Source organism: Pelodiscus sinensis, chromosome 1 (assembly GCF_052426305.1).
Source record: "Pelodiscus sinensis isolate ZL-2025 chromosome 1, ASM5242630v1, whole genome shotgun sequence".
Lineage (NCBI taxonomy): Eukaryota > Metazoa > Chordata > Testudines > Trionychidae > Pelodiscus > Pelodiscus sinensis.
This window is the reverse complement of record NC_143052.1, coordinates 153,495,033-154,037,620: the sequence shown is the minus strand read 5'-3', so window position 1 is coordinate 154,037,620 and position 542,588 is coordinate 153,495,033. Positions and strand designations below refer to the sequence as shown.

General features: G+C 45.2%; 6 protein-coding genes across 17 annotated transcripts; 2 read left to right on the top strand and 4 right to left on the bottom strand.

Moving 5' to 3' along the window:
* The first annotated feature begins 90,678 nt into the window (after window positions 1-90,678).
* On the top strand, window positions 90,679-201,826 carry ATP1B1 (ATPase Na+/K+ transporting subunit beta 1). 3 transcript variants are annotated; one of them, XM_075907047.2, is made up of 7 exons: window positions 90,679-90,733; window positions 117,245-117,336; window positions 180,363-180,491; window positions 194,221-194,376; window positions 196,205-196,389; window positions 198,310-198,390; window positions 200,498-201,826. In XM_075907047.2, exons 3-7 carry the CDS (start codon window positions 180,434-180,436, stop codon window positions 200,762-200,764), a joined length of 747 nt encoding a protein of 248 aa, XP_075763162.1. In that variant the 5' UTR covers window positions 90,679-90,733; window positions 117,245-117,336; window positions 180,363-180,433; the 3' UTR covers window positions 200,765-201,826. The 3 variants fall into 3 exon arrangements, with proteins under 3 accessions (XP_075763162.1, XP_075763155.1, XP_025044815.2); XM_075907040.2 differs by lacking the exons at window positions 90,679-90,733; window positions 117,245-117,336 and adding an exon at window positions 175,845-176,253; XM_025189030.2 differs by lacking the exons at window positions 90,679-90,733; window positions 117,245-117,336 and adding an exon at window positions 179,041-179,128.
* On the bottom strand, window positions 201,352-376,239 carry NME7 (NME/NM23 family member 7). 6 transcript variants are annotated; one of them, XM_075907002.2, is made up of 13 exons: window positions 375,795-376,233; window positions 335,465-335,572; window positions 325,030-325,196; window positions 312,356-312,466; window positions 305,407-305,457; window positions 300,566-300,773; window positions 292,479-292,584; window positions 268,462-268,526; window positions 264,677-264,745; window positions 262,866-262,967; window positions 232,686-232,793; window positions 227,777-227,849; window positions 201,352-201,908 (listed from the first exon to the last, which is right to left on the bottom strand). In XM_075907002.2, exons 1-13 carry the CDS (start codon window positions 376,110-376,112, stop codon window positions 201,790-201,792), a joined length of 1,605 nt encoding a protein of 534 aa, XP_075763117.2. In that variant the 5' UTR covers window positions 376,113-376,233; the 3' UTR covers window positions 201,352-201,789. The 6 variants fall into 6 exon arrangements, with proteins under 6 accessions (XP_075763117.2, XP_089628865.1, XP_089628859.1 ...); XM_089772739.1 differs by lacking the exon at window positions 312,356-312,466 and having other exon boundaries at window positions 375,795-376,239; XM_089772733.1 differs by lacking the exon at window positions 262,866-262,967 and having other exon boundaries at window positions 375,795-376,238.
* BLZF1 (basic leucine zipper nuclear factor 1) lies at window positions 375,936-401,800 on the top strand. 2 transcript variants are annotated; one of them, XM_075907024.2, is made up of 9 exons: window positions 375,936-376,058; window positions 376,575-376,642; window positions 378,976-379,418; window positions 380,558-380,757; window positions 382,899-383,027; window positions 383,578-383,797; window positions 385,486-389,457; window positions 397,253-397,385; window positions 401,481-401,800. In XM_075907024.2, the coding sequence occupies exons 2-7, from the start codon at window positions 376,621-376,623 to the stop codon at window positions 385,669-385,671; spliced, it is 1,200 nt and encodes a 399-aa protein (XP_075763139.2). In that variant the 5' UTR covers window positions 375,936-376,058; window positions 376,575-376,620; the 3' UTR covers window positions 385,672-389,457; window positions 397,253-397,385; window positions 401,481-401,800. The 2 variants fall into 2 exon arrangements, with proteins under 2 accessions (XP_075763139.2, XP_075763146.2); XM_075907031.2 differs by lacking the exon at window positions 375,936-376,058 and adding an exon at window positions 376,314-376,390.
* CCDC181 (coiled-coil domain containing 181) lies at window positions 389,857-415,033 on the bottom strand. Of its 3 annotated transcripts, none has more exons than XM_075906982.2 (7): window positions 412,980-415,033; window positions 412,154-412,263; window positions 407,404-407,562; window positions 404,330-405,265; window positions 401,996-402,142; window positions 395,008-395,162; window positions 389,857-390,301 (listed from the first exon to the last, which is right to left on the bottom strand). In XM_075906982.2, exons 3-7 carry the CDS (start codon window positions 407,539-407,541, stop codon window positions 390,139-390,141), a joined length of 1,539 nt encoding a protein of 512 aa, XP_075763097.2. In that variant the 5' UTR covers window positions 407,542-407,562; window positions 412,154-412,263; window positions 412,980-415,033; the 3' UTR covers window positions 389,857-390,138. The 3 variants fall into 3 exon arrangements, with proteins under 3 accessions (XP_075763097.2, XP_006112275.2, XP_075763110.2); XM_006112213.5 differs by lacking the exon at window positions 412,980-415,033 and adding an exon at window positions 412,421-412,965; XM_075906995.2 differs by lacking the exons at window positions 412,154-412,263; window positions 412,980-415,033 and adding an exon at window positions 412,421-412,965.
* Window positions 415,034-422,558: 7,525 nt separating this feature from the next.
* On the bottom strand, window positions 422,559-458,632 carry SLC19A2 (solute carrier family 19 member 2). Of its 2 annotated transcripts, XM_075906960.2 has the most exons (7): window positions 458,308-458,632; window positions 452,414-453,022; window positions 449,546-449,596; window positions 446,261-446,483; window positions 429,814-430,006; window positions 426,810-426,951; window positions 422,559-424,918 (listed from the first exon to the last, which is right to left on the bottom strand). In XM_075906960.2, the coding sequence occupies exons 1-7, from the start codon at window positions 458,491-458,493 to the stop codon at window positions 424,793-424,795; spliced, it is 1,530 nt and encodes a 509-aa protein (XP_075763075.2). In that variant the 5' UTR covers window positions 458,494-458,632; the 3' UTR covers window positions 422,559-424,792. The 2 variants fall into 2 exon arrangements, with proteins under 2 accessions (XP_075763075.2, XP_075763086.2); XM_075906971.2 differs by lacking the exon at window positions 449,546-449,596.
* An 18,207-nt stretch (window positions 458,633-476,839) lies between these two features.
* On the bottom strand, window positions 476,840-534,075 carry F5 (coagulation factor V). The gene is made up of 25 exons (XM_006112215.4): window positions 533,818-534,075; window positions 529,970-530,061; window positions 526,226-526,348; window positions 523,197-523,409; window positions 520,115-520,258; window positions 518,297-518,518; window positions 516,493-516,658; window positions 514,842-515,019; window positions 513,419-513,521; window positions 509,745-509,956; window positions 508,571-508,721; window positions 506,449-506,661; window positions 501,229-503,266; window positions 499,102-499,276; window positions 497,068-497,304; window positions 495,315-495,513; window positions 492,179-492,358; window positions 488,623-488,739; window positions 488,060-488,131; window positions 485,998-486,092; window positions 482,921-483,076; window positions 481,236-481,380; window positions 480,117-480,265; window positions 479,046-479,228; window positions 476,840-478,176 (listed from the first exon to the last, which is right to left on the bottom strand). The coding sequence occupies exons 1-25, from the start codon at window positions 533,976-533,978 to the stop codon at window positions 478,030-478,032; spliced, it is 5,871 nt and encodes a 1,956-aa protein (XP_006112277.3). The 5' UTR covers window positions 533,979-534,075; the 3' UTR covers window positions 476,840-478,029.
* Window positions 534,076-542,588: the final 8,513 nt, after the last annotated feature.

Below are 542,588 nucleotides of genomic sequence, written 5' to 3'. Positions count from 1 at the left end.
CTGCCTCTGTGTGTCTATGTCTGCTCCTCCTCTCCTCCCCTGTGGATTTATGCATGTGCGCGTTTCCCCAGTCTTTATGCAGCTACACTTATTTACATTGCTAACATGCGATGAGCAGACATAAATCTTCCCTACACAGGGAGGGAGAGTGAATCACAGTCATCCTACCAGGGCAAGGGGATCACTGCAGCTTACCCTTACACCTCAGGTCCTCATGTTAGGCTCACTTGGGCTGCAGGCTATATAGGCAAGGAATGTCAGCTAGACCCAGATCAACACAGGCATCGACATGCCTTCGTGGCTCTGGCCACGCCTCCTTTCTAGATTATAAACCCTTTGGGGGGCAGTGACTGTCTTTCCCCCCCGTGACTGTACAGCATGTGAGTGGGTGTATCAATCCCACACTGCGTCACTAGGGGCAGACTGATCGCTGTGGGCCCAGGAGGCCACATCCCTTCTTTCCTGCTACACATGCTCCAAGTGGGGGACCTGGATCAAAGGAGGCAACCCAGCTCAGTTGGGGAGGGTGACAGAGGAGGAAGGATGTACCCTGCTGGTCCCAGTGCTGTTCCTGGACTGTGTGAAGACCTGGATTATGCTCCAGGCTCGCTGGCTGTGGACACTGCCAGGAAAGCCAAGCCACCATCTACTGAGGAAGCTGCTGCCTATTCTATGTCCTGGCCCAGGGGAAAGAAAGGCCAGTAGACTGTTTTGTTTGTTTGCTTGCTTTGCTCCACCAAGGGGCCATAGACGGAATTTTGCCCGACCCATCCAGCTAATTCCCCCCAGTGAAATTGCCTGAAAGCTGCAGGGCCATACCCATGGGCAGCTGGTGAAGGTAGGGCTGGGGAAAACAAGCCTCCACCCCTGCCCCCAGCCCTGCCCCTTCTGCCAGGCCCTGCTCCCATCACGGAGAGGGAGGAGGGTGCACAGCCGGAGCCTCCCCAGTCCCGGAGCACAGGGAGGGAGAAGGGCACATGGCCTGAGTCACTCTGGCCCCACAGCACGGGGAGGGCGGGCGCTTGGAGGCAGCAACACTCCACCCCAGTGCACCTACAGCAGGTGTTCTGGGGCCGGAGTGTGAGCGGGGCCAGGCTGGCGGTTTGGGAAGGCCCCCACCTAGCATACCAGCTGCGCATGACCCTACAGACTATTGTTTGCTTTGCCCTGTGCAGGGGCTGCAGTCTCCTTACTGTTTTGCCTCTCACAGGGGGGTAATTCTCCTGTGCAGCTGCCCACCCCAGCCCAGAAGCTGCACGGCCAATGACTGTTTGCTGTGGCCCACTCAGGGCTGCAGTTTGATTGCTGTTAAGAGCTACTGCTGCCCCAGCAGGAGGCCCCAAGGACCCAGGCTGTTTGATTGATTTGCTACCCAGAGCCCATGTACTATCTGTGACTGGTCCCAGCTCCGACCCGCAAGGCCCCTGTTGCACCACACTTAGCACAATTGGGTCTTGCTCCACCACTACAGTTCCTAGGGTTACCTTCATCTTATCTTGTACTGTGCTGAGCCCATTGGGATACTTTTAATGATCATCTATTTCATGAGTGATGCCAAGGTGCTTTAAGTCAGAAGGCACAGGCGTAGTGTCAGCCAGTGCTGTAATGCAGCCCCCTCACAGGCGTAACGGAGCAGCTGTTTAACAGCACACAAGAATTCCACTGAGCACTTCAGGCCCGGAGGTGAAGACAAATTGTGCTCCATTTGATACTGCGGGGGGAGTTGTGTAGGCAGAATTACCAAGACTGGAACTGGAGTAGGACACGGGAGTTAAAGTGTCCTGGGATACTCAGTAGGCAGGGATAAGCAGGGGCTTGGATTCACACCATGCTTAAAACATGTCATCACCTCGGGGCGCAGGAGGCCCCTTAGCACCATGCTGAGGCTTTGATTCCACACTGGGCCTGTGTGAGACTCAGTAGTTTCATTTCACAGGGAATCTCTTAGTTTTTAGGGAAGGAAGAGGTAACACCACAGTGAGTTTGGGGCTCAGGGTCACAGAAACAATTTGCGAGCCTGGTGTGAGCGTCTCCTTTTTAGTGAAATTCCAAACCAGATGGGTTTTGCGTGCGACTGTTTTACATCGCTCTATTCGGTGCTGACTCAAAGGGAAACACAGGCCACCAGGCCCGTGCCTGGGACAAATCAACATAGCTCCCTCAATTTCAGTCGTGCTATTTGGTTTTGCAGGTCCCCAATTATCCTCTCAGCCTAAGTAACATACTCTAGCTATAAATACCAAGGCCAAAACCTACCCAGAAGAGCTTATACAATCACATTGGCCCAGCAGTGTGATTCAGGAGAGAATAACATAGTTACCACACCCTGATTTATTCACTCCAAGCCTTGCTCATTAGAGCAGTGGTCCCCAACGCGGTTCCCGCGGGCGCCATGACGCCCGCCGGGGCATTTCTGGGCGCCCGCCAACAACCTGGGCCGGCCCCGCCCCCGGCGCGCGGCGCACTGGAGGCGCCAGACCCAGGCGCGCGACACACACCAGCGCCTGGTGCGCGGCGCTCGGGCGGCCCCAGCCCCGGGGAACATGTGGGCACGCGGTGCCGGTGCCGGCACCAGGCATGCGGCTTGGGCGGCGGCGCCGGCCCGGGGCCCACGGCACAAGGCGCTCGGGCGGCCCCAGCCCTGGGGCACATGCCGGCGCCGGGTGCAAGGGCATCCCCGACCCCGGCGTGCCCCAGGATGCGCGGCCCCGCCCCCGGGCGCCCAGCGTGTGAGTGGCCCCGCCCCTGGGCACCCGGGAGCCTCTAAAGGTTGGGGACCATTGCATTAGAGTATTAGCAAGGAGACAAGCAGGGTTTAATGATCAGAGGAGCGGGGTAAGGTGTCAGGGCTGGTGGGCTCTGCAACCACATCTGCCGTTCACTTATGCAAGTGACACTAGGCAACTGGCATTAGATGTCTAAACTATGTAATAAGTGGAGCTCCGATGTACACTGGGACCTGTGAGCACTGCGGCAATACAAATCTGGTCAATCATAAGAATCCCAAATGGTAACTAAGGGTGTTACTCCATTCCTAGCACAAAGGAGTCCTGACGCATGAGCATAGGCCCCCACGTAGGGGAGAAGGGCATACTTTACTGGGGCCCAGAGGCATTGGAGGGCGCAACCCAAGCTGCAAATTGTGGCATGTGTGTGGGAGGGAGCCCATTATACGTTTGCACTGAGCCTGAAAAAATTATGCTTGGTCCCTGCATGAGTGGGGGGCATAGGTGCTACCATGACAACAACAATCTCATTATTCATAATTCAAACTACTATTCAATGGAAAGAATTTGCATCAGTCATTCAGTTTGCTGGCTAGTGTAGACTGGGCAAAGCCCTTCTCATCTCCATCACAGCAAGCCTGACTGAAACCTCTGGGAACACGGTCTCAGTCGCACTTTCTGTAACAGGGTTGGAAATGGGCTTGGCCGTTCTAAACTAGCAGTTAACCAGTTTCCAGCACCAGTTGGTAAGAGTGGGGAGAAGAAGCACCCCTTGTTGTTAATCGCTCACCATAGCAACTCGCCCTTCTGATCTGGAGGGGGACAAAACACGGGTGGAGCAGATACATTGTGTTACAAATCACTTTTCTGACCGTACACAGAGAGGAAAAAGGAAAGGTCTAACACAGGGATGGGCAAAAGGGCCTCCGTGGGCCAGATCCAGCCCATGGAGGCCCTGCGCTCCCCCGCCTCCAGGCCAGTTAGGGCTTGGGGGTGGGGGGAAGTGCATGAAGTTTCCTCTGCCCTACCAGGAGCATGCGGTGCTTCTAAGTGCCCCGCGCTCCTGGCAGGGTGAGGGGCAGGGAGGAGGAAACGTCACGCACTCCCTCTATTCCCAAACCCTGATTGGCCTGGGGGCAGAAGGGAGAGTGTGTGAACTCTCCTCCCACCCCAGGGGCATGGGCACCTAGGGGAAACCTCTGGGGGAGGGGGGGGGCAAAGACTTCACACACTCCCCCACCCCCAAACCAATCACGGTCTGTGGGTGGGGAAGCAGGGAAGTATTCTGGCCCCGTCCCTTCCGCTTGAGGTCCCACCCCTTCTGGTGCGGCCTGAGGCCACTTCAAAAATTTCGGAAGTGGCCCCCAGCAAAAAATTATTGCCCACCTCTGGTCCAATGCATGGCTAGGTAATACCTTTGTGGCTTCATATGAGGTGTAGGTTACAGAGTCCAGTGCTATTACAGAATCCAGTGTTATCATTTTGCTTCACCATGGCTTCAGTGGACTACCTGGTACTGTACATTCAACAACTGAGCATGAGTTTTCCAGGTGGATGTCCCTAGATTTTAGCAGCACAGAAGGTTCATTTTACATGGAAATAACTTCTACCAGAACATACATGGCACATGCCGGTACGTCTTCTGCATTTCACCTGGATGTAACTGGCAAGTCTGGCAGCAAACCTGTGGTTTAAAAATGTTCTTTTTTGTGAACACCACATTACACCAGTTTTCACTTGAACGGCACATACTCTCTGGCCCAGACTCGGAATTTCTCTTCAGAATGTCCAATCTTTGGCCCTACCTGTAAATCAGCCCTGCACACACTTGCATCTTAGCAAGGAACTGCGCAAATCGTTTGAAAAGTGTTCTTCTCGCTTTCTCTCCTACATATTTTTGTATCTTACTATACCTATAAAAAAGTTTTTCCTGCGGGACAACAGAATGACGTCATCACGTCACACTGGCATCTTGCAGCCCCTCCCTCTCCTTTCCCCTGGGCTGGCTGCCACGCCACGCCACGCCACGCCACGCCACGCCACGCCACGCCACTCTCCTCCCCTGTGCTTGGCAGCCAGGAAGAGAGCACAGGCATTCGAGGCCTCGGAGTGATGCTCGTGGTGACTGGGGACAGAGTGGGGCCTGACGCAGCCTTGGCTGGGAGAGGTGGGGATTAAGATTAGGCCACGATGGGACGGGGGGGAGAGAAAGGGCCTAGTCTGGTGCAGCAGGAGGTGAGGGAGGGAGAGAGGGGCCACAGCCCAGCCTTCACTGGTGCAGGGGGAGAGTGCGGGGCCTGGTGAGGTCTTGGAGGGGCCCCTCCTACTCCTCTCAGAGGCCAAGGGAAGAGAGCTGGGGAGGTTGATGAGCGTAGCGAGCAGGGGGCACTGCCCCCGAGTCATTCTTTTAAAATACTTTTTCAGACAATTTTAGTGCAGGTGATAAGTGTGATATTAATAAGCCCTGTAGACTGACACTGGATCCCTTGATCTGTGGCTTGGCTCGTGCTTAAAACATAACAACTCAGCCACCAATCTGCTATATGACCATAGGCAAGTCACTTCACCTCTATAGATCTCTGCTTTCCCCACCTATTCCTGTCTACTCAGAGCATAAACTCTTCAGGGCAGGTTCTATCTCTTATTACATACAGCACCTAGCACAATGAAACTCTCCTCTCAGCTGGGGCTGATGGGTGCTCTTGTAATATAAATAATGAGATTGGGTGGAGTGGGAGCTTTACCCCTCCTCTGTCAGCTGTCAGCATGCCTCAGCACACCGGTGAAGGGACCACCTCTAGGGGCAAGGGTATCGATCACACTTTGTAGCCCATGCAGCCCATGCACACCTGGGAATTTTTGCCAGACCTGCACACAAAAGAACAAATGAATGACACTTGCAGTGAATTCTGTGACGCAGACTTCTGTTCACCAGGAGCTGGACTGACACCCAGCAGATCGTTTTTTCATATGAGCCTCTGGCAAGCGAGTAGATGGTAACAACTCTGGGCGATGAGTCGCAAGACACAGCAATTTCTCTGACATTGAATAAATCTGAGGATGACAGCAGCTTTCCTCTCTAGCAACTGTCTCTCTTTTTTTCCCACCTTCTGCACTGCTCTGCTGGGAAGACTGGCTGTACCATTGGCACGCAGGGGGGTTCCATGCTCACTGTGTCACCTGCCAAATTCACACGTTGCACAAAACAGACTGTCTCTGACTGTGCTGGGCTCTGGAGCACAGTGCTATAAAAGGGCTTTCCTAACTGCCATCCCTGAAACCACAGTCTTGGAGCTAAGAGTCTGTCTGGGCACTTAGCAACTGAACACATATCTACACAGCAGGGTAAAAGTCAAATTAAGATCCACAACTTCAGCGATGTCAGTTGTGTAGCTGAAATCAAAATAGCTTACGTCGACTTTAGGCGCTGTCTACACAGCAGGAAGTTGAAGGAAGAGCACTCTTCCTCTCACGTCCCTTATTCCTCGTGCAATGAGGGTTACAGGAGTCGGAGTAAGAAGTCCTCCAACTCAACATTATTTCAAAATAGAGGCTTGCTATATAGACGCGCACTCTGTTATTTCAAAATAACATCAGCTATTCCGAAATAACGCTGTTGTGTAGAGGTACCCTAAGGGGTTAATGCCATTGGCAGTAATTGCATTACAGGCATGGGCAGTGAGGAGAATAAGGCACATAGGAAATGATGGGGTCAGTGGGACTTCCTTGCCCTGTGTCTGCCACTACGGGGAATTAATTTCCATTGTTGTAATATGCAGCTCCGTGAAGTGCATGTGAAAAGCTCTTTCCCAGGACTGTAATACAATCAGCTGTTCTGCTGCAGTGATTTTGTTCCTCCATGCTTTGCTGAAAAAGTTAAATGAGATGGCTGGCAAAATATAGAAGGCAGGTTCAGAGCCAGGCTGCACCAATAGAGACCGAGGAACCATAGTTTCTGAGAAGTGCCCAGGAGATGAACCAGACAAAAGGCAAATCCTCAGCGCAGGATTCCATCGTCATCGTGGAAGGAATTTGTGTAGAGCACATAGAGGACACAAATATGATCTCGCGCCTCAGTGTCACAGGGTTGTTAGTAATCTCCATACATATGATACAGAGACATTGTTTCCCTATAAACACGGCAGAACATCGTCATACAATAAGTGGAAATCCAATTAGGACAGAGGTGGGGAACCCGAGGCCCAGGGACCAGATGTGGCCCCTGGCTTGCCTGGATCCAGCCCCCAAGATTCGGGTTCCCTCCCAGCATTGGGGAGCCTGCACCGGTGCTCTAGTCCCCCTACAGTCTCCTCATGGGGCTGGAGCACACACAATCTACTCGTCTGGGCTACCCTAAGCTCTGAATGTGAGGAGTGTCTTTCTCCTTCTCAGTCGGGGGCCACATCAGCGAGGGCTGGTTTGTTTGTTTTGCTTCTCACTTATGTGCGGCCCACAGCTGATTTTGCTGTGGATAAGTGACCTCCAACCCAAAAAAGGTTCCCCACCCCTGAATTAGGAAATGGCTTCACTATTCCCTTGTATAGCCATTGTCTGCGTGTGTGTGCGCGCATGTGTGAGAGAGAGAGAGATGGGGACCGTGCTCTTTGAGTGGCGTGTCTCGGCCCTACCATAAAAAACCACTGTTGTCACAGTAGACCTTACTGACGATCACTGAATGCCTGTTCTTTGGTTGGGGAGCGCTGCCACTGCCCTTACCAACAATCCCTACCCGCTGAAGCAGAGCTTTCTGCATAGCTCCTTGCATGACATGTTTCACAGAGGTGAGGGCCTTTTCTTTCTGAATCAGCCTCTCCCCGTCTCTGATTAATATTGTATTCACATTCATATTTTGTCTTTGTACAGCACCTACCACCCGAGGATCTTTCAAAGGGGGGAAACTGCAGCATGGAGAGGTGAAATAACTTGCCCCCAATGTCACACAGCCAATCAGTAGCAGAGCTAAAAGTAGACTCCGGCTCACCTGCCTCCTAATCCTTCCATGAGCCTGCTTTCCATGAGCTATGAGTATCAACTCAGTTTTCTCTTGCCCTTTCTCCTCTCTTGGGCCCAATCTCTACCCCATTTGCTTTTCTCCCCACCACTACTGACTTCTTTGCCCACTGTCTAGGCTTTTCTTCTCACCCTGTTCCTCTTCCTCAGTATTTTCCCTCCCCAGTGTGTCCCTGCTCTCCCTCAGTGTAATTTATCCAGTTCGGTGTACACACATACACACACACACTCACTTTCACACACACCCTGCTCTGCCTGGAAGCAGTAACCAGAGCTCTGCAGTTTTTCTTTCCATTACTCACCCGACCAGCTCTACATTAAAGAAGGAGATCGCTGCATAGTTGAACACGTCAACATTAGCCTTGGCAAAACACCACAGAGCAGGCCGTCCTTTATATATGCTACAGCAGCCTGTAATGGGAAACCATCATCCATGGAAATAACCAGTGTCTGAATACTTAAAAAGATCCCGCTTCAGTACCCCCTGTGAAATGGGAGTACCTTATTCAGAAAATACACTATGCAGGCTATTTTCATTGATATAGACACTTCCTTGAGTGAAGACTAATTACATTGCCAGGATATAGTTAATGTCCTGCTTTTGGAAACAGGTAAGACAGCTCCCCCCACACCTGCCAAGGAGGCAGCACTGTGTGGGAAACACTGCTTAGATCAGCCCAGGAAAGACAGGGAAGCTTCTTTCTGATTTTAGCAGAAATGCGGAGACCCATTGACCCTCTTCCCTGCCCTCAGATTCTCTCTCATCCCCCACAGGAATGCACGGGGGCAAGACGGGAGCGCCCTCTTCCACCAGATTCACTTCTTGATCTCACTGCTGAGGTTGCTAGCCAGGCAATATGTTACAACCTGGGGGAAGGGGTTAGGGTTGTGGTTACCTCTCTGTTGAACTGAGACTATCAATATATTTCCCTGACCAACCTCTCCTAAACACAACAAAAGTAAAACTCCTCTCTCAGCCTTGTGGATATCACTGGGGAAGTCTCTTGCCGGGTGGTGTCTTTGGGCTGGATGCAGCTAGGCTATGACTTGAAAGGCCTAGAGCGTCTCTTACCAGGAGTGAACCGCCAGTGATCCAAGTGGGGCAAAAGAGATAACCTTTCCCTTTCCTCGTGAAAAGAAGCCACTAACTACAGGTAGGGGCTGTACTGGTATCATCCGGAGCTCAGATCAGATCTGTCCAAACAAGCATCAGTGAATTTGGTCAGAGCTTGGATGGGAAGGTTCAAGTGAATATGTATAATACAGTAAGTGTTGCAGAAGATGGTGCCAATGATGTAGGAGTTGCTGTTCTGTCCCGGCAGTCCTGATCCAATATACCAGCAGCCTCATGTTAGATATTACTGTGCTGGCGGCGGTGCCATGTTTTAGAGGAGAGAGAAAACTGAGCTCCTGGCCTTGGCACTTTTTCCAATAGTAGAGATGTCAGCCCCATGTCATAGCCATATTCACAGGTAGCTATTATCTGCCTATGCTTCTCTTAGGCACCACCACTGCAGCCGGGATTACATTCTGCCTCTCTCAGAACTCCAGCTGAACTTTTTGTTTCACACACCACACTTCCTCACTTCCTGCCCTCAACTGTTGTGCTACCAGCTTCCACTCCAGAGGTGGCTGCATTTCAGTGGTAGGAGAAGAGTGCTCTGCATATACCTAGCAAAGTAGACAAGGAGGAGAGAAATGATATAGTGGCAGGTGCTTGTCAAAATGATGTTACTTCAATGGGATCCTCATCCTTCAATGAAGCTATTAGATGCAAATATATACGAGGAGAAAAATCCTACTATCCCCGTTGGAGCTCCATCGATGTTTGCAGAGCAGTTCCTCAGATTAGTCTCTTGTTCCCCCTTAAAGAATTAGTTCAATTTTTGAATGTAAACCATCCTGCTGGAGAACTGCCTGGATTTGCTTTGGCTTGCTTCTTCCCCTGGATTACCGCCACTTTCGAGATATTAGCTACTTTGCTTGTTGCACTAGGAACATGGAAAATGTGGTTCACTTAAGTTGGCATTCAAACTCTGCCCTGTGCTTTGAGCCAGCATTGCCCTTTGCACTTGGTGCCTCCTGCTCGAGAAGGCAGTTTTTCCACTTGGCCAAACCTCACCCTGGCGCCTGTTTGCAAAGACGGCTCGTTTGCAGAGGTGACGGGGTCTGTTATTTAAAGTTGGGAAGGAAACTGGCTCACTGCACAGATGTAACTTTTTTCTGCCTGCCTCATGGGTTATCCCTAGAGGACTCTCCTCCACTGCCCTCCGACGTCCTACTTTCCAGGCTTTTAACGGATGCCTGTTAGTCAATGGTCTAGGGTGTCTCAGCCCCGGAGTGCCCTCAGGTCAAATGCGGTCCATAGGGTCCTACCATGCAGCCTGCAGAAGCATTCTTCCTGTAGCCTCAGAGTGAGAGTAAAACTGTCTCACTGCAGTGCTTATTGCTGGAGGATTCAGCCAACTAGCAGGTCCTAGTCCTTAGTGCAGGAAGATAAGCACACAGGACTTTGTGGGTTTTGTTGTGTTTTACTCAAACAACATCCTATAGATTTGTGAGCTAAATTAGGCTCTAAAATACCCTGCTGATGAGTGCACTACAAATACCTACCACATGCCACTTAGTAGGGAGGCCCTTTGCTCCTGGCAAGTTGCCAGTGAGGCCTTCAGTGCCACAGAGCTTGGACTCTCCTGCAACATACAGTTGAATCATGGAGTCCTTGGAAGGGACCTCGAGAGGTCATCTACTCCAGTCCCCTGCACTCATGGCAGGATTGTTATCTAGGCCATTCCTGGCAGGTGCTTCTCTCACTTGCTCTTAAAACTCATCCAATGATGGAGATTCCACAGCCTTCCTAAGCAATTTATTCCAGTCCCTACTGAAGGCTAACTAAGAAGGGGTGGCATGATGGGTTAACTCCTTCTCTTCTTGAGTGGAGTCCAGAGTTTCCTTGAGTTGTAGTGTCTAGGGGTAGGCATGGAATATGGTCTCACCATCAAGTTTCAACTAGGGCAGGAAGGATGTTCTGATAGATGGGGGCCTGGACTGGGCCTCAGGAGAACTGGTTTCAATTTGCAATCGTACCACACATAGATTTCCTGCGTCACCATGGATGAGTCACTTAAGCCATCCTATGCCTCATTTTTCCACCTGCCAATAATCAGGATATCACTTCACAGGGATGATGCAAGGCCAAAATCCATTAATGACTGTCAGATGCTCAGGTACCACAGCAGGAGAAGGGCCATATAATTGTCTGCATAAATGAGGAGGAATAATTGGCTCCTTAAAGCCAGACATCTGATTCCAGGGTTGACTCAGCCCCTTTAGGGTAAGTAAAATGAGTTCTGGATTGCTTATGGCTCATCAGAACAAAAAGTTAAAAAATAAGGTCATGCAATGGCAATTTTATAAGAATACGGACATGCCCAATGTCCTTGGCTGAATGTCTCTGGTGAATGCCAATCTGCACCCCAGAGATGGCTGCATTTCCCTGGAATGTTAGATGATTCCCTGGAAGATTAGACAACTCCTTTGTGTGTGGAGCATCTACAGTGCTTTGGGTTACATTGTTAAGTGTATCTTAGAGTAAGAGATTATGGGTGAAACTCAATGGCAGATTATGCTTTGAACTCAATGGCAGAACTCCCACTGATTTCTTTGGGGCCAGAATTTCATGCTCTGATGGCAAAGGCTAGGCCCACTGACGGGAGGAGGGCAAAGAGGGCAATTGCCCTGGAGCCCAGTGATTCAAATGGTCCTGGGGTCCCTGGCCAATCGCTGCCGGAGCACCATGCCATGTGTTCCGGGCAAATCTGAGGGCTGGGAGAGGCGAGGGCATACCGCGCTCCAGGTAGCTCTGAGGGCTGGCTGCCTTGGCCCTGCCCCTTCCTCTTGAGGACCCGCACCTTCTAGGAGTCCAGAGCCACCCCTCCCCCCCAACCCCACACCCACACAGCTTGCCCAGAGACCCATGGAGACTGTCAGTGCTCCAGGCAAAGGCTGACTTTTCAGCAGTGGAAACAGCAAAGGGATGAAATCTGGCACAGCCACATCTTGGCAAACCGAAAACGGGCTTCTGTGCAGAAGAGTCTGCTTTCCTCCCAGTTCATCTCGCTCAGAACAGTAAGTATCATTTGAGAAATCGACCTCTTGGCCTCTGAGTCGCAAGCAGGCCCAGCTCATCTCCCTGGGAACAAAACTAACACCTGATGAAATCGTCCTGCATTCCTCCCCTTCCCACCGGTGCCTCACAACCTCCCACTGAGCCAAAGGGGGACCTTGGAGAAGTGCTCAGACAATTGGCCACTGCGTGGGTAGGATTTGCAACAAGGGAGTGAGTCAGTGTTGGCCTGTGGGCGCCTGCTGGGGGTATGTCCGTGAGCGAGCGAGTGTGCATGTTCAGGGGAATGACAATGAGGGGGTGTCCAAGTGTGTCTGGGTGTGAGAGTGAAAGGAAATCTCTGCACGGCATGAGCTGTGCCTGGCTTTGCCTGCCTGCCTGCTACTGGAATCCAGCTAGTACAGGTAACAACTGCAGAGGAAACAGGGCAGTGTGGTGTGAGCTTCAGGGAAGGTAGTATAAGCCCAGCCTGGAGCCTGAGAAGGTCTTCAGCTTCCTAGCTCTCTCTGGAGACAGTCTCTGGAGCCAGCACTATGCTGTCTCCACTGCCCTTGTTACCAGAGGGGCTGGTCTGTGCACAGGTTTTGCTATGTAGACATACCTAAAGAGTGAGTGAGAGTGTTGGGGAGTGAAACCAGGTGCATGAGACTGGAAGCAAAAGCAACCATGTGTTTGTCAGACAGCGTGAGCAGCCAGATTGGGCCCAAAGATGGGGGAAGAGCAAAAGCACTTTAAGACCACCTATCCACCCTGATCTCTAACATCTCTGGGGCACAGTTTGCAATGCCATTGACTTCAGTGTGGTTGTCCCCATCCACAGCATGTCTGGATTTGACCCCTACATTTTCCTTTTCCTTCAAAGGAAGAGGAGAAAAGATTCAAAGAAATCAGCTAATCTCAGTGCTGTGGATCTACAATTTTTTCTTCACTGCAAGTTCTCCTCCACTGAATGCGGTTTCTGGGTGACAGTAACACCGACAAGAATTTAAGACACCCCAGTTGACCTCACCAGGAACTGTCCATTCTACGCTACACAGGCCGGTCGGTGCTTGCTGAAATAACAGAACATGGGGTCAAGAACTAATTAAAGCTGACAAATGTCAATGCAGAGTTAAGAGTGAGCTTCTGCAGGGGGGAAAAAAACTATGGCTGATCGGAGTTTGGAAGGGTGTTTAGGGACATGAAGATAATGAAACTAAATGAGTTCTGAGCTACTGCAGAGTTCTTTGGAGTCCCAATTTCCAGCCTCAGATTACTCGGGAAATTCTTGAAATATAGGTCTGGAAGGGGCCTTAACAAGTCGAATCCAGTCCCCTGCACAGGAGTCAGGTCTAAGTATTATCTAGACCATCCGCACCTGGTATTTGTCCAACCTGTTCTTTAAAACTTCCAGTGATGGAGATTCCACAGCATCCCTAGGTATTTTTGCTCCATGTTTAGCTACCCTGACAGTTGGGAAGTTTTTCTAATGGCTAACCTAAACCTGCAATTTAAGTCCCTTACTTCTTATCCTGTCCTCAGGGCCTCAGAAGAACAATATATCATGCTCCTTCTCTGTAACGGGGGAGCCAAACCAAGGCTCATGAGCTGCATGTGGCATTTTTATACTTAAAAGTGTGACTCGTAGAGCCCCCAGGTGCTGCTCATTCTCTATTTACCAGACTGGCGGAGGGGAGCTCAGGGCTTCTGCACTGTGATAGGAGTGGCGTGGTCTTCTGCCAGAGACCACTGGGGTCTGCGGGGTGTGGGGAGTGGCACAGTTTAAAAGGTGCACACCTCCCTGAACAGCTTGAGTCATGCCCGCTTAGACATGCCCCCTTCTCACCTCCCTGGTATTAGCGCTTTGTGGAAAGGCAGCAGCAAACATCTGGGAGCTGGGGGGGAGGGGTCTGGTGGGGAGGGCTCTATGGGGTGGGAGGCTGGTGGAGCTGAACCCAGCTGTTCACAGGCCGGGGCTTTTGGTGGACTGGTAACATTTTATTTGCATGTTTATTATTTACATAACGGATATGCAAATATTCAAATAAAATGTTGCCAGTCCACCAAACATTTGTGAATGGGTTTGCCGGTCTGCGGTGTTAAAAAAGTTGGGAACCACTGACATAGGTGACAGTAATCTTGTCCCCCACTCTCCAGCCTTCACCCTAAACAAACCCCATTTTTCCAATCTTTCCTCAGAGGTCACATTTGCTAAACTTCTACTCACTTTTCTTGCTTTCCTCTGGCCTTTCTCCTATATGCTTTTTCTTTCAGCTTGGCGTGGCCATCTGTCTTATATTTTAAGGTACGTCCCTTGTTTGCACCTTTCCCAAAGTGTGCTGCCCAGATCTGGACACAGTAATTCCAGCTAAGGCCTCCTCAGTGCTAAGAAGAATGGAAGAATCATTACGTGTGTCTTATTTTTGCACACAAATAGCAGAGAGATTCTTTCTAAGTCAGTTTTTAGTTTTCCACACAGACCATAAATGAGATGTATCAAGAATTAAACTAGGCAGTAGTGAATATAGCACAGGCATGAGTCATATAGTAGGGAGCAGTGTTGGGGTAGCGTATACGAATGCCTGTTTTGAAGCTATTACACAGATAAACAGAGGGCTTTAGCCTCCAAATCGGGGGGAAAATATATGGGCACCCATTTCTCCTCTCTTGAAAGAGGCCAGCATGTCCACTTCCTAGGAGGAGGTGCAGCCAAGGAGCTCCACACACTGCCCCCACATGCAGGCGCTGCCAGGTCCCAGCCAATGGGGGCTGCAGAGCCAGCACCCAGGGCAAGGACAGTGCATAGAGCCATCCTGGCTACCCCACTGCCGAGGAGCTAGACATGCCAGGCACTTCCAGCGAGTCCTGCAGCACCAGGCAGAGAGCCTGTCCCCACACTGCACTGCCAATTGGACTTTTAACAGCCCAATCAGCTGTGCTCACCAGAGCTACCAGGGTCCCTTTTTGACTGGGTTTTCCTAGACCTGGCAACCCTAAACCAGGGTGGCACGAGGTCAGAATGTGAATGGGAGGCCTTCCGAGGAAGTCCTGGGTTCTGTGGAAGCAGTATGGATTGTGGAGAAGGTGGCAAGAGGATAAGAAGAGGATATCTTTAGGGGCAGGGGGACAGGGACCTTCTTTATACTTAGTATTTGTACAGCATTTAGCACAATGGGGTACTTGGTCCATGATGTGGGCTCCTGCAGTAATACAAATACTCAATGAACAACAATGTGAGTGTGTGAGCCACTTGTAGTTGTATTAAAAACACCGCTTGCAAACTAACAGTCCAAACACAATTTCTGTAACTTGCAAATTATTGCACTGTCCCATGCAGCCAAACCTGTGCATTTAATTCAGCCGGTTTTGGAAACGCAGCTCTCCAAATTACTATTGCAGCTTATCAGCCTAACAGAAACACTATTTTAGGGGCAAGGCGATGTTTCAGTTTGCACCCTTATAAAGAACTGAATCCAGTTCTTAAGAGCCAGGCACCCAAACAAAAGCCACTCTAACCAAAGGAAGATTTGTATACTCCCGCCTACCCAATGCAGCTCTGGCAAAGACATAGACATATGCTCTAGCGCCATCTAGCTAGACATCCAATCACCACACCTATATCCTTTCAGCTTAGGGTGGCTACCTGTCCTGTACTTTCAGGTATGTCCCTTGTTTACTGCATAACGTCCTGTGTCCTCTGTCAATAAAACACGCTTTCTTCCTAGCTCAAGGAAGTATTGTAACCCTGCAGAGCTGGCCATCAGGCAATTTTCAGTGGTGGGGGCCGATGTGAGTGGCATTCCACACAACAGCCCCAGCTTAGGAGGAGTGGCTAAATGAAAGAGGCTGGTCCATCCCTGCAAAATGGCTATTTTGAGCTGCTGAAACAGTCCCTTGGGAGTGTGGCCACCAGGCATAGGTCACACTGAGTCTGTCCTAATTTAGCTGCCTTTTCCCTGTTCAAACACAGCCCAAGTGGAGCCAAGGTCAGAGTCACAGTATCCACAGGTTGCATCCAAGCGAGGCAGGCAGAAACAATCGTCCAAGTGCAATTGTGCCAGGACACTGGGTTTATTGCCCTACTCCTCCGGTGAGCAGCATCCACGTGTTCTGCAGGAAACGACCAGCCTACTCTGCAGTCTCTCTCACACACACTTCCTGAGTTGAACCAGTGCCAGTCCCAAATGCTGTGGGTGCCCCTTCTGTGCAGCAACATTGAGGTGGCACAGCAGGGTGGGAGATGAGCCTGCAATGCCCCTGAAAACCCACAGCCCTCATCTCCTACATGCTCAGGTCCCTGACCTGGGTAAATTTCCACTGGATGCAGCACTTTTCCACTCCGACTCAGCACTTCTAACGCTCCACTGCAGCTGTTAGTACCGTCTCCTCTTACTCTGTGATCGTTTCTTGGTAGAAGGAGGAGCTAACAGAGGTTGCTGGAGTGATCTGGCTGCTGTCCAGCAGTGCGTGCATTACTCACAGGTTTTCCTGCTGGCAAAGGGCTTTTCTTTTCTCTCTGCCGGGCAGCAGCCGGTTGTTATCAGCATCATTAGATAACTCAGAAGGCCAAGGCTAAAAAGGAAATCTCTCAGGCTATTAACAATCAGGAGAGGAAAAATCCAGCCCCTGATGAATGTTCGCTAGGCTCCTTCTCTGACACAGCTGAAAATGTGAGTCTGGGAAAAAGGGTATTTCTAAGATGTGCCGCCCCAAGTGGGTAAGTCTCAATGTCATCAGGGCAGACATGAGGAAAGCAATGGCCAGATATTGCTTTTGTTACCCAGCCATCAGGGGACTGCTAGTCCTTCCTCCCTCCCCCTCCCCTTCCCCTACCCTCCTCTCCATCCCACCTCCCCAGCTCCCAAATCTACAAACAAAATAGGATCCTGCCCTTTCCCCGAAAACCACCTTCCCTGAAGCTGGATGAAGCAAACTTCAGGCTCAGAAGCAGGGCTGCTCAAAATGCCAGGATGACTTTGCTTCAGGAGAATGTTGTGATGTTACTGTTAATCCCTTCAGGGACAAAAGCCGGGCCATCCATAAACTCATTTCACTTTCAGGCTCCTTCGAGTTTGCCTGAACAAGTGAAGGACCCTAGAGGCTGAAATGTCAGTATTGTGGTGTGAACCCTTTCTGCCTCTCGAGTTTTCTAGGGGAAATTCTGCGTAAAAGTTGTAGGCCAGCCACTGTGGGGCTGTACGAAGGGGAGAGAGAGTCCAAGGAATTTCCTTCTACCACAGTCCACTGTGCTCTGCAGAAGGACCAGTCAGAATCCTGTAAGGGGAATGCAGTCCTTGCTCCATCCTAGTGTTCTTATCTAAGGAATGTACATAGCCTCCATTACTTTAGTATCTGAGCACCTCACACTCTCATGTAATATAGCCACCCTTAGAACATGCTACAGATAAGGTACAGAGAGGGTAAGTGACTTGCTTGAAGGGCAGAGCAAGAGCTGCAAACCCAGGTACTCCCACGTCCTAGGCATGTGCCGTATCCGCCCGACCATCCTTCCTCTCTCTAATATTGTCAGTTATTTTCCTCAGAGATCACTTGCGATCATCTCTGAGCTACCATTCATTTCTTCGTTGCATGTTATGTGTTTGTGTGTTTTATAGCTAGCTAGCTATTAAACACAACACCGCCGCGTTGAGGCACTGGACACACAATCAACACACTTGCTCAGGATGACAGTGTGGAAGCCAGTGCACTGCACTGCCAAGCAGCCATCATAACCAAATGAGGCCAAGTACAAAAGCTGGTACACGTTGCAGGGACTTGAGCTGAGCAGAACAGTTGTGTGAAAACAGCACAATGAATAATATTCAAGGCATACAGCAATGTTTAGCATATGCAAAAACAGAAGATGCTGAGCATACGTCTTCACTGTGGAGTTAACATAGATCGTCAGCCACCAGGGGTGAGCCCTCCGATTTGCCTAACTTGGATGCGGCCACCACCCCTTGAACGAGTGTCCATTCGACTGGGTCCACACTGGCTCTGAACTCATGCCTATGAGGAAGTGGAAATGTTGCCAGTGCAGCAAGCCGCTTGCAAAGTGCGGTTTAAACGCCAACCTCATGTGTAGGAACTAGTAGGTGACTTAAAACAGAGAACCAGGTAGATGCCAAAATAAATATATGGCCCAAGTAAATTATGAGAAGACGCAAGAGGACAAGCAGCCCCCAAGTTGGTTAGTCTGCATCCAGGCTTCTGTGCGGGCAGATTACCAGGTCAAGTGTAAGCAGCACCTAAGCTCTAGCCTCTAGATGCAGATAGGCCAGCTAGCCCATGCTGAAAGCACCACCCAAACACAGGTCTTGTGTGGGAGCAGGTAAGGGCAACCCCTAAGTGAGATGTTGAGTTAATTTTGCAGTGAAGACAAGTCCTAACTGCAGTGGGGCTAACAGTTGCTGCAGGCCCTAGGGCAAGATGTGGGGGGCAGCTCTGCACCCCCAGAAGGGGCGGGATCTCATGTGGAAGAGGCAGGGCCAGAGCAGCCAGCCCTCTACACCGCCGGGACTGCGGCATGCCCCTCCCCGCAGCCCTCAGAGCCGCAGGGAGCACCCACTGTGGCACTCCGAGGGCAATTTAAAGGACCCAAGGCTCCAGCTGCTGCAGTAGCAGTGGTGGTGGCCAGGAGCCACGGGTCCCTTTGAATCGCCAGACCCTAGGCTAACTGCCCCTTTGCCCCTAATTGTGGCCTAATTGTGAAAAGTGAAGTAACGTGCTGCCCATGTAAGAAACAGAGAAATTGACTACGACAGTGCTTTGTCATCAAGGGCATCAGAGATCAAGTCACAGCAGACAGTCACAAAACACCAATGTAGATATTCTTCCTTAAAGACAGGCCAGCCCCACTTAAAATGGGCATAGGAGCAGAGTCTAAGATTGCTAGAAAGGAAGGACTAAGAACTCTGACCGAACTCCTTGTGAAGAAAACAAAGGAAAAAATTGTAGCAGCTAGAAGTCATAAGAGTGGAGCCTCATGGCAAAGCAATGCCCGGCACACCACTCTGAAGAACAATAAGCCAAGAGCATACGAGATGCTGGTCTAAAATGTTCTCTTGGTGCTAGGACTCACTACATATGTGATACTGAACACACTAAGGAGAATCCATACTATGAAGGCTGTGGCTAGTGCACATGACATTTTGAAGCATTAGGAAGCATTTTGCTGGCTAGACAGCATCAAAGAGATAGTCTCTGTCACATCAGGGTGAATCCCAATATCCATTCTGTACTCACCCAGCAAAGCAAGAGCAACATTAGGACATAAAGTTTAACAAAATATATAATTTCATGGGGGAGGATAGCGTTGTTGTACATGTCCCCCACCCTGCTGGTGTAGCCAATTGGTGCCTAGTGAAATAAATCACAATTCACATTGGTCTGTAAAATGTGTAAATTCGCCATAGAATTGTACAAATGTAGGGCGGGAAGAAACCTCAAGAGTCCAAACCACTGTGCTGATGCAGGACCAAGTAAACAACGAGGAGTTCTATGTTACCTTAGAAACCAATAGATTTATTAGGGCTTAAGCTTTTGTGAGTAAAACTCTCTTCATCAGATGAATTGGAGTGGAAGTTACAGAGGTCTGGGTATATGGAAGGACAACAATAGAAATAGGGTACTTGTGTAAATGAGGAATCAAGTCAGGGTGAAAGTGGTTCATTTTTCCCTGACAGGTGTTTCTTCAATCTGTTCTTAAAATCTCTAATGATGGAGATTCCACCTCAGTTGGAAGCATATTACAGAGCCTAAATACACTTATAGTTAGAATTTTTTTCCCTAATATCTAACTTAAATCTCACTTGCTGAGGTTAAGCCCATTAATTTTTGGCCTACCTTCAGTGGACATGGAGAACAATTAATCATAGTCCTCTTCAATAACAACCGTTAACATATCTGAATACTCAGCAAGTCTCCCCTCAGTCTTCTCTTCTCAAGACTAAACATTTCCAAACAGAATGTTTTGGGGTTTTAATGAAAACTGATTTTTCACAAGAAAGAATAAATCTAAATTTTCCTTTGTGGGGGGAGTGAGTATTTTCTGACCAGATCTAGAAATTGTATATTTGCTAGTTGTATAGTATTCGGTCAGTAGATGCTCTATGTGCTGTACAGATTTCCAAGTAAAATATGGCTCTTGGTAAAAAAGGGAGACAAAGCTGCAACTCAAGCAATGTAGAAGCCTGTCTGTCTATAGTTCTCACATTACATCTTGCATTGAAGGAAGAATGTGATTCCATGAATCATGACGTGAGGAAAAATCATGGCACAAAGCACTTTTGCAGTAGATACAGAATTAACATAGCTAGTTCTATGCACTTCAGGTTACAGGTCTGGAACTCTTCATGCAAGTTCAGGGGCAGGGGAGTGTTTTGGCCAAGTTATTCCCACACTCATGTTGTTCGCAGGTACTGCAATACTCTATAGAGCTTTTACAGCTGGGATGCAAATTAGTGCCGCACCAATGCAGACACTTAGGCTATGTCTACACTGGCGGCTTCTTGCGCAAGGGTTCTTGTGCAAGAAGTCTTGCGCAAGAAAATGTCCACACTGCCATGTGCGAGCTGTGCTTTTGCGCAAGAGCACCCATGGCAGTGTGGATGCTCTCTTGTGCAAGTAAGCTCTGATGGCCATTTTAGCCATAGGCGTTTCTTGTGCAAGAAATCCCTGCCAAGCGTCCACACTGCCCTCTTGTGCAAGAGCTCCTGAGCAAGAGGGCTTACACCTGTTAAAAAAGAGCATAGCTCTTGCGCAAGAAGCCCTCTCTTACCATGCCGTACTGTAAATTTCCTTGCACAAGAGCAGGCGGGCAGTGTGGATGCTCTGCGGAGTCTTGTGAAAGAACGGCTGTACTTGCGCAAGAAGCCACCAGTGTAGACATAGCCTTATAGTATGTCCCCTTGTACCTTATGCATGTGTGCGAGAGCTCCATGCATACAGTTATATTTTTCCTCTCCCTAAAGGTACGTCTACACTACAGAGTTTTGTTGGAAAAACAGCTGCTTTTCCGACAAAACTTGAGGAACGTCCACACTGCAATTGCGTTCTTCCGCAAGAAAATCAAAAGAATGGAGGGGGTTTTCTGGCATTGGTAATCCTCATTCTACGAGGAAGAAACCTTTTTCCAAAAGAGCTCTTTTGCAAACAGGCATGTGTAGACGGGGAAGAGGGAGTTCTTTTGGAAGAAAAGGAAAGAGGAAAAAGCACAGGTGCCCTGGTGGCCATTCCGTCCATAGCAATCACAGCTTACATGCAAGAGAGCGTCCATTCAGTCTGGACTCTCTCTTTCGAAAAAGCAGATTGCTTTTTTGATGCACTTTTGCAGTGTGGGCGCTCTCTTTCGGAAGAAGGTTTTTCAGAAGATCTCTTCCAAAAAAAGCTTCTTCGGAAAGAAGCCTGTAGTCTAGACGTAGCCTCAGTGAGAAGACATCCTTTCCCATTTAAAACATGACAAAACAGAGGCTGGACTCTGCCACTTCAGTTTGCATCTTGTGGCACTGAAAGCTTAACAGGTTTCTCATTGGCATTTTCACTCATTTTAAACTGCATGTTAATGACGCTGACCTTTTTAGCAATTTGATTCTACAACAGGCAGCTAAGCTCCAAGCTGTAATTTTGACAAGGGCCAGCAGTGAAAATTATTACTGCTTTGAAAATCAGAGCAAGTGTTGCTCTCACAAGCCAGGCTGGGGCTCCCTGTGTGAAAAGACATCCTACCCCATCTCTACTCCATCAGCCCTGTGCTTACCATACAGGCATTGCAGCCTGGTTAGACAATAAGAGGCAAATTTGCTACAATCAACTCAGGGTTCAATTTAGTCCTAGACCTGAGAAGGAAGAGCAGAAATTAACATGGTATTTTGAAATCACCTTCTATTATCACAGTAGCAACTAGAGGTCCCAAATGAGATCAGTGCCCCATTGTACTGGGTGTCACAGACAGAGTGAGACACAATACCTGGCCCAAATAACTTACTATTAGAGCCAGACAGAATATAGGAACAGCTGTTTTTTAATTTTTTTTTAGAATATAGGGAGTTCTTCCCGAAGAAATTGTCAACAACATTTTCTTCTTTATTGCCATCAAATTTGCAGCAAAGTATTTTAACCAGAAACTAGTTTTCCAAAAAATATCAAAATTTTCTGCAGAAAGCAAACACTTTTCATCAAAAATGTAATTTAAACAAAAACCCAATTTACAAGTGAAAATCAGACTGAACTATTCATTTTTGGCCAATCCTACTGACTGACAAGCTAATTAATCAATTACAGAGCTAGGAATTAAGCCCACATTTTCCTAGTATCATAATCACAAAAAGAGTTTTCCTTCTCACCTACGGTATTTTACACAATCCGCAGAGAAATCAATACAAAAGACACGATCCCACACACTCTCACTAATACAAGAAATTCCACGCAATTCAGAAGACAATAATGTGTAAAACTATGCTAGAGACAGCAGAATCGAGCCCTGCATTTTGTTTAAATCATGAAAACATTTCCAGTCACATTAACTTCTATTTTAACATACCTTCCATTTATAGCCTAAATTCACCAACAATGTCCCCCTTTAGCAGCAATAACTCAGGTTCTTGTTTTATTTTTAGTTCGTCACCTTCACATTTCAAAAGTTAAACAAATAGCATATTAAATGAGTATCTAATTAGATGTTCCACAAGCTTAACAGAAATATCCATTTTCAACCTGGCCTTCTCATTTTCTCTCCCCAAGCCCTTCTTGAGGACAGTCATTGGAAGGCAAGAGTGTAAATAGAACAGGATTTAATCAAAGTGGTTTGGAATCCAATCCTTCTGTCAGAAGGGTAACTCCCGGCAAGGAGCTAGTTCAGAGTTTAGCTAACTGAACTCTGAAAAGTGCCTGTAAAAATCACATGGGGAAATTCTATGTTTTCTGCCCCGAATTCAAATAAAATGTATTCAGTTTACAAGTAAACAAACAATGTTTTTTTCCCCAGCAAAATCAATTTTGGGTTCATTCCCGACCACAGGTCAACAACAGAAAAAAAAAAAAAAAGAGTATACTCTTTCATGAAAAATTTCAAAATCATTTTTGTTTGAAATTTTCAGACACAAAAAAATTGAGGGGGAATTTTTTGAACTTTGAAAAATTTCATTTTAGCTAAAGCCTCCTCCCCGCCCCATGCCCTTTCATAAAACCCTCTTTTCCATAAGAAAAAGGAGAGGAAAAGTTTTAAAAAAAAATAAGGACACGAACATGAGTGGTGTTCCCCCACTATTGATCAGCATGAACATTTCCCATACAAATTTTAACTGAAGCATTTTCAGTACCAAAAAACAAACAAACAAACAAATCTTCAATGGAAAAATGTAGGTTTGATCTGCTCTTGCCATCATCAACAATACGGAACATACAATGGTCTGTTGATGATGCACAAGCAAGAAAAGTCTCCACAAACATTTGAAGACTATTAGTGAGGCTGCCCAAAAGAGATTGGCTTAAAAAATGAACTTTAAAATATATTAATTGTTGGGATCTGTGTATTTGCCGTCTTTCTGAGTCCTTCTGCTTACACTCAGATTAGGTTTTTAGGAGTTTTTCTGCAACTGTAAGAGCTATACATTTCCTTGTTTTTTAGTGAAAGCTGAGGTTCTCAAATAATCACCTGACTCCAGGAGCTGGGACTTAGGGTAAAACACCAAATACTGCAAGACTTGTGATAAAATTGCATGTTAGCCACAGTCAAGTCCAGTTTTATAATCACTTTTTCAGACATTAAATTGTAAAGCAAGGCTTTTTATCTCCACTAGTGCAACTTAATGGACAGCACATTGGACTGGGAACTGGTGCCCTGGCCCTAACCCAGCCTACCTTGGGCAACACATTTCACTACCCAGTACCTCAGTTTCCCTCATCTGTAAAATGGGGATAATGGCACTGACTTTCTTTGTAAAGTGCTTTGAGATCTATAGATAAAAAGCATTAGATACAAGCTAGGTATTACTGATTAATTATTGTTATTTAACCCACTGTAAGTGGTTAAGGAGAAGCAGAGAAGGTTTGCTGCACGCAACTCTAGAATACAGGAACAGATAGATATAGGATGCATATTTTATATTGTATAAATAAATATATGATCAGTCATTTTCCCAAATAAGGTAATCATCACTCTGCAGAAAACATAGAAGCATTAACCTGCAATTCACCGTTCACACAGAAGACTGCATTCAGCAATGAAATAGCACATTCTCTTTTTTGTACCAGTGACAGCTGAAGAAAAGAGCCAACATGTAGGCCTCAGTCTATGTCAAGGTTACTCAGTCAGTAGTCTGTTTTTTAAAGCTGCTGAACCAGCTTCAGATTCCATTGATTTCAATAATGATGCTTTTATTTCAATCTAATAAAATTTCAGTAGTTATGGGGAGTCTTTGACTTTGGATGTGAAGGCAGGTATTCAGCCCCTCTGAAAATCAGCCTGTTTATTTCAATGCCTAAATATGGATTGAGGGGCCCTTCGAGCAGCCGAGTTTGAAAATGTTGGCATTAGGCACCACAATCAAAAATAAGATGTTGTTTTGATCTGAAATGCCACAGGGCTAGTCTACACACTACTATTCTACCATTGTAACTTTACCAGTTTGAAAGCAGTATAATGAAAGCAGTACCAGCCCAAGTGTGGACACAGTTATACTGGAATCAAGGTGCTTATGTTTCCATTGCTTGGCGCTGGCAAAGCACCAGAAAAGAGCAATCCAGCACAGAGTAGGGTTCTGCCTCGCAAAAAGGAAGCTCTGCATGTCATAATTTGGCTGGGCAGAATTCTTTTTTTTTTATTGTTATAATTTCGATAGATAATATCAGTGTTTATTTTTAAGCATTTTTCTCCAATTGTTATCAGTTTAAATGTTCACAGTTGCGTGAAATTATGGGGGGAGGAGAGCAGGTCAGACAATAATAATTAAATGGCAGAAGACACTATGATTCAAAAAGTTAATGGTTAATTGTCAGCCTCACAGGTCACAATAACCAAAGTGAATACCCTTAAACTCAATCAGCAATAAGTTCTCAAGCAGCATTTTTCTTACTTTGCCTATATGTAAATTTCAATTATTATTGATGCAAATATTTTTCCTTAGATTATGTTTGCACAGAGAAATTGATGTTTGACAACATTTATTGATAAAAATCTAATCCTTCCCAGCCTAGTTACAAGCACCAGGGAGTTAAGACTCAGAATCAAAGACACAGTGAACTTTGCTAGACATATCCAACCCATCTGCACAGCTGACTAAGCCTCTCAAAGTCCCATCCCAGTAGCACTAGTCCCTGAGTAAAATCTGGCATGGATTCTGTAAGGGAGGCCCCTTTTTCAACTGCTAGAAAGTCCTCATTAAGAAGTTGAGGGGGACTCTTTCTATGATAGTCTATAATTCACCCATTCATAATATTAAGGAATTAACATTAATAAATAACATTTTAATCTCTATGTTACTCAAACCTGAAATGCACAAAGGTTCTAACACTCAATATTGGCAATAGATACATAAATATTCATCTAGGATTTTTCACCCTTTTATGTTCAATACTGTACAAACTAAGAGGCCCCCTGCAAACCATTAGCAACCTGAGACATTCTCAAAGCACCGTACAAGGAAACTGAGGTAGAGAATGGAAGGTTCATGCTTGCTCTGACCAAATATGATATCAAAGCAAGGACTAGAATCTATTGGAGGGCCAGTTATGTGTGCTCATCACTAGACCATGGTGCTGCCTTGGGGAACTGCCTGGTATTACTACAGTGTGATCAGTTTAAGGTAGTTTGGGCAACACAGTTTAAGGTAGTTTGATCACTGGGTTGCCAGGTGTCCGGTATTGACCTAGACAGTCCAGTATTGACCTGGACAGTCCGGTATTTTCGCCTCTTGTCCGGTAAATAATTCAGAAAAGACCAGACACCTAAAATGTCTGGTATTTTCTGATTTTTTTCCCAGCCAGGAGGCAAAAATACTGGACACACTCAGCAACTGGGCCCAGCCCCCAGCCCCTCCCCCCTTGCATCCAACACCCACTGCTCCTGGACCCGCTGCTTACCTGGTTCCACAGGGAAGCTGCATTTTGACTTGATCAATAACACAAAATGGCCACCTGCAAAAAGCATAAAGACCAAAGGGAAGCAATGCCTTCCCTGGGTCTTAGTGCTCAACCGCTGTTCCTGTCCCTATTCTGACTCTGCGTGTTGTTTTCTTATTTATTTATTTGCTTAATAACTCTCAGAGTCTTTTTTTTGCTCAACAACTTTGGTCTCACCCCCCCCCCCCCAACAGAATTTTTTCCCCAGTGGTTTTTTTGGAGGGGGGGAGTGTTTGGTACTTTTAGTTAAACCATCTGGAAACCCTATTGATCAGTTGGTGTCAGGGTTCTACAAGAAAATTGCCCTTTGATCTAACATTTCTCAATGTGGGACTGTCTCCTTTTTTCTTCCAGAGGAAGTCAAGTGGGGGGAGTTAATTCTTTTCACAACACATCTTCCTTACATTAAAATAATTCTCTCTGGGCAGTGTTGGCATTGGGCACAACCCTCTCTCTTTCAACACACATTGTAGTGTTGCATGGCTAAATAATTCATAGATGCCACCTGGCAGGAGCAGAGACACTGACATTTGAAGAGATTCAGTTGTTGATGACACAGGCATCTTGTTATCCCTTAACGCTCACAGTGTAAGCAGCATTGAGGATAAGTTCCTCCCCAGTTCATCTCTCTATTCCCTCTCCCTAGGCCAAAATCCCCACTTCAGCCCTCTGGCCTCTCCCCTGATCTCTGACGTTATCCTTTTCTGCCCTGCCCACAAGAAACCAAAAATGTCTATTTGGACATGCCACCATGGTGCCTCATGGGAGATGTAGTTCAAGTGCTGCGTGCTCCCATTCTTCTCCCAGGACCCCCACTGAAAATCACCATTCCCTCTGCTAGTTCCCTCTCTTTCCCCATCTCCCTGCTGCTCCAGCCTCTGACCCTTTCTCTCACCAAACCCTCCACACAAACATGATCTTTGTTGATTCACTATCAAGTTGCCTGTTCCCAGGCTCCAAGGAAGGTCAGGCATGTGTGGTGAGGAGCTGGGGGCAGGGGGTCATGTGGGAAGTGCATTCCTGGGGACTAGTGAGGTTGTCCAGCGTACCAAGTTGAAAATCACTAAGGACTGGAGTTACCCTCATATGCAACTACAGGAAATACTCCCAGATCCCCTGAAAAATTACCCCCCTGGATAACTTGTGCCCAGGTGCCACGTGCCTGGCAAATAGAGATGGGACCAAGACATAGAATTCGGATTCAGATTTTGACCACTCCAGAATTCAGGGACTCTCAAAACTGGAGCTTTACCTTGTGCCCCGGTCTCTATTGGAAACTGACCAGTTTTCTAAGGGTTAATACCCTCTAAATTCACTGACTTTTCAAGCCACTATTTCTGGCTTCCCTGTGATATTTATGTCTGTCTGGTATGCATGGCCTTGGCCTAGATAAATTAGGAGAATTTGTTTTTGCTATTTGAGGAGCTCAGGCGTTTTTTAATTAATTAGACGTTAGAGTAAAATATACCCACTCAAGCTAAGGTGCCTTCAGATCTCAAGGAGAGTGGAAGCATTGTGCCAACATGTGGAACTGAATCTGGGACTTCTAGTGCTTAGTGCATGAGCCTCTACTGCATGAGCTAAAACCCAGCTGGCTCTCAGCTAAGTCTCTAGAGCAGACTCACTATTCTCTCTGTAAGTGGTCTCCGTGCCACTAGGTGGGACAGTACACCGCACCCAACAGCTGTGTGGGTTACACATACACACGTAGACAGCCACACAGACAAGAGAGGAACACAGAGGAAAATTTAAAGTTCTGTTCCCAATCTGGTTAGTTTGCAACCCACCATTGAAAGTTAACAAGTGACGTATTATTTTCCTAGAGAGCATTGTTAGAATGTAGAGTATGCTGAATATCAGTATACACTGCCCTCCCACCACTTCCTTCACTCCATGGCTCCAGTACCTACCTTGTCTCCTCCCTGCCAGTTCACAAGCTGGCCCCTACTCACGTGAGCCCTTTCTTGGCTGCATCTCCTGCCATCACACTTCCACTCTATACACATGCCACAACTTTTCCTAACTCATCTGCTGACAATAATTTTTCCTTTTGTCTCCTTAATTCATTTCTCCCTTTGCTCTTTCTCAGGACTTAATTATACTTGGCACTGATCCTCAAAGTGCTTGGCAAACATTAACCAGCAAAGTCTCAGAGCAGCCTTAGGACATAGTATTATCCACTCCACATTACCAACAGGGAAAATGAGGCAGAGAAGCTAGTATCACAAGTAGGCTTGGAACTCAAGATGTCTGGGCTCCCTTTGCACTGAGCTCACCCAGAGCATCCACATGCTTGCAGAGGTAGGGACTTGATAGATCAAATAGTCCTATTCTCCATCGCTCACCTGTACGACAGGATTATTATTCAACTTTGCACCTATTGAACTTAAGCAGCTTTGGCAAGCCCTCTGCCTAGGCGTGAGCAGCAAAGGGATGAATAAGGCCCTGTCACATAAGTTTAACATTAGCTAGTTTTGAAATGTGCTATTATTGCAGGAGCATGCAACAGAAGGGAGCAAAACCAAACACATTTCATTCTCTTCTTCTAAAGGAATTGCTACACCTCTGCTATACATTTGTCCTCCTTGGAGAGAGCTGTTGAATGGCTGTCAGCACAGGGAAGGTTTTTAAAATACACTAAAAGGGCCAACCTAAACTTCCCTCATCTGGTCTGCATAATCCGCCTGATCTCGCTGTTCCTCTGAACAATGGAAAATTGCCTGAATATTTAAACACGTATTGTTCTTAGGGAAACAAAATGTTCAGCAAGTTCAGTTGCCTTGGCAACATCCACTTCTAAAAATACAAAAGAGACAATCTTCAAAATAAAAGAGCATGTAAAACAGGCTGCAGGAGAAAATGCTTCCCTGGTCCCAATCCAGAGCAGATTCCTGGTTGCTCAAAGCCCATTAATGGAGATCTCAGTAGAGGACTTAGAACACTGTCTGCACACTGACGTCCCACTCGTTTAGTTTAAATCAATTTAAATTCTGATTTAAATTAAATTGGCGCAAACCCCTATATAGGCCCTCTTGTCTGAGTTCAGAACAGGTCCTATCAGTTTAGCTTGCACCGGTAAATTCACAGCAACATATGCCAGATTTAAATCAGTATAAGAACATCCCAAGCCGAGCTGTCATTCCAGAAAAATCAGTGCACAGGGGGAAGGGGCAAAGGATTTCACCATAATGAACATTATATGGGTTTATTATTGATCCTGCAAAGTCTGACCTATGAGAAAAGTCATGAGAGGAGCAAAAGTCTGAGGGGGACAACAACCCTCTTTCCTCCATAGCAAATGAAGCCCCTGCTCCCAAGGCCTTAGCCAAAGTCTTAACCACGTGACCATCCTCTCTCACTGACACTATTCTCTCTTGGTGTCATTTAGGCCAACTCTGTCCTCCTTTCCCCCTGCTCACGCTGCCCGGCTGCCTGGCTCCTCTGCACATACCACTTGATTTCTCTGTTTGCTCCATTGTTAACTCTTACACAGCCCACGTGATCACAACCACAAAGTTCCACGGGTATAGTCGGAGCACTTACCTACTGTATCTGAAGCTCACTGTTGGGTGTACAGTACTGGAAGGCAGTTAATTATTGAGACTTGAGCTCTGGGACCAGAAATGGGATGCCGGGATGCCAAGAGTTTTGGAAGAGCCCTTGGGCCACTGACTTCACTTACCCCGTTGAATGTAATGTTGTAACGGCAGCAAGATTGTTGAAACAATCCGAAAGTACTTTCACTGAGGATGGTGTTACGGATAGAGCCCTCCCTGCATACAAAATTTATATCCATATCTGTATCTTCAAAAATGAGCCGGGGATATATATATTGGCAGCTGCAGATGCGGAGTCCCACAGATATCTGCAAATTTGCAGGGTTCTACATACAACATTTGTATCCTCATCCAAATCTGCAAAACTGAGCTGTGGATATCTGCATCTACAACTACCCTCCTTGCCCCAGAGCAAGATTTGAAGGGCTCTCTCTATCAATGGGTGTCTAAAACATAGAAACTCGCGCATATCCCTCTCCAAGGACACTGAGCTGTAGCTTCATTGCTGCATGTGCTCTTTTGTACATTTGTAAGCTGAACTGTAATTATTCTATCCAAAGAAACAGGTTTCCAATGCACAGTCTAGCAGGGTTCTGCATGAGCAATTCCATTACAAAGTGACACTCAGTGCAGGCCCGTGAAGTACTGATGGTTTCAGCAGGGACATGCATACATCCTTCCTAAAATGGGCACAGTACAACTCATTCATTTTTCAGACAGAATTATTGCAGACAGCTGCATTCATCACATCTGTATCCTTTAGAGCAGAAAGTCTCAAAACCATTCGGGGTGTATGGATGGTCATGCAACATCTCTGTTGCAATTGTAGGGAACCACAATTTGTAATTGTGGTTTATACCCCGTGTTTTTGTCCCTTTGGAAAGTATTAATCCTGCTGCTGCAGATTTTCAGCTCTGTCAATTTCATATTTGGTGCAGTGGGGAAGGGCAGACGTACTCTGTGTTCTGCTGTCTCTTCCTCCACCCTCTGAAGCCCCCAATCTCTGGCTCCACTCAGCAGGAAAAGCAAGTGGCAAAAAGTTAGGTGTTCTATACCACCTGAGAATTCTCCACTGGGAATCCTTAGCTTTCCCTTCAGGGTAACTTTCTCCCTGCTTTCTCCTGCTGAGTCACCATGCAGAACTAGGGGCAAAAATCTGTCCCATTCTCTCCCTTTTCCCCTCTTTCTCTCTCCCCTTTGCTCCCCTATAAGGCTATGTCTACACAGGTGGCTTCTTGCACAAGAACATCTTGCGCAAGAAAACATCCACACTGCCATTTTAGCCATGGGGCTTTTTTGCACAATAAATCCCTGCCACACGTCCACACTGCCCTCTTGTGCAAGAGAGCTTACACCTGTTAGAAAAGAGCATAGCTCTTGCGCAAGAAGCTCTCTCTTACCACGCCGTACTGTAAATTTTCTTGCGCAAGAGCAGACGGGCAGTATGGATGCTCTGCGAAAGAATGGCTGTTCTTGCGCAAGAAGCCATGAGTGTAGACATAGCCTAGGAAGTGCTTCTCTTCCACCTGGTTCGTCTCATTCCCCAGACACAGTGTCTAGCTGCCATGTTCCCATCTCTAGAAAGGAAGCCCAGGTGCATGATTCATTTCACTGTTCACCCCTGAACAGTGATTCAAGTAGGTTATGAAGGGTGAGAGAGCTCAGCAGGTTTGGAAGTAATTATTGTATTTGTCCCGGGTCTCAGGAGACAAAGGGGCCTCAAATTTTGACATTTTTCTACCAAGTCATTTCCATTTATTATACACCCAGCAGTTATAACAGAGACAATGAAAGAACCTAGATATACCTGCAAAAAATTATTTAAATCATTGTGGGATCTCGGACCTTCACCCGTTTTTTGGTGAAGAATATCTGAGTTCTCATCTGCATGACTGGAGACTGGAGTAGATTCTGTGATTAGTGATTCTATTAACAAGAATTTTAGTTATAAGCTGGGGACACATCAGTTGGAAGTAACGGAGGAGGAGAAGGACCTCGGAGTCCTGGTTGATTATAGGATGACTATGAGCCGCCATTGTGACATGGCCGTGAAAAAGGCTAATATGGTCTTGGGATGTATTAGGCGAGGTATTTCCAGTAGGGATAAGGAGGTGTTAGTGCCATTATACAAGGCATTGGTGAGACCCCAGTTGGAATACTGTGTGCAGTTCTGGTCTCCCATGTTTAAGAAGGATGAATTCAAACTGGAACAGGTACAAAGAAGGGCCACTAGGATGATCCGAGGAATGGAAAACCTGTCTTATGAAAGGAGACTCAGGGAGCTTGGCTTGTTTACCTTAACCAAAAGAAGGCTGAGGGGGGACATGATTGCACTCTTTAAATATTAGGGTATGTCTACACTACCACCCTAGTTCGAACTAGGGTGGTTAATGTAGTCAATCGAAGTTGCAAATGAAGCCCGGGATTTAAATATCCCGGGCTTCATTTGCATCTTGCCGGGCGCCGCCATTTTTAAATCCCCGGTACTTCGGACTCCATGCCCGCGGCTACACGCGGCACGGAGTAGGTAGTTCAAATTAGGCTAATTCGAACTACCGTTACACCTCGTTCCACGAACTACCAGGGATTTAAAAATGGCGGCGCCCGGCAAGATGCAAATGAAGCCCGGGATATTTAAATCCCGGGCTTCATTTGCAACTTCGATTTACTACATTAACCACCCTAGTTCGAACTAGGGTGGTAGTGTAGACATACCCCCAGAGGGATAAATACCAGGGAGGGAGAGGAATTATTTAAGCTTAATACCAATGTGGACACAAGAACAAAGGGTATGTCCACACTACCACCCTAGTTCGAACTAGGGTGGTTAATGTAGGCAACCGGAATTGCAAATGAAGCCCGGGATTTGAATTTCCCGGGCTTCATTTGCATCTTGCCGGGCGCCGCCATTTTTAAATGTCCTCTAGTTCGGACTCTGTGGAACGAGGTGTACCGGTAGTTCGGAATAGGAAGCCTAATCCGAACTACCTAGTTCGTGCCGCGTGTAGCCGCGGGCACGGAGTCCGAACTAGAGGACATTTAAAAATGGCGGCGCCCGGCAAGATGCAAATGAAGCCCGGGAAATTCAAATCCCGGGCTTCATTTGCAACTCTGGTTACCTACATTAACCACCCTAGTTCGAACTAGGGTGGTAGTGTAGACATACCAAATGGAAATAAGCTGGCTAGTAGGAAGTTTAGACTTGAGATTAGACGAAGGTTTCTAACCATTAGAGGAGTGAGGTTCTGGAATGGCCTTCCAAGGGAAGTAGTGGGGACAAAAGATCTATCTGGTTTCAAGATTAAACTAGATGGATTTATGAAGGGGATGGTTTGATGAGATAACATGATTTTGGTAACTAACTGACCATTCATTATCAGTGGGAAATAGGTCAATGGAGGGATGATAGGAGTTACTATAGAGAACTTTCTGGGTGTCTGGCTGGTGAGTCTTGCCCACGTGCTCAGGGTTTAGCTGATCGCCATATTTGGGGTCGGGAAGGAATTTTCCTCCAGGATAGATTGGCAGAAGCCCTGGAGGTTTTTCGCCTTCCTCTGTAGCATGGGGTACAGATCACAGCTGGAGGATTCTCTGCATCTTGGGGTCTTCAAAGTATTTGAAGGCTTCAATATCTGAGATATAGGTGAGAGGATTATTCTAGGAGGGGTGGGTGAGATTCTGTGGCCTGCACTGTGCAGGGGGTCAGACTAGATGATCATATGGTCCCTTCTGACCTTAAAGTCTATGAGTCTATGTTACGAAATGCTGTTTACCGTCTTTGAACAGGTTAGAGGTTTTTAAAGTCGTAATTAATTCTGTTACTGCAAAGTGATTTTGCTTCGTCCGAGGGTGAGTTTAACCTTTAAATTAGATTTTTATCGCTGCATAAGATATTTTTTATTCCTGCTTTTTTATTATGTGTCTTTGTATAGAACAATGGTCTTCAACCTTTTTATACCCAAGATCACTTTTTAAATGTCAGAACAAGCCAAGATCTACCACCCCATCCTTCCCCCAAGATCCTGCCCCTTCCTTGAAGTCCCGCCTTCTGTTCTCCTCTCCATCACTTGCTAGCCCCTTATACACACTCAGGCTGTGTCTAGACTACATGGCTCCATCGACGGAGCCATGTAGACGAGGGTTGTAGGCAAAGGGAAATGATCAGCTGTTTGTCGGCTCAGCGCGCTAGTCTGGACGCTCCCCTGCCGACATCAAAGCCCTTTGTCGGCAGCCCCGTTATTCCTCGTGGGATGAGGTTTACCGGGATAACATGTTTGTCGGCTCAGTGCGGCAGCCATGTAAATTTAAATGAAGTGGCGATTATTTAAATCGCCGCTTCATTTCCCTTTGCCCAATAAACAAATCTACATGGCTCCGTCGACAGAGCCATGTAGTGTAGACGTACCCTCAGGGTACAGCTACACTGCCGCTTTTTTTTTTTCTTTCAATTCTTCTGTAGGAAGAGGTTTTTCCAACATTTGGCCTATTTAGACAGGACCAAATGTCAGAAAAACACCTTCTTTCGGAAGCCCCCTTATTCCTCATGGAACAAGGAATACAGGGGTTACTGAAAGAGATTGTTTGCTCTTCTGCTAAAAAAAACGGAAGAACAAACTCGTCCCTGGATGTGGAAGAGTTTTTCCAGGATGCCTCTGGAATCCCAGAAAAACTCCTGCAGTCTAGCCGTACCCTCACTGGGTTGAGACAGGATGTGTGGGCTCTGGGGTGGGAATGAGGGATTTGGGTGTGGGAAGGGGTGAGAGGTGCAAGCTCTGGGAGGAAGTTTGGATGCAGGAGGAGGAGGAGAAGGGGATGCTGGCTCGGGGAGCGGGGTCCAGTCTGGAGAGTGTTGTGCTCAAGTGGAGGGTTGGGGTACTGAGCAAGCCACAGGCTTGTGGATGTGAGGGTGCAGGAGTTTGGGTTGGGGTATGTGAGGGGCTCAGGGCAGGGAGGTTGGGAGTATGATGGGCTCAGGACACAGATTTGCAAAGTATGGATGGTGCAGAAGTGTTGTGGCAGAAGACTGAGGATGTGGGGGTGCAAGAGTTTGGGGATGGGAGAGGCTCAGGACAGGGGGTTCCAGTGTATGATAGGATCAGGTTTGGGGTTGGGTGTGTGTGTGCGCGTGCAGGAGTGTTACGATGCTGTGGCCAAATGGGGGCTTGGCCCCAATTGGGGGTTTGTTGGCCAGGCTTCATTTTTAAATAAAATATTATGTCAAACAAAAAGTTTCAGCATCTTTATTTATGAGAAGGGCGGGGAACCTGTTTTGAGTCAGTTGGGGCTGCACAAGTGAGATGCAAAAAAATAACTCCTCCAAAAAATACCCAAGCCTCACTAATGTGGCCCCAATTGTGCTGGTGGGAGCAGGGGAAATGGTACTGGGGCAGGGTGCCAGTGGGGGCAGGGTGCCAATGGGGACAGGTGACAGGGTTCTGCGGCAGGGAACAGGGTGCCAGTGGGAGCAGGGGACAGGGAGTCCCCGGCATGCACCTCCTCCGGGGACTCCTACCCCTCTCCCCACCCCCACGCAGCAAGTCCCTGGCACGCCACAGACCTGGGTTGTGGTACCACGCCAGCTGTTTGGGGGGGAGGGGAGCAGCCAGCGCAAGAAGCTGGCTCTACCCCCATGGTCGCTGGAGATAGGTAGTGGGGCTTCTTGGGGGTGAGGGAAAATGCGGGGGCCCCAAACACCTCGCAATCAACTGGTCAAACCCTCCTGATCGACCAGTCGATCGCAATCAATGGGTTGGTGACCACAGGTATAGAATAACCACATCAGGCTCAGCTGTAAGCTCTCTCTTTGCCCAGTTTTAGATCCATCTTTAAAGGCTTTTTTTGTATAATAAACTTTTAATTCTAGCTGTTTAATAAATGTTATATCTAATCTGGCAATAGCCTTAAGTTCATAATCATAATAAAACGTCAGTTATTAAAGGAATTTAATAACAGGAACATGTTAGCAGACTTGGAAATAAGGCTATAAGGGCTGCAGTAAATAACACCCCCAAACCATTATTATGTAATATTCATTGTGAAATATATACCAATAGCCTTTAGCAAATTAATTTATTGTGTGTTACTGTGTTTTAAAAGAACCTCTTTATAAAAATGAAGCAAAGATTTGAAAGTGAGGCAAGTAAGAGACGGCGAAAGCAACAGAATGAAGCAACAGTGAAGAGTTTAAAGCCAATAACCTCATTTCTTGTAGAAAAGATGCCTCAGCTATTCGGCAGTGGCCATTCTGACTGATAGCGGCACTTCCAGTTCTGATGATGGAAACTTTGTACCCACAAATGACATTTCAATGCTACTGCCTCAGAATGAGGTCATTAATCAAGACACAGAAATGTCAACAGTAGCGATAGATACAGAATCTACGCTCAATTTAGAGACTGTGCTGGCAGAAAGTGAAGACCTTGGAGATGCTGCACAGCAAGAGCAAGAACTTATGACTAGCAGCAGAACCTGATATTGGACCACTTGATAAGAACAATGTTGCTCAAATGCAGTCGTTTCTCAAAGTTAGTTGTTTTCAGATTCCAAGTAGTATACCAAAAAATGCTGAAAATCATGCTTTTCCCACTCATCTACTGACAAAAAATCTTCTAAATGGAGAGATCTACACAAGAGACTGGCTCTGCTAGAGAATGGAAAAGCAGGCTCTGTACTGTGTACCCAGTTTCATTTTTAACAGTACTACTTCAAATGCATCAGTACTGTCTGATCCATCCAGCTGGAGCAACTGTAGAGGTTGAGGAAGTTAAAAGACCGAATACATGAACATGAAACATCAGTATCACATAAAGATAGCTATGTTACATGGAAATCCGCTAGTAAAGCAGCACTAGCTGACAATTCAATTGAAAACTTACTCCTGAGTGAAATAAACACAGAAACTGATATTTGGAAAAACTTCTTGAGTGCATATTGAACGTCATTCTTTTTCTTTCTGAACAGGGATTGGCTTTGTTTGGTTCTAGTCAACGTATCGGTGACTCTACAAACGGAAACTTTCTTGGTGTAATTGAGCACAGGATTTGGATCGTGCCAAAATAAACACCAGTCACTACTACTCGCCTGAGGGATTTCCTGCACCTACATGTGCAGGTTCAGGTATTACTGAGCTGAGAAGGAGGGACAAGGCTGAGAGCACTGGGTTTGGAGGGTGTCAGCCGAAATGGTCAGGGCAGTGTGTGCGTGTGTGTTACACCCAAGTCTTTAACTGCTGAGACGCAAAATCTTGTTGCAATGGGCAGCCTAGGAAGCTGGAGGGCGCCCCGAAAAATAGTTTAACATCTGTGACTTTACTGCTAGGACTGGGGTCCCGTCGCAGAGGGCAGCCAACAGGCTCTCAGATGCCCCGAGTTTATAGAAAGAGCTTATTACACCTCAGATTTTAGCTGCTAGGACACAGGTTCCCTTCGCAGCAGGCAGTCTGGGAAAGACTGAGGGTACGTCTAGACTACATGCCTCTGGCAACAGAGGCATGTAGATTAGGCTACCAGGCACAGGAAAATGAAGCAGCAATTTAAATAATCGCCGCTTAATTTAAATTTACATGGCTGCCGCGCTGAGCCGATCAGCTGTTTGTCGGCTCAGCGCGATAGTCTGGACGTGCGGGTGTCAACATCAAAGGCATTTGTTGACCACCCAGGTATGCCTCCTGGGATGAGGTTTATGTTGTATCCGGGGGGGGAAGGAAGCAAATGAACAGCACCAAGATCTGTATTAAAATTAGACACAACCATTCGAATGAAGAGTGAGTTTAAGGTCACAGCTAATGCAACACGGGCTCTCAGACTTAGTTTTTGGCCAGCAGGGAAGATTTATTTTACCCCCTAACAAAGGAGACATATTTTTGCAATTTGCTGTGTTAAATTGTGTTGGGCAACTGGAACTAGATTGGCCCTCCAAGGAGAACATGACTTTAAATAGCTACCCAGGAAAGTAGAAGCACTATGGATTGCCTTGTGGTATTTCAGGTATATCTGCTATTTTTCACTCTGATGAAAACCTGAATAAGAGACTGAAAGGTTTCAAAGCAACAGAAAATGACCCCACAGAATGGAAACATGAATGTATCCTTCATTGGGGACTGCTATCATTGCACACACTGCCCATAATTTTTTACACATTCTCACAGCTCAGGAAAAAAATGCTACTTTTTAAAGTATGGTGTTGTCGACAAGCTATCTGACGCAAGTGCAGCAGGCCACTCCTGTACATGTTTTATGCTCGTCTCTTGGAGTGGGTCTTACACAAACTATATACGCAAGAAAAGGCATAATCATGATAAGATGCAGTGCACCACTGCACAAAAATCTTAAGTTAAAAAAAAAAGACATTGAGCCTCCACAGATCACCTTCACTCTGCTGCTTCTGAGATAAACTACAAAACCTTATTTCAAAGGCTCCAATGAGAAATGTGTCATAAGTCAAATGTGGGTCTCTGTTACACAGCTTGTCAAACTGAGCCTGAAAGAACGGATATCTGTTCACACATGTAATGTGGACTATGCCCTCAACTGTGATGCCTGGATGCACTAGTGAAGAAAGCTGGTGGAAGGAGTGGGAGTGGACAAAACCTTTATGGAAGATGGTTGGTTTTGGTTTTTGTTTCTTGAATGTCTCCATTTTCCATGGAAAGTGGGGGAACTTTTTCCTAAAAAAACCCCCAAACATGCCGACACAAAAAAAATTAGCCAAAAGTCCAAAAATTTCAGCCCCAAACTACAAAAGATTCCATTTGGAAATGCCATGCTGTGCCACATAGGAGTTACAGTTCAGTTGCTTCATATATTCATCCTTCTTTATGGGATGAGTGTCTCTTCTTCCCTCACTTACATCTCCCATGATGCATTGTGGTCAGGAATTCCCACGATGCACTGTAGAAGCTCAGCAAAAGGAGGCCTGTGTCCAGGTAACCTGGTCAACAGACAAAAATGGGACCATGAGCCATCACAGATGCACTTCCAAATGGAAAGAGTTTTCAATTAAAACATTATATTTTGGGTGGCAATTTTTCGTCTTTTCGCCAAACTCTTGATTTTTCACTCTAGAGTTGAAATTTTCCATGGGGAGGAAATAATTTTGAATGATTCTAATGGGGATTTTCTTCACCCACAGTCTCATGAATCAGAGTAGGATTTTAAACTAGTATCCTAGGGAAAGGGTCTGGCTTCTTCTCCAGTCAGGTCCCAAGGAGGCATGTTCATGCTAAGCGTGTCCATGTCCTCAGGTGGCTAGTATGCCTACTGTCATCTGCAGTCTATGCTATACAGGAGTGAACACACTTGTGCTGTGCATCTCTCCCATCCCCTCTGTATGCCAATTGCAGGTTTCTGGACACTCACCTTGTGCTAGTCATTTCCCCTCACCCTACTAGTAAAGGTAGGATTTCACCGCATAAAGCTATATTTAAACCTTTCCAGTGGCGGTTCTCATGGACTTGGATCCACTGAGTTAAAATTTCATTTGAACCCACATAGCAAAGCCTAATGAAACCACAGAGTTCCATTCAGCAAAATGTGTTGCCTGTATCAGTTCATGTGTCTCTATGGCTATGTCTAGACTGCAGGCTTCTTTCGAAAGAGGCTCTTTCGAAAACATCTTTCGAAAGAGCCTCTTTCGAAAGAGAGCGTCTAGACTGCACGGAGAAATTTCGAAAAAGCGGCTTGCTTTTTCGAAAGAAAGCATCCAGTGAGTCTGGATGCTCTCTTTCGAAGAAGCCCTATTTACATGGAAGAACGCCTTCTTTCGAAAGAGGAACTTTCGAAAGAAGGCGTTCTTCCTCGTAAATTGAGGTTTACCACCATCGAAAGAAAAGCCACGTTCTTTCGAATTAATTTCGAAAGAACGCAGCTTGAGTCTGGACGCAGGGGAAGTTTTTTCGAAAAAAGGCTACTTTTTTCGAAAAAAACCCTGAGTCTGGACACAGCCTATGGGATCCACAATAAATACTGCACATGTGACACATAAAACTTCATTGTGAAACAAACAGCAAATCACACAACTCAGTCTTGAAAGGTCTGTGCCTGTCTCCAGACATCAAATAGTTTTGTTTCAAGAGCTAATACAAGTGTCCCAGGACTGGAAAAAGGTTCAGATACATTTTTACTTGATTAATTTCTAAGCTATGACCAAAACTCTCCAGTTCACGATGTTTGGGATTATGGAGCTAAGGTTTTGCACAGCACCAGTTAGTAACTATTTTCCTGAGTAAGCGTTACCATCACTCCAGGCTATAGGCATTGTGATACAGGAGCATACATTACGTGGGCTGTACTACTTTGGCACAAAGGCTTGAAGCTAAAGAAGCTGCAGAAGCCCTTGTTTATAAACCCGCAGTGACATTAGATCTTTAATGCTCACAGGTAGAGAGGAACTGGATTTCTTTTTCATGTATCATCCAAATGTCATCAGTAAGGGTGTGTCTAGACTACATGCCTCCTTCGATGGAGGCATGTAGATTAGCCAGATCGGAAGAGGGAAATGAAGCCGCGATTAAAATAATCGCGGCTTCATTTAAATTTAAATGGCTGCCCCGATCTGCCGATCAGCTGTTTGTCGGCAGATCGGGGCAGTCTGGACGCGATGCGCCGACAAAGAAGCCTTTCTTCATCGGCACAGGTAAGCCTCGTGAAACCAGGTTTACCTGTGCCGATGAAGAAAGGCTTCTTTGTCGGCGCATCGCGTCCAGACTGCCCCGATCTGCCGACAAACAGCTGATCGGCAGATCGGGGCAGCCATTTAAATTTAAATGAAGCCGCGATTATTTTAATCGCGGCTTCATTTCCCTCTTCCGATCTGGCTAATCTACATGCCTCCGTCGAAGGAGGCATGTAGTCTAGACACACCCTAAGTTTAGTGGGAGCTTTGCCTTTGACTTGAATAGGGCCAGGATATTTCTCTCTCACTCACACTCACACAGTCTGTTTCTCTTTGCATCACCTTCATTGCTTCGCTGTAATGTTCTTTAGGCCTGCTGTGACATCCCCAAACTGTTTTCCAAGCCACTACCCTCTTCACATTCAAATCCCTCTACCAAGATGCCCACACAAAGTCAATCTAGATCATTGGGGTTCTTCTGTGAAACACTGTGGAATCTATGAGATTGTGGAATCTCCATCACTGAAGATTTCTAAGAGCAAGTTAGACAAATAGCTGTCAGGGATGATCTAGATCAGTGGTCCCCAACCTTTTGGGGCTGCCGGGTGCCCGGGGCGGGGCCACGCATGCGCCACGCGACCAGAGGCGGGGCCGCACATGCGCCGTGAGTCCGGGAGGGGGGGGACACACGCATGCGCCACGTGCCCAGGGCTGGCACCGTGCATGCGCCACACACCCAGAGTCCGGGGTGCACAAATGTCTTGGGCCGGCCCTGGTCACTCGGCGGTCGCACATAAATGCCCCGGTGGGCACCATGGCACCTGCAGGCACTGCGTTGGGGACCACTGATCTAGATGGTGCTTGCCAGGAGTGTAAGGGGCTGGACTTGATAACCAATTAAGGTTTCTTCCAGTCCTAGGGATTCTATAATTTAGACATGTTTATTCAAATATTTTAATGGTTCAGGAATGCTGTGCACAAGCCTTGGCTACATAATTAGGGAAATATTATTGTAATCACTGTCCTCCTTCTGCAAACCTTTCCACCTGGCAGATTTGTTACCCATTTGTTGTATCACATCTGAACATTAGATTCTATGTGCGTCAGGGTCAGATCTTTCCAGATACTGTAAAAACAATAGCAACCCACCAGAATTACAGTTTCTAATTCTGCTGAGTCACCAGAACCATTTTTTGCAGCTCAGTTTTGCTTTGGGAGGTCACTTTCACTTTGTTTTTCCCTCCCGGGCATCTTGAAATATGAAGTGATTCCAGTACAACAGTAGGCATAAGACGAGACATCCTGGCTATTGCCCTAAAAGTCACAATTTAGCAACGCAGTCAGCTCATAGTGCTTATTCTCAAGCCAGCATGCTTATTCTAGGACCACCTGCCCACAAGATATCCGTGCTGTTGAGCTCTCCTTCAAATCCTGTCACATTCCATCCAGTAAATGTTTAGAAACCTAACCTGATGGAGGATCTGACTGAGAATTCTACTTCTGTCCGCTGACATCATGAGATGCAGACTCCAAGGGCTCTGTAGTAATCAAGAAGCCTCTCTAATAAACTTCAGTTTTATCATGTGCTTTCATTAGAGAAAGTCTTGTGTTTCCAGATAGCTTCAGGCTGTGCTCTGATTGACTCCCAGCATGCTTTGTAGGGTGGCCAGCCCTTGGATAGGAGCCCAGCTAGGTGAGCAAATGGAAATTTCAGAACTCTTCTGTGGGGTTAAAAACACTAGAGATGAAGAAAGAACTTTTGACTAAAGCACTGGCCTGTGACTTAGAAAATATTGATTCAGTTCCCATCTCTGCTTCTTGTGTGACCTTGGGCAGGCCATGGTCACCCCGTGTTTCAGTTCCCTGCCTACAGATAGGAAGGATTTTCCTCTCCTTTCTACCACCTTCTCCCATCTGACCTATTTCAGTGGTAAATTTTTTAGGGCAGGCACCTTCTCTCACTATGCATTTGTGCAGTGTCTCACACAGCAAAGCCCCCCCTCTTGGATGGAGTCTCATGGCACTAGGATAAATACAAATATTAGGCAATAATTGGGGAAATAGCCATGCTTCGGTTCTGTTAACTCCTTGGGGGCCTGGTAGTCTTTGGGCCATTTTGACTCTGTAAAGGTCACATCCGTCACTTAGCCCATTAGTCCAGCAACCGCTTCCAGTGGACACGTGCAGGCGGCGAAGTAATCACTGTCAAATGCTGCATTGTAGGTGAAGGCAGCTAGTTATCCCACTTTGGCTGCCTCATCCAGGCTGTCAAGCTCTGATTTCAGCTCTGCTGACACAGACTTGTTGAGAGTAGCTAAATCAGGCTGTGAAGCACTCGTGGCACAGGCTTTGTGTGTGATAATTTGAAGGGCGAGGGTATAAATGTCAAGTACTCCTCTGAGGCTTGTACCCCCCTTTGTGACATGACATCAGCCGAGGAGCCACCTGCATCAGAAATGAACAGCAAAGCAGAAGTACCTACTGTAGGGGGGAACTAAATGTTAGTCCCATCCTGTTAGAGGGAAGCATGTACTTCTCCAGTATATCCCACCTTTTCGACTGGCTGTGTCCCTGGACCATGTTCTCCTGAAAAAATGAGGAGAAAGTGGCATCATTCTGTGCAGGAGACCTTATCCAGAGATCCAGAGCCATCCTGGGGATTTATGGAGCCCTACACAGTTCTATCAAACAGATGCCCCTGTGCCCAGTGGCAGCTGGGGGGAGATGACGATTTTTTAGAGATGTGATTTTTCAATCTTCAGACACACACCAATGAAAGATTTTAAAGCAAACTTTAAACTTAGGTGTCACAGACTAACACAGTACATTCAGAAGGAAGCTGACAGGCTATACCTGGGGTTGGCAAAAGCCTGTCAAACAGTTTCACCACCACTTGAATGGCTTTCACAGGTTCAGTGCTCTGCTAATTGGTCAGGTAGGCTTCTTCACTTTTAAGTCAACTAGATCCTCTTGGGAGGAAGCAAAGTCAAGGAATAGGGGGTATGTCTACACTACCACTCTAGTTCGAACTAGGGTGGTAATGTAGTCAACCGGAGTTGCAAATGAAGCCCAGGATTTGAATTTCCCGGGCTTCATTTGCATCTTGCCGGGTGCCGCCATTTTTAAATGTCCGCTAGTGCGGACTCCGTGTCCCGCGGCTACATGCAGCACGGACTAGGTAGTTCGGACTAGGCTTCCTATTCCAAACTACCGTTACTCCTCGTGGAACTACCTAGTTCGTGCCACGTGTAGCCGCGGGGTACGGAGTCCGAACTAGCGGACATTTAAAAATGGCGGCGCCTGGCAACATGCAAATGAAGCCTGGGAAATTCAAATCCTGGGCTTCATTTGCAACTCCGGTTGACTACATTACCACCCTAGTTCAAACTAGGGTGGTAGTGTAGACATACCCAGGGATAGGAAGAGGCAGGTGGGTAGACATTAAGACTCAGTGGTGCCCCAAAATTTCGGGTGCCCTACCCAGCTGCATATTCTGCATATGGTAAGGACGGCCCTGCACGTATCTCTGCCCAAGGCTTTGAAATGACTGGCTCCAGGTATCCTGGGAAAGAGGAGAGGGCCCTCTCAGATTCTGTTTCAATCTAAAAGCCAACTAATGTCAAGAAAAAACTTGACTATATGTACAGAAGCTGAGGAGGCTTGTGAGAGAGGGGACTGATGGGAAAGAGGAAGCTGGGCTGGTCCACAAGAGGGGTGGGTGAGAGGGAGAAGTTGGGCTCAGGGGGAAGGAAAAGATGAGGCTGAAAAGAAGAGAGGGGCTGAAAGTGCCAACAGCAGTAAGGGGGTGTTTGGAGAGAACAAGGCAAAGAACCGAAAGAGGAGGTGGACTGTGTGAGGATAGGAGAGGTTGTGAGAGGAAGGCAGAGGTGACAGAGAATAGATTGAAAGTAGAGAAGGATGGAGAGAGGGCGGCTCTTTGGTGAAAGCATTTATTAAACTATTATTGACTAGTTTTAGATCAGGCCTGTGACTTCCTATCTGACTAGGCAGCACCTAGAATAATGGGGTCTCTCTCAATCCTCGCTGGGGGCCTTCGGCCCTATGACAGTAGAAATACTTCTCATTATTCCCTCCGGCCAGGGAAGATCATTGCTGTTTCTAAGAACACACCAGGTATCTCTCTCTTGACCTGTATAAGGATCCCACGACTGCAGGACAAGCTAAAACAAAGACGTTTTGCAAAAACACTTAACAAATAAGGACATTTTTTCAATGTCTGGAATTCCTAAACATCCCCGTCTGCTTTAGAGAGCCTCAGCGAGCTGCCTGTTTTCAGGCATGTCCTTTAGCAAGGACAGAGCCAGGAAACAAGATAGTTTCACAGAGATGCCCTAGAGGTGCAAAAGGAAGATCCTGTTTCATAAAGAAATATCTTTACACAATCTTCCTGCTATTTTCCACTAATCTAGACAAGCCTAAAGCCCTGCTTCGTGTCATCATTAGGCCCCAGTTTCAGGCTCAGTTGTTGCTTGTGTGCCATCTTGTCTCATGCTAGTCTGGGGAGACGGCTAAAGCCCAGAAAGCCATTCACTGACTCCCCAGTATTGTCAACTGGCATGATATTTGGTGTTTTTCTCTCGGTCCCATCTCTTATCATCATGTGGTTATTTGCAACTCTCCCCTTTCAATGTTTAATAAAAGGACATTTCTAGAGCCCCGTGGTTGCGGAGAAAAGCTTGAAAACATGAACCCTAAAAGGGTCAAAAATCAGGAGGCACACAAAAAGAACCAAGATATATATTTAAAAAAAAAAACTTCTCAAGATTTTAAGACAATTTCATGAATATTTGGGGGCTGAGTGATGATGTCTGAACATTTTGGGTTGGCAATATTTGGACTTGCTGGTCTATAGCTTCCAACCTGTTTTATTCCCAAACCCCATTCACACTGAAGTGAGGTGGCAATCACAACCGAAAAGTTTCACACAGCCCATTCTATTAGTAGAACTGCAGGCGAGGGCTCATTTGTACTGGGCGAATTTGCACGCGTGAAACTGCAATAAGTTACTGGGAGATGAGTCAGGTTGGAGCAATATTTCAACAATTGGTTTTACACAAGTAAGTTTCCCTAATCCAGATAAGTCCTAAAACACTGCTGCTTACTGTCCTATTGACCATCCTGGGGCCTACCTTCACCACTCTTGTCCCTCCACTTTAGACTCCCCCACCCCAACTTAAACCAACACCTCTCCACACTTTGTGGCCTCTTGTTCTTTCTACTGACCATACTTTGGCACCAGTGCAGTCAAACTGTCTGGAAATCTCCATCCAGAGGAAAAGCAGGAATCAAACGGACACAAGTATCCTCAACTAAATCCTTGGCTGTGGTGCTTAGAGAACCTTATCCTAAAATGGATTATTTCCTTGAATAAAAAGCTTCAATTTATACCTTTGGCATAATAATATCTAGTAATGTCTCTTTACAGACTTTCATCTCAAATCATCTAAATAAACATTACAGACTATATATACATATATAAAAAACTCAAAATATAGCCACTACTAGGATAGAACAAGGAAAGTGTTTAGTAGTTTACTGCCCAACAGTTTATACCAGGCAATGAAGTGAGACATTGTATCCAGCTGATTCTAGCAGAGGAACTATGTGACTTGGAATTTAGCCACAAAGCAGGAATAATAAATCTACCTTTACAAAAAGTTCCAAGAAAGGTTTACTAACTGCTAGTGATCAGTGTGATGACATGTGGCAACACAGTCTATCTTAAACAGAAGGTATTAAAAACAAACAAATACAAATACAGAAAAAAATTACAAGTTTCCAAAAAGCTTGAGTTCTAGTTTTGTCTCCTTTGTTTATCAGGGACCACTTTCTGGTATTCTAAATAGCCCCCAGAACAATCTAATGGCTTTATAACATATTTTAAGTAACAATGTTGATCCCTCTTCTCTGTCTGTAACACATAATGGTTTAGTCTTTTGAGGGCTGTAATATCTTGATCAATGTCAGTTGCTGGGTTTAGTGTGGGTGTGCAGGGTGGTGCTGGTGGCCTCTCTCCACCCCCAGCACCATATTAACACATCTCTTCACTACTGACTCAGATGCAAGACTGTCACCAGCATTACTGAAAAAGCAGTTTTCCCAGGTTAGCCCACAGAGAGAATTATTCACCGAACCAGAACTGAAATAGAAGTCCATGGTATATATCCACAGAGACATACCCATATGCAAACATTCACACATACATGTGTCATGTGCAAATGTGCTCATGTGCACAAGCACTTCCATGTGCCACAAACACATTTATCCACTCTAACAAGCAGGCATCTGCACACAGACTCACATCTGGCCACATCCTCAAAGCCACACCGGCACATACAGCTGTCCTCCTGCCTCAGCCCAAGGGGTAAAGCATCTTCCTCAGAAACAGGCGGATCCAGGCTCACTTCCTCCTCTGTCTTCTCCTTGTATCTCAGTGCATCATTCTGTCTATTTGTCTCTTTGTTTAATGAGCTGATTGATTGATGGTCTCCTTGGTGTGATGTTCTCACTGGCAGTGCACAAAAATGACAAGACTCCACTGTGCTGAATCCTACGGTCACTGTTTTGAGCCTGCTGAGTACAAACGGGGATCTGAGTACTTCTCCCACAGACCTCTAACTTCCTCCCAGCCTAGCTAGCATAGCCTGTGGTGCCCATCACCATGGGAGCTCCCCAAGTCTAGGTTTGGACTAGACAATGAACTGTGAACTTCATTACACTACAGAACAGGCATGTACAGAAGGAAGCATAATAATATAAACAGGGCCCCTTTCCTGTCATATTTTCCCCAGCCTCAGTGGAAGAATCTCCAGTGGCAGGGAAGTCTACAGCCTCCGCAGGCCACTGGGCTAGGTATGGGAGGGGGCTGGCTCCGCACTCCGGGAAGGGGCGTGGCCTCAGCTGGAAGGGGCGGGGCTGAGGCAGTCAGCCCTCAATGCTGCCTAGGCCATACACCATACCTCTCCCCGCCAACCCCCAAACCACCCAGAGCTCTCCGTATCCATGCAGCACTCCAGTGGCAATTTAAATGGCCCCTGGCTCCGGCCACTGCTGCTGTCGCAGTTCCAGTGTTGGAAACGAGCGTAGGGCTCCAGGGCAATGGCCCTCCTTGCTCCCCTTTCCCCTGTTGGCGGGCCTGACCAGTGGAGGACAGGATGGGTAGGTGACTGCATCAATGAGGTAAGGCTGAACTAGGGAACCAAGAAGATGACTCAGCAGCCAAACAATCAGCAACCCACAGTCATCAGGGCTGATTCTGAGGTGGAGGGTGTAGTTTAATGAGACGGGATAGGCAGCCACTAGCAGTAGTGGTTGGGGAGGAGAGAGAAGGCCCAGGGAAGAGAGACAAAGTAGCAACCCGTCTGTATACAGAAACTGACAGCAATGAATACCTGGCTGGAGCAGCTGGAACACAAGCGGGACACTGGTGGCATGCTGTGTGTGGAAAAGGCAAGTTGGACTCTGTTCTGGTTTTAGCTACTCCTAAGTCGATTGTATCTTAAGGTATGTCTATGTAAGGGGACTGTTAGCCCCTCTTTAAAACTCAATGGGAGTTTTTGATTGGCCAGTTCCCAGAATCAAAAAGGGAAGGGTCCATGAGACGGACAGACCCCAGAGACAATGGAAAGCAGCCAACACTCCAGTTCAGACTGACTGACAGGTTGGGCAGGCTAGTGTGGAAATTAAGAGGCCAGGTCCCGTCCTCCGTGTGAGCTGGAATTTTCTGGGTCTCTCTGCTAAGAAGAGCAGCAAGAAGAGCAAGCAGCGTGGAAAGACAAACCTGCAGTGCCCAAGAAGCCCAGACCCTGTGCTGAGGGGCAGACCTGCAGCAACAGAGCCAGGCACACACAGCCCAAAGAGCACAGACCCTGTGTTGAGCAGCAGACTTGCAGTGATCAGAGAGCCAAAGGGGACAGAGAAGCAACACAAGGAGCTGGAGACTGGCAAAGCAGCACAGTCTGCAGCTGGGTGTGGTGAGCAGCTGAGACCAACAAAGTGGGGGGAGAGGCTCTGGGCAGGGACACGCCACCAGCCAAGAGGCCCTGCAGGCCAGACTGGGAGAGGGGTCGAGCCACCTAGAGCCTGAGGCCATGTGGTCACTGTCAGAGCAAGCATGTCCAGCCTGCAGCCCCCCTGCAGCGCAGCCAGGGCCTGAGAGAGAGCCCCAGGACATATAAGGAACAGACTGTGAACTGTCTTTACACTCTGCAGACTGCTGTTTTTGATGTCCCCATGCCACAGAGCAGGACTGTGTGTTCTCATTTAACCATTCTCATTTTCTCCTTATTCTTTTCTCTTTAATCAGTTGATGTTTAATAAATTGTATTTGCTTTGAACTGTATGAAATGATCACTGGGCCAAGAAAGCATGCAGTGTGCAGAGAGCACCCCGGAGTGGGGACACCCTAGCCCCTGCCACAAGTGACTACAAGGTCGGGGATTAAGCCCCAGGAAACCTGGGCCCAGTCTTGTTGGGATTTCGAGGACTCTGCTACTCAGGAGAGTGGAAGGAGCCCTCAGGGTCAGGGAGGCCGTTGGGTAAAGGAAGTGGGAGCGGGGACTCAGATCCTTTCATTGGTCCATTTCACCGGGGTGGTATAGAAGCCAGGAAAGTTCCCCACAATAATGACCATTCCCCCGCTTACATCTAGTCTGCGGCACTCTTTCGGGATATGTCAGGTATTCCGTCATAGTGTTTTCTATGTCTTTACAGCACGCCTGTTATTTCAAAATGCAATCGAAATAATGGGTGTGCTATGCCAATGTCCCGGTAAACCTTTTTCCACGAGGATTAAGGGATTTGTCAGACTAGCGCTCCATTTCAAAATGTGGAGCTGTGTAGACAGCACCAAATTTCAAAACAGACTATCTTAAAATAAGCTTGAAATAAGTTATGCAATTTGCGTAGCTCAAATTGTGTAGTTTATTTTGAACTAGTGCTACAGTGAAGACACACCCTAAATGACTGAGAGCCCTGTTAGCAATAGACTTGTGTGTGTGACTGTATAATATATATATATATAATTACACACATATACACACACACACACACACACACACACACACACAACGCTCTGAAGGACTGGAGGAATTTGGAGATTCCTGGACTGTACAAAATTATTTCACCTAATACTGAAATGTACCTACTTATGGCTAGGAAAGCAGCAGTTGAGCTCTTTTGAAAATCTTCAACACCCCGATGCAAAAATTCAAGATAAGAAATGATGAATCTGACTGATGCTGCTAGGAGAAATTTACACAGGGAGGATGTAATTAGCCATATGAATTTTAGCCAGGATATATGGGTAACATCCTTGTGAAAAAAATGCCTAGGGATTTTTAAAAACATCACATAGGGGGCATTTTCAAGAACACAGCACCAGGGCATTAAAACAGTTTGTATAGTGGGAGAGCTGAGATCCATTGAACCAAGCTGTAAACTCTGCGTAGGATGGGAACCACTTCAAGCCAGGGGGTGCAGCCACACCCCCATCACCCTGAGTTCCAGAACCTATGTACAGCACCACATCAACACCATCCTAAGCAGGCTAGTTCAACCTGGACTCAGTACTCCAACACCTATACCACTTCTGGGAGTGGCTTTCCTTTGAGTCCAATCCAAGAGCTGATCAAGAGTAAATATGTTTAGCGGGTGAGATCAAACAAGATCACAGAGTAAAGTGGCACGACTCCATGCAGGCATTAGAGCAGAAAACACATTTAACGTCAGTGAGAGTGTGACTAGCTATAACATACTGAGCTCTTTTGAAAATCTAGCCCTCTTCATTTCTAACTACTTCATTATTAACTTAGTCAAACAATTCAATTCAACCAGGCAGCAAGGACCCATTAACTATGGATCTCTGGAAAGAGACGTGGAGTAAAAATGGTTTATAACTAATTTAGCTGGAAGAACTAATTCATTTTTAACATTCTGTCATTACTGGAGGTGGGGATGGAGGGGAGACAGAGGATGCTGTGGTAACGTGAAGCAGTAGTGTGACTAAAGTAATTAAAGTGGCCCATATGGATTTTCAGACCACCCACCCACCCAAACCTTTAGTTAAGTCAAAACAAAGCATTAAATTTTTTGAAGAGCAGCAGCTTGGAAAAACATAGGCCTCTCAAAAGCTAGTTATTAGACACTGCCAAGAGGGATTTTGATCAGCATTTCTGTTAATTTGGCAACCTGAACAAAACCCCAAAGGTTTCAAGTTGCTCTGTAATGTAGGCTGAAGCTGGAGTGTCTTTGAGTCTTTCCTTTCAAGACTTGTCTCTCATGCGTAGGAGGCACAGACTGGGGCATGAGACCTAATGTCGTCATGCACGACATACTGTCAGTTCTGCCAAGTTTGCATGCACCGATCTCACAGATAAAGCAACTCTCTGGGAGTCTGATTCTTCTCTCACTTGCAGGGGGAAAAAAATCAGGAATAACTTCACAGGAACCGATGAATTTATGCTAGCATAAAACCAGTCTGAGATCACAATCAAACTCTTGACATAGCTGCAGTACCCACATTTGGTACACCTCTGTCCCGTCTATTCTCTGCCTGTGGCACACAACAATTTAGTCTCCTGAGGGCTGTGATCCTTTTGTCTAACTCTGGTGGTTGGACTTGGTGTGAAGGTGGCCGTGTGGTGTTTAGCAGAGTTGCTGATGGGGAGAGAGGAGGAGCAAAAAGCAGTTATCTCCAGGCCCAGGGATTTAAAAGGGTGCAGTATGGTCTGGGTGGCGCTGAGGGATAACTGCACCTAGCCCTGCCCCTTGTGTCCGAAGCCCCATCCAGGAGCTGAGGCTCCAGCCCCACATTGCTCTGGGCCCAGTGAAGTCTGTCACCAGCCCTGGTTACATGATACACAGGAGATCAGATTAGATGATCTAGTGGTCCCTTCTGGCCTGGGATTCTAACCACATTACTTCTAGAGACGAGCCCAAACCAAAATAGGGTATGTCTACACTTGTACCCTCTTTCGAGAGAAGGATGCAAATGCAGCTGAGCGAAATTGCAAATGAAGCACGGATTTGAATTTCCCACGCTTCATTTCAATAATCACATCTGGATGCTATTTCAAAATAGCACTATTTTGAAAAAAGAAACACTGTCTAGACATGGTCATTTTGAAAGAAAACTCTTCTTCCAAAATAACTGGTAAACCTCCTTGTAGGAGGAATAAGGGTTATTTCAGAAGAAGGGTTTTCTTTAGAAATAACCGTGTCTAGACAGCGTTTCTTTTTTTGAAATAGTGCTATTTCGAAATAGTGCCATAACATGAATATGCAAATGAAACACGGGATATTTAAATCCTGGCTTCATTTACAATTTCGAATGTCTACATTTGCATCCTTCTCTTGAAAGAGGGTGCTAGTGTAAACATACCCTTAGAAGCTTGAGACTCATGATATGAACGATCCTACCTCTTAATTACTTTCAATGAGAAGTAGGCTTCAAAGTCACATAAGTGCTTTGGAAAAAAAATACTTCCTTCAAAATGGGCACAATCAGTGTTCCCTCTAATCTTTTCCAACCATGTGTGGATCTTCTCCATACATGCGCAGAATAATTTTTATGTGCACTGAGGCATGTGTCAAAGTGCACCATAAGTCCAAACAAAAAAGCCTAGGTGTTAATCAGCTGGGCAGCATTTGAATCTCCCCTGAGCGGATGCTTACAGGGAACACTGGCCACAATATATTCATCAGTCAAGAGGCATTTGAGCTACTGAGGCATGATTCTTCAACTTCCAGATACAAAATAGCTCGCAGTTAAGTCAATGGGAGTCTGAGCAGGTTGCATTCTCCCCTCTACTCTGAAAACAAGCAAATATACTCAATCTATTGTCAGCGTCTTTGAATTTGGCCCAGTGTATTACTACAGCTCATTATAGATAAATGTGATTTGGGCAATCAGAAAGGGAATCAACATAGGGCAAAGTCTGGGATCCTTTGCATTAAAAGGTGCTCTTTAGATTTAGTCTTTTTGTTTTTGATCTTTAGACCATCTATTGCATTGTTGCCTGACACAGTCCCAGGTAACCAGTGCAATTCAGACAATGGCTCCGGAACACAGGTAACATGTACAGTCCAGAATGAGATTTTCAACTATCAGTGACAAGACATAGCAAAGAGAGAGAGAAATTGCAGCAAGTACATTTTCAAGGTCAACTCTACAACAAAGAAATGAAAGACAAGCACACTTTGCAGTCTGGCAACTCATAGGTTGGATTCTGCCTGTTTTATGAGCTGGCACCAAAACACAGCCCAACGTATATACCACTTTGACTCTACCTAGCTCAGATGTGGGAAAAGTTCCCACAGCTGGGCTAGGTATAGGGTTGCCAGATGGTTGAAACAAAAATACCCCCCCCCCCAAAAAAAAAAAACGTGAAAAAATTCTCTTGAGGGGGAGAAAAAAAGGTGGGGAGACCAAAGTTGTTGAGGAAAAAAAAAAAAAAAGGATTCCAAGTAAGCCAAAAAAAAATTAAAATAAAACAGCATTAAAAGCATGTTCCCTTTAGGAGTTAGTGCAGGGATAGGAATTGGGGAATAGTTGAGCACTAAGACCCAGAGGAAGCATTGCTTCCCCTAGGTCTTTTGGCCAACAGCCATTTTGTGCCGACAGCCTTGGGGAACCAGGTAAGCATAGGGGCTGGTGTCAGGAGGCTGAGGGCCGGAGGAGGGCTTGGGGGGAGGGTGGGAAGCTGGGCGCTGAGTGTTTATAGGGTTGCCAGGTACCTGGCATTTTCGCCTCCTGGCCAGAGAAAAATTCAGAAAATACCAGACATTTTAGGTGTCCGGTATTCACTGAATTTTTTTTAACCGGACAGGAGCCAAAAATACCGGACTGTCCAGGTGAATACCAGACACCTGGCTACCCTAGGCGATAGATACTTAGGGCTTGTCCATAAACAAAAGTTGTATTGCTGTAGCTACCCCAGTATGGTTAAAACAGTGCAGCCTCCCTAACTTCGATGCAGAAATATTAATAGGAAGATGCCTTTTACTGATGTAACCCCCTTTTTCCTCCCCGGGTTACTCGGGAGCAGGTCACACTCACAGGTGTGCCGGGGCGCCTGATGGTCTTGACATAAAAGGAGATCCTGAGTACCCCAGTGGTGATGTTGTTCGGTTGGGGAAAACCTATCCACCCCCTTGCTGCAGTCCCTTGCTCATAAAGAATGTACAATGGTGGTGCCTCCACCTGGCTGGTCGTGTACACACTTACTGGTGTGCCTTGAGAGCCTCCAGGAATAAACTTATTACAACAATAAACTGGATCTAACTCCAGAACAACAATTACAAATCATAAATAATATACATCTAATAGATTGCATTAGCATGAACAACCTTTACTTTACTTAAGGAAACAGGATTTAACAAATTAACAGTGAATAACATCAATTAACAAAGTACACAGAAGGAAAAGGAACTTATCAAGCTGCCATTTGCATTGCCAATATTGATCCCAGCCCAGAGTGCGCACACCCCCCGACTCAGAGTCCCAGACTCTTGCTTGCATGGGCGCGCTTGAAGAGCTGCAGCTGTAGTGGAGATTCTCCGTAGAAAGTGTGTATGAGGATCCAAGCTAGGCAGCAGCTCTGTCCCAGGCAGCACTTTCCCAAAAGGCCCAATTACTTACAGTCTCATGCTGTGCCTATCAGAAGCAGCCTGCTAGATCCCAGTTCCAAAGGCATCTAGTCCCAGTCTGTAGCTGCACTCTAATAGCCCCTGGACTGGATCAAACTCCTCCATAGCAACCTGGCTCCCCTTCTCTTCCAAAATCCAAGGGCAGAGTCCCAGACCGCTAGGCCTCTCTTCTCATGCATGTGGAGACACCCCACCCCCCCCCATCTTCCAAATAAGAGTCACTTCCTTCCTGTTTTTCCCAAGGGCTCATGGGAATTGTAGTCTGTGAGGCTGGATTGCAGCACACAGGGTCTTCCCAGAAAATAAGCAGAGGCACCTTTAGTAAAGGGACTACACTGGTATAGCTGTACCAGTAAGCTGGTAAACAAGATGCATGCACACTCCCTCTGAAGTGACGTAGTAATACTAGTACTAAAACTGTGCATAGACTAGATACATACCAGGGCCAGCGTGATTATTTGTGGGGCCTAGTTTGAATATAGGGAGCCAAAGTGGGGCATATTTCTGTGTATGTATATTATATATATGCCAGCTGGTGCAGCAAAAAACAAAAAAAAAATCCAAATTCACTATAAAACTTGAACTAAAACCACATTCCATCTCACTAATGTCATTAACACACTCAAAATTGTCAAAACGGCCATTGGCCCACTGTGCATGACGCATGAGCGCCTCTCTATATTTTACACTGCAGCGTGCGTCACAGACTTTGTTATGGTGCTTGGTTTAAAATGGACGTACGCATTTCAACCTTAATTGTTTATGTCTTAAGGAACATTTTACTTCTAGAAAACAAATGTATGTATTTAGTTATTTTTTATATAATTTGAATTTTTGAGCATTATCATTTTAATAATCAAATTAATTGTCTAAATCTCCAGTACATGAGAATAGAGCCTAGAGTGGGGCCATTAATAAAGTGTGGGGCCATGTATGGGAGAACTGACTGCACACACTCCATGCTGACCCTGATACTGAATTTGCACCAGCCAGCTGCAAAAACAAAACAAAACCACCCCACACCTAGACATACAATTGCTGCCAACATGCAGATGGTGGTAGAGCTCATTTGGTTGAACTTGCCTAGCTAAAAATTGGGGTAGGTTTGTCAACATTTTTGCTCAGGTTCCCTGGTATGTTAAGCAAATCTGGGCACAGTCTGGATTCTCATGAATCTGTGGGAGTTGAAACAGCTGGGGGTTCTTTGTTCTGTTTTTTGTAACATAGCTCTGAAAGGGAGAACCTGTTACCTAGTGTGGGAGTTGTAATCCAACTTAGTTCCCCTCTGCTCAATTGTCTTGAAATGGCTTCCACTTGCCACAGTCCATTGATTGAGAAATCTAGCTTGTCAGTAGCACCAGCAAGGAGCATTTGTACTCCAGCTTCTGTGGGACGGGAAAGGGACTAGACTGTATCTCATTTTGCTAAATAGCACTCCCTTCTAGTCTACTAATGAACCGCACTGAAAGGCACTGTGGGGAAATTATGCGGAGCTGGTAACCTCAATTGTGTAAACTCAAGGGTGTGAGGGGGGACAAAGTGGAAAAGGAAGAAAATTATATGAATTGAATCCTGCAATAGTAATGGCTGGAATGTAAAAGGCCTTGTAGTGCATAGGTTACCCATTGTAGCCGGTGTTTGCTGATATGATGAAAAGGAAACTTTACCTGACTGATTTCCAGGTCCCATCGACTGCATAGTGGATCAATGGCAGATTTCAGCCACCAGTCTCTCAATGTTTTCCTTTCATGAAACATATACTTACATAAACTCATTAATGATCCATATGTTTAGTCTTCCCTAAACTCACATGACTGTACCAGAGCTTCAGTCAACTTATAATAATGCAACCAGGTTTATCTCAAAACACCCTCCTCCACCCTATATAATATTGATGGATTGTGTTGAGTAGTCTGTGTTGCAGTACTAGAAACAGATGACAATGTCTCCTTCTATTTGTGCTATATACTAAAAGTAGCGGTTTCCAACTGTTGGTCTACGGTTCAGTGGTGGGCCGTGACCTCCTGTCTGCCGGGCCATAGCACTCTGCCAGGCTATGCCCCTGGTCAGGCACAAAAAATTTTAGGCCTGCCCACCTGGTGGTGACAGCCTGCTGGGCCACGCGGCAGGCAGCTGTCCTGCCCTAGTTGTGTTCTCACTGGAGCCTGGGTGCTGTGAGGCTGTTCCCACTGGGATAGCCTCACCGGCTCTGGTGCCAGCTCCAGCAGATGCCACGTGAGTTGGTTGTCCCTGCTGCGGCAGCCTCGGTGAGTGGAACACCATAGCTGGGTGGGCAGGCCACCTGGCGGCAGGCAGCTACCTCCCTTTGCTTCAGCTGGAGCCGGGGCGAGGTGAAACTGTCCCAGTGGGGAGCTTTGGAAATGTTGAGAGAGTTTGAAGTAGATTTGGGTCTTTTTGATTTTTTTGTTCTTTGATTTGATGATTTTTTGTGTTTGTGTGTGCAACTGACATCTGCAAAAGGGGAGCATACCATTTTTATAACTGTAGTTGATATTAACATTTTGAATTGGCCAACAAAACTTGAACCTTTCAAAGTATATGAAGTTTTGGAGGTGATATAGCAGCTCCTCAGTTAAGGCAGTGCTGGAATTTGCATTGAAGGAAGAAATTAAACCTCTTTAAAAATGAAGAATAAAGTATATCTGGCTTCAATTGGGGTTAGCATATAGTCTTAGAGTGCAGACGATTTACAAGTAAATGTATTATTTACTTTACTAAGAAGTCTTCTGATACACTCTTGCATGTTGCAAAGTTTTCAGTTTGGCCCTGGAAAGATAGACTGTATTAAATGTACCTCAACATGGAATTTGGCCCATTCTGCGCCAAACCATGTGTTGTTTTACTACCTTCTTGGCTTCTGTGGATGGAAGCATGGAGGATCTTTTAAAGTAGTGCTTGTGCACATAAGAAAGATGTGTACATGTTATTTAGAGGAAATCTTCTAAGTTAAGTTGTTTGGTGTCTTGTCTTAAGATTTATATCGTCACATCAAGGTTTTACAGCAGTTGTGTTAGTACCTTCTTCATAGCATAGCAATAGCTTGTCCTAACTTTTTTGCACAGTCCCCAAGAGAATGGCTTTAAATTGAAATATGCAGACTTTGTAACTGCAAACTCCATGTCCTACTCAATTATAAAATCTGACATCCAAGAATAAATGTGTGTAAGCATTTGTCACAAAAATTAAAATGCTTTTACAGGGGAAGGTCCTTTGCATAAATTCATATAACCTAAGAGAACAAAGTCATCCACATTTTGTAAGTGGTATGACAGCAATAGCTATAGTCCTCCTAAAGGTTTTTTTTAAATTAAACAAACCTTTTGGTGGTGAAGAGAAGTCACAGTACATGATAATACAGAATATTTTGTTACATTAGATTAAATGCTATATAAAAATGAGATTATTTTAAAATAATCTCATACAAAAATAAATATGTATTTACTTCTTTAAATTAAACTACATTATTAAGTGCACAGGAATCAGCACACAGGTTAAAGCCAATGAATGACATGTATTGGTTGTATGAGCACTCAAAACTAATTACCACAATGAATATGCAAATATGCAAAAAGATTACTGTAATGAATATGTAAATGTTTCTCTGCCGGTCTGCCTAAGGTTTTTTAATGAGTTTGCCAATCTGCAGTATAAAAAAGGTTGGGAACCACTGATCCAATGGACTGAGCAGTGAACAAGGAATCTATAACCCTAGATTCTAGTTCTGACTCTCTTGTGTTTGACTGTCATCTGTATGTGCCTATATTTCTCCTTCTGCAATGGGATTTATTGATACCTGCCTATGTAAAGTAATTGCAGACCTATGGCTGACAAATGCTACTAATTATTGTTCATGGAACCTATTTGCCTTGTTCACACCAACAATGTGAAAGTCCACATAGTTAGAAGCACATGGCACCAAGATAAATTGCTGGCTAAAGAATGTACTCATTGCGCTAAAAACTCCTACCCGTTTGACCCGAGTGCAAAGCCATAATTACACACACCACCTCCAAAAGCCAATAGCCTACTTATCTTCCAGCCCTGTTCAACACTCCTTCCCCTGGGAAAGCGAGTTAACCTTGCTGCACATTCTGATGCTCATCAAACCCAGAGCTTTACAGGACAAAGGGGAAGTGAGATCCACCCTCAAAGACCTCTCTTTGTGATCACTCTGTCAACAGCCTCCACTCATTTAAACCAGAGGTTTTTGCATTCAAGAAACTCAGCTGAACACAACATCGACTGTCCTGTGTTCTCCAATCCAAGTATACATATCTGTATGCCCAGATGTGTGCTCAGGAAGCTAAGCAAAGTCTGAAAGAGACAGAAAGATCTTGTGCTTCAGGTACTAGCCTGGGACCCAGAGATCCAGTTTCAGTTCCCAGTTCTGCCAGAGGCATTCTCTTATAACAAACATGCAGGAGCTACCATTACAGGACTATTTGTACCTAGGGGGTGGAAGGATATCAAAATACTGAAGTTAAGGAACACTTTTTCTGCCTATTGGACTGCACTCAGGAAGTTGTAAGACTCACTCTTCATGAAAAACTTCCCTAATAACTAAAATTTTCCTGGGACAATAAAAAGAAAGCAGGGGGGAAAAAAAGATTGACCGTGTGGTGACTATTTTTACTTTTTGGGTACACTGTAATTGTAGTATAAGCCTGCCGACCATAATTAATGCCACTACATGGCTAAATTACTTTATTATTCCATTAAGTTTGTGCTTAATACCTTTTTTAAGAACACAGATAAATTAACTACACTGCAATTACAACAAAGCTATCATTCTTGCACTTGAGGGTTGCATGTATCTGAAAATAAAGATACCCTCTAATTAACGTAAACTGCAACGTATTTGAATGTACCTGGATTTCCAATATATATATATATTAATTACCCAACTCTTGCAGTAGGTGCAAGTAGTTTGATTTTTAATCATAAAACTTTGCAGGAAGGTTAATATGAGAGTACTTGAAGTGCAGCAATTTAAGTATTTCACGTCTTGTCTACACTTAAAACTATACAGCAGCACAGCTGTGTTGTTGTCACACTTCAGTATAACTATTGCCTACATCAATGGGCCAGGGGATTCTCCATTCACCTGAAGTAACCCACCTCCTTAAGAAGAGGTAGCCAGGTGGACAGAAGAATTCTTCGATTGACCCAGCATTGTCCACACTGGCGACTTAGGTCAGATTAACAATGCCGCTCAGGGATATGAATACTTCACACCCCTGAACGATGTAGTTAAAACTGACCTAATTTTTTAGGGCAGGTCAGTTGCGTAGCTTAAGTTGAAATAGCTTAACTCGGCTTTTGGTGCTGTCTACCCAGCAGGAAGTCAAAGGAAGAACACTTCTCCTTCATCTTCCCTTATTCCTTGTTAAGTGAGGATTACCAGGAATCAAAGTAAGAAGTCCTCCAGTTGGACATTATTTTGAAATAAAGACTTGTAGTATAGACGCACACTATGTTATTTTGGAATGTCAGTTATTCCAAAATAATGCTGCTGTGTAGACATACCATTGGTGTAGACCAGGTCTCAGTCATATAGCTACAATTCCAAGTACAGTAAAACTCAATTAGTCCGGCATCCAATGCTCCGGGACTCCTGATGGTCCGGCACCATCAGGAACCCGGAAGTGCTGGGGCAGCCGGACAGGCTTCCCCCATTCAGCTGCTGCTGAAACTGACCAGCAGCTGAATCGGGGAAGCCGGGAGCAGAGCAGCTGGGGTGCTGCTCGGTTGGTCTCATAGCGCTGCCCCTTGGGGCTGCGGGACCTACCCAGCAGCACCCCAGCAGCTCTTGGGGACCCCTGGGGCAGAGCAGCTGGAGTGCTGCCAGGTTGGTCCCCCAGCACCGAGGGGCGGCGCTACAGGACCAACCCGGCAGCACCCCAGCTGCTTTGCCCCAAGCGTGGGGATTCAGCCACTGATGAAACTGACCAGCAGCGTCAGTTTCACCAACAGGCTGAATCTGGATGCCTGGGGCAGAGCAGCTGGGGTGCTGCGGGGTTTGTCTCGTAGCACCGCCCCTCGGCGCTGCGGGACCAACCGGCAGGACCCCAGCTGCTCTGCCCCAGGGGTCCCCAAGTCAGCCGCTGCTGAAACAGATCAGCGGCTGATTCCAGAAAGCCCCAGGCAGAGAAGCTCTGCCCCGGGCTTCCTGGAATCAGCCGCTGATCTGTTTCAGCAGCGGCTGAATCGGGGACCCCTGGGGCATAGCAGCTGTGGTCCTGCCGAGTTGGTCCCGCATCGCCGTCCTTTGGCGCTGTGGGACCAACCCGGCCGCACTCCAGCTGCTCTGCCCTAGGCATCCCCAAGAGCAGTTGGGGTGCTGCTGGGTTGGTCCCGCAGCCCCGAGGGGCAGCGCTACGGGACCAACCAGGCAGTACCCCAGCTGGTCTGTCCCAGGCATCCCCAAGAGCAGCTGGAGTGGTGCTGGGTTGGTGCCGTAGCGCTGCCCCTCGGCGCTGCGGGACCAACCCGGCAGCACCCCAGCTTCTCTATTGCAGGCATCCCCGATTCAGCCGCTGATGAAACTGACCAGCAGCGGCTGAATCAGGGACGCCTGGGGCAGAGCCGGACTATCGTAAGGGGGGGCTATGAGGGCTCTGGGGTGGCATCCCCTCCCACCCCACTCCAGACCCCTCATAGCTCCCCCTTCTGATAGTCCGGCATAGCTGATAATCCGGCACCCCTGGGTCCTAAAGGTGCCGGATTATCTGAAGTTTACTGTACATGAATTAGTGGGTATTTGAGATTTTGAACAGTGTAATCACAGCATAATTGCAATGCAACTGCAGTATAATTAGGGTGTACTTACAGCCACTGTATAATACAGTGTAAAAACCTACACACACAGTGTTCCCTGTATGCTGCAAGGTGTCTTTCCTTTGCATCATGGCAGAAACAGCAAAATCAGGCTGAGCATGTCTTTAAAGGGCTCCTCATTGGTGAGCAAAGAACAAGAATTCTCAGAAAAAAAATACATTGGATCACGTCAGTTACTGACAGTTTTTCTTCCATTTAAAGGAAGGAAGGAAGTTAAGTCGAACTTGGTACCACTGTTTTAATGGAAGTTTGTGCTGCCTAATTCTCCAGACCCATACTGCCAGTGTTTGATTAGACCACACAAAGGTTTTCAGGAGACTTAGCTCTCTGAAAATGCTCTGGTTTGTTTGCCCTTCAACTCTACACCCACACAGAGTGTTCTGTGGATCAGGCTACTGGTAATTAAGTTTCTGGCTTGCCTAGCACAATAAATATTGACCTTTGAGAAATTTCAGACTGGAGGTTTGCATTACACTCTCAGTTCCTTGCAGCTCAAGGAGAGGAATCTACCTCAAGGAAGAGGGGTTATCTACTTACTTGCTTGCTTGTTGGTGTCACAGGTAATGTCTTCAGTGATGTAGGAGGCTATGCCATGTCGTGGTTAGAGCAGAATATCATTAGAAGCCTTGAAGGTGTCCCCAGATCTGCCACTGACTTATGTGGTGCTAGGCAAGTTGGTGCATCCCTGTGCACCTTTGTTTCCTCATTTGTAAAACCAAAACACCAACACTTCTTTGGTACAATCACTGTGGCCAAGGGAGGGTGCAATGCCCACGAATGGCATGAGGCTGCTCTAGTTACTTTGATTCATGGTGCAGCCAGATCACTTTGATGAGCAGGAGAGCCAACTCTAGTGAACTCAGTCTTGTCTCATGGCTAGGAAGGCTGGCCTACTAGTTGGAACAGTGGTCTATAGGCCTAGTGGTTGGAGCACAAACCAGGAACCATGTTTCCAAGTCCATTGAGTGAGACTGAGCTGGGGCCAGAAATTGGGAACCAGGGGTGAGAGCCAAGTCTGGAAGACAAATCCCAAGTCCAGAGAACAAACTAAGGCCAAGATCCAGAAATCAGTGGCAAAATGTGCAGAAAACTCAAAGTAGCTCAAAGTCAAACACAGAGAAGACTGTGAGGAATGTCACAGGGGCTTAACCAAGCAAGAGGAATGGACAATGTGATGGCAGATGAATTTCAATAATTTACAATGATTTATTATTTGCACTAGCCTAGCATGCAGGAGCCCAGTGATAGAGCAGGCACTGAACCAGCACAGAACAAAGCAACAGCCCCTGCCACCAGGGTCTTACAGTGCACAAGCATTGGACATTGCAGAGGAAAATGTAAACTATTCATACACCTTACATGGGTCTAAATTAACTGTAGCAGCTGAGGAAAGAGACATGGTCACCACTGTGGACAGCTCACTGAAGGGTTCCATTTAGAACGCATAAGGAGCCAGGGGGAGAATAATATAGAAATTCTTGTAATACCATTATGTCAATAAGTGGTGCAGCCTTGCCATGAATATGGTCTGCATCTCAAAAAAGGAAATTGCAGAAATAGAAGGGATTTAGAGAGGGGTGACATGTAGATTAGGGTCATGGAAAAGCTCTTATGAAGAAAGATTGAAATGATTTGGACTGTATTATTTTAAAGGGAAATAAGAGGGGGCATGATACAAGCAAATAAAATAATGACAAATCTAGACAAGGTGGTTTGGGAGTTTCTGTTCTCCCTGTTTTACAACAAAGGAACATTCAACAAAGCGGAAAGATAGCAATTTCAAAACTAATAAGCAGAATACCTTTTTTCGTTTAGTGCAAAATGAGACAGCGGAACTCACCACCACAAGATTTTTGAAGCCACAAATTTAGCAAGATTCAAAGAAGGCTTGGACATTCATACAGATAACAAGACTATCCAGAGTTTTAATGCAAACAAGAAAAAAGGCTCATACTTCAGGTTTTAAGACAATCTCCAACTGTTAGGAATCAGGATGAGAACATCAAAAAGGCAGATTATCCCACATTTTGCTTACTGTGGGGTATCTTGCACCTCCCTCTGAAGCATCTGGTACTGGTCATTGTTGGAGACAGTATAATGGGCTAAAGGGAACTCAGGTTTGTTCTAGTTTGGCAGTTCCTGTTGCTATGTAAGGGTATGTCTACACTACCATCCTAGTTCAAACTAGGGTGGTAATGTAGGCAACCGGAGTTGCAAATGAACCCCGGGATTTGAATTTCCTGGGCTTCATTTGCATAAAGCCGGGCGCCGCCATTTTTAAATGTCCTCTAGTGCGGACTCCGTGCCGCGCGACTACACGGACTAGGTAGTTTGGACTAGGCTTCCTAGTCCGAGCTACCGTTACTCCTCGTGAAATGAGGAGTAATGGTAGTTCGGACTAGGAAGGCTAGTCCGAACTACCTAGTCCGTGCCGCGTGTAGCCGCGCGGCACGGAGTCCGCACTAGCGGACATTTAAAAATGGCGGCGCCCGGCTTTATGCAAATGAAGCCCGGGAAATTCAAATCCCGGGGTTCATTTGCAACTCCGGTTGCCTACATTACCACTCTAGTTTGAACTAGGGTGGTAGTGTAGACATACCCTAAGCTATCCACAGATGAAGGAGAGGCTCCATGTCTCATTACTATTCTTTGGAGCCAACCCAGTCTTCTGAACTTCAAAAATGTAGCATTTCTTCACAGTTCCTCACTTCAACAGCAAATTGCCCATCAGGCAAATCCTCAAGTACCAAATACTGCTTCAGATAAGAAACATTCAACTGGAGCATACCAGCTATGCAGAAGGAAGTAAATAGGTCAGATGTCCAAGTGGAACCACCATAATTAAATCTTCTCTATCCAGTGACACGTAATTTAATTCCACTCCATCTGATTGTGGGAATTTTGTGTCTAATGAATAGACCGCCCTATTTTCATTTCTTTAAGTGCCTTTTAACGTCTGGAATCAAACCTAAACTAGTTTGTTTAACACCCTCTCTACAACTTTCTGGCATTGAACAGAATATTCTGTGGTCCATAAACTTTCAGCCTGGAGACCCCAATCAGGTTTGAAGGGTTGGGACTGCCCCCCCCCTTTTATTATAGAAAAGGGATCTCCAAAACTTTTGCTCTTATAGCATGGGGAAGGGAAGTCAGTGGGGGAAAATAGCTCAGGAGAGTTGGCAGTGTTTTAAATAAATTTGTATTAAGTTCACAAGAACAAACTATTCCAGCACATAGGAAAGATAGGAAGTATGGTAAGATACCACCTTGGCTTACCCAGGAGATCTTCAGCAACCTGAAATTCAAAAAAGAGTCATCCAAAAGGTGAAAACTCGGTAAAATTATGAAAGATTAATATACAAAAAATAACAGAAGCACGTAGGGACCAAATTAAAAGGCCAACACACAAAATTAAGGTTCAGCTAGATAGGGACATAAAGGGCATGAAACACATAGGATGAAATTCAATCAGGGCCGGCCCACAACATTTTGGCACCTGAGGCGGGGAGCTCAAATGACACCCCCATGCTCCCTCGCTTGGGCCAAAACTTTGAAAGGTCTCAATTCTGCCTTCTTCCTGTTCTACTCCTCTCATGGCACTCCACCATCTCTGTGCATCTAGAGCAGAGAGAATACATCTGCATCAGCAGCAGACACAATTTTCTACACTCTGGGGGTATGTCTACACTACCCCGCTAGTTCGAACTAGCGGGGTAATGTATGCATACCGCACTTGCTAATGAAGCCCGGGATTTGAATTTCCCGGGCTTCATTAGCATAAGCGGGGAGCCGCCATTTTTAAATCCCCGCTGCTTCGAACCCCGTGTAGCGCGGCTACACGGGGCTCGAACTAGGTAGTTCGGACTAGGGTGCCTATTCCGAACTACCGTTACTCCTCGTGAAACGAGGAGTACCGGTAGTTCGGAATAGGCACCCTAGTCCGAACTACCTAGTTCGAGCCCCGTGTAGCCGCGCTACACGGGGTTCGAAGCAGCGGGGATTTAAAAATGGCGGCTCCCCGCTTATGCTAATGAAGCCCGGGAAATTCAAATCCCGGGCTTCATTAGCAAGTGCGGTATGCATACATTACCCTCCTAGTTCGAACTAGGAGGGTAGTGTAGACATACCCTGGGAAATAAAAGACAGGACTATGCAGCACTTTAAAGACTAAAAGGATGGTTTATTAGGTGATGAGCTTTCGTGGGCCAGACCCACTTCCTCAGATCAGATTGTGGAAGAAAATTGGCATGACCATATATACCAAAGGGATACAATCAAAAAAAGTGAACACATATAAAATTGACAAATCAGATTTTAGAACAGAGGTGAAGTGAGGGGGGGAGGTTAGTGTGTATGAGATAATGATATTAGGGGTGATAATTGGAGAAGCTATCTTTGTAATGGGTAAGATAATTAGCATCTTTGTTAAGGCCCATTCGTAAAGTGTCAAATTTAAGCATGAATGACAGTTCTGAGGCTTCCCTTTGCAGTCTGGTGTTAAAGTCTCTTTGAAGCAGGATGCATGTAATAAGGTCATTGAGACAACGCCCAGTCTGGTTGAAATGGCAAGAAATTGTTTTTTCTTTGTGAAACTGTCTGATGTCTGTTTTGTGTGCATTGATTCTTTGGCGAAGCATCTGAGAAGTTTGTCCAATATACATAGCAGATGGACACTGTTGGCATATGATGGCATAAATTATATTTCTGGATGAACAAGAATACGTGTTCTTGATTTTGTAACTGACATGGTTTGGGAAATGGGAAATGACTGCCTTGGAAGGAGTACTGCAGAAAAGAATATGACGTTTATGAATATGCATTAACAATGTAATATTGTTGCAAAACACAAACATCATTCTGGAACGTATTAGCAGGAACATTGTAAGCAAGACACAAGAAGCAATTCTATTATAATCAGCACTGACAAGGCCTCAACAAGAATACTTTGTCCAGTTCTGGTGTCGCACATGTGAAGATGTGAACAAATTGGAGAAAGTTCAGAGGGGAGCAACAAAAATGATGAAATATCTAGAAAACATGACTTAAAGGGACAGATTGAAAAAACTGGTTTGTTTAAGACTGGAGAAGAGAAGATTGATGGGATGGAGACATGATAACAGTCTTCAAGAATGTAAAAGGCTATTAAAAAAGGAAGGTGATAAATTGTTATCCTTATCCACTGAGGGCAGGACAAGAAGTAATGAGCTTAATTAGCAGCAAGGGAGATTTGGGTTGGACCTAAGGAAAAACTTCTTAATTTTGAGGATAGTTAAGCACTGGAACAAAGTACCTAGGGAGGTTGTAGAATCTCTACTATGGGAGGTTTTTAAGAGCAGGTTAGACTGACACATGTCAGGGATGGTCTGGGTAACATTTAGTCCTGCCTGAGTGCAGGGGACTGGACTAGATGGCCTATTAAGGTCCCTTCCAATGCTATATCTCTATGATTCTATGAGGTCAGAGTATGGAACAGATTGGGAGTCACTGCTCCCTTTAAACACTGCCATGTAGGAGAAAAGAGGAGTAGAACTAGATCTTCAGCTGGGGGAAATCAATGTAATGCTAGTGAATTGTGTTGAGCTAGACCCATGGTATCCAACCAGGTCTGAAGCAATAGCCACTATAGTTCTCTATAGTGGTTACTGCTATAGAGAACTAGCCACATTCCACTGGCTCAACAGCCACATGTGACTAGTGGGCTAGCGTGTTGGACACCATGGAACTAGACTGATTTATGCCTCCTGAGGAACTGATCCACTGGTTCAGTTACTGCTATACCCAAAGGTGCAAGCAACTTAACATTTCTTACAGGTACTGTCCTATTGCAACCCAGGTCCCTGACAGCTCTTTAAATTGCTCCCTGTGGGCTTTTGCTGCAGCTCAGCCAGCTCTTGCTGGAGCTGTGCACCAGGGCGCACCCCCCTACTTTCACCGCTGGCTGCACCAGAAACTAACCCAAACATTTCTGATAGACACAGCTGATATTAAGAGCTTCTTGCCCAGAAACAGGTAGTGTCCACTCCCAGCATCATTTTTCACATTTCTTGGACTGACGTCCCCCATCTCCTTTTTATCATGTACCATGTTAGCCACAATTAACACAAGACGTCCTGTTTTAAAAACAAGAGGAGACGGATGGGCAGCCTAGCACTATTGTAGGAAAGCCATAGTCATGCACTTACAGATACCACGCATATGTGGGCACAAGGACCTTTTCTTTCTGCAGAGCAGAGCTCTGTCACTTGAGCGAACGCTGAATTGCCGTAAGTGTACTTCAGGCATGTCCAAAGTCCGGCCCGCGGGCCAATTGCAGCCCGTGTTCCGGTTTAATATGGCCCCACAGGTAATTTGGCAATATCTATCTTTTATGGCCCCCAACGAATCCATATGTATTGAGATAAATACATTGTAAAATCTCAGTTAATGTCAGTTGGTCTAAATCAGTTATAAATATATTTGGACACAACATGTATACTTGGTGTTATGTTCCTGTTCATATTTTTTGAACTTAAAAGTTGACAGACAACCTTTATTACCAATAATATGTAATGTACTTTACAATGTTCCTGACATATATTTCAGCTTCCTGGATTTTTTTTTCATCTGGCCTTCAGATATGAAAGGCAGAGTGATTTAACACCTGTTTAGATTTGTCATCCATGTGACGAAATGAAAAGTATGCCGTTTGCAATAAACTTTGCATAAAATAGTTAATTTGTGTTTAATTTTAATGGTTCAAAGAATGTCAGGCAAAATGGTCGGCCCTCACGCATGTTCACTTCATCAAATCTGGCCCTCTTTGAAAAAAGTTTGGACACCCCTGGTGTACTTGGATCCCCTTTGCAACTCATCCTACCATCACAGACCCTTCAGCTGCTTTGATTCTCTTCAGTAGAGGGCAGTCATGCTCATCATACCAGCTAGTGCATTACACTATGCTTTAAAAGAGGGGAAAACCTATGCGCTTTTTATTAGAGATAACCTTCATGACTGAGCCACGGCAGAGTGTCTGCACACCAATTTTGTGAATGAGAAAGTAAATAAAACATGGTAAATAAAGCAACCAGTTCCCTGTCTAGTGTTCATTCATTTATTCCAATTGTATTCATTGTTCTGTGATTCCTATGCCCATCTCTGCTGTAGTCTCCTTATATTATATTCTCCACTCCCACTGCAACCCAACTCTGTCGGACTAATCCAGCAGAAAATAAATGGCCCAGGGTATGAATTCCAGAAACACTCCCATTGATTTCAATAGCTGCGCCTCTGTGGCAATATGTTTATTAGCACTTTCACTTGTTGCTTCATTCTAAGGGCACCAGATTCTTGGTGTTCCTTCATAGCTTCATATTCTTCATAAATCTGGTTTGCTCACTCCACATCACTCTCATCACAAATGAAATTCAGCCTTTTGCAAGGCTTGTACACCACTTCAACCCTATTTTGAAAGTTGAAATTGGATTTAAGGAGCCCATTGGCATTTGTACACTAGTGAATTTCGCTCAAGCAGAATTGTATAAATTTAAAAGATCCCATTTGGCAGATGCAATGAGAAAAGAACTGATTATTCCTATCGCCGATCTCAGCAGAGATTTGACAGAAACTATGTAGCCATTCATAATACTCTGATCCAAACAAGCCAGGCTTTACTTTGTTTCTTACCTAAATAAAAGGCCAGCTGTTTATTTCTTCATGCAGTATGGGTATGTCTACACAGCAGTGTTATTTCGTTAATAATTGATGTTATTCCAAAATAACAAAATTTGTGTCTATACTACAAGCCTTTATTTTGAAATAATATCGAGCTGGAGGACTTCTTACGCCGACTCATGGTAACCCTCTTTTTATGAGGAGTAAGGAAAGTCGGAGGAAGAGTGTTCATTCTATTCATTCCAATTCAGCTACGCAATTGACATAGCTGAAGTTGCATAGCTTATTCCAACATTAGCTCTGCTATGTAGACATACCCTATGAAAAGCAACATGTGACTGCCAAGAATTTCTGAGCATTGTACTTTGCAGCAGACCAGATATTACTGTCTGTTGACAAATCCTATTTATATTTGAATCCTAGGTGTCATGGGGAATTACACATTTATTGAAACTATTGTTTTGCAGAAGAGAGAAACTGACAAATTGCTTTGGTGACACAAAGCCAGGGGAGTGGAAGTTCCACAAAAGAATCCACAGTCAGGGGGAGACAGCCATTCTTGGGATTCATAAATGCTACTTATACTCGGGATGAGAAGAGATATATAAATTACATTATTATTCATGATTTGTCTTATCATAGCACACAGAAGCCGCAGTCCCCATGGAGCAGCAATTTGTACTGGATGCAGTCCAAACACAGAACAAAATGTTAACCACTTGTTCTGACCCAAGTGTAAAGAAAGAAAGACTGTGAATTGTAATGAATAGAATGAAAGGGGGAGCGGGGAAAGGGGAGAGGAGGGAACCTGCACTGACTTATGGGGAAAGGAACTAAAATTCTTTACCCAGGAAAACAAATGGAGTCTTGGATGAAAATAGAACATTCACTCTCTATTGGACCAGAGCAAAGATGCTATCTGTGGTAGGAGCAAATGTTACTTACTGTCCAAGTGTTATGCAAGGAATGCCTACTGAGCAAGGTCACATCTGACTAGAAAGTTGCCTGAAGGGCATGATTGACAAACTTCCACTGCACCCCGGGAGGCTTCTAGCAACTCATTAAACCTACAGCTAGTTGCTGCAAACTTCTGACTTTCCAAGAGAGGACCAGCACTTGAGAAATTGAGCCAAGCTAGTTTCAGATTTTGCTTCTCTAATTTCAAGGGCGTGGGCCTAGCTGGGTGAATTTAGGGAGGCTTAGACATAGGTGTATTATCTGGTACCATTTATCTTTTATTTTATTTTTGATGTCTGGATATTTTTGACTGAATTTCATATGATTAACGACATGCTTGGGTTTTGGTCTCTTTGAAGGAAAAAAGCACTCCAGTGCATTCACTGAGCTGATGAAAACCAACCTCCTTCTCCGCTGAGAGACAGAAATAGGTGGGAGAGGTGAAGACAGAGGTAACCGGGTCTAGGGCATGTCCCTGAAGGTGGTAGACCATAGGTGTCACTAAACATTGCATTGAATTGGTAAGGAGTATGAGCAAAAGCTGAAAACCACGAGGAGGGATGGATACAGGGAGCTGAAAGTAACAAATTCAGAGTGGTAGCTGATGGTGATAAAGGAATGTTTAGCGTTGTAATTGTCCATGTGCAATATGGTAGTCTTCCTCTAAAGAAACAACAAAGAGTCTAGTAGCACCTAAGGGTACGTCTACACAGCAAAGTTATTTTGAAATAACAGCAGTTATTTTGAAATAACTTTCCTAGTGTCTACACAGCCATTCCGTTATTTCAAAATTAATTCGAAATAGCGGAGGGCTTATTTCAAAATTGGTAGACCTCATTCCACGAGGAATAGTGCCAATTTCAAAATTGCTATTTCGAAATAAGCACTGTGTAGACGCTTATTTCGAAATAGGGGGCCTCCAGCCCTTCCCAGGGTGCCCTGCAGGTGGCCAGGGCCACAAGGTAACTTTTGACCTGATGCCCTGCTGGAACTGGTTCCAACCAGTCTTAAATGCAATTCAACGTGCACTCAGTGTGGACACGCTATTTCGAAATAGAAAAATGCTATTTTGAAATGCATTTTCTATGTAGACATGTTATTTCAAAATAAGCTATTTCGAATTAACTATTTCTAAATTAGATATTTCGAAATAATGTTGTAGTGTAGACGTACCCTTAGAGACTAACAAAACATGTAGATGGTATCATGAGCACAACCCACTTCTTCAGATGGGCATGTCTACCATAGGAAATTATTTCAAAGTAACTAAATTTGAAATAATAACTCCCCAAATAACAAAATCAAAATAGCATGTCCTCACTACGGGGGAGACTCAAAAGTAGTGTGAGGCTGGGTCCCTTAATGTGGACGCGCACCGGAGCATCCACATTACTGCTATTTCAAAACAAGCATTATTCCCTGAGGAAAGGAGGAGTACAGATTTTGAAATAAGAAGGCCCTTATTTCAAAATAGCTTGGTGGTGTGGACACTCCACTTATTATTTTGAAATGGGGGGTGTCAGAGGCGGACTGGCCCAGTGGGACACCAGGAATTTCCTGGTGGATCGTCCTCCGAAGGGCTTGCTGGTGGCTGCTGGAGGAGAAGAGGGATTGTGATGGGGCACTGCAGCCCCTCACTTTAAATTCCCCAGCACCGCGCACCAGCCATGTACAGAACACAGTTATGAAAGCAGGCTCTTTGCTGGCCAGGCCTCTCGCGCGTATTGCCATCCAAGCAAAAAAAAACTTCCCCTTGATGAAAAGCCCTTACACTATGTAACCTAAAGATCAGCGACGAACAGGAACCAAAACCAGACCTAAAAAGTTCATGTAAAGTTCATGCTGGTTGTGCTGACAGTGCCATGCCTGATAAGGCAGAAAAGGAAAAACAGGAAACCATCTCACCTCCTTACTCCTGTCACTTAACAGACAGGGTCTGCTAGCCTATCACAAAAAGCATGCAAAAGCTTTCTCTATAAAACAGCTTCCCATCCTGTATCAAATTGAGGAATCCCGAATAAACATTGGATGTCAGAATATGAGCCAGGTCCAAGGACTGATCACCCGAGGGCCACCTCCCGCTCACCGAACCAAATGAGTTCCTGTAGAGCGTAACATATACCAAACATAACGAATACCAAATATGTTGTTGTTGTTATAGTTTGTGTGTCTGTTAAATGTAAGTATTGTTATCTGAAATTGTTTAGAGGTATTGTTAAGTAGTAGTGTTAAAAGTTTTAGATAAATGATTAGTCTTATAAGTAAGACTGATGTAAATGTAACTGTTAATAATCCCTGGTCCCTTGTTAACAACTATTGGGATTTAGAGAAACCTCAAGGAAGTTTCTTTACTGTATTGAATTTTGCTTATTGGACATTCTAATAATTATTTGGTGCCTACGTATGTAAGAAATTGATAAAATAATAATTTATACGTAGAAGCCCTTTAGTAAAAGTTTAAAAGATATTTAGTAATAGTTTGCTTGTTTCTGCGCCTCCCTGGGGCTAGCCACATTTCCTTTTACTTTAAACCACGACAGTGGGGCCAAGGGAGCACATGCGCGGCGAACTCAAACACCGTGCAACAGGTGAGAGGGGAGATGCCCGGGTGTGGCATGACGTCACGGCCTGCGACTTTAAAAGCACTCAGCCCAGAGTTGCACCATGCGGCCTAGCTTCAGGCCCAGCACATGGTCTGGAGTCCCAGAAGCAACTGGGGCCCGATCACAGACTCCAGCCCCGCAAACTGCAAGGCAGAAGGTGTGTGGGGGGAGGCAATAGGAGGAACGGGGGGGGGGGGAAGTAAGGAGCTTGTGCTGAGGGGAGGGGGGCAGGTCAGGAGAAGAAAGGGGAAGTCACCAAGGGTACGTCTACACTACAAAGTTAATTCGAACTAACAGACGTTAGTTCAAATTAACTTTGATAGGCGCTACACTAGCAATCCGCTAGTTCGAACTTAATTCGAACTAGCGGAGCGCTTAGTTCGAACTAGGAAAACCTCATTCTACGAGGACTAAGCCTAGTTCGAACTTACTAGTTTGAACTAAGGGCTGTGTAGCCCTTTAGTTCGAACTAGCTGGAGGCTAGCCCTTCCCAGGTTCCCCCTGGTGGCCTCTCTGGGCACAACCAGGAAAACTCCTCTCCTCTCTCCCAGCCCCTTAAAGGGGTAGACTCTGGCCGGACGGCACTTTGCAGAAACAGCCCTGCCAGCAGTCTCTGCCCCTGACCCAGTGGCCGCAGGATGAGCCAGGCAGCCAGTGGCAGTGACGTGTCCCCCACCCAGTCCCTCAGCACCCAGGAGTCAGCCAGGGGCCGTAGACGGCGCGCACCCTCCTGGTCTAGTGCGGAGGTCATGGACCTCATTGAGATTTGGGGGCAGGCCCCCAATCTCAATGATCTCCGCACTAGGAGGAGGAACGCGGCTGTCTACGGCCGCATAGCAGCCGCCATGGCCCGAAAGGGACACAGGCGCACCCAGGAGCAGGTGCGCCTGAAAGTCAAGCAGCTGTGTCAGGCATACGCCAGGGCCACCAGGGGTGGCGCCACAGCAGGGTCTGCCACCTGCCCCTACTTCCCTGCCCTCAACCGACTCTTGGGGGGCGGGGCAGTCCGTGCCAGCCCTGGGGACAGCGAGCGGGGACCGGAGGGCCCTGACCTGGGCATGCTCCCGCACCTGCGGCCTGCTCCGGACCGCCAGCCAGCACGGAGCAGGTGTACTGGGACCAGCACCTGGGGGCCCTGCGAGCCGTGCACCGCTTCATCCCTCTGGGCTCTGCAAAATTTGGCCAGAAATTCAATAAGGCCAGGCCTCTTCCATGGGATTTGAACACTTCTAGACTTGAGCGCAGAGTGCAAAGATGTACAACAATGAAGCCATTTTAAAAGAAAAGTGACTAAATGACTTTGAACCCATGGCAAGGCTGGCCAGGGGTTGTGAGAGTTCACGCTGCAAACAAATATTAATTGTCCAGCCCAGGTGCCTTTTTTGAGTGAGGGGCCCTGTGAGGATGGAGATGAAGCAGAAAATAGCTCAGAATCTGGGGGGTGAGGATGGCAGTGGGGGAGGATTCAGACATGGAAAGGGTGGTTGATGATTGTGTGGTTTATGGGATTTGATACTGCAGAGATATAAAAGTAGTTTAGAGGAGGGTATGGGTCAGATGCTCCTTTTCCTGCACCAGCCTGCCCATCCCCAAAACCAAATGAAACCCAGGCACTATTTCCAACCCTTCGCAAAACTCAAGGAGGGAGATTCATTGTTGTGCTCCCCCATGCTTAGCTACTTACTCACTGCACTCGCTTTTCATTGGTGTATGCAAAACCCTGCCAGATCGGGACGCTTGTATTTCCCAGCTCTGCTGCAGCAGTGCAGAAGTTTGGCCTGATCCACAGCCCATTGAAGTCAATTGGAATTTTTACTGTAATGGATCAGGCCCTAGCTCAACAGTGAGGTTCCCGCCAATCAAAGGGCAGAGAGCTGCAGCTAGTTTTAGTTTGTTTATGCTAATTATGGTGTAAATGGACTTAAAAGCTGGGAAACAGGATGTTTAGACCATGCCTCATAAAAATGGCTTTGAAACTCTTCAGCTTGCCAACCTTTTGTGGAAAGAAAAAGCATTAAAAAAAATATCCTGTCAGGGACATCTGCTTCATGGTAATAGGCGAAAATAGGGAGGAGGAGAGGGAGAAAGGATTGGTCAGTTCTGTATAGTTCCAGTGCCGCATTGTGTTCTCTGCAGGGAACTGTGCTGCAGGGAGCTGTGCCTCCCCCCCACTGCCACTACTCTGAATCTTCAGACACTTTCTCAGCACAGTTCCAGATTTGTGTTGTGTTGTTCATCACTGTGCAATGACTCCTCTCCAGGAGTGTCATTTTCACTCAGCAGCTGCTAGGCTTTTTCATTCTGGTAACCACCTCCCACTAAAACTAAGAAGTGGGTTTTGCCCATGAAACACAGGATCCTCTGTGTTTTTGTTAGTCTCTATGATGCTGCAGGACCACTTGTTGTTTTTAAATTTACAGACTAACACGGCTACCCCACTGAGACTAAAATGTTTTGGGATGTTCTGTTTGTGAGAATTTTCTTTTTTAACTGAGTGCACAAATGAAATTGAAAGCCGACGTGCCTTTTCTTAGTTTTTAATCTTTCGATATCAGGGATTAAATGAAGTCTTATATGCTGCAGGTTTCATTTGTCAACTCCCAGGATGCCGGCAACCTGAACAAAGGAGATTGGGGGTGGGGGAGAATTCACCCTGAGTGCACGGGGAAAGTGAGGGAGCGTGAGCAGAAAGTAGCTCATGTGGGGAGGGAAGGGAAGATGTGGAAATGGTGGTCAGTAGTTGTGTGAGTTCACTCTGTAGAAAAATATTCAATTGTCTGGCCTGGATGCCTTTCTGAGGCTATGTCTAGACTGCAGGTTTCTTTCAGAAGAAGCTTTCCCGGAAGACAGTGTCCGAAAAAACTTCTTCCAGAAGAGAGTGTCCACGCTGCCAAAGCACATCGAAAAAGTGATCTGCTTTTCGAAAGAGAGCATCCACACTGAATGGACGCTCTCTCACATGTAAGCTATGGACGTAATGGCCACCAGGGCACCTGTGCTTTTTCCTCTTTCCTCTTCTGTTGAAAGAACTCCCTCTTCCCCATCCACACATACCTTTTTTCAAAAGAGCTCTTTCACAAAAAGGCATCTTCCTCGTAGAATGAGGATTACCAATGTCGGAAAAAACCCTCTGTTCTTTCGATTTACTTTCAGAAGAACGCCATTGCATTGTGGACGTTCCTCCATTTTTTTCAGAAAAACGACTTTTTTTCCGAAAAAACTCAGTAGCGTAGACATACCCTGACTGAGGAAGGGGGCTCACTGTGGTGGCTGGAGCAGGGATGGACAGCAAGTAGGGAGCAGCCCAGAATCAGCGGCTGGGGCGTGATTTGGACATGGAAAGGGTTTCTGGAGATTGTGTGGTTTCTGGGAATAGACTCTGCAGAGATATAAAAACGTTAAGTCTCTGGTGTGGACACTGTGTACAGCTTGCTGGGCAAGAAGAGGTTTAATGCTGAGCAGCCAGAGAGAGGTTCATAGCTCTGCTCTACAGTGCACCAGACAGCCCATACCTGGAAAAAGTAATTGAAATCCCCTATGCATCTATTCTGTGAAACAGCACATAATACATACAGATACAGTTCATATATACACACACGCACACGTACAGACCACTGACTTGCTGAGGGTAAGCTACATTCTCTGCAGCACCATGCAGTGTTTCAAAAGAGAAGTTACTTTGGGTCTAGATCACCATGGAGCATTGAAATGCATGCAGGTAGCAAGACAGATCAATCCAAGTGTGAAGCAATGAACTGTAGGATACTAACTGGACTGCTTGCGGTGAAGAGGTTAGGAATTGGTACCTGAACCTGAGCATGAGCAAACTCCCTAGAAAGTGAAGTTGTATCTTACTAGTTACTTACTGTGACTTAAGATGATAAATAAGTTTCTTTGATAACAGATTTTGGATGGACACACAGCACTGTCAGGTGAACTAACTTACAGTTTGAGTGATCTAAAATCCCTATGTAGACAAGATCCAAGGGTACGTCTACACTACAGCGCTAGTTCGAACTAACTTAGTTCGAATTAGTTAATTCGAACTAAGCTAGTTCGAACTAACGCATCTAGAACTAAAAACTAGTTCGAACTAGCGTTTTGCTAGTTCGAACTAGTAAGTCCACATTGAGTGGACTCTGAACAGGGCTTAATGATGGCCGGAAGCAGTGCCGGCAGGGCATAAAAGGAGGACTTAGAGCATGGAGATGCTGTCTCAGGCTAGCCGAGGGCTGCGCTTAAAGGGTCCCGACCCCCACCCCGGACACACAGTTCTAAGGGGTGCCCCGCTTGCAAAGAAGTTCTGGCTTGGAGTGCCCTGAGTGCCCACACTGGGCACATCACACCACTCGGCCATCAGCCCGGCTGCACTTGCCGCAGGCTGCCATCTGGGGAGAGGGAGTAATTGGGGGGCTGCAGGAGAGCTTCCACCCCCAGAAGCCCGCAGAGCCAGCCCAGTCCTCCCCATCGGGGGCTCGTACCCCATTCCTCCCTCACCTCCTTCCACTTGCCCTTCCCTAGCCCCCCTTCTTATTGATGTACAAAATAAAGATAACGTTTCTTCCAACATTGACTCTGTCTTTATTGAACAAAACTGGGGGAGACTGGGAAAAGGAGGTGGGAGAGGGGAAGAGAAAGGCTGGGAGAGGGGAGGGCAACTAACATGATCAGGGGTTGGGAACAGGTCCCAGATGAAGAGAGGCTACAGAGACTGGGACTGTTCAGCTTAGAAAAGAGGAGACGGAGGGGGGACAGGATAGAGGTCTCTAAAAGCAGGGGTTGGGTGGAGAGGGTGCATTCAGAAAAGTTCTTCCTGAGTTCCCATAAAGAAGGACTAGAGGACACCAAAGGAAAGGAATGGGTAGCAGGCTTGAAACTAGTAAGAGAAAGTTGTTGTTCTTGACAAAGCAAATAGTTAACCTGTGGAACTCCTTGCTGCAGGAGGCTGTGAAGGCTAGAACTAGAACAGAGTTGAAAGGGAAGTGAGATAAAGTGATGGAGGTTGGGTCCATGGAGTCCTATTAGCCAGAGGGTAGGAGTGGTATCCCTGCCCAAAGTTTGTGGAAGGCTGGAGAGGGATGGCACGAGACAAATGGCTTGGTCATTGTCTTCGGTCCATCCCCTCCAGGGTCCCTAGGGTTGGCCGCTGTTGGCAGACAGGCTACTGGGCTAGATGGACCTTTGGTCTGACCCAGTACGGCCATTGTAAGCTCAGGGCTCAGTGTCGGGGGTCTCAGTGGACCCCCTTGATTTTCATGCACACCTGGTCCTGGGTGGCCAGGCTGGCAGCTCTCCTGCCCTAGACGGCCACTTTCCTGTGCCTAGTGCGGAGATCGTGGACGAGGTCCACGATGTCCGCACTAGCCCAGGAAGGTGCCCGCCTCTTGCGGTCCAGGGCAAGCTCCCGGGAGCCGCCAGCCTGGTCCCGGCAAGAGGGGGTGGGCTGGGGGGCATCGGGTGGGTGGCTCTGTGCCGTGCCAGGTGCAGGGTCTGCTAGCTGGGTGCTGGCAGGCTTGCACCTGGCACGGGCACCGTAGCCAGCCCGTGCCCCTTTAAGGGGTCCGGGGCCGGGAGGGGGGCATAGAGTTTCCCTGGTGTTGGCCAGAGTGGCCACCAGGGAAACCTGGGGAGGGCTAGCCTCCCACTAGTTCGAACTAAAGGGCTACACAGCCCTTAGTTCGAACTAGCTAGTTCGAACTAGGCGTTAGTCCTCGTAAAATGAGGTTTTCCTAGTTCGAACTAAGCGCTCCGCTAGTTCGATTCAAATTCGAACTAGCGGAGCGCTAGTGTAGCGCATAGGAAAGTTAGTTCGAACTAACGTCCGTTAGTTCGAACTAACTTTCTAGTGTAGACATACCCCAAGGTAGTTACCTGTCGATTGTATGGGAGTGCCTCACAATCTTCTTAATATATTTATCAGCACAAAAATCCTGTGAGAGAGCAAAGCAGTTTTATTCCTGTTTTACTGATAAGGCACTAAGAGACTGATTGACTTACCCAGAGCAAATCTACCAGAGCAGGGAATCAAACCCAGGTCTCTCAAGTAAACATCCTAACTACTAAGCCATCTTTCCTCCCTAAATTGTTGTGCAGTGAGCATACATGACAAATAGGGGAGAAGTTTCTTCTGACCATGAGTACCTATTCTGTGAGCAAACTGGGTTTCTTTTTCCAAGACTATTTATCCTTAACCTTCCACCAGCACTAAATTCACTTCCAAGGGAAAGTGCCAATTGTGTAAAAAGGGAATCATGGGGTGCTGTGATCAAATGTACTTAGTTTAGATGTAGAAAGATGTGTGTTTTTTTTTCACCTGCTGCTAGCCCTGTAAAATCCCCAGTGGATCTGAAAATCAAGCTGTGTTCTTTACTTCTTGCACATCAACACCCAGTTTTAAAGTTTTGCAGGAGAAATTCTTCTCTCATTTCGTCGTCAGGGAGTTTGTACAGGTGTAGCTGGTAGAAATCTAATAAGTCCATTACATGTGGTGATGCCCAAAAAGTAGTAGAATCCAGTGCATTCTCTTCATACTTTATAGCTAAAAATGAGATGAAAATAACCCCTACTGTGATTAAACTCAATAAATTTAATTCCATGGGACCAAGATGTCATTTTTACATAGCTATTTTTTTCAAAATAGAACTTCACTTCAAAAACATTACATGCAAATTCTCTGACAGAAGAATGTCTATTGCATCTTATCCCTTTCATGGTGCTATCATAGAAAAGTGTGGATATGACAGCTTTTCAGCTCTACATCACTTGTTCACAAAACAACTGAGATTACAAAACTTTTAAGAGTAGATTTTCTTCTCTCACTTCAGAAGTTGATACAACCTTGTAAACAAACACATTCTTCACAGAATTAAGTTTATTCCATTTTTAATGAGCCACATGATGCTACCTAAATATTATTTATCCTATAATCGTCTTTCATGCAGAATACCAAATGTTCAGATTGCCTCATTAAGGTGGCATTCCCAGATTGTTTTTTCTTTTATATTTGCCTGGCTTCTGAGAAATTGCAACAATGACTGGTTACAGAACATTCCAATGTTGGAATGCCTGCATTCTAAAATGTCAATATTCTAAGGATGCAGGAATTGCCATACAGGGACAAACAAACTGTCCAGTTGATATAAGAATGTGTCTCCAACAATGATCAGTGCTGCATTCAGAGGAAACCATCCCCTTAATTATTGTATCCTCCAGGGAAATGTCTTCCTGACCCCAGCTGATGACCAGTTTAGCTAGTGTCTAAGCTACTGTAAAAGTAAATGCTGTTCTTACTCAAGATCCTTTATTAAATGTGTTAGCAAGCTCTTTACTTCAATCATCTTGCACTATGCAAGTACCAAACAACCTACTCACAATGGACATTATTTCAGTATGTCATAAACCAAACAGATAGTCAGTCAGTCATCAAGAATGGTCCCAAAGTGTTTTATTGTGCTTATCTGATATATTGTACAAACTCCAAAGTACTATATGAAGTGTTTACTTAATCTCCCTTGAAATGGAACCACTCCTGGAGTGAAACATAGTCACTCTCTAACAGTGCACAGCAACACTACAAAGACATTTATGGCAAGAAGTGAGGATGACTTTATCCAGTTGAAACTGCAGGGGAAAATCTGGGTAGCCTATGTCCTTGCCAAAAATCTCCTGTGGATAAACTCTCCCGCTCTTGGAAAAGTGGGATGAGAACTTCAATGACCACAAATGAACGAGCCCTCTGTCTGACATCTCACTCGGCAGACAGGGCCACTGTTCTCCCTGTAAAGTTATTGAATTTCTCCCATCTGCTATGACTTTCAAAGATAACCGCTAATGGCTTAGATAGCTCCACAGCAAGGCTGCGGAGGAGGGGGGCAAAGAGGGATTAGATGCTCCAGGACCCAGTGATTTAAAAGGGTCTGGGGCTCCCAGCTGCTGCGGAGGTAGTGGCAGTGGATGGCACTCCAGGCCCTTTAAATCACCGCCGGAGCTCCCAGCAGCATACACCTTGTAGCCCCAACAACACTGAAGGGCTGGCTGGGGCAGGCTAGCCTTTTCTGGGGGTCCAAGAAACAGAGGAACTAGCTTCAAGGCCCCACCCCTTCCAGGGGGCCCAAAGCCCACCAAAGTCTCTCATCGGCCCTGCTCTTTAGTCAGCTCCTTGAATATTTTAGGATGGATTTCAGCAGGCCTTGGGGCCTTGAAGGCATCCAACTTTTCTAAGTAATTTTTAACTTGTTTTTCTCTATTTTAGCCTCTGATCTTACCTCATTTTCATTGGCATTCATTAAGTTAGATGTCCAATTGCCACTAAACATTTAGGTGAAAAATGAAACAAAAAAGTCATTTAGCATTTCTGCCATTTCCATATTTTCTGCTATTGTTTTCCACCCAGAATAATATTTGCCCTTTTCCAGAGAATGGGAAAAGGGCAAATATAGTGCTACTCTATACAAAGGAGAAATAAGGACATCTTGAGGAATTACAGACCAGTTCAGTATCCGGAAAGATAATAATTAAGCAATCAATTTGCAGATACCTAGAAGATAATAAAGAGATAAGTAACAGTCATCATGGATTTGTCAAGAACAAATCATGTCAAATCAACCTAATAGCTTTTTTTGACAGGGTAACAAACTCTGTGGATATAACAGCAGGAGTGTTACAAGCAAGACACAATAAGTCATTCTTCTGCTCTACTCTGCATCGATGAGGTCTCAGCTGGAGTTCTGGACACCATATTTCATGAAAGATGTGGACAAATTGAAGAAAGTCCAGAGATGAGCAACAAACATGATTAAAGGTCTAGAAAACATGACCCATGAAGGAAGATTGAAAAAAACGGGTTTGTTCTAGTCTGGAGAAGAGAAGACTGAGAGGGGACATGATATAAGTTTTCAAGGAGGAGTGAGGAAAATTGTTCTCCTTAACCTCTGAGGACAAGACAAGAAGCAGTGGGTTTAAATTGAAGCAAGAGCAGTTTAGGTTGGACATGAGGAAAAACTTTCTGGCAGGGTGGTTAAACACTGGAATAAATTACCTGGGGGGAGAAGGAGTTGTGGAAGCTCCATCACTGGCACGTAGGTTAAACAAACACCTGTCAGGGATGGTACTTAGTCCTGCCGTGAGGGCAGGTGACTGGACTTGATGACCTCTTGAGGTCCCTTCCAGTCCTTCAATTATATGAATCACTCCCAACTCAATGAGATCTCCCTCTGTGGAATCCATAGCTCCTCCTGGGGTTTCCTCTGAGATATGCCATCCTGAGCAAGACTGAACATGTTTACTTTATGTGAGCTGACAGGAACACTGTCTAAGCTGAGGGAGGGCTCTCCTTCAGCCCAGAGAACCATTCATTTTCACACTCCATCGGTAGACTATATTGCCCTGCCAGCAGTACAAGCAGAAGTGGACTATTTCAATATGTATGTATGGTATAGGTGGGCAGTATTACTGTGCAATGGGTATCCATCAGACTAACAGAAAATGGACACGGAGAAATCATTTATGCAACAACAGTTTTCTGGCTGGGAAGAAATGACAAATGGATTGAGCCACGTGTTTCATTGATGGGTTAACTGTGATTTAATATATTAATTAACAACCCTAGAAGAATCAGTGGGAAAACTCTTTAGAAGACCAAGCTTAAAGTATAGCTGATCCCAAAAGGTAAGAAAAATGGGCTGGAACAAATAAAATATCTCTCAGCAAGAATAATCAAAGGTACAAAGAGAGACTGGAGAATTGTGACTGGGGGCAGTATTACAAGAAAGTCAGTTTCACTGGTACATTTGTTCCTAGACCTCGCTGCTGAGCCTGCCTGAACTTCATTCTCCAGGGCTGCATTCCTAGTAGCTTTCCCTAGCTCTCAATTCACATATGCATGAGAAAAATAATGAAAAACCTGAAATTTTTTCACATGACAAGAAAGTTTTGTAACTTGCTGGGAGCTTTGATTTGCACTTCTCCATGTTGTGAAATGGTGTGACATAGCATTGCCCCCTTGATTTCCTGAAAATGTCAGTAGGTTGAAGTTGACATTTTGTGGAAGCAACTGTGAATTCTCAGCAAAAGGACTATCAAGGGACGTTAGCAGAACCTTTTATAGCAGCCGATCAGAATCGCCAATTGTATATCCTCTCTGTGGCATTAAGAAGTGCTCAAATGGTCGAGGTTTGAGGGTTTAAAAGGGATTTTGGAAGTGGAGAACTCTAAGCTAGAGCTGGGTGAATAATGAAAAAACGTTTTGGGAAATGTTTGCTTCTTTATTTACAACCCCTTTTTATTTGCTTTCCACCAATTTTTCATCTGTTCAGGAACCACGGCCAGCTTGCCTGGCATGTTACAGCAATTTAAAACAAAAAAGGCATGAGGCTAGGTTTTCAAAGGTACTTTGATGCCTAAAGATGCAACTAGGCACCTACCTCTTAGACACCTATATACCTTTGAAAATATGGCCCATTAGCTCTCCTGCATTGAATGTGTATCAATCCCATAGCATGCAAATAAGTTCTGAGGCCTGTTCTACACATGAAATTTCACTGATCTCCTATTGCTGGCTGTGTCCAGACTCCATGCCTCCGTCGACGGAGGCATGTAGATTAGCCAGATCGGAAGAGGGAAATGAAGCCGCGATTAAAATAATCGCGGCTTCATTTAAATTTAAATGGCTGCCCCGATCTGCCGATCAGCTGTTTGTCGGCAGATCGGGAGAGTCTGGACGCGATGCCCCGACAAAGAAGCCTTTCTTCATCGACACAGGTAAACCTGGTTTCACGAGGCTTACCTGTGTCGATGAAGAAAGGCTTCTTTGTCGGGGCATCGCGTCCAGACTCTCCCGATCTGCCGACAAACAGCTGATCGGCAGATCGGGGCAGCCATTTAAATTTAAATGAAGCCGCGATTATTTTAATCGCGGCTTCATTTCCCTCTTCCGATCTGGCTAATCTACATGCCTCCGTCGACGGAGGCATGGAGTCTGGACACAGCCGCTGTGATTTGAAACAAACTTCATGTAGATCAGTTTAAAAACCTCGCTCTTATGTGGTTAGCTCCCACTTGCAAATATGTTCCCAGAAATAAGCCAATTGTCAATTAATTTTAAATAATGAACTCAGCTGTGAACACTGAAGTCTGTTAGCAGATAAGCAGTGGGGGGGCGGGGGAGACAGAAAAAGGAGCTGCACTGAGCTGGTTTCTGCAAATGCCCCCCTCCCCCCCCAGCTCAGTTCTAGACAGAGAGCTGTAAAGAGAACTGAGGGAGAACTCTGAAGATAGCGCTGTAATTAAACCTTAAGCCAGGTGTGGGGAACCTTTATTGGGTTGGAGGCCACTGACCCACAGAAAAATCAATTGGAGGCCATACAAAAGTGAGAAGCAAAAAAACCCCAACCCCTCACTGACATGGCCCCCCGACTGAGAAGGAGAAAGGCACTCTCCACATTCCTCTCACACACCAGAGCCTAGGGGAGCCCAGCCTAACAGATTTTGTGGGGCCAAAAATTAGGGTTTCAGTGTGTGGGAGGAGCTGCCAGGAGTAGGCTTCAGGTGTGGGATCTGAGCAGGAGGAAGAGCAAAGGAGTGGGCTGGGAGAGGAGCCCCAAGCCTCGGGCAAGCTTGGGACCGCATCCAGCCCCTGGGCCGTAGGTTCCCCACCGTTGCCTTACACCTTGCCAAAATAGTTTGACTCCAATTTGGATTCAGGGTGAGGGATTTTTATGTCATCTAAGCTGGCTCTTCTCTGGGTGATAGTTTGCCCCCCACCATTCAACATAAGCACACTGCAGGCTTTTGTTCAGGTTAGGACACCAAACCACACATAGCCACAGAGATTTGTGACCAGGCTGGTCAGGAACAATGGGTCTGCACAGAGCTTTTCTATCACTCAAGTGGTTTAAAACCAATATAGTGCAGCCCCTTAGCATGGGTACCATGTAGATTTGGAGTGGGGAGCCTCAGGCCCAGGGGCCTTGTGCGGCCATTGGCTTGCCTGGATCCAGCCCCCAAGGCTCATAGCTTCCCCACAGCATTGGTGCTGCACTGGCACACCAGCTCCCCCCTCGGCCACCCCATCACAGAGCTGGAGCACACAAAATCTACTAGTCTGAGCCCCCTTAAGCTCTGGTGTGTGAGGGGAGTATGGGGAGTGTCTCTCTGCTTCTCCACTGGGGGCCATGACGGTGAAGGTTGTTTTTCATTTTGTTTTCTTTTTTTGCTTCACACTTGCATGCGGCCTCTGACTGATTTTTCTGTGGGTCAGTGGCCCCCGACCCAAAAAAGGTTCCCTGCTCCTGATGTGGAGCTATATTGGGATAGCTGACTCCTGTCAATTACAGCCAATACAGACAAGCCTAATAGCAGATGAAAACCGGTGATATTAAAATGAAGGGTGAAGGAGAGAAGGAGTCTACTCCTCTTGGAGGCTACTTCTCCTTAAAGGTTCCCTGGATTCAGGCTTTGAATGCAAGCAGCACCCTTGGAACTATGCTACCAAGCCTTTCCCTGGTCACAGACGCTATGTCTAGACTGCAGGCTTATTTCGGAAGAAGCTTTTCTGGAAGAGAGCTTCCGAAAAAACTTCTTCTGAAAGAGAGCGCCCACACAGCAAAAGCACATAGAAAAAGTGATCTGCTTTTTCGAAAGATAGTGTCCACACTGAATGGACGCTCTCTCATATGTAAGCTGTGATTACTATGGACAGAGTGGTCACCAGGGCATCTGTGCTTTTTCCGCTTTCCTCTTCTTCTGAAAGAACTCCCTCTTCCCCATCCACGCATGCCTTTTTGTGAAAGAGCTCTTCCGGAAAAAGTCTTCTTCCTCATAGAAAGAGATTTACCAAGTCGGAAAGTCCCCTCTGTTCTTTCGATTCTGTTTTGAAAGAACGCAATTGCGACTGTATGTGTGGACATAAGTGAAGTTTTTTCCCGAAAAACGGCCGTTTTTCCAAAACAACTCTGCACTATAGACATACCCAAAGTCTCCAGCAACCCTCTCTGCACCCCCACACATAACTAGCTTTGAGCACTAGGGGCAATTATCCGAGCTAGAGATTAAACTCCTCTCTAACCCTTTGAGGTGCATGAGGTGGGGCAGAATGGGGAAGCTTGCCAGCTCGGTGGGTATAAAGAAGACTCCCCAGCATAGCAAATTCCCTTACAGCATTTCCAAAATGTATAAAGTGGGAAGGAGAGATAGTGACTGGCTGTCTCCATACAGAAACATACTCTTCAAAGTACAATTGCCAAAGCTATGCAGGATTTAGCCAGACACACTCTCATGTACAGGAGTGGCTGAGCAGAATCACAACAGAGTTTGCATCTTGTTTTTCCCAAGTAAAAACACATTTGAACTGCTGAGACTTAGTTTTTCCTTTTATGTCAGTCTGTTCAGAGTCACATCATCTGTGTTCCATTTAAAAATAGTAGCGTGACCTTACATAATTTCTCATTAGTCTAAACCATCATTCTAATACACCTTGTCAGATATAATCACAATAATAAGCCACGAGAAAAGCTCTGTCAGTAAGAGGAAAATGCAGGTGCTTGGAGGAAAGCAGAATCCTTTTAATATTCAGGCCTCATATGCACTGATCTAGACAATGAATGATGAGTCACATGAACTGGAATTTTAACAACTAAGATCTGACCTTGCAAGATGCTCAGCACCTCAAAGTCATGAATAGGCCCAATATACATTTAAAGTAGAGTTATTACCTTAGGCTAGCCTTGCAGCTCCCATTGGCTGCGGTTCACCGTTTCCAGCCCAGGAGAATCATGGGAAGCTACATGGGCTGGGCGGCCACTTCCCACAGCTCCCCTTGGCTGGGAACAGCAGCCAGTGGGAGCTGCGAGTCTCCGTGTCTATGGACGCTTAGAGTAACACAGCATCTTGCAACTTGCCAGCAGCTTACCCGGGCTGGCCTGTGATCCAGCTTTGAAAACCCCAGATCTAGAGCAAAGCACTGACTGGAAAGGGGCTTAGAATTATGAGCAAAGAAACTTTTTCCTGCTCTTTGCTTCCTCTTGTGCTCAGGGAGACAGGATCAATGGATCCACCCTTTGTAAACACACAAGAGAGACTGAAAGATACAACTGGCTCCAACATCATTTTCGCCCCCTGGCGGATACACCAGTAAAGGACCCAAATCTTGGCAGGCGCTCAAGTCAAAACATGACTTTAAACATTTTGGAGCAAAAAGACCATCCAACTATCTCATGTCATAGCTGAGAAGAAGGTGGTGGTGGTGGTGGGGGGGAGGTTTCCAGAGTTAAGTGAGTAGTCTCAGATATAATCAGCAATAGTCAAGCTTGGCAGTTCACTTAGGACACACACCAACGTTTGAGACTTAATAGCTGACTATCCCGATCTCTGGACAAAGGACACAAACTCATGGCAATAGGCTCTGCTATAAGCATAGGCCTTTGCCAACACGGTCCCTCATGTGACAGTGGGAGTATGCCCAGGCAGGGGAGGCTGGGCAACTGTACAGATGGGAATTCCCCCCCTCCCCCATATCTCCCCCCCATCCCACCAACCTGCCCCTTCCTACACTGTTCACTGCCTCTCCTCTGGAATCAGCACTGAAGAGGAGTCCCTGCCCCCAGGAAGGTTTACAACTGAACCCTGGCCTCCTCACACCAGCCTATCTAGGAGTCTGGCCCCACAAGTGGAATAGGAGTTTTGCTTGAGTAAGCCTGGCAGGATCAAGCCCTGAATTAGCAACATTAAAACCAGAGTGAAGGTCCTGAATTTTACAGAAGTAGCTGCATCCTTTGAGATGACATTTTCAAGAGCGTGTTCTTTTCTCCTCACAAAAGCTACAAAATCACATACAGCAAGTCAGCGTTTATATTCAGATCCGATCTTTGGAGAGGAATTAATTCTTCAATTATTTCTGTGAGTGCACTGTATGTCTCAGAAAATATAATAACTGGAAACTCTGTAAAACGCATGTAAGATGCTACCACATCTTGACATATGTAGAAAGTGATCACATTTTGTATGACCCATTGGCCTTGAAGTTAGGAATAGCATTGGTTTGCCTTCTATAAAAATCTTAGCCAACCGGTTACAGGCTGAACTTTCCAAATCTGGGACTCTCTGGTCCGGCAACATCTGTGGTCCGGCAGGGCCATGGATGTTGCTGGACCAAAGAGCTCTGGATGCAGGAGCAACACAGGGGCTGAGGAGCCTCGGCTGGGCCAGGAGGCATCTGAGGAGCCCCCACCCTGGTCAGGGAACCCAGGGTGTCAGTGGGGCCATTAGGCAGCCGGGAGCTCCCAGTCACAGTGGAGCTGTTGGCAGCTGGGCAGCCCCAACCAGGAATCCCGGCAAACCCCTGGTGACAGTGGGGCTGGGGTGACTGGGCAGCCTTTGCTGGAGAAACCCCTACCTGAAGTGGTGTGGTAGAGGCAGGCGGCAGCAATAATCCCCAGCAGCAGCCCTAGCAGTGGAGTGGGATGGCTGGGCACCCTGGCTGGGGAAACCTCAGCAGCAGCAGCCAGGTGGCCTCAGATGGGAACCCCAGGGAACACCCTGAGGTGATGTGGCCAGCAGTGGCCAAGCGGTCCCCACCGGGAACCGTGGGAGATGCTGGGGCAGTGGGCAGGCAGCAGGGTGGAGAGCTGTGCTGTGCCAGTGTTAGGGGGCCAGCAGCAGGGCAGGGTAGGGAGCCTCAGGGAGAGAAGCCTGGGAGCAGGGCAGCCCGCAGGAGAGCACTGACCTCCCCTGGTCTGGCAAACTCCCTGGTCCAGGACAGCTCAGGTCCTGAGGGTGCTGGACCAGGGAGGTCCAATCTGTATTGTTACAATGACCCTCCAATCATTGCTGGAATGGACTTTTTAAAAAATCTAAACATAGACAAACTGATATCAGCCAAGTCATACACTGTAAAACAAATAAGTGCAACGAACAATGTATCTAAATAGCCTCATTCAAATATAATGTATTGATAAACTAAGCTGGCGTGGAGTGTCCTTCGCTATAATTGTCCAATTATGGGAGACTGGGTGAAGGTTGTATAACAGCTATCCTAATCTCCAGATTTTTATTTGTAAATTTCCAAGATAAAATAAATCCATTGTTTGAGTTAGGTCAGGGGTGGGCAATAAGACAAAAGTAGTTTGCTACAGTTAGCCTCTGGCAGGCCACCACCGCTTTATTTCCCTGCGCTTCCACAGGTTCGGGTGCTTGCAGCTCCCATTGGCTATGGATCACCGTTTCTGGCCAATGGGAGTTGCAGAAAGCGGACAGGACACCACTTCCCGCAGCTCCCATTGGCTGGGAAAAGCAATCTACAGCCAACAGGAGCTACAAGTGCCCGTACCCATGAAGGCACAGGTAAATATAGTGTCGGCAGCCCACCAGAGACTAACCCTGGCAAACCGCAAACAGCCTGCAGGCCAGTTTTTGCCCACTGCTCCTCAGTTTATGTAAATGAAGCTACTCCAACTTATTCCGGCTAAAAAGCTGGTCCACTGATTTAAAAAACAACACTACATGAATGGCAAAAAAAAAAAAAAAAATACAGCTATATATTTATTGCCTTTTAAAGGAAGGAAAAGGGAGAAAGAAGTAATAAAAATGCCTTTGGAGCCAGACAGCAAATAGCCATATCTTAGCTGAAAGCAGAAAAGAGCAAACAAGTCCTGCCCTGAGTACTAAGTGGTTCCACCGCTGAAAGTAATTATATTCAAATGACTTGCTGTAAACAGCAAAGACAGATGGAAGGAACTAACTCTCTAAGCCTTTTGTCTCCTCCTATTTTGTTTTACTTTTTATCTACTTTTTAAAATTCTTTAGCTTACTAAATTGGGCCTTCACTTTCAGTATTTAAACACTGTTCTATTATAGTTAACGCTGACACCATCTCTGAGTTTCTTCTGAGACACCTATCACTAGGGCCTTTTCAAATACATACATACTATAGACAGCATGACCTGCCTTAACCTATCATTAAGATTGCCCAACATTTTCCATTATAAGGCCCTATTTTCAGTTGTTCATAAACTTTACTAACCTTTAACTGTTCAGGTTGAAATTTTCCATGCCTGAGGATAAATTCTGATTTATTTTTATTTTATTTAAAAACTCAGCAGAAACAATCAGCCATTTCTCAGAAGGAAGTGAGAGAAAAAAATATGTTGCTTTGCCCATGTTTGAAAAATTCTTATAGCCATTTACTTCAGAAAGTCCAGCACCTCCAGGTTTTGTGACCAAAGGGTATCACCCTGCAAAGAGGGTGTGCCTTTTGGCAACCCCGTCAAATCATGCTCAAATGTGGACATGTTAAAAGCCTAAAAAAAAAAAATCTGTTTGCACATGCTCAGTAGAGATGTATTACATTTTGGGAGCTAAATTCTCCAAAGTTTCAGTCTGCATTGAATGTGCTCTGGCCCCACAGAGCACGTACCTGCCGACTGGAAGGTACATGCGCCATCCCCACAGAACGACTGAGCATGCGCCATCCTGGGAATGCAAGGGCTAAGAAGGACTTGCCCTGAAAATGCTGCTTTCAGCTACTAGGAGCCACTATGGCACTAGACACCAAAACAGACACCATGGAGCCTGTCTCTCCTGGGCTCTCAGTGATCTTCTACTGTGCCCAGACAGTGAGAAGGAGAAAGAAGCTCCTGACCGTAAGGCAGAGCATAGGATAGCCAACTTTCTAATCGCACAATGCCAAACACCATTGCCCTGTTTCCTGCGCCTGCCATAGGGAAGCAGCACACTGGCAGAACCTCCCTACACCTAGGGACCATTGGAACTTGGCAGCCACTTCCGAAAGCTGCACAAAGCCAAGGCGGGTAGAGAGCTTGTCTTAGCCCCAGGTCCCCGCTGTGCCACTGACTGGACTTTCAATAGTCGCTAACCAGAGCTGCCAGGGTCTCTATTCAACCGGGCGTTCCTGGCTTTGTGGTTGAAAACCGGACATCTGGCAACCCTAGCAGAGCAGATGGGGTGATAGGAAAGAGGAGTTATTTAAGGACCAGAGCAGAAAGGAAACATGGGAAGGATCTCTAGACAGTGAACGGGGGGGGGATAACCATGGGCTTGACAGGAGGCCCCATGAATCCCATCAGAGACCCCAAAATGGAAAGGGAGATCTCTTGCCTGGATGACAGGATGCTGTGATTGAATGGATGAAATGGATACTGCAGCACTTAACCCTGCTGGCCTCCAGAATTATAGAGCAAACACCCAACCTCCGAACGAAATAATACTCAAAACACTGAACAGACATAAAGACAATATATTTACCACTGAGTGGGGGAAGGGGAAATCAGAAATTAAAACGGGCCAGAATTCTACTAGTTCCTAACCAGAACCTTCCTACTTGCAAAGATCCCTCAGTGCAGCAGAAAATAAAAGGAAGCCGAACACACTATGGAATCTGGAGTCACAAAATAGAAGGAGAAAGTGGCGCGTGCCAGGCCCACAATGAACCCAGAGACAATGGCCATGCCAGTGACTTGAAAGAAGGGAAACCAAAGCTCAGAGACATTTTCTGCTCTACCATCCAAGCCAACAAGGTGTGAGGGAAGAAGTCAGTCAGTCTATAGCCAAGCCTGAGTGAATAAAATGCCTGACAACAGAAGGAGGTGGCAAAGACAGCATCTCAGCTCTGGGTTGTGATGTCGCACCCCCGCCCTGTGAGGTCAGCACTGCATCTGAGTGAGACATAAAACTTGGCTTCCCATCCCAGAAGGGCTCTGAGACTTCAGCACAGCAGCTGGGTACCCAGTGCTCCTCGAGAGGCCACATGGAAGAGAGTGAGGGAGACAGAAAAGAGAGAGAAAACTGATGAAGAGAGAGTAAAATGGCAGTGTGGGAAACAAGAAAGGGACAGGAATTCAGAAGAGTTCCTCCAGCCAGGTAAGTGCTTTGTGGGTACCAGTCTGGGTGAGTGGGGAGTGAAAGAGGAGAGTGGGAAGTTGGGAAGTGAACAGGGGGATAACCCAAGGAAAATCCTTAGCCCAGTGAGGCCATGAAGATTTGTCCCACGGCTGAGTGCTGCGGGACCAAATGCTGGGTGCTGCATGGAGCCTGACGTGCTGGGAATGTGAATTCTGGAATTATTTCTCAATTGCCCTGGCTAGGAAAGCCAGGAATGAGGTTGTGCTACCAGAGGCCTGGACTTGTAAGAGACAAGGGTGTGGATCTGGCATCTTTTCTTGCGGAGAAGGGACATTTAGCCTGCAACGGTGGAGCCTTACTGATGGTTTTTCTGGGGGTGGGGGGGGGGTTGAGAGGGGGAGAGGAGCAGATTGGGAAAGATGGTTTGGAGATACTATAATAAAAGGCTTATAAAGATAACACCTATGTTCCATCTGATCCATTTCAAAGGGAGAACAGGAGCTTTAAGTGCCTCAGGGAATCTGACTGGAAGGGACTCATGCAAAAGGGAGCATGGGCCCCACAGAGTCTGGAGTTTGCTGCAGTTTGTGTGTCTGGGGCTTGACTGACTGATTTGCCTGAGCCCCCAAAGCAGGGAATCAAAGGAGGGTATCTTCCACCTGACAGAAGCTATGTTCTGCCCACCCAACGCCCTGAGGTGAAGATCCAGGAGGTAGGGGTGGGAGATGGGTGTGGAAGCGAAGGGATGGACCCAGGGAAAGTACAAGCCCAAAGGAGCATTTGACAACAATGCCATGAAAATCCCAGCAGCGAGGGTGAAATCAATGGAAGCTGGAAAAACAACATTTTTACCGGAACCAGTGGATACTGGAATCATTGAGCTCCCCCACGGCCTCTCAAACCTAACCTCAGCATGACTGCAGATCACACGAGAGGGGCAGGGGCTGATTTCTCTGGGGTAACCCCCCTTCCCATTTCCTAGGGCTAACAGGAGCGGACTTTTGGTGGCAGGGTTCATCCTCGAGCAGCCACTGTCCCTCCCATACCAACAGGTCAACATTCGGAGAGGAACAGGGATAGACAGCAGTGCCTGGTCACTCAGAGCAAGTGGCTGGGGCACGGCTCACCTGTGCACTGCAAAGCCTCTTGCCCTGTCATGTCCAGGTCACAGCAGGGGAACTCTTTGTCCCGACGGACATCCTGGCTTAATGCCCAGTGGCAGAGGAGTGAAGGGGAAGAGAGGTAGCTGGGCAAACACAAACCAATTCCACTTTCAAGCTGGACGTCAGCGTGTGATCTCAAATGCTTCCGGGCTCTGTCCTTCCCGGGGGACCACAGTCCAACTGCTCGGAAAGGAAAGAACACTGCCCCTCCCCCCCACGAATCAGCCAGCTGTCCTGATTATTCCCCTCCTTTGCAGAGGCACAGCCCCAAGTTGCAGGGGTGGATCAGTCCGGGAGGCGAGGCAGATTTCTCCCATTGATGAGCGCTAAGTACATAGGGGAAGCCGTAACTCACTGCTTTGGGTTCTTTAAGAAATTCCACTTTGCAGGGAACCATAAACTTCATTTACGTCATCGATCGCTGCAAACGGGACAAGGAGAGGCCTCATTTTAAGGCCTGAGCAAGAGGGGGCAAAGTTAAAACTGAGCTTTCCACCTTAAATCTGTACCCGCTCGACCTCTCTAGTCCAGACTTCTTTCGTCCAGCAACATCTAGGGTCCGACATCCCCGTGGGTGTTCCAGGGCCAGAGCACTCAAGGGGGAAAACCAGGGGCCCCACATTCAGCAATTCCTCCCCCATCCTTCCAGAACTTCCCAAGTGCTGCAAGAAGCGGATTTATGGCATTCAAGTACAGGGAGGGAGGGGGCTGCTTGGGGGAAGAGGCAGGCTGGCTGCAGAGTACCATGGCTAAGGGCCAGGAGCACAGCTCAGCAACCATTGGCAGGGGCTGGGAGGGTCCAGCAGCCCTAGGAGCTGGCCCCTCTGTTGCCCCCAGAGTGAAGCACCATCAGCAGAGGGGTCGGGACTGACCTTCTCTGGTCCTGCAAATTCCCTGGTTTAGACCCAGGGAGGTACAACCTGTATTCCCCAATTTCTGACTTCTTGATTTACAGGCATGACCCTGGGAAAGTCACATTACCAGACTTCCCACTGCAGCCACCACGCAGTCTTCATTGCCTGGGTGCCCAGCATGGGACCCTGGCATCTGAGCTGCAGCACTGCTAGGCCCTTCAGGGCCACTGCTGAAGGCCATTGGACCTGTGCGCAGGACATACAAGGTGTGTCTACACTGTCACAAAAAACCCCTATGGCGCCAAGTTTCAGAGCCCCGGTCAGCGGACTGGGACTTCCAGGGTTCAGGCTAGGAGGCTAAAATGTGCATTGTAGACACTTGGACTCAAGCCCAAGCCCAAGCCCTGAGACCTTCTCCCAGGGTCAGTGTCTCAGTGCCAAACTGAGCCATCCACACAACAATTTTAGAGCCCCACAGTGTGACCCTCGCAAGTCTGAGTCAGCTGGCCCAGGCCAGTCAAGGCTCTTTTGTCACGCTGTAGACACACCCATAGAGTACTATATAATGTTAACAACCCACTCCTGTCATCTGAAGAAGTGGGCTGTGCCCACGAAAGCTCATGATACCATCTACATGTTTTGTTAGGGTATGTCTACGCTTGCCCCCTAGTTTGGACTAGGGAGGCAAATGAAGCATACCGAAGTTGCTAATGAAGCGCGGGATTTAAATATACCACGCTTGATTAGCATATTCGGGGCCGGTCACCATTTTAAAATTCCGGTCGCCCGATTTAACTTGCCGCGTGTCGACGTGGTAGTCCGGTCCAAAACCCTTCCCTTGAATTAACTGTTACTCCTCGTGCAATGAGGAGTAACAGTTAATTCGAGGGAAGGGTTTTGGATTGGACTACCGCGTCTACATGCGGCATGTTAAATAGGGTGACCGGCATTTTAAAATGGCGACCGGCCCCGAATATGCTAATCAAGTGCGTGATATTTAAATCCCGCACTTCATTAGCAACTTTGGTATGCTTCATTTGCCTCCCTAGTCCGAACTAGGGGGCAAGCGTAGACATACCCTTAGTCTTTAAGGTGCTACTAGACTATTTGTTGATTTTTAAGTTTTTCTTGTTAGGGTACAGCTAGACTACGCTCTTCTTTCAAAAGGAGATATGCAAATTTGGTGCTAATTTGCATATCTTCTTCTGATCACTTTTTCAATACCATTTTTTTTCTAAAGAGAAAACAGTTTAGACGGAGTTTTATCGAAAGAACGCTGTACGCCTCCTTTTTTAAGGAAGAAGGGTTCTTTCAAAAAAGGGGGGTTCTTTTGAAAAACTCCTGTCTAAACTGTTCACTTTAAAAAAAAGACACTTTCGAAAAAGCAATCAGAAGAAGATATGCAAATTAGCACCAAATTTGCATATCTCCTTTTAGAAAGAAGAAGGTAATCTAGATGTACCCTTACAGACTAACTCGGCTACCCCTGAAGTTTTTATATAATGTTAAGTACTCTGAAAAATGGGGTGCTAAATATCTTAAATTGGGCAACCAAAATTAATTGATATTTTTAACTGTTTTCACCTTAATCTCTGTTCCATGTGTGCTAAAGGGAGACAATACCACCTCTTTCTCCTTGCTCCCCCCACCACACAGGGATGTTGTAAAGAAAAAAAACTAAGATATGGTAGAAATGCCCACAAGGTTATTAATAATAATGCAGTCGGAGCAGGGTGTGGATGGTGCGCAGTAAATAAGGCCTGGAGCCACACACTGAATGAGGAGGATAAGAAATATATTGAATAAACTACCCATCCAGTGAGCGCCATCCATCCTGTGTACAGAACGAGGCAGGGTGCTGTCTGAAAAAATATCACGTGATCATTCAATTAAAGTCTGGCTCATAAAGCATATGCTCAACCAGACAAATTAAGATTGCGCAAGCAACCTTAATGCTGGCATTTCCTCACTTCTGAGTATTTGACTTTGCAATCTTAATTTTCTTTTACTATTAGGAAAGTAATATAATACAATCTTTCTACTTTACTGGGCATTTTCTTTCTCTCTATTTTATGTTATGTCTGTAATTTTATTAACTGCATGCTTCTGTAATTTCCTTGCCATAATTGCTGTTACTGTTCTATTTTGTTATCTTTAGTGATCAGTTTTGCTATAAAACAAAGCAGCCTAAGACATGACTATTTAAGCATCTGCAGTAATGAGACTAAATGTTGGCATTGAAGAGCCAGTGTGCACAGAGCCTCTTTTGTGAAGTATTTCTACTGGAAGTTGCTGAAATCCCATATCTTTCTTTTAAATCCTTTAAAATAAAGTGCTCCCTTTATTACTTCTGTCCTCTGCATCCCTGGCAATTCTTTTTGTCAATCAACAAATTAATAATCAGCAGCAGTAGGAGCCCATTGTGCATTTGAACTTCAGAGTGGTTTTCTACTGACATGAGATTTCAAGATTTGTGCTGTATTAAATGCCAACCTGCCGGGAGGTGTGCAGTCAGAGCTAAGCTGCAGGAAGTCCTGGGCTAGGTTGTTTGGGGTTACAGAACTGGGGATGAACACACATCATGGTAGGCAGGGGAAAGAAGTATTCCTTTCAGAAGTGATGTTAAACCTTCTTGTCTACACTGGCACATTTGTCACGAAAAACTGACTTTTGTTGACAAAACAGTAAGAGCGCTCATGCTACAATGTGACTTTTGCTGGGAAAAACATCCAGATTTGGCAACAAAAACTTCTACCCCTGCAAGAGACTTTTAGTCTTTTTCCCTTCCTTCAGTGTGGACTCTGCTGTTTGCTTTGTCGAGAAAACTGACTTCCGCTAGTATCCCACAATACTTGCCCTGATGGCTGTGCTCAGGGTTTTGTGATCTCTGCTGCCCTGCAGGCATGTACCCCCCCCCTCCCCTTTCAAAGCTCTGGGAAGTATCTTTAGTGATCAGTTTTGCTGTAAAACAAAGCAGCCTAAGACATGACTATTTAAGCATCTACAGTACTGAGACTAAATGTTGGAATTAAAGAGCCAGTGTGCACAGAGCTGTTCCATATGGGGAACCAATAAAAAGAGCAAATCATTGGAATGCTCCCGTTCTTCCCTGCTAGAAACACAACAGCAGGCAGACTGCTGCTGCAAGGGGGAGGGCTGGAGAGAATGCTGTGCTGCTTTGACATTCCTCAGCATGGAGAGCTCACAGAGCTACTCATGAGGCTGCTCCCAGCAGCTGAGAATGTTGTGGGAGAACTCAGAGAAAATCCCAAGAAGCACCTGGATCATCTCTGCCTTCCCACAACACTGCACTGTGGGATGCTTACCCACATTGCTTTGTGGGGAGAGAGGTGGTTCAGCAGACTGCACGCCCTCCAGGTATGAGCTGTAAGACTGGTTCAACCTGTTTCTTTTTCCTGCCATGAGGGCAGGGGACTGGATTTGATGATCTCTCGAGGTGCCTTCTGGTCCTAGTATTCTATTCTATGAGTTATGCTCTATCTGTCGACGGGAAAGCTAGCAATTTAGCCATGAAGGCAAAAAACCCAGTCTGACCATTTTTCACTTTTGCTTGTTGTCAACACTTTTGTCGCCCAACCTTCCCAGTGTAGACATGGGTAGTTATCTATTGTAGTTGTGCCAGGGGTGCACCTCACAGCGTCGCTGCACTGGGAAAATGCACCTTGTTAGCATCTAACACAGTGTTGCCTTCAGGAAAGGACAGGACAGTTGCATGTAAAAATATGTTAAAAGGGATGTTGTAAAACACACCTTGCCCCGTCTATAAAAGATGCTAAGTCATATTTCACATCATGCTTAATTAAAAACAAACCCTTTCTCAAGTGTAGCCATGGCCTAAGCATAGACAAGGGAAGCCAGAGTTTGCACTGATTGCCAGCAGGGGGTAAACCTCAGCTCAGTCAGTTCAAATCCCTGCATATCCTTGTCTGCACCTTGGGGGAGCAGCATGGGTGTAGTTACTCTGACCTTTGGCCCCCAAAATCTGAACCAGGCCTGATTCTGAGTGTCCCCTTGGGACTGACATTTAGAATCGGAAAGGGGAATGTGCCCATGGTGCCGTCAGCACAGCTGTCACAAATGGACTCCCAGAGCCCTTGATAATGAATTCCTTCCAGTGCAAAGCTGGCTCCCTGCAGGCGCTCCAGCGCAGGAATTGTTCTAGGGTGGGCAAAACGCAGGAAATGTTTGGGTGTTGCCAGAGCAGGCTCAGTGATTTCTCTGTATGGCAGTGCCAAGCATAAGGTCGGGCCATGCCTGGTCCCTCAGCAGAAGCCATGTATAGGTGCTGCAGCACCCCTGGGCTCCCGGCCTCGCGCATGTGGTCCCAGCTGCCACCCCATACACCAGCATGGCTGCTGCCCCGCATGCCAGGAGTTCTGCAGCAAGCACCCTGGGTTCCGGCTGCTGGCCCCTCATGCTGGGGCTTTGCTCTTGGCCTCAGCTGGGAGTGGGGGCAGACAGGGACAAGAGGCCCAGCACCCCTGCTTTTAAAAATGTTCTGCGCCACTGGTGGCAGCAGTGGAATAGAAGAAAAGTAAACAGGCTCCCCCAGCACCCTAGCCATAGCGCGGGATTGCATCTGGCTCACTGTGTCATGAGAACTTGGAGGTAGGGCCACTGAGGCTCTCCTGGGGGGGCCTGCTGAGGTAAAGTTGCCTCAGGAAGAGAGGGAAGCTGAGCAGAGAGAGAAGTGAAGCAGGAGAGACCTGGCAGCTGGAAGGGGAGATATTGGAGGTGGGTGGAAAGTGATTTGGACCATCTCCCTGGAGAACAGGATATCAGGACACTGACTGGCGTCTCCAAGCCCCTGGGTCGTCACAGGGTTAAAGGAGTCTAAGCTTTGCCAGGCTCCATTGAGATAAAGTGTGGAAGCTCAGCCAACTCTAGGATTATGATCAGTAAATCAAGGTGGCTTTTTAACTGTATAATGGCACTTAGTGTTATTTACAGACTTGCCAGGCCTTGCTCTTGAAGGTGACCTGCAAAGAGGAAAAAGATTCTGGCTTCGTGTTCTCTTGTGTTTCCTCGTGCTGTACGAAGAAAACACACCAGGCTTGTCTGGTTTTTATAAAAGGAAGTTTTGTTACCTTAGAAATACCAGAGATCTTTCCTGTGTGACAAAGTCCAGTTTGGCAGCTACTAGAGAGCTGTGGCAGGCCAGTCAATTAGCCCTAAAATGCTAAAGGCCTGTTTCTCCATGAGCTGAAAAGCACTTACCTCAAGTCAGGCTGGGACATTTGAGGGCTGCCAGAGAGAAGACCCATCTGCTGGGGGGATAGAAGGCTACGCTGCTCTCTAGAAGAAGCAACTGGCCAGACGGACTGACTGACTGGGGAAGGACTGGCATCCAGAGGCCAGAATAACAAGGCAATGCTTGGAGAAGTATTCTCTTCTACTGTTATGACTTTGCTTTTTTGTTTGTTTGGCTGAAGAATCCTGCTTGGGCTTAGGCCTACCCTGAGGCCCACCTTGTAAAGGCCAATAAATATTACCCATGTGGGGAGTAATAAAAACGCTCTGGAGTGGGAGTGACTTGCTCCAGGCCCCTGTTGCCTGAGGGGAAAATGCTGAATCTGGGAAAATAAAGGAGGTGCCCTGCCGCACCTGGCTTTGCTGGGTGATTTTCTGTGGGAGGGGAAGAGAACGTGTCTGGCAGTATAGCCAACTCTCAGGTATTTGGAGTGAAATCCTGCCATCACTGAAATCAACAGCAAAACAGGGAAGCCAGGATCTTTTTTAAAGCCCCAGCTCCTGGAGTCCTATAACTACATGACTAATATTTCATTAAAAAAGAAAATCTTTTGATCCTCATGGTTGAGGATCAAAGCCTGAAAACATGAAGGCTATGTCTACATTGGCATCCCTTTCCAGAAAAGGGATGCTAATGAGACACTTCGGAATTGCAAATCCGCGGAGAATTTAAATATCCCCCGCGGCATTTGCATTTACATGGCTGCCGCTTTTTTCCGGCTCGGGGTTTTTGCTCGGGGTTTTTGCCGGAGAAAAGCGCCAGAGTAGACGCGATTTTCCGGAAAATAAGCCCTTTTCCGGACGATCCCTTATTCCAAGTAGGAATAAGGGATCTTCCAGAAAAGGGCTTATTTTCCGGAAAATCGCATCTGCACTGGCACTTTTCTCTGGCAAAAACCCCGAGCCGGAAAAAAGCGGCAGCCATGTAAATGCAAATGCCATGGGGGATATTTAAATCCCCCGCGGATTTGCAATTCCGAAGTGTCTCATTAGCATCCCTTTTCCGGAAACGGATGCCAATGTAGACACAGCCGAACAGTAAAGGCTCAAAAACCAGAAAGTAAATAAACAAGAATTCAAACTATTATTTTTCTACATTGTGGGATTTTTAAAAACCAATCATGATTTTTGAGAAGGCTGATGCTTTTGAATTCTTAGAGTTAGCAATGCTGTCTCAGAAATATCTACTGAGGGTTTTTTAATAATTTAATTGAAAGGAAAGGATTATAGAACGTTAACACCAATATATTTTCTTCCAACTGTGTCTGGGGTGTTTGAGTTAGGGCTTACTAACAAAACCAGTGACTTACATTGTTTAAATCAAAATTAATTTCCATCACACTTAGACCTTTCTTGATTTCTTGGCTGTCATATTCCACCTGTTCTCCAGTGGTCCCCACTTAGGTACTGAAGCTTCCTCTACAATGAATGGGGAGAGAAAGATGTCTTTGAACACCATCTGCAAAGGTCGTCATACTTTGGAGATGCTGGTGATAAGGGGGTGTCCTAAGCACTGGAGATTAGTCTGCAGGGACACACCTGACCTGTGTAAGATGACCTGTTTTAACCATGGCCTTCCCTTTTCTAAGCCCTGTCCCAGTCGTCCCAACACTTTTAGCAAAAGACGCCGCTTGTCCTTTTTGCTAATTGATTGGCAAAAGCAAATGGGACAAATGCCCACTTTTGTCAAAAAGTGAGGTGAAGCGTAACGAACATGTCAGGGAGGGAGGTGGTAAGCAAAGATGCCAGCCCCGTGCAGGGGGGAGGCTGGACTGGTGGGTGGGGTGAAGAGAGGGGAGAAACGGCTCTAGGGACAACACGGGTTGCCAGGTGTCTTGTTTTCAACCAGAACACCCAGTTGAAAAAGGGACCTTGGTGGCCTCAGAAGGCACCAGTGACCAGGCTGTTAAAAGTCAAGTCAGTGCAGCAGAGCTAGAGCAGGCTCCTTGCCTGCCTAAGCACCGTACAGCTCCCGGAAGCAGCTGGCATGTCAGTGGGGCAATCAGAGAATTGCCATGTGCTGCCCCTGCCCTCAACATGAACTCCCACTGGCAATAGTTGCTTAGCTACCTGTACACCTAGGGGCGGGGCGTGCCAATACCTACCTTCCAGGGCTCCTGCTTTAGCCTCACGGATCAGGAGCTGCCTGAGGTAGAATCACAGGATCATAGAATACTAGGACTGGAAGGGACCTCGAGAGGTCGAGTCCAGTCCCCTGCCCTCATGGCAGGACCAAATACTGTCTAGACCGTCCCTGATAGACATTTATCTAACCTACTCTTAAATATCTCCACAGATGGGGATTCCACAACTTCCCTGGGCAAGAAGCAGTAAGCACTGCCTGGCCAGAGCCTGCACCTCAAAGCCCCTCCTGCCCAGGTCAGAAACCCCCCTCCCCTCCACACACACTTTAGCTCCCTCCCAGAGCCCACACTACTGCCCCAGCCCTGAGCCCCCCTCCCACACCCAAACATTCTCTTGGAGGCCACATCCTACCTCCCTACCCCAGCCCGGAGACCTCTTCTGCACTGCAAACCCCGTGACCTTAGCAGGAGCCCGCAGCCCTTGCTGGAGTTTCCTCCCCAACCTCCTGCCCCAGGCCCTTGAAATTGAGTGGGGAGAGGGGGGAGAGGAGTGATTGGGGGTGGGGCCTTAGGGAAGGGGCGGGGCCAGGGCATTCAGTTTTGTGCGATTAGAAAGTTGGCAACCCTAGCTCAAGCAGGGGGCTGACCGTGTTTGAGTGACCAGTGGCAATCTCAGAGCAGCTTCTGGTGACTGGCCGGGGCCAGCTCTATGGGGTAGTGGGCCTTGGATCAGCCCCACATGCTGTCCCATTTTCCCTTTGGGAAATATGGTCACCCTAGACTTCGATATCTCTCCCTGTTTGCAATCCAGAGCCAGGAACCTGCACTCTGGAGGGAGGTGCCTCATTTGTTTCTTGAGGGACTGGTAGGAGCCTGCCTGACTCCACATAACACGGGGGCAGCAGGCGGTGGTGTGCCCATGTTCTAACGCTAAGCCCCATGGATGGAGCACTCAGCTGGGATGTTGGAGACAGATACAATTCTACCACCTCTGCCTGAGGGGAGAAAAGATTTGCACATGGGTCTCCTTACTCCCAGGAGAAAGCTCTAACCAGTGAGCTCTGGGATATTCCAATGTAGGGATTCCCTCAGGGTATGTCTACACTAGAAAGTTAGTTCGAACTAACGGACGTTAGTTCGAACTAACTTTCCTATGCGCTACACTAGCGCTCCGTTAGTTCGAACTTAATTCGAACTAACGGAGCGCTTAGTTCGAACTAGGTAAACCTCATTTTACGAGGACTAACGCCTAGTTCGAACTAGCTAGTTCGAACTAAGGGCTGTGTAGCCCTTTAGTTCGAACTAGTGGGAGGCTAAGGCTTCCCAGGTTTCCCTGGTGGCCACTCTGGCCAACACCAGGGAAACTCTATTGCCCCCCTCCCGGCCCCGGAGCCCTTAAAGGGCCACGGGCTGGCTACTCACTTTGTGCCAGTTGCAAGGCTGCAAGCACCCGTGCCTGCACAGCCTGCACCTGCCACAGAATGAGCCAGCCATCCAAGGGTTCCCAGCCCTCCACTGCTCCCCACGACCAGCCTGGCGGCTCCCGGGAGCCTGCCCGGGGGCGCAAAAGGCAGGCGCCCGCTTGGTCAAGTGCGGAGATCGTGGACCTCATCGAGGTTTGGGGGGAAGCCTCAAATGTCCACGATCTCCGCACTAGCCACCGGAACGCGGCCGTCTATGGACGCATGGCTGCCAGCCTGGCCGCCAGGGGCCACCAGCGCAGCCGGGAGCAGGTGCGCTGCAAGATTAAAGACTTGCGGCAGTCCTACTCCCGGGCCTGCCTGCCAGGGGCTGACCCGGAGGCTTGCCCCCACTTCCATGCCCTGGACCGCATCCTGGGGCCTCATGCCGTCCCTGCCCCCCGGGACGTGATTGACCCCGGGGCAGAGGGACCGCTCCTGGACACTGAGGAGGAGGAAGAGGGCTCTGAGAGCCAGGAGCCTGCCGCCAGCCTTCCCAGGACCCGGGACCCCCGAGGCACCCCACAGAGCCGCTCGCCTGCATCATCAGAGGCCGGGGAGGCGTCCACCTGTGAGTACCCTCGTGTTCCCCTTATGTGTACGGGGGGCTGGGGCGAGAGGGAGCCCCGGGACCGTGCGCCTGGGCCTTGCCCACCACGGAGCAGCAGCTGGGGATCCTGCAGGGGCCCTGGCCTTGCAGAGGGGAGCTGGGTTTCACACACCTGGGCCCCTGGGGTAATTGACCGCTGGTCTTCTTGCACCACAGCTGCAGCACCGGGGCCTGCAGGGCGCACCACACCACCTGCAGCAGCCGCCCGCGCCCGGGCAAGCAGGACAGCCAGGAACCAGGAGGACTACCAGAGGCGGCATCTCCGGTTCCTGGACCGACAGCTCCGTCTCCAGGACCACTGGGTCCAGGAGGACCTCAGGCTGCGCCAGAGGAGTCTGGAGGCCCTGGAGGAGCAGGGACGTGCCCTGCGAGGCCACCTCCAGAGCCTGCTGGACCGCTTTCCATTTCCTCCTCCCCCTGCTCCCCCTCTTGCTCCCCCTGCTCCCCCTCTTGCTCCCCCTCTTGCTCCCCCTGCTCCTCCTGCTCCTCCTGCTTCCGCTCCTGCTTCCGCTCCAGCTTCCTCCACACCCCCTGTCCTCTCTGCCCCCCCCTCCACAACCATTCCCCACCGACGCCCCCGGACCCGCAGTGTGGCGAGACGGGAGAGGCACCCAGACTCCCACCCCTGAGCTTTCCTTTCCCTTCCTCCCTTCCCTCCCCTCCCCTTCCAGCTCCCTCGTCCCAGGTTTCCCCCTCCCTTCTCCCACCTTCATTCCTCCCTCCCCCACCCCAGTTCTCTGAAATAAACAGACGTTTTTGTTTGAAAAACAGGTGTCTTTATTGTACAGTCGATAGGGAGGGGAAAGGGGAAGGGGGGGGGTAGGGTGGAAGAAGGCCCCGGTGGGGCATGCAGGGAGAGGTCAGTCCTCCTCCTCCTCCACCTGGAAGCTCTCCCGCAGGGCTTCCCGGATCCGGATGGCCCCCCGCTGGGCTTCCCGGACGGCGGCGGTGCGGGGCTGACCGTAGTGTCCAGCCATGCGGTCAGCCTCAGCCATCCAGGCTGGCAAGAAAGCCTCCCCCTTCCGCTCACACAAATTGTGGAGCACACAACATGCCGCCACCACGGGAGGGATGTTGTGCTCGGCCAGGTCCAGAGGGGTGAGGAGGCATCGAAAGCGGGCTTTCAGTCGCCCGAAGGCCCCCTCCACCACGATGCGGGCCCTGCTCAGCCTGTTATTGAAGGCCTGGCGGGAGGGATTGAGGTGCCCCGTGTAGGGCTTCATGAGCCACGGCTGCAGTGGGTAGGCGGCATCCCCCACCAGGCAGACGGGCATGTCCACGTCCCCGACCCTGATGTGGCGGTCGGGGAAGAAGGTCCCGTCCTGCAGCCGCTGGCACACGGAGGAGTTCCGGTACACCCGTGCGTCGTGTGCTTTGCCGGACCAGCCCACATTTATGTCCGTGAACTGTCCCCGGTGGTCACACACGGCCTGCAGGATGACGGAGAAGTACCCCTTGCGGTTCACGTACCGGGATGCCTGGTGTTCCAGGGCACGGATGGGGATGTGCGTCCCGTCGATGGCCCCCCCGCAGTTGGGGAAGCCGAGGGCGCCGAATCCCCGGATGACGGCATCCGGGTCGGCGAGGCGGACCACCCTGCGGAGCAGCACCCGGTTGATGGCCTTGACCACCTGCGGAGAGAGACACAGCAAAGCGTCAATCAGTGGGGCGCCCGGGTGGCTGGGAGCATTCATGCCCTGGCAGTGCCCCGCGCCCCACTCCCGGAAGCAACCCCCCTGGCGGCGTGTAGTACGGCCGGGACAGCCCGACCCCTCCGGTGCGGGGCGCCTTCGCCTCCTCCCGCCCCCCCCTTTGTCCCTGGGGCGGCCCATCCCCTCCTCGCAGCCCCCCTCCCCCCCGGCTCGGTGGCCGACGAGCGCCGTACCTGCATGAGCACTGCTCCGACAGTGGATCTCCCCACGCCGAACTGGTTCCCGACGGATCGGTAGCTGTCCGGCGTGGAGAGCTTCCAGAGGGCAATGGCCACCCGCTTCTGGAGGGGGATGGCGGGCCTCATGCGAGTGTCCCTTCTTTGCAGGGCAGGGGCGAGCCACTCGCAGAGCTCCAGGAAGGTGTCCCTCCTCATCCTAAAGTTCTGGGTCCACTGTCGGTCGTCCCAGTGCTCCAGGACGATGCGGTCCCACCAGTCGCTGCTGGTGTCCAGACGCCAGATGCGGCGGGGCACGCCGGTGCCGGGGCGCCGCCGCGGCTCCTCCACGGCCCCCAGGGCGGCCAGGCGGAGAGGCAGGGGGCTGACGTTCCCCAGGTGGTGCCAGGCAGCCTCGAGCCATTGCTGGCAGGCTTGCAGCAGCAAGTCCAGAACGTGCACCAGAAGGTGCAGGGCGAGCCGTGGCTCCATGTTGCCACCTGCGGCGGTCCCCCCCGAAGGGAAGCACCGACACAGACGGGCACAGAGACCGACGCTTTGCTGTCCCTCGGCGAGGTTGGCAAGCAAGCAGGAATAGCTGAGAACCGGCTGTCCAGGGGGGGTCCCTTTAAGCACGAGCCTCAGATAGCCTCAGACAGCAGCCACACAAAGCAACTGCTGACCTGATGCCCTGCCAGAACCGGTTTCAGCTGCCCTTAAATGCCCCCCTGCGTCCAATCAGTGTGGACGCGCTAGTTCGAACTAGCAAAACGCTAGTTCGAACTAGTTTTTAGTTCTAGATGCGCTAGTTCGAACTAGCTTAGTTCGAATTAACTAATTCGAACTAAGTTAGTTCGAACTAGCGCTGTAGTGTAGACGTACCCTCAGTCTCCCCTACTGACACTGTTCCGTTGTCAATAAATAATCCAAAGAGCAGAGACCACTGAACCTTAGGTGTCTCGCTGCCTGGGGTGACGGGGCAGCCCTAACCTCCACGTTCTGTTCATTCTCCCTCACGTTCTCCGGCCTAACGACTAGTGAAGTAATCCGTGCAGCTCTGTGGCTAAAGCACACACTTGAGAGAGGGGAGACTTCTGAAATCCTTTCTTCTCATCACAGAGGGAACTGAACCTGGATTGCTGATCTTATAGCTGAATGCTCTAACCTCTGGGCTGCAGACCATAAAGTGATCGGCTGCACCCTATGACATCTGAACCGGGGGCCTGACGTAAGCATGCCTACCAGATTGAGGGAGGAAAGAGGGGTGTCTGCCCACCTGCCTTCCCCTGGTCTGTGGATTGGATGGTCCAGGGATCCTGGTGAACTAGACTAAGGCACTAGTGCACGTGCTCGGAGACAGAGGCGGGCACAAAGGGAACATCTACAGCAGAAATTTAGGCCCCAAGTGAGTTTAGGCACCTACAGGGTTAAGTGCCAACCGACTGCAAGCTGCTGTGGAACCTAAAAGGGAGAGTTAAATGCTTAAGCACCTTTTGTTGCTCCATGCCTCTGTCTGCCAAAGGGATGCCAGGGAGTGCTGCAAAGCTTCACAAAATAATGCGTGAAAGGGGCTTGTGGAGCTCTTTGGGGATAAGTGCAAAGAATTAACCATTCTCCTCGCTGTTGTTCCTGTCTTAAGTGGAAATCTTATCCGATAATAAGCAAGTCACTCTCTGCCCTTGCTGCTAACCTAAACCACACTGTGAAGAGACCGCCCTCCTCCCTCCTAGAATCTCATGCTTTGGCAGCAAGTGCTTGGGTGCTACTTCCCAGGTGCCCAGTGTAACTGATGTGGACAGGTGATCCATACATGGGTCAGAATTTCAAGCATTCATTGCCTGCAAATGAAGCCTGATGTAAGTTCTCAGCTGCTCCTGATGCCAACCCTATGGTCTGCGTTTCCAAACATCTCTGTACCCAGGATACCCATCTCCGTTATCAGATAAGCCTCTTATGTTGATAGTAAGGGAAATGTGAGCCCTCATTGTAGTGCTCTTGGAAATCTTGGGCCCTAATGCATTTAAAAAAAGAAAGACCAAAAGAGAAGATTTGGCAGCTAATTAGAGCCTGGCCAGAGAGAGGCTGGGAGTAATGCATTAGGGATGGACAGGGAAGAGCAAAAACATCCTGTAAAACATCCTATCTCACAAAAATGTGTTTTCATTTTATATGGTAAGGAATAAACACGGCCCTCTTTCAATTACTTCCTTAACTGCCTGCTGTTCCAGGGTTTGTTTGCCTCTGGGAAGGGCTAGCAATGGCGTGATCAGGAACCACAAGTTTCCCCCAGCTCGTAGTGCGGAAGGTACAGAGGTGAGCGTATGAATGAATACATTCAGCATTATTGCCCATGGAGTGCTTGTATAATAAGAATGATCACAACCATATGGAAACTTTCTTCTTTTGGTGTAGGTAGTATCTAGTGAGAAGGAGGGCCTTTTTGCTAGGCACTGGTACAGGGTAGTACAGAGTCCCTGCCCTGAGGAATCTGCAATCTGATTAGACAAGGAAGACCGGGGGTGGGGAAAAGCGGTATTGCATATGAGCGAAAGCCGTGTGATGACAGTACATTAGTGCCATGGATGAGTTGTTGTCATTGTTGTTTTGGATGGGTTTAGTTAAGAATGATCACCTGTGTGGCTAGAAAAAGGAAGGGGGAGGGAGGACAACAATGAAGGGCAACAGGGAAGAAGAGGAAGTTATAACCAACAGGTGTGGCGTGAGGCTGAGGTGAAAAGATCACCAAGGGAGTTGGAGCAGACAGCCACGTGGCACAGATCAGAGACCTGGATTCACAGAGCATGCCTGGCAAAGCAGATCTCATGTGGTAGGGAAAACAACTATTTATTTATTTCTGGTTTATGGATCACTTTGGAGACGAGGTTTAGGCAGTATGTAAGCATCCTGGCACTTTGTATATAGGCACAGAGGCAGAAATGTAAGTACTTAAGGGACTCTTCTATAGTGAAAATTTTAGGCAATAAATGAGTTTAGGCACTTCTAGTTTTAGGCTACAGCCGAGTGAGGGTTTTGTGGGCCACTTTGGTGCCTACAACTAGGATTTAGGTACCTAAAACTAGATTTTAAGCACTCTTTTGTGGATGAAATGTGTGTTCAAACTCCGGGTTGCAACTTGTAAGGGCAAGCCTCCAGCTGCCTGTGAGATGCTTTGTTCACCTGCGCCTCCGCAGGGACGAGTGACTGCAACTCCCGTTGGCTGGGAATGGTGATCTGTAGCCAATGGGAGCTATGATTGCCCATACTTGTGGAGGCACAGGTAAACAATGCACCTTGTGGCTAGCCAGTGGCTTGCCCTTACAAGCCGTGACCCAGAATCTGAAAACACCTGCTCTGAAAACATTATCCAGTGTTGGCTAGTCTCTGCTAAGACAGCTTTGGTGCTTGCTCTTGTTAGCTTCAATTTCATTGAGCCCTGAGGCTGGCTCTTCCCAGAACTGATTGCCTGCTTCCCCACGCTCACCTGGAACAGAGGAAAGGGCTCTGCAAAAGTTCCAGTGGTCCCAAAAGGAGGTATCTCCTCTGCACAAGTGTGGGAGATGATTGTTTTGCTGTCAAAATATTAAAATATCACGCTGTTTCTTTAAGACAACTGTCAGTGAATCTGAAAAAGAACTGGAGCAACTCCAGCCTTTATCTTTACCGGGGGTGGAGACATGTCATCTTAATGGCAATGAAAAAATGGGATCTCAGCTTTTAACTTAGGCCAGTGGATCAGGAAGAAGCCTATAAGGGAGTCTGGGCTTGCTGTTGAGCCGCTAACCCTAATTAAAAGCTGAGTTGCCACATCTTCACTGCTATTTTAAGCCAAATTTAGCTAACTCATTTTGGCCAATCATCATTAAGACCATGTGTTTTATTTGCAGTGTAGATCTACCCCTAAATTGCTAGGCACTGTTAAGATGCAACCATGTTCCGCTGCAGAGGTGGCTGCACTTCCGTCAGGCACTAACAAGTCCTGTGTACATACATCCTGTAAAACCCCAAGGGATCCTTTGGGATGAGAGTAATTAAACAATCAGACTGTACAGAAATGTTCCTTTATTTCACAGCTCTGCATTTGCTTAAAGTCAAGTTGGTGTATTATCCTCACTGTCCTCCCCCTAGGCTTTTTGCTAGCCCAGATCTGTAGAAGTCCTTTATAATTTTGTATTGTGGCTGTATCTACATGTTGGAGAAAGTTTTGCTTGGTTTTTTTTAATCTTCTATTTTGTCTCCATGACTGCAAAGTTCACTTATCTGAGTTCCTTTTGTGCCTTGTCTCAAGGTTGTAACCAGTGGTGTAGTACAGGGTAAGTGTTACTGTAAGGCACATAGAGAAAAATTGTATTCAGCAAGACAAGAATGGAGGGAGGGGGATGTTTTCTAAAGTAGAAACCATGCCATATGAAGCTTAACCGGTGTACAGCACAGGGATGTTAAATATCAGTTAATTGAATAGGAATTCATGAATTCGACTATCGGTTAGTTGACTATTCTATAGACCCCAAGGGGCAGAGCCCACAGCCAGTGCAAACCAGCTGCCACCCCATACAACTGCCTGCCAGCCTGGCTCCTAATACACTTTAAATGCAGAGCCACAGCAGGGGTAGGTCCCTGACCTGGTGCAAGCTGGGACTGAGCTGGGCTGCTGGCCATCCTGTTAAAATATTTACTGGCGGGGGCGGAGGCGGAGGCGGGAGAGGAAATGTGTATAGTCTATAGCATTAACCTATAAACTTTTGCTTATCAATTACTTGACTATACTATTACATCCCTATTATAGCCCCTTTTGCATAAACTATATCCTTGAGCAGAGTAAAATCTCCTACCATTCATGATGAGAGGGAAATAGTCAAAGAAGAAAAGAAAGGAGAGGGTGACTGGATGAGCCAGTGAGATACAGGACAGTCATTCCCGTTAACAGGCACTTCAGAAAAAAGCGCTTACAAATCAGCGACAGAGACTAGAGATTTATATCAAGGGAGATGGGCCAGGCAGAGGCTGAATGAGTGGATGTGGCATCTCGTATCCGACAACATTAAAGCTATAAATAAGGATAGCTGGGGAGGAAACAATAGGGCTGTTCCTTTAACTCCACTGGACTATATTAGACACATCAGACTGAATTTAGCCTTGGTGTAAAGTGGATACAACTTTCCTTGCAGGGTCTGTGAAAGCTTAAGCCAGGACTGAGTTGGCCCAATATGTGTGTTGGAGAAATAGCAAGGGAGTATGGGGGAGACAATTAGCAGCTGTGAGCAATGGTGAGCGACAGGGAAGAGCCATAAATGAGACTGGCACACCATGGATTTTCCATTGTCCTGCACTCTTTGTAGTCTTTTACACTGGTATAAAGTTCAGCCAGTTGGATTATGATTATTTATATTACAGTAATGCCAAAAAGCCCTAGTTCTGTACCAGGACCCCATTGGGTTAGGTGCTTTGCAAACAGAAGGATGGTCTCTTCCTTTAAGTACAAACTCAGTACCATTATTAGTCATCATCATTTCAGTTTCCTGGGACTCATGACCAAGATCTGTAGGAAATCCATTTCTCAGTTTAGAGCAGAGTCATCTTTTTATTCCATCAGTTAAAGTGCTGTTCCTAAATCCAGGATTCTTTTACAAAAATGCAACCTTATTCTACAGGAACGTTGTGGAAGCCTGCAATAACATTCTTCTCAGCTATGCCATCTGGCAGAAGTGACTGCAGAACATAGTAGTAATCCTTACGCACAAGAGAAGGCTAGATGGTGTCATATAGCTTTTACACTCCATTTGCACAGGTGTAACCAATACAAATTATACAGGTGGAATTAATACTAGGTACAAGGCACTGGAGAATTATGCTCCAAGAGAGCGCCTTGATCCTGCACTGAATAGGAAGCTAGCAGAGCTGTTAAACATTAGGAGGATGTTGCTGAGTTTCTTGCAAGGCCCTCCCACCCACTTATCTCTGTCCCACGCCAACAACTATTTAATAAAAACAACAGATCGTTTAGTAGCACTTTATAGACTAACAAAATATGTAGACGGTATCATGAGTTTTCGTGGGCTAGTCATCTGAAGAAGTGGGCTATGCCCACGAAAGCTCATGATACCAGTCATCTGAAGAAATGATACCCACAAAACGATGCCCAGGAAAGCTCATGATACCATCTACATGTTTTGTTAGTCTATAAAGTGCTACTGAATGATTTGTTGTTTTTTAAAGTTTTTCCTGTTACAGACTAACTTGGCTACCCCTCTGAAACTTTTGAATTATTTAGTAAGCATTGTTCTGTATGTTTTGTTGTTCTTGTTGCTATTTTACCTGGCTTGGCTTTATCTGTAAATCCTCACTAGCATTTGCATTGCAACATGTCTACTACAGCGCACCTGTCAGAAGGAATGATTTGGAGATAAGAGTGTGTACCCGAAAAATGACTTTATATTTATCCCTGCAATGATGACTGAATCAGAAACATACAGAAACAAAATCTTCAGCCCAAAAGGACAGAGCAACTTCTGTCTGGCACCTAATGAGTTCTCATCAGTGCTCCCTGGAGCTGTAAACATACACTATCTGCAGCTGAGCAGCTCTTACAGAAAAGGGGTAAAATTATTTCTTGTCTTGAAAACACATTATAGAGCAATCTCCTCCCGTCAGAGCCTTGAAACCAACCCTACAGATTGTGTAGACTGGGGGCAAACCTACAAGCATACAAAGCAACTGGCTTGTGCAGAACCATATAGTCAAGAAATTGCTATGTGAGGTGATGAGTAAAACCAGTTCTACTGTTTTTCTTCTCAGTTGAGAGGCTTTCTAGTCCATAGAAAATACTTAGCTCTTCTCCGGCACCTTTCATTAACTGCTTGCCAAGAAAGGCAAGCAGCCTTCTTTTATAAAGACTCTAGTGAAATATGACATGTTTGTTTCCCCGGCATAGCTATAAGCTGCCTTTTGGGTATGTTTATGCAGCAACTAAACACCTGCAGCTGACCCATGCCAGCCAACTTGGGCTCAGGCTGTGTGGCTATTTCACAACTGTGTAGACTTCCAGGCTCTGGCTGCAGCCTGATTTTTAGGACACACCCACTTTGCAGGGTCCCAGCCCAGGTGTCTAGTTGTTGTGTCCATGTACCCTTTGTGGAGACGTGCTCAAGGTCATGTGGCCAGATTATGGGGAAGCACAGAAGCGAAGCCACATTTCTCACGTTCCTAGCAAGTGTCCTGACCCAGCTTTTCTCCCTCCCGATACTGTCTCATAATACACCACCAGTTACTATTTAGGGGTCTATTTGGTGTCTTTTGTGTGCCATTAAGCAGGGATCAAATATGGAAGCCATTTACTTGTCCACATTGTGCTCTGCTACCCCATTTGCCTGGGGGTGTAAATGCCTGCACAAGATATAGGGTAACATAGATCCACTGCAAGTCTAGCCATGGGTGCGTTTTGCAGTGGCATCAAGGGTTAAGACCTAACAGAATTTCTGAAGAAGCGTTCTTACAAATGCCTTCAACCCCATTTTCAGTAGCAGGCACCGCTTTGGGCTAAGCAGTGGAAAGTTATTGACAGTGGAGGAACTGGACAGCCATAAAAACAATGTCATAAATGCATTCAAGAGGTCACTGCACTGTGCTGGTGACCATAATCTGTTCATTTTAAATGTTATGACTGGAACAAATGTGTCCTGATACATCATCCTAATAAGAGAAAAGCTGTTCAGCTGCAGAGTTTTCAGATTTCCTAAATCTGCCTTTGCATCTCGAAACTGCCTGACTAGTGGCCTTGGTTTATGTGTTCCTTTCTCTGCATATTGACTTATTCAGATAGACATAAAAGATTAAACTGGAAAAAAATATACCTGTTGTGCTAAACATCCTGGATACACTCGGAAGGTGCTTGTCACCAACCACAGGTGCCCAAGGCACATCCTGTGGAATCCCTAAATGCACCCCACAGGTAACCTCTCCATACTGCTCTTGGAAAGCCAAACTGAATTATGGGACAGACCACAAAAAAACCCATTCCCAAGGCAGGGTGCCAGTAGCAGAGCTGGTTGAAAAGTAGAACTCAACTTCTGCAAAAATATTTGTGATTTTAGCATTTTCATTCCAAACTAATATAAACACACAATTCTGCTTTCCACAACATGGAATTTTCAAAAAAATGTGGTTTTGTTGGAGCATTCTATTTTGACCAAATCATAGCAATTGAGTCCAGTTTTGACTTTATCTTCAGTTCAGTTTTTTCCAAAGACATTTTCCTCAAAAACATAGTCCCACTGAAAGTTTTTATTTCAGTAAAGTGGCTTTTTTGGACACACAATTCCACGAAAGAAAATTTTTGAGCAGCTCTAACTATTACTGTGAGTAGGCTCAGGGAGGCCGTACTAGATAGAAATTGCTGTTTTGCTGAATTCCCTAGCAATAAAAACCTACATGTGGGTACACTGTTCAAGTCAGTGAACCTACCTACAGTACAGGTTGGACATCCTTGGTCCAGCACCCTCAGGACCTGACTGATCCTGAACGAGGGAGTTTGCCAGACCAGCGGAGATCAATTCCACCCCTATGCTGGTGGACTCTGGGTTCTCCCAGGGTCCGTTAGCAAACCCAGAAGGACTCCCATCTCAGCCACAGGACTCCCCTGCCACTGGGCTCCCAGATCCACTCCCTGTGTCCCTAGGTTCCTCGGGATCTCTGGTCCAGGGGCTCTCTGGTCCAGCAGCATCCATGGCCCAAACAGAGTGTCCTGGACCAGAGAGGTTTGACCTGTAGTAAGCACCATATATAGTAGTGAATGGTTTCAGGAAGCCCTTCAACTTAGTACTATTTTCTCTCTCGTTTGTTGGGAAGCAGTTTGGCACAATGGTTAGTGGCTCCAAGTTACTGATCTTTCCTGAGACTGAAGTCAACATTATGATGGAGGTTAAAAGCTTCTGCAGGGGCACCTTCAGTGTGGTTATTTCCTTCCCCCTCCATGTCTCTGATTAGTTTAGAAATTACTACAGTATTTGCAAACCTCCTCAGAGGTGAAGGAACTGAACCATAATGAGGGACACCAATTAGAAAACTCAGCATGAAGCAGGGACTCGGGGGCAGATCTGCTCCAGTCAAAGGGTAATAAACATTTGGAACAAGAGGGAAAGTATCCGAGATGTAATAAAGGAGATCAGGAGGCAGCAAGGATGGCTTCTGGAGATAGAGGGGATTAAGATTCTGATAGAAAAAGTGAGACAGAAGGATTAAGCTAGAGGCAAACTTTTAAAGGGGCAGGCATGTTAGACCAGATAGCAGGGTCCCCTGCCTCCACGTCTCTTCCCACAAAAGAAATGCTCATGTTGTGCATTTTTATCTATTCTTCCAAGCTGTCTTATTTCAGTGAAAGGGGGCACTCACAGCTACGAGGAACCATATTGTGCCATTTGTGTGTAATGACATGTCATCTCTGAAACAAAAACACAGTGATCTCCTCTATGCATTTCATTTAGTGGCTGTTTGTAAAAGCTTGAGTAGTTAAACCCAAAGCCAGCCTCCAGTTGCTATAATGTGTGATTTTGTGCTGATAAACCAATGAATGCTGCAGTTTGCATCCCTGCAGAGGTGAACTGAGAACTTAAATAGCTGTCCTGTGTTGCACCATTCTTACTTCAACAATAGCACACTTATTTCACAGCCCTACTTTAGTTTACCCTCGCTATACGGTGTGGTTACAATGCAGATGCTACCTGACAACCTCAGCTGTTTGTGAGAACTGGCAGACAATCACAAACAAGTGTGCTATGACCCCCAGTCCAGGAAAAAAATCCCACCCTGTCTCAAAGGGTTACATAAAGAGTCAACAAAACAAAAGAGTTACCCACAAGGAGTTACATTCATGGGGAGAAACAGAACCACATTGTTCTTCTCTGACTGTCAAACAATGAGGTTCAATGAGAAACCAAGTCCTAAACCAGTTCTGCCAAGAGGCTGGCATGTGTCCGCTCTTCCTTCCCCCTGTGCCCAGAACTGTATGCCTCACTGTAGCATATGAGCATCTAAACTCAACCCTCCCTTCCCAGGAGTTGTGTGCCAGTGGACAAAAGAAATTGCCATGACAGGGCGGTTCTCTTTCCCATCCTGTCCTCATTTGTCAGCCCAGCTAATGCTTCATTAACATCCTTGGGAGCTTGTCACCCACATTACATTAGGCTCCATCCAATCCAGTATTAGTAACACGTATATTGCAGTAATTTTTTGAATCCACCCAGCCCTAGTTGTGCCTAGGACTGGTTGGATTCTGTACAAATGCAACGGGCTGGGTAGGGTGTACAGTCCCACCTAGTGGCACCAAGACCACTAACAGAGTAAAGAACAAGGGTGCGCTACACCCTTAGCAAAGAGCAGCTGGCTTTTCGTTCATTCAGGAAGATCCAGGGGTCCCAGGTTCAGTTCTGCTGTCGGTCTTATGAAAACACCCAATGCATGATAGTCTTGCCCAAAAGGAATTTATAGTGTAAAGACATTATTAGGTGGGCAAACAAGCAGACTGGAATGAGGGGCGTGAGACAAGGCAACCAAGACAATCCGATATATGCAATTCTTAAAGCCAAGTGGCAGCCAGGCTTTTTCTATATACTTCTCCTACATTTTAATTCTTAAGGACTTTGCAGCTTGGATGACAGACATATTCTTCCACTCCTTGGAGCATCACAGATCCATCTATGTGCTGTAAGTAGTTAGATGTCATCATAGAGTTGATAGTGATTGTCCATTATGGTGCACATTTACTGATGCTATGGAGACACTCCAAACTTTTCAGTAGTAGAGTTTGGTTTTTTTCTTGTTGATGGCTTCAGAGGAAAGCAATAATAAAACCAACACACTGGCTTGCTGAGCGTTGCTAACATGATTTCGTTTTTCATTAAGAGGGCTCGTTGGGCTTAACAGCCAGTGCTTATTGCTGGGGGAGGGGAGATGGAACAGCATGGGAATTGCCCATAGAGTACTACAAGTAGAGAAGAGAAAATACTCTTAATTATTCAATATGCAAGTCTCTGAAGGTAGCCCATGCTTCTTCCCAAAATAGTGGTAAGTCTGTTTCAGCTTGCTGCACTGTGTGTCAGGTTCTGGGACTATCCCCTCCAGATTTCTAACTAAACTCCAGTCTCTTGGCCAAATTCCAGTTTGAGTAATTGAATTCTGTAGACCTAAATTCTTCTTGCAGTTTCATTGCTAGCCATATTCTTCATTTAGTACACTAAACTGTTATGTAGTGTTCTTAACAGCTGCCATGTTCTACCCTGGGGATTCTTTCTTTGTTGTTGTTGTTTGTTTATGGGGGACTTTTTCTGTGCAAAAAAATCTAACATCAATGCAGCATTTAAGTTCAGAAAGCAACCACTTGGAAGTCAAGAAATAGTGAAGACATAACCTTTCAGTAACTCTGCCCTTTGTGCCTGTGCTGGCTGAATGTGCATTAAATGATTTGTCAATTGATACAACTTGAAATTCCTTATACAACTGTACGTACACTCGAGTCCAGTTCCATATTGGGCTGGATTAAACTCGAGAGCTGCAAAAAGGGCCAAGTTTGAAGACAACTGGGTCAGTGTTTTCAAAGTTATGAATGTTCAGTGTCAGTGGCCCAGAAATTGAGATCACCTAAAATTCAAGGCGTTACTAGCTTTGAAACAAAACTTTAAAACCAACAGTTTAAACTTGCTAACTTTAAGGAAGGCAATAATGATTCTATCAAGTGGGATGATGCTGGATCCACTGTTTTTGTTTTTTTCCAAGTCAGGAGGATCCTGGATCTAACTAACGCACAGGACCCAGAAGCTCCCCAAATACATCTTTTTCCCCATTCCATCTTGCAGTGAGTGAAATGGTTTGTAACTCAGCCAGAAATGACATGGCTTTCTTCCCCTGTAGATAACCAGTGCTGTCTGAATATGATCAGTCTTATCTGTGAAAATTTGTCAATTAAAATGTATTCCTTTGATGTTTGTGTAGTGCCGCTAGTGAAGAACAGATAAATAAGGACTTATGAGTTCAGTTTATCCATCTGAGACTCTTGCAAAAGCAAATCAAAGCCTTGAAAGAAATGGGCTTGGCAGGGAGAGAAAAAACATTCCCCCTCAGTTTAAAGGACACTGCCATAAGGTTTGTGTCAAATAAGGCCTTAGGTTGGGACTTTTCAAGGAAGCCTATGAAAATTTGGTACCCACTTGTCTTTGAATTGCAGTGAAATATGAGCACCTACCTCCCTTAGGCTCCTGGAAAATCCTTAAATCCTTAAATAATATGGGGAAGGAGGCTTAAAGAAACCAATATCTTAAAAACCACCTTTGCATTTGAGAGTAATTTGTTCCCTCTGAGGGATAATCTGTGAAGAGATGTATGGATTGATGGGCCAGGAAGTAGCAGCTCTCCACATGGTTTGGGCATGTGTGAGAGACATTTGCAATGCTGCTGTAACAGCTCTGTAAATTAAGCAGAGAACTTCAGCCTCCAGCACTTCCAGTCCAGCACCCCTCTCAGTTACTGTTCATGCGCACACACACACACACACACACACACTCTCTCTCTCTCGCTCTCTCTGCTGGAAGTAAAAACAAAAAACAGGACTATGTAGCACTTTAAAGACTAACAAGATGGTTTATTAGGTGATGAGCTTTCATGGGCCAGACCCACTTCCTCAGATCAAATAGTGGAAGAAAATTGTCACAACCATATATACCAAAGGATACAATTAAAAAAATGAACACGTATGAAAAGGACAAATCACATTGCAGAACAGAAAGGGGATGGGGGGAGGTAAATGTCTGTGAGCTAATGATATTAGAGGTGATAATTGGGGAAGCTATCTTTGTAATGGGTAAGATAATTAGCATCTTTATTCAAATTTGAGTGTAAAGTGTTGAATTTAAGCATGAATGGCAGTACAGAGGGTTCTCTTTCAAGTGAAGTCTTAAAAGGCTTTTGAAGCAGGATGCAGGTAATCAAGTCATTGAGACAATGTCCTTTCTGGCTGAAATGGCAAGAAACTCTTTTTTCTTTGTGATCCTGCTTTATATCTGTTTTGTGGGCATTGATCCTTTGGCGAAGTGTCTGAGACATTTGTCCAATGTACATAGCAGATGAAGTAAACACCCTGATAAGCATAGAAGTCTTCTGTTCTTGTCATTTCAATAACAAATGTTTAAATCTTTTTTTCTTTTTTCTTTTTTTTTTCTCTGTCTGTCTGTCTACAGGAAAATGAAACCAACTAGAAATAAGTGAAACTGACTTACCTCTGTTAACAGTCCAGGGTGAGTGAGGAACAAAAAAGACAAACAGCGTGTAGGTAAGTTAGGCTCTTCTTAATTGCCTAAAGTATTAATATCATGCATATGGATTTTTTCTAAATATGTACCTTGTGGGCCTGGCTCTGCTCTCCTATTGGTTTTGCTGCTGTATAAACAGCATTGACCTAGTGCAGTTATTTCAAGTTACACCAATGTAAAAAAGAGCCCAGTGTGTGTTTGTTTTGATATATTGCCTGTCTGTCACTGAGTTCCTTTGGTTTTTCTCCTTCTGAAGCTAGTTGCCGACTGGGTTTGTATTTCTGTGTGCCGATGCCTTAAAAAAATAAAGCAACGATGTTAGGATCTGGGTTCAGATCAGGAGTGGACAAATACCAGCCTGCAGGCTGGATCCTGTTTGCCAGGTTTAGCCTCTGGTGGGCTGTCACCTCTCTGTTTATCTGCTCCTCTGCACGTACAGGTGACCACAGCTCCTGTTGGTTGCAGATTGCCCTTCCCGGCCAATGGGAGCTGTGGGAAGCGGTGTCCTGGTCTGCACCACTTCCCGCAGATCCCATTGGCTGGGAACCGTGATCCACAGCCAATGGGAGCTACAAGCACCTGCACCTGCAGAGGCACAGGTAAATATAGCAATGGTGGCCTGCCAGGGGCTAACCCTAGCGAATCACCACCATTTCATTGCCCACCCACGGTTCAGATTCATAAACAGAGATGGAGAAGATTGCGACCCTGCTCCAACAAAACATTTGAGGTCACCTCTTTAACTCCAAGGACATGGGACTCAGTGCTGAGCATGTGGGACACAGGCCAGGCATGCCCTTCAGGTACACCCACTTGACTTCAGTCGTGGATTGCTTGGATGTGTAAAGCAAAGCGCACACAGAGAGATTTGCTAAATCAGAGAGGAGAGAAAGCCAGTCCGATTCTGATCTTGTTCATAACAGTTTTAACTCCATTGACTTGAGGGGAGTTGCTCTGATTTACACACATATACGTGACACTGGACACAGGTCATGAAGTCAGCTCTCACTTTAGACTCTAGCCAGGAGAGTAATTTCCCACTCATATGGGATAACAGCAATTCAATGAATAGCTGATACTTGGCCACCAGTGTATTGCAGTGAACAGTGTGCGCAGCATACAAATTCCTATCTTTGCTTTGACAAAATGAAGTTAATCTAGCTCTTCCGGTTATGCTCCTTGTGACTGACATTGACGAGGGTGAAATAACCTGGCTCAGTAGCACTTCTGTTGTGAAAGGCTGGGAACGACTGGCTGTCTAGCTTGATATAGCTTTGGTGGGTCTCAATCCACTTCACAACAAATATTTAGCCATCTCACAATTGGCACTTGTTGGTGGGCATCCCAGAGAAGACCAAGAACTGAGTGAGCTATAGAAGCTGTACTATCTTTTAGAGCAGTGGTGTCCAAAATGCTAGACACATGTGACTATTTGTTCAAGCCAACTAGCCCCACTTAACCGGCCAATGTGGCTACTGCTTTAGAACTGGTTGGATACCCTGGTTTTAGAGGCAGTTTTAGCGTAGCAATGCACCACATTTGCATGGGAAAGCTTCAGTTGCACTTGTCCTGTACTGAGCAGAGAACTTGAATGGGATACAAAAATCCTTTTTGATGTGATTCCTCAGCTGTTACCAGCCTTGCTCGCTGAGGTCATAGAATCCAAAGGAAGGAAAAGAGCAGTCGAATCATGTGGTCCCAGAAAGTATCTTCCTTTGGGTTAAAAGGGCTAGCAGAGGCTCCCCCATAACACACTGCACATCTGGCATTTGCTAAAGATCATTCATCTTGCATCTATCTTCACCCCTTTCACACATTAAACTGTTGGTGAAACAAAAAGGAAATATTGAAATGAAGCCTTAAAGCAGGGCCAGATGTTTTGATCCAGAAAAGGGCCCAGTCTTCTGTATCTTGCCTCTCCCGTGTAGTCAGATGCTAAGCTGCATTTCCTGGGCCCCATCTCCGTCAGCCTGTCCAGATAGCAGCTTCCTGTAGTGCCTGAACCTCTTTAAAAAAAACAGGACATAACATTTTGTTGTGACTGTGGGCCGCAATCAGAAGTGACCTCAGTGGTGATTATTACATGTTGGGAAGCAGGTAGAAGTGATACATCAGAAGGGAGGCATAGCAGGAAAATCCACTAATATGAGCATGTGAGGTAGGTCAATATCAATCTTAATGGGCAGGGCACTTACTCTTTCACGTGCTCCTGCCTCTTCATGCTTGTTGTTTTTCCACTATCCAGACTCTCTTGTGGTCCTTGGCTTGTTCAATGCATGACTCTCAATGGCACTGGCATTGCTTTTGAAATTGGTGCAAGCTCTTTTTTTTAAAAAAAAAAAGTGGAGTGATTATAATGCGAACAGTGATTAACATCTCTTCTGGGTTAAACTGGAGATTTCCTCTGACAAACAAGGTGCCTGCTTACTTGCAGGTGGGATTTTCCTTGTATTGTTTAAATAATGTGTGTGGGAGAGTTGTCAAGGTTGGGAGGAGGAGGAAGGAAAAGTGATCTAAGATTTAAAAAAAAAAACCACACACACAAATCTGATCCAATGATTTAAGGCTTGCAAAGTTCCATTGAAGCTTTGTGGTTGTTTGATAAAGCAGTGGGAAATAACAACAGGTTGGAGGAGAAATGAGCAAGGGTGGTAGAGAGCTCAAGAGCTTGGAAACGGAGTATGAAGTGTCCCAGGTTCAAGCTATTGATTCAGATTCATGCCGAGTCTTGGTAAAGCTGCTCTTGCTTAGGTTGCTAAAAGCTAGTGCAGGCAGGCTCCGATTTTAATGCAGATATTCTCGGACTGGAGGTTGCAAGTAAAGTTCAAGGTGATGTCCATTCTCCATTTCTTTATGGCTAGATGGAAGGGAGGTTCCAAAATTCTATCCGGTTGTAACAAGGGGTATTGGTATGGAAAAGGTTGGCAAGCACTGTTCTAAGGTGCACACACACACCGTGGGCCTGATTCTTCTCTGCCTTATGCTGGTGAAAATCAGGAGTAACTCTACTGAAGACTGGGGCTACATCCATGTAGGGGAAAAAATAAGGCCCCTCTGGGCATGTCTACACAGCAGAGCAAAAGTCGAATTAAGATATGCAACTTCAGCTATGTCAGTTGTATAGCGTAATTCGGCTTTTGGCTCTGTCTTCACAGCAGGAAGTTGAGGAAGGACACTCTTCCTCCCGCTTCCCTTGCTCCTCATGAAATGAGGGTTACTGGAGTAAGAAGTCCTCCAGCTCAAAATAATAGCATGTTGTGCAGACGTGCACTTTATTTCAGAATAACTGACGTTATTCCAAAATAACGCTGTTGCTATGTGTAGACCTAGCCTCTGTATGTACTGGCCTTGCTCATTAAGGGTATGTCTACACTGCAACTCTCTTTTGGGATACCGGAGTATCTCGAAATAGCTATCCCGCGTCTTCCTAAGAGGTGCCACACTGGCAGTCCTTGGGGTACACGAATTCTGTTCCTCAGCAGACCGGGCAAAGCAGAGGCATTGCCAGTGTGCGTTTCTATACACCATCCTATCAATGGGCTTATCAACAATGCAGAATAGACCAGCAATGCTATTCTACCATGGCACATTCATTCAGAATTCAAGTGGCTTTAATTTCCTTTAGTTTAAATCCTTTTGGAAGTGATTTTAAATTAAACTGAAGTAAGGTCACTTTAATTCTGTATAGGAGGCTCCACACAGTGGGGTTAATGCGGTTTAACTAATCCACTTTAAAAGCCAGTCGGAGCACCTACTAGCATCTTCTTTAGCCTGTACATTTCCCTTTCCTGTTATTCTGCCTGACAGCCATCAAACTCTTTGGAGGAGGTTAGTGTGCCTTTTAACACCCAGCGCACTTTCTTCAGGCTAAGGGAGAGAGATTGTCTCTCTCTCACCCACAGAAGTTAGTTCAACAAAAGCTATTGCCTCACCTACCTTGTCTCTAAAGGCATTTCAGAATCCAAAGCACCTTTATTTTTCACCTGATAACTCTTCTACGAGTATTATTTATGAAGCTTGGGAGGTGGATATATTTGGAAGGTGGATTAATTTGGGAGGTGGATATATTTTTCTGACAGCCTAGTCCAGGACTACTCAACACACAGCCCGTGGGCTATATGTGGTACACGGCCCTTTTGTTTACAGCCCATGGTGTGGTTTGGGTTTCCACGGGACTCATACAGCCCCTTTGAACATGGCCTCCACTGGGAACACGCTCCACAGTGACGAGGTGTCTCCCAGGCAGGGTGAGCACTGAAAGACGCAAGTGGACGGGCTGGCGGGAACAGACGGGTACAGTGTGTCAGTGTTTCTAGGTCCCAGAGAGGAGGTGCTGGGGCATTATGTGAAAGAAGCTGTTTGCATATATTTGCATGTATATGCAACCACACTTAAGTTGTGGCCCTCGGCACGTGCTGAGAGTATCATTGTGGCCCCCGGGACTTCCCAAGTTGAGTAGCCCTGGGCTAGTCAATGGCCAGTTTGCTATACAATAGTTGGTGTTCTTGAGTTCTTCATATGTGAGGTAGTTCCAGGGCTGGCCCGAGCCATTCGTGCTCCCCGGGCCCCAGGAACGCGGCGCCACCCCCGGGAGCACGACACATGCGTGGCACCACCCCGAGTGCGCGGAGCATGCATGGCACCCCCTACAATGGGGTGCCCCGGGCGATAGCTTGGTTGGCCCGTACCTTGGGCCGGCTCTGAGTAGCTCTGAACAGCAAGTAGTTGTAACACGTGAACCATCTGCAACTTAAATCTCTGGGCCAAACTCAACAGAATCATGACTTACCGATCAAGTGTCAATTGCTCAGCTTGCTTGCCTGAATAGGTGTCTGTGATAAAGCAGAGTTGCGATGACTGAGTATTTAGGTATGATGCTAAGAGGATGCAAATTGTCTGGTGATGGAATGATCGGATTGGAATGGGGAAATGCAGCAGAACACGGCATATAACAAAATGTTTTCAGTATGTTTCCTCTCACTCTTTTTACCCCTGATTGACATGCGAGTCAGAAGGGGAATCAGTCTCTGTGTATATCAAAAGTCTTTCTAGACATCAAAATGCTGAATTGGTGCAGGTTCTACTGTTCTAGGCTCAGACACCCACCAGCACCTGCTTTTCTGACCAATTTATGGGTAACTTACATGACAAATGACTCTCCTGTGCTTACTCATGACAAATGAGCGGGCCCACCGACAGCCCCAGGCGCAGCATGGTGTGGGGGGGGGAGACACCGGCCCTAAATGCCCTCTAGGGTGCACGCCCACGCAGGCACGAACAAGGAATTCTAATCCTATCCACCTCCTCAAGAAAGCCATGCCCTCACCTTTCCTGCCTGGGGACGGTGAGCTGCTGCTGGTGGAGGTGGGCTTGGCAGCAGAGTGCAGGGCCAGGGCTGCATGGTAGCTGCCTGGCTGCTCTGGGGGCTGGGCCAGTGGTGTGGAATGGCTGCTGTTGGATCCGGGGACACTCTGGGGGGCTGCAAGCACAGCTGCGCTGGGGGCTGGGGCCCAGCAGTGTGGAGTGGCTGGGCTGGGAGCTGGGAGGCTGGAGGGGGTGCAGAAGGGCTGGAACTGTGGCCAGGGCCACATGGCAGGCAGGTGCCAAAGCTGGAGCAGACTGAGGTGTGGTTGCTCCTGGGGACAGGGCTCCCTGCAGCCCTCTTCCCCCACCTCACTGCCCTCCACCTCTCAGAGCCTCCTGCCCCCTCCCGACTCTCCCCCCTCTGGTTCACCACATGTCATTGCCCCACCCCCAACAGCCCACTCGTTGCATACCCTGGGCGCTGGCAGCAGCTTCCCTCTGCCCCAGGCGGGGACTCACAGCCAGTTCCACAGGGAGCAACCTGGGCCCCCCCTGCCTGCATACAGGCTGCCTGGGAGCAGGGCTCAGGGTCTCAGCAACAGTGGGCCAAGCTGAGGTCTCTGCACTGGAAGATTCTCTCAGGGTATGTCTACACTACAGCGCTATTTTGAAATATCTAATTTCAAAATAGTTAATTCGAAATAAGATATTTCGAAATAACATGTCTACACTGAGTGGACTCTGAATCACATTTAAGGCTGGCCGAAATCAGGTTCGGCAGGGCACCAGGTCAGGAGTGACTTTGTGTTACTTTGTGTGGCTGCTGCCTGAGGCTATCTGAGGTCTATGCTTAAAGGGCAGGCTTGTGTGGATGCTAGGAAAGTCATTTTGAAATAACAGCTGTAATTTTGAAATAACTTTGATGTGTAGACATACCCTCAGGGAGCAACACCACTGGTGGGAGCCACACATTTGCACGTGACCTCCATATTGATGCACAAGACAAAACTCACTCTGCTCCCAGATGGACAAATCTTAGAGGGAATGCTGCACTTGACTAGGAGCCCGGAGACTTAGGCTCTAGGTTCTGTTCCCAGCTGGCACTGAGGTTATTTCCCTCTGTTTCCTTTGTCACCATGTCTATTTAGACTGTATAAACTCTGTGGAGCAGGGACTGTGACTCTGCACTTTGAGCTAGGGGTGCAATTCCCAGCTCCAAGCGACACACCTGGGGCTTGATCAGAGCCAGTGCAGATATGTCTCATATGGGGAATCACGCCTCCCAGGTCAAAGTGTAGACCTATGTGCGCATACAGCACTGAGCACAATGGGGCTGGTCATCGTAATATAAATAATACATTTCTGGTGCACTTACTCATGTGTGTTCACAAGCGCCAGTTCATAAATCCAGTAGGAGCATGTTCACCTCTACTAGTGTTGCATAAAAGCCTCCGCCTGAGCTAGAAGTGGAGTGTTAATTTCTCAATCAATAAACCCTAAATAAATCCTACTAGTGTAACCCTGGTAGTCTCCAGAGGGAATTTTTTAGGTAACAACTAGCAGTTCAGATTTCAAAATAGGTCCCATTACATATTCTTTTCTTTGCCATTTACAGGTATTTCAATGTAGGGCACCCACAACTTGCTTTTTAATCCAGTTTCATTTGCCATTTTCGCCTCTCTTTCATCTAAAGAAGAAAGCAAGAAGCAAACAAAAGAGCCCACATTTTTGAAAAGTCAGTAATTACAGGCAAAATGCAAAGCTTAAGACTTAAGAAGAAAATTGCTCTGTTGAGCAATAAAGCACTTAGAATTTGACTCTGTTACGCAAGAAAGAAATTTTCCAGGCTGGTTGGCAACTGTTCCACTAGCAACTGCATAGTTATTGATTAATTCATCTATTGTTACATACTTTCATTAATTGGAATAGTTCTTTGCACTACTCTATCTTTGTGTAGCTTTGTTTTAGTTCCTTCAAAGCTGTTTCAGAGTAGACTGCTTTAAATATCAGGTTACTTCATTAAAATACTACCTTTTCTGGTCTTGACTTGGAAATTTCCAGGGTGTGGCATCTTGTATCTCAGAGGAATAAGAGTACAGGAATTATATTATGCCTGTTTGAAATTGGAGACTGGTCCATAGTTCAGATCCAGGACTTTTTGTTCACCCTGTGATAGTGACTCAGAGCCAGACCCTCATGGGGTGTAACACCACTTATTTCAAGAGAGCTATGCTCTTTTACACCAGCTACGTCCATAGCATGTACAGGGCTCTCCACTGGGAGCCACATTGTAGGGGTGTTGAGATCCAGTGTTCTGGTTCAGAAATCTCTAGCTGAATCACATGCAAGTGAGGGTGAGGAGAGCAGACATGTAGTGCAGATTTGTGCTTTTGCCTTTCTTTAATGCATATTACACTTTTCAGATAGCCCTGAAAATTACAGTCCCCTCTCTCCATGCTCACGGGCGGGGCATAGACAGCAGCAGGCTTTAGGAATCACATGAAGAGACAACACCTAGAGGGCAAAATGAATAGCTGAATCTTTGCTAACCAAGTCTTCCTGTGGCTCATCTGCTGAAATTGTCCATTCTCATAGTGCTGGTTGTATTGAAAGCACCTGGCCGGGACAGAAATAACTGACTCACTTCACCCAGGGTGCTGAACATGTGTCAGTAACCACTTCTGGTAACTATCAATATATAACAACCATCTCTTGATTGGTGCTAGTAAATTACAGGTCCTAATTTACAACCACCTTGCAAAGGACTGACTCTCTCTCAGACCTTCTCTCCCATCATGTGCATGCAAGCCACCTAGGCTACATCTACATTGGCAAGATTTTGCACAAATACTTTTAACTCAGGAGTTTTTGCATTAAAGTATTTGCGTAAGAGAGCGTCTACACTGGCATGTGCTTTTGCGCAAGAGATGTGCTTTTGTGCAAAAGCATCCGAGCCAGTGTAGACGCTCTCCTGCGCAAGAAAGCTCTGATGGCCATTTTAGCCATTGGGTTTTCTTGCACAAGAAATTCATGTTGCCTGTCTACACTGGCCTCTTGCGTAAGAACACTTGCGCAAGAGGGCTTATTCCTGAGCAGGAGCGTCATAGTTCTTGCGCAGGAAGCACTGATTTCTTACATTAGAACGTCAGTGTTCTTGCACAAGAACTCGCGGCCAGTGTAGACAGGTGGTAAGTTTTTGCGCGAAAGCGTGTGCGTTTGTGCAAAATCTTGCCAATGTAGACGTAGCCCTATTGTCTGCTCCACAGGGACAATGCACCTAGGAAGAGCCAAGTTTAGACTCTCAGGGACGGAGAGCAAAGCATTTGATCTACTCTGGGACTCTAATGGAGCCTTAACTAGACTGTGTTAAAACTCAAACCTAAGATGCATCTTTGCTTGTGCATAAAGATTGCAGGTAATGTCCTCTAGCTAGCAGAACTGCCAAGACACTATGTCTGATTCGTCGTTGTTTTTCACAGCAGCATTACTCCATTAAAATTGAGGAATTACGCAGGTGGAAAACTAAAATAATGCAATAGTGAATCAGGTCCGCGAAACATATTTGAACATCTCTCTAACTCAGAAGGTAGGAAGAAAGGTCATTGTTCTGGACACATTTGTTACTTCATCATTGGGTCTAGCATTTAGATAGCAAGGCAGCTTCTACCTCTGCCCCAATTACATAGAACTATATGAAATTATCAGCATTATTCTTGACTTTTAAACAAACAAGCCAAACATATAAATAAAACCTTTGTTGGTTGATGCTTCCCTACTTGCAGCTGTAAGTGTTGTAGACAAAATACTGAGTAAGTCCTTTCCTTCCAAAATCTTTGTTGTTGTTCTTTCGACACCATTTTAAGTCTCCTATGGTATGCTATCGAAGTGCATATCTTTGTTAATTACTCCTTCTCACAGCAGCAGCACTAAGGGTCACCAAATGAAATTAATAGGCAGCGGGTTTAAAATAAACAAAAGGAATACTTTCACACAATGCACAGTCAACCTGTGGAACTCCTTGCTAGAGGATGTTGTGAAAGCCAAGACCATAACAGGGTTAAAAAAGAACTAGATACATTCATGAAGAATAGGTCCATCAATGGCTATTAGCCAGGAGGGGCAGGGATGGTGACACTAGTCTCTCTTTGCAAGAAGCTTGGAATAGATGATGGGGAGAGGGGCAATGGATCAGTTGATGATTACCTGTTCTGGTCATACTTTCAGGGGCATCTGGCATTGGCCACTGTTGGAAGACAGGATACTGGGCTAAATGGACCTTTGGTCTGACCCAGGATGGCCAATCTTATATTCTTATTTCAAATGCTTTTATACTGGGTCACTAACCTTTTATATCGGAAGGGCAAAGATGTTTCTTCCTATATGTTGAAAGACAGTTGTAGCCAAGAGACTGCTGAAACAGATTCTCGTTTTATTTACATGAGTTCTGACCCTGTGCACAGTGAATTGACATTTCTTCGTGACAACTATTAATACAAACTCCAGGCACAGCAAAGTGTCAGTCTCAACGTCCAGTGGCAAATTCATTCTGCATGTTGCCTGCGAGAGTCTTCATCCCAGTTTTAATGGAGTGCGTAATCCATGTGTGCATGCCAATCCTTTTCATGCAGGAAGGCAAACACAACTTGCTTTGAAACAGGGACTCGGGAAGTTAAAAATTCTTACCAGCATCTGAAAGATGCTCTCGGTTGTCTGTCATTTTAACAGATGGGATTCCACTTGTCAAGCCATCTTTGCTATAAATCAGGATTATTGAGAAGACAGGGAATGAAACTGTTACCTTTAAAACTGCCATTGAAGGAGAATAGCCTTGCATCTTGCAGTGAGAGCAAATAACCTCCTAGTTGGTGTTAGACCATTAACATGCATAAGCAGGGAGTCTCTTGAGAGGCTAAGGTACATGAGCGCAAACTGGAAACACACAGATTGAAGAGCTAGAGTGACTCTTGCATTAAATACTGTACAGGATGGCCTCAACCTAGCAAATATCCAAACCACTGCACCTGAGCAAACATTATTGTTCCTTGGCAAATACAGAGTGAGATACTCTGGCCCGATTGGTAATGTAGAATCACAGATTATGCTTTAATGCAGTGGTCACCAACAAGTAGATCAGGATCTACTGGTAGATCTTGGAGCCTTTGACTGGTGATCCTGACAGGTTTGGCCGGGAGGCTGTCCAGTGCCGGCATTTCATCTGCCCCTCTCAGCACTGCCGTGCTGCTCTGCCTTCTGCCTTGGAGCTGCCATCCCTCTGGGAGCCTCCTGCTTGCTGTGCAGGGCATGGGAAGAAGAGGCAGGGAGGTGCTGATGTCAGGGTACCCCTCCCCCCACCCTGTATCCCGTCTCCACAGAGCGGGGGGGGGAGGGACAGAGATGGAGAGTTTGCTGGCTGCTTTGGGGAGTGGTGCAAGGGCCAGAGCAGGGGTGAGCCTGCCTTCACCTCACTGCACCACCACCCAGAAGCCACCTGTGGTAAGCGGTGGCCAGCTGGAGCCCACACTCCGAACCCCGGCCCCAGTCCTGAACCCTTCCTGTACCCCATACCCCTGCTCTAGCCCGGAGTCCCCCTGCACCCACGCTCCCTCCCAGAGCCTGCACCCACTCCTGTACCTCAACTCCCTGCCCCAGGCTCAGCTCAGAGCCCCTCCCAAACTTCAAATCCTTTAGCCCAGACCAGAGCCTGAATCCGCCTTCCCTGCCATCCAACCCTCTGCCCCCAGCCTGATAAAAGTGAGTGAGGATGGTGGGGGGAGGGGAGAGGGAGGGAGGATGAGGTGAACAGGGGCGGGGCCTCAGAGAAGGGACGCGAAGGAGGCGGGGCAAGTGTGTTTGGTTTTGAGGTAGATCCTGGATTGCACTTAAATTCAAAAAGTGATCTTGTGCTTAAGAAGGTTGGCGATCACTGCTTTAAAGTGACCAAAGAGTGTAGTGGGAGGCACCTCCTGAGAGGAGGAGGTAATTAGGGCCAGGTCTTCACTACATGGGAAGGTTGAATTGAGATACATTAATTATATAGCTGGAGTCAACCTAACTTAATTTGAGTTTCCACGTGGTCTCTACAGCAGAAGGTTGATGGGAGCAAAGACTCCCATTGGCTTCTCATACTCCTTGCAAGGAGTGGGAGTACCAGCACCAACAAGGGCATCATCTGAATTCAATTTAGTGGGTCTTTACTAGACCCGCTAAATGGAACTCTGGAAGGTTGATCACAGCAGCATTGATCTTCCATGTAGTGAACACATGGCCTGAGACAGAGGTATGTGTACTGTCATCAGAAGCTGGGAGATGCAGGCTGACAAGAGAAGGATGGCACTTGATCAGTTTGAAGAACAAATCCAGGTCTTTGAATGATATGAACATTCAGTTCTCCAGCTTACTACTTCTCAAATGTTTGGGGCTTGCCTAAGTGGGGCTGGGTAGGCGACCTAAGAATGTTTCACACACTTTATCTTTTTGTTTTTTTCCTCTCCGTTTTTGAATAACCCTTTTTCTTCATGTTAGATCATTTGTATTAGTCCTGAACTGCTTTGGGGGAAACTCACTGCAATTTATTCTTAAAGGTGAGGAGAAATAAGTTCTGAACTCTAGTGAGAGCAATGATGCCTGATCTGAGCCGTCTGAGCAAAGGTGTGGCTCAGACAACGGCCCGTCGCCATGCTCAGCTGCCAACCTTCTGGGGTATTCAGTGAAGTGCATTGAGGAAGCCTGAGGTCTACTTGTCCCAAAAAGACCAGGAGGGACAACTGAGTCCACTCGGCCTTTCCTGCCACTCCCCAAAGAGAGTTCTCAGTATGGATTGCTTCTGGATTCATGTCAACTCCCTGCTCACTCTCCTCGAGAGAGCTCCTCCATCCTAGAGACGAGAGCAGGACAATATTCCATGGCACCTGCCCATCTGCAGTTATCCAAGTTTCCAGTGATGCTTCCAAGCTACATTATAGGGCTGCTGCTTTTAGAATTACTGGAGTGTTGGCAACCTTGCCAAGTATAACTTCATTCTTTCTGTGGAACAGGAGCAAATGTGCAGCCAAAAGCGCACGCTGATCTTTCCTACGTCTAACTAATTGAGCTATGCAGAAAGGAGACTCTGATGACTGGAGAGCTAGTGCACTGATGACATCACAAGGCAAGGGAGGGAACATTAAGCAACTGAGCACGGAAGAGACTTTCCCCTTCCCCCCCTCCCCCCCCCCGGGCTGTTTAAAATGCTGTGGCTACGTCTACATTGGCCCCTTTTCCGAAAGGGGCATGCTAATTTTAAACTTCATAATAGGGAAATCCGCGGGGGATTTAAATATCCCCCGCGGATTTCCCTATTACGAAGTTTTAAATTAGCATGCCCCTTTCGGAAAAGGGGCCAGTGTAGACGTAGCCTGTATGTTAATAGCTATGTAACTTTATTTACCAGTTAGCAACTGGACAAGTTGAAGGGATGCAGTAGCAGAAAGATTAAGGCAGTCAGCTTTCAATCCTGAGCTTTGTAGGTTTGAGTGTCGCTCCATTTCATGCAGAAAGGCCGCATCCAGTTCACCCCTGGGCAAAATGAGGTATCTGATCGTAGGTGCCTGTGTTCCCTGTAAACTGAGCACTTGGGCAGCTGCCCAGGAGCAATTCAGGAGCCACCCAGCTGATTAGTAGGGCGCCCACAGCATGTGTTTCTGTTTGTGGTGCACATCCACACATGCCTCGGTGCACATGACAACATTTATTCTGTACATTGATGGAAAAAATTAGAGGGAACATTGATAGGTGCTGGGGTGCTGCAGCATCCCTGACTTGAAGTCGTTTCCATTGTATACAGGGTTTACAGTTTGGTTCAATGGCTGTCAGCAACCCCATTACACAAATCATTCCAGCCCCCCTGTATCTGCTCCACCAAATCAGAGCAGTTGAAGGTGGTTGGACATGATTCTAACCACCCCATGCCCTCATATATGAGCGATTCTGACACTGACGTGCCTACAGCCTGCTGAGCTGTAGGCTTGCAGGAAGTTCAGCTTTTGATAGATGTCTTTGGTCCCAACCCCTTTCCCTTTCAGTTAAGGAGACTCCCAATATTATTATTTTTATGACGGTGGTGCCCGGAGGGAAAGCAAAACTCCTGTCTCCTTTGTGTTAAGCACTGTACAAACATGAAGTAGGCATGCTTGAACACACCTATGTGGTCCTGTGACAGGGCAAGGCAGCCCCGCACTGAACTAGCAAGGCCCAGCTAGGGTTACCTAGCTACAGAGGCCCCTCCCCTGCAGCCCTACCGGCGGAGGCAGATGACCGTTTTGCGGGGCCCAGGGCAGCATAATTTCGCAGGGCCCCCCTTTGCCACGGCGCATGCGTGGTGACGCAACATGCATGAGCGGGGCTTTTTGAAGCGCGGGGCCCGGGATGGCCGCCCCGCTCGCCCTGCCCAATATCTGCCTCTGCCTACCGGGCATGCCCAGGCTGTAGCCCTTCTATAAAAGCCAGGGGAGATAGCCGGAGGCGAAGGGGCTAGGAAGGAGGCTCCTGTACAGTGGTGGCGAAGGCCTCCAGGAGAGGCCGGAGGGGACGCCGAGGCGAGCTGGTGCGACCCAGGGACTGCCTGCTGAGGAGACGCCAGCCTGGAGGCTGCTGCAAGCCGGGCAAGTCCAGGGGAAGAAGCCCCGGGGACCCAGGTAGGAAGTGGCCCAGGGCAGGAGCGGGAGCCGCCCCGAGAACCTTGGCGCGTTTTGGTTGGATTGCCCCGCCGAGGGAGTGACCCGCTACCCGGTCGCTCACAGGGCCCTGGGCCGGGACCCGGTGGAGTGGGGTGGGCCCGTGTCCCCCTACCTGGGGTTGTATCCCCGCGACTACCCTGCAGACTGCATTGTGGACTCAGGCCGGGGGGCCTTAGGCTTAAAGGGGACGGGCAAGAGGGGCCTGCCACAGGTCCCCTAGTAAATCCAGTGAAGACTAGCCTGGCCAGTCCTGATACTTATAAGGCAAAAGACAATCAATCCTTGGGAGAGGTTAGGACGGGGGAGAATGTTAATGTATAAGGAAAGCATGAAAGTTTCAAAACAGTTTTTAAAAAGTCCTTTCCATGTCCCCTTTAAGAAATGGGTCACTCCAACAATTCAACTGGTAACCGCCTTGATCTTGTAAAGAAATGGAAGCGCCGTGGTTGCTGTCCTGCATTTTGGCTTTAATTATAAGTTGATTTCGTTAGTGTCTGGTTGCTGTGTAACTGCAACATCTTTTGACCCCTGTGGCAGCTGTGTACCCACAATTCCAATGGGCATGTGATGTGAACAAAGTAGCCTAACAGTATATCGTGGATAGGCTTGATGGGCTGGCTTCTCTGACCTGTAGGGGAATTAGACCTCTCAGTCCTGCTTTTGCCAGCTATCATGGCTTGACTGCCATTCAGCAAACTGCTGGTGTAGATCGATTCCAATATTAAGCACTGTGTGCAAGGGACTGACTGAGCTAATGGAATGGATAGCGGGGAGAGGTGTGTGTTTTTAAACACTATAAGCGTGTCGACCATTGTTTAAAAAGGAATGTAAACAAAATAATGTATTTTGCAATAATTAAGCTAATTATGATGGGAATTTGGTTTTAACTAAACATCTGTTACTTTTCTCTGATTGAATTAAATAGTAGTAAACCTCAGGGGGTCTCCTTTTTCTTTCTCGCTAAAATCTTCCTGCCTGAGGATTTTGCAAGGTCTGTCTTCAATAGGATTAACGGTATTTGTGAGGTCTTGCTCTCTGGCGCCTTGAATATACGAGGGAATGTTGGCAACAAATTCCAACTGGTGCACTTTACGTATGACCCTCGTGACAGCCTCCCAAGTTTACCTACACTCTCGATAAACTTGGTGCCTTCTTCACGTGCATTATTGTTGTAAATGATTTTCATCAGAAAATAAAGATCAGCCCTGATCTTATTATATCTGCCAGTACAATCACTTTGTGTTGCTGCCCATACCCTGCTGTCTGTCTGGTATCTAAGGACCAGAATTCTTCTGGGTTGGGTCTGCTTTTCCTGATCATTCACTTTAGATAACAAGTGGTTCCAGCGTTGTCTCTTGAGACTTGCAAAATTACATCCCACGGGATTTTAATTTTAAGTTCCCTTCTTTTCACCAAATCTCCATCCTCACTGTGCTCTTACTCATCAGAGCCTTTCATTTGCACACGTATATTTCCAATCCAAAATATCAGGCCACATTTTATGAATGCACGAAGAAAACTTTTTAGGGGAAAAAGTGAGACATTATGGGCCAAATGGAAAGATTCCAGTTGATTTCAGTGGACTAAGTATGTGCCCCCTACATCGTAACTGGGACTCTATCAATACATATGTATTGCAATCATTTTGCTATAAATAGACTAGTGCATCTGAAAGAGACCAGATGTCTAAAATTAAAATTCTACATAGGCAGTCAGTTCTAATCTGGGAAATCTCTTACTGTATATAGTAGAGTAGCTTATAAATAGAACTTCAAATGCTGATGTCATGAATCAAGAGAGCTCTTCACTTGTGATTTATTATGTCAGAGCATGGCATATTCATAGTCTTGTAACTTAAAGTCACTGCACCTATTATTATTACAAAGTCATTGTAGTTTCCAGGAGATGCACATTGTAGTAAATACTGACTTGAATGGAGTTGAAACTCTAAACAACCAGTCAGAAGATTAGCCTCTTCGTTTTAAATTCTTCTTTGTGAATAATTAAGGGTACTATTGACTTTATTAGAGGATATGTAAAACATTCAGAATGAAATATGAGGGATTTTTTTTTTCGTTTTTGTTTTTTCATTTCCTGGCCAGTTTGTAGGCACAAAATTTGCAGACTCCTTGCTTAAAAACTAATGTCCAAAGTTCACAATGATCAGGTTTTTTTCAGTCCCGCACATGATGTTCCTCTTGCTTCAAGGCAAGCCGATTATTTTTCAAGCTTTCCTGGAACACAGTTGTGAATATGTACTTACAAAATTTAATACTAGAATAACTGTCACTTTTGCTTTGCTCTCATCCCTGATTCTGCACACTTATGCATGTGAATCACATTATACACAGGCAACTCTAAAGAGTAAGGGTCAGGGAGTGAATCAGAAAGGTAAAAAGTTCAGAATACAGAAAACATATTAGCATTGGAATTTAAAACCACAGACTTAAGGGAAAAGTCTTTTATTTTAAATATGCTTTGGAAGAGGAAGTCACAGTTCCAGACGTACAAGTGAAGTAAACTACTGTAAACCATCACCAAAAATTCAAACTGAAATAAACATTTTTAAGGTTTGAGAATTCTATTAACTTCTCACTACTTGTCAATTTCATGCCCATCTGCACTTATGGGTTTCAAAAAGGGCTTGATTTCCCAGTACAGGCAGTCCCCGGGTTACGTGGATCCAACTTATGTCGGATCCCTATACGAATGAGGCTTTTCTCGCCGTGGAGGACGTGGGCGGCAGGACCGCCCAGACGTGCCGCGGTCCCGCCGCCCGCGTCCTCTGCGGTGAGAAAAGCTGCTCCGCGTCTCCCTGGTCTTCTGGGGGGGGGAGGGGCGCACCTAGTGCACTCCCCCCCCCCCAGCAGACCAGGTTTTTCTCACCGCGGAGGACGTGGGTGGTCCTGCCGCCCACGTCCTCCGCGGCGAGAAAAGCCACTCCGCATCTCCCTGGTCTGCTGGGGGGAGGCCCCCAGCAGACGAGGGAGATGCGGAGCGAGGACGCGGGGGGCGCGACCACCGAGACGCGCCGCGGTCCCGCCGCCCGCGTCCTCCGCAGTGAGAAAAGCTGCTCCGCGTTTCCCTGGTCTGCTGCGGGGGGGGGGGGGGCGCAGCTAGTGCGTCCCACCACCCCCCCCCCCGCAGGCCAGGCTTTTCTTGCCGACGCTTGGGGTAGAGCAGCTGGGGCGCTGCCGGGTTGGTCCCACAGCGCCGCTCCTCTGCGCTACTGGACCAACCCGGCAGCACCCCAGCTGCTCTGTCCCAGGCATCCTGATTCAGCCGCTGCTGGTCAGTTTCAGCAGTGGCTGAATCAGGACGCCTGGGGCAGAGCAGCTGGGGTGCTGCCGGGTTGATCCAGTAGCTCCGAGAAGTGGCGCTGCGGGACCAAGCCGGCAGCGCTCCAGCTGCTCTGCCCCAGGCGTCCCCAAGTCAGCCGCTGCTGAAACTGACCAGCGGCTGACTACAGGAAGCTGGAGGCAGAGCTGCTCTGCCTTGGGCTTCCTGTAGTCAGCCACTGGTCAGTTTCAGCAGCCGCTGACTTGAGAACACCTGGGGTAGAGCAGCTGGGGTGCTGCCGGGTTGGTCCCCGCAGCGCCGAGGTGCAGCACTGCGGGGACCTACCCGGCAGCGCCCCAGCTGCTCTGTCTCAGGTGTCCAGATTCAGCCGCTGTTGAAACTGATCAGCGGCTGATTCCAGGTAGCCCAGGGCAGAGCAGCTCTACCTCGGGCTTCCTGTAGTCAGCCGCTGGTCAGTTTCAACAGCGGCTGAATCTGGACGCCAGTTCCGACTTACATACAAATTCAACTTAGGGACTGTTTGTTCTTATCTTGTACGTAACCCGGGGACTGCCTGTACTCTGACCAGAGTAGGAAGTACTGGCCAGAAAACTCATGAAAAGGTTTATGCTTGCAGTCCAATATGCACACCTTAAGATGTTCAGAAAAGTCGTTACACTTTTGGGCGTTTATCTGCCGTTCTTCTAAAAACTGATATGAAATTGCGTGTATGGCCATATTATTCACAAATCTCAAAGCTGTAACTCGTGCACAGATCATCTCAAAGGAGTGACAATAAAACATGTAAACTACACCATATATGTATTTTGCATAAATTACATATTTTATTTTAGAAATGTTTGAGAGGGCCATCAAATATTTTATTTGAACTAATTTTTTGTACAGCTAGACTGTCTGGGATGAGTTCACTTCTACAGAAATTAGACGAGCAATAATTTTTCTCCTCCCACTAAAAGCCCTCTAAAATTGCTTTTACCATATCTGTCTGGCATCTCTATGGTTTACAATCTTGGGACTTCCAAAGCTAGAACCAAGCATTGTATATTCCATTGGGATGCTGGGAACCATCCTTTCCTAATGGACTAAAGCTGTGCTTGCTAGTCTCTCTATATATTATGAGATAATGGTACTTAAACCTGTTACTGGCACTGGATCAAATGTTGCTAGTCAGTGTAATTTGAGAATAAAGGAACAATGTCTCTAGCAGGTTGATTTTCTTTTGCAACAGCTAAGTGGCTTAATGTTAGTCCTTGCTAGATCAAAGACATGTAGGTGCCTAAATGTCCATTGAAATAGGTGTCTAGAGCCCTTTTGAATATTTGGACCAGAATGCAGGTCAAAGGCACATGAGTAAACCAATATATCACCTAAATATCATCTCCTGGTATATTTATGTATATATCTACCCACACTTAATATTTATTTAACTATCTAAGGTACAGTGACTGCTATTTAAAGAGGCCTCTACTGCACAGCAGTGTTTACCTTCCATGTACTATCTGCAGTATTCTTTGTAGGTACATTTGCTCCATTTTTCAAGTGTGGCCACTTCTTTTGAGTGCCTCACCCTTGAGTGCCCAATTCATAAAATGGGATGAGCACTCACAAGTCTAACTGAAGTCAAGGGGTGCTGTAAGGGGTGGGCACCTCCTGAAAACTTGAGTGAAACTGTCCTGGGATGGTCACCCAGTCTCCATCTATGCTAGAAGTTATTTCGAAATAACAAGCGGAGCATCCACACTACCAAGCCTGTTATTTTGAAATAAGGGGCTGGTTATTTTGAAATAATAACTCCTGCTTGCCACAAGGAATAACACTTATTTCAAAATAGTTATTTCAAAATAATGGTAGTGTGGATGCTTGGCTGCTGCTATTTCAAAATAACTACTCCCCAGAGTCATTCAGAGTAATTACTCCCCAGTGCTTCCTGGGGCTCTAAGTCAAGGTAGCGCATTCACATTAGAGGAGCCTGCCTTGGACTAATTTCGAGGCTTCCCTGTAGTGTGGATTTGCTATTTTGAAATAGTTATTTCAGGAGTTATTATTTTGAAATAACGTATTTGAAAATTAATTTCCTAGTGTAGACATGCTCTCAGTTGTCTATATCAGTCAAATGAATGCCTAGGAATATGCACAGGGAGTGTAGTATGGATCCAATATTGCCAGCCTCAGACATGCTAGGTCCCCCCCAAGATCATGAGGTTGGCTTAAAAAACACAGGATTTGAAAAAGTAGTAATAAATATTGGTTTCTGCTTAGGAGCCTTTTGGATATGTTTAGGGCACATTTTCAAGCTTTCCTCCACAATGATAAAAGCTAGACTTTTACAGGATGATTTTTGTTCTGTTTTGTTTTAAATGAAAGCAGAGAATCATGCGACTCCAGCAGTTGGGACTTTAAAGAAATATTGACTAGCACCTGACTCGCGATTAAAATCATGAGATTTGGCAACACTATATAGTTTCTAAAGTGTTAATAATTTGATTCCCTACCTCCACTCCTTTCTTAATTTATCAGAGAGAAAAAAACTCCAAAAACCTCAACTATTTCCTTGACAAACACTGACATTAGAAACAATGTCAGAACTTGAATATCTTTATGGGACTGAGTTAGCCCTGGACTGCCCGTGGGAACCAGACTGCTGATTGGAATCCCGTTCAAGATGCCAGTGATTGAAAACGGTTACCAGCCAACAGCTGGTGGGCGCCTTGTCTCAGTAGAGCTCCCGTTGGCCAAGTGTACCTGTCTTTTAAACTGCCCACATATTTTGCACCAGTGTTGATGCTCTCAGTAGGGAAGTCAAGTACGGATTATAAGGCACAGAGAGTGAAATACCTACTCAGCTGCAGGAGAACCCACATTCCTCCATGTGGGGGGAAAGTGTGTGAAGCATTGAACTGCTGTTGCCCAGCTTATTCTACAGACAGCAGCCTCAATTTGCTATCGTGAAAAGCTCATTTTAAACCTGCATGCTTGTGTAAGTAATAGCCCCCTGGAAAGCCCTGAGCAAGGCTTACAGGGATAGCTGTCTGTCCTGGGCATGTTTAGGGCGCAGTATCAAGAGAACTAATATTTGGAACCATAATACAAACCCCACCAGCTCACCTAGCAGTGACAATACAAACTGTCACTTCCCCCTTCAGGGGTGGGCTTTCGTGGTTAACCTGGAGAGCTTGTAAATTCAAACCAGGAGCTTCTCTGAGCACCCACAATTCTAACCCAAGCCAGCCTCTGAGGGTTCTAAAGTACAAGGTATGCGTATTCTGAGATGGAGAGAAAATTGGGCCTGTTACCTCGTTTGGTTGCTTAGGGCTACGAGCTGGTCATGGATTCCCTGATTTTACATGACCTCCATGATGTCAGCCCCAGGTGGTGGAGCTCCTGCTTTAGCCCTACACCACGGTGTACAGGCTTCCATGATTTATTGTTTATTGCCCATGTCCTGCCCATGACTTTTACTACAAATAGCTCGGACAAAATCTTAGCCTTATTTTATGACTTAGCAAGAGGACCTATAGGGGGCTTGTTTTGTTTTGTTTTGTTTTTCCTGCTTGCTTTTCTCTGCTTGCTTTGTATCTTAAAAGAATCAGGCAGATAGAGTCTTGTTTGGCCGGAGGCCAATGTGGAATGAGAATTCTCTGAGATTTTAAAGCATGTCTACACTGCAATCGGGCAGGTGAGTGACATGAATCTAATTAGCTCAGGCACCAATAGAAGTGAAGCTCTCATAGCACAGGCATCAGCACTGTCAGCACAAACCTGCCTAGCACAGTGGATACCTACTTGTGCAGCCACCCTGCACTTGAATCTGTGGCTCCCCTCCGCCCAAACTTTCACTGCTACTGGTGCTTGTGCTAGCTAGATTAACATGAACATGGGTATGTCTGCACTTGCTGCACTCACACCTCCGATGGCCGAGTGGAATTGGAAGAAGCTGGGTTGCTTCCAACAGCTTTGTTTAGGCATTATGAGCACCCTGATGTTAAAAACAATGGGAAAAACATCAGCTTCGTGTAGGTTTGTCCCTTACATAAGAACAGCCATACTGGGTCAGACCATAGGTCCATCTAGCCCAGTAGCCTGTCTGCTGACAGTGGCCAGTGCCAGGTGCCCCGGAAGGGGTGGACCGAAGACAATGATCAAGCAATTTGTCTCATGCATCCGTCTCCAGCCTCTGACAAACAGTGCTATTCTGCTGGTTCTTGTCACAGCGATTGATTGCTGGTCCATGTGATGACTAAACTGTTCTTGCCTCCTATGTACCCTGGAATTTCCAGGGAGATAGAATTCAGTGAGGTCACGTACATCAGGTCCACGCTAGAAAGTTTTATATCCTTAGGGAGTATGGGAAAAAAACCCACCCCAGTTGACACAGCTTTACTAGAAAAAGGCCGAGTGCAGACATAACTATTTTAAGAACTGGCTTATATCGTCTTCTTAAACCCTTGTACTCCAAGTGGAGCATAGGTCATCTACAAGTCTCCTCCACTTCACTCTATCTTGAGACAAAACTTCTAGCTGACTCCAGGAGCACCCCAGTTGTTGTCCTTCAACTATATACCAACAAAAACAGTTATTTTGCTAATGTAAGCTGTGTCTCTGCTAGGGGAGGTTGCCAGTGTAACTCTACTGCTACATCTATGCTGGCAAACCCTTCTCAGTGTAGACAAAGCCAAATTAGATTACCTAGAGCTAGAATATCCAATCAGTGAGGCTAGGGAAAGGGCTGTTTTAAAAATGGCAGCTCATCAGCACAGGCAAAAATCACAGAAGATGAGTTAGGCGCGTTGTGGGAAAGCACTAGTCAATGTTTTGAACTTTTTATCTGTGGCCCATGTGTTGGAGGAACATTAATGAATTCTCACATTTCATTCTCCTCAGGTGTCTGGGGTTTTATCCCCATTTTCTCAGACTGAGAGACTTAAGGCCTTGCTCCTGCTGTGGAGGCAGCAGCTAGAAGGGTGAGAGGGTCATTCAGTCTCTGGGTATGTCTTCACATCCATTAAACACTCACAGCTAGCCTAAGTCAGCTGATTCGTGTGCAAAGGGTTCAGACTGTAGGGTGGTAAATTTGCTGTGCAGACATTGAGGCTTGGTCTCAAGTTGAAGCTCTAGGACCCCATAAGGGAGAAGGTTCCCAGACCAAGAGCTCCCGCCCAAGCCCAAGTGTCTACAAAGCAATTTTTAGCCTCTCTGTCTGAGCCCTGTGAGCCTGAGTCAGCTGACCCAGGCGTGCAGAGGGTGTTTAATTGCTGTGTAGACACACCCTCTGTGGCCCAATCAGCTCTTGACCTCTTAGCTGGGACTGACACCAAATGCAGTGTCCCACCAACTCATGCCTCATTGGCCACAGTCATTAGATAGGAACGACTTTGTGTCACTATTCACCTGAACTGAATTTTCCGCAAGTGAGAGTGTTCACACATCTCATGATCAGTCCCCCTAAACTCCAGCAGGACTCCTAAAAGCACACAGAGTTAGCCTGGTGCCACTGTTTCAAATCGTTAACGATTTGCAGCAGTCCCTGCTTGACTTCCCTTTAATACCACCCTTCAAAGGGAAGCAAACAAAGCATTACTCTCAATTAGCAGACATCTGCCATCCATCCCCTTATCTCCCCAAGTGCACCTTCCCTGCAATCGCTTTATCTTGTCTTGCAGCTAGATTGTCTCACGGGGGCAGTTCAGGGATTGAGGTCCTGCACCTTGTGCCTCCTCTATGCAGATGCTACGAAGGGGCCAAGGGAGCCAGTTCAGCACCGGAACAAACTAGAACAGTTTTGAGGGCTTCAGCAGTCGCTAGACACCACATGGAATCACCAGGTTGGCCCCAGCTGGGCACACAAACCTCACTGGGCCCAGCCCATGCCCTGTTCTTGTTCTGGAATGTCCCTGCACCCAGATCAGCTGCTGGGGTATCAGCACTGGCTCTTTACTGATGTAGGGGCCTTCTGTTAGTGGAGGATATTCCCTGGGAAGACTTACAGCTGGGCCCTAGTTCCTTCTTTCTTTAGAACGGCCTTCGTTGTATTATTTCAAACCAATTTCAAAAGCTAGCTCAGCAGGGAAGCTACAGAACTTGATTTCATTTACAAGTTTGATTCCTACAACAGAAATCTAAACAAAGACATTGGCTGGATGGCCCGCTACATTCCCCATCCTAATGACATGAAAAACCAAGCAAAGGGTACTTAGAGCAGGTACTAAGTATTCTTATCAGCTTCATTTAGCATGGTCACGCTAATTAACAATTTCTTTCCCCTTTTTTTTCTTCTACTTTTTCCTCCTCTTCCCCCATCCTCATACCCTCTCTGTGTGATTTATTTGAAAACTGGACCAACCCCTTAATCTCCAGTCATCTGAAGAAGTGGGCTGTGCCCACAAAAGCTCATGATAACGTTTACGTGTTTTTGTTAGTCTCTAAGGTGCTGCAAGACTATTTGTTGTTTTATGTTTTTCTGGTTACAAACTAACACAGTTACCCCTCTGAAACTTCTTCACAATGCAATGCGGTATTCTGTGGTAGTTAGAGCAAAGGATTGGGGTTTGGGAGACATGTTTTCACTTCAGTTCTAGGTGCCTTGATTATATAATCAGTAAAATGGGCAGAATTCAAATGTAGCGGCATGATCCTTGCCTGAAAGGTGCTAAATCATTAAGAGTGGTAACTCTATCTCATCGTACATGTTATTGCATGCCTGCTTTTCAGTAGCTGTGTTCAACCTCGACTGTGTCACTGCTGAATGGTGCTATGACAGGGCCTAAGCAGCATGCAGCACAGAGCTCTCATCCCACGTGGATATGTATGCTTTTCAGTGTTTTATTTTCTCTCCTCGGAGCACCACTATCCCATCCAGTGCATCGTCCCGGCTTCTTAGTACAGTAGTCTCATTGGTTGAAATGTAAAAGAAACATCCAGAGTGCCATGGTTATGTCAGGAATAAACTTCTTGTTAAGGAGAACTGTGCTTCATTAATGAGTTAGATCATCTCTGTGAAAGTGTGGCTAAACAACAACTAATGGGTGCAATTTATCTGAACTTTAAAAAAGCGTTAACTAAATCCATCATCTGAGGCTATTAGGGAAATTAAGTAGTTATGGGGTAGAGATAAAATATCGTCCTGGCTTAGAAGCTGAATAAGTGACAGGAAAAGGAAGTAAGAACAGATGATCAATTTGAGTTCAATAAAATTCAGTGGTGTTTGTTCAAGTAGCGTCACAGAAATGCCTGCCACCAAACCCTGCAGTACTGCCTGCTTTCTATAGGAACCCATTCTCTTTGTGAACGCAGACAGGGCTTGGTAGAAAACAGAGCACAGGTGTTACATGTCCTTTTGACTTGGTATTATCTGATATTTTTGGATATTTTGGACATTTTGTATATTAACCCATCCTAGGTCAGTGTTTTGGATTATCAAGTGGGCATAGGTTTGTCTTCCAGAACATGCATAACTGTTTCACTGAGATATTTTCAATGACAGGGTGATCCATGGGCATGCAAGATGACAGAATATTAAAGAAGCGTGTTTTGCAGTTAGCTGCTGGGAACAAGGCACCATGAACCAAAACCACATGCTTAAATCTAGCCCGCATATGAACTTGGCTACTGGCTGCATGTTTCCCGTCAGTGTTAAGCAATGCAGATCTGGAAATACTTGCCACAGCCAGATCTCCCCAGTGCAAACTGTCTTGAAGGCAGGTTAGGTTTTCATTGCTTTTACTACCCAGCTCAAGGAAATCCCAATGGTAGAAGACGTTAGCCTTGAGACTAATGGGGCCTTATTAATAATGGGACTGCTTTCTTCTGGTAGAAATGAGTAGGCACTTAATGGTCATACTGCCCTTGGCTGTGATTGTATCACATCTCATCAACTAAAGTGGAACCTTATCAGTAATTGGATGAGAGTCCAAGCACGAAAATCGAGGGTGCTGGACAGAATAGGGCTGGTTGATCAGTAAGTGGCAATCTCATATGTGAATCAGTAAAACCCCCGTATGTTGCTAGGGGCCTTGTATGGTTGGAGGAGCCATCATCCAAGTGATATGTAAATCTGGGGGCCCCGATCACTGGTGTTTTTGTAAATACCTCATGGAATTTTTGGAAGGTATGGTAACCTAGTATCCTGGCTGAATCCTAAATCCATTACCCCTTGCTAAAATTCCCCCTGCAGTTCTCCTTGGATTTAGAGCATTCTCAGTGCTTCCTAATGGCATGCAGCTGGAAGTGCAGCATTGCTGCACTGTGTCTGGCAGCTGCTGTGGGTGGGATGGAAAAGGCTGTGCAAAGGTAAGCCACTAATTATCATTCCCTGCATCTGCCATTCGGAACTGTGAGCAGAGGGGACCTCAGGCAGGCCTTGCAGAAAGGAATGGCGGGCTGGTAGAGTTATTCAGGCCCCATTTGTCCCCTCTAGGAGAGGAGACAGCAGCAGCTTTTCATTATACTAAGCTGGCCAGTGTAGGTAGTTTCCATCGCACCTCCAGGCTGCTGGAGCATGGAAGAGGCTGCGCAGAGAGCAGGTGTACCATGGAGCGGTAGAGCAGGGAGTGAACTAATCTTACTAACAGTAACAGAGGGTGAGCACACTGGAGGCGGCATGTTGCTTTCTTTTTCCCATACTCATGGTTTGGTTCCCACTGCTGGAGATCAGGTAAGCCCTGAGTTTCCCCCATTGTATTGATTGTGTTGTGTTGAGGGCTATGCTGGAATTGCAAGCTATCACTTTAAGAGGCCCTGATCTTGGTTGCAGGCTCTCTTGGGAAGTGTGCAGTCTACCTGGGCCTACCTGTAGGGCAGAGGTGGGAAAATACCAGCCCTTGGGCCAGATCCAGTCCACCTGGGCCCTGACACTATATTTATCTGCCCCTCCACAGATACAGGTGATCACAGCTCCCATTGGCCATAGATCGCCATTCCCAGCCACACAGTGACTAGACAGCAGCCTTTGCCTGCACTAGGATTTCAGCCACCAGTATAGCTGCACAGATATAAATCATACCTGCCATATTTCAGCTCGCACAGATGGTGCAGCGACACAGATGACTGAAATCCCAGTTCAACACCAAGCTTCCTTTAGCTATTGCTTCTGGAGGAAGGAGAACACCTTGTTGTGGAACAAGCCAGTGTGCCGGTGTCTAAAGGCAGCGTTTAAAGGAGACAATAAGTTTTGAAATCTGTAAGGCACGATCGTTTGGAGAGACTAAATGCCAGTATTTTTGCTCCTTCTTCTTCTGTGGAGATGTGTTAAATTGGAGCTAGAATTCAGATTAATCTGGCCCTGTGACTCATATCAGCTACAGAAGAACAAGCTGGTATGTACGGACTAAACTAGACAGAGACTGGTAATAAAAAGGCCAGGCTGAGGTCGGTACTGGGCAAGGGTGGGAAAGGAGCAGAAAACATTGTTTGTTTAAATTAAGTGCCTTGATTCCTTTGGGTTGTTTATTTTTTGATAGCTGAGTGTAATGGCCCAAGTTAGGTCTCTGAAGCAAACACCCCATTGCAGTGATTGGAGGCTGTGGGCGGGTCTAGGATCACAGTTTAGTGCTGCTGTTTTCCATGGCTGGGTGAGTAACTGAGGGGCGGGGGAACAGCAGCCTGGCAGCTGCAATCTCAAAGCTGTTTGCAGGAGACCAAAGAGAAAATTAACTTTCCTTTAGTTTACATTGAAAATGTAGCAGACGCCCTGGGCTTTGATTGTAAATGGAAAGGAAGTAAAGAATAGAGCAAAGGGAGTGAGGCGAGGTGCTAGGAACTACAGCCTGTGATCAAGAGCTGGGAATTGTGACTCCTCTTACCAGATCTCCTGTTGATTTGCTACATCTAGGCCAGGCATGTCCAAAGTCCGGCCCGCGGGCCAATTGCGGCCCGTGGTCCGGTTTAATACGGCCCCACAGGTAATTTGGCAATATCTATCTTTTATGGCCCCCAACGAATCCATATGTATTGAGATGAATACATTGTAAAATCTCAGTTAATGTCTGTTGGTCTAAATCAGTTATAAATATATTTGGACACAACATGTATACTTGGTGTTATGTTCCTGTTCATATCTTTTGAACTTAAAAGTTGACAGACAGCCTTTATTACCAATAATATGTAATGTACTTTACAATGTTCCTGACATATGTGTCAGCTTCCTGGATTTTTTTTTCATCTGGCCTTCAGATAGGAAAGGCAGAGTGATTTAACACCTGTTTAGATTTGTCATCCATGTGACTAAATGAAAAGTATGCCGTTTGCAATAAACTTTGCATAAGATAGTTAATTTGCATTTAATTTTAATGGTTCAAAGAATGTGAGGCAAAATGGTCGGCCCTCACGCATGTTCACTTCATCAAATCTGGCCCTCTTTGAAAAAAGTTTGGACACCCCTGATCTATGCAGATTTTGGGGGGCAGTCTCCTAAGATTTCACTAGCACCACTAGGGAAGCCTAGGTGACTTATGGTAGCAGTTGGGAGGTGCACCATCCCCACTCCCCCCACCAGTGTCCCCACCAAAAATGTAATTGCTTAAGTGGGATGTCCCTTGTACTTCCCCATCCTTCTGGGTGGCCCTCTATATCCCCTCCGCCATAGGCACCAGTCACCTATGGTTGAAAGCGTTAATGTAGAAATAGCACGGCTGTTATTAACCACTCTGGGTATGTCTAGACTCAGGGGCAGCCCTAGACCAGCAACTGGCGCCCTAGGGTAAACTATCCAATCGGTGCCCCCACCTCCAAACCCCTCAGTGATATTGTGCCACCATTTGGCTCCCCATTTAACTTGGCACCCTAGGCAACCGCCTAGTTCGCCTATATGGACTGGCCGCCCCTGTCTAGACTACATGCCTCTGCTACCCGACATAGTCAAAGAAGCGGGGATTTAAATATCCCCCACTTAATTAAAATAAAAATGGCCGCTGCGCTGTGCCGGCTCAGCTGATTGTCGGCACCGTATGGCAGTCAAGACACGGATTGGTCGACAGGGAATGCCTTTGCCAACCGATCTGCGTCTTGACTGCCGTGCTGTGCCGATGATCAGCTGAGCCAGCACAGCGCGGTGGCCATTTTTATTTTAATGAAGCAGCGGATATTTAAATCCCCACTTCTTTGGCTATGTCGGGTAGTCTAATTTACATGCCTCTGCCGGCAGAGTCATGTTGTCTAGACATCCCTCTGATGTCTACACTGCAATGAAAAGGCGACTGCAGCACAAGCTAGCTGCTCAAGTACATAGGGTCCTAGGTGGGCTTTGGTGTTTCCAGTAAGCTGAGCGCTTGGGCCCAGAAGAGATTTAAATGCCTCCCAGCTGATTTGCAGAGCACCCTCAGTCCCCCGCCACCCACATTACGTGTTTCTACTGGTGGTGCACATCCACACATGCCTTGATGCACATAACAAAATTTATTCTGCACATGGATGGAAAATATTAGAGGGAACACTGGAGGGAACATTGGTGGCCACCAGAGCCCCGTCTACACTAGCACCTCCATCCGTACTAGCACAGGTGGAGCTGCACTGGTGATACTGTAACTGCAGGAGATTTTCCCCAGAAAGCCTACTTGGCAGAACTACCTAGTACCATGTGACCATGAACAAGCTGCTTAACTTATCCCATTTGAATAAGGAGAGAATAGCATTTGAGTCTTGCAAAAGGGTTGTGAAGTTTAATTTTAATTATTTTGTCAAGTGAGACCCTTGGATGAAAGATGCACACTAGACTCACAATGTTATTATGGGCATTGTGGATTCTGTCTGTATATTCAATGATTTGCAGCTGATACCAAGCTGAGAAGGGTTGCAAATGCTCTGGAGGATAAGGTTATATTTCAAAATGATCTGGACAAATTGGAGAAATGGTCTCAGGTACATAGGATGAAATTCAACAAGGACAAGTGAAAAGTACTCCACTTAGGAAGAATCAGTGGCACACCTACAAATAATTGCTTTGGAAGGAGTACTGCTAGAAAGGGTAGCCTAGAAAGGAATCTAGGGGTCATAGTGGACCACAAGCTAAATATGAATTAACAGTGTGACACTGTTAGAAAAAAAGCAAACATCATTCTGGCATGGGATGTATTAACAAGAGTGTTGTAAGCAAGATATGAGAAGTGTTTTCTACTCTACTCTGTGCTGATTAGGCCTCAGTTGGAGTACTGTGTCCAGTTCTGAGAGCCACATTTTAGGAAAGATTTGGAGAAGGTCCAGAGAAAAGCAACAAAAATTATTAAAAGTCTAGAAAACAGGAGCTATAAAGGAAGATGAAAACAACTGGATTTGGTTTAGTCTGAAAAAGAGAAGACCGAGAGGGGACATAACAGCTTTCAAGTACCTAAAAGTTTGTTACAAGGAGGAAGGAGAAAAATAATTCTCCTTAACCTCTGATGATAGGACAAGAAGCAATGGGCTTAAATTGCAGCAAGAGAGGTTTAGGTTGGATATTAGGAAAAAGTTCCTACTTGTCAGGGTGGTTAAACACTGGAATAAATTGGCTAGGGAGGTTGTGGAATCTCCATCACTGTAGATATTTAAGAGCAGGTTAGATAGACACCTGTCAGTGATGATTATGGTGCCTGGTCCTGCCACAACTGTTGGGGATAGACTTGATGACTGCTCAAGGTCCCTTCCAGTTCTGCAATTCTGTAAAAAGCATGACAGTCCTAAAATAACGGGCTCTGAGGTTGTTTTTTTTAATGTATCCTTGATTTCTCAGTGTCCTTTTCTATTAGTCTATTACCCTCTGTCTATAAAGAACATACAGTATAAAATACATAGGTCATTATAAAAGGAGATATGATCAGTGTTAGCTTAACAAAGGCAGTCTTCTCTTAACCAAGATATCCTTCAGTTGGTCACAATTGGTGGATTCTTGGATACTTCAATCACTAGGGAGGAAAAAGACCGGAGCAGGCACATATTAATGGGGATTTAGTACTGGTGAAAGTGACATGTTTGCAGCTCTGAAGACTTTGTTTATCCATGTAACATAGGTAGCTGTGGAGCAAGCATCCTTCAGGCTGCCTTGCTATTGTCCCCACCCTGTTCTTGAGAAACCTGAGGCTTGTCCGCATTAGGATGCTAGCTACTGCTGTAAGCTGTGATGTGTGGGAAATGCCTACCTGCCAGTGTCAGAAGTAATCCATAGGCCCCATTACCACAATGTCTGAGCCCTCTAAGGGTTGGTTTGTCTACACTGCACTTAAACATCCATTGCTGCTGGCCAGTGGCAGCTGACCTGCGCTCAGGCTGCTGGGTTTTACAATTATGGTGTAGACATTCAGCCTTGAGCCCAATCTCTGGGACCCTCCCCCTCCTGGGATCCCAGAGCATGGCTAGGGAAGGGCTATTAACCCCATTTCTCAGCGGGGCCACTGAGGCACAGAGTGGCTAAGTAGCTTGCCCACAGGTCATTTGTGGTAGAGAAGGGACCAGGACCCTAGTTTTGCTAGTCCTAGGCTAGCACCTTAACCACTGGGCTATGCTCCCTTGAGAGACAGTCCAGTTCAGCAGCCTGTTCACACCTTGGCTTTTATGACAAAATGCTTAGGGACCAGTAGTGAGGGTGGCTATTGTGATGTGAACATTTGAGACTGAAAACTCACTTCAGTTAGATCACCAATCTGACCATCAGATGCTAACGCCAGCCAGGTGTTAACAACCGTGTTTGATTTGAATGTCAACCTTGTTACACCCCAGGTCAACAAACGCAGATCCTAGAAGGGGACAGACTCTGTAGCCTACTCCCATGACCCCAGAACCACCCATTTGTCCTATCAGCTTGATGTGAGAAAAGCTGCTATTGCCCTGCCCTCCATTCTGCCTGGTAAACATGGTGGTATCCCATCTCATGGGTCTCACAACATGGGACCATGGCTCTAGGCTTATGCTGAGGAGGAATGCATTGCAGCTGCAGTGTTTGTGCAGCACCATTTGTCAATGCAGAGTTGGCTGCCCCAGACTCTCTAGCAGCATTGGTGGCAGTATTTATGCTCCACGTCTGTAGATTTGGAAGTAGTCTGGATGTGGTTTTTTGGGGGCGGGGAAAAACCCTTTTTCGAAAAACCGCATAAACCTTTTTTTAGGAAAAGCATTTTTTGAAAAAGGATTTTTTTTTTCAAAAAACCCACGTCCAGACTACTTTCACTTTCAAAAAACCGGCTTTCGAAAAAGCAATTGGAAGAAGATATGAAAATTAGCACCAAATTTGCATATCTCCTTTCCAAAAAAAAAACCAACAACCCGTAGTCTAGACGTGCCTTAAACAAAATACCCTCTTCCCCACTGAGATGGAGTCCCTCGGGGGTAACCTGGACTGTGGCATCACTGAGCCCTCCAAACCCACCAGCCTGGGCTGTCTCTCTTGACACCCAACCAAGTTACACTTCCCAGCGACTTGTGAACCATCAATAGAAGGCCCCAGCCAGATTGCCCCTGCTCCAACCATACGGCCCAGAACTGTACCGTCTTGCACTGGGCTGAAGCCTAGACAATGTCAGCTTGTTACTTTGTTCACTTCTTCCTAGGAAAGTGAATCTGTGCCAGCCTTTGTCACCTGGATTGAGATTCCCTGAGCACTTCTCAGCAATATTTCTGAGATGCACAGGGGAAGCAAGAAAAAGTGCCGTGGAGGAAAATATACAGAAAAGAGAAAGTGAAATATGGAGAAAAGGGACCAGGGAGAGAAAATGGAGGGACATAAAACTTCTGACAAAGCCAGGTTGGGAAAGGCTGAATTAACGAGCCTGTGGAAAGCATTTGGAAGCTGAGAATTGCTAAGTCTCACTGCTGTTGTGAACAAAAGGCTCATCTTGGGAAAGGGGGGCGGATGAAGCATAAAGAGATCAGACCCTCTATAAAGAGACCTAGCTCTGGTTTCTTAGATTGCCTGTGCTTAATTATGCTAATTATTCAGTAGCATGCCAACATTCTAGGGGCCTGTCTACTCTGTAACTTTAATAAGCTTAGTTTTTAACCAGTTGCTGGTATAGCTGACTCTAAACGAAGCTTTTGTCTGTACCTTGGTAACCATGGCAGCTAGTGCGGGGACTCTCTCTCACCCTTGCCAGAGCCTACCCTGGCACATGGTTATCTCCCTGTACACTTCAGTGCAGTTGCTGAGACTGACAGGACCTCCACAATCATGCCTGTGTAACAGGCTTGATTGGTCTGATTCATGGCTGGATTTATACCTTATACACCCTTGGATACAGCATCTTCAGTGATCCCCTATCTACAGCTGACCTTCACGTTTTCCGTAAAAAAAACCCCACATTTAATGTTTAGGCACCCCTAGAGAGCCAGCACCCCTGGCCCTGCTGTGCCTAATTGTAAATCCAGCCCTGGTCTGAGCATGGTAGAACATTTCAGACGCATTTCCCCGTGCTGATCTATGCGTGTCCTGTGAGCGCCAATGGTGCCTGCTGCACTCAGGTTTTAGTGACCCCTTTCCACCACTCCTGCAGCTCGGCCATCATTAGCAATATGTGGTGACCCGGTTCCAGACAAATGCCTGCTGAGAAAACTGATAGAACAAGGATTTAGTAGAATTCAGCCAATGCACCACCCTGGAAGCTCTAATTTGAGGATCGTCCGACCCCATTGATTGGTCCAATCTTGGTTTTTAGGCCAGAAAGAGACCCGGGTGATTTCCTATTGCAGCTGTATTGGATGCTGATTGGACTTGCAGCCAACCATGTTCCCGAGTCCTTCTCTGCTCCTGTTTCCCACCATGTGCCTGCTCCATGCCTGATCCTTGCCTCTTACCTTGTTTCTGCCCATGTGCCTCATTTCCAGTCTTCAGTTACTCAGGGTTGCCAGGAGGAAAGAGGGGTGGGAAGCAGTGCTGTCGGGGGTTGGGGGGGGCTGGATGGGAGGAGGGGGGGCGGGAAGCAGAGCTGGTGGGGGGGGGTCGGTGCAGCGACTGGCCACAGCCGGAGTCCAACAGGACGCGCCCCCGGCAGGCACTCTCACTAGTGCTAGTAGAAGCCGGGTGGGGGCAGGGGTGGGGCTGGGAGCCGCTCCCCCCGCCCAGCTTCTGCACACAACCAGAGGCTCCCAACTGGGAGGCGGGCTGTGATTGGCACCGGGAGCCTCTGGTGTGCAGAAGCTGGGCAGGGGGAGTGGCTGGGAGTCCCAGCCACTGCCCCTCTCCCCTGCCCTGCCCTGTCCCGCCTGACTTTTGCATGTTGTCATTCTCCACCCCAACACAGCCTCCTAGTCTGGAGCTGCCTCTCTTTACAAATCCTAGAGCCGGCACTCTCTCCACTCAGAGAAAAATCCATTCGGTGACAGGTTCAGTGAGGGAGAAGGAAACCGTCCTATCTCTCTTCTCCTGCTGCCCAAATACTAGTGACCACCCTTCTGTTCTGTGTTCATGCAAGTGGCAGTAATGTGTACCTAGGATGGAGGCCTAGTTCCGCCATGCTGGAGGCCAGAGGTCTTTGGGGCATGGCCTTTGTTCCTTCCCCCTCATTCCTCTGCTCTGCCAATGGCTCTGAAGCTGATGCAGGCAGGGTTAGGGAGCCAGGGGTCTTTTGGGGCTGGAAAGGGACGATTTGTGAACCTGGTTATCCAGAGATGGAAAAGTAATAGTGGGGAGGGAAATGCCGAGACAGAGAAGAATGAAGTGACCTTTTCATTTCTTACCAAGAAGAAAATTTCCACAAGGGGATAAATGGACAGGAAAAGGCCCCAATATCCTTCCAGTCACGACTGGCTAATGGGATTCCTGCTCTGAAGGCAAGGACTAAGCAAAGGGAAATTGGATGGGAAACGTCTGGACAAAGACAATGTCAGAAGTGAAACCTGGACTCCAGCTTTATTTAATTGTCCTTGTCTAACTAGCTCAACGGGTCAGTTAAAGATACATAGTTAGTGGTTCCAGCTAGGCCTTGTGGACGGCTCCTCATCATGGTCGATAAGGTAAGTGGGCAGGCTTTTGTTGCTGCTGTTTGGCTGGAGACCATTTGCTGCAGGGCCAGATTAGTGGGCTGCGATTACATTGCTGACTAGTCTGCACAAGGGGGGAAACACAGAAGCTCCATTTTCCTTCAGAAAAGATCCAGACCACACAAATGCTGTCCTCAAACTCCAACATTGTGTTTGTTCCTCTGCTGCCTTTGCACCTCGGGGAGCCCCCTTCCCCCATACCTCCTCGAAAGACAAAGCATTCCACAAACTCTGTCTTTTCCATGATACATTCCCAGCAGGGCTGCTGCCTCTTTGTACTGCATTGTCTTCTATCCTGCCCTGTACCTGTGGGGAGGAAGCCCTTTGAGGCAGGGAGAGTTTTACTTGCTTGGCACAGCTCTCCTGCTGTATGGGACTCTATCCACTTGCAGTACTACATGCCTGTAATTTTCCATTTATCCTGCCTGTGAGCTCCTTAGCACCGTGTGCTTTCAAAGAGAATGTTGCTTCAGGTGTCCCAGCTGTACTATGGCATCAACCATGTACAGGCAGCTGGTTGCAACACACGCTTAACAACCCTGCCAAGTGCCAAGCAAGCAAGCAAACAAAAAATGGGTCTGTCTTGCACCTTAGATGAGCCCAAGCTTTGTATTAAACACAGGCTTGGCTTGGGCTAAAGAGCAGCTCTGCAGCACATTTCCAAGGGACATGGTTAAAACAAAGTTCAGTCACGTCTGTGCTACAAAATCAAACTGTCAATTTTAAAATTAATTTTAAGTTACCACACCAGAAATGATACACTTGGTATAACGTTAGCAGCAAATAATGGCGCACAAATCACTACTGCCGAGATGTGAATTTGACCAGTTAAGACCAAAGTATGTTTTATGGGCTTTATTAAGTCTAAAACCCAGAATAAAACATTTTGTACTAGAGGCGCCAACAGACCCATCATCACATTGTGGTTGCTAGATGACCTCATAAATACTTGTTTAGGTGCCATAGCAAGAAGTATTTAAAAATAATTCTTACTTTAAAATGAGAAGGTTTTTTGTTGTTGTTGTTATTACTCATTTACAGTGTGATAGCACGTAGGAGCTCCAGGAATGGATTTGGGCCCCATTGTGTTAAGTGAGGTGTTTTTTTTTTCCTGGCACATTTCTTTCTTTAAAAAAATAAAATATGCAAGACAGATCTTTTTCATATATTTTTAGTTTATTTCCCATTTAAGATAATCCAATAAAAACCTTAGTTTATCCTCAGTATTCAAAGGGCAACCTAGCTTTTGGTTCCTATTGAATTTTCCTTGTCTAAATATATATAACTAGCCAATTAGCCCCGTCATAAGATGGGATTTTCAGGTCTTCTCTCCTGAGCGCGCTCTCTCTCTCTCTCTCTCTCTCTCTCTCTGTCCTCCTACTGCCTCCCCCGCTTTCTCTCAGCTCTCCTCGGCCCCCTGCCTCTCCCTCCATCTCTTTCTCTCTCTTCTCCTTCTCCTGCCTCTCACTTTCCCTTTCTCTTCTCCTCCTCCTCCTGCCTCTCTCTCCCCTCCGTCTCTCCCTGCCCCTCTTTCCCTTCTCCTTCCCTTTCCCTCCCGCCACGGAGCTCAGCTGAGTGCTGCCTGCTCAGCTGGGTTGTCGCGAGGGAGAGGGGTGGGGCCGTGACGTACACGGCCAGGGTGCGGGGCCATGTACATCACTGCCCCGCGCCCCTTCCCTTCCCACCACGGAGGAGCCCAAATGGCCCCTTGCGCTGCTGGCTCCCCCAGTGGCCTGGCTGAGAGGCGCAGCACTCAGTTGAGTGCCACAGCGGGAGGGAGACGGGGGCGGGGCGCTGACGTACACAGACAGGGGGCGTGGCCGTGTACATCAGCGTTACAGACGCTGGGCTACTATATATATGATACAAGGCACAAAATCAAGGAATCCTAGAACTGGAAGGAACCTTGAGAGGTCATCAAGTCCAGTCCCCAGCGCTCGTGGCAGGACCAGACGCCATCTAGATCAGAGGTCTGCAACCTATGGCTCTTGAGCTAAATATGGCTCAGTATGGAACCAAATATGGCTCTTTTTTCATTCCCAAAACACACACAACTTTTTAAATTAAAATTTTGAAACATTAATTCAAAATTTTAAAAACTCATAATTACTCATGTCAAGATGATTTTTTTGTCCATTTCACCTTTAACTGTTCATTTTAACAACCATCCATCCTCTCCAGTCATTGGGGGTTGTGCATATTCTCTTTTTATTAGATTGGTCAAGAAATCTTTCCATCATCATATATGATAGTGAGCACTGTAACCCCCTAACAGTAAAAATGAGCAAAGAGAAAGAGCTATGACAAGTACAAACATTTTCAAAAGGAATGGACAGACTTCTATGCATTTGTGGATAGGTCTGAATTTCCACACTGTCTCATTTGTAGTGAGAGACTGTTCTCAAACAAAGAAAGAAACAAGCAAAACAACTCGCATGACAAAACATGCAGCATTTGCTACAAAATACCCCGAGAGTGGCGTGTGAAAAAAGGCTTGTGAGGAGCTGCAGCGAAAAATGAACATCAGATAAAATAGCCTGCTGGCATGGTCAAAAAAAGGTGGGATCTTAAATTCCGCAAGTTTTGTGGGCTCATACAGCATTATTCGAGAGGGGAAACCTTTTACTGATGGGGATTACGCAAAGAGATGCATGCTAAAAATTAGTCATGAACTATTTGACGAGTTTCTCAACAAGGACAAAATCTTATAGAAAATTCAAGACATGCCATTATCAGCAAAAACAGTCCATGATAGAGCTGTGAAAACGGCCCATCAAATTGACAAGGAACAAATGCAAAATGTGAGTATAGCTACTTATTTTTTGTTTGCTGTGGACAAGACAAGACAATCGACATATGTGACGTTAATCAGTTGTATAGTCTGGGATGATATATTTGTGGAAATGTTGTGCACAAAGAAATGATTGAGCTATTACCAATGAAAAATCAAAGAAGGGGGGAAAACATCCTTAAAACTGTAATGAACTTTGTAAATGAGAAAAAAATACCATTGGATAATCTTGAGTGTGTGTGTGTACAGACAGTGCACCTTGCATGGTCGACAAATACGGGGGATTCCTTACTCTTGTCAGAAGTGCAACCACCTACTTTTGAACTTTCATTGCGTTGTGCATCAGGAGGTACTTGGTGCACAATCTTGTGGAACTGAATTCGGAAATGTAATGGGACTGGTCATTCCATTGTGAATTAGATTCTTGCCCAACCCCTTAATCACAGTCAATTTCAGTCACTGCTCGAGGAAGTTGATTCTGAATACCTCGATCTACTAATGCACAATGTTCGCTGGTTATCTCATGGCAAAGTTTTGTCTCGTTTTGCCACCTGCATTAATGAGATTAAATCAATTTTGTATATGAAGGGTTTCAAACACACTGAGCTTTCAGACTGACTGGTTGTTCAAGTTTTACTATCTCATCGACATTACCAGTCATTTGAATGAGTTGAACCTTAAGCTACAAGGGCAAGGAAATACAGTCCTGATCCTGCAGCAGGCAGTGTTTTGATTTGAGTCAAAATTGACTGTCTTCATCAAAGATATCGAGACGGACAAAGTGGCACATTTTGAAAGACTACGAATGTTTCATGATTTGTATCATGCAGCAGCTTGCCAGGTTTGTTTCTGAGCTCCTGATGGCATTCAAGTCTTGTTTTGTTGACTTTTACAAATACAGTGCTCTGTTTGAGTTTATGGTTCATCCACATAAATCATCTCTTGAAGAATTGGATATGACAGTCATTCCAGGCATCCCAGTCAGTGATTTTGAAATGGAAATAGCAGATTTCAAGGAGTCGGCTATCTGGGTGGAAAAATTTGTCAGGCTAAATTCTGATTTAAAATGCCTTGCTCAACAACATGCAGAATTGGCAAAACTGCACAAATGGACTGACATGAAGAAATTTGGAGCACAATGATAATCTGATTCTATACACTTGGAAAGAACTTCCTGACACATACACCATGCAGAATGTCATCTTGGCCTTATTGCCAATGTTTGGCTCCACCTATATGTGTAAGCAGGCATTCCTCTCATTTGAATCACAAATCTTGCACTCAAGATTGACAGAAGAAAGCCTGGATGTGTGCATGAAGCTGTATTTGACCAGTTATGATGTAAACTCCACAGAAATGTGCGGAAAGACGCAGCAGCAGAAGTTCCATTAAATAAAATCCTGGAGTACAATGTTTCATTTATGCTACTATTAATCATTATGTCAATTATTAGTAATATTAAGTTGTATATTTTCAGTCATGCAAATGGGCATTCTTACACAGATCTTTGTTGACCACTTGTTCTGAATTTTGACGTGGTTTGGCTCTTTGGTTTGAAAAGGTTGTCGACCCCTGCTCTGGGATCATCCCTGACAGGTGTTTATCTAACCTGCTCTTAAATATCTTCAGTGATGGAGATTCCACAACCTCCCTGAGGCAATTTAGTCCAGTGTTTAACCACCCTAACAGTTGAAGTTTTTCCTAATGTCCAGCCTAAACCTCCTTTGCTGCAATTTAAGCCCATTGCTTCTTGTCCTAACCTCAGAAATCAAGGAGAATAATTTTTCTCCCTCCTCCTTGTAACACCCTTCTAGGTACTTAAAAATTGCTATTTTGTCCTCTCTCAGTCTTCTCCTTTTAAACTAAACAACCCCTATTCTTTCAGTGTTCCCTCATAGCTCATGTTTTCTAGACCATTAATCTTTTTTTTTTTTCTCTTCTCTGGACCTTCTCCAATTTCTCTTTCCTCAACATCTTTCTGAAATGTGGCACCCAACTGAGGTTTCATCGGTGCAGAGTGGAAGAATTGCTTCTTATGTCTTGCTTACAATGTTCCCGTTAATACATCTCAGAATGATGTTTTCTTTTTTTGAAACAGCATCCCACTGTTGACTCATATTTAGCCTGTGGTCCACTATGACCCCCTGGATCCCTTTCTGCAGTACTCCTTCCTAGGCAGTCATTTCCCATTTTGTATGTGTGCAACTGATTGATCCTTTCTAAGTGGTGTACTTTGCATTTGTCCTTATTGAATTTCATCCTATTTACCTCAGATCATTTCTTCAGTTTGTCTAGATCATTTTGAATTATAATCCTGCCCTCCAACGCACTTGCAACCCCTCCCAGCTTGGTGTTGTCCGCAAACTTTATCAGTGTACTCTCTATGCCATTATCTAAATCGTTGAGGAAGATATTGAACAGAACTGGTCCCAAAACTGATCCCTGCGGAACCCCACTTCTTATGCCTGTGAACCATTGATCTATATGTCTAAATATTTAATCTTGTTTTTGTCTTCCTTGGCGTACCTTATACTGATGAGTAAGCTTTCTTGTAGCAAGGGTATCCTGTACTCCAATGCAGCATGCTCATATGTTGGGGGATTGACCATGTTAAAACCAGATCCTGACATGGCTGATTTTATGGGAGCAAAGAGAGAGGAGAGACCACCTCTTAACAAAGTTCCTCTTGGAATGCTGCACTAAATAAACGCCTCCACTAAATCAAACTCACAACGCTAGAGAAGCAGTTGACTGGTTGAAGATGCTGCTTTATAACACTTAGAATAGGGGGCAGGGAGTAAATACATTTGAATTTTAGGGAAAGAATCACTTGAATTCCTTAGCAAATCACTTGACCTCCCTGTATCTTCTGGCTTGTTTACACTACAAACTTTTGTTGTTGTTGTTATACCGACTGGGTATATTTAAATGTGATTGACAGCTTTAGTGACTTACAAGAGAAAATCAAATTCAGCATTGGAGTAACTCAACTGACTTCAGTAGAATTGTACCTCCTTACACCCAGACTGAATTTGATTTTTTTTGCCTTAGGAAACTTCTGAGGATTGAGGCTGGCATTTTTAAGGGGCTTAAAACCTGGCCTATGCTAATTAATTTACTGGGATCGCCATATTGGTTAGAAGTATGAAAAATATCCTATCCCTAACTGCTGTAGATATGCCAGCAAAAGCCCTAGTGTACATGGCATTAGACTGGCAAAAAAAGTCCTTTTGCTGGTAATTTATTCCATTTGGGGGACTGGTTTAAGTTCTGTTAACAAAAGCACGCATGCCGACATAATTTGTGAGGGTTTGCCAATGTAGCTCTACGGGGGCCTCTGTATCAGCAAATCCTTTTCAGTGTAGACAAACTCTAACCAGATTAGGCGCACAACTCCCGCTGAAATCTGAGAGCCTAAATCTTTTAGATGCCTTGGGAAATCCAGCTTAGCCCAATACTAGAGAGATGGGCTGAATCTTCACCTTCATGTGCAGGGGTGCGGGGAAGAGGGGGAAGGAACTACTTCTTGCTTATAAGGAGTCCAAACACACTATTCCCTTATCTACTCTCCTCTCCACTCCCCCCAAAGCCAAGGTGATTTGCTCTCTGCTTACCTTACTGTAGCATCAGCAGATCTGCACACATTTGTAAGCAAAATGGCCCAAACAACAGTGCCCTGTGACAACTCACCTTGAAAAGTCCTGTGCTGTCTTGACAGGATTCTTTTTGGAGAGGAAGTGCCCACTAGGTTTTGATTAGGGTAGAATTTAGGGGTTTTTTTAAATTCCAGGCAGTGAAGCCCATGTTTTTAAATTGCCAGCTGGAGGGACATCCCCTTGAGAGAAGGCGCCTGTTCATGCAATGCAAATGAAGAGGAAGCTTTGCTGTGTTGTACTGTACCAGTTGGTCTGGATTTCATTCCTGTTTCAAGATGTACCTTTCTTAAGCCCTTTTCTTTCAGAGCTAATGGATTTGACTCTCAAAGAGCCAGCCAGCTGGTTGTTTACTTCAGCTCATCTTGGTGTTCATTTTTTTCTTCTTCAGTGAGTTTGTATTATTCAAACTTACATTTATCTGCACAGCGATTAATTATTGGAAGCTCCTCACCCTTTCCACTAAGGTGTTGATGCTTCTCCACTACCTCCCTTCAGCTCATATAATTCAAATAAAAGTAGAGCTACGGGTGTTTTTATATTAAAAGCATATTGATTGCTTATTCATATTTGCAAAGTTGCTGCGAATGATTGGCTGAATACAAATGGAACAATGGGGGGAGTTTTATTAAAGCCCGGTCAAACTGCACAATTAGAATTTCAGCCATCACTCTTATAATAGTCTGGAGTTAGTGACTTTTTAGTTCCTAAACTGTAATAGGAAACTAAACATCCATGCTATGTCTAATGCTCTAGAGTGGCTCTCTGAGGCTCAGAGGGGAATAAAGTAATAGTGTGGGGGGGCTAGATGGCTGTTCTGTAATGTACATATATACCATCGTTTGAAGAAAGTTTTGCAGGACAAAGTCTATATTCCTGGTGTTGATATGAAGCCTTGTGTACATGCCAGTAATCTTCACAATTATATCACGTGTCTGATTCAAGGCTGCTCACAAGATTGTTACAATCATCCAGCTCTGTTACTGACTGTGATCTGAGGTTAAAAGAATCTGCATATTCTGGGTGCTGATCTTGAGCTTGATTTTCAACAATGCTGAGTGGAAACAGCTCCAGCCAGGGAATGGCATCAGGAGTCATGCGCGCTCAGCACCTTGGGCAATCAAGTCCTACAGGTCTCGATTTAGACATTGACAAATGAAGGCAGCCAAAATCAGAGTCCTTTTTTTTTAAAAATGTTAGCCTGGGTCTTTGTCCGAGTCCTCCCATCTTTAAAGTTGGGAATTTAAATTGATAGGAGTCCAAATCCAGAGGCTTTATATGAACATCCACAGACTCTAGAGTCCAAGATTTGGATTCAAATATCCTAAATGGCTCCAATCTGTGTCACAGACACTAGATCCAAATAATTCTAAACTCTGACCCACAATTTATAGCACCCAGACCCACAATTTATAGCATTGGTGGGCAACCTGCAGCTGAAGGGCTGCATGCGGCCCTTTGAGGTTCTATGTGTGGCCCATGAGACATTTTGTTTACTGTTGCCCACATGCAGGGTTGCCAGATTCTGCTGGTTTTTGTCCATGGAGATTTTTTTTTTCCTCCCGATATTACGAAAGTAACATGCATGTAAAGCAAGAGCATGTGAAGTGAGATGCATGTTGATTACACCAGTGCTTTTTTTGTAAGAAAAAAGGTTCCAGTACTCTGGGGCAAACTTGTTGAGCAAAAAAAGGAAAACCTGTTGAGAAAAAAAAAAACCTATGCTGGGAGCAGAAATGTCGTTGTGGCTCCTTTAAGAGCCAAAGCACCATGCTGGGAGCTGGGGAAAAAAAACGTTGTACGTCCCGAGCAGGCTTCCGTCAGGAGCCGAGTGGTCCCAAGAAAACAGGTGCCAGTACACGCGCGGGAAATCCCGTTCCTTTTCTGTGGGTTGGGAAAATAGGTGATGGTACACCATTCTGGGCCATACCATTACAAAAAAGCACTGGATTACACACATTGTGGCTGCGTCTAGACTGGCATGATTTCGCGCAAATACTTTTAACTGAAAAGTTTTTCCGTTAAACTTTTACATCCGTGCCAGTGTAGATGCTCTCTTGCGCAAGAAAGCTCCGATGGCCATTTTAGCCATCGGGCTTTCTTGCGCAAGAAATTAACTTGGCTATCTACACTAGCCCTCTTGCGCAATAACACTTGCGCAAGAGGGCTTATCCCTGAGTGGGAGCATTGGAATATTTGCGCAAGAAGCACTGATTTTGTACAGTACATAGTCCATGTTTTTGCGCAAATACTCGCGGCCAGTGTAGACAGGCGGCAAGATTTTGCGCAAAAGCAAGCGCTTTTGCACAAAATCTTGCCAGTCTAGACACACCCTGTGAGTACTAGGCATCCACTCTTCAGCCAATCAAAGCGCTGTTATGGTTCTCAATGGGTACACCCTGCAAATTGTAGGTACCCAAGTGCCGTTAGCAAAAATATCCTCTCGGGAGACCATCTTGGTTACAACAATCTTGCAGCTCACTGACATGAACAAGGGCCCGAGTGGTCCACTCATTAGTCTAGGTTGCCCCTCGCTGTTTTATAGCCTTAACTTCTCTTTGGGCATGTCTACACTAGGAAATTATTTTGGAATAACTTATTTTGAAATAATAACTCTTGAATTAACTATTTCAAAATAAATAGCATGTTCACACTACAGGGAAAACTCAAAATTAGTCTGAGGCAGGCTCCTTTAACGTGCATGGGCTACCTCGACTTAGCCCCAGGAAACACTGGGGAGTAATTACTCTGAATGATTCTGGGGAGTAGGTATTTTGAAATAGCAGCTGTGGAGCATCCATACTATGCTATTTCGAAATAACGATTTTGAAACAAGCGTAATTCCTCATGGACAGCAGGAGTTATTATTTCAAAATAACCATCCCCTAATTTCGAAATAACAGGCTTGGTAGTGTGGACACTCTCTGGTTGTTATTTCGCAATAATTCCCCAGTGTAGACCAGGGCTCTTAGATCAATAAACTGAGGCGGTCATTTGAAGAAGTAGGCTGTGCCCATGAAAGCTCATGATACCATCAACATGTTTTGTTAGTTTTTAAAATGCTACCAGACTATTTGTTGTTTTTTACGTTTAGACCAATAATAATTATTTGTGTCTCAGCTGGTTGTGAGAGGCACACTGGGAAGGGAATCAGGAGATTTGGATTCTAATCCTTTTTCTGCCATTGACTCTGACTTTGACCTGCTGACACATGTTCAGACCACATCTACCTTGTCCACACTAGAATTTTAACACATTATTAGCTAATACAAGGTGGGTGTTTTAAAAAAATTCACCCCTTCTCCCCCTCCACATGACCTTGAATGTTATTTCTTCTCTGGGACTTGGGCTCTGCATTGGTAAAACGCAACAAATAACATTTTTCTCCATTGTAAAGTGTTTTGAGATCTACATTTGGAAAAAACACGCTAAATTCTAGATGTTGCTGGTGTTCATAAAGAGCTGTGAAGATGCAAAGTGCTAAGTGCTCTCAGATAAAGGAGTAAAACATTTATAAGACAGGGCACTCAACCCATTCTTTGTGTGCAGCTGTTAAACAGCTGCTGCTAGATAAATCAAATAAGGGTTATTTTTAAATCTTTGGGTTGGCTGGTTTTTATACCTAATTCCATTTTGTTATTTGAAATTCTCAGGACTTCCCAGCCTGGTGGGAAAGTGGCCTGATTCATTACTGATACAACAGCAATGAAGATGTCCATGAGTTCATTGTTTTATTTCCAGTCCAGTGCTTGTTTCTCTGATTCCTCCGTAATATTCAGGGGCTCTGAAGTTTCAGTTTCAAAACATTATTTGCAGGGCAAGGTAGACAAGCCATGTCTCGGTTAACATATCAAGCGCCTAGATACATTGCGATAGGGGATCAAAGTGTCTGTGTCTAGGAGAGTTTTTGTATTTGCATTGGGACTGATATGCTAAAATCCAATGGAGAGGAGTGGAGATTTGCTTTGCTTTGCTCCCTTTGCTTTGTTTCTAGGTGCTGATGATGAACATCTCCAAAGCTAGGTTCACAAGGCAGCAGTGCCTCTGTTTAAACAGCAGTCTGCCTGTGCAAGGGGGAAAAGGGTAGAAAAGGTCATTTTATCAAATGAAAGCTTAGAGGGTATAGAAAATTCAAACCAATACCATGTGAAAGAGCAATAAGGTTGCAACAAACACTTGATTATATGTTTTAGACCCAACACGAATTACTGAACTTGCTGCAGGAGTAACTGGCAGAAATTCTGTGGCCTGTATTACACCGGTCAGACTACATCAGTGTTTCCTAATTGGTGCTCCGGGAAACCCTGGGGATCCGTGAAGCGAAAGTAAGGGTTCAGTGAAGAGCCGGCACTCCCCCGCCCCCTGTTAAAGAGACAGAGCCATGGCAAGGTCTTTTTTTTTTTTTTTTTTTGCTCAACAAAATGTGGCAGGGGCCTTTTTTTTTTTTTTAAGGCAACTAAAGGGGATCCATGGCCAAATAAAATTGGGAAACACTGGACTAGATGATCTAATGGTCCCTTCTGGCTTTGTGTGGAACTGTATTTGCAATGGGCAAGACACCCACTCCCCTTCCCTTCTTACCCTGCCTCTGTTTTTCAGATTTTCTTCTTTTCCCTGGCACACAGGTGTTCACGGGAGTGATTTTGAGAAAATGGTGACTAGAATGTTGGGTACAATCCAGCACTGGTCAAAGGGGTGGTCTAGACAGGATTTTTTCCCTCCTCCGATTGGGGGATCCTGTCACTTAGATAACCATTCTGGGATACTGAGGCAGGCAAATCCCTATTATGGGGTGGGGAGTGCATGGCAGGCAAGCTGGAACGATAGGGTTTATCATTAACTTCCAAGTTGTGCTGTTTGGTCAACAGCCGATACTTATTTTCATCCCCTTGAACAATGTTCTTATTGTGTCTGTTGCAAAGCATGCTGGGACAGGGCAGATGAAGATTATAGTGGGGCAGCAGCTACAAAAAACAGTCTACCACTATGGAACAAAGAAAGTCTTCAGCTCTGAATACCCACTAAATTGACCAGCAATTGCTTGGAGGTTGACTCTGGTACTCCACCAAAAGGAAATAAGTAAGGGGAATTGACGGGAGAGTTTCTGGGAAAGGTTGCGGGTACTGGGGAGATTCAAAATAATCTTGGCCAGTTGGAGAATTGGTCTGGAATCAGCAAGATGAAATTGAGTTAAGCGCAAGTCTGTGCATAGAAAGGAAAAATCAAATGCCCAAACTACGAAATGGAGAATGACTGGCCAGCTGGCAGTACGGCAGGAAAGAATCTGGGAGGCTATAGTGGATCACAAATTGAATACAAGTTAACAATGGCAAAGTCTGGCAAGGAGTTCCAGAGGTTGACTGTGCACTGAGTGAAGAAAAACTTCTCTTTGTGCAATGGACTTAAGCTGCAGGAGGAGAGATTTTAGGTAAGATATTAGGAAAATCTTTCTAACTCTGAAGGGTAGTTTAGCTCTCAAATAGGCTTCCATGGAGTCTGTGCAATCCTCATGCTTGGAGGCTTTTCAGAACAGGTTGGACAAATACCTGTCAGGGAGAGTTTAGGTTTACCTGATCCTGGTTCAGCACTGGGGGCTGGACTTGACCTTTTAAGTTCCATTCGAGAGCTACATTCTATAAACTTGTTGTATGACGTTACTTAAATCACATCCCTTTTCTCGGTCTCGGTTCTCTTCCTGATAATGTGGAGATAATACCACCCTACTTTATGGTGCTAGGATTGGGAGGCTGAATTAATGAACATTGTTTAAGTGCTTTGGATGGCAGGCACTAAAGTTGGTTAAAACTATATAGTAAACTTTCCCCTTCTCCTTTCTGGGTCTTGAAATAGCACCATTCAGTCAGCTGCAGTTAGCTGTGTTTGGCACTGGCTGAAGCTCTGTTTTCAGGCATCGTCTGCCTCCCAGGGATCATGTGGCAATTTTTATCCTGTGAACCAGGAACTTGTGGTTTCTGTTCCCATCACTCCCACCATCTCACTGTGTGTCTCCATTCCCATATCTGCTCAAACGGGACAATAGTCTTTCTCCACCTTTTAAAAGCACTTTTAAATGTCTACCCATATTGTGAAGAACAGATCTGGGTGGTTTTCTGATGTCAGTACAACCTCTGGGTGTAATAGGAACTGAAGCAAGTTTTGGCGGATACTTGGGAACTTGATCTGTGAGAGATAAGCAGAGAAGTGAACTAGCAGTGATTTTTCCCAGTGCTTGAGTTGTTGCTTTTTTTCTGTCAGAGCTGATCAGGCTCCCTTGCCCCTACATGGTGCAAATCTTTTAGCATAAACATATTTATTTTAAGTCATACACACCCAGTAGCCCTGAGGTGGGGCTGGAAGAAGAAGCTCTTTTAAATAACTAGACAGAGTAGAGTCAAAAAAGAGGGAGACCTGCTGAATATGTGTTTTCCAGGAGACCAACTAAAGTTAGTTGAGAGAACCACTTGAAAATGCTTAACTGTAATTAATATAAGAAATATGGCAAGCTGTATTTGTCACAGGAATGCAGCATCCAAAACCGTCCAAGTGGCCAAAACGTTTACCAGATCTTAAGTCTTCCCTCAAAGAAAAGAAATGCGTCTTAATTTCTCAGTATTCTCTCACTAACAGGTCTGAGGAAAGTTCTAGTAATTGGATTTCATTGAACTCTCTATGGATCACACCAGCCTGGTACCAAAAGGGTCCCTTCTGTGCCATGCAAGGTGGCATTTATGTGCCACAGTCTGTAATACCTATCTAATGTTACATTGCTTTGTATGCATTATTTAATGTAGCTTTTAACGTTGGGGAAGTGCAAATACCATGGTGATAGAGATAGGTGTGGTACAAAAGCCTACCTAGGTACCACACCCATCCAATAAGGTATCCCAGCTATGTGCTCCTGGCTGCCAAAATGGAGATGGTAACATTCTGGATGAGTGCTGGCCCTCATAAAGGTGGGATACATGTTGCATTGGGTATTGAATCAGTCACTAGTAGCATAGCTCTGCTAGAAAGAAAAGTGAAAGCTATAGTGTAGACCACATGTCAGGGTTTTTGACACACTCATCTGATTGCATGGTGATAAAAAATATCTAAGCCCTGCCTACACTGCTATCACTAGGGCTTCATTTTCACTGCCAGTTCTTCCGGCAGAAAATAAGCTAATGAGGGACTAATTAGCATAAGTCGCTATCTCATTAGCATATTTTCTGCTGTTTCTTTTTTGCGCAAGGGGTTTTTGCGCAAAAAGCAGTCTGGACTTTTTTTTTTTTTTTTTGCACAAAAACCCCGTTTTACACAAGATCCTTACGCCTCTCCGGGATAGGCATAAGGAGCTTGTGTAAAATGGGGGTTTTGCGCAATCCCCCTATCCAAACTGCTTTTTGCACAAAAACCCCTTGCGCAAAAAGGAACGGCAGAAAATATGCTAATGAGATCATGACTTATACTAATGAGTCCCTCATTAGCATATTTTCTGCCGGAAGAACTGGCAGTGAACACGTAGCTTAGTAGAGCTGCACTGATGGAGAATCATGGGTCAAAGAATAGATTCAGACAGAAAATGCAGGTGAAGGTATTGCATGAGTGTAGAACGTAGTCAGACAATGTGCTCTGTCACTGACTTGCTAGTTTTAGTAACCGGTGTTTGGCTCTTCAAAGGATTTGAAGCCACAGACAGAGGAATATTTCTTTTTAGGGTTAAACAAAGATTTTTATTTTCTATTCACTTTTTAATAGATTTCTCTCTTAAATCAATACACTGTCTTTAATTCTTCTAAGACAGCATAACATACAAAGAAAGAATACAAAAAATAAAACAATTAAAACAAATATGATAACTCCCCCTACAGCTATACCCTCCAGATTGACCCTTGAACAGTTTGTGGAGTTATCTGTCATACCTATTTAATACTCACATTAAGACGTATAGAAACATTGTTGAGATTCAGGAGATTTCTTTTCTTTATCTTCCTTGTCAGATGTTTTGTTTGTTGCAACTTACGACCGATGTTCCCCTTTCGGAACTTACGAATGGCAACGAGATTCAGTGCCGGGGAGGGAGCCATTTGGTTGATCAGACCTGGCTTTTTGGATTCGCAACCCTTCCGCTCTTGATCTGATCTGTTTAACCTTATATATCTTTTTTGGTAATTCTCCACTCACCTGGCTATGCTGACGTTGGTCTCTTTGTCTTTATTTGGACTTGTTTTTCACCTTTTCTGGTCTGTGGTCAGTTTTACGTTTCTTTCCCCTAAAGCGGGGTTTTTTGTACATCATCCAATTACATTTTGGTTTTTTGCTTATGTCTTGTATATCTCGACAATGCTTCCTTTCCTTCACATAGACATCGAACTTAGTGCTCATTTAACATATTCTTGTTAGTGGCTTTACCACATCCTATTCACATCTAGGTAGCCTTGGGAAAACCTACTTAATCGTTCAGAGCTTCAGTTTATTAAGTACAACATTAGGGCTATGTCTACACTCGCGGCTTCTTGCATGAGTAATACGCAAATGAGGCTAAGCGTGGAATATCGCCGAGCCTCATTTGCATATCTAATGAGCCACCATTTTTTTTCAGGAGAGGCTCTTGCGCCAGAAGGAGCATCTACACTGCCCCTTCTTGCTCAAGAGGGTTTTTCTTGTGCAACGCCGTTACACCTATTACTTTTCAGGTTTTTCTTGCGCAAGAAGGGGCAGTGTAGATGCTCCTTCTGGCGCAAGAGCCTCTCCTGAAAAAAATGGTGGCTCACTAGTTATGCAAATGAGGTTCAGTGATATTCCATGCTTAGCCTCATTTGCATATTACTCACGCAAGAAGCCGCGAGTATAGACATAGCCTAGTAGTATAATAATGGTTAGCCAGGAATGTTTTGAAGTTATTTGTTTAAAATGCTCTAAGCTTCAGGTAGCAGTAGCTTTGTCAGGACAAATAGTATTTGATTTCAGATAACTGCTGCTTTCCCTAAAGGGATTTAGAAAAAAGCAGGGACTCTCTCAAATCCCCCTGCATGAAGTTGAGCAGGACCTCAATTTCAACTGCCCAGGCTCTGCTTCAACATGCAGAACTGATTTGCATCTGGTAGTTCGCCCCCAGCCTCCTGCCTGAAAACAAAATAATATGCAGAATGCTCGTTTAGTTCAATCCAGGGCCTGCCTGGTTCACACACTACACCCTCCCTTGCACAAATGTAAGGAGCCAAGTTTCAAATGGAAAACATTAAATGCAAGAACAGACTTTGCCTAGCACAACAGGACCCTGAATTGGCTGAGGCCACTGCAATATAAATGATGTTTAAATGACTGCAGGGCATGTCCCATGTAAATGACAGCAGCAGGTACAAACCCTTTGCTTGGTTTTCCTCTGCTGTATCCTCATTAAACTCATGGCTAAAGGGCTAATAGGATATGGATCTTTCTGCTACCAGGTTCTAGTGCCTGAAAGTTCTCACCATGGCCACATGGGGAGCCCAGTGAAATGAAGTGGTCTCAGTTCAATTCATAGTGGGCAGATGAAGGATCCTTTCCAAGGAAAGGAAAGCCCACCACCATGCCACCGACAGTAATCGGCTCTGTTGCTGGCTGACTCAACAGAGAGGCCAAGGAAGAAATGAATGGACCACAGAGACTATGGTACAGGTTTTCAAAGCTATTGAAGCACGTAAAGGCATAGATGGCTGCCAAGTGGGATTAAGTACATAACCTCCGGCAGTGCTTTTGAAAATCCTGCCAAGCTGTATCTCTAGGTGCCTCAGTATCTTTGAAAATGTGGCCCTATGTGCTCATCCCATGCAAATAGCTCCTTCAGACCTGAGATGAGGCCATTTGACTGGGGGGGCTGTGAATGGGGAAACTACTGCTGCCTCGGCCATAGTGGATAGAGAATATCAGTCCCCAGGTCTGTCAATGTAGCACTTTTCATCAACCCCAAATCTCCTTCAGAGAAATGTAGCCAAGGCCACAGGGTTGCAGCAGCCGTTCAAGCAGAGGTCCCAGAGCTAGCTTTAAGCTTGTTAGCTCAAGTCCCCCGGTAGTGAAGCTGCAGCAACACATGCTTCAACACAGATTGTCCACACTCATCCAGAACCTGGATAAATACCTGTGGGCCTTAGTTGATCTGAAGTGCACACTGCTGTGGCTTCACCACTGAGGATCCTGAGGCTATGTCTACACTGTGTGTTTTGTGCGTAAGAGGAAATGCAAATGAGTACTCGTTTGCATATTTTGGGGTCTCATTTGCATTTCTTATTCTGATCCTTTTTTTGGAAGAGGTTTTTGCGATAAAAAGCCCCGTGTAGATGGGGCCATTTGTCGGAAAAAAAACCCTTTTGCGCAAGAGCCCTTATTCCTCAAAAAATGAAGTTTACGGGCTCGTGTGCAAAAGGTTTTTCTTCTGACAAATGGCCCCGTCTACACAGGGCTTTTTATCACAAAAACCTCTTTCAAAAAAAGGATCAGAATAAGAAATGCAAATGAGACCCCAAGATATGCAAACGAGTACTCATTTGCATTTCCTCTTACGCACAAAACACACAGTGTAGACGTAGCCTGAGGTAGCATAATATAAAGTTGAATCAGGTGTGTCTACATGAACGGCAGTCATGCACCAGGCATGCAATCTGAATATGCTCCAGGACAGAATCCTCTTCATAGCAGCATGAGATGATATCAGATGTGTTGCCATGTGGGAACTAGATGATGAGGTCTCAAGAGGCAGGTAGCCCAATCGGATCTCACTGCCTACCCTCTCTCCTACTCCTCCAGCAATACAGATCATTAAAGATTGGCATGGGAATCAGGCTAAAGAGACAAACAAACAGAGTTAAAGCCAGCCTTCTGTTCTGTGATAGAGATGTAGCCGTGTTAGTCTGGGGTAGCTGAAGCAAAATGCAGGACAATGTAGCACTTTAAAGACTAACAAGATGGTTTATTAGATGATGAGCTTTCGTGGGCCAGACCCACTTCCTCAGATCAAATAGTGGAAGAAAGAAGTCACAACCATATATACCAAAGGATACAATTAAAAAAAATGAACAAATATGAAAAGGACAAATCACATTGCAGAACAGGAGGAGGATGCAGGGCGGGGGGGGGGGGGAGGAAGGAAGGTAAGTGTCTGTGAATTGATGGTATTAGAGGTAGGGAGAGTGGGATGTTTGTGAGTTAATGGTATTAGAAGTGATAATTGGGGAAACTGTCTTGGTAATGGGTGAGATAGTTCAAATGTTTAAGTCCTTTTTGTAAAGTGTCGAATTTTAACATGAATGACAGTTCAGAGGATTCCCTTTCAAGTGCAGATGTAAAAGGTCTTTGTAGCAGAATGCAGGTGGTTGAGTCATTTAGAGAGTGTCCTTTCTGGTTAAAATGGCAAGAAACTGTTTTCTCTTTGTGATCTTGTCTGATATCTGTTTTGTGGGCATTAATCCTTTGGCGAAGTGTCTGAGATGTTTGTGCTATGTACATTGGATAAACACCTCAGACACTTCGCCAAAGGATTAATGCCCACAAAACAGATATCAGACAAGATCACAAAGAGAAAACAGTTTCTTGCCATTTTAACCAGAAAGGACACTCTCTCAATGACTTAACCACATTTTAACCAGAAAGGACACTCTCTCAATGACTTAACCACCTGCATTCTGCTACAAAGACCTTTTACATCTGCACTTGAAAGGGAATCCTCTGAACTGTCATTCATGTTAAAATTCGACACTTTACAAAAAGGACTTAACAAACATTTGAACTATCTCACCCATTACCAAGACAGTTTCCCCAATTATCACCTCTAATACCATTAACTCACAAACTTCCCACTCTCCCTACCTCTAATACCATCAATTCACAGACACTTACCTTCCTTCCTCCCCTCCCCCCCCCGCCCTGCATCCTCCTCCTGTTCTGCAATGTGATTTGTCCTTTTCATATTTGTTCATTTTTTTAATTGTATCCTTTGGTATATATGGTTGTGACTACTTTCTTCCACTATTTGATCTGAGGAAGTGGGTCTGGCCCACGAAAGCTCATCATCTAATAAACCATCTTGTTAGTCTTAAAGTGCTACATTGTCCTGCATTTTGCTTCTGTTCTGTAGCGTTCTCAGAGCTCAGAAAGGTAAGAACTAGGAGCAATTCTTACCAGGACTAGAACTGAAAATAAAGCTTTCTAGCTCTAATTGGCATTCTTTTTTTAACCTCCTGCTGCTGCTGTCCAGTGGGTTGGGAGGAGGAAAGTCTCTGAAAGGGTTTGTAAGTCACTTTGCCATCCTGCTGTGCTTCTGACCGAACAAGTACAAGAGGTTTAGAGACAAGTGTACTCTTCCCATACCCAGCTTCTGTGTGGGTTGCTTGAACAAGTCAGCACCGCATGGCTAAGGACAAACCATTTTCTAAAATCTGTTAGGTCAGATTTCAGAGCTTTATTAGTTTAGTTTTTGTTCCCAAATGTAAGTGGTTTGGGGGCTGGTGAAAGGAATCAAACTGATGGTCCCTGGAGTCCTCTATACATAGCAGCATAGGCATTGGTATTGCAAGCTTCCTCCTACGCTCTTTCTGCTGCTGGTGTGCCTCCCCACTGCACTCCATTCAGAGTGAACCTGGAGCCTAGTTTTCCCCCATGGCTTGCCTTTACAGCTAGAATAAAGTGGGAAGTCCATGAGCCCCCACACCCTCCTGTTTGGGCTCCTCTAATATTTCTCCTGTTACATGCATCCCCATATCCTGCCTGCCCACCTACCCTATGGCGCACACATATATTCCACAGATGCGAATCCTGCACAGAACTGCTCAGGTTTCTGTTTCCAATTCAGCACAGAGCAGCCAATACATCTGACTGCTGAGACTGGTATAAACTGGGAGTAACTCAGTTACACTCATTGGTGTTCCACAGGTGTAAATTGGTGCGAGAACTGGATTCTTTGATGATATTTTCTGAGAACTCCCATGTTACCACCTCCCTGCTTAGATGCCTGGAGCTTAGATGGGTGCTTCTAAATCTACAGAAACAAAAACTCGTGTGGAGAGGACCAAATGCATACACCTGCGGGCCTGGTTCTCACATCCAGCGTTCCTATGCTTGGGACAGGAATGGGGAGCAAGCATTATCTCCTCAGCCACTTTTGCACTCTGTGTTCTGGGGCTATGCAGACTTTGGAGCAGCACAGACGCTGGTCTAAATTGATCTAAAGTGTATGCTGTCTTCCTCATGGGTCCCAGAGGCAGAAACTCAGGGAGCTGTCACCGCCTTCCAGATACGTTTCCTATATGCAAGACTGATGCAGAGCCTGGCCCGTGTGCCACCTTTACGCTGACCGGGATGCAATGAACATTTCCAGGGGCCATTTCTAGCCACTTGCCCCTGTGGGAATGGTGTAAAATGCCGGTGTCACTGAGAACCCTGCCCTGTGTCTCCCTACTTTTTCCTGGGAGACTGCACATGGGGCTTGGGCACTGTGGTGGCTCTGTCTGGCCCCTTTTGTTTCTTTCTCTCACCTGCTTTGTATGGTGTGGGCAGGATGCCAGGCTACTTAGTTACTGAACAGCTGCCCCTTCTCGCTCCAGGCCTGCCAGACAGATGAAACCCAGCCTGCCTGTCTGCAGCAGCAACCCATGAAAAGTAACCACTTAAGGGTATTTTGTGCACTTTCATCTTCTAGTACCTGGTCTAGCAGTCTGAGGTTCCACGCTAGCTTCCCCCCCGCCACTGCCCCTGACTTCCTGCCCTGTCAGTCTCAAAGGCTACGTCTAGACTGGCATGATTTTCCGGAAATGCTTTTAATGGAAAAGTTTTCCGTTAAAAGCATTTTCGGAACAGAGCATCTAGATTGGCACGGACGCTTTTCTGCAAAGCGTCTGTGCCAATCTAGACACGCTTTTCTGCAAAAAAGCCCCGATCGCCATTTTCGCAATCAGGGCTTTTTTGCGGAAAACAAATCTGAGCTATCTACACTGGCCCTTTTGCACAAAAGTTTTGTGCAAAAGGACTTTTGCCCGAATGGGAGCAGCATAGTATTTCTGTAAGAACACTGACAATCTTACATGAGATCGTCAGTGCTTTTGCGGAAATTCAAGCGGCCAGTGAAGACAGCTGGCAAGTTTTTCCGGAAAAGCGGCTGATTTTCCAGAAAAACTGGCCAGTCTAGACACAGCCAAAGTGTAATGTAAGGTATTTGCAGACCTGAAGAAGAGCTCTGTGTAAGCTCTAAAGCTTGTCTCTCTAACCAACAGAAATTGGTCCAAAGAGATTACCTCACCTGCCTTGTCTTAGAGCAAGTTACTGTAATACTTGGGTTTCTGTGGGCAGGACTCAGCCAGGTAGGAAAATTACTCCCATTCGTCCCAGCCCCAAAATCCTCACTGCTCCTGAGCCATTCCTGCTCCCTCACTGAGAGCAAGGCACTTTCCCTGCCCAAGGGGAAAGATAATCACCTCTCTGGGCAAAACTGCGCTTCTCCCCACTCCTACCACAGGACAACCTGTATCATCTCCTCTAGTGAGAACAATTCTTGAATCTCTCCTTTCCTGTGGCAAGAAGATGCCTGACACCTCAGCCCTCTGCTTTCACCCCATTCACATAAGAAACAAGTCCTCATGGAACTGAGAGCAAATCCTGATACAATCCCATCATGATAAATAATTTTTCCCTAGGTAGTGTGGAAGATGCCTCCAAAACTCCTTCTTCCTGCAGCTAATCTGGTAGACGCAGGATGTTTCGTTCTCAGCATTTGCAAAGATGGAAGCAGCCCCTTAGCTTTACACAACGGTGCCACTGATTCTGTTGGAACCATTCATGGTATATTTAGGCATGTGCTGAAGTGTTTGCAGGGCTGGAGTGAAAGTTACATGTGTGCCTTTTGAAATAATGCAGTTTTAGTCCCAGGATTCAGCGAAAGATGAACTTTTTAGCCACACAGTTCTTCGGTTCTGCTTGTCTCTCAGCAGAAGTTGGTCCAATACAAGATACCTCATCCATCCTGCCTTTTGAAATGCAGTCTGGGTAGTTTTGTTTCCCTCTGGGTCTAGGTTTGGGATTTGTGGTGATGGTTTGTACAGCCCTACTTGATGCTGTTAAACCAATAGAGCTTTCCCATGTAATAAGGCCTTGCTCTTGTATAGCATTTTTCATCAGCAGATTTCAAAATGCTTTACAGGAAGGGAAACTGAGGTATGGGGAAGTGAATGACTTGTCCAGGGTCACCCAGAAGGCCAGTGGTTTGAGCCAGGAATAGCAAATAAGTCTTCTGAGTCCTCATCCAGGGCTCGAACCAGCAGGCAAGATACGTACAGGGATGCTGTAATTATCCAAACTTGGTAATGGGCATTACAGATACAGGAAATTCAGCATTATGGTTATTTAAAAGAAAATTAAACATGAAATGTACATGTAAGGCACCTAAACCACCTTAACTCTGCCCCACACCGACACCATGCAATAATCATATTTATAAATAAGGTCTGTTAGTATTGTGGTCCCCTAATAAGATTAAATTGATTTTAATGGCACATTTGTATTATGCTCCCCTCCATGGGCTCACTGGAGAGCAGAGTTAAACCTGGCTGAAGCAGGGGTGGGTGCTAGGTTAGTGAGGTTACATGATAGAAAGCACAGAGTATTGGCTTGAGACTCTGGGGACCTCCTGTATCATGTTTTTGGCTCGGCCATTGGGGGAATCACTTCACCTTTTAGTGCCTCTATTTCCCCCTCTATAAAATAGCCACAACGATCATGACCTCCTCTGTAAAACATTTTGAGGAAGAAAAGCTCTTGTATACCAAAAGGCCACAGTGTTAGTTGTTGGTACTATAGTAAAGAGTGAGTATTCAAGAGTGATGGGCCAGAAATTAATGCCTAGTTTTGGCGGTTGGCTTGGCAGTATTGAGTACGGGGTCAATTACCCAGGAAAGACAGGCAGAGGTAGGTGGCAGAGAGTAGTTACCACCAAGCATGGCTACAGATTGACCCAGCACTGGGGTATGGGCAGCAATTGCTGGCCCCTCAGCATGGGTGACCAGATAGCAAGTGTGAAAAACTGGGATGGTGGAGAGGGTGTAATAGGCACTTGTGTAAGAAAAAGTCCCAAATATCTGGACTGTCCCTATAAAATTGGGACATTTGGTCACTTTACCCCCTGCCTGCTCCATAGTGATATCTCTGCAGTATTGAGCCAGTCTCAGATTTCAGGTACCTAGCAGGCTGAGAGGTGGCTTTGAAAAAACAAAAAAAAATCTAATCAGTCAGTAGCTGTGGGCAGCTCATCCTTCTCTGGGTGTGCTGAGTTTGACCATGTGCTCTCCAGTGCTCCTGATGGGGAACTAAGAGTCAAATCGTATGTGTGTGCCTTAAGGTCAAACAGCAGAAAATACTCTAGCCTGGTCCTTAGTGCATGCTTGCTCCCACCCTCTCCCAGGGCATCCTTTTGTCCTGCCCCTTCTAGCTGCATGTCCTCCCTGATCTCTTTCTGATCACTACCACCCATTGGACTGGTCTCTTCACTGCAGGCTCTAATCTGCCCCTACCATCCTGTTGCAGACAGTATGGATGGCATAGCACCTGTCTTCCCTCTCCCCTCCCTCTTCCCCCAAAGCAGGGATCCATCCCCACCCTTGCATGGGCAGGCTCTGTCTCTTTCTCTCCTCCCCCTAACAGGTGTTCTTAGCACAAACACAGCATGGGGCATGCTATTTGCATTAAATATTCAATGGCTGTGTTTTACCCTTGAGTGAGTTGGAGGGCAGTCTGACTTAGACCAGAGGAAAGACTGATAGGAGGAGACCCAGGGAACAGTGTACACTAGCTCCACTGCACTTTGCTCAGTAGCAAGTAGTAGAAGCAAATACAGAGAGAGGAGGGAGGCTGCAAAGTGAGGATAAAATGATTTTAAAGTGTGAGGCATCTCTCTTCCTGCTGGCAGCAGATAACTTTCAGCCTTTTAAACCTAGGCCAGTCTGCAGCAGCTGCCAGAGAGGAAAGGAGAGCCGATGCCCACCATATGTGTCTCCCCCGCCCTCTGATGAGTCATTGCTATGCAAAAATCTAAGCCTAGGAGTTCCTGGCAGAGATGAGTCGGGGCTGGTGGTACCCTTCTTTCATTCCAGCTGAGTGGGCTGGAGTCCCTGTATGCAAGGTCATGGGGAAGTGGGAATCCCGGGGCTGGGGAGGGAAACTGTGGCCAAAGGCAGCTGCAAGGTAGGGACTTCGCCGCTGGGAGCCCCCGGGCTGCGAGAAATCCTTGGGGGCAAGTGGGGGCCAGAACCGCAGGGCCAGGTGCTGCTAGGGCATGGGAGGGGCAGCTGTTGCCCAGGTCACCAGGATGCTCCTGCTGCGGGCTGCGGCCGGACACGCCCTTGACTGCTTAGCTCCCCCTTTACGTGCGGGGGCTCAGGTGTGCGGCTGGCGCCAGGCCTCTGCCTGCCTTTGTCTAGCAGCTTGTCTCGCCCACTCCCCGGCCGCAGGGCTGCAGCCACACCCCGCCGCGCTGCAGGGCCCCTTGACCCCACCTCCTCTGGGCCGCTTTCTCCCCGCCCGCCTGCCTCCCGCTCCGCCCGCAGGGCTCAGCCTGGCTCCTGCTGGAGCCACCGCTCCCCCTGGGTCTGCGAGGCTCGGGCTTGGAGCACCCCCCCCCCTCCCAGGGCCCCGCCCCGCCCTTACAGGTGGGGGCTCCCCCGCGCCCGGGCTCCCTTGCAGGTGCGCTGGAGGCGGGGAGAAGGGGGGGGGGGGGACGCTACCACCAGACCCGCCTTGCAGCTCAGCCACGTGCCTCTCCCCAGCCCAGCGCCCGCGTTCATTGGCTGGGGGGGCGTTCGGGGGGCGGAGCCAGCCCCCGGGAGCCGGGCGATATAGCACCGCGCGACGCTCGGCCCCAGCCGAGCTCTGGTCCCTGCCCGGCGCGCGCCTGCCAGCAGCCCCCCTCGCTGCGCCTGGGCCAGCGGGAGTCGCCGCCTGCTGCAAGCGCGCCCCGTCTGTGCCCTCCCCCCCTCCCAGCGGCCAGGGCCGGCCCGCAGCCCCCGAGCAGGGCGGGATACGCGCAGCCCCTCTCGCCTGCAACAGCTGCCGCCGGGAGCCAGGGAAGCTGCTGGCAGGGCAGCCGCGCTCTGCTCTAAGGGGACGAGGACTTGCTCGTGTCACCCGGCGGGGCCGCTCCCTCCCTCATGGCTCGCGGGAAGGCCAAGGAAGGCGATGGCAACTGGAAGAAATTCATCTGGAACTCGGAGAAGAAGGAGTTTCTGGGCAGGACCGGCGGCAGCTGGTGTAAGTGCTTCCCCGTTCCCCTCCCCTGGCGCGCCAGCCTCTGCCGCAGGGGCAGCCGCCGCCGCCTCCCCCTGTGGGCTGGGGGTGCGGGGAAGGCAGCCACCCTCCCCTGCTGCCGGCTAAGGCTCCTGCGGACTCGAGGGAGAGGTGGCGGGGGGTGGGGTGGGGACGCTTGCCGGGTGCAGTGAGATCGGCTCCCTCCCGCATCAGGATTTAGAACAAACGTTGCATCCCCGGCTTCCTGCGGCTGATCGTACATGCCGGCGCTGGGGATTGACGCTCGCGCCGGTGTGCTGGGCTCCTTGCTGCGCTCCCTCGGCTGGTGGCCGGCGGGTTGCCTTCCTTTCTGGAAGCGCTGCGGCAGCGCTGGGGGAGACGCATGGCTTATTGTTGCAGGCGGAATGGTCTGATGTGGCGGGGGAGCCCTGCCTCCGCTTCGGGGCTTGCCCGTTCGCCGTGCTCTGGCTTTGTCAGCGATCCTTGAAACCTGCCGGGCTGAGCGCCTCCCCCCTGCGCAAACCTGCCGCGGTGTGTCCCTTTTTTTTGCCTCCGAAAGGTCATGCTGAAGGGCACCGATGTAGTTAAATCTGAGTCGTGACTGCGGTAGGGGTGGGGTGGGCGCTAGCGTGTGGGGGCGAGCAGCCCTACACATACCTCTAGCAGTTTCCCACCATCCTCCTCTGCATCAAAGCCTTTGTAGAGGAGCCAATGCGGCTGGCACTGGGGGCTTTGAATCCCAGCAAACTGCGGAGAGAGCCAGCAGCGTGGCAGGAGACGGGGCTCTGCTCAAAGGTGTGGGAGGGATCGGCCCTGAAATTGAGGCGAGGGGCTTTAGTGTTACTGCGACCCCCTGGAATCCAGCAGCTAGCTCGGTGGGCTGCTTGGCTGGGCAAGTGAAGGGTTAATAATGCATCAGAGCTCAAGGTTAGTCTCAAGGTGACACCTCAAAGCTGGAGGTAACCAGGCACTGGGCTCTCGGGCCAGGCCATCCTGTAGTAGGGCATTGGCGTTTGGCTTCCTGGCTCTCTGCATGGGCCTCTTGAGTTTTATTTATTTTTCCCTCTGTCTCCATTTGGAGGAATAACCTGCCTCTGAGCTCGGGTAGAGAGGAAAGGGCTGGGTGGGGAGAATGAGCAAGTCCTTGGAGCCAGTCTCCTAGCAACTAAATGTAACTTGAGTGAGCCCATGAGGTGCACAATGGCTCAAATTTGTTTCCACCTCCTTCCCTTCTCTCTGGTCTGGTTCTTCCCACTCCTCCTAAGTCAGAGGCAAGAAGATGCATCATCTCAGCTTGCATTGAAGTAGCCAGATAGATACAAAGGCCATTGTGAAGATCCATTCTAGGGCATCATCTCCCAGTTTTTTCTTCTCCATCTTTTTTGGCTCTTTTGTGCCTCTCTGTTCTCTATTACAACCATATCTGTTTGCTTTGGATTCTAATAGTTTGAAAGCTCTAGTTCATTTTGAGTTGACTCCAGAGGAAAGCTCCAGTTCTGTAGAATAAAACAAACCTGAAATAGCAAGTGATCTGGCTCCAGTTCACTAGCTTAACCTAGCATGTGGCTGTGAGTCACTGCTGTATTTCTCCTCTGCCCCCAGTGAAAGTTACAGAAGATACCGTTAAAATATTTCAGTCCATTGATTTTTTTTTTCTTCATTTTAAACAACCAGGCATCAAGGATAGTGGTGATCATACATTCTTTTGTCCTTAAAAACAAGGAATGTATCTCTCCCCTAGGCATGGTTGTCCTTGGGGAGAGGGCGTTCTGCCCTTGGGCTCCTTTTTACCTAACTGGGTTTTAATCAGCACAGCCAGGCCCCTGATTTGAATTGTGACATTGTAGACTTTTTATCTCTCCTTTCCATTCTTCCTTTTTTGGGGGGAGCTGGGGAGGAGTGATGGTTAAAGCCAGCTAGGAGAGTTTACTTCAGAACCTGGGAAACAAATGTTTTTACCTTAACATAGCTCTATAAGCAAGAAGTGTCACATCTAATGTAATGTTCATGATGCATGTGGTATTATTACAAATACTACTTGGAGAGTTGTCTATTTGCATATTAATTTTGAAAGGCTTAGTCAGTTAGTTGCTGCCAGTCAAAGCTGGCCTGCCACCCTCATTGTTAAAGTCAGCCCCTGTTGACTGATCAACCGGACATCCGGAGTTGCCATCTTTAGATTTGGCAGGCAGCAGCAGCAGTAGGATAGACTAGAGGAAGTTCTCACTATATATTTCTGTGAGCAGAGTATTTGTAAGCGCTTGGAAGTACGTTTACTGGCTTTTATCCCACTCTGAGCTTGAGAGACTTTTCAGATGTGCCGAATATATGGTCTTTGTCATTATCACCTAAATATCTAGGGCTGGATCCTCAGGGGTAAATTGGTGTAGCTCTATTGAAGTTAGCAGAGCTATGACAGTGTACATTAGGTGAGAATCTGGCCTATCTATTATACACCAATCTGTAGCAGGCACTTGTTTCTCTGTAAACCCTTGTGTTTTGTTGCTCGATTCACTGTATATTTTCTATAAATCAGGCTCATGTAGGTGTCCTGGTATGCTGTTTGACAGTATTTTGGTTGGGAGAGATGTTAATGCTACCTCCTGGTATTAGACATTTGATGTGATTTAAAAAAAAATCAAAGGCAGCAAGCACATGAGACAGCAGTGCTCTTGTTTGGTGTATTGCAACAGCACTCCTTTGACTGGTCTGGAAAAAATTACCAAATCTCTGACATCACAACCGTTTGCCTAGAGCTTCCTGGATACGAAAGAGTGTGATTAACTCTGAGTGTGCCAGAACATAATGCTGCCGAGGACAGTTGGAATTTCATTAATTTCCTGCTGCCCTGCCCCAGTGTGGAAGGAGGAAGTTGAAGGTCAGGGCTCCGCTATCTTAGATTTTTTTTCCCATTCTGTCTTGCCCATTCCTGCTATTGTTACTTTCAAAGTCTGAAAATAATTAAAAGCCACCAGAGAAGGGAATTGTATTTTGAACTGGGCTGCTTTTCTGTGATTGAGCACTGGAGGAAAGCTTTCTTCTCCCAGAACTCTAGTGCTTCCCTCCCCCACATCTATTTTCACTCCATTCAGAGGAGTCTTTGTTTTAGAGTGACAGTCAGACCTAGGGCATTCTGAAGTCAGATAGGTTTCCTCTCAAATCATCTGTTGCCTCTGACTGTATTTGCATTTGCTGTTACTGGTCTCTTGATTAGCATATAGTTGCTTGGCATGGACTGCTTTATCCTTCCTGTAGGCTGCCTGGTGATGCCTAGTACAGCATGTTACTATGCAGTTAATCAGATGAGATAATCCTTGTAAACCAGTAACTGATACCCAGATTCCAAGTAGCGGTGTGTTCCTTTTTATTGTCTTGTGTGTTTGATTTAGACCCTCCCTTTTCTTTAGACTCAACATGATTTAATCGGGTTGTATAATTAGCTGTTTCAGCTGGATGGTGTGATAAATAAAACCCTGGCTGCATTATAAGAAATTGTCAAACTACAGCAATGCTATGGTGCCTTCTCTGCACCTGGAGTCAACTAGACAATACATAAAATGAGGCCTAATTCTGCTTCTAGTAATCTCTCATTGGCTGTAATGGGTGTGGGATTAGGCCCATAGTTGAAGAGTGGGGATTTCTCAAGGAATCCTAAAAGAATTAGGCACCCAAATCCCTATGGAATTCATTTGAGTTTGAAATGCTAATTCATTTGGAATTTCCAGCACCAAGATTCAATGCTAACAAGGAGCTGATGTCAGTGAGGTTGTGGCAGTGCTGAACATCTAAAGGACAGGCACTTCCAAGATGTCTTTTACTATCACAGGGGCTTGCTTTGCTGAAAACCAGCCCCTCATAAAGCAACTAGGAAACAAGTATCTCTTACAATTTTAAAGAACTTCTAACCTTCGTATGTTTTTAACAAAAAAAGTTGGCTTGTAATCTTTAATACGTTAGAATGTGACATGTATAAAATGTGAAAATAGTTCTGCTTGTACAGGGCCCCGGTCTATGACGAGGGCTCCTAGGCACGGGTACCACACAAATATGTTTCTCGCTGTCTGACACATGGTTGCACCAAGGGCTTGATTATTCTCTCTGTTCTCTTGCAGTTAAGATCCTTCTCTTCTACCTGATCTTCTATGGCTGCCTGGCTGGCATATTCATTGGGACCATTCAAGTGATGTTGTTCACGATCAGTGAATTTGAACCTAAATATCAGGATCGAGTGGCACCACCAGGTAATTTTAAATATAAAGCAGGCCTCTGCTTGACTGTGCAAGTCACTTCAAGCAGGATCATTTTATTGCTCACTTGGGAGTGATAATGGAATATTATTCCATTGCTGTAGAATGCAGGTCAGCCTTTTCACAAATATCAAGCAGGTCTGTGTCTCTTCTCAACCTATGTTCGCAGCATTGTATTTTGCTCTTAAGGGAAAAGTGTTTGCAATGGGTAGAAGTGAGGCTGTCAGGATTCCTGGGTTCCTATTTTCATGTCTGCCCCTTTATATCGAGTGGTGATCATGGATGATTTGCTCCACTCTTTCTCTTGTTTAATGCATTGGTGACATGAGGGAAACAATATCAATATCTCAGGGTTTTTAGAGGCTTAAATAACCTCATGCTTATAGTGTCTTGGACATTTGGAGGGGGGGAGGAAGTGACACACACACACACACACGGATTTAGTGTTCTTTTGTTTGAATGAACGGTAGCGAATGAACAGCCTGTCGCTACTGGGTGAAATACAGCATCAGTTTAAAAAGAGAGCGATCAATTAGGCAGCATCTCTGAACAGTTTGCTTTAGGTCAAAGCAGAGAGAATGCCTTGGCAGTGCAGCAGATTCCCCGCTTTGTCAGATCCAGTCTGTTATGCCGTCTGGCTCTTACTAAAAGTCAGTGACTGGTAGGACATGAGTGTGTAGAGGGAGGAGTCTTGCAACTGCTGCTTTCCCACATTACAAATGACCTTGAGGCTGCTTGGCATTGGGGATGGTAACGATTTGTCTCTGTCTCTCACCGCTTGCTGTGTAACAGTTCAGAAGCTTTTAATAACAGTGGGTATTTAAGGGACAATTGTGAGGCTGCAGGCAAGGCTCTTGTGCAGGAGAACCTGCTGCAGCAAGCTATATTCTAGCTAAGCAAGGATATTTTTCTAGCCCAGCAGCTTTCAACCAGGGGTACATGCGTTTCCAAGAGTACTTAACACCTGAAGATATTTGCCTAGTTCTACAACAGGCTATGTAAAAAGCACTGGTAGTATCTGCACAAACTAAAATGTCACACCAACTTGTTTATACTGCTCTGTGCACTGGAATATAAATTACAATATTTATATTCCTATTGGATTTGTTTTATTAATTACATGGTAAAAGTGAGAAAGCAAGCCATATTTCAGTAACAATGTGCTGTGACATTTTGTATTTTTATTTCTGATTATTGTAAAGAAGTAGTTTTTAAATGAGGTGAGACTTGGTGATATATAAGAAATCAGACTCCTGGGGGAAAAAAGGTACAGTAGCCTGGAAAAATTGAGCACCACTGGTCTAGCCTATATAATCACTCGAAGCAAAAATCAAAAGGTGCATATCCTCCAGAAGCTTCACCATCAACATTTTTTTAAAGGAAGCTGTTTCCGAAGGATGAAACTCAGACTGGGTTTTTGTGATGCCTCAGAAGGAGTAAATGTCACCCCAGGTGCTGAAACATTTGCCTCACCCCATCCCAACATCTGGCTTTGACATCTTTGATAGAATAACGAGTCTTGTGGATAAGGGAGAAGCAGTGGATGTGGTATACCTAGACTTTATTAAGGCATTTGATACAGTCTCACATGATATTCTTATCAATAAACTAGGCAAATACAACTTAGATGGGGCTACTATGAGGTGGGTGCATAACTGGCTGGATAACCGTACTCAGAGAGTAGTTAATGGTTCTCAATCCTGCTGGAAAGGTATAACAAGTGGGGTTCCGCAGGGGTCTGTTTTGGGACCGGCTCTCCAATATCTTCATCAATGATTTAGACTTTGGCATAGAAAGTACGCTTATTAAGTTTGCAGATGATAGCAAGCTGGGAGGGGTTGCAACTGCTTTGCAGGATAGGGTCATAATTCAAAATGATCTGGACAAATTGGAGAAATGGCCTGAGGTAAACAGAATGAAATTTAATAAAGAAAAATGCAAAGTGCTCCACTTGGGAAGGAACAATCAGTTTCACACATACAGAATGGGTAGCAACTGTCTAGGAAAGAGTACGGCAGAAAGGGATCTAGGGGTTATTGTGGACCACAAACTGAATGAGTCAGCAGTGTGATGCTGTTGCAAAAAAAGCAAACATGATTCTGGGATGCATTAACAGGTGTATTGTGAGCAAGACATGAGAAGTCATTCTTCCGCTCTACTCTGCGCTGGTTAGGCCTCAGTTGGAGTATTGTGTCCAGTTCTGGGCACCGCATTTCAAGAAAGATGTGGAGAAAATGGAGAGGGTCCAGAGAAGAGCAACAAGAATGATTAAAGGTCTAGAGAACATGACCTATGAAGGAAGGCTGAAAGAATTGGGTTTTAGTTTGGAAAAGAAGATTGAGGGGGGACATGATAGCAGTTTTCAGTTCTCTAAAAGGGTATCATAAGGAGGAGGGAGAAAACTTGTTCATCTTGGCCTCTGAGGATAGAACAAGAAGCAATGGGCTTAAACTGCAGCAAGGGAGGTTTAGGTTGGACGTTAGGAAAAAGTTCCTAACTGTCAGGGTGGTTAAACTCTGGAATAAATTGCTCAGGGAGGTTGTGGAATCTCCATCTGTGGAGATATTTAAGAGTAGGTTAGATGTCTATCAGGGATGGTCTAGAGCAGGCATGTCCAAAGTCCGGCCCGCGGGCCAATTGCGGCCCGTGTTCCGGTTTAATACGGCCCCACAGGTAATTTGGCAATATCTATCTTTTATGGCCCCCAACGAATCCACATGTATTGAGATGAATACATTGTAAAATCTCAGTTAATGTCAGTTGGTCTAAATCAGTTATAAATATATTTGGACACAACATGTATACTTGGTGTTATGTTCCTGTTCATATTTTTTGAACTTAAAAGTTGACAGACAACCTTTATTACCAATAATATGTAATGTACTTTACAATGTTCCTGACATATATTTCAGCTTCCTGGATTTTTTTTTTCATCTGGCCTTCAGATATGAAAGGCAGAGTGATTTAACACCTGTTTAGATTTGTCATCCATGTGACGAAATGAAAAGTATGTCGTTTGCAATAAACTTTGCATAAAATAGTTAATTTGCATTTAATTTTAATGGTTCAAAGAATGTCAGGCAAAATGGTCGGCCCTCACGCTTGTTCACTTCATCAAATCTGGCCCTCTTTGAAAAAGTTTGGGCACCCCTGGTCTAGAGAGTACTTGGTCCTGCCATGAGGGCAGGGGACTGGACTCGATGACCTCTCGAGATCCTTTCCAGTCCTAGTATTCTATGATTCTATGATTTGCAAGAGAAAACTCATTACTTAGGTCAACAATCAGCAGAATTTTTTTTTGATGGGGCACCAGAGGGAAAAATGGATAATATACTATAGCATTAATCGTGGCTATTAGGATAATGAGAGCAAGCACTGCACCTTATATGTATTAGTTTTGGAGGAACAATTTGCTTTTGATGGGGAAAAAAAATTGCCCCAGAAAACTACACTCTGGAAATACACAAGATGAAGAAATTTGAAGAGCCGGGAGTTAGATTGTCATGTCCATATTGACCTGCTGGACAGTCTGACGTCACATGGTCTGCTTGCACTAAATTTATCAGTGTTTCCACTTTAGTGGTAGACTTTCAAAACGACTACTAATTTGAGATTGAGAGTTGAAAGGGTTGGTTTTTTCATAAAACTTTAATCTGTACAGCACTGACTAGTTCTTAAAAATGTTGTACAAAGAGACTTTTAACAAAACAATTGGAAGGTGGGTTGGTTTCATGACATTAATCCATGTCACTGTACAAATCAAAGTGGCTTCATTTTTAAGCAAAGGTCGCAGGCATTGATTTTTCTGAAGACTTGGGAATTTTGAGCATAGAGTCTGTGTATGCAAATGGTACCAACATGACAACATTCCATTTCACAGTCAAGAACAGACTGTCCTTTAATATGTATGTCCTTCCTTCCTGTTTCCTATTACGGATGTTTTAAGCCCCAAGACTTTAACATTAGTGCACTGAATGGGTTAAAAGACCCTAAATTGGGGCAAGCATCCTTCTGGCTCCTGGAACAAGTTGGTATTTGCTCTTCCTTGACTGGACAGTAGAGGTCACTTGCACATTAGCAGGGAGTAGGTAAGTGTACATAAGCCTTGCATCCTCTTGCAAGCCCAGAAATAAAGTGTAGTGCTCATCATATACAGGTGCAGTTGCTGTTTGTTTGACCTCTGAATATATCTTTCTCAGTTATGGAAGTATGAGTTAATATTACATCAACTTTGCAAAATGGTGATGAATTGACCAGCCGAGCTACAAAATCTCACTGGACTCTTATCGATCACAGTGGTGATGAATAAAATTTACTATCCTACTGGAAAATGGTCAAGTAGAACTTTTTTGTTAGAGGGAGAATATATAAAACATAAATTTTGTTTCACTGGATATTATTGACCACATAAAATACAAATCAATATTACCCAGTAAATAGCATGTGCCCAGGAATTTTAATGATCTATGTGGGGGCAGTGGAATAAAGTAACGGGCAACTTTAATCACTAAATGTACTAGCAATAAATACAGAAATCACAGGGTTACAGGACTAGGAGATAGAAAATCTGACTTTTGTTGCAGTCTCTGGCTGTGACTCCTTTGTACCATTTTGCAAATTGGAGAAAGGGGAAATAAATGCTTTAGAAGGACAAGTTTTAAGATCTGCGGAAGATAATGTTATATAAATGCTGTGAGTTCGCTTCACTGCTCTGTAAAAATGCTATTGCTGTCATGAAATCAGAATTGTGCTGCTCTTTACTGGGTGATATTGACGTGGGTATACCATTCAGAGATAGAAAGTGCCATTTCTATACCAGATGGTATTACTATGCTAATTACTGTGTGCATTTAACACACTAGAGAGACTATGCTCACACAGAGACCAAACTAAAATTTTGTATCTATCCATAAAACATTGCTTTTCCAGGGGATTGTGATGGAATGAATGTCCAACATTGTGACTACAGCAAACTGACTCTCTTTTAAAAGTACAAGAGGAAAATGCATATAGAATTCTAAACCCTATTTAAGTGCAGTATTTGGTTAAAGTACTGATGTGTGATGGAATAGAACATTTTGTTTTAAACGTTGGTGTAGCACACCGTAAAAATAGTATCAGTTTGTCTGTGTATTTCTGTTCTTGCTGTTTGATCCTATGAAGTATTGTGCATACCCTCCACTGGCTCCGGGGAGGGGCAGGCCACTCCACACCTCACAAGAAGAGGCTCCCTTCAGAAACTGTGGCAGAAAAGACTCTTCTGTCAGATCATAGTCCTTAAAAAGGGTTCCTGGCACTTTAAACCACTCCCTTCTTTGCCTGTGAAGTGGTGTAATGGAAAAGGCTGTTCTGGTACATAGTGCCTGATTGGCTCACTTAGCTTACATAGCAGCAGTACATGAAATAGAGGTCTCTCTATTTTAGCTGGTGAGTTTGCAACCATCCTGGAGAGAGTTTTCTGCAGGCAGCATGTTACATCATCTTCTGTGTCTCACCTCTTAAGAGGGGAATCTGTGCAGCATAAACTGCAGCGGGAACCTGGTTGCTCAGCCACGTTGAGAAAGTGAGCACATGTTTTCCTAGAGGGGGCATCTAGAAAATAGGAGTGGCCCCAGTATATCAGAGTTTTAAATTTGTTCTGTCTTGGTGTGGGTTTTTCCTAAGCTTACTAAACCTCACAAGATCTTGAGGGCAGTAGCTTGCTAAGAATAACTGTAGCGCCCAGCTGGGAAAGGCAAGCGGATGCACTGCCCCTTTCGCAACCACTTCACCCGCCCTCTCCCACAAGGTACTGCCCTGAACGTCCCCATGCCCCTTAGTCTCCCCCGTTCCAGTGGTTAGTGTGGCCCCACCCTTCTTGGCTGGAATGCCTGGAGGCCAGAAAGCTGGGCAGCTATGTCACAGCCCCAGGAAGTTGTCTACATTACCCATTACCCATGACTGTTGTAGATCTGTGTATGCCAGATTCATCTGCACTTAGTGTGCCCTCTTAAGTCCACAATTGTCTTTAACTGGCAATGACCACAGTGTTATGAAGCAACACTACTCGCTATAGTTACAGCCAAGTTCCTCATTTAATGTCTTCCCCCAAACTACAGTATTTCCCTGTCAACTCTTTCTATGGGGAAAAGCCCAGCACTTTATACAAGTTTCTTCTCTTGCCATTTAAACATTTTGCTTCCCATTAAATGTGCTCACACTGCTCTCTTGTGGGAATGTTCTTGTGGGCTGAGCTGTTGCCTCTCTTAAGAGTATTGAAAAGCATTTCTTTTGGGTGGCTGAATGTTTGTTGGCAAAAATTAGAAGGCTGGGCACACGGTGGGATATAATAAGTGTAAGTTAGGCCCTCTCACTATTGTTAGTAACATGGGTGAGATGGGGAAGGGAAAACCAGTGATTTGATTTCACAGGGATGCTGTGAGGATTACTTAACACTTGTATTCCTATCCTCCAATAGGTAAGATGAGGCACAGGTGAGATTAAGAACAACCGAGTCCTGTGGCACTGTAAAGACTGTCCAGTTTATTTGGGCAGAAGCTTATGTGGGTTTGCCCACTTTGTCAGATGCAGTGTCTGACACAGTTGGCTTTTGCCCATGAAAGTTTATGCCCAAATAGGTCGGCTAGACTTTACAGTGCCACAGGATTCCTCGTTGTTATAGATGGCCACCTCTCTGATAGGAGAGATTAAGGTCCCAAGTCTCAAAAGCACCATAAGCACATGCTTTTTCTTAAGCACACACATCAGCGCTATTGAAGGGAATATAATTAAGGAATATGTTCAAGTGCTTTGCTGACTGGGCCTAAGTGGTTTGCCTGGGGCCATGGGATGAGCCCTTGGGAGGATGGGAAACCAGAGACTATTCTGTAGTGCACTAGCTGCTAGGCTCCTATTAAATTTTGGGAGTTGGACAGAAGAGCCAATAGTGCCTTTCTGATATACTGTAGGGCAGTAGCTCTCAACCTTTCCTCTCTACTGTATCCCTTTCAGGAGTCTGATTTGTCTTGTGTAACTCCAAGTTTCACCTCATTTAAGAGATTACTGACTCACAAAATTAGACATAATACAAATGTGTCACAGCACACTATTACTGCAAAATTGCATATATAAATAAAATCCATTGGAATATAAATTAGGATATTAAATCCTGGTTAATCAGTTAACCGGTTAAATGCTAGATTTGCCTAGCATTTAACCAATTAACTGCCTGAACAAGATCCTGGGCTGGCTGGCTGAGACCTTTCAAAGTTTTGGCCCAAGCGAGGGGGTATGGAGGTGTCATTTGAGCTCCCTGCCTCAGGTGCCACAATGATGTGGGCCAGCCCTGTGTGTCTGTGTGCACCAAACCAAGTACAAAGCTTGAATTGTCTGACACTGTAGTGAGCACTTTACAGCTTCTATATGATATTCTGCTAGGCTTCATTTGTGTTCTCAGTTGCCAGGACAGGGAGAAGAATGGGGCATGAGACTTTCCTACAAGCTTACATCAGTTGAAATTAATGGTGTTGCCCGAAGCTCACATGCTGATGTCAAATGACTAGTATGTTAGTCTGAATCTGCATAAACAACAATTAACACGGCTTCCTCTCTGATACTAGTGTGTTAATATTCACAAGCTGAGTGGGAGGGAAGGGGTTAAAAGCTACTTTGCTAACATGCTATATTTATCAAAAAGGGTTTTGTGTAGCTAGCAAAGCTGACATTTTCTAGAAAAGAAATGATTGTCAGACTGTACAAAGAATTGTAATTTTGATAGGATTTAATTCTGCTAGTGGAGAAGGTAACTTAGTTCCCAATTTGTAATAACCAGCCAGGCCAAAATACATGAAAGGGAGAACTAAGAGAAGGCTAGAATTGCTTCCTGGAATAAAACTTGAAACCAGAAGCTCTGCTGATTGGCCGTCTAGCTATCTTTGGCTCCTGGGGGCTGCCTGCAGGGCGGAGGGGGGGGGGGACACACAAAAGCCAATCTTTGTCTCCTAGGTTACAAATTCCAACTTTGGGAGGAGGTGGGGGAGGAGGGAAGAAGTGGGGGATAAGCAAAAATACTCAACTGGCTTTGAAAAGACCTGCTGGAATTGTGATCCTGTGTAGGCAGCTGAGTAGCTTCAGCCTGTATTGGAGAAAATATTGTTGGCAAAACACTTGTGTGAAAGTTGTCAAAGCAAATGCCACTCTGCTTGTGCTTGAAAAGCAAAGGCGACGGGCTGAAAGTAACCAGGTCCCGAGTGATCCTACAGTTTGTGGCAGAGGCTGCTGCAAAAGCAGCAGGAACTGTGGTTCCCATTATTTTAAACTTCAGCATCAAAGCATTAAATTAATGTAACCCAGGCCTCATGTGAGTGCAAATATTTAATAAATTTTTTTATAATGACTAAGGGAATTGTTTTCCCTTTGTACATGTAACGTCTGTTTATTCCCCTTTACCTCAGCCTTCTCCCTCCTGCCTCAAATCCTTGCCTCTGGGGTAATAGAGATCAAGGAACCCCGAGTTCTGGACTCAAAGGCAGTGTTCTACTCAAGGGATGATGTTCCCATTTACACCGATCAAACGGAGGCAGTCAGTACTGTTTCTGTGCACAGAGCCCAGAGGAGATCAGTAGGAGGGGGGAGGATGTATAGTACTTTCTAGAGTGCACAGGTAATGGTTTGCCTGTGCTCTGAGCTCATGCAAGTAAATTTTGCTTGTAAAGTGCAGAGGCTACATGGGGCTGGAGTAGTGTTCAGGATGCCTGGCTGACATTCAGTTCTGCCCCCCACTTCCATGTAGCTGTCAGCCTTCTGATCCTGCATGTGTGACTTTAGTGATCTGCCTGGACAGCCTCATGTTGCTCGGATCGCAGCAGATGAGCAGTGTGACGTAGCACAACTTCCACCTCCAGTGCCACAGTATCAATGCTGCAGCACTGCGGTATAGATCCATCAACCCTGCTGCATCTCCGCTGGGGATTAGTTCAACCTGACGTTGGCCCCGAGGGTGCAAAAACGTCAAAGCCTTCATTGGTGTAGCCAGGTCAGTCTAACTTGTAAGAGCAAACCAATGCTTAGCAGTGAAACTTCACCATTTAAGGCTTGTAAAAATGAAACGGCTAGTTCACTGAAGAATGGAGCGTTCTCTGGTTCTGATTTTCCTCCTGTGTTCCATCATTCACCATGGGAGGGAATTTTGTCCTGCTGTCAGAATAGATCTTCCCAGTTTGGTTTAATCCAAGGCTGCTGTCCACATGCATTCTTCTTCCTCAGTTAAGAGAGTGGCAGGGAAGCGAAACATCTTAATTGCATTTTGAGCTGAAGTTTGAGAGCAGTGTTACACCAAGACCAATTTTCCTTGCTAAATGTGAGAGGACAACAATCAATTTTTTTTCTCTACCACCCCTTCTGGCTCAGATTTTTAGAAGGCTGTAATGAAAAAGCCAAGTGTGTGTCCCTCTGTCTCCAGGTTTGGAGCTGTTCTAGCAGAGCAGAAGCAGTGGAGGAGGGTTCTTCAGTTCCCTTAGATGAGCTAAAGTTCAGATACTAAGTCTCTTGCTGTTGGCTTAGAGGCGCCTCTAAATAACTAGATCCTGGATTGCTAACTTCAGTGTTCCCTGTAAATGGCATTTGTGCAGCCACTTGAGAGATTCAGAGGCCACCCAGCTTATTAGCAGAGTGCCCACAGGTAGGGTTTTGTTTCTGCTGGTGGTGCACATAACATTATTCTGCACATGGATGCAAAAGATTAGAGGAAACATTGCCTGTGTTGCTTCCTAAATCCACGTCTTCCCCTAGTGGATTTTAGGCATATTCTTAGAAACCATCTCACTCTTCCAACCTTGAGTTGTTCTATCTGCATAATCTCCCGCCCCCCCCCCCCCATTTATTCATAATATTTTTTTTTCCTGCAGGACGACAGAGTGACGTGATCACATCACTCTGCGTCTCTTAGCCTCCCTGCCGCAGACACTGTTCGGGGATCGGCAAAGCCACCTGGCAGCCCGACCTGGGCAGACTGTGCCTCTCGAAAGGCTGCAAGCCAGAGCTGAGCAGGCAGGACTATTTGGAGGCAGGATCTGCCCAGACTGGGCTACCAGGCGGATTTGCCAGTCCCTGAACAGTGTCCGGGGCAGGGAGCGATTCCATCCATAGCCTGGTCACTGCTCCGGATCAGCCCGCTGCAAGAGAATGGGGCTGCAGCACCGCTGCTCCCATTGCTCAGAGGGGGAAACTCCAGGTAGAGGCTCGGGGCAGCTGGACCTGGGGACATTGGAGGCTTTCCCAGCAGCGCCACGTGAGAGCAGGCCCATGGGGAAGTAACATTGGGACTGGCCCTGCCTTGAGCAGGGGGCTGGACTTGATGACCTTGTGAGGTCTTTTCCAGCTCTGATTCTATGATGTGGGGCCTGGTGGCTAAGGGAAGGTGCTGGCTGTGTGCTGGGCTGGCCCCCTGCTCGGGGGAAGCAACCACTGTGCCATGTCCCCTTCTGGTGGCTGCCTGTGGTGTGCTACTGTGTGCATGGGATGGGCTAAGCTTTGGCTTGCTGCCTGGGGATGGGGGCCACAAAGCCCATGCTCCTCCCAAGCTCTCTGCCCCCCCTTCAGCTAGTGTGAGGCCTGGGGCGCAGCCCACTTACACCAGGAACGGAGGTAGGCTCCATGTCCCCAGCTGCCCACCACCCTGTCCTCCTCCACACCCCGAGTGGCTGCACTAGCGCTGAGCCATCCTGGTGGAACTTGCAGCTGCAAGCCGGCAATCCCTGAGGCATCACAGAGGGGAGGCTCAGCAGTGTTGGGGCAGCTGCCAACCTGACCCAGTGGGGGCAGGGTAGCCAGGTGGATGCAGGGGGCGGGAGGGGTGTGTCTGCATGGTGGTGCCTGGAGACCCCCCTCACTGCATGGCTCCCTGGCCCTCTTTCCATCCTCCATGTGTGTCCTCAGCCCTTCAGACTCCCATCCCCCCTTCTCACCCTGGCATCCCAAAGGAACCCCCTGGTCTCTGCCCCTTCCTCCAGCTTCTCCCTCTGCCTCCTTTCCATTTCCTTTGCCCACAGACATACCCCTTCCCCACATCACAGCACCCTAGAAATGGCCTCTTTGCTGCCCCTTCTCTCCAGGCAGCTGCCCTGATCCTGCTGTCACAGCACCTGTAGCAGCCCCGGCCCTTCTGAAATTCCTGCATATGGGCCTGGTGCTGTTTCTTCACTGGTTAGGTTGCCTGTTGGTGGGAGGGAGCAGGGTGAGCATAGGGAGGGAGGAAAAGGGATAAGGATGTGTGTGGGAATGGGTGGGGGGGATTGTGAGAGGGATATAAGAATGGAGGCAGGGGGACAGGCGGTTGCGTGTACAGAGGGGAGGGGTTAGGGAAGGATGGGGGTATAGGAATATGGAGGAAAGAGGTGGGTGTAGGGATCAGCAGTAGGATGCAAGTAACCAGTCGACTATCAGATTAGCAAAGGCTTATCTGATAGTCGACTAGTAATACGACTAGTTACTCTCCTTCCCCCTTGCTGCCTCTATCATAGAGAGGAAGCAATGGAGGGGGGGAGGCCTGCCTAAAATCCCGTTCTCCCCCCCCCCAGTACCATCTCCATGGAGGGCAGGGGAGGTAGAAGCACAGCGGGAAATGGCACAAGTGGGGACTGAAGCAGATACCAGTTCTGCTGCAATTCTCTTTTTTAAATGTACAAGAGCCCCATAGACTATCCAAAGCAGAAGCCCCACAGGGGCAGTGGGGGAGGGGAGGAAATCCCATCAACTGTTCGATATGTTAAATTTAGATGAACTAGCCTCATACCCAGTGTGGGGTGGGGAAGAGGAGGGGTTAGGGAGGATGGGCGGGGGTAGGAATGGGGGACAGAGGTGGGGCTAGGGATGGAAGGAAGGGGCTGGACTATTTTATTGGTGGGTGGGGCAGGAGTGCAGGCAGGGGGGACTTGCTGGTGGAGGGCTTGAGTAGGTGGAATGGGCCGAGAGCGTTGACATAGAGGGGCCCATCCTGGGGTGAGAGTGGAGAAGGGTGCAAGTGACTTGGGACGATGGAGTGCTCAGCTGGGCTCAGTGCAAGATTAACAGGATCTCTGGCTGTAAAAGTGGCCAGTCAGAAGGCGGGTTGCCTCCAAGGAATTAAGTAAAAGTTTCAAGCACCTAAATGGTATTGGAACTCAGTGGGATTTAGGCTTCTCGCTCATTTAGGCACTTCTAGAAACTAGAATCTCTCTGAGGCATCTCAGAGCTTAGGCCAGAGCTGGGCAAAATACAACCTGTGGGCTGGATGTGGCCTGCCAAGCCACTGGATCCAGCCCATGGACACAGTGGGGAGCCCCACCTGCATGCTGCTCAGAAATGCAGCTGCTGGGCTATTTTTCTTGCACACCTGTGAGCCTGGAGGGGGAGGGGAAGAAGGCTTCATGAGCTGCCTCCACCTCCTCGGACAATCCCATTGGCCAGTTTCTGGCCAATGGGAGCTGCCTGTTTGAATAACAGGCAGCACACAAAGCACCATGCTTTCCTCCTTCTCTTCTCTTCTCCCCCCCCCCCCCCCCCCCCCCCCCAGCTAGTACTTATTCACACATGCAAGTGGCCCCTGCAGCCTGTTCATGGGGTGGGGCAGACAGGGAGGCTGCCTCAAACATTTTGGGCTGCTGGCTGGGAGTCACCCAGGTAAGTCTCCTGGCCAGAGCCTGCCTCTTGCACTTCAGCCCCTCCCTCTCTCCGCCGCCACACTCCTGCTCCCTTACTCCATATAACCCAAATCCTCCATCCCCCTCCCAGACCTTGCACCCCAAAACTGTCGCAGGTCACAACCCCCTCCTGTCCTAGGTTACATCCCAAACCCCTGTACCCCAATCCCCTGCTTCAGGTCCCAAACCAAACCCCTGTACCTCCTCCCATATCCCAGTCCCCTGCCTCAGGTCACAGCCCAAACTCCTGAACCCTAGATCACAACCCCTTCCTGTCCTAGGTCACAGCCTAAACCCCTGCACACCAGTCCAGTGCCCCAGGTCACAACCAGGTCCTTCACCCAAACTCCCTCCCAGACTCTACACTCCCTCCTGCACTTATACCCCTTACCCCAAGCTCCCTTCTTCACCCAGCCTCCATCCCAGATCCCGCACCTCTTCCATTAATATCATGGAAGAGTGCAGCCTTCAACCATTTTCCAAAATCTTGGCATACCCCCATCAACTACTATTGCCCACCTCTGGCTTAGGACAAGTCTGTGCTCTTCCTTACCTATCTTAAGGTCCCATTCAGGATAGCACACGATTGGAATGTGTTGGAGTGTTTGGGAGGTATCTCGAGCCAGCTTGCTTGGGCCCTGCACCATGGGCTCTTGTGCTGCTGTACACTCATCGACAGCAGGCTGCTTTCAGCTTACATCTTGTGCAGCTGAGCCAGGTCTGGGTTGGATTAGCGTGTGCACAACTGGTAGAGAGCAACAGTGCTGGATACAAATGTTGAAAGTGTAGTTAAAAAACACACATGTGCAGTGACCCAAAATGCTGCCCCTTGCACTAATGTTGACAGCATTCTGGGCCAACAATGAAAGCAGTGGCTACATTGTGTAAGCCTATCCCCTCCAAATGAGCTAAAATCTGAAGGAACTTAGTAGGAATGGGTTGTGCAGGCTCTGAAATCTGAGTTAAGTGTATACAAGAACGGACTATTTCATGTACATATAATGTTGCCTTGAGGCCATGAGACTTTTGGGTATTTAATCTCATTTCCTATTTTTCTTTTTCCTTAGGACTAACACTGATCCCGCAGGTACTAAAAACAGAAATTTCCTTTTCTATTTCTGATCCCCAAAGTTATGGACAGTATGTGGAGGGCCTTAACAAATTCTTGAAGAACTATGACAGTGATCAACAAGCCAGCGATATGATATTTGACACTTGTGCTGGTAAGTAGACTCCTAGATATGAATTTCCTATTGTTGTCACATTGCAGGAGGCTGTTAACCATCCTCTCCTAAATGCATCCATCAAGATAATATTGGCCACTGTTGATGCTGTTGCTGTAAGCCCGGTAAAGCATCTCTTTCGTAGCATGAGGCAGGCTTCTGGGGCCGGCTCCCAGCCCCCTGCAGGGGAGGAGAGGAGACCAGTTAACGATTACCCAGTAGGCTCTGCCAGTAAGGGTGATGCTTGCCAGGTAACCGGTTACCAGTTCACATTCCTATTTCATAGTGACCAGCAGCATGATGATTATCGTTAGCCTCTCAGATGAATGAGCTGGTCCTAGAGTTGCTCGTGGCTGGCTCATTGTCCAGGTAGGATGCATGAGATGGGGAGCTTCACTGGTGAATGCTGACAAGATCGTGGGTGGGATTGTGAAAAGCACTGGGCATTGGTCCTTCTCTCTTCCCCTCAAAGACAATAGGGGTTTTCCTGTTCTCTGCTGCTACTGAATAGTTAGGCTGTTGCTGAGCTCATATGACAGCTCCACACCTATGTGCCCAAATTTGAGTTAAGAATTTAAATCTGTGTCCAAAAGTGGTTAGTGTGAGGAAGTGTGCCTTTCCCTGGCCACTGTGGTGTCTGAGACATGCTGACAGCCCTGCTGGGTCTCTTTGAACTGCCTTTCCTACCCAGCATGGGCTGAAGGGAAATCTGTAGCTGAAGCGTTTCTTCTTGACTTGCTCCGTCTCTGCTCCAATAGCCAGACTGAGAAGAGGCGGGCTTGTTATCTGGAAGCCATTTAAATTGTGACTCCAGCAGAGACAGGTACCTAACTGGACAGTATGTTGGCTGTTGTAGATGTTGACCCAAACCAGGTGACTGGGCTCAAATTCAGAGCAAGTAGCCTTTCCAGTAACAATAGCCAAATGGTTTTTTTTTTTCTGTAAGTCCAGTGGCCAGTAGATCTCAGATGAGCCAACAGGTTTGTTTTTAAAATGGGCTTGAAATGCTTGTAAGTAGTTTCCAATCTCCATCCATGACAGAACATCTCAGTTGCAGAATGCACACTTCCATGTCTCTGGCCATCTAATTCAGCTGGTGTAAATCTGTATAGCCCCATGGACTTTCAGTGGCACTACATCAGTTTACACCTGCTGATGAGCTGTCCTTCGGGTCAGTCATATCTCTCTCTCTCTCTCTCTCTCTCTCTCTCTTTTTTTTTTTCTTTAACTCGCTTGACAAGAATGAGTTTGTGATATGGACGGTGATGTCCTTCCCGTCTGCAGTTGATGGCTTTGGCTAATACCTACAGCACTGCTCTGAATGCATCTCCTGATTTAGGTGGGATATCAACTGTTGTAGGGGAGAGCCCTCACCTCTGATCCTGGCCACTTAGAAAGGGGTGGTGGGGTCATGGAGAAGCTTTTCTCCTCCTAATGTAATGCAGCAAAGCACCTAAAATGGACTGCATGTAGTGGTAACTCGAAGGAAGGGGAAGGTGCATTGGGGAGAGGATATGTTTGTCAGAATCCCTCCTGTGACCCAAACACAGAGATCAGAGAAGCAGCCCACACATGTTCTTAATTTGTGGAAACACCCAGTAGAAAACAGACTTGCCAAGATCAGTAGTGAACCTGTTACTGAGTGGCTTGATGCAGGTCCATAAGGTCAGTTGGTAGAAGGTGCTTTCTGTTTCTGTGTTGATTACTACTAGGCCTGAAACAAAGGATTCCAGTCCCAGGAAAAACTGTTGCTTTTCTGTCAAAGCCTGCAAATGTCAGTTCATGCTGCATGTAAACTTTTTTCTCCTTGTCCCACCTTCCATCCTAGACAAACCCGATGACTACATAATGCGAGGAGCATTTAATAATGCCCAAGGTCAGAAGAAAGTCTGCCGGTTCAAACGTGAATGGCTAGAAAACTGCTCCGGAATAGCAGATTCCAGCTATGGATACAGAGATGGAAAACCATGTGTCGTTGTCAAGCTCAACAGAGTTCTAGGCTTCAAACCAAAGGCAAGTGCTTCTTTTCTCTTCCTGGTAATGAGCAAGTAGTTTCCTACTAGGAACAGAAGACTGGTCTTAGGAAAAGCCATCTGCAAAATGGAGCTAGTAATATCTTCCTTGGAAGGTATATGTGAGGCTTAAATAATTGCTAGAAAGGCCTGTAAAAACCTATCCTCCACTTAATGTTCTCCTACAGAAAAACTGGTCAAACACATCCTCTTAATTGTGCTTGCTGTTATCAGTCCCACCTGGCACCACAGAGAAAATGGTATAAGCATGATATGTAAATATGCTGGTATAGGTACACTGGAGCCCACCTTTCCTGCCCTTCTGTGATCTGGAGCCATGTAGAATTCTGTGCTATTTTAGACAGGTCAAAGTGCAGCTCATTTATTGGAACCACATAAACTTGGAGTTAGGTGCTAACATGCCAGATCTTGACAGTCAAGCATATGTCCAATGAAGTATATTCTCTAAAGCTGCAGAGCAGAGATTTGCAAACATTTTATCTACATCTCCTAGTCTCCACTGCATAATATCCTTAGGGCATTTTCAGAAATTGTTTACGGGGGAAAGTAATATCCGAAAAACAGGTCTTTCTAGCTGCCTTTTTGAGTACATTATTTCCCATAGGCCATAGATCTCCCTAGGTATGTCATTGTAAGAACTGGTTTAGGGCAATCTCCCTCTTTTAGTAGACATGTCTACACTGGCATGATTTTGCGCAAATACTTTTAACGGAAGACTTTTTCTGTTAAAAGTATTTGCGCAAGAGAGCATCTATACTGGCATGTGCCTTTGCGCAAAAGATTTTCTTTTGTGCAAAAGCATCCTTGCCAGTGTAGACACATTCTTGCGCAAGAAAGCTCCGATAGCCTTTTTAGCCATCGGGCTTTCTTGTGCAAGAAATTGAGGTTACCTGTCTACACTGGCCTCTTGCACAAAAACACTTACACAAGAGGACTTATCCCTGAGCGGGAGTGTCAGAGTATTTGTGCAAGAAGCACTGATTTTGTACATTACAACGTCAGTGTTCTTGCGCAAATACTCACAGCCAGTGTAGACAGGCGGCAAGATTTTGCACAAAAGCAGCTGCTTTTGTGCAAAATCTTGCCAATGTAGACACAGCCTATAATATTCTGGTATGTAACTTCCCCAGAATGTGCTTCCTGTTACTAGCATTACTCCGGCAGACGAGTAGCCTCATATTAATGTAGCAGATGTAAACAAGAGGCGGCCAGTGTTATGTGATTCCCCTGCTTTCCCTGGACCAGTTTGGGAACCTGGATAATCACTTTGGTCAGGACTTCCAGTTTCTGCTCCTACTTCAACCAGTCTAATTCCAAGCTGATTCTCTGGCACTGTACCTTGAGAGCAAACTCCCATTTGAGCTTTGTGACTTTACTGTCATGTGACACAAGCTGCTCCATAATATCTTTAGGAGGCTTGCTTTGCCCTTTGACAACAAGCATTTAGTAGCGGGGGGGGGAGGTGTTCTCTCAGGCTGTCAGGCCTTCCCTACTAGTGAATTCACTAACAGGATTTTGTAATTACCTTTCCTGAACTGTATTTACTTCCCCTCCCTGCAAGAAGTTGTCTGTAGAGCTTCTCTTGTTGGCAGATTTAGATTACTGCTGGTGAATTAGTGGCTTCCATGGCTGCTTGCTTGAAGTTATGACTGAAAATCATTGTCAAACTGAGCTGGCTTTGAAACTGACCTAGAACAAAGAATGTGCCAGTAGTTGTCCTCCCTCTGCCCACCCCCTAGGACTTTGACACACAAAGATGGGGCCTTGTTGGTGCAGTTCTGTGCACCAGGATGACATGCTAGAAACTAATCTGTGTGTGCATGTTGCTAATGGAGTTTATCTGAAGAGCAGAGATTATCCAGCATGACATTAACACTTGCTTGTTTCGGGTTTCTTCTAGCCTCCATTAAACGAGAGCCTCCCTGCTGAGGTGATGGGAAAATACAATCAATACGTCATGCCTGTTCATTGCAGTGCCAAGGTAAGATGGAAAGAACGTGAAGTGGCCTTAAAAATACAGGCAGTCCTTGGGTTACGTACAAGATAGGGACTGTAGGTTTGTTCTTAAGTTGAATTTGTATGAAAGTCAGAACTGGTACATATTGTAGGGGAAACTCTAGCCAAACATTTCTCCAGAGCTCAGTTTTATTCTCCCACACCTCACTTCCCTCAGTCCTTTATTCTCAAGCTGAGGTGTCTGCTGAGAAAAGCTGCTCCGCGTCTCCCTGGTCTGCTGGGGGGAAGCAGCTAGTGTGGGGTTGCCTCACCCCGTTTGTAAGTAGGGATCCGATGTAAGTCGGATCCATGTAACCCGGGGACTGCCTGTAGTGAGAAAAGATTTCCATGTCTTTCCTAACTCATGATCTCAGTCTTGTGCCATCAAGGGCAGAGAAAGCAAAAACCCGTAACACATACCAGCTCTGCATAAGCAGAGACTTGTACTTCTAAGCTAGGGATGTGGCTCCATCCTCATTCAGTTCTTCTGTTTATTATCCAGGAGCTTTTTTTTTCTGGCTCTGGATCTTAGATTGGTGCAAATGGATTTAAAAAAGTGAGTCTGCTTCAAGGCTTGAGACAGGAATCAAGTCTGGGTACCCATTCACTCCTTGACATTTCTGCTGATAAATGCACACACACATAGGCTATGTCTACACTCGCGGCTTCTTGCGCAAGAGCATCTCGTGCAAGGGTTCTTGCGCAAGAAAACGTCCACACTGCCATGTGCGTGCTGTGCTTTTGCGCAAGAGCTCCCGTGACAGTGTGGACGCTCCCTTGCGCAAGAAAGCTCCGACGGCCATTTTAGCCATAGGGCTTTCTTGCACAAGAAATCCCTGCTGAGCATCCACACTGCTCTCTTGCACAAGAAGCCCTCTTACCACGCTATACTCTAAATTTCCTTGCACAAGAGCGGGCGGGCAGTGTAGATGCTCTGCAGATTCTTGCACAAGAATGGCCATACTTGTGCAAGAAGCGGCAAGTGTAGACATAGCCCTACTCTTTTAGTAAGACTACCCTACCATTAGGAACTGAATTTGAAGCAACTCATTTCACAAAGGTTACTGAAAAATGACAAATTAAATGACAACTGTATGTTGTCATTGATCCAAGCTCAGAGAGGTGACCTAGCAATAAGGCATTTCCCTGCAATTTGTTTCAGCTGTCCTTTGAAGGTCTCTTCCAAGTACAGTAAAACCTGTGCTATCTGGAAAACTGTAGGAAACTGGCCCTTTAAGTTCTGGGATACTCATCAGATGAATGTGCAGCATGTACCTGGGGGAGGGCGAATGGCCATGGTTCCCTGGCATCCCAGGCAGGCCAGTCCCCTGGCAGGCTGCCTCTGCCATCTCTGCCTCCCACTCCCCACGACTTCCATACCTTCCCCCCCCCCCCCCCCCCAGCAGGCCACATCCTGGCCCCTGCATGGCTCCTGTCTCCTCCCCTCGCTTCCCCCCAAGATAACTAGCATTTTTATGTTACTGGCATGCCCTAATCCCTGGGCGTGCCAGATAACACAGGTTTTACTGTAGCAATATCCTTTCCTCCAGTTATTTCACTTATTCAAATGCGAAACTTGTTAGAGAATGATATTAACTGAAAGAGAGAGATTATTTTTTGCTTAATTTGGAGTTTTAACAAATGTAAGGTGCCAGACACATAGGAAGTTTTGTCAGGATTTTGGACAAGCACGAAGAGGGAATAATTATTAAATTCAGAGTGTTCCTTGATCCACTGCTCTGGATAAAAATGAGTAGCCAGGGAACAATAGTGCTGATCTTACAAAACAGGTGCAAAAACAACTTGAAGCGCTGATGATGTAATGTGAGGTTTTTTGGTTAAATTAATTCCCTCATGAAAGGTAAATAGGAAAATGATCCTGGCTGATATCAATTGAGTATGTAATTGCCTACATTGTACAAATTGGCCTACTATGTACCAGTCCTGAGGGACATGGAAGGGTTTGAAAAACTGCATTGCACTATTCAGCACCCAAGTCACATGGTAATAAGCAATTTGAATGGGCATTCAGTGAAGGGAATACTTACAAAATAGGGTGTGGACAAGTGATTTTTTTTTCTTTTCTTCTTTAGAAAGAGGAAGATGCTGACAAAGTTGGCCCTGTTGAATATTATGGGATGGCTGGCTATGCTGGCTTTCCACTGCAATATTACCCGTACTATGGCAAGCTGCTCCAGCCAAAATATCTCCAGCCTCTCCTAGCAGTGCAGTTCACTAACCTGACCTACGACACAGAAGTGCGTGTGGAGTGCAAGCTCTACGGTGAAAACATAGGTTACAGTGACAAAGACCGTTTTCAGGGACGTTTTGAAGTGAAATTTGACATAAAGAGCAGCTGATCATAAGCACAATTTTCTTTTTCCCCTCCTAGCCATTTAAAAAGTAAAAAAACAAAAACCTACTAGTCTTGAACAAACTGTCATACGTATGGGACCTACACGTAATCTATATGCTTTACACTAGCTTTCTGCATTACTAGATTAGAATGTAAACCTAAAGTGTAGCAATAGTGACAATATTTATTCTACTGTAAATGACAAACAAAATTGAGCCTTGGGACATGCCCATTTTTACTGTAAATTATGATTCCATAACTGACTTGTAGTAAGCAGTGTTTCTGGCCCCCAAGTATTGCTGCCTTGTGTATTTTATTTAGTGTACAGTACTATAGGTACATACTCTGGTCATTTTTCAAGCCATGTATTGTATCTGTTTTCTACTTTCTGTGAGCAAAGATTTTGCTCTCCGAGGTGTAAATACTCAATGGGAGTAGAACTGGCATGGTTCTTTTTTCCTTTTAAAGATAAAGGCCCACCTTTGAGACTAAACAGCACTCCATAGAACCTCTTTATTTTCCTGTGGTGTAAGGGTATTTTATTTGGAGGGGTGGCTGGGGCAACTAACTTGAGTTCATGAATAAATAAAGGTGATTGTGTACTGTGCTTTGTAGTGAATGCTTGCTTGCTCTCTCTCTCTCTCTCCACCCTCATCCTCCAGTATGTTGTGTGAGATCTGAGTCAGACTATCCCACCACTGATGAGTGAATTATTTGCTGTGTATATTTTATTTTTCCGCTGGCAGCATCACATTGTGTGGTGCTAATGTCTTTACTGAATGTTTTAACCATTTTCATGGTGGAAGATTTTATATTTATGCAGTTGTACAATTTTATTTTTTCTGCAAGAAAAAGTGTAATGTATGAAAAACCAAAGTCACTTGTTTGAAAATAAATCTTTATTTTGAACTTTATAAAAGCAATGCAGTACCCCATAGAATGGTGTTAAATGTTGTCTAAAGTGCAAAACTCATGTTCTAACATGTAATCAATAGCCAGGAGCACAGTGCTCTTGCTCTTGTATTTCAGTCAGGTTAAAACATTGGACAATAAACGAATGAACACATCTCTCCTGGTGTCTGTCTTTTGGTAGGAACTGGAAAAAGCATGCTCTGTCAGTTGTCCAGAATCTTGAAAAAGTACTGGACCTGCAAAAGATATCCATGTTACAGTGCCTCTTCTAGGTATTTGATCCATTGCCTAGCTGGATACCTCTGAAACAAATTGACTGTGATTTGTAAAGAGAAATCTTGGCTGTCTATGAACTGATTGTATGGAGATTAGGTATGTGTAAGTGACTTGTTGACTAGCTGATATCCAAAAGCTTATTGGATAGTCTAGTTGCTGCCCCCCTGCCGTGGCTCTCCTGCTTATTGACTAATTGATTAGATTAAATGTAACATCCTAATAGGAATCCATCTGCTTTTAGGGAGGGGGAAACCCCTTAAAGTTCATACCTAACATGTCAGTGCAGTGTTCCCTGTAAGCAGTGCACCTGTGAGGCTGCTCAGCAGAATGCTCAAAGCTTGGGTTTTTGTTTCTACTGCTGGTTGTATACTGAGGCATGTGCAAAAAATGAAATTCTATAGATGGATGGAAAAGATTAAAGGGAACATTTCCTGAGTGTGACTTTGCTGGAGATATATTTGATAGTTTTGGGCAAAGCAGAAATCTTTTCAGCATGCTGAGTTTTTACTGTTAGAGAATTATAGGAAGGTCAGACAGTGACATGCATATGATAACATTGGATTAGTGTTTCAATGTCAACAGCAGTGTGTGTATATATATATACACACAAAGTAAATATCCTTAAATCAAAACAGTTCAGATGCAGCACTTACCTGTAAATTATTATAAATTCATCATTTACATGAGATTTCATTGCCATTTTAAACCAAAGTATCAGTAAAAGTTACATTTCAAACTAGGCCTAGATTGTAATTAGGTAAAGGCCTTAAGGTTCCTCCCCAAACCAGTCATCAACCTTTTGCACTTAGGAAAGGGCTGCTACACCTTGCATGTTGTCAAGTGTTTGACAGTACAGGTTGCACCTCTGGAAACCAGGCACTTTCTGATCTAGCAACATCCATGGTCCAGTAGGATCTGGACCAGAGAGCCTAATAGCAGGTGGGCCAGCAACCTAGCCAGGGCTAAAGAAGCCTAGTTGAGGAGGGGGACTGGTGGCAGAGGACACCTTCCTTAGTCTGGCAAATTCACACGTTATACAACCATTGCTGCTGTGTTAAGCAGTTTTTTCATTTAAGCTAGTCCTGAGGTTATTAAAACATGCTTGTTGCCTCAACTTCCTTAGCACCTTTTATTGTTTAAGGCCAAATTGGTCATCTTTCAACTTCAGCTCAGACACTAGCAGCAGACAAACTATTACACATTTGTATAAGTTTGGTTAGAATGTGAATTAATCTGCATGCTACTCTGAGTGTACTTCAAAGACCATAGTAACAATATTTTCATTCCCTCGTGGATTTAAGTGAATAACCCTTAATAGTTGGAACAATACTTACAAAGGGGCTGTAGGCAGACAGGTAACCAATTAGCTTAGTGACTGTCACTTCCGTCCACCATGTGTGGAGAGAAGAGGCTGGCACAGCCATTAATTTTAAATGAGATAATAGGGAAAGAGCCATATGCAATGTACACAGTGGCAGTTTGAAAAAAATGCAACCCAAACTGGCTTTGTTTTTGGTGGGGGGTGGGGGGGAGGAGCGGAATTGGATGGGCACGCACCCCACAGTGTTGAAACACTAGGGCTATGTCTACACTCTGCTTCTTGCTTGAGAAATATGCAAATGAGGCTAAGCATGGACTATCACCAAGCCTCATTTGCATACCTAATGAGCCACCATTTTTGCAGATGAGGCTCTTGCACCAGAAGGAGGTGTCTACACTGCCCCTTCTTACGCAATAAACCCCTCCCTTGCACAAAGCCACTATGCAGACTATTTTCAGGAATAACTGCATTGCACAAGAGGGTTTTTCTTGCGTAAGAAGGGGCAATGTAGACTGCTCCTTCTGATGCAAGAGCCTCTTCTGCAAAAATAGTGGTGCATTAGATATAAAATGAGGCTCAGCAATATTCCACACTTAGTCTCATTTGCATAGCTCTCATGCAAGAAGCTGCAAGTGTAGACATAGCCTAGGTCTTGGTCCCAGTATTAAAATTGCTACAGCTTCTTAGAGTAAGTTAAAGGCTAAATCTCACAATGCTGCCATGACCAGCATGAGAATGGAAACCCTGTCTTTAACTTCCTGTATGAACATCTATGGCCCTGCTTGAATTTTTACTGTAGGAAAAACTGAGCGCATACCACCCCAAGGCCAAATTTAGATTGTCTGAATTTCATTTTGTTGTTCGTGACTTTAAAAGGTAACTTTTAAGGAGTGTTAAAACTGCATCCTCACACAACTGCTCCATCTCTCCTGTTTCCCTAAGCCAAAGATAATTGGATCAAAAGTCTGTTATAAGTGTCACAGGTATTCTACACACAAAGAATGGGGGGGGGGAAGGGGGAAGAGGGGAGAGAAGGGACATGTGGAAAGTATTAGTTAAAAAAAAAAGCCCCTCTAATCACATCAGAAGTAGGAAAAGAATCCAGGTGTAACTCCCAGACTGATTTACTGTGCTATACTACTTGCCTTGATGCCCCAGTGAATTCAAATTTGGAGCTTCTCAAACCTGGGCAGCACTGATTTTCCAAACAAGTTACCACCACAATATAAAGTAATTCCAACTGCCAGCGTCTAATGGATTGAATTAAGACTTTCATGACTGGAAAAGTATCATGTGCTGCATAGCAAAATGTGGTTCTTTTGAAAAGTCACCACTGAGTAGACTGAAATTTTCCAGAAAGCATTTAAGAGTTATACCTCATCTAAAACTGGCAGGAGGTAGTTCTGCATCACAACAAATAATTTATACCTAACATTTTTTGTGCAGGCTGACAAAGTGACAATCACCTCATTCTGCATTGCCCCTCTCAGCCTTTGCAGAGTCAGAAGAGGAACCCGTGGTCATGGCTCAGGGTACCTCCGGCCCCTCTTCCTCAAGGGGTGCCCTGGCTACCCACAGCTGCCTATGGCCCCACTTCCACTTCCAGGTCTAGGGTCCCAACACTCCACAACTCAGTGGGAAACTGCCATCGCCACCTGCCTAGTATGCCAGCCTTGTGCTCCCACCCCACAAGATTGGAGCACCAGCCATGGCTTCCTGCACGGGGTGGCGGAGAGAGGAGAAAGCCCCAAGGCTGTGCGCAAGATCCAGCTTACGCTACTACGCCCCTCGGCACAGCAGTGTGCTCTCATCTTGTGGAGGGAGTGAGGACATAAGGCTGGAGCACCATGCAGGTGGCAGCCTGCCAAGGCAAGAAAGCCATGGTGATTCACTGCTGGGTCGCAGAGCATCAGGATCCCAGACCCAGAAGTAGAAGTAGGGCTGGAGGCAGCTTCCCCAGTGGAGAAAGCCTCTGGTGCCAAGGAGAGGTGCGAAAAGGAGTACCCGCCCCCCTGCACTCCCAGCACCTAACCCCCCCCCCACTACACCCCCAGTCCACTCCTGCCCCCTCCCACCACCAGACACCCTGCCTCCAGCCCATTCTCCTGCACCCTCTCTCCCCCTGCCCGCTCCTCTGGCCTTCCCCCAGCCACACCCTCCCGACTCAATCAGGGCCCAGTTCCCATCTAGCCACAATGTCCTGTCCCTAGCCCCGATCCTGGGGCAGACCCTGCAGTCCAGCCCCCATGCTAGGGTTGCCAGGTGTCCAGTTTTCTTCCAGAAAGTCCAGTATTTGCACCATTTGTTCGGTAGAAAAATACTGGACACATGCAATGTCCGGTATTTTGTGATTTCCTGGCAGGGTGCCAGGTGGAAGCTTGGCAAGGGCGGGGGAGCAACTGGGAGGCGGGCCACGATTGGCTTTGGGAGCCCTGTGGTCAAGCGCAAAAGCCAGGTGGAGCAGGGCGGGGCCGGGACTCCCAGCCACACCCCCTGCCACCCAGTTTTTGCACATGATCAGAGGCTCCCAACACAGCCCCACCTCCCAGCTGGGAGCCTCTGGATGTGAGCAGAAGCCAGACCGGGAGTGGCTCCCAGCCCCGCCCAGCTTCTGCTGGCAAGTAAAGGGAGCACCTGCCAAGGGTGCAGCTGGAAGGACTCTGGCTGCAGCCACTGGCTGCCTCCCCTCCTCTTCCCCCCCCCCGCCAGCTCTGCTTCCTGCCCCCCCTTCCTCCCCTCCAGCCCCATAGCCCCCGATCCTCCCCCAGCTCTGCTTCCCGGCCCCCCTTCTCCTGTCTAGCCCCCAGCTCTGCTTCCCGCTTCCCCCCCGCCCCCTGGACAAGCATGTCTGGTTATTTAGCGGGGTCTACCTGGAAACTCTCCCCCCATCTGGCCACAGGAAGGGCTGGTGGCAGCTCCCTTCTTGCTGCAGCACAGGTAGGAGTGGAGGCCATGATCTGGCTGCAGCGGAGAGATGAGGGGTTGGCCAGTGCAGTAAGCAGGGGGAACAGTCCTCTAGTCATCCCTAATAAGTCTGGAAAGCCTGGACTTGCAACTAGTGACAGGCCCTCATTGTGCATAATATGATCTGCTACTTAGAATGACAGTGATACTGCTACACACCCAGCGCAACAAGAGGATACTTGTCAGAGACACTGCTTAGAGTCACTGGGTAAAGTCCTAGTCCCAGTGAAGTTAATGAATTTTGTCACTGACTTTAGTAAGGCCAGGAATTCAGCCACAAGGCAAAGGTATTAGAAAGGAAAAGTGCATTCTTCAGTAGAACAGTCCAGCTTTTTTATGCTGTCACTTATAGACTCAGACAAAGATCAGAAGGGACCATCATGATCATCTAGTCTGAGATCCACATCACAGGCTACAGGACCTCACCACTCACTCCTGTAACAAGCCCTAACCACCTGGCTGAGTTACTCGAGTCCTCAAATCATGGGTGAAAGACTTCAATTTACAGATCCACCATTTACATTAGTTTAAACTTGCAAGTGACCCGTGAGTCAGACATCCAATACAACATGACACGTCTTTAAAAACAAGACCCTTGGGAAACCTGTTTTGCTCACCAAACCTACTGTTGCCTCAAACTGTCGTGTCTAAAGGCCAAACAGTCCTCACTTTGATCAATCAAATAATAATGCTTCTAATATGACCCTCAGTTTGATTCTCTTTAGAAAGACTAGCATAAAATGAAAAAACAACAACGCTAAAGAAAATGGACGGGAAGGCATTTACCCATGTACCATGTCACTGAAAAAATACTCCAAGAAAGCATGAGAGAGTCAAAACTTCAGCCCTCTCTTTTCAGTATGTCACATTTAGTATTAACAAGTAGGTGCATTGACACACAAAGGCTCTAGTCATGACTGGAGCTCCATTGTGTTGGGCCTGTATACCAGAGGCAGGCCCTGCACTGTCCAGCTATAAGTATGGACCAAGACCCCAAACAGGAGTCCCACTAAGTAACTGAGATAAAATGTCTGTATCTGATCAGACTCTTGCCAAAACTACATTGATTAGGATCTTGCTACAAGCCACAGGGTGAAAGGCTGGCCCCACCAAACTTAAGGGAACTTTGGCCATTGACTTCAAAGGGTTAAGATTTCAGTCACAGGTTCTATATGTTAATTTACAAACAAGCAAACAAAAATTCATTTCCCTCCCCCCCAAAAGAGCAGTAAATTACAATTTTATTTTATAGGCATAGCAATGGAAAATACTAAGTTGTATAAATCTAGGTCCGATAGTAAATTCAGAGGATTTTATACTGTCACTAAACAAGCCATCCAATGTATGGTAGAGTGGGTTGAAATTATACTAACTACTGGAACTGGGACAAAAGCCCATTACAGAAATCCTACACTGCTATTTTGCAAATACTTCATCTACACAGGAACTCCAGCAGCAATGGGTGCAGAGCAGAACTAAGACAATTCAAGTGTCTAATTTAAAAATAAAAACTACTAAAAGCATTCAGTTTTTGGTGCCGTCTCAATCAAAGCAATAAATGCTTCCCCAACCTTAGATCAAGAGAGGATCAGAAATTAAAAACACTCATAAACAACCCTCATCAAAACTAATTCCTCCCATTGGAAGAAACACTACCCCTAAAAACTAAATGGTACCCCAAAACACTGCACCAAAATCTATGTTGGATGCATATGAGAGTCACTGAGGAAACAAGACCAAAGCCATCCAGACTTTGGAGAATCCAACATGGAACCTTCCCACCAGTAGATACACAAGAGTACAGCTGTGTAAAACAGAATCAGTGACCATAAATTAAAGGAAGAAACTGGGAGACCCTGCCTAGATGTAAGACTTGTGCAACCAGTTTTGCAAAGGAGACAGCGTTGGAGAGACATTTGCTGCTCCACTGTCAGAAGTACAAGGGCGTTGTGAAATATAAGCCCTCCAATCTACAGAACCTGATAGAAACTTTCTATTAAAAAATCTTGAGGAAAAAATAACCGAGAAAAACAAAGGACAGAGATAGCATCACATTAGAAGAAATGTGTCCCTGACATTATGGCTACACTATGAATTAGGGGTGTGATTCCCCCTCATCTCAGATACACAAACTTGTGCTAGCTCTTGTTGAACTAGTGAGATTATAAATAGCCGTGTATCTCTGGTGGCAGTGGCAGTGTAAGCATAGCTGAGATGTGCAAAATCCAAACCCACCAGACACTGCTGAGTATCAGGGTAATGCAAGCATGTATATGTGAACAGGGGAATCACACCCCTAGCTCATAGCATAGACAAAATCCCAAAACATTACTATGAAGTCTGAAGGGAAATTGAATGCTTAGATTGTAGCAGAGCTGTTTGGGAACTGGAATTTCTGTTCCATGGGAAATTCTGACATTTACAAATAAGGTCCCAATTCAGAACAAACAGCCAACATTTTGAAATGTCCCACAATATTAAGATTCCAAATTGTTTTGATTTGTGTCCACTGAAGCATTTCAATTCAGTAGTGTCAAAGCATTTCAAAAGGTACTCATTTTGTCTCCTGTTTGGACTGATTTCATTTTGACTTTTATTAAATAGTATTAAATTAACACTAATATCATAACTGTGTATTTGATCATCTGTGTATAAGCAAAAAAATACATTTCCATACTTACACTATTTTCCATCGAAAAATTATTAAAAATCTGCAGTTTTCCATGAAATGTTTTGATGTTGACAAAGCTGCATGTTTAAAAAGGAAACTTGGAGCTATCTCCAAGCTCTTTGAGAGCAGGAGCCATCTTACTATTGCATGTTTGTGCAGTGCCCAATAGCTCTATGAGTATTAGAATGCTAATGTACTAGAGCTATTTTTCACAAGTACCTACGGTTTCTGTCTTTTTCAGTGTCTGGCAGCATTGCATAACTTGGCACACTAATATATAATTTTGAATTCAGCTTGACTTATGGCAAGGCCTATCTGCCATGAACCTCAAATTTCTTGGTGGTTTCTTTGTACAGTAGTGACTATGTAAAAGCTTCCATTGCACTCAGTAGAGCTGCTACTACTTTATTGCTTACATGGTATATTATCAACTGTAATATATGAACACTTGTCCATGTGGACAGATTGACTCAGCTATAATTTTCTACATTAAAATTAATTCTGTCTCTGCACTTGGTGATAAAATCACCTGAATTTCCAGAGTGACAGGCACATTAAAACACCTAAGAAATAGAGAGAGAGATTTAAAGACAAACTCCCATAATAGCTGAATTTGAGAACAAGCAATAACATGCATATATATAACATCAATAACGTTTTGTAAACCAGAGGTTTAAGCCTTAGAAATGTAGAGTTCTTTTCCCACCTCTCCCCAACCCTTTCAACCTGCTAAAGTCCAAATGTGAAACACAAGGTGTGTCAGAGACCCAAAATTAAGGGTACAAAAAGTATTCACGTAGGAAAGTTAAAATCCATTTCTTAGGTGGAAAAAACTCTGTGTAACCTTGGTCAAACATAATTATGCATTTCTGATTTAACTAATTTACAGCACTAAATGGAAGGAGACACCAAATATATGTGGAATGTAGATTATGGATGTCAACCTAGCCTGGGCTTATCGGTTAATCTTGCTGACTACATGCACTCCCCCCACCCCTTGCTGCCTTTGTATCAGAGGCGGGCGGGGGGGAAGGGGGAGAGTGGAAGCCAGTGCCTGTGAGGAGGTGGCTCTGCGGACCCACTTGATGCCCCCTACGGAGGCAGCGGGGGGAGGGGAAGAGGGAGAAGCCAGTGCTGGTCATAGCCGGCTTAAAAGCCAGTTCCCCCTAACACCGGCTCCCCAGTGCCGCCGCCTCCTCTCCACCTCTGCGCTGCTGCCTCTATTAAAGTCAGCTCAGACCCTTCACAGACAGGGGCTGCTGCCACCCCTTGCTGCTGCCTCTGAGAGAGAGGCAGCAGTGCTGGATGGCAGGGGGCTCCTGGCTGGGAGCACACTGGTTGTCGTGTAACTGCTAAGATATCATGTGGTTACACGACTATTTAATTATACAATATCTAAAATCCCTAATGTAGATGATTTGAGGATTTTGAGATCTATAGCTCTGCCACCAACTTGCTGTGAAACCTTGGACAAAGTCACTTAATCCCTGTGATCATCAATTTCCCAATTCACTACATGGGAATAATACTTCATTAATGATTATAAAATGCTTTGGTACATCTAGATGAATGTCACACTTAAAATCTATACAACTAGTAATAACAGTGTTAACTATAGGTGTCTTAGTTCTAAGAAGTGCCCTATTTATTATGGCTTGGGCCCCCACCTGCATGGCTTTGCTGAAAGGGAACTCGCTCACACTAATGGCTCACTCGATGTCTAGAAAATCTCTTTTAAGACAGCTTTTATTGCATTGTCTGACACTCATACAGAATGTACTGACAATCTTCAAAAGGCAGAACAAGCACAATAAGTACGGTATAATGTACAAACAGTGTGTCATTATGTTCTTTCCAAATACAATTATGTGGATTAGCTGCCACAGATTCACACTAAAAGCTGTTAACAATTTACATATATATGGTATGGAGGAAGGATTTGTTTTTCTAAGGACTTATTCTCAGGAGCTGTGTGTTGCTGGGTAAATGCTGTCATAAATGTGACTAATCTGTAGCCAACAGTGCCCATCTACTTCCCCTGTTATCATGATCTATTTAGCGAATTAGCGCTTGTGAAAGGTGATGCATTGTTAGCTTTAGAACAAGGCCAAGGTTGTCAAAAGTAACTAGTGATTTTGGGTGCATCTATTCTAAGTCCCTTTGAGGTGGCCCAGTTTTCAGAAAGTGCTGACTCATGCCACTATAGAAACAGGCCCCTTTATGATACCGCTTGTGGGGTATCAAAAATGGAGGCAGACAGATTGCTAGTCACTTTGAAAAATCTGAGCCTGTAGTCACCCTACTTAGAATCCAGGTACAGCACAAACAGGAGGAAAGAAAACTTCCTCCACACAACACTAACATGTGTCAACCTTTACCTGGAAAGGGCAATATAGACTGTATGGTCTACTCAAAACTTTGGCCTCTTTGCTATCAACAACCAGGCCAATCAGTGGCAAACACGGTGAGTTTTCTCTGGGGACATTTATTTCATCAGGAACAACAGTGAAACCAACCAAACTCATACTACTCATGTCCTTAAATGGTGGTAACTTTCAGGCACACTCATTCACTCCCCCGAAATAAGTTTGAAGCAGAAGACAAATGGTTCCCTATCCCATTACTAATCCTAGCAGCCATCTAACCACTAAGGAAAGCTGGTTTATAACACGCAGATAAGGCCACTGCTTCCTTCTCCTATGTAACATGGGAAAAGAACCATGATACGCTCTGACTCTAGCAAGACCCATGAGAGAGAGCTCTAAATCTGCTGCATTCCACAGTGGACACAAACTTGCTGCAATCCTAGGACTAAAGAAGATAATTCCTTCCTTAAGCTTCCAAAGTGCATTGTAAATACTCTTTTCCAAACTTTCTACCCTAGCTGTTTCAGGAGTTTACACAGTTGTGCTGGCAATAATGAAATCCAACAACACACTGACTGTATCACTCATGCAAACACTTCTCTTCAACAGTCATCTAAAGAAGTGAGCTGTGCCCACGAAAGCTAATGATACCATTTATGTTTGTTAGTCTTTAAGGTGCTGCTAGACTATTTATTGGTTTTTAAGTTTTTCCTGTTACAGACTAACTCGGCTACCCCTCTGAAGCTTTTCAACCGTGTGCATCCTGAGAACAAGGAAAGGTCAGACAGGAAATTAAAAAGGAAAGCAAAGCAAGCAAGCAAGCAAGCATACCAAGGAAATAGGTCTCTTAAGTGTAGGAAACAGCAAAGAATTTAATAGGGAAAACACAGAGAAATTCACAAGGGAGAAGAATATTCCCAAGAAATGGAAACTCCCCCTTAAAAAAATAAAGGGGAATTTAATGCTAATGCAAGGTGCCAGGTAGCTAGATAGCCTTAGAGACTAATGTTCTGTGTTTAAACATGAAATAGGTACAGAACAAGCAGTAGTAGCATACCTTGGTACACAGGCAGATTAAGACTTATTGGGGCCCTGGGCACAAAGAAAATTTGGGCCCCACGCGCCTTGGGGCACTGAAACCAGGCAGGCCAGAGAAGCCACAGCCCCCCTTCTTTTTAACGTGGAAATAGTAGCTTGAGGCAGGTGTGTTATGGTGGAAGGACTACACTTTGCAGCAGAGAAGAGTTGCTCTGCCCCAGGCTTCCTGGAATCAGCTGCTGATCAGTTTCAGCAGCAGCTGACTTGGGGACGCCTGGGGTTCTTAAGTTGAATCTGTATGTAAGTCAGAACTGGTGTCCAGATTCAGCGGCTGAACAAACCTACAGTTCCTATCTTGTACGTAACCCAGGGACTGCCTGTATAGCAATTTCCAGTTGTTTCTAACCTGAGCACAGCTGACTTAGAATCATCAACCAAAGGATGGAAGGCTCCGTAGTCTATTATTAATTCAGAGCCAGGCAGTGCCCCTCCAACAGGCTGAGAGAAATGCATGCAATTCATCAAAGCTATCTCTGAAACAATTTTGACACTGTACCCATACTGAACCAGTGGCACAGCTCCAGGAATGTGGTCCAGATAATAATGTGATCCATGTGACATTTACTGAAGCATGGCACTGAGGTCTTATAACTCCTTAGGAATATCTCAATTTGAAATGACTAATGGGAACTCAAATACCATTTTGGCCATTAAAGCTGCTCTACATCTGCTGAGACTTGGCTGCGCTTTGTGATGGCTAACACTGAGTTCTGTTTCAGATGCTGTTGATTCAGTGCAGTATTAATACTGTAGCATGGATTAAAAAACACTCAAAAACTCTTGCATTTTTCCAACACTTCCCATCCCAAAGGGTTTTAGGAATCATAGAACATTAGAACTGGAAGGGACTCGAGAGGTCATCAAGTCCAGGCCCCTACCCTCATGCCAGGACCAAGCACTGTCTAGACCAGTGTTTCTCAACCCCTCCCTTTTTTTTAATAAAGTACCCACCTTTAAAAACAACTATAAGTACCCCCTTTTTTAAAAAAAAAAAATTGTAAGTACCTACAGTTTTCAGAAAACTTGTTTTCTACCATTGCAACACATTTGTTTAAACAACGTAATTGTAGATGGGTGGGTGCTGAAATTTTTGGATGTAAAAAGTACAAAAATAATAAAGTGCTGTAAAACTTAAAACAAAAATTTAGTTTTCTCCAAATTTCAGTTGTGTTGACATACCGCCCCCACCCCCCCATCCCTCGACTTCTCTCAAGTACCTCTAAAGGTACTTGTGCCACTGGTTGAGAAATACTGGTCTAGACCATCCCTAATAGATGTCTATCCAACCTGCTCTTCAATATCTCCAGTGATGGAGATTCCACAACCTCTCTGAGGCAATTTATTCCAGTATTTAACCACTGACACACAGTTAGGAAGTTTTTACTAATGTCCAACCTAAACCTCCCTTGCTGCAATTCAAGCCCATTGCTTCTTGTCCTAACATCAGAGGCCAAGGAGAACAATTTTTTCCTCCCTCCTCCTCGAAACACACTTTTAGATATTTGAAAACTGCTATCAAGTCCCAGTCTTCTCTTTCCCAAACTAAACAAGCCCAATTCTTTCAATCTTCCCTGATAGATCATGTTCTCTAAACCTTTAATCATTTTTCTTGCTCTTCTCCGGACCTTCTCCAATTTCTCCACATCTTTTTTGAAATGTGGTGCTCAGAACTGTACACAATACTCCAACTGTGGCATAATCAGTACAGAGTAGTACAGAAGAAAGACTTCTCATATCTTGCTCACAACACTCCCAGAATCATGTTTACTTTTTTTGCAACAGTGTCTTACTGTTGACTCATATTTAGCTTGTGGTCTACTATGACCCCTAGCTCCTTTTCTGCAGTACTCCTTCCTAGACAGTCATTTCCCATTTGTATGTGCGAAGCTGATTATTTCTTCCTAAGTGGAGTACTTTGCATTTGTCCTTATTAAATTTATCCCAGACCATTTCTCTAATTTGTCCAGATCATTTTGAATTATGACCAGGGCTTGACAAACTATAGAATCTACTCGCCTGTGGCGAACAGATTTCCGCCATGCACCCGTTTACTGGCGGTATGCGCATGCACAATGTGGTTCTTGCGCATGTGCAGTGTGGGGCTGGCGAGCGGCATTCACCGCCGTTTGTCAAGCTCTGATTATGACCCTATCCTCCAAGAACTTGCAACCCCTCCCAGCTTGGTATCCTTTATAATCATACTCTCTATGACAATATCTAAATTGTTGATGAAGACATTGAACAGAACTGGTCCCAAAACAGATCCCTGTAGAACCCCACTTGTTATGTCCTTCCAGCATGATTGTGAACTGCTAATAACTACTCTCTGAGAACAGTCATCCAACCAATTATGCCCCTGCCTTATAGAAGCCCGTTTTAGGGTGCATTTCCCTAGTTTATTGATAAGAAAGTCATGTGAGACCATATCAAATCCCTTACTAAAGTCTAGGTATACCGTGTCCACTGCTTCTCCCTTATCCACAAGGCTTTTTATTCTATCAAAGAAAGCTGTCAGATTGGTTTGACATGATTTGTTCTTTACAAATCCATGCTAGCTGTTACCTATCATCTTATTATCTTCCAGATGTTTGCAGATGAATTCCTTAATTACTTGCTCCATTATCTTCTGTGGCCCAGCTGTTAAACTGACTGGTCTGTAGTTTCCTGGGTTGTTCTTGTTTCCCTTTTTATAGATAGGCACTATATTTGCTCTTTTCCAGTCTTCTGGAATCTCTCCCGACTGTCACAATTTTCAAAGATGATAGCCAAAGGCTCAGATACTTCCTCTATCAGCTCCTTGAGTATTCTAGGATTCATTTCATCGGGCCCTGGTGACTTGCAGACACCTAACTTTTCTAAGTAATTATTATTTTGTTCTTTTATTTTTAACTTCTAAACCTACTTCATTTCCACTAGCATTCACTTGGCATCTTGTCACCATCAAACTTCTTGGTGAAAACCAAAACAAAGATGTTCTTAAGCACCTCTACCATTTCCAAGTTTCCTGTTATTGTTTCTCCCTCTGCACTGAGGAATGGGCCTACCCTGTTCTTGGTCTTCTTCTTGCTAATATATTTGTAGAATGTCTTGTTTCCTTTTACAAACTGATGTACAAACAAGGGAGTCATTTTATGCACCACTGACATGCATCCACCTCAAGAGTGAGACTCTGAAGCTATTTAACAGTTTACAGCAATACCGCTCAACCTACAAAGAAGCAAGGTATAGCGCTTCCAAATAAAGAGACAGAGAGAATTTAGTTCCTCGTTGGACTTTGATCAGTACATGAAGGTTACACCCCTTTCCTCCGTAAGGAACAAAACTGATCAGGGAGGGCCAATCTGAACTATTCATACATTCTGGCAGGTTCTAAATTAACTTTAATTCGATAACATAAAAGACCCGGGCTTCATGGCAGAGAGCTCAATGAACAGATCTTTTCAGTGAACACAATGAAAAAAGAAACAATGGGTAAAGCAAACAAGAGGAGACACTGCTTTCATCGACAGAGAACAACACTGAAATGTTATGACAAATATAGTGCCCATCTATAAAAAGGGAAACAAGAATAACCCAGGAAACTACCGACCTGTCAGTTGAGCACATGCTCATTTCAAATATGTGTTCAGTTATGGTTAGCCCATCTCAAAAAGTTACAGATAAAGTGTAAAAAAAAAAAAAATCTAAAGAAGGACAATTAAGACAATTCATGCTAAAATTCGACACTCTCCGTGGGGGGGGGGGGGGGGCTCAACAAAGACACCAACTACCTTACCCATTACAAAGATAGCTTCCCCAATTATCACCTCTAATACCATTAGCTCACAGACATTTACCTTTCCCCACCTCTAATATCATTAACTCACAGACATTTACCTTCCTTCCCCCCACCCCCCTGCATCCCCCTTCTGTTCTGAAATGTGATTTGTCCTTTTCATATGTGTTCATTTTTTTTAATTGTGTCCTTTGGTATATATGGTTGTGACTATTTTCTTCCACTATTTGATCTGAGGAAGTGGGTCTGGCCCACGAAAGCGCATCATCTAATAAACCATCTTGTTAGTCTTTAAAGTGCTACATAGTCCTGTATTTTACATTCTGCTTGTTTGCGAATTGTCAATAAAAAGAGGATAAGGACATTACTGTGTGAGGCTCTTTCAGTGGCTAAAGATCCTGCCAACCTGCGGGTTGTTACACCCTGAGCCCTAGGAATTGGGTAAGGGTGGGTGTGTAAATTCATAGGGTTGCACCTTGAGCCCTAGGAACTGGGTAAAGGTGTGTGTGCCTATAGTGTGGGAGGGATAGAGAAATTTGTGCGGGTCACAGCGTGCAGGGAGGTTGCTTAAAAGTGCGAGCATGTAACCATTTACACAGTTAACTAATGAGCCTGGGCTCATCAATTAACATACATGGTTGCATGCAGCCCCTCCCCCACATTGCTGCCTCTGTCAGAGGCAGCGGCACAAAGGGGGCCCCTGTGCGTAATCGTGCATGTTAACCAATGAGCCTAGGCTCGTTGGTTAACCATGTAAATGGTTACACTTTCACATCCATAAGACAAAAGTTTGTTTACATTTAGAGAAGATAATGCTGCCAGTTTCTTATTTAAAACGTCACCTGAAAATGAGAACAGGACATTCACATGATACTACTGTACCAGCATTGGAAGGTATTCATGTGCCAGATATGCTAAACATTTGTATGTCCCTTTATGCTTAGACTTGTATGATCTAAAGTTTTATATTGTTTTTGAATGCAGTTATAAAAAAATTGCCATTTGTAAATTGTGTTTTCCCCATAAAGAGACTGCACTAAAGTACGTGTACAAGGTAAACTGAAAAAAAATATCTTTTTTTGGTTATTCTGTTTACAGTGCAAATATTTGTAATAAAAATATAAAAAGTGAGCACTGTACACTTTGTATTGTGTTGTAATTGAAACAAATATATTTGAAAACTAGAAGATTTACACAGCGTTGCTCCAGTCCTTCAGGGCTGGGGGCGAGAGGGGGAGAGACTGAGTGAGTGTGTGTGTGTGTTGGGGGAAAGGGGTGCAGGAGTCAGGGCAAGGAGGAGTGAGGGGCTCAGGGCAGGGGGTTGGTGTGTGTGTGGTGGGATGCAGGGCTGGGATGAGGAAGAGCTCAGGGCAGGATATGTGACGGGTGCAGGAATCAGGGCACGGGTTGGGCAGTATGGGGGGCTCAGGGAAGGGGGTGTGGAATACAGATTCAGGGCAGGAGGCTGGGTGTGGGGGATTCATGACAGGAGGTGGGGATATGGGAATGCAGGAGTCATGGCAGGGGTTTGGTAGGTATGGGGGGTTCAGGGCAGGATGTGGGGATACAGGAGTCAGGGCAGGGAGCTGGGTGTGTGAAGGAGACCACGGCAGCGTGTGGGAGATGCAGGAGTCAGGGCAGAGAGTGGGGTTGGCTGACAACTGTTCCCCAGGGCCAACTGAGGTGGTGGGGGCTGTGCTGGCCAGCTGGTGGCTGCTCCCCTGGGCTGGGGCGCTTGCGGCCTCCCTGTGGCCATTCTATAATATGTCTCCGCTATCAGTGCCTTCCTTTCCATTTGATGAGAAAATTGGATTCCAGGCACAACCTATTGTCTTGGCACAACCAAAGCCTGACCTTTCTTTAAGTTATGAGAAGATGAAGCTACACACCAAATTTGGTGGTACTAGCTCTTACTGTTTAGGAGGAGTTCTTGAAGAAACAGACACTCAGCTGGACGGACAGACACAAACTCTCTCAAATATGTAGTAGATGTAGGAAAACGTCAAAATATATATAATACATTTAAATTGGCATTCCATTTTTGTTTAACAGGTATGACTAAAACAGAAACTAATCATCACAATTTTTTTTGCAGCCCTAAAAGAAACTTTGCCTGTGATCATGTTATTTCATAATTGTCCAGCATGGACAATACTCCTCTGTCTGAAGCATCTCATCTTGGCCACTGTTAGGGACACGATACTGGTCCACACAGCCCTTTGATGTGGTAACTCCTGCATTCACAACACATTTCAAGACCACAGCATGCAGTTCCCAACATTGTCCTGGGATATTGGTTCGATATCAATTCAAACCACACTTCCTGCAACATCTAAGATGACTCTCATCCACGCCCAGTATTTCCCTGTCTAGTTTGAGCAAGTACTAAAGGAATCATAGCGCCAGGCTACAGGAAAAAATAGCTTTAAAGACAATGTAAATAGCTATAAAATGGCTAACAATAAAAAGCAGGGGGGCTGATTTGCACAGGGGTGGGGCACTCACATTGACTTCAAATGAAGTTCTGGGTGCTCAACACTTCCAAATATCAGGTCCCTATGATGCAGAATTCCCTGCAGATGACACACATGTGAAAAAGGAAGAGGCAAATCCTGTGAGGTTTCCACATTGTAACTGTGTAACTCACAGGAGTATACCACAGGAGCAAATGGGAGCACAACTGCAAAAGGGAGAACAAGAGAGTCTATTCAGAGTGAAGTCACTACACCAGTGATTTAGAGATTTGCGTATTGTTTGCTATAGCTAGTGAATATCTATATTAAAGTACCTGAGAAGGAAGACGCTAGTAAAGGGCAATAAGGTGAGCTCACACCCATTAGAAGTTAAAATAATTACTGCACCAAGGCCACATCTACACTTCTGCTGGGACTGATGCTCTCAGATTGAGCCACCGGTAGTCGATTTAGCTGGTCTAGTGAAGACCTGCCAGTCAACTGCAGATTGCTCTCCAGATGACCCCTGTACTCTACCTCTGATGAAAAGAGTAAGGTAAGATAAGTTGACAGGAAAGTTATCCCTGAGGTAACTTGACCTAAGTACATTGCTGGAGTTGCGGACCTAAGGTTGACTTACTGCAGTTGTGTAAACATGGCCCAAGAGGCACATTGGGAGATGTACAGCTAACAAGCTATCCCTAAGCAGCCTGGCACAGATGCAAAGTAACTTACTAGGGAACCATATATGCTACAGTTGGTGGTACAACAAAGATTATTTCACACCTAAGAAAATGGTAACATTTTACAAACCATAAATAACCTCTTCTTTCAGGGGATTTACTCCAAAATGTTGAGTGTTAATACTACCCCATCTTGCTGTAGTCCAAGTGATCTTTCACCTTTTGATTGTTTTACACAACTTTGGCACTCAAAGAACTTTCAAACAATGTAATTAAGTCTCACGACTTTCACTCCCCTATGGAATGGCTCAGTGTTATCACCACTATTTACATACATAGATGGGGAAACCAACACATAGTAAGACAGTGAGACTTGTCCAAAGTCCTACAAGTCAATGAAACTTCCTGTAATAACCAATCATGTTAAGACGTTCTCTGATGTCAATAGCAAAATTCCTATTGATTTCAATGAGGTCAGGATTCCATTCAAGGCTCTTCTGTACTACCTGGACTGTAAGCTTTTTAGCTCACATACCCGCTTTGTGTTTGGGCTCCTAAATGTGTAGTAGTGGACAGAAAACAGCCTTACAGTCACACAGTTCTATACAACACAGGGTACATTTACACTGGTGCTAGCAGGTGTAATTTCCAGCTCCAGTAGACACATCCACATTAGCTTTGATGGAATTAGTGAGCTAAACATAGAAATGTAGTTGTGGCGCATGAACAGCAGAATCTAGCAGTCCCATGAGAATGTGCCCCTGTTTCAGATGGAATCTAAGAAAGAAGTCAGGCGAAAACAAGCAGGCTAGACAGGCTTTTAAGAAGTCTTAACATCAAACATTTAAAATTTCTAGCTCAGCATATTCTCTCTCTATCTCTCTGTATAATATCTATTTATCTATCTGAATATCTCATTTATCATATAAAGTGTTTCTCAACTTTTCTAGATTACTACATCCCTTTCAGGAGTCTGATGCGTCTTACATATCCCCAAGTTTCACCTCTGCTTAAAAACAACTTGCTTACAAAATCAGACATAAGTGTCACGGTACATTATTATAGAAAAATTGCTCACTTTCTCATTTTTACTATACAGTCATAAAACAAATTGATTGGAATATAAATATTGTACTTCCATGTCAGTGTGTCGTATACACAGCAGTGTAAACAAGTCTTTGCTTGCATGACATTTTAGTTTGTACTGATTTTGATAGTGCTTTTTTATAGCCTGTTGTAAAGTTAGGCAAATATCTAGATGAGCTGATGTACTCTCAGAACACCACCCTTGCGTACCCCTGCTGGAGAACCACTGACACAGATATCTATGAGATAAGATGAAATGAACATAGCTTGTCTGATCCGCTCCCAGCTTGTTAACATCTTTCCTCTAGTGCCTAGATTGGCAAAATTGGTGGAGTATGGGCTTCATCTTCTATGGCAGCAAAAGCATGTTAGCTGAATGTTTCTAAACACCACTTAAACACAGTTTCAGCATGGTTCCTTTGGCCAATCTAGAGGAGGCATAACCATTTCACTCACCATGTTCAAAGACTGACGGAGAAGATCTTATTGCCCTTATATAAATCCATGGTACACCCACATCTTGAATACTGCATACAGATGTGGTCTCATCTCACAAAAGATATACTGGCATTAGGAAAGGTTCATAGAAGGGCAACTCAAATGATTAGGGGTTTGGAATGGGTCCCATATGAGGAGAGATTAAAGAGACTAGGACTTTGCAGCTTGGAGAAAAGGAGACTAAGGGGGGATATGATAGAGGTATATACAATCATGAGTGGTATGGAGAAAGTGAACAAGGAAGTTATTTACTTGTTCTCATAATATAAGAACTAGGGGCCACCAAATGAAACTAATGAGCAGCAGGTTTAAAATAAATAAAAGGAAGTTCTTCTTCACACAGTGCATAGTCAATCTGTGGAACTCCTTGCCTGAGGAGGTTGTGAAGGCTAGGACTATAACAGGGTTTAAAAGAGAACTAGATAAATTCATGGAGGTTAAGTCCATTAATGGCTATTAGCCAGAATTGGTAAGGAATGGTGTCGCTAGCTTCTGTTTGTCAGAGGGTGGAGATGGATGGCAGGAGAGAGATCGCTTGATCATTACCTATTCAGTTCACTCCCTCTGGGACACCTGGCATTGGCCACCATTGGCAGACAGGGTACTGGGCTGAATGGACCTTTGATCTGACCCAGTATGGCTGTTCTTATGTTAGCAATGAACTAACAGTGCCTTAGGGCTTTATCTTTCCTCCCTAAAGCATCAAAAGAACTAAAAGTAATACATCTACTTTAGGCCTACTATTTTCTTTTCCATTTACTTTTCCATGGAGAAAGTCCTCTTCATTCTTTGTACTGAGTCACCTCTTGTTACCAGCAAGGTACACAGCATAAGGAAACTTTGAGACAAAATTCCAGTGCTAGCAAACATGTGCATAGCCACCCCCAAATTAGATACAAAATATTTTCCTGCATTCCAGATTTTTTCTTTTCTATGCACATACCTCCTGGATAGCAGGTATTCAAAAACCAAAGTGGTAGAAGACTTATATCACAATCTTTATCATCTCACAAATCTCTCTGAAAATTAGTATATATACAAAAGTGACAGATGCAAATTCAGTCTTTTAAAATGCCTACTGTTTTCATGAAAAGTTCAAAAAAAATTCCCTTTTCATTTGAGATTATTAAAACAATCTTACTATGGATTACGCAGCTCAGTACAGGCCTAATAAAAAAAGACTTCATTGCACAATTGCCATATGACTGGGAAACAATGGCTTCTTTATTAACAATTTAAATGCTCTTGCAAAGAAATACTGTACAAATGGAACACCCTTATTGAAAGGTTCATTGCCATATTCTGCGCTTCTGCTGTGTAATGTTTTACAAATTGCATCCCCGTGTGAATAGTAAGAGTTAGTTCTCAGAGGCTAGAGGCTGATTGCATGCCAGAGAAGTTAATATGTAACAAACAATGCAAGAGACCTTTGTTCAGAATGTGACACACTGAAATTTCACACTAAGAAATTGTATACTTTTTAGCATCTTTATGCTTTCCAGAGTTATTCATTCATATAGTTTATTACACAAAGTTTGTTGCAACAAAAAGATTACTTTCAATATTTGTATCTTTTAACAAAGGACTCTAGTTTTTTATTATTCATTATTGCCAGGTGTACTGCTGCACAATAGTCTGAAATTATAAATAATCAAAGTAATTAAGACAAGTCATATGAGGTCTTTCACCCCACACTGTTACACAAATCACAGATAGGAATTGACCCATCCAACATTAAAATCAAACTCCTCTGGCGCGGAATTTGGCAGCCATTTGACAGCACACCAGAATCCCTACCCGATGATTTAAGAGGGGAAGAGAAGAGTCACACTGAAATTTCAGGTTGGCTCTCACCAAGACATTGCATTAAACGCACCTCCCCTTGTGAAAATTGCCATTAGACATTTAATGACATGGGAGCATTGAATTTTTCCACACTCAAAGAGCAAGCACACACTGTTACTCTGAATGATTAATTTTAGATTAAGAGAAACAACAGAACAAGAAAGAAGAAAAGTCTCTATAAGAATGCACAACATGTGCCTCTCTGGACCCTGGTAAAACAAAAAAAGCAGTCATGTAGCACTTTAAAGACTAACATGATGGTTTATAAGGTGATGAGCTTTCGTGGGGCAGACCCACTTCTTCAGGGTCTGCCCCATGAAAGCTCATCTCCTAATAAACCATCATGTTAGTCTTTAAAGTGCTACATGACTGCTTTTTTTGTTTTACCAAGATCAGACTAACACGGCTACCTCTCTGTTACTTCTCTGGACTCTATGTCACAATTCTGCATCACAGCTTTGCAGAAGCCCCTACGGACAGCAGACAATTACAAAAATACAAGTGGAATACATCAAATACTTAGTCAAACAATTATATGCATCGCTTGCAATCTTCAGCTGCACAACAGCTCCAAACGCTACCCTGCCACTAAACACCCTGGTACAGCAGGGTCGACAGCCATTCCAGGCCTGGGGGCAAAGAGGGGGCAGCTCTGTGCCTCTGGAAGGGTTGGAGCTTCAGGCAAAAGGGGCATGGATGAAGGCAGTCAGCCCTTAGCACAACCTGGAGCACCATGCTGGGCGCTCCCCACCCCCAACTTCGAGAGCCCCACGGAGCAGAGCTCCTGCTGCCTTTAAAAAGGGGCCTTGAGAGCCCAGCTGTTGTGGCAAGCTGGGAGCTCTAACCCCTTTTGAAATGCTGGGCTCCATGTGCAATTGCCCTCTTTACCCCATCCCTGCAGTTGGGGGGCCTGCTCCAGTAGTCACACTCCACACACCACTGTAACTGTCTTTGAACAAACTATGCCATTTGTATCATTTGAAAATGAATAACTAACTGATCATTACTCTTGCATGATATTTATATGGGATAGATACTAAGAGTTATGGATTTATGTTGGAAATATACCTAAAATGTGTTCAAGCCAAGCATATCAGTGGGAGCTGGTAAAAAGGTCTGCGCAGGTCTTGAATACAAATGAGACATGGTTCACCAGAAACACCAGGATTGCAATTTAAAAAGAAGTATTAAAGCTCACAAGGCAGTTTCGAGTCAGCATGTGTGGCTCAGTTTGGCCAACAGGCAAAGACAATGACGGTCCATTGACATGCCAGATAAACCAAGTTATCAAGCTAAGAAGTGGGGAAAGAAATGGCATGTCTACACCCAGCAGGCTGGTGGCATGAGAAATGATGGAAGCCCCATTTTTACAGAAATTATACTGAAGGATGGGAAGCCTACAGGAAGAGAAGAACAGCAGGAGACCATCCTGCCTCTTGAAACAAAGTCACTGAACTTTGGGAGATACAGGCAAGGATAGAAGCTATCTTTGGCACCCATCATTAGACAGATATAAAAGGCTTGAGCTCTTGCAAGCTAAGAATGATGGGGCCTTCGACTAAGGGGTGGCTGAAGTCTTGGGAACTGAATGTAGATGAGATATACACAAAGATCTTTCCTCTAAGACAACCAGGGAAGCCAGCACCTTGTACTTTTGGGGACAGTCCTGTCTGAAGGAAAGCTAGCCATTGCTGGGAAGACTGACTGGTGAGAGAAGCCATCTTATCCAAAGCCTATACCATGTGAGATTAAGTTTTAGTCTTTTAGGTGTGTGTTTTCACTTCTATTTGTATGCAACTCTTTTCTAACTTTATTCCTTTCACTATCACTTAACTTATGTCCTATTGCTAATAAATGTTTTATTTTGCTGCAAATCATCTCTGTGCTGTCACATTAAAGGGAGGAGTGTATTCACCATAGTTAGGTGATTTTTAGCTGTGATTTTTTTGGGTCTCTTTAGAGGAATAAAGAGATTTTACTCTTCTTGTGAGCTGTCCCACAGAGGGCTGGACACATCAGGGCAAGCAGTTTTGAAGTAATTCAGGACTGGGAGTATGTTGGGGTCACCATGACCAAGACTGGTGGAAGCCACAGTGGGGCTGCAGACAGGCTGCTGGGGTTAGACCTGGTGACTAGGGGCTGCCTAGAACACAGACTCTTGGTGTGTGCCTGCATATATTGGGGGACTGGTTGAGTGTGGCCCAGTGTGGAACTACAACAGCAAAACACTGAGAGGCAACCCAGGTTACAGAGCAAGTGACTGGAATGAATGCTAGAATATGACAACTGTGTTGAGTATTAATATAAGTATCAATGCTTGCTTTGAATCACCAACAACATTGTAAGGATAAGGCTTTTTCCTGTAGCCATGTTATAAGGCCTAAGGTTTTTTCTGCAGCTATATTAGAAGAGCAGCAGCCATTAGCTAAGAAGCTGGAAGTCACATCCTCACATTTCATCTTACTTACATTAAAACAATGTAATATTGGGCTGTTAAAAGGCGATCCTGACCTAATAGTAACAGTCACCAAATAAAGAAACAGATCTTAAGATGGTTAAAGAAAACTTTAATACTTTAAAGAAAACTCTGATAGTCTTTTGTCCGGCAAGAAACCACCTATCAATAGCTGTGGTTGTGAAATCCTCATTTCTTTATAGTTTTGTCATTATGGTTTCCATTTCTCGATTGTTTTTCTGTATGATCTTTGTTTCTTTGATAGCAAAATTAATTATATATCAGACAGAAACTAAGTATATTCGTTAAAATGGCTGGGATATGATTGGTTAGAGAATTTTGCTACAGCATGTTAGGATTAGTTAGTAAGATCCTAACTTTCCCCTGAATTTTTTCAAAGGTCAATGCCGCTCTGAATCTAGAACCTAACTCTTCTTTTCACTCTCACCTCAAACTAAAATACCTAAGTTGTGAACTTTATGTAACTCTTAGGCCAGGTCTACACTAGACCTGGAAAGTAGAATACATAGCTGGAGTCTGTTTACCTTAAGCCAAGCTTAGCAGCATCCCTACTGCAGGAGGCCGTCGGCTTCCCTTACTCCTCGCAAGGAGTACAGGCGTCAGCCGGAGCTGCTTTCACTGTTCGACTTATGGGTCTGTACTAGACCCACTAAATCAAACACCAGAACATCAATCTTCAATGTGGTTGAGTGAAGATGTGCCCTTAAAGTTATTTGATATGTTTGTCAATAGCTCTCACCTTCTCAAGAAGGGGCAGAATGAAGGTTTGTTGGATATTTCTGAATGCTTGATTTTTGGCGTGAATAGGTTTCTTTAAGAGTGCATGAACCATACAAGTTACATTCCTATCTATGGCACTTTAACTGAGTATTGACATACATTTAAATGCCTACATTTTATTAATGCTACAGCCTTGGTATGTATTTTTTTGTTATACAGCTTAGCAACCTTAACTTTAAATAAAAAAGATTTTTCTTTTAAACTCTGGAAATATCCTCTAAGCTGTATATCACATAACAATTTGTCAATCAAATTGAGATGAAAATTTAGATTATTGTTGTATGGAAAACAAGGTATTAGTTTCAGCTTTTTTGAACTGTCAAAAATTGCCTGATTTGCATATTGCCACAAATATGTCCCCTGCCCCTCAAATTACATTGGAGCTACCCCTTGTCTTCAAACAGGTAACAGATAGTAAAATTGTGTCTAGGTTTTTTTAGATCAATCATTTCAGTCACTCCTTTCTATACATTATCACCAGTAAGTATATATTAACAAAGACATGCAAGGATACACACAGAGATGAAATAATTAAGGGCCCTATGCAGCTAGGTGAAGAGCACTAAATAGATTTAACTGTACTCCCATCATCCAAATTATACCAGAAATAAAAACAGAAGTTATAATTTCATGAATGAACATATGCTGACTCTAATTACGGCAATGTTTCAGGCTAAATTCCATCTCCTCCCTCCTGCCTCAAATCAGTTACCAGAGTTATTCATTAACTTTGACTTGCTTTGTGACTGGCTAAAATGTGAAATAGTTTGCAGAACAAAGCCAAGAGGTCAGGGTCAAACTACAGAGAGCTAGTGACAATGAACTGATTTTTTTAAAAAGCTGCTTCCTCATTTTTCAGCCCCACAGATAGAGTACTACCAGCCAGCTCTGAAAAGTCAGCGTGCAGAATTAAAAGTACCTAAAAGAACTAAAAATACCTCTTTCTGTCTCTCTCTTTTAAGAGGTTGAAGTATTTTGTTCTAATCTCTGGGCCAGCTGAACAGCAATTGCCCGAAAGAACACTCTCCAAATCCAGTTCAGGCTGATCTTTAATCAGAGTTTATTGGTAATTTTGCAGATGGAGAGAAAGAAAGAGAGAGCTTAAAATAACCAATACACAGAACAAGGAATACCTAAACAAATCCTATGGCAATCACTGGTACCCTACTACTAAACAGTGCTCAAATATCAGTTGAAGAACCTGTCACAAAGTGGAAAATTCGCACTCCTCCTCACAGCCTATTGAAGTATCTCTAAGGAAAAGGTGACAAGTTAAGCAGATATCCCTTCTCTCTCTCAGTCTGACAAGGGCAAAAGTCAAGTCTGTATTAGTATTAGGAAACTGCCCCATCTTCAGTTTCCCATCTGCAAAATGGGAATAATCCTCTCTCTGACTATCTTGTCTATTTAGAATTTATGTTTTTTGGGGCACGGATTGTCCAAAGCCTAGCATGAAGTGACTCCAATCTTGATTGGAACCTCTAGATATCACAGTAATACAACCAATAAATAATTCTTCTCCTGCTCTGGATTAAAATTGTCCTTTTACAAACATAGTGGGCCACACTCTCTTCCTGAAGCAGAAGGCTACTCTGAGAGTCTCTTCAGGGAAGAGCAAGTGAGATGTAACAACTGGTTATGACTGCCAAGGACTGCTGGGTTAGAGGCTACCTGGGCTATCCAATGAATGAGCACATATGTTCTCGGTCTGGCCCAACCTTCTTTTTGGGGCAGCAACAACTGGCTCCAGATTACCTACCCACCCCTCTGACAGACCAAGGGCTACAGGCAACTCACTCCAGGCAGACTTACGGCCTCTAGGCTTACAGTTTATGTTCCGAGAGCAAAATCTGGCAGGACCCAGGAGGTGAAATGAGTCCATGTCCTATTCAGCAGAAAACAAAATGCAGTTATATAGTAGAGCAGGGCAAAATAAATAAATGCTCACACATTTTCCCACCATTATGTTTAACACTAATTTTGTGTTTTGTTTTGCAAAGTATTCGTTGCACTTAACATTTCACTTTTTGCCAAAAATGCAGCAAAAATTTTGCTACAAGGTTTTCACATTTTGATATGAAATTTTTGGAAGTGACTCGGCCAAACTGAGGGGTGCAGGAGGGAGAGAGCATTGGTGCACGTCTCATTCAGAGCTGACTTAGGCCATGTCTACACTTATCAGAGATCGATACTGCTGTGATCAATGCAGCGGGGTCAATATAGTGGGGCTAATGAAGACCTGCTAAATTGATAGCAGAGACCTGTATGATTGACTCTTGTACTGCACCAGAATGAGAAGAGTAAGTATGTGAATTGGAGAGTGTCTTGCTTCAGCACAGAGCAGTGGAGACACTGAGGTAAGTTGACCTTAGCTATGTTGACTTCAGTTACATTATTCAAGTAGCTGGAATGGTGTAACTCAGGTCAGCTTACTGTGGTGGTGTAGACATGGCCTCAGGAGTTCCCGTGTCATGTCAGTACCCAATCATTACAGCGCTGCTTTCTTGGCTGGAAGGAATGCCGGGATTTGTATACGGTCAGGTTATTGAAGCCAGGGCCATGCTGGTAGTCAGAGTAGAGGGGCATGCATTTGAGGAGTTCATTGTTGAAAAAAGTATCACAGTGAGGTGATGTAGTGCATTAATAATTCCACTCCAAAAAGGTGTGGGCCAAGGGTCAAGTTTCTTGGGTCAAGTTTCTCCTCCCTTTGGGCATTACAAGGGTCAGGGTTTTTTCCACATTAGCCTGAGAACACATTTATCTCCAGCATAACTTCATAAAAGTCAATGGCGTTATGCCAGTGAGTAATTTAGTCCAGTCTCATGGGAACAACTGCAGCATCATAACCATGGCAGACTGTAACCAAATTTCCATTGAAACATATGAAATGGATTAGACCCTGTCAGCTCCATTATGTAGTGATGGAGAGCCATGAATGGGACTCACAAGTCTGTCTTTCTACTAGGGAGTGAATTCACATTGTCGGAGGCCCCAAAAATTTATATTTTGAATTCAATCTATTATTAAAATGCTAAATCATTCATCAAAATATATCACCATAACTGTTTTTGTAATATCAGTGGTTTGTCTTCACAGTCTTTGAACAAAATCCACCCTTGCTTGTGTTTGGTGTCATCTTGCTGGCTGCACTTCGACGCAACTGTACAGTGTACAGAGAGCTAAAAAAGCACTTTGAGATGAAAGGTGGTATATTACTATTATTAAAGCAATACAGGTCTAGATGAACTACTCAATGACAGACTTGGGGAATTTATACTGACTCTCTCCATCTCATTCTCAATAAGCTTTTCAATGCAGTCCTTCCCTCAGATCAAGTGAATGTGTATTATCTCACTACTATTTCAGCAGGTACACTAAGCAAAGTTGGTTGTACATGCCAAGACCATAAAACCACCAAGAAGTTCTTTTTTTTCTGCTTAGCTGGATTTTCAGTCAATCGTATTAATTTCAAAACTGACCTTAAAAAGAAGAGTTAGAAGTAGTACATGAATTCTAGGAATCAAAAAGCTCTGGTAATTTATATAACAAGGTCTGTTTGCTAAGGACTCAGAATGTACTATTCACTGTTTCATTTCATTAATAATGCAACATTGGTGGATGGTCTTCATTATTGCTGCTATAGCTCTTAGGCTATGTCTGCACAACTTAACATAACATAGTTCACGTCTACATAGCAAACATTTATTTTGACATAATGTTGAAATATTGTTGAGCTGGAGGACTTCTTACTCCAACTTCTGTAACCCTCACTTTACAAGGAGTAAGGGAAGTCGGAGGAAGAATGCTCTAACTCAGACTTTCTGTTGTGTAGACAGTGCCAAAAGCCAAAATAAGATATTTTGACTTAAACTACACAATTGACGTAGCTCAAGTTGTGTAGCTTATTTCAGCTTTAGCCCTGCTGTGTAGAGGTGCCCTAATTGTCAAAGGAGAAATGAGTGACAGATGAAAAGTCATATGGCTGCAAGAGCATAATGATAAAAAAGCAATTAAAAAAAGAGAAATGTTTATGGACTGCAAAGCACATGCTCAAAATATTAATTAACATGCTATGAAATAGTGTGCATAAGTTTGATAACGCATTGCGGGATTCAGAGAACATCATGACCCATGACAGTAGTGTTAGAGTTCATGCAATCAGAATACTGAGATGGAACTTCAGACTTCAAATTAATTGGGGAGAAGCAGGGCAAGATTCACTTGTACACTCCAGTTGCTTTATGCCACTTCTTTCATGAAAAGCAACCATGGTGCATTGCTCAACATGGCCCAGGTTGTTTACATGGAAGTCTGCTAGATATACTGAAATGCCAGTCAACACTGGATGGTTTATTTTTAGTGGTTAAACCCTTTCTCTCCTGCTCTACAAAAGGCTTCTAATCTTAGTGGGTGATGACATCCTACTCACTCTCTGCTTGTTAAAATCTTCACTGATGTATGACTGCATGGTCCAGATCATTACTACTATAATGGCGACTTTCATTTCTAGTCACTAGTTCAAATCCAGCCCAAGCAAGCAATGACCAATAGATACCATTTGATGACAGTCTGGTGTTATATGCCAAATTAGTTTGCTAAGAGCTGGTATATACTTGAAAATTATAGCAGAATAGCTGTCATTTATAGGTTTGATTAGCATTTATTTATTTAGCAGTTATTTCAAGATAGGACATAGTTACAGCAGTGTAGTTATTCCCTTTCCCATCCACAGGAAGAGGTCTACCAGCGAAAGAAAGCACATTTATGCCAGTATAACTATATCACGCTGGTGTGCATATATATTTATGTGTAGATAACATTTTAACTCTACTGGTAGAGTTAATTTTCCAGGCCTTGCCTGTACTACACATGCTTTGTCAGTATAGCTATACCAGCAAAGCCTTCTAATGTAGATGCAACTTTTGCATCGAAGGCATTTTTCCATTATCATTCCATTACTACCTCCCTGAATGACACTAGCTATGCTGAGAGAAGCACTCTTCCAGTATAGCTGTGTCTACACTGTGGGGTTTGCCAGCATAGCTATGCTGGCTGAGGTGTGTGGTTTTTCACCTGCCTTGACTGACAGAGCTCCCCTGACAAAACGCTGAAGTGTAGATCTGATTAGAACAATGCCTTAAATCAGCTCTCAGTGGAAAAATGTTGAAATCACTAAACCAACACTATAACGATAGAATGAATCAGAGATTGAACTGTCCTCTCACCCCGGAACTAGCCTTCACTAAAAAAAAAAAAATGAGGTCATTTTAAATCATGACTTTGTAATCCGTGTAGACAAGAACAAATGGTGTTTAAAATTGTGTCAGCTAGCCAAGAGTAAGCTCTATTAGAATAAGTACTTTGCTATTTCCTGTATAAAGTAAAACTCACTAAAAAAACAAATCCAGCAAAAGTTTAATGTACACAAAGGGAAAGCTTTAATTCTCCTGCTATGCTTGGTTGTATAGGTTGGTGTTTTATAATGTTTTTTGTTCCATATATTATCAATAGTATTTTGTCTGAAATGAGCTTTAATTCTAGCTTAATTTTTATTGAATTTTAATGAAAATGTTAAAAGCCAAAAACAGGCACTAATTACAGAATTAACAAAGCATAGATTAGACCTACTGATAGACAGAGTAATTCCTCATTTAACACGGTAGAAACGTTTCAGAAAATGATCGTGCTAAGCGAAAACGTGTTATGCAGGGTCAATTTTCCCATTGAAGATAATGGAAAAGGTGGAGGTTGCGTTTCAAGCGCATGTGCGCTTGCAGCTCCAGCCTGCATTTGTTAGCAGCTGGGACCGGGACATAAGGTTGGGGGAGAAAGGGGACTGCGTTATAGCAGGGAGGGGAGGTGTTTGGCTCTGGGGAAAGGAAGGGAAGGGAAGGAAAAGGAAGGGAAGGGAAGGGAAGGACAGGGGAGGGGGCTTGCAGATGGGGGCTGGGTTTCCCCAGCTGGCTGGTCACCGGCAGCTGCGCTGGGATTACCCTGCCTCCGGAGGTTCTCTGCTCGCCACGCCATTCCCCGGCGACCTCCTCTGGCTGGATGCCTCGTTCCCTCTCCTCTGTCCCCCGCCTGCAGCTGGCGGCTGGGTTTTCCCAGCTCGCTGGTCACCGGCAGCTACTCGGGGCTTTGTCTGCCTCCTTAAAAAATGGCGGAGGTTCTCTGCTCACCGCACAGTTCCCCGGTGACCCCCTCTGGCCAGACAGGTCGCGTTGTTCGAAAAACGTTCCCCCCCCCCAAAAATCGTGCTATTGCAAAAATGTGTTAAGCGGGCATGTGTTAAGCGAGGAATTTCTGTAATTACCCATAGATGTCAAAAACAAAGCTGATCACCAAAGGTGTTTTTGTAATCTTGTGCATTTGTCAAATTGCTAAATATTCCTCAGGAAGATTAGGTGAATGAGAGGGTTCTGATGAAATAATGCTTCTGACATTGGTTCACTACTTTGTTCAATAGCATCCTGAGAAACTTGCATGGGTGAAGTCTTAAGCCACTATACGAATCAGAATTCTGCCTGTGGCTTAATCATGTAGTTGAATTAATTTATTTTAATAAATTTACCAGCTGTTTTATTTTTAACTTATCACTAGATGCCAGTACTATTTCTCCCAACACAACACATGTTAAATAACCCCAGAAAATTGCTAGTTTTATTTTATAATTTAAAAAACCCAGCTACAAAAGAGATGCGTGTATTTACTGAACCCTTACCTCCAAAAGCCCATCCTCAGGTAGATCTGTACAGTGGACAGCATTCTGAATCTTGTTTTTACCAAAGATGGCACGCAAGGTTCCAGGTCGAAGATGACGGGCTATTTCCTATTGAATATAAAAATATTAACACGGTGTGAAACTCATAGTATTGTTACATCATGGACAACACAAACATGTATCAAGTAAAGCATACATTCTATGTACAATATACCAAAAATGAAAGTTAAGACATAAATTCCAACTTGGATTTTACGTATGCATGTGGCTGAAAAGCTATGACCAGGATGGGAACCAAAGGGTGAAAACTCTCTTACATGTGTCTAGTGTAATTCCTAGATTCCAAGACCTGAAAGGACCATCCAATCTTACCCCGGGTATAACACAACTTTCCAAAGTAATTCCTAAATCCAACTTTTTAGAAAAACAATCCAATCTTGATTCAAAAATTCTCAGTGATGAGAATCCACCATGACCCAATGGTGAATTACTCTCACTGATAAAAAAATAAATAAATAAAAAAATTTGAAGATATATGCCTGTTGCTCTCTATTTTTGTTGTTACATATACTTTTCTTTTGCTTCTGCACAAACACACACAAATAAATATGGTTCTTTTTATTTTTAATTAAGAAAATAAAAACCACTCAATTTATTCCTGTTCTCAGAGTTTATATTTCACATGCTATATATAAATGCTTGTTTTCATACTCTCTCCATAAACTACATATTTCATTTTTCTTATTTGCATTTTTCTTCTTGCCTTTAGCAGTGAAAATTGTTTTTTTTTTACAGCTTTACCTCTAATGATATAGAAATGTTTGCCCCTTCAAATTTGCCACCTACAAAGATCATTAAAATGTCACAATGGCAACGATGGTCTTTCGCTGCCATGAGTTCCGGACTTCCTAACTTTTGTAAAGTTTAAAAACCCAGGAGATCATCTTCTTGAAAAGCAAGAGAATTCAATATCAATGATGATTAAGTCCACCATGAAAAACATCATGATCTTGATTTTGTTAAGAATGGCCCTACCTCACATGACAACATTCTGAGGTTGTTTCTGCAATATATTCTTGATAATTTTTTACTATAGCGAATAGTCCTGTAGCACCCTTAGGGTTCATCTAGACTACATTAGAGTGTCGAAAGAGAATATGCAAATTCCGTGGGAATTTGCATATCTTCTTCCGATTTCACTTTCAAAAGCAGAGCTTTCAAAAATGAATGTAGTTTAGACGTGGCTTTTTCGGCAAACTCTGCTTTCAAAAGTGAGATCAGAAGAAGATATGCAAATTCCTGTGGAATTTGCATATCCTCTTTCAACACTCTACAGTAGTCGAGATGAGCCCTTAGAGACTAACCAAAAATGTCAATGGTATCATGAGCTTTCCTGGGCACAACACAATCTGAAAAAGTGGGTTGTTCCCACGAAAGCTCATGATACCATTTACATTTTTGGTTAGTTTCTAAGAGTGTTGAAGGACTATTTGTTGTTGAAGTTTTTTCAGTTACACACCAACAGGCTACCCCTCGGAATTTTTTTACTATGGTTTTCACTACTATGGACATCGCTCATTGTTGCCTCAAAAGCATTAGCAAGGGATTGAATTAATTCAGGTAAGTCTATGGACTGTAATATACTTCAGGTCAGACTAGATGATCACAGTGATCTGTTCTGGCATCTATCCACGATAGAGCTTGAAGTTCAAGTAATCTTTTGGGACTTAAATAGACCAACTTTTAAAATGTGATTTTATTTTCAAAGGCATTTTCGACTAAGAAAATCCTTTCCTAGTAGCAGAATACCAAGGTCATCATTACAACTGATGCAGTGCACAACATTACAAGCTGTAGTTTGTCTGAACTTGGCCTGCACACCATCTGAGTAGTCCATATCCACCTCTGCTCCTTCTAAATCCAAGTCAACTAGTTTTGAGATCTTCTACTATGATCACTAGAATGCCTGGTTTTTATTCCACAGAGTCATACCATCTAAATGTGCTATGCAAGATGAGCCTAAGGTTTCCCAACCTGCACAAATCTGATGTCAATTTAGCCATCAGCAACTGTAGTGATAAGCTTTCTGTTTGTTTTCCTAAGATACTTTCAAGGAATCTAATTTGTTGTCTCTATAAAAATCTTTCATTTAATTGGGTGTTAGTATAGTTGTTCCAAGATGCTTCAACTCTGGCCTGCTAGTTGAAGAGTATTTCAAAAAATCTGAAAAACTGAAGTCAGGCTCCACTGTTAAAACACATGGTATTCTTGTTCTATTTTATGGAGTAATTAGTAGCAGGAGCTTCTTGTTGCCTAAGTGACGCATTTTCTGTTTACACATACTCCACATGAGCAGCAGAGAGGTCAAATCCATGGAAGGAATCAATATGAAAGGTCGAACACTCACTTCCAAGTCTTATCACAAAACTTACTGTGCTTTTTGACAATTTCATGAAAAACTTTTAATGCTTCTGACATGCAGCCAACTGATATGTAGATCATCATAAATTCTGGAATGAGAGTTTATATCTAAGTTCCTTATATTCTTTAGTATAATCTTCTGTCCCCACGCATTTTTCATTTTTTTAAATCAACACTGTGCACATACTTGTGTGTTTAAAAATCAGTGTGAAAACAGAGCGCAAGGACTGATTTGCATGTTAAATTGCCTGGACAAGGAAAAGACAGTCAGGAATGCAACTGCAGGGCTGTAAAAAAATGTATCAGATTGTATTTGTCATCAGCAGCACTAAGTAATCAATACTACAAAGCCTGCCCTGGTTTGGTTGACAAATTCAACTATTTCTTGCCTTTCTGGTAAAATTGCCTTTGAATTCTGACTGAAGCCTGTCCCTTTTGCAAGCTGTTTTATCCTACTTAAAATCAAACCACACTCTGTATTGTACCTGCAGCAGCACCTGTTTAAGATGGCAGGCAGGTCTACAAAAAAACTGCTACACAGGCTATTCTGTTCAGCTCAGATTTTTTCTCTTTCCTCTTTCGTGAGGCAATTAAATTCTCTTTGCTTTACTCCCACTCATTCCTTCCAGCCATCCTTCCCTCTGACTGGCAGTCTAATGGTGCTGCAGGTCTGCTATCACTCAATCTACCCACAGACTTCCTATTCTGTGGGCAAAAAAATTGACACACTTACTAGCCCAGATAGCATTTCTACTTGTCCTGTTCTTTTCTGATTCCAATGCTGGTGCCTAAGTGACTTTTAAAAGAAAGTTAATTCACTGTATTATTTAAGCGTGCTCTAACAAACAATGGGCCAAATTCAGATATGGAGGAAACAGGAGTAATACTTGTCCAAGTTTCTGGGTTAGATTCAGTGATGGAGTAAATGGTAAGTTACAGAAGAGGTATAAGTTGGTCAGAAAAATGGATATAAATGGTAAAATAACTCAATTTGAAATTCAGTAGGTCTGCAAAATGTGGGTAAATTACACACTGGCAAGTGGAAGGGGAATGAGCAGCAAAGAGAAATAAATAAGACGGTATAAGAAAAAGAAGATGCTCACAGTCTTTAAAATAGACTATTAGTTGCTCTGAGTTCCATTTCAAATCTGTCTTGGTTTAATGAATGACTTCAAGGAAGACAAAGTAGGTGAGGTAATATATTTTATTCTGTAGGTGACAGAGATAAACTTACACAGAGCTCTTCTTCAGGTCTGGATCCTGAGATCTGAAGAAAGCTCTGTTGGCTCGAAAGCTTCTCTCTCACCAACATAAAATATATTACCTCACCCACCTTATCTCTCTAATACCCCTTATATAAGGTAATGTACATGAATATTAAGAGACATTCCTTGGCCTAAGAGTTTACAATCCCAAGCAGACACAATAGACAAAGGATGGGAGAAAAAAGTATCTCCATTTTCAGAGCAAGAACTGAAGCATCGGGAGATTTAACTTGCCCAAGGTTACACAGGAACTTGCGACAAAGCTGGAAAATGACCACAGAGCTCCTAAATCCTCACCCAGTTTCTCAACCATCCTTGCTGTTTGCATTAATGTTGCTTTAATTCCTAAACAGAATTCAAGTTAGGTATCTGCCCAGTTTCTCCTTCACATCCCCTACAAAGAGCCCAAACCATTCCATCCAGAGTCTGCAGAAAGTAGATTTGTATGGGCTTTCTTTCCCTTGCTTGCAACACTGTTCCCTTGCATTCAATTATATCAGTTTTCAAAAACTGTCCAGTGTTTGGTTACTGTGCATTTTCTCAGACTACAAGAAAAAGAAACTGCTAAAAATTCTGCTCAGGTTACCTTGCAGCAGAAAGGAGAAAGCCAACATATACTGAGCAGAACAGTGAGAAACACCCTAAATTATTCATCCATAGCATGTTTATTGAGTTAATTGTTTTCTGTCCAGTTTTTTAAATGTCTTTGTTTAATTGATGGTTTCAGAGCTAATGAGACTGATGCCATAGAGTGAAAAAAACCTCATACTGCAGCTGCGCACGTTTGCTGCTCTCAGACGCAGCAGAGGTGAAGGATGGAAAAACAGAGATTACCTCCTTCTTTCTGATACAGAAGGATAACTGGCTCAGGTTGGAACATACTGACAACGTACTCTGAGCAGAAAACCCTTGAAAGATTCTCTGACTGCAGTAGTATGTATTTCTTGTGTTTCAATTACAATGGAGCAATGTGTGACATCATATGCAAGCTCTGCTAGGGAAACTCTGAGCCCATATCATATGTTTACTGTGCCCATTTCTCCCTGGAGACAATCCCAATCGTGCCTTTCAATGGTGCAAGCATAGAGTCAGGTCACAAGCAGTTGCCTAAGAAGCCAGCTGCAGCTTCCAAGGAACCTGTGTAAACTGGTTTTAAATTGCAGTCCATATCCTAGCCAATTCTTGTGCTGCTGGGAGTCCTACATAGAATGGGCAAAGTTCCCTCGAAAGCAGTCTACCGTACAAGTGACAAATCCTCACAGATATTCTTCTTCAAGATACTTCAACTCTTCAAGGGTATGTCTACACTACAAAGTTAATTTGAACTAACAGCCGTTAGTTCGAATTAACTTTCATAGGCGCTACACAGGCAAACTGCTAGTTCGAACTTAATTCAAACTAGCGGAGCGCTTAATTTGAACTGATCTGCCTCGGGCTTCCTGTAGTCAGCGCTGGTCAGTTTCAGCACCGGCTGACTTGGGGATGCCTGGAGCAGAGCAGCTGGGGTGCTGCTGTGTTGCTCCAGTAGCGCCGCTCCTGCTGAAACTGACCAGCAGCAGCTGAATCAGGACGCCTGGGGCAGAGCAGCTGGGGTGCTGCCGGGTTGGTCCAGTAGCGCCCAGAGCAGCGCTGCGGCACCAACTGGCAGCGCCCCAGCTGCTCCACCACAGGCGTCCGGAGAAAAGCCTGGTCTGCTGGGGGGGGGGGGGGGGGAGGAAGGCATACTAGCTGCGCTCCCCCCCCAGCAGACCAGGGAGATGCGGGTGGCGGACCGAGACACACCACGGTCCTGCCGCCCAGGTCCTCCACAGCTTTGCTCCGCGTCTCCTTGGTCTGCTGAAGACCAGCAGACCAGGGAGACGCGGAGCAAAGCCGCGGAGCACGCGGGCAGCGGGACAGCCCAGACGTGCCGTGGCTGTCCTGCTGCCGGCGTCCTCAGAGGCTTTGCTCCCCGTCTCCCTGGTCTGCTGGTCTCCAGCTGACCAGGGAGACGCGGAGCGAACCCTGTTCGTAACTGTGGATCCGACATAAGTCAGATCCGTGTAACTCGGGGACTGCCTGTAGTTCAAATTAGCTTAGTTTGAATTAACTAGTTCGAATTAGTGCTGTAGTGTAGACATACCCCAAGATACTTCAACTCCATACTAATAAAGGATATATGAAGAAGGCTGTGATCTGCAACCCCCTCTTCTGTTCTATCACCCTGGGTATGTCTACACTACCCCGCTAGTTCGAACTAGGAGGGTAATGTAGGCATACCGCACTTGCAAATGAAGCCCGGGATTTGAATTTCCCGGGCTTCATTTGCATAAGCGGGGAGCTGCCATTTTTAAAACCCCGCTGGTTCGAACCCCGTGCAGCGCGGCTACACGGGGCTCGAACTAGGTAGTTCGGACTAGGCTTCCTATTCCGAACTACCAGTACACCTCGGTGTTGAAAACTGACCAGCGCTGACTACAGGAACGAGGTACGAGGTGTACCGGTAGTTTGGAATAGGAAGCCTAGGCCGAACTACCTAGTTCGAGCCCCGTGTAGCCGTGCTGCACGGGGTTCGAACCAGCGGGGTTTTAAAAATGGTGGCTCCCCGCTTATGCAAATGAAGCCCGGGAAATTCAAATCCCGGGCTTCATTTGCAAGTGCGGTATGCCTACATTACCCCGCTAGTTCGAACTAGCGGGGTAGTGTAGACATACCCCCATTCATTACATTTTCTTTTTCCCACATAGCCCCTCATAGTTGTGTGGTGCTCTACAGAAACTCTGCAAAACTACCTCATTATCCTACCTTCAAATTCCTATGTACAACTCTTCTTTTCCACGATGCTTGCCAAAAATTGACAACAGTTAGGTTGCTGGTTCTAGAGATGACTGCCTATCACGCTGACCAATACAGTCTCATTGTTTACTTGTACTCTTGCTTGTTGTCTGTATCCATCTGCTGTCTCTTGCTTAGACGTTAATTGTTTGGTTAAGCTCTTTGGGGGCAGAGACCACCTTTTTGTTCTGTGTTTGTACAACATCTAGTACAATGGGATCCTAGTCATTGGTTGGGGCTCCTTCACTGCACTTCAGTAATACACATAATAAATAACATCAGTTGTCACTAAGCAAAGTCTTCCTAACTGACATGGCAACCAACATTTTCAGTATTAAAGACAACTCAGCATCTTACAGTACCAAGCCCTGTACAGGAAAACGCCCCAACAGATTCTGAGCAACATAAATGACAAACATGAAAGGTGCTATATACACCTGTTCATGCTACCTTCTACTTCCACTGATTTCAAGGATGCTGGAAAATGCTCAATACATTACAGGAATAAGCTCTATAAGAACAAATTATTATTAGTGACTCTTGGAGATAAATCACTGCAAGCTTCCTGCATGAAACTTTTTGGAGCAATAATAATTGACTCTTACCCCCAGAATTTCTGACCCTTACTACTGATTTCTTGTGGCTCCTCTAGAAAAAGTAAGGGAGTTAAGCCCATGTGTCCTGACAAAGCGCCAGCTGAGTTAATTACATTCTGCTTCTTTACTTTCTCCTTGCAGTTTCACCTTGATATATCTCTCCATTTCCTGCCCAAACAACACAACAACATTGCACAACTGTTTTGTTCAACCCAGAGCATGGAGCATTTTGTTGATGGATAAAGCCATTTCTGTTTGTAAACAAATTACAGAATCAGAAGATTGAGAGATGTTTTGTAACCTATTAAGATGAAAGTTGCTATGTAAATGCAAGGCCACTGTGACTAGCCATCTATCCTGAGGAACTGAAGATAGGAGACAGCAGACATTGCTATTGCAATATCTTTTCACCTTCCAGACACTGTGACCTCAGTATTTCCCTTATCTTCTGAGAAACACTGCTCCCTTTCTCTGAGGTGGGACTGAGGGCACAAGAAACTTTGTTCTGGTAAAATGCTTGCTCTCTCAGGGTCACACGGTAGGGGCCATAAGATTGTGTTAAAGAATGGAATCCTGAACCTACTAGATCTCTTGGCTTTGTTGGTCTGTTGTATTACCAGATCACCACAAAGAAGCCATATCGTAAAGAAGAATCTGACACTGGAAGCTTATCTTTATAAGGAAGTCATTAAACCTCCTAGCTAGCAGGCCTTGGCACAATCTGTACTAGCTTTTTCATTAGATCTCTAATAGCTGATATGCACAATTAAAACCAAAAGGACAGAGTCAGATGTTTGACCCTAAATAACATTTAAGCAATTCAATCATGTCCTTTCCATTACAAGCCTCCACAGACAGCATGACATAGTAACTGCTGCCTGTTATTGATCTGTTTGCTACTCTAGCTGACAATGGTCTGTGGCTGAATGAATTTTTTTAAATGTAACTTGTGCTATTTGAAGGGGTAACTGATTATATAAATTTCTACTTAATCAAAGAGTTAGGTAAATAAAAATTATAATTCCTTTTCATACATGTTAATGTGTCTTTCTGCAGAGGTGTAAGCAGCTATCAATCTACTGGAGAAATCCACATTCACATAAAATCAATACCAGACAAGGGAGACAACAAGCTTGGTTGCTTGAAACAGTCATATCTTATGATTTTACTCACACACACACACACACACACACAAATTTGTATATGGTCATCTTTCATATCAAATAAAAATGTCACATAGCCAATGCAGTTATAAAACAGTAGTAATATACGTAAGTATTCAGCCTTCAAATATATTGACTAACTCTTTTTGCTTTCATAATATCTGCCACAGAGAATCTCCCAACCCAGGAGGGAGAGGGGTCATGACTTTATGCCCATATAATAGATGTGGAAACTGAGGCCCAGAGCAATTTGCCCCATGTCACAGTGACAGAACTGAAAACAGAACTCAGATCTCCCAACCCTGTGTTTTGTCAAGCATAAGGACTATCCTTCCTTTCCGTTGTTAGAGTTACAGAGTTTAAGGGCAGAAGAGACCAGTATATCATCTACCCTGCTTTCCTGTATATCCCAGGCTACCAACACCATCCAACACCCACACACTAAATCCAATGACCAAAATGAGACCCCAGGAAACAAGAACATGTGTCACAGGTAGAGAAGAAGGATCAAGGTGCCCTAGTGCCAGAGACCCCTGCAATAGCAGGGAAATGATTGGGATACACCCAGATAACTCTGCCAAGTGATTGGCACCCACATACTTCAGGGGAAGGCAAAGAACCCCTGTCCCTCTCTGATTTGAGGGAGATTTCCTTCCCAACCCCACATAGCAATCAAACTCTGAGCATGTGAGCAAGAACTAGCCAGTCAAATACTCGAGAGAGAGAACGCTGGGTGCCACACTGCCCATCGTCCCAATTCTAGTTGTGGCCATTCCTGATGCTTGAAAGAAGAGGGGGGAAAAAGGCTTTCCCCCAATACATAGTGTGTGTGTGTGTGGGGGGGGGAGAATTCCCTTCTTGACCTCTGCCACAGGATGGCTGAAACCCTGAAGCATGAGCTTCAGAAACAATCTAGAAGTGAGCCCTGGTCCCTCCCCAGCCCAGCACAAGCAATTCCATCATACAACTGCACTCATATTTGTCCAGCTCTCTCTTAAAACTGATTAAGTTAGAATCACAGAATCCTAGAACTGGAAGGGATCTTGAGAGGTCATCGAATCCAGTCCCCTACCCTCACGGCAGGACCAAGCACCATCCCTGATAGAGGTCTATTCAACCTGCTCTTAAATATCTCTAGTGATGGAGATTCTACAACCTCCTTAAGGCAATTTATTCCAGTGTTTAACCTCCCTGACACAGGAAGTTTTTCCTAAAGTCCAACATAAACCTCCCTTGGTGCAATTTAAGCCCATTGCTTCTTGTCCTATCATCAGAGGCCAAGGAAAACAATTTTTCTCCCTCATCATTGTAGCACCCTTCTAGGTACTTAAAAATCACTATTTTGTCCCCTCTCAGTCTTCTCCTTTTAAACTAAACAAGCCCAATTATTTCAGCCTTGCCTCATAGATCATGTTTTCTAGACCGTTAATCATTTTTGCTGCTCTTCTCTGGACCTTCTCCAATTTCTGCACATCTTTCTTGAAATGTGGTGCCCAGAACTGGACACAATACTCCAGCTGAGGCCTAATCAGCACAGAGTAGAACAGAAGAATGACTTCTCGTGTCTTGCTCACAACGCTCCAGTTAATGCATCCCAGAATCATGTTTGCTTTTTTTGTAACAGTGTCACACTGTTGACTCAGGTCATAGTGGACCACATATTAAACATGTGACAAGGCAGCAGAGACCCCCACTTGCAGCCCCTCTCCTGCCAGGGGGAATAGGTGGCGGGACGGTACGGGGCAGAAGCCGCCACCCTGCACAGCCGAGGTGAGGCAGCAGATTGCCTCAAAGCCAGCACAGCTGTGGGTGCTCGGGGAGCGCAGGACAGCGGGTTCTGGCGCATGCAGCAGCGGTGACACATGAGAGGCTGGCCTGAACGGAGAACTGGACGCTGCCCCAGATGGAAACACCGGCACACACAGGGTCGGCTGGGGAGGCATGGCCAGGCAGCGTGACGTGTCCCCACAGGTGGTTGGGGCAACGTGAGCGGGGGTGTAGGGGATTGGACCAAGGCAGAAGCCCAGGATATAAAGGGAGGAAGGTCAGAGGAGACAGGAGGAGGTCAGAGGAGATACCAGGAAGAAACGAAGGTACAGAAGGGGAGGTGAGGAGTAGACAAGTAAGGGATGAAGGAGCCGAAGGGGGGTGCTGGAAAGAAAGATCAGCGTCACGGGAGGCTACGGAGGAAAAGACGTTGTGTGGCAAGGATGCCGGGAGAGAACGATAGGAGGATGGGGAGCCGGCCAAGACAGGAGGGGGAGAAAGCAACCCAGGGCAGGGCTAGGGAGGTAAGCCTGCGGACTGATGAGTTAAGGGTGATGCCCCATCAGTCAGGTCGGAGGGGGAGGAAAGGTTGCCCCTCGACCTTAGGGCCCTGGGTCAGGACTCAGAGAGAGGGCGGGCCCGAGTCCCCCTTCCCCTTCACTACCATCTACCACCCCAGTCAACTGGAGCAGTGTTTTTGGCAGTGGCCGAGAGGGCGGCCCTGCAAGGCCTGTAACTCAAGGACCAGACTAGTGAGTCCTTTCACAGATCCCTATATCCTTTTCTGCAGTATTCCTTCCCAGACAATCACTTCCCATTCTGTATGTGTGAAACGGATTGTTCCTTCCTAAGTGGAGTACTTTGCATTTGTCCTTCTTAAACTTCATCCTATTTACCTCAGACCATTTCTCTAGTTTATCCAGATCATTTTGAATTAAGACTATCCTCAAAAGCACTTGCAACTCATCCCAATTTGGAATCATCTGCAAACTTAATAATCGGACTCTCTATCATATCATCTAAATTGTTGATGAAGATATTGAACAGAACTGGTCCCAAAACAGACCCCTGTGGAACCCCACTTGTTATGCCCTTCCAGCATGATTGTGAATTGCTAGTAACTAATCTCTGAGAACGGTTATATAGCCAGTTACGCCCCCACCTTATAGTAGCCCCATCTAGTTTGCATTTCCCTAGTTTATTGATAATGCGAGACCGTGTCAAATGCCTTACTAAAGTCTAGGTATCCCACGTCCACTGCTTCTCCCTTATCCACAAAACTTGTTATCCTATCAAAGAAAGCTTTCAGATTGGCTTTACATGATTTGTTCTTTACAAATCCATGCTGGCTGTTACCTATCACCTTATCATCTTCCAGATGTTTGCATATAAGTTTCTTAATTACTTGCTCCATTAGCTTCCCTGGCATGGAAGTTAAACTAACAAGTCTATACTTTCCTGGGTGGTTGTTTTTTCCCTTTTTATAGATGGGCACTATATTTGCTCTTCTCCAGTCTTCTGGAATCTCTCCTTACTTCCATGATTTTTCAAAGATGATAGCTAAAGGCTCAGATACCTCCTCTATTAGCTCCTTGGGTATTCTAGGATGCATTTCATCAGGTCCTGGTCACTTGAAGACATCTAACTTTTCTAAGCAATTTTTAACTTTTTCTTTTTTAATTTTAACTTCTAAATCCACCTCATTTCCACTAGCATGCACTAATGGATGTTATTTTCCCCCACAACTCTGACAGGGTGTCTGTTGCAGAATCTCACCCATCTGATGGTTAGAAACATTCTAATTTCCAGACTGAATTTATTCATAGACAGTTTGCATCCATTTGTTCTTGAGAAAACAGTATCCATTAACTTAAATACTTTTCACCCTCCCTAATATGAACCTCCCTAATTTATTTACAGAAAGCAATCACATACTGGTCAGTCTTCTTTTTGCAAGACTAAAGTCAAACTCTTCCAATCTCTGCTCATAAAATAGGCCCTCTATTTCCCTGATCATTCTAGTAGGTAGTGGTGCTGTGGTCATGGGTGGTGGATGAACATAGGCCTGAGCAAGGCAAGACTCTAACCCCACCCCTTGTGCCCAAGCCTCCCCCCACAGAAGCAAAATTCCCACATCACCACAGGGGAACGCCTTCAGCCCTCCCCAGGGGCCTCCTTCGCCCTGGAGCACCACGGGGAGGGAGGGTGACATGTGGTTCAAGCCTCCATGGTGGTGCTCTGGGGCCAGGGAGGCCCCTGGGGAGGGCTGAGGTCCAGTGCCCAGGGAGGGAGGGTGGGCGGCGCAAATCTCCAGCGTCTGCGGCCTCGGTGTGGTTGAAGACTGGGGGCAGCAACTCTCCACCGCCAGAATGACTATTGCTTCAGCAGGGCTCCCAGCAGAAGCCCTGCTGAAGCAGTAGGCATTCTTAGTGCGCGGTATGGGCAGGGCCATACCTGGCCATTTGGGAAGGCATTGCCTTCTCCTGCCTATTATACCTGCTGCCCATGGCTGTGGTGCTCCTAATTCAGTTTCAGTCAGGCCCATTTGCAGGAGAAGGGAGGCAAAGGGAGCAACTGTCTCAAGGCTTTGTGATTCAAACCACTCTGGGCAACACTAAGAGAGAATGGAGGACATGACACACTCCAGGCAGCCCTGAGGCCCAGCAGCCTTTGGCACCACCCCTTCTGGAAGCTCGAATCCAGCCCGCTCCCTACACCTTGCCCAGAGGCATGCAGAAGCTGTTGGCTCTGTTGATTACAGTTAATCTTTTTTGAATATAGAAATTGCATCTAGCAGTGGTTCTCAACCTTTCCAGAGTTCTGTACCCTTTTCAAAAGTCTGATTTGTCTTGTGTGCACAAGTTTCACCTCGCTTGCTTACAAAATCAGACATAAAAATACAAATGTGTCTCAGCATGCTGTTACTGAAAAATGGGTCACTTTCTCATTTTTACTACATAGTCATAAAATAAGTTTATTGGAATATAAATATTGTACTCACATTTTTGTGTATAGTTTATAGAGCAGTATAAACAAGTCATTGAATGGCATTTTAGCTTGTACTGACTTCACTAGTGCATTTTATGTAGCCTGCTGTAAAACTAGGCAAACATCTAGATCAACTGATGCAGCCATGGAACACCTCTGTGAAACCTCAGGGACACACATATCCCTGGTTGAGATCCACTGGCACACAGTATTCCAAATAAGATATTAACACTGCCTTGTACAAGGGCAATGTACAAGGTTGTCTCTATTGGTATTGCCTCACCTTACCCATTCTAGGATCACATTCGTCCTTTTTGCAGCTACGTCACATTGATGGTTCATAGTCATCCTGTGATTAACCCACACATCCAGGTCTCTCTCTCTCCTCTGTCACTTCCAACTGATGAGTTCTCAGCTTGTGGCAGAAATTCTTATTGTCATATTAAGTACATAACCTTACACACTTAGTAATGTTAAATTTCACTTGATTTGTCACTCAGGTCTTTGAAGTCATCCAGATTTTCCTGTATAATATTCTGACCCCAAAAATCCCTTGCGCAAAAAGAAACGGCAGAAAATATGCTATGATATCACGAGTCCCTCATTAGCATATTTTCTGCCACAAAAACTCACAGTGTAGACAAAGCCTTTAAGTACAATCGGATAAATCCACAAAACCTTTTCACAAGAGTCTGGGGAGGAGAAAGGAGCTAGGGTGAGGGCAAAAAGGAAGTTTTCAACTATGCTGTCTCAGAAGGGTAGCCATGTTAGTATGTAATTTTTAAAACAATGAGTAGTCCTGTGGCACCTTAAAGACTAACAAATGTATTAGGTAATGAGCTTACATGAGTAAAATCCACTTCCTCAGATGAGCTGGAGTGGAAATTTCAGAATCTGTGGTATATATAACTGCAAAAGATTGGGGTTATATATATGCCCTGAATTCTGTAATTTCCACTCCAACTCATCAGATGAAATGGGTTTTACCCACAAAAGCCCATGACCTAATACATTTGTTAGTCTACACTAGGCAATATCTACACTAGAAAATTATTTCAAATTTACTAAATTTGACTTATGGACTCCCAATTTAACATATTCAAACTTCTGTGTCCTCACTATGGGGAAGCATCAAAATTAGTCTGAGGCAGGCTCCATTAATGTGGATGCGCTACCTCTGACTCAGAGCCCCAGGAAGCACTTGGGGAGTTGCAGGAGGCCTCCCAGAGGTCAGTTAGTTAGAATTAGTGGCACCGGAGAGTCCATACTGTTATTTCAGACTTGCAAGTTTGGAATTAGTGTTATTCCTCAAGAAAAGCAGGAGTACAGAGTTCGAATTCTGTGGTTTCTTATTTTGGAATAATGGGCTTAGTAGTGTGGATGCACCACTAACAAAATCAATCTTAAGTGGTTATTTTGGACTAAGGTCCCAGTGTAGACCATGCCTTTGGCACCACAGGACTGCTCATTGTTTTTAATGGTGCTGTGTAATTTGCTGTCTCGTAGAGTGAGCATGAAAGCAAGGGGCTAGACTAAAACCTCAGTTTTGGAGCTTGTGGATGGCACTTAGGGAATCTGAACTCTGCAGAAGCTGGGACTAGAAGAGTGGAGTTAGATTTAGCTGCTGGATGTTTGACTGTGTGTATATGGCCTCTATAAAAGTAAGGCCTTTTGTTGCTAGCTGGACCTAAGGCTATTGCTTCATTTTTACCTCTATGCCTGAGTTTTCCCATCTGTAAAAGAGTTACTGCTCACACAGCATTGTGGTGACCAATAGTTTTACAACATTTTAAAGATGTAAAATGCTACAGAAATAATAGGCATTGTTGTTCTTTTCTCTGCCATCTTTGTGAAACATAGCTCATAGAACTTTCCCCAAATAATTCTCAGACCATGCACTATCTAGATCATCCCTGATAGATGTCTGTTTAACCTGCTCTTCAATACCGCTAGTGATGGAGATTCCACAACCTCCCTAGGCAATTTATTCCAGTGTTTAACTACCTGACAGTTAGGAAGTTTTTCTTAATGTCCAACCTAAAACTCCCTTTTGGCAGTTTAAGCTTCTTGTCCTATCATCAGAGACCAAGGAGAACAATTTCACCCTTCCTCCTTGTGACACCCTTTTTGCTATCTGAAAACCGATATCATGCCTTGTTCAACAGTCATGGGCCTCTTCCTACCTTTCTGAATATGAGTGCTCAATTTCTTTTTAAAACTTCACTCAATTTATGAATATTTTCCTAACACATAGGGTTTTCTGAAATGATATTATAAATATTTTTATATGGAACTTATTTTTAAAAAATATCTCTTGCTTTGGAAATGGTAACAAGCAACTAACATTATATTGTTGAGCTTTTTTGAGAAGTAACTGCACTTCCTGCTTTTGGAAAGTGTTTGAATACATTTAATTGTCTTTTTTCCCCCTTTCTGGTATAGCCAGTCTGCTGCATGTTTTCTTCTTGTAGACAATGAGACCTAATCATTTCACAAATATCCTTTTAGAAAGGCATTGCTGTACCATGATTACACATTCTGATTCTCTTCCATTATGACTCAGTTGAACAAAGCAGACCAAAATAATAATAATAATAAAAAACCCTACACTGGACCATAGGTCCATTGGCCACCCAGCATCAAATCAAATCCTCCACACTGACTTCTTTAGGCACAATAGGATTGGGTACATGAGTGCTTTTGCATCTTTGTAGTGTGCCCTGATGTCTTCCAACCTCAGGCACTGAAAAAGGGCAGCAAGTTTCACAGATGTGGGCATTCAACTAAGCATTGCAGCTATCCTTTAGAGTTTATACCCAGGGGCCAAAAGCAAGAGTGTCCTAGCCATTCTTAATCATTAATGATGGGAAGTAATAGGAGATGCTGTCTCTCAGACCATTTAGGGCTTTACAGAACATGACTAATATCTTGAATTGCACAGAGAAACCACATGTCCGGTGACCTAGCATGCTTAAATGGGCAGCAGCATCCTGCACAAGCTGAAGCTTCCATGTGGTTTTCAAGGAACAGGGAAGGAGACCAGAGCTTTGGTAACTGCCACAGGGCTGTGTGTAGGGGAATGAGTAGAGTCATTTAAAAGCTGGCTAAAAACAGGGCCCAGCAAGACAAAGAGATGCCCCAACTACTGAACAATCAACACCTAACAGCAGGAAGCTGGGATTTGTGAACTCAGCTGGAGAACAAGGTGGAGAGTGACTGAAAGAAGTGGTATTTTTTGGAGGGACCAGAGGAGCCAAAAGGGGACAGCAGGAGACAGCTGAAGTTGGAGCCCATCAAAACCTGACTCACTCATCATGGCACTGGCTTGACCAGGATGCCCTATGGTTTAATTTCTGCCTCTCTGTACCTAACCTAAGGGCTTTCAGATTCTGTACCCAGGTGACTAATATATTATTACCTTGCTCTGAAAAGACTACCCGTGTCATTGCAAACACTCGATGAGAACATTGCGCACTGAAAGGGTACAGTTCTAGCCTCCTGCAGGCTGATTCAGCTGGATTCACTGCAGGGAGCCATAGTGAGAAACAGGGATTGCTGGGGCCAGAGTCTTGGAGGCCATAGGCCTGCTCCAGTAAGTAAGTCCATGGCAGTGTTTCTTAAACTGTGTTCTATGGCACACCGGTGTGCCGCGAAGCAGTCGGAGGTGTGCCATGGAGAACAACAGAATTCAAAATGGCAACTCTTAAAAGGGCAGGCAACTTTTTTCCCCCTCAATAACTTCCCCCCAACCCTTCCCCTCCTTCCTCCCCCACTCCCCCCCCCCCCCCAAGGATTTTGCTCATCAAAAAAATCCTTGGTGTTCCTCATAAAAAAATATTGTTTGGTGCTTCTTGGTCTTAAAAAGTTTAAGAAACACTGGTCCATGGGGCCTGGGTCATTCCCAGGAGATTGGTTATAGACTGGGGGACAGACCAATCCCTGGGACTTCACGACCAACAGAAATCAAGAACTAAGTATTTCAAATTCCTGTTGTTGGCACTGTCTCGTAACTGTTTCCTGTTAAAGTTCCACCATTAGGTTCCGAGGTTATTTATTCTCAGTTTGGAGGAATTTTCATGCTATTAAAGCAAGGAAATGAGTTAGGTCATCTGAGGTTCTACTCCCAGATCTGTTGTGGACTTGCTGTCACTTAACTCCTCTGTGTTTTACTGTCTTTCTTCTTGAAGCGCGGATATTTATATTTTTCCATACATACAGGACAGCTATATATATGGTACCTGCATTACAAATGCCTTATATTAGTTTAAGAAAAACAGTGAGGGGAAGGGAAAAATAAAAGCCTCCATGAAAGTCTGGTTTGTATTTTTGGTATAACATGTTGCAAAAATTCAGTTTCCTAAAATGGCAGATGCCTTGCAGGGAGATAAATGACAAATATTTCAGGCTGCAGTACACGGGAAACCAAATCACAAGTTACACAGTTATATGCACCACAATCACAAAATCTGCTCTTATTTGTAGAGTACTTTGAGCATCTACTGCTATAGATTCTGGAGACAGGGGGTGGGCCAAAAGATCATTTCCACTTTCCACTTTTTAAAGGGGGATGGTTTGCCTCTTGGCATGCCAGGGGAACAGCCAGGCCAAATTTCAGCAAGTGGGGGGCATTGTGATTTATATTTGAATTTAAAATGACCCTGACAAATTGGAGAATTGGTCTGAAATCAACAAAATGGAATTCAATAAAGACAAGTGCAGAGTGCTTCATTTAGGAAGGAAAAATCAAATACACAGACTAAATAGGGGCACAACTGGCTAGTTGGTAGTACTACTAAAAAGGATCTGTGGGCTACAGTGGATCACAAAGTAATTATGAGTCACCAATGTGATGTGGTTGCAAAAAAGGGTAATATCATTCTTGGATGCATCAATAAAAGAATATCGCATGTAAGGTATGTGAGGTACCTGACCCTCTCTACTCAGGACTGGTAAGGCCTTAGCTGGAGCATTCAGTTCTGGGTGCCATGCTTAAGGAAACGTGGACAAATTGAAAAAAGTCCAGAAGAGATCGACAATAATTATGAATGTTCTTACTAATGTGGAAAAGTTAAAAATCTGGGCATGTTTAACTAGAGAAAGGATAAATAAGGAGGGACCCCAATAAACTTCAGATATGTTAAAAACTGTTATAAACAGGACTGTGATCAACTGTTCTCCATGTCCACTAAAGGCAGGACAAGAAGTAATGGGTTTAATATGCAGCAAGATTTTTTCTAGTATCTAACCTAACTATATGGGTAGATAAGCACTGAAATAGACTGCAAGAGAGGTTGTGGAATCCACAACATAGGAGTGTTTTAAGAACAAGTTGGACAAACACCTGTCAAGGATCGTCTAGGCATATTTTGTCCTGTTTCAGTACAGGAGACTGGACTAAGTGATCTCTTGAGATCCCTTGCACCTCTACACTTCTCTGATTCTATAGTATAAGAACAGTCATGTTGGTTCAGACCAAAGGTCTACCTTGCCCAGTATCCTGTCTTTTGATTGTGACCAGTGCCAGGTGCCCCAGAGCGAATGAATAGGACAGGCAATCATCAACTGATCCATTTCCTGTTGCTAATTCCCAGCCTCTGGCAAACAGAGGCTAGAGACACTATCCCTGCCCATCCTGGCTAATAAATGCTCCATTAATTTATCTAGTTTTTTTTAGGAACCCTATTATAGTCTTAGCCTTTTCAACATCTTTTGGCAAAAAGTTCCTCAAGTTGACAGTGCATTGTATGAAAAAAATACTTCCTTTCCTTTGTTTTAAACCTCCTGCCTATTAATTTCATTTGATGACCCCTAGTTCTTGTGTTATGAGGAGTAAACAGCAATTCCTTATCTACTTCCTCCAGACCTGTCATGTTTTTAATGGACCTCAATCATATCCCACCACAGTCATATCTTTTCCAAGATGAAAAGTCCCACACTTCTTAATCTCTCCTCATACAGAAGCTGTTCCATACCCTAATCATTTTTGTTACCCTTTTCTGAAACTTTTCCAATTCTAATATATTTTTTATATGGGGTGACCACATCTGCATGCAGTATTCAAGATGTGAACATACCATGGATTTATGTAGAGCCAATATATTTTATGCTTTATAATCTATCCCTTTCTCAATCACTGCCACTGCACATTGAGTGGATGTTTTCAGAGAACTATCCATTATAACTCCAAGATCTCTTTCTTGACTGGTAACAGCTAATTTAGACCCCATCATTTTATATGCATAGTTGGGATTATGTTTTTCAACATGCATTACTTTCCATTTATCCATGTTAAATACAATTTTGATGCCCAGTCACCCTTTTGTAACTCTTCAGTCTGCCTGGGACTTAACTATTTTAGGTAGTTTTGTATCATCTGCAAACTTTGGCACCTCACTGTTTACCCCTTATTCCAGGTAATTTATGAATATGTTGAATAGGACTGGTCCCAGAACAGACCCTGGGGAAACACACTATTTGCCCCTCTGCATTCTGAAAGCTGACTGTTTATGCCTATCCTTTGTTTCCTATATTTTAACCAGTTACCAGTCCCTCCTATCTCATGGCAACTCATTTTGACAAAAGAGCCTTTTGTGAGGGAACTTATCAAAGGCCAAGTTCACCATATCCACTGAATCCTCCTTGTCCACATGCTTATTAATCCTCAAAGAATTCTAAGTAGATTTGTGAGGCATTATTTCCCTTTACAAAAACCATGTTGACTTCCTCAACAAATTATGTTCATCTATATGTCTGACAACATCTCTGACTGCATCTTTTACTTTATTGTTTAGCAACAGTGACACTTTTTTGGTTTTCTTTTAATGTTTTTTAATTTGGGATTTACATTTAAGTTGAGACTATTATCGCGTCTTTAAAAAGTTTCCACACAGCTTGCAGGGATTATACTTTTGGCACTGTACTGTTCCATTTTTGTTAATTAACCTCATTTTTGTGTAGTTCCCCTTTTTGAAATTAAACATTACAGTGTTGGGCTGCTGTGGTGTTTTTAAATGTAATTATATTTTTGTCACTATTACAAAGTGGTCCAACTATATTCACCTCTTGGACCACATTCTAGGTGCTGCTTAGGACTAAATCAAGAATTGCCTCTCCTCTTGTGGGTTCCAAGACTAGTTACTCCAAGAAGCAGTTATGTAAGGGGTCAAAAAACTTTCTTTCTTCATTCCATCCTGAGATGACATATATCCAGTCAATATGGGGATAGCTGAAATCTCCCATTATTACTGAGGGTTTTTGAAAAATAGCCTCTCATCTCCCTGAGCATTTCAGTCACTGTAACCATCCTAGCTGGGTTGTCGTTAATATATCCCTGCTGCTATATTCTTTTTATTAGAGCATTTAGTTCATCCATTTTGAGAGATGATCAACCTTCATATCAAGCAGATAAGTCACAATGTGGTTCTCGCAGTCATCAAAAACCCCACTATTACCTGTCTCTTCCTAATAACTGGAGTTCCCTCACCTGCAGACGTATCCTCAGTGCGAGAAGATGCCACAACATCTTGGAGGGTCCCAATTATGGGATCATTTCCCTTTGTTCCAGTTGAATGTTCTACTTCCCTGAGATTGTCAACTCTCCTCAATAGCACAAAGGCTGTAAGACCAGAGGTAGGACTATTCTATAGTGTCCTGGAAAGTCTCATCTATGTACTTCTCTCTCTCTCCTTTAGCTCCTCCAGTTCAGACACTCTGGTCTCCAAAGCCCTGTGACCAAGGTGTGGGGGAGTCACCGGGTCCTGCACCCCCATCCGCAGCCAAATGAAACTCTCAGCCAGCAGGTAGCACAGAAGGTTTATTAGTCCACAGGGATATAGCGTAGAACAAAATTGTTAGCACAATAACCAGAAGCAGTCAGTACAATCAATCTTGGGGAGAGTGGGATCCAGAACCCTGTATCCTAAGCCAGCCAAGACCAGCACACATTCAGCAACTGGCCCCTTGACTTGCAAGCAGTCCCGCCTCCTCCTTTGTCCAGTCTCCTGGGCAAAAGGTGTCACCTGGTTGCATTCCACTCCCAGACTCAGGATTACAGAGATCCTCAGCTATTGTGTACATTCTGGGGCTGGAGCAGCCTCCCTCAGTCAAAGTCATTAAGGTGTTGAATACAGCAGCCCATCTAGTTCATGTCTTTGTTCAAACCTTGATTAAAAGTGTCAAATTTGCAAATGAAGGCAAGTTTCACAGTTTCTCTCTCCAGCTGGTTTTTTAATCAAGGTTTGAACCTTTTAATCAAGGTTTGAACAAAGACATGAACTGGATGGGCTGCTACATTCAACACCATAATTACATCGAAAGCTAAGTATTAGGCACTTACAGCTTACTCTACTAGCCTCATTTAGCACAGACACTCTAACAAGTTTTTCCCCCCCTTTCTCTTTCCCTCGACATCCCTTCTTTTTCTGCTATTTATTTGTTACCTCTAGACCCCTTGCTCCATTCATCTGAAGAAGTGAGTTGTTCCCATGAAAGCTCATGATACCACATACATTTTTTGTTAGTCTCTAAGGTGCTGCAGGACTAGTCTATGTTTAAGTTTTTTTCTTTTTTTATAACATAGGTCACGCATGTTAGCACTCAGGAGATGCACCGCCCCCCTATGCCCCTGCCAAAACGTTAATTGCTAAATGGGGTGCTCCCTCATGCCCCCTCCCAGTCACCTGGGTTGCCCTCTCTACACCCACTCCCCCACAGGCATCAGTCACCCCTGTTTTGTGTTACAGCTTTCTAGATCTATAGAAGCCAAAGGGTTTTTACAGAAGAATCCTGCATGCTGCCTCCATAGGTCTCCCAGCTGACTTGGGGAATCTATGTAGGGCCTTTGAAGTCACTGTATAGTGTGGTTGTAAGACAGAGTAATCAGGGAGGAGAAAATGAGGGATGCAAATAGACTTGGGGGCAAAAATTTTTTTACAGTGGGTGACCAGTTCAATATAAACTGCAAAATTATAGTAGTGTTTGACAGTGACTTGCAAAGAGAAAATGTTCTGTAAGCCAACTGTTCAATTCTGTTTTCCTTTTGCAAACCAGTAATTACAGTCTGAGACCTGATTAGTTAATTCACTTTATACAGCATATCAGAGATACTGTATACTATTATCAAATGCAGGGTGGGCAATAAATAGCCCATGAGCCAGACACAGTTCGTCAGGGTGAGCCCATGGCAGACCGCCAGATGCTTTATTTACCTGTATATTGCAGGTACGTCCATTCACAGCTCCCACTGGTCATAGTTTGCTTTTCTCAGCCAATGGGAGCTGTTGGAAACAGGAGCCCGGCCCACATCACTTCCTGCAGCTCCTAGTAGAATGGTAAATCATAGCCAATGGGAGCTGCGAGCAACTATACCTGCAGACAGGCAGGTAAATAAAGCAACTGGCAGCCATCAGAGGTTAACCCTGGTGAACTGCATCTGGCCTATGGGCTGCTTATTGTCCACTCCTGATATAATAGAAACAAGATGCAGACACATGCCATGCCCATATAATTAATGTATTCTATTGGTATCAGTGGAGCAGAAGGGAAAAAATTGGGCTATCCATCATTATAGGAGGTGTAGAAACAAATTGCAGTGATCATAGAGGGCAACCTGTTACCTAGTGTGACCAAGAAGTGAGAGAAGATCAGGCTCAAGGAGACAGAGGATTGGACTGAGTCAGCAGCTGGTTGCAGGTAATAGCTCAGAAATTGGCTGCAAAGGAAAAATCCAAAGCAGAGCAGTGTAAGAGAGGCAACCGTGTTAGCTGGATGACAGCAAAACAAGGAAAGACCTCTAAGGAGACCACTGATGAGGGAACTGAACCCTGGCCAGTGGGTACCACAAGCCAATTAATTGCCCTTTAATAGAAGAATAGGCTAGCAGGAGCATCAAAATAGGAGGTGGGAGAGGATATCTGTGTGCCCTTCTACTTGATTGCCTCCTACAGATGGATTTACAAACTAATGTGATAATTTTTAATTATTTGGCTAAGACATTGTAACAAGGCTAGCTGAACCTTTTCCCCTCTGCCATCTCTAATGACAGCTCAGTGGTTACTGACTAGATATGTGTGGGTCTTTAATAAAAATCCAACGCAGGGCAAAAATCTGCAGAACCTAGTGCATGAAATGCTAACTGCACTTCCCTCCACACTACCAAATATTTACAGAGAACTGTTGTACTGCAGCACTCCCAGTGAGCCCTACAGTCAGATAAGTTACAATATTTTTAACTTTGGGTTGGTTTTAGCCCAGTTCCTTGTGGGCAAATACCTATATCACAAAATCCACTAAAATCTTTGGCAATGCTATCCCAGCATAGAGACTATACAACCACAAAACTGCGTAAAAGAGCAAGCTTTCTGCCTGAAATCTTCCCCTATGGCAACAAGTTCCTTTAAAATGAAAGAGTTTTTCCTTTGCAGAGCAGTTCACTCACTTGTGCTACCAAAGATAACCCAGTCACAATAAATGGTACACAGTACATTCCAGTTGTAGCTCTGTGCACTAAATACTGATTTTATGCATTTAGAGCTATTCTATCTTTTCCATTTTGCAGACCAAAGAAAGTTAGCCACTTGTATTTACTCTTCCACATCCCAAGAGTCTGACAAAATAAGAGTGAGGTCCAACCAACAATCCCATCTTGATTTTGTGAAACTCAGGTTACCTCTATTTTTATCCATCAATACTGACATGACAGAACTCAAAGCCAGTAGTCTAACCTCCTGATATCACAGGCCACCAACTCCGGCCAGCACCTGCATGCTAAACCCAGCAACTGAAACGAGATCTAAATATTACAGTCCTCCGAAGACGGGATTATTATATGAAATAGACAAAGAATGTGTGTGACTGGATGCCTATGCTAAACTCAGGGAAATGTTATCATTAGGGCCTATAAGACCCACTTTAAAAATGTGAATTGCCACATTTCTAATAATTATTCCATTTGTTACATATCAAAGAGACTATTTGCCACCTGTAAAGTAATATAACATCTGTATGGGCCAGACTCCAGTTCCTTTGCTCACCTTGAGAAGCACCTTACTTCAAGAGCAGTCCCAATGACGTCAAATGAGACTACTAGTGGAGTAAGTGATTATTTAACATGAGCAAGCGTGGCACAATCTGACCCTTTTGGTTTTGTGCCATAATTCCAGACTTTGCCCTTGTCTTGGTTTATAGCAGGTTGTACTTTTATATCAGGAGGGAAGGCATCAGATATGAACATGCATGCACAATATGTCACAATGCACTGTTAACATTAGTAGTTAAAAACATGCTGCATAAAATGCTTGATTGGCTGTTCTCAAATGGCTTTGATATTTATACACCAAACTTCTTCACACTCAGTAAGGCTTCACATACTAGACTTCATAAATCAGTCAGTTTAGGTCCTCCCAGCCCAGAGTCTGTCCCAGGATTTTAGAATTGCTCCAGGATTTTATTTCCTGGAGAGCAATGCTGATTGAAAGTTGTCACAGTAAGCTTAAACATAAAAAACCTTATTGATCAGAAACATAATAATTAAATGTGGAAAAGTTGTGTTAGTCGGTAACTTTAAAAACAGCAAGCAATCCTGTGGCAGTTACAAACCCTTCATTAAAGAAATCTGGGAAAACCACAGGAGCAATACTCATATTGCTATTGACGGGCCCATCCCAAAGGCACGTGGGCCTGGGGCACTGTCCCCCCAACACAGGCCCTGGCCCGCACCATCCCTTCCCTTCCCTAAGCCCTGCCCCTGTTCTGTCCCCTTCCCTGAGCAGCGCAGCCTAGGACATTACTGGGGGGCTCTGGTGCAGTAGTAGCAGGGGTCCTCCCACACTCACCTACTTCATGCTGTCCTGCTGTCGTCTCCCGGTCCGTTGCTCTCCATTTCACCGTAGTGACAGGAAGAAGTGTGCCCTGGTCCTGGGGCACTCTGCTTTCTGCTGCTGCAAAGAAGTGCAGCGGTCTGACAGAGTGCTATGCAGTGGAGTAAAGTAGGCTGTGGGGCTGCTCCAGCTTCCATTGCTGTGGTCAGTGCAGGGGAGCAATCTTTGTTGCAGGCCTGCACTTGGACTTTAGCCCCAGGTAATCCCCTGGTTCCTGTCCACAGGACAGCTGGGGTGGCTGCTGCGTGACTCCCAAAAGTGAACAGTCTGGGGCATCTGTCCGGACTGTCTTATGAATGGGACGGCTCTGGCTATTGAAAGAGATTACTGCCCTTCATTTAAACATAGGTCAGATAATTGGGTTTACAATTTGCTCACAGTAGAGTTATATAGAACATGGCCAAATGGAAAAGTAATTAGAAATTGGCAAAAATATTTGACTAATTCTCCAAATATTTGACTAATTCACCAAATATTTGCCTTTTCTAATACTGAAATGTGAATCTAAAAAGCATTACACTGTAAAGAACTTGTTCTCTCCTTCAAGTGTAACTCTATAAATTACTGGGCACTGGAAATTGCCAAATCAAAACTAAAACATTTTATCATAATATTAAAATACAAATCCTTGACTGCATTGCCGGCCCTGGCCCTGCCCCAGGTGCTCCGCGCGCGCCCTTGCCGGCCCCGGCCCCACCCCCGGGGGCGCCACGCATGCCCGCACCCGCCCCGGCCACGCGGAACCTGGGAGGCCCCTGCCAGGGATTGCAGCACATGCTTCGCCCCGCCCCAGTCACGTGGCCGGTGAGCGGCCCCGCCCCCTTATGCACAGCGTGTGAGCGGCCCCGCCCCCAAGCGCCCGGCAGCCCCAAAAGGTTGGGGACCACTGATCTAGACCATCCCTTCTAGATGTCTAACTAAACTGCTCTTAAATATCTCCAGAGATGGAGATTCCACAACCTCCCTAGGCAACTTATTCCAGTGTTTAACTACCCTGACAGTTCGGAAGTTTTTCCTAATGCCCGACCTAAATGTCCCTTACTGCAGTTTAAGCCCATTGCTTCTTGTCCTATCCTCAGAGGCCAAAGAGAACAATTTTTCTCCCTCCTCGTGACACCCTTTCAGATACTTGAAAACTGCTATCAAGTCCCCTTTCAGTCTTCTCCTTTCCAAACTAAACAAGACCAATTCTATCAGTCTTCTTTCACGGGTCATTTTCTTTAAACCTTTAATCATTCTTGTCGCTCTTCTCTGGACCCTCTCCAATTTCTTTAAATCTTTCTTGAAATGTGGTGCCTAGAACTGGACACAATACTCCAGTTGAGGTCTAATCAGCGCACAGTAGAGCAGAAGAATGACTTCTGGTATCTTGCTCACAACATTCCTGTTAATGCAGTGATAAAATCGTTACTCAAGACCACTTCCTTGGACCCACATGACTTAAATAACTATCGCCCAATTGCTATATTCCCTTCCTGGGCAAGGTACTCGAAAGGGCGTGGCGTTGCAACTCCAAACTTTCTTGGATGAAACAGACTACTTAGATCCATTTCAGTCTGGTGTTAGGCCTGGTTTTGGAACTGAAACAGCCTTGGTCGCCCTGGTAGACAATTTACGCCAGGAGATAGACAAGGGAAGTGCATCCCTGTTGATTCTCCTAGACCTCTCAGCGGCTTTTGATACCATTGACCATGATATCTTTCTGGGATGCCGGGTGGAGTTGGGTATTGGAGGCACTGTTTTGCAATGGTTCTGGTCCTACCTGTCAGGAAGCTTTCAGAAGGTGGAGCTAGGGGCTGCTATTCGACCCCATGGCGATTGTGCTATGAGGTCCCGCAAGGTTCCATCTTGTCCCCTATGCTGTTTAATATCTACATGAAGCCGCTGGGAGAGGAAAGGAGTTTTGGAGGATGGTGCCACCAATATGCAGATGACAACCAACTCTATTTCCCTGTGACATTAGAACCAGGTGTGGCAATGTCTGATCTAAATCGGCGTCTGGAGGCAGTGATTGTTTGGATGAAGTCAAATAAGCTGAAGTTGAACCCAGATAAGACTGAGGTCCTGTGGCTCAGGAGGCCATCTGTGGTGAATGTGGCATGGCACCTGTTCTAGACGGGGTTACTCTCCCCCTGAAAGAACAGGTACACAGCTTGGGAGTCCTCCTGGACCCTTTTTTAACATTTGAAAATCAGATTTCTTCGGTAGCCAGGAGTGCCTTTGGACAACTTCGTTTAATCTGCCAGCTGCGACCCTTACTGAACAAACATGACTTGGCCACGGTGATCCATGCTCTTGTTACATCCCGACTGGATTACTGTAATGCACTTTATGTAGGGCTGCCTCTAAAGAGCCTTCGGAAACTTCAACTGGTCCAGAATGCGGCTGCTTGAGGTTTAACCAACACTAGTTATACGGAGCACATTATGCCAATGCTTCGGCAGCTGCACTGGCTTCCGGTATGTTTCCAGGCACAATTTAAGGTTTTAGTTATGACCTATAAAGCCTTAAATGAGTTGGGTCCAGGGTATCTGAAGGACCGTCTTCTCCCATACGAACCTGCCCGGGGATTGAGGTCAGCTGGGGAGGCTTTGCTTCGTGTTCGCCCACTTGCGGAGATAAGATTAACATCTAGGCGGAACAGGGCATTCTCAGCTTTTGCTCCCAAGCTGTGGAATTCTCTTCCTCGGGATATTCACATGGTGTCAATGCTAGCGTTGTTCTGGCGTCAGGCTAAAGCCACCCTTTTTACTCATGCTTTTATTAATGTTTGAGTCTGTATGTGTGTGTTCCTCCTCTCTATGGCTATGTCTAGACTGCAAACCTCTTTCGAAAGAGGCTTTTTCGAAAGATACTTTCGAAAAAGCCTCTTTCGAAAGAGAGCATCTAGACTGCACACGGAACTTTCGAAAAAGCAAGCCGCTTTTTCGAAAGAAAGCAGCAAGTGAGTCTGGATGCTCTCTTTCTAAAAAGCCCTATTTGCTTTCAAGAACGCCTTTTTTCGAAAGAGCACTTTCGAAAAAAGGCGTTCTTCCTCGTGGAATTAGGTTTACCGCCGTCGAAAGAAAAGCCGCGTTCTTTCGATTTAATTTCGAAAGAACGCGGCTGCAGTCTAGACACAGGTGAAGTTTTTTCGAAAAAAGGCTACTTTTTTCGAAAAAACCCCTGAGTCTGGACACAGCCTATATGTTTTTAGTTGGTTACGTCCTTCTGAGAACTCTTATTTTAAATTTTTAAAATATTTTTTTTGTTTGTTCTTGTAAGCCGCCTTGAATATTTTAAATAGAGAGGTGGGGTAAAAATATTTAAATTAAATAAATAAATTAATTAAATAAATGCATCCCAGAATCATGTTTGCCTTTTTTTTTTTTTGGCAACAGTATCACACTGTTGACTCATATTTAGCTTGTAGTCTACTATGACCCCTAAATCCTTTTCTGCAGTACTCCTTCCTAGGCAATCACTTCCCATTTTGTATGTGTGAAACTGATTGTTCCTTCCTAAGTGGAGTACTTTGCATTTGTCCTTATTAAACTTTATCCTATTTACCTCAGACCATTTCTCCAGTTTGTCCAAATCATTTTGAACTATGACCGTATCCTCCATTTGCAACCCCTCCCAGCTTGGTATCATCTGCAAAATAAGCAGTGTACTCTCTATGCCAATATCTAAATAGTTGATGAAGATATTGAACACAACTGGTCCCAAAACAGACCCTGAGGAACTCCACTTGTTATGCCCTTCCAGTATGATTGTGAATTGCTAGTAACTACTCTCTAAGAACGGATATACAGACAGTTATGCATCCACCTTACAGTAGCCCCATCTAGGTTGCATTTGCTTAGTTTATTGATAATGTGAAACTGTGTGAAATATCTTACTCAAGTATAGGTATAGCACATCCACCGCTTCTTCCTTATCCACAACACTCGTTATTTTATCAAAAAGGATATCAGATTGGTTTGACATGATTTGTTCTTTATAAATCCATGCTGGCTGTTATCCGTCACCTTATTATCTTCCAGGTGTTTGCAGATGAATTCCTTAATTACTTAATTCATTATCTTCTCTGGCATAGAAGTTAAACTGACTGGTCTGCAGTTTCCTGGGTTGTTCTTATTTCCCTTTTTATAGATGGGCACTATATTTGCACTTTTCCAGTCTTCTGGAATCTCTCCAGTCTTCCATGATTTTTGATGATGGCACTCAAACAAACAAACAAACAAAGCAAGCTACAGAATGCAAGCTTTTTGTTTCCTACAATGAACACTGAGGACTATATTGCAATGTAAGCCCAGGGTTAATGGGACTCAATATAAGCTGGCCTATAATACAGAACTCTGGACCTTGACTGATTACATTGTATTTAACCCTGTATTAAGACTTTTCTAATAATGTACTATAACCTTGTGCACAGATCCAAGTCAAAGTAACCACATCCCAGAGTCTCCCTCCATCCAAAACGTGGCTGCTGTAGCCCTACGATCATGGTGCACTGTCTTTACTGTCTGCCTTACACATTACCAGGAAGCAGTTCTCTTTGCAAAAGGCTTGATTGGTTTGCTTAGCACTGCAAAACCAGGAGACTCTCTGGTAGTGTGCTTGCAGAGCAGTGATTTCAAATAGAGAGGATTGCAGATTGTTGGGATAGAGGACCAAAGACGTTTTCCATGGAACTGTGGGATCCTACTGGCTGACACCTGGGACCCAAAACAAGCAGGGATGCATCGACAATGCAAAACAAAAGGGCTCAGACTCGGGTCCTGACTTAACTCGATCTTGGGTCCTCCAGCCCAGCAGAGTCCTGGGACTCTGGGCCCAAGTCCTAGATTAGCACAATTGCAGTGTAGACCCAAGGGGAATTAGGCATCAGCCCAATATCAAGCATGGGCTTATGGTATACCATACCCTAACAGTCTTCTTTCACTCGTTGGATATCAGATCGTCACACTGATCTCTGGCCTGAAAGGAAAATCAGCCCTTTTGTTGTCCTTAACTCTTCTAGTGCTTTGCAGTCCAGTGACAATTGATTAAAACAATTACCAAGACGCCTTTTGTCTTGATGCTGTATTCTTCTGATAATACTTTGTGTACCTAGGATTGGTGGCATTACCTACAGGTTCAGACCACTGATCAACCTAGTTTAGTATCTGGCCTCATGGAATGGTCAATGGCTAACCATTTCAAGGAAAGTGAAAAACGCATACAGTAACCAAACAATGCTGTAATGTTTAAGTATGACACATACCGTATCATCTTTCAAATATTTCTCTTTAAACGAGTAACTTACAGGATCAGAAGGCCCACAGAAGTCTCTGAATAATTTTTGAGGATCAAACTGCCTAATCTCTAGTGCTATACAAGGACCCGAGCACAGTTCTGTAACCATCTCCTGGAAGAGGAAAAGAGGAAAACAAATTTAAGTTTCAAGTGTGTTATTAAAGTTGTACTTCTCATCAGAGTTGGATCCAAACATAAACAAGAAGAAATTATTAGGAACTGTTGGGGGAAACAGCAAAAAGAAATGTTAGAGGGCACAATCAGTATGCTTATTGAGAGAATTTACCCAAAGTTTGTTATTCAGGTTCAGAATATGGGGGATAAGATGGATCTCCAGCTTCTTCAGGATTCTCAACTCCTAGCAGTTGCCAAAGTACTTATATCCTCTGCATTTGAGGTTGAAACCTCTTCATTACTCAGATGGATCTTGCTACAGAGAACTATACGTTTGTCACCTTAAGCTCCTGTAACATGCTGTACTTGGGTTTAAACCTGAAGAGCATTTAGGTTTATTCTCTAAATAACCCCCCTCTTCTTTCTTGTTCTGCTCACTCAAATTTCCCTCTCTCTCTTGGTCAACTCTCAAATTGAATTATTTAACAATGCAAAATATTTGGGGGTACAGTTTAGGGATGTGAAATATTAACTGGTTTATTGGTAAGCATCACCCTTAACAGGTGATGCTTACTGCTTCTGCTTAACTGGTGAGGACTGGTGCAGCTCCCCACACACCATGGACCCCCCCCCCCCCCTTTAATCGGTTAACTGGTTAAATAATTAAACAGGATTTTACATCCCTATTACAGTTGGTATGAAAGAGGTACAGGAGATGGAATAACAATTGCCATTTGATTCACCACAGGAATGTCTATGGAGATCAAAACGATGGCAAGGCATATGATACCTGCATCAGACGATACAGATATGCTCACATTTAAGCAATGCTACACTCAGTTCTCCTAACTTGTCAGATCCTCCCTTTGACCTAGTGCCTAAGGCTCAAAGCTGGAAGATGAAACCTGGTACACATTCTCCATTTTTCCAATGACCTCCTCTGTCACTACAATCCTGATCTTCCAAAGGGATCAACCTGAGGTAACCTTACATACTTGTTGCACTCCCAGAGGCATAGAATACTGGTACAGTACCTTAATCCATCATTAAAATAGGGATAATTCTCATACTTCACAGGGACATTGTAAGTCTCTTATCATTATTTGCACAGTGCACTGAAATCCTCAAATGGAGTCAGTTGCAGAAATACAAAGTCACTTAAATATATTCCCATTGGTCCACCAGTACTCGGAGAGCCTTCAGTGCCACTGCTCAAAGGCATTCGAATGTATATTGAGGTCTACTGGACCTCACCAATTGCACAGCAATTCACAAATCAACTTATATATGACATTAACCACCAAACAATCATAAAATACTCTGATGCCCCAGCACTCATTAAGGACAAAAGTATAAATACATACAGTTTCTAGGCCAACTCAGTTCTGAAGTAGGACATTCAACAACAACATAAAACTGGACATTACATCATTTCTACCAAAGTGAAATAGCTCAATTCTGTTTTTTTCAAACTGCTCTATTACATAAATATCTTGGTCCAATGGTCCTACATTTCTCCACAAAAAATTATCCTGTCCCAGTGTATACATGTGGAATTTTGGGTGAATTGGTTCATTCTGGACCAACTCAGGGAGTGTTCAAATTCAGACTCCCAATACAATGTTAGTCACAATCCTTAAGAGAGATGACCTGCTGTCCTTAATTTGTCTTTTTTTTTTAGCAGATTATTTTCTAGTTGATACTTACAGGGTATTCAGCAACAACACCTCTGTAAATCTCATAGAACTCTTCCACATTCGCACGTTCCATGTTGAACTATGCAAAAGAAAAGGGTGAAAATGTTTGTCAAACAGCCTCAAGAGACTAAAACAATCCAGCAGACATTTAGCATACTCTTTATTTACCCTATACAGTATGTTTTTTCCCCTGTAATAGGAAGGAAGGAAGGCTTTGAAGACCTCTTTTGCTGCACAGTGAAGATAGATTTCGGATTATTCTTCAATAGCTCAACAAGTCCATACAGCTAAACAGTAAATGCATTTTCTCCATAAAGTTGGCAAATGCAGGATGTGTTCAATAAGACGATTTTTACACAGTTGCTTTTCTGCGCAAAACTGTACTCTAAGTACCAAATTCAATGAGAAAGCCCAACAGTTCAGCTTGCACTAATTGATTCTGTTAGTGGAGTTAACAGGCCTTCGCAGAGAATAACAAAGGCCCGGGCCACTTTGAGTTTAGAGGCCCCAGTCCAGCCTTAGGCCTCCAACATATCTAACTTCTCATCCACAGGGCCATACAAAACCAAAAGAATATATGAAAATGAACACGAGACATTTATTTATTAACAATTAAGTCATTATACCAATAGCATGTATATTAAAAATGTAACTAATTGTGAGTTTCCACTGCAAGCAAAACTCTTCATTTTAGGAATGCTTTTCTGGCTTTGCTGTGTGTAACTCATTTATAATTGAACAAAAATTTAATTTATATGCAACATCACTGTTAATGTTAGGCATTGCGAGCCCATTCAAATGCTCTTGTCCCATTGCAGAACAATGATAGTTCTTTACTTGTTTTAACAGTCTGAATGTGCATTCACCTGAAGCCACCCATGCAGGGAGACTGACAAAAATACATAATGCAATTGTGCAATCGATAGGCCGAGATCAAATATTTCTTGAAGCAGTTCTTTTGTCTTGTAGTCTGATTTAACATTGGTGGAATGTATACGTTTCAGGAAGATGATGCCGTCACAGAGAGCTCTTGAAATTTCGTTGTACCTTTGTTGAAACTGTTCAGCCTCTGAATATAGATCTTCATCACTTAGTTCACTGAACTCCCAAAAGAATCCAAAAAGGGTACAAATTTGTCATAGTGACTCAAATCGACGTGTAAGACCCGATTTGATGGAGTCAATAACAACAAACAACAACAACAAAAGACTTGATAGTGCCTTACTGCATCAGATTGAGATGTTAGGCTGCGATTGATGGAAAACCCAGTTGAAATATCAATACCCTATGCTACTGATTTGGACTCAGAAAGGATTGCATCTCATTGATCATCAGTCTTTTGACTATCTTTAAGTCGTTGTTCAATGTTATCCCTCTCAACATCTAAAGTAGCATTATGTGCTTCAATTACAAGATTAGTTTCATGGATTATTTTTAGCAGTTTCATCCACATGGATGACATTAAAATGCATTCAAATTTGGATGTAAAATTCTGAATTGACTTGAGTTCAGTGTGAGCCTGTGCTGTGAGAGTAAGAGATTCAAGCTCACTTAAAGCATCTCAGAGTCCAAATACTGTGCAACTGGTTTAATGCCATCAATTCATGCTGACCAGCTCATTGTTGACATGCCGTAAAGGGAAACAGGCAGATACTGCTTCAGAATTTCCCACTTTTGAGGACTGCTACTGAAGAGGTTGTACAGTTGCTGGATTGTTCCAAAGTATGTGATTGCTTACTTGCGTGATTCAGTGCAATCAATGCCGATAAGATTTAATGTATGGTTGCTACAACTGGAGAAAATACAGTTTGGATTTTGCTCAAGGACTGCTTGTACTCCACTGTACATATTGGATCCACTGTCATAGGCTTGGCTAATGCAGACTTGAAAATTTAATTTGAAATATTCCAGAATTTCTAATACATGAGTGGCAATTTCCTTTATTATCACAAAAAAGCCTTTAAAGGTGAATCTAAAACTAGACAAAGAGGTAGCTTACAGCTAAGCCTGATATGGTTATTGTATATGAGGACGGACACACACACACACACACACACACACACACACACACACACAAAAATCTCCTATGCAGAGATAAACATCTAATTTAAAGGTTAAACTCACCCTCAGACCAAGCAAAATCACTTTTCAAAAATAGAATTACAACTTTCAAAACCTCTAAACTATGCAAAGACTGTAAATAGTGTTTCATAACATAGGATTACTAGTCACAGAAGCTACACCAATTATGCATATGAAAACTCGGATTTGACCGAAAAATTGGCGATGGCCTGAGGTCCCACAATGTTATAAATCAATTTTCTACAGGTATATTTAGCTTCTTTTGTTGTCTCTGTTATAACTGCAAGATGTATAATAAATGGAAATGACTTGGTAGAAAAATGTCAAAATTTGAGGCCTCTTTGTTTCCTGAGGCCCAGACCAAATGGCCCTCCTGGCCACCCTTCTGATAGGGTTTGGGAGTTAATGAACAAGTAAGCAGGCCCTGGAAGTTAAACTACCATCTGAATTCTAGAGTCTACTCTTCAAGTTCGGTATTCAGGTATATTAATGGAAGTTATGTGGGAGAAACATTTGCTTTGCTTCTTTCCCAGCTGAAACAGCAGCTCACAAATATTAAGAGGCAGTTTTGAAAATCCAACCCTTATATTCATACTACATGTTTTATTTAAAAAATTCTAAGCAGAATATTATTATTAAAACCTAGCACTTTTCATTAGCAGCTATCGAAGTGCTTTTTAAAAGAGGTTAATATCATTATTGCTTTTTTACAGATAGGGGCACTGAGCCATAAAGTGACTTGAACGTGTCCAAGTTTGTCCATCAAGGATACACCAGCCATAAATTTAAAAGAAAAAATATCTTAATGTGGATAACACTAATATCCTATCTACAAAAACACCTGCCCCCCCCTAACTAAACACAAAATGAAAACAACCTTTCCCAAAAACCTTGCAACAACCATATCACTCAAGCAAATAAAAAACCCAATATCCCCAAGCAGTTCTCATCCTAAAACAGGTAGAGGGACCAGAGACTCCATGAAGTTCACTAGGTTCTCTGTTATTTCTGTTGATTTTATGTGGAAGGGACTCACATTTTATGGTAAAAAGCTGCAGTATAAAACCTTAAGACAGAAACTCATTTGCATCACAAGATGTACAGGTTGAATCTCTCTGGTCCAGCAACATTCATGGTTCGGCAGGACCACGGATGTTGCTGGGCCAGAGAGTGACAGTGGCTAGGAGTGGGGGATGTCTGGGAGTCCGATGGCTGGGTCCATCAGAGGAGCTGGGCCAGCGGTCAGGAGAGGAACCAAACTGGCAGCATGGCAGCCGAGAGCCTGGTGATTGAGACTGGCAGCAGCACTGGACCAGCAGCCCAGGAGGAAGGAGCCTAGCGATCAGGGCTGGAAGTGGAGCCAGGCCAGCAGTCAGGACCAGCAGTAGAGCTTGGTGGCCGGAGAGGAGCCCAGCCTGAAGGCTGGCAGCCCTCGGGAGAGCCGGGAGGCTAGCAGCAGAGGGACTGGAATTGACTTCCCTTGCTCTGGCAAACTGTCTTGCTCAGGATCGGTCAGGTCCCGAGGATGCCAGACCAGGGAGGTCCAACCTGTCAGGCTTCCAACATTCTTCCCAATACAGTCTTTAATTTGACAGTCCATGTTCCTAAATTGAGATTTCTTTTTTAATTAAATAAAATGGTAATCATGCGACACTCTTCTAGATCCAGTTAAAATAGGAAATAGAAACATATGAAATGTACGAGGATACTTACCAACTGCAAAGCCGAGATTTCAAATCCCGCATCAAAGATGGTTTTTATGATCTTTCCAGTTAGCCCTATGGAGATACAAACACACACATTCAATCAAATAATGAAATTCACAGTATATAGGTCTAGCTGTTACTGCACATACTATCTGTTTTCTTGTCAAAATATGGCATATTTTATCTCTGTAAAACTGAAGTATGCAGCAGAGCAGAATTCAGACTTCCTAACCTTTGTGAAACCATCCTTTGGAGGGGATTCTCCAAGTGACTATTCATTCAGGCTATGTCTAGACTACAAAGAAAAGTTGGAAAAAGATATACAAATTGCAAATCACAATTAGCGTATCTTTTTCCGCTTTTCTTCCGAAAGGGGCTTTTCTGAAATTTGGCGCATCTACATGGTGCCAAATTTTGGAAAAACCTGCTCTTTCGTGCCATCCCTTCTTACTTGTACAACAAGGTTTACAGGGATGGTGAAAGAATGCATCCGCTTTTCCGATTTTTTTTTCCTCAGAAAAGCAGCTGTGTTCCTTGGATGCGGCATTGCTCTTCCGGGATATCTCTGGTATCCCGGAAAAGTGCTGCAGTCTAGACGTAGCCTCAGTCGTGGACATAACCTTTTGCAGAAATGTGTGAATAATGTGATTGGTGAACTCCTGGCCAAACTGAAGTTAATGGTAAAACTCCTGTTGGCTTCACCCTTTATTTGCACAGAAAACTTCATTTATATAAACATCCATTTACAATATTATTCAGATTGCAAGCTCTTCAGGATAGGGACTATCTACTAGGGTGTGTGAGTACAGCACGATGGGGCCCTTTCTTTGTTAGTCTGTAGACTCTACTGTAATAAACATGATTAGTTAATGTGTATCCTGATGCACCTTTTAGGGATGTAAAATTCCAATCACTTAGTTAACCAGTTAAATGTGAGGTTAACCGAATGTTTAACTGGTTAACAGACAAAAATGGGATCTCAGGTTCCCACTCTCAGCTCTTCACAGGACTGTCTGCTGGGGCTGGCTCCCAGCTTGGCTGGAGCAGCCCTCTGGCCTTGGCAGGCTGCAGGTGGGGGCTGCTCATAGGGGACCGGGTAATCGGTTACCTGGTCACATCCCAAGTTCACAAGGGTACTATCACAGAATTACAACAGAGAAAAATAAAGTCCAACACATTTTGGAGCTCATTCTTGCATACACTGACTACTGAGGATACCTACCATGAATAAACCCACTGAAAAGGGATGAGATGGGACTTGTGCTCACAAGATCATACCCTCTGATAAATTACGTCAGTCTAACACGCAATGCAACAGAAGGCAGAACTCAGTAGAAACACTGTGCCCACAGAATGAACTCAAATGGTGCTCTAGAACCTCCTATATCTCTGGAGCACTTCACATAGTTCTAAGAGTTTCCAGACACTGCAGCAGCCCCTGCCTGCAGGGCAATCGGGCCTGCCATGGACAATTTGGGGGAAGTTGTTCAATTTATGTTTTCCCCCCAAGTTTCCCATTTTCAAAATGCAACCTATTTTTATTTTTGAAGGAAAACTGGAGGTTTTGGCTTCTGGCTAGGGGGCAGCGGATTGGAATTTCGGCATTTAGAAATTAGTGGAGACCAAGTTTTGGGCATTACGGTATATTTTAATACGGTGCCTCACAAACATTAATAAAAGTATCACAACAACACTCCTGTGAGATTTGTAAAATTGGGATAACATCTACCCTATGGAGACTGAGATACACAAGGATGAATGTGCCCAATGTCACACAGGAAACTGGTGGCAGAATCAGAAAAAGAACCTAGATTTCTGATTATGGCCCCTCCTTTACCATAGTATCTAAGCACCTCCTAATTTTTAATGTATTTAATCTCACAACACCACTGTAAGTAGGTGCATTTTATCCACATTATACAGATGGAGAACTGAGGCACAGACATGTAATTGGTATGTCTACACTGCAATGTAAACCCAGGGCTCAGATTCAGGCTTGATCTCAAACTCCATATCCATCCACAAACGCATCTCTCAGACTTGGTCTCAGACCTAGGATCCCAGAATACCGTGGAGGTGGAAGCTACAAGACCAAGTCAAGACCAGACCCAGGGAATGAACCTTACTACTTTGCAGTGAAAATTCAGGCTAAATTACTCGCCCAATGTCACTCAGAAAATCTGAGACAGTGTAGGGAATTGTCATCATTTCACATCCAGCAATTAAGGGATTACAGGACATCTACAGAGGGAAAAGAGCAAGGAATCCTCCATCCCCTAAATTCCTGCAACCAACAGTCACATTTTTGGGAGGCAGCCAGGAAAGAAAGGCAAGAAGGAGAGAAACAGCAAAGGTGGAGCTACTTGTTATGATATAGCTGCTATACATTGGCTGAAGATCTTTTACATTTTACCAATAAATAATGGTTAGCTATTCACTAGACTATCTGGTTGACTCTCACACTGTTTGATTAAAATATTTATCACATATCTGGGCCCGTCAGTTACATAGACTTGTATCCTTACTGGTTTTAAATGCAGTTAGTAAAATCCATGTCCTACCATTCAACTTTGTGTTGTTTCTTTACTAAGGTTATCAACATTTTGCTCATCTGGGGAAGAGAAGACCATCTACTTAGTGAGAGGGGATCAGATGTGTTCGGAACACTTGAACACAGTTAATTTGGCACAAAGTTCTTTAAATAACGAAATGTGAAGGAGTTACTAATGTGTACTTCCCCCCCATGGCACTTCCTGATTTCATCCTAGCTGCAGAATTTCTTGTGCTTATAGAAGGATCACTCATTACTACAGCATTTCAAATGTTGAACTGATAGAATTAGTTTTACTGGGCCATGGCATCCTCTCCTATAGTATACCGTCAGGAAGAATTTCCCCCGAAAAATCTGTTCATGATAATCCTTCAACTATTCACTCAGAGTAAGAGGGTTAGGATTGCCAGCCACAGGGCAAACTTATAAATCTGACAAGGCAGATCATTTAACCAGTTTTAAACTGGATATTCCTGTTTTTTTCAAGGTTTTTCCTGTCCAGCACAGATATAAAACTGGCCATGGTTTTGTCTGATGATTTGGTGTACAGAACAGAGGATGCTGTTTTGAAAGTTTCGCTGCTCCATCCCTGCTTCCATGATCTCACATACACCATGAACATGGCCAGCGGGTTCACACCACCACTATGCTTATATAGCATCTTATGTCTTCAGAGCACTTCACAGATATCAAGCTGATCACTTCTCTGAAGGGAGACATCTCCACATAGTGGAAACTGAGGCTCAAAGAGGATAGTGATTTCCTGAAAGCCTGACAGCAGATTAGTGGCAGAGTAGGGACTAGAACCCAGCTCCTACTTCCCTGCTTTAACTATGCCCTTTTCCTTATAACAGTACACTTACAGAATATAAATTCAAGGAAAAAAAACTCAAATAGATGGCAACCCTAGAGCAATAGAGTGGCAAACTCTTAGGCTACGTCTACACTGGCCCCTTTTCCGAAAGGGGCATGCTAATTTCACAGGTCGTAATAGGGAAATCCGCGGGGGGATTTAAATATCCCCCGCGGCATTTAAATAAAAATGTCCGCCGCTTTTTTCCAGCTTTTAGAAAAGCCGGAAAAGAGCGTCTACACTGGCCCCGATCCTCCGGAAAAAAGCCCTTTTCCGGAGGATCTCTTATTCCTACTTTGAAGTAGCTTTTTTCCGGAGGATCGGGGCCAGTGTAGACGCTCTTTTCCGGCTTTTCTAAAAGCCGGAAAAAAGCGGCGGACATTTTTATTTAAATGCCGCGGGGGATATTTAAATCCCCCGCGGATTTCCCTATTACGACCTGTGAAATTAGCGTGCCCCTTTCGGAAAAGGGGCCAGTGTAGACGTAGCCTTACAGTTCAGGTCCAGGGTTTCAGCCAACAAGCACAGAGGAAGGGGTTATGTGCTCACATTTCTGAGTGTATGCAGGTGGGAAGGAAGAATTAGTCATTTCTGCAGCTTACTTTTAAGACTTTTTTTTAAAAAAAGAATAACACTTTAAAATCCAGGTGAATAGTGAAATGAGCTACTTCTTAAAGACTCTCCAAATAGGGACAGTACATATTTAAGTGCAGTAAGCAGCCAAATCACATCAAACCTGCAGATTAGGGGCTAGTCAGGATTAATTTTCAGTGACAACGTACAAAAGAAATCATGGGCATTACTAAATACAACGGGAGGAATTTAACACTAATCCTAGCAAATATGCATAACAAATAACCTTCAGCATAAAAACTGAGGGAAAGCTTTGTCTCCTAGACAGCATTAGGTTACTAGGCACTAACAGTGGACAGATAATCTTGCAGCACATTTTAATCAGATGAACAGATGAGGCCTTAGATCTCATTGGTTGCGGTGGTTTTCAACAATTGCTACCCTGTAATATACAAGGATCATTTTTCAATCATATATAATACAGGAGAAGCGGAGAACATCAGATTTCATAAGGTGATATAAACGCTTGCAAAACAATTGGAACAACTTGTCTGTCTTACAGGCACCACATATTAATCTAATAATTGAATTGTCAATTCTCTGGTCTACTAGCCAGTAGCCCAACTCTGGACAGTCACAGGTAGTGATGCTGTGTGCCCTTCACTTCGTCTTAGATTTGCCATCCAACTTCAGCTTCTCACAGAATACCAGTCATTTGTTAGGGAGAGTGTCATCTAGATAAATCAGAATAGTCTTCTCTTCTCCCTCCTCCATTCGTTCACTTGTCTAATGCTATGCTCTCAGTGTAACACATTTCACTTGTGCGGTGTCTCTTTTAAAGGGAAAAATAGTTTCTGCAAAGGAACATGGATCACAGTATCAGCCAATTGGCAATTTTCATCTAGTCCAATCTTCAGAGCCAGAGGTCTCAACAGAAAGGACTGGAGGATGACAATTCCATTTCACTGCAACTTTTGAGGTTTCGCATGTTTTGTTCTCATTCACCAGTGGAATGAAATCAATCCCTTTTGAATGTTTTTGCAAAAATGGAATTGTGTTGGGGTGTGCATCTGTCTTCTTTTGTCTGCAGTTTAGGTGCTCACCTGGGCTGAGACACCCAGGTTCAAGCGCCTGCTGTTACGTGATTCAGCACAGCACTTTTCATCCCAGCTCCCTCACTAGAAGAAAGCTCACCTGAGCTAAGGTGGTCTGGGCTAGTATAAACCCAGGAAGCAGGCATCGCATGAGTGGCCAGAAAGAAGTTTGTGTTCACCCTCTGTTTAGTAGAGTGGGAAATAAACCTGGGAAAAGCATAGAACTCTGGGGCCTGACCAAAGGAAAGGGTATACCCTGAAGAGAGCAGGGTGGAGAAGAAAGCCTATGGCACATGGGATAGGAAGCAAACCAGAGAATAAACACCAAGGTTGGGACCCCCACAGACGCTGACAGTGTTGTACAGTCCTTGTGCTGAAACCTGGAGTAAAGGTCAGGCCCAGTGTGACGGGCTACACTCTCCCCATACTGAGCAGGAGGGGGTTAATCCAGCCCTAGGGGCTGAGAAAGCTACCCCCCCTTTCTTTGCCTAATTGGGCATGCTCAAGTCGCACACCAATAAAAAGGAGCAGCTCAGCTCAGATGGGGCAGAAGGCTGGAAGAAGAGGACACGCATTGCCAGCTCCAGGCAAATTGCAGTGACTACCCAAACGCTGAGGTGCTACCACACAGGCCGGAGTCCCAACGCTCTCAGGTTATGTCTACGCTACAGCATTATTTCAAAATAGTTATTTTGAAGTAATGCATCTAAACACAAAATGCATTTCGAAATAGCGTTTTGCTCTTTTGAAATAGCGCATCCACACTGACAAGACTCTGAATCGCATTTAAGGCCAGCCGGAACCGGTTCTGGCAGGGCATCAGGTCAGGAGTTAGCCTTAGGCAGCAGCCACACAAGGTATCTGAGACCTGTGCTTAAAGGGACCGCCCCCCCCCCCGCCCCCCCCGACAGCCGGTTCTAAGGCTTCCCTGCTTGCTTGCCTACCTCGCTGAGGGACAACAAAGCATTTTTTTCTCTGCGTGCTCTGGTTGCCCTCACTCATGACACCACAGCACTCTGCAGCATGGAACCGGAGCTGCCCCTAGGCACTCTGGTGCTTCTCATGGACGCACTGCTGCAAGCCTGGCAGAACGTTCTGCAGGCAGTAACAGTCTCCCTGGTATGCCCCACTGGGGACTTGTGCCTCATTCCTCCCTCACATCCTTCCACTTACCCCTCCCTAACCTCCCTTCCTGCTGCACAATAAAAGACACGTGTTCATTACAACAAAGCCTCTTTATTGAACAAAACCGGGGGGGGGGGAGGGGGAATGAAACTGAGGTGAGACTGGGGAAAGAAGGTGGGAGAGGGGAGGAGGAAGGGTGAAAGAGGGGAGGGGGTAACCTGGGAGGAGGGAGCTGGCTGGGGGAGGCAAGGGGAAGGGGAAGGAGAAGCTCAGGGTTGGGGGTCTTGCCAGTCCAACTGTCTCCCAGCAGCATGGTTGTAGGGGCATCGGCATCCCTGGGAGTGTGGGGAAGAAGAAACAGGAGAGGGAGAAAGAGTGGTAGCTGGGGAGGCAGCAAGCTCTGTCGCAGGGTCGATGACCACCTGGGGGGCATGGACCAGTCTGTCCCCCAGGATGCGGTCCATTGCATCAAAATAGGGGTAGGGGTCTCGGTCTGCCCCTGGTTGGGAGCTGCCCCCTATGGCCCTGGCATATGCCTGCCGCAGCTCCTTGATTTTGATGCAAACCTGCTCCTAGGTTCGCATGTGGCCTTTGCTGGACAGGCTGGCAGCCATTTGCCTGTAGACGGTTGCATTCCTCCATTTACTGCAGAGATCATGGGCATTGCAGGCATTCCCCCAAACCTGAATTAGGTCCCTGATCTCTGCACTGGACCAAGCAGGCACCCGCCTTTTCTGGCCCCTGGCAGGCTCCTAGGAGCTGGCAGACTGGTCCTGAGGAGTGGTGGAAGGCTGGCTGGCACTGGCTGCCTGGCTCATGCTGGGGCCACTGGGTCAAGTGCAGCAACTGCTGGCTCTGGGCTGGCAGGCTTGGAGTTGGCACAGGCACTGTGGCCAGAGTCTACCCCTTTAAGAGCTCTGGGGGGGGGGGGGGGAGAGGGAGGAAGAGGAGTGTTCTTGGTTGTGCCCAGAGTAGCCACCAGGGCCCCTGGGAAGGGCTGGAGGCCCCCTATTTCGAAATAAGCGTCTACACAGTGCTTATTTCAAAATAGGTGCTATTCCTCACGGAATGAGGTTTACCAATTTCAAAATAAGCCCTCCACTATTTCGATTTAATGTCAAAATAGCGGTTTGGCTGTGTAGATGCTGGTAAAATTATTTTGAAATAACTTTGCTGTACAGTCATACCCTCAGGGATTTCACAGGTTCCAGAAGCAAGGAGGAGAAGACAGAGCCCAGATAAAGGAGGGGAGACAGAGATTCATAACGAACCTGAGGCAATAGTAGCAGAGAGCAGTCCAGGGAAAGTGCCAGCTACATGATGAGTGTGCCAATAACAGGGAGTCAGGGTGCTTCAGTTAGAGCTTTTTCCTGCTGACTCAATGGCTAAAAAAAGCCACTAACAGGGCCCTGGACCCCTGTGTTGGGGAATATAAATCCATCCCCTATCTCCTGTCCCTTGAGAGGGGACCACATTACACCACAAGTGGGGGCAAGTTACTGACTTGGGACTATTGAACTGCACTGCTCTGTGAATAGGAGTGAGTCACTGACTGTAGCCACTGGGTCACACTACCCCAAAAGCAGTGGCAAGTTACAGACTCTGACCACTGGGTCACCCTGCCCTGTGAACTGGGGGGGGGGGGGAGATTTACTGACTTTGGGGGGCAAAGGCCAATCAGGCGTAGAATTGTGGGTGGAGTTATAGAGGAGCAAAGGCAGAGAATTAAAGAGTGCCAGAAGTGAGACAGGCATCCTCACCCCGCACTTGCTGGTGTCTTCTCCCTATCCATGTCACACCCAGGTTTCCCTACTTACCACTGAGGAAGTGACACCAACTGTGTGTGTGTGTGTAACAGAAACTCTGATGGACTATACCCCAGAAGGGGGGAATGCTGAGTGACCTGACAAGAGGGCAGAGTCACACAGAAAAGTCTGGTTTTCGGTCTCCTAATATAACTGCCTTTTCTATTTATAGAAATAGATACTCTTTTCTTATTCTTGTTAAGAATTTGGCCTCAATGCTTACCTGAGGCTAATAATTCCACAGGCTAATTGTATATTGTAAGAAAGTATTTCCTTTATTTATATTGCTGTAGCACCTAGAAGCCTCACCTACGGGTGAGGATTCCACTATACTAAGCAGCGTGCAAACACAAAACAAGGATTGTCTCTGACCAAAGAGCTTGCAGTCTACAAGACGACAGACAACAGATGGATACAGACTTACTCATGGTGGAGTACTAGGAAACAGTGACAATACTGGTCAGGATGCGTGCCAGTCATCTCAAAACATCAGTGGTCTACACACTGTCAAGTTTTTTTGGAAAATAAAAGTTTTGAGGTGAGATCTGAAGGAAGATAATGAGGAAGCTTTACAGATGCATGTGTAAAAGATTAAGTCAAGGATGACGACTAGGTAATGGACCTGCATGACAGGACTGTGATGTTGTCCATACTGAGAGGATTTGGGAAGGAGCACTTAAGTGGGAAAACAAGCTGTGTTTTAACCACATTGAACTTGAGCTGACAACTATAGAAACCCGAAATAAAATGTCAGAGAGATGAGCTGACAATTCTATTTCATTTTCATCAAACAAGTCCTGGGTTCTTGTGTTAGGAAAAAGTGGAACAGAAAACCCTGGCTTACCTTCTTTGTGCCATTCATTATTATGTGTGATTTTATCGCATTCCTTCTTACTCCTTTCTGAAGTGAATAGTCCCAATCTTTTAAATCTCTTTTGTGATAACTTTTTTGAGATAGAGTAAACAGAACTGAACAAGTATTCAAGGTGAGGGTACAAAATTAGTATATATAAAATGGTATTCTAATATATTCAGTCTGTTTGTCTTTCTATGAACTCCTAAACAATAAGAACTAGGATAATCAAATTTGGTATGCAGGTCAGGCTTTGATTGTGCCAGAACAATGGGATGTGCCTGGATTTCGAATGTTTCTCATAAAATGGAAATGGAGTGGTACGGTAAGAGGGAATTATACTGTGAAATGACAACAGAGGGGCAGCAAGTACCCCAGTGGCTTCCCACTGGCTGGCAGCAGCCAACACCTTGGCCTTCCCCAAGGAACAGCTGTCACCTGCTGTGCAGCCTCACCACCCTTGAGACAGCCCCAGGGAACACTGATGGGAGGCTTGTGTGGCCCCTGGAGAATGCTGGCAGGTGGCCTCCCCGTCCCTGGGCTGGCCTCTGAGCGAAGCCAGCGGCCAGGGTGTTCACCCCCTCTGGTCAGTACCGGGATGAATCCAGAATCTGGCATGCACCTCTCGCCCTCCCCCCTGCCCAAACTCCGGGCCAACCCAGGGAAAAATCAGCAGTCAGGGTGCCCAGCCCCACCCTTACCCCAGGCCGAATCTGGGGAATGTCAGTTAAGTCTTCTAATCTACTATATGTTTGAGAGTTTGTCTGTTTACTTGTTTAAGAACTTCTCTTAAACAGTAAGAGCTAAGACCATCAAATTTGGTGTGCAGCTTCCTCTTATCATAACTTAAAGAAAGGTCAGTGATTACTTCTCATAAAACCATACAGAAGAGAGACAGAAGGTGAAAGGGGCTGGCTAGTGGTGCCACCCAAATCATTCGGGACTGCTCCAGCACTGAGTCTCCCACTCCCCAGACACCTTTTAGCGAAGGCAGAGGTATTGAAGCTTTCTCCCCACAATTCATATAGGTACATTGCTGGCTGTTCTCCTTTGTTAGTGAGGGAGGGGAAAGTGCAGTTTGCTGCATTCCTCACTCTGGCCAGGGAGCCCATTTACACACACAGAGTTTCATCCTATTCTTTAAGCTTCCTAACATGTTATTTTCTCATTTGAATGCTACTGAACACTGAACAGAGAACTTCACTGAGCTATGCACAAAATGATACCCACATATCTTCCCACAGTCATTACACATTGGAATGAGTACACAATTATTCATTCACCTTACTTTATTAAATGTATTACCTTGCAATTGTTAATAACGAATCTCATCAGCCTCTGAGCTGTCAACTGACCTAGCTTTACTAGAGCTCACTGAAGTGCCTCACTGTTTTCTCTAGCCTTTGCTGCCCTACATACTTTGATATCCTCTGCAAATTTTGCCATCTCCTTGTTCATGAACTTTTCTGGATATTAATAAATGCATTATAAACATTGATCTTAGTAGAGATTCTATGACAGCCCCTGTTCATCTTTTGCTACAGTAAAAACTGACAATTTATTCACAGGCTTTGCTTTCTGTCTCAATCAATTTCTGATCCAATACTTTACCTTTCACCCTGTCGTTTTGGCCCAGATTAGGAAATGTCATTTAAAGCAGATGCTTAGTGTTAAACACACATTTAAGTCCATTTTTTTCAGCAAAGCAGTTAAATTGTTTGATATCATCAGTGGGTGTAGGGTCATTTGGAATAACTACTTCATCAGGAACAGAGGATGAATTATCATTTGATGCTATATCAGATTGGTGGATGGTTGGGTCATCCTCAATCTGTCCTTCCTTTAGATCTGAGCCCTCAGATGGGGATTATGATGCATCTTTGTGCATGAAGGGCAGTGACCTTGGTGTACATGTAGGTGGTGCAGTGGAGGTGTGTCGTGGTGCCCAATAATTGTAGGGGGACCACTGGCTGCAATGAGTGTCATAGTAATGACAATCAGTGTGCCACAGGGGATGTTGGTAATGCAGTGGTCTGTATGCCTCATCATGTGCGTGTGCCTTATCTGGGGAGGAGTGCTGTGAGGAGAACATGCTCCCTGTATCCCCGTGGTAGGCACTGAATTGTGATAAGGACGGTGAATGTGGTGAGCCCCTTGTTCATAGTGGGGATCATGAACGGTGTCGTGGTGAAGGCTCAGGGGCGGACAGGGTCCTAGACCCCCTGTCATGTCCTGGTGGCAATTGTGTTTTGCAACCTGAGGATTGGCGATGGAATGCAGGCTTGTAACCCATTGCCACGCAAGTTGGCCCTTGTGATGGTGGCATGGGTGTAGCCGTGACCCCAGAAGATCTAGAGTTCATGGGCGGTACTAGGGGGCGGCTAGAGCTAGCCCTATCGGTTTTCTGTGCCATAGGCGAAAGTTGTGCCAGAGGTTGGCAACGTGCCGGGGATCGTGAACATGCCCACGGCAAGCCAGGTGCCCTTAATGCCTGTGGTGCTTCTGTCACCACAGGGCCTTTGCTAAGTGCCCTTTTTGTGGTAGCTCATTTTGATGGCTGTTTCAAGTGCAGCTTTGAGCCCATTATTGAGGAGGCTCTAGACTTTGCTGTACCTGAAGTAGGTTCTGAGCGTGTTCTCTGAGGAGAAGGGCTTAGATGTTTTCCCTGAGAAGTTGCGTTCGAGCCCCCATTGCCTCCTTGATAATTATGGGGGTCCAGGGCTCTATCCATGGACTGCATGCACACTGTGGGCTCCCTTTCTTTGCGAGCTCTCGTTGTGAGGCTACAGCAATGGACACATTTCTGAGGTATATGTGTCCCCCCCAAACAGTGTATACATTCGCTGTGGGCATCAGGGGCTAACAATTTGTCGGCATTTGCTGCATCTTTTCTCCTTAGGGAAGTCTGGTGTGTCTCCCAGAAGCTATATGTAGCTGTACAAGCAGCTGAGACTGTTTGTGGGTCACTGGTTTCTGTTTTTTTTGTTTTGTTTGTTTGTTTGCTGAGGCTTGCCGCTGTGCGGCGGTAAAAACTGGCGCTGGTGGATTTTTCGTATATTTGTTTGTTTTCCGTGTAAAAAGAAGGTAGTCTAAACTGATAAGGTAGTTCTGCTTTGTCCTGTAGAGCACGCTGAGGAGGAGAGAACTGAGCTCTGTTTGTGGCCGAGGGTGGCGAAGAAGGAACAGAGGAGAAGCGGGCTGCATGCGCTACTTCAAAGGTGGGAGCGCTGCTCTCCGTTCGTGCATGCGCAGCCCTTCCGATCACTGCTCTCAAAGTCTCCGATCTATGGTGCCAGGACAAATCTGACACCAACTGTGGAGCACCCACGGGGACACCACTCGAAGAAGAATCTATTATTATTATATTATTGTAACACCTAGGTTTCTAGGATTAGATCAGTTCACAATGGAGTTGCTACTGACCTATTTATAATGTACACTTAACATTTGTGTAAAATCTCTCTCTCGCACTTCCCCATCCAGAAATGATTTTTTTTTCTTGTGTGGCAAATTGCCAGAACAATTATGATGGGTCTTGCAGTTTCCCCTTGTTATAGGTCATAGTGCCACCTCTTGCCCCATTCTTGGGCATGGAGGACTTCGCTAGTGTCCTGGTGGGATAGAGAAGGGTAGGTTTTGCTTGAGTAGGGTTTTTCTTTCCTTGGTAGTCTGATCATGTGGTTAACAATAGCACTCCTCCAAACTATGGTCAGCAATCCTTTCCTCCTCTGTCTGACTGAAGAAGGGTTTTTTATTAGGTGCCTGGCAGGGCTTTAACTTGCTCCAGATGCTCTAATTAACCTCTTGTAACATCTCCTCAGTACACAAAGAATAAGGCTCTGATCTTCCCGCAGTCGATGTATCTCTCATCTATCACTCTCCTGTTGCCATCTGGCCCTGCAGTATCACACTTGGGAGGAAAAAATTCAGAACGATCCATTCAGCCAGTTTTGAGTTATCTATTTTTTTTTAAAAGCGCCTATTTTCTATACATTTTCTGAGAACTCAAGAAGCTTTTTTAAATTTGGTATGTACCCAGTCCTTCATGAGGACTGCATGGTTTTCTTTCTTAGAGGAAAAACAGTTTTGAAATGGCATACAGTATTGTCACATTATTGCAGAGTTTCTTCCTTCAGCAAAAACAGACAGAGGTTTGGGTCTCTGTACAGTCATAGAAATGCCCATCCTAATTGCATTTCCATTTTCTTTTGCCCAGTTATGTAAGCCATTTTATTTTAATTAAGTTAATAGAAGAACTGTCATAAAGCAATGAAAATAGCATATTTTCTCAGTAGTGGCTTCTCTCTTTTTCAGTATGACTTCCTATATGATATGCCAAGGATTACTAAATATTTGCTTGCAGTCAAGTGTACAATCTTGCTCTCATTCTGATATAGCACTGCAACAGATTAAGTACCCCCCCTCTCATCCTCCAAAGTCCTCTTTAAACGCCGACTTCATTTGCAAACCCCTCTCTATAATTCCTCCCCAGATCATATTTCTGCACATTCTTGAGAGTCAATTGTTGTTCTCTGCATTGTTTGTGTCTGGGGGTACGTCTAGACTACCGCGTTGTGTCGATGGAAGTTTTGTCGACAGATACTGTCGACAAAACTTCCGTCGACAATTTGCGTCCAGACACATGGAGTTCTGTCGACAAAGCAAGCCGCTTTGTCGACACAACTCCGTAGTCTGGACGCAACGTTACAGGCAATAACACCTTCTGTCGACAGAACTCTGTCGACAGAAGGTGTTTTGCCTCGTAAAATGAGGTATACCAGCGTCGACAAAACTGCGGAGTTCTGTCGACGTTATGTCGACAGAACTCCGCGGTAGTGTAGACGCTGGTATTGTTTTGTCGACAAAAGTCCACTTTTGTCGACAAAACTAGGTAGTCTAGACACACCCTAAGTTAGATTTGTCTTTGTAGCAGGGAACTACTCAAAACAAAATAAGCAGAAAGGGTATTTTATTTTAAAGTTTCTCCATCTACTAAGTAAAATAATACTGATGCTTATCTGCTTCACTGTGTCAGGAAGATTACTTAATGTACAGTGTTATAAATGTGTAAAGCTTTAAATAATTATTTAATAAAAAAATAGGAAAGAAGGCTTTGCTGATGTCCCTGTTATGATTTATCATCTATTCAAAACAGGCCAAGGTGAACTGATGTCCCCTTGTTGCAGAAGATGCTTTGTGATGTGTATGTGAGAGCGATTCTGCTCCCTTTGTTTTCTATTTAATTGCATTCTCAGATGAAGACTACCTCATAAATTATAAGGTCAGCAGGAATCATTGTGATAATCTAGTCTGATCTCCTCTACTACGCAGGACATAGACATCCCTAAATTAATTATTGCTTCAACCCTAATAGCTGTTGTTGAACTAAAGTGTATCTGTTTGAAAAACAGCCAATCTTGATTTTAAAAAGTGCAATGATGGAGAATCCACCACTTCTTATAAATTGTTCCCATGATTTTTTTATCCTCACTGTTAAAAATTTGCACTTTGTTTCTAGTCTGAATAAGTTTAGGTTCAACTTCTAACCATTGGATCTTTAGACCTTTGTCTAAACAGTCCTTTATTATGCATTTTTTGTTCTATATTTAGACACTTTTAGATTGATCAAGTCACCTATTAACAGTCTTTTTGTTAAATTAAATAGATAGAGCTCTTCGAGTCTAGCTCTATTCAGTATCTAGCCTGCGAGTCTAGCACTATTCAGTATCTAGCCTGCTGACAGTGGGTCATGTATCATTTTTGTATCTGAATTTATGAATATTGACTATATCTGTATTTAACATGTAGTCACACCAGGATGATTTCCGCTAGACAAAATGCTTCCAGTCTAGATAGCAGGTTGTGAAGGGCCTATTGAAGGTAGTGGGCCATTAGAAAAAACAATGTACCTTAAAAGATTATTCCCCTATCAGGTGAGGCTTCCTGAGAAAGCTCTAGACAGCCTGGGCTGAAATTCTAACCCCAAAGAAGTAAAAGACAAAACAATCATTGACTTCAATGGAACCATGGTTTGACTTTAGTGGATGAGAATTTCTCTCTGGTGCCTGTTACACACTGCAATCTGAAGCATCACCCAAGTGGTTCCTGCTGGTCTTGGAATCTAAGGTCATGTCTATACTAGTGGCTAAACTGGTACTGCTGTGATCAATGCAGTGGTGTCAATTTAGCAGGTCTGTTGAAGACACACTAAGTCAATGGGCAAGCACTTTCCCTTCAACGTCTGTACTCCACCTCCCTGAGAGGCGGAAGCTGTGTTGATGGGAGAGTATTGTGTACACACTTAAAAATTGACCTAAGTTACGTCGACTTCAGTTACATAATTTACATAACCAAAGTCACGTAACTTAGTCTCACTTACAGCATTGGTATAGGCCAGCCTTTAGTATGCAAAACTTGAACTGACTTACATAGTCAAATAAAATACTTTTTAACCACCAAATTGAAGTCTTGATTTTCTCTCTCTTTTTAAAAAAGTATTCTTGTCCTCTTGCAAAGAAATCAGATGAAAAATCATGTGTTAAAATCTTATGCTTGCTATTTCATTAAGAAGGACATTCAAAAAATTCCAAATTCTGGTTCTTACAGAAAAATATAATTAGGACACATTGCACAAGTTCATGAAGAAATTCAAGTCAGCCTTATTATAATACAGTGATCAACAAGAAGACACTTTTCCTATGAGAAATATGGACAAATTACAGTACAGTAGACCCGCGCCATTCATGGTGGATACATTCCTGGCAACATCATGAATGACAAAATCTGTGAATACTGGGGGCTTCAGGTTGAGCTCCTCGTGACGCCCAGCCCCGCGATGAGCACCCCGCAGCTCCAGAACTCACCTCAGGCCATGAGTTGCAGAGAGCTCTACACAGGGGCCATGAGCGCTCCATATGGCTCCTGGCCCCAGTGGTGAGCTCCCTGAGGCTCCTGGCCACCACAGTGAGTGCAGAAGGACTCTGACTGCTGCTATCATTCAGCACAGCCCCCTTCAGACAGCATTCACCCCCCAGGCCGGGGGATGGGAGAGACCCACGGATACATGAAATCATGAATTGTGTTTCCACAAATCACAAGGATCTCCTGAAGCTATAAAACCATGATCTTTCAATTCACTCCTCCCTCCACCCCATTCAGAACAGCAACACTGAGGATCCTGCTTTTTACTGATTGAACTGGCTTAGGTGCTGCTGTTACAACTTTCTGGCAAAGGTTCAGAACTATATACTTCCCTGAAAGTCTAAAAGATTGCATTACAAAGGCCAAAGCTGTTAGTTGGGGGTATTAATTGACTTTTCTATGGGTGTTTCTTTGCTCTCCCTCTTTTTCTATTTGATCAGTGCTTAGTTTGAGAGCTTGTTGAAAGAAGGACCATCCTTCTTGGATATTTGGAAAGTGCTTAGGATGTTGTATTTACTTATCATACCATCCATTAAGTATTAATAAAACAACCTTACTGCAATCATAATCAAATTTAAAAATTCTTTAAACAACTTGGCCATGCATTTTCATCCAGTTCTGCTCCTTGAACTTCATGAAATAGCTATCATTTATGCAACATGCCCAGACTTTGATCCCAATTGTCTTGGCTTCTAATTAAATGGTGATTAATGATACTACCACAGTTCCTGTCTAATAAACTCTCTGGTGGATCCCTATATTATAGATTGTTATTTGTGCACTATGCTGCAGAACAGAGAAATTATTTTCAACACAATATTTTTCCCATGCTTCCATGAATGACTGTTGATAAAATTTTGTATTTCTTAGTAACTTTTTCTTTAACTGTAGAAGACATTGTACAAATTTGGTCGCTTACCTTTATGAGCTTTTCATTTTTAATTTTCCAGTGTGAGGATAGAAGCTGATGCATCAACAGCCATGGAAATAGAAGGTCTCTTTCACCATTGTTGAAGTACAGCATGGCCAGTAATAGTGTATCTTCCCATACACTATCTCCTGCCACTGTGTCTGAAGCCAGAACTAGAATCTATCAGGGTATGTCTACACTACCCTCCTAATTCGAACTAGGAGGGTAATGTAGGCATACCGCACTTGCAAATGAAGCCCGGGAATTGAATTTCCCGGGCTTCATTTGCATAAGCCGGGGCGCCGCCATTTTTAAATCCCTAGTCCGAACTACCGTTACTCCTCATTAGGAGGGTAGTGTAGACATACCCTCAGAGAGTAGATAGCCTCTAAGGAGCATTAGTACCTTCCACATGAAACCCTTTCCATATGAAGTGTGAAGTAGGGATATTAAATATTAAATAATTGACTAATCAAATAGTCAATGCATTTTGCATCAACTATTCGATTAATGAATAGGGCTGCGTGGAGCCTGGGATAAGCTGGGGATTCCCCCACTGACTCCAGAATTCATGTGGCACTGCAACTTTGAAACACTGTGGGGAGCCTGGCATCAGGCTGCACGCGGCGTTTAAAAGCAGCAGCACAGCGTGGAGCCAGGAGTCAGCTGGGGATTCCCCTGCTGACCCCAGGCTCTGTGCAGAGTTTCAAAGCGGTAGCACTGCACGGAGCCCAGGATCAGTGTGGGGAGTCTCCAGCTGATGCCAGGCTCCACATGGAGCTGCCACTCCAGCTGGCCCCAGGCTGCATTTCAAAGCGGCAATGCCACGTGGAGCCTGCAGTCTGGCCCCAGGTTCCACACAGCGCTGCCGCTTTGAAATACCCCCTTGCTCCCTCCTTGCTGCCACTTTTTGATAGAGGCAACAAGTGGAGGGGAGAGGGAGAGAGGAGGAAGTGACTAGTTAACTAACCTGTTGACTAGTCCTTCACATCTCTAATGTGAAGAAAAGGAATGGCCAGGAGGCATGAGAAAAAAGTGTTGGCGGGACGTGTATCTTGTTAAGGTGGAAAACTGCCATTATCTTTGGAAAGAAACTTAGCCAAGCCTGTGATATAATAAATCATATAAGAAAAGCTGGTAGATCGTGGACCAATTGCTAGAATCTGAAATTGTGAAAGAAAAATCAACCACCAGGCAATGATATTTCATATAAGAAATCTGAGCTCACTCAGGACATCCAGTGGCTCAAAAAGAACTTTCATCAACTTTGTCAGGACCATATTATCAGCTCATGACACTGGGAAGTTTCTGGAAAGGAGAAACTTGGAGTAGTGTTTGTCACTTGTTCTCTCATGCCCGAACTGGCAGGAACTACACACAGTGGGAACAGGAGAAAGACATGTGGACTAGATATCTTATAATTAAACAGTGCTCCCTGATCCTAACCAGGAGACCGAAGAACTAATTACCATCCTACTGGATGAAAGAAGCCCTGGGGAGAAGGAGGGACAAATTTAAAATAATGAAAAGAACTAGGGATGTAAGCAAGTAGTGGAGTATCAGAGGCAGCGGGGAGGAGGGGGAGGCAGGAGCCAGTGAATCATAGAACTGGAAGAGACCTCAGAAGGTCATCAAGTCCAGCCCCCTGCTCTAGGCAGGACCAATTCCAACTAAATCAACCCGGCCAGGGCTTTGTCAAGCCGAGACTTAAACACCTCTAGGGATGGAGACTCCACTACTTCCCTAGGTAACCCATTCCAGTGCTTCACCACCCTCCTAGTGAAATAGTTTTTCCTAATATCCAACCTGGACCTCTCCCACCACAACTTGAGACCATTGCTCCTTGTTCTGCCATCTGTCACTACTGAGAACAGCCTCTCTCCATCCTCTTTGGAACCTCCCTTCAGGAAGTTGAAGGCTGCTATCAAATCCCCCCTCACTCTTTGCTTCTGCAGACTAAACAGACCCAAGTCCTCAGCCTCTCCGCATAAGTCATATGCTCCAGCCCCCTAATCATTTTGGTTGCCCTCCGCTGGACCCTCTCCAATGCGTCCACATCCTTTTTGAAGTGGGGGACCCAGAACTGGACACAATACTCCAGATGTGGCCTCACCAAAGCCGAATAAAGGGGAATGATGACATCTCTGGATCTGCTGGCAATGCTCCTCTTAATGCAACCTAATATGCCATTAGCCTTCTTGGCTACAAGGGCACATTGTTGACTCATATCTAGCTTCTCATCCACTGTAACCTCCAGGTCCTTTTCTGCAGAACTACTACTTAAAAGCCAGTTCCCCCCAGCACCGTCTCTGCAGTGCTGCCTTCCCTCCGCTCCCCGCTGCCTCTACCAGAGGCAGCAGAGGGAGGTTGGGGGTTAGGGGAGGCTGCCGTGAAGCAGCCTCTGCCCACAGTGGGCAGGCTCACTGCAGACAGAGGCTGTTGCCATGAAACAGCTTCTGCTTGTGGTGGCCGGGGCTGCTGGACCTGGCGTGAACTGGGACTGAACAAGCTTGGCTCAGTCGCAGCTCACACCTATCTTGGACTGCTGTGGCTCTGCATTTTAAATGTAGTAAGAGCCAGGTGGTCCCAGCTCTGTCCTAGCTTGCAACAGTCCGGGTCCTACTCCTGCTGCACCTCTCCAGTTTAAATGCCTTTGCGCCTGGCACCTACTACATTTAAACTGCAGACACACAGGGGGGATAGTTCTTGGACTGGTGCAAGCCGGGACAGAGCACCTTCACTTAGTGATTAGTCATAGAATCATAGAACTGGAAGGGACCTTGAAAGGTTATCAAGTCCAGTCTACCTGCCCCCATGGCAGGACCAAGCTCTGCAGCCAAATACAATTTTTATCAACTACATAATTAGTCAATTCCCTGCCTTTTAACAGCCTGAAAAAGAATGGAGACATTTTTGGGACTCTTATAGAAAGGTGAATCTCTCCGACTCCCTATTTCCCCACTGAAAAGGTTATTTGCTATGTTGGTACAGTTACATAAACAATACAGCTTCCTATAAACATACCATGCACTCTGTCCTGCCTCCAGCCAAACTTCCACGAAGAGGAAATGGGATGCTTCTATAAGTCCTTGGCAGAATCCAAAAGCACAAACACTTCACCATCTCTCTCAGAACACTGACTCGCAGCCACATTCTTTCCAACCCTCCAGTTCACCCCATTAGCCAAAGCAGTTCTTTGCTTCATCCAGGGGTAGAGGAGTTGCTAGAATGATCAACTCTCCTCTCCTCCTCCCAGGCCAGAATACATTGCCTGCATGGCACTCCCAAACAGGGAGCCACGGACCCGAGCTCTGTTCCCCTATCAGGCAGAGTATCACACTGACAGCAGACTGACAAACTAGTGAGTACTTTGCTTTTTTAAAAGACATCACACGATTCACTCATTTTTCTGTGGATCGTGATATTATCCCCAGCACCCATATCTCCACCCCCATTCCAAGTATTACATGTCACTATCACTCTCAGCAGCTGAAGTTAAACTTCTTCTAGTTCCCAGTCATCCCTTTATCTGGCCTTGGGATTTCTCTGCATCCTGGCAGACATTTACAGAGCTCTCACTCACACCAAGTATCACATGCCTTTGATCACTGCTTCACGTTCCTGCTGCAGGTACTATGGTTGCTAAGTTCTGGTGTTTTGGCTGCCTAGCAACAGATGTTTCTTTATTCCAGTCAGGAGTGGATCAGAGAGTCCAGAGATAAAAGCAACAGTGATTTTCCACTGCTTTGTCATTGAATAGGAGCCCTATAAATCATCTGCTGTAATCAAAGTCAGCTTCTAAAAAAGGACTCTGTCCTAAAATTAACTGGGTGCAAACTAGAGATTAGATTCTGGACTCTGATAGCCAGTCAGCTCACAGAAAAGCTCCTTGGATCAGTTATAGTTAAACTGGACTGTGTCTTCCAACACAGGGCTAAATGTGCCACCTTTCTGCAATATGTTATGATATAGAGTCTGCAGGGGGAAAATCAATTAGAAATAGGATCAGAAAGCAGATCTTAAATCATAAACTCAATCAAAGACTGAAGAGGAAGGGAAGACGGAAAGCTGTAAGCTCAAGCACTTAAGTGTTTTAGTACAACTGCACATAATTGTACACATGTAATGAGCTGATTATGTTCATGTAAATTAGATAATCATGTTCAAATCCTGGAAATTGGAAAGGTTTATTTTTAGTTGCTCTAGATTAAAAACTTGTACAACTCAAAATCCAATCTTTCACTTCTTCTGAAAGCTTCTGCTTCTCAGATACCGCATCAATACCTCTTCCTTCTCCTTTGTCCATGCCACCTCTCACACTGATTGAAGGCTCTACAATATTTCATTTTTTTCTAATGGCACACATTTCTCCTCTCGCTCTCCCTGACCCATTAGAAATGTTGGGGGTTTGACAGGTATAACTTAGAAGCATTGATATTTCATACAAGAAAGTGAACCGTTCACTTGCAAAGTGTCTCACCCTCTCACACATGCAACTTCACCAATCAGACCACATTCTATTTAGTTCCCATGTTATTTGCTTCCACTATAATACGATGAGAGATGCTATTGGCCAACTCAATGTCTCAGTGGGTAAATGAGGAAGGGGTATATCTCCTGACACTTTCTCTTCCTGGTGTCTCCTTGAAACTAAATAACTCATCCATTTCTCTCCAACTTTCCCTGCCTGCAAATACAATTCCTGATTAGGCCTGTCTGCTCCTCTACAATCCTCCTGCTCTCTACCCCCTGCAACTACTGCACCTACTACTCAGGCCAGAGCCAGGGTTCACCTGCTTGTTCCCCAACCTCTGTTCATCCCACTGGAACTGGGGCTCTCTAAAGTAATGTCTACACTACAGAAAAGATCGAACCTCTGGAGGTTCCTTTTTAGTGTTCAATTTAGCGGGTCTAGTGTAGAACCCCTCCCCCCAAATCGAACACTGAGGATAGCTCCTGCTAGTGTGGTGCTCCTCATTTAGCGAGGAGTAAGGGAAGCTGATGGGAGTACGTGCTCCCATCCGCCTCCTGCAGCATAGACCACAGCGGCTCAGCTTAAGGTAAGTCAATCCCAACAACAAATTTTGCATAGCTGGATGGTGTAACCTTAAGCTGACCTGCCTGGTCTAAGTGTAGACCAGGTCTAAGTGGGTCATCTACTCTAACATAACTACTGCTGGTAACCCTTTCAGTGGTTTGCTTATCTCCTTCTGCGTCAGCCTATGGCTGTGGTTGTGCATGAGGAGAAGTGTTTAGACCAGGGGTGGGCAATAATTTTTTGCCGGAGATCACTTCGGAAAGTTTTGAAGGGGCGGGGCATCAAGTGGAAGGGGCGGGACCAAGATACTTCCAGGCTCCCCTCCCCCAGACAATGATTGGTCTGGGGCTGACGGAGTGCCTTTGCCACCACCCCCCAACGTTTTCCTAGGTACTCATGCTCCTGGCATGGGAAGAGACTTCCCACGCTACCCTACCCCTCAGCCAAATATGGCCTGGGAGCAGGGGAACGTACAAAACCTCCTCCACTCTCCCCATTCCTGTGAGCAGCGCATGGTGCTTCAAATCATCACATGCTCCTGGCAGCGCAGAAGGAGACTTTGCACACTCCCCCGTGCCCAGGCCCTAATTGACTTGGAGGTGGGGGAACAGCAGGACCTCTGCAGGCTGGATCCACCTGCTTGGAGGGCCAGATCTGGCCCGCAGAGGTCCTTTTGCCCACCCTTGGTTTAGACACTGAAGGGATAGTGGGGTATCACAAAGCACTATAATGTGCTAAACTCTAACAGCAACAAAATTAATAGGAGTCAAAGGCTAAGTTTATGTGACTTTAAAGCTGAGAGTTTAATTGCAAAAGGAAGTCAGAGACAAGGCTCTCAACAGCAACTTTAATGCTGGTACATTGCAACAGGTACATTTACAATAGGCTCTTTCATCACAGGATACCAGGTAACATAAAACACTACATATGTGCATATAAGATGCCACGGTAGTATTGGTATAATTTGTAAGAGACCCAAGACTAGAAAGTATCTAAGAAAGGTTGGATGAAGAGGGAGGAAGAAGGCCTATAAGAGGACAGGCCTTCAGGAATTAAATCTGCTCCCCAGCAATTGCTCAGCCATAGGCAACATACAGAGGGTAGGATGAGGACTAAAAAGGGAAGAGATTCCTGATGTTTCATCGGGTAATAATAATTATGCATGAAAGTTAAAAAAGCCCAGCTCAGGCCCTTCATTTTGTAATTTACAACTCACTTTCAGGTGCCTGACAATTTTGCCATCTGCTTTTTCCACTTTAATCAAACAGATAAATATGCCAATCTGTCTACGATCAAAGCCCAGGGCTGCTGCTGGTGCTAAATCGTTCCAGCTCTGGCTGCACAGCATAGTTTTCAGTAGCAGATACTATGAAAGCCCTCACTGACAGAAAGGGCAAGTTAGCAGCAAGTTCAAGATCCTTTGTTGGGAAAACCATTGTTTGCAGCAAGCTCTCCAGCTATCCCATCTGAAAGTGAGAAATCTGGAGACCACTACTACCCCCTCCTCTGCTTCTGCTTCCACTTCCACTTCCACTTCCACAAAGGAGGCACTGAAAATGCTGCAGTGCCCTACAAGCTGCTTAGGAAAAATCTCTGCTATATCCAACATATTATGTCTTCATACAAATATCTTTAGCTCTAAAGAGCCAAAACACTAATAGAAACAATGTTTGTAGTATAATATTTGTACTCCTGCATCTGAAGGCTAGGGAAAGAAATGTAATTGTTTATCCGTGGTTATGCATGGACATCAAGCTTTTCTAATAAGCATATGACAAAAGGACATAGCATTCCCCAATACAGATGACAATGTGCTTTCAGTGAGCTACAAAGAACGATAGCTTTAAGTAATTTTAGTTCAACAGGAGCTACGTCTTCTGCTATAGGATTCAAATTTCCTAACTACTGCCATTAAGTATAAAAACAAAATGTGGAAGAACTGAAGACATAACTATGTTGTATGCAGCTAAGCAGATATAGGAGAAATGTTGTAAGTCTGTTTCCTGTGTAATGCACCCTTCTCCTCTAGTGAAGATGGCAATTTGAGAAAGCTTTTACAGACTAAGTGACATCCTTTCATGGAAATTTGCATTTGCTTTTTGTTTTCTTTATTCTAAAATGCAACTTATCCAAAGCACACAAATTGCTCTTTGAAGATGAAAATCAGCACAATAAACCATGTAAAAGGCAGTGATTGTGATACACAGCACTTCTGAGTCAGTAGTGAAGTGCTCCTGACCCTGAAAACTTTTACTCCCCCAAAATTAGTACTGTCAGTGTGATCAGGTCCATGTTACTTACCTTCATTAATTGCATGAGGCTTAATAATGCAGCAAGTACAGTTTGTAAATTTCGCACTATTGGCTGGACCACGACCGCCACTTGAGGGAAAGAACAACTCCAGCTCCTGGGTGTAATTGAAATTGAAAATATTTTAGTATTACACAATTGCATGACTCAGATCTTCAGAACACACAATATAGTTTTGTGATATCCGCAGCCTCATTGGTTTATATCGTTGTTCTTATAGCACTATATTTAAGTACATAATAATGACCATACTGGATCAGACCAAATGTCCATCTTGCCCAGTATTCTGTCTTCTGACAGTGGCCCAGAGGGAGTGACCAGAACAGGTAATCATAAAGTGATCCAGTCACTCACTCCCACCTTCTGGCAAACAGAAGCTAGAAACACCATCCCTGCCCATCCTATCTAATAGCTATTGATGGATCTAGCCTCCATTAATTTATCTAGCTTTTTTTTTTTTTAACCCTGTTAATCTTGGCCTTCACAACATCCTCTAGCAAGGAGTTCCATAGGTTGACTGTGTGGTGTGCGAAGAAATATTTCCTTTTGTTTTAGACCCGCTGCCTATTAATATCATTTGGTGAAACTCCCTCCCACTTCTTGTGTTAAGAGTGATATTTACTCCTTCCCTTATCTATATTTTCCACACCAGATAGGATTTTATGGCCCTCAACCATTTCCGCCCCCCCTAGTTCTCTCTTTTCTAAGCTGAAAAGATCCACTCTTACTAACCTCTCCTCATACAGAATCTGTTCCATAACCCTAATCATTTTTGTTGCCACTGTCTGAACCTTTTCCAGTTCCAACCTATCTTTTTTGACATGCGGCGACCACATTTACATGCAGTATTCAAAATATGGACGAACCACAAATTTGTATAAAGGCAATATGATACTTTGTTTTATTCTCTATTCTTTCTTAATGATTCCCAATTTTGTTTGCTTTTTTTGAGTGCTGTTGCACACTGAGTGGATGTTGAGAGAGCTATCCACAGTGACTCCAAGATCTCTCTCTTAAGCAGTAACAGCTAATTTAGACGCCATCACCATATATGTGTATGTGTGTGTATATATATATATATATATATATATATATATATATATATATATATATATAGTTGGAATGATGTTTTCCAATGTACGTTGCTTTGCACTTATTGATATGAAATTTCATGCGCCATTTTGTTGCTCAGTCAAGCAGTTTTGAGAGATCTTTTTATAGCTCTTTGCAGTCTGCTTGGGACTTAGTATCTTAAAAAGTTCTGTATCATCTGCAAATTTTAGCGCTTCACTCGCTCTTTTTGCAGATTTGAATAGAACTGATCCTGTATAGACCCTTGGGAGACACCACTAGTTACCTTTATTTCTCCATTCTGATAACTGTTCACTTATACCTACCCTTTGTTTCCCATCTTTAAACCAATTCCCAGTCCATGAGAGGACCTTCCCTCTTATCCCATAACAGCTTCATTTATACTTTTCTCTCTAGTTCCATTGATATAATGATTAGCCATGCCCTGGCTGCTGTGAGCATTTCTTCTTCACTTTCCCACTTCAATCTGTGCAAAAAGTTGCTGCCATAATTTCCTTTCCCAACATTAGCTGTTTCCAGTTTTCTGCATTCAACTCAAGCTTATTGATTCTCACTTTAACATTGCTCCACAAATCCTCCCCACATCTACATTTCTGATCTCATCCCTCCTGCCACACCCTTTGCCTGTAGGAATGGTGGGAATCCCCCACTCAATTCTCAATATGGCACACACAGACTAGAGTCGATACTAACCTCCTTCCCCCTCATCTTCATATCATCCTTGAGACAAAGAAGAAACTTTAGCCTGAATTTTTTATCTGCCTTCTCTAACATCTTTTCTTGCCTTCAGGACTATACTTTTTATGTTCCTGAATGTGGGCTAATGAGACCCATATGCTCTGGCTGCCAGAGCAAAATAGCTCTGCAGAGGATGCAGTACCCTATAACATGACATCCTATTGCACATGTTCTGATCATGCCTCTTTTCCAACTGCTCCTTTTGTTTCCTTTGCTCGCTGCCAACTCCATGTCTTCCTTCCATGTAATTCATCCACTGTGCTCAGAACAACCTTTCAATTAACATTATCCAACTGGTCTGAATGTAGCCTCCAAAAAGATGGGTTAGTCAACTTATCAAAGGGAATTTGATTAATTTCCTTTTAAAGGAAACAACAACAAATCTAGAGATGTTACCACTAAATTCATCTGATTCTTTCTTGTATAACAGTCTCATGGCTAAAGCTTATGTCCTTGAGTTCCCTCTGACTATGTTTCAGAAGGAATTAAGCTGAATTTAGGATTTTCCCATTCCATACCCTCTTGTTCCTGTAATGGTTGTGATCCTTATCTAAATAAAGAGCCAAACAATGCAATTTTCCAATTCTTTAAAAGAAAAGAAGAAATAACTTCTGTTTTTTGCTACTACCAAATGTACCTTTGTTTTTAATATTTACACCTATCTGAGGCAAAGAGTCAACTTCCTGGATCCTTTTATAAACAATGAAGAGCATGTTTCAAAGACTCTATTCTGGTCTGTCGCCACTGACTATTATTAACTTTAAATAAATAAAGCAATCCCCATAGGCCACAACATCAGGAAAAAACAAAATAAGATAAAATAATTACAAGTGTAACACTTTTAACTGCTATACAAGCATCCCTGAGCTACAAACATCTGCACATACATATAAATGCTCACCTGCAACCTTGGGGTAATGGTGATCAGTGCAAATGCTGACGGGGGACTCTGGAGGAGCAAAGGGCAGCCCCACAGCCAGTGGCTAGAGAGAAGCAGTGCTCTGAAAGGGAAATTGCTACTTCTCTCCAACTTCTAGTCCACAGCTTCCCCCCTCCCCCGAATCCTCCAACCTGTGCTCACTGTCTCCTTGTGACTGGGTACAGCCTGCAGGAGGTGGAGGGGAGCCAAAGGATGGAGCTGGTCATAGGACGTTACCCCAAATACGGCCTGTAGAAATGGAGATGTTATCCCTGGATAGCCTAGCTGACAAACCTTCAACTTGATATGCAATTCAGTCTGTGAATCAAAACAATTGAACCATCCTCAAATGAGCTTAGGTTTGTTTTCCTTTCAAAAGATTTTTTTTCCAGTATGCTTTAATTGACTCTCTTTCTTCCCAGGCAAGTGTCTAAAATCTGAACCCTACTAATTTTTTGGACATCTGGTATGCAGTTACCTAACACTGTATGGCACCTGCCCATTAAATTCATAATCCCAATTGCTTCAGAGATAAACTCCAGTATTCACAAGGTAAAGAGGAAAAAACCCACGACAACATATATAAAGATATATGCAAGTCTACCAAAATAGCAAGCTAAGCATTTAGTCACAGGAAGAGTAAAAATTAGCTAGCCTTTTAAAAATAGTTACTATAATATGACAAAAAGCAGCATTTCTAACATAATTAAATGCAAGAAAAGTAAAGCAACAATCTTATCAACAGAAAACATACACTTATTTCTCTAACTAAAATCTTGTGTTAAAATATAATCTTTCCTACAGCCTCTTTCTTCAGAGGCTGCTATTCAACTAGCAGTATGCCAGAGCTGAAATACAAGATATAGCTACACTACAAAGGTTACAGAAGCAGCACTGCAGCTTTGCCATTACAATAGACACTTGCTACATAGGGTTTTTCCTGTCACAGCGATAAATTCTTCCATGGACCTAGCAGTGTCTATACCGATGGCTTTGGCTGACTTAATTACATCTTTTAGGAGTGTGAATTTTTCACACCACCAAGTGAGACAGCTATGTTAATCAACATTTTAGGTGGAGACCAGACCACACTTTGACTCCTATCTTTCCAAGTGAAGTTACCCGGATCTTTCAGTCTTACAGACTCAGATCACAAGCATGAATAACCACTGTGATCTTAATAGCATTCCAATGGTAGTGAGTTTCACCTGGCTTGACCAATTCAATGTACACATCTCACTAATATAAAGCTGTACTTAAAAGATGTCATGTAAGATATCAAAAGAACACTAACAACACAATGATAATTAATATTATTGTGTGGTGTATGTATGGTGGACTAATGCAAAATTACAAACATATTGGAAGTTACGTTCTTAAAATGTGTCTGCTAGGCAGGGTTGAAGCTACCTCCACCCTAGACAAAGAAATGTGGTTCTGCTCCTTTAGAAGTACTTCCAGGTTACAATAAGAATCAATGGGAACATATTTACATAAGAGGTGAACAAAAGCATCAATGCCACAAGGGGAGAAGATAACCATTCAGCATCACAGCACAGAAAAGAAACTGCAGGAAACCAATCAGTTTCCATTATAGAAACAACCACTCAAGACCTTCATCAGACTCCATGACACTTTCTCTCACAGCTGGGGCTATTAACTTTAAGAAAGATTCATTTTCAAAACTTCAATAAAAGAGAGGGGCTGAGATCCACAAGAGATCTTCCACCTAAGCTGACAAAGAAACTGAGCACTTTTGTCTTTGTGGGAGATCCTGATTATCAAGGTGATCAGCCATCTTGTCAGAAGGAAGTGTGATAAGAATCTGACCTTGAACCAAGACCACAGGTTTTTTAAGTCATAGACTTTAACTACACATCCAAGTTTAAAGTGTTGCCTTGGTAGCTCTTTAACTCAGCAATGTGGTAATGGCAAGAGCACTGGGAGAGAGATCTGCCAGAGCTCTAGGTAAACCACTTCCACGAGGGGAGTAACGTACAGCACTGGGAGTCTGTTTACACTGGCACTTTCTAGCCCTGTAACTTGCTATGCTCAGGGGATATTTTTTCACACCCCTGAGTGAGAAAGTTACAGCACAGTAACTTGCCAGTGCAGACAAGCCCTTGGCCTCTAGAAAGTGTTTTTCACTTTGATTTGCTTATAACCATTTCAAATTCTCTCCTTCAGACCTGAACTCACTTAAAACCCTATCTCATTTTGTTAATCAACTTGTTTTATTTTTAATTTAAAGCATCCCAGTGCTGTGTGTGAATGGAAGTGATTGTTAACCCCAGTTAAAGTAATAAACTTTGAACTCTAAATCTTATTACAGGCAGTCCCCGACTTACGTGGATCCGACTTACGTCGGATCCCTAGATACGAACGGGGTGAGGCAACTCCCGCACATGCGCAGCAGCATTCCCGGGGCTCGCTCACCTGGGTCCTAGGATCCTCCTCCTCCTCGGGCCGGCTCCGACTGGGGTCCCGCAGAGCTGCCGGGCAGAGGAAAAGTGCCTCCCCACGCCCGCTGCCCCCCCCACCCCCCTGCCAGCAACAGGCTGCCCCCTCCCCTGAGCAACAGGCTGCCGAACAGACAAAAGCAGCCTCTCTGCCCCTCCTCCCCTCTATACATGCCAGGCTCCCGGAGCGCAGCAGCGTCCCCGGGGCTCGCTCACCTGGGTCCTAGAATCCACCTCCTCCTCCTCTTCGGCCGGCTCCAACTGGCCTCTGCCTGCAGCAGCTGGCCACAGGGACAGGGATCCCGCAGAGCTGCCGGGCAGAGGAAAAGTGCCCCCCCCCCGCGGCCTCGCAGCCTCCCCGCCTCCCCTGCCAGCAACAGGCTGCCCCCTCCCCTGAGCAACAGGCTGCCGAACAGCAGACAAAAGCAGCCTCTCCGCCCCTCCTCCCCCTATACATGCTGGGCTCCCTGGGCAAACAAAGACTCCACCAAAACAAAGTGCTGGCCTCATTGTGTTAGCAAAAAAAGGACCCTCCTCCTAGAACCCTGGGTGGTGTGTGGAAATAAAGCTATTAGCTCAAAGCATGGTGCAGAGCTGTTTGGTATTTGATGAGTTACTCCTTTAGTCCTGAGTTTGTCACAGGGACAGAAATAGATGTGAAATCTTCTGAACTGGGGAACAGACAGCAAAACAAACATTAGAGGGGAGTTAACCTTTCCCTATGCTATCCAAGACTAAAAAAAATGTTTGGCTAGAGTTTCCCCTACAATATGTACCAGTTCCGACTTACATACAAATTCAACTTAAGAACAAACCTACAGTCCCTATCTTGTACGTAACCCGGGGACTGCCTGTATTCCTCTGAAGGTTCCAGGAAAGAGTGGGATGCTACAGAGCACAAAATTTTGGGAAAATTCGGGACTGGGAGTGTGCTGGGGATTACTTGGCTAGTAGTTATCATGGATGGTGTATAACAGAGCATGACTGGAGAGTAAAAAGCAGGCTGCTGAAATCAAATTGATGAATAAGAGCTACCTTACCAAAGAGAAACAAGGTGCATGGCTGTCTGCTGGTGTTCAGGCTGGGAGCCATAGCAGCACAGCAATTAAGGCCCCTGGTTTAGAAGGCAGAGGGTGCCATAACTCCTGATTGGTCTGGATTATATCCCAGAATGTAACCAGCACCTTCACTACTCCATTTCCTAGGCTCCTCCAAGCCCAAATTCCACTTCCCATCCGTACCCATTACATGCAACCCAGGTTCCTCTGTGTCCTCAAGTCTTGCTGACATACCATGACTCCTTACAGTGCCATTATCCCACAGATTTTCTCCATGCACCCACCCCCAAATTCTAATCCAGATCCTCCTCCCCCCCCCCCCCCCACACGCTCCCATCAAAGGACCCAGGGCTCCCAACATGTCAATTATCAGAGCTCTGGAATGGAGAGGGCGGTGTCCCAGGCCCTGCACCTCTCTAGGGACAGTGCTGAAGATGACAGTTGAGATATGTGGGCTGTGAGTGGCAGAAGGGAAGTAACTATGATTGGGAAAGTATGAGTGGAACATAAATGGGATGTTGAATGATTTCGCTACTTATTTCCTTGCTTTTTAGAATTTACATTGCTAAGCCATATAGTCTGCATAATTAACACAAAGTTGAAGCTTCTCCTGTGTATTCTGTATATATACACATATATACCCTTGGAAGGATTAGATTTCAAATAGGAAAATGTTGATTTTAGCATACACACACAAACCAACATTTTCTTCTTTTATAACAATCAAAATGTACACATACGCAAAATAAGAGTTCCTGGATCAAATACAATTATTTAGATTTTTGAATTGTTACAAATGGACTAACAAACAACAATAAGAGTGGGTATTCATTCATTTAAGTATCAGAGGGGTAGCTGTGTTAGTCTGAATCTGCAAAAGCGACGAGGAGTCCTGTGGCACCTTATAGACTAACTGAAGTGTAGGATCATAAGCTTTTGTGGGCAAAGACCCACTTCATCAGATGCATGTCATGTCATTCATCTGACGAAGTGGGTCTTTGCCCACAAAAGCTTATGATCCTGCACTTCATTCATTTAAGGATATTTTATTCTATTCTGAGGTGTGATGTGGATCATTTCAGTTTTTACAGTTTATAAAGCTTTAGCCTTTTCAAACTCAATGTCTACTGTCATTAAAGAATTTCCTGACTGCCTCCCCATAAATTCCCTCAACTGTGAACACTTAAATCAAGTTGCAGTGGGTGGAGAAGGTCTAGGTTGGATATTAGGAAAAACTATTTCCCTAGAAGGGTGGTGAAGCACTGGAATGGGTTACCTAGGGAGGTTGCGGAATTGCCATCCCTAGAGGTTTTTATGTCCTGACTTGACAAAGCCCTGGCTGGGATAAGTTAGTTGGGGTTGATTCTGCTTTGGCAAGGGGACTAGACTTGATGACCTCCTGAGGTCTCTTCCAACTCTATGAGTCTATAATTCTATGATTCTACTAAATCAATACAAATCTAAAACCAAGTATGTACAGACATCAATATCTGCTGAACTCATACAAAGAAATAATTGAATTCCTCCTAGAATGTGATAGATGAGTTGGCATCAGTGTCCTAGGACAAATTTTCTAAGGTTAGTCCCTCTGTGCCAGGGTGGGAATATGTAGGCAGCATACTTTGCATAGATGCTATCTGCACAGTGGATCAGATTGTCTACAACTGTGTCACTGTGGAACATTTAAATCAGCACTACGTGCAAATGAAAAAAAAATTGGATTTCCATACTTACTGCAGCCTCATCATAAGATTAAGTAAAAATACAGCTTTATAAATGAACATAATGAATAAATATATTTAGAAAACTTACTCGAGCAGCAGAAGCAAAAGAATCAGGTCCATGAGCTGCATTTCTTATGCCGTCTGTTCCAAACATTGCTCTAATGCTGCCCGGAGCCTCAGAACGAGCCACACCAGAGTTCGCAGGTCCCAGTAACTTTTGCCACTCCGACACAGCATCATCTCCTAAAATCTCCATGACAACAGTGGGGCCACTTGTAATAAACTGGAGCAGCTCACTGCAAAAGAGACATAGCAGGCACAGAATTCACTGTACAGAAAACAAAATCTATGCACTGGTTCTCAACTCTCACTAGTATTACAGGAAAGGATAACAGTCCATGCATGGCACAAGTAATCACACAGTGGTATGTAGCACAAGGCTCTGGAGCAGCGGTTCTCAAACATTTTGCCCCATGGCCAACATGGCTCAATGCAAACTTTTTATAGACCAGTCGCTAATGGAAACTCACCATTAATTACATAACTGCACCCAAGCCATTTTGCTAGCGCTATCGTTAGGGAGAGCAGTTTAATTTAACCAATGAGAAAGGAAATATTAATTGAAATATTAATTTAAATTATTAAACAGACTACGTACTTTAACTTTCTCATGTTTATTTAAAATGAATTTTGATTAAGTAAAATATTAATTTATGTACAACACAAAAGGTTCCCATGTTTTCTTTATTTGTGGCGGGGTGGGGAACCTTTTTTGGGTCCAGAGACACTGACCCACAGAAAAATAAGTTGAAGACCACACAAGTGAGAAGCAAAAAAACCCACCAAAAAATAATATACTAGGCTCTGGGGTTGGGACAAAAATGGAGGGATTTAGTGTGTGGGACAGGGCTGCCAGCAAGAGGAACAGGGGTGCAGGAACTGGGCAAGAGGTGGAATGCAGGAGGGGGTGAAGGTGCAAGGTCTGGGCGGGAGGAAAGGCACAAGCGGGGGTGAGGGAGGGCAAGACTGGAGTGCCAGCGTGGGCTCCCTGCTGCAAGGGAAAGGAAGGGAACTGAACTCAAGCCACAGATCAACCACCCAAAAGGCAGCTGTGGATCTCGGACTGCAGTTTGAGAACCACTGCAAGGAATGGAGGAATACTGGATGGGATAAGGCAAGGACAGTGGAGACAAAAGACCACTGGTGAGCCATTCTTTCCTTCTAGTAGTGCTCCTTCCACCTTGTAGACTCGTGGTGTCCATCTAGAGAGACTATTCAGCCTGTACATTTTTTCTCATTGTGGTAACAAGCATGCTCTCACAACTAGGGAGGCCCTGCACTAAAAATGTTTTACTTCAATTACCCACTCCACCATGTGCTTCTCCCCCTATGAGATATGGAGTAGATTGTAATCTCTGCATCACACTAAAATGGAAAACTGAATTCTAGTGAAAATGGTCCCTATTAGCCTTCCTCTGATTTGAACATAATAATCTAAAATAAAGTTTGATTAAGGGAAAAAGTAAGGTTAGAAAATTACAGCATATTTTTATAATTTTTATTTCTAATTTGCTTAGTACAGGCAATGTGCTCAGTGCTGTACAAGCCACAGAGATACAGATAAACTTTTCCTTGAAGTTTCTCTGCACTGAATCAGACTGAGAAATCAACATACGGAGGAAAATGAAAGTTGTTGCTTTTTGTGTTACAAACTCATAATTTCTTGGAATCGTGGAAATCATAAGATATTGAGGGGAAGATATGACTAAAGAGGTGGCGAGGTAAGGAAAACAAACAATACATGGGTAAAGACTCAAAAACCCAAAAATCCAAAAGTTAAGTTTGAATATATGTAACCTTAATTCTGCTCCCTTGAGCATACGCATCATTAGATAACTGTCAGTTACACAGTCACATACTACCATCTCTGCAGCAATCCATCTCATTCAGTTTGAAAGCTGGACATTGCACAATGAATGAAAGTTACATGAAGGTTTTTTATTCAATTATTCTTAAAGTTACATTTTATGGCTTATCGACACAGATGCACAAGAGAAAATTTCTGAACAGCTCATTATTTCTTTTAAAAAAACAAATCTTGTTCACTTATTTATGTTAATGCATGCTGTAAAACACAATTTAACATTAACATTTAATCACCAAGAAGTTAATTGCTATTTTCCCCCCACTATTCAGCAAACTTTCATTAGCTACCAATTTCGCTAATTAAATTAGGAAGTCCTGTTTATGAAATACTAATAAATCTCTAATAAAATGCTCTATGTAAATGGATGTGAGAATTTAAATTTTGTAAGTGTGAGGACACTTCTTCAGTTCCCCAACTGTAGCAAAATCTCATAGAACAGATATCAAGTATTGCTGGATGGCCGACAGAGTACATTATAGTGAATTGAGGGTTTACAGTTTCTCAGCTTGCAGTTAGTTTAGAAATCCATGAAACAACACTACAGACATTCTCATTCATTTACAAACTTATTCAAGCAGACATACTCAGCAAAGTAAAAATGATAGCTCTGTTTTCCTAAGAGCTTTATTATAGTCTGGCATTTCCTAGGGCCATTTCTCTACAATGCACAGAAATAAATCTGCTCCTACGCAAACCAAATGCTGCTTCTGGAATTAGGTGGCAATTATGATATTCCCACTGCTCAGGAAAATCTTGACAGTGCTGCACTTGGTTATCTGTCAGTTGCAATTTTTTGTTCTGCATGACCAGAAATATAAGTTTCCCAAACAGGGCTGACCTTGACCAACTACACTGTGAGGGTATGTCTACACTACAGCGTTATTTCGAAATAACGCATCAACACACAAAATGCATTTCGAAATAGCTTTTTGCTATTTTGAAATAGTGCGTTCACACTGAGAGGATGCTGAATCGCATTTAAGGCCAGCCGGAACCAGGTCCAGCAGGGCATCAGGTCAGGAGTTACTTTGTGTGGCTGCTGCCTGAGGCTGAGGCCTGTGCTTAAAGAGACCTCCCCTAGACGGAAAGTTCTCAGGTTTCCCTGCTTGCTCACCTATGAATAGAAATGAATAGAAATATTTAAGAAACTCCATGAGGGACAGCAAAGCATTTTGTCTCTGTGTGTTCTGGTTGCCCTCACTCGGGACATCACAGCACTCTGCAACATGGAGCCAGAGCTGCCCCTGAGCACTCTGGTGCTTCTCATGGACGCATTGCTGTGAGCCTGGCTGCACTTTCTGCAGGCTGCCATCTGGGAGGTTCATTGGGGGGCTGTCAGTATCCAGGAGGTCCTGTGGGAGAGCTTCGACCTTGAGGAGCATTAAGAGCCTCCCTGGTCTGCCCCACTGGGGGCTTATGCCTCATTCCTCCCTCACATCCTTCCACTTACCCCTCTCTAACCCACCTTCCTGATGCAAAATAAAATACATGTATTTTCATGAATACAAACTCTCTTCATTTAACAAAACTGGGGTGAGGGAATGAAACTCTGGTGAGACTGGGGAAAGGAGGTGGGAGAGGGGAGGAGGAAACCTGAGAGGAGGGAGCTGGAAGGAGGAAGCAAGGGGAAGAAGGGGGAAGGGAAGTTCAGGGCTCAGGGTTGGGGGTCTCGCCAGACCAACTTGATTGTCATGCAAACCTGCTCCTGGGTTCTCATGTGGCCTTTGGTGGCCAGGTTGGCAGCTCTCCTGCCATAGACGGCTGCGTTTCTCTGTCAAGTGCGGAGATCATGGACGTTGGGGGGCATCCCCCCCAAACCTGAGTAAGGTCCACCATCTCCACTCTGGACCAGGAAGGCGCCCGCCTTCTCCGGGCCCTGTCAGGCTCCAGGGAGCTGGCAGACTGCTCCTGGGGAGTGGTGGAGGGCTGGCTGCCAGTGGCTTGCTGGCTCATGTTTTGGGGCCACTGGGTCAGAGGCAATGACTGCTGGCTCTGGGCTGGCAGATTTGGAGCTGGCACAGGCACTGTAGCCAGAGTCTACCCCTTTAAGGGCTCCAGGGAGCGGGAGAGGAGTGTTCTTGGTTGAGGCCAGAGTGGCCACCAGGGCACCCTGGGAAGGGCTGGAGGACCCCTATGTCGAAATAAGTTTCTACACAGCCCTTATTTCGAAATAGCAATTTAGAAATTGGTGTTATTCCTCATGGAATGAGGTTTACCAATTTTGAAATAAGCCCTCTGCTATTTCAATTTAATTTTGAAATAGCAGTTTGGCTATGTAGACACTAGTAAAGTTATTTCAAAATAACTTTGCTGTGTAGACATACCCGAGTGGTTAACCTGGGCCCAGACTCAGGAATACATTAGCTACCCATGCCTTCTTTGCTAATCAGATAAAGCCCAGGTGTAAATAACAAATAGCATTTATTCATTATGCACTCTAATTAAACTTGATAGAATATCACAAAACTGAAAATATTTTAGAAAGCTACATGCGCACAAATATATAAATATTTTTATCCCATGTTTGTGGAGAGATTAAATATTTCATAGTTACATGTAATGTGAAACAGCAAGAGCCACACAGAGTATTTTGTTCAGGACCATATAGATGCCACATTTTGAGATACTTGTGCTTTTGCATATTTGCTGGCTGAAGAGTATCAGGTACCCTGGATGTACTCTGCAATTTTCACTGATTGCAAGTCATATTCTATAACTGTAAATTTCCCTTTTCCCATTTCTTTTTTCACAAGGGTCATTTTCACTTCTCAAAGGGTGGATGAATTCATTGGCACTTGATGTGACATGGGATTGTGGAACTAGGTCCATCTTAGGAGGCTGGAAGGGATTCACACAAAGTTTTACCTACGGGCCCTTGTAACTTGAGCACAGTTTTGATTTTGCCAGATTCTTTTAGTATTACAAGCACATGAAATGAAAGTTCTCTTGGTCAATCTTTTCCTGTACAGTAAATGAATAATACCTCCAAAGTATGCACTTACTTGTAAAAAGGCCTTGATTGATGATCTACATAGAGATCCATTGCTTCTTTCCTAGAAAAGATGTAAAAAAGAAAACAAACCCCGCATGAACCATTAATGAACAATTATCCATTAACATGCCTGTAACGTGGGAAGTCTCTTCCCGATACCAGATAGTTTGTGGGTGGCCTATGCTGTAAATCATGAGGGTTAATATACCTCATATGTTTTTATCATAACAAGTGTAACTCTTTATATTCCTTTTACACAGAAAAACTGATAATCCTCTGCATCCTCCTTTGGATTCTACTCAGCTCTTGGCTTATATGGTATCTTGTAGAATTTAGTTCCACAGATAAATTACATGTTGTATAAGAGTACTTCCTTTCACTAGTTCTAAGTGCATTGCTTTTCAAACTCACAAACCTTTCCTATATTTTTGTGTTATGACTAAGAGCAAATGGGAGCACTATAGACACCTTCCATGTACCATTTGCTATTTCACAGTTTTCATATTCATCCTCAGATTGAACAAGCCTGTCAAATCAATGAAGCCACATTTTTTAATTGCAGAGCAGCAGCTCATCTGCTTTGCTGTAATTGGTTTACTTGCCTAAACTATATTTTTGTTTGTCCTGGGATGCCAGACAATAGGATTTTTCACAGCCTGGTTTCTACCTAAGGTTTGCAGATTTTCCAAGGCACAAAAATATCATAATGTTCTGTAGATTTCAGGAAGAGGGTTGTCATCTGTTTCGCTTTTTTGTTTTAAATCAGAGAAAGTGTTTTCCCCCCCAGTACTTCACCACTTTTGGAAACACATTTCAGCCTTGTGCTTTCCTGTAGGTACATGCCAATTGCCACACATTGCTTCCACACCACTGGCCTGAGGTGCTGTAATACAATTATTTCCAACACTGTCATGCAATTGAACCAGTTTACTAAGATCTCAGTTAAATCAACTAGTGATTTTCTCATCACACCTTAACCTGTGGTTATCAACCTCTTTTCCTCACTACGTTAGGGCTTTAGTCCATAGCAGTTCCATGTGTGTAACTCCTGTTGGCTCCACTGGGATATCTGCAAGTGGAGTGCCTAGAGAATTCATGCAGGGTCTCTAAGTTCAGTTTGGACACTGGGTGGCTTCTCAGCTCCAATTCAAAAGTGTATTCTCTAACACGGGGGAGATGGGGAGATGTGGGCTTTGACTTGCCTGAATCCAACCCCCAAGGCTCAGGGTGCCCTCCAGCATTGGGGAGACTGTGCTGGTGCTCCAATCTCTCTGCTGCCCCCAGGGTCTGGAGTGCACAAATCTACTAGGCTGGGCCCCCCAAGCTTTGGTGTGCAAAGGGAATATGGGGAATTTCTTTCTCCTTCTCAAATGGGGGTCACAGTGAAATTTTTTCCGCTTCTCACTTGTGTGTGGCTCCCGACTGATTTTTCTGTGGGTCAGTGGCCCCTCACCCCAAAAAGGTTCCTCACCCCGGCTCTCTCTCACAACGGATCTTTGTTTGCTCCGAATTCTGGAGAGCACCAATGCTATGAAAGCACTCCCCAAACTTTTGTGGGTTAGCCTACAGCCTTACTTCTGTAAACATACACACACACACTCACCCTGGAGTCAGGGTGACCCACGGAGAGGAGTTAAGGCAGGGCTTGCAGTTGATGGTGGGCCATGGGCCAAGACTGAGGCCAGGAGCAGAGCTGGGCTGTGAAAGGGGCCAGCAGCTGGACCGGCAGCTCTGTTCCCGGCCTCATCCCCAGCCTGAGAACAAAGCCGTAGCCAGCAGCTGAAGCGGAGGGCTGTGGGGCCAGACACAGAGCTGTGCCAATGCTGGGAATGGAGACACGGTTGAGGGTGGTACCGGAGCAGAGCTGGGGGCACAGCAGGATGCGGGAGGTGCTCTCTCCCTGAGCCCTGCCCCTGTGGGGCCAAGCCCAGGCCCCGGCCCCACCACATCCTTTTAGACATTTGTCCACACCCTCTAGGAGAATGCAACCCACAGTCTGGGGACATGGTGAAATCCAAATTCTTTTAGGGATTAGAGTTAGCTGAAGACAGGCAATGGCAAAGCAACAGTGCTCAGACCACAGGGTAAGTCAGGAGCTCATGAGGAGTGGGAGACAGGAGTCTAAAGTACCATTAGAGGGAATTTGTACACTTTCCTATTAACTTCCCATCTTAGAAAGTTATTTTTGGTTACAAGTACAGTTCTGTGAAACTTTTGGTCTCTGATTCCACTCATTGCTCAGAACTGGACGCAGTCATCAGCACAATTTTTAAAAGGCAGATTCCAAGCATGCCAAAATGCATAGTATGGTCATATCTATAAAATAACTTGGCCATGTTCACTCAGTCTTCAGTCCATCAGTGTATCAACTAACTTCTATGAAGACAAGGAAGGAATAATGAGAAATGTGAGTGTGAAGAAATCTAGTAAAAGTCACTGGGACCAATTCTGAAGTCCTTACTCCAAGTGGGTGAATAATTTCTAATGAATAATTTAGCTAAAGAATTTGATTTGCTATGCTTCATAGAACATGATCTTCTCAAATTTATTCATTACTCAAATTCCAGATCTGTAGTTTATAAATCACTGCAAGTACCTGACATTCAAAATTTGAGGCATTTTATTGGATATGTCTCTCAGTATGTTTCTTGTTTATTTATTGGAGGTGTAATGCTTTTAGAAGGAAGTTTCTCATTATGCCAAATCAAAAACTATTTTCTACAAATATTCTAAAAAAAAGCATTTGCTCAGCTCTATTGCTTATTCAAACAAAAAACAAAACCCTCCTGTGGCATTAAATTCCAAACCAAAGCTGCTAGCTGTATCATTATTTCCCATTCTCTCTCAGCAGATCCCCACTTGTAGAGCATAGAAAGTTGAATTCATTTTGGACAGTGAGCAGATGAGAGAAGTGATTAGCTGAAGAGAATGGAGAACTGACCTATCAAAACAGGCATTTGCCCTTCCTTTCATATCTAAGCCATGAGTTTTACAAAAGGTGTCAATCAAGATAATGGGGGTCAGCCAGGCACATGTCTGCAATGGCATCCCATCAAAAAAACCCTCAAAACTAAAAATAGCAGAAGCTGAAGCTGATCTGGACAAATCAACCGAAAGGGATATCTGGGATTAGAATTTTGACATTACTACATGCCATCACTAGGAATATGGTGCAAGCCCAATAGACAGAAGTTCAGGGTCTTATGAAAGCTGCAAATACCAAGTCACCATTTTAGATCATTCATCATGATCCGTAATAAAAATGTAAATGTAATCTAAACTGCTTGGATTTCTTTCCTTCAAGATAAGCAAAATCCAAAATATATAAAGTGGTTCAATGGAAATTCAGTTACCACTAGAGAAACAGACATATAAAAACAAAGAAGTGCCTAGCACTCCAGGAGCAAGATTCCCAGACAGCAGAAGGAAAGTTGGGCTGCAAAATGGTTTATATTTATTGAGACACGAATGGAGGATTGAGAGGTCTGCACTCAAGAACTGGAATTGTGGTGCAGGTTCTAGGGACCAGAATAGTTTCAGATAGCAATATGTGACTATTGGAGGGGTGGTCCAGTACTGTCGTACCACTACTTCAGAGGGCAGAAAATACAAGGAAATTCCTCCTCATCTTGTAATGGAGCTCAACATTCAAGAGTAAAAATCCCGTGAGATTGATTTTTCTCCTCAAAGATATTGAGTAGGGAGGTATGACACAGTCACAGCCGAGAAATAGTATATGGACTTTGTAAAATTCCTTCATTGCAGATTCCCCAAATCTAACTTTATTCTTTCCCCAATATACTCTCTCTCCAAATTTTGCTGCTCAAGAACAGAGAGGACACCAGAAAGAATTTCAGAATCCAGGAACAGGCTAGCCTTGTCCTGACTTGTGCCCCATAGCCAAGGCACACACAGGCCTGCCAATGGGGAGGGACAAAGGGAGCAATTGCCTTGGGATTTGGCAATTCTAAAAGGCCATGGGCACCCAGCCGCCGCTGCTGCGGCAGTGGCAATGGCAATGCCCAGAGCCCCAAGCCCTTTAAATCGCTGCTGGAATGCCATGCCACGTGCTCCAGACGGCTCTAAGGACTGAGAGCTGGCTGCCCCCAGCCCTGCTCCTTCTACCCAATGCTCCACCCCTTCCAGAATCACAGAGCCAAGAGGCCTCCCTGCCTTTCCCAGGGACTTGGTGTTGCTGTTGGCTCTCCTGGTAGGAGCAAGGTTCTGTCTTCCTGAAGATGAATCTTGATTTTAGTAAGGCTTTTGATACTGTCTTGCATGACCATCTCAAACACACTAGGAAAATACAACCTAGATGGAACAAAGTGGGTGCCTAACTGGTTGGAAAACTATTCCCAGAGAGTGGTTTACAGTCAAGCTGGAAAAGCATAGCAAGTGGGGTGTCACAGGGATTAGTTCTGGGTCTGGTTCTGTTCAATTTCTTCTTCAGTAATTTAGAAATTATTTCTCTATGCCATTATCTAAAGTTTGTGGACAAATACCAAGCTAGTAATGGCTGCAAGTCATTTAGGGCATATGATTAATATTCAAAGTGATCTAGACAAACCGGAGAAATGGTCTGAAGTAAACAGGATGAAATGCAGTAAGAATAAATGCAAAGTATTCTACTTAGTTGTACATATACAGACTGGAAAGTGACTGCTTAGGAAAGAGTGCTATAGAAAGGCATCTGAGGGTCATAGTAGATCACAAACTAAATATAAATGAATAGTCTAATACTGCTGAAAAAAAAGGAAACCTAATTCTGAGATTAGCAGGAGGGTTGTAATCAAGATATGAAAAGTACTTCTTCCACTCGACTCCAGGGGTACGTCTAGACTACAGGGTTTTGTCGACGGAAGTTTTGTCGACAGATACTGTCGACAAAACTTCTGTCAACATAGAGCGTCTAGACACATTCAGTTCTGTCGACAAAGCAAGCTGCTTTATCGACAAAACCCTGTAGTCTAGATGCAACCCTACAGGCAATAACACCTTCTGTCGACAGAACTCTGTCGACAGAAGGTGTTATGCCTCGTAAAACGAGGTTTACCAGCGTCGACAAAACTGCTGAGTTCTGTCGACGTTATGTCGAAAGAATTCAGCGGTAGTGTAGACGCAGGTATAGTTTTGTCGACAAAAGTTCACTTTTGTCGACAAAACTCAGTAGTCTAGATACACCCCAAGTTGATTAGCCCGTCACTATGGTTCTGTGCCTCAACTCCACTAAATTTTAGGAAAGATGTAGACAAAATGGAGACAGCCCAAAGAATAGCAACAAAAATGATTAAAGGTCTAGAAAACATTACCGGTGAGGAAAGATTGAAAAAAGTGGGTTTGTTCAGTGTAGAGAAAGGAAGACAGAGGGGACATGATAATAGTTTTCAAATACATAAAAGGTTGCTGTAAGGAGAAGGGAGAAAAATTATTCTCCTTAACATCTGAAGACAAGACAAGAAGCAATTGTCTTAAATGGCAGGCAGGGAGGTTTAGTTGGACATGAGAAAACATTTCTGAACTGTCAGGATGGTTAAGCTCTGGAATAAACTGCCTAGTGAAGTTGTGGACGCTCCATCATTGTCTAACCCGCTCTTAAAAATCTCAAAACAGCTGTCAGAGATGGTCTGAATAATACTTAGTCCTGTCATAAGTGCAAAATTCTGGACTAGGGATATGTCTAGACTACATCCCTCTTTCAAAAGAGGGATGTAAATTAGAAAGATCAAAATTGCAAATGAAGCTGGGTTTTGAATTTCCTGTGCTTCATTTCCATAATGGAGGCCACGCGTTCTTTCGAAAAAGGACTTTTCGAAAGCGAAACTGCTGTCTAGATGATTCTTAAAAAAAACAAAACAAAAAAAAAAAACCTCTTTTTTGAAAGATTCTGTAATCCTCCAGTCCTAATCAGGTCTGGCTAATGGAGAATAACTGGAGCCAAAGCATGAACAGGAGCCAGCACTGGTTTATGAAAGCATAGAACCTGTTGTGGGCTCTGTCACATTTAACCTGCCATAAAATCTCCAACTCCCTAGAAGCTAGAATAGCAGATACGGATGAGAACTTGAGCGTGTAACATGGCAGTTTTCACTGCAAAACCAGAACCTGCAACCATAGCATCTGCAAGATTCCCCAAATGTCCTGCACAGCTGCCTCTGATGAATCTGAGGGGGGCAGCCCAGCTACTTATCTGCCCTTCTTCAATCTTTTGGGTTCCTCAAACTGTCAGTGATTGAGTTTGCTTCAGGGGATAGCTGAATTAGTCTGTGCAGAATAAACTTTAAAAAATGGTCTGGTAGCACTTTATAGACTAACAAAACATGTAGATGGTATCATGAGCTTTTGTGGGCACAGCCCACTTCTTCAGATGACCAGAGTTTTGTGAATGATCATCAGTCCTAGTGGTTTAAGGTTGAGTCTGGCATACCAGTTAGAGCTGAATCTAGAGAGGGCAGTTCCAGGAGTGAAGCCAAGAATCACAGCTACGCATCAGAGATCAAAACCTAAGCCCAACAGTCAACCAGTCACAGACAAAAGGTAGAGTTGAGGACCTGAGCTGTGAGTCAGAAGACAAGAAGGAGTGAGCCATGGAACCAAAGCAGCCTGGGGCTGGAGCAGGAGCAAGGCTAGAGAAAGTGGAGGCGAAGACAGGATCAGAAACAGCTATGGGCTAAGAATACGTTGCACAGCAAGTGAACTACTACTGAGCATAAGTATCAGACTGCTCACTCCTTCAGTCAGACAGACAGCTTCTATCAGAGCCGACTACACTCACTTGAGTGCCAGAAGCCTGACTCTGCTGCAGGAAAGGCCCCTCGCAAACATCCTGAATTATGAAACAGATTCCCTTCTTTGCTACTTAGTGGAACAGATCTAATGTTCTGAATAACATGGAGTAGATGAGAGGATACACTATAGAACAATATAATTACATCCTATAGGGAACGTTAACAAAGCCTTACCGTGAAAGTGACATCATTTTGGCTTTAGTTATTGTAAACCCAGCATTAATGATGATATCAATTAGTTCTCCAACCTTGGGTATTGCATCAGGTTTAACCAAAGCCAGTGTTCTGAAAAAGCAGAAAAGAATTTGGAATTTTCATTATTTGAGGAAAAGACAAAAGTGTAAATAAAACTCTAAGGCTATGTCTAGACTGCAAGCCTCTTTCGAAAGAGGCTTTTTCGAAAGATACTTTCGAAAAAGCCTCTTTCGAAAAAGAGCGTCTAGACTGCAAGTGGAACTTTCAAAAAAGCAAGCTGCTTTTTCGAAAGAGAGCACCCAGGCAGAAAAAAGGCTTTCTTCCTCGTGAAATTAGGTTTACCGCCATCGAAAGAAAAGCCGCGTTCTTTCGATTTAATTTCAAAAGAACGCGGCTGCAGTCTAGACACAGGTGAAGTTTTTTCGAAAAAAGGCTACTTTTTTCGGAAAAAACCCTGAGTCTGGACACAGCCTAAGGGGGGGGGAGAAGCTTCACATTAGGAAATACAGAAATGCAGAGTTACAGTCATGCAACAATTTTGCCTCAGACCTTTATTGACCTTCCGTCACGCACATGTATATCTTTCATGTATGATGGAGGCACTAAAACCTTAAAATAATATTTGCCTGTGGCACAGTCAGCAGTAAGTAGGAGACCTTTGTGCCATCTAAGATGTCTGTAACTCCAGATATGGTAGCGTGTACCTATGCTAAGTCTTACAACAGGACAATCATTTTATAACAAAAATTCCAGGTATCTTTGGGAGGCTGTAATGAATGGGGTTACTAATGAGATGTAAAAGCCGAATTTGCTGGTGAATGCACAGCATTTTGAGATGCACAGATAGAAGGGGCTATAGAAATACAAAGACTATATATATTTGATTTATAAAGCGAAGCTGTTTCATGCTGGAGATTGAGAGATTTTTCCATCAGGTCCTCCCACCCGCACATGCAAGCTTTAACATCCTATTTATTCTTTTTCTCTCTTCCATTTATGCCTGTTTATTCACACAGCTCTTTATGCACAGAATGACCTCCTGATCAACAAGCCTCTACTCTCTTCCTATTCAAATCCTTCCATAAAAATTGTGCTTCTTCCACAGTGCTTGTAAAAGAAAGCGAGTCCATATTTATTATCTGTACTAGAGCAATGCTGAATGGTCTCATCATGCGAGGTGCTGTACAAACATGAATTATAATCGCTTCCTTTATCCTGACTATTTAGACCAATAGCTCTTTGGAACTATTATCCTATTTTATGGATAAAATCTATATTATGAGAGCAAAACAAAAATCTCTAAGCTATCCAGTTCATCCCATCTCCTCTGCAATTATCTTTTATACTCAAAGCACTGTCAATACAAAATTCCCTATTAATCATAAATAATAAGTGGCATAACATGAATTATGTAAAATAACACCGTGTGCTCCCATTATTTATTCTCCCAATGAGTCAGCATCCAATATGCTTATCTTACAAATCAACAGATGATTTATCTAACTGCGTGTATCACAAACTCTGCCTGGAATCTGAAAATCCAATGAGTTTCTTTCTATCTTTTATACCATCTTCAGCACTGGAGAATATTCAAGACTGAATGTTTCTTTTCTTTCAATGCATTTATCTAGAGAAGGTAGATGCTGCCAGTTTGCTCACTTTATTTCTCAGTCTACTGGAGAAGACAACTTCTTTCTCACTACAATTTGTTCTAACTGGAAATAACATGATAAAATGAGGGAAAATTGACAAAGTGCCATTGCATTAGCTCTGATCACTAATAGATATCAAAGATGTTGTGGGAATAAACAACACTAGCCACACCCAAGGCTTTTACAGTGAATGGACACAGGAAATGTTAGAAAGGAGGCAGAATTTAATCTGATACTCCTGATGGGGCAGAGGAAGGGAAAGATCTAAACTGCAAAATTCAGAGCCAAATGTGAACTTCTCCAAACATCAGGATGCTCAGATCTGTGGATATGATTAAGTACATGTCTATGGAAACAGTGCAATGATGCAAGCAAGATTGACTGAAGACTGGAAAGGGTCAAGTTGTTTGACTGGGAATTTCAACTCAATTTGAAGCTAGTGTTTTCCTTCAAAATGCTTGTTTAGGGGTTGGGTTTTTTTGTTTTATTATAGTTATATAAACTATTAGAGAAAAGGTGTTTAATCCTAGAATAATCTGTTGTTTACTTTGCTGATTTCAGACTCCGATAGCAGATCCTTAATTACTAGAAACATGCAGTGAAATACTTTAGGGTGAAGCAATTAACTGCAGCACTTTCTGAAATAAACATCTGTCAGAAAGATTTTTTTCCAGCACTTGTTTATAATAGTATTTTTCATAGAATCATAGAACACTAGAATCGGAAGGGACCTCGAGAGGTCAAGTCCAGTTCCCAGCACTCATGTCAGAACCCAGTACTGTCTAGAGCAGTGGTCCCCAACACGATGCCCGTGGGGGTCATGGTGCCCGCCAGGGCATTTGTGCACCCGCGTAGCGCTGCCCCCGGGAGCTCGGTGCATGCACGATGCTGCCCAAGGCCGGCTCTAGGCACCAGCAAACCAATCATGTGCTTGGGGCGACACATTTTCAGGGGCGGCATTCCAGCCAGCCTTACCGCCAGATGCAGGCCTGCCTGTGCCTGCCCAAGACAATGGGCGGGGCGGCGGAGGGGAGAGTGGCAGGGAAGGCACCGGGCAGCAGGGAGACAAAGGAGGGAAGGGAGAGGGGAGCAGGGCCATGCAGCAGGATTCTAGAGCCCAGCCACCCCTGCCTCCCGCTGCCTCCCCCCACTCCCCGGCGGCTGCGCTAGGCAACAATTGAAGTTTGCAGGGTGCCCAATGCTGCTACTGTCCCCCTGAGCAGCGGGGTCCCAGCAGCAGGCCACAAGCCGGCATGGGGGCACCGCCGCCACGCTCCGCACATGCCCAGGCAGGGCTGGGCATGAAGCAGCCGAGCATCTGTGGAGCGGCAGCCGACGGGGAGAGGCGACCGGGCTGGGGCTGGCATGAAGGCAGGTACAGCACGCTCTGCTAGCCACTGTCAGTGTCCTAGGGGGGCGCCATGGTGGGCAGCCCGGCCAGGAGGCGGGCGAGCGCTGAGCCCCACCATGTTGAGCTGAGTCCTTGGGAGGAGCGGGTGCGCCCCGCACCTACCCACCCCGATGGCGAACTCCAGTGAGCTCAGCAGCAGGCAGGGGGGGGCAGCTGTGCCCCATGGTCTGAGTCATCTGCCACCGTCCCCGCTCGCACTGCTGCTGCGCTGATCGTTGTTGTTGATTTCAGCCCCTCCCCCCATCTATCCGCTTCCCTCCGGCCTCTTGTCTAATCAGCGCCAGGAGAGCTCAGGAGACCCTCCGCCTGCTCCACGAGGAGCTTGGACCCTGGCGCAGGCAGCGCCCCACCTAGTGCTCTGCCTCGCTCCTGCTCCCAGGTGTTTGTCCGGGGCTGCCAGCCAGCTGCACTACCACGCCGGCCCCTCCGCACTTCCACAGCACCCCCGGGAGCTGCCGGCCGCAGAGTCCCTTGCAGTGGCTGCAGGTGAGCCCTGGCCTGGCGGCTCCTCTCTCTCCTCTTGCAGGGGAGGGATGCCTGCGGCGCCCCTGTCACATTACTGAATTGGAGGGAAGCAGCCAGATCACTGCTGCACCCCTAGGTGGGGGTGTTGGCCCCAGAAATTGGTACAAAAGGGAGCCATATGGGGTATTGAATGGGAGCTTGTTGTTTTCTCATCCTGTGTACACTATTTATGTGAGTATATAATGTCTGTGTGTGTAGATCTGTAATCTGTGTGGAAGCTGAATATTTCTCTGAATGTGGTTAAGCATTGCTATGGACAGGCTGAGTAGTGAAGCCCTGTGGAACAATGGCACTTGATGGCCCAAAGACACACCTAAAGCATGAGGGCGGACACCTAAGAGCGGCCAGCAGAGAGAGGCTGAGGACCAGGTGACCGGCTGAGACCAGAAGAGGCCAGGAAGGGGGTATAAAGAGGCCATGTGGTCGATGCCATTTTGTTCTCAGCTCAGCACTTCATCCCAGAGGCAGCACTGCAGGGATTGAAGAGCCCGGAAGACCTGTGAACCCATCCTGATCTTAGGATGTGCAATAAGAACTTTTAAACCAGCAGCTGCAACACCTCTGCTCAAGCCTGCATCGAGAACTGGGAGATTCGGTGCATGTAACGTACTGTACTTTAATAACCTTACTCTCATACTTTTCTTTATTGTGATAATAAACCTTTAGATATATATTCTAAAGGATTGGCCCAGCGTGATTTGTGGGTAAGGTCCAGAGGGTAAATTGACCAGGGATCTGTGGCTGGTTTCTTGGAACCGGACAGAACTTGTTTGGGGTAGGTGGGATTGGGTGATAGGACCCCCCACCTGTGTATAGGCCCGGGGCCATCTGGGGCACGGATATTGCTGGGGTGTCGGAGGGGTTTTGCTCGGGAGGCTTCAGGCAGGTTGCTGAAGCGCTCTGTGGGACTGGTTTGTGGCCTGTGTGGAGAGGTCACCAGTCGGGGGCTGTAAGGAGCCCCGGATTCGAGCAATTCGCCCTGAGCGGACGCCCTCAGCTGTGCCCAGACACGGCCCGGTCCGTCACAGCCCCGCTTCACATCAGGGATAGGTGTGTACAGCTGCAGAGAAAGGGAAGTAGGGGGACCCGTGATACTTTCACCCCTCCCCCAGGGCGCTCCGACATTTCCGCGCATGCTGTGGGGAGGGGACACAAGGATTTGGTGGGGAGAGAGAAAGGAGACGGAATTCGGTCAGTGTGGGGAGGTGGGAGAGGAGTCGGGTTAGGCTGGAAGGGAAGAGGGTACAGGGTGCATCAGGTGGGGGAGAGAAGAGGGGTGGACTGGGTCCAGTCACTGAGGGGTCGGGTTTGCCTGGGAGGGGAGAGAAGGTGGAAACTGGGTTCCGTGAGTGCATGGGGGGGAGGGGGAGGGAGGGGGGGGAGTCGGGATGTGTGTGGACAGGGATGTGTATGGAGGGGAGACAGGATGTAGGCTGGGTTTGGCCAGAGTGTGTGGTGGGAGTCAAAGAGAAAGGGGCGCTGTCCGCTGTCCTCCTCAGTGCCTGTCCTGGGGGGACGGCCAAAAAATGTTTTGCTTGTGCAGCAAAAAACCCAGAGCTGCCTCTGGCCCCACCCCCAGGCACGCGGCACATGTGCAGCCTCTGCCCCGGGTGGCCCTGTCCCCAGGCGGCCCAGACCGAATCCCTGGTTGGCCCAGCAGCCCCGCGCAGCACCCACCACCCAGAAAGGTTGGAGACCACTGGTCTAGAACATCCCTGATAGATAGAACATTACCTGATAACGGTAAGTATGTGTTTCATGGAGAAATGCAGGGTAAAAAGTGTTATGATCCCCAGCAAGATGAGTACTACTCCTGAGATTGGATTTTAGTTCATGTGATACATTTGTAGTTTTAAGTAGTAAAATTATGACATTTCCCATATTTTAATGGAAATATATTTTGAATGTGAATATGCATAACTCAAATATACTACAAAACAGTATATACTGTAAAACAGGGCAACTAACCTATCATTCAGGAGCTTGTAATCACCTGAATGTGTATATTCTATTTGAGTCCATGTATCTTTCTTGCATGTCAAGTTAGAAATATGAAGTGCAAGCCCATATATTAATCTGGGTCTTCTAATGAAAGCAATTAGTGCTACTTAAGGAACTTAATGGCCCAGTGTTCAAGGCAATGAACTGTGAATGGCCTTATTTTTCTGGTAAGCCTGGACTGTGGTTGGCCCTATAAAGACAGGTGACCATACCATCTGGTGCTAGAAATCATCTTTAATTCTGAATTCTTCAACTGAGGGAGAGGGGTTGAATGGAACAGAATTCTCATCCTGAGGAAATTCTGTTTAAGGGATGGGAAGCAATAGATTGTCTTCAGCTGGCTTCACAGGACTACATCCTATCACAAGAGGGTACATGAAGAGACCTGGAAACAAAGCTCTAACAAGAGGAAGAGAAGAGATGCAGCTGGACCCAAGTTGAAAAAAAGATCACCTCTTGCCTGAAGGACTTCTCCTGAAATAAGGACTAAAGTGAGAAGTTATGGTCTGTAACAGCTTCTCTTGGACTATGTCTACAGAGCAGCGTTATTTTGGAATAACTGACATTATTCCAAAATAACACAGTCCGTGTCTACACACAAGCAGTTATTTCGACATAATGTCAAAATAATATTGAGCTGTAGGACTACTTATTCTGACTCCTGTAATCCTCATTGTATGAAGAGTAAGGGAAATCAGGAGAAGAGTATTCTCTCAAAATAACTGCTATATAGGGGCGCAGGATCAGTCCCACTCCTGGGCCCCTGACCCCATTCAGCCCACTGTCCCACAGTTTAGGAGTCACAGTATCAGACTCACTCACCTTGTTTTGGTGTTTGTCCCTCTGTCGTCTCCCTGCAGCCTTTAGCAGGGCTGATGCTGTTCTGCTTGGCTCCTCCGGTCTCCTTATCAGTTGTCTTTCTCTATCTCCAAACTCCTCCTTCACTCTCCAAACTCTCTCTCAACTCTCCACACACACAGGGAGGGTTTTTTAAGAGACCTCCTGGCAGCCTGAATCAGCTTCACCTGACCCTTAATTGATTTGCAGCTGCCCTGTCTCAGCTGCCCCTAATTAGCCAGGATTGCTGCTGTTCCCTCTGTAAGAGCTGCCTCTCTCCCCTTCCATCAAGCCCATTAACCTGCTCTCACAACAGACAGCACCAAAGTTTAAAAAAGATATTTCGACTTAAACTATGCAATTAGCATAGCTCAAGTTGCGTAGCTTATTTCAAGTTTAACCTTTCTGTGTAGACATGCCCTTAGTGTATTAGTTTTAACTGATGCGTTTTGTTTATTTTAGCTTACTAATTTGCTTAGATCTGCCGGTCATCAATTGCAATCACTTAAATCCTACTTTTTATACTATACTTAATAAAATCACTTTTGTTTGGTATCAAGTAGAATGTAAATAATTATTACCTGGATGGGACAATAGAATCATAGAACACTAGAACTGGAAAGGACCTCGAGAGGTCATCAAGTCAAGTCCGACCCAATACTATCTAGACATCTATCAGGGATGGTCTATCTAAGAAACTGCTCTTAAATATCTCTTGAGATGGAGATTGCACAACCTCCCTAGGCCAATTAGGCCAGTGTTTACCCACTCTGGCAGTTAGGAAGTTTTTCCTAATGTCCGACCTAAACCTCCCATGCTGCAGTTTAAGCCCCTTCTTTCTTGTCCTATCCTCAGAGGCCAAGGAAAACAATTTTTCTTCCTCCTCCTCCTCATGACACCCTTTTAGATACCTGAAGGCCATTATCATGTCCGCTCTCAGTCTTCTCCTTTCCAAACTAAACAAGCCCAATTATCTCAGTCTTCCTTTATAGATCAAGTTCTCTAGACCTTTAATCATTTTTGTTGCTCTTCTCTGGACATTATCCAATTTTTCCACATCTTTCTTGAAATGTGGTGCCCAGAACTGGACACAATACTCCAATTGAGGCCTAATCAGCACAGAGTAGAACGGAAAAATGACTTATCGTGTCTTGAAGCTGTGACATAGCTGTGCTTATTTCTGATAAAGAGAGTGCACTTTATGAACTTGCTGTGTAAAACTTTTATACAAAGTGAGATGGAGTCTTCTGGAGGTTGTATTCCTGGATGCCGTCAAGTCACTGTAACTGAGCTCTCCCTGAGCTGATTCAGTGTTTGTGTAACTCTGCTATGGGGCTGTTACCCCAACTTTGTGCCTTCACTGGGAGAGACCAGAGCTTCTGACCCAGCAGGACAGGATGGTGGGGCACCCCAGAAAACAGGCAGACGTGCTCAGTGGTATGAGCAGTACTTTGGGTGACAGTCACAAGGGGAGATCTGTGATCCAACCCATCACAAATGTATTTTAGGGTTCTGACATGTCAGTCCACACTAGTGCATTAGGGAGTAGAACTAAGGATATAATAGTGTAATCGATTAACCAAAAGCTTGTAGGTTAATGCTATAGACTACATGCATTTCCCTCCCCCAGCCTTGGCAGTAAATTCTTTAGCAGGCTGGCCAGTAGCCCGGCTCAGTCCTGGCATGAAACGGGTCTGGGACCTACCATTTTTAAGATCTATATTTGCTAGCAGTTAAGAAATAAAGCAATAGCCATTGTAACCATATGATTTATAAGCTTCTTTAATAAACCGGTCACTGTTTAAGCTTTAGCCTGACTCCTTCAGTTGCTGTAACAAAACCAAGCACAATTTAAAAGAACTCCAGCCAGTCATAGGGAGCAGACACAGGCAAAGCTGGGCATTTGGATCGTGTTGCCTCCAGAGTACAGATCCATGGGGCGCCTGTCAGCCTTCCCTTGGCTGCCCGCTGCGAAAGGGACTGTGTGCCCTAGCAGTTAAAGTCTCAAGTGTAATAAGCTCTCCTGCAAACTTTTGGGGCATCTGTCAGCCTGTTGGCTGCCCGCTGCAAGGGGACCCCGGTCCTAGCAGCCAAAGACACAGACGTAAAACTTTTGGGTTGCCCGTCAGCAAAGGAACCTTGAGTTCTAGCAGTTGAAGACTCGGGTGTATAACACACACCAAGCACTGCCCTGACCATCGGCTGACACACAACCTTGGCCCATTGACCAGGCTCCCTGCCTCCAGGCCACTGGCCCTGTGGGCTCCCTTCTGCCACATCAGTAGAGTTCCCAACTGCTGGCAACCTCTGTGGCTGGGGCTCTCTGGTCCAGCAACATCCATGGTTGTTGCTGGATCAGAGAGTCCCAGACCAGAGAGGTATAGCTGGTGATCATAAGAAGGGTATCTGCTGCATAAAATATGTCTATGGCTATGTGGTTTATTTAATTTTAGTAGAAGGACTATTACAAGAAATAACTCTTACGTTGGGGAGGGGAGGAAATATGATAAATGACTAGAAGCATGTTAGTGACTTGACAAATCAATAAAATATTCTGCTATTTTTGGTTCGCCATGAGCATTCTAATAATTTTTCAATACGGTTATAGTAACTGAATACATTAAAGGCACATAGTCCTCTTAAAAATACAGATCTGAAAAATGTAAATTAGTGTTATAAGTGCAATCCTTACATCTCTATAAGTGAAAGATTAAAGAGGGAAATTCTCTGTTTGATCTATTGTATTTACTTTATTCATTGGACAGCATTGTGTGTTAACTTAAGTTCCTTAGTCTTCTTGTTTCTGTGGGTCTTTAGGATAGCAAGAGTGTGTGGAGTGGAGCATTTAAACAGACAAGCATGATTTTAAAGCCTATAAACAAAGTACCAGGGAGACTCAGAGGTAAGTGTAGAACTTGAAATTACTTTAAAGTCATTACTTGAAACTAAATAGATTTTAAGTTGAGAGTTATAACTTTCCTTGTATGGACAAAGTGCAATTATAAATCAGAAAAGGGACCACATAAAAATTGGTCTGACAAAAACAAAGGGCCCAATTTCAGAAAGTATAAGATGCTTGATGTGCAGATACTGTCTAGCCTGGAGTACTCATTGAGCATTTTGCACATGCTTCTCTAGAACAGGGATCTCCAAACTACGGCCCGGGGGCCGGATGAGGCCCGCAAGGCCCTCTCATCCGGCCCATGGAGACCTTTTTGGATTCAAAGGCAGAAGAAGTGAGATTGTTTCAAAACCCATTTGAAGCAGATGTGGCCAGTTTCCCAGATGAACTGCAGCTGGAAGTCATTGAGTTGCAAGCAAATGACCTCCTTAGGGACAAGTTCAAAATAGGACTGGTGGGTTTTTACCAGTTTTTGCCCAAGGAAGACTTTCCTAATGTCAAAACTTTTGCATCAAGGTACCTTTCAATCTTTGGAACAACATACCTGTGTGAACAAACATTTTCAAGAATGAAATACGTGAAGAACAATTTGAGAACAAACTTGTCCGATGATAATCTCAGGTCACTGTTGATGTTAGGGACAACAAATCTAAAGCCAGAAATGTCTGCTATTTTGGCATCCAGGAAACAATTTCACCATTCACACTAATACAGGTGTTCATGTGTAGTGTATGAATGTGTTATTAAATAATAACTGAATAAAATAATATTAAATAAATAATTAAAAACAACATCCATGTTTTGATTGTTTTTTATTTGGACCTCAAGTGTGTAGTCGGCCCCCGAACTGCTGTTTGATAGTTAATGCGGCCCTCGGGCTGAAAAGTTTGGAGACCCCTGCTCTAGAAAATAAAGAGCATGTAAAGTTTAACAAACCAGAGACTAATTATTTCCATCTACTAGCTGTATGGATCATGTAGAACTATTACAGAACAAGGAGGAGATTATTCTGCCATGTGCAGCTACAGCAAAATTGCCCAGCTGCACGTTCTTTATCTTTGGTGATGCTCATTTCATCCTCTCTTGCAAAACTCCTCTTTCCCCTTCAGTCACTGCATTAAGGATAGTCCCTAATAGGCAATTCCCCATAAGCAGTTACTTCCCCCCCAAGCAACATAATCTTCTTTAACTATTGAAAGCCAATTTCTTCTAGGAAACAGGATTTTCCTGATCCCTTTGATATTGAATAAGATATATATCAATGGCCATCATTTAATCATTCTGAATAAATTAAGCACTGTCTCTTCTGTGGCTAAAGATGGGCATGGTGAGTATTATTAACACCATAATACAGATGGAGAAAATGAGAGATCAAGGGCTTATCCAGACACACAATTTGTACTGTTTTAAAATGAGAATATAAAGCCACGCATTCCTCTCAATATAAAATGCATGCACACCGGTCTAAAGGTATTGTATGCCAGTGTAGCTATTCCCAAATGAGAAAGGGAATAAACAAATCCCATGTAAGGCACCTTTACTTTGCTGCTATTGCGTTCACACTAAGGCTTATTCAGGTAAAGTACATCAGTAAATATTTACACCTCTAACCAAAAAGGTTATACTGGCATGAAAACTATATGTAGGCCAGGCCTAAGTGACTTGCCCAAGAGCACACAGAGTTGACTCACAGAATCAAGAACATAACTAGAGCTAATTTTTTTGCAAATGCAAAACAAACAAAAAATAAAACCAAAAGCAATATGAAATTAAATGAAGTGCCACTCACTTAGCTCTGGCCCAGCCACCCCTCCATCATGATGATAGAGAGATAACTGGATATGCCTGAATAAAGCTATGACCCCATGTGCCAGGTCGCACACCTGCACCTGGGCATCCAGCCCTATAGGAAAACAGCTGTCTCTACAGAGTGAATGTGGGGGGGTGGGGGGGAGGGATTCCCACACCAATGGGAGGACCTCCCCGACCAGAGCTTTCTCCCTGCACCGGGGAAGGATCTTCCCACCCCCAGAGCGGATAAAATTGATAAAACAAAATAACAAACTTCCTGAAAAATAAAACAAAAAAGGAAGTTGACAGGACTCTAAATGTAATCCAAGAGCCCTGAAACACAGTCTCCCTCTTTCATACCTTCTCTCCCTCTACTCCAGTTCCAACCAGTAGGCAATATGACTGGAGACATTATTTTGGAAGGCTGCTCCTATAGTCATCTCAGGGGCAATATTTTTAGGGAGTGAGGGAATTGTAAATGTTCAACTTTGCAACCTTATCAGTGTTGTTTTGATTAAAATTTAAGTTTTAAAATAACAACACACAAAAACCAGGCTGGTTTGGAGCTAAGGAGTCAGGAGAAGCGAGCTTACTGGTGTTAAGAACAGCAATCTAGAAAGGACACTGAGTGTTTTTCTTAAAGATATTGAGCTAAAATCTGATCTCTGATACTGATGCACATTCAGAGAGTAACTCCACTGAAGTCAATCCAGCACAGCACAACAAAGAGCAGAATTTGATCCATTAACTTTTTCCAGGCATATTCTCCAAAGCAAATATATCATGCAGCCTCAGTTGGAATGAGCTTATGAGCCTGATCTAGTGTAATTAGCATAGCTCCAATTTTCATCAGCTGAGTGCCTGTCCCTAGAAGTTTTCTTGGCCACACTACAACCCAGCTGGGGAATTTTTCTCTGAAATGTTTTAGGATTTCCTTTACTGCGGGAAGAGCAGTGGAGGAAGGACACAAGTATCTCCCTCTTTTTATTGTTGTTAACTGCTACTACAAGCTGATGTATAAAACATATCACCTGGTAAAGAAATGCCATTGGATCATAAGGCCTATGTTTTGTCCCTGCAAGACACAGTCAATTTTTGCAAGATTCATTCCCTTTAAGCCTAGCACATATCAAAGTTGAAATTCTGCCCTAAGCTACACCCATTCAACCCCAATAAAATTAACATTAGTGAACAATGGTAGGGTTACACAGCTCTAACAAAACTGAATTAGGCTCCAGAATTGGAGTGAGAAGCAGTTTACATCTTGGGGGAGGTGTAATGTGGAGGGTGCAACAACAAACAAAAAAGATCATAGATTTGATGACGGGGTATAAACTACTCTATCTTGCTTCCAGAGATCACACCATCAAATCCCCTCATCTAAGATGTAAATGAGCAGATATATCCTCTCCTCATCTGCAGAAACCCTCTCTGGTCTCTCCTGAGAAAGAAACTTAGCTTAACAAACTCACTTGCACAAACAGATATGTGAATAGGAAATACCAAAGGAATTTCAGAGATCACATCCTCTTACCTTTCTTTGTGGCTACCCAACTTGCGGGCTGTGTATTGATCCCCATAGTCTACTAAGGAAAGATGACGTGAAAAGACAGTAATTTTGTTGCCTACAAACAAATCTTCCAGGTGTAAGTCATCATATTTTGTGCGTTTGAGAAAGGTTCGATGGTTCTTCACATCATACTGCAGACAGAAAGAAGATCACCAAGCAGTTAAAGAAGGTGATTAAACTAGGAGCAAATTCAAAATAAATTCTATTCCATTTTAGAACAGCCTCAAAAGTATAAAGCCAACTACAGTTGAACCTCTCTGGCAGGACCATGGATGTTGCTGGACCTAAGCGCCCTAGCAGTTAAGAGTAGGGGCCGGCTGGTAGTCTCATGGCAGAGGGGCCAGTGGCAGAAGGGTTGGCCGGGGCCGGGGGCACAGCCAGACCAGCAGTTGGCATCCGGAGTGGAGCAGGGAGTGCAGCAATACTGGGAGTGCAGTTGGGACAATGGCAGGAGGGCTGGCAGCCAGGAGCCTGGCTGGGGCCTGGGGCAGGGGCACAAGCAGGGCCAGTGGCACAGGCCAAAAATGGGGTCAGCAACCAGGAGAGGAACTTGGAAGCCAGGGCTGGTGGCCAGGAAGGAAGCCTGGTGCCCTCCAAACAAGTTCAGAGGCTGGCTGAAGAGAGGCTGGCATTGACTACCACTGGTCTGGCAAACTCCTTCATACAGGGACCCCTCAGGTCCCAAGGGTTCCAGACTAGGGCGGTCCACCTATGTATTAGAAATTTGTTCCATTTTAACTGTCAGCCAGTGATACCAGGAGCCCCTCAATACCAGTTAGTGCAACATTCTGCAACTCACATCAGGCTTGAGAGAGTCACTGCCCCAACATGCTGCTGTCACGTACAAACAAGTACTGGTCCCCAAAATCATCATGTGGTGTGTGTGTATAGGGTGTTTACAAAAAGTTGTAAATGTGTCCTAGAAACATTCTTAAAATGTGTTTGGTAGGCAGCATATAAGCCCAGCCTATCCTAGATAAAGGAATGGGAATTTATTTGTCTAATCAGCTTGATAATAGGGAGAGGGTATTGCACATTTACATATAAAGTAAATAAAGACCTCAAGCTAACAAAACTAAAAAGGCGAATGATCCTGTAGCACTTTAGAGACTAACAAAATTATACATGGAATCATGTACTTTCATGGGTACAACCCACTTCTTCAGATGAATGAACACCATCAGAAGAAGTGGGTTGTACCCATAAAAGTTCATACCACCATATATATTTTTATGTTAGTCTCTAAGGTGCTACAGGATCACTCGTCGTCTTTTAAGTTTTTGTAAGTTATGGACTAACACAGCTACCCCTCTGAAACCTTCAATCAAGCTAATTAGTAGGGGAGCAGACCACTTATAATCACAACAGACATGATATGAAGTCTTCCAGGTCCTCGAAACAGTGTATAGAAACGTTGATGAATATAAAGACAAGCAAAAAGCCATTTTTGTTATCCATCAAGGGGATTCAGTAGCCTATGCAAGCTGCATCCTCTTGGCCCAGAAGGCAAGAGTACTTGGAAATTGACTATAGGCGAGAAACCAACTTAGACAAAGATAAATTTGGTTTTAGTCAATAGAAAACATATTTTGTTTTTACTTATAACCATGATTATTTATTCTCTCATGATTATGTAGATTTTTGTTCTTTATTAATAAAATTATTCTTGTTTTATTACAAAAAAAATCTACGAATGCTATGTGTGAATCTTCAGCTAAACTGACAGGTTGGTGTGCATTCTGTTTCTGTGGAGGTAGTGAACTGAACATCCATGAGCATCCAGTGAGAGGAACATCTCTGTAAGGTAAGGTTTAGAATGGCAGAATCCTGAAAAGTTTGCTAGCAAAGCAGACATGCCTGTATATCAAGGAACTGACCACACAGTTAAGCAGAAGCAAAACTCTCACTTGGGCTACATCTAGACTACGAGACTCTTTCAAAAGAGGCTTTTTCGAAAAAAGGCCACTTAAAAAAACCCAAAAAAAACCTGTAATCTAGACACACCTTTGCTGAGTTTGAGAGGGGTAGGACAGTAGCTCACAGTTCTGGGTTCCCCAAGCAAGATATCACTCAGTACACAGGAAAGACATATCTTAGAATTTTCCAATTTGTAACTTTTGTGTTAGTTTGTGTTGTGGTAAGGGCTCTGGTACCCTGTGTGTAATCTGTCCAGTCTGAATTATAGGGAGCCTCACTGACAATTTGCCTAGCAGAACTACACTGTGCCACAGTTCTATAACCCAAACCAGAACAGCTCATTGTCACATGCTGTAACAGGTATCTTCAGAGCTTCATCTCAGTGAGGTATACTACAAACCATTAGCATAAGATGACTCAAATGCAGGAGAGGAGGGACGAAGGGCCTACGAACTGGATTTGAAACATTGTGACTGCTGAGAAAAACACAGGAAGTTCCATGCAGTTTGCAGGTGGGCTGTCAAAGTATCAGAGATCTTGAAAACAATTAGCTTCCTTTCAGCTGCATATACATGTTAAATATCCCAAGGCACTTCTGTAACAAAAAGGGGTCTGGCCTGCCATTCTCACCCAAAACTTCCCCTTCCCGCCCTTATATACCATGTGTCACCTTCCACTACAAAGCTAAGCCAACCATCAGATTTTGTGAAAATACAAAAATTTTGCCCATTTTTAGAAACAAAGTGAATCTTTTTGATATTCTGGATTGTTTGGATATTTTTCTCTCCCATTTCCAGATTCTGATAGGAACCAATAGGAGTCTCACAGAGCTTTGCTCTCCTGAAATTCACAGTCCAATTCTGCATAATGAAAAGCTCAGAATAGTTTTGATAAGCACACATTTTGGGGATGATTGGATGGGCTACTTCACTCTGAACCTTTTGAGGTTCCTCATGACTATTCAGAATGAAACCCCTCTTTGTCTTGCACTAACTGACATCCTATATTCTGATAGTTGATGAGATGGTAAAATGATAAAATAGTACCTTGAATTCGGCTGTATATTATTGCCTGGACTTATTCATGAGTCATATTTTCAGATGTAACTAAGTCAATAATCTTCAAACCCCCTAACACTGGGCATGTTTCCTAGCCCAGTTCAACCCTAGTGAGAAAAAACGAGTCCTGGTTATTTTGCACTCATAACCAAGTAGTAGAAGTGACATGGATAAAAAAAGCCTAAAGATGATATTTCCTCATCCACCTGTTTGAGGTTTATTTTTTGGCATGGATGCCTGGATATATTTAAAACATAATTAGCCTCAAAGTGGGTAAACAATAGATCAATGTTACATAGATTTGGTAAATACAGCTTGCAGTTTTCTTTCTCCCTCTGTCTCTCACATTTTGCTTGAAGAAGCAAGTTTAGTGGAAGTGATGTAATGTCTGCTAACAATCTTGGTTTTGTGTGTTTAAAATTTTTTTTATAAGCCTTCTCTTATTAAATAAATCATCTACATAACTTCTATGCCAAGCAATACATTATTAAGGATTAACCTGTAAAATTTCAAATTATGTCAAATTCTGAGAACCAAGAAAGAATATTTGCTAACAGATCTGATTTGCTCATAGCACTTCCTGGTACCCTATTCTGTTGTGAGCTATTGGGATAAGAAACAAAAAACACTGTCAAACTCTCTCACAGCCAACAGAGGCCATTCCTCTCTATATATAACTAAATCTGCCTCTCCAATATTTTCACTGATTTCTCTGCTTCCCCTTTTTTTCCACCAGGAACTGCCAGGAAGCATAGGATAGCAAGGAAAAGGAGGAAAGGAAAGCTGAGAATTAGAAAGCCTCACTTACACAGTGTCGTGGGGCTATCCATATGCTTTATGAACATATGCTTTATGCAAAAAACTACTTGTAAGGTATCATTGGAAAAGTTGTAATCTACTGAATATGATTTTCCCATTTGTGTGCATGTACTATTTCTGTATCTGAAATTAGGGAATGTACCCAGAGTTGCTTGGGTCCTTAACTCAAATAAGTTTTGTTTTTCTTAATTTAAATCATTGCCCTGGGGTGTGGCAGAGAGGTTCAGTATGCAGACTGCCCCAGGGAGAGAGGATAAACCCAGCCCTCTGTCACTGCAGCAGCTTGGGGCCAGGTGAGAAGTGCCCATCCATGCATGCTGCAGCTGGGGGAGTGGTGGATATCTCCCAACTGAGGGTCAGAAAGATACATGGACACAAAAACAGACAAATGCTCTAAAACAGTGGTCCCCAACGTGGTGCCCGTGGGCACCATGGAGCCTGCCGGGCTATTTCTGTGTGCCCGCTGAGTGATTGGGGCCAGCCCCGGGCGCACGGCGGTTAGGCAGCCCAACTCAAGGGTGCGCGGCGCGAGGTCTGCGCTGGCCCAGGGTGTGCAGCACATGGGCGGCCCCGCCCCCGGGTGAGCAGTGCGAGGGCTGTGCCAGCCCCGGACTTGCAGCGAATGGGCGTCACCGCCCCGGGCGCGCGGCATAGCGGCGGTGCCGGCCACGGGCGCACAGCACATTGGCGGCCCTGTCACTGGGCACGCGGTGCATGGGTGCTGCCAGCTCCTGGGCACGTGGCACAGGCACTGGCTCCGGCTCCGGACACGCAGCACTTGGGCGGTGGCGGCCCCGTCCCCAGGAGCACAGGACATGGGCTGTTCTGGCCCCGGGCATGTGGCATATGGGCGGCCCCACCCCTGGGTATGCAGCACAGTTGTGGCACCAGCCCCGGGAGTGCAGAGCATGGGTGGCACCAGCTCCGGGCACACAGCGTATGGGTAGCTCCGCCTCCAGGCACGTGCGCAGCCCCGCCCCGGGCGCATGTGTGGCCCTGCCCCCGGGTGCCCAGCGTGTGAGTGGCCCCGCCCCTGGGCGCCCGGCAGCCCCAAAAGTTTGGGGACCACTGCTCTAAAATATATAGTAGACTGCTGTTCCTTATTCCATTCCTGTCCACTGCTGGCCCAATAGAGTTATAGCTGTCCTGGTCCCCATCTTTGGTCATTTGATAGAATCATAGAATAGAATCATAGAACACTTAGAAGGGAACTCAAGAGATCTTCGAGTCAAGTCCCCTGCCCTCATGGCAGGACCAAATACAGTCTAGACCATTCCTGATAGACCTACTCTTAAATATCTCCAGAGATGGGGATTCCATAAACACTGGAATAAATTTCCCAGGGAGGTTGATTACCATGACAGTTAGGAACTTTTTCCTAATGTCCAACCTAAACCTCCCTTGCTGCAGTTTAAGCCCGTTGCTTCTTGTTCTATCCTCAGAGGCCAAGATGAACAAGATTTCTCCCTCCTCATGACACCCTTTTAGATACCTGAAAACTATCATGTCCCCCCTCAATCTTCTCTTTTCTAAACTAAACAAACCCAGTTCTTTCAGCCTTCCTTCATAGGTCATGTTCTCTAGACCTTTATTCATTCTTGTTGCTCTTCTCTGGACCCGCTCCAATTTCTCCACATCTTTCTTGAAATGTGGTGCACAGAACTGGACACAATACTCCAACTGAGGCCTAACTAGTGCAGAGTAGAGCGGAAGAATGACTTCTCGTGTCTTGCTCACAACACACCTGTTAATGCATCCCAGAATCATGTTTGCATTTTTTGCAACAGCATCACACTGCTGACTCATATTCAGCTTGTGGTCCACTATAACCCCTAGATCCGTTTCTGCTGTACTCCTTCCTTGACAGTCGCTTCCCATTCTGTATGTGTGAAACTGATTGTTCCTTCCTAAGTGGAGCACTTTGCATTTGTCTTTATTAAACTTCATCCTGTTTACCTCAGACCAAGTAGCCAGACAGGAACCCCCACCTGTAACATCCATCTTGCTTGCCTAGAGCATACAGAGCACACACAGAGCAGTAAAATCAGCATAGTCTTTGAAGCCTTGACAGGAGGCCCGGATATGCTAGCTCGCAGTGACCCTGGATGGCTGTAAACAGAGATACGCCAATTGTTGACCTTGAGGCTGTGAGAACTGCCTTGGCTGGCACCTATATTGATACAAACACACACTCGTCCAGGGGGAGGAATCTCCCGCCCAGTAAAGAATGTCCAGTACTCACAATTTAGTTCTCTCTCTTACAAGTGTAAATTAAGTTGAAACTCCCTTGTAAGAACTGGCATCACAAAGACGGACCTACACAATTTGGCATCTTAGATAAGAAAGAGAATACGGGCCCCTATGGGCATAAAAGATGGGCCCAGCAGCACACTTACTCTAAGCGTCAATCTATCATCTATCTGCTGGTCCGGTTAGGTGATTGGCCTCCCGAGGTTCCATGGGGATGCCCACCTCGTATTCGCCTTTCCTAGGAATTGAGGGACTGGCCCCGGCCTGATACGCTGGAGTCGAGAGGCACAGAAGAGGGTAAAAATTGTGCCTGGATGTGTCCTTTGTCTTAAGTGTACACATAGACTTAGATCTCTTTAAAGATTAAGCTGTCACTTGGTACCATTATTTCTATTTTCTATCTTTTTTTTCCTTTGTAACTATTTTTTTTTAAGATCTATATTTGCTATCAGTTAAGAAATAGAGCAATAGCCATTGTAACCACATGATTTTAAGCTTCTTTAATAAACCTGTCACTGTTTAAGCTTTAACCTGACTCCTTCAATTGCTGTAACAAAACCAAGCACCAGGTAAAAGAACTCCAGCCGGTCACAGGGAGCAGCCCCATCTAAGTTGTATTTGTTTAGTTTATTGATAAGAATATCATGCGAGACTGTATCAAACGCCTTACTAAAGTCTAAGTATACCACGTCCACTGCTTCTCCCTTATCCACAAGACTCGTTATCCTATCAAAGAAAGCTATTAGATTCTGCTGCTGCAGTGAAGCCAGCCACAGCAAGCTGAGAGTGTGTGGTGGGGTGAATGTTGTTCTGGCTCCTGCCACCACAGTGAGGAGAGGCCCCTGCTGCTGCCCCATACCAGGCCTATACCCCCAGGTAACCTCCTGGGCCACTCTGGGATCCATCCAGAGGATAGTTGAGCCAGCCTCCATGGAACCCCCCAAAGCACAGGGCCTGGGATGGCCACCCCTAACTGTCCTATGGACAGGATGGCTCTACCTCATAGGGAGAGATGAAGAGGTCAAATCATTCATTACCACCAAAAAGAAATTCACATACTGGTTGCCACTCCTCCTCTCTTGAGATATGTCCAAAGGAATAACAGGCAATCATCTATTTCTTAGAAACACAACAACAGACAGAGGTAAAATAGATTCCACTGACAAAAGAGGTGATTCCGTGGTAATGGTTAGTGGGCATAGCAGGGACCTATATAAATTCAGAAGAAAATACGAATTTTAAGACACTTGTAAAGGAGTCTCTTGAGGTTAGTTTCCTTAATGATAGGAGAACCTGTCATACCAAGTTACTTATACTGGGTGGCTCCAACACAGACCTTAGCTCCTTGCCTCTTAAAAGGGGCCTCTCGCCCCCTGCAGCCTTCTTAAGTCTTTCCGTAGGCGTGCGCAGCACATTTCATTAGGGTGTGCACCCAAAGAATTTTTTTAAAATGTACTCTTTGACCCCCATTAATCACACCCCCCGACCTCCATTAGCCAAGCCTCTGGGGGGTAATACTTTTGGGGCGATATGGACACATGACCAGAAATAAAAGGTGTCATTTCACACCCCTCCCCCCAAGGACTTTTCCCACCATCCTCTTACCAACAGGGATTAGTTTGGCCCTCACCAACCTTCCCCAACACTCCCAGGCAACTATCCTGCAATTCCTTTAACCCAATGTGTGAGACATTATCTCAGGGGGTGGAGAGGCTGGGGATAGTGTTCCCTCTAAGAGTTTCCTCCCATGAGAACAATACATTTTGTGTTGTGCACCAGTACTGAGTTTGTGGCTTGTTTGGATGTGCCACTGTGGCACTCAAGTTATTAATAAGTATCTTATAAACCTCTACCCTTTCTGTCTGCTGCCATATCTTCTCCCCTTGCTCCATCAGCTCCCCTGGTGCCTGCTGTCCCCCCCTCCCACCCTCACCCACCGCTGCTGTCCTGACTCCTGCCCTTCTCACTGCCTTCAGCCATCCTGAGACCTGCCCCCCTCCACCAGCCCTTCTCTCTCCCCCTGTGCCCACTCCTCCAGTAGCCCCACTCTGATCATATGAGCTACTCCTCCTCATCCCCTCTCCTAACACCTCCCACTACACACCTGCCCTGCCTCTCTCCACTGGTGCTGGTCCCTCCCCTGCAGGTGTCTGCCCTTCTGCTTCACCCCAGAATCCCCTGGCACCTGCACCTTCCCTTACCCCTGCACCCTCCTGGTGCCTCCCCCTTCCCTCACTGCCCCTGCCCCCTTTGCCCTCTTTTTCCCTGATGCCCACCCCCTCACCACCCTCTGCCTCCATTCCCCTCATTCCCCTGTGCCCTCATACATGCCTTGCTCCATCCCTGCCTTCCTCATGCCCACCCCTTCTTTCAAGCCTTCTCCCAGCATCTCCCCTTCTCCCCTCTAGCCCCCCAAAGCCCTTCCCCTCTCCTCTCCTAACACCATCTTGTCCCCCTCTCACTGACACTTCCCCACCTGCCCTTTTCCTCATTGTCTCCACTTGGCCCCTTGGCATTTGTGTCTCTCCTCCACTCTGTCCCTTGGTGCCTTCTCCTTTCTTCTCCTGACCTGCCCCTCTCCCCTCAGCACAAGTCCCTTCCTCTCTGACCCTTTCCCCCTATTTTTCCCTCCTTCTCCAGCAGCCACCAGCTGATCTGTAACAGAGTTCTAGGGTTGCCCTGACTGTCACCCTTCTGGTGCTCCCCCTACTCTGTCTCTTAGGTTTCTCAGCCCCCCTTTGGGCCACAAACCCCTACCCCGCAGTCTCTGGTTCCCAAAGTTCAGGCAGTCTCCCCATCACTTGGTACCTGCACCGGGTCCAACTCATAGGGTTGCCAGGTGTCCGGTTTTTGGGCACTCTGTCTGGTAAAAAAAGAAAAATCCAGAAAATACCGGACATATGCAATGTCTGGTACTTCCTGGTTTTCCAGCTGGGTGCCAGACTGAAGCCTGGCGGTGGGAATGACTGGAAGGTGGGGCGCAATCGGCACTGGGAGCCTCTGGTGGGGGGGAGGGGACTGGCCAGGAGGAAGGGGGGGTGGGAAGCAGAGTTGGTGGGGGGGGGTCAGGGGCTACAGGGCTGTCCGGGAGGAAGGAGGTGCAGGAAGCAGATCCGGGGGGGGGGGGGGGGGGTTTGAGGAACACGGGGTTGGCAGGGAGGAAGAGAGGGGCTGGGAAGCAGCTCTGGGGGTGCGGGGGCCAGCTGCACTGCCCCCGCCCCGCCCCCCAGACCAGCCGCGCTGCCCCTGACCACACCCTCCTTCCCCAGCGCATCAGGGAGGCTCTTTGAAACATTAGGGTGTGCCTGGGCACACCCCGTGCGCACGCCTATGAGTCTCTCCCTGGCAGTTCGCAGAATTCCCTTTAGGGAGCAGTGAAGATCTTTAGGACAAGAGTTCCTCCTGAGGCTCCAGGAGTCACACCAGCAGTCTCCTGCTTGACAACCCCACAAGTCCTTTCCCCTCACCTGACTGTAGTTTCATCCCTTTTTTTCAGGCCTCCTGCTTATCATACATAATTGACAAAGCCAGAGGGGACAGTCCTGCCCCCAGAGCCTCTCTGGCACTTTCCTCCCCAGTGTAAGGTCCATACATCCTATCCCAATACCTGTCCAAACAGATCCCAAAATCTCAACTGTAGGGCTTCTCCCACCATACGTTATTTATGGGCATTTTTGCTTCCCCAGCTCCAATATGGAGAGCAAGGTGGACACCCACTCTGACATTTGTGTCTGTGTTAAGTTATCACCACATAGTGATATTCTGGCAAAATGTAGCACAATGGAGCTGAGCAGAGCAGAGTACAGAACTGAGTGGCTGCTGGGTGTTCTAAGATGGCTCAAGAACACATTGGAAATAAGCATTTTAGAGACTAAATATTTCTATACAATTAACCTAACTGTTACCAGCATTCACAGCTGTGCAGAAAAAGCTGCCACCACTGGCTTATTAGAAATCTCCCTGGAAACGTTTTCAAATGTTGGCAGCAGTGCAGCATACAGATAGCCTATGACAATATAGCTTTAAACAAATACTGTTGTAAGCAGAGTTCCTTTAAAATTATTCATCATTAACTTATAGGGCACACTGCAAGGCTGATCTACTTGCATGGGCTGCTCCCAAGAAAGGGGTTTTGTGAGGGACAGAATAGGAAAGGAGGGGTATGTGTTCTGTTAATGTCTTTTCTTCTTTTTTTTTTAAATGTATAGCAAGGGCAACTACAATATTAGACAGACACCATTTTTTACTTTTACATATACATATAAACAAAGATAAATTATAATAATTGTGTGGCCTACCAACTTCCAACATGTGTAGCTGAAAAGTATGCTTAGGAAAATACAAAAAGTTTTTACCATTTCAACTGACCCATCTTTCGGATAATACAAGAGTTCATAACGTCGAAAGAGTGAAGCATTCGGATCATACCATTCTGCAATGAAAGCAAATCTGTCGTCTTGGCTCTGAAAAAGAAAGGGTAGAGGACTATGATAGCAATAGCACACAGAAACACTGCATTCAATTTGTTATTTCCCAACTGAAAACATTAGCAAACACGCTTCAGCATTTCTAAGAAGATAACTTCTATCCGCTCATTAAGAATGACAATATCGTTTAACTTCTGAATCAATTCTGATCGCAAAGAAAGCCTCTTAGAAATGTGGAGTTGTCCATTTAAAGAAGTATGATCAAAACACATTGTTCTAATTTTGACTATACTAGAAAAAAAGTCAATCGCATTGAGGGGTCCATTTACAATGCAGCTACTGTTTAAATTCAGGTCAACCCCACCTATTATGCATAATGGAACCAATATGGAGGCAGCTTCAGCCTGTCAACTTTCTAAGGTTGAACTCATATGGACCTGCTACTTTGCCCACTTTCAATTGCTATAAAATGTTTATCTGCTCACAGCTAACCATAGAACCTTCCCAATATTTACAACACAGCCCAAAGGAAAATACATCCCTCTCTTGTTGATGGTGACAGAGAACAATTTATTTTACTATAGAGATAAATTCACTCAGGCTGTGGCAATATTAGTGAGATCTATAACTTAAAATCTTACTAAGAAATCTGTGCATCTCAGCCTCATCTACAAATAATTTCCTATGAGATGGTGGGGTATGAAAGTAGCGTGGGGCAAATCATTTCCCAGTACTGCGGAATATATTATGCATGGTGTCATTTTGTCTCAGATGACATACTGCTTATAGTTAACTGGTTTAACAAAAACAAGTGTGCTAGGTTGTCAACATAAGAGGATCTCATCATCATTTGAGGTGTATCAGTAGGCCCTGTGAAATAAATTGGCAGTCTTTCTGGTTTCATGTTGACACACATACACTAACTGTCTCCATCATTTGCATTTTCAGTAGAAAAGACAATAATCATACTTCTCTGTAACTCTTAGGCTACGTCTATACTACGAGCCTCTTCCAGAAGAGCAAATGCAAATGGAGCGCTCATTTGCATATGTCATGCTCTCATTTGCATTTCCTCTTCATTTCCCTTTTAAGCAAGAAGTTTTTGTGAAAAAAGTGCTGTGTAGATGGCGCCTTTTTGCACAAAAACCTCCTTTTGCACAAGAGCTGTTCTAATATACATATAGATTATATAAAAGTTGAAGATTTTCAAGTTGGCACTAAATAGGCCTTATTGACATTCAAATTTTGGAAAACGGGCACATCAGCCATGTCAAACATTGCCCGCTAAGCAGTGGAACAGAACAAGTGCACATCGACTTCTAGAGCAGTGCAGAAATATGAAGGGTCTGGTCCTGCTCCTATGTAAGTCAAGGATAAATTATCGTTCACATTAGTGGCAGAAAGAGGAAGGTCATTAGACCGGTGCACATGGGCAGAAACTATTAGCATGTAATAAGACGGCTACTGAAGGCAATTTGCTGCATTATCCTTTTCCCTTCCTACTCACAAAACAGCATAACAACTTATGCTACTAAACGTTAGATACGGAAAATACTATTTAGTCAAAGCTATCACTTTAAAAGCTGGCAGCACATTTAGAGCTAGACACAAAAAATATTATTAGAATTAAAGGCTCCAATTCAGCAAGCCATTTAAGCAGTCTTAAATCCCATGGAATTCAATGGGTTTCAAGGACAAACCTAAGCTCTTTACTGAATCAGGTCCTAATATGAGTAGCAAATTGGAAACAGTGAGATAATAAAGAATAAATTCTCAATTTAAATACAATAAAACCTGTGTTATCCGGCACACTAGGGGATTAGGGTGTTCCGATTATCTAAAAATTCTGGTTATCTAAGGGTCCCATCAACCTAGGAAAAACCAAGGACAATAATAGTAAAACTCAAGTTTTTAATATTGGTAGTTTTGTAGTTTGAGGCAGTTGGTCTCACATTTCTATTTTGAGTTAAAGATGATTAGTACTTCTTAAATAAAAAATTGTTAAGCCAATCATGGTAAACCAAGCTAGGCCTGTGCATCTGAAGATGTGACAGTATTGTGGCTGGGGACAATGCCAATTAAAGTTTTCTGGTTAACAGAGTACCGGATAACAAAGGTTTCACTGTACATTATTAAGCTTTGCAGCTTTGTTTCCAAAACCATGCAAGGAGTGTAAAATTTTAGTCTTGTCTAACAGACAGAGCCCTTGATTCAGACTCAGGAGACCTGAATTCTGTCCCCAGCTTTGACCATGGCACTCATCTCACCCTCTATGGCTTAGTTTCTTCATCTGGAAAATGGGGTTAATGATATTGACCTCCTTTGTTGTATTGCTCTACTTTACTCTGTGCTCTAACTGATGAAAAGTGCTATGTAAGAGCTATGTATTATTTATTAACACTTTAATATTCTAGTGATGCTGAAATGAAAAAGAATGAAACTGCTTGAGGAATTTGCTTGAGTTATTTGCCTAGTAGTGACTAATATTGCAGAGCACGACAAGTCACGTTGTTGTTTAGGTTGCAGTGAATTTCCCTGTGGCCTTCTTTGAATATCCTTTACCACCACAGGGGTGGCCAACCTGTGGCTTTTGAGCCACATTAGGCTCTTTGCTCACAGAAATGCAGCTCTCAGGGTTATGGCTTGTTTGGAGCCACATGCCCTCTTTGAGCACGCGCCCTAGTGCCTGGAGGGAGAAATGCGTGGCTGTGGTGGTGGCAGCTCCGGTGAGACCCAGGCATTGGGTTAGAATGGGAGGGACCTGGGAGTGCCTGGCTCTGGAGGACAGATGTGTGGCTCTTTGCTCTACTATCCACACCTCTTTTGGCTCTTCGTGTCTAACTGGTTGGCCACCCCTGCTTTACCATGTTTTTTTAATTCTTAGACAGTGGCAGTTTTAAGAATGGAATAACGATCTATGAATAAGAATAGTGAAGTCACGTGGACCTTCCTTGTATCTTTCCTACACAACTGTTTTGTTTTATTGCTGCAAGTCTGTAAAATTCAAAATTATTTGGACAAACTAGAGAAATGGCCTCAGGTAGACAGAATGAAATTGAATAAGGATAAAGACAAAGTACCCCACTTAGGAAGGAACAGTCTGATGCACACACACAAAATGGGAAATGACTGCCTAGAAAGAAGTACTGCAAAAAGGAATATGGGAGTCATAATGAATCACAAACTAAATATGAGTAAACAGTAGCCACAGGGAAAGACATGCTCCTTGTCGTCATGGCCATTTGGGTGTCCAGCAGCATTGGTGTGTCCAAAGTGATGCCACAGCTGTGGATTGTTGTTTTACTCCAGGAGCACACAAAGCACTTTATTCTTCACACGAGCATCAACTCAGTATTACTTGGGTTCATCTTTAGGAGTAATGCTATTTTGCAGACCCTATATGACATCAGATTAAACTACAACAATACAAGTTCATTGCTGCAACCACTGTTATATGTTTGCACAAAATCTTGTACAAAGTGGGCCAACTAAGAGGTCTATAAAAAGCTTATTATTCGCTGGTTCTGTTTATACTATCCGTATACATGTATTTTTTTTTTTTTTTTTTTTAAGTTATGAGTAGTGGCTATGTATTTATATTTCAAACGTTTGCTTCTGGGAAACATCAGCAGGAAGTTTGGCCAGCCTATTATGAAAGAACTAACAGTCACATGAACAGAAATACTTGACTGACATCTGATGAACTTTTTTGTAAACGTTCACACTGGAATAGAAGCAATGGAGTCCATCTGTAAAGAACTGAGTCATGCATGGACAAGTGATTTGCTCATGTAACAAACTCCATCTTGGGATGTACTTTTACACAGGAAGAACAATAGGAGTCCCTCCACATGGTCGAGAATATAAAAAGGGCATTGGAGATTCCTCCATTTTGTCTTCAGTCTGGATTCTCACCTCTGGAGGATCTTTGCTATGATACGAAGCTTGAAACAAAGGACTGATGACCCATCCTAACAGCAGACGTATTCCAGAGACTCGATTTAAGATGGCAGATTATTCCACCTCTGCTACAAGCCTGTACTAAGAACTATGCAGTTGGTGTATTTAATTTATTTAATTATTTCTCTGTCATTCTTTCTTTTCTCTTATAAATAAATCTCTAGATTTTAGATTCTAAAGGATTGGCTAACAGTAGGCTTTTGGTGTAAGATTTGAATTATAAATTAAACCTGGGAACGTAGCTCGTCCTTTGGAATCAGAGGAACCTTTTCATTTGGTGAGATTGGTTTTCATAACCTCTCATTTGTATAAGGAGTACTATGGTGGTGACTGAACTGAGGTGTCTTAGAGAATTGTTTGTATGGTTTCTTGCTAGCCAGTTGTGGTGAATAGCTGTGATCTTTGTCACTGGATTGGGTGCCTGATAGTGGAGAACCCCCCAGCCTTATGCTGTAAGTAACCCGGTCTCTAAGAAATTTGCCCTGAATTGACACTCTCAGGAGTGTCCCAAAGGACCCTCTGTATTATACCATATTAACATTTATCTTGTACCCTATCATTGCATAGGAAAGATTTTGGTCTAAGATACATGCAAAAATAGAATAACTCCATTAGCCCAACAGGTATTACTTTGCCTTTGCAACAGTGTTACCAAATTCATTACCATTGAATGTCATTTTTATTATACTTCCTCCATCTATAAAATCTGAAAAACGAGGCTCTCAAGATTTATGGCATTAACAAATTATCCCATGCAACACATCTGGGATGTATTCTACCCAGTTTATAGATAGAGAAACTGAGGCATGACGAGGTTAAGTGTTTGGTCCACTGGGAATAGTATCAGGATTTAAGTGACCCGTCCACAGTAGCAAGTCAGTGGTAGAGCTGGGAATAGAAATCAGATCTCCTGATTCATAATTTGCATTCCTTGGAGCCTCTTATTAAAATTCCACCTCCAAACTGAATAAAGGGGAGAAGGTGAGATTCTTCAATGTGTGATGGAATGGATTGCTCTCAGACTAGTGTTAAATCATCTCTGGGAGGAATTTCTCCTCCCTGGAGATCACAAACCCACTGATGAAGAACATTTTTTTGCCTTTGGAATGCACCACAATGCCCTAAGTCCCTGATCCTTGTTTCCTGAAGGCATATGTATTCCTGGCCTTATCACAAGCTAACAGAAGAAAAATGTCCACAATCCCCTTTCATAATATTGACAACATCACTGCTTCTAAGTCCTTATCTTTTATGTCCCTTGCTCTTTGTCCATTAAATAGACAACTCTACCCCATCCGCAAATATAAGGTTACTGTTTCCTGTCCTCAACATTTATAGATCTCACAAAATTTAATGCTTTGTGCAGTAACCTTTGTGATGTACAACTGCATTAAAAGGAACAATTATCTCTACTTTCACTTCTTATCAGTCTCCATGTACTATGATCCCTTCAATTCTAGCTTAGACAATCTCATGTGGGGCACTATCAGAAGGTTTCTCAACACTGGAAAAGCATGCAGTAGGGATGTAAAATCCCATTTAATTAGTTCAGTGGTTCCAAACCATTTTATACTGCAGACTGGCAAACCCATTCACAAACTGTCAGCGAACCGACAACATTTTATTTGCATAGTAAATAATGAATATGCGAATGTGCCAATAAAATTGTGCCAATCCTCCAAAAGCCCAGCCCTCAGAGCTGCCACAAACATCCAGCTTCAGCTATGACAGTTGCCACATGGCAGGCGATGGATGCAACTGAAGCCAGCTGTTTGCAGCAGCTCTGGGAGCAGCTCTCCAGTGCCAGCCCTAACACCTAGACCCCCCCCCCACTCCCCTCCACTATCCCCCAGCACCAGCCATTAACCCTAGGGTCCCCTGCACCCAACCCCCTCAGTGCCATCCTCCCGCACTCAGAGCCCCCCTCCCAAATGCCCCAGTGCCAGCCCCCCACCCCTTAGAACCCCTCCACCACCAGACCCCCGTGACAGCCCCCAGTTCCCAATTAGCCCAATCCTGAGAGCCCCCCAAGTGCCAGTCCTGCCCCCCATGGTTTCCTCACTACTAGCCCCGCCCCAACAATCCCCCAGTGTCAGCACCCCATCCTTTAGAGCCCCCCAGTGCTAGCCCCGCTCCCAGAGCTCCCCAGTATTAGTTTCACCCCAAAACCCCTCAGTACAAGCCCCCTGCCTCTTAGGGCCCCACACCTTCAGAGCCCCCCAGCACTAGCCCTGCCCTCCTCACCTAGCCCTGCACTGCCTCCAAGCCACCAGCTGAGCACTGCTGCCCAGGTTACGGCTGCTCTAAGGCTGTCATGCTGGGCTCCCTCCATGCAGTGAACTGCTCTTCCGCAGCCAGAAGGAGACCCTGACCCTACCTGATGCTAGCTGGCTGAGAGGCAGGGCAGGACACGCCTCTCCCAACAGCTGCAGTGGGAGGAGAGGTGCTGGGCAGCGTACCCCAGGCTCTGGCCCCCAAAGCCACTGCGGCCTGGGCAGTTGAGCAGCGTACCCCAGGCTCTGGCCCCCAAAGCCACTGCGGCCTGGCAGCCAACAGTTCACAGCCCTGTGCTTAATCAGTTAAATGGAGCCTAACAAGCGGGCAGAGTTAACTTTTTTAAAGGAGTTTTACATCCCTAATCAGGTCCAAAAATCTCTATTTTAAAGTTTTGATTTCTGTGGGGTTGGGTTTTTGTTTTGTTTTTTAAACTCTCTGCTGTGGGAAAGCCCTGTTCATAAAAACTCAGCCAGATATCAGATGCTTACTGGAAATTGCTATGTGCAGCAGCAAGTCTCCCGCTGTAGAGATGTTTTATTTTTTAATGAAGAGAAATCCAATTTCCAAATGCAAAGTTTTTAGCTTTCTAAGTAATATAAACTATTATCAATGAAAATTATGCTCCATTCTGGAATTACCTTATAGTGAATAAAATCATCAATACAATATTTCAAACGCAAGTTGAATAATAGGTCAGTGGAGCCTGATCTTTTCATAATGTAGACTGAAAATATGTGATGAGATGAGAAGCAGCCAGGATGTAGAATTTTGCCTGTAGCAAACCCAAGCAATATCTCTCTCTCTCTCTATCTCTATATATATATATATATATATATACACATACACAGGCAGTCCCCGGGTTACATGGATTCGACTTACATCGGATCCCTATTTACAAACGGGGTGAGACAACCCCGCACTAGCTGTTTCCCCCCAGCAGACCAGGGAGACACGAAGCTAGCGCCCCCCCCTCCCAGCAGACCAGGGAGACGCAGAGCAGCTTTTCTCAGCAGACACCTCAGCTTGAGAATAAAGGATTGAGGGAAGTGAGGTGTGGGAGAATAAAACTGAGCTCTGGAGAAATGTTTGACTAGAGTTTCCCCTACAATATGTACCAGTTCCGACTTACATACAAATTCAACTTAAGAACAAACCTACAGTCCCTATCTTGTACGTAACCCGGGGACTGCCTGTATATATATAATTTTGCCTGTAGCAAACCCAAGCAATATATATATATAAATTTTTTAAAACAAAGTAGTATCTGGCACTGACACATGCAATCTCAAGTTGCTCATTCACAGTTGCTGTTATTGTTAATATTCAATCTTGACAAATCTTGGAACATGGCAAATATATAGAGGGAAAAAACTGCTTATGAGGACCTCTTTGAATTCCCTTGTTAAAATTCTTTCAACAAATTGAAGGGAAGGTTTCCCCACCTCTAACAGAATTCCTACTCAAGTCCCCAAGCTTTACCAGAGAAATTATTCTTGAGGCACAATAAAAAATACTTCAGAAAAGCAATACTGTTGCCTTTGAAATTGATGAGATTGTATCAAAAGGCAAAGATACTTTTCTTCTCCCTTTAATTTCTCAGGAGAAAATACCCCTAGGCTCCCCTAAAAGATCTCCACTCACTTCCTCCTCAATTCACACAAAGTAAGAATCATACACTACCAATATATACTTGGTGTATATTTCAGGAACAAATAAATAAAAATAAATATAAATGTATTTATTTATATATAAATAAATGTACCATGTGTCTCCTTCATTGGCTAAAGGGTATTTGTCTACATAGGATAATAAATTAATAGATTCCTTAGGTCTTCATTACTTCTCTCTACAAGATTAGATCCTATATCAGGCTTGGAAGTATTGCATTGATGTCAGTAAACATTGATTTCACTGCACATAGACAAATCAGCAAAAAACTATTCCCATCAATAAGAAGTTAAATTTACAGATAGGCACAGTTAAAAAAAAATCAAGCTGCTGGAGAACTAAGACTAAAGAAAATCCAATAATTTATACTTTTGAATTAGGCTGGTTACAAATGGACTAGCAAATGAACAGTGAAACAAGGTATGATTTTTTTAAGATTATCTATTTTGTATAGTTTGACACGTGATGTTAATAATTTCTATTTGAATGGGTTATGTAGCGTTAGTGTTTTAAGTCTTAGTGTCTACTGTCCTTTAATAATTTTCTAACCCGCCCCCATCATTCCCAGCAACTGAGAAAATTTATAGAAAAAAAATAGAAAATGTGTAAAGTAAAAAATTGGTATTCTACATCAAAATTAAAATTAAAAATCAAATGCTGCCAAGCCTGCTTACAACAGATCAAAACAGAGAACATAACCACTTCAAAATAAAACAATAAAAAGAGTATGTTGATGTTTTAAACAGATGCTTTAGACTGAGCATACTATTTGTTACTCTTAATCACCTGCCTCCCTCTTTTTATAACAAATTCCCTACCCCCAACACAAAGCTGCAAGGTGCTCAAACTTTGTTATGTTTAAAAACTGCCTCTGGGTTTTAAGATGACCTCAAGTATGAAATCCAGGGAGGGGGGGCTACTGTCCCCTTAGCCCCCCATAAACGGCATCCTTGCATTTAGCCCAGTATCCTGTCTTCTTACAGCGGCCAGTGTCAGGTGCCCCAGGGGAATGAACAGAACAGGTATTCATCAAGTGTTCTATCCCATGTTGGCCACTGCTAATTTCTGGCAAACAGAGGCCCATCTTGACCAATAGCCACTGATAGACCTATGTGCCATGAATTTAACTAGTTCTTTTTTTAACCCTGTTATAGTCTTGGCCTTCCCAACAACCAACTGAAATCAATATTAATCAACTGAAATGACATCACTTAAGGAAACCTCCATGAGTCAACAACCAATTCAGATAAGGCCTCTGCTACCAAGGTGCACCTGAAAAGAGAAGATGGCTGACAGACTGCTGACAGCCTCCTGAAAGATGCTCATGATGACTCCAAAGAAAGCTAAAACCTTACTCCATATGCAAAAGCATTCATGCATACTCTTCCTAAGCTCACCCCAGAAATAAAGCTCATCTTTTCCCCAGATGGTCCATGACTATCCTTCTAGTAAGGTCCACAAGTAATAGCTTTCTTGAACTCCTGGAAGCAGATGTATTAACCTTTCTCCGAGGCTCTTCTCCAGCAGAGTGCCATCTGCCATGCCTTTTAGTAATGCCTCTGCCTGTTGAGCAGTAAGTCCCACAGTCCCAGCAACAGTAAGCACAACTCTTCTACCCTCCTGCTGACAAGTGAAGTGAATTCAAAGGAGATGTGCAGCAAGTCAGTGGGAAATCAAAGGAATATAATCCATGAGTTCTAGTTCTCTATTCCCCTGCCCTCACTGCTAGACTGCACTGACTCTATGTACATACAAAAGAAATATGAATAAAATAGTCACATCTCTAGTTCTCGCTGCAAAGCCTAAACTCAGATCTCAACTTCTGACATTCTGGTAACTTTCAGAGCAGCCCATTAGGCCATCATAAACACCATTTCTCTGCTGGGGGATATTGCAGGCCCCATGTTGCTTTCAGGATTTTGTTGTGCATGAGAGGATTTAGAACACTGGATTAAAATATAGGACTTTAATTGGTTATTAGAGGTGGTCACATTTAAACATAGGTACAAGAGCACTGCCCCTCTGTTTAATGGCAATTGACAACAGGACATGAACATCTTCCTCTGCTCAGCTTATCTTCTCCCTTCACTTCTTACAATTCTCATTGCCTCCTCCCATCACAGATGCAAAAGCTTCTCATTTGTTCTCCTCCTCTAATCTCCCACATGTGCCAATGATTACATCCCATCTCCTGAGATCTCTGGCACCCACATTCATTCCTTCCCTAGCTCTTCTAACTCCTTCCCTTCATAACAGAACCATGCTTTAATCCAGGGCTACTCAACATGCAGCTCATGGCCTGTTTGTTTGCAGCCCACGAGTGGGAGCTAAAACAAAAAAGTAGTCAATATAATGATCTTCTATTGATATGCATGTTAGCAGTTAAATTCCTGGACTATCACTGCTCATTAAAAGTACTGTCATATAGGTGGAAATTAGGTAAATACTGCATTTTATTAATATCAGCAGAACTGACTTAAATGGAGCCTATATATTGTGTAGTCTTGCCTTAGTTTTGTATTCATGCTCATCAGCGTGAAATAAGCTATTTGCATATATATGCAACCATACTTAAGTTGCGGCCCTCGGCATGTGCTGTGAGTATCATTGTGACACCCTGGGGCTTCCAAAGTTGAGTAGCCCTGCTTTAATCTCTCTCATCTAAAAAATATCCACCCCAATTTCTTCTCAGATTATCACCCCAGATCCCACCTCCTTTTTATCTCTAAGTTCATTAAACATACTGGGAGGGAGCTCCTCTCCTCCAATTCCATCCTAGATCTTTTCCAATCAAGCTTCTCACACATTGCACTCCACTGAAACCACACTTGCCAAAGTCTTTTATGTCTTTTACATAGCTAAAGCTCACACCCAGTATTCTATTTTCAACTTCCTTAACTTGTCGTCTGCTTTTGACACCACTGAACATACTCTTCTTGAAATGCCCTCTTCCATTGGTTTTTGTGACTCTGTACTTTCCGGATTCTCCTACTTCTCTAATAGTCCCTTCAGCCTGTGCTTTGACAGATTGTCCTCAGCCATCCTCCAACTTTCTCTGGAGTTCCTCAGGACTCCACCCTTGATCCCCTTCTTTACTCACTTTACACTTTGTTTCTGGGTAATCTCATACAGAAACACAAAGTCGACCCCCATCTTTATGCTAAAGATTTACAGATCTACCAAGGCCTTTTCAAGACCTGTCTTTCTGGGTCCAAACCAAAGTCACAATCAGTCTCCGTATCTCATGATATCTATCCATTACTGCATGCTCAACATGTCTATAAACAGAGCTAATTCATTCCCGCAAACCAACTCACTGTCTTTTTTCTTAATCACTGTGGATATCACCTTTTCATCTATCTCACCCAGCCAAGATGGGGAAGCTAATGATCCAATCAGTGGACCAAATTAGGTGATGAATCCTGGTCACACGTCACCTGAGGCATGCTGTGCATATGTTAAGAAGACAGGCCTACAACCTGGGTATCAGCTTTGATTCATACCTTTTTCCAGAGTAGGGATGGGAAACCTAAGGCCTGGGGGCTGGATGTGGCCCCTGGCTTACCTGAATCCAGCCCGCAATGCTCAGGGCTCCCCACAGCATTGGAGAACCCGTGCTGGGGCTCCAGCTCCCCCACCATCCCATCATGGGGCTAAGCACACAGAATCTACTAGGCTGGGCCCCCCAGTGTGTCGTGTGCAGCGGGAATGCGGGGAGCATTGGGGGCCATGTCAGTGAGGGGTTTTTTTTTTTTTGCTTCTCACTTGTGTGTGGCCCCCAATTGATTTTTCTGTGGGTCAGTGACCCCCAACCCAGAAAAGATTCCCCAACCTGGCTCTAGAGCTTTGTGTTCAAGGTGTATTGTCAATTATTTCTGCATAACATTTCTAAGATGCTACCTGCCTTATCCATCTACACAGCTCATCATCTCACAACTCAACTACTGCAACATCCTTCTCTCTGGTCTTGACACACACAATCTTGCTCTGCTCACACCCATTCACAGTGTTGCTGCAAAGAATGTTCTCCTAACTCAGTGCTTTGAGCATGTCACCCCCTATTTAAATCTGATCCCTGGCAGCTCCTTTCCTTTTGTATCAAAAACAAGCTGCATATGTTCACTTTCACAGTCTATCCCCACTCAACCTAGCATCTTTTATTTGCTACTGAACTGTTGACTTTTGCCTCCAGTCAGACTTGGATGCCAGCCTCCATCACCGACTTGTTAGATTGTTCCATTGTTTCCTTGTACTCCCCCTGTCTGTTTGTATATATCTGTTGTCTCATCTTATGCTAAGCACTTGTCTATACAGACTTAGTACAAGCTGGGGTGGAAATACATAGCACACTAGCTTCCTGTACAGCAACTGGCCCTACTAACATACATTGTAAGTTCCATAGCATGATTTGATCTACTGCTGTTTCAAATATTATAGCACATGGAAACTTAGTCATGGCAGGCTAGAGAGCTAAAGTTTATAGGTAAGCTTGCCATGCATTAAGTCTCCATACAAACATGTCCTTAAATTGCAAGCTCTTTGGAACAGGGACAGTCTTTCTGGCCTGTGTTTGTACATTATCTAGCACAATGAAATCTTGGTCTTTGACTGGGGATCCTAGGAACTGCAGTAATGCAAATTATAATAAAAAGTTGTAATAAAAGAGGCATTAAGAATCCCAGGTAGATATGCTACAAAGCAGAAGAGACAGCAAAATTATATAAAATAGTAGCACTTGGAATCTTTACAAAATGGTATGAAAAATAATAAAGCAAAGAATGGAAACAGAACATGTCAAGTTAAGCTACATTAGAAAATGTCAAAGCACCACATGGGAATAAGTGCTCCTCTTCTACTCCTGTAATAAATTTTCAGCAAAGACAGAAAAGAAAATTATATTAATCTTCTGTTAAACATCCTGGTTTGTTTGCTAAATAAAATGATTAGTCAAAGACAGGGGCCAGGACTCCTAAGGTCAGTTTTCAGCTATTTCACTGATTCACTATTTTATGGTCATTTAACATCCCTGTGCCACAATTTCCCCATCTAAAATTAGAGATTGTACAATATCCCAGCAGAACAGGTACCAATACTTATGCTAGCTCAATGGAACCCTGAGATAAAAGGCACTGCAGATGTGTAAAGCCCAAAATGTATTACATCCGTTCACTGTTCAAGCATTTTTAAAACCATATTTGTGCTCTCTTTGCCTGAGGGAGAAAGGAGAAAGTAAAGTCTCAGAGAAAATAAAAAACATTTATATATTGTGAAATTGCCAATGGTCAAAAACATTCCTGCCTTCAAGGCCAGTAAGTTTCTCATAATAAAACACTCAGCTGCTTGTTGCATAAAAAAGAAAGAAAGGGGCTCTTCTGAATAAGGACTGCGTCTTTCTGTGTTTGCATGGTACCTACTGAACTTTCTGTATTACTAAATAAGAAGGGCAATGACATTATTGCAGTTCTCATACAACATTAATCTATAAAAAATAGTGTTTATATTTCTTTGTATTAAGTATATCTGGCCTTCCTCAGAGATGCACATTGGACAATGGAGGCCATTATTTAGAAAGGTTAGGAAACAGATGGCATCATGTTGTCATAGAATAAAATGACTGCCACCTTATTTTACAATACACCAGTCACTGCAGTTTCTAGGTGCCACTTACCTTTCATTCTCATTAATCAAAGTCTATTCGTATGATTATAATTGTCCTAAGTTAATGCACTGCTAATAGAAAGTTAAAGGTGAGGTAAAGTCTAACAGAACTCCCCATGAAGTATTTATAAACAGTCTTTACACAATACATTATTTTCTTTTTAAAAAAAATCTAATTTTAAGAGCACATTCAGTTTGTGTAGATAGACAAACAGAGGTGAGGAAACCTAAAAGTTATATGCATACCTTCTCTTTTCCCCTTTGTACACATGCATTACAATGAAATCTAGTTACAAGATCACAAACTAGCTCACAAACAATATCATGTAATATTTTCCCAAGACTTCAATGAGGCCAAAGGCAAAGTACTCCTTCTATGAAGGAACTATCAGTTGCACACATACAAAATGGGAAGTGACTGCCTAGGAAGGAGTACTGCAGAAAAGAATCTGTTTGTCAAGCTAAGTAAGAGTCAATAGTGTAACGCTGTTGCAAAAAAAATTATTCTGGGGTGTATTTTAACGGGAGTGTTATAAAGCAGATATGAGAAATAATTCTTCCATTCTACTCCATGCTGATTAGGCCTCAGCTGGAGTATTGTGTCCAGTTCCGGGTGTCACATTTCAGAAAAGATGGAGACAAACTGGAGACAGTTCAGAGAAAAGCAACAAAAAAAGATTAAAGGTATAGAAAACATGACTTATGAGGGAAGATTGAAAGAATTGGGTTTGTTTAATATGGAAAAGAAAAGACAAAAAGAGGACATAACAGTTTTCAAATACCTAAAAGGTTATTACAAGGAGGAGTGAAAAAAAATTGTTCTCCTTAACCTTTGAAGGAGCAATGGGCTTAAATTGCAGCAAGAAAGATTTCAGTTGGACATTACAAAAAGCTTCCTGTCAGGACGGAGAAGCACTGGAAAATATTACTTAGGGAGGTTATGGAATCTCCAACATCAGAGATTTTTAAGAGCAGGTTAGACAATCACCTGCCAGGGATGATCTAGATACTATTTAATCCTGCCTTGAAGGCAAGGCACTGGACTAGATGACCTTTACAGGTCCCTTCTAGTCCTACAATTCTATGATTGATCTTATACTATAGTGCACTGTCCTGTGTACACCAATGACTGACGAAAGGTCTTCATAGGAACCCTACCCCAATTTGCTGCACACATTACAAGATGCATCTTACAAGGCTGTAGAAAAAGTTACATTATATTGTAACATTTGAAAAATTAAATTTGATGACATAATTAAAGACTACAAGGAAATTTTCAAAAGTCCTCAGTATTGGCTTAACTCTACTCCCACTGAAGTCAAGCAGAATTTTGCCATTAATTTCAGCAGAAGCAGAGCTAAGCTCTGATCCAGTAAAGTACTTTAAATGTAAGCATGTGTTTTAACATGAGTGATCCCATGACTTGGGCTACTCATGTGAATAAAAGTTGAGCACGAGGCTTACACACTTTGTAAACCCACAGCCAAGGGGGCAGGGTTATTTGCTATTAAATATTTAGGCCCTGACCCTGAAATATGGTGCTTGCAGGCACACCCAAGAGCCTCTATGGTATTCAGCGAATGGTGCACAGGATGTTGCTGCCTGCATTTCACATAGGCATGTAACTATTTCCAAAATTCAAAAGTTGGTCAAATCAAAACCAGTGTTCAGAGTAACCATCAAAGGGACTCCTATACATTCTCTGTGAAAATTCCACTTTCAGCCTCCAGCCATGTCAGAACTAATGCTGTTCAAAACAACATTGAAAAAGGAAAAAATCTTTTTACTGCAGGGAAATGTGTATTTTTCCCTACTGTTCTTACTTTCAAGAGTAACAGCATTATTTTTACTCAGATGTTCCACTAAATACTCCCTTTTCCAGTAGAGCGAAAGTGTGGAAAATTTCAGAATCTCACCAACTGAAAACAGAGTTTTTGAAAGAAAACATTCAAGAAACCTGAACTATAGCTGTCAATGGTGCTCCATATTAGTTAAAGTCTAATATGATAAAGTTTCTTCAACTTATCTCAACTCTTAATAATCTTCCAAGAGATATTTTAGCAAGAATAACCCTGCTTGGAAACACAATCAAGTGACCTTCAGCCAGCTGATTCCAGAGAGTGCTACCACCAAGTAGTTTGCATGAAGGTTCCAAAGAGCACACATCCTGCATTTACCTTGAACATTCTGAGTATATAATGGCCTATTAAAGATTTATTACCCTATTTATTGCCCAGACAACGCTGCCAACACTTCTCTTATTCACCGCTATGGGCATTTTGAGCAAGCACTTACTCTGCACTACTGCTTAACCAAATGGGCTCCTCCTGGAACTTGTGTTAAAGTTAAAAATATGCCTTTTACCTCGAGTAGCGTCAAACATTAACTCAAGTGTAGTTTAACTAAATCCAGATTTTAGCTAGCAAAGACCATATTATGTAGACTACTCTGCAGCCATAAATTCTATTACAGTATTTCTCAACCTTTTTGTGCTGGATATAAGTAATTGGAACTCACCCCTACTAAGAACTGAGAAAATTGGGACCCCTACCTAAAATATCTTTCAGTAAATTATGAATAATACCCAGGGATGGCAAGCAGGGCAACTGCCCAGGTCCCACACCACAAGGGTCCCACAAAGCTAACTTGCATGCTTCAGCCTCAAGCCATGCCACCCAAGCTCAAGCCTGAGTCCCACCACCTGGAGCTCAAGCATGTAATTTAGTTTCAAGAGCCCTCTTTAGTGTGGTGCTCTGGGAAACTGCTCTGTTTGTCATCCCCAGTGACACCCTTGCACTAGCAACCCCACTTGCCCGATCACATGGTTCCCCGAAGGTCACAATCCTCATCTTGAGAAACATTGTTCTATTATAAAGACAGACAGAGACAGACAGACAAGCTAAATTTGAATTGCATTTCTTATGATGAAACCTGTTCAGCATTTTCTCATTATCAAGTAGTCAGATAAGTAAATTACTTCAGGGGAAAAAAGAAGCAAAATGGAATTAGAAAAACACTATTAAACCTTGCTAATCCTAATCAGCTCAAAGTCTAATTTTATTAAGATTTATTTTTAAATGATTTAATAAATTCACTTGCGTCCAAGAACACAAGATAGTTTATACAGTACTAGACTGTTTTCTCTCTCAATTAAGGAGGGGTGTTTTCTCATGATTACCGGAAGGGAGCAGGCAACAGAACCTCTGCCATTAACTTCCTGGGTGACCTTGAGCAAGTAGCCAAAGGTTATTTTCCCAACAACTGAGCAGCCACAGCTCCCCACAAATTCAAACAGATTCAATATTCAGTGCTACTGAAAAAAGTATGGCTATGTACCTCAGTGTCTCAATGTGTAAAATAGGAGTACTAATATTGACCTACTTCAGTGGGCTTGTAAGGCTTAATTAGTGAATATTTATTAAATACTTAGAGATTCTAGATCCTGCTGTGGCCATACACAAATTCTCCCCAAACCCTCCCTACAACCTCCTTGCTCACACCTTGTCTACACTTTCCAGGAGATCAGCACAGAGATCTCTCGCTAAATTGACCGCCCTGCCCTTGACTCCAGAACTCTACCAGGTCATTAGGAGTAAGGTGAGTTGACAGGAGTTTCTCCCATCAACCCCCACAGTAGACGTGTCAAACTAAGGTATGCTGACTCCAGCTATGCTATTCACACAGTGAGAGTTGCATATCTTACTTCAACTTTGCTCCCTACTGTAGGCCTGGCTTCAGTCACTCAGGCAGAGATCACCATTCTGTCAGTCACTCAGGCCCATCATCTGAGCTTCATATTTGACTCAGACCTCTCAAGAGTCTCACACTGAGTCGATGTTTAAATGTTGCCAATTCCTTCTGCATAACATTTCTAAGATACAGTGTTTCCTATTCATCCACAGTTAAAACCTTCATCCTGCCCCTCACTATCTCATTTCTCAATTACTGAACATCTTTCTCTCTGGCCTTGACAAATGCCATCATGCCTTATTCATATCTGCTCACAATGTTGCTCCAAAGATCATTCTCTTAGCCCAGTTTTTCTCAACTTTTTTTATAACGTACCTTTTTTAACCAAAATTATAAATACCGCCAGTACCTACAGTTTTCAGACAAAATTTTTTTCTACCATTGCAACACATTTATTTAAACAACTTAATCATAGCTGGGCAGACGGTGAAATTTTTGGGTGTAAAAAATAAAAAATAATAAAGCGCTGTAAAGCTTAAAACAAAAATTCAGTTTTCTGCAAATTTCAGTTGTGTTGACGTACCCCCAGACTTCTTTCAAGTATTCCTAAAGCCGTGGTCACCAACCGGTCAATCGCGATCGACCAGTCGATCGCGAGGCATTTGGGCCCCCCACCCTCCAACTCCCGAGAAGCCCCACTACCTACCTCCAGTGTAGTGCCGGCTTCCCGCGGGGTGGATGGAAGTCCTACCTGCAGCTTCGTGCCACTTTCGGGGGTTCCAGAAGTGAGCTGGCTGCTCCCCTCCCACAGCTCTGTGCCATACTGTGGGAGGGGGCGTCGGCCCCGGAGAAGGAGTGCAGTGGCTTCCCTGCACCACAGGAGGGGTGAGTTGAGAGCAGGGTTTCCCTGTGCCGTAGGAGCGGGGGTCGGCCCCGGGGGAGGCATGTGCGGGGGTTTGGCTGCGCTGCAGGAGGGGGGGGTTTGGCCCCGGGGCAGGCACCCATGGGGGTTTGGCTGCACCGCAGGAGGCATGCAGCAGCCCCGGAGGAGGCACGTGCTGGCTTCCCTCGGGGGGGGAATCCTGGGAGGAGGCAGGTGCAGGGGACTCTCTGCCCCCACTACCCCCCTGTTCCCTCTCCCCAGCCCCCTGTTCCCTCTCCCCACTCCCCAGCCTCAGAAACCTGTCCCCACTGGCACCCTGTCCCCTGCCCTCCCAGCACCCTGTCCCCTCTCCTGTCCCCAGCCACAGAACTCTGTCCCGTCAAAGCACCACTAGCACCATTCCCCAGTACTATGTCCCCATCTCCCACCAACACAGTCGGGGCGACATTAGTGAAGCTTTGGGGGGGGGGGATTGGAGGAGGGTTTTTTTGCATCTCACTTGTGTGGCCCCAACTGACACTGTGGGTCAGTGACCCCTGACTCAAAACAGGTTCCTTGCCCTTCTCAGAAATAAAGACAATGCAGAAACTTTTTGTGTTTGACATAGTATTTTTATTTAAAAATGAAGCCTGGCCAACAAACCCCCAGTTGGGGCCAAGCCCCCATCTGGCCACAGCATCATAACACTCCGGCACTCCCCTTTCTCCCAGACCCTACATCTGAACCTATCATACACTGGAACCCCCTGCCCTGAGCCCCTCACATACCCCAACCCAAATTCCTGAACCCTCACATCTAGAAGTCTGTGGCTTACTTACTGTGGCTAACCCTACATCTGACCCCAACACTGCCTGGCCTGGAGGCCCTTCCCTGAGCCAGCATTCCCTTATCCACCTCCTCCTGCATCCAGATTTCCTCCCAAAGCTTGCACCTCTCACCACTTCCCACATCCAAATTCCTCATTCCCACCCCGGAGCCTACACATCCTGTTTCAATCCAGCGAGGGTACAGCTAGACTGCAGGAGTTTTTCAGGATTCTGGAGATATCCCAGAAAAACTCTTCTGCATCCAGGGATGCGTTTGTTCTTCCACTTCTTTTAGTGGAAGAGCAAACATGATCTTTCAGTAACCCCTATATTCCTCTTTCCACAAGGAATAAGGGGGCTTCCAAAAGAAGGGTTTTTTCTGACATTTGGTCCAGTCTAGACAGGCCAAATGTTGGAAAAACTTCTCCTACAGAAGAATTGGGGGGAAAAGCAGCAGTATAAGGGTTGGGGATAGCAAGTGATGGAGAGGAGGAGAATAGAGAGGGTGGAGCTTCAAGGAAGGGGCGGGGCGATAGAGCTTGGCTTGTCCTGTCATTTAAAAAGTGATCTTGGGTGTAAAAAGGTTGGAGACCACTGCCCTAAAGGTACTCGTATCACTGGTTGAGAAACACTGTCCTAGCCCATTCCCCAGAACTGTGTCACCCCCCTCCCCCCAATGTGTTCACATCTAAAACAAACTGTCTTCTTTTTTTAAGGTCCTTCAGAGTCTATCACCACTCTACTATTATCTTTCATTAGCTGCTGACTTCCTGATTTCTGTCTCAAATCAGTGCATGACACTAGCCACCATGATCTACTTGTTAGGTTTATTCTAACAGTTTTCTCCTATGCTGCCTCATATTTGGGAAGAGCCCCCCTCTACATGGTTCTCCTTCAATTATCTGCTTAAGACTCTCTTTTACCATGATAGACTACTGCCCATCACGCTGACTGGTACTAACTCTTTTGCAGGGCAATTCCTAGGGAACAGGGCTTGGGGCAAACCCCCCTGCCAAAGCTCCAGGTGCAGGGCTGAAGGTCCCACCCCCAGCAGCAGCCCCACTCCACCACTTCCCCAAAACCTGCTCCTGTTCCCTTGCCTGAAGCCCGCTCCCCCAAGAAATGCAAGCCAGGGATTACCGGGGGGCCTGGTGTGGGACAGCCACAAAGATCCCCCCCCCCCACATGCTCACAGCAGAGACGGGAGCCAAAGCAACTGGAAACCTTCTCCGCACTGACCTGCCACCCTCTCCCAGCCCACTGCACTCTGCTTCACCATGGTGGGAGAAAGCAAAGTGCTTTTTCTGCTGCCTCAGAGAAGAAGAGCATAGTGGAGGCTGGGAGAGGGCGGCAGGGCAGAGCAGTTGAGGTGGCTGCCATGGGGACCCACAAAATGTGGGGCCATGGACAAGATGGCTCTGCTCCTTTGTACTCCCATCTGTATTCCTCTGAAGTCTCGTCTCTTGTATTTAGACAGTATTCTCTTTGGGGCAAGGGACCATCTTTTTTGATCTGTGTTTTGTACAGTGCCTAGCACAACATATTCTGTGCCTGGTCCATGCCTGGGGTTCCTAGGTACTACAGTAATACAAATAATAAAATAATAATAATAATAATAATTAATAATAATAATAATAGAAGCTGCTAGACTGGCTCATCCTCATTTTCAGTTGTTGTTTACAAGTCCCTATGTTCTTCTTTCTAGTGACAGAACTAGATATCTGTAAAAGCAGCTACAAACAGGGAAAAAAACAGAACTATATGATCAGCATGCACTCGATGGACCAGAACTTGAAGACTACAGTTCTAGGACTTAGTTGAGGAAAGACTGATTTGAGAATCAAAATGTATTCAAGCAGCAAAGATCAACTACACAACCAAACTTCCACATAGTTTCAGGATGTTCCAACTGGGAGAATTGGTTCAGTCTATTAATCAGAATGAAGAGTGTAAGACGCCCCAGTCGGTAGCGGGGGGGGGGTCCCCTCCCCGACCCCCGCCTCCTCCGGGCGCGCCCCTCTCGTCCCAATGGCTAACAATTGTGTCTGGTCCCGTCTCGTCGGTTAAAGCCCAGGCCACTTAACCGCTTATACAGCTGGACGGGGGGGGGTGGGGGTCCGGGCCCGCCCTCACTCCGGACCCCGACCCAGGGCCCTAGAGTCAGGACACTTGTCCTCACTCACAACGGGGGAGGGGTCTGCGAACCCTAAACTCCCCCACTCACGGCTTCTGCGGCCCCGCCGCGTCTTTCCCCCCAGCCAGCGTCCCCCGGGGTTGAACTGCACCCAGGGCCACCAGTACCCGGTCTGCTCCGTCTCCGCCGGAGCTGCTCCTTCCCTCTTCAGACTCCCTCTCTCCTCGGGCTCAGAGTCCATCTTTAAATCTCCCGCCGGGCACGGGAAGATGACGTCCCGCCCTACGGCATCGGCCGGCGCCCTGCCCCCAGGGCGCGCCGATGACGTCACCCCCGGCGCGGTCCCAAACGGGCGTCTGCCCTCCCTGGCGCGCTGGCATCCGGGCCCTGCTAGCGCCCTTCCTGGCTCAGTGTGCCCCCGTGCCGCGGCTGCTTCTGGGAGTGGTGGGGCTACCCCACCACAAAGAGACAGAAGGGCAAAACATTAACTCCTATATTTACTAAATTAAGTCTGACTCAGGAACACAACTATATAGAGACATACTTCCAGAGACATCTCACGCCTGCTGATAGTGATAGGCAGAGAGAGGGCAGCTGGTATCAGCAGTGTTACTGATCTTGCTCAGTTCAAGTCAACCATCACCTCTACATATTTCCTTCACAGCACGTTTCTTCCTGAGCTTTAAAAATAAAATCCCGCCAGCCAATCCTACACCCATCTTCTCCCTCTGCATGAGGCCGATCACTCAACGCATTTCTTCAATGAGCAACAATCCCCCAGTCTCTGAATCATTCCCCCTTCATTCTTCCATCAATTTTCTTCCATTATATCAGTGAAATCATGATTAATTCAATTTCCCCTGAATTTGTCAAGATTCAAAAAAACCCAAAACATAATAATAAAAGCTCTCTCACCCAAATCTGATCTCAGTCCCACTTCTCCTCAAAATCACAGAAGGAGAGGGCAGTGGGACACAGATTTGAACTCCTGTATTGCTTTAAAATAAAACCCCATATATAACCACCCCCAAACTCTAGGGCTCTGCAACCAAGTTTTTCAGCTTTCGTCCACCATTTTTTGTTTCCAATCTCTTTAGAAAAAGATTTCTCCCTCACTTTTGATTAACAGCAACTAATTTGCCCTGTTAATAAGGTTGCACCTAGTATATTTTTACTCAATGTCATAGTGGAAAATGGATTCTTGCAAAATGAGTGGTACAAATTAATAAAGACACTGTACACAGAACTCATAATACACAACTGAGCAACAGAACTGTATCTTGAACAAAGCTTATCAAAGCAGATCTCTGCAAATAAAGGAGTGCCATCTAGTGTTCATAGTGGGGCTGAGTGCTTCATTTAAATACTGTCAGATTAAATTTGTTATCTATCCAATTTCTCTTTAATTTATTTAAGATATTATATTTAGCATGTGGGTAGTAGCAAATGTATTTGTAAACTATACTAAGAAAAATAATGCATTACTAGGAGAAAGCCAAAGATGAAGGCTTTTGAAAGTCAACATTTAGACATTCAATATACACAAATATTCTAGGAATTTTAAGTTACGTGAACTGGCAGTTAAATCCTTTTTACTCAGCAAGTATTTGAAACACAGAGATAGGTTTGAGTCCTTATATCCAGTCACCTAAAGTGCCAGTACCACAGGTTTCAGAAGAAATTGCAAGAATCCCTATGATTTATCAACCAATAAAGGGAAATTTCTTTCTTATTCCAGGCACGTAACTGTCATGAGTTCTGGAATACAGGGATTTTGACCTTTTTGTATACATTTGTCCTGTGTAATGAAACTATGGATGTTATTAGCTATAATGTTATCTACTAAGCTCCCATCCTTAATTATGTCATGTCACCCTGAGTCCTGTGGGTAGGGTTGCCAGGTGGTTGAAACAAAAATAGTGAACTCCCTCCCCCCTTCCCCCCAAAAAACACCGGGAAAAAATTCTGTTGAAGGGGAAAAAAGGAGGGGGAGTACCAAAGTTGTTGAGCATTGCTTCCCCTAGGTCTTTTGGCCGGCAGCCATTTTGTGCCGGCAGCCTTGGGGAACCAGGTAAGCATGAGGGCTGGGGTCAGGGAGCTGGGGGTATTGGGGAGGGGAGGGGGGGGGCGGTTGCTGAACGTCTGTAGGGTTGCCAGCTGCCTGGTATTTTCCCCTCCCGGCCAGGGAAAAATTCAGGAATACCAGACATTTTAGGTGTCCGGTATTCACTGAATTTTTTTTACCGGACAGGAGCCGAAAATACTGGATTGTCCGGGTGAATACCGGACACCTGGCAACCCTAGGCTGTGGATCAATTATACTTCCTTTTAAAATTACAGGTTGCACTTCTAAAATCTGTGATTCTCTGGTCAGGCAACATCTGTGGTCTGGCATGACCACGGATATTCCAGGATCAGAGAGTCCAAGCGAACTGCAGAGGGATGGGGGCCTGGGAGCTGGCAGGCAGTTAAGCTGGACTGCAGGGGAAACCAGGAAACCCAGTGGGGGGGGGGGGGGCAACAGAGGGTCTAAAGTGACTCCCCTAGCCCAGAAAATCCCTTCATCTGGGACCAGTCAGTGAACAAAAGGATCACTTTCAGCAGGGCTTTTCTAGTGCTGCCATTCAAAGGACTTTAGTTAGTTTACCTGGGAACCATAAGGGATTACACTTTATGTAGCTGATGGTTGTTTTATTTCCAAATTCCATTTTAGCTACACGTCCAATTATGTGCATATGATTTTAAAGGTTGTAAGCATCTTCAGAATTGACAGGCAAAGTGCATAACAGACGGCATTACATTAGGATAAAATTGCTCTTTCCCTTTGATTTGTGGCATCCCACTATGGTTTTTTAAATCTTCATACCATACATGCAACTGGAATAGTGATAGAGATGTAGCCGTGTGATTGCTATTTCTGAAGATCTGTCATCCGAGAAAGAATGCAACCCACCATTATTTTATACATCATACATAAAGACGGAGATAAGAAGGGATGGCTAGAGCAATTGAGACATTTTGGAGATGGGGGGCAGATGGGGAAAGCAGTTGTGTAAAATGTAGAAGTGGACTCAAGTCTCAAAACTCAAATTAGTATATCACAAATTGCATCCCTAAGTACTGCAGTGTTTGGATCACACAGACTGTGGTCACTAAAACAAAAGCACAGACAATCACAGAAGCAGCTCCTGAATATATCATCAGGCATGGTGCTTATTTCTATGAGTATGTATATTTGTACAAAAGTAGCCACATTAAACAAATTTAAGTAAGCACCTCCTAAGGAGGCTCAGGGTTTGTATAATCCTTCAGAAATGGATGGAGAGATAAGTCACTTTCAGCACAATAAAAATTGTGTGCAAGGCTTTTAGGGAGGCAGCATGTTACCAGATTGCTTTGGGAAAGTTGATTTTTGTGCACAGATAACCAGATCTTAAGCAGGAAAGTAACCAAGAGAGTGGATTACTCAGGGGTTTGATAATTTCAGAGTACAGAGCAGTAATTTAAAAGTTATTACCACCGGACTGTCATTTGGAGCATACATCATAAAATAAATTAATGGTCTCACTCCAATCCCTCATGGACAAGTTTCACCATGACAACTGATAAAAATTGGCCCTCTCCTTAGCATGCTCAGCAGAAAGTCTAAGAACTGAATAGACTATGGAGACTGAACTCTCTCTTCTTCTCTTACCTAGGTCAACCTTGAAGAAGCAAGGGCAGGGATTGTTCATTGCAGCTGGAAGAGTGCACTCAGACAGCCCACACAACACCTGTTCTGTGAATAGAGGCTTAGGCTATCAACCTAGCACCTTGCAAAAACACACACCACATTCTACCACAAATAAAAATGAAAAGAAAGGAAAAGTCAATCACTATAGTGGCTGGAGCTATGAACTAAGTTCGTGACAGACATGATCCACACTTTCAAAAGACTAGTGATTGAGGTCCCCAGTTTTCATATACCCAACCTGAGATATCTTAGAAACACAAAAATTAAGGCACCCAATATCACTGCTAGTAATAAACATTTTGTCTCAATGGTCTGTTCTTGTGAGGCTCTTTATATCCTCAATTTATGTCCATGGCACATTGCACAAGGCTCCTGAGTACCTCAGTATCAGGCCTCAAACCATGTTTGTGCTCTCTCTTCATTCCTATAGCGGCTAACTAGTATTGTTAGCTGCCTTTTACCCCACTGTGTAATATCACTTAGGGCAGTGGTCCCCAACCTCTACGGGCTCCCAGGCGCCCGGGGGCGGGGCCACTCACGCGCCGGGCACCCGGGGGCGGGGCCGCGTGTCCTGGGGCATGCCAGGGCCGGGGCCGCCCGAGCTCCTTGTGCCCGGGGCTGGCGCCGCCGCCCGAGCTGCGTGCCTGGGGCCGGCACTGGCGCCGCGCACCCGCATGTGCCCCGGGGCTGGGGCCGCCCGAGCGCCGCGCACCAGGCGCCGGTGAGTGTCGCACGCCTGGGGCCTGCGCTTCCAGAGCGCCGCGCGCCGGGGGGCGGGGCCAGCCCGGGTTGTCGGCGGGCGCCTACAAATGCCCCAGCGGCTGCCATGGCGCCCGCGGGCACCGCGTTGGGGACCACTGACTTAGGGGTTAACAGGATAGCAAACTCCTTTCAAATACACCACCTGCATACAGTACAGAACAGGTTAAACCTCTAAAATCCGGCACTCTGTGATCCAGCAATATCTATAGTCCAGCAGGACAATGGATATTGCTGGACCAGCGAGCCCCAGCTGGCCAGGGTCAGCAGGGCCAGCGTGGGAAGCAGAGCACCAGCCAGGGCCAATGGCAGGGAATGCAGCAGCAGAGCCCAGTGGTCGGGTCGGCGCTGGCACCTGGGAGCAAAGCAGACAACTGAGAGGGGAGCCTTGACCTCCCCTGGTCCGAGACGGCTTAGGTCCCAAGGATGCTGGACCAGGGAGGTCCAACCTGTACTGTCATTCTTTGGCAACTAACAACTTTTTATGGAATCAATATATTTCTTCCCTGCATAAAATTGGATGCCTTCCAACTATTATTTCACCAGTCTTTACCAGTAGACTGCCCTTCGCCCAAAGGTAATTGATTGTCTTCCTTTCTTCAAAGCTGACTGCAGATTTATTGAAACCTATACAACTGCAATATCCAGATCCTGCTTTTGCCAAACAAAAAATAGTTCTGTGATAAGACATCTTTAAGTACAAACATTACCCACACAGTCTGCTGGGACAATTCCTCTGTAAAAGTACTGGCTTTGGCATCAGATCTTAGGTTAAAATAAGTACTCAGCCTATAGTTTGCACTACCAATTAACAAACTCCATACACTTCTTTTACTTTCAGCCATGGCTCACCCAATAAATCCTGGATTTCTTTCATTTTATCACAACACTTGAAATGGATCTGAAGTAATAAAAATGATCTCTCCAAGTTGTTAGCAATAAAGAATTCCATCACAGATTGAACACTCCCAAAAGACAGCTTATAGGTGATGCACAGGGAATTTATTAATATAGATTTAATGATATAAGGTGTCTCCTGTGCTGGCAATCAGGGGCAGATGACCGTTTTGCGGGGCCCCGGGCAGCATAATTCCGCGGGGCCCCCCTTTGCCACGGCGCATGCGCGGGGCCCGGGGCGGCCGCCCCGTTCGCCCTGCCGTATATCCGCCCCTGCTGGCAATTACCCACATCACTCACATAATATATTTAGATGTATTATTTTTGAGGGCAATAATGTCTGCAAAGCTGAGATAGCTTACTGTTTGAGCCATATTCTATTTGCATATCACATAGGGTCCTGATTTTGCCAACTTTACAGTATAGGCAGTCCCTGAGTTACACGGATCTGATTTATGTCGGATCCGTACTTACGAACGGGGCTTTCCTCGCCCCGGAGGACGACCGCGTCCTCCGGGGCTAGAAAAGCGGCTCCATGTCTCCCTGGTCTGCTGGGGGAGCCCCCCCCAGCAGGCCAGGGAGACGCGGAGCAAAGCCGCGGAGGACGCGGGCGGCGGGACCGCCCAGATGCGCCGCGGGCCAGCAGAACAGGGAGACGGGGAGCAAAGCCATGGAGGATGCGGGCGGCGGGACTGCGGCGCGTCTGGGCGGTCCCGTTGCCCGCGTCCCCCTGGTCTGCTGGGGGGGGGGGGTGCAGCTAGTGGGCCCCCCCACCTCCTCAGCAGACCAGGCTTTTCTCGCGGACACCTGTGGTAGAGCAGCTGGGGCGCTCCTCGGCGCTACTGGACCAACCTGGAAGTATCCCAGCTGCTCTGCCCCAGGCGTCCTGATTCAGCCGCTGCTGGTCAGTTTCAGCAGTGGCTGAATCAGGACGCCTGGGGCAGAGCAGCTGAGGTGCTGCTGGGTTGGTCCAGTAGCGCCGAGGAGCAGTGCTACTGGACCAACCCAGCAGCACCCCAGCTGCTCTGCCCCAGGCGTCCCCAAGTCAGCCGCTGCTGAAACTGACCAGCGGCTGACTACAGGAAGCCTGACGCAGAGTTGCTCTGCCCCAGGCTTCCTGGAATCAGCCGCTGATCAGTTTCAGCAGCAGCTGACTTGGGGACACTGGGGTAGAGCAGCTGGGGTGCTGCTGGGTTAGTCCCCGCAGCGCTGAGGTGTGGCGCTGCGGGGACCTACCAGGCAGCGCCCCAGCTGCTCTGTCCCAGGCGTCCAGATTCAGCCGCTGTTGAAACTGATCAGCGGCTGATTCCAGGAAGCCCGGGGCAGAGAAATTCTGCCTTGGGCTTCCTGTAGTCAGCCGCTGGTCAGTTTCAGCAGCGGCTGAATCTGGACGCCAGTTCCGACTTACGTACAAATTCAACTTAAGAACAAACCTACAGTCCCTATCTTGTACGTAACCCAGGGACTGCCTGTAGTACTTTACTTGACAAACACTATACTACCATAAGGTGGCAGTATTGACTAAAAATGTGTAATTGAAACATAGTGATAGAAATGTAGCCGTGTTAGTCTTGGGTAGTTGAAGCAAAATGCAGGACAATGTAGCACTTTAAAGACTAACAAGATGGTTTATTAGATGATGAGCTTTCGTGGGCCAGACCCACTTCCTCAGATCAAATAGTGTCTTCCACTATTTGATCTGAGGAAGTGGGTCTGGCCCACGAAAGCTCATCATCTAATAAACCATCTTGTTAGTCTTTAAAGTGCTACATTGTCCTGCATTTTAATTGAAACATGTTTTCTGTAAATCAATAAGACAAACAGTCGGAAAGTGGTGGGGTTATTTGCATTCCTGTACCTGTATTTTTACAAAAATGGATGCCAAGGGCAGAAGTCTGTATCTTGGTATAAATGTACTAGAAGACTTACCCAGCATTGCCCAGCTCTGGCCTGGGAGCAAAGGGGCTGTGCTCCTGGGGGAAGGGGAACATGGCAGTGGGGCTCACTCCTCACCTCGGTCCAACACTGGGACTGAAGGCCAGGGAGAAGAAGCTTGGGGCAGAGTGGCCACTTACCTGGGCTGCTGCTGGTAGTCAAGATGGTGAACCCTGTCTCCAGCTGGCCACTCCTGTGGTGATGTGGCTGCTCCTAGTGGTCACTCTACAGTGAAGCTGTCCCCTAGTTTACTACCCTCAATATAGTGTCTCTCCTCTCAACCCCTTCCCTTTCCATATTATGGAAAACAATCAAATTCCAGGCACATCCCATTTTCCTGGCACAACCAAACCCTGACCTTGCTTTAAGTCAGGAGAAGAGGAACCTGCATAGCAAATTTGGTGGTCCTAGCTCTTACCGTTTAAGTGGAATACCTGAACAAATGGACTCGCAGACAGATGCTCAAATCTTTAAAATCTATATATAGATTGTCTAATTACCCTGCCCAAAAATTCCAGAATATTATCAGCCATGTCTTTCTAGAGAGTACAAGGCCCATCTACCCAATGGGTAAAGTAGCAATATTGGGGTGCAATAATAGTTCAGTGAGTACCCAAATAAACTATCCTAATTGTTCACCTAAAGATTTACTAGCCAATGAGCTAATTAAGACCCACAATTACACCACTTTTTTGTCTGTAATGGCTTTTTTGGCATATTGCATGTATCACTTTATTTTCAATTGCACGGAAAAGCTGCAGATAGGAGTAGTCGCAAAGCCATTGATCTAGGAAACTCCTTTTTGGCTCATTTATTCACAGGAGTTTCCAACTGAGAACTGGGGGAGTCAGAGGTGACATGACTCACGTATCTATATTACTTTTAGCATTGGGATCCTCTCTGGTACATCAGTCCTGCTGAGCCCATGAATGCAAACCTTTCCTTTGTATACCTTTTTGAAGAAGCCTCTTTGAAAAATGAATGCCATCCTTTTAAATTACAGCTGGCTGCTCCACAATAAAAGCGCACACAGTTGATGTAATAGAAAAATTACCTCTTGCCACACAGAGTTTTCACATGTTCTGTACAATGAAAACAACATTTACCACTTTTTAAGATGCAAACAAATGGCCAGATCCTCAGTAAAACTATGCAAATTCACACTATTTGGAGATGCTGTCCAAAATGTTTTGCATTCCTTTTCCCAAGATCCTATATCTGACGGATTTTGTCATGAGCAAATCAAGCTTGTTTTAATGTATCTCACCTTCAATTTCATTGTATGAGCCAAACACTAGGAATTTTATTACTAATATTCACCAACCAACTTTGGGATTTTAAACAATATCAATTATTCATTTTTCAAGATCACTGCAGTTAAAATCCGTCAGAATTGCAATGGTGAAAAGCAAGATAGTAATCATAATAACAAGACCATAATCTGTGATATCTCTACACTGTCACATAAAACTAGGTTATGATATTTAAAGGAACCTAAGGAAATAGGTACCCAACTTTAATTGAGGTTAATTACACTATTAAGAATGTGAGTAAGCATTTGTAGGATGGAGGGTTTGCTGTGCAATATCAGATAAGTCACTTTGCCTCAGTTTCCTCCCTTATCAAATGGGCAATATATCTGCCTACCTGAATATAGCAAAGATAGTTTGCAATGAACTTTGAAACTGACAAGCATTAATAACGATTATTTTAAGGATAAAGTAAAATGAAGGCCCCAATCCTACAAGTGAGTGCATGTAAGCACACGATTTCACCCCAGAGGACTTTGTTGTATACACCAGAGCTTTTGTATTCAGTCACATAAAAGATCCGGAAGTAAACCAATTGCTCCTATTGAATGGAATGCTATTGCATGTGGATTTGTTTTCTAGAGCCTCACAGACAGAGAGAGAAAGATTGCTAAAAATGAGTTTATATTTTAAGAGGCATTTAACATTTCTACCCATCCTTGTATGAGATTATATCAAAACATATACTTTATGAAAAACATTTAAAACAGTCAAGTAAATACAGCACGCAACACCTGCTGACACACAAGATTATTTTAGTGTTCACCACTGAACAATCTACAACAGGTGCACATAACACGTTTAGACAATGAAAACCCTAAATGTAATTGAGTTACTTCTCTTTACCACTTGATGGCTAGGTTTCAAACTGTTTATAAATTAGATCAGTGGTCTTCAACCTTTTTATACCCAAGATCACTTTTTAAATGTCAGAACAAGCCAAGATCTACTGCCCCATTCTTCCCCCAAGACCGCATCCCTTCCTTGAAGTCCCGCCCTCTCTATTCTCCTCTTCTCCATCACTTGCTATCCCCAGCCCTTATACACTCTACACTGCCGCTTTTCCCCCCCATTCTTCTGAAGGTAGAGGTTCTGCCAACATTTGGCCTGTCTAGACTAGACAAAATGTCAGAAAAACCCCTTCTTTCGGAAGCCCCTTTCCCTTATTCCTCATGGAACAAGGAATACAGGTGTTACCGAAAGAGCATGTTTGCTCTTCCACTAAAAAAAGTGGAAGAACAAACGTGTCCCTGGACACGGAAGAGTTTTTCCAGGATATCTTTGGAATCCTGGAAAAACTCCTGCAGTCTAGTCGTACCCTCACAGGATGTGTGGGCTCAGGGGTGGGAATGAGGGATTTGAGTGTGGGAAGGGGTGAGAGGTGCAAGCTCTGAGAGAGAATTTGAATGCAGGAGGAGGTGGAGAAAGGGGACGCTGGTTAGGGGAGGGGGCTCCAGGCTGGGGAGTGTTGGGATACTAAGCAAGCCACAGGCTTGTGGATGTGAGGGTGCAGGAATTTGGGTTGGGGTATGTGAGGGGCTCAGGGAAGGGGACCCAGTGTATGATAGGCTCATATCTAGGGCCTGGGAGGGGGGGGTGCCAGAGTGTTATAATGCTGCGGCCAGATGGGGGCTTGGCCCCAATTGGGGGTTTGTTGGCCAGGTTCATTTTTAAATAAAATACTATGTCAAACACAAAAAGTTTCTGCATTGTCTTTATTTCTGAGAAGGGCAGGCAACCTGTTTTGAGTCAGGGGTCACTGACCCACAGAAGAGTCATTTGGGGGCCACACAAGTGAGATGCAAAAAATAACTCCTCCAAAAAAAACCCAAGCCTCACTAATGTGATCCCAACTGTACTGGTGGGAGCAGGGGACATGGTACTGGGGAAAGGTGCCAGTGGGTTCTGAGGACAGGGTGCTGGGGTGAGGACAGAGTGCCAGTGGGTGCAGAGGGCAGGGTGCCAGTGGGGGCCAGAGGAGACAAGGAGTCCCCCGCACCTGCCTCCTCCTCCCTCCCCCCCACAGCGGAGGGAAACCCTGGCACGCACCTCCTCTGGTGACGACTCCCCCCTCCCACAGAGCAGGGAAGCCCCGGCTGGGACCGATTCTCCCCTGCTTCCCCCCTGCAGAGCAGGGAAGTCCCCAGAGGAGGCGTGCGTTGGGACGACTCCCCACTCCTGCAGAGCAGGGAAGCCCTGGCACACACCTCCTCTAGGGACTCTCCCTTGCCCCTGCAAGTTCCTAGCACACCACAGACCTGGGGGAGGGGAGCAGCCAGCGCACTTCCGGAACCCCTGGAACTGGCGCGCAGCTGCAGGACTTCCGTCCACCCCACAGGAAGCCGGCACTACCTCCATTGTTGCTGGAGGTAGGTAGTGGGGTTTCTTGCTGGTGGGAGGAAAGGGGGTCCCAAATGCCTCGCATCGACTGGTCAAGCCCTCATGATCGATGGGTTGGTGACCATGGTATTAGATGATCTTTAAACTAGTAGTTCTCAAACTTGGGTCAGGGGTGTTGCCAAATATTTTTTTCCATCCAGGACTATGTTCAGAATACATGGTATGTGCACTGGCACAGTGCTGTTGTACATGACCAACAACAAAAAAACAAATGTTATATGCATTTTTATACACACACACACACACACACACACACACTTAAAGTTACCATATGGATAGTTACTCCAGTTAGATATTTTAGAACTTGCTTCTCAAAGAATTTTAAATGTATGTGCAGGGGAAATAAATAATATGAAATGCATAAACCAGTCAAAACACTAAAATAACACACTCTGAAAAAATAAAATTAGAGAGAATATATTTACAGGAATATACCAAGTAGTAACAACAACACATGCATGATTTGGAAGGTGAATGTGAAAGAGACTGTGAGTGTGACCTAGAGACTCATGTAAGAGTGTGTGTGAGAAAGAAACAAAATACAGGACTATGTAGCACTTTAAAGACTAACAAGATGGTTTATTAGATGATGAGCTTTCGTGGGCCAGACCCACTTCCTCAGATCAAATAGTGGAAGGAAATAGTCACAACCATATGAGAAATAGAGAGACACACACAGATGATGTGTGGGTGGGTAGATGACACAGTATGTGTAACACAGAGACAGGGTGTGTGCTACAAAGACAGGGTGTGTGCTGACTACTGCTGTGTAAGTTTCTGAGAAACCCTCACGAGCTGTTCCTTTAAGACACTGAAAGCTCTCCTGCTCTGTTCTTGAGCCCTGCTGCCTCCACAACCTGACTCTGCAGAGATTGAGTTCGGGGGGGGGGGGGGGGGGGAGAGTCTGTGTGTGTGTATGTGCACTTGTGAGTATAAGAGAGACTGTGAGAGATAGCTAGTGGGGAAATCTCAAGTTAATACTTCACTGCCTCTTTAAGAAACCAGGCAGTCACTCACCATTCAGACCGCAGCAGCTTAGAGTTCTCTTGAGCCAGGCTGTCTCCACTCCCAACTCTGCAGAGATGGGGTACAGGACAAGAAGACACCCTGACAATACTCCACTCCCCCCAGCCCCTCTGCACAGCTAGCAGGAGTTTCCCTCCCTCCCAGGAGCAGCTGCACAACAAAGCAACCTGGGAGGAGAGACACCTGAACACATGCTACCAGCTGTGCCCACTCTGTTAATCAGTTGGATGTTATGTGAATCTCTCCTGCGTGGCAACACAAGTGCGCTGCTTACAAGCAACATAAGTAATGACCAGTGTTCATGGTAAGCTGTGTGCTTGTGTGGCCACTCAAAAGAGACTCAAAGGCACCCAGCTAATTAACAGAGCACCCACACCTAGTTTGTTTGTTTTTTGTTTCTGCTGGTGGTGCACATTTGGACAGGTCTTGATGCATGTTAAAAAATATTCCACACATGGATGGAAAAAATCTGCATATGGATAGAAAATATTAGAGGGAACACTGGTTGTGGCCCCGTATTAATGGGGTTGCCAGGGCAGGTATTAGACTTGCTCAGGCCCAGGCCCAGGCCCAAAGCTGAAGCTCAACTGTCTGGGGCCAAAGCCTGAGCCCCAGCCCAGGGTGACAGCAGAAGCCCAAGGGATTCAGCCCTAGATGGTACAGGTTACACACAGTGTCCCTGTAAGCTACGCACTTGAGCAACAGCTCAGGAGAAAATCAAATGTTGCCCAGCTGATTAACAGGAAGCCCAGCTAGGTTTTGTGTTTCTATTGATGGTGCACATTCACACGTCTCAGTGCCCGTAAAATATTATTCCGCTCATGGATGGAAAAATCCATACACAGGAGCAATGCTGTAGTATAAAGTCAACAGATCCATGATCAGATTTTCAGGATACAATTGCCTTCAGATGAATTTAGAGTATAATGTATGAATCTATAGGAAGGAGGATTTTATTTTTAATTCAACATTCTTGAGACAAGCTGGTTTTGAATTCAAAGTTGCAGTTATTAACATCCTTTTGATGTTCAAACAGAAACACTCACTTTTTAAAGGGGACCAGACATGAGTTAGCTTGCAACACCCACAATTTACCTGCCAAAATGCCGCATGAATTTCAGATCGTGCAGAAACGTTCCTAAAATGGCTATTCTCATCTAATTTCCTAACTAGTCCTCAATTATTTCAAGACCTCTGCAGGAGAAGCCATTAACATTGCAGCCTCATATTGGATTCATTTTTCTCCCACCTCCTTGCTTGAAAGCAATGGTACACACTTTTCATGCCCATTTTTCCTCTGGTTATCCATGCAGACACTGTAACAGAGCCATCATGGAACCTCTTCAGCAGCAAAGCATCATGACAATTATATTAACTATGGTGCTCTTAATGCTAGAGTATATCCAGAGCATATCCAGGGTAGGACTGTAAAATCCCATGTAATTATTTAACCAGTTAAACATTAAGTTTAGCCATTTAACTGATGAAACAGGGGCGGGCAGGGGCTGCTCCAGTCTGGCTGCTTCTGACCACATTCTTGGCTGCCAGCTCCCAGTCCATTTAGGCTGGGAGTCGGCAGCTTTGTGTGGGGCTGAAAGCAGCAGCAAGAGATTGTGGGGGCATAGGGGAAAGGGCTGCTGACTCCCAGTCCACATGGACTGGGAGCCAGCAGCCCCATGGGACTGAAACAGCCAGTTAAGGGTGATGTTTACTAGATAACCAGTTTACCGTTTACAAACCTAATCCAGGGTCCACTGGAACGAGGAAGAATCTTGGGAGGCCATGAACATACTATTCAGCGAAGCACTTGATTTGAGTGACTGGCAAGTGCTGCCAGCATTCGATCATCTGGACTCAGTGGAACACTGGTTCTGGTGCTGTCGGACAAGCACGGACTGCTGGGACAGCATAGAAATGCAGCTATTGGACAATAAGCAGTGGCTGCAAAACTTTTGCATGCGTAAAGCCACTTTCATGGAAGTTTGTAAATAGCTTTTCCCCACCTTGAAGCACAAGAATACCAGAATGAGACCCCCATCTGATAGTGGAGAAGTGAGTGGCAATAGCTTTGTGGAAGCTTGCAATGCCAGACAGCTACCAGTCAGTGGCGAATCAATTTGGAAATCTATAGTGGGGGCTGCTGTTATACAAGAAGCCAAGGCGACCAATATCATTTTGCTATGGAGGGCTTTGACTCTGGGAAATGTGGACACTCTTGTGGATGGCTTTGCCGCAACGGGCTTCCCTAACTGTGGTGGGGCTATATATGAAATGCACATCTCCATCTTGGCCCCCAACCACCTTGACATCAATCACAAGGGGTACTTGTCAATGTTGATGCAGGCGCTGATGGAGGATCACAAGGGCCATTCACTGCAAGCTGGAACTTCCTTCCCAGAGCAGAAAATTAACATTGGAGGTATAGAAAAGCCAACAGTGCTCCTTTACGACCTAGCTTACCCCTTGGTTCCATGGCTCATGAAGCCATACACAGGCAACCTGGACCACAGTGAGGATTAGGGATGTTAAATTTCTATTAACTAATTGAATAGTCAATGGGATTTCCATTGACTATTTGATTAGTCGATAAGATCCACCATGTTCCGCCTTTGAAATGTACAAGAACCCCCACTGGGGACTCTTGAATATTTCAAAGTTGGCATGCTGCGTGAAGCAGGGGGCCAGTGCGGAGTCCCGTTGACCCCTCTGCTTTGAAATGTACAAGAGGTGGGGTCTTTTGTACATTTCAAAGTTGGCCACCGCTGCACCCTTGTCCCCTCCCACGGAGCTGATGGGAACCGGCTTTTAACCAGCTGGGGGGAACCAGCTTAGTCGATTAGTCGCTTATATTCCTAGTAAGGAGCAGTTCAACTACAGGCTGAGCAAGTGCAGAATGGTGGTAGAATGTGCTTTTGAATGTTTAAAGGGGGTTTCACAGTCTACTGACTAGGTTAGACCTCAATGAAAGCAACATTCCCATTGTTGTGGTAGCCTGCTATGCGCTCCATGATAGCTAACAGAGTAAGGGGAAAGTTATATGGCAGGGCAAGGGGTCAAGGCAAAGCACTTAGCCAGCAACTATGAGTAGCCAGACACTAGGGGACTAAGGATAGCATAGCAAAGGGCAATGCAATTAAGAGAGGCATTATACAGGGGGAGGGATAGCTCAGTGGTTTGAGCATTGGCCTGCTAAACCCAGGGTTGTGAATTCAATCCTTGCGGAGTCTGTTTAGGGATTCGGGGCAAAAATTTGTCAGGGATGGTACTTGGTCCTGCTATGAAGGTAGGGGACTAGACTTGATGACCTTTTAAGGTCCTTTCCAGTTCTAGGAGATAGACAATCTCCATTAATTAAATTTTTGAAAAACAGCTTTATGAATGGCCAGACAGCAATCTGAGAGTCATGCATGTTGCTCTTAATAAGGTGCCCCTGCATTAAGTCAGCTTGCCAGTAACTCTTCCCTCTCCCCTCCCCCAGTCCCACCCTTTCAACACAAGCAATCAAAACACTGTTGCTCAGAAATCATGAGTTTTATTTAGGGAACACAGCAAGGACAGAAAAGGAGTTCTGGTGGAAGCACAGGGGGGGAGGGTGGTGATCACAGGTGAGAGAAAAACAGTCTTTTGCTTCAGAGTGCATCCCTCGGGGTTGAATGTGAGGCTGAACCAGACTTCCTCTCCTCTTTCCCCTGTGTTGTAGGGCCCCGGGAGCAGAGGCTATGGAACTCAATGAAGAGGGAATGAGAATCCACAAGGGCTGGAGTGGGTGCCTGTGCATGTATTTGTCCTGGAAAATCGCCATGCAGTTCATCACATCCACCATGGCCATCAAGACCTTCATCTGGTTCTTCACTTCCAGCTCCCTGCACATTCTTCCGTCCTCTCACTTCCACTCGCATCTCCCATAGCAGCATATTCCTCCACTCAATCACTCTCTGTCAAAGTGGGTGGATTGCATTTGCTCCTTGAACACGACATCCCTAGTACATCCCTGCAAATTGGTGCTATCTGGACAGCTGAGGTAGCCAGGGGAGTGTGTAACATGTTCATTGCTGTACCTACTGTAACAAAAAGTGAAAGGCAGACTTTACAGGAGTTTTACTGTCAAGAATATAATCTAATCTTTTTGCATAGAAGGAAGATCTGTCTAATGATAATAGGGATGTAGTGTATACAATGTCACAGGTATGCTTTTAAGTTCCTATTATGCAGCAGATATACCATAGAGATCTATGGGGAACAGCTGGATTCAGGTATGGTAAGGGACAGGACAGGTCTTGAGCCTGAGGGAGAGAGGAGGTCCAGATGTGGCAGCAAGGCAGGCAGGGCAGGGCAGGAACTCACACAGTGACCATGTGTTTGGTACCTCTCCCTCTCCCCCTCACATTTACCAGAGGTGCAACTTGCCTTTCCTGCAAGAGCATACAGGCAGGAGGGAGGGAGGGAGGGAGGGAGCCCAGGCATGGCAGGAGAGCGGAGGTTCAAGCCATGCTTCACTGGGGATGAGTAAATGGAGGTTTACTGCAGAGGCATCAGCTAATAGCATCCCGTTTCATCCACGTTGCCATGAAAGATACCAGTCTCCCCTGAATCACACAGATGCTGACAATGTGGCCAGAAACCTGCACCTCATGCTGCAATGTTTAATGCTGTTAGGATGCCAGACCACTTACTGCTGGCTTGTCATGGAAAGGTGTCCTACTCTGGAGGATGAAATAAGTCAGGCTTCCCCAGAAACCTTCTGAAAAGGATTAGAATTCCTCTTTGAGAGCTTTATGGAGATGTGCAGGGGACTCCTGCTCTGTCTCCAGACACATTAACAAGCTATTCCGGGAAGCCCCCCACTGTGTAGACAGAGTGGCCACCAGAGATCACACCCAATTGCCTTAACCCACTTGTAGCATGATAAAAAATGTGAACTCACCAGAAGTGCCCTCCTTGACATCAGGATCTGGCTGGGAGACATCCAGGGGGGAGGGGATTATCTCCAAAGTTATAAAAAGGTCCTGGCTGTTGGTGAGATCGGTTGCCCCGCTCACCTGCTGACCATTCTCCAACTCCTTCTCCACACTGTCCTCCAAATTGCTACCAGAGGTTGCCAGAGGAATGTCTTAGGAAGAATCCATGGACTGGCTAGAGAAACTAATCAGGTCCTCCCTTTGGATCACATGCAGCTGCTCATAGAAGTAGCATGTTTGCAGCAATGATCCAGACTGTTCTTTTGACTCCTTTGTTTTCTGGTACAATTGTCTCAGCTCTTATTTTCATGAAGCACTGCTAGGTCTCTCCAATGTATCCTTTTCTCCTCCATGCCCTTTGCAATCTTGACATAGATATCTGCGCTTATTTTTCTGGTTCATAGTTCTGCAAGAGCAGATTACTCTCCCCACACAGCAATGAGGTCCAGAATCTCCTGCACATTTCATGCTATGCACATTTGTGACTGGGAAATTCATGGTCATTTGTGCTACCTGCTTTGAGGTCTGCTCACCTCACTGGCCACACAGGAAATGAAATTCAAATGTTCCTGGGTCTTTCCCTATTCACCTGGAGAGCAGTAGAGTTGAAAGTCCCAGAGTGGTCACAATGGGACACTGTGGGACACCTCCCAGAGGCAAAGAATGTCAACTTCACAGAGTTGCATCTGTGCTACTTTAAAGTAGACTATGCAAGGTCGATTTTAGCGTTACTCCTCATGAAAAGCAGGAATAATTAACTGACCTGCAGACCAGGTATTAGTTTCTAAACAAAGCTTCTGACTAGGATGGAGGGATCACAGGAGAAATTGGAATTGTTTAAGTAGGTGTTAAATACCAAATTATGCCTTGGGATATATAAGCAGGGTTCTCACTGACATAAATAGGATTTTTACATATAGTGAGAACAAAATTGGGTCTTAAAGTCTCTTAACAGTACCAGTCCTGTGTTCCATTTTAGACAATGAAATTCAGCATTTTATAATCCTCAAATACTTGTTCATGAAATCCTTCAAAAAACATACTCTAGCGTTTTGCATTATTAAACATGAACCAGACATTAATGGAATCAAAGTGGAATAGATTTTTTTTTAATCCACTAATTGTCTCCACTGGCTGGGGGGAAGAGGAGGGTGGTGGTGCAGAAGTTTGCACTGTTTCTTGAGTTTCTAATCTATACAGAACTCCAATTACTTGTGCTTAAAGTCAGCCCTGCATTAACACCTCCTATTAAGCATTAATAAAAGGTCTGCTCACAATGCCAATAAACTTATCCAGTTAGACACCCAATAATACTTTGCAATTTCCTAGAACCATTTATTGGACAGTTTGAACATAATTTATACCCATTAATAGAGTAAACCTCACAACAAATGTGGGAGATAAGCAAGACCAATGGAGAAACTAAGTCACAGAGAAACGAAAGCAGTTTGTCTAAGGTCAAGGAGCAAGATACACAGAAGGTCTGACTAGATTATGACAATGCTCCCTCCTGGCCTTGTAACCTATCCAATCCATCATTAGCAACAGAAATAGCAGATCTCAGTGGAGATGCACCAGGATTAAAGTGGCCCATGAAAGCCACATTACTGCTTGCTTTCCTTTTCTTCATGTTGTCGTACACCCCACATGATGCATTCCACAGGCTACAATTGGGCCTCAAAAGCTTTGTCAACACGGGGAACACCAGTGTCACCCAAAGAGCAAGCGCCATAGCGGTCACAACAGCGCCAGCTCTGCTGTCGAAAGGGCTGGAGCAGGGTGACTCCCTTGCCGTGCAGGCAGCAGGCTGGCTCTAGGGCAGCTGCCCCGGGGGCTGGCAATTGGTGCAGGACAAGTACTAACTTTCCCCCCACACACACTCTTCTGCCTTGCAGGAGGGCGCTGGAGAAGCGTCCAAGAGGCAACCCGACGCACGAGCGGTCTCCCACCGGCGCGTGTCCTGGGCTCGGGCAGCGCCTCGCGTCAGGACCGCAGCGGCAGCCGCAGCGCCTCCCCCCTCGGCCAACCGTTCCCTGGAGCCCGGCGGCTCCCCAGGGCAGAGGCCCCGCCCAGCCGTGCCAGGGAGCTCCCCGCCCCACGGGGATAGGGCGCCCGGGCCGAATCGACCCGCCCGCCCGCGGGCCCTGCTCCTCCCCACACTCACCATGGTACCGTCCTGCGCCCCCAACCTCCGGAGCAGCCGCAGCGTCCGCTTCGCCAGACGCCGCCTCCACACAAGCCGCTTCCAGGCAACCGAAGCCCCACCCCTTCGCGTGCGCGCGCGCGTAACCCGGAAGCGGTAGAGGCGGCGGCGGCGGAAGTGTGCAAGCGAGGGTGGGGAGGGGGGGAGGGAAAGGAAGGGAGCGAGCGAGCGAGCGAGCGTAGGTCGGGGGGCGACGAGCGGGTAGACCCGGCGCGTGGCAGCTCGGTGAGTGTGTCGCGCCCCCTCGCGGGCAGGGCCGGTCGCTCTGCGGGTTCGCATCGTCCCAGCGGTTGCTGGGCAACGCCGGGGCTCTGCGTGTGCGGCCGGTCTCTCCCCTTCCGCCCCCAGCGCGGGGGGCTCGAGACTCGCCCCCCCCCCCCCCCGCAGCGCCGCGGGCTCCGCTCCGGGGTAGGGCGGGCGCAGTTACCGGCCACCCCCCCCCCCCCCGGAGGAGGGAGCCTTGGCCGGGGCTCGTGCTCGGCGCAGGCGCGCGCTGGGTTCTTCCAAAGAAACAAACTCCCCTTGACAGAGCGAAGCCTCCGCCTGCGGCTGCGGGGGTGAGTCAGAGTGACAGCTCCCGAAATGTGCCAGGCCCTTCCCGGGCACCCCCACGCGCCTCCGGCCCTGCCCCTGCGCGCACTGCGCCGTGGGGACAGAACAGAGAGTTCAGAAAAAATATTGGCAAAGTTAGCAGGCGGAGAACTCCTCATTGCTTCTCCCTGAACGTTTTCCCTTTTTTAGACGTGGTCATTGACTCTCCCTTAGAGCTCCATCAGTCAAAGGAAACATGACATCTCTCGAGAAGAGAGGTGAGTTGTTTTTCCTTTACTCAAAACGATGTGCATGCTGGCAATTCTGTATTCACTTTGGAGGTGTTAAGGTGCAGAGCAGCAGTGTATGCTAGATGTAATGGAATAGTTCCGGGGGGGAGGGGAGAATTGTGGGGGGGTTTATTGTTGCAGAGATACAACTTCCACCCAATAAGTTTTCTTTTGCCTTTGAATCTAGTTCAGATCAAACTAGAACAGTAACAATTAAAAGTTATAGAGATGTAGCCGTGTTAGTCTGGTGTAGCTGATTAAAAGTTACTACTCTTTCATGGCTTGAGATGATGGTCTTCATCTAGTTCCTACCAGATAGATGTCTAGCATTTACTTGGCTCCCTTGTTTTTATTACATAGAATAATGAATTAAGTACAGGTTGGACCTCCTTGGTCCAGTAACTTTGGGACCTGACCTGTACAAATGAGGGGAGGTTCCTCTCTTCATAGCCCAGGGGCAGCACAGGCCAAGACTCCAGCCTGGCCCCTGCTGTGCTCCCGCCCCTTGGGGCTCTCTAGCTGCTGCCCACCTCCCTGCTGCCAGGACTGGAGCACAATCACCGGAGCACCGCAGCTGGGGCCAGGGCCAGAGCTCCCTAGCTGCCACCAGAGCTGGCACAGCCACCTGGCTCTTCAATAGGAGCTGGAACTCCAAACCAGGGCTGGGGGATCAAAGCCAGAGCTCCCTTGCTGCTGGTGGGGCCAAAAATCTAGTGCTGCTGCCAATCTGGAGCTCTGTGCTGCACTGCTCACCTTGTCCCCACCCCTAACACAGGGCTTGCAGTTGAGTCGCTGCACCCCTTGCACTATGTTCCTTGCTTGCTGCCAGACTGCCCTGTTCCTGTGCTCTGTGGTCCAGGTACATCCATGGTTCTGTTGGACCAGAGAGTCCCCATTTAGGGAGATACAGCCTAGGGCTGTAATTGACTAGTCAACTATCTGATAAGCATAAGCTCTATCAGAGAGAGGCAGCAAGGCGGGGGGGTTGGGACTGGAGTAGGAGCCAGTGCTGGGGGGCGGGGAGGTAGAGGCACAACGGGAAACAGCGCAAGTGAGGGCTAAAGCAGTCTCCGCTCATGCTGCTTCTGCTGCGATTCTGATTTTGAAATGTATGAGAGCCCTGCTGGAGGGGGGAGGACTTCCCCCGCTGGCCCCACGCTCCCTGCTGACTTCTGCTTTTGAATTATAGCAAGAACCCAACAAGGCTCTTGGTACAGTTCAAAGGTAGAGGCACCCTTATAGACTAATCAAATAGTTGATGAAAATCCCATCAACTATTCGATTAATTAATCTAAATTTAACAACCTGAGTACAACCTGCATTAAGACACTCCCCCTCCCTCTCCCCTTCTGCAAACAGACCTGCAAAAGTACATTTTTGTGCTCGCATTTTGCAGGCCATGTACCTAACTGCAAAAACTAGGAAATTGAAAATGAAGGATTCTCACTCTGTCCTTACGTCACACGGGAGTAGTGAGGCAAAGCAAAATGCATATGATCTTTGGAATTACTTATGGGGCAACAATGCTAAGAAATCAATCTCTTTTGCTCCTTAATGGACATGGTTTACTGGGAATACTCTAGATCCTTAAGGATTTTATTATTTTAAAATGTTTCCCACAGAAATTCGATCTATTGTATTTTAACTCCAGCTACATTATTCACATAGGTGGAGTTGTGTATCTTAGGTTGAATTTCTCCTTGTGGCTATGTCTATACTACCAGGTTATTTAAAAAAAAAGTTACTTCAAAATAACTATTTCAAAATAATCTTATTCCTCTTCACAAGGAGGAGTTATTTCAAAATAACAAGCCCATTATTTCAAAATAACAGGCTTGGTAGAATGAACTCTCACCTTGTTTCAAAATAAAGAGGGATATTTCAAAATAACTCCCCAGTGTAGACATGCCTTAAATGTAGACCTGGCCTAATACTTTTCAGCAGTGAAAAAGTGACATTCTCTTGGCTTTGAAGTCAAGATTCACAGTTCATATAGATGTCCTGCAAAAGGGCTGCTGTTGACATTTTTATAGTCTTGTGTGTGCAATGAGCATGTAAATATAAGTAAAACTTTAAAAAGGGGGGGGCCCTCCTGATCAGACAAGTTATTAGGTTTTGTATTGCTGACTTTACTGATTCACAAACATGCTTATTTGAGTTGGTGCGCTCTTTCCCTTTTGAGTCCTAATGCACTGCTTTGCAGATTCACTGTAAATCCAAAGTCCTTCCAGGGTTGTTGCCATGCTCTTTACATGTATGCAATTTCCAATGGCATAAAAAAATTAAGATAATATATTATCTTCCCCATGTCTCCAAATTAGCCAACTATGCCTCATCACCAATCCGTGGACCTGGAGATGGCATGGAAACTGAGCAGCCAGCTAAAACTGTGGAAGTAATTGCTGAAGTCCACACTACAAACCGTCACGCCCGTCACAGTCCACACAGGAAAGCTATCTCTTCCCTGAGTCCTGGAGTTCTCCAACTAGGGAAAATACACAATAATAAGTCAGTTGAGATTGAAGCTGTGCGAATACTAGTTCCCAAAGCTGCTATAACTCATGTTGTTCCTACCAAAAATGCTAAAGTGGCTAAATCTCTGGGACACCATAAAGGAGAGGACTTCAGCAAGTCAGGTGGAGTTACAGAATCCAATAAAGAATTTTTTGAGCTAAAAAATGCAGTAGAAAAGCTCAAGAATTCAGAAAGGAGATTGTTACAGGACAAAGAAGGTCTTTCCAACCAGCTGCATGTACAGACAGAGGTAAGACATTGAGGAATGTTTTTTGTGACAATAGATTCATAGTTTTATTTTGTTTGGGAAGGTTGAGGGGATGATGGGATAGTCTGGCCTTCTGCATAAAACAGGCCAAAGAAGTTTGCCAAATAATCTCTGTGTCAAATCCATAACTTCTGTTTGAGCTATATAATATATCTTGATCAAAGAAAGATCTCTAGTCTTGCTTTAAAGACTTCAGATGATGAAGAATCCATCACTTCCCTATGTAAACTGTTCCACTGGTTAGTTACACTCACTTAAAATATTTACCTTTTTTCTGAATCTGTCTAGTTTTAGCTTCCAATTATTGTTCTTACTAAAACCAACTACGTTTTATTTCTGCTCTGTTATGACAGCAGAAACATTATAAACTATTTTAAACATTTTAAAAATATAATCACAAAGGGAGTCTTTTTGACATCACAAACAAAAACAGTGGGAACATGCAAATGGGGGGAGGGGGAAATTGACCTGGTGCACTGTATAATGTATTCTTAGAGGGCAACACTATAAAAGCAAGTTCCAATTCTTTTTTCCTACTGAACACAAATTGCTATACATAGAATACCAGTGGTGTATCTAGTCTAGTATCTTTTCTAAGACAATGTCCTGATGCATCTACCAAATGCTTCAGAAGACTAAAGAAACCCCATATTGGACAACTATCAGATAAATTACCCATAAGACAAGTTTCTTCATAATCCCTTTTAGTTAATAGTTGGGTTATGCCATGACACAGAAGAGTATGTCCTATCTAAATGATTACTCCCTCTGTAAATTAATCTTGCATGCTTGCTTATGTTCACTTTTCAGTAGATAAATATGCTTATTCTTTCAGACATCCGTTATACAGGCTTATTTAAGCAACTACAGTTACAGGATATAGTTGCATGTCTTGAACACCTTAGTAATCATGAGGCTTAAAACATTTTACCTTTCAAATTCCCAAAAGGACACATCTGCCCTGGTTGTAGTTCTTGAACTGTTTTCTATTTCTATAAAAAGGCCTGATGTACTGGGAAATCAGTCTGAATCTTTGTTAGCTAATTGCGTGCCTTTTAGAAAGACGCTGTCATTAGTAACATTACTGTTACACTAGCTGTTCTATTCTTGGCCTATTCTAGGTGAATCGAGAGCTGAAGAAGTTACTTATTGCTTCTGTTGGGGATGATCTGCAATATCACTTTGAACGCATGGCTCGTGAGAAAAATCAGTTGATCCTAGAAAATGAGGCCTTAGGCCGGAATGTGTGTCAGCTGTCTGAACAGTTAGAGCGCATGTCTATACAGTGTGATGTGTGGCGCAGCAAATTTCTGGCAAGCAGGTATGGTTTTACAGTAGTCTGTATCACTATTGTCTGAGGACTCCCCTGGTAAATTATAACAAAATACCCTTTTGAAATAAATATATGCAAGGGAACTGTTACAACAGCCATAGGAATCCCTTCTCTGAACTATAAATCTACCTTGAGAGCTAAGAAAACTTGAACTACCATAGCTCTGCTTTCAGTTTCCAGTCACTATTCATACAGTTTTGAATAATTACTGAAAAATGAGTAGTCCTGTGTCACCTTAGAGACTAACAAAAATATATATAGCATCATGAGCTTTTGTGGGTGATATTTTGAGATGTGTATATGTGCATGTTGTATCTCCTACTTTGAAGGAAAATTTCCAATGGAATCAGCTGTGTGAGGGATTAGAGAGGCCAGCCTTTTTCCTCTAAAATGGTAGTTGGCAGTATTAGTAACTATTAGCCCTTCAAATCCATGGCTATTCCTGCATCTGCAGATGTGGATGCAGATAGCTGTGGTTCATTTTTTACACATGTTGCTGCTGATACAAATTTTGTATCTAGAACTCTGCACATTTGCAGATATCTGCTGGCTATTAATTTGTTTCTAAAAGATTCATGTCTAGATCATCTAACCACAGCTTTTAGTCTCAGGAGAGAGGCAAGTACATAAGCATGAGACTGAATTCACTTGTTAGCCCCCTTTGACTTACTTCCATAGGCCATGCTTGAGGCACACTGGTGGAGCAGCCTATCTAGTAGAGATGTAAATGGGTAACTGGTAGGCATTGCTTTATCGACATGCTTAATGAGGTAACTGCTTGACTGGTGGGGTGTTCCATTCCAGCTGGGCCTGCTGCACAGTAGAGATGTAAAAGAGTAGTTGTTTAAAAGCCTAGACTTACCAGTCAGTTGAGCTGACTGCTTGCATTTCTCACACACTCACCCTAGCTACCTCTTATCAGAAGCAACAAGGGAAGGAGAAGCTGGAGCAGGTGCCAGGAGGAGCCAGCTTAAAAGCCAGTTCCTTCAGCACCATCTCCACAGTGCCACTTGCTCTCCTTCCTGGGCTTGCCACAAACAGAGGCTGCTCTGGCAAGAGCCCCTGTCCACAGGTGACCCAGCTCCCCGCAGGAGCTCAGTCCTGGCCTGTGCCAGGTCCAAGAGCTACCCTTGGTGTGGCTCTGCAGTTTAAATGTAAATAGGAGCTGGGCTGCCTATACACCTAGCTCTTACAGCATTTAAAGTGCAGAGCCACAGCAGGGTTAGCTCCTTCTGAGTACCTTCCCTTATCGACTAATAGTGTAGTCATTATAAATTGTACCAAATTACCTGCCTCTTAACACCCTTACTGCATAGTTAAATATAGTTTAACCGGTTAACATTTGAAATGGGATTTTACATTCCTGTTATATAGTCCCTACTCCTTGTTTACCTTCTTTCTAAAAAACTTTATTCTCCAGTGCTGTTACTTATGACATTTGACTGCATTAACTTGTCCCCTAGCACTTTTTATAATTTTAATAGAGACTCCTGTGGGTTTTTTTTTTTAATCAACTTGATATTGGGTGGCTTGCGGTTTTGAGTTTAAACAGTGTTACTGTGAATCTGGATAAATTGTAGTAGACACGGGTAAGAGACCCAAGGTTTGTGCCAAACAAATCGAAATTGGAAAACAGTCTGCACACAAGGATCCCTATTACTGGATTATATTTATTCAATCTGTAGCAAACTCTGATAAAATGAAGTTTCAGCTCCTTGAAATACCGTCTTCATGCAACAATCAAATGCATAGTCAACCAAAAATAAGTGAATTTATAAAAATAAGGAGTCCTATGGCATCTTAACAACTAACATTTATTGAGGCATAAGCTTTCATAGGTAAAACCCACTTCCTCCAAAAAACTCCTGATACTTGCGTTGGTTTGGTCTTTATAACTTTGCTCATATCGTCTGTTGGGTCATGTGGCTTCCCCTACAAACCTGAAAAGGCAGCCTGATTACAAGACATTTACTATTCCTCAATTTAAAAAAACAGGCAAACACCGGTTTTGACTTCTGTTAATCCTTGAAATGCTTGATATGTTAAAACCATGTCCACAACAGAACAAACAGAATTCTAAATTGCTTGTTTAAAAGTAGCTGATTTATTAGAGATTTCCTCCTTTGCAGAGTCATGGCTGATGAACTAACCAATGCCAGAGCAACTCTTCAGCGCCAAACCAGGGATGCACAAAGTGCAATTCAGGATATGTTAAGTGAACGTGACCAGTTCCGTCAAGAAATGATCGATACACAGAAGTATGATTACTCTTTACACACGTTTTTTTCCCCTGTTACTCTGTGCATCTATTACAGGGCCCTCCATTCTGGTAGTCTTCTGGCCTAGAATCAATTCTCAACACTATAAATACTTGTCTACTAGGAATAAACATGTGATTGCTATGCATGGAACCCTCTTGTTGGCAGTCTTTCAGCAGAAAGATTGAGGGAGTAATACCCATTAAGAATTGTTAGCCCTGTGTGAAGACTGAGATCAATCATTCAGCAAAAGATAATGTATGGGGACCTCAGTCTTCCTGACTTAGTCCACCGCTTGCCACCAAACCCTCATTATGATGGGCTCCTCAGGATTTGCAGTTTATTACCATGCTAGTGTTTGGTGAATGGCCATATGTCCTAATCTTGTTTAAATATTTACTTATTTGTTTGTTTCCTTCTGTTTATTTTTTGTTAGTTAGATTGTAAGTTCCTTAGGACAAGATGGCCTTTTTGTACAGCACCATGCCTATTATATTTGTGTCATGATTTACTCATCATTAATACAACAATTCAATTTTTTCTTGAACAGATTGTTAGAAGAGCTGCTGGTTTCACTACAGTGGGGGAGGCAGCAGACTTATTATCCTAGTGCTCAACCTCACAGTACAGCAGAGCTAGCAGCAGTGAACCATAAGCTGGCTAAAGCAGTGAAATCCCACCTTCTTGGAAATGTTGGCACTAACACTCCAAAAAAGACTCCCCCATCAACAGAGTTCTGCAACACTCCTGCTGAGAAAATGGCTGAAATGGTAAAACCCTTACTGTAGCACTCAATTTGTGCCCCTTTCAGCACTGCATGGGTGTGGGTGAAGCTTCCAGTTCACTTCCAGAAATTTTCTGGTGAATGAAAATTGATTACAATCTACTGAGAGCAGAGTGCAGAAGCAATACATTGGGTTTTTTTAAGCAAATACTTAAGCTGGAAAAATTGTCCCTTCTCTACACTTTCCCCAGAGCACCAGCAAGTATAACACCATTATAGAGGTTGAACCTCTCATCTAGGACTCTCTGGTCCAGCAACATCCGTGATCTGGCAAGGCCACAGGTGTTGTTGGCCCAAAGAGCACTAGGAGCACAGCAGCCTGGGTAACTCCCCTGGGCAGCAAAGCCCCTCCACCCTGGCGGCTGCTGCCCCTAGTGGCTTTGGCAGCCCAAGGGCCTGTGGAGCCTTCTTCTGCTAGACCCCAGAATTTGTCAGCAGAGGGATGGAATTGGTATCCCTTGGTCAGGCAAATTCCCTCATTCAGGAGTGGTCCAGTCCCGAGGCTGGCAGACCAGGGAGGTCCAACTTGTATCGTTTTTCAGTAGCACCCTTTACTGTAGCATCTAATCTCTGTACCACTAATTTAGATGTGCATGGTGATCACCTATAGAAAATTCTGTTCTTTGCCTTCTTCAGGTTAGCCAAAGTCTAAGAGAAATCTAATGTATAAACTGGGTTTAAGACTGTCCTTGCCAGCTTTGATACTGGCGCATACCTGAGGACTGGGAATTCAATTTCAAAATAAATGGTTTTATATTTGGTGCAAGGAGATTAGAACAGTAAGTCTGAAACAAGGATTTAAATGCTCAGTTGTAGTGACTATGTAAATGAGCAAGTTATCTAGAGACTATGTGTAGTTGGGCTGGAATAACAAACAGGAAGACTTAAAATGGAAAGTATTGTTTCCCCTTCACATGTAGCTGTCAAATTGCTGAAATGATTGGCGCAGTGTTTAATTGTAGGCTAGGGAACTAACCTGGTCTTACCTTGAGAACTGAGAGGGGTAAGGAGGGAGGTGGGGCAGGAGTCAAAATCGGTACTATGTTCAAAGTAAGAACCCACACCTAAAATATAAAGTTTAATACAGATGGAAAAATATTGGGGAAGATTAAAAATAAAAGTAGGGGAGAAAGTAACATTTCCCTTTGTGTTTTGTTATCGTTGGAGTATGATCTTTTTCCATAGGAGGAGGATCCTATGCATAACACTTCCCAAAAAAAGTATTTTAAAACATGCTTTCCTAATAGACGTGAGCCATCTCTGGGTGTGTACTGGTTGGCTATCAGTATACTTATCAAGCAACTGAAGACACAAAGCATTGTATGTAGTTGTGGCACATTGTTGGACTCAAGCATTTTTGAAAATACCTTTAATTAGACCAAAGTTCACTCAACTCTAGTCTTCCCTTTTTGCAATGAATGTGATTGTATTCTTGAAAAATTGCCTTAGTTCTGATTTAAGCAATTCCAAATTTGTGACTCTCTTCTCTGCAATGTGAAATCATTAAATGTTAAGAATTACAATTCAAGATAAATACTGACCAAGATATGAAGACTGATAAATTGTACCATTCACCTGAACAGCAGCCATCAGCTGCTTTATGTAAGTTAGTCAGGGATAAAGTATCTTAGATTAACCATCCAATTCATGCGTGGTTTTAAAATTTTGTTTTAGGTCTTGCGAGTGTTGGATCCAACTGCCAGTAATGAAGCGTCACCAGAAGTTTCCTTTTCTGAGCCTTCCTCACCCTCTTTTCTTTCCACAAAGAAGAACATCGGTCGGTTTCACCCATATACCAGATATGAAAATATAACTTTCAATTGCTGCAATCATTGCCAGGGAGAACTGATAGCTCTTTAAAATCACTGTGCTAAAAACAAAATAAATTCAGGCTGTCTGTGGATATAACAACTTTTCCTTAAGAGACACTAGTCATTTATCCATTCTGATTTCCCTCTTTGCTTTTATCTTCCAGGGATAAGGGGGCTATGCTGGCACCAATGTACTTTTTACTTCCTATAACTTCCATACTTAGTGACCTTGTTGTGGGACCATGGTTAACGCTTAAATCTACAAATGCAAGTCCAGGATGTTAATGATAGTACAATTTATAGTGTAAATAGCCCCTTATATATGCAGGATTTGTAATTATATTATGAAATCTTTAATGGATTTCTGCTCAGGGGAAGACAAAAGCATGAAACTATTTAAGAATATAGACAAGTGCTTAATCTCTGAATAGTGCTTACTTTAAAAGGAGCTGAGATAAATGATACTGGGAGAAACATTGAGATAAGTATTTTCATTTAAAGGGGCATTGGAATACACAGTCAGTTCCATGCTATTCATTTATAGTGTTACTCAATTTGCTGTGGTGCTATGATCAGATTTTTATAATCCTAGTACGTTACAAGATCTGGTGCAATTAACAGTATGGGTCCTTACAAGTGCAGAAGGGGATGGCAAGGCCCTGTTCAGAATTCTTCCTTTACCCTTCTCTAGCAGAGAAGCCTCAAGAAGAAACTTTAATGAAACTGAAAGGCATTAAGTATGAGTTGGTGCAGAATGGATTCTGGAAGCTGTGTGCACACACTGAAGTTATTTTTGTGTGTACATGTTGTTGAAACAAGTGAATGGAAGCATTTTAACTTGTGGAACCAAGTTGCTGCATAGCTGATACTCAGCAAAGATAGATATACCTCCGCTAGTGGTTAGTTTAAAAAACGGAAGCTTACCCTAGACTTAGCAGCAGGTTATTACAAATGAAACTTTAACTGGTATTATGCTCACAGGAGGGGCCAGCATCATCAAATACTTGGTATGTATAGGCAGACACAAAATACTATATTTTTACTCATTTGCTTTATTAGGTTAATGAGACAAAGTTCAAAGAATGTACTTGTAACTAGTCTGCCAAACAGTCTGAGAAGACAGGTTGCAGAGTTCTCTTCTTGCTTATTTGCACGTAGACAGGATATGAGTCTTCCATCTGTTATTAGGGAGCTTATAAAATCTTTTTGAACAAAAGTCCTATTCATAACAATCATGCTGATGCCTTGCAGCACTTCATTATCCTCCATCCCCCAACAAGCACAGTATACATAGCCTTGGCATGTAATTAAGGAAAAGGTCTCTAAACCAGTTGCTGTAACACTTTTGTTTGGTAAATCTAGTACTGTATACAGGGTATAAAAGGTATAAGTTTTTGACTGCTACACTTGGTCATGTTTTGGCCTGTACAATTAATGTTACAATAAACATTCTCTACTTTTATCACAAATGAAGATTGGGCATTTGTACACTTGACAATCTTGAATTCCATGCGTTCTTTGCAGAATCCAAGAAATACAAGATTGAACTCCATCCGAGTTACAAGAAAGCTAACTGATGGATATTAAACTTAAAAAAACAACAAATGGTACTTGGTCCTGCCATGAGGGCAGTGGACTGGACTCAATGACCTCTCAAGGTCCCTTCCAGTTCTATGAGATAGGTATATCTTCATATATTAAATGGTTTTAACAAAACATGTAGATGGTATCATGAGTTTTCGTGAGCACAGCCCAATTCTTCAGATGACCAGAGTTTGTTAGTTTGTACAGGATAAACTTAAACAATAAATGGTCTGGTAGCACTTTATAGACTAACTCTGCTATTCCCTGAAGCTGATGGGTATTAGTTTTTGTGCTATGGTGTACCTCATAGGAACAGATTCCTCATCAGGCTTTGCAGTCTAAGAAAACAAACATGTTAAATCCACAGATTTGTCAGCATATTACACTGGGAAATAAGTAAGCTGATTACCTGTAAGCAGAGTTCAAGATCACTTCCGCACAGTCATGCTTTTATGATGTGCCAGTGGTGCAGTTCGGAAAGCAGAACCATCTAATAGAAGTGCCCATTGGAATGTTCTTGTGCCCTGTTCTCCTCTTGCACCCAAGAAGAAGCCTAGCATGCAGACTGCCTCAATTCTTTCCACCATCTCCTCAAGTCCAAATTTGTCATTGTCAGAGACAGTAAAGTAGACAGAAGAATGAATGGGCTGCAGCCATCTCAGTTATTTTTGTGAAAGTAAAACAGTCAATGATGGCATTTTTTTACCATTATTAAACAAGATGTTAGAATAACTCTTCCCCTACCACTTAAACAATTATAAAGCTGCATGTCATTTATACTTTGAAGCCTCACATTTTAAGCAGGAATATGATAAGCCTAATATTATTTTTCAATGGAATAAGAACTCCCACTAAGTCATAGTTTAGGTCTACACTATAGCTTTTTTTGGGGAAAAAGCTACGCAAATCATACTCTGCAAGCTAGATGTATCCTTAGTTTGCTACACTAGCTAAGTTGCACTTCAGGATTTTTTCTGTACTACAACAGATACCTAAAGGTTTTAACAATAATGGGGTTGTGGTTTGGATTGTTTTTAAAACTAACTTGAAACTGATGGGACTTTAACATACAGTTCAGCTACATCTACTAAGCAGGTCTTTTCCAACACAACTGTCTGAAACCTACCACACTTCCTTGCTATACTTGCAGTGCATTTTTGGAAATCTAGATTATTATCCCATAATGCCTCAGTAAGAGCACTCAGCTGCACTCTTGGTGGCTGAAAGATCAGTGAAACAAGTTACAAAGGCATACGCTGTTAGTAAGATTTAGTTATATTGGGTACCAATACACACCGGCTGCGTCTAGACTGGCAAGTTTTTCCGCAAAAGCACCTGCTTTTGCGGAAAAACTTGCCAGCTGTCTACACTGGCCGCTTGAATTTCTGCAAGAACACTAACGATCTCATGTAAGATTGTCAGTGTTCTTGCAGAAATACTATGCTGCTCCTGTTTGGGCAAAAGCCCTCTTGCGCAAATGCTTTTGCACAAGAGGGCCAGTGTAGACAACGCAGTATTGTTTTGCGCAAAAAAGCTCCAATCGCGAAAATGGTGATCGGGGCTTTCTTGCGCAAAACCGCATCTAGATTGGCACGGACGCTTTCCACTAAAAGTGCTTTGCAGAAAAGCGTCCGTGCCAATCTAGACACTCTTTTCCACAAATGCTTTTAACGGAAAAACTTTTCCATTAAAAGCATTTGCAGAAAATCATGCCAGTCTAGACATAGCCACCATGTTTAGAGTCAGCCAGTTAATAGTATAGTGTAGACTAGACTGAAGTAGTACAATGCCAGTATCACATGTGAGCATGAATGCTTATGTGCTCCCTGCAGGTGTGGGCAGGGAACCAGCTGCAACTGTTAGTGTAAATATGAACCATTTTGCACTTTAAACATTTTGCACTTTGAACACCTCACTGAGCTAGGGTTGCCAGGTGTCCACTATTGACCTGGAGAGTCCGGTATTTTCAGCTCCGGTCTGGTAAAAAAAATAAAATTAAATTAAAAAATACCGGACACTTAATGTCTGGTATTTTCTGATTTTTTTTTCCCCGGCCAGGGGGCAAAAATACCAGACTGTCCGTCCGTCCGACCGAACACACACACAGAGAGAGAGAGAACAAACTAACACGGCTACATTTCTATCACTATTCCACAGAGAGAGAGAGAGAGAGAGAGCAAACAGGCCCAGTCCCTTCCCCCACACACGCCGCTTACCTGGTTCTGCAAGGGAGCTGTCTGGCCTGGAGCAGGTAGGGACTTTGCTCAACAACTTTAGTCTCCTCCCCCCACCCTTTTTTTTTCCAACAAAATGTTTTCCCTGGGTTTTATTTTGGAGGGGAGGAGAGGTTCGGTATTTTCGGTTAAACCATCTGGCAACCCTATACTCAGCTCAGAAAGTAGTCAGCCCAGAAATGAAAGAATGAAATAGTGAGCCTTCTGTGAGATGTCACTTTGTCCACTACAGCATCTTCAAAGATAAATATACATTACACAGGCCCCTGAATGCATATGCTAAACACAACTAAATCAAAGCATCTGCAAACAGTTAAAGGAAATGAGGAAAAGTAAATGTGCACTCTGGAAAATCTACTTTAGACTTTGGTCAACATTAGGGTTTTCTTTCCCCCCCTCAAAAAAGGGATTTAAACTTGCCAGTTATATGGACATTTATTTTCACTTTGGCTCAGTGGGACTGAGCAGCACTAAGTCATACACACAACAGAATCAGGTTTTGTCATTTCAAATTATAAATAAATAAATAAATACATAAATAAAAGGTAAATATTAAACATACTGTCAGTTATGAGAAAAATTTAAACCATTATTTAAAGATTTTAAAATACCACAAAAAGGCAGCAACTGTAAAGAGCTGCAGCTCAAGCCATATAAAGTATGGCAGCTGACACTATTATTTGAGATGCATCAAACCTTCAGCTGTAATGGTCGGTGAAGCGGAAGGATTTAGGTTCAGAAATGGTGCAGAGGATATTCTGGATTTGTTTTGCTCTTCTGGCTTCTAGCCTAAGTTGCCTCGATCTCTCTTTGGCAGCCAGTTCCTCTGCTCGCTTTTCCTCTCTCTTTCTTTTTAGCCATCTGTGGAGAAACAACCAACTTTAGAAGCACTGATGGTGAGAGGTGAAAAACACTTTCTTTAATCACCAGTCATCACTTTTGGTTGTACTCAAAGCAAACAACTGTTCTCTTACCTGACAATCTAATTAGTTAATTAAAGCCCCTCCATCACTTAGCAAGCAGGCTACATCCAGGAATTAATTGTTTTCTAGGGTACAAATACATGGAGTGAAACTAGTGGGATAGATCTACAAGAGGGTCAGCAGTGAGAAGGAAGAGTAGGACATTTCCCTGAAGCAAATATAGTCTCTTTTCCAGAAACCTTAACTGATCTACAGCCTATGTTCCCAATACAACTTCCTATCAAGGTGCAGCTCCATAATCAACAGTCTGGAAACTAGCAAGAGTTGGTGATGTTGGAAGGGAGCTAGGGAGGGCACTGGCTGAAAGCTTCAGTTGGATGAATGCAAGGAGGTTGGGAGTAGGGATGTGAAGGTTTAACCAGTAAGCCTTACCCTTAATGGACAGGGTGCCCTAGAAGCATGGGCTACTCTGACCGAGATGCCCTGGCCTGCCACAGGCAGGGGTTGATCTGGCTGCGCTGGAATGGGGACGTTCCAGCCCAGCTCATCGCCTTTTAATCAGTTAGCCAATTTAACAGGATTTTAACATCCCTAGTTGGAACGAGGATCAGAGGAACTGAAAGTGAGTTCACCAGACTCTAGTCACAGTTAGCCCTAGACACCTATGGATCTTCAGACTGCCAGGCCCCTCCCCCCAAAAAATCAAGGCTTAAAAAGGATTCAGTTTTCACCATCTGTAAAAAATGTGAAGGACCCCATTTCTGTGTTCAAATGATAGCACATCTGACATCAAGCCAGTTCCACCTTGAGTGCTAACGAATTGTTTTGCACAGGTTTTATAAAGGTAAAATTAGTAAGTTATTTCATGCCATTTCCCTTCTGGTTTAGAAAAACAAATAGTAAAGGAATTTTCAGCCAGCATCAGAGCTAAGGTTTTAATCATTAATTGGACTTTCTTTTGTCAGTGAAAATCACTCAACACTGGATTGTGCACCTTAGCTGGACGCATGTAGTATATAACAACCTTATTTTATACTGTTATTTTTCATACAAACAGCATCCATAACAGAGGCCCAACTTAAATGTATACCCCAAATTAAAAAACATAGAAGAACTAAAAAAGAGCCAGCATGGCTTAACCATATAAAAGAAGCAGTGAGAGATAAAAAGACATCTTTTAAAAAGTGGAAGTCAAATCCTAGTGAGGTAAATAGAAAGGAGCATAAACTCTGTCAAATTAAGTGTAAAAATGTAATAAGAAAAGCCTAAGAGGAGTTTGATGAACAGCTAGCCAAAAACTCAAAGGCTGCATCTAGACTGGCAAGTTTTTCCGCAAAAGCAGACGCTTTTGTGGAAAAACTTGCCAGCTGTCTACACTGGCCGCTTTGAATTTGCGCAAGAACACTGACGATCTAATGTAAGATTGTCAGTGTTCTTCCGCAAATACAATGACTCTGCCGTTCAGGAAAAAGCCCTCTTGCGCAAATGCTTTTGCACAAGAGGGCCAGTGTAGACAGCTGAGAACCGTGATGCGCAAAAAAGCCCCGATGGCGAAAATGGCGATCGGGGCTTTCTTGCGCAAAACCGCGTCTAGATTGGCACGGACGCTTTTCTGCTAAAAGTGCTTTGCAGAAAAGCGTCCGTGCCAATCTAGACGCTCTTTTCCACAAATGCTTTTAACGGAAAAACTTTTCCATTAAAAGCATTTGCGGAAAATCATGCCAGTCTAGACGTAGCCAAAGGGTGGTAATAAAATGTTTTTTTAAGTACAACAGAAGCAGGAAGCCTGCTAAACAACTAGTGGGACCCCGGAGGATCGAGATACAAAAGGAGCACTTAAAGATGATAAAGTCATAGAGGAGAAACTAAATGAATTATTTGCTTCAGTCTTCATGGATGAAGATGATAGGGAGATTTCCAAACCTGACCTGTCCTTTGTAGGTGACAAATCTGAAAGTGTCATTAGAGGAGGTTTTGGAATTAACTGATAAACTTAACAGTAACAAATCACTGGGACCATATGGCATTCACCCAAGAGTTCTGAAAGAACTCAAATGTGAAATTGCAGAACTATTAACTATGGTTTGTAACCTATCCTTTAAATCAGCTTCTGTACCCAATGACTGGAAGATAGCTAATGTAACACCAATATTTAAAAAGGGCTCTAGAGGCGATCCCAGAAATTACAGACCGGTACATCTAACATCAGTACCGGGCAAATTAGTTGAAACAATAGTAAAGAATAAAATTGTCAGACGCATAGAAGAACATAATTTGTTGGGCAAAAGTCAACATGGTTTTTGTAAAGGGAAATCATGTCTTACTAATCTATTAAAGTTCTTTGAAGGGGTCAACAAACATGAACAAGGGGGATCCAGTAGATATAGTGTACTTAGATTTCCAGAAAGCCTTTGACAAGGTCTCTCACCAAAGGTTCTTACATAAATTAAGTTGTCATGGGATAAGAAGGAAGATCCTTTCATGGACTGAGAACTAGTTAAAAGACGGGAAACAAAGGGTAGGAATAAATGGTAAATTTTCAGAATGGAGAGGGGTAACTAATGGTGTTCCCCAAGGGTCAGTCCTAGGACCAATCCTATTAATCATATTCATAAATGATCTGGAGGAAGGGGTAAACAGCGAGGTGGCAAAGTCTGCAAACAATACTAAACTGCTCAAGGTAGATAAGACCAAAGCATACTGTGAAGAACTTCAAAAAGATCTCACCAAAGTAAATGACTGGGCAACAAAATGGCAAATGTAATTTAATGTGGATACATGTAAAGTAATGCACATTGAAAAAAATAATCCCAAGCATACATATAATAGGACTAGCCAATTAGCCCGTCATAAGACAAGATTTTCAGGTCTCTCCTCCACGTTGGTCTTCTCTCCTGAGCCTCCAGTCTCTCTCTCTCCTTCCCTTTCCCTCCTCCTCCTCCTGCCTCCCGTGTCTCTCTTTCAGCTCTCCTCAGCCTCCTGCCTCTCTCCCTCTCTCTCTTCTCCTCCCCCTTCTGCCTCTCACTCAGGGGAACACAGAGCCAAAATGGTCACCACCCCGCCCCCCCTTCGCCTCCCGCTGTGGTGCTCGGCTGACTTCTGCGCCGCTCAGCTGGGCCGTCGCGGGGGAGCCCAAATGGACACTTGCTCCCCCGCAGCAGCATGGCTGAGCGGCGCAGAAGTCAGCCGAGTACCACGGCAGGAGGCGAAGGGGGGCGGGGTGGTGACGTTCACAGCCAGGCCCCGCCCCCTGGCCATGTACGTCACCACCCTGCCCCTCTTCCTCTCCCGTCAGGCACTCGGCTGACTTCTGTGCCGCTCAGCCGGGCCACCTCGGCGCAAGCGGCTGTTTGGGCTCCGCACTCCCCATGCAGCACAGGCCACCCAGAGGGAACAGCCAGCATTTCAGGCAACAGCGCCGCCCAGAGGGAACAGCCAGCATTTCAGCGTTACAGACTCAGACATTGGGCTACTATATATATGATTATGGGGGCTAATTTAGCTACAACTAATCAGGAAAGAGATCTTGGAGTCATTGTGGGCAGTCAAAAAATCAAACAGGATGTTAGGAATCATTAAAAAAGGGATAGAGAATAAGACGGAGAATATCTTATTGCCCTTATATAAATCTATGGTACGTCCAAATCTGGAATACTGCATACAGATGTGGTCTCCTCATCTCAAAAAAGATATACTAGCATTAGAAAAGGTTCAGAGAAGGGCAACTAAAATGATTAGGGGTTTGGAATGGGTCCCATATGAGGAGAGATTAAAGAGACTGGGACTTTTCAGCTTGGAAAAGAGGAGACTAAGGGGGGATATGATAGAGGTATATAAAAATCATGAGTGATGGGGAGAAAGTGAATAAGGAATAGTTTTTTACTTGTTCCCATAATTTAAGAACTAGGGGCCACCAAATGAAACTAATGGGCAGCAGGTTTAAAGCAAATAAAAAGAAGTTCTTCACACAGCGCATAGTCAATCTGTGGAACTCCTTGCCTGAGGAGGTTGTGAAGGCTAGGACTATAACAGGGTTTAAAAGAGAACTAGATACATTCATGGATGTTAAGTCCATAAATGGCTATTAGCCAGTATGCGTAAGGAATGGTGTCCCTAGCTTCTGTTTGTCAGAGGATGGCGATGGATGGCAGGAGAGAGATCGCTTGATCATTACCTGTTCGCTTCACTTTCTCTGGGACACCTGGCATTGGCCACTGTCAGCAGACAGGGTGCTGGGCTGGATGGACCTTTGGTCTGACCCAGTATGGCCATTCTTATGTTCTTATCCCAAAAATGTGCATTAAATAATGTAAGAGAAACTCAGAGGTTTTAAAGCAGAAATTTGGAAGAAGATTGTGCAGAGGCAGAAAGAGTAAGGCTGTACCGTATATTAGAAACAACATACACTCATATGTGTGAGTGCATTAATGGAGGCTGGTTTTCAAATTTCTGCTGAAAACCTCCTCTTCTATTCTTTCCTTACCCACTATACGTTGCTTTATGTTTCCTCCATTTTGCAATATAACTTTTATAATAGATGCTTTACAAATAAAACTACATTATAAAATCAATTGTATTAAGTTGCTGAACGAGACAACGTTCAGATACTCTTAATTCCCTAGAAAATAACAGCCATAGGCTTACTGTTTAAAGGCTCTGTCACGTTCCTCTGTTCTTGGAAGAAAGTACAGGCACTCTTCCTGGCGTCTAAGGATTTCCATTTGTTTTTCTTTCATTTGTTCTTGGTGCTTTTTTTTAAGCCATAACCTGAAAGCTTCCTCTGGATCTCTGTTCTCCTGCTATTTAAAGTGTACACATACATAATTATAAATATTCTGTTTGTCTTTAAAATTCATATATCAATACTACTTTGAACTTCACTGGCACCTTCCACCCCAGATTATAAAACACGCTTTATAAACAATGCTGAATCTAGCCTCAGAATCGCATTATATTTTATTAATAGTATTATTGCTCCTATTAGAGAACTTGAGACACAAAGCCTAGGTTCAAAGTCTTGAGTTTTAGGCTTCATTGTAACACATGGAAATTGCTTGCTATCACGTGTAAATAAATATGAATGGATACACTTCAGAAAGAGGAAGTTATACACCTGGGTGCAGTAACGACGGTTCTTCAAGATGTGTGTGCGCTCCTGTGAGTGCTCTACTGTAGGTGTCGGGCCCATCCTGGCACCGCAGATCAGAAAATTTTAACAGCCGGACCGGGCATACGCGGTCAGCATCTCACAGCATTCACACCCTTTGCCTCATGCATGCAGTCCAGCTCCCGCCAGTTCCTCTCACCCACTCAATATCTGAAACGAGAAATTTACTAACCAAGACTCTGGAGCGGGGAGGAGGGCGGGTAGTGGAGCAACCACGGGGACACACCTCTCGAAGAACCATTGTTATTGCACCAAGGTGAGTAACTTCTTCGAGTGATGTCCTCGTGGGTGCTCCACTGTACGTGACTGTGTAGCAGTACTCAGAAATGTCCGGATGGTGGGCTCCGGAATCAAGGTTTGTTTGAAGTTCAAAGTACTGCCGAGGTCAACGAGGAGTGTGCAACCAAACATTGCACGATTGCATAGTGCTTTATGAACGTAGCATTGGATGACTATGTGGCTGCCCAACAAATGTCATGAAGGGGAACTCCCCGTAGAAAGGCCGTGGATATGGCCACAGCACTTGTAGAATGAGCCTTTGGTTGGGATGGGAGCGGTCTATTGTGGATGGAGTATAAAGTGGTGAAGCAAGAAACTATGAGCTTGGCGATATGCTGGGCTCGCCCTTGGATCAATCAGCGAGAGAGAGACTATCAAACAGTCTGTTTTATGCAAATATTGGGTCCTATCAATATAGAAGGCGAGCACCTTGCACACATCAAGACTGTGGAGGATCGCCTCCTTTGGTGAGGTGTGTGGCTTAGGATAAAAGAAAGGGCATATGATTGGCTCATTAATATGGAATTCGGAGCAGACTTTGGGAATAAAGGCTGGGTGAGGTCGTAATACCACACTATCCTTGTTGAAGGTGGTGTACAGCAGTACTGACATCAGGGCCACAAACTCACTGACTCTGCAAACAGATGTTATAGCAAGCAAGTCCACCACCTTCAGCGTCAACATCTGGAGTGACGTAGTGGCCAAGGGTTCAAAGGGTGGTCGAGTAGGAGTGTTCAACACTAGGTCCAGGTTCCAGGGTGGAAGTGAGGGTCTGTGAGGTGGGTTAAAGTTTGTCAACCCCTTTAGAAATCTCTTCTTAGTTGGGTGGGCAAACACCAAAGTGCCATCTATCGAGTGTTGGAAGGCGGTAATTGCTGCGAGATGTACTTTCAAGGAAGCAACGGCTAGACCTGTTTGCTTCAGGAAAGAATGTACTCAAGGTTCTGGTGCAGAGGTGATTAATGTGGGTCGATCCGGTTAGCAGAACACCAAGAAGTGAATTTCAGCCATTTAGAGAGGTAAGTAGCTTGAGAAGTGTCCCTCCTGCTGTGCATCAAAACATCTTTGACCTCCTCCGAGCAAAGATCCTCAGATGCACAGAACCAGCTAGGAACCAGGTAGTTAGGTGCAGGGTCTGGGGCTGTGGGTGCAAGAGGGAGCCGCAGTCCTAGGTCAGCAAGTCAGGTAGGGTGTATGGTGGCAAAAGAGACATTCGGTGGGGAAAGGGGAACCAAGGCTAGCTTGCCCAAGTGGGGGCTATGAGAATCAACCTGGCTCCATCCATGTTGATTTTCCCCGAGGATCCTGGGTATAAGCACAACGGGGGGGAAATGCATACAGGAGAGATCCCCCCCCCCCCAATTGAGGAGAAAGGTGTCCCGTAGAGATCCCCACCCGATGTCTGCCCTGGAGCAGTAATATTGGCATTTCACATTCTTGTAGGTGGCAAAGAGGTCTATTAGAGGGAAACCCCAACGACAAAAGATACGTTCAAGTATATTGGTCCAGATTTCCCACTCGTGGTCGGGTGCAAAATGACTGCTCAGAGAGTCTGCAACAGCATTATTGGCACCAGGTGAGTAGGCTGCTATTAAAGTGAACTTGTTGTGAATACACCAATACCAGAGGCAGACTGCCTCTGCACAGAGGGATCAAGACCATGCCTCACTCTGGTGATTTATGTAATAGATTGTGGCGATATTGTCACTGAGTATTCTGGTAGTTGAACCATACATGTAGTCCTAGAAGTGTCTGCAAGTGTTGAAGACTGCCCTGAGCTTGAGAAAGTTTATGTGGAGAGCTGTCTCTCCTGATGACCACCAGCCCTGCATAGGCATGTCGTTCATATGGGCACCCCAGTCGATGAGGGAGGCGTCTGTGGTAATCTGGGCCGAAGGCTGAGGCTGGTGGAATGGAACGCCTAACAAGAGGTTGCGCGGGTAGGTCCACCATTTGAGGGCCGTGCGAATACTGGGCGGAGGAGCCACTGTTCTGTGGATGGGGTGTTTTGTAGGGGTATAAATGGACGCCCTCCAGTGGTGAAGGCAGTGGATGTGTAGCCTTGTGTGATTGTCTACATGAGTTGTTCCAGCCATATGGCCCATTAACTGTAGGCAAGTGAATATTGAGAGAGTAGGGCTGGTGACTGAAAGCAGCCCTTGGATGGACTAGAACCTTTGGATGGGTAAGTAGGCTCGTGCTGTGGTAGAGTCAAGTCGAGCGCCCATGAAATCCAAAGTTTGAGAGGGTTCAATCATGGACTTCTGTTAGTTGATAATTAGGCCAAGAGAATCAAAAGTCTGTCTGGCGATAGCTACCATATGCTATGTCTCCACCGAGGAGCGGCCTTTTAGAAGGCAGTCGTCAAGGTAGGGGAAAATTATAACATCCCTTCGATGTAGATGAGCTGCCACTATCACAAGGGTTTTTGAGAATACCCTCGGAGCAGAGGAAAGGCTGAAGGGAAGCACCTGATACTGGAAATGTTCCCCACCTACTGTAAAACAAAGAAATCACCTGTGTGTTGGATGGATGGTGATGTGGAAGTAGGCATCTTGAAGGTCAAAAGCTGCAAACCAATCCCCATTGACTAAGGCTGGTATTATGGACACAAGGGTTACCATTTTGAACCGTAGTTTTTGGAGATGATGATTGAGTTTTCAAAGATCAAGTATGGGTCTCCAGCTTCCAGTTTTCTTCTGAATGAGGAAATAGTGAGAATAGAACCCTTTTCCCCTGAACTCGTCTGGTACCTTCTCTACAGCTCCAAGGGAGGGGAGATGATGGACCTCTTGTTTCAACAAGTTCTCGTGATAAGGATCCCTGAAGAGGGATGGGGTGGGTGGGGTAGTTGGGGGCAGTGAAAGGAAGGGGATGGTGAAACCAGATGACACGATCTCCAAAACCCAACAAACATAATGGTGGCCTGTTGGTGATAAAATGGCCTCAGACAGTGCTGAAATAGGGGTGAGGCGTGATTTCAGTTTGACAATGGGAAGTGTTTGGAAGCCCCTGATCGAGGAGTCAAATCTGCTGCTTGTTGGCTGATTAGTTAGGGGTGTGGTTGGTCTGACTGCACCTTGTTTGAGGTCACTGCCTTGATCATGGCTGGTTGAAATCACGTTGCTGTTGCCTATTATACGGGTAATTGTGGTGCCTCTGCTAAAGTAAATAACGTTTGCACCAGTATGGAGGCGTGTATATACCAAGAGTCTGGAAGGTGGTAGGTGAATCTTTGCCAGAATGGAGAACCTCATCTGTTTTCTCGGCAAAGAGTTTTTGTTTGTCAAAGGGGAGGTCCTCTACCTTGCTCTTGAAGTCTCTCGGAACTCCCGCGGTTTGCAACCATGAAGACCTCCTCATCACAATTGCAGTAGCCTTGGAATGCGCAGCTGTGTCCGCGACATCCAGCACGATCTGGACACCTGTCTTAGTGACAGCATAGCCTTCCTGGACAATGGATTTTAGAATAGGTTTCTTGGAATCAGGGAGATGCTCCATCAACATTGTAAGTTTCGTATAATTGTCTAAATTTGATTTGACAAGAGCGTGGCATAGTTGGCAATGCGAAGTAGTAGTGTCACCGAGGAGTACACCTTCCTGACAAATAGGTCTATTCTTTTGCTGTACTTCTCTGTTGCAACATTCTAATACTGAGGGGCCTTAGACCTGTGCTGCGCGGCGTCTACAATGAGCGAATTTGGTTGGGGATGGGTGAATAAAAATTCCATCCCCTTCGATGGCACAAAGTATTTCTTATCTGCCCTTTTGTTTGTCAGTGGGACAGAGAGAGGGGTCTGCCAAATCTCCTCCACAGCCTCCATGATTGCCTCGTCTAGCAGGAGTGCTATTTTGGCCCGGTACGGGGGCTGGAGATTTTTAAGGAGGTGGTACTGGTTATCCTGCACCTCCGCCAACTGGACCTCCTGGCTTGACACGACTCTCTTAAACAAGTCTTGGGAACTGCTTAAGATTGCTAGGAGGCAATATATCACCTGGGATTATGACCTCATCAGGAAAGGATGATGACTGGTCAGAAGGGGAAGTGTCAGGTTGTTGCTCTTCAGCCTTGAATAATCACCCCTCCTTGGATTCGGAACGATGTGCTTGCAGTGTTGGGCTCTGTGGTGGTGGCAGCGGGGGATGTCACTCCCGTAGACTTATGGAGGCAGGTGGGTATTTGGGCGACCTATGACAACACAGGGACCATCTCCTGGAATGTGACTGATGGTGATGATGATAGGAGTAGTAGTAAGGTGTGTGGTCATGATGGTAGTTGTGCTAGTGCTAATGATGCGATTGTCCAGGTAAGTAATGCCTAGAAGAAAAAGCACTCGTATGCTCTCCTAGTATGCTGCATGTGGTGACAGTGCAGGTGAGTGAAGAAAGATTCCAGAGCCTCTCAATGAGGGGGGTGTAGAGAGAGAAAGGTGCCTGACGTGGTATCAAGAATCTCTCCGCGGTGCCACAAGGTATGGGGATGGTGCCGGTGGAGAAGGTGCCGGAAAGAATGTCAGGAAGACAGAAATGGGGGTCTGACTCTGACGTTTGTTCCAAGAAAGCATCAGGCCTTTCAGGTGCCGGATTGGATTGCAGCACAGGTTCCATAACAGCCGGTGATGATGGTGCCGCTGAAGTCAGCGTCGATACTGGTGTCAGTGCTTTAGACCAGCGGTACGCAACCCGTGGGTCGTGACCCCCAAGAGGGTCACTGCCGTCTTCCTGGGGGGTCTCCGTGCTGTAATCCAAGCCAGCTGGCATTTTGTTTTGCCGGCTCAGTGCCCAACAGACACGCGGCGGAGGGACGTGGCAGAGAAGCAGACCAGTGCTTTAAAATAAAGGGGCCGTAATAAAATGTTCCTGGCGGGGCTTTTTTTTGTGTGTGTGTGTTTTTTTGCTTTGCTCAACAAAAATTTTCCTAGCTCTGGGGGTTGCGAATGAAAAAAGGTTGAGCACCTCTGCCTTAGACAATGAGGCCAGTGGTGCCAATGTTGATCTTGGTTCCGTCGGTGCTTGCTCAGTTGGCACCGAAGCTGCCGTCTTTTTAGGTCTTGTGCCTGGAACCACCCTTGCATGCAAAGAAGCGGTACCGGACATTCCAGGCTACCCGTGCTCACTCTGCTCAGCAGGACTAGTGGCAGAGAATGTACCGGGAAGCCAGCATCTTTTTTGCTGGAGCCACCCCTGGAGAGGACACTCTCCGTTTCTGTGTAGCAGCACAGTCTGGTATAGCCACGGACGACGAGTCCAATGGCTAAAGCGCCTTATCAAACAAGATAATCTGAAAGCGCATTTCCCTATCTTGCCGGGCTCTCACTGTTAACTTTGAGCAATAGGCGCATTTCTGAGGCACATGCATCTGCTGTTTGGGCAAGGCTCATGATGAATGGCCATCTGATGCCAGCAATGGCCCATCTGTCTCCGGGATCGCAACAAACGTCACAATTTTTAAAGCCCGGAGAACCCAGCATCATCTGTTCAAAGGTGGGGTTTTTTTTGGTTTGGGGGGAGGGGAAGTTGTTGGTTTTTTGTCAGTGGCCTAAAGGCCAGTGGAACAAAGAATTTTTTTTTGTTTTTTTTTGAACTATTAACTATAAACTGTAACTATTAACTATAAACTGAGTAATACTAACAACAACTAACTAATAACTATATTTATTTCTCTGACTAGATGAAGTTGGAGAGAAAGAGAGAGAGCTCCGTCTGCAACCGAGGGCAGTTGACAGGAACTGGCAAAGGGCACGAACATTGCGAGATGCTGACCATGTATGCTCAGTCCGGCTGACTACGACTGTTAAAAGTTTCTGATCTGTGGCACCAGGACGGATCTGACACCTACAATGGAGCATTCCTGGGGACATCACTTGAAAAAGAACATTAATTCCTGATTGTGATTCACAGTAGGGCACAGCCAAATCATCATCCTACTAAGATGCCAAATAGTAACCTCTCTCAAGTTATCCTAGGATCATAAAGGTCACATGAACACAGCTTCTTGTGTGATGCAAGTTCATCCTGTTAAAATTGGAAAATTCCCAATATATGTGCAGTTCTTGTATAGTAAAAATGGACTATTCCTTGCTATGTTCATTTTTTATGATGAACTGACAAAATGGGTGTAAATTTCAATTTTCTGAGTACCCAGGGCATCCTTAACATGTATGGGATGGAGAAGTCTTAACTTACTCTACTATTTGAGCCTTCTAGTTCCTTTGCACGCTGAATTCGCTTCTCTTCTTGTACTTGTTCTTTCTTCTTCTGCAACCAAGCTCTAAAGACCATGTCATTCTCTCTCTTCTTTTCCTCTTCCTGTTGTCTTTTCTGTGCTTCTTCCTTGTGTGAAATTAAGGACTGAATAATATCTCACAAGAAAGGTGTTAGTCTGAGACATGCAAAGGAGCAAACAAACCAATACACGTTACCTGAATTATTTATCTGCCTTGACCTCAAACATATTGAGGGAAATGGGAATAATCAATAGACACATCAAGTCAATACTATATTGAGGAGGAAACTGCCATTGAGCACCTTTGTGATTAAGATTATATTTGGAGGCTTTAATTTTAATCCAAAAGTTTTTTATGCCTTTCTCAAATAAAAAAAAAAGCAGTCATGTAGCACATGATGATCTGAAGTGGGTCTGCCCCATGAAAGCTCATCACCTAATAAACCATCTTGTTAGTCTTTAAAGACCTATATGACTGCTTTTTTTTTTGTTTTACCAAGATCAGACTAACATGGCTACCTTTCTGTTTTTTCTCAAATCACTGCACCTTAAACCAGACCTACCTCACAGCTCCAAGTAGTTTAAAATAAGTTTAACTGACCTGGTTTAAAAACTGTTTACAAGACTTCTCCTGACTAAACAGGCCCTAACAAAATCAAAATGATTAGTGACTGCAGGCACTGGCCTATCAAAGAGTTCTAGAGCATGACCATGCACTGGAGGTGAGGAGAATGTCATTTAGTTATGCAGGCACTGATAGCATAACATCTCTGAAGCAAACATGGTGAAATGCTTTTTGTAAAAAAGTGGGAAATAGTGTGTGTCAGGTTTGTGAATATTTGAAGATACTTTGGATCAATGCCAAGCCTTCCAATAAGTCACACTATTCAGAAATGCTGTCTCATGAAATTCTGTTCTTCTTCGGCACTAAAGCTATGCACCCATAAAATTTAAAATTCACGCAGATCAATATGCACCTCCTTTGAAGACCAAATATATTTTTCCCTGAATCTTTTAGCACTTGTCTTGAAAAACTGACAATTGTTGCACATTTTTAAAGTCGTTGCTATACATTTAATATTTCAGAAACTCACTGGTCTAGCCTTCTAAAATAGGCCTGGTCTACATGATGAAATTAGATCAACAGAATTACGTTACTCAGGGATGTGAAAAATCCACACCCCCAAAAGATGCAGTTAAACTGATCTAACCACCAGCTAAGCTAGCACTAGGTCTACCAGAGAATTAGCTACCACTTCTCAGTGAGATGCATTAACAAGAACAATAGGAGAAGCTCTCCTATCAGTGTAGGTAGTATCTTCAAAAAAGCACTCCTGCAGCAGTGTCACTTCAGTGTTTCAAGTGCAGACAAGCCCCAAGTCTTGTTTTAAATTGCTGTTCTACGTAATAGCCTGGACAGTTGGGTTCTTGAGGTTTTTTCCCTTTAACACTTCCATACAAAAACAAGATAATTCCTACAAGGAAAAGCTTTGAAGTTGCTGGAGGACAACACTCACCCACACAAAGTTACTGTCTATGTTGGAGGAGTATGGGACTCACAAATAGGAAGAATCCATCAGTGAAAGAGGTGAATGTGATGGGGGAGCCATATTTATGAATATACAGTAAACCCTTATGTAATGCAGATTTATACAGTGTGCTTTTGACATAGTATGGCTTTCCTTTAGGGGCCATTTTTAGGTTGCACACTATTTTTCTATAGTGTGCTCACAGAAGGGAGTTTGGGTGTGAGAGGGTGCTCAGGGCAAGGGATCGGAACATGGGAAGGGACTCAGGGTGCTGCATACAGCTGGGGAAAGGGAGGGGATGGACACATCAGGCAGCTCCCGGCAAGCAGTATCCTGTGCTTGCTGTTGTTGGCAGAGGCATGCTTAGGCGGCTCTGCACACTGCCTCCACCCACGGGCACCACTCCCTAAGTCAGCACTCAGGGAGGGACAGGGCAGTACATGGAGCCATTTAGCTGCACCTCTGCCAGGTTTTTATATAGCACATGGTTTTCCAGGAACACTACTACCACATTTTATAAGGTTTTACCACATTAAACAGACATTTCCTTGCTTTCCATCCATGAGCATTTCCTTAACAGTTTTTAATGAAAGAGAATGTTTTTGTGGATTTGGTTTATAAGTTCAAATTATTATTATTATTCCAACTGAGGAAATGGAATAAATGATCAAATGAATGGCTTTGAGAAGCACTATTTCCCATTAAGTTTGAGAAACAGAGGGTCTGGTAATCACTATGTTCTGGTTATTTCCTTTGTACTCTCACCTCTTTCCTTAGTTTCTCTTTCCTTTTTTGCATCTGTTTTTGCAACTCTTTTTGTCTGGGTGAAAGACTGTAGGTGGAGTTTCTCCAAGGCGCAATTGCAGACTGCACTCGGCGGGGAGTTCTTCCCATTCCCATACTTCTTGCAGTGTTGATGGCTGAGGTTGGGCGATACTTAGGGTTAGAGGGAGGCTTAGGGAAACAGATAAACTCTTCTCCAATGGGAAAGCAAGAATTTACCCCTGGCTGCACTAGAGGCTCTTCCTTTGTTAGACTGGGAGTGCCAAAAATTATGGAATGGGAAAATTTAGGAGAAACAGACTGAGTTTCAATGTCAGTGAAAGAAACACTTATTGGAGGAAAAAAGCCATGGCTTTCAATATCACGTAAACTCAAGAGTTCAAATTTCCCATCTTTCTCTACTAGGATCTTGCCATCCTTTTGTTCCTCATCTTTGCCACCATTAAGTGAAAAAGTCATACTTTGCAGGCCTGGCTCATTAGAAATATGCAGTTGAGACAGCCTACTTGAAACATCCTCTTCACTTTCAGGATCATTTTTATAAGTTTCTGTATCTTCTAGTGGAGGAACTTCCAAATCTACCAATTTATCTTTGAATTTTAGTTTCCTTTCTCTGTTCTCATTAAGAGGCTCCTGGTTCTGCAGCAGCTTGTTAGCTTCTTCAATCTTTTCCAAAATATAGCGCTTTATTTCTTCATCATCTTCGTCATCCAGGTCCTGACGGTTTTCCAGCTTGGATTCCTGGACAGAGCTTTCACTGTCCGTATCAGATGTATGATCCAATGGTTTTAAGTTGGGTATGGATACAAGTTTTTCTCCATTTGATAGACTCTCCTCTAGATCAGCATCTACACATTCTTTTTTTTCCTCATTGTCTTCCAAGTTGCTATCAGTTTTTGTTTCAATATCGTCTTCATTCTGATAAGGATTATAAAAACAAAGTTCTTCCTTTAAAGTTGTATAAGAAATAGTTTTTTAACTTGTTAGAGAAGTTAACTTAGAGTAGTTTATACATACATAGCGCATCATTAAGATTGGGATTTTAAAACCACAGAACTCAGGAAATGTACTGTTTAGGCTCCCACAGCAAACAACTGAATATGCCCTGTAGAGCATATTACTTAGGCTTTAAGACCACAAGGGACCATCATGATCAGCTAGTTTGGAATCCTGAATATTGCAGACCACACCTAGTCCTGTAAACGACCAATAAACTCAAGAGTTTCTAAAGTCCTCAAAACATGATTAAGGTTTCAACTTAAGAGAATCCACCATTTACACTAGCTGAAGTCTGCAAGTGACCCAAGCCCCATCATGCAGTGAAAGGTGAAAAACTCTGAGGATCTCTGCCCAGCTGACTTGAGGGATAAGTTTTCCCACCCCAAATATAGCCCTCTGCCCACACCACCACAGGTTTGTAGCACACAATATCTACTAGGCTCTGGTGTGTAAAAGGAACGTGGAGAGTGTCTTTCTCCTTCTCAGCTAGGGGCCACTTGTGTGTGGCCCCGATTGATTTTTCTGTGAGTCAATGGCCCCTGCTCCAAAAAGGTTCTCCACCCCTGCTCTGTTGTAATTATGAGCCCTCTACCCAATAGTGTTCCATCACCAGTCTTTGGAGATATTGGCTGCTGGCAGTCACAGATTGGTTACATACCATTGTAGGCAGTTTTGTCATATCAGCCCCTCCATAAACGTATCAAGTTCAGTCTAGATAAAAGTTAGGTTTTTTGCCCTCACTATTATCCTTGGAAGGCAGTTCCACTCCTCTCATGGTTAGAAAACTGTCTAATGTTATGCCTAAACTTCTTAATGGCCAGTTCATAGCCATTTGTTCTTGTGCCATCACTGGTGCTTAACTTAAATAACTCTTCTTCTCTGGTATTTATCCATCCAATGTATTTATAGAAAGCAGTCATAAATACTGCTTTCTTTTTGTTCCATTAAACAAAAGTAGCAAATTGGGCCAGAAGACAATTTGTGCCATTACACCAGCCACATCCACAGCTGCTAGTTGTGGTCCCAGCCATTTGATATGGGCAGTGGATGCAGGGTTTCATGGTCACACCGTTTACAGGGGATGATTGTAAACATAGCTATCTTACAAAGGGCCAAGAGGAGGGCAACACAAACGTGTTTTTCATACACAAAGAGCAATCATTTACTCTCAGTCTGATCTGTTTGGTTAAAACAAGAACAAAAGTAAAATCACTATATGAGAGAACACAGTGAGTTGTCTCCCCCATTTATTATAGAGTCTGCATTGAACTAAATACAAAATAGCCATCATTACAGATATAAAGGTGCAATATATAGAAAATAATCACACTGCTAAAATGCAAGCTACAGGAACAGGCCTTCCTCTTATGAGTGCAGCTTTCCAGTAGAACTGATGGCCATGCCTCCAGAGGTGATGATGTGAAAGAGTCGTGGTCTCCCAAAAGCCCAGCCGTAGTAGAACTTGGTGTTCTATCCCATATGGTCTTACACTTAAATAGGAATATGTGGCTCTTGTTTCTGTTGTCACAATCGCATTAGGGAGGCTCTTTCAGTCCCTCCTCCCAACAGAGGCCAGAAACATGGCAAAAGGACGAACAGAATAGCCGGAGTGGTAGGCGAACAGTATCAAACATATCCAGGCTATGAAATACTGAATTTCATAACCAGCTTCTATTTTGGCATTAGCTCCTCTCTTACTGCATCTCTCTATATTTCCATCTTCACGTAATTTGGAATGAACCAAAGCTTGAGTAGCAAAGTGACAGACGCAACATAAAAAAAAAATCACGAGACTTGCACAAATGCTTCAAGATACCACCTTGGAAATGAAAGTACATTTGATCCAAGCACATTCTCTTTGTGCCTATAGGGAATACTGAAAAGCCACTGGACACTGCATCGCTTTTTATTAGAATCACAAATATCCTTTTCCTAATTAAACAGCAACACGTTTACAATTAGATACATATTTGAATTCAAACTCAATTGATGTGTAGTTCAAGTTGGTAAGATCTCAAATGTACAGTATAATCATTAGCATTGACCTAATCAAATACCTCTGTTTCCCCAAAATTGTCTTCTTTTTCTTCATTAATTAGCCACTCAAGATCCTTTTCAAAATCATCCTCATATTCTGCACTTTCTGTTGAGTCACCAGCCTCTTTTAAGTCATTAGTGTCTTTCTTGTCATCCATTTTGGCTCTGTTACAGCAATGCTACAAGAGGAAAAAAATGTTTTCAATAATACTTTTACTGACACAAAAAAAAATACACTGTTGATACCTGTGGTACATAGGTAAAATGATGGACAATACAACCACCTACATATTTCTATAATACCTTACAAGAAAGGATCTAAATGAGATTGAGAATCATGAATGGATTTAGCCTTTCAAACCCTAGGTAAGAAAGATAGTTTCATTCCAGCCTATAAAAAGCAGATCTGAGGCACTGAGAAGCAAGTTGATTCATCTATGATCTTTCCTAAAGAAAGTTTTTGGCAGAGGTAGGAAGAGAACCCAGGACAACTAGTCCCTATTCTTTAGCCACACTGGGCTCTTAGAAGACATTTAGGGGTAAATTAGAACTAAATGGCAGCAGAGAATATTGAGCTATAAACAAACTTTATGGCTACGTCTACATTGGCAAGATTTTGTGCAAATACTCTTTAATGCAAGAGTTTTTGAGTTAGAGTATTTGAGTAAGACAGCGTCTACACTGGCATATGCCTTTGCGCAAAAGATGTGCCTTTGCGCAAGAGCATCCGTGCCAGTGTAGACGCTCTCTTGCGCAAGAAAGCTCTGATGGCCATTTTAAACATTGGGCTTTCTTGTGCAAGAAATTGATGTTGCCTGTCTACACTGGCCTCTTGTGCAAGAACAGTTGCGCAAGAGGGCTTATCCCTGAGCGGGAGCGTCAGAGTATTTGCGCAAGAAGCACGGATTTTATACATTAGAACGTCAGTGTTCTTGCACAAGTACTCGCAGCCAGTGTAGACAGGTGGCAAGATTTTGTGCAAAAGCAGCCACTTTTGTGCAAAATCATGCCAATGTAGACACAGCCTATGGGACTGCAGGAAACTTGGCCACACCCATGATAAGTGGACATCCAGCTAACTAAAATCATGCTGGATCATGAATGTTGCTGGACCAGAAAGTGCTGTACTAGAGAGGCTCAGCCTGTAACTTCAAATGATGTAATGACTGTAAGCTCAATACTAATGTTTAGTACTGTATAACTATATGCATAATTACTACTATATGTTTCACAAGATATTTCAATACAAAATAGAAGAAACAGTCTACCGTGAGTGGTGGATATTTAAGATGCAAAAGAATTACTAAAATTAAATTTGCTCACAGAGATTAAGTTAGAAAAAGCAATTTCATTCACAGTCGGAGGTTTCTCTCAAAATGAAGGAAATTCAGCAATTGGTAGGTTTTCCATACACTTTAGAACTAATCCTGAGAGTTAGGAACATTTTCAAGCAAGATATGTGTAGGGCAGACCAAACAGTTTCAGAGTACACTATAGCTGAAATGAAATGCAGAATATGGAAAATTATTTTCTCTGCACACAAAATATCATGAATGGTAGGTTTTGATGTAGGAGGGTGAAACAGAAGTTACCTGTCATTTTCTCGCTCTCACAGACATAGGCATGAAAGGGAAATAGAAAGAAAAGCAGGCAGAGTAGAGGTTTAAGAAATTAAGCCTTTAAAGCAGCTTAAACTGTAATAACAGGCTGCAGGCTAGTAACAAACTAGTGAAGTCTCAGTTTAAACCATATAGCACATAAGGTGAAATTATAAGCATTGGTTAACATCTTTAAAGAGTAGCCAACATATCTTTCAATAAGTCTGGGTAATGATTAAATCAGCCTTAAAGCATAAAAATACAACAGTATCTGTGCTGAAATACAGTGCTAGTTAGAACAGTGCTTTAGGTGCTAGAGCAAAACTTTTTTCTCACAATTCTAATAACATAATTTTTGTCTGTTATCATGAAAAGGAATTTAGGTTTCTATCATGCTAACTGAAATAAGCTGCTTCTTCTTTGGCCTTATTCACTATCTGTCTTTCATTTATTTGGAACAGAATATTTTGGCAATATTCCGATAGAAGTTTTAAGCCTGAAATTATACAACACAGTAATGTGGTCCAAATAATTTATATGGGAAAGCAATATAGTTATTTCCCCCTCCCATGCTGAAAGAACTTCTGATCTTTCTTCAGAACACAGAGTTTGACTATGGATTTGCTAAGGGAAAAACAGCGACTATCCTAATCTTTATACTGAAGCAGCACAATTCGGTTTGGAGACTGATAGCTCTTGATGGATTTTCATGATGTCTCTATTTCATTAGGAATGCAACCTCCTTCCTAATGCTTGTTTCTCCTTTCTAAATGCTTGCTTCTGATAGGAATTTAGGCCTGGGACCAAATATTTCCCAAAGACATTATCTATGAAGAACTCAATTGTCGGGAGACAAAATATTAGATGTACACTACGGTGACCCATTTCAGCTAGAAGTGACAATAGTTCATGTGATCAGGGCTCAATATAGCTTCTTCATAGTAGTAGCATTGATAATTGGTAGGCAGATGGCACCCTTGCTGCTACAGTTATAGCTACCCTTTGGCTGGCATACATGCAATTATTTTACAGGTATTGTTTCCCATTGAAATATATAAATGGAGGTGGTTCCTATCCAACAAAACAGTAAGATCTGATATTTCACTGTCACTGAACAGTTGCAAATTAGGAGGAAAAGGGGGGTAGTAACCTGCTGATCACATTGTTGGAAATCTGTCCTGTCAATGACACATCAGGAAAAGCTGCTCTCTTTATATGTGCCCAGGAGAGGGCACTGTGGTAGGGATGTGAATAGATAACTGGGTACCAGAAGGACTGTACAGCCTCTCACCCACCCTAGGGAAGGTGCTGCCCCAGCTCAGAGGGGCCTGAGCAGTTTTTCTGCACATGGCAGGATTGGGAGAGCTCTCCAGCTTGGCCAAGGTAAGTGGGGGATCTAGGTTGGAACAACCCCTCCTTCTGCCCCCATTTAAGTGATTAACAAGTCAAACATAAAAATTAACTAGTTAAATGAGATTTTACATCCCTCGCTGCTGTCCGGCAAAAGTCTTTCAATCATTTCTTAAGTTACTGACTCGTCAACAGAATACATTTAAAGTTATTTATTTTGCTGATGTTTATTCTTCTCATAAAATTCTACATAGCTATAATAGTCCTTTCACATGCTATCGTGGTATATTGGCGCAGCTTTCTTAAAGTTGTAAGTCTGGAGTTCAATATTCATTCTTCATTTTTGAGTGAATAACGTTTAAAAAGTATTTATCTATTTCAGGCCCATGCACAGGAATTTCTGTGGATGTGGAGTGTGAGCCATGGGAGAGGCTTGTGGCTGCTCTGCCCCTACAGCCCAGCTCCACTCCACTCCTGGGGGAAGGGAGGAAATCAGCCCCAGCCTTCCCTCCGCTGGCCTGAGCATGGAGGCTGGGGCAACATGACACCTCAGCCTAATGCTTACTTGGAGGACCATGGGGAGGGTGCATTCACACACACCCCTGCTTACAGGCCTGTATCCCCACTTTAAATATAGGAATATCACCACCATGTAGGTAGATATAGCAGTGGGGGTGCACCAGGAGCTCTCTCTGGCAGACTGGAACCAGCCCATGGACGCATATTTGTCCATGCCTATTCTAGGCGGATTTAAGAAGTGGGCTGTGCCCATTAAAGCTCACCATCTACATGTTTTGTTAGTCTTTAAAGTGCTACCAGACTATTTGTCATTTTTTAACTTTACCCCGTACAGACTCACTTGGCTACCCCCTGAAACATATTGTCAAGAGTAGTTAGCTAGCCCCTGGCCCTTGCAGTGAGGTGAACTGGATTGCCTAGTGAGGCTTTCCCATCTCAATTATATTGGAATCCTCAATCGGCGCAAAAGAACAGTGTTTCTCAACCAGTCGTACGAGAACCCTTAGGTACAACTGAAATATGGAGAAAACTGAATTTTTGTTTTAAGTTTTACAGCGTTTTATTATTTTTACACTTTTTACACCCAAAAGTTTCATCATCCACCCGGATATGATTAAGTTGTTTAAATAAATGTGTTGCAATGGTAGAAAAAAAATTATGTGAGTTTAAAAACTGTAGTAGGTAATGGGGGGTATGTGTATATTTAAAAAAGGGGTGCTTTATTGCAGTGTTTCTCAACCTTTTTTTTTTTTTTAAAAAAAAACAGAGTACCTAGAACTGTTTTTATTTAGATAGATAATATTCATTTAAAAACACAAAAAATCCACACATAAACAACCTCATTAAGTTATAAAAACCCTTTACTTAGGCCGGGCCTTATACTGAAAAGTTTTTCCAGCTTAGTTTTGCTTGTTACAGTGTGATTTTTTAAATGACAGCTATGCTAGCAAAAGTATCCTTTGGCCAGTATAGAGTATTCTTCTTGCCAATATAGACATATTGGCAAGGCTTCATGTATATACAGGGCTTAATGGCAAGGTTTTCAAAGCACTGGCTGTCTTTGTTATATGTTTGTACAGCACTTAACAGCATAACACAAACAAGAAATAAAAATAAAAATCAATATTTTGAAATGCACAAAACAGTAAGAAATTCATAACATTACAAAGTTCTAAGCACAACCTAAACTGTCACATTGCACATGAAGTACACAAAACAAACAACGCTACTGATATTCAGGCACAATGGAACAGAGGAGAGAGCAATCATTAGCATAATGTTGCATTAAGTTCATGAGACTAACCTTTCGGTAAGTTATTTGCCTCACTAATAGAAAGCAGCAATAAAATGTGGAATGCTTCAGCTAGTTTTAAGAGCGTTCCCAATCTGCTTCAATCATTTTTTCCCTTGCTCCTAGTAAGAAAAATCACACCGGTTACACAAAATCACAAGCCACCCTATGTTTGTAACACCTTCCTCTCAAGCTGTTGCACTGTAGGAGAGATGTATTAACTTAAGACCAATTATCCCCCTAGGCTGAAGCAGACGAGTACTACCAACTCCATGTTACCTCTGGGGAAGCAGGCACGGAGCGCTGAGAGTGGCTTGCCCAGCCCGTGAGGGGCAATGCAAAGCCAAGCAGAGACCCCAGGCGTCCCACCCCGCAGGGAGCGGCGGGGATCTCCGATTGCTGATCCTCCGCCGTCTGGTCGCTCTCGCCCCAGCGCCCCGCCGGCGACAAGCCGCCTGGTTCCGCCCCGCGGCTAAGCGCCTTAGCGGCTGGCGCCAGGGGCCGCACAGCGCAGCCCGGTCACGCCCGCGGGCCTGGCGCGGCCCCCGATCATCCCCCCCGGGGCAGACCCGTGGCTGCGGGTAAGGAGGGGGCGCAGCGAGGCGGTTCCTCGTGTCAGCTGGGGGGGGGGGGGCTGCTACGCGCACAAGGGACCGAGGGAGGGGGCGGGGAGAGCCAGGACTCCTGGGTTCCGCGCCCGGCTTCAAGCACCCGCCGGCTGCCCCATCCCCGTGCTCGGGTTCCGGTCCCTGCTTCCCCGCCCCACAGGCGGGAGCCCTCCGGGCTGGCGTGGTTGCCATGGTAGCAGCGGCCAGCCCCAGCAGCTCCCCTCACTCACCTGTAGAGTCCAGCCTGGCTGACGGCGGTTCAAAAGGGACAAACTTCTCGCTGTGTGTTCCGTTGCCTAAGCAACGGGGGGGGGGTGTGAAGTCTCGTGAGAAAAATAAGAGCAAGCAAATGGTCTGGTAGCACGAGAGTTCCGCGCGCCCCGGTTTCCATGGGGACCAAGCTAGCTATTGACCCGGGCAGAGGCTGGAGCGCCGCCATCTTGGAAGCTGGCCAAGGCCCGCCAAAGCAAGTGGCTGAGCGCTCGCGCGGAGAGTCGGCGACCTCCCTCAGGCTGCGCCTGCGCCCTCTACCCTGGCCCCGCCTCCCCAAGGTCTCACGCCGCGTGGCGCGCGAGTCCCTCCTGCGGGCACGAGCTGCTGCATCCCCATTGCTCGCTTGTGGCCAGCGTCCTGCCTGGCCCGCGCCGGTGTATAGTGTGTCGGTCGCTGCACAGCAAGTTGCGTCTCCCCTAGCAGCGCGCGTGCCGGAGCTGGGTTAGGGCTGCAGGTTTCTGGTTTCCAGGAGGAACGCCCAGTGAATAAGAGCTCCTGGGTGCTCTAGTCAGCGCGGCTGAGCAGGCTTCTCCATTACACCAGTCGGCAGCACAGTGGGACTTAGGCAAGCTCCCAGCATAGGGCCCTGCCGCCTCTGTGATCGGGACAGCGCTGCACACTGCCCATAGCACTTGCCCTACACCTCCCACAAGCTGATAGGAGCGGTAAGGGAGGGTGCACGGGCAGCGTGCACTGTACAGAGGCTCTTGGTTACCCTTCTGCCTGGGAACCAGACACGCTAGCCGGTTCCAGCTATTAAGAGCCAGAGCAAACAGGGAGCCTCCCTATGCTGCCAACTGGGACCCACCTGAGGTAAGTGCCAATTCTCTGCAGCCCAAGCCCCTAGTTGGAACCTACTCTCCTACCCAAATTCCTTTGCAGAGCCCAGATCCCAACCTCTGACATAGCCTAGAGCCTACACCTTGCACCATTGCTGAGCCCACTCCCACACCCCTCCATCCCAAGTCAAAGCCTCCTACTGCACACCAAGCCCTCATCCCGACCTCACAGCCCCTTCTGGACCCTGAAGCCCTGCCTCAGCCCTGAGCCCAGTTCTGCACTCCAATTCCCTTAGTCCGAACCTGCACACCAACTCCAAGCCCCTTCTTCACCCTCTCTTGCACACCAACCTTAGGCTGCAGGCCACAGCCACTGACAGAGGATGGAGAGGCTGGGGGAGGGTTTCGGATAGGTAAGAGTTCAGTTTTGTGCAATTTTAGCAACCCTAACTTGGGCTTCAAGGAAATTTAAAATGTCACATGACTGGCAATAAAATCCTGCAAGTTGATAGCTAGCCAAGCAGCCTTCTCTCTGCTGCTGGACCCCTTTTTTCAGACCCCCACACTGCAGAGTTTTAATTATCCTGAAGAAGAGTTCTTAGGGCAGTGTTCCTCAATCAGCGGTACGAGTACCGTTAGGGTACATCAACCACTGGAATTTGGAGAAAATTGAATTTGTTTTAACTTTTACAGCACTATTATTTTTGTACTTTTTACACCCCAAATGTCATTGTCCAGCTGGGTCTGATGAAGCTGTTTTAATAAGTGTTACAATGGTAGAAAAAGTCTGAAAACTGGGGGTACTTGTTTAAAAAGTACCATTTAAAAAAAAAGGTTGAGAAACATTGTTCTAGGGGATGCAAAAGCTTGCAGAAGTTGGTCAAATAAAAGATTCTCATCTACCTTGTTGCTCTCAGATTCTTGAACCTATTTGGCAACAATGCCTCAAACAGCAGTTTAATTTAACATACAAGCAAATATTGGATGGAGCTTAAAGGACAACCATGGAGAAGTTTCATGAAATATTTCTACCACCTACATACTTGCTTCCTTATATATGAATCAGATCACTTTACATCTATCTACATGAAAAGTTACCACAGAAAATTTTCAAAATACATTTTAGCAGCCTGCTTCACAGATCAGGGATTCTGTTGCAGTGTATATCATTCAATCACTCAGACAATGGCCCAGAAAGCATCCCACAACTCTCACCCTACAACCATTTGGGATTCATATGAAGAAGCAACTGGGTGCTGCAGGTGGCTAGGGTTTTGAGAGAAGTGCCTCTCCTCTCCCCACCCCCTCCTCCTATGCTTACACAGCCCTCCACTCTGGATAGGATCACTCCAGAAGGTGGTAGGATTATTTCTATAAGCACTGGTGTGCTATTTCCATTGCTCTGGACAAGATATGTTACAGGTGTGAAGAGAGAGGTGCAAAAATCTGCATAAGAGAAAGTCTGTAGAAACTACAGGAACAGAAGGATGAAGAGCTATACCTTCCCTCCCTTATGCAGGTTCTCTCTAGGCACTAGAAGATTTTGCTGCTTTCTTGTCCACTGCAATGTGTGTGTTCTAGCAACCACCCTCTTCCAATTTTCTTCTAGGTCACAATCTAACTTTTGAGTAGTACTTATCTATAAAACTGCATGTGCCTTTGGGAGCCTGGAGCTCCTGAGTTCTAACCCTGGGATCTAGGATTGCCAACCCTCCCAGTTTCACTAGGCATCTGGAACCAGGCTCTCTCTTTTCCCAGAGGCTATTAGAGCCAAACTGGGAGATTTTAGACTGATAAAAGTCTGGCAGCAGAGCAGGGCTAGAGCAGGCTCCTGCCTGCCCTGACACCAGGCTAGCAACTGCAGCCAATGGGAACTGCATGGGGAAGGACATGGAGCCTCACTCCCCCCTGAGCTGCAGGGATGTGCTAGTCACTTTCAGGAATGGGGCAGAGGCAGACCTGGAAGCACTTAAGATAAGCACTGCCTCCTCAGAGTCTGTAGTACATACCCCCTCATACACCTCAACCCCTTCCCCTTGCCCAGCCCTAAAGCTTGGAGATTGCACCCTCCTATACCATCAAATCTACCCCAGTCCTGAGTCCCCTCCAACACCCAAACACTCACCTAGAGCTGGCATCTCACACCTACTTCACCCTAAATCCTTGCTACAAACCCATGAAAGTGAGGAGGGGGTGGGGGAAAACAGACTGAACGAGCAGGGCATGGCCTCTGGGAAAGGAGCACAACAAGGGTGTTTGGTTAGACAACACCAACTCACCATGTTATCTCAAGCAAGTTCCTTCCCCTCTGCTTTTCCCCCCAGCTTCAAAATAGGGGAACTTTGCAGCTCATTTGTTTCAGAAAGTCTGTGCAGGGGCAGAGCATCTCAATATTTGCAAAGGTTTTTGAGATCATGAGATGGAAGGTACTAAAACAGGGCACAAAAGCATACTGAAAATAAATGGCAGCCCCTACCCCTGCTGTAGATTGTAGCACAATGTATCTTGGTGAGCAGCAGGGTCTTGTAACTGCAGCTATAAAAATGTACAAATAGAAACAGATTATTAACTAGAAATCCTTCTGTTTAAAGTAGTAGCTATCAGCAGCATTCTTAGGTGACTAAGGGCCAGCATCAGTGTCACTAAGCACCTGTCACCACCTCACAAATAATGTAGGGCAGCTGCACTGCTTACTTTTAAGTATTGTAGTAACATTAAATAGCTGATTTAACTTGCTGCATCACCTTTTTTGAAAGTCTTCTACCACTTACGGTAAACACAACACTGATTTAAAAAGACAACAACCAACACCACAGTTTTAATAGCCTTTATTCAGCTTTGGTCAGGCCACACGTAGTGTGTCCAGTTCTGGGCCCCCCCACTACAAAAAGGATGTGGACGCATTGGAGAGGGTCCAGCGGAGGGCAACCAAAATGATTAGGGGGCTGGAGCATATGACTTATGAGGAGAGGCTGAGGGACTTGGGTCTGTTTAGTCTGCAGAAGCAAAGAGTGAGGGGGGATTTGATAGCAGCCTTCAACTTCCTGAAGGGAGGTTCCAAAGAGGATGAAGAGAGGCTGTTCTCACTAGTGACAGATGGCAGAACAAGGAGCAATGGTCTCAAGTTGTGGTGGGAGAGGTCCAGGTTGGATATTAGGAAAAACTATTTCCCTAGGAGGGTGGTGAAGCACTGGAATGGGTTACCTAGGGAAGTAGTGGAGTCTCCATCCCAAGTCTCGTCTTGACAAAGCCCTGGCCGGGTTGATTTAGTTGGAATTGGTCCTGCCTAGAGCAGGTGGCTGGACTTGATGACCTTCTGAGGTCTCTTCCAGCTCTAAGGTTCTATCAATAGGCAAGTGATGACAACTCAGTCATTGGATAGGTGTCACCTTTAGCTATGCTGCAATAGATACTTATTGACTGTTTTCAAATAACTCACATTACAGACTCTGCATGAAGCCTGCTCAAATTTCCACAGGCAGTATCAGATCTACCAATTAAGCAAGGCAATGCTTTGACCATAAGGCTTTAGCAAAGAATCCATAACAAATAATAGATGGTATGGCTGGTGCAGGGAAGTTCATGTTGTACTGGTTTATCTCATGGAAGGTGTTTACACTCCACACCTTGGCCCAACAGGGTTGTTCCAAGGGGGAAGATCTCTGCCTTTTGTTGGGGGCTTCTAGCAAATGCCCTCACTGGCTGCTGGCTCATTGATTCTGCCACCCTCATTCACAAAAAACTGTTACCTACCTTCTCTGTAAGGGTACGTCTACACTACAAAGTTAATTCAAACTAACAGACGTTAGTTCGAATTAACTTTAATAGGCACTACACTAGCGCTCCGCTAGTTCGAACTTAATTCAAACTAGCGGAGCACTTAGTTCGAACTAGGAAAACCTCATTTTACGAGGATTAAGCCTAGGTCGAACTAGCTAGTTCGAATTAAGGGGGGTGTAGCCCCTTAATTTGAACTAGTGGGAGGCAAGCCCTCCCCAGGTTTCCCTGGTGGCCACTCTGGCCAACACCAGGGAAACTCTTCTGCCCCCCTCCTGGCCCCGGACCCCTTAAAGGGGCACGGGCTGGCTACAGTGCCCGTGCCAGGTGCAAGCCTGCCAGCACCCAGCCAGCAGACCCTGCACCTGGCATGGATCGAGCCACCCACCCGATGCCCCCCAGCCCTCCCCCTCTTCCCGGGACCAGCCTGGCAGCTCCCAGGAGCTTGCCTGGGACCACAAGAGGCGGGCACCCCCCTGGGCTAGTGCAGACATCGTGGACCTCGTCCATGATCTCCGCACTAGGCACAGGAAAGTGGCCGTCTAGGGCAGGAGAGCTGCCAGCCTGCCCACCCAGGAGCAGGTGTGCAAGAGAATCAAGGGGGTCCACTGAGACCCCCGACCCTGAGCCCTGAGCTTACAATGGCCGTACTGGGTCAGACCAAAGGTCCCTCTAGCCCAGTAGCCTGTCTGCCGATAGCGGCCAACACTAGGGACCGCGGAGGGGATGGACCGAAGACAGTGACCAAGCCATTTGTCTCATGCCATCCCTCTCCAGCCTTCCACAAACCTTGGGCAGGGACACCACTCCTACCCCCTGGCTAATACCACTCCATGGACCCAACCTCCATGACTTGATCTCACTTCCCTTTAAACTCTGTTCTAGTTCTATTCTTCACAGCCTCCTGCAGCAAGGAGTTCCACAGGTTGACTCTTTGCTTTGTGAAGAAGAACTTTCTGTTACTAGTTTGAAGCCTGCTACCCATTCCTTTCCTTTGGTGTCCTCTAGTACTTTATGGGAACTAATGAAGAACTTTTCTGTATGCACCCTCTCCACCCAACTCCTGCTTTTAGAGACCTCTATCTTGTCCCCCCTCCGTCTCCTCTTTTCTAAGCTGAAAAGTCCCAGTCTCTTTAGCCTCTCTTCATATGGGACCTGTTCCCAACCCCTGATCATTTTAGTTGCCTTCCCCTCTCCCAGCCTCTCTCTTCCCCTCTCCCGCCTCCTTTTCCCAGTCTCCCCCAGTTTTGTTCAATAAAGACAGATTCCATTTTGGAAGACATGTTATCTTTATTTTGTACATCAGGAAGGGGGGCTAGGGAAGGGTAAGTGGAAGGTGGTGAGGGAGGAATGGGGTACGAGCCCCCGATGGGGAGGACTGGGCTGGCTCTGCGGGCTTCTGGGGGTGAAAGCTCTCCTGCGGCTCCCCAATTGCCCCCTCTCCCCAGATGGCAGCCTGCGGCAAGTGCAGCCAGGCTGATGGCTGAGTGGTGCGATGTGCCCAGTGTGGGTAGTCCGGGCACTCCAAGCCAGGACTGCTTTGCAAGCGGAGCACCCCTGAGAACTGTCTGTCCGGGGTGGGGGTCGGGACCCTTTAAGCACAGCCCTCGGCTAGCCTGAGACAGCATCTCCACCCTCTAAGTCCTCCTCTGATGCCCTGCCGGCACTGCTTCCGGCCATCCTTAAGCCTGGTTCAGGGTCCACTTAATGTGGACATGCTAGTTCGAATTAGCAAAACGCTAATTCCAACTAGTTTTTTAGTCTGGATCCATTAGTTTGAATTAGCTTAGTTCGAATTAACTAATTTGAACTAAGTTAGTTCGAATTAGCGCTGTAGTGTAGACATACCCTAACTGTTTTTCTTCAAGAAATGTTTCTCATATCCATTTCCATTAGGTATGTGACTACTCACCAGAAGGATTTTCCCCTAACAGTGCACCCTTAGGTTGGCTGTGGGGCCTCCTGGGCTATGTCTACACTTGCAGCAGAAGTATGCAAATGAGGCTAAGCATGGAAAATCACCGAGCCTCATTTGCATACCTAATGAACCACCATTTTTGCAGAAGAGGCTCTTGCACCAGGGGAAGCTGTCTACACTGCCCCTTTTTACGCAAGAAAACCCCTCTTGTGCAATGCCATTATTCCTGAAAATAATTGGTGTAACAGCATTGCGTAACTCAGCCTGAGACTCTGCAGGAACCAGCTCAGTGATTTTGGACACTTAAGGTGGGCTCTGCTGTCTTATGGGACCTCTTCAGGATCTCTGCCACAACTACTTCATCAGGTGAGAATGGCAAGGATGCCTTGGCCAGTGTTGTCCCTCTTATCTGTCCAGTTCCTTGACTCATTGAGTTGAATTAGTGTCAGCAGCAGTTCCAGGCACAGTGTTGACTGTAGCAATGTGAACAGTGTTGGGATGCAGCATCAGTGCTTACATTGGTGGCTGAGGTATGGGAAGGGACCCAGCTCCAGGACATAGCTAGATCCTCAGATGCAACAGAGAAAGATCATATGAAGATAGATCCCTGAGACTGGTGATTTGCCCATGGAGTCCAGGAAGACCATTGTCCCCCGCACTCATGGTAGCATCTGCCATTGTGGTCCTGGCGCTTGGGGAAAACTCTGGGTCGTGTCCATCCTCTGTGCTGGCTCCTTCATGCCTATGAGTCCACATCCAAATCAGATTTTGAAGAGCTCTGACATTAAATGGTATTTGGAAATGTATACACACACAGCCAATCACTAGGCAACATCCTGATTTTGCTTTGTGATAGTGGCTATTATGACACATTATTTACTGTATTGTTACTGGACACCACAGCATTCGAAGGAGAAGCTGCTATGGCAATCAAGCTCTTTTCTGCCCTTAGATTGGCTCCTGCCAGTTAGTGTCAAAGCATGCACAGGAAAGAGGCAGGAGATGAGCTGTGAGATTCTTTCAGTGCCAGGGTTCTTCGTACATCACATTCCAACAGAAAAAAAGAGATCAAATCCTTCTATGGGAAGAAAAGCTACTTCTGAACTAATATAATCACTAACTTAAGCATCAGGTTTTAATCTTCTAGATTACCTGAAAACCCATGACAGTCAGTTCATCGAGTCATCCAAGCAGGAGGGTAAATCGATCATTTACAAATTAAAGGAATCAAGTTCTGTCACGAGCCTGCTGGGTGATCCTGAGCACCTCACTTCATCCGGGTCTCCGTTTCCCCCTTTGTAAAAGGGGAGTAATGATACTGACCTCCTTTGTAAAGTACATCACGCTTTAGTGGTAAGAAAGGAAGTGCTTTGGAAAAGCTAAGTACTAGAAAATGTATTTCAACTTTTCCCTTATTATTGTCCCAAATCTGCATTTACTTGCTATCATGCATATTGCCCCCTTCCATGGGCATTCCTATAGCAATCAAGTGTTCCAGGATCACTTTTTTTGCACTTTGTGGACAGTTGCAAAGTGTTCTATATATCTCAATACTTTAGCTGGACCCTAGGTGACACTAGGATACAACAAATCAATGTAGTCCCAGACCAAAGCAACTCTTTCCCAAATTAGAGGGACATTACCAGTTTGGGGCAAAACATCTACCCTCTTAAAAAAAAAAAATACAACTCTACATTATTTCAAGTTTTTGCTTGCAATGGCACTGTGTGCTCTGTCAGTTTCATCATTTTGCTTCTATAATGAAGATTTGCCTTATTTGTGCAGCTCTCCCAGTAAATATGAGAAAGGAGACTTTTTGAAATAAGATAGTATCTATAAAGCCAGAAGACTTGGCAGGGGGAAGTGTAGTACATAAAAGTAATTAAAAACCTGTCTAGATTCCAAGGCAATTACATTTAAGAGTCAGATACAAAGACACCATGATTGTACTACAGTGAGCCCTCGCTACTTCGCGGTTCGACCATCGCGGATTCACGACTTCGCGGACTTTTTTCATTACATTATGTATATACGTGAATCCGCGATGGTCGAACCGCGAAGTAGCGAGGGCTCGCTGTATACATGTTAAATATACATGTCCCTACTTCGCGGATTTTCAACTATCGCGGTCGGGTTTGGAACCTATCTACCGCGATAAACGAGGGTTCACTGTACTGCTTTTTTCTTGCTGGTGGATGTAGTGGCAGCGATAGCAGCAGCATTCTCTCCCCCACCCTTTAACAATTTTCAACTGGGAGCCCAACAAACCTATTTTAAGTATTTTCCCTTCATGGCTGATGCTACTTCTTACCTGGAATACTTGCTTCTTGGCACTCAGAAGGCTGGTGGTTCACGTCTTCAGTACTCACTGTCATGTCTATGCAAGTGTATTTTATATGGCAACTATACAGCAATGGTCACAGAGCAACAGCTAATCTTCAAGTTCCCACATCCTCCCTCAAACCTCACACGGCTGGATCATGTTTAGCAAAAAGCCAAGCCATCCCCATCCTGGGACTGAAGCACAACCCCTCTAAGGAAGGTTATTTCATAGAGTTTATTGGGCAATGGCAGCACTCCTCACGTGAAGGTTCCTGGTCACAAGCATCCATTAAGTGACTCTTCCTTCAGCCTGCCTCTCCAGTGGTCTCCCATACTGCTTTCCAGTGGTCTCTCCCCTCCCATGCAGCAGATATCTGTGGCATCTTTACCAGTATTCCTTCCTGGAGCCTCCTTTTTTGTAGTTCCTCCACCTATACATGAATTTCATCCTTGCCTAATAAATGTTCATTAAAAACAAGATTACTAAGCAGTCCAAAGAAGTCAGAGTAGAGACCTCTTCTCAGGCCACAAGATTTTTCCTGGACTGACATCTACAAAGCTAACGAAAGTAGTGAAGTAGTTAATAATCATCCATGAAGATAAGTTTTAGCTGCGATTCCTTTTTAATTTATGGTGCTCTCTCTCCCTACCTCCAATTTCTTGTTGAATAAGACAGACCCATGTCAACTGCAATGGCAATGATCAAGATAAAGGTGTTGAGATACAGATAATTAAGATCATTTAGGAATTCGTAAAATATTTTATTTGATAAAAATTGCTGTACCATCTGAACAAAACTGAATAAAAAGATCCCATATGTGATTATGACTTGTTTGTAGAAGCACAGGTGAATAGATAACAAATATGATTCATGCCACAAATATTCTACACCATCTAGGTTCTTAGACTACTCCCATCACTGCAGCATTCAGACACCACGGTGAGGCATAGCTTTAGAACCTGAACAGGACTTCCAGGCTTAAGATATCTACATTAATTGACTTAAATAAATACAGTGTAAAATTACCATCTTTTTAAAACAACCACAAAGCATTAAATACGGTACCATAGACATTTTGATCTTGCCACAATCCATTAGTAACATCAGTCTAGATGCATAAAATGTTTGACTTCAGTGAATAGTTTCCCAAAGGAATAAGAAGGTTTTTTTCTCTCTCAAAATTTGATTAGAGGTTGAGCTTCCTCTACTTATTCATCCCCATACTTCTATATCATCTGCAACCAGGCTGAAATTATAGCACAAGGAGCAGCATGAGAAATAGCCATGTGTTTTCCAAGAACAATTACAAAATTTTATTTCATCACCATTTCACCTTGCCTAAAACCTATCCTTTAACACTGTGTGCGAAGTTTCTTATTTTAAAAAAGGTAACACTTGTAAGTATTCCTTTCAAATTTCTTTTTCAGGATAAGGCAGCTAAATTACAGACAAATGGATGTCAGCAAAAGTTATCCCAGGAAACATGAGAAACCAGATTTCAAGCATTTGGAAGTGCAGAAGTCCAGATCCTGGATTTTCCCTCAAGCCCATTTATATTTGTTGGGCTCTTTAAAGTAACTCAAACCTGAAATGGGTCAAATCAGCAGGAGAATTAGCTTTTACACACAGTTCTGTGGATCACTTTGTAAGAAAAGGATTCTCTCATGGATTTACCTCCCTTCTCAACACCCCCAACCCCCTCAGTTCTGGGCAAGCATACAGCATAGCAACTGTCCCTTGCCATCAATTTCTCCTGTTCTTTAATGCCACTCTGCATTGCACAGTGGCGGGGATGATACAGCCTCACTGTCCAGCAACTCTTTCTAAAGAACCCATTCAGATACAAATATTGCACCGCTGTGTGTTTTTCCTTTTCCAAATTATTTACATGAGTCCCAAACTGTCCAGACTGCAAAATAAAGGCAGGTTTCAAGATGATTTGAGTTTTTCCATTCAGTTAGAAAAGGGGGAAGGGCTTTGGGAATGGACAGATTTGATCAAAATAGGATGTTATCAAGTGTTTTAAAAAATGCCAAAGACATGAAGTTTAGAGGAAAGTAGTGCAGTAAGTCAACTTCATTCCCAATACTAGTATAGCTGTCTATAGAAAGCTACAGTGGAGCATTCAGGGTCAGCGACTTTTGCATCACAGGAGTCAAGAATCCTAATGGACATCCATGCTCTCAGACCAGTATTCGGTACCATTAGATAGCATCCTCAGTTCTCTATATCATTATAGTCCTTTTGAAGCAAGCAGTGGCACGACTTTCCCAGAACAACATGTATTTTCCAACAGCCAACTCACTGGTGTCAGAGGGCTAATCCAAAACACATTTAAGCTCTCGGGGAGAGAGCCAAGAAGAGCTATGTCTGATACTCTGGCAGACTAGGTAGAACCAGTTCAAGTGACATGAAAAAATATGTAAACATACAAACTTCTAATTTAAAGCATATTCAGTACTCAGAAGTGTGCGTCTATCAGCATGGGTAAGGCACAATGCAGATTATAATACTGCTCTGCCAATGTACCTCAGCTCTGACCTACAGCATATCCACTGCTATTCCAGTCCTAGCATCCTCACACAGCTGTCAGTGCATCTCAAAAGTGACTTCCAGCAACTCCCAAGTTTTTTGTGCTCAAAGACCGACAGATGGAGGGTGTCTTATACCCATAAAACCTTATTTGCAGAAATGATCTTGAAAGCCCCAGGTTTCAAGACTTACCACTTTTGAGCCATCCTGTGGTACGCTAGTGCCCTTTCCCACACATGCAATTAAACAATAAAAAAGGCATTTGAGAAGGAAGGTCTATTCTTACTTATATAAGATCTAATTACATAAAATTTTCCTTCTGGTGTGTGCTACTAATATAGTATAAATTACACTTCAGACAATTGCCTTGGAAAATAAGTGGCAAAGACACTAAAAGTTCATCTTCATACATCACAATGCAACAGATCCTCATTCGCGGCACTAAGGACTTGCTGTAGATCTACTTAGCATCTCTTTCCGTCTTCTGTACTTCTTCATAACACTGTATGTGCCACTGATCAAGAACACCACTGATATGGCTGCAAAGTAACTGGCGTAGATCATGAACTGTAGAGAGGGAGAGAACGCTCATAAGTTAAAGATTAGCAAATCGACTCCCTCTTCCCCCTTATATGAAAGGAAAACATTCAGGTTTTTCTAATAGGATTGGTGAATGAAGTGTGCTGCACCTAGTCCATTATCTGGATTTATCACTACTTTTATTGGAACTGATGAAAGATTCCAGATAAGAGTTTAGGCTCCAAGGCTGCTTACACAAGAGAGACCAATGCCACAGCGCACACACAGGGAATCCTTCCACTGAACTAAACAGTAGCTTCACTTGCACAGGGCTTCAGGGACATGTCCAAAATGAACAGTGGCAGCCTAACCCTCCCATATACTTGGGCCTCAAACTCTGTCCCCCAATGGGGAGAGATGGGAGCTCGGCCTCCAGCCTTGATTTCTTACATAAAATTAAGAAGGCAGTCAACTGGTATTAAGTGTGGCTGTGGTTCTGTAACATGGACATAAATCTCGGTTTGCAACAGGACAGACATTATTTCTTCCCCCTCGACACACAAGGTGACAAACTAGGGATGTTAGCTATCAGTTAATTGAATAGTCAACTAACCACATGAATTGTTAGCAGTTACTCAACTATTCGATAGTCCCTGAGGGCACAGCTGGCAGCCAGTGCCCTCTGCCACCCAATGCTGCAGCCAGGTGGGAGCCGGTCCACGAGATGAGCCAGTTTAAAAACCAGAGGCAACAGCATGAGGTGGCAGCAGCCCCTGTTTGTGAGGGGGCTAGTATAGCAAAATTGTTATATTTTAAATCAGTATATAAACACGTGTGATGTATAATAATTTCCTTATGACATTCTATTTCATCTTGTTTCTCATGCTTAGACAATGTCTGCATCATAAACTAAGTTGTGTTTTCTAGTAACTATGTAATCTTTATCTGGAATGCTCTGTAAATTGTTTGATGTGAGTGAAGAATGTGTGCGAAAGTCATCGGGAAGGTCCAGATGGTCAAAAAGACTTGAGACACTTGGAGATGATGAGAGGCTAGATGAAGGCTGAAGAAATTAGCAGAATAACTGAGCCATGGAGACAGGCAGACACCCCCACGAGTGAGAGACAAACAAAATATAAGGAACCCTGATGACAGACACCAAAGGATAACTTTGGAAAAAAACTCTGAAATTAACACCTTTTAAGGATGAATGATTGCAGCATGGCACTGCAATATCCATAGACTTCAATAGGAACTTACATATGTATAAGAAGGGGAGCTCTGGCCAATAAGACTCTGGGCTCAGCCCTGCAAGCCAAGCCTCACAGGAACCCCCACTCCTCACTCAGCCAGCCTTGCCTGGCCTACAAGACAGACGTTAGCCACAACAAACTGGTAACTACATCATCTGCAGGACCTGTGTGCGTAGGCTTGTCTTTATGAAGCATATGCCAACTGCTTTTCTACTGTCTTCTCATTAGACATGGTGTATTGCCTTTTCCCCTGGAAAAGATCCTGTGTGCTTCTTATAAACATAAGACTGAGAACCACCCCCCACCCCCCCAAGCCATGAACAGGGGCTGCTGCTGGCCATGGACTGAGGCTGCTCCTGCAGCAGTCTCAGCCTGATGCAGGCAGGGGCTGCCCACGGTGAACCAGGGCTCACCATGGGCAAGGGCTGCTTCGCAGCAGCTTCCCCTGCCATCTCTCAGAGCCAGCAGCCCGGGGAGTGAGAAAAGGCAGCACCATGGAGCCAGTGCTGAGGGGCAACTAGGCTAGACTTATTGGTTAATCAATTAGTCGACTACTCGGTCACATCCCTAGACAGAACGCTCTCCTAACAACCTGGACCAGAAATCACACACAAATAAGAGGCAAGAAAGAGACTTCACATCCCTTCCTTCTCCCCCAATTAGTAAAGATAAAGCAAGGATTGTACCTGTGTGAATATGTTTAGCCCAAGGCCACTGGAGTCAACAACAATCAAAGTGAGCAAAGTCTGCAGAGCCAAGGCAATGAAAGTATTGACACCAAACACCAGGGCGTATCGCTCCATGCTTAGATTTGTAGCAATCTGGAACCTGAGCAGAAAAAGAGGGAGAGAGAATAATGTTTAGATAAGCAAGCTATGTAAATTGAAAAGTTAATGAATTAACTGGCTATATGTTTCTGGAGTCATATATTCTGGAGCTGTGATCTTATATACAGGTAGTCCCCGGGTTGCGTACAAGATAGGGACTGTAGGTTTGTTCTTAAGTTGAATCTGTATGTAAGTCGGAACTGGCATCCAGATTCAGCAGCTGCTGAAACTGACCGCCAGTTCTGACTTACATACAGATTCAACTTAAGAACCCCAAGCTTCCCCAAGTCAGCTGCTGCTGAAACTGATCAGCGCTGATTCCAGGAAGCCTGGGGCAGAGCAACTCTGCCTCGGGCTTCCTGTAGTCAGCGCTGGTCAGTTTCAGCAGCGGCTGACTTGGGGACACCTGGGGCAGAGCAGCTGGGGTGCTGCTGGGTTGCTCCAGTAGCACCGCTCCTCGGCGCTACTGGACCAACCCAGCAGCACCCCAGCTGCTCTGCCCCAGGCGTCCTGATTCAGCCACTGTTGAAACTGACCAGCAGCGGCTGAATCAGGACGCCTGGGGCAGAGCAGCTGGGGTGCTGCAGGGTTGGTCCAGTAGTGCCCAGAGCAGGTGCTGCAGGACCAATCCGCAGCGCCCCAGCTGCTCTGCTCCAGGGTCCAAAACAAAAGCCTGGTCTGCTGGGGGGTGGGAGGGCACACTATCCGCGCCCCCCCCCCCCCCCCCAGCAGACCAGGGACACGGGGAGCAGAGCAGCAGCGGCAGCGGGGTGCCGCACCTCTGAGGCTTTGCTCTGGCAAAGTCTCAGAGGCGCGGGACTCCTCCCCCCCCGCGGCTGCGGCTTCAGTCCCGGTGCCTGTGGTCTGCTGGGGACGGTCCCCAGCAGACCACAGACACCTGGGTCTCAAGCGGCAGCAGCGGCGGATCCCGCGCTTCTGAGGCTTTGCTTTGGCAAAGCCTCAGAAGCGCGGGAACCCGCCCGCTGCTGCCGCTTGAGTCCCGGAGCCTGTGGTCTGCTGGGGACGGTCCCCAGCAGACCACAGGCACCTGGTCTCAAGCGGCAGCAGCGGCAGTTCCCGCGCTCCTGAGGCTTTGCTCTGGCAAAGCCTCAGAAGTGCGGGAACCCACCCGGTGCCCCTGGTCTGCTGGAGACGGTCTCCAGCAGACCAGGGGCACCGGAGCAGCTTACGAACGGGGCTCTCTCGCCCCGGAGCTCGCAGGTAGCAATCCGCTACCTCGACCTCCGGGGCGAGAGCCCCGTTCGTAAGTGCGGATCCGACATAAGTCGGATCCGCATAAGTCGGGGACTGCCTGTATATCACAAGCTAAGCAAGGTCACAAGCTGGCTGGCACTGGGGAAGATCTCAGGGAAATCTAAAGTGCTGCAGAAACCAGTTTCAGAAGTTCACCAAGTTGTTCTCTGAGTCAGTATTGAAATACTCTCTCCTCAAACTTGTGCAACACTGTGCTGTAAGAAAACACCATCTTTCGGAAGAGATACAAAAGGCTCACTGTCAAGGGGAGTATGTACTCCATACTTGCTTATTAACTCAAGGATTAATACAGGTACTGCCAGCCACTGCCTCTCAGATGCAGAGGAATTACAAGGGCTGGGAAGCAATAGGAACAATAGCTTTCCACAAGCTGGAGAAAGGAGCTCCTGTTAGCAAACAGCTAAAGAGCTAGCCATACCCAAGCAAGTGATAAAGGAACCACCCCCCAAGGGACCTGAGATCAAAGAAAGTTTTCAAGATTCCTGGGCACCACAAACAGACTAAGTCTTGCTAAGCTGAGACAGCACCCTGCTTGGCAAGAAAGGAGAACCCTTGTATTGACCCTCCTGTGATCATTAGCAATTCTTTTGGCAATTTAAGGAGGAGACTTACTACCTGTTGTCTTGGCCAGATTCCAGTTTATCCTACTGACTAAAACTCTCTGGGTAAGTTTAAACTACACCCCTCTGTCGGCAGAGGGATGTAAATTAGACGTATCGAAAGTGCAAATGAAGTGGGAATTTAAATATCCCGCACTTCATTTGCATAATTGCAGCCGCCACTTTTTTGAAATGCCTCATTTTTTGAGGAGTACAGGATCTTTCAAAATGGGGCATTTCTGTCAAAAATGCCCCATCTAAACTGCCCTTCCCCTCCCCTCCCGAAAAGCCCCATTTCAGAAAAAAGCAGCGGCCGCCATTATGCAAATGAAGCGCTTTTGATACGTCTAATTTATATCCCTCTGCCGACAGAGGGGTGTAGTTTAGACATACCCTCTCTGTGCAGTGTATTATAGTATTACCTTCACTTCCTAGTTAACCTGTTCTGTGGTGCTGTAGTGTTTGATGAAACAATTGCTGCATTTCACTCTGCAAGTGACCCAATACAACTTCATTTTTCTTCTTGTACATCTAGACTTTGGTCATATATTACTGACATAGCACTTGCCCCTCTTCCCCTCTCTGTGGCTTCACTCAATATTTATTGAAAGATATTTCATGGACAGGATCCAGTATTTACAAACAATTACTTGAGTATCTGAAGGCCTCTGTTCTCTTCACAGGTCTGACACTGAATTGCAAGCAATTTGTCAAAGCTCAAGTGTCTTTGTGCCTCAGTGTTCCCGTCTGCATTATAAAGGATACCTCACCCTAGGCCCCTTCGTTTCAAGACTCTTATGTGAAAGGCACTGCCTACATGCAAAACATTAAGTCAGTTTTGAGACAGACAGCTATAAACTTCAGAGGTCTAGCCATGTTAGTCTGTAACCAGAAAAACTTAAACAACAACAAATAGTCTAGCAGTACCTTAAAGACTAACAAAACATGTAGATAATCTTATGATTTTTTTTTTTAATTAAAATACCTACGTTGCTATTGTGATGAGCAGCATGTAGACAATCCTGAAAATTACATAGGAGGCGTAGCACACCCAGATGTTACGAATGGTGTCCATGACATACACAGCAGCAGCAATAAGGAGGGCGAACAGGGCTAGAGTCAGCTCACCCCAGGTAGCCCAGGATACTTTTATGTAACCCACAGCAAATACAGCAACCGCTCCTATAAGCAGAAAGAGGGAAGGAGGAGGAAAAAAACTTGATAGGTTCTCAGACACTCATCTGTAGCCTTCTGTGCATTAAATTAAGAGTAATCAATGTCAAAACAGGAGAGATGAAGGAGGGGAGCTCCACTGGTTTTTTTGGGCGGGGGGGTGCATAAAAGTCACAGAAATGTAAAGCTGCAAAAGACCTCCAGATGCCATCAAATCCAACTCCCTGCTTGAAGCATCCGACAGATGTTTGTCTAATCAGTTCCTAAAAAACCCCCAATGATGAGTATTCCACAGGCTTCACTGAAAGCCTATCCCAGGATATGTCTACACTACCCTCCTAGTTCGAACTAGGAGGGTAATGTAGGCATACCGCACTTGCAAATGAAGCCCGGGATTTGAATTTCCCGGGCTTCATTTGCATAAGCGGGGAGCCGCCATTTTTAAAACCCCGCTGGTTCGAACCCCGTGCAGCGCGGCTACACGGGGCACGAGCTAGGTAGTTCGAACTAGGCTTCCTAGTTCGAACTACCGTTACTCCTCATTTCACGAGGAGTAACGGTAGTTCGAACTAGGAAGCCTAGTTCGAACTACCTAGCTCGTGCCCCGTGTAGCCGCGCTGCACGGGGTTCAAAAAATGGCGGCTCCCCGCTTATGCAAATGAAGCCCGGGAAATTCAAATCCCGGGCTTCATTTGCAAGTGCGGTATGCCTACATTACCCCGCTAGTTCGAACTAGCGGGGTAGTGTAGACATACCCCCAGAGTTTAACTACCGAGTAAGAAAATGTTTCCTAAAAATTTAACTTAAATCCCCCTTGCTGTGGACTATGCCAATTTCTTGCCTCATCTTCAATGGACATGGAAAACAACTGGCCACTGTTCTCTTTATAACAGCTCTTAATATATTTAACGTTTGATCAGGCTCCCCCTACAGCTTCTCTCAAGAAGCAGCATGTCCAGTTTGTTTAACCTTTCCTCAGAGGTCAGGTTTTTATAAACTATCATTTTTTTGCTCTCCTCTTCACTCTTTCAGTTTGTCCACATCTTTCCTGAAGTACAGTGCCTAGAACTGGATGCAGTATTCTAGCAGAGGCCCCATCTTTGTCAATTAGAGTGGGACAATTACCTCCCAGGTTTTACATGACACTCCTATTAATACACCCCAGTTTTAGATTTTTTTTTTTTTTGGACAAATGAATCACTTCGATGCATATTCCATTTGAGGTTCACTATTAACTCCAGGTCCTTTTCAGCTGTACTACCATCCTACCCAGTAAGTCCTTATTTTGTAGCTGTGCATTTGAGTTTTGACCCTTTTTAAGTGAAGTTCTTGGCACTCCCCCAGTTAGGTCTTTATCTGCTAATTTTATAAGACTCTCCCCACTCCATGAGCCATCATTAATTAATTGGCACCAAACTCACAATTGGCCCCCATGCAACACACTCAGTTTGACAATGAACCAATGATAATTATTTTGAGTATGGTCTTTGAAACAGATATACACCCACTATGATAGTGCATTTCATATTTTATGGAAATATGCTGAAGAATATGCATAACTGGAAAATGCTTTATGCAAAATACTCCATGTGAGGTATCATTTGAAATGTTGTAATCTGCTGAATGTGTACACACTATTTTTATGAATATGACATTTCTCTATCTGAAGTTAGGAATATTGACCGTAGATTTATTATAAATGTGTTCATTCTGGGAAAAGCCTATTAGCAGATCATAAGGAACAACAAAATGAAGAAGCCAGACACAGAGCCCATTAATTACAGACAACTATGTGGGAAGAGAACCGTCTTTCTACTGACTCATGGACTCTGGAGTGTTACAAAGACGTGTGACGCTGGAACCAATCTTAGGCCTTATAAAACAGAATTGGAAACCGGCAACCCATCTTGGTGGATCTATTCACAATGAATTTATCTAGGCCCTTTTTGAACCTTGCTGTAGTCTTGGACTTACCAACATCTTCTGGCAAGGAGTTCATATAATGCACAGTAAACCTGTGGAAAAGAATGGTTACTTACCTGTAACTGTTGTTCAAGATGTGTTGCTCATGTCCATTCGAAGTAGGTGTGCGCGCCGCGTGCACCACGTCTTCCGGAGCGTTTTCCCTAGCGGTACCTGGAGCGCCGGCGAGGTGCCCCCTGGAGTGGCGCCACCATGGCAGGGCATAAGTACCCCCGCCGGCGCTGCCCCACCTCAGTTCCTTCTTGCCGGATACTCCGACGAAGGGGAGGTAGGGTGGGAGTCGAATGGACATGAGCAACACATCTCGAAGAACAACAGTTACAGGTAAGTAACCGTTCTTTTCTTCTTCAAGTGGTTGCTCATGTCCATTCGAAGTAGGTGACTATCACACTAACCCCATGGAGGAGGGGTTGGAACAGTCATAGCACCAGAGTCATAAAGGAAGGTGAACAATAAACAGATTTATTTGAACAATTAAACAGTGACAAGTCACCAACCCAGAACAAAGACAACCAGATCTATATATTTACATATTTACATCACAGATTCGAGTATTGCAGAGCCCACCCTTGCATCCTTCCTGGCCTGTTGAGGTAGCGCATAATGTGTTGCAAATGTGTGAAGGGAAGACCAGGTGGCTGCCCTGCAAATTTCTGTGATAGGTACCTGGGCACCAAAGGCTACCAAGGACGCCTGCGCCCTGGTAGAGTGTGCCTTCACCCTGGGTGGGGTTTTACCAGCCAGTTGATAACACTCCGCTATACATTGCGCCACCCATCTTGATAACTTTTGCATAGAAATAGGTGAACCTTTCTCCTTATCCCCAAATGCAAAGAACAATTGTTGGGATTTACGGAAGGGCTTGGTTCGGTCAATATAAAAAACCAGCGCTCGCTTGGCATCCAGGGAGTGTAGAACACGCTCCTTAGGGGAGGCGTGTGGTTTAGGGAAGAACACTGGTAGATAAATCTCCTGAGACAGGTGAAAAGGAGAAACCACCTTCGGAAGGAAGGTCGGATGAGGCCGTAGCCTCACGTTATCATGTGAAAAAACAAGGTAGGGCGGATCTATAGTCAGTGCCCTTAGCTCTGATACCCTTCTAGCAGACGTAATGGCTACTATGAAAGCAACCTTCAATGAAAGGTGCTTCAGTGAGCATGTAGCCAAAGGCTCGAAAGGAGGGGACATAAGCCTGTGAAGGACCAGGTTGAGGTTCCATTCAGGGTATGGAGCCCTCACCGAGGGGTACAATTTCTCCAAACCAGTAAGAAACCTCTTAACCACCTGGTTAGAAAAAAAGAGAGATTCCTGCCGTACTAACATGGAAGGCGGAGAGAGATGCCACATGGACTTTAATAGAAGAAAAGGACAGGCCAGTAGAACGGAGTTGAAAGAGATAGTCGAGAATAGTTGGAATAGGAGCCGAAGACGGTTGTACTCCTCTCCAGGACGCCCAAGACGAGAAGCGCCGCCACTTGGCAGCGTACGACCATCTAGTAGAGGGCTTCCTGCTGCTAAGGAGCACCATCTGTACTTGTCGGGAACATTCCCTTTCTGGTTGGTTCAACCACGGATAAACCAGGCCGTTAGGTGAAGAGACCGGAGATCCGAGTGAACCATTACCCCCCGTCCCAAGGTTGGGTTAGCAGATCCCGAACTGGAGGGAGTGCTATAGGGTCTTGGGTCAGCATGTCCACCAGAATGGGGAACCAGAACTGCCTGGGCCACCTGGGGGCTATGAGGATGATCGAGGACCTGAAAGTTCTCGCTCTGGTCAAAACCCTGGAAATTAGTGGAAATGGGGGAAAAGCATAGAGAATGCCCTTTGGCCACACGGTCGTCAGGGCATCCCCCAGGGAATATTTCCCCAGCCCCAGCAGGGAACAGTAGTTCCTGCACTTGGCATTGCGTGCCGAGGCAAACAGGTCTAGGTGGGGATAGCCCCACCTGCGGAAAACCTGGCTGAGGACAGAGTCCTTGAGCGACCACTCGTGGGCTCCAAAGGATCTGCTCAGTGTGTCTGCAAGTAGGTTTTTGCACCCAGGGAGGTGCTCCGCCTGAGGCGTGATATTGTGTGTGACACACAGATGCCATAGACGCAGGGACTCCTTGCATAGGGGTGGTGAATGCGCCCCACCCTGCTTGTTGAGGTAGAAAACCGCTGCAGTGTTGTCCATACGTACCAGGATGGAGCGGTGGGAGAGCCTTGGCAGGAATGCTTCGCAGGCCCTCCTCACCGCCCGCAGTTCCCGGACGTTGATGTGCAGGGACCGTTCGGAAAGGGACCAGAGGCCCTGAGTTCTGTGGCACCCGAGGTGTGCACCCCATCCCAGGTCGGACGCATCGGTGACCAGCGTCAGCGAGGGGGGAGGGGCGTTGAAGGGAACCCCGCTGCGCACCATGGATTCCTGGGTCCACCAGAGTAGGGAGTCCAGAATGTCCAGGGGCACTGATACTATGGAGTCCCATAGACCCTTGGACTGGCAGAAGGCCTTCGCCAACCACGCCTGCAGAGGTCTCATCCTCATCCTGGCATGTCGCACCGTGTAAGTGCATGCTGCCATATGGCCCAGGAGCCTGGAGCAGACCCGAGGTGTCGTGATGGGGGACCGAGTTAGCTCTGAGATCAGCTCCACTATGGAGAGGAACCTGCTGTGGGGCAGGAACGCTCTTGCCACCTTCGCATCGAGGAGGGCTCCCACGAACTCTATGCTCTGGGAGGGGGTCAGGGATGACTTTTCGACATTTATCATGAGCCCTAACCTTAGGAAGAGAGCTCTTATGAGTGATACGTGAGCTTCTACCTGCTCATACGAACGACCTCTCATTAACCAATCATCGAGGTACAGGAACATGTGTACCCCTCGATTGCGCAGAAAGGCGACAACCACAGCCATACATTTTGTGAATACCCTTGGTGCAGTACATAACCCAAAGGGGAGTACCGTAAACTGAAAATGGTAACGACCCATCATAAACCGGAGGAACCTCCTGTGACCGGGCCTGATAGCCACATGGAAGTAGGCGTCCTTTAGATCGAGAGTCGTGTATCAGTCGCCCAGTTGTAGCACTGGGATGACCGAGGCTAAAGTCACCATTCTGAACTTGTGTTTTACAACCGCCTTGTTTAAGTATCGAAGGTCCAGGATAGGACGAACTCCCCCTTTTGGTTTTGGGACGACAAAATAAAGGGAGTAGAACCCCTTGCCGTGCAGATGCGGGGGTACCCTTTCTATTGCTCCTTTTTCGAGGAGCGCCCCCACTTCCTAAAACAGGATGTGTTCATGAGGGGTGTCCCTTATTAGGGACAGGGTAGAGGGTTTTGAAGGCTATGGGCCCAGGAACGGGATAGAATAGCCTGTATGTACAATGTTCAGGACCCAGGCATCTGATGTTATCTGGGCCCATGCCTGGGCAAAACGGGAAAGTCAGGCCCCAAACGGGGGGCCAGGGTGGCAGACTGGTACGGGACTCTCAATTATCATGTCAAAACTGAGGCTTGCCCTGATTGGAAGGGCCGTGGGGACCTGCCCGCTTGGAATCTGACCTGGGGCGATGACGTCAACCCCTAGGCTCTTGAGGGTGCGCAGCCGCCCTGGAACCTCCACCGGAGGCCTGGGAGCAGCGCCTTCAGAAATCCCCACGGGGGATCTGGGGCTGCGCTCTACCCTGCTGCCTATACAGCAGTTGTCGCCGCTGCATGGCTGGCGTATGTATGCCTAAGGACTTCAAAGTTGACCTAGTGTCCTTTAGGGTATGGAGCCTGGGATCGGTGTGCTCCGAGAACAAGGCCTTCCCTTCAGAGGGCAAGTCCTGGATGGTATGCTGCACGTCCAAGGGAATCCCCAAGATGTGGAGCCACGCCCCACGGCATATAAGTCGCCATGGTGCGGGCTGCCGAGTCCACAGTGTCCAATGCCGCTTGGAGTGCAGTTCGTGTAATGACTTTACCCTCGGAAACCATAGCTGCAAACTCCTGGCGGTCCTCCATCGGGAGTCCATCTCTAAATTTTTTGACCGCCTGCCAGGTGTTGAAAGCATACCTGCTCAGCATTGCCTGTTGGTTAGCGATACGAAGCTGCAGAGCACCCGTAGCGTAGACCTTGCGGCCCAACAAGTCCACCTTCTTAGGGTCCCTTACCTTTGGAGAAGGCCCAGGCTGGGGAAGCCTTTCTTTTTGGGCCTCAGCCTGTACGACCAATGATCCCGGGATGGGCTCGGAGTAAAGAAATTCGTGACCCGACTGCGGGATGAAATAACGCCTTTCTACCCCTTTTTGGGTAGGAGTCAGAGTTGCTGGCGTTTGCCACAGGGCATTAGTAATCTTTGAAACAGTTTTATTGAGCGGTAGAGCGAAATGCGCAGGTGTGTCCTCAGTGAGGATGTCTACCATTGGATCGGTATCCTCAATTATGGGCTCAACCGGAACAGCCAGGTTGGAAGCCATGCGCCGCAGGAGGTCCTGATGTGCTCTGGCATCCATTGACGGTAGCCCAGGCACTGGGTCTACCAGTGCCTCATCGAGGGAGGACGACGACGACGACTCCTGAACCGACAGGGGAGCGGTCGTGACCAACTGAGGGGCCGGTTGGACGGTCTGAGCTTCCGGAGGGCCTGTCTCCGGTACCGGTGGTTGCGGTGCCGCAGAAACTTGTTGCGGCACTCGAAGGAGGGAGGGGGGCGCCCTAGACAGGGACGCAGAGGGGCGGGAACGGTGCCCTGAAGCCTCCGACCCTATAGATGGTGGTAGTTGGCCCTGCCACTGATGATAGGCCCAGAGAGTCCAAAAGGGCCACTGCGGATGAGGGGGCCACATCTGCTGATTGTGGTCCCTCCAGTGCCTGGATCTGGACCTGGACCTGTGAGTCGAGGATGCTCCTGAAGACCCCGACCGCACCGACACCATGTCCGAGTCCGAAGAGTAATCGGATTCCAGCCAAGGGGGAGCCGACGAGGAGTGCGGTGCAAACTTGGCCATCGACTCTGGTTTGCCCGCATGGGCGCAGCGAGGACGTGCCGTCTGCGGTACCGGGGGACCCATGCCCGGTGCCGTAAGGGCCGCTGATAGCTGCAGCACCGGGGGACCCAGACCCGGTGCGGCGAACTCCGCCGAGTGTGAAGCAGTCAACTGTGGCACCGGGGTACCCAGGCCCAGTGCCAGTTGCACCGTCAGTAACTGCGGCACTGGGGTACCCAAGCCCGGTGCCATTTGCGACACCACCATCTGCGGCACCAAGGTGTTCAGGGTCGGTGCTGGCTGCGATGCCTGGAGTTGCGGCACCGGGGTGCCTAGGCCCGGTGCTGAGCGGGTCACGTGAAGTTGCGGCACCGGGGTGCCTAGGCCCGGTGCTGGCTGCATCGCCAGTAACTGCGGCACTGAGGTGCTCAGGCTCGGTCTCGGTTGCGATGCCCGGAGTTGCGGCACCGGGGTGTCTAGGCCCGGTGCCAAGTGTGACGTGATAAGCTGAGGTACCGGGGTGCCCATGCCCGGTGCCGATTACATCGACTGGAGCTGCGGCACAGGAAGCTCAGGCCCAGTGCCAATAGTGTGGTCAGCAGTTGCGGCACTGGGGTGCTCAGGCCCGGTGCCGATTGTGTGGCCAGCAGCTGCGGCACCGAGGTGCTCAGGCTCGTTGCCGACTGAGTCGTGCCCAACTGAAACGGTACCGGGGTGCCCAGGCCCGGTGCCGGGGTAGACCACTGGGTCAATGCCGGTGCCGATGATGGCACGGAGGCCACATGGCCATGGGGGTATGGCACTGGTACGGCCAAGCGGGGCTCTGGCAATGTGGAGAGCAACGACTTGCCATGGCTCGAAGCACCCTGAGAATGACGGTTCGGCGTCGTGAAGGGTGCCATAGTAGTAGTGGGAGCCGACCCCACCGGGGTTGGTCCCGACGCATAAGCCACCATAGCATGCCTACCCGGGCCATGCATGGGCGACGGCGGTGCCCTCCGAACTTCCAACGGGGGCGGCCTTGACCCGTCTGAGTCGACCGACGACGGCGGGGAGGTTGTAAGACTTATTAGGTCCTGCACCGCTTCAAAGGTGTCCGGCATAGACGGATGATGAGAGGGCAGGCGACCAGGGCTCACTAGACCCCCTCGGTGCCGACAGTGCACCGGAGGGGAAACACGCACTGGTACTGCCAGTGCGGTGTCCAGCCGACGTTGGCTTCTTAGACGGAGACCTGCCCCGGGACTTCTTCACCCTCTTAGATGGTGGAGAGTGAGACCGGTGCCGGGATCTTGACGTCAGTGCCCGGTGCCGGTGTGAGGCCTCGTGCGTGGAGGCCGGTGCGCTGTGCACCGCAGGCTGGTCCGGCGGTACCGGTTGAAGCGCCGTCTCCATGAGGAGAAGCTTCAAGCGGGAAACTCTTTTTTTCCTCGTACGGGGCTTGAAAGACTTGCAGATTTTGCAGGCAATTGCCAAATGAGCCTCACCCAGAAACTTAAGGCAGCTGTCATGTGGGTCGCCCCTGGGCATAAACTTCCCGCAGTCAGCGCACGCCTTGAAGCCTTGCGGCCCTAGCATTCCTTACCCCCAAGGAGGGAAGGAACAAAAAACAAAAAACCTAACTATCTAACTACACAAATTATTTACAATGTGAGAAACGGGAACCATTAACTATCCAAGCCTAACAGATAGAGAGAGAGACGCTCCAACGACCGACACGGCGGTAAAAAGGAACTGAGGTGGGGCAGCGCCGGCGGGGGTACTTATGCCCCGCTATGGCGGCGCCACTCTAGGGGGCTCCCCGCTGGCGCTACGGGTACCGCTAGGGAAAACGCTCCGGAAGACGTGGTGCACGCGGCACGCACACCTACTTCGAATGGACATGAGCAACCACTCGAAGAAGTAGTAGTATTTCCTTTTGTTTAAAACCTGCTATCTAATACAAGAACTAGGGGTCCCCAAGTGAAATTGTTATGGGAAGGATTAAATAACTCTTCTTTATTTCCTTTTTCCACACTAGTCATGATTTTTAGACCTCTACCATATCCAACTTCGTAGTCTCTTTTCCAAGCTGAGAAGTCTGTCTTATTAACCGCTCCTCAGATGAAAGCGGTCTCTTACTTCTAATCATTTTTGTTGCCCTTCTCTGAACTACTTCCAATGTCAAAGTATCTATTTAAACATGAAGTAGTTTTCACATTACAATAGGTGATTTCCTGTTCAGGTACTCTCACCACTATTGGAGATAAGCCACATTCACTCTGATCTAATTAGCACTGAGGTCACATTCCCATCTCTGTATTCCTTCCTGGTTTTTTTTTCCCCCTCTTCATCTGAGGAAGTGAGCTTTATCTCACAAAATGTGTTAGTCTGCCAAGTGCCACCAGACTCCCTGTTGTTTTTGCTGAAACAGACTAACACGGTTCTCCTTCTGAATCACTAACTATGTTGTTCTACATAGGTAACTGGCATGCTGATAAAGGAATATTTATTAACATTCTGAAAAATGAGCTCATGTTCACACTTGTGGAATTTTACAGTCAATGTTGAGTCTTTTTTTATAATCCCCTGCAGATCACCCATATTAAGGAGCTTTTACCAGCAGTGTCCCCTCTAACATTTTCTATCCTTGGGCAGGTTGAAATTTCTTATGTGCACCACCAACACAAACAAAACCAAATATACACACAATATTTTATATATCTTTTTAAGCAGTTCATGTGTGTGGAAGAAAATATATTAAAACAAGGGATATTTTAAAAGGAGCAATGCTTATAATATTTAATATGAAATTAAATCAAAAAAATTAACACTACCCTTGGAGTACAAGTATCATCAACTTTTCTAACAGCTCAAGCTAGTGCAGGGGTCTGCAACCTATGGCTCAGTATGGAACCAAATATGGCTCTTGTCATACCCAAAATACACATAAATTATTAAATTAAAATGAAAAATCATTCAAAATTTAAAAAACACGTAATTACTCATGTAGCTTAAGTGCACGCATGAACCTGAATTTGACCAGTTGAGGTAAACATCAAAGAAATGTGTGAAAAGATGCAGCAGCAGAAGTCACATTAAGTCAAGTCTGTGAGTACAAGGTTTCATTCATACTATTAATCATCATGTCAATTATCAATATTAAGTTATATATTTTCAGTCATGCAAATGGACTCTCTTATACTGGCTCTTTGTGGACCACAAATTTGGTCAACAAATTTGACTTTTGATGTACTTTGGCTCTTTTGTTTGAAAAGGTTACCAACACCTGAGCTAGTTCTTCCTACTTCTGACTCATAAGAGCCAGAACTCTACCACATATCAAAGATCTGGCCTTAATGCAATACAATTTACCATGTACTAATTAGTAAAACAAGATTTAAAAAAAAAAAAAAAAAATCAGGAGCAGCATAGTTTTAGGTATCTGCAACAATCCAAAAGCCATTAAAACCTATGTAAACTTTGTTTGAAATGTCATCATGCAAATGTCCTCCCCCCCACACACACCCCCACCCACCCACCCCCAACCCCTCCCCCTCCAGCAGCCTGCTTCTCCCCACCCACCTCAGCCAGACAGAGGACTGCAGTGAATCAGATACCCCAAATAAACTCCCCTCTGCCTCTACCCCACTCAGGGCTAGCTCTACACACCAGCAAAACAAGTAGATGCTTGGGGAGGCACATTGCCAGGGGCAGCATTCCAGCCAGCCTTACCACCCGACACAGGCCTGCCTGTGGCCGCAGAAGGTAATGGGCGGGGCAGCAGAGGGGAGCGCAGCAGGGAAGGCGCAGGCAGTGGGGAGACTAAGGCGGGGAGGGAGCGGGGCCTTGTGGCAGGATGCTGGAACCCAGCTAGCCCCACCCCCTGCAGCCTCCCCCCACCAGATGCAGTTTGCGGGGTGCCCGATGCAGCTGCCGCCGCCCTGGGCAACAGGATCCTGGCAGCAGGTGGGAGAGGCGGCACAGGCAGGGGGCTGCAAGCCGGCATGGGGGCACCACCAGGGGGTGTTGTTGTGAGTACCCCAACCGGGAGGCAGGCGAATGCTGAGCCCCACCGCTTGTGAGTCGAGCCCGCGGGAGAAGCAGGCATGCCCCGCACCTACCTCTCCGCCGCCCCCCCCCCCCCGATGGTGAACGCCAGCGAGCTCAGCAGCAGCAGCAGCCCGCACCTGCCCAGCCCCGGCAGCTTGCTCAGCGCCTCCAGTCTCAAGCTGGCCACACTGGGCTTCATCCTGTGCTTCAGCCTGGCCATCAATGTGCTCTTTGCCTGGCTCATCCTGAAGGACTGGCACTTGCACCGCGCCCCCTACTGCCTGCTGTCAGACCGGTGTCTGGCTGACACGCTGTATTTGCTGGCCTGCTTCCCCTTCATCATGCTGTCAGTGCACAGGAGGGCGGGCGCTTGGCCCCACGGGCCGCTCAGTTACAAAGTGCTGGCCTTCCTGGCCATCCTCTTCTGCTTACATGCCACCTTCCTGTTCTTCTGTGGGGGCCAGGGTGACTATGTTTCTGCACGTGCTGTGGGGAGGGGACACGAGGGTTTGGCGGGGAGAGGGAAAGGAGACGGAGTTCAGTCAGTGGGGGGGGGAGGTGGGAGAGGAGAGCGGACTGGGTTTGGTAGGGGTGGGGGATGGGATTGGGTTTGGCTGGGAGGGAAGAGGGTACAGGGTGGATTAGGTGGGGGAGGGAAGAAGGGGTGGACTGGGTCCAGTCACTGAGGGGTCAGGTTTGCCTGGGAGGGGAGAGAAGGTGGAAACTAGGTTCAGTGGGTGGTTGGGATGTGTGTGGAGAGGAGACAGGATGTAGGCTGGGTTTGGCTGGAGGGCATGGGAGTCAAAGAGCAGCAAGGTGAAAGGGGCACTTTCCTTCTCAGTGCCTGCCCTGCAGCAGAAGGCCAAGGGGGGCGGGGTGTCAATTTTTTTTGCTTGGGGCAGCAAAAAACTTAGAGGCGGCCCTGACCGCACTGCGCAGATGACAACACCCATCCACTCCCCTCTTTCCCCTCACCCCCCACCCCACCTACCCCTTACCTCCCCTTCCCCAGAAGGCTTGAGTTTCTGCCTCTCTCTCTCCTCTCACAAAGGGGACTCTCCAAACTCCACTCCCCTCTAACTCCTCCTCAGCCAATTACTTACTTAATCCTTCTCTTCCCTCCCCCCAACCCACTTACTCTCTGCTCTTGGAGCTGCCCCGTTTCAATCAGGCAGCTAGCTCCATTTAGTTGCTTGCTGTTAGTCACATGGTGAGCTTATTCAAACCAAAGGTAGCATTTGTTTTACACAGACCCCCTATGTAGTTTATAATTAAGATTTATGGGGGGGAAGGGTTGGGGGCAGTGAAGGGCAGCAGTTAGTCACTTTTCAATAATGTCACTTAGCAATTTGTGTTTTATTTAGCTGTCCAAGAATCAGGGGGATTTGGGGCTCACTGATTATTACTTATAGTAACAGTAGTAGTATATACTGTAACAATTACCTCTCACATTCCCTAGCGTCCTATAATATACAGTTCTAAACAGAATTATATTAAAGTGCTCTAGGGAACATTTAATATGCACCAGCAGGGTTTAAATAGACCAAATAACGCGCAATGTTTGCCTGCTTTAGATCTTATGCTCCCATAGTTCAAACTACTGTAGAATAGCCCTTAGATACAAGTAACCATTTCTGGGATTTTTCTGATTTTTGTTAGGTATGCACCAAAGTGTTTATAGGTGTTATCAGTATTTATTAGTTAAAATCTAAAGTAAAAAGCCCTGTGTATAATGATGCCATAATTATAGGCAGCAGAGCCATCCCATCAACAGGACGGATGTTTCAGGGCAGCTGCTCCAGGCCCCATGCTTTGTTGGGCCCAGTAGGGCCCAGGGTAGCCTGGCATTGGCAGCAGGGGTTGCCCACACCCACACACTCACCAATGGTGGTGGGAGCTGTGGGAAACACAGAAAGCCAGCAGCCTGCTCTGCCCTACCATCTCCTAGCCAGTTCATCGGGGTGGTGGAAAGCACAACATCCTGGCCCCAGCCCGATTCACTCTCTTAAGTGACACAATTAGGAGTCAGGCTCATGGGAGCATCCTGGGCTGGGGCTGAGTCACTCTGCTTCCCACCACTGTGGTGAGTGCAGGGACAGACCAACTCTTGTTGCCAATGCCAAGCCCCACCAGGTGTCCCCTATGCCGCTTTTCTCAGGGAAGGCTGTTTGGGGTGCAATAGGAGTGGGAAGACATGGGGCCTGAGGCAGATGTCCTAGGCCCCACAAGCCCACAGGAACAGTGCAAATAGCTGGAACTGGTACTCCTAATTTGAGACACTTAGAATGTGATTTCTCCATGAGTACTTTTTTTTTTTTTTTTTTTAAATCAGAGATGGAGGAGCTTTATGCTAATTGGCAAGGTGAATAAAAATCCAATTTTAAAAAAAAAATCAGATATTTTTAATTAAAAAAATTAAATAAGATACAGGGTTTGTAAAATTAAATTTGAAATTGAACCCCTATGTTCAAATCAAAGCTTACTATAACCTATTTCAATTAAACAAAAAACAAAAAACAAAAAGGTGTGGATGCATGCTGAGAGTTTTCAAAAACAAGTCACACCACCCAACAAGAAGGTCACTGACTAAGCACCTGGAGCCAGAGTTTGTTGCAGTGCTAAATCACCTTTTAATAACAGCAGCCTATTCTACCAGTGCAAAAAAATATTCTCTTGATTTCGCCTTATTCAACTTGTTCAAATTCAATGACTAGATCATTCAAAGTTAAGAAACCAATGGGATGTGAAAGTCAGGAATGCTCGTTTTTATTAACAAGAGTAAGAGAAAAATTAGGTTTTTCTCTAACACAATGAAACAAATAATGAGTTCTACTACTTCTAAAAACCTAGAAGGACACGGTAAGCAGAAACAATGAGCTCAAGCTACTGACTACAGATAATACTTATTTAATAAGCCAATTAGTTTTAAATGCAAAACAATTTGATTATTTCTTATGTAGCTAACTTGCACAATTTAAATTGTTTTTTCCATCCAAACAGAGCTTGATGCAAATCACAAACAAAAAATCATAAAAAATTTATCATTCACCATTTTATAACTAATTATGATTCTGAACAAATTAACCCATATAATTGTGTAATTAAATGTGTACAGATAGTGTAACCTCTTTGTTAGTGGTAAGTAACACCACCTGTAGCTTAAAGATGATATTTAGTTGTAAATCAATATTTTAATAGCTTCAGGGGGTAGCCGAGTTAGTTTACAAAATGCTACCAGACCATTTGTTGTTTAAGTTTATCCAGTACAAACTAATAAAACATGTAGATGGTATCATGAGCTTTTGTACACACAGCCCACTTCTTCAGATGACTGGAGTTTTTCATATGAAGAAATGGGCTGTGCCCACGAAAGCTCATGATACCATCTACATGTTTTGTTAGTCTACAAAGTGCTACCAGACCATTTGTTGTTTAATAGTTTATCAACACTGAAGAACCACTCTTTACGAAAATAATTCAAGTACAAATGCAACACACAATAAAGTTGTTATTTCAATCAACCTACACTGCCAGCAGATCACCTGGACTGGACTTTTTACCAGAAAGCAAGGGCCTAGAAAACGGCCTGAAAGTTTGTATATAAACTGACTTGTATCATCCAAGGAATAAGGAAATCTCTTTTTATGTACCACCAATACACGCTTTTTTTTTTTTTTTTTAAGGGCTGATCAAGGAGAAGTTTCCCATATTGAAGCCAAATATCTAAAGAAACTGTGCTTTCAAATTGCCAACGTAAAATTTTGTCCCATAGGCATATCATCTATTCTCCCCTCCTTATTTTCTTTCCAGTCATAGTTTGTTACCAAAATTCTGGCATGACTTTTTCCTTTTGTATCAAGATGAATTATGATATTAAAATATTTTCACTAACAAAGAAACACAGTGACTCCCAAAATTAACCCCAGTGTAGGCCCTTAACTCATACAATTTTCTGGCTCTGACAGGTGGAAGCTATTCTGACCCCTTTATCATCAGAAGGCACTGTTCTGTAGTAGTCAGGTTTGTTCTGTTACTTATTTAAGCTTGGCCAAGTACTATGGAGGCAGATGGTTTAATGGTTAAGGCAGAGAGGTGAGAATTAAACCTGCTGGGTTGTGTCTCTAGAACTGGTCAAGGACAACTCTACTATGATCTAGTCCTCAGAGGTACAGCACAACCTGTTCCTACTGAACTCAACACAAGTGGTCAGTACCTCGGGGGGGGGGGGGGGGGGGGAAGAGAAGGAGAAAGGAAAGGAAAGGAAACACCATTAATATATATTGCCTCGGATTCCCCAATTACTAATGCAAGCTATGGAGCCTAATGCAGTATCATTTAGTGCTCCTCTGAATGAACATGTTAGAGCAGTATTAAAGATACCCTCACTAGGGCTGTCAAGCAATTAAAAATTTTAATCACTATTAACTGTGGCAGCATTTCCAAGGGGCAGCACAAGACAGAGCCCGGAGTTAGCTGGACTTCCCAGCTGACCCCGAGCTCCATGCAGTGCTGCCCCTTTAAAGCACCAAAATGGCACTTCAAAGGGGCAGCGCAACCAGAATCAGTGATCCGCTGGAGTCCCCAGCTCCTAATGTGCTGCCCCTTTGAAGTGCCAGAGGCAATGCAGCATTAATGCCTGCAATTAACACGTCTTTTTAAAGCGTTAATCTTGTCCTGAGTTAACGCAGGTCAATTGACAGTCCTAATCCTTATGGCAGTGACAATGGAGATGTCAACTGGACAGTCTATTACACAAAAAGCTTTTAATTTATGCCTTGACCCCTTCAGTCAAGCAAGGCAACTATGGTTACAGTGCAGATTACTTTGAGGCTCACAAGTGTCTTCCAATACCTCCAGCTGAAAATCAGAGTTGCTCAGTCTGTTGAGAAAAAGCCACACAACCTCAACTGCATTTCAAGTTAACACCTATCAGTACACAGGAGTCTCATGTATCTGGAGAGTTTTGTTAAACATTCCTGAGCTGTGACTGCTTGGGGAGGGTCCTTGTAACAATGCACACTGCAGGTAGAAAGACGAGGTATATAAACATTTCTATACCTACCTCGGATTACAAAAATCAGTGCAGCTGAGTCACCCTTAGACATTTTGCATGAAACTTAGCCAATGAAAATTTGATTCAGTGCCACTATCCTGTACATGATAGGAAGCACAGCAACATCAGACCTCTGTTTTGGCAATACAGAGCGTAAAGGACATATCAAGCAAGTGTTCTGGATTATGTTTAGATGCCTTGTAACACATACCCTCTGAAATTGAAGTAGGTAACTTACCTAGTAGTGTAGAAACTGCCTCCACACCACCATTATAGATCTCAAAGCTCTGAGAAGGCAGCACCATTTCCCACAAGCCTTGTATGTAGTTTATTACTTGGAAGTAGCCACAAGTTGAGAATGCCCACCACACAGACCAGCAGATCATAGGACGGGAGGAATAGCACTGCAGGAAGTCCCGCCACAGTTCCTTAAGCACCTTTGAGATACCCACTTTCTGCTCCTAAACCAATGTAAAAATGAACAACAAAAAAAGTCAAAATCCCACATCTACATGATTCACCTTGCTCCATAAATGCACTTACCACTGGCAAGAAGTGCCAGAGCAATAGCCATGAACACATCACAACTCTGTCAGAGTAGGAAACAAGGCACCCCCTCCAGGCTGCCCAAGCAACATGCCTTCTCACCCTAACTATGCCCAGGGGAAGAAACAGTTATTTTGCTGTGATGTATGCAAATCTCTGCCTCTGTGCTCTAAAGCAGTGGTCCCCAATCTTTTTTATATCAGACCAGCAAACCAATTCACAAGCTTTTGGCAGAGTGGTAAGATTTTTTGTATATTTGCATATTCACTAAGTAAATAATGAATATGCAAATATAACGTTACCAGTCTGCCAAAAGCCCGGGGCCCCAGAGCCCCCTCCAGTGTCAGCCCTCTGCCTCTTAAAAGTCCCCCACCCTCAGAACCCCCTAGCACTACTCCCAACTCTGGAGCCTCCTGTGCCCACCTTGCCTCCCTCACCAATCCCTATCCTGCTTCCCAGCCGCCAGCTGAGCGCTGCTGCCTGGGTCACAGTAAGACTACCATGCCAGGGTCTGCGCGGCCCTCCTGCTGTGCAGCGAACCGCTCTTCTGCATCCAGGACACCTGCCTCTGCCCAGTGCTGGTTGGCTGAGAGGCAGGACAGGACACACCTCTCCCAACAGCTGCGGCAGGAGGGGAGGCACTGGGTAGTGTACCCAGCCCCAACCCCAGAGCCACCATAGCCCAGCGGGTTTGTAGCCTGGCACTGGGCTGCAGACTGGCAGTTAGGAACTGCTATTCAAAAGGGCTAATTTACTGCTTCCTGTGGTGGCAAAGAGATGGATTTCTCCAGCCTATTCTCTAAGAACTTAGTAGAGGCCAAATTATTTCACATAGGCCAGAGAACAAAACAGCTTCAAATCATTTTACCTAGATTTGTGCCAGAGACCAAGTAAGAGTTTAAAATCTGTGGAGCAACCACAGAAGTTTTCCCAAGCAGGTTGGGTGGAGAAGTTTCAAAGAGATTTTTTGTAAGTGTTTGTCTGAGGGAGGGAGGGAAAAGATTAAATTATAACTATCCATCACAAAGGCTGATTAGTATCTAAAGTGGAATTATACTTCCTACTGCTTTATGTGAATAGCAGCATAAAAATTAGTCCCCAGCTGACCTCAAGCTCCATGGTGCTTCAGCATTTTAAAGGGGCAGCGGCCACACAGCTGAGCCATGTAGAGCTGTGCAATAGCTACCCCTCTGAAACGCCACCTTGGGGTTTCAAAGCAGCAGTACCGCACATCTGATCGCTGGCTCAGCTGCATGGTGCTGCCACTTTAAAGTACCCTTTCCTCCTCCCCTTTTCTGCCTCTATATCAGAGGCAGTAAGGGGAGGGAGGGAGGAAATCGACTAGTCGACAGACTATCCGATAAGCATTTGCTTACAGGATAGTCCACTAGTCCTTAACATCCCTAATACAGATGCAAGATTTCAGACTACTTGGGCAATCTAGTTTCTGCTCAGCTCCAGTAACTAGATACTCTCTCTGCAATGATTTCACGGTGCTCTGCCGGTTGCAGTGAGTTCAGTAATTGCCTAGATCTTTGTTCTCTGCATGGGTGCAAACAAACAATTTTCTAACACAAGGAGAAGGAGAAGCTTTTTCTATACTTTCTCTGAACAGAGAATTACAGATATAGCATAGATTTAGGTACAGAATGGCTAGGGAACCGATTGGATATATAGGAAGCAGTCATTGATTCTTCAAGTCCATAGTGGTAGACACTAGATGCATCAGAATAGGGATGTAAGCGAGTAGTCAAGTACCTGATAAGCCTAAAGCTTGTCGGGTAGTCAAGATGGCTACTCGCGTCCCCCACACCTTTGCTGCCTCTATCAGAGGCAACAAGGGGTGAGGAGAACAAGAGCCAGTGGTGGGGGGAGTTGGCTTAAAAGACTCATTAGCAGCAGCCTCTGTCTGCAGAGAAGCAGCTTCTGCCTGCAGCAGCCAAGGCTGGCAACAGACAGGGGCTGCTGAACCCAGAGCAAGCCAGTTGTGACGTAGTGGGGGTACTTGCTGGGCTGTGGTGACCCCTGCTGTCTGGAGCAAGACCCAGCAGGGAAAACCTCACTAGGCAGAGGTAATGCCAAACTTGTTGAACCAGTGGCCAGACACCCCCCATGGAGAGGAACAAAGGAAGGTGGATGCTGCCCTGGCTGGGGGGCAGGGCTGGAAGTGAGGGAGTTGGTTGCTGGCTGTCGGAGGGCATGGAGGAGAGCCTAGGGGAAGGGGCTGGAGTTTAGGGGCCCAGTCTCCCCCATCTCAAGGGGGCCTGAGGCATCCTAGCCCAGTTCCTGTAACCAGATTACACCTGTGCTGCGCTGTGCTGGAGGAGCAATAAACCACCCTCAATTCCACTAGCTGGTGCAGTCTGTTTGTGCCATTTCGGGGTGCAGGAGACGGGGAACCCCCAACACGCCATCACACCAGTACTGAGAAAGCCCAGCTCACACCAGTCTGGGACCACTGCAGCTCTGCATTTTAAACACAAAGCCACAGAGATCCTGGCTCAGTCCTGGTTGGCACCAGTCCAGAACATACCTCCACTGCACCTCTGTGGTTTAAATGTAGGAGGAGCCAGGCTGCCTGCATGCCCAACTCCTACTACATTTAAGCTGCAGCAAGGGTCTCTCCTACTAAGCACCTCCCCTTTTTGACTAATTGTGTAGTCGATACAAATTGTATTACCCTCCTCTTAACATCTTTCATTCAGAAGCTAGAAACCTTGAAGTTAAAAAAAAAAGCCACCACATACATATAGTGTGTAATGCTACATACGGAGAGATAAAATTCTTCCTTGAACCTTGTAGCCAACAAGTTATGTGCCTAAGATTCAATTACCATTATCCTAACATGCAAAATCATTATCCTAACACTGCAAATAGAGCAATGTTATTCAGCTTTATTTTTTTAATAATGGAGCCACAGAATATTTGGTGTAATTCAACTCCATAAATGATGGAGATTGATCTAATAGAAAATTACCTTTATTTCAGATTCTCCAACAAGGCCTCCTTGTTCTTGTATTACAGGGCACTTGTTAAAAACAAAAACAAAACAAAAAACCTGGTTTTTTCAGTAAACTCTTCAATCGAATGGCATGGAATGACATTTTTATTACTGGGTATTTTCAGCATGTTAAGTGTACTGCAGTGAAAGAAAGGATCCTTGCCTCAGGTCACTCACACTTGACTGCTTCAATATATTCTTTCCTCCCAAGTACAAGAATTCGAAGGTGCTTACAGCCAGGGCTCGACAAATTATACAATCTACTTGCCTGTAGCAAGTAGATTGCAACCCGGAAGAGCCGTACATGCGCAGATCGCCAGACACCATGGCTGGCGAGTGGGGCTCGCCGCAGTTCAGCGAGCCCTGCTTACAGCTATTGCTAAATCAGTGGTCCCCAACTTTTCGGGGTTGTCAGGCGCCCGGGGGTGGGGCTGCAGCCGCCCACGCGCCTGGGGTAGGGGCCGGCCCAGATCATTTAGCAGGCGAACATAAATGCCCCGGCGGGCGCCATAGCACCCGCAGGCACCACGTTGGGGACCGCTGTGCTAGATGAAATGGTCAGTGAAGCTGACAAGGAAAGTGCTATCCTATTGTTGATGCCACTGTCAAAAAATACTCCAGATACAGGTAGAACTATGCTAACACATTTTTGGGCTGAAGACCAGAGAGTGAGAAGGCAGGGAACACTTAATCAAAAATCACTTGTTTAACAATCCATTATATATCTGAGTCATTTGAGAATTCCCCCACGCCATCTCACTAAAAATCAGCAAAAGGAACAAAAGACTTCCATGCATCTATGCTCAGTGGGTTCTCCAGCTCTCTCAGTAAAGAGGCCTTGCAAAACTATCAGACTGGGTAAGATTAATTCCCTGGAATGTTAATAGGTTTCATTCACAGTATTAGCCTATGAAAGGATAAATCTTTCTAGCAAAAATGTAGCCCAACATTGTTGCCCTCTCTCCAGTCATTGCTAGGGGACAGGACTATCCCTAAAGGAACATGGGACCAGGTCAACATCCCCTGGACCCAGCTCAGCCCCTTACACTCCAATCCACTCCTTCTCTAAGCCCTGCCTCTGCTCCACCCCCACCCCATCTCTGCCCTTTCCCCTGAGCTATGTGACCCAGAGGATTACCAGGGGGTCTAGCGCAGGGTGGCAGAACAGGTCAGCTCCAGCTTGCTGCACTCAGCTCCCCCAAAATTGGCATCACTCGAGGGAGTGGAGCAAACCAGGGCCAGGGTGCTTTGCTTCCTGCTAAGGATCTTAAGATATCGTGCAACTGAATAGTCATGCCATTTAACCACATCACATTTCAGTGGTTACATGACTGATCGATAGCCCCCGTGGGTGGGATCAGCAGCCAGTGTGGTCTGGCCCCATTCCCAGGGAGACCCTTTCCACCTCATGCTGCTAGGCAGTAGCACAGGGTGGCATGCAGGAACTCGTCTACAAGGGGAGCCAATTAAAAGGCCAGATCCCTATGCAAACTGGCATCTGCTGGACCTGGGCTGTGGCTGTACACAGACACTCAGGGAATGACCAGCATGGTGTCAGACGGATTGTGAGTGACCCAAGTTGGGTACTATAACAGCAAAGCACTGTGAGGCACCCAAGGTTGAAAGGCGAGCAGTGTCACAGCCTCTCATTCATCTGGATATGGATCTGGAATGTGGTACAAAGATCACCAGTAACAGTGCAAAAGCTCTCTCTTCTGTAGCTCCCAACATCTTTTCCTTGTGCTGACTCTCCATCACATTTCAAGCTCCTCCTGAAGACTTCTTTATGTAGGAGTCCTCTCCCATTTACTGATCTTATATCTGCCCCACACAAGTGTCTGCTGTAATCGATAGTTACTCATTATAAAGAATTTCAGCTGGCTCTGCACCATCCTTGCTGCTACTGGGATTGGGGCTTGGCTCTGGCCTACTTCTACCAGCTCGCTTGGGCTCTCCAGGGATGGAGTTCCCTAGGTGCCACAGCCCTGCTTCTGTCCCACCTGGTTGGGGCTTCCCAGGGATGGGGCTCTATGGCTGTCCCACTTAGTTGGAGCTCCATGCCTGCCCAGCCACTGCCACACCCAGCCAGGGCTTCCTATGGACGGGACTCCATAGCTGCCTGCCCTGCAACTGCCCCGCTGGGCCATGACCAACTGGGGCTCCCCAGGATGGAGCTCCTACAGCTGGACTCCTGATCAGCTCACACACCCGGACACCGGGGCTCTCTGGTCCAGCAATATCCATGATCCTACTGGAACCTAGCAGTTGCTGGACAAGAGAGTCCCAGATTTAGGAGGTTCAAACTGTATTTAAAATATTCCTACAAATTTGTATCAGAACTTAGGGCACACCACTAACTTCTTGCACTGTTACAATCTCTTCCTGGCCAGATGAAATGTTTAGGAAGTTCATGTTGCAATACAATTCTTAGATCTTCAGTTTTGTTTTCACCCAGTTATTGAGCTGGTGATTAAAAGCTTTATAGTGTGATATCATTGGGTGCATTCACTGTACTATGGACACCCATTAGGTTCTCACTGCCTCCTCCTCCTGCAGAGTATTTCATTTCTGAAATAACCTAATGAGAATGTATGAATTTCCTCTATAAAAAAGTTTGGTACTATAGATAATTTTAAAGCGAGCAGATACCTGCAAGAATACTACATGACAATACTGAGTGATGAAAAGGAAGTCAGGAAAGCACTCTCCCATGCCACAAATAGGTGAGGAGATGAAGAGAGATTCCTTTTACTATCAGGTAATTGAAACACACAGTTCTCTACATATACAAGATGGCCATAATAAGCATGTTCCAAGGAAATGGAAGACAACGGCACAGCTTACCTGTGTCTCTGCAGAATGCTCCTCTTTGTTTAAGAGAACTTTTGATTCAATGTCTTCCCACCCAGGGACCCTCTTTAAGGCAGAATCATCTTGGACAACAGCTCCATTTTTACAGTCTATAATTTTCATTTCCCTAATGACCTGGCTGCTCAAGGTGTGATGAAAGAAAAGACTTTTCTGTGGCATTGGCAGAAACCAGGCTGTAGCAAAAGCCACAGACACGCAGGTCAAAGAGATGACGTTCAAGCTGAACAGTGACCAACTGGCAACTGACACCAGAACCTGTCCACAGATAGAACCCACAGTAAAACCCACCAGGGTGGCACTTCGGCAGTAGCTGGTGACTTTCTGGTACATGTTCAAGTCCACAATGCTATAGATGTAGGAATAATAGGCAATCTCCGTAGCAGTCACTAATCCATAGAAGAACTCGAGGAACTGAATAGCTAGCAATCCTTGGGCGTAGAGCAGCATGAACCATGTCACTATAAGGCTCAGTCCCTGGAGAAGGATTACAGGTTTGTACCTGAGATAGTCTGTTGCAAGGAACACAGGAAACAGCAACACCAAATAAGAGTAAGTCCATACTGGATAAATTTCATTGAAAACCTATGAGAAGAAAAGCAAAGCATTAACAAACACCTGGGCAAGTAAACTCTGTTTATTTCAAGGTTGGAAAAAAAAATCCTCTACACAGACACTGAAGGAGCAGCTAGCAAAACCATTTCCCAGTAATGCCAACAAGTGATCTCTACAACAATATACTGAATACAACTTTCCTCCCCCATAACTCTAATTAGTGCTGTATAGAGAGCTAAAGGTAACAGTAGCCTTGAGTTTTGATACTTAGAAAAAAGAACTGGGACCATTAACCAATAAGCAAGCACTTACCTATTAAACAGTTAGCCAGGTGGCTGCTAACATCCCTAGTCCCCACCCAGCCTAGCATAGACCTGACCCAGCTGGGGGGGTGGGGGACAGAAGAGAGAACAGGCACCTCTCTCCCTGCTGTGCCCAGTGGAGCTGTAGCTGCTGTGGAGAGGCACCTGTCACCTGGCCCCAAGCTGCTGGGGTGAGAGGTCTGAAGGCAGTCCTGTCTCCGTAGAGCTGCCTACACCTCCAATCCCGCATTCCCAGCCCCAGCCCAGAGTCCATACTGGGAGCCACTGCTCTCACCCTGCACCCCTAACCGTCTGCCCTCTCCCGCACTCCAACCTGTCAGCACCACGGCCACACACACGGTCTGTGTGGAATTACTTATGTCATGTCATACATCACCTCCATATTGTTGCACATAAAAGGTCATTCTACACGTGGACATAACCAGTTTTCCCTCTAATTTTTTGTGGAATCCCTGTCATTGGAATTTTTTAGGAGCAAATTCAAGAGGGATGGTCTAAGAATTAGGGACATTGGGTACAGTCAATGACTAAGCAATAAGCCTGTACTTATTGGTTAATCCTATCAACTACAAACCCCTCCTCCCCCCCTCCCAAACTGACTCTGTATTAGAGACAGCGAGGGGGGGGGGGCAGAGAGCCGGTGCCCACAATGAGCTGGCTTTAAGCAGGCTCCCCACAAGCACCAGATCTGCCTTCCTCCTCCCCATCCCCACACTGCTGCCTCTGATAGAGAGGCAGCATCATGGAAGGTGAGGGTGACAGACTGGAGCAGATACAAGTGGGAGCCAGCTTTCAAGCCAGCTCCCTGCACGTATCGGCTCCCGTGGACCTGCCTGTCTCTCCCCCTGCTTTGCTGTTTCTATAGAGGCAGCGGGGGGGGGGGGGGGGGTGGCAGGAGCCTGTGCTGGAGGGAGCTAGCTTACAGCTGGTTCCCCCCAGCACTAGCTCCTCAGTGCCACTTGCCCTGCCACACCCACACCCGCTACCATCCTCCCCATGGACAAAGGCTGCTCCACATCCCACAGACCAAGATTAGATAAAAACTGAAGCCCACCAAAGGAACAGTCACTCCCTACAAATCAGCAGTGTAGAATTTTTGGGGTGGGGCGGTGGGAAGGAGGGTGAGAAATGTCTTCAATAACCTCAGATAGACTTTGCCTTGATCCTCCTCCAAAGCTTCCAATTAACTCCAGAGTTCTCTCTTCCAGTCAGATTTCCACACTGTTCTTCTTCCCACCCTAAGCAAATAGCCCTGATCACATGTGCTCTCAAAAGTGAAGCACCTTCATTGTTCTATATCTAATTCACTGCTGCATACACTAGACATGTAAATAGCATTTAAAAAAAATAAAAACCTAAACAATTAAAACTATACTGATCAAACACTTAACCATTAACCAGTTCACAACATGGGTGCGAGAAGCAAGCCTGCGGCAGGTGCTGCAGCACCACATTTTACTTGAGGTCCCACGTAGGTTTGTGAAAGGTTAACTGGTAAGGGCTGGAGTAGCTTCCCACCTGCTGCGAGCAAGGAGCAGCAGGATCCTGCCCAGATCCTGCTTAATCAGTTAACTGGCTAAATGTTAGGTCTCTCTAATGTTTAACTGATTAACCAGGATTTTACATTGCTAGTCCCAGTCCTTTTACCTCCGTACAGATCTGCCTTCCCCCAGAGATATGTAAGCATTAACTGAATACATTAGCAGTAAGTCTGATTTATATTAGTTAATCAGTTAACATTTTACATCCCTCATACTCACTCCGCTCTGAACTGCAGAGCTCAAGCCCCAAAGATGCTCTTAATCTACATGCTGTCTGCATGACAGGGCCAATTATTGACTAACACTTCCATCATCTTGTAAGAAACACAGGCAGCAATGTCCAATGCCACACCAACCAACTCCTGCTGCCACTAAATCGTGTACAAATGCATTTCAAACAGAAATCTGATGTTCCTGTTGCTTTGTTTTTTTAAAGTAAAAAAAATAAATCTGTGGACTAGAAGGCTTTTGGATTCAAGCTTGCTTTTGCAGAGCTAAATAAGAGTGGTCCCACAAGCAGTGTGTGCTATTTGAAAGTATTTATCAAGAGAGGGTGCTGTTTTATACACACTGAAAACTGCTGTCTCAACACAACAGTTATTTTTAAATTCCTGGTACATATTTCTGAGACATTTACAGGTATGGAATATCAAGAAAGTAGATAACATGCGGGGGGGGGGGGGGGGGAAGAGAGGCAGCGCGGTGCGCAAACAAAAAAAAATATTTTTGCTCCATACCACCAATCTGAATTCAGTCACCCATGACTGAGAGTCATTATACTGAAATTTACTGATATGAAGACCCTCAGAGACCTCACATTTTTTAATTTTTAAACCCCTCCATACACCTAGGTCAGCTAGGCCAAAAACAGGCCAGAGATTTGAGCCTCTAATAGCAAGAAGGTAATGTCTTCACTAGATTACCCCCTCCCCTCAAAAAATTATTATTATTATTATTATTTTTTACAGAAAAGTCACTAAGGCATATTTTAGTGATCTGGCTATAAAAATTCTACTGGAGATAAGGCACAAGTCCTTTTTAACAAAATGTGGCTAGGCACATTTCCTCGCACCTTACCTAGGTACAGAGGGTAAAAACTGTCCATGCCTTCTCTCCACTAGGATTCATATCAGGGGTGGGATGTCTCAGGCCCAAGGGCTGGATGCAGCCCCTGGTTTGACTGGATCCAGCCCGTGAGGTTCAGCATTGGGGAGCCTGCGTTGGTGCTCCAGCCACCCAGGCATCTACTCACAGGGCTAGAGCACACAAAATCTACTACCCTGGGCCCCCATAGGCTCTGGTGCGTGAGGAGAATGTGGGGAGTGCCTTTGTCCTTCTCAGTCAGTGCTTCTCACTTTTGTGCAGCCTCCGGCTGATTTTTCTGTGGGTCAGTGATAGGGATGTTAAAGACTAGTTGACTATCCAATAATCAAATGCTTATTAGATAGTCAGGTGACTAGTCGATTCCCCCCCACCCCCCTTGCTGCCTCTATCAGAGGCAGCAAAGAGTGGGGGGGAGGGGAAGAGAGAAAGGGTACTTCAAGGTGGCATGGAACACGGGGTCAGCTGGGGAATCCCTAGCTGACCCCAGGTTCCACTGTGGCGCAAAGCCCAGAATCAGGTGGGGAGTCCCCAGCTGACCCCGAGTTCCATGGCAGCGCTGTGGAGCCCGGGGTCAGTTGGGGACTGCCCAGCTGATCCCGGGCTCCGCACAGCATGCAGTGCAGCATGGAGCCTAGGGTCAGCAGGGGACTCTGAGTCCCCTACTGACCCCGGGCTCCATGGCTTTGAAAAGCACAAGAGCCCCCGCTGGGGACTCTTGTACATTTCAAAGTTGGTACCCATGTGCAGCCTGGAGTCAGCGGGATTTCCTGCTGGCCCAGGCTGCAAGCAAAGTTCTGCATTCCTCCTTTGAAATGTACATTTTACTTGTATATTTTAAAGGAGAAATGCAGAAGTGCCTATTGACTAGTCAATGGAAATTCAATCCACTACTCAATTAACCGCAATTTAACATCCCTAGTCAGTGGCCCCCCCCCACCCAAAAAGGCTCGCTGCCCCTAATTTATCGTAAGATAGCTAACATGACTTCATGCTCTCATCAGTTACAAATTCCTCCTCCTGTCCACTCCCCACGCTTTTTTTAGGAGGGGGCAAAGATCTAGCCTAGGGACTGGTAACTACTTCGGACAGGCTTTCTGCACTCCCCATGCAGCTCAAAGAGGCCCAGATGTGGGAGCCATGTGGTCTCTACACGCTGCATGCTAGAAATCATCCAAAAGGAGCTGCCTGGGCTGAAGAACCCAATCCTGGGACTCGCAGCATGCAGAGAACACATGGCCCCCACAGCTAGCCCCTCTGAGCAGGCATGTGGGACGGCAGTGTATGTGAAAGGCAGGAAGCTTGCCTGAAAATCCAGCTGGGATGCTGGCCAGGAGAAGCCTAGGTAAATACCTCCTAACCAGAGCCATCCCAGACTGCACCTGCCATCCCAGACCGTCTGTGTCTCAATCTTCTGCTTCCCCTCCTGCACCACTTCCCCAGGTTACAACCCAAATCCTCTGTATCCCCACTTCTGCACTCATACTCCCTCCCACACTCTGCACCCCAATCCTTTGCCCCAGGTCACAACCCCCTGCCAGACCCAGCACCCCCTTGCTCCTCTCTCTTCCAGGTCATAATCCTCTCCTGTACTCATATCCCCTCCCAAGCCCTACAGCCCCAACCCCTTAGCTCCCTTCTACACTCAGCCTCCAGCCCAGACCTCCATTAAGATCATGGGCGAGTGTGGCCCTCAATTACTTACCAAATTCTTACAGTGCCCACCACCATCACAAATTATTGCCCACCCCTGATCTAGCCATACTCCCTCCTGTTTTGCACTGAAGCACCTTAGTATGGCAACACAGGACAAGCTTACAGTACTAACCCCCTGTCCTGCAGTGCACTGATGAACTCATAACTGGATGATCTCCAGCTCTTTACAAAACCTATCACCCCAATACACAGAAAGGGAAGATGAAGCATGAGTTTCAGTGACTTTCCCCAGGTTCACAGACAGAATCAGTGGCAGAGCGGCTGCCCTGACTCATTGCTACCCTGCACTAACACGCAGGCGCCCCCGCCTGCCTTAAGCCACGCTCAGCAGCCGAACAACAAAAACCAACAGACCTAACACAACGTCACATTTCAGCAGGGGACACGGCCAAGGGCGAGCCCATTTTGTCTCCCGACCCCCAGCTCCCTCTGCACCAGGCAGGCAGTCCCCGGCCCTGGGCCACCGGCCGGGCACGGAAGCCCTAACACCCCCCACCCTCTGGAGGGGGAGCAGCACTGCAGGAAGGGGGGCGCAGTGCGGCGCTGGGTGACTGCCGCCTGGGGAACCCCCGGGGGGTGCGCAGCGAGCCGGCCCCGCCCGATCCCCGCTTCAGCCTCCCCGGCCGCGCGGTACCTGGCTCTCGGTGAGGTTCTTGTCGGGCCCGAGCAGGAAGCGGGTGAGGAAGGGCTCGGAGGGCCGCAGGCTGGCGAAGAAGCCGTACAGGCAGAGCAGCGCGGTGGGCAGCGCCCAGTAGCGGCCCCGCGGAGCCCGCGCGGAGCGACGCAGCGCCCGGACCCGGAGCCCGCCCGGAGCTTCCATCCAGCGGGGACTTGCGGGGAGGGGGTGGGGGAGGCTCGTGACTCAGCGCAATGCGCCCAAACGGCCCGCGCGCAGGGTAACCGCCATCCTCCCGCACGCGCCACCACCGGCTCCTCCAGCCGGCCCCGCCGCCGATCGAACTTACCCTCGGTGGGGAGCGGGGGCAGGGCGGGCCGCTAACGCGCCTCCGGATTGGACAGCGCGTCCCCGCGCCCCTAGAGACCGGCCAATGGCGGTGGCTAGAATGCCGTCACGCTAAACGTTCGCCCCAGGGTACGAAGAGGGCGGGGGCGGGGAGAGAGCAGCACGTGTCTAGTCTCTCCCAAGGGCAACATGGGACGGACACTGCGCTCGCGTCCGCCCTTGGCTGCACAGCCCCAGGCTCCAGTAGCGCCCCCCCCCCCCCGCGACGTCATTGACCTACTCCGTGTTGCTGTCTGCAGAGGTCAGGTGACAGGGGAAGTAACTTACATTTCTTACAGGCCCTGCCCTGTCAGCTTCCCTGGGGGGTGGGATAGGACAGCACCTATACGAAATTTCACTGTGCGTGGAGGGCTCGGGGCGCTCAGGACAGGGGACTCTTAGGGTGGGTCTACACTACAGAGTTTTGTGAACAAAAGTGGATTTTTGTCGACAAAACTAAACCTGCGTCTACACTACCGCTGAGTTCTGTCGACATAACGTCGACAGAACTCAGCAGTTTTGTCGATGCTGGTAAACCTCATTTTACAAGGAATAACGCCTTTTGTCGACAGAGTTCTGTCAACAGAAGGTGTTATTGCATCTAGGGGTATGTCTAGACTACATGCCTCTGTCGCTAGAGGCATGTAGATTAGGCTACCCGACATAGGAAAATGAAGCGGCGATTTAAATAATCGCCGCTTCATTTACATTTACATGGCTGCCGCGCTGAGCCGACAAACAGCTGATGAGCTGTTTGTCGGCTCAGCGCGATAGTCTGGACGCGCGGGTGTCAACATCAAAGGTATTTGTCGACCACCCAGGTAAGCCAATACCTTTGATGTCGACACCTGCGCGTCCAGACTATCGCGCTGAGCCGACAAACAGCTCATCAGCTGTTTGTCGGCTCAGTGCGGCAGCCATGTAAATTTAAATGAAGCGGCGATTATTTAAATTGCAGCTTCATTTTCCTATGTTGGGTAGCCTAATCTACATGCCTCTGGCGACAGAGGCATGTAGTCTAGACGTACCCAAAGGTTGTGTCTAGACTACAGGGTTTTGTCAACAAAGCAGCTTGCTTTGTCGACAGAACTGAATGTAGTCTAGACACTCTTTGACGACAGAAGCTTTGTCGACAGAATCTGTCGACAAAACTTCTGTTGACAAAAGCCTGTAGTCTAGATGTACCCTTAGTGTGGGATCAATGGAGGCTTTTGCTTCCCTCCATCCCTTTCCAGGGCAAGAGGGGACCAGTGGGGGCTTTCACCCTCCCCCCTTGCAGGCCACCAGGAGCATTTCCCAGGAAGGGGGGACCCTCACTTAGCCGGTTGGGTGGCAGGCAGTATGGCAAGCTCCAGCCCTTTGTGGTACAGCTGCCCCAGCGGTCACCGCAGTATAGCTGTCTCTCCTCTTTCTACCTCCTCCCTTTCCATGTTCTGGAAGACAGTCCCATTCCCCACACTTCCCGTTTTCCTCGCACAATCAAATCCTGACCTTGCTTTAAGTGAGGAAAGAGGAAGCTGCATTCCAAGTGTGGTGATCCTAGCTCTTACCATTTATAAGGAATTCTTGAACAGACTTTAAAATAGCCATGAATAGATAGATGTTCAGGAATCAGGCTATGAGGAAACTTGACCTAACAGTCCCATGATAGTAAACATAAATACTGGGTCAGTTTAAAAAATATCTCTCTAGTTTAAGCCTCAAAGAGGTCATATTTTCCGAGTTTATTGTCCTCTGTAGCCTCAAGTGCTAGAAACTTGATGTTCTTAAATAGCACAAGCTTAACTTCTTTCACAGTCAGATGATTTCAAGGCTGGAGCTATGAGCAGATCATCATAAGTTCACAATAAAATCACAAGAGTTGGCAATGTTGTATACCCTCCATCTGACACAGGAGACATTCTGCGACCTATTTCCTGCACATCACCACCAGCCTGCACGATATCACATACCCACTGGGATCACTGGCGTGTCACATAGCCTGCAGTACATCTTGTAACTACCATAGAATGACCATTCATTTGTTCCCGTAACACCAGACATTCCAGCACTGCTGGTAACAGCATGGGCCCACCCCAACCTACATGATGCTCCCCTTCCTCTGCCAACATGACCTTGTAATGGCAATCCTCCAGGCCTAGGTAGTGGGTGAACTAGGGCTGTCGCAGGCAAGGCACAAGCCCACAGCCCCATCCCATCGAAACCTGCCCCTGCCATCCATGACCCCTGTGGGAGCCAAGCCCCCCACTTTATGGGCAGGCCTCCCGAGCATGGGTGGCATGTAGCCTTCTCCAGTCCCCAGACCATGAGTGGCCCACACACACCCCTCTTGCTGCCAAGCATAGGTGTCCTGTGGCCCCCTGTCCTCCAAGCATGGGCAGCCCACAGTCCTCCCCAATACCCAGAGTACTGGCAGCCAGCACCCCACACCTTTGAACCCAGTCTGCAGCCTTCCTGAGCCTCTCCGCCTTCCAGGGCTGGCTTTAGGAAGTGTGGGGCCCAATTCGAACAGTTTCGACAGGGCCCCGGCAGCCAGGATTTTTTGTTGAGAAAAAAAAAAAAACACACTCACACAAAAAAAGAGTCACAGCCCCTTTAAAGTCACAGCCCCTTTAAATCCAGGGAAGCTGCCGTGCTCCTCCAGGGCCAATACCCCCTCCCGCAGCACGCCCAGCACGCCAAAGAGCTGTGGGAGAGGAGCAGCCAGCACAGAGGCCTCTTAGGCGGAGGGCCCGATTCCGGGGAATGGGTCAAATTGGCCTAAAGCCGGCCCTGCCACCTTCCCCCCGAACATGAGTGGCCAACAGCCCCGCTCCAGGAGCATAGGGAGGGCTGAAGGCATGACTCCAGCCTTGGCAGAGTTGAAGCCAGGCAGCCCCAGGAGGCTGAGGGAGCTGCACTGACTGGGGAGTGGAGTGGGGTCAACTGAGTAGTTTGTGGTTATGCAGCCCATAGAGGATGCCATTTTCAAGAGCATTTCTCCATGTCCCTGTCAGCGTGACCTCATGTGTATGATTGCGAGATCATGGCAGCAGGACCTGAGCAGAGCACTGTTCAAGATGACATCCTGGTCCAATACCAGACAAAGCCACACCTAGTTTTGTCTTCGTAGCAGACAGGGCACAAACCCAGACAAAAAGGGGGCTGCTGCTCATTATAAACCAGGATTACTAGCTGCACCAGTAGCAACTGGCAGTGAAGTGCCTAGATCCTAGCAGCACTCACTGCATTATCACCATTTGCTAACAATGAGCTGTGCAATTACATGCCATATGCCTCATTCACTCGCAGCATACAGTATATACAGTACCACCAGTACTGTGCCTGGCAAAATATACTTACATTATTGTTTATTCTTTATATTGTGGTAGTACCTACAAGATCCAGGGCTGGGCCATGACCCTATTGTGCAAGGGGCACTATAAACAGAAAACAAAAAAATAATCCTAAGGAAACTACAAATTCAGTACTGTATAAGACAAGTGACAATAGAACACAAGGGAACAATGAGATAAACTGTTTGCATACCCTCTCCTTCAGGTTAAACCACCATCAACAGCTATTGTCCATCAAGGGAGCTACAATTCAATGACTCACCTGCGTAAACCACATCAGGGGAATTGCTCAGCCTTGCCTGGGGACAAAGCAGTGTGCACCAGACATGTCTGGATTTGTGTTCTCCAAGTGCATGGACCCAAAGTATAAAACTGAACAAGTAGCTACATGTTTGCCCTTTCTTCTGCTCACACCTGTGCTACAAGGAAACAGGACACTCAGAAGACTGTGGACTCCAATAAGGGAGACTGCCCAGGTTTCAAGGGTGAAATTTCTGTACTATGCACTCCAATACCCACTGGGGTGAGGAAAAAAAACTGATTAGTTGCTGCCCAGTCCCACAAGGTTGAGATTTTAGACTGCTTATATTTTATTTCGTTTGGCAACTAACTCTGGCTTTTGCCTATAATTTCTAGTCACTTAATATCTATCTTTTGTAAGCAATATACTGTACTTGTTTTACGGTTTAATCTTTACCAGTGAGTTTGCCCGAAGGCTTTGGTAAGTTTGCTCAAATATTACAAAGGCTGGTGAATATCCACTTTCCATTGCTGAAGAGGTTGTGATTCTATGATTCTATGATTGGTGAACCCATCAACAAAGTAGCACTGCATGTCTTGAGCAGTGCAAGACATCATATTCTTTACTTACAAGGCTGGGAACTGGAGGGATTTGACAGGTGCTTCTCTCTGAGTGATTCATGAGTGGCTCTGGCAGCTGGGTGTAGGGCTCAACATGCTGTTGTGTTGGAGGGGTTTGCTGCTTGCAACTAGTAAAGCACCGTTAAAGCAGGCTGGGTGGGTTAAGGGGACACAGTGGTGCTACAGCCCCAGGCTGCACCCCAGCACTCTTGTCACAGAGGCATGATAGGTGAGGGTAGAGCATGAAAGTCCTTGAAAGTGAAGACAAGCAACTTACATTTCAATAGAAAAGGGGGAGGCAGTGGCGGGCTGCAAAGAAAGAGATGAGACTGAGGCTATGTCTACACTGCAGAACTATGTCTACACTGGCGCAATCTTGCAAATGAGGCTAAGCGTGGAATATTGCAGAGCCTCATTTGCATACCTAATGAGCTGCTATTTTTGTAGAAGAGGCCCTTGCGCCAGAAGAAGCTGTCTACATGGCCCCTTCTTGCACAAGAAAAACCCTCTTGCACAATGCCGTTATTCCTGAAAATAATCAGCATTATGGCATTGCACAAGAAGGCTTTTCTTGCGCAAGAAGGGGCAGTGTAGACGCTCCTTCTGGCACAAGAGCCAATTCCGCAAAATGGCGGCTCGTTAGAGATGCAAATGAGGCTCAGCGATATTTCACGCTTAGCCTCATTTGCATATCTCTGGTGCAAGATCGCACCAGTGTAGACATAGCCCAGGTGTAGACTTAGCCCAGCCCAGCCCAAATGAGCGCTCATTTGCATATCTTCTTCCAATCCTTTTTGTGTAAGAGGTTTTTGCAATAAAAAGCCCTGTGTAGATGGGGCCATTTGTTGGGAAAAAAAACTTTTGCTCAAGAGCCCTTATTCCTCAAAAAATGAGGTTTACAGGCTCTTGCACAAAAGGGTTTTTTTTCTGACAAATGACCCCGTCTGTGCAGGGCTTTTTATTGCAAAAACCTCTTCCACAAAAAGGATTGGAAGGAGATATGCAAATGAGCACCCATTTGCATTTCCTCTTCTGCAAAACACCCGCAGTGTAGATGTAGCCTGAGGGAGGGTCACCGCCCTCTTTGCTGCCGCAGCATTTTTGAATGGATATAAGCAGGGCAAGGCTATATTTGTCAAGGTCAAAAAAGATGTAATCGAAGAGAGAGATGATGAGAGCCTAGAACGGCGATGAGAGTTTTAATTGTGTGGACAAATAGGAGAGGCTAGTTTGATCAGCACATTTTGAAACAGTCTGGATGTAACAATCTTGAGCAGCGATGCGATCCTCAGCCACAAGCCTCATGCATCTCAATTTGCACACAGGGCTGTGTCCATCCCCCCACCTCAAGCTCTGGGTCCGGCTTCCAGCTGCTTCCTGGCCCTGCGCAGTAGGCTCCCAGTCCAAACTGTTGGCTGTCACCTAGCTCCACATGTTCAACTGCACAGCAGGCTCCGAGGGCTGAGCTGCCAGCTGCTACCCAGTCTCACAGAACAGGCTGCTGGCTTCCAACCAGCTCTGCATGGCAAGGCTGGTCTCTGAGCTGCCAGCTGCCACCCACCTCTGCACATCAGAGTCAGGGTCTCAGCTGCTGCTTGAACCCACACAATAGGTATAGGGTCATGGTGGGGTACAAGAATGGGGTTCCCTGTGCTGTGGGGTCCAGAGTCAAGATCCCTGTCATCTACCCGGTACTCAGCACTCTGCTCCTGGCTCCACTCTGTGGAGGGGTCTCTGGGCAGGGAGCACTGGGCCTGGGAGTTTGGAGGAGGTTTGGTGGGGAGCACTGTGGATCTCAACCTGCAGCTCAGGAAACACTTTGTGGCCTGCATGTACAACCCACAATGATAAGTAGGTGGAAAACCACTGATCTAGAGAAAGGGCTGAGTCAAAAATAACACCCAGCTTATGGGCCTGAGTGACAGAGGCCGGTGGTGTTGTCCACAATGATCAAGAAAGAAGGGCAGAGGGAGTGGTGGGGGCAGTGGAGGTGTGTGTGTAGGGGTGCAGAATAATTAAGAGTTCTGTTTGGACATCCACGAGATGTCAGACACACAAACGCTGTGGGGTAGAAGACGACACGTAAGGAAGGGGCAAAGAGGTATATTGGCGAGTTGTCAGCATAACACCATTCTACAACAGCCATGTTGTGCACTAATTACACAAAGAACATGTTAGGCAGTTACTGTACAGAAGCCCCAAACAGATTAAATGAGCTCCCTGGCCTGTTAAAATTGGCACTTTCGAGAAATCTTTGATCTCTTAAGAAGCCTCATCAGTGGGAAGCAAACTGAAATTGTGACTGAAGCATGAGCTGTAATATGAGAAATGAACAGAAATGTGTCCCAACTGCCACAAACCCATAAACATCCCCTCTGCTGCCCCTTAAACATATATAGAGGCACAGCCTGCTGGAATGAAGAAGGGTTGAGGATCTACATCTTGTCCTGGAGGGTGGCTCACCTCCTCCTACAGAACTCAGCAGAGGTAGGAGTTTGTATTTGTGAACCGCCACCCCTCTAGCCAGCAAGTGAGTAGCAGTTCTACCACAAATGGCACACGGATCCCTCCAGCACTTGTGCCACAATAGGGGTGTGTCTAGACTACATGCCTCCGTTGATGGAGGCATGTAGATTAGACAGATAGGCAAAGGGAAATGAAGCCACGATTTAAATAATCGCGGCTTCATTTACATTTCCATGGCTGCCACGCTGAGCCAACAAACAGCTGATCAGCTGTTTGTCGGCTCAGCGCGCTAGTCTGGACGCTCCGCGCCAACCTGAAAGCCCTTTATCGACATCCTCCTTATGCCTCGTAGGATGAGGTTTACAGGGGATGTCAATAAAAGGCTTTCATGTCGGCAGGGGAACATCCAGACTAGCGCGCTGAGCCGACAAACAGCTGATTAGCTGTTTGTCAGCTCAGTGCGGCAGCCATGTAAATTTAAATGAAGCCACGACTATTTAAATTGCAGCTTCATTTCCCTTTGCCAAAAAAAACAAATCTACATGGCTCCGTCGACGGAGCCATGTAGTATAGACGTACCCTAGGAGTCCTGCTGCTCTCCACTGCTCCCTCACCAAGTCACTTAATTGGAGCCCTGCTGCTAGGGGTCCCCTCAGTTACTGTTCCTAGCCCTATCCCCTAAAAGGGTTTGACCAGAGCAAAGGGGCCTGTTGAAGAGTTCATTAAGCCCCATGTTGCTAGCTTTCTGCAGGTTTTTAAAGGGAACTACATGTGTCTTCCCCTTTTCCTGCCCCTCCATAGCTGCGGTTCCCTTTCCCTCTGAAGGGGCCTCTGGGAGTTCCAAGATGGTAGGGAATAGTGCAGTAGACACAGCTGAGACCTTCTATGCTCATAGGAAGTGAATTACAAGGAAGATCCTCTGTGACCCTAACACTCAAACCAGCCACCGTAAGTTAATTGTCCTGTTATATACTGGTGAAGCCTCAGCTGGAGAATACTGTGTCCATTTCTGGGTCCCACGCATTAGGAAAGATGTGGGCACATTGGAAAGGGTTCAAAAGGTAAAAGTTTTAGAAAATCTGACCTCTGAGAAAAGATTAAACACCCTGGGCATGTGTAATCTTGAGAAAAGAAAACTGAGGGGAACCTGATAGCTGAAGGTTATGTTAAGGGTTGTTATAAAGAGGTCAAGGATCAATTGTTCTCCATGTTCACTGAAGGTAGGACAAACAATGAACCTGATCTGCAACAATGATTTGTTAGATATTAGGAGAAGCATTCCAACTGTAAAGATAGTTGACACCTGAAATATAGGCCTTCAAGAAGGTTGTGGGATCCCCTTACCATGGGAGGTTTTAAAAAATAGGGTGGTCTAGGAGGAACACCTCTCAGGGATGGTCTCGGTTTACTTCGTTCTGCCACACTGCAGAGGACTATACATGGTTACCTCTGATGATCCCTTCTAGCCCCACATTGCTTTACATCAGTTTTGCTGCCCATTCTCAAATGCCCCCACATTTCAATGCTTTTAAGTCTATTATGTGTGGAGTAACAATATACTGTATTAAAAAGTGCAAAGAAAAATTACAACTGGTTTTATTAGAAGTAAGGTGATGAATCCAGAAGGGTAGCTGAAACCACATGAGCAGGCAGGTGAGACTATGAATCCCCATTTTGGCTGTGTGTACTGAAACTCCACCTACCAAACCACTCTAGTTTGGTTACAGGTTTATCCACCACGTAGCTGACATCAATTTTTTGGAATTTAGTTTCCACCACATTCTCCCCCCCTTCTTCCTTCCACTGGAAAAAGAGGGTAAAGATTAAAAAGTGTCTGAAAGTAGAGAAACACAATATTTATATTTTTTCCAGTTGGAAAATAGTAAACTGTGAGAAGTGGGATTTTCCTCCATTTCCACAAGATTTTGTTTAATTTTCCAGTCGAATTTGCTCTATTAGTTAATCAGATTACAAGCACTGAATCCTGTTACTACTTCAAATCATTGCTCCTCCTGTCTCAGTGCCAAAGTGTCCCGTACCAATGACAGCGTGCTACATCCCGAGGGATTTGAAGCTGTGTCATGGGGGCAGATTGCTAGCTCTGTTAGGAGCAACTTAAGTCTCTGGTCTCTCTCACCTTTAGTACAAGACTTGAAACCCCTACTGTTACACTTGTCTTGAAGATGGCCTTCTAAAAGACACTGCAAATATTCAGCACGTGGGTCGCCCATAGGCATCCGCTTCCGCTTCCGCTTCCCACACTTAACACATTGTTTAAACCCTCGCGGCCACTGCATGTCCCACAGGATTCGCAGAAAGCCCCCTCCAAACACTAACAATCTAACTAACTCTGTGTACGCAACAAAGAATTCTAACTACACACTAGGGAAGAACTGTGTGCTGTGAAAAAGTCTAAATCATCAACAACTATCACTGGCAGAAAAAAGGAAAAACTTAAACAATGAATAGTCTAGAAGCACCTTAAAGACTAACAAAACATGTAGATGGTATCATGAGCTTTCCTGGGCACAACCCACTTCTTCAGATGAAACTGAAGAACTGGGTTGTGCCCAGGAAAGTTCATGATACCATCTACATGTTTTGTTAGTCTTTAAGGTGCTGCTAGACTTAAGTTTTTCTAGTTACAGACTAACTTGGCTACCCCTCTGAAGCAGAAAAAAGGAAGAGAAGCCGGAGTCTGGTTGGCAGGGGTATATTTATGACATTGTGAGGCATTACTTCAGGGGATGCTATAGCTGACCCGACGAATACCACTAGGGAAAAGTCTTCCAACAATCATGCACACACATATTGGAATGGAGATGAGAAACACATCTTAAAGAACAACAGTTACAAAGGTAACTAACCATCCTTTCTATGGAGGTATTAGCTCTGTAAAAATGAATCCTTACAAAAGGTAGTACTACGCAGCATGAAGTTTACGAGGGAGGCTGTTTCTAAACGATAAGATACGAATCCTAGCTGTGGCACTGAGCCAGTGTATGGAATGTGTGATGTTGTCTGTTGGGATCCACCTAAAATTTATGCATGTAATCTCCAGATCATCTCTTTGTGAGTAATGTTTTATATACATAGATACATCATAAAACCTAAAAAAAAGATGACAGGGTACCTCACCTAGTTCAACATGAAAATGGGAGGAAAATTTCCATGTATAAATGAATACGATTTTTGAAGACAAGATCTTAAGTACAGGTGGAAATCCAAGGATATTCAATTTCCAAGTATAAAGATCCTGGCAATAACCTTTAAGGCTGTGTCTAGACTGCATCCCTTTTTCATAAAAGGGATGCAAATTAGACATATCGCAATTGCAAATGAAGTGGGGATTTAAATCTCCCCCGCTTCATTAGCATAAAAATGGCTACCGCTTTTTTCCAGCTCGGAGCTTTGCCGGAAAAAAGCGCCAGTCTAGACACGGATCTTTCGGAAAATAAAGCCTTTTCCAAAAGATCCCTTATCCCTCTAGACACAGCCTAAGAGTATAGGGCTCAGTTCTAATCTCAAGTTGCACCTATGTAGTTCACACCATGAGGAGTTCAGTGCATATATTTGAAAGCATAGTCAGATCCTTGAATTTTCTTAGAATTATAGAATACTAGAACTGGAAGAGACCACAAGAGGTCATCAAGTCTAGACACCTACCCTCCTGACAGGACCAAGCACTGACTACATTGTCTTGTTAAATGTGAAATTCCCTTTGATATATACAGGCAGTCCCCGAGTTACGTGGATCCGACTTATGTCGGATCCGCAGTTACGAACGGGGCCCTTCCTCTCCCTGGTCTCCAGCAGACCAGGGAGAGGAAGCAAAGCGGCGGAACACGCGGCCAGCTGACAGCCCAGACGCATCTGGGCTGTCAGCTGACCGCGTGTTCCGCCACTCTGCTCTGCTCTGCTCTGCTCCCCCTCCCCCTGGTCTGCAGACCAGGGAAAGGGGGAGCAGAGCAGAGCAGAGCAAAGCCGCGGAGCCCGAGGGCAGCAGGATAGCCACGGCGCGTCTGGGCTGTCCCACTGCCCCCGTGCTCCGTGGCTTTGCTCCGGACGCCTGTGGTACAGCAGCTGGGGCGCTGCCGGTTGGTCCCGTAGCACCGCTCGGGGCGCCACTGGACCAACCCAGCAGCACCCCAGCTGCTCTGCCCCAGGTGTCCCCAAGTCAGCAGCTGCTGAAAATGACCAGTGGCTGACTACAGGAAGCCCCTGCCCCGGGCTTCCTGGAATCAGCCGCTGATCAGTTTCAGCAGCAGCTGACTTGGGGATGCCTGGGGTTCTTAAGTTGAATCTGTATGTAAGTCAGAACTGGCGTCCAGATTCAGCCGCTGTTGAAACTGATCAGTTTCAGCAGCGGCTGAATCTGGACGCCAGTTCCGACTTACATACAGATTCAACTTAAGAACAAACCTACAGTCCCTATCTTGTACGTAACCCGGGGACTGCCTGTAGTGCAAATAATTGGGTGAAGTGAAGACTTAAGAGGCAAAAATCAACCTGAAGCCTGCTGAATACAGCATTGCCCTCTTCCACTTGCTATTATCCCAGGCCCTCACAAGTGGATCCACATAGATGTGGAGCCCATGGCTTCCTCTGCAGTTCATTTCTGTGTTGAGGTATGTATCTGCACAGAGAAAAACACACCCCTCTCCAGTTCAGGGGTTGCCAAAACTTTCCAATGTTACTTCACCAGCACCTTGACACAGGGCTTCAATGTTCCAGAGGGCCTTCTTCTGACCCTGCACAGAAGGGTGAATTTCATCTCAAGTGTTTGCCGCGTGAGTTGTTGAACTAAGTCAGCCCAGAGCTTGGCTGAGCTTTTTCAGAACTCACATGGTTTTAAAAACACAGTGTCAGAAATTGCTGCAGGCATATTGGAAAGCAAAAATCACATCAGCTCATCCAGCATGAGTCTGGTCTAGGGTTAAGCAGTATTTCTTGCCTGACAACTAATGGATGTTGTTAGCATCAGACTTGAGTAACACATGAAACCACAACTTTGCCAGAGGGACAACAAGAACATCTTTGTAGCTTACATCTTGCCTGGTTCATGAACTGCTTCTGGGTTCACTTAGACGCACATTAAAAGGGCATCCTGTTAAGGAGTTTAGGTCTGTTGTTTAGAACAAGGGTTTACAAAAATTGCACAGGTGCAAAAAAGTTCTCTTGAACTATCCCTATATACACTGTCAATGGAAAGAGCATTTCTGTGTTTAAAGAATCCTTTAAACCAGTATACAACAAAACTCAGCTGAAAAGTGAAACATACTACAGTATAAACAGAAAAACAATGTGGGTGAGGTTCTAGCTCTTACCAAACTAACTTCTGCTGGTTTTTGGACCGTATTTGGACTGAATAGGGCATTGGGAACGATAAGGATGGCCCAGGGTGGAAATAAGCTCCTTGTCAGGTTGAGGCAAGGAGCAGAGGGTCTGAGCTAAATACAAGTTGGAACAGATTGTTAAGCAGAAAGGACAACATATTGGAGGAAAAACAACAAGGAGTCTGGTGGCATTTTAAAGACCAATACATTTATTAGGGTATTAGAGCAGAAGCTTTCATGAGCTATGACTCACTTCCTCAGATGCTGAAGAGAAAAAGAAAGATAGAAAAAAAAGATACAGAGATGGGATTGTGACAACAATGCTAATTAAATCAGAGTGGATGTGGCTCATCTCCAACAGTGATGAGAAGGTGAGCATACCTGAATGGGAAATTACCTATTGTAAGGAGGGAACCACTCCATGTGTTTATTTGAATTTTGGTTCAGGGTGTCAAATTTGCATATGAATTCCAGCTCAGCAGTTTCTCTGTGCAGTCTGTTGTTGAAGGTTTTCAGTCTGAGAATGGCAATTTGCAAGTCCAGAACTGTGTGTCTACTTCCTATATAGGGAAGTTAAAGTGCTCCCCCACTGGCTTTTGGATGTTGCCATTCTTAATGTCTGATTTGTGTCCATTTATTCTTTTGTGTAGAAACAGACCAGATTATTTGAGTACATGGCAGAGGGGCATTGTTGGCACATGGTGGTATAGATCACATTAGTAGATGTACACATGAATGAGCCTTTGATGACATAGCTGGTGTGTTTAGATCAGGGGTGTCCAAACTTTTTTCAAAGAGGGCCAGATTTGATGAAGTGAACATGCGTGAGGGCCAGCCATTTTGCCTGACATTCTTTGAACCATTAAAATTAAAAGCAAATGAACTATTTTATGCAAAGTTTATTGCAAATGGCATACTTTTCATTTCATCACATGGATGACAAATCTAAACAGGTGTTAAATCACTCTGCCTTTCATATCTGAAGGCCAGATGAAAAAAAAATCCAGGAAGCTGAAATATATGTCAGGAACATTGTAAAGTACATTACATATTATTGGTTGTCTGTCAACTTTTAAGTTCAAAAAATATGAACAGGAACTTAACACCAAGTATACATGTTGTGTCTAAATATGTTTATAACTGATTTAGACCAACTGACATTAACTGAGATTTTACAATGTATTCATCTCAATACATATGGATTCGTTGGGGGCCATAAAAGATAGATATTGCCAAATTACCTGGGGGGGGCCATATTAAACCGGAACACAGGCCGCAATTGGCCCGCGGGCCGGACTTTGGACATGCCTGCCTTAGATCCTGTGATGGTGTCAGTAGTATAGATGTGCAGACAGATTTGGCCACGGGGTTTGCTGCAGGGATAGGTTCTGGATTAGTGTTTCTGTTGTAAAGTTGGTGGTATTTGCCTCAGGTTGTGGACTGTCCGTAAACAAGGACTGGCCAGCCTCCCAAGGTCTGCAAGTGAGGGATCATCATCCAAGATAAGTTATAGATCCTTGATGATACGTAGGAGAGGTTTAGCTGGGGGCTGTAAGTAATAGCTAGTGGCCTTCTGTTGCTTTCTTTGTTGGGTCAGTCCTGTAGTAGGTGACTTCTGGATATCCACCTGGTTTTGTTAGTCTGTTTCTTCACTTCTCTAGGTGAATATTGTAGTTTTAAGAATGCTTAACAGAGATCCTGTAGGTGTTTGTCTCTGTCAGAGATCGGAACAAATCTTAGGGCTTGGCTGTACACAGTGGATCATATGATGTGTTTTGGATGAAAGCTGAAGGCATGTAAGTATAGCAAGTCAATAGGTTTTCAGTATAAAGTGGTATTTAAGCAACCATCAGTCATTTTTACAGTCAAGTGTCCAGAAAGAGAAACTTCAAGATGGTCACTTGAAAAAAGAAGTGAGCATTTGGGGGCTAGATTGTGATGCACAAGGCTCGACAGTCTTTGTAATCTACTCGCCTGTGGCGAGTAGATTACAACCCGGAAGATCCGGACAACGCAGCTGGCGAGCGGGGCTTGCCGCAGCTCAGCGAGCCCTGGTTATGTATAAAGTGTTTGAAGTTGGGAATTAAGGATAGTAGGCTATGGGGAGTGTCCCAAGTTGTTGCAGTGAGCCAGAACACTAGTGTCTCTGTTAAGCCTAGGCTCTAGCAAAGTTCCAAATCTGAAGGTGTTGTGCAACTTTCCTTTGAGGACACATATTGAAAGATCAGCTCTGAATGATCACTTCCTGAAAAGCGTTCGGCCACAGGTGATATGTGGTGTATGGGTCTTTTATTATAGTTCTGGGTGAGTTCATCTGAGGACAAAGTGATTGTCTAGTTCTACCCACATGGCTATTACTGAGGCATTTGTTGCATTGTATGAGGTGTATTACATGGGATTAATAGCAGCAGGTTTGAAAAACAAAAGGGAGTATTTCTTCACACAACACACTCAACCTGTGGAACTCCTTACTAGAGGATGTTATGAAGGCCAAGATTACACAAGGGTTCAAAAAAATAGAGAGATTTTCTTGGAGGATCGGTCCATCATTAGCCAGGATGGGCAGGGATGGTGCCCCTCGCCTCTGTTTGCCAGAAGCTAGGAATGGGCAAAGGGGATAGATCATTTATTGATTACCTGTTCAGTTCATTGCCTCTGCACTGTTGAAAGACAGGATACTGAACGAATGTTTGGTCTGACCAAGTATGGCCGTTCTTGTGTTCAGGAGACAGGTTCCTTATATAGCAATGTTTTTAAATCTAAGGCTGCTCAGGTAGGATACTCAGGTAACAGCTATGTGACCAAAAGTGTTTCTCCATGACACCAGTGCCTGGCAAGAAAAGTGTGGCCCTTGCTACACAATGATCCATGCCATGGTCACCTGGGGCTCTGTAAAGTGTAACATTGGGGCTCTGATGTATCAACAGACAACAGAAGGGGTGCATCCTTCAGATTTCTAGGGAAAGAGGCTACTGACAGCAAGAGAAAGACCCCTTAGTTCTGGAACTGACTATTCCTATTTCCCACATGAATTTAGATCGATTCTTCTTCAGGACATGCCAGCAAAATCTACCTACATTTGGGAATGGTTTGAGACACACTGTGACATCCTGGCCCCACCGAAGTCAGAATTTTTGCCATTGATGGCAGAGGAACCATAACTATACCCCAGGACTTTTGTTCATTTAAACAAAAGTGGTTTTGTCTGGGAAGTCAGGGCTGGGTTAAATATACAACTTTATTAAGGACTGTGGCGGAGCGTACCAGTCCTGCCCTGGCAGCCCTGACAGCTATGCTCAGATTGCTGCCCAGCTATAAATAGGGTTACCAGATGGGTTTTAAAAAGATACCGGACACATGAGATCTCAGAATGGGATGGGAAGGGATGGGATGGTGGGGGGGATCGGCCAAGAGGAGGTCGGGGGCAGCGGGGCTGGCTGGGGGGCGAAGAGCAGGGGGGAACTGGCCAGCAAGATGCGGGGCTGGCCTGGGCGCAAGCAGATCCCGGGGTGCTGCCAGTCCTGCACACGGTCCCAGCAGAGCGCATGGGAAAGTCCGGCCCCGGGGATTCCATTGCCCCCATCCCACCCCCGCCTTCCTCCACTCTACTGGGTAGTTGTGTACTGCCTGGCTGGTAGACACACTCATGAGCGCATCTACCAGCCAGGCAGTACACAACTATGTACTGATACTCATGATAATAATAACACTTAATTAGCAAATACCAGACATTTATATTTTCTCAATTTATTTCTTGGACAGAAAGCTCAAATACCAGACTGTCCAGTTCAAAACTGGACACCTGGCAACCCTAGCTATAAAAGCTCGGAGAGAGGCTGTCTGGGCTGGCCACAAGAGGGGAAGGAGCCCAGGCAAGAGCTCCTAACAACCCGCCCCTCCAGCAGCCGCAGCCACTCCAGACGCTGCCTCAGCAACCGCACACCCCCTGATGCAGGTGCCACCTCAGCAGCTGCGGCCGCTCCAGCTAGGGAGACAGTCCAGAGGGAACCATCATATATTGTAACACCCCGAGAACGGGGCAGCAACCTCAGAGGGGTAGGAAGTGGCCCAGGGCGGGGATTGTCCTCCGGGGGCCCAGCGCATAGCGATAGGAAACCCCGCCAAGCCACTGCCTCCAGGGCCCTGGGATGGGACCCGGTGGAGTGGGAGGGCCTGTGTCTCCCTCCCTCCTCAACCCTCCACAATCCATCTCCCTTGGGGTTGCCAGATAGTTTACCCAAAAATACCGACACCACCCCCCAAAACAAAACAAAACAAAACACCGGGGAAAAAAATCTGTTGAGGGAGGGAAAAAAAGGGGGAGACCAAAGTTGTTAGCATTAAAACATCATGGCACTTTCAGGTTATGTCTACACTGGCATGAATTTCCGAAACTGCTTTTAACGGAAAAGTTTTCCGTTAAAAGCATTTTCGGAAAAGCGTGTCTAGATTGGCAGGATGCTTTTCCGCAAAAGCACTTTTTGCGGAAAAGCGTCCGTGGCCAATCTAGACACGGTTTTTCGCAAAAAAGCCCCGATCGCCATTTTCGCCATCGGGGCTTTTTTGCAGAAAACACTACCTGGCTGTCTACACTGGCCCTTTCGGGCAAAAGTCTTTCGGAAAAAGACTTTTGCCCGAACGGGAGCAGCATAGTTTTTCCGGAAAAGCACTGATGATTTTATATTAGATCGTCAGTGCTTTTCCGGAAATTCAAGTGGCCAGTGTAGACAGCTGGCAAGTTTTCCCGGAAAATCAGATGATTTTCCGGAAACACCTTGCCAGTGTAGACACAGCCTCAGTGTGTACAGTCAGAATAGGGATAGGAACAGGGGAGCAGTTGAGCACTAAGACCCAGGGTAGGCATTGCTTTCCCTTGGTCTTTAGGCTTTTTGCAGGTGGCGATTTTGTTTTCTTGATCAAGCCAGAACACAGCTTCCCTGCGGAACCAGGTAAGGAGGAGGTCCGAGGGCGGGGGGTGTCGGGAGCCAGGCCTAGTTGCCTAGTGTGTTGTAGGGTTGGCAGTTGTCCGATATTTTCGCCTCCTGGCAGGGGAAAACAAAAACAAAAAATCACTGGACATTTTAGGTGTCTGGTATTTTCTGATTTTTTTTACCGGACAGGAGGCGAAAATACCGGACTGTCTGGGCCAATACTGGACACCTGGCAACCCTAATCTCCCCAGACTTTGGGGAGTGGCTTAGCTGCGCATGGGGCCGGAAGGCTGCTGTCTGCACCCTGAGAGAGGGCAGCATACTTGTGACTAAGCTGCAGAGCCGTAAATACCTCAGTAGAGGGGAAGAGACTTCTGAGCAGGCCTCAGGGCTGTAATCACCCCAGTAGGAGAGCAGGAACATTTGACCAGGCCTCAGGGCTGAAAATAACCCAGTAGAGGGGCACTGATGTTACGCCAGTTTACAGACTGGGCCAGCCTGAGTCATTAGAGACACGTGTATCATCGAGGGGGAAGTCCGCCCCTTGACCATGACCATTATAAAATGTTTTAACAACTGATCATTTAACAATCATGCAATTATTAAAACTCACAAAATGAAAGGGTCTTGAATTAGGAAATTTTCGCTGCACTCCACCTGAAAATTTTCATATTAACAGTTTGGTAATTTTGTTCCTGCCCTTTGGTGATGCAAAAAATTCATATTTGATTATGGTTTTTGCCAAATTGTCAAAGTTGCCTTTGAAAATATGGAAAATCAGAAGTGTTAACATTTTGCTGTTCGCGCCAGAAATTTCGCTGTACAGGCAGTCCCCGGGTTACATGGATCCGACTTACATCGGATCCCTACTTACAAATGGGGTGAGGCTACCCCGCACTAGCTGCTTCCCCCCAGCAGACCATCGAGACGCGCCGTGGTCCCGCTGCCTGCGTCCTCCGCGGCAAGAAAAGCCGCTCCGCGTCTCCCTGGTCTGCAGGACTGAGGGAAGTGAGGTGTGGGAGAATAAAACTGAGCTCTGGAGAAATGTTAGGCTAGAGTTTCCCCTACAATATGTACTAGTTCCGACTTACATACAAATTCAACTTAAGAACAAACCTACAGTCCCTATCTTGTACGTAACCCGGGGACTTCCTGTACTTTCAAATGGAAAACAGTGACCATATGAAATGTATTTTTAAAAAAGCAGAATCAAATGTGAAAAGAAGTTTTAAAGTTTCATTTAACTGGTTTTATACATTTTTATTTGTAAACGTGTACATGTTTTTATATAAGAATTCTAATTCTCTGGAAGCAGCATCAGACAATACGTTAGAAGGTTATGGACCAAAACAAGGTCCAGGGTTCTTGATGATATTCTGGCCCAGGCTATGAGGAACCATGTGAACAGAGGGGGTCCTCTGCTGATAAGACTGGAGGCTACTACAGTACTGAAAGCTTAAGCTAAAACTCTGCTGAAAAAGTATATTCAGGGTCCGTGAATATAGTCTCTGAATGCATCCATCCTGGGAAATTCTATATGTTTTTTGCATCATAGCAACCTCCCCAGTGATTATGTTGGCAAATGGTATAGTATAGACAAGATATAGGTGTCTTCACCATCCTGTTATCTAACCCTGTATTATTGCCAGCAGGTTCTCTCTCTTCAACAGCCAAGGGGAATGCCTAGGAAGGGACATCTCATAGCTTTCCACAGTGAGTGAGCTACAAAGGGAGCAAATCTGAGCTCAGGATTATGCCTAAGGTCCCTGCCCTCAGGAAAGAGAGTCTAAAATTAGGTGAGGACCAGGACAAAAGGAGAACAGACCATTGTGAGTGAATTGGGGAAGGAGAAGACAGTGGTAGAGAAATGGAGGGAATGCATTTGGGTGCACAGATTGCCATGGAAAGAGGCATGTCACAGCTGCATTCTTTGTGGGTTTTTTTATTTGTTGTTTTCTTTTTAAGGGTGGGTCTACACTGGCGCTTCCCAGAGCAGGTAGCCAGACATGTGCTAGCTCTGCTCGAGCTTGTGCGCTAAAAATAGCATTGTGACCATAGCAGCACAGGCTAGGCATCTGAGAACAATCCCACCTGATCTCTTCACCCATGTGCCTAAGCTGCCACCCGTGTAGCTGCAGTCAGACTGCTATTTTTAGCACCCATGCTTGAGCAAAGCAAACACTTGCCTACCTACCCACTCTGGGAAGTGCCCTCCCAGCTGTTGTGAATGAATGAAATATCTGCCAATGAAATCTCTTAGTTGATGTTGGCAAACCACTAAGATCCTTGGAAGAAAGGCACTTCAGAAGGACTAAATATAACCAAAGCTAAGATTTTTTTTAAAATACAGTTCTGCACTGCTGAAAAACACATGGCTCCCAGATCTGGCAATCCTTTGTTCATGTATACTCAAGTGTCCAGCCCCTAGGAAAGATCACAGCCAAACAGTTCAACACGAAGAGCAATGTTTTGATTCCAGGTTTTAGGAATTATGCGAATGAACCTGGAAAATATGGGTGGATTTAAGAAATGCTTGACCTGTCCACTGCTGTTCTCATTCCCCACAAACACCTGAAAGTAAATAGAAAACAATGAATTAGTGGGGGGAAAAAAATTAAAAGCAGCAGCATTTTGGGGATATCTAAAGGCTTCAGAGTTACTATGTTGAGGGAGAGATGGACTGGCTCACGCAAGCAATGTATATACAGTCTTCCTCATCTAGGACACTGGTACATATCCTGTCCATATTGAGAACAGCTAAAATTTGTCTGTTTTGTGGTCTGTGTGAAATGATTTCATGGTCTCCATTTCTGTCTGTCTCTCACAAAAACTATCACTACAGTTGGTGCTAACTGCTCCCTATGTTGGCTGGGGACTAACAAATCTCCCCTCTAGTCACTAGATGTGGTCTCTGCAGGTTGGGATTGAAGCACGTCTGTCAGGTCAACTTGGGGCATCTTGTAGAATTAAGTGCTGTACCAGCTGTGTTGTAGGGAGGTCTCAGCTCTGTCAATCTGGAACCTGCCACCAGCACTAAATTCACTTAAAAAATTAAAGCGAAAAATAGTGTGCAGTGACCTTTGGTGGAAGCTTCAGCATACATATTCTATGCATTCCTTTGAAATGACCCTCTTTAAAAGGCACGCCAACTGATTTCATACCAGGTTCAATGGCACTGCACAAAAATTTAGCATTCCCTCCCTTTTAGCATTGAAAATTAGTTACATCAGAAATAAACAGCCATGAAAGGGAAGTTCTCGTCATCTGTAATAGAACTATCACTCCCCCAGCATTTTAAAGTCAACTGCAGGGACAATTTTTTGTGCCCCTCATTCCAGGGCTGCCTCTCACATTGTTATCCCTCCCAAGGCCCAAAGGAGGGACACAAAGTGCTCTGAGATTGAGACTGGGACAGAATTTTCTTAGGTTTAAAAAGGTACCTTTCCCACACAAGTGGAGTCATCCATATAAGTGCCCCATTCTGTGCCTTCATCACTGTAAAGGATGGCATAGGTTTTCACAAACTGTTCAGTAGTCATGGACTTGCAACCCTGGGTTGCGACAGCAGTTATCTTCTTAGCTTTGAGGAGATCAATCTGCAGCCACTGCTGGTTGTTGTTTGACTACAATCAATACAAAGAGTCATGTGTAAGCAAATGTGTATTTGTGCCTACGTTAGCACAACCAGAAACTTTGCTTAATGACAGTTAAAGTTGTGTGAAGGCATCTGCCCACCCAGAACCTTAAACATACGGCAGCACTATCAGCATTTTCTGCTGACCACTCATCTGCAGTGATTAAGCGGATATAACACACTGACCCCTCGGTCCAGCATTCATTTCCATCACCAACACAGAATGAAAAGCAATACAAATACACCCCTGGCAAATGAGCGTAGCTCTTCACAAAGCACTTCTCATCAGTAGACCTCAAAGCGCTTTATAAAGTGTCATCACCTCCTAGGGAAACTGAGGCACAGATGGACCTGACTTGCTCAAGGTCACCCAGCAAGCCAGTGACACAGCTGGCCATAGATCCCAAGCCTCCTGAATCTCACTCTAATGCTCCTGGCACTAGGCAGTGCTGCTGATCAACGATAAAGCCAACAGAATTACACCCAGTGAATTTGGCTCTCAACACCAACATTCAGTGTGTACTCATCCACCGAGCCCAAAGAGACTGCTCCCATGAGTAGGGGCTACAGGATCAGGCCCATCAAGCTAAGCACGCCACTGCCTCCACTCTCCATATGTGGTTTTGTTGCTTCCCACTTCACGTTATAAAATTAGAAAACGTTATTTTTTTAAATAAAAAAATCTCTTTTCCTTCAAGTAGATGCGCTTGTCACAGACCTCCCACAGGCTTCTCACAGGAAAAAATGAAAATAAACTAGCGTGCACAGCATGGGTGGGGAATACAGAGCGAGCACAGACACACACCAGAGCAGCGGCATATTTGCTAACAACAGCAACTTTGACTTTGCATTTTTTTCTTTTTGGTTTGTTTGTTACCTTTGCTTGCCAGGCATTCACTCTCCCTTGCTGATTGAGACGTGCAAGGGAAGGTACCCATGAGTTATACCAGGATTGCTTATAGGAAGAAGCTGTAATCTGAGTATTCTTGATCTCCCCATTTTCCATTCCCAGTGGCATAGAGCAACCTGTTAAGAGAATAGCAGTAGGTTGCCATTTTGTCTCTTGAGTAGCAGCAGACTAGAGGAATGAACAGGGTAGGAACACCTGAGTAGTAGTCCCATTCTGCCACCAACTTGCCGTGTGGCATTGCTTAAGTCAGTGTAACCTCCTTTGTGCCTCAGTTTCTGCATGTTTAAAAGGGGGGGGGGGTAATGCAGGCTTGTTGTGAGCATTCATTAGTTTAAATTCGTAAAGCACTGTGGAGGCATATCTGCAGTCAAGGAGTGGAGCTCTCTTTGCCCTGTCATTATTAAAATTATGTCCAGCAGATTTGTGAAACACAAGATTAGTGCATCTTCCCATTATGGGTGAAACTGTCATAAGCACCAAGAGTTAGACCAATCTGAGTGCTTTTGAACGTCCTACTCTATATTCCTATATTGCCACTCAAATAAACAAAGGCTTGGATGTCCAGAGATGTGGAAAGAGATCCACAGCTTCTTGTTTCCAAGTTGCAGGTTTGATTCAGCCTAGGGAGGGCAGTCACAACTGAAAGATGCCCAGACAATGGCCTGTGTGAAATGAGTTTTAAGGAACCATTCCTGCCGGCCAGGAGCTCACATGAGCTAACTGTCATCGCACTAACTGGCCTCTTCGCTGTTCCCTTCCACAGAGAGGCTAACAACTGATTGAGACAGGAAGAGTCAACTCTTCTCTCACTCCCAGAGGAAGCTGCAGCTCTCCCTACATTCATTAAGGACAAGGATTTGAGAAGTGTCTTATGATTTTTGGATACCCAACTTGAGAAAGCCAGGTTTCAGGGGGTGTTGGCAGAGCTCTGTCTGAAAATTGGGCCCTTTTGAGGGGTGTCACGTTTAGCACTGAAAATCACACCACTGTTTTTGAAAATCTTGTTCCACGTAAAAAAACCAAACTCCTGAGCTTATTTGTCAAGAGGTAGAGGGGAAACAAGTACCAATGAGTGCTATTGCTTACCTTCGATTTCACAGCCCAGGAGCTCCATGCGAAGAGTAGGCCTGTTGTAGGAGACAGTTGGATAGACCCTAATATATCTTGCAATGATAGGCGGATCAATGTGATTGTCTTTTATCCCACTGGCATCTGAATTACCTTCGAACAACTGGTAAAAACAAAATTAAGAATTCACAAGAGATATTATTAATTAAAAGCAACTGCAAGCTTGGTCCGTCATACCCTATGTCATGCAATTAAGTCTTTTCTTATGCCATTTCAATGGGGGTACTCACATTTTAGCAAAAGCTAACATATATCTTCCATATCTTTGCATTACTACACATTCAGAGGCCAAATCAGAGCCCATTGTATTAGGCGCAGTACAGATCCTTATGAGGCTATTAGTAGACAGACAACTAGAAAGAAAGAAACCTAGCAGATAAACATCATGACATTGTGGGTATGTCTATAGTATTGCAGGTACAGTTTGCTGGAGCTGTGTCATAGCATAGCAGCTTCCTTTGTTGATGGAATTGTTTTTTTCCATCAGTGTAATTCAATCTCCTGTCCAAGAGCTCCACGGAAGAATTTTTCCATTAACCTAGCTGCATCTACACTGGGGGGGGAGGGGGGGGGGGGAGGGGAATGGTGTGTGTGTGTGGGCAGGGGGGGGGGGCAGTTAGGCCAACCTAACTACATTGCACAGGGTGTAGTATTTTCCACAGACCTGAGCAATGTAGGTAGGTCAATTTCATTTTTAGGTGGAGACTGGGCCTCAGAGTTGAGCTTCAGCTGGCAGGGGAAGGGGTTTGGATAGATAGCACCTGCCCTTCCAGGGGTTTCACACACACAACACCTGGGTTACATATGCCATAGGTAGCTGCTGCTAATATTGCTTAGCAAACTACAGGCAGTCCCCGGGTTACGTACAAGATAGGGACTGTAGGTTTGTTCTTAAGTTGAATTTGTATGTAAGTCGGAACTGGTACATATTGTAGGGGAAACTCTAGCCAAACATTTCTCCAGAGCTCAGTTTTATTCTCCCACACCTCACTTCCCTCAGTCATTTATTCTCAAGCTGAGGTGTCTGCTGAGAAAAGCCGCTCCGCGTCTCCCTGGTCTGCTGGGGGGAAGCAGCTAGTGTGGGGTTGCCTCACCCCGTTTGTAAGTAGGGATCCGATGTAAGTCAGATCCATGTAACCCAGGGTCTGCCTGTATTGTGATAGGGTGCAAAGGCTGGTTCCACTGAACAGGGGCATGATGTCAGCCCTGTTTCTCACTCCCCTTGCACTTGTGCTCATGGTAAGAGCCATGTGACAGAGGCCTGTGGGAAAGCGGGGCGACACAACCAAGGGTACAGAGCTAGGTTGTAGCCCAGCTGGGCAGATTCCTCATGTCTTATTACCATCCTGCATTCTTCTTTGCTACCACATCTGGCCAGATGTGTGAAGTGATTTAGGTGCCTCACGATGCAGAGAGGCATCTAGCGGAGTTTCAAAATCACCGTGAGACACTTTAATCCTTGGAATTTCTCAGATTTTCCAATCTGCATCTTCATGCAAATGAATACCTTTAAAAACCCACCCTTTATTCCTTGAGAAAAGCCCCTGGAAGCTGCCTGTGTGTTACTTTCTGCTGGGCCATTCCACCCTCTTAACAACTACATAAAGCCAGGGAAGGCTGTGGGGATTAATGAGCAGGCAGACCTTCTGTTCCCTAGTGCTGTTTCCTTTGAAGGTGATCCACTTCCGTTTGTCCTTGCTGTAAGTCAGAAAGAACTCTTTCACATACAAGGACTTCGGGAACTGCTTGGCTCCTTGCGTCTTTATCCCCGTGATCAGAACTTGCCTTTGCAGGTCCACCTGTATACAATAGCAAGATACACAAACTAAGAAAAGCTGCACCGTGAGCCCATTTTCATCCTCTGGCACCACAGGTGTGGTGCCAGGCCTGCTTTTAGGCACTCAGAATGACACTTTCATGCTTGAGATGGGTAATGAGGTGCCTGAGCACTGATGCAAGAGTCCAGACGAGTTGTGTCCTAACCTACTGTATGTACGCGTGGATTTACATACAGGCAATTTTTGTGGTGCCCGTCACCACAGTCTGGGCACTGGACATAGGTTGCCAGATGGTTTCAACAAAAATACTGGACACACTTGACATGACATCACAATCGACATTACATCTTATTTAGAAAATACCCGACATTTATATTTTCTCAATTTGTTTCCCGAACAGAAAGCTCAAATACTGGACTGTCCGGTTCAAAACCGGACACCTGGCAACTCTACCTGGACGATCACTAACAAATCCATCCACATAGCTCCCTGGGAGAAGCAGCAGAGGGTCACTATCTGATCTCCACGGTACAGATGAGGGGAGCGCGGCACAGAATGGAGAAGGCCTATGTTTCGAAAGCAGCCTCTGGTTTTGAGCAACCAGCCAGAGATACACAGGGCTTGTTTTCTGGAGATGTTGAGCACCCTCAAGGCCAAATGACGCCACTAGGGGCCATGAGTGCTGAATCTGGGCACAGAAGCACCCTAAAAAAAACCCAAACCAGAGGCAACATTTGAAAGATTTTGCACAAGATCATGCAGTGCAGGGAATAGAGCCAAGGTCTCCTGATCCATGGGAGTGAGTGCCTCAGTCCCCCCACCGCCAGAGGCCTTTTCATGCAGACAGTGAAAAGGTCAGTTATGTTGTTTACCAGCAAAGCCGTGCAGGAAGAGAATGATGCTCTTTATGCCGCAAATGAGAAGGAAAAATCCCTACAATTATTTTAAGGGAATTTTCAGCCCTTCTTCATCAAGCACAAAAGGATTATTTCTCTCTCCAAGGTTTCTGCCCTTCCAAAAGAAAAACAATTCTGTTCATGGATTGCAGGGGGTTTTGGAAGGCACCTGTAACTACAGACCCTGGTTTCTAGAGAGCAAGTCACATGAGAACCGTCAAGAGAGCCATTAATGCCTTCCCAACTGCTAGACTGCTTGTGTGTATTTTTAATGAACAATTATGTTGACTATAATCACCCTCAAATGTGTTTGGAGGAAGACAGAGGAGAGAAAAGTGTTGGGCTGATAACAAGGGTGCCATTTTGGCAGGCCAGGGGGCAGCAGCTGTGTGTACTGAGATGCTGCTTGCTTTTCTTCCCATTCCCCTGATTATTAGGGAGTGAGGGGAGAGAACATGGCTTATGTGCATGCCTCTCATTCCTGACTGGTGAAGTTGGGGGCAGAGGAGTAATTCACGAAATCTGTGTACTTTCCCCTTGGCTCCCTGATAATCAAGGGAACAGGAAGAAAAGCAAGCAGCATCCCATTATGCCCAGTACTCTGCCCCTCTAGCTCTCCCAAAATGGCATCCTTGGCTGATAGCTCAGGAGAAAGTGAAGCATTCTATTTATCCACACAGAATGGGCAGTGACACTGCAAGCTTTCCCCACCGCTGCCACCACCAGGCCCCCTCCCTGAGCTGCAGGTCCCATCCCCACTGGTCAGAGGGGTGTTCCGTCTCCCTGGCTCATCCAGTCCTTGGCCATTCTTCTGAGACCTGCCACCTGTCCCCCTCCACTCCCGCAAGGGTTAGTTCATACCAGTTGCAGCAGCAAAGGGGGTAGGTTTGTGATGTGGTGTGAGAATAGCAGCTCATTACACTGGTCTCTGACAGAGGATCATACTGCTGTGATTTTCTGGCTCCAGCAAAACCAGGCTGGATTCAGAGAAAGGCTGCACGTCCTGTTATCTAGCCCCTGAACTGGCCGGGTTCCTCCTGAGCAGCAGTTTTAATTGAACATCAATATTAACCTGCAGTTGCTTATAGAATGATTCTCTTTGATCCAGTAGGATGAGCGAAGAGGCAATTTTTAAAGGAGATTGGCTTAGCACAGCACTGACTGCTGAACAAGGAGTCTGGCAGTCTCCCATCTACCTCACCAGTAACGCAGCTGCCTAGAGATTACTGTGTCCTAATTAAGAGCACGAGCTGCAGTGACATGCAGGATGTACTGTCGGTCAATCTAGAGAGCAGAGACACAACAGGCAAGTCTTGCAAAATCTTATAGTGCTGCAGCCAGTTCTAAGGGAATAGTCAGTGGGGGCTGATTTTCAAAGCAGCTCAGCTACCTGTTAAGGCACCAAAATGAAGCGGACGGATACTCAGAAGTACTCCGCACCCAAGAGTCTCCACTCTTGAACATCTTCAGAGGCCTAACAGCTCGCTGAGCTCCTCTGAGAACATGGCCACTTGTTCTGGGGTACCTGTAAAGCCACGAGAAGCTGAACAGGAAGTGTTTAAAAGTACAAAACTTAATGAATTAAACCCCCCTTGCCCCCATGTAACAGTTTGAGTAGAGAAGTAGAAAGCAAATGTCCAATCCATGACTAGACTGGAGAGTTAGCTGGTCACACAGCAAGGGGTGAATGCCTATACATATGAAGAGGAAGGGGACAGCAAAAGGCTGCTTATCAATATGGTTATACTCTGGGCAGCAACAGGGCAAACTGCCTCCTAATTCCACCCTACAACAGGCTGCAATCCAGATAACACTAGGGCACTCGCTCAGTGCCCATTTGAAGTGGAGCATGAGACCTACTGACTCACCAGTGCCACTTCCTGCAACACCTGAGCTTTCCTTGGCAGTCTCTTTGGGAAGGTCTAGGTATTGCTTTACCCTGTTTAATGCCTGAGACCCAAGATGATCCCAGCATGTGTGCAGTAATGTAGCTGCAGGCCTCAGCTCTCCTGTGTGGACCTAGCAGTATTGCACCAACCACCATACCTGGATCCATGGAAATTCACTTGGCTCCAAGTCAGTGCTCCAAGCATTATATGTTCCAGCGTTGTTTAATCTGGCTAATTTAGGTTCCCAATAGCCTACGTGAGAAAAAAGAACAAAGAGGTATGGTACAAATCAAGGACAACTAGAACACTTCTCAGCATGCATACGTCAGCTCTTTTATTGCTGTGTCTTGGAGAGAGACTCCAGTACAAACACCTGAAAAGCTGTAGTGCAGACAAAAGTTTCAGAGACATTTGATGTTACCAGCAATTAAAAATTGATTGCATCTTTGAAAATGTGGTTATAGTCAGAGAAGTGGCTTTGAAAACAACACAACACCTAGTGCTTAGCGAGCACTTTTCAGCAGCAGATCTCAAAGCACTTTACAAAAGGGAGTCAGTATCAGTCTCCTTATTTTACAGATGGGGAAACAGGCACAGAGCTGTGAAGTATTTTCCCCACTGTCACCCAGTACACCAGTGGAAGAGCCAGGAATAAAACCCAGATCTCCTGGGTCCCAGTCCTGTATTCTAACCACTCAGCAACCCCACTTCCCAGAGCATCCTCTTTCTTAACTCCTATGGCTCTGACAGCATTAGGACTTAGAGTCACATTACAATACGCATCTGCCATAGCTAGGCTACATTGGTTACAAGCAGTGGAGGCAGAGTTAAAGCATGTTTTACATCCACTGTAGAAAGTAACCCCTTGTGAAGGGTACTGTGTTAAAAATCAATTGTTACCCTTGTCTGACATATAATTTTCAAATGTGTGTGACTTGACTACATTTAAAGCAAATGCCTCGAGAGGCATTTTATTGAGGGCTAAACCCACAGGAAGTTTGAAGTCTCCAAACTAAGCCATTTGTGTATCACTTCAGGGAGGAAACACTACAGGCAGTCCCCGGGTTACGTACAAGATAGGGACTGTAGGTTTGTTCTTAAGTTGAATCTGTATGTAAGTCGGAACTGGCGTCCAGATTCAGACACTGCTGAAACTGACCGCCAGTTCTGACTTACATACAGAATCAACTTAAGAACCCCAGGCGTCCCCAAGTCAGCTGCTGCTGAAACTGATCAGCAGCTGATTCCAGGAAGCCCGGGGCAGAGCAACTCTGCCTGGGGCTTCCTGTAGTCAGCGCTGGTCAGTTTCAGCAGAAGCTGACTTGGGGACGCCTGGGGCAGAGCAGCTGGGGTGCTGCCGGGTTGGTCCAGTAGTGCCCAGAGCGGGCGCTGCAGGACCAATCGGCAGCGCCCCAGCTGCTCTGCCCCGGAGTCCAAAACAAAAGCCTGGTCTGCTGGGGGGGGGGGGAGCACACTAGCTGCCCCCCCCCCCTCCCCAGCAGACCAGGGACACGGGGAGCAGAGCCTCTGAGGCTTTGCTCTGGCAAAGCCTCAGAGGCGAGGGACCCCGCCGCGGCTGCGGCTTCAGTCCGGGAGCCTGTGGTCTGCTGGGGACGGTCCCCAGCAGACCACAGGCTCATGGACTGAAGCCGCAGCCGTGGGGGTGTCCCGCGCCTCTGAGGCTTTGCCAGAGCAAAGCCTCAGAGGCGCGGGGACCGCCGCTGCTGCCGCTTCAATCTGGGTGCCTGTGGTCTGCTGGGGATGGTCCCCAGCAGACCACAGGCACCCAGATTGAAGCGGCAGCAGCGGCGGTTCCCCGCGCCTCTGAGGCTTTGCTCTGGCAAAGCCTCAGAAGCGCGGGAACCCGCCCGGTGCCCCTGGTCTGCTGGAGACGGTCTCCAGCAGACCAGGGGCACCGGAGCAGCTTACGAACGGGGCTTTCTCGCCCCGACTTCCGGGGCGAGAAAGCCCCGTTCGTAAGTGCGGATCCGACGTAAGTCGGATCCGCGTAAGTCGGGGACTGCCTGTATTTGGAAAAAAATTATCCATTCATAGGTATCTGGAATGTTACTAAGCTCCCCATCAAAAGCTCCTCTTTACGATGGGAATAAGCGTGAGGAATTGAAGACGTCCAACACTGCTCGGAAGTCATATTACTAAAGACCACGTCTGACCTTCTCAAATAATGAAGTGTTCTTCAACCACGTGTTTAAACTCACTTATGTGATGAGACGCGTTGATCTGTGAATCAAGTATTAATCCATTCATTAGGCCCATTGGTAACTTGCACTCTAGAGAGAGCATAAAAATGTTTGATTACTGATGAGCTGCATTTCATACCTTATCAGGAAAAAAAGGGGCATTTAGAGTCATGTTTGAGGGCTGTCTGGGCCCTTCTGGTGAGGTCACCCTTTGCCCCAGCTCCCAAAAGAACATGTTTGGGACTTCATCCCAGGGGCCAAGAGGGGAGAAAGAGCTGTATGCCCACAGGACCAAATTCATTTCCGCAGCCAATACCATCAGTTAAGGAATCATAGGTCATTTTTAAGGAAACTACTAATGTACAGGTAGCTCTCTGAATTCTGTGCAGCTCTTCTTTTACACTCAATATATGATAAGCATTCCATGAGCTCCCCCTTTATAAAATAGCCATTTCCTTGGTTCAGATTCTATTCTGTCATTATTGTCCCATGCCCAATTACTTTAAATTCTCCCTGAAAGGAGGAGAGAATGTTATAACTAGAATCCTGTAGGTTAGAATGATGATGTTTAGATTCAGTACCTTTTTCTACAACGATAAAGAATGCCTGCATTCCAGCTTGTTGGTATTCCCCCACTTCGGTGTCTAAAAACCATACACCAGCTCTTGATGGTATCATTTCAATAGTTCGAAATGAGCCTTTAAAAGAGAAAGAAAAATAACCACAGGTAATCTTTTGAAACATTTGCAGGAGATTGGCTGGCACAGAACAGTGAGGTTGAACAGACCAGTCTCTGGTGGCTTGACAAGGTGAGAGTCAGATATTTTGCACCCATTGGAAAGAATAGTTAATACCATTAACATCTTTCTCCTTTTTAATAAACAGGCTCTAATAAGAAACATGCTGGAGTCAAAAGTTCAGATCTGAATCTGAGCTTCTCTGCTTTAAAATTTGCTCTTTCACATAACCTTGAACACATGCACGTATTGTACAATAGGACATACACAGTATGTGCTGTGTGATCATGCAGTGACTGACCTAACCTTTTATACGGATTCATGCTGTGGCAACAGTAACTGAAGGGCTGATGCTGGGCCCTGTTCCAGCCATGTCTTAGACAGTGTGTAAACACTGGAAAGAAGCTGCAACAGACTATGCACTAGGGGAATTCTCTGAGAGTCCAGCCTCATGCTGCTCCCACCATCCTTAAAAGCCCCAGCATAGTGGGCATGCTCATGGTCAAAATCAGAAGGCACAGCTCAGAATCTGCCCCGATGTCCTGACTTACACACTGCAAATCTCAGCCTGAACAAGGCTTTTCCACAGGCTTTTTTGTTTTGTTGGTGGCTTTCAGTGCTACAGTGCTGCCAAGTCTTGTGTTTTATCACGAGTCTCGCAATAGGTGGTGTTTTTTTTCTTAAAGCCCCCACTCCTGAAGTGACGAGAATCTCAGGTTTCATTGAAAACAAAAGGAACATTTCCTGCTCTTACAAAAAAGCTTGAAAATGTGAACACTAAAGGTTCAAAATATTTGCCCGAAGGCAAAGAACCCAATCTTTATTATGTTTTAAAATACTACAATTTTTTCAAGACAACCTAATGATTTTGGGTGGTAGGTGTGGCTCCTTTCCTAATTTCTGAATGCTTAAGGATGGCAATGCTGCACACAACAGCAACACACTTTAAATGAGAAAGGCTTGTGTGGGTGTGCAAGTGAGTAGACTGTGTGTTTTTATGACTATTTATAGCTGATCTCATTTCTCTTTAGACCCAGCAGTTCTGAGCCTCACTAAGGTGGTCATTTTTACCTGTCTGCTACACAGCACTCTTTCTTTGTGATACCATACAGAATACATAATAATCCTAACTGGCCAGATTTAGACAGCCTTACACCAAATAGCATCTCCCTCCACAAGTAACCCTGATTTCAGTGGAACTGCTTGTGGACAAAGGAGCTACTAGATCAAGGCTGCACTGTCGCATCTTTTTCATAGATTCATAGAAATATAGGGCTGGAATGGAACTCAAGAAGATAGCAAGCCCAGCCTCCTACACTGTGGTCAATGTTCCCTCTAATTTTTTCAATCCATAGGTGGAATACATTTTGTTATGTGCACCAATGCACTTGTGGATGTGAACCACCAGTAGAAACACATGATGCCAGCTGTAGGTACTCTGCTAATCAGCTAGGCAGCATTTGTCTCCCTCCTAGGTGGCCACCCAAGCGCTCAGCTTGCAGGAAAACACTAAGGCTATGTCTCCACTGCAAGGTTTTTGTGCAAAAACCCATGGAGCGTTCACACCTCAAATGCGCTTTTACACAAGGAAATCAAGAGTAAAACGGCAGAACAGAGGGCTTTTTCCACTGTAGGTAAACCTCCTTTTATGAGGCATAACTCCCTTTTGTGCAAGAGTTCTTGCACCAAAAGGCAAGTGTGGATGCTCCAGAGGGGTTTCTTGAGCAAGAAACCCCTACGGAAAAAAGCACAGGTGCTCTGATGGCCATTCTGTGAATAGCCATCAGAGCTTTCTTCAGCAAGAGCGTCCATGCAGTGTGGATGCTCTCTTGCACATCTTGAGGTGTGGACGTGCTCTTGTGCAAGAAGTTTTTGCACAAAACCTCTTGCACAAAAGGCTTCTTGCACAAGAAACATGTAGTATAGACATAGCCTAACTGTGGTAGGGCCAAGTAAACTTAGATTGCCCCCAAGAGGTGCTTGTCTGACATTCTTAAAAACTTCCGAAGATGGGGAGTCCACAAACTCTCTTGGAAGCTTATTTCAGAGCTCAACTACTCTTAGCTAGACAGTTTTTCCTAATACCTAACCTAAATGTGTCTTGCTGCAAATTAGGTCCATTATTTCTTGTCATCCCTTCTATGGAGAACAATTGACCACTGTCATCTTTATAACAGTTAACATATTGAAAGACTTATTTTTATCCCAAAATGAAACATGCCCAATGTAACCATTCTTATGCAGCAGCTTTGTTAATCTTTATCACTTCTGTTGGTCTCCTTGAGACCATCTCCTGTTTGTCGATATTTTTTCTATAGTGTGTGTGCCCAGAGTTGCACACAGGACGCCAGCTGAGGCCTGACCAGTGCTGGGTAGAGCAGGATCATGACTTCTCAGGTCTCAGATACAACTCTACTGTTAATACACCCAGAATGAGATTAAGACTTTTTCACAATGACATCATATTGATGACTCTTATTCAATTTGTGATCCAATATAACCCCCAGATCCTTTCCAGCAGTACTATGGCCTAGCCAGTTATTATCTATTTCATAGTTGTGCTTTTGATTTTTCCTTCCTAAAAGAAGGACTTTGTACTTGATTGGATTTCACCCTATTAAATTCAGACCAATTCTTCAATTTGTTAAGGTTACATTTCAGAGGAGGGCGGCCTCCTCTCCTCTCCTCTCCTCTCCTCCGCCAACTTCTCCCCCCCCCCCCCCGCCCACTCAATGAGGTAGATGGTGCTGGGGTTACAGAAGTCCTTTCTGACCTCTTAGGAAATGAAAAGCTAGCACCTTGAACACAAGACCTGATCATCACTGTCTTTATGGGCCCAAATCAATTTCTGCTGATGTTGATCTAATGTCACTGAACTTTAGTAGAGTCACTCCAGCATCACCAAGTGTAGCATTTAATCTCATATATATGGGCTGTGTCTAGACTAGCAAGTTTTTCCGTAAAATCATCTGATTTTGCGGAAAAACTTGCCAGCTGTCTACACTGGCCACTTGAATTTCCGGAAGAGCACTGACGATCTCCTGTAAAATCATCAGTGCTTTTCCGGAAATACTATGCTGTTCCCGTTCGGGAAAAAGTCTTTTTCCGAAAGACTTTTGCACGAAAGAGCCAGCATAGACAGCATAGTATTGTTTTCCGCAAAAAAGCCCCGATCACGAAAATGGCGATCGGGGCTTTTTTGCGGAAAACCGCGTCTAGATTGGCCATGGACGCTTTTCCGCAAAAAGTGCTTTTGTGGAAAAGCATCCTGCCAATCAAGACGTGCTTTTCCGAAAATGCTTTTAACGGGAAGTTTTCCGTTAAAAGCATTTTCGGAAATTCATGCCAGTGTAGACATAGCCATGGAGTATAATTGACAAGACACTGATCTGCTATGTACCTGGAAGGAGAGGGTAGACACTCAGCCGATGCCCAGGGACTCCAAGTTCTGTGAAGGTCTGACCATGAAAATGAACCACATGAATATCTTTTGATCCGCCCATATTCAACAAATACCATCGAACAAATTCATCTTTATACATTCTCAGTCCTTGCAAGTGGTATATGATCCCATTAATGGCTGAAAAGAAAAAAGACAAAGGCAATTACAAACATACTCCAGTTGAAAGACACTAAAAGATGTCAATGTGAGTTGGACCAGAGGATACAGTTGGATCTAAATTCTTGTCCATGCCAATCCCTAGTGTCAACATATAATAATGACCTTCTCAGTTAATGAATTAAGCGCCATTACAAGTGTGGTTGATGGTCATTTAAATAAGTGAAAATACTCTCTACTTTTCTGGTAGAAATAGAATTAACAAAAGCCCATTCAGCAGTTGAATTCCAGCACTATTTAGCCATATCTGGTTGATTGAGTCCAACACGAAGTCAGCTTGATTCAATATTAGGTTTGTGAGTTACACTAGCCCCCCATAAAGCCTATATGAGAGGGCCTAAATTAAGTTGATTCCTCTTAAAGAGTCATTAGCAAGTTGATAATGTGGCTTTGAAAATTTCAAGGAAAAACCCTAAGTAGGGTATTAGAAAATGTAGAACACACTAGGAGGCTGCACCTCCTGCTTACTATGCTTGCCAACTCCTCATCTGTCCACCACAGCCAGATCATGGCCTCCCTTCCTACAAATGCCACAGCAGGAAGAGGGCTGCCTCCAGCCTTTCCTGTGGCCAGATGGGGGCTGGGCCCCGTTTGGACAGGGTGTCTGGCCTAAGGGGAGGGTGCAGGAGTGGGCTGGGGGCAGGGTGTCAGTGCAGGAGGGAAGGGGCAGGAGTGGGCTAGGGGTGCAGCAGGGGAGGGAATGTGTGAGGCGTTGGGTGTGCCAGGGTCTGGGGGGAACTTAGTTCTTTTTGTACAGCATGTTGCTCCCAGGCACCAGAGGCTTTCCCTGCTGCTCCAATGGGGAAGCTGCTGCCAGCCTTGGAGCCATGAACTCGGGCCATCACCTGCCTGGCACTCCAGCCTCATGGTCCCTCCCCACCTGCAGGATTAGAGCACCAGCTTCCTGGGCGGGGGAAAGAGAAAGCCCCAAAGCTCTGCACTGGATTCGGCTTGTGGGGAAGCACGTGCACACACTGCTCCCCTCCCCGCAACAGTGTGCACGCTTCCCCACAAGCCAGATCCAGCATGGAGCCTCCTTCCACTCCCCCACCCTCAGACAGCCCGTGCTGGTGCTCTAATCTTGCAGAGGTGGGGGAGCTGTGAGGCTGAAGCTTCAGGTAAGTGGTGGCCCGAGGGGCTTGCCCGAGGCAGGTGGCAGTTAGTGTTGGGGCTCCGGACCCGGAAGTAGAAGTGGGGCTAGAGGCGGCTGCCGCTGTTGCCACCTAGTCCTCCTGCAGGGGAGGCAGGGGTTAGCGGGGAACCCAGGGTGCCCTCCAAGGAGAGCCCGGGGTGGGGGGGCAAGATGACACCAAGCCATGGCCACCACTTCCCCTTCTGAGTCTGTGGAGGGAGGGGGCGGGGCAAGATAGAGTGACATGATGACATCACTGTCATCCCGCAGGAAAAATTGTGTGTGTGTGTGTGTGTGTGCGCGCGCGCGCGTGTGTGTGTGTGTGTGTATAGATAGATAGATAGATAGATAGATAGATAGAGAGAGAGAGAGAGAGAGAGAGAGAGAGAGAGGGGGGGGGGGGGGAGATATAAATCAAGGGTTAAGCAATACCCAAATGTCTGCATGAGATTGCAGACAGCCTAAAGCAATAGCTCTGAGACGTGTGAACTATCTACTTCACATCAATAGTATATTGATTCTGAAATGTAAAGGTGATGATTTAAAATGTCACCTTTGTTAATTATTTCATTACTGATCATTTTAGTGGAAATATCCAGCAAATGTACTCATCTCAATCCCAAACTGCCTCTCCTCACTTAGGGGATTTAATATTAAAATAAACTAACAAAGGTTATTGTATTGATGGTAATATCCATCATATTAAATTCAGAAAAACTCCGTTTTTCACATTTACATGGAAGTGCCACAGAATTCATAACCTGCAGCACCAGAATACTAGAAAATTCAGAGACCAGGCCACAGGATTTAAGCACAGCTTGCTGTACAATACAGGTGTTATATAATAAGACAGATCTGACCTATACCTAACCTTGAGGACCAAACTTTTAAAACCTGGTTTCCATTTTTGCTGATGAGATTTTTTTGGATATGATCACTTGTTCATATGAATTATAGCACTTATGGGCCAAGCTTCCAAAAGAGCTCACCCAAATGCTCTCATTGTTGGGAATGGGAGCCGCTGGGTCCTGAGCATTTTGGAATAATTGGCCACTTCTTTTGGTATCTAAATGGGAACTAAAGTCCTTTGAAAAGCCAGTTTCAGCTGTGGGTGCTAAAATGTCTGAAAATCCACCCCGTATGCAGAAGTTCCGATCTGTGTCAATTAGAGCTGACTGAGCAGTTTCATGGGGAATTTCAGAGTATGTCGGAACACACAAAACTGTATTTTAAGGGAAAATTTAATTAAAACTGATGCAATTTTTGAACATTTATTGTAATAGGAACGGTGTTTTCTAACAGGAAACTGCTTCATTGGAATTTTCCTAGCAGCTCTATTACCAAAGGAGAGCTGATGAGGACTATGCTAGGCCTGGCTAAAAATTTTCCTTTGAAACTGCTTTTTGATGGAAAATTTACTTTTTAAAATGAAATATTCTCACAGAAAACAGAAAACTTCAACTTTTTTTGTTGTTGAAAAACTGAAGAACCAGGGAGTTTTTACCCTACAACTGAAAACTTCCCATCTAAAAACTTGAAAATTTCATTTTCTCTGGACATTTTTAACAAAAACATTATTTCTGCTTTTGTCAAAATTTTCCAACAGCTCTCGTCTGTATATGCAAACTCTATTTTTATATGCATAATCAACAGTAAAAAGAAAGTGCAGGCAGATGATTGGTGCACACAAAATTGCAAGTGCACCAACAGAAGCCAGGGTGAGGTCTTTTGAACACCTCTCTCCCAACATGGATAACAATAACTAACAAAAGGAAACATCAGTACCAGGGAATTTATGCACTTCTGAGGTCTTCTCGGTGCCAGTCCTTTTGGAAGACTTATCAAAATACCAGCTTTTCTCTTCATCAAAGACCATAAAAAGCAGGACAAACTCTCGGGTATCTACTGGCCTGTTAATTGCACTGAGGGTTCCCTTTTGACAGATCAAGATTGGTCCAATCAAGCCTGAGTGAATATCTTTCTCCTGGAAGGCAATAAATACAAATTACAAGTAAGAATTAGTGTTTTCCAAAACATATAATTAACAATTTGCATGTTCACAGGGGCTTTCATTTCATGATTTTCCCTTACAAATGTTAACAGTAGCACATAGGAATTGCCAGATTGGATCAGACCCAAAGCCCATGCAGTTCTGTCTCCAACAGTGGCCAATGCCAGATTTTTTCCCCCCACATTTTTAAAATGTGGGGAAAACTTTATGCTGTCAGTCTCTGATCCCCTTCTAGTTCTGCAATATCTTTTTTGAGATGAGTGGTTAGTTCTGCATATACAGTATTCCAGAGGAGACTGTACCACTGATTTACATAACAGTGTTATAATCACTTTGTGTTGTTCCCCATCCTATTCCATATGCATAACATGTTGTGTGCTTTTTTTCGATCACAGCTGCACATTGAGCAGAGGTTTTTATTGACCTATCTCCAGTGATGCGCAGATACTTTTCCTGAATTGATATGGTTAATTTAGAACCATATAAAGTGTAAGCATTTTCTGTCCAATAGGCATTATTTTGTATTTCTCAACACTGATTTAATCTACCATCATCATGTTGCCCATTTAACTAGCTTGGTTAAGTCCCTCTGAAATTCCTCACAGTCTTCTCTGGTTTTAACTATCCTAAAATAAAGATCACCAGTGGATATTGCTACCTCACTATTCATCCCCTTTCCACGTCATTAAAAATGTATTGAACACCACTTGACCAAGTACCCCTTGCTGTTAGCCTTTTGCCATCATGAAAATTGACCATTTAATTCTAGTGTTTATTAACTCTTGTAACCAGTAATTGACAATACTGGGCCTTGCATTGTATGATTAGTTTCTTTCTTCGATAGCCTCTTGTGCGAGACTGTGTCAAGAACCTTTTGGAAGTCTAAATAAAACATGCCATTTGATTTTGCTTTATCCACTATTTTACTGACATAGTCAAAAGATGCTAACAGATCAGTGATACAACTTTCTTTTACAGAAGTCATGCTGGATAGACCCTATCATACAATCATCTTACAAATCTTTTATTCTTCTATTTTTAATGATTATTGCAAGCAACTTACCAGGTACAGAAGTAAGGCTTTATTAATTAATAAAGGCTGGGCAAAGGTCCCATTTTACCAACGAACCCAGACCCAAGATGTATTTGCACATCACATTGCACACATGAGGGCTGAGAGAATCTAACTTTGGGACTGAACAAAAAGTCTATTGAAACTCAGCAGAATGACTTTGGATCAAGAGCTACACTTGGAATAGAGCGCCTGATTGCCCCATTGGCTTGTGCATTTACTAAATTTCATGCAAAGTGATTCGGAAATGCTACTAAATCAGAATTCTCCACCTCCTCATGCCAATCTATTCACATTACACTGACATAAATGATTACATGAGGAACAAGAGAGTGATGAATCAGATTAAAAAAGAACAGGAAGCAATAAAAGAATAGTGTGAAGCCAGTATTTCAACAAGACATAGTACCTATTATTTAACAGATTCTAGTACCCTTTTGCTTAGATTTCCTTACCGGGTTTACATCAGAATAATAGGTCCAGGACCTACAGGCTGGTCCAGGTTGTATGGGTCCAGATCGCTTGGTTGCAAACCATACATAGGTATAGGTGTCATTTGGCTGAACTGCATCATCCTTTTTGAACCAGTCTGGAGACTCATCTTCATAACTGCTTCCCTCAGAGGATTTCTCATAGAAAAGCCCATGGGAATGGAGGGAATATGGCCTAGATGCCATATTTTTAAAATGAACCTAGAAAATAAATAGAGGCAGACTCCTGATTAGCAGCTTTGGGCCTATAGCAAACCTCAGGCATAACACACGCACGAACTGTGTAAGGCACAAATTTAGGATTCAGATTTCTCTACTGATTATGGCAGTGGTCTCCAACCTTTTTACACCCAAAATCACTTTTTAAATGACAGACCAAGCCAAGATCTACCGCCCCACCTCTTCCTTGAAGCCCCGCCCTCTCTATTCTTCTTCTCTCCATCTCTTGCTATCCCCAGTCCTTATACTGCTACTTTAAAAAAAAAATTCCCACCATTCCTCGCAGCTACTCACCTGTGCTGTTGCTCGGTGAGTAGCTGCTCCTCAAATGAGGAAATCTAATGTAAATGTACTGCGCAGGTGCGCAGTTCAGAGAGGGCTCAAGAGCTACTCTTAGAGCCTCCGAGATCTACCGGTAGATCGCGATCTACTGGTTGGTGACCACGGGATTATGGGATAAACTGTGCCTGGCTGGAGATGGGGAGCATTGCTCCAGATACCTCTTTGTGGGGTTCAGTAGTTTCTCCTGTACTCAGCTAGTAGTATATGGGAAGCAGGGTATTGGTTCTGCCTGCTCCTTCCCCCCTTTCCAGAATAGTTCCCAAGAGGAAGCAACTTGGTGCCAATCCCTTGATTCCTGTGAGTACCCCAATTCTAGGCAGGCCTCACATAGAGCGCTAAAGGGGACAGGGAATCTTTATTCCTTCCTACCCCATTGGTGGCTGTGTTAGACGGGGGCGCAAGCTAATTCTACAATACTACTAGATCCCCGTGTACGTTATTCCCACTGAAGTCAGTGGAATCTGCCCAGGCTGTCAGGGCAGGGAGTTTGTCTTTTCTCCCCTCCAGTCAAGAGGAGGGAGTTCCAAGCCTGGGATTGACTTCTGTCTCCTGTTTTATTTGTGATTTTTATACAACTCATCTTTATGGACTAGAAAGCCTTGTCAAAGAAGTGGGAGTGCAGTGAGATCTACCATGTTCCATTCAGTCCATTCCGCTGGAAGGTCAACACATTCCTTATGGTAAATATTCTAATAAGCTGCCTAGGTTTCAGTCCCAAGAGACCGAGACAGCTTCTCCACTGCCTCAAAGATCTCATGTATAGGAACTGTTTCCATTTGTAACATTCCCCTGGTACATCTAGCTATAATTGCTTGTATTTATTATTTGTATTGCTTCCACTTCTTCCTTAGCATTTATGTGATGGCCAGTAAGTACCTTGGCTACCATGCAGGGACTGAAGTCAGAATCTCCAGAGCTAAAAGCATGAATGGCTACAGCTTGAGCTAAAGTTTTATAGCAGGGTGTGGGCATGGGTGGGAGAAGGGGGTGGGGCGCTAAAACAATACAGCAAAGAATTTGTGTGTTACAGGTCCTCAGAGGGAGGCCTGTAGCACTGAGGACCTGTAACACAAATTGACCAATAAGTCACGTTTAAACTAGAACTGGCCAACATTTTTACAAAGTATTTTCAGACAAATGCAAGCATTTCTAGTTTTGTCTGAAATCTCAGGTTTTTATTGAAAACAAATTCAGAAAAAAAATCATGATTTACCTGAGGTTTTTTTTTTAAATAAAAAATTGATGTTCAAAAACCAAAATATTTTGAGAACTAAATATAGACTGAAAAATCTTGCCTTTTTCCACTTTTCGGCAGGAAATTTAGAAAAAATATTTTTTACAAAATGTCCTACTAAAAAAGACTGGCATTTTTCAACCACTTTTAGCTCAGGCCCTTCAGCTCATAAAATACACCAAATACCTGATCCTGTGACTTACTTGAATGACATCATCCACCTCAGCCCTGATAACGGGACCCAGGATACCCAGGTGTTCTTCATACTCCCCTTCAGCCTCCCGAACTGTAAAGGTACTATCCACGTAGCTTCGGAAAATCACTTTTTTATATATGGTGTTGCCCCCATCACGTCTGGTTCGGCTATTCCTCGTTGTGCTGAGGTGAAATGACCCATGAAAGAACATAATGGAATTAGAAAAAAGACAGTTACCTGTTCTGTAATTGGTGTTCTTTGAGATATGTTGCTCATATCCATTCAATGCGTGCCTGCCACATGCACCAGTGTCAGAAGTTTTCCCCTAAGTAGTACCTGTAGAGGCTGGGATTTCCAGTGCCCCCTGGAGTGGTGCACGCATGCTGCACTATATAGGGAGGTGCCTAGGGGTGTCCTATCCCAGTTCCTTCTTGCCGGAACACCAACAGAGGGGAGGAGGATGAAAGGTTGAATGGACGTGAGAAACACATCTCGAAAAAGTTGTCTCAGTCCCACGGACTTGAGTGGTGCTATGATCATTTATATTAGCCGAGTATCTGCCTCACACATTGCAAATCATTTCAGTATTTGAGCTTCAGGATTTTTCCATGTGGAGAAACTACAGAGCTCTCTGACACTTGCAAATACAAATAATGAAGGTGGAGCTAAAGCAGGGGTCTACATAGGAAAAGGTGGGAAGGGGGAATTAGACATGTTTGTCAAGTGGCCCGAAGAGTCAATTTAAAAATACACAATTCAGAGACTGAGTTTGCTGTAATGAAACTGTTTCTGCCTCTCTCCTTGACAATGAAGATTTAGGCCATGCAATTATTTTTGAGAGCAACAATTTTAGAGAGAGAGAAAAAAAAGGTAGATTTTGCACAGACATATGCAATCACTGGTAATTTTGCATGGTTTGATGTGAGCACTGCTTTTTGTGACAACATTTCAAATTTCTAAGAGGTTGAATTTCTCTCAGAAAAGATGGATTACAAATTTCCATTGGTGGGAAATAAAACCACTTTTTCAAAATCAAAGCAAAATGTAAACATCTCAGATTTGGGGTTCATGCACAATAGTCCCATCAGTTCTTGATCTCGACTAAGACTAGCAACAAGGGGGTTAATTTGAATCATCTGTTGGTGGCAGTTTGCAAGATGTGGACACTCGCCTGCTGGGAATTGGACTGAGAACCAAACCCTTCATTCTGTATTGACAATTGAATAAAACTTCAGATGGTAGGAACGATAAAGCTGGAATTTGCAGTGGGGTCTAAGGGCACCCAGCTCTGTTGAAACACCCTTAAGTCACTTTGAAAAATCTCCTCCTAAATCCCTACCCACCCAAACTGGATTAAAACGGGCTACCTAAGAGTTCTCTCTTGACTGAGCCCCAAACATCCCATCCACATATATTTAGATACCTAGCTGAGGTACTGAGGTGGGCTTCATTAACGTAGTGTCTGAGTGCCTCCCAATCTTTAATGCCTTTATCCCCACAAAACGTCTCTAAAATTAAGATAAAGCAGTTCCCTACCTCAGAGAAGGTGAGCTGAGGCACAGAGAATAAATGGCTTGAACGTCTGTGGCAGAGCAGGGAATTAAACCCGAGTCTCCTGAATTTCAGGCTAGTGTCTAAAGCAGTGTTTCTCAACTTTTTTTTAATTTATTTTTTATAAAGTACCCCTTTTAAAAAAAATTATAAGTACCCTAAGTACCTACAGTTTTCAGACACACACAATTTTTTTCTACCATGGCAACACATTTGTATAAACAACTTAATCGTAGCTGGGCGGGTGATGAAATGTTGGGTGTAAAAAGTACAAAAATAATAAAGCGTTGTAAAACTTAGAACAAAGATTCAGTTTTCTCCAAATTTCAGTTATGTTGATGTACCCCTCCCCCAGACGTACCTCGATTAACCCCAAGGGAACTTGTACCACTGGTTGAGAAACACTGCTCTAAAGCACTGCTCCTTACTTCCTCTTCTGCATTATGGACTGAAACTAAACAGCACTTGTGCGATTAAGAAATCCCCTAACTCAGTAGCTTTGCTGAGGGGCAGCTCTCTGAATCAATGGCTTCATATTCAACAACAGGATGTGAGGGAACAAAGAGTAAAAATTTAGCCCAACCTTTTCTTTAATCCTGCATAGTCCCAGATGACCTCTTCTGCTGCGATGTAGTACCTTCTCATGTGCCCCCTGCTGCGTAGATAGTGCACAGCAATGTCATCAGGATTACGAATATTATTCATGTTGAATCTGGGGTCCTTCGTGTACAGGTCATCAAATTCTACATATTCATATTCATATAGGTTATCTTCAATTTCCTCGCTGTCAGAGCCTCCTGGAACATACTCCTTGTAGTCCCCATTTCCATTGGGAAGCCCTATGACGATTGGCTTAAATTGCCTTGGGGTCAGTGTGTCGTTAGTCCTGCTCAGCAAAACTGTGTGATTGGCCTCATTAGACAATGCTGTATTGTTGGCCTGACAAAGAGGTAGGGTGTGGTTGGCCTCACTGGACAACAGCGTGCAATTGAGCTCTCTCTGCACCTTTGGGGGTCTCACACCTCTAGGTGTCATTGAGAGACTACTGTACTTTTGATCATTCTTTTTCCTCCTACGGGTCTTGATAAGAGCCACAGATTTACTCAAGGTGCCATTTACATTTCTCTCTTCTCCTTTCAAATTCGGATGCTTGTGGCTTACATTCAATTTGCCCTTGGTAAAGTGTGCATTGCCTTTGAATTTTCCTTGCTTCTTATTCAGGGATATGATGTCTCCTGTAGGCATTGTAGCATTTCTGGAAGGATTCTGTAACTTATCAGTAGCCTGACCTGAATTTGTCTCCATCCTAGAATTCTCCTTCACAGAGGCCATATTCCACTTTTCATCCATAATTTTAGATGGATACTTCACGCCCCTTGGTATTAGCTTTCCCAACTTGTCCTTTGCTGCTACTGAGCTGTGACCAGGAGTTAAAATATCCGATGCATTATCTAGAGTAAAATTTCTATCTTGCTTGTCTTTGGGTAATTCTAATTCAGAAAGACCGAACAAATTTAATTCATTGTTTTCTGCTCTGTGTCCCTCAGCAAAAGTGACGTTATCTGCATGTTTGGGAAATTCAGTTTTTTCTGTACTGGTTTCTTCCTCCCACTCTTCCTCCTTCACATCCTGGTCCTCAACATATTTATTTGGAAGTTGATCAGTTCCTAACATATCTGAACTGGAGGTATTCTCTGCATGAGCAGAAAGAGGTAGTTGTTCTGAACTGGTGTTGCCAAAAAAGGAAAGGCTTTCATTTTGCTGTACATGACTTAAGAGGGCTTGCATCTTTTTAACAGCATACAGCTTAGTCTGAAACACATCTCGCCTTTCCCGCTTTCTACTAACATTATATTCTCCTCTTGAGCTGTCCTCTTCTTGCAGTTCCCCTGAAGAGAGTATTGCAAATGATGGCGTTATGCTGGTGCCTCTGTCAGATAACAGATCTGCTGCATCTTTGGTTTGGGCTTCTTCCCTGGCTCTCACTAGTTGTCCCATAAGTGTTTCATCATGATTTCCTGACATCTGATTGCGATTTGCTTCATAGTCACTTTGATTTCCAGCTTCAAATGCCAAGTCAGGACTTACTGCTGTTGTGGTAACCGGAAATTCATGTTCTCTTGTTGCCACTGTGTAATTAGTGTAGAGGGACTCAGTCTCAGTTGGGAGAAGAAGAGTGCTTTGAGTTTCCAAGAACTCACCTGTGTCCCTGGTATTGCTATTCTCCATGAATGGGAGCGCTGACCCAGAAGCCCCATCATCACTCCTAGTGCTGGTGCCAAAGTTTTCATCTATGGCCAAAGCAGTAAGATTCTGTATTTCTTCCTGGACCATTGATGTATTCCTAAATGTCCGAAGTCCCAAAAATGAGGCCAGATTATCTTGGTAATCAGAATCATCAGAAGGTTCCTGGTTTCCGTCTAATGTTTCTTCCATTTCCTCTTCAGTTTGGGGAGAAGTTTCAGGCACACTTTTAAGAATCTTCTCAGAGGAGAAATCTAAGAATAAATCTGGGACATCCTCATAATCATCTACATCTTTTTGACATTTGGCATCCCTAAACCTCAGCCTCATGCCATGGTTCATCTCAGGAGAGCCCCAGGATGCAAAGAGCCAGGTACCTGCAGTTCAAAAAAAAGTATGGTACATATTTGTAGAGTTTGACCCCATCTGTTATGACCTTAGACTGTATACTCTCTAGATCAGGGGCCATCTTTTATGTATTAGGCCAACAGCGAGCAATAATTTTTAATGGGGAGGCCATTAAAGATTTTGGCAAATCATCAAGGGCTGCATTTCTGTGGAGGTGGTACAGAGTCTGGGTCGGAGGTTGGGTGCAGAAGGGAGCTTGGGCTAGGGGACTGGGATGCAGGAGGGGGTGTGGGATCTGAGAGGGAGTTTGGGTGAAGGAGGGGGTTATGATCTGGGGTAGGGATTTGGGGTGCAGGGTCCAGGTGGGGATATGGGTGCAGGAAGAATTCTGGCCTGAGGAAGGGGCTTTAGGAGGGGATGTAGGGTCTGGAAGGGAGTTGTGACCTTGGAGAAGGGGGTACAGAGGGTTTGGGTGGTGGCTTAAGGCAGGTAGTTCGGGGACAGAGGCAGGCTCTGTCTGGGAGGTGCTTACCTAGGCGGCTCCCAGCCAGCAGCCCTGCAGGAACCTGAGGCAGCCTGTCTGCAGCAGTCCCAGGCTGGTTGGTTGGCTGCTCCTTGTGGCTCTGCTCCAGGAATGGAGATCGGGGAGAGCGGCTTCACCCATTGCCCCTGCCCCCAGCAAAATTTCTCAGCTCCTATTGGCCAGAAACAGCTAATAGGAGCTGAGAAATTTTGCTGGGAGCTGGGGCAGCATGTGAAGCCTCCCTCCCCAGGGTCCAGAGCAAAGAGCAGCCAACCTTTAAATCGGCTGCAGCTGCCCTGTGCCTAAGGATTGTGGAAAGGCGGCCGCAGGCCGAATCCAGCAGATTGGTGGGCCAAATCCGGCCCACTGGCCATTTCTTGCCCACCCCGTATTAGTCACTACAGCACCTACCACAATATTACTCTTGTCCTTGACTGCGGTTTCTAGACACTACTGTAGTAAAAAATTGAGAATACAACTGACACATAAAATTGAGAGATCTAGATCTCAACTTCCCTAAAATTAAGGGATTCTGATTTTTTGTACAATCCAAGAAGAGATAAGACCAAAAGTAGATGGAAAAAAAAAAGAGGTCAACTGTGAAGTTTAGATAGGCACCCAAACTTTTCAAAATTTGAACAGGGAATTTGGGTGTGGGTCTATCTCTTATATTATGTGTATAAACCTATGCATGAGAGAATACTGACCATGAATAAAATCCTCACAGGAATTTTTAACCATTTCAAAACCAGGTATGTTACAATACTTTAAAAACCCTCTGAGGCTGTGTCCAGACTCAGGGGTTTTTTCGAAAAAAGTAGCCTTTTTTCAAAAAAACCTCACCTGCGTCCAGACTCAAGCCGCGTTCTTTCGAAATTAAATCGAAAGAACGCGGCTTTTCTTTCGATGGCGGTAAACCTCATTTCACGAGGAAGAACGCCTTCTTTCGAAAGTTTCTCTTTCGAAAGAAGGCGATCTTCAATGTAAATAGGGCTTCTTCGAAAGAGAGCATCCAGACTCACTGGATGCTTTCTTTCGAAAAAGCAAGCCGCTTTTTCGAAAGTTCAACGTGCAGTCTAGACGCTCTCTTTCGAAAGAGGCTTGCAGTCTAGACATAGCCTGAATGAGTGAAGGTCTTTAATAGGACAGAGGAATTCCACATTTGGACCTCCAGATTGACCTATATCAGAATAAATGGGCACAATGCACCAAAAATGCCAAACTGAGCATCTGAAGACTAGATTTTGGATGATCTGTGATGGCTCCCTGGTTTGAAAAGCTGTCTCCCTATGAAACTGGGAATACTGATACAGGAATAGAATTTTAATTCTAGAATACTATTCACTGAAATGCTACTGTCTCAGGTTCTACACTTTTTACAGCATGTCCTAGAATAAAACATGGCACTGATTGAGAAAAAATGTCTTTTACCTGAAAAAGGTGCCAGATATAATTTTTGACCTTCTCTATTTTTGAAGTGGCATAGAATTGCATTGTGTTCTTTAAAGTATTTCCAAAGGCAACAATAATGAACATGTTTTACAAGAAGTGGAAAGGACAGTGGAGAGAGGAGAGGAGGTGATCACATATTAAAACAAAACAATAATGGTGGAAAAGTACAAAAGGTTGACTTTGGACATTTCTGTCAAGTTTGATGGAGGTTTCCAGCTTCAATTAAACATTTCTTCTTTTTTTAATTTTTTTTAAAATGCATAGTTATCCTGTGAAACTCACTGCCAGAAGGTATCACTAGAACCAAGAAATTAGTAGGATCAAGAGAAATAGTCATTTATAGGGATAAAGAAAACATTCACAAGTACTTTAAACAGAATTTTTAAAAAATAAGGAATCTAAACCCTTCTACTTTAAGGCATAAACCAATCAATCACAGTCTGGAATTAGGAAGAATCTTCCTTCTCAGGCATGTTATTTCAGAATTGTGCACATTATGGGATTCCTTCCACCTTCCTTTGAAGCATCTGTTACCAGTTACTCTAGAGACAGGATACTAGAACTAGATGGACCACAGGTTTGATCCAGTTTGATAGTTCTGGACCACTAGTCATTTAGGAGTGAAAGAATGTCAGATCATGATGTGTCATGAAGCCATTTTGTTCAGTGACACCAGTAAAATTTGGCCAGAAGCCCATTTTAAACAGCCTACATATTTCACAACAGAATAGAGCAGATCAGAGGGTCCCTGTACCGCATACTTTTTCTGTTGCCAGAGTCAGAGGGAAAAGCAGCTTACTACAGAGAAAAGAATGTGAAGATATTTCTTTCTAAATGCAGAAGGATAAACAGAGTCCCAATATATAGCTTTTAGGGTTTGGCCTGCTGATTTACAAGTGGACTTTTTCTTTTCTGTAGATTATTACAGAGAACTTTAATACTGTGCTTCAAATAACAGTTATACAGCTAATGCCACAGAAAGGATTTTTGGGATTGCTCAAAAGCAAAACAGAATTATCAATAAGAATAGTATATATAACAGCATTGCTATATCATGTGGAACCAGCATACATATGTGTATCAATCACGCTTGCTGTAAATTAAGGAAAATTTAGATAGGCTGAAATTATGTGTTCACTTTACAGAAAGGTTTTCTATTTTTAAGAGCCCTTATGTATTCTAGATACAAAATGTATTAGCAGATCATTAAGCAAACACACCAGCCCTGCTACTTACCAATGTTGTCCATTTCTACAGTGACGGATTCTCCGCTCATGGGGAAAAGATTCAGTACATCTTCATACTTCCCTTGAGTCAAAAAAGAGTGACCAGAAAGGCGTATGGACACAATCTCATCCTGGGAGCCAATACTGGAGACATGCCACTGTACAATTGCATCTTGACAGAATCCCAGGATTTCAGTGCTGTCAGACATATATCCATTGATTGCTTAAAAAAAAAGCATAGAATATGCTATTACTGCACCTTAAAGCCTTTATCAACATGCAAGATGGTGAGGCAAATTCATGCCTTCATTGGAGTGAGATCAGGGATGGAACGGACATCTTTGTCTCCAGAGAGAGAAAGACTGACACCCTAGTGAAACTGGGTGCGATCTAGCCAGCTTCATCTGAAGGGACACCATAAAGCCCTCCAAAATTATATATTAAAATAAAAACATCTTTACTCTTTTCCCAGTCACCCTATATTGGATTCACAGTAAAAGAATTCTAACACATTTTTTAATTATTTGTTTTGTGCATGTCTCTCAGCTAGCTAGCAGTGAAAACCAACTACTAGTCAATTTCACTTGTGTTTACTTTTCACTTTTAGGTTCTGCATTCCTCACTATAGAATACAGGCCTGTGGGGACCATGAGCCATGCATGCTGGGAAGGACGAGAAATGGGCTACCAGTGCTTCTGCAGTAAGAGTTACCCTCTACTGTGGGAAGACGTGTCTTCAGGACATGTGCTCAGATTCACAGGCTAGAGTCGAGCCCTGGACAAAACCTCAGAGGCTAGCCTTGCATCAGCAGTTTCTCTGGCTGCTCTGCTATACTGTGCATTACTGGTCCACATGCTCCCTCCTGATTCCCTTGTGCTATGGCCATGAGGAGGCAGCTTTTCAGCACTAATTTGCACAAAGGCCCTACACATGTTCTCTGTGCAGCCATGCCCCCCACCCCCATCTGTTAAGACTCATTAACCCTTAAAACAGGAGTGGGGAACCTCAGGCCCAGGGGCTGAATGAGGCCCCCTGCTTGCCTGGATGTGGTCTCAGGGCCTTCCCCAGTGTTGGGGACTCCATGCTGGCACTTCATCCCCCTGCTGCCCCACTGTGAGGCTTGGTCTCCCTAGGCTCTGGTGTACAAGAGGAATGTGGAAAGTGTCTTTCCCCTCAGTTCTACGCCAGTGAGGGGTTTTGTTTTTTGCTCCTCACTTGTGTGCAGCCCATGTCTCATTTTATTGTGGGTCAATGGCCCCTGACCCAAAAAAGATTCCTCACTCCTGCCTTACATGTTGCTTAGTGCCAAGCTAATGGTTGCAGCTTGCACCAAACCCAAAAGCACGCAGTAAGAGGCATGCAGCTGCTTGGGTAGCTTCTGGATCAGGGATGGCCCGGTGAGCCTAGGCAGACTAGGCAGTCGCTTAGGGTGCCACCAGCCCAGGTCCCAGCTGATGATGTCATGGGGTGCCCGGGTGCCTGATGATGACATCACAGCCATTGACGGCCGTGCAGCCGGGGGCGCCTATCGCGTCTTTCGCCTGGGGCACCAGCTGCCGCAGCTGGCCTCGGACCGCTCCTGTTCTGGATTCTTCCCAACGTCCCTCCTACTTCCTTCCCCTATCCACTGACTCCAGGGCAAACAGGTGCAACATCACAGACTGTTCCTAGCCACCAACCCAGGAACCTGTAGTGCTGCCCACTATAAACCCCTCACCCCCAGAAATCCTCCCTTCTGCCAGTCTCGACCCAAACAGTTGCCAGACCCTCCTACTCCCCACATCCCATAGTCTACCTCTCTGTCTCCCACCGTCACTGGTACCTCTGCCCCCCACCTCTAGGTGCTGCCTCAATGGATTGCAGTTGGTGGCCCAGAAGCCCAGTCAGAGCTACTGAGATCATTGTCACTTCCCTTGCTCAGCTGACTTTTTCTCGGCTCATGATGATCATGTTTGTGCCTAAGTTGCCCTAATCATGCCAAACCAGGACCAGAACCCTGCTCATGTATGCTTTCCTATCTACCATGGGCCATTTTCTGCCACTCGCACTGCCTTGCACCTCAAAGTAAGCACCCATTAGAGAACTTGTGCTCACGTGAGCTTTTGCCAAGCTGGGCCCAGTTTGCCACTCACTGTGCATTACGTTAGACTTGTAGAACTTGGGATCATCCCTTTTAACGCTGGAGGGGTTGCTACAGTACTGCTTGATGTTATCCTCCAGGTACCAACTCTTGTTTTCATCAAACACGGCGAACACAGCCTGCTGCTCCACATCCGCTTTGTTCTGAAAGACAGACATGGCAGAGTGAACTTTGTGAGCAGCTAACAGATACATAGGGGGGCATATTAAGGGTGTGACGTCACCACCCCTCCAGAGACCACAGTTTCATTCAAGTGAACAGCAGCACAGTCCGGTGGTAAGAGCAATGACCGGGGTTCCAGACTCCTGGATTCCATTCCTACCACTGCATCTCTCACACTGTGTGACACACCTGATCAGCTACTAGCACTGCTGCTATGAGATAGACTCCCCCTCGTGACCCACTTGTTGCTGTCTACACAGGCACCTGAGTCACTGTTTCCACTTGCTCCTGGATGGTGCCTGAGCCACTGTCAAAGTAAATTCTTTCACCCCACAGAGAGGAAGCACAAGAAGAATTTTCCCTTCCAATGCTTCTGGATTCCCAAAGTTCGTGGTTGTCAGACCTAGGTTAAACCTATCAAGAAGCCAGGTCAGAACCTATCTTAGCCTGAATCAGAACCTCCCCAGAGTTTGAAGGTACACAGAGAGGAAGCTTTGGGTGGAGTCCAGAATCAGGATATTGCAATTCTTGCCTGTCTTGGCAAACAAAGCACAGTCACAGAAATCTCTTGCAGCTTGATCTTTCTAACTGAAAGCCCCAGTGAGCAATCTAAATCTGGAGTCATAAATGGACAGCACAGAGCTAAAAACTATCACTGCAAGCAGCCCTTCTAGAAACGCCCCGTGGAATTCAAAAGAAATCAAGCCCCTTCCTTAATTTACGTGTTTTTGACTCCTCCTACAGAATGTGATGGAGAATGATGTCCCGACAAGTGAGTTTTGTAGGGTCATTCAAAGAACTGATGCCAAGCATCCCATGCCTTATTACATTCTATAGGTTTTTAGAGGGAGTGACTTCTACAGGGGCCTACTGATCCAATTCCACTTCAGCTCTAAAGGCCTTTTCTCTAGGGGAACAATCAATGAAGCCAAATTCCCCTGTAGTTCAAACACAACCCCTGGGCAGGGAGCCTGTCTCTTAGAATTTGTAGAACATGATCATACCTGCACACCCCTCTTGTTCAGCGCTTCGCTTTTACAAATGAGAAGTGGGCCAATCAGCCCAGAGGCTATATCCCTGGTTACATCTACGGCACTGTGATATAATCGTGTTATACACTGGGCATCCTGTGCGGTGGGCTGATCGGTTTCCATGACGCTCCAGTTGTACGTGTAGGTATCTCCTGGTTGAACTGCTTTACTCTGGGTGCTGTTGTCTGAAGGAGAAACAAATGAGAGCGAAGCATGAACAGGCATTCCGTCTGTGGCCAGTGTAAATGGGCATCATGCCAATGAAGTCAGTGCACGTTCACCAGCTGACAGCAGTGGATCAGTCATCCCGTCCATAGGACAGTTCGGGGTGGCTATCCCAGGCCCTGCACTTTTGGGGGACCCTGCGGTGGCCACTGCCAACCATCCTATGGACAGGATCCAGGGAGCCTGGTGTAGGGCAGAAGGGGTCATCCCCCCCACACCTTGCAGCCACCTTGGCAGCGATGGCACCTTGGCCTGCTCTGCCTCACCGCCCATCTAGCTCACCGTGCTTGGCTTCTCACCTGCAGCAGGAAGCAATGTGCCCTGACCCCAGGGTGCTTCTCTTTCTGCCGTCATGGAAACTACAAGAATCATTTAACACTGAACGGAGAGAAGGATCAGGCCTAGGCAGGGAAACTCTCCAGCCAGTGAGAAAAGATGATTAGAACTACTGTTAGGCTACATCTACACTGCAGCCTTCTTCTTGTGCAAAAATTTGCAGAGCGTCTACACTGCATGCGCGTTCTTGCGCAAGTAAATTTATAGTAAAGTGTCCGAACAGAGGGCTTCTTGTGCAAGAGTTATTCCTCTCCCCCACGGGGAATAATCCCTCTTGCGCAAGAAGGCAGGGTGGATGGGCAACAGGGGTTTCTTGCACAAGAAACCCCTCTGGCTAAAATGGCCGTCAGAGCTTTCAGGCACAAGAGCGTGTCCACACTGCCATGGACACTCTTGCGCAAAAGCACAGTTCTTGCGCAAAAAGCCTGCAGCGTAGATGTAGCTCTAGGGTAAGATATCACATGTTACAAGCTTCTTAGCGTATTGAGCTTAGCTGGCATGCTTTGTTTTATTTTGCTTAGTAACCTACATTGTTCTGTCTGCTATACATTATGATCACTTAAATGCTACCTCTGTGTCAGTGCTGGAGGAAGGCCCAGCAGGACAGGGCAGGAGGGAGCCCAAAAGGACAGGCAGACAGGCTCAGTCATATTTCAGCACCTCGAGTGACAGTCACAAGGGGATCTCGGTGACCAAACCCATCACACCAACTATTCATATAAAATGATGCGGGTCTATATTAGCTGTTATGGCTCAAGAAAGATCTTAAGAGTCAATATGGAGTCAAGGGGGATCCAGTAGATATAGTATACTTAGATTTTCAGAAAGACTTTGACAAGGTCCCTCACCAAAGGCTCTTGTGTAAATTACATGGCCATGGGATAAGAGGGAAGGTCCTTTCTTAGATTGAGAACTGGTTAAAAGATAGGAAACAAAGGGTAGGAATAAATGGTAAATTTTCAGAATGGAGAGGGATAACTAGTGGTGTCCCCCAAGGGTCAGTCCTGGGACCAATCCTTTTCAACTTATTCATAAATGATCTGGAGAAAGGGGTAAGCAGTGAGGTGGTAAAGTTTGCGGATGATACCAAACTGTTTAGGATAGTCGAGACAGAAGCAGACTATGAGGGACTCCAAAAAGATCTCACCAAACTGAGTGATTGGGCAACAAAATGGCAAATGAAATTTAATGTGGATAAGTGTAAAGTAATGCACATTGGGAAAAATAACCCCAACTATAGATACAGTATGATGGGGGCTAATTTGGCTATGACAAATCAGAAAAGAGATCTTGGAGATATCGTGGATAGTTCTCTGAAAACTTCCACAGTGTGCAGCGGCGGTCAAAAAGGCAAATAGGATATTAGAAATTATTAAGAAAGGGATAGAAAATAAGACACAGAATATCTTACTGCCCCTGTATAAAACTATGGTACGCCCACATCTTGAATACTGTGTACAGATGTGGTCTCCTCACCTCAAAAAAGATATTTTGGCCTTGGAAAGGGTTCAGAAAAGAGCAACTAAAATGATTAGGGGTTTGGAATGGGTCCCATATGAGGAGAGGTTAAAGCAACTGGGACTTTTCAGTTTAGAAAAGAGGAGACTGAGGGAGGATATGATAGAGGTATATAAAATCATGAGTGGTGTGGAGAGGGCGGATAAAGAAAAGTTATTTACTAGTTCCCATAATAGAAGAACTAGAGGACACCAAATGAAATTAATGGGTAGCAGGTTTAAAACTAATAAAAGAAAGTTCTTCTTCACACGGCGTGTAGTCAACCTGTGGAACTCCTTGCCAAAGGAGGCTGTGAAGGCTAGGACTATAATAGAGTTTAAAGAGAAGCTAAATAATTTCATGGAGGTTAGGTCCATAAAAGACTATTAGCCAGGGGATAGAAATGGTGTCCCTGGCATCTGTTTGTCAGAGGCTGGAGAAGGATGGCAGGAGACAAATTGCTTGATCATTGTCTTCGGTCCACCCTCTCTGGGGCACCTGGTGCTGGCCACTGTCGGCAGACAGGCTACTGGGCTAGATGGACCTTTGGTCTGACCCAGTACGGCCATTCTTATGTTCTTATTATCTGAAAACATCTGCTCAATGTGCAGCAGGAATAAAAAAAAATCTAACAATGTTAGGAACCATTAAAAAAAGGGATAGATATTAAAAACAGAATATCATATGGCCACTATATAAATTCATGATGCACCCATACATTGAACTGTGGAATTTTGGTCTCCAAAAAGATATATTAGAGGTGGAAAAGGTGTAGAGAATAGCAACAAAAATGATCAGGAGCATGGAACAACTTCTGGATTAGCAGAAATTAAGAAGACTGCAACTGCCCATCTTATAAAAGGGATAGCTAAGGGAAGGAATATGACTGAAGTCTAGAAAATAGTGTGAAGGAAGCGAATAGGGAAGTGTTAAATACCACTTCACGTAACACAAGAACTAATGGTCACCTCATCAGATTAATAGGCAGCAGTTTTAAAAACAAAAAGAGCAAAGTACTCCTTTGCCCAATGCACCAACCTGGGGAAACTGAGAAAGCCAAAAGTGTAACTGGGCTCCAACTAACAAAAGTTGGAACTATAGGACAGGGAACAGATCAGAGACAGTAGGTCTATTCTGTTCATTCCCCCTGAATCATCTGGTACCAGCCACTGTCAGACAGGATACTGAGTAAATGAATCATTTGTTTGACCTATCATGACTGTTCTTACATTATGCTGAGTGAGTTGTTGGCTGGTGAAAATGGACATTAAACTCGTTAAACTTGAGGACCAAGCTCACACACTATTTTTAAAACAGAAGTGCCACTTAGCATATTTACACTTGCCCTCTATAGATCTCAAAGCACTTTACAAAAGCGGGCACTTATAATCCCCATACTACAGATGGGGAACTGAGGCACAGAGAAGCGACGCAACTTGACCAAAAGCACACAGCCAGTCAGTGACAGGGCTGGGAATGGAACCCAGGTATCCCATTCTTGTGCCCTTAATTACATGGTCTCCTAAAAGCGCAGAGACCCTGCACAAATTAACACTTTTGATATTGTGCAAATGTGACCAGTTTTTGACCTGTGGAATTCAGGGGATCAGTGGCTCCTTCTGCAGCCTTTGAAAGCGTCACTCCATGGAGGTAAATGCTGTAGGGTCGACTGGCCATATTTTTGAACACGATCTAGAGAGATATGGAGATGCAGAAAATATAAGTTCAGCTTTCAGTGACTCCTGGTCTGGGAACATTGCTACAAGTCCTAGTGAGTGTGGAACTTGCAGGGTTTCAGCACTGGAAGAGCTGAGTGAAAGAGACAGTTTTGAAAAGAAAATCTGGGGATATCCATCCAGAAACTCTATTGCAACGGGAGCCCGCTGATTGGGGTTCCTCATGCGCTGCCTGGTCTCTGGAGGCTGATGAGAATGCCATCCTCAAGTGAAGTCCCACGTTACCAGGCACAGGGAGCCATAGGGAGTGCTGAGTGATGGACTGGAATCACTAGGAGCCTTGAGTGATCCCAGCAGTGAAAACTGGACAGGCAAGATAACCACCCCCACCCCCACCCACTCCCTTTACCAGCTTCCAGGAACCGGGCCGGGGACGGGGGTGAGGGGAGAGAGAGTCGCATGGAGCCGGGTGGAGAGAAAGGAAGCTTTTCACCGAACACAACTGCAGAGCTACAAAACCATCCTTTAAGGATTGTGTGGCTTTGGGATGTATCTATCTGGGATGGCGGCAAGTCCAGGAGACACGCCACTATGATACCACAGAACATCTCAACATCATGTGGGGCTGTACGATATGGATTTCTAGCTTCATCTGAGGACTCCCCTCAGATGTCGCTCTTCAGCTTTCAAGGGTGAGCACCCATCTTAGGGCGCGTCTACACAGCAGGATTTAACTCGAAATAAGCTACGCAAATTGAGCTACATCAATTGCATATGTTATTTTAAAACAGCTTATTTCGAAATTGGGAGCATCTACATAGCACTTATTTCAAAATAGATCACTCTTCCTCCGACTTCTGTTACTCCTTGTACAATGAGGGTTACAGGAGTCCGAGTAAAAAGGCCTCCAGCTGGACAGTATTTTGAAATAACTTTGGTATAGCGCTAGTTATTTCAAAACAGTGTTGCAGTGTAGACATACCCTAAGAGAACTAGAGATTATGGGTTCACAAAGTTACAACACAGATCTGAACTTCCCAAAAGTTCAGGTGTATTTGGAGTAGGTGTTATGGACCAACCATTCTAAATATTCTTTACAAAAAGCAAGTGTCCACGTGAAGTTAAGAATTGATAAACCAATCACTCCAACCCAAGAATGGTAGAGATCACAAACAAACTTAAGTATGCTCCCTGGTGCTCACACCTTCAGATACTGCTGCCCTCGATATTACATAATTGACAAAGAATGCAAAATAAGTTGTAAATAAGCCTCACTTATAGTAAATTACATCATTCACAGTACATACAGCCTTTGCATTGGGCTCTCACCACTTGCCTTGATTCTGTCTCGGACTTGAGCTCTGATAATAGGACCCAAAATTCCTGTTTCCTGGGGCCGGGGATTCTCTAGACGCTTGTTAAAGTTGGCATCTGTATATTGCCTGAAAACAGCCTTTTTATACTTCTTCCCAATGAGATTTGAGAAGTTGTCCAAATACTGAGTTTTATAGTGCCTTTAAAAAGAAGAGAAAAGAGAAAAGAAAAAGTATCAGTAAAATCTTCTTAATGGTGAGATCCAATAGATTGCAGAATACTCTCCCACGGGAAATGGCAGAGGCCATGAGAAAAACAGACTTAGATGAGACACAGTCTCTATAAAACAGATTATTATTTGTGCTACAGCAGCAGTGAGGTCAGGGTCAGGGTTCTCATTGCTAGACACCATCCACACACTGGCTGTGTCTACACTGGCATGAATTTCCGGAACTGCTTAAAACGGAATACTATTCCATTTTCATTTCCGGAAAAGGAGCGTCTACATTGGCAGGCTGCTTTTCCGGAAAAGCCCTTTTTCCGGAAAAGCGTCTGTGGCCAATGTAGACGCGCTTTTCCGGAAAAGAGCCCCGGTCGCCATTTTCGAGATCAGGGCTTTTTTCCGGAAAAGACTACTGGGCTGTCTACACTGGCCCTTTTCCGGAACAGTGTTCCGGAATAAGGACTTATGCCTGAGCGGGAGCAGAATAGTTTTTCTGGAATAGAGGCTGATTTTGTACAGTAGAGCGTCGTTGCTTTTCCGGAAATTCAAGGGCCAGTGTAGACAGCTTGCAGCTTATTCCGGAAAAGCGGCTGATTTTCAGGAATAAGTGGCCCAGTGTAGACACAGCCACTTAGTATGAGAGAGCCTCTGCCTCAGAGAGCTCCCAATCTAAAATATGCAAGACAAACAAAGGATGGGAGGGAGGAAGCATTACATCTCTCGTTTTACAAATAGAAAAAAGAAGCCAGAAGCTCTCTCATACTGTGATCCTGATTGGGCTCATCTATGGACTCTGAACTTGGTTCTGACCCACAACCTGCCCCCAGATCCCAGTTTTAGCTAGGGATGTAAGCATGTAGTCAACTAGTCGATTACCGGATAAACTTAGGCTTATCGGGTAGTCAAGTCGACTAGTCGCATTTCCTTCCTCTCTCCCTCCCCTTGCTTGGGAGAGCTGACTTAAAAGCCAAGCTCTCACTACATTTAAAATGCAGAGCTGCAGCAGGGGTAGCTTGCGGACCCAGTGTGAGCTGGGACTGAGTGCCTTCCCCTATTGACTACTCATGTAGTTGATAGAAATCGACTACACGATTAGTTAAATACCCTCTTCTTAACATCCCTAGTTTCAGCACTGCCCTCAGTCCAGCTTTGACCACTGCACCAATCACCAGACTAGACCACCTGGAACCTAGAGCCTGACACACTCACTTATTCAGCCCTGCAGGAGCCATTTACTAAGACCTCTTTATAGCGCAGTCCATAAATACCATGCCACCCTGCCCCCTTTAATATGTTTCCTGTCCTACAAGATTGAGTTGTATGTTCAATTGTTTCAATGGAATTCTTGGTGCAGTGCAGAAGTTCTTAAGAGCTAGGACTGTACACTGTAGTAGCACATAGGCTGCCTCAAATTAACATTTAATCAATACGGTACATGACACCATTTTACCTATCAATGGTCTCTGGAACATTTGGAGCATAATCCCAGGTGATTTCTTCTGCAGCAATGAAATATTCCCAGTCCTTAATCATGCGCAGTTCCTTAAAGGATATTTTCTTCTTGAACACATCTTTCTCCTCACATTCTTCTATATTGAGGTACCCATGCATTCCAGCTGTTTGGAAAGACACAATACAATGGCTACTGCTAGACCTAGGAACACTGCGTTCCTACAGCCCATCAGCTGAGGACACATGCAAACAATTCACTGGTCAAAGTCTATTCAGGTTAAAAAAAAAAAGGGTGCTGATATTAAGAATGGTATTTTCAAAGGAGCCAGTGGAAGTCAATGAGAACTCAGCAACTAACTTCAATAGCCTCCTTTGAAAATACCAGCCTAAACTGTCAGCAAGAACTTCCCCTTTTCTGTTAAACTAGCCTTCCAACCCTTCACAAGAGAGAATCCACTGCTCTGTTCCAAGAGAGATCTGTTTAGTCTAGGGGAAAACTAACATTCTCTGTTAAAAGAGCAGCAGAAAAGATTCGTTTGCCCACAGAACTGCAAACATTCCTCTTCTTCTGAAATAGTTGGTCAGCATCTCTTAGGGCTCCAGTTTTTTCTAGTGAGGCTCATCTGAGCACCTCCCAAACAGTTATAAACTAGAGTCAGATTCATTGTTGTTCTGAAGCCCCTTTGCAGCAGTAGTCCTAATAAGCCCCACCCCACAACATTAATTCAAAGAAAATACCCTGCATCCACTGATTTCCTGGCATGATCCCAAGTGCATTTGCTACCACATTCAACAAAGTTAGCAGCACTTTAGGACAGGGGTGGGGAACCTAAGGCCCGAGGGCCATATGCAGCCCCTGGCTTGCCTGGATCAGGCCCCTGAGGCTCGGGGCTCCCCCCCCGCAGCATTGGGGAGCCCATGCTGGTGCTCCAATTCCCCACAGATTCTCACTTGTGTGTGGCCCCCAACTGATTTTTCTGTGGGTCAGCAGCCTCCAACTCTCCCCCCAAAGTTCCCCTCCCCTGCTTTAGGAGATGTCAGGATCATGAGAGATGGCCAGCAGCCTGGGGACTAAGGGGTTAACTATACTTAAGCCAGGTCGAGTCGGCCAATAGGAATGCAGGTAGGAATTTCAAATGGGGACAAAGGAATTTTTGTTTTTTTCCCTCCTTTGTCCCTGGGCAGTTATTCTCCAGCTACTGAGGGGGACAGACACTATGTCTCCCTCCAAGAAGACCTCACTATCTGTAAGTAGGGTAAAGTTTAGATAAATCCGCTAGGTTTTACTGTTTTACCATTTGGGAAGGGGAATCTGATGTCTGTGCATTTAGAAATGGGTTTTTCTCTCTTTTGCAACTAAGCTCTGGGCCCCCGGTGGGGTTTCCCCCATGAGTATATTAATTTATGACTTTTTCATCTAGTCATTATGCTTGCAACAAGAGTATTGTGGTGATAATAAAAGTTCTTTCTCTTTTCTTTTTATTAACCTGGTATTGGTTAATTTTTGTGTCCTGGTTTTACTTTAGGGCTGAGATTTCCCAAGTGATCTCTTCCCTGGGTTCTTATCATTACTTGGGTGGTAGCAGCGGATATTTATCCCCAAAATCTAGGCTTTTAAGATTTTGGGGAGAAGTTTTATACCAAAGCCTGGAAAGATAAGGTTTTGGGGTACTTTTGCAGGATCCCACTTCTGCATTCATCGTGCCAGAGTGGGAAAAAAGCCTAGATAGGAGATAAGGAGGAAGAGCCCAGAATGACACTCTGTAACTGAACTACTGCCTTCTGAACAGATGCCTCCTTGCCTTGCAGATGCTTCTGGACAAGAGACGATATCAGCCACCTTCCATTCTGGCTCACGGTCATGTTTGCTGTGGTTGAGGCACCTCCCACAATGCTGACAGTCGAGACTTTGTGATGATTTTGCTCCAGGACTTGCCCGTTGAAATGGATGGAGAAAATCTCTGGTTTGGAGCTCATTCCGATCAAATGCCAGCTAATGTTATCATATGTGCAGGCTTCTAGGTCTGAAATAGGACAACGGGGTCAGAACACAGGTGAATCCTCCCAGAATCGGAGAATGGTTTATTAAATCCCACTGTTAGTCCAAAAGTAATAGCCACCCAGCACATTTTAATAAAGCCTCTCGGATACTATGATGGCCATGTCTAGGATGGGTAGTGTACAGGTCATAGGTGGGATTTTCAAGAGTATCTAAGGCTGTGTCTAAACTACATCCCTTTTCTTGAAAAAGGGATGTAAATTAGACACTTCGAAAAAATGAGGAGTACAGGATCTTTTGAAAAAGGGCTTTATTTTCGAACGATCCTCGTTTAAGCAGCCATTCTTCTTTCGAAATCCTCTTTTCAAAAAACCTGCGGTCACTATTATGCAAATGAAGTGCGAGAAATTTAAATCCCAGCTTCATTTGCAATTTCGAAGTGTCTAATTTACATCCCTTTTTCGAGAAAAGATCTGTAGTTTAGACACAGCCTAAGTGAGTTAGGACTCAACTCCAGTTGATTTTCAGTAGAATTAAGAGTGCCTAACTCATACTTAGATCCGTGGTCTCCAACCTTTTTAACCACTTTTTCAATTTAAGTGCAATGTAAGATCTACCTCAAACCCAAATACCCTTGCCCCACTTCCTTCCCGCCCCTTCTTTGAGGCCCTGCCCCTGCTCTACCCCTCCTCCGAGGCCTCCCCTGCTCACTCCATCTCCCTTCCCCATCCTCACTCACTTTCACCAGGCTGGGGTAGGGGGTTGGGGTGCAGGCTCTGGTCTTGGGCCAAGGGGTTTAGAGTGTGGGAAGGGCTCCGGGCTTAGCCCAGGGCAGGGGATTGGGGTCCCAGGAGGGGGTTCAGGGTGCAAGCTCTAGGAAGGAGTTTGGGTGCAGGGGGACTCATGTCTAAGGCAGAGGGTTGGGTGCAGGAGGAGGTTCAGGGCTGAGACAGAGATTCAGGAAGCAGACTCTGGCTGGGCACTGTTTAACTGAGATGGCTTCCGGGTGGTGGAGCAGTGGGTTAAGGCAGGCTCTCTGTGTGGAGATATGATACAGGAGTGGGGGGAGGAGGGACACCCTGACATCAGCATTCCCTCACTTCTCCTTCCCATACCTTGCACAACAAGCAGGAGGCTGCCGGGGGGCAGCTCCAAGGCAGAGGGCAGGAGCAGCAGGACAGTGGGTGGAAGGGCAACTGAAGTGCCAGCATTTGATAGCTTCCTGGCCAAACCAGTCAGGATCCCGTCAGAGGCTCCAAGATCAACCGGTAAATCCTGATATACTGGTTGGTGACCACTGACTTAGATGCTTTTGAAAATCTCACTCCCTATCCAGCAGGTGACAGGAAGAGATTTTATTCTCTCTGAACAAACAGCCACATGGTTGGTAGCCACATGCTCTCAGTACCAAGGTCAGATTGCACGAGAAAGTTGGGGTGGTTGGGAGCACACACACACACACACACGCCCCCTGGTGGAACGAGATACTCATTGCAAGGTTATATATGGGCTGTGTCGCTCTACTTCCATTCACTTCGTACAGCTCACTCGTGTACGCTGCAGTGAGCAGCCACACACAGCTTGGGGACTCTGGCTAGATACCGCGAGTACAGTACAGTACCTGGCAATGTCCCATTAGCATAACCATTAATGGTGTATAGGAGAGAGGCTGATTTTTGCCAGCTTTTGCTTTCATCAAAGACAGCAAACATCAACACGTATTCTCTGTCAAACAGTTTCTGCGTCCCATCTTCGTTCAGGCTTCCTGTGGAAGGAAACAAGGGGTATCATCTGAAGGAAAAAAAAATGCAGCTCACATCGGCTACGTCTACACTGGCATGATTTTCCGGAAATGCTTTTAACGGAAAAGTTTTCCGTTAAAAGCATTTTCGGAAAAGCGCGTCTAGGTTGGAAGGACACTTTTCTGCAAAAGCATTTTTTTTTTCGGAAAAAGACTTTTGCCCGAATGGGAGCAGCATAGTATTTCCGCAAAAGCACTGACAATCCTACATGAGATCGTCAGTGCTTTTGTGGAAATTCAAGCGGCCAGTGTAGACAGCTGGCAAGTTTTTCCGGAAAAGCAGCTGATTTTGCGGAAAAACTTGCCAGTCTAGACACAGCCATCAAGTAAAAGGCATCCAGATATACTTCATGAGCTTGCTGCCCATGCCTGCTGCATCTGGCCACAAGGGCATCTTTTCAAAAGGTGTCTGAGGTGAACTTAGTTCTGGATAAGGTTCTGGATTGGCAATTGTGGAGACTGAAGGCATCGAGCATCCACAGACCAGGTCCAGCACAGGAAGCATCAAGGTGCACATGCTCCCTCCAAACTACTCTGGCAATGTGCCACAAGGACCATCTCTGAGAGCAGGAGAGGAAATAGGTCTTGAGGTCCTAGTCAGTCTCTGCTTTTCTTCTGGGACCACCAGATTCAAGCTAGCTATGGCAGAGTTTCTTGCAAAGTAGACAGCTGCCTGCTTGATTCTGGACTGAGGTCCCCAAATCATTTCATACAGAGCAGCCTGTAAGGATTTTTAGTCATAACAGCCCTGGGAAGATTCTATACTACTGAACATGGGAGAGAATAGGATTGATGACCTAGAAATTGGCATGTATTTATTTTGTACACAAATATGTATTGTCATCCCACCCAAAAACCTGGTGTCATCTCCAATGTTCCCTCTAATATTTCTATCCATGTGCAGAATAAATTTTATTATGTGCACTGAGGCATGTGTGCATGTGCACCACCAGTAGAAACACAGGCAGCCAGCTGCGGGCACTCTGCCAATCAACTGGATGGCACCTGAATCTCTCCTGGACGGCCGCCCAAGTGCTCAGCTTACATGGAACACGGGTCATCTCCTTATTTCTTCTGACAGATTATAAACGTCAGAAATGCAAACTTTAGTATAATGCTAATTTAATTAATTCATGTCACCCAGGCAGTAACAAATGTGTAATGAAAGAAGTGGCAGGGCTCAAGCATTTTTTTTAAACTTTTGTAACTAAGTGCAGTAAACCCAGAGCTGCCTGGACTATGAACTCCCAAATTAAGCACCGTACCCAGAACTAAAATTGATATTCAGAAATTAGGAGAAGCTTGACATGAGGAAGGAAAATAACCATCTCCAAAATATTCATGCGCACAATTAGCTACATCCTCAGAACGTTCCAGCAAGGATCACAATGAAACAAAAAAGGAAAGAGCTCTGAGGGGAGGAAGAGACTATAACAGATAATTTATAATACAAGAGCACTAATATTCCAAAATACCATTATTGACTATGGTGCCAATCCTGCTATGCAGAGTGTGTACAGCCCCCCACAAAGCCTGTTGAATTCAATGTGTAAGGAAGCATAGTTGAGTGCATTGCATTGCAGGCTCGGAGTTTGTTTATTTATGGGAAGGACTAAATATACAAAGCCATTTAATCAGTGTGCTCTACACAAGTTGTTCCATGCCACAAACTTTTCTCTGGGAAGGAGAGAACTAAACTAAGTAACTGATTTACCAGCCGTTAGCAAAGAAAGAATATATAATCCTGTGGATTGGATAGCTGGGGGACTGGCAGTGTGCTAAGGAAATTGTCCTCTAGCTCACCGATTCATATTTATCTCAGATTTGCAGCGAGTAGCTCATGTATGTTTGGGGGTTTATATAATAGCAATTGGTATCAATGAAGAGACAGAACATGCTCAGTAATGACAGAATCTTTGGCGCTATTAGCCACTAAACTCTATGACACTATTGAGCAAGTACAAACTGAAATTTTTCTAAGTCTTATAAAATGTCCAGACTTTCCACATGAACAGCAAAAAGCACACCCTTGACACAAAGGCCACCTCCCCCCGCTTCCTCAAATTTAATCGTCCTGCTCCAAACATGAAGAAGCTGGAGCTTCTCAACCAGTCTTACTGTTGTTTTTTTAATATGAGCAAAACAAGGCCTTTTTTCCTAAGCTGTGTCTAGAAGCCTCTCAGGAGGTTTACAGGATCTTTCGAAAAAGCCTTCCCTTTTCGAAAGAACCACGTCTAGACCGTGGTTTTACTTACGAAACAGTGCTTTTTCGAAAGAGAGCCATTACGTGATTATGCAAATGAAGCGTGGAAAATTCAAATCCCGGCTTCATTTGCAATTTCAAAGTGCCTAATTTACATCCCTCTGTCGAAAGAGGGATGTAATCTAGACACAGCCCTTGTCTCATTCTTGGAAGCAGTTGAACAGTTTTGGCTGTAAGTTTTCAAAAGAATTCAAATCAGAGGCAGACAGCAGGAATGGTAAATTTCACCCTCCTCCCCTCCCAAACAATTCAAACTTGTTAAAGTTATAAACAATTGAAGACAGGGTCTCATAATGGGAAATGTCAGTCAAGTTGAACAATGTCTTATTAGCCCTGACAATAATTAGAATTATCTGAGAAACTAGTACAGAAAATCCAGAAACACAGCAACGCTGAAGTCCTATAAAGGCAGAAGAAACAAAACTCAGTTTCCTCTAAACTGCCCGCATAAACGCACAAGAAGGGAAGAGGAAAATGAAATGCCTTCTTGCATTATGAGAATCTCCAGAGTGCTTTATGGGTTTTTTAGTTTTTATTATTACCAGAAAGCCATATTGTATCAGAATGTGCTAGACCACTGAAAACAGTAGCCCAGCTGACATTTTATAGCAGTTGGTCTATCCCAAGCAGTTTGGTTACCTTTTTTACACACAAGCAATGCTCCAATCAGACCAGAGTTAAAGTCCGTCACCATGTTTTCATGTGAATAATAGACACGGGTGAGACAGGAAGGGTCAGCTTCTTTTGGCCCAATTTCAGAAGTGATTTCCCATGTATATTTATACACCTGGCCTGGAGGCACAGCATCATCCAGTTTTTCGAAGGAGGATGTTCTGTCAGCATACAGATAACCTGCATAGTTAGAAGTCGAGAGAGGAGAGAAAGAGGTGGCATTGAGGGATTAATGAATGAATGCACAGGTTTTGTTTGTTTGTTTTTACCATTGCCATCTACACAGAGCACTTGAGTCTCCTCTCACCTACAGCAGCTTAGCTTTTCAATGGTGTAACTCCATGAATGTCAACAGAGTTACTTCTGATCCTCATAGGTGCTCTGAGAGCAGAATCAAGAGCAGTACTTTTATTTCAGGTATTAGGATCAAGTTGTCTGGGCTGTTCTCACTCCCAAGGGAAGGAGCGTCATACTCAGGTATCAGACTGGGGGAGCCTGGTAGAACTTCTCAGCCTCTCCTTGTCTGAATCCAGCAGAAGTCTAGAAGGTACTTGCCCAGTTCACCAGCTGATCCTGGTCTCATCTCTTTCTGTAACACTGGCTCTGTAGGAGTTACTGTAGCCTTCCAACTTTTGTGCATTATTAATCTGGAAACACTGCATTTAATTTGTTTGCATTGTCTATACCTAATAAAAAGTTTCAACTTAACAAATACTTGGCGGAGGTTATTAAAACTCTAGCTACAAACAGGAGGAGAAATTAGTGAAACAACAACCTGCACCATCCAACAGAATCAGAGATTTTCAGGGACATGTCATAGTTTCTCACAGAGCTTGACACTGCTTTCACTCAGCTGGAAGCAAAACTATTGGTTTCACAGTTTGAACAAGGCATTAAAGTAAACCTCAAAACTCTCCTGACCAGCTGATTAATAGGAAGGAACAAGATCAACTAGAGCTGGAGGGAAGGAACATCAAGGACATTTTTGTAAATATTTATTCACACAAATTGAATTTTCAATAAAATTTCAAAATCTGAAAACAATCCCAACCCGCTGTATAGTTAAGCTGAAAGAGAACATTTTTTCCAAGTACTATTTCGACATTCAAAACATTTCAAATACCTATGACATCAGCAACTCTAATGCAATAAAATATTTGCAAAAGCTGACAGCTCTGCCCCATATGCAGCTGTTGGCATCAGTGAACAGGGAGTGTAAAATGCTACCATTCTGATGTGAAAGTGTTTTACATTCACTTTGCACTGGTGAAAATGATGACACAAAGTGAAAATTAGATACATATTCAGTAAAATAACTCATTATCAATGGAGGCAAATGCCTTGAACACTTGTCCACACTGCTGTATGGGAACTGAAAGAATATAAACACCTTTTCTTTAACACACACATTTAAAACATTTGCTGTATGGGAAGGAGTTTGCAACCTTTCTGAAAACACTGTAAAAACAATGAGGAGTCTAGTGGTGGTACCTTACAGGTTAACAGATTTATTGGGACATAAAAAGCCACTTCATCTGATGAATTTGAGTGGAAGTAACAGAGACAGGGATATATATAAAGAAGTTGCTTGTATTAATGAAGCTAATCAAGTCAGGATGGAAGTGGCTCATTCACAGCATTTGATGTGGGTATGTGAATAACCAGAGAGGGGAAGATGCCCTGTTAACCAGCTGAGATCCTTATTCAAGTCTAAACTGATAATGGTGTAAACAGTGTGAGAGGAGGCAGGGCAATGCAGTGCAGTTCATTTAGTGCACAAACTAAATCTGTTTTGTACATAAATCTTTGGGACATGCCCCATCCACCAGCTGGGTCCCAGACAGGACTAACAAAAAGTCTCTCTATTAACTATCTTCAGAACCTTTACAAGAACTAAAGATTCTATGAACAAAGGCTAAGCAATGCTAATTAGGGCAGTGAACATTCAGTGTACTATCACTGGCGAAAAGAAGGAACTGAGGGTGGGAAAAGCAGACAGTGCCCCTCATACCACGCCATGTGGGCATCCCTCTCCTATGGGTACTGCCACTCTTCTATGGGTACTGCTGAGGGAAAACTTCCAGCACTGGTGCATGAGGCAAGCTCGCACACCTAATGTGGAACAGACATGAGCAATCACTCAAAGAAACAGCTGAGCCCCTACTAGGAGATGCTAAGTACCCTTTGTCATAGTCCCTGGGTAGGCCATCCCTTCTCAGACCCTGTTTGAGTCTTCCGAGTGCATTCCTTTCAAGCAGCTGGGCTGTGCCCCCACTTCGATTTGGGGTGAGATCTCCTGATCCAACCACTTCCTGGCTTGATCTCTGGTTCACACCTCCTTGGTTGCCAACTATGATACTTAGCAGGCCCAAAGGGCCTGGCCCTTGCAAGAGTTTCTCACCGGGAGCCAATGGACAACAGCCATCCACAGTGCCACAGAAGCAGCTTCTTCAAAACAAAACACGACTTGTTTGCCAACAGGTGCACACCACATAGAGAAACTGATTGAAAATAAGAACTATACACCTCTGGTCTGTCTTATACTTGGCATTCCCCTAGATAGGCATCACTTAGTCTCGATGCCCACATTTTCTTGGGGACCACATTACAGCCTGTTTGCTGTCCCAGATCTCTTCTGGGTACCTCTGCACTGCAGCAGCACAGCTATGGTGCAGCAGCTGTTCTGCTGAAGCATAAATGCTTTGTAATTGCCATTAGGGGATTTCCATGGATATAGTTAGCCCACTCCCCTTTGAGAGGTAGTAATTAGGTCAATGGATGAATTCTTCCCTCACACCCTCAACTTGGTTTTGAGTTCTCTGCCTTGGATTGTAACTTAAAACACAATGAATAGTCTTGCAGCACCTTATAGACTAACAAAACATGTAGATGGTATCATGAGCTTTCGTGGGCACAGCCCAATTCTTCAGGTGACTGGCTTTAGGATTATATAGTCTAGAGTAGAAAAAGAACAGATGGTGGTTTATAGCACATACCTTCTGACAGTTTGCTGTAAGCTATGCCTTGTGGATGAATGCTCAGCGGTTTGTTGGCCATGTTCTTGAAGTGAACTATTAAAGTGTCTCCCACTTCAGCACGCAGAGTTGGTCCCAGAAGCCCTGCAGAAATTCAGTGTTAAAAAAAAAGAGGTGATAAGTATCAGATTATGCATTTTATGTAAAGGGAGAGAGTCACTTCTCCTGAGTGAGAATGTTAACTCCTGTTGAAGGACAAGCTGCACAAACTAAAGACACAGGCAATTCAATGCCAGTGCAATGAGGATTAGCCTATACCTGGGATTTAACTGTGAAATACCTAGGTGGTGGAAAGGCACACAAGAATTTAACAGCTGTGGCCCCATTTAAATGGAGCCGTGAATTATATATTCAGCAAATGACACTGAAAATTATAAGAAAACTCTGCACATGAAGAGAAAAAGCTATTTCTTGGCTACGGAAAGTTTAGTCAACTGAGAGTTTGAAGGCTGGGAAGGGGATTTTACCCCTTACAAATGACTCATCAGTACTAGCATAGTTTTAGGAAAGCAGGCAGAAATCTTTGGGAGTGTTTAATAAGACCTCTGTATTCCCCTCTCAGCGCAACAGCCTCCACAACACAAGATATGTCTCCACTGCAATGGGACATGAAATTGCAGCTCGGCAATGCATTCCCATCCTAGCTTAAATCTAGGATAGAGCAGCTAAAAGTGACAAAGATGCAGTGGCACAGACCTTGGTGCAGGGTAACAGGATAAGTAAATACCTAGGAAGATCAGGCAGCCTTGTACCTAGATATATGCCCAAGATCACCTCCACAAAATCAGCATCAGCTGCCAGCAGCGATTGGGCTAAAGGGAAATGCAGTTCTGTTTATGTTTCCTTGCGTGATGAACTGGGGGTTCTGTCTGCACAATTTATGAATTTTGGACAATATTCTGAAATTAGATCACGAAATTACTGTCATGCTAATGACAATGCTTTGAACACACAAAAGTTATGCTAGAGAATGACTGCGTCCTAGGGGAAAGCCAGTTATACCCATCATGGTCATGGGGGTTGGGGACAGTGAACTTCATGTGAGATAAGCCAGCCTGCATGAAGCAGGGGAAACCCTGACTGCCTACCTTCCAGGAAACAGACCCAAGGGAAGAGTGAGCTTGTGAGGGGCACTATGTTTGGGATTGTTTTTGTTTTGTTCTAGGGGTGATCTGTATTGTCTTGTGCTTTATGTGATTAAAGGAAAGAGTAATTACGTTAGGCGCTGTGCAAAGTGATCTGTATCACAATTATCATGTGCCTCCTGTTCAGAGCCGGCCCAAGTTACGGGCTGACTGGGCTACCGCCCGGGGTGCTCCATTATAGGCGCAGAGCTGCCGCGCATGAGCTGGGCGCCCAGGCCTGGGGCCGTGCATGTGCTGCACTCCCGGGGCCCGGGGTGCACGAATGGCTCGGGCCGGCCCTGCTCCTGTTAACCCATAAACCAGAAGCTTTTCACCTTGGAGTGGCGTGCAGGCAGCGGGGATGTTAAAGTACAGCAGAGTGTGAAGGGTCACCATTTTGACCAGGGGCTTGGCAGCTCAAGAGTGGGTTCCAGCTCTCAAAGAGGTGCCAGATAGAAAGCCTGTGTCCTGAATGTGTCTCTAGGGACTTCCAGATCGGAGCAGTGGCTAAACTGTCTTCAAGCCCCAAAGGCTTAACACACTCAGGGACCCACAGCTTGAATTCCCCTCTCAGCCGTCTAGTAGGTGGCCAGCACGGGGTGCCCCACCAGATCTGCTACGTTCTTCTTACCGTGTTACAGATTGCTTTCCAGAGTGGGTATCCCTCCCCTCTTGATCACAGGTGGCCAGATAGGTCCCTGAGCAACCAGCCAGTTACTCACTTCCTTTTGTGCGGCGTGACAGAAATAGGAAATGAGTCAGTGACTCCGAAGGAGAAGGGGAGAGGAGTTCCCAGAGATGACTGCTGCATCAACCCAGTAGGGATCTAATTGCAAACCAGCCCCTGCAGGCTGGGTCATGACAACCGGATCCCAGTGACCCCCTGCTGGTTCGCTTGAAAATCCATGTTAAAGGGAACAATACCACCAACCCGCTACACCACTTCTAACCCCTACAACAACCCACCCTGCCTGCTAATCGGCACCAGAACCTAGATACCTCGCAGGAGGGGTCATGGCATCATGTTGGGTTTGACTAACAGGAAGCCTCTGCAGTTGGGCAAAGAGCCTCCACCCATTTCCACTGATCCATCATCAGCCCAGGAAGAGGTTGGCAAACAGCATCCAACAGAGCCTGAGTCTGAGGATGAAGTGAGATCAGTGTGCCTGTTTTTCACAGCTCTACTTCTCCAGGGAGACCAACAACAGTGGAAGTGAAAGGACCAACTCCCAATTTTTCAAATTCTGGAAACACATAAAACTGCATCCAAATATGGGTGCCCATATGTTTTGCAAATGTTGCAACGGGTGTAGATCTGTATTCTGGCCAGCAATGGCACCACTGAGACTCATCACACAGATGGCCTTGCAGAGTCACCCCTTCTGTGGGATCATTCATGCTTGTGCAACAGTATGATCATAACAACCATGTATTTGAAACACTGAATAGGGAAGTCAGTGGATCTCCTAGTCCATGGGTTCCCAAACTGGAGGGCGTGCCCTCCTGGGGGAGCGTGAAGAAATTCCAGGGGGGGGGCATGAGGCGACCCAGACCCCCCTATCAAGTTTTGCTGCTCTGTTCAGTTCCTTTTTCCCCTCCCTTAACAACTTGTGCTGCCCCACTCAGTTCCTTTTTTTGCTCAACAAGTTTTTTTTGGGGGGGGGGAGGGGCATGAGGGTTTTTCAAAAATCAGAAAGGGGGGGGGCGTGATGCTGAAAAGTTTGGGAACCACTGTCCTAGTCCATGAAGCTGCAAACAGTCAATGACTTACATCTTCAAAAGATGGCTAGTGATTTTAGGTGCCCAGTTTGATACTGTGAAGGGACCTGATTTGCAGGAAGTGCTGAGCCCCCACACTCAGTAAATCAGTCCCTCTTAAGCCATCTGAAATCAGTGACTCTAAAGTGGGAACATCCCAATTACTAGTCACTTTTGATCCATAAATTCCAAGGCCAGGAGGAACCACTGTCATCTAGACTGATCTCCTAACACAGCGCATAGATTTTCCCCACAATAATTCCCAGAGCAGATTTTAGAAAAAACATCCAATACGGATTCAAAAATTGTCAGCGACAGAGACTCCACCATGACCCTTGGTAAATTGTTCCAATGGTTATTTACCCTCACTGTCAAAAATGTACACCTTATTTCCAGTCAGAATTTGTCTTCTAGCATTGGAGGTCTAATACGTTTCTCTGCTAGATTGAAGAGCCCACTATTAAAATATTTGTACCGCTTGTAGATATTTAACCAGGTCACTCCTTAGCTTTTTTTTTATTAAGGTAAATACTCAGAATTTAGTCTACCACTAGATAGCACATTTTCTAATCCTCTACAGTCATTCATGGGGCATTTCTCCAAATCCTCTCCGATTTCATCAGTACTGATAATTGAGGCCAATATTTTCAAGCTATTGGGCTTTTGGCTACTGTGCTATAGAGAAGAGCTACCCAAATTCCCTATATATTTGCTGGCTTGTAGTATATACTGAGAGTGGCTAATGACAGGCATACACATACAGGCACATTTTCCTGCACATATAAGACACTGGCTTCAGAAATAAAAGTTTTTTTCTGCTTACCTGAGAAAGTATCTGTTGGTTTTGCTTTCTGAAAATCTGCTTCATACTCTCGATAGGCAATTTTCTTAAATACAGGCACTGAATCTTCTGATCTGAAATAGAGAATTTCAAAAAATAAATGTAAAGCTATACAGTGTGGGCCAGTGGGACCCTGGGGACCCTTCCACCCTCGTGTTTGTTTAGACCTGAGCTAGGGAAACTTTTTTGGGTGGGGGCCACACACAAGTGAGAAGCAAAAAAGGAGACAAGACATCTCATTTCACTTGCCCCAGGGGGCAGGAGGCTGTGCTGAGGCTCCGGGCTTACCCAGGGGTGGATTAACTTTTCTGGAAGGCCAGGGCTAGTAGTTTTGTGGGACCCTAGATTCTGGGATGGGGTCAGAAAGTATTGCCAGCCTCAAGGGCTCAGTATGCAGAAAGGGGCTGCCAGAAAGTGTGGTGGGGGTGCAGGGTCTTGGTGTGAGGTATGGTGCAGGAGCAGAGTGATCATTCAGAGTGGCAATTACCTGTAACAACTGTGACAGGTACAACAGAAAATGTGATTCATTCCCATTTGAAAGAGCAAACTTGCCTCTTATAAGTAACCACAGGGTCAAAGCAATTCAAGGAAATTGGCAACTGTCTACCTTTCAATATATAAAAGTATATGCACAATAGTTCACATGCTATGTGATGTAGAAAAAACCCAAGCAAGCAGAAGAAAGAGAACTCATGGCTTTTGGATGATGTGTGTTGAGCTCAACCAAAGGTTGCAGGAGCAGCTACATTTTGTGTTATGCATCACTAGCTACTGCAGGTGGGTTCACCAACAATTCCCCCTCAAATCTTCCATCCTCCTTTCTGGAAGGTAAGGCACAGACTTGGTGGGGGAAAGCTGAGGACAGCATGCAGACAGGGAAATGGGGCAGCTGGATTAAGGAGAGGTCAGCCCATGACGATGGCTTAGGGTCCAGCCTCTGAGTTGAGAGCAGATCTGTTAGCCTGCAAGGTTGCGGATTACCCTAAACTATGCTCCCACAAGGAAAAAATAATCAGGCAGAAATGCCTCAAGTTTCTGATCCATGGCGAGCAGAAACAGGGTCCTGGGAGTTAACAGGAATTTTTGTCATTGACTTCAGCAAGAGAAGGCTCTGATCTATGGTGCTCCCCGCCATGTTTTTCCCTGCAGTAGTTCTCACAAAGGTGACATGTGACCTAATGTTATGATGTCAGATGGAACATGCCTGACCCACTCTGGGGCACAGGAAAACAAAGAAGTTATTACAAAAGGAATAGAATCATTAGAAAAATACTGACATTTTTCACGAAAATATTAATTGAAGTTTCAAAAATTCTGAAACATTTCTAACAGGATTAATAATCATGTACTGCCAGAAAACCTCTGGCCAGTGTGTTTAAACAGAGATAAGCCTTTAGCTAGCTTGGTTTCCACACACAGAGATGAGTGAGACACATACATGTGATGTAGCACAACAGAAACCAAAGAGCATTTTGGAAAGGTAATAGACATGTGGCAAGCAAATCCAAACGGCATATGTTCACAGGGCAGGGGAAGCTAGAAAAATGACACCTGGTTATTTCATATGAAGTATTGCCAGTCTCATGGGCCCAAAAACATGAGATTTTTTTTTTTTTGGTTAAACAAAATGGAAGAGTAAGCTTATGCCCAGGAAGAGAAGTGGTATTCAGATCTGTCAGGGTTTTTTTTACTGGACCAACTTCTTTCTGAGTTAGCAGCTACAGAAAGAAAAGCTTATCACCTCAGTGATCGATTAAAAGCATTCAGAAGAAACTTTGGACCCTGTTTCTAGATACATTTGAATAAAAAAAAGTTGAAACTGCTCCAAGAATGTCAGACCTCCATTCACATAATTCCTCCACCTTTTCACTCCTCCTGGGTCCTTCCCTTCTCTCTTTATTCATGTAGGTCTAATTTTATTATTGTAAATTCAACTCTTATACGCTATGCCCATGTAGTACTGTCTGGTTTTATATTGGCTGGTCTTACAGCTTTAAGAGTTGTAAAATTGCATAGTTATATTGCATAGGACACGAAGCCTGCAGTATTCTGTGGCATATATGAGCTATAGGTCATTTATCTTTTAGTACATTTTCTTTTAAATTAAAAAAAAAACTAATTACAAAAAATTAGGAATTCTTTTGCGGGTTTTTTTTTGGAGCTCTAATTTCACATTTTCAAGTTTTCTGAAACTACTAGAAAATTACTGTGTTTTGTTTAATAAAACTGAAGTTCTCATGCAATCTCATGATTCAAGTGGCTGTGAGTTTAAGAGAAATGTCAAATGTGGCAGAACACACACACAAAATAAAAAAGTCCTTATAAAAAAAGATTTTAAAAACAAAAATAAACAATATAGTTTACTTTCTTTATGGTTGTGTACTAAGTGCATTTCTTGAGCTGGGGTAACCAATACACATACCAGCTCAGTTTTCCTTTTTATATTTATATACCCACTGCCTCCTTTTATATTTATATACCCACACCCTTACACCCTTAGCAGGCAGTACAGGTTGGACCTCCCTGGTCCAGCTCCCTATGGAACTGACCGGTCCCGGACAAGGTTGTTTTCCGGGTGAGTGGTCAGGGGAGGGGTGTTGAGGGAGGAGCAAGTGAGCACTAGTCTCTCTGCTGGGCTCCTCTCCCCAGCTACCTGGCACCACTGTCCTCAGCACCCTAGTTGCAGCAGCCCTGCAGGCACCGTGAGCTCAGATGGCAGCTCTACTGGTGCTTGGGCCCCGTCAGCTGTTACCTCTGCAGCTCCCCTCACCTTTCCTGGCCTTGCTGGCTGTGAGCTCTGCTGCCCTTTGCCCTGCAGGTTCCAGCACTCCTCTTTCCCTCCCAGCTTCAGGTTCTGCTGCCCCGTGAGCTCTGTTCCCAGACACTGGCAACCTCAGTGCTGGGGCTATTAAATCCAGCAACATCCATAGTCCTTCCAGGCCACAGAGGTGCAACTGGTATTGCCAAACCAGAGTATGTAATAAATCATGCGAGTTCCCCTACTCGAACTGCTGAGATTTTAAACAGACAGTAATGTTGAGCTTCTTTTTATTTACCTCATGGGCTTTTGAGCTTTTCTCCAAAACTCTGAGGACCAGAAGCCTTTTTTTTTTAATTGTTGAAATGAAAGTGGAGGGTCTGATGTTTTCACCTCACAGTACGAGCTGAGGCTGTGAGAAAAACACCAAATCTCATGCAAAAATCCTCAGAGCTCAGAGCACTATGCAGGGTTGACCCCAGTGGGAGTTTGGAGGACACAGAGGATGCGGGAGCAAGTCCAAGCTTGCTTTTGTCAAAACTCAATTTAGCTAAATCACACTGAACTAAATTAATGGCTTAATCCAAGTGGAATCAATGTAAAGGCTCTGATTGATTTCCAGGGGCCGAATCCATGCTCTATGCTCAACCTTTTAAGAAGAAACTTAAAAAACAACAAATGGTCTGGTAGCATTTTATAGAGTAACAGAACATATAGATGGTATCATGAGCTTCATGGGCAAAACCCACTTCTTCAGATGACCCTGGTTTTGAGTTTAGGCTGGGCAGACCCAAAATAAATAGGGGAGAAGGAAGAGGAGGGAAGGGGAAAAAATGAAAGGGGGTGAGGTCTGCACAGCCTAAACTCATAACTCTGGTCATCTGAAGAAGCAGGCTGTGCCCATGAAAGCTCATGATACCATCTACATATTTTGTTAGTCTATAAAGTGCTACCAGACCCTTGGTTGTTTTTTAAGTTTATCCTTTACAGACTAACTCGGCTACCCCCTGAAGCTTTTAAGGAGACTCATTCCCAAAGTGGACTGGTTGCCTCCACATCCTGCTACACTTACCCGGATTGTCCTTTGGACAAGGGTCTGTATCTCCAGTTGGTGCTCTCTGCAGCTATGTAGTGCTCCCGCACCTGAGCTGCTCCCACCCGATGCCGCTCCAGGCCTGGCCACCACACGCCAAACAGCATCAAGAGAAGGAGGCGCAGCAAGGAGAGCGCCATGGTGCAAGCCCCTGCTGATGCTGCACTGGGAGACACATGAGGCAGCGGCTGCCGCTTTTGCTCCTGCTGCTGGGAACTTCCCCAGTGAAATGTTTTCATTGTGGTTAGTGATGCAAGAGGTGATGGTGGTGTTAGTGACGTCCAGGTCATTGCTCTTCACCTCCTGCTGCTGACAGGGATCATAGGGGAGATAAACAGCTGCTCAGGCTGCCTGGCCCTCTGCCCCCCCCCCCCCGCACCTTCCCTGCGGAGTGCCAAGAACAGTGAAACAGCAGCCTCAAGGCAAAGGTGGCTGGCTAGGCTGTTGCCTACGAGGGCAGCAGAGTATTAGGGGCAGCAGGCTATTAGGAGCAGCAACCCAAATAGAAACTGTTCATGTGGCTGACTTGCAGAATGATGAAGCATAGGGACATGTTCTCCCCAGAAGCAGTGCTGGCACTGGGGAGCTGGAAGCTAGTTAAGGGCACCACATTTCCTAGGATTTCAATTTTGAGAAAGATCCTGCAAACCAAGCATGCTGGGGGTTACAGCAAGGAAATAGTTCAGGGACTGGGGACTGACAACTGTCTCCAGAGCAGGGCTATAAAGGATTAATCAGTTACTTGGAAAGCATGAGCCTTACCAGGTAACGGGTGGTCTGGCCTAGTTGGAGCAGCCCCCACTCGCAGCGCAGTGTGGGCGTGGGGCTGCTCCAGGGTTAACAAGTTAAGGTAGCATTTAACCAGTTAACTTTTAAAATGGTAAATAACATCCCTACTCCAGAGACTTGTACTAGTTCAAATCCAGTTCAAGTCAGTAGGAGCAGGTCTGTGGTGGCCTGTACAAATCTAGCTCCTGATAGAAAGTGTCCACATAATCAAATAATTGATGTTAAACTACCCCCTTATTAATAGGTAATATGCCAAACCTGAAAGAGAAAGAAGGATTGACTCAGTTTTGTCCAGAATGAACTCAGCTTTGAATAGAGTGGTTGATTTTTTTTAACGTTTTCCTTTAAAACTATTTTTCTAAAACATTTTTTCTTGTGAGAAAATCTGTCAACATTCTGAAGTTTGTCATCAGCATTTTCATGCTTTTTGGATGCTTTTGTTTTATTTACATTAAATCAAATCAAATGTTATCCAAATGGTTATTGACTTGTTTTCTCCCAATGCCTCTTGTTTTTCTTGTGGTAAAGAAAAAATATTTGATTTAGGTTTTTGGTATCTGCAAAGTGTCAGTAATCTTTCTGATTGTACCTTTGCTAAAAATATCAACAATAAAAATCACCACAAATAAAACCTGGGGTTCGGGTTCTCAACTGTCCTGACCAACTAAGCATACTCCACACTCAGCTAAAAATATATCCTTCTTTCTTAAATATTCTTACATACCAGTATGTTTTCCTTTATAGCCTCTCTCACTTTGCTAAACTTGCTGCTGATTAAAAGCATTCAGAAGAAACTTTGGACCCTGTTTCTAGATACATTTGAATAAAAAAAAGTTGAAACTGCTCCAAGAATGTCAGACCTCCATTCACATAATTCCTCCACCTTTTCACTCCTCCTGGGTCCTTCCCTTCTCTCTTTATTCATGTAGGTCTAATTTTATTATTGTAAATTCAACTCTTATACGCTATGCCCATGTAGTACTGTCTGGTTTTATATTGGCTGGTCTTACAGCTTTAAGAGTTGTAAAATTGCATAGTTATATTGCATAGGACACGAAGCCTGCAGTATTCTGTGGCATATATGAGCTATAGGTCATTTATCTTTTAGTACATTTTCTTTTAAATTAAAAAAAAAACTAATTACAAAAAATTAGGAATTCTTTTGCGGGTTTTTTTTTGGAGCTCTAATTTCACATTTTCAAGTTTTCTGAAACTACTAGAAAATTACTGTGTTTTGTTTAATAAAACTGAAGTTCTCATGCAATCTCATGATTCAAGTGGCTGTGAGTTTAAGAGAAATGTCAAATGTGGCAGAACACACACACAAAATAAAAAAGTCCTTATAAAAAAAGATTTTAAAAACAAAAATAAACAATATAGTTTACTTTCTTTATGGTTGTGTACTAAGTGCATTTCTTGAGCTGGGGTAACCAATACACATACCAGCTCAGTTTTCCTTTTTATATTTATATACCCACTGCCTCCTTTTGTCCCCCCCGGCCCATTTTAAGTTTATCCAATACATGGTAGTTAGTTTCACTGTGTTCAAGCTTTCCGCTCTGTTTCACTTTCAGATTGCTATTGCTGCATTGACAATTTTCAGGCCATTTATCCTGAGATCTATGATGTTTGGGGTGGTTTTCTTAAATCCCCAGCTCCTGAACATGTGACTATCCCAGAATCTCACTTTTAAAAGAAAAATGAAAGTTAAGTTTCTAGCCACCATAGATGCAAATAAAAGCTTGAAAATATTATTAAAGGCTCCAACCCCATAGGTCCAATAACTCTGCATTTTTTTAATCTCAGTAATTTAAAGCCAGTCTCAACGATTTTAGAGGATCCGACTTCAATTTTTGAACCTTTTGGGGCATGCCAAAATAGTAAAAGTTTGCATTTCTTTTGCACCTTGCATCTAATAAGCCCAAAGTGCTTTACAAACATCTGTACAACACCTGTATATGGTAACTACTGAGGCCTTTATATGACTGGAGAGATTTGAAACAGAGGTGAAATGACTTTCACAAAGTTTCACTGTAAGTGAATGGCAGACCCAGGGTCCAGAGCTTTTCAAACGTAGTTCTGCTCACTACAGTTTAATCATAACTCTCTCCCTCCTACCATAATTCTACATTTGCAGACATTATTTGTACTAAAATCTCTAAGTGGAATTTTACAAAATATGGAAATATTTCTACTGGTCTTGCAAAAACATATAAAACCTTAGTGTCTGTTAATGCTTTCTGGAATTACAGGGCGCAGCCTATATTTAACATGCTATTCAAACAATACACATTTCCCGATAGGGAGCATATCAGAAAAGAAGCAAAACATAACAGGTGTGAGTTACATCACTTGATGCACTAATGGAAAGAGTTCAGATTCTGCAGAACACTGCAGTGAATAGAGAACAGAACAACCCTGCAAACCTAACTCCCCAGGCAAACTCAGCTGAAATCCAGGGGAGTTTTGCCCAAGCAATGACTGTAACACTGGGCCCCAGAGAAGCTATAATAATCTACATCCTACTAATACAGGACACTATCTGTTCTGGTTTTCACAATTTATTTACACGTGTGAGAGTCATTTTGTAATTCAATCTAGAAGGAATAAAAATCACACAAATTACATATACTCAAAAAGCAGCAAATTCAGGCCCCCAGTGTAGCAAGCAATCTTTGCACAACCAAATTCACTGGAAAAACACTTCACAAAGGCCAACAAACAGCCATCTAGAACCAACAACTGCTTTCATTCACTAAGGGCTTGATCCAAAGCCCAGTGAAGCCCATGGTAATTTTTTCATGCACTTAAATGGTTTTGGGATCATGTCTTAAAGTAGGCTGGCTATGAAGTGGCAATACAAAAGTGAAGGGCTCTGTGTACAATCAGTAATTCCCAGGCCCAGAGTGATTTCACAATCCTTTCAATTTACCCAGCTTTATTCATAGGAATGATCGGATGCAGGCAGCAGGGATGTTAAAATGCAGGAAATTGGCTAACGGTTGAAAAATTTCAGTGGTTACATGCACGTGCAGCGTGGGGTAGCAGCCAGCTCCCTGGAAGCTGGTGTGTGCTGGGAGACAGCTTATCAGAGGCAGTAGTGCAAGGCAGCAGCCAGCTCCCTGGCAGATAGTGCATGATACAGAGGCAGCAGCACTGGCTGGCAGTTGGCTCTCTGGGAGCCGACGTGTACCAGAAGCCAACTTTTAAGCTGGCTTCCAGAGAGTACCAGCTCTTGCCTGCTCCCGGGGAGCTAGACTGCGAGCTACGTGTAATCGTTTGGGTAACGAGCTTATCAGTTACCCATTTAAATAGCTACACCCTTACACCCTTAGCAGGCAGTACAGGTTGGACCTCCCTGGTCCAGCTCCCTATGGAACTGACCGGTCCCGGACAAGGTTGTTTTCCGGGTGAGTGGTCAGGGGAGGGGTGTTGAGGGAGGAGCAAGTGAGCACTAGTCTCTCTGCTGGGCTCCTCTCCCCAGCTACCTGGCACCACTGTCCTCAGCACCCTAGTTGCAGCAGCCCTGCAGGCACCGTGAGCTCAGATGGCAGCTCTACTGGTGCTTGGGCCCCGTCAGCTGTTACCTCTGCAGCTCCCCTCACCTTTCCTGGCCTTGCTGGCTGTGAGCTCTGCTGCCCTTTGCCCTGCAGGTTCCAGCACTCCTCTTTCCCTCCCAGCTTCAGGTTCTGCTGCCCCGTGAGCTCTGTTCCCAGACACTGGCAACCTCAGTGCTGGGGCTATTAAATCCAGCAACATCCATAGTCCTTCCAGGCCACAGAGGTGCAACTGGTATTGCCAAACCAGAGTATGTAATAAATCATGCGAGTTCCCCTACTCGAACTGCTGAGATTTTAAACAGACAGTAATGTTGAGCTTCTTTTTATTTACCTCATGGGCTTTTGAGCTTTTCTCCAAAACTCTGAGGACCAGAAGCCTTTTTTTTTTAATTGTTGAAATGAAAGTGGAGGGTCTGATGTTTTCACCTCACAGTACGAGCTGAGGCTGTGAGAAAAACACCAAATCTCATGCAAAAATCCTCAGAGCTCAGAGCACTATGCAGGGTTGACCCCAGTGGGAGTTTGGAGGACACAGAGGATGCGGGAGCAAGTCCAAGCTTGCTTTTGTCAAAACTCAATTTAGCTAAATCACACTGAACTAAATTAATGGCTTAATCCAAGTGGAATCAATGTAAAGGCTCTGATTGATTTCCAGGGGCCGAATCCATGCTCTATGCTCAACCTTTTAAGAAGAAACTTAAAAAACAACAAATGGTCTGGTAGCATTTTATAGAGTAACAGAACATATAGATGGTATCATGAGCTTCATGGGCAAAACCCACTTCTTCAGATGACCCTGGTTTTGAGTTTAGGCTGGGCAGACCCAAAATAAATAGGGGAGAAGGAAGAGGAGGGAAGGGGAAAAAATGAAAGGGGGTGAGGTCTGCACAGCCTAAACTCATAACTCTGGTCATCTGAAGAAGCAGGCTGTGCCCATGAAAGCTCATGATACCATCTACATATTTTGTTAGTCTATAAAGTGCTACCAGACCCTTGGTTGTTTTTTAAGTTTATCCTTTACAGACTAACTCTGCTACCCCCTGAAGCTTTTAAGGAGACTCATTCCCAAAGTGGACTGGTTGCCTCCACATCCTGCTACACTTACCCGGATTGTCCTTTGGACAAGGGTCTGTATCTCCAGTTGGTGCTCTCTGCAGCTATGTAGTGCTCCCGCACCTGAGCTGCTCCCACCCGATGCCGCTCCAGGCCTGGCCACCACACGCCAAACAGCATCAAGAGAAGGAGGCGCAGCAAGGAGAGCGCCATGGTGCAAGCCCCTGCTGATGCTGCACTGGGAGACACATGAGGCAGCGGCTGCCGCTTTTGCTCCTGCTGCTGGGAACTTCCCCAGTGAAATGTTTTCATTGTGGTTAGTGATGCAAGAGGTGATGGTGGTGTTAGTGACGTCCAGGTCATTGCTCTTCACCTCCTGCTGCTGACAGGGATCATAGGGGAGATAAACAGCTGCTCAGGCTGCCTGGCCCTCTGCCCCCCCCCCCCGCACCTTCCCTGCGGAGTGCCAAGAACAGTGAAACAGCAGCCTCAAGGCAAAGGTGGCTGGCTAGGCTGTTGCCTACGAGGGCAGCAGAGTATTAGGGGCAGCAGGCTATTAGGAGCAGCAACCCAAATAGAAACTGTTCATGTGGCTGACTTGCAGAATGATGAAGCATAGGGACATGTTCTCCCCAGAAGCAGTGCTGGCACTGGGGAGCAGGAAGCTAGTTAAGGGCACCACATTTCCTAGGATTTCAATTTTGAGAAAGATCCTGCAAACCAAGCATGCTGGGGGTTACAGCAAGGAAATAGTTCAGGGACTGGGGACTGACAACTGTCTCCAGAGCAGGGCTATAAAGGATTAATCAGTTACTTGGAAAGCATGAGCCTTACCAGGTAACGGGTGGTCTGGCCTAGTTGGAGCAGCCCCCACTCGCAGCGCAGTGTGGGCGTGGGGCTGCTCCAGGGTTAACAAGTTAAGGTAGCATTTAACCAGTTAACTTTTAAAATGGTAAATAACATCCCTACTCCAGAGACTTGTACTAGTTCAAATCCAGTTCAAGTCAGTAGGAGCAGGTCTGTGGTGGCCTGTACAAATCTAGCTCCTGATAGAAAGTGTCCACATAATCAAATAATTGATGTTAAACTACCCCCTTATTAATAGGTAATATGCCAAACCTGAAAGAGAAAGAAGGATTGACTCAGTTTTGTCCAGAATGAACTCAGCTTTGAATAGAGTGGTTGATTTTTTTTAACGTTTTCCTTTAAAACTATTTTTCTAAAACATTTTTTCTTGTGAGAAAATCTGTCAACATTCTGAAGTTTGTCATCAGCATTTTCATGCTTTTTGGATGCTTTTGTTTTATTTACATTAAATCAAATCAAATGTTATCCAAATGGTTATTGACTTGTTTTCTCCCAATGCCTCTTGTTTTTCTTGTGGTAAAGAAAAAATATTTGATTTAGGTTTTTGGTATCTGCAAAGTGTCAGTAATCTTTCTGATTGTACCTTTGCTAAAAATATCAACAATAAAAATCACCACAAATAAAACCTGGGGTTCGGGTTCTCAACTGTCCTGACCAACTAAGCATACTCCACACTCAGCTAAAAATATATCCTTCTTTCTTAAATATTCTTACATACCAGTATGTTTTCCTTTATAGCCTCTCTCACTTTGCTAAACTTGCTGCTGCTGCCTGTCCCTTTAAGAATTAATTTCTCTTGGCTCAAGTCTCGCTACCTCCCTAACTTGCTGTACATCCCTCTCTGCCCCCTTCCCACCTCTCCTCACTTTGACTCTTCTTCTCTGTGTTAACATTTATAATTTGTATAGAAACCTCCTAAAGATTAAGTAAATAAAAAAAACAAGAAATAAAGAAAAAATAAGGTAAAAATGTACTTTAAATAAATGCAGTAAATTAATTATTTTAAGACTTTGGGAATCTACAGCTGGAATTACTCCTAATTTTCTTGAAGTTATGGTTGCTAAGCAACAAACATGCAGACTCTGCAACTGCAAACAAAAAGAATTTTCTTTTATTAATCACAATTTTTATTTTCTTTTTTAATTCAAAGAAAAAATGTAAGGGGAAACCACAACATAATTATTTTGTTAAATAATATTAACAAAATGTCAATTTATTCTTTGGGTTTTTTATAAACTGTTTTTCACTTTTAAATATAGTTATAAGAATGGCATAGCAATAATGTTTTAAAAATAACAATTTATGAATAAAGCTAACCAAACTTTTTCAACAGATTTGCACCTAGGACTTCCAAACACAATAAAGAATCATGAAAGCTTAATACCTTCAAAATATTTACATACACCTGTTTTTAAAATTCATTTGGATTTAAATTTTATATTATGTTAAAGGAAAGTAGTACCTGTTAACATTTGTGCTTCTAAAGAGTTAACAAAAGTAGAGTTAGTATCACAAGCAAAGTAACTCTAAAAAGCTTGGTAAAAATTGTGTTACTAACTCTTTTGCTCAAACAAAGTGTAAGGCAGGGAAAAGAAATACATCTTCAGGGAAGACTGTAAGTATCTATTTCAACAGTTAAGCATTATATTTAGTATAACATATAAATAAAGCACCTCAAGTAAAAATGAATGTCTATGCAGCAATTGCAAAAGTTTAGCTTGTATTTTAAAATACTTAGTCCCTATTACATTATAAACAAACTAAATTAAATTAATTTGTTTATTAAATTTGGTTCAAAGGGGGAGCTGAGTTAGTCTGTAACTAGAAAAAAACAAACGAAAGCTCATGATACTATCTACATATTTTGTTAGTCTTTAAAGTGCTGCAAGACTATTTGTTTTTATTAAAATTTAGATTACTAAAAACAAGATAAATGTAAACAAGCAAGATAAATGTAAACCCTTTATTGTGTTAACTAATTTAAGCAGTTTAAGGTTTCATCCTATAGACCAAAGAAGATAACACATCACAAATACACCAGAAGATAATATGCCTAAGCATCAAGAACAGAAAAAAAGACGTGCTTTACAAATAAGGCACTGTTCACTTCAGTCTCCCATATGTGGACAATTAAGTTGGCAATTAGCTAGAAATCACTATTAGTTTAAACTTTGTGACTGTGTAAAACCAACCGTTGATTGCAGCATAAGTGTAATATTGCTGTATTACTGCTGTACACCATTTACAATCTGTATAACATTGCTAAACTGTTTAACCAACACACTGGTAAAAATCAACGTGTGTGTATGTCTGTGCGTGTAAACAAATTCCCTGTCAATACTACTCATAATTTGGATCAGTGATGTTCCACCCTAAATGAGGCACATGTTATTAAAAACAATTTTGTTCAGTGCCTGGGTACCAACACTAAATCCTGACACCGCAATAATTAATACCTTGGTCACTGTTCATTCTGTAGGT

Coding starts and splice junctions, on each gene's coding strand:
- BLZF1 (XM_075907024.2), top strand. CDS start 376,621: ATGACATCTCTCGAGAAGAGAG. Junction 376,643..378,975: donor GACATCTCTCGAGAAGAGAG/GTGAGTTGTTTT, acceptor TCTCCAAATTAG/CCAACTATGCCTCATCACCA. Junction 380,758..382,898: donor AGCAAATTTCTGGCAAGCAG/GTATGGTTTTAC, acceptor CCTCCTTTGCAG/AGTCATGGCTGATGAACTAA.
- NME7 (XM_075907002.2), bottom strand. CDS start 376,112: ATGCGAACCCGCAGAGCGACCGGCCCTGCCCGCGAGGGGGCGCGACAC. Junction 312,467..325,029: donor TTGGGTAGCCACAAAGAAAG/GTAAGAGGATGT, acceptor CTGCTTTTTCAG/AACACTGGCTTTGGTTAAAC. Junction 201,909..227,776: donor AAACTGTAAGCCTAGAGGCC/GTAAGTCTGCCT, acceptor TATCTTTTGCAG/GTCCAGTACTTTTTCAAGAT.
- ATP1B1 (XM_075907040.2), top strand. CDS start 176,154: ATGGCTCGCGGGAAGGCCAAGGAAGGCGATGGCAACTGGAAGAAATTC. Junction 180,492..194,220: donor GGATCGAGTGGCACCACCAG/GTAATTTTAAAT, acceptor CTTTTTCCTTAG/GACTAACACTGATCCCGCAG. Junction 198,391..200,497: donor CTGTTCATTGCAGTGCCAAG/GTAAGATGGAAA, acceptor TTTCTTCTTTAG/AAAGAGGAAGATGCTGACAA.
- SLC19A2 (XM_075906960.2), bottom strand. CDS start 458,493: ATGGAAGCTCCGGGCGGGCTCCGGGTCCGGGCGCTGCGTCGCTCCGCG. Junction 430,007..446,260: donor GGCAGTTTCTACACTACTAG/GTAAGTTACCTA, acceptor TTCTGCTTATAG/GAGCGGTTGCTGTATTTGCT. Junction 424,919..426,809: donor GGCTAAACATATTCACACAG/GTACAATCCTTG, acceptor CCCTCTCTACAG/TTCATGATCTACGCCAGTTA.
- CCDC181 (XM_075906982.2), bottom strand. CDS start 407,541: ATGGATGACAAGAAAGACACTAATGACTTAAAAGAGGCTGGTGACTCA. Junction 402,143..404,329: donor AAGAGAAACTAAGGAAAGAG/GTGAGAGTACAA, acceptor ATTTCACACAAG/GAAGAAGCACAGAAAAGACA. Junction 390,302..395,007: donor CGTGACAGAGCCTTTAAACA/GTAAGCCTATGG, acceptor GTTTCTCCACAG/ATGGCTAAAAAGAAAGAGAG.
- F5 (XM_006112215.4), bottom strand. CDS start 533,978: ATGGCGCTCTCCTTGCTGCGCCTCCTTCTCTTGATGCTGTTTGGCGTG. Junction 508,722..509,744: donor TGAACAAGAGGGGTGTGCAG/GTATGATCATGT, acceptor TCTGTCTTTCAG/AACAAAGCGGATGTGGAGCA. Junction 488,132..488,622: donor CTTTATCGTTGTAGAAAAAG/GTACTGAATCTA, acceptor TGCTCTCTCTAG/AGTGCAAGTTACCAATGGGC.